Source organism: Andrena cerasifolii, chromosome 4 (genome assembly GCF_050908995.1).
Source record: "Andrena cerasifolii isolate SP2316 chromosome 4, iyAndCera1_principal, whole genome shotgun sequence".
NCBI classification, from domain to species: Eukaryota; Metazoa; Arthropoda; class Insecta; order Hymenoptera; family Andrenidae; genus Andrena; species Andrena cerasifolii.
The window spans coordinates 13520336-14004149 of NC_135121.1; the positions used below are offsets into that span (position 1 = coordinate 13520336).

General features: G+C 46.5%; 28 protein-coding genes and 6 long non-coding RNA genes across 81 annotated transcripts; 17 read left to right on the plus strand and 17 right to left on the minus strand.

Moving 5' to 3' along the window:
* Positions 1–367: 367 nt before the first annotated feature.
* On the minus strand, positions 368–8206 carry LOC143368488 (uncharacterized). Of its 2 annotated transcripts, XM_076811262.1 has the most exons (11): positions 8063–8206; positions 7150–7374; positions 6604–6692; positions 6160–6449; positions 3773–3811; positions 3644–3688; positions 2869–3556; positions 2509–2577; positions 1894–2109; positions 1563–1806; positions 368–1482 (listed from the first exon to the last, which is right to left on the minus strand). In XM_076811262.1, exons 2-11 carry the CDS (start codon positions 7354–7356, stop codon positions 1300–1302), a joined length of 2070 nt encoding a protein of 689 aa, XP_076667377.1. In that variant the 5' UTR covers positions 7357–7374; positions 8063–8206; the 3' UTR covers positions 368–1299. The 2 variants fall into 2 exon arrangements, with proteins under 2 accessions (XP_076667377.1, XP_076667378.1); XM_076811263.1 differs by lacking the exon at positions 7150–7374.
* A 527-nt stretch (positions 8207–8733) lies between these two features.
* On the minus strand, positions 8734–15286 carry LOC143368507 (protein anoxia up-regulated-like). 2 transcript variants are annotated; one of them, XM_076811306.1, is made up of 2 exons: positions 14993–15246; positions 8734–9789 (listed from the first exon to the last, which is right to left on the minus strand). In XM_076811306.1, the coding sequence occupies exons 1-2, from the start codon at positions 15065–15067 to the stop codon at positions 9466–9468; spliced, it is 399 nt and encodes a 132-aa protein (XP_076667421.1). In that variant the 5' UTR covers positions 15068–15246; the 3' UTR covers positions 8734–9465. The 2 variants fall into 2 exon arrangements, with proteins under 2 accessions (XP_076667421.1, XP_076667420.1); XM_076811305.1 differs by lacking the exon at positions 8734–9789 and adding an exon at positions 10971–11935 and having other exon boundaries at positions 14993–15286.
* Positions 15287–18566: 3280 nt separating this feature from the next.
* Positions 18567–20080, plus strand: Sgf11 (SAGA associated factor 11kDa). Its single transcript, XM_076811298.1, has 2 exons — positions 18567–19027; positions 19191–20080. The coding sequence occupies exons 1-2, from the start codon at positions 18811–18813 to the stop codon at positions 19961–19963; spliced, it is 990 nt and encodes a 329-aa protein (XP_076667413.1). The 5' UTR covers positions 18567–18810; the 3' UTR covers positions 19964–20080.
* A 278-nt stretch (positions 20081–20358) lies between these two features.
* Positions 20359–22038, plus strand: LOC143368502 (splicing regulator SDE2). Its single transcript, XM_076811299.1, has 2 exons — positions 20359–20534; positions 20612–22038. Exons 1-2 carry the CDS (start codon positions 20430–20432, stop codon positions 21383–21385), a joined length of 879 nt encoding a protein of 292 aa, XP_076667414.1. The 5' UTR covers positions 20359–20429; the 3' UTR covers positions 21386–22038.
* Positions 21410–22980, minus strand: LOC143368509 (uncharacterized). Its single transcript, XR_013085245.1, has 3 exons — positions 22870–22980; positions 22049–22247; positions 21410–21966 (listed from the first exon to the last, which is right to left on the minus strand). It is a non-coding gene; the product is annotated as an uncharacterized LOC143368509 (long non-coding RNA).
* Positions 22981–23313: 333 nt separating this feature from the next.
* On the plus strand, positions 23314–34006 carry LOC143368496 (CLIP domain-containing serine protease HP8-like). Of its 4 annotated transcripts, XM_076811290.1 has the most exons (4): positions 23467–23693; positions 24850–25272; positions 25331–26056; positions 26088–26184. In XM_076811290.1, the coding sequence occupies exons 1-3, from the start codon at positions 23630–23632 to the stop codon at positions 26041–26043; spliced, it is 1200 nt and encodes a 399-aa protein (XP_076667405.1). In that variant the 5' UTR covers positions 23467–23629; the 3' UTR covers positions 26044–26056; positions 26088–26184. The 4 variants fall into 4 exon arrangements, with proteins under 4 accessions (XP_076667403.1, XP_076667405.1, XP_076667404.1 ...); XM_076811288.1 differs by lacking the exons at positions 24850–25272; positions 25331–26056; positions 26088–26184 and adding exons at positions 32520–32942; positions 33001–34006 and having other exon boundaries at positions 23314–23693; XM_076811289.1 differs by having other exon boundaries at positions 23469–23693; positions 25331–26184.
* On the plus strand, positions 26538–29335 carry LOC143368498 (phenoloxidase-activating factor 1-like). Its single transcript, XM_076811291.1, has 5 exons — positions 26538–27094; positions 27546–27724; positions 27781–28069; positions 28148–28419; positions 28520–29335. Exons 1-5 carry the CDS (start codon positions 27037–27039, stop codon positions 28865–28867), a joined length of 1146 nt encoding a protein of 381 aa, XP_076667406.1. The 5' UTR covers positions 26538–27036; the 3' UTR covers positions 28868–29335.
* A 4585-nt stretch (positions 34007–38591) lies between the features above and the next one.
* Positions 38592–81252, minus strand: Myo81f (unconventional myosin 81F). Of its 2 annotated transcripts, XM_076810770.1 has the most exons (16): positions 80937–81252; positions 70054–70160; positions 60001–60063; positions 47500–47752; positions 46242–46576; positions 45452–45934; positions 44225–45125; positions 43898–44150; positions 43729–43764; positions 42461–43508; positions 41788–42377; positions 41524–41713; positions 39989–41435; positions 39633–39910; positions 39103–39552; positions 38592–39001 (listed from the first exon to the last, which is right to left on the minus strand). In XM_076810770.1, exons 1-16 carry the CDS (start codon positions 80959–80961, stop codon positions 38786–38788), a joined length of 6675 nt encoding a protein of 2224 aa, XP_076666885.1. In that variant the 5' UTR covers positions 80962–81252; the 3' UTR covers positions 38592–38785. The 2 variants fall into 2 exon arrangements, with proteins under 2 accessions (XP_076666885.1, XP_076666886.1); XM_076810771.1 differs by lacking the exon at positions 43729–43764.
* Positions 81253–81897: 645 nt separating this feature from the next.
* Pkc98e (Protein kinase C) lies at positions 81898–99178 on the minus strand. 5 transcript variants are annotated; one of them, XR_013085248.1, is made up of 10 exons: positions 97861–99178; positions 97341–97401; positions 97052–97277; positions 96183–96214; positions 95501–95571; positions 95247–95388; positions 94619–95185; positions 93928–94523; positions 86997–93836; positions 81898–86891 (listed from the first exon to the last, which is right to left on the minus strand). XR_013085248.1 is itself a non-coding variant. In XM_076811323.1 (9 exons), the coding sequence occupies exons 1-9, from the start codon at positions 98188–98190 to the stop codon at positions 93675–93677; spliced, it is 2163 nt and encodes a 720-aa protein (XP_076667438.1). In that variant the 5' UTR covers positions 98191–99178; the 3' UTR covers positions 81898–93674. The 5 variants fall into 5 exon arrangements, 4 of the variants coding, with proteins under 4 accessions (XP_076667438.1, XP_076667437.1, XP_076667436.1 ...); XM_076811323.1 differs by having other exon boundaries at positions 81898–93836; positions 97052–97253; XM_076811322.1 differs by having other exon boundaries at positions 81898–93836; positions 97052–97265.
* A 631-nt stretch (positions 99179–99809) lies between these two features.
* On the minus strand, positions 99810–128622 carry LOC143368251 (thyroglobulin). Its single transcript, XM_076810786.1, has 9 exons — positions 128242–128622; positions 110555–110691; positions 106420–106850; positions 104592–105138; positions 104150–104393; positions 103793–104061; positions 101488–103272; positions 100608–101065; positions 99810–100500 (listed from the first exon to the last, which is right to left on the minus strand). The coding sequence occupies exons 2-9, from the start codon at positions 110649–110651 to the stop codon at positions 100339–100341; spliced, it is 3993 nt and encodes a 1330-aa protein (XP_076666901.1). The 5' UTR covers positions 110652–110691; positions 128242–128622; the 3' UTR covers positions 99810–100338.
* A 10326-nt stretch (positions 128623–138948) lies between these two features.
* On the plus strand, positions 138949–202897 carry Rpb8 (DNA-directed RNA polymerases I, II, and III subunit Rpb8). Of its 2 annotated transcripts, XM_076810836.1 has the most exons (5): positions 138949–139074; positions 139318–139464; positions 168445–168528; positions 173410–173590; positions 202489–202897. In XM_076810836.1, the coding sequence occupies exons 2-5, from the start codon at positions 139392–139394 to the stop codon at positions 202604–202606; spliced, it is 456 nt and encodes a 151-aa protein (XP_076666951.1). In that variant the 5' UTR covers positions 138949–139074; positions 139318–139391; the 3' UTR covers positions 202607–202897. The 2 variants fall into 2 exon arrangements, with proteins under 2 accessions (XP_076666951.1, XP_076666952.1); XM_076810837.1 differs by lacking the exon at positions 168445–168528 and having other exon boundaries at positions 138952–139074.
* Positions 202898–204449: 1552 nt separating this feature from the next.
* Positions 204450–206185, minus strand: Wdr92 (dynein axonemal assembly factor 10). Its single transcript, XM_076810812.1, has 4 exons — positions 205805–206185; positions 205158–205658; positions 204981–205078; positions 204450–204897 (listed from the first exon to the last, which is right to left on the minus strand). The coding sequence occupies exons 1-4, from the start codon at positions 206069–206071 to the stop codon at positions 204690–204692; spliced, it is 1074 nt and encodes a 357-aa protein (XP_076666927.1). The 5' UTR covers positions 206072–206185; the 3' UTR covers positions 204450–204689.
* Positions 206186–206341: 156 nt separating this feature from the next.
* Cap-g (Chromosome associated protein G) lies at positions 206342–210052 on the minus strand. The gene is made up of 7 exons (XM_076810799.1): positions 209882–210052; positions 208984–209783; positions 208042–208573; positions 207651–207953; positions 207216–207587; positions 206625–207137; positions 206342–206561 (listed from the first exon to the last, which is right to left on the minus strand). The coding sequence occupies exons 1-7, from the start codon at positions 209987–209989 to the stop codon at positions 206448–206450; spliced, it is 2742 nt and encodes a 913-aa protein (XP_076666914.1). The 5' UTR covers positions 209990–210052; the 3' UTR covers positions 206342–206447.
* Positions 210053–211350: 1298 nt separating this feature from the next.
* Sec13 (nuclear pore and COPII coat complex component secretory 13) lies at positions 211351–212799 on the minus strand. Its single transcript, XM_076810823.1, has 3 exons — positions 212381–212799; positions 211892–212276; positions 211351–211825 (listed from the first exon to the last, which is right to left on the minus strand). The coding sequence occupies exons 1-3, from the start codon at positions 212620–212622 to the stop codon at positions 211517–211519; spliced, it is 936 nt and encodes a 311-aa protein (XP_076666938.1). The 5' UTR covers positions 212623–212799; the 3' UTR covers positions 211351–211516.
* Positions 212800–218194: 5395 nt separating this feature from the next.
* Positions 218195–219346, plus strand: LOC143368278 (ribosomal RNA processing protein 36 homolog). The gene is made up of 3 exons (XM_076810830.1): positions 218195–218357; positions 218520–219030; positions 219100–219346. Exons 1-3 carry the CDS (start codon positions 218313–218315, stop codon positions 219237–219239), a joined length of 696 nt encoding a protein of 231 aa, XP_076666945.1. The 5' UTR covers positions 218195–218312; the 3' UTR covers positions 219240–219346.
* Positions 219347–219442: 96 nt separating this feature from the next.
* On the minus strand, positions 219443–330816 carry Atpalpha (sodium/potassium-transporting ATPase subunit alpha). Of its 9 annotated transcripts, none has more exons than XM_076810793.1 (10): positions 330213–330810; positions 240244–240324; positions 239131–239256; positions 236829–238554; positions 236093–236329; positions 235499–235800; positions 235133–235227; positions 225940–226114; positions 225003–225235; positions 219443–224761 (listed from the first exon to the last, which is right to left on the minus strand). In XM_076810793.1, exons 1-10 carry the CDS (start codon positions 330240–330242, stop codon positions 224641–224643), a joined length of 3126 nt encoding a protein of 1041 aa, XP_076666908.1. In that variant the 5' UTR covers positions 330243–330810; the 3' UTR covers positions 219443–224640. The 9 variants fall into 9 exon arrangements, 8 of the variants coding, with proteins under 8 accessions (XP_076666908.1, XP_076666907.1, XP_076666906.1 ...); XM_076810792.1 differs by lacking the exon at positions 235133–235227 and adding an exon at positions 228406–228500 and having other exon boundaries at positions 330213–330809; XM_076810791.1 differs by lacking the exon at positions 235133–235227 and adding an exon at positions 234257–234351 and having other exon boundaries at positions 330213–330790.
* On the plus strand, positions 290589–343527 carry LOC143368289 (uncharacterized). Of its 6 annotated transcripts, none has more exons than XR_013085199.1 (7): positions 290591–290729; positions 324603–325552; positions 339630–339877; positions 340199–340609; positions 340697–340948; positions 342745–342994; positions 343188–343527. It is a non-coding gene; the product is annotated as an uncharacterized LOC143368289 (long non-coding RNA). The 6 variants fall into 6 exon arrangements; XR_013085202.1 differs by lacking the exon at positions 324603–325552 and adding an exon at positions 341037–341242 and having other exon boundaries at positions 290594–290729; XR_013085197.1 differs by lacking the exon at positions 324603–325552 and having other exon boundaries at positions 290589–290729.
* Positions 334876–336201, minus strand: LOC143368284 (NPC intracellular cholesterol transporter 2 homolog a). The gene is made up of 3 exons (XM_076810838.1): positions 336044–336201; positions 335476–335640; positions 334876–335230 (listed from the first exon to the last, which is right to left on the minus strand). The coding sequence occupies exons 1-3, from the start codon at positions 336060–336062 to the stop codon at positions 334965–334967; spliced, it is 450 nt and encodes a 149-aa protein (XP_076666953.1). The 5' UTR covers positions 336063–336201; the 3' UTR covers positions 334876–334964.
* Positions 338760–342959, minus strand: Sro (SDR family oxidoreductase shroud). Its single transcript, XM_076810808.1, has 5 exons — positions 342806–342959; positions 340678–340959; positions 340201–340506; positions 339638–339869; positions 338760–339241 (listed from the first exon to the last, which is right to left on the minus strand). Exons 1-5 carry the CDS (start codon positions 342957–342959, stop codon positions 338977–338979), a joined length of 1239 nt encoding a protein of 412 aa, XP_076666923.1. The 3' UTR covers positions 338760–338976.
* A 97-nt stretch (positions 343528–343624) lies between the features above and the next one.
* LOC143368272 (zinc finger protein-like 1 homolog) lies at positions 343625–345969 on the minus strand. Its single transcript, XM_076810821.1, has 3 exons — positions 345682–345969; positions 345082–345387; positions 343625–345004 (listed from the first exon to the last, which is right to left on the minus strand). Exons 1-3 carry the CDS (start codon positions 345781–345783, stop codon positions 344441–344443), a joined length of 972 nt encoding a protein of 323 aa, XP_076666936.1. The 5' UTR covers positions 345784–345969; the 3' UTR covers positions 343625–344440.
* An 86-nt stretch (positions 345970–346055) lies between these two features.
* LOC143368269 (uncharacterized) lies at positions 346056–348035 on the plus strand. Of its 2 annotated transcripts, XM_076810814.1 has the most exons (5): positions 346056–346633; positions 346732–346888; positions 346950–347357; positions 347455–347639; positions 347711–348035. In XM_076810814.1, exons 2-5 carry the CDS (start codon positions 346757–346759, stop codon positions 347994–347996), a joined length of 1011 nt encoding a protein of 336 aa, XP_076666929.1. In that variant the 5' UTR covers positions 346056–346633; positions 346732–346756; the 3' UTR covers positions 347997–348035. The 2 variants fall into 2 exon arrangements, with proteins under 2 accessions (XP_076666929.1, XP_076666928.1); XM_076810813.1 differs by having other exon boundaries at positions 346057–346888.
* Positions 348036–348124: 89 nt separating this feature from the next.
* Positions 348125–355483, plus strand: LOC143368277 (protein C1orf43 homolog). Of its 6 annotated transcripts, none has more exons than XR_013085194.1 (6): positions 348191–348349; positions 348479–348635; positions 348716–348935; positions 349458–349732; positions 353612–353750; positions 355196–355483. XR_013085194.1 is itself a non-coding variant. In XM_076810828.1 (4 exons), exons 1-4 carry the CDS (start codon positions 348191–348193, stop codon positions 349648–349650), a joined length of 729 nt encoding a protein of 242 aa, XP_076666943.1. In that variant the 5' UTR covers positions 348125–348190; the 3' UTR covers positions 349651–349954. The 6 variants fall into 6 exon arrangements, 2 of the variants coding, with proteins under 2 accessions (XP_076666943.1, XP_076666944.1); XR_013085193.1 differs by having other exon boundaries at positions 355199–355483; XR_013085192.1 differs by lacking the exon at positions 353612–353750 and having other exon boundaries at positions 348125–348349.
* Positions 348449–354548, minus strand: LOC143368253 (focadhesin). Its single transcript, XM_076810787.1, has 8 exons — positions 353986–354548; positions 353847–353915; positions 353600–353754; positions 353333–353530; positions 352796–353247; positions 350532–352710; positions 350134–350449; positions 348449–350008 (listed from the first exon to the last, which is right to left on the minus strand). Exons 1-8 carry the CDS (start codon positions 354037–354039, stop codon positions 349856–349858), a joined length of 3576 nt encoding a protein of 1191 aa, XP_076666902.1. The 5' UTR covers positions 354040–354548; the 3' UTR covers positions 348449–349855.
* A 413-nt stretch (positions 355484–355896) lies between the features above and the next one.
* LOC143368249 (uncharacterized) lies at positions 355897–400122 on the minus strand. Of its 4 annotated transcripts, none has more exons than XM_076810772.1 (5): positions 399791–400122; positions 371198–374941; positions 365249–365372; positions 360702–363800; positions 355897–358414 (listed from the first exon to the last, which is right to left on the minus strand). In XM_076810772.1, exons 2-5 carry the CDS (start codon positions 373955–373957, stop codon positions 358344–358346), a joined length of 6054 nt encoding a protein of 2017 aa, XP_076666887.1. In that variant the 5' UTR covers positions 373958–374941; positions 399791–400122; the 3' UTR covers positions 355897–358343. The 4 variants fall into 4 exon arrangements, with proteins under 4 accessions (XP_076666887.1, XP_076666888.1, XP_076666890.1 ...); XM_076810773.1 differs by lacking the exon at positions 399791–400122 and adding an exon at positions 399537–399558; XM_076810775.1 differs by lacking the exon at positions 399791–400122 and having other exon boundaries at positions 371198–371592; positions 371635–374750.
* Positions 374917–393339, plus strand: LOC143368290 (uncharacterized). Its single transcript, XR_013085203.1, has 3 exons — positions 374917–375036; positions 375103–375299; positions 393230–393339. It is a non-coding gene; the product is annotated as an uncharacterized LOC143368290 (long non-coding RNA).
* Positions 400123–400267: 145 nt separating the features above from the next.
* On the plus strand, positions 400268–401849 carry Rps5a (ribosomal protein S5a). Of its 3 annotated transcripts, none has more exons than XM_076810832.1 (3): positions 400268–400414; positions 401058–401430; positions 401518–401849. In XM_076810832.1, the coding sequence occupies exons 2-3, from the start codon at positions 401065–401067 to the stop codon at positions 401800–401802; spliced, it is 651 nt and encodes a 216-aa protein (XP_076666947.1). In that variant the 5' UTR covers positions 400268–400414; positions 401058–401064; the 3' UTR covers positions 401803–401849. The 3 variants fall into 3 exon arrangements, with proteins under 3 accessions (XP_076666947.1, XP_076666948.1, XP_076666946.1); XM_076810833.1 differs by having other exon boundaries at positions 400268–400402; XM_076810831.1 differs by having other exon boundaries at positions 400355–400514.
* Positions 401850–402205: 356 nt separating this feature from the next.
* Positions 402206–403035, plus strand: Nd-13b (NADH dehydrogenase (ubiquinone) subunit ND-13B). The gene is made up of 3 exons (XM_076810839.1): positions 402206–402372; positions 402522–402683; positions 402762–403035. Exons 1-3 carry the CDS (start codon positions 402352–402354, stop codon positions 402933–402935), a joined length of 357 nt encoding a protein of 118 aa, XP_076666954.1. The 5' UTR covers positions 402206–402351; the 3' UTR covers positions 402936–403035.
* Positions 403036–403165: 130 nt separating this feature from the next.
* On the plus strand, positions 403166–418027 carry LOC143368250 (uncharacterized). 9 transcript variants are annotated; one of them, XM_076810779.1, is made up of 10 exons: positions 408698–408951; positions 409069–409181; positions 411190–411514; positions 411608–413136; positions 413433–413619; positions 413738–413896; positions 413981–415443; positions 415521–416006; positions 416153–416281; positions 417562–418027. In XM_076810779.1, the coding sequence occupies exons 3-10, from the start codon at positions 411239–411241 to the stop codon at positions 417746–417748; spliced, it is 4416 nt and encodes a 1471-aa protein (XP_076666894.1). In that variant the 5' UTR covers positions 408698–408951; positions 409069–409181; positions 411190–411238; the 3' UTR covers positions 417749–418027. The 9 variants fall into 9 exon arrangements, with proteins under 9 accessions (XP_076666893.1, XP_076666900.1, XP_076666899.1 ...); XM_076810776.1 differs by having other exon boundaries at positions 408699–408951; positions 409069–409283; XM_076810778.1 differs by lacking the exons at positions 408698–408951; positions 409069–409181 and adding an exon at positions 403166–404252.
* A 157-nt stretch (positions 418028–418184) lies between these two features.
* Positions 418185–424392, plus strand: LOC143367898 (mutS protein homolog 5). 2 transcript variants are annotated; one of them, XM_076810159.1, is made up of 13 exons: positions 418185–418451; positions 418519–418696; positions 419763–420301; positions 420382–420555; positions 420648–420852; positions 421320–421521; positions 421601–421837; positions 421958–422096; positions 422193–422556; positions 423581–423793; positions 423902–424042; positions 424117–424175; positions 424245–424392. In XM_076810159.1, the coding sequence occupies exons 1-13, from the start codon at positions 418366–418368 to the stop codon at positions 424336–424338; spliced, it is 2631 nt and encodes an 876-aa protein (XP_076666274.1). In that variant the 5' UTR covers positions 418185–418365; the 3' UTR covers positions 424339–424392. The 2 variants fall into 2 exon arrangements, with proteins under 2 accessions (XP_076666274.1, XP_076666275.1); XM_076810160.1 differs by having other exon boundaries at positions 422208–422556.
* A 1391-nt stretch (positions 424393–425783) lies between these two features.
* On the plus strand, positions 425784–445226 carry Klp10a (kinesin-like protein 10A). 3 transcript variants are annotated; one of them, XM_076810789.1, is made up of 12 exons: positions 425832–426621; positions 432950–433044; positions 433152–433262; positions 435648–435678; positions 436630–437080; positions 437260–437833; positions 438901–439150; positions 439225–439379; positions 439459–439665; positions 439766–439940; positions 442116–442208; positions 443079–445226. In XM_076810789.1, the coding sequence occupies exons 1-12, from the start codon at positions 426555–426557 to the stop codon at positions 443228–443230; spliced, it is 2361 nt and encodes a 786-aa protein (XP_076666904.1). In that variant the 5' UTR covers positions 425832–426554; the 3' UTR covers positions 443231–445226. The 3 variants fall into 3 exon arrangements, with proteins under 3 accessions (XP_076666903.1, XP_076666904.1, XP_076666905.1); XM_076810788.1 differs by lacking the exons at positions 442116–442208; positions 443079–445226 and adding an exon at positions 440449–441854 and having other exon boundaries at positions 425784–426621; XM_076810790.1 differs by lacking the exon at positions 442116–442208 and having other exon boundaries at positions 425842–426621.
* On the minus strand, positions 444454–448046 carry Fic (FIC domain protein adenylyltransferase). Its single transcript, XM_076810806.1, has 3 exons — positions 447655–448046; positions 446684–447569; positions 444454–446576 (listed from the first exon to the last, which is right to left on the minus strand). Exons 1-3 carry the CDS (start codon positions 447869–447871, stop codon positions 446198–446200), a joined length of 1482 nt encoding a protein of 493 aa, XP_076666921.1. The 5' UTR covers positions 447872–448046; the 3' UTR covers positions 444454–446197.
* Positions 448012–450592, minus strand: LOC143368288 (uncharacterized). Its single transcript, XR_013085196.1, has 3 exons — positions 449519–450592; positions 448637–448737; positions 448012–448133 (listed from the first exon to the last, which is right to left on the minus strand). It is a non-coding gene; the product is annotated as an uncharacterized LOC143368288 (long non-coding RNA).
* LOC143368291 (uncharacterized) lies at positions 449994–452715 on the plus strand. Of its 2 annotated transcripts, XR_013085205.1 has the most exons (4): positions 449994–450126; positions 450588–451096; positions 451188–452177; positions 452253–452715. It is a non-coding gene; the product is annotated as an uncharacterized LOC143368291 (long non-coding RNA). The 2 variants fall into 2 exon arrangements; XR_013085204.1 differs by having other exon boundaries at positions 451188–452715.
* A 458-nt stretch (positions 452716–453173) lies between these two features.
* LOC143368292 (uncharacterized) lies at positions 453174–457207 on the plus strand. The gene is made up of 4 exons (XR_013085206.1): positions 453174–453305; positions 454414–454780; positions 455887–456991; positions 457067–457207. It is a non-coding gene; the product is annotated as an uncharacterized LOC143368292 (long non-coding RNA).
* The last annotated feature ends 26607 nt before the right edge of the window (positions 457208–483814 follow it).

Below are 483814 nucleotides of genomic sequence, written 5' to 3' on the forward strand. Positions count from 1 at the left end.
ACCTCATTTTTGCTTCGAAGTAACACTGCTTAGAGCCCCGTTCTCAGCCAGTCTATCTCTCGTTTGGCCTACTTCGGGCAATCAAGGGATCGCCGCGAAAACAGCTCCGCGAATGTTTACACTCTCTGTGCGAAAAGTATCTGAGAGATTCGTCTCGCGAAATATTCCCTGGAATGTCTGCTGCACGTGCGTTCCTATCGATGCGGCGGCGAATTTGCGAGCTACCTCTTTCGAATTCGCGAGGCTGATTTACGGCCAGCTGATAGCTCGTCGGGGGTAAAAGAATTTCGCCTTTCTCTGTCCGGGGGTGCACCTATCGAGGCGCATCGGTGTTTAGAATAATTGCGCAGAAATGAAGTGGCTCTCCTTCGAATATTCAAATGCTAGTGTTTATTCTCGTAGAAGTATAGACAAAATAGGCGAGATGCATGAGCATACAGTGCGTGTTAAAGATGCATACGTGCGGTGTGAATTAAATATAGGAACATCGTAATAGTTAAAATATATTAACTCTGTCGTGCACATCTTTCTTATCCTTCTTCTGGGGAAGAACGCAGAGGACTATTTTACAAACTTTGCGGACACACTCGGCTGTAACGCATCTGTTACTCGTGGCAGAAAAGAAAACGGCCCGACGTTCATGAGCTTGTAGTTTGAAGTTCAGTTTTGTCGACCTTCCGCTCTTAACGTGACCGCTACGGGAATTAATAATTCCTTAGCATATTCGTCTTCCTTTGCGATATATCGTACATTATTTATGTACACGGTTACGGTAATACTAAGCAAAGCGTTCTCTGATATGGGTCAAGTAAAACGTCAGAAACGTGCACCAAGCGATCCGTGCGTCTAAAAGAGACTGTCTTTTTATTCTTCAAAATTTCTGACGCCTTACTCGCGCGACTTCTCAGCCGAGACACGTTTTGCCATAGAAATAGAATACCTAGATGGCTTAAGGATTAACGCGACGCGGGTTACGCAGAATGATACAAAGTTCTTCGTTTCGGAACTTCGAAGATTCGAAAGCATCGCGATGGACGGGCGGACAGACGGAAATCGACGTTCAGCCTCGATCAGCCGGTTGCCCCTGATCGATAACGAATCTTACGGATGCATAGCGTTGACAATGAGAAATAAATAGATGGGGATGATGGGAGGGTGAATAGAGAAAGATTCGAAGCGATTGAAATTGAACAACATTCAACGGGACTCGTACTTAATTGGCAAGTATTCATCATCCTCTTGCGCGCGGCTTAATGAGATGCGACACTATTAACAGGGGGGGCGTGTTCTCAACGAGGATTACGCGTCTTCGTTGCCCCACTCGAAACTCTCTTCTCCACCGGAGGTCATTTCTTCGATTTTTGACGCTCCTTCGACAGCCATTCCACCGGTTGGAGCTTTGTTTTCCGCCCCCTCTGGCTCCTCCACGAACGGATCGGGCATCTCGAACGGCTCCTCTTCATGAGCGTCTTCCTCCACGATCTGCAGGGTAAGGAAAAGAACGGAGAGTTAGTTGATTTCAGAGGAGAATTAACCGCGTGGAATATCTCGGTGACGGTTACCCTTGTATCATCGTCCGCCATCAGCTCGTACGGCTTCTCCTCTCTCTCCTGGTCCGTGATTTCACTCTCCACTGCGTCGTCGCGAGAATGGTCGAGTTCTTTCACTTCCTCGGTGTCCTCGAACGTAACTTTCGCTAGCCTCTCCTCCGTCTCCTCCTGCTGGCAAACTTTTTCGAGGTGCTCCTCCACGACCATCCTCTCCTGCTCCTCCAGCAACGCCGCCACTCGGGCTTCCTCCAGCTGCCTGGACACGGGGAATCGATATTTCCTTCACCAGCCGAAAATCTATCACTCCTTATCGCCCGCCCTAGAGCACCTGCGCGCAAATTACCTTTCCGCCTCCAGTACTCTTTCGGTTTCCAACCGGTCGGCTTCTATCTTCTCCTCCTCCACTTTCCTCTCAGCCGCGGCCTTCTCTTGTTCGAGTATTTCGTCGAGATGCATCGATCGTTCCTGCGCCGCCTGTAGAGCCTCCCACGCCTTCATCTCTTCCAACTCTAGGTTCACCAACTGCTCCTCGGCCGCCTTCTTCTTCTCCTCGTCGCTCCTGCGGTGAAACGTTGCGTCATGCGATCTAATGATTTCGCTGCGTCGCGCATAAAAGCAGCTGAGCTAGTTAGTCATGTTACAGCAGCCGAGCCATCGAATCGATCGGGCTCTTTCTCGAATGTTTGTTACTTCGATCCCGAGGTACACAGCGTCCTGTATTATTATTCTGTACAGTAGCGATCCGAGCCTCCGATCGACTTCGAGAAGGTTGAAGTTTTGGCGAGCGCGTCGAGTTATTAGAAGCCACCAGGTTACCTGGCCGAGTTCAATGTTATGGCGTTAGTGGTTTCGCGAGCGTCCGACAACTATATCTACGTGATTATTTTCATGCGTTCGCTCGTTGTATAACCCTCTACTGCATATAGAGCTACGTGCCAACTATAATAAAGCTGCCTACCTGGCCTCCTCGGCAGCCTTAACGAGATACTGCTCTATCTTTTTAATCGCATCCTCCTTCTCCTGTTTCACTGAAATCAGAATAGACCCGTTCAATTTCACGCTTGTCCTAAGAAACTTCTGTTGTCTGTAGGGTGCACCTTTCTGCGGAATCGGGAGGCAAACACGTTTCTAACATTCTCGTGCATCGACCATATTCATAACCGTTTTTAGTATCCAACAAGGAATCGCATACGTCACAGGACACGTACGACATTGACAACGTTTACATCTTACAAAATACTCGCCCGCTTGCCCGATATACTTGCTCCGAATATTCGACTCGGGTCCCTTCTTTCAACCTGTTTCGTGCGATAACATAACGTTCTTACCGGCTGCCTTGGCCTCGCCTGTCCCTTCCGGTGGTTCACTTACAGCTTCCGCAGCCGGGGCTTCTGAACTCGCTTCTGGTACCGTTTCTTGCTTAGGTTCTGATTCGGCTGCCGGTTCTGCAGCCGCTTCCTGCTCTTTGACGGGCTCTGGCGCCTGTTCCGGTTCCGGTTTTGCAGGCTCTGGTACCACCTCAGGTTCTGGTACCGGTTCAGGTTCCTTTACAGGTTCTGGAACCGGTTCGGGCTCCTTAACAGGTTCTGGAACCGGTTCGGGCTCCTTCACAGGTTCTGGTACTGGTTCAGGTTCCTTTACAGGTTCTGGTTCTTTTACTGGTTCAGGTTCCTTCGCAGGTTCAGGTTCTTTTACTGGTTCAGGCTCCTTCACAGGTTCTGGTGTTGGTTCGGGTTTCTTCACAGGTTCAGGCACTGCTCTCGGTTTCCTCGCGGATTTCAGTTTCTTCGCGGGTTCAGGTTGTTTCACCGGTTCGGGCTCTTTCACGGGTTCAGGTTCTTTGATGGGCTCCGGTTCTGCAACGGGTTCGGGCTCTTTGACGGGTTCTGCCTCCGGCTCCTGGACGGGTTCCAATTCTATCTTCGCGGGTTCGGTTTGCACCCTTCCTTTCTTAAGGCTGCGCCTGCTTTCTGGTTGCGGCTCCTGTTCTGTTTCTACTTTCGGCGCTACAAGACAATATGGGACGATCTCTACACTACGCTCGTACAAAACACGGACCACATAGTTAGGGTGTTAACGGAAGAGGAACGTACCCTTCTTCAGCGCTGTCTGGTCCACGTCGGGCTGTAACGCTCGCGCTAGAATGTGTCATACTACGTGAACAGACGCAACAGAACAATATAGGTCTACTTATTAACGGGTGTTAGACAAGATCTACTGACCCTTCCGTAATTCTCTCTCCGTCATCGGCACGTCTGGCACTACAGAATACATGAAACATAAACGTTTAGTTAACGACAAAGCATCGGCATTGCGTCTCTGCATCCGCAACGAACTCGGCTGCACACACCAAACGGAGGCCTTGGGTGAGAAGTTAGTCAGTGAAATACGTGAAAAGTGTGTTTTGCAATAAGGCACGATGGTTAAATCGTTGCAAGTGCGAAGGCTGATAGAAGGATCCGTAAAAGAATGGATCGATTAATATTGAAGCATACGATGGTGTGCGACGAATGAATTAGGTTTGACGATGACACTGTTTCTGGAATCGGTGAACATTGCGACGAGGTATCGCGCAGTACGAGCTCTAGGGAACGATGGAACCAACGAAGAACCAGATTCATTGTTCTCGTCTTGCTTTAATGACTCGGTTCACGCTTCGACTACAGTCCCGTTGCTCGAATGATGGTCAATTAAAAACACACACCGCAGGTATATACTTAGCATCGTGTTTCCACACTTTTCCACCACTTCTGATTTCTGCTGCGAAAGTGGAGGTTTATTCTCGCCGGAATAATTAGACAGCGCTCGCAGAACGATCCTTTCGGCGAAGGATTTCGCAGTGCCGCGATATCGTTGCCGTTGTTATACTTTCTTTGTTATCGCCGTCAACATTAATGCCTCTTATTAGCAACCGAAAAGCACTCAGCGCCACTTCGGAAAGAAAACGTCAGACGACCTAATTACTAGAATTATAAAGCACGTAAATAAGCTTACCTCGAGGGTTCGGGACAACGCATTCGCTCGCGCTAGCCATTCCTACTAACTCTCTCCAAATCTCGTGCAAGGGAAATAATTCACGTTATCGGGTACGATTGCTTTATTCTGATATTTTTTTTCTGGCAAGCTTGGACATGTTCAACGATATTAAACTTAATAACGCGAACGTCGGGTTAGTATCAAGTGCAACGAACGCGTAGAAATTCCGTTCGAGTCTTTGGGTTCGTTCGAATTCGTATTCTCATTTCGGGACCTGTGCCCGGCGAGACTGAACGCAATCGCTACTGTGGGATTAACGACTATTTACAGGGGGGGTCGACACTAAAAAGGAACAGCTTTCAAGAAAATTCTCAACCACCGATCTCGGGCTTCTCGTCTACACAGAAACGATCTCGCATTAAACCTCCCGCGGCGTTAATTCTGTGCAAGTGTTGTTACGCGTGTTTTCGATAGTAGGCGCTGGATTTTCGCTGATTTTTCAGAATGAACGTATTTAACGCGACGGTAGTCACTCCTCGGCCGGCTCCTCGCTCTCATTCCCTTCCGCCTCCTTCGCTTTGGCTTTTGTCGGATCCTCGTACAGCTCTGGAACACGATCCCTCCACCCCTTGCCTGAAACGTTCAAAAAATCCGAACTGGTTCTTCTGCCATTTGCTACCCGCGTGTACGTGTCCCAGTCATCTGGTTCTGCCTGACACTGGAGTCTGCCTTCGTGTAAAATCTTGCTCTCTTTCTCCGTTTTTCGGTTTCACGCCGTATTGTCCCACTGCTCTTTTCTCCGTTCGTGTGCGCGAATCGGGATCGCGGCCGCGCGCGACACGCGATTAAACAATGAAAAAGAAAGTAAGGGAGGGACAGACGACACGGAAAAAAGCCCGACGTACTGTCTCACACCTTCGTCACTACGTGTTTCATTAGACACAATATGTAACAGAGATGCACAACTACGGACGTACAATAAAGTAACATGAAAAATAAAAGAACTGAGAGAGGAATAGCTGTGTAACGAACGAGGAAAAAAAAACCACTAAGATATATGTAAAGAGCCCAGCACAGCACAACAAAAATCATCATACATTGCGAATCCATGGCAATCCATTCAAAAAAAGAGAGGAGAAAAACGTAGAGTAACGAGCGGGGAAGAAAAAAACCAAAAAAAGGTGCACACAACGGCGTCCCAGGGCCGCTTTTATTTTCCAAAATTCGCTTCAAGATAACGTTCAGTGGTAACGCGCGAGGAAGGCTGAGCGTGGAATAATACTCAATAACACCGCTTCGATTCTGCTGCCATATACCTACCGCAGGGGCAAACAGAGCGCTGACAATTCGCAGGAATTATTCCCAATTGAACTTTCCTCGCGATTACTCGTTTACTACCATGTGCCTCTAACTACGTGTGTTGTATATTCCGAACTTCGGTCGTTCTCCATTAAAAGCGAGTGAGTAGGCATGTACGTATCGTTCGTTCGTGTCGTCATCCAGGTGGATCGAACCTGCAGGGGAGGCGAGAGATGGTCTCAATCCCCCCCTGCGATCGTCGAAGTCGTTTTCCGTTGTTAAGTACGCGATATCGTCGTCTGTGTCGTGGCGTCGGTGTAACCAGATTACTTACAGGCGTTGGCAGCCGCCTGGCGGTTCTTTTTGTAGTAGCTGAGAAAATTAACGTCGTTCTTGATGTCCGATGGGCGGAGATCGGCAACCTTGAAGTAAGGTCTCCTGACGGACTGTGGATTGCCAGCGACGTATTTCACGCACGCCAGGTTGCCAAAGTTACCCCTCTCGGGCACCTCGTACCAGGTCACCGGCTCTGGGTCCTTCTTCGCGTTCTGCTTGCCGGATATCAGCCGGCGAACGTAATCCCCGCTGCGCATACGTTCCGGCACTATTTCTTCCAAGAAGTCGCTAGAAATGAGAAGTCTCGCGTTACGCTGGCACTCTGCCCGCCACCCGTAACGCGTGTCTATTAAGCACCGTCCCATAAATCGGGTAATTAGAATCGACGGGGGTCTTATTTCTTACAAACACGTACGCGCGTAAGAATCGGTTCGTTAAGTACCTGGCTACGGCTCGTGGGACGAAGACGTGAACTCGTCGCATAAGGGAGTCCACTCTGGCACGTATTTCCCTCGCCTCGTCGTCGAAGTACTGCGAAGAGAGACACGTAAAATACACATCGTTACGTGACGCGCTCTCTTGCGAGAGGAATTAGTGTGTTGCTACGGTTCGTCTTTACTCGATTAGTCCTGCTAACTGCGAAACGAATTCGCCGGAATAGCTGCCTAGACAATAGGTGGTAAAAGACGCGACGGTGCTAACGAAACGATCGAGAAGTTCGAGCAGCTTAGTCCGGTGCTCGAGTCAAGTGCGATTCGCCGTTAAACGGTAGGTATCGATATTAAAAAAGACGACGCGATTCCGCTGAACGAGGATGCCAGATGCCGTCGAAATGGTTCGTGATGGGATGACGAATTGGTGCGACGGCTAGGGTGATCGCACGATGGACGATGATGTCGATGATGGCATGGGTGATGACTCGATCGCTCTTGCGTTAAATGAATTATTTTCCACGGATTTTCATCCACGATGTACGTGGCAGACTTACGATGTGGTCCCTGGATTGAAGATACTTTTCCGTGTAGGACTCGGTGGAGGGCCTGACCAGGTTACGTATCCTCCTTAGCTCGGCTGCGATGATGCTGGGTCGTACGCGCGCATGAACTCTTATCGGTATCACGTCACCGCCATGGTACACCGTATGGTACGGCATGTGGATTACAGTGACGAGCCTTTTGTGAGCCACGTATGGCATGCGGGGAATACCCCTCAACTGGAGGCACGAACTCTGCTTTACTAACTCGTCGAGGCTAGTCGTTACGTTCCCAGCAGGCAATCAGCGTGAGAAAAGCGTGCGATAGCGTGGCGAACGCCCTCTTTCTCTCTCCCTCTCATTTTCCTGTCCACGATAGCATCGACGAGTCGATCGTGATCGTGTCCAGTAGCTTCAGCGGTCAGTAGCAGCGGTCGTTCGTTCCGAAGCTTGGCGACGACGGTATGCGGTTAAGAAGAAGACGATCGAGGCACTGTCACGTTTTATTCAGCTGTGATAAGAATGAGTAGCGGCGGATGAGTACGGTTAATCGAACGAGTGCGCTCGAGCTGTGGCGATCGATGAGGATGAATCGCGCGAGAGACGCGCTTCAGAGACGACTCTGATGCCGTGATATTGTCTGCGCGAACGTTCTGCGATGATGCGGATGGAATAAGCCGAAAAGCGTCGTTAAGCAGTGAAGCACGTAAAGCAGGCGTCTTATCTGCCGAGCGGGTGCAAGTTGAGAAAAGGAAGGAGAAGAAAGCTGACAGTCACGAATGAAAATGCGGCCATTTCCCTCGGAAATTGCAGCGCCGCTATCAAAATCAGCGATCGCACTTGTTGCGGTTAGAGGCGGCGAGCGAGGCGAGCGTTTCGCGAGCGAGCTACATTCCCGTTTGGCCGTCGTAAACTCGGCGATACTTACCTGGAGGATCGTGGAGAGCGGTAAGGTGATCGGTCGATCCTGCGGTCCCGCTTTCGTCGTATTTACAGGGGGTTGGATATTTTTTGTGCGATTCGTTTAATCGATTTTCGGCGATATTCGGCGATATTTGGCGAAATCCGGCGGCGGCAGGGGACGAGGAGTCACATGGGAAGCAGAATAAATAGAAAGAAGAAGAACAACAGCCGGTTAGTAAATTTGGCGATACAGTATCACGTTTCGGCACTTCTCTTTTCTTTTTTTTTTTTACTTTTCCTTTCGTTTATTTGTTCGTCGGTCTTTTTCTTTTTTCTTTGCGCACGTGTCTGTCGTGAAACGGCGATTATCGGTCCCGTGCTCTCGACATGTCGGGGTAATCGGGAAACGGTTCGTACCTCCGACGAATGAATTCTCCGTGTTTCGCGAGCAAAGCATTTGGCCAATTGTCGCGTTGTGTGTCTAACGAGATTACGATGAGTTCGGGTTAGTTACGGTTAGTTTAGTACAGATTGCTCCCCATCGCGGCATCGACGACGAAGATCCAAGTACGAGCGCGAAAGCGAGCGGTCGTGCTCCTCCCGCATTTCTCTGTCGCAGGGGAAACTCATAGTTCGTCTTCGGTGGCGTGAGGTGGTAGCGGTTTATTTGGCACGTCGAAATGAATTGTACAGAGATCGTTACGCGTTCCTTTTAATTCACACTTGCACTCTACATTAGAGAAAACGAAACTATGCTTGCACGAATACAAAGTGTTCGCTCCACTATGCGAAAGCAACAAAACACTCCCACACGTATAATCCATAAACGGAAAGAGACGAATTACAAAAGACGTTTCTGCATCGGGTGCATCGAAGAGACTCGAATGGGAAGCTGCGGGGCGCGTGTTCGTTGTGGCAACTGGCGACGGAGAACAAAACATCGCTGCGACATTCAGCGCGCCACGTACATAATGTAGGTAATAATCACTATCGGTTACGGACGTTACGGTTCCGTGCCGTTCAAGGTGTTAAATGTGTTCAGCCATTAATGGTACCCAACGATTAGCGAGACTAGCTTCAAAACGACTAAATGCAGCTGTGGGATTCGTCTTTGGTAAGATACGTGTTACGAATAATACGTAGCGGCAATTCGGATAAGAAATGAGAAAGAAACCTGTGCCGCCTTCCTGTCCAATCGGACGTGCGGTGCACACTGGAGGATACAAAGAACGCGACTGACGGGACTCCAGGTCTGGTAACGAGCAGCGTGAGACAGGAAGGCGGTGTTTTCGTTTCACCAGAATCGACGTCCACGAGAGTAACTGTTTGAAGGTACATATCGGGTGGAAGATACGGTCGGCGAATGAGAGAATGGGACGTCGAGATCGGTGAAACGAAAGTGTCGAGGGTTAGGGGGTCGGCGGAGTCTTAAACGCGGTAGGAGTAATGGCGGTAGGTGGTGCCGCCAGGTAAACGACCGGAAGTGTGGGAGTCGTAAGAGGAATGATAGCTTCCAGGACCGCCGCCGGTCGATGTCCGAGACGACCTCTCGGTCGAGTACGATCCATACGGTCCACTCTGCCTCTTCACCACGTTCTCTTCGCTGTAGCTAGTCTTCTGCGGGCGGCGGCTGTACGGATCCGTGGAGGAGGAACTCGACGCGCTGGTGTTGGTGTAGGCATAGCTGTAATGCTCTTGGGCAGCCCTCACCCCGACTTCCGGATAGTCACGGACCACGTAATGCCGAGGCGTCTATAGATTCGGGTTACACAAGGTCAACAATCTGGAGAACAGGCTTTTCCGGAGAACAGAACGCCACTCGCCACTACCGCTCGTTCTCGACTTCTCGTCTCGACCCTCTCCCCCTTCGTGCTTCGCATTTCGACCAGCATTGCCGCGTCGTCGGAAACGCGAAGAACGAAACCCCCAAGTGTACGGGCTTTTGCAATTTGCCCGCAACCGCTCGAACCGCGCGCGGCGGCCCCGCTTCTATTCGGACCTGTCTACCGCTTCACTCTGTTCTCCGTTTCGGAATAACGTGTGCTGGGGAAGAGGACACCGCGCGCCACGAAATAACTGGAACGGGGAGAATAATACGGCGCGGCGCTTCGAATCTATCCGCAGAACCGTAGAATGTTGGTTGAAAGGAGACTTGAAGGGTGACGCGACGCCACGCGTGATTCGACCCTCGTTACCGAACGACTATGTTGGTGCACAAGTACGTATTAGGTATCTAGACGAAGCGTTGGGGGATCGTTGAAAAGAGGGTGAGAAGATTAGGCGACGTTAAATATGAAAGTACAACGGTGAGTAGTTTATTCGTGTTACAACGCGGAAAAGAGAATAGAGTAAGAGGGTCGAGATAAGACGGGTTCGCGATAATATGCGATCTATCTGTAGACACACAACGTGCGGGCCAATTATAAACGTGGAGCGGTACACGTATGCATTAATAATGTCTCCTTGCCGAGATATTCAGGACACTCGGAGTGCAACGTTGAGCAACTGAACTCGCCCTTGCCAAGAAACACATGGATTACGTTACGCGAAAGTGTGTACGTTATGTTCGTGTTCTTTGATCGTATTCTAGACTTCTCGCACTAGTTGGTAGGTGCAGCTCGGTGTCTCGTTTCTATGTCCGTCTCGTTTCCCTCCTAGAACCTTCGTACGGAGCCTCTTTCGATTACGCTCCATCTACGCTCGATTAATCTTCACCAAGACTCGCCTCCCGGCTATCGTTGGCGCGTAGATACACATTTCACAGATACCGGTCACGTCACGGTGCAAATAGACTCGACCGAATCTCTCTCTCTTTTTTTATAGCACAGATATAATAGGTTAGACGTTGATCGTTACAGAACCGGGTGTTGCGGATCACCACTACCTACCCTAGCCGTTCGCGTGCGCGCTTGGGAACGGATCCAGTAAACACGTTCTTCAAAATCGAGGTACTTTATTCGTCTGACGTGCGTACAAAGGTAATTAAAAATAAACCAACGGTGTACGGGTCGAGCACTCGCGGCTACATGGAGAACACTGAATCTCTGTACTCGCGTAGGTATGTGTGCGCGTCTGCTAAAAACAGAGCATGCAGAGTATTAGGTCTGGCACGAGCAGAGGGAACCTAAGGGCTAAAAGCGTCCTGCGCGGCTATTGTCAGCACTATCGATTATGGAATTCCAATTTTACCCCGTAACGACGCTCCTTTCAAAAAATTCCCAGACAAAATCCATAGTTCGGCGAGCGGATTTGCACGTAACACGAGGTACGCTCATCTAAAGGACCAAGGTGCGTCTAAAAGCGGTGCAAGACGGCAACCCTAACGTCTGCCTAAGTACGTATTGTACTTGGACTTATTCCCAGCGCGCGAAATGGTACCTCGTTCGGTAACCGACTAATCTCTACGAAGCAAGGTATGAAAATATCTTCCAGTTTCCAAAATGATGTTTCCCAAAGAAAGAAAGAACAAAAAAAAAACGGAATCCTTCCGGCGGAAGTGTGGTTCGTTTGCGGGATTCCCCTAAAATCGGTACCACGATGGCGTTTGAAGTGCCATTAATATCTTGGTGCGACCGCTGGCTGGAGTGGTGGCGTGTCTTGCAGCACCTGGTTGCCTGGAAAGTATTCCCTTCTCGAACACGTGACCCTTGGTGGCCAGCTCGGTCGCCGCGTCCAAGCTGACCTTCGATACCGCCCCGCCATCCACCAGCTGCCGTTTGTGCTGCTCTTTTGCTGGATTCTTGCCGCGCACGACGCCCTCCTTGTCCTTCAAGGTGACGTATTGGTAGAATTCCTTCTTCGGATCCTGTTTCTTACGACCCCAAACGGTGAACGGGTCCGGTACCAGGGATGGCCGCGGAACGAACGGTACCTTATCCCAGGGGAAGTAGTCCTGCTTCTGTAAATTTCATCCAGCGTTCGCGACGCTGTTAGCTTCCGTCCATCCGGTTAGCATCCTCCTTCGTACCTCGGGTCGTCTCTCTTTCCCAAGCCCCGACCAGGGAGGGGACTTTGTTCCTTTCGACGTCTTCACTTCCACACCGATCCTCCGCGTTACCGGCACGCGAGCATCGATCACCGTGCTATCGAATCATGCGGCCCGTCTCGAGGGTTACAAAATCAAGGTTCGCTTATGGCCTGCACAAGCCTTATAACTCGTGGCCGTTTGTCTTGAGGTGCGTTTACGTGGCTCGGGAGCCGCGTCGCGTCAGCTTCAAGCATTAATTTCCGCCCATCTTGCGCGGCGTTTAAGGGACTCTAGGCCGTTTCGTAGTTAGAATAAGTGTGCGCAAAAAAATGCGTGGACGCTGTCTCTCTTCTCTCCCCCGCGATCAGTGTTGACGCGACGCGAGCCTGCTTCGTGCCAGTCGCGGTACGCGTTTCTTATCCTCGCGCAAAAATAGCCCGGAGCGATGTGAATGGTACACGGAGGAACGCAACACCCGCGCCCTCATATTCGCCCCCGTGCATTCCGAATCGCTGGTCGAGATTTCCGCGGCAGGCATGCCTTACGCGATTCCCAGGATTAGTAATTGTATCGGACGATCTCGTGCCGTGAATCATTCGCGTGAAAATTCCCCTTCCTTTCGGCTCCCTCGATTCTTTGCGCAACACCGCGAACGGTACAACCCTCGGCGCAACGTTTCCGGCTTCGCTGAATAATCTTTCTGTGAAATTGCCACGAATGACAGGGGTGGTCCAATAGTCCTTCGCGTGGGTCGACTCGCAGCAGCAGCCAAACATTCAACGGTAGGTATATACGTCGGGGTCTAATTATAACCGAGGAATCGAGAACTCTCTTTCTCCGCTTCGTCGGACGAGCGATATTTTAATAAAGACGATTCGAAGCTTCTCGTTAATGCGGATTATTTCCGACGGAAATTTACGCACGTCGATGCAACCCCGGCCGAGCGAAAGGGGGTAGGGCGCGCCTCCCCCCCGCGTCACGGGGTTGGTAGCGTAAATATGGCTACCAGAAATCACATATGAATTTCCGTGACGAATTCTAGCAGCCGTGGTGGGAGTCCACGTCGCTGGTACGTCGTGAGTCTAAATTAGGGCAGAGTAACGCAACACCGACGCTCCGATCCCCTCTACCCAAACGGAGAAAGACGAGAAATGTCTTAATAACACCACCAACTACGATCTGGAAGACGCTTCCTCGTGTCCCGATTCGCCCGATCTCTGTCGCTCGAATCCGCTCAAGGTGCCCGAGGTAGACACTTAGACGAGGATCTTCCGGGCATAGTTAGAATCACTGAGGTGTTAGGTATCTGGGTCAGCTTTTAGCGGCACCATTGATCCACGATCGACAACGGGGCGGCGCGATTATCCGAGCTGTCAAAACACACGTTCCCGAGCAAAATCTCGCCGAGGAGTTCTCCGCCTTTTCCTCGGCAAGGAGGCTAACAAACAATAGCTGGAAGGTGGCGAGTCAGTGTTTAAAAACCATCCCTTTCCCCGCTAACCGTGAAAGGACCGCGTCGCTTGCCCCGCTCCTTGGGACGATCCGATAGTTCTTCAAACGGTTTCTCCTCGATCCGTTCGGCTACACTTCTACATTACGGCCTGAAATACGGCCTGCTAGATCGCGTGCAGACTCGCCGGCCAGATACATTTTCCTGTTCACACGCCCAAGATTCGCCGGGTCGTACGGCTATCTAAGTTTAACACAACGGAGTCCCGGAAAATGGCTGCAATGCTATGAATAGTCTTTCCTCCGACTCCCTTGCTCTCACACCACTATTTATAACAATTTCCAATTTTTCGTTCGTCCACAGGGACGAGCGTCGTGGCCTAAAGCGCAACTTCCAACCTTCGGATCGCGATCCCCGACGATTACGAGAATCGCAAATAGAGAGATTGATAACCACGATAACTTGCATTGCGTCGCAACGAACAGCATTATAAGCAAAACTATGTTTACACCCTTTACTTTGCCCCGTTGTTTTGCCCTTCTCTAAAACAGGTACTTGCCCATTCAGAACGCTCAACTTAATGTTCACATGATCAACACAAAAGGGTGGAGAAGAAAAAAAAACGTACAGCTGAGAAAACCACCCCGGGTACTTCAGGGTACATATGGCGTGTACATACAAAACAGGTTCAAAGACGGACACAGTGAGGGTGTTTGTTGACAGCAAGTCACGAAACCCCTGCCGGGGTGCCTTTTCGTCCGTCTAATTCGACGGATAACTCGCAAGAGAGTTTCTTTGGTGCAGGTGCAAATGGATTCCGTAAACTGGAGGTTGCGACTGCGATCACACGTATAGATGCTTCTACTTAATTGAACATTCAGCGCATACACGGCTGGCGCTGTTAATTGCGCACGTTAACCGAAATTCTAGCCGGCATTGAAGTCGCTGATCAGTCGTGTAATTGTAGTGAATTTCCGTTTGGCTACCGGGAGACACCGAGTGCACGTTTTCGAGGTCGGGAAAAGTAGTGGACAGTAAGAATAGTGGCGACAGTAGTAGCAACAAGTAATACAGTGGTCGGAATACAGTGTGGAAGTAGAGACTTCGAAATCGCATCGAATTCGATCCGCCGACAGTAACAACGATCCATTCGTTTCCAAAGCGGACGCGTTGTTCTGTTGCCGTGGTCCATGCTGTGGCTGTGGTTGATCGACTTCGCGAACGAACGGGGTGATGAAGGCGTTTCGTTCTTTCGATCGTCCCGAAGTCAACGTTTCGCCGTTTCGCGTATAGCACACGCATAGGTAGGCATATTTATTACGCCAGAGCATAACGCGGCACAAGCGCAGCCGAATCGTACGCGATCGGCCGCGGTCGGTCGAAACGTTGACTCGGGATCGGATAAAATCACAAGAGGGGTGGCTCAGTGAAAGTGTTTCCGTGTCACACGGGGCTCTTACTCGACGTTAGTGCCATCCAGCAAAACATTATTAAGACATACTTCATCCCGCTTTCTCGGCAATCCCATGTATACTGACCGTGACGCTGTAGGACGAGACGAGGGGCCGCGTATAGGGCCGTCGGGTCGTGTAGAAGTCGCTCTCGTAAACCATTTTTTCGCTCTAACTCGCTTCTTCTTCTCGGCTGAAAGTGTTCGCTCGTTCGTCGGTGCTATTGCTCTCCAGCTATCGTCGTAAATTGACGATACGGGGATCTGTCGTAATGATAACGTGCGCACCAAAGGGTAGGAGATCCGCAACTGCGGCCGCGATGGAGGTTCGTACGGTTCTGCCCGTTCGCCGAAACTCTTCTTCTGCCTCTCGCCGCGGTCACTTCACCCCACCTCGCTCTGTCTTTTTCTTCTACGCGCGAGGGACCAACACGCCTCGCGCGTGCAGTCTCTCCCCCGGCAAACACTCTCAGCAGTCACCACTTTAATTGCGTCACTTTCAGCACACGGCCTGATGCATCGAAAGAAATAGATTCGTGTTAAGGTTGCAATCGGCCACCCTCTCTCGTCGCCCTCCCACGCCCTCGTCCTCGCCCTCGCCTGCGATTCACGGTCCCTTCTTTTTCCTTGCGGGCGCACGTACATAATGTATTCACGGACCTTTGCGAAATTCGTTGCCCGGCACTTGCCCCGGTCGATCGTTAAAACTTGAATAAACTAATAAACCGACGCCCCCGATATCCATGGGAAAATATGTATCGGCAGCTGTCGGCGTAATATATTCTGCCTTTTCGTTTCATTTTCTTAAGCGGCGCGCGGCAACGCCGTGAGTTTCGTGGAAAAAGAATCGTGTCAAGGTGCTGGAGGAATCCTCGGGCACATTCTTCGGGGGAGAATTATCACGGGCTGCGATTGGTTCTTATTTTTGTGCCCATTGCTCGGGTTATCGTGACGCGCAGAGGAATTTCACGCATCGGAGAAAAATCCCGACCAAAGTATTGTGTTACCGTTAGTATCGGTACGCTAATTTAAAACGCCCAGCACTATGTTCGTTCAATTTAACAATAGACGGGATTCCTGATTACACCTATATTACATCAGACGTTACACTGGCAATTCTCCAGTATCCCGCACCGAGTTTTACGAGTGGATTCAATTCTAGATCTTTCTTACAAAAGCGTTAACAGTCTGACGCAAATTGTTAAATTCTATCCCCGCGACAATTACCATGTATCCTTCCATTGGGATTTAAAGCGTTGCGAGAAATTGATCTAATGCCAGCGCGAATACCTCGGCGTCTGCGCAATTCCTCCAAGTTTAATTCCGTTTTTAAATAACTGAATATCGGTTGTTGCCGTGAAGTTTGAAATCCAATATTCGCGTCGCACGCGCACCGCTTGAGAAACATTGTGTTCCTTTTACAAAGCAAGTAGCAATAACTTGAACGGACTTTTTGTACTCTGCCAAATAGAGAGCTATAAATCTCTAGGGAAATGGAGCGCAATCTATTCGCGTCGTTCAAAGCAGTAACGAGGAATGGAGAGCTATTAGAAATATATTTGTTCTGTGATGTATTAGCCAATCAATTGATTATCACTGCCACTGTCAACTACGAATGCGAGGATTATTCCCAAGAAGGTCTTCGAGATTGATACTTTCCATCTGTAAGATACGTTAAATGGAAAATTGCAAATATACATTTTTAACGTACCCACCTTTTTATAGAAGTCGATATTCTCAGCAATAATGTAAACAGCCCGTTTGTGTTTAGACAGTAAATCAACGGTAATGTTGCGTGCGACACGGAAACGAAGAATAACATTTGGAATACCAATACTATGGTAAATAACTTTCATTATACATACGCTGACACAGGCGAGGTATAGGATAGTCCTAACATTTTATGGGAGTTCGTGTCACACGAACTGAAATATCCACTTCATGAAAATTCAATGCTTTTGTCTCACACTCTACGGTAAACAACTCTGGCGACTATATATACTCAATTTAATTATAATAGAAAAGCTGGTAAAGTCAGTAAAAGTGTTTTTCCCCTATCGGATTATTCCCAGAATAGTTCGATACTACTCGCCCTCTATGCACGTACAGTGACCACGTAATTTCTACGCTATTCCTACATTATTGTCACGCAAGGCAGCTATTTAGTTCTTAATTCGAGAGCTTTTCATGAGTGTGAATTGTAAACTGCAAGGGGTAGAGTGTGAAGTGTGGATAGTGAAGTATAAACTGTAACTTGTGATTTGGGGGTGGCGTGTCGTAGAATGCTACGGGTGTAGAGCTAAAACGGTGTGGGAATAGCGTGGGAACTGCGCGAGTACAGCGTGGGTGTATTATGCGATTATTCTAGGAATGGTAGAAATTTACTGTCGATTTAACCCAATTTATCTCAGGGTAGAATATCCTGGAAAAAGTAGGGCCAACCCACGTATACGTTGAGTCACGCTGACTTATTTGAGAGAACCACGTACATCCGGAAAATGAGCTGCCTCTTCGCAGACGTCCTAAAATCAGAAAGCAAGGAAAAAGTGCCAATAACTTGTAGCAATGTGGTTGGGAGACCCCTAGATAGGAGCCGCTTTCTCAATCGTGTGTATATGCGCAGACGAGGTATAGGATATGCCTATCACCTTATGGATGTTGGTGTCGCCACCCAAACTGTGTTACCGACCCATAATTTGAGGTCTGAATGTAGTGACATCTGCTCACGAACAGCGTCCAACTCAGCAACTACTCTGAAATGTGTTGAAATGCTGAAAGGTATGTATGTCGCGTGCTTGTATACATACGTGTGACTTGTTTAGAGTGAGAGTTTGACATAGGAGGTAGGATTTTGCTACGCTATGCTTTGGCTTGGTTTGTCAACGACTCACGCGGATTTCTCTCCGAAAATCCATTTCGGGGATCAAGACACTGTGGCGCTCAAAAATGGTATTCCTTCAAAGTCCGTGCCAGCTATAAATTGCAAGATGACATTGTTTATTAGTACTTTGCGCGTAGTAGAACCCTTTCACGTATCGTACGCCGAAAAGTATTAAAAATCCACGCTGTTACTGACATTCTCGTAACTTTCTAATGCGCTAGGTTAATTTATTATAGCATGAAGTATTTAAGGCCCGATGTAAAATTGCCAAGTACTCACTAAATCATTAGCTTTGTTGTTCGTTTATTGGCTCCTCATCCGTGATAAGGTCACCGCTGCTTCCGTTTGCGGAAGCGACTGAGCATGCAATTGGTATGGGTGGATCAGTTTCGTCCCCTGGTTTACCGACTTCTCGAATTCAGTTGAGTATAGTTGCTAGATTCGCTGTTGTTTTGACGTAGAGCGCGCGATAGGACCATCGAATTTTTTTTAAATCGATATTTCATTTCGCGGGGCACGATTGGCACGAATTCCCATAGACGTTAGATGTATCGCAGACGAGGTCTAGGATCTATCGTCATACCGAGTGCCATTTCAAATATTTACATTTGTGGCGCAGTAACGTTAACCATGTTCGAGATTCAAATTTTGGTACAGATTCGATGGAAAGGGAAGGAAGGGTCTAGCCATCTGTGGATAATGTAGATTAATAAGTAGCTCTAAATGCTTCGGGCTGTCATCGTAGATAGTGTACAAAAATTACGGGTACGGCGGAACGCTGTTGCTTTTCGGTAACAGTTTCCCAAACTGTTCACGCGTCGAAGAAAAGTTTTGTCATCGACAGACCGGACGTAGCAGGAGCGAATCAACCCCTGTATTTGCCTGTATTTGAGAAGAATCTCTGCAACCTGAAAAGCGTGCATCAATCGAAGAGACGAAAGCGACTGATGCCACGAGTTGGGGCTGTCACTCCCGGGACAGTAAACAGAAAGTGACTTCGTCCTTCGATTGCAGGAACCTTTATAATGTCCGTGACTGAGGAAAGAATTCAAGAATTAAATAGATGTTTCCTGGAGTTTATGAGCAAAAGCGAGAATGCGGACTCTGCGACGAAAGAGATCTACGACGATCTCCTTGACGAGGTCTTAATGGGGTTTGTGTTCGATGTCCACCGAACTACAAAAACTGGCAGCTCCGATGTCGAGGAGGGCATACCCGATGACGAATCATATGCCATCGTAGGTGAGTAGACAGATAATCGTTCTTAAAACATCCTAACAAACTAAATTCCACTACTCAGGTTATGTTTATTTACCAATTTCTCTGCATAAGGGAAAAGTTATTGCGTGTGCGTGCTGATGCGTCCCCTTTCACAGAGTTTACCCCAGTGTAACATCTTCCATAGATTCCCCAGGATTGGACGTCTTCGGTCAACATCCCGTGAAAAAATCTCAAGAATGCAATTGTCCGAATTGCGACAGAGGAGTGGCAGCGTGCCGCTTTGCGACTCACTTAGAGAAGTGTATGGGCATGGGAAGAAACAGTTCGCGAATCGCATCGAGGCGTATAGCCAACAATTCCAAGGATCTGAGCAATTTCACCGGGGTTATAAGCGACGACGACGACGATGTTGATTGGAGCTTGAACAACGATAAGCGTAAACGCAGGAAGGACCGCAATGGTATAAAGAGGACAAAGCAGCAGAAGAATAGTCAGAGAAACGGGGATAGCATGAACGAGCACATTCACAGCAGCAACGAGAACTCCCCATCGAATTATGAAAACATGTCCTTGGAGGACAAAAGGATTCTGTTGACTCAGATTTGCGGAGTGATATCGGAACATACTAAAAAATTGTGTACAAGGTCCATGCGTTGTCCGCAACACACAGAGGATCAGAGAAAGGAGATGAGAGCGAACTTGGAGTCCGGAGGCAATGCTCAGACCGGCCAAGATAATCTCCACGTAGACGTAGATACCTACGAAGAGGGAGATGGGCAGAATTTGAGAGAAGCTTTGGCACGTTGGGATCGCGAAGGCTCGAGCCACTCGAGCCCGGCGGATTCGACATCTACGACATCGACATCCTCGATAAGTAGGAAACGAGAGACGAAAACAAAAGGCAAAGGGAAAGGCTCGAAACGCGATCGTGGTTCCCCCATTTCGCAGGGCGACTAAGATAGTGTGTCTAATTTATTTTCTAGTGATAAAAACTGTTTAACAGGGAAAATTATGTAATAATAATGTTCCTATTCATTGTACAAAGCTTCCAGAATACATTACTCGACACGAAAAGCAGCTGCAACAATTATATATCTTTGAAATTGCTTTCAAATAGCTGCAAAATAAGGGAAATTAATTGTTCATTTTTCGAAAATATGAGAATTTAAATATCTATAAATCATCATATGTATATCCAGCGTAAACTGTTTCATCTTCGTAAAGAGGCGCTGCGCTCGAAGGTTCGCTGTACTTCATATATGCGTTTAGTTCATGATTAGAGGCGCCATTTTGTTTTTCTTTCCTTGTCGGACGTCACTTAACCGCACTTGACGCAACACCAGGGTATCGTATACGTGTATGTATGTACAATTGTAAGAAAACAGAGTGAAAAGTGTTTGATGCAAAGCTCTACGAAATAAAGATGATAAATGTACAAATCAGCACTGCTTCGGGAGCAAAACCAATCCTTACCATTGATACACCGCTTAAAGTTCATGAATTCCATGATCGAATCGAAGAATTAACCGTAAGTACTTAACTTAGTGGATCTAACCTTAGAACGTTACGTTTATTTAAGTTCAATTCAAACGATCCCTCTTCTAGAATATCTCCCAGGAGAACTATTACATTGTACACAATGGAAAACTCGTGGATGAAAATGACACTATCTGCAGCGGTTACGTTTCTCTCGTTCCGCGATTACTCGGTGGAAAAGGAGGCTTCGGCTCCATGCTACGAGCAATCGGTGCACAGATTGAGAAGACAACAAACCGCGAGGCATGCAGAGACTTGAGCGGACGCAGGCTTCGCGACATCAACGAGGAGAAAAGGTTAAAGGCGTGGATCGAAAGACAAGGGAAACGGGAAGAAGAGGCAGCGGAGCGCAAGAAAAAGAAGTTGGAGAGACTGTGCGCCGAGCCGCGACACGAGTTCAAAGATCACACATACGAACGCGAGAGGTCGACTCTAACAGAGAAAGTTGGAGACGCAGTGGAGGAGGGCTTCAAAGCGGCTGGAATGTCTGGAGTTAAAAGAAAGCACGTGGAAGAGGTTATACCAAATAGGAAGAAGACACTGTTAGACCTCGATATTGACTCGGACGAACTGGACAGTTCCGAGGACAGCGAAGAAGATGAAATTAAGCCTAAGAAAATTAATAAAGACGACGAACAAATATCGCACGACAGTGGACATTCCAGTGATGAAACAGGGAAGATTAATAAAAATAGTAATGATACAGAGAGTGAATATTCCGAGGCTAGTTCTGACAAGCATACTAGCAATGAAAATTTAGATTATAAGGACAAGACAAAAGAAGACTGCGTTGTGGCTGATAGTGTAAAATCTACGGATGAATGCATTAAACGTTCTGAATAGAAGAGTTACAACCCATATAATCTGTTTTTTTATTATTTTACATTTATTATATGATTGGAGTTTGTACGCTACGTTTTGCAACAAGTATTAGTTTCATAACGAATGTTCAGGTTTTATGTTTCAAAGGTACCGCTGTGCCTGTACTCACCGAATAAAATATTAAATAGTCATTTTCTCATCCGAAATTTGAGAACTATTATAAAATATCAGATGCCATAGTTTATTAAAGAATGTAGTTCGATATGATCACTAAATCGATATAGGACAATCTAGTTGGTGTCTTAAAACCTTTATGTAATACCTCAATATAATCTCCATGCAACTAACTCATTAGTAAGTTTAACACCTATTGTAAATAAGACTAACGACGTTATAATCGATTTCAAAAAGTCTTTTACAAAGAGTTGCTTGTACTTGCATTGATACGCCCATGCATAAAGATCTTCTATGTATTTTGAACTGACTACATGCAGGGGATCATTTTCTGTGTATTTCTTTTGAACTTGCGTACGCACCAAGTGTGTTAAAGCTCCCAGGCATATGTAACAGCAAGTTTTACGGCATTTTTTACGTGAAACGAGCTGGAAAAATTGTATGTATACGTTTATCGAACTGTATAAAAATATAATCAAAGAGACAATGGAATCTGCAAACGAATCTCACATTCTTACAAATTTGGTCCCTTTTAATAGACGGTGCGGTGGTCGATGTAGATGCCGATGATGTACAGGTATCGTACTCCACGGCCATTTTTTTCTCCGCGGAGTACAAATCGGATAAGTGAAATTTTTAAATTCCTTTTACATGATGACGTTCACAGATGTATGTTTAAACAAAACCAAAGAATATCGAAACTGATATTCTTTTGTTCGATATAAAATTTCTCATATAATATAGGCCAGTTCGAAGATAGGCAAGTGGAAAAAGAAAAAGAGATGGAACTAATACCAATACTATTGATGATATTCAATCAATTCGATACCAAAGTACTCAATAGGAAATATCGATACGCATCGAAATTTTATGTACTTGGTATCAATTATCGATACCGATTCCTCTTCAATCGATACCATATCAATACTATACCGAATCAAAACCGGTTTGATACTTTCCGAAAGTATCGATATTCGTTTGATACTTTCCGAAAGTATCGATTATTCGTTTGATACGTTACAAAATTATTGATACTCGTTTGATACCTTACGAAATTATCGATACTTGTTTGATACTGTACGAAATTATAGTTATTTATTTGATAATTCTGTGATCAGATGGCAAACCTGTTATATCTATTTGATATCTACTTGAAAACATATGTATAATACCTGCTGTATGCTTGTACGAAAGTATCGGTTTCGATTTGCATTTGATATGTATCAATGCAGATTGAAATTTGTAGAGCGGTATCGATATGTATCGATACGTATCGATACGGTATCAGTCCCATCACTACATACAATACCCACTAAGAAAGCGCGCCTCACCGCTGTCTTGTATCACTGGTCATCACTGATGGAATCGTGGTGCTCATCTCTCCAAGGTCGCGCGCAGAAATTCTGTTGCAACCGGCCATTAATGACAGTGGACAGTTACGTCGTATGAATTCTCGATACAAAATATCTATTAAAAGCTAATTAAAACCCTGAACAAGTCGGGAGCAATCCACACGCTAAGTGTGCAAGGAAAACTGGTTCTGTTTCTGAGAATCGTGCCTGTTCCCTCGATGTAATCAGGATGGGATACTCCCGGGGAACTTGGGGTGTTCCCACACGATCGTGTAGCACGCAAGTGAAAGAGACCCAATGCGCGTAAAAACGTTTGCGCTGACCTTCCTCTCATCTGGTTTACATCGTTCCGATGACGTTTAGAGAGCGCGGGCTCGGGCATTTAAATTGAACGGTGCCGAAAAATCTCGGAACAGTTCAAGCTTTACGATAGAAGGAACAACTATTACAAGAGGGAAAAAAAAAAACTTTTACGAATAATCGCAGGCTGATTAGTCAATCGAAAGAGAGTTAAATAGTGGGGGAACCAGTTAGCCCTGACTCCGGTCATTCTATCATCGGCGGTGTCAGTCGACAACCTGATCTTCGACACAGCGGCCGTAGTATCCGCAGACGCGTCAAATTAATACACTTCGCATCCGCGGCGATCCGCAAAAACTTCAGTGACAGTCGAGAGCTCCTTTCGATTTTCAACGGTCGTTGACCCTTTTCGTGTTAGGTGACGGGTCAAAACGCAAGAATGGTTCAATTGTTTATTTTGAGTGTCCTTCTTCAGACGTTGACATTAATTTCCGTCAATGCCCGTAAGTAAAGTTAATTGACTATATTATCCTCATCCTAATGACTGGCGAACATCTTTCCTTCGGCGAACCCGAACATACTCCTCCATTCTATATAAAGAAATAGCGTATATCAAAGAGTGCACATTCGAGTAACGAACGCAGCTTTATTTGCTAGCTATATTACGAAACGACGCGACGGGAAGAACCGTCCGCCGCCGCACAGTGGTCCGACGCGTACAGGAGAAGTGGAAAAAACTCATGACTTCAGCATTTCTCAATATTTTTTAATTATTTTCTCATATTACTTTTTAAACATCAAACTTAGTATAATCTTAAAGAAATAATTTAATATGACTTTTTCACAAATAGTAATATTACTAATGGCGTTATCAATTAATATTTTAACATACGTAGAAAAATTAGCTTGCAGCAATTGAGGATTAGGCGACGAACGAGCACCTACGCGAGACCAAATGTCTTTAGTAATGAACCTGAAATAAACCGTGACCCGCTATCAAGCCGTTTACACAAGCCGTAAATCATAAGATTTATTAATTTCAATATAAGATGAAACAAGTCTTTCAAACAATAAATAAAAACACTGTTTTATAGTTTATATTTGTTGTTTTCATGTCACGAAAACATTCACAGGTATTACTAACGATTCTTTGTATTGCGTGGCTTCGAATTTCCTTTTATGAATATACACATTTGACATGGTGGTAAATCGTTTTGTTGGAATGCGTTCTTGTGATTATAAATGTCCCCAAAAGTGAAAGAAGAATGTCTAAACTTTGGTTAAAAATCTGTCAGAATCTCGCTAGAATACGAAAAGTCTACTTGAGACGCATTTTTCTTCCGTATTAAAGAGAAAAAACATATATATATATCCATTTTCGTAGCAAGATACATTGCTTCATTGGCTAGCCGAAAATAATAATCGATACCTAAAAATCCGACTTGGATAATTTAAGGTTTTTTCCAACGTTCCGACCACTGTGCGCCGTATCAAAGCAATCATCTGAAAGAATACGACGAAGATTACTAATAAAATATGCGAAGCTGTTGATTTGTGAGAATCTTGTACATTCAAGGCCGCCGCGCCGTACGGGATGCTCAGCCGGACAGCAGTTAGCATTATTTCTTCATACGGCGGAATATGACTTTGTCTTTTCAGAATACGCATCGAATTGCGTGACACCCAACAGCGGACTAGGCATGTGCATTGGAATACGATCGTGTCCACCTCTGTTGAACCTGCTCCAGGCTAAACCCTACGATGCAGCGGTGGTGGATTTTTTGAGGAGATCACAGTGTGGTTTCGAGGGCAGGGACCCGCGAGTTTGTTGCCCGATACAGAATCCTCTAATCAATATCCCACCACGTGACGAACTTTCATTTCCAAACAATCCGAGACCAACTGAAAGCACAGAGGAGCCAACCGTCGTAGACAACAACGATGCAAACTTACAGTACGATCTGTCCAGTAATCCTTTGCTTCCCACTGATTGCGGCAAAGAGTTGATCCAGAAGATCTTCGGCGGAGAGAAAACGGACCTGGACGAGTTCCCTTGGATGGCGCTATTGGAATACGCAAAACGTAAGTGCCCGAAAATGGCCGAGGAGCTAAGTGTTCATTAGCAATTGCTATTTTTCAGCGAACGGAAAGACTACAGCTTGCGGAGGAGTGCTGATCAGTCGCCGTTACGTTGTCACCGCGGCCCACTGTATCAGGGGCGCCGAGCTGCCGAAAACTTGGCGGCTGGAGAGCGTCCGACTAGGCGAGTACAACCTCGCGACCAATCCGGATTGCATACCGGACGGTGAGAACGGCCAAGTCTGCGCGGACGAGCCGATCTCGGTCGGGATAGACGAGCAGATCGCCCATGAGAGTTATCGGCCGTCGGCCAAGGACCACAAGTACGACGTGGCCCTGCTGAGACTGTCTCGCGAAGTCCCGTTCACAAACTACATCAAGGCTATATGCCTGCCATCGAGCGCCGATTTCGCGCAAAGTCTGTACGTCGCCGGCTGGGGAAGGACCGAGAACAGATCCTCGTCCGACGTGAAGCTCAAGCTTTCGTTATCCATCGCCGACAAGGAGCAATGTCAAACGACTTACCGCTCCGCGGGTGTGTCGCTTGGTTACGGGCAGATATGCGCCGGTGGAGAGGCGGGCAAAGACTCGTGCAGAGGAGATTCCGGTGGCCCTCTGATGTCGCGCGAGAGAATTCGCGACGGTACCGGCAGATGGTCCGTCGTCGGTGTCGTTTCCTTCGGCCCGTCACCTTGCGGCATGCCTGGATGGCCTGGTGTTTACACTAGAATAATCGATTTCGTGCCCTGGATAGTCAGCAAGATGAGACCCTAAGAACTCTGGTTTTGTTACGAGATGTTTCCTGATTATAGGAGCAGAGCGATGTATACTTCTATGGCCCCTCTTAAAAGCCTGCTTCTCACGAACGCACCAATATAAATAAAATTCTTATCGCATTCGATTACGAAGTAAAAAGGATGCTGCTTTTTTGCCACGACCAAGTTGTTGTATGCAGTTGCTCTGTCGCTATCGGCTCCGAAGGTTATCGCTTTCGTAGGTCATAGAGCGAATCATGTGCATTTGTTATGTGCGTCGCGACTAAGAGCAACGCGAGATGAATAAAATTCCTCTGATCCTTAGAATAATTCACGGAAATCGTTTGCCACTGTTTACCGCGAAGCCTATTGTCCGACGCGATGCGCGACGTAAAACACAGTCGGTGTCGGAACCGGGAATCCCCTGAGTCACCGTAATATGTCCGGTAATTCGTGGGAAGAAGAATTCTATCTCGGTCGAGCGTCGAGGACCAACGAGTGAGATAGAAGTGTAAAAGGAAAGCGAAGGAAAACATTCTTCTTGGAACAAACTCGCACTGCTGTATGTAACCGGTTCGCCGAAAAAGTCGAATCGATTGGGAGGAGGGCGAGCATACGCCATGGCTCGAGCATCCCGCGTTCTGATTAGTTGAAAGAATTTTCCTCGTAATCCCTTCTCTTTCTCCACGATTTCCTCTTCCTTTTTTGCAATTCAAAGACCAACAGATGGCAGCAGTTAGTACACCGAAGACTGTCGCGCGAGTCTGTCCTGGTCTGGCCTCCGCGAAAGCAGCGAATAAACATTTTCGAAACTGGTTTATCCGGTTCGTCGGTGATTTGGAAAAATCGCAAGAGTCAAGTCCCGATAGGACCACGGGAAGAAATCGTAATCGACGCTTTGTTGTCTTACGAGGAAGCATCGCCGACGCACAGCGAAGAAACACGACTGCACAATAAAGTTATTTGAAGAAGGAAGAATACCCACAGTGGCGATACGATCTCAGCACTGATCATGATCATACGTCACGGCCTCGTGTTTGTGCTTGTAACTCTATACGGAACCTCAGCGCGTGAGTAGAATTTTGTAAACACGTAACCGAAAAGTAGATACGGCGCTCTTTTAGTTTCGAACTATTATCTGCTAGTTGAGCAAAATGAAATTTATTTCGCGCGACGAACGAAGCTAGAAAATTAATTAGCACACCGCGTGTCAGCACTCATTCGAACGTAATAGTAAGTAAGTTCTTACTTGTTTTCTACAAGATCGTTTTTGTCTCCGAAACATAGTTCCTAGAGATAGTTGAATTAGTGGTTGCATAAAATACTTTCACCAGTTACGTAATTATAAATTCCAAAAAGTTATTCGATCAATGCTAAACCCGGTCTTCCGAAGTTCAAATTCTTCGGTAGGACAAACGATGCTTTGGGTCAGATTCGAGCTCATCTCGATAAGATAGTCACGATCCATCTGGACATTTTCCTTCTTGTGCGCTGTCTGAAAGCGTGGTTTTCTTTTCGCAGAGGATGGGTGCACCACCCCTTTTAACAGACCCGGTGTTTGCGTAATCATATACAATTGTCAGGCAGTGATGGACATTCTTCAAAAACAAAAGCCCTTGTCTATGGAGAATCTGAACTATTTGAACAGCTTGCAGTGTGGCTTCGAGGGAAAAAGTCCGAAAGTCTGCTGCGAACCACAGGTACGATGTCCACGATTTTCACGATCCAGAGTCGACGAAAGAATTGTCGGTTTTAGATTACGGTGACGCCGTTAGCCACTACGGAAGAGCCAGCAACCGCAGTTCCCGATCCCCCGGACGTCTCGAATCATCCGAACTTGGGATTAGTGAACGCAGATTCGTGCGGGCCGGCAGCGGAGCAAAAACTCTTCGGTGGCAACCAAACCAACATTTTCGAATTCCCGTGGATGGCGCTGATTGCTTACGACACCGGAAAACAGATCCCAGAATTCCGATGTGGCGGATCGTTGATCAATAAACGATACGTGCTTACCGCTGCGCACTGCGTCACCTCGTTGCCCGGCGGTAAATCAATTCTAAGCAGCCGATAAAATTACAGAAAAATCATAGCAGGTTCGTGATCGATGTCGTTGTCATTCGTAGGCCTAAGAGTGACCGGCGTGCGAATCGGAGAGCACGACTTGAGCAGGGAACGTGACTGTAACATAGACAAGGAGGGCGTGGAAATCGCTTGCGCCGAGAGATATCAAGACTTCGCTTTAGAGAGTGTACATTTTCATCCAGCGTACTCGACTGCTAAACTGCAAAATGACATTGCCTTGGTACGATTAAACGCAGATGCCGATTTCCGGCCGAAAAACGCGCGACCCATTTGCTTGCCGATTGGATCAGCTGCTACCATGGCCCATAAAAAGGTAAACACGATTGTCAGACATAAATATTTTCTCTCTGTGTGTCCACTTCTTTTTGTTTCTGTTAAATATCGCCCACTTTGACGATCTGTCCGGCCGATAGGTGACAGTGACGGGTTGGGGTGCAACGGAACTTGGAGTGCGCAGCGAGAAGTTGCTGCAAGTTCAATTAGATCTGATTAACACCGAGGACTGCACACGGGCGTATAACGGGCGCGTACAAATCTGGCACCAGCAGATATGCGCGGGCGGTAAAAGGGGCGTAGACGCTTGTGGGGGAGACAGCGGTGGACCGCTCCAAGCTCCAGCAATATATAAAAATAACGTCAAATTTATTCAGTACGGGCTTGTCAGCTTCGGACTCAAGAACTGCGGCACAGCAGGTGTTCCTGGTGTTTATACCAAAGTTGTGTACTACATGGATTGGATTCTAAACACTATTAGACCATGAAGCAAATACACATCGCGCATCTTTCTTTTATTCTCCAAGCTATCTTTAAACCAACTGTAATGGTGCATTTCTAGAGCCAACGACTTGGCGTGGAAACCTTTCAAACTTAAACAACAAAGTAAGCTAACAGCAGCATTCTCCGCGTTACAGGACTTGGTCTAATTCCTTACTGCAAGTGATATCGTACTACGATTATTATATGCACATGATCGTATATATTTATGTCATACAACTCTACACTTCCTCGTTCAGACTTTTTATGACAATATTACAATAAATCGTTATAGGTAAGTTTCTAGTTTAAATATACGTATATCGTCGGACGTAAAATTCGAAAATTTAAAGCTCCGATATGAAACAGTGTCTGACAAGTAATATTGGACTTACCGAACGATTAACTCATTAGGTTTAGTTAACAGCAATTAATTTTATATCGACCAGCGTTCATTAAAATGTATAGTTAATATATTCGATGGTTATCTATTTATTGTATCATGCTCGTTCCTCTGCAACGCATTTTCATCTTGATCGCCGATAGAAAATCGTTCGTTGCTAGACAACTTATCGTTTTCGATTTCATCATGTATCAGTTCCGCCGTCCCGATTATACGGCGTGTTCGGCTACACGAGGGAATAAATTTAAGGGCTGAGTCTAGACACCGTACTAATTGTAAGACGAAACTCAAGAATAATGATATTGCGGTTGAGGCTGCGTTTGTTAGGTAAAAGCGTTTAAAGATACGCCAAAAGCATGCAAACCGCGTGCACAGCTGCACGCGCGGCAAGTCAGGCGAGGGGTCGAGCAGTATAGGAGTCTGAACACGGACTACATACCTCTAGCGGAATTTGAACCGGCCGCAGCGCCGGGGGTATATACGGTGAAACCGACCAACGCATGTCTGAACTCTGAATGAAGGCTGATCCACTGTGTTCAATTAGAGCGATTCCGCACAATCCTTACTACTCACAGGCCAAACTGACATTTGTAAAATATCAGTGACCATATTCCACTCGGCTGCCGCTTTCCGGCGCCCTAGGAAAACAGATGCCACAATCCTCACACCGAGTTCGAGAGATTCGAGCACCGAGTGCTTCGTTTGGTAATTATGCAGAACAAGTGTCTCGTCACCGATTTCAATGCTTTGTGGATATGTTGCCGGGGACATGATTCTGAACAACTTTTCCTGATACTCCGTCCTCTGCCTGCCCGTGCATATTATAATGAAGCAGACTTCTTATTTTTGTGGTGCATTTTTGTACGCCTTGACTTTAACGACTCCCCAGTACCCTGTAATGATTAATTATAAAACAAAAAATATATTTCTATAATCTAAGACATCCTTAATAGAATGCAAAAAGTCCCATTAAATTATATAGAGTAGTTTTCCTTTAATTAATTCCTAAAGATCACCTATTTTTTGGGGCTCTAGACCGGAACCTTCCCTTAAGTAAAAAATGCGTGCTCTAAAATCTCTTAACTTCTGACGAAGCCCGTTGCTCCATGAGTGCACAAATGAAAAAGAAAACAATATTCATACATTGTTCCTCACACATGCAACTTCCTTGAGTAGCAAAATTTTGAAATCCATTTATGTTCGGGTTTTACGAGAAACACCCCACTGTGCGGTGTCGAAAAGTCTCGGAACAGTTCATGCTTTACGATAGAAGGAACAACTATTACAAGAAGGAAAAAATAAACTTTTACGAATAATCACAGACTGGTTAGTGAATCGAAAGGGAGTTAAATAGTGCAGCAGGCAGTTAGCCCTGACCCTGGTCAGTCGACAACCTGCTCTTCGACAGAGCGGCCGTAGTATCCGCCGGAGCGTCAAATTAATATACTTCGCATCCACGTCGATCCGTAGAATTTCAGTGGCAGTCGAGAATTCCTTTCGATTTTCTACGGTCGTTGACCATTTTCGTGTTAGGCGACGCGTCAAACGCAAACATGGTTAAATTGTTTATTTTGAGTGTCCTCCTTCAGACGTTGACCTTAATTTCCGTCAATGCCCGTAAGTAAAGTTAATTGACTATATTATCCTCATCCTAATGACTGGCGAACATATTTCCTTCGGCGAACACGAACATACGATCATTTTATATAAATAAACAGCGTTTATCACAGAGTGCACATTCGAGACAACGAGCACAGCTTTATTTGCTAGCTGTACTGGGCCATTCCACGCGGAATCGGACCCTTTCCGGAGTAACATTTCGGATTTTTGTGAAACTTGGACATGTTGTAGTGTGGCAAGCAAACGTGTCTCAAAGGATTTTTCAAAATTTTAAAGATTGTGGATCTTACAGCTCTTTGAAATATAGCGTTGTCCTTTTTCTCAATAAATTATAACAGTTGAACTGAGAAACTGATGTTGCGTTGGCGAGGCAGCGTCACATTCAATTAATTTTCATGCATCCAATTTTAAAGGGTCGAAGTTTCTGAAACCGTGTCCATAAAGAGGACAAATAGGGCTCATATTCGGATTTTTTTCAAATTTTTAAATAGTGCCCTGCTATTATAAAATTGCATTTGTTTAGAACAGGGCTGCACAATGAGCTGTTTTTATTGCCTAGCTGCGAGCAAGCAGCCGAGCGTCGAGGTCTCCCGTTGCTAAGGGTAGAATCAGTGAGGAGAAGTGCTGTAGTGAAGGTGCGCGCTCGTAGGCGCGTAGGGTAAGTATACACTTATATACATATACTTATACATGGTTGGGTTCCTACGAGCACGCACTTACACTACTGCGGTTCTCCTCACTGAGTCTGCCCTTAGCAACAGACGGCCAGGGTCACTGGACAACATTACGTAGAACCGGATATTTCGCGGAGGGGGAACACCTACAGGAGTGGTGGTAATGTGTTCGTGTGGTGGGAAATAGGTGGTCGACGCTGGATGGCCGTGGTGTAGTAGAGCTGTTCAAGTCAGTGATGCCAGAATCGTGGGTTTTCGCCCACGGGCGCTACCCCCACTCCACGACCAAGCGTACCATCTAATAGCGCCTGTATCGCACCGCAAGCATACCCGTCACTCTACTTGTGTGCCGTACGCGCTGCCTGGCCGGCGCTCTCCGGCGAGAACTCGTTTTACCGAAATCGAAGTGCTCGGGTCACAAGCACAAAGTCCAGAGTTCAAATCCCAGTGCGGATATTCTACTTTTTTTCTTTAATTATTCTCTAATTTCTCATTCTATATTCTCAGAAGACTAAAGACTTAAAAACTGTTAATTTACAAAGCATTTTCGAAGCTTGATTTGCTGCTAACTACAACAGTTATAACTTAGTTATAATTTAAGGGGGTATTCTACCCAAAAATTCGATTATTTTTTTTTAATTTTCTAATAGTTTAGGGTTTCGAAAATATGCATATGCTTACAGCATAATCAAATTTCAACAAAATCCAAAATTTTACTCCGAAGAGTGTCCGATTTCGCGTGGAATGGCCCTATTACGAAACGACGCGAGGGGAAGAACCGTACGCTGTATCCAAGCAATCAGCTGAAAGAATACGACGAAGAGTACCTACTAATAAAATATGCGAACTTGTTGATTTGTAAGAATCTTGTACATTCAAGGCCGCCGCACCGTACGGGATGCTCAGCCGGACAGCAGTTAGCATTATTTTTTCAAACCGCGGAACATGACTTTTTCTTTTCAGAATACGTATCGAATTGTATAACACACAACAGCGAACTTGGCATGTGCATTGGAATACGATCGTGTCCACCTTTGCTGAACCTGGTTCAGACCCAATTCTTCGATCCAGCAACAGCAGATTTTTTGAGGAGATCACAGTGTGGTTTCGAGGGCAGGGACCCGCGAGTTTGTTGCCCGATACAGAATCCTCTAATCAATTTCCCACCACGTGACGAACTTTCATTTCCAAACAATCCGAGACCAACTGAAAGCACCGAGAAGCCAACCCCCGCGGACAACAACGATGCAAACTTACAGTACGATCTGTTTAGTAATCCTTTGCTTCCCACCGATTGCGGTAAAGACTTGACCCAGAGGATCATCGGCGGAGAGAAAACGGACCTGGACGAGTTCCCTTGGATGGTGCTTTTGGAATACGCTAAACGTAAGTGCCCGAAATTGGCCGAGGAGCTAAGTATCCATTAGAAATTGGTGTTTTTCAGCGAACGAAAAGACTACAGCTTGCGGGGGAGTGCTGATCAGTCGCCGTTACGTTGTGACGGCGGCCCACTGCATCAAGAATCCCAGTGGGTGGTCGAAGACATGGCGGCTGGAGAGCGTCCGATTAGGCGAGTACAACACCGCGACCGATCCGGATTGCATCTCGGACGGCGCGTACGAGGAAGTCTGCGCGGACGATCCGATCTCGGTTAGGATAGCCGAGCAGGTCGTCCATGAGAGATATAATCCTACCTCCTCGGACCACAAGTACGATGTGGCCCTCCTGAGACTGTCTCGCGAAGTCCAGTTCACAAACTACATCAAGCCTATATGCCTGCCATCGAGCGCTGATTTCGCGCAAAGTCTGTACGTCGCCGGCTGGGGAAGAACTGAGAACAGATCCTCGTCCGAGGTGAAGCTCAAGCTTTCGTTATCCATCGCCGAGAAGGACCAATGTCAAACGACTTACCGCACCGCGGGTGTGTCGATTGGTTACGGGCAAATATGCGCCGGTGGAGAGACGGGCAAAGATTCGTGCAAAGGAGATTCCGGTGGCCCTCTGATGTCCCGTGAGAGGATTCGCGACGGTACCGCCAGATGGACTGTCGTCGGTGTCGTTTCCTTCGGCCCGAAACGTTGCGGCACGCCTGGATGGCCTGGTGTTTACACCCGAATAATCGATTTCGTGCCCTGGATAGTCAGCAAGATGAGGCCCTAAGATCTCTGGTTTTGTTACGAGATGTTTCCTGATTATAGGAGCAGAACGATGTATACTTCTATGCTCCCTCTTAACTTAATATAAATAAAATTTTTATCGCCTTCGATTACGAAGTAAAAAGGATACTGCTTTTTTGTAACGACCATGTTGTTGTATGCAGTTGCTCTGTCGCTATCGGCTCCGAAGGTTATCGCTTTCGTAGGTTATAGAGCAAATCGTGTGCATTTGTTATGTGCGTCGCGACTAAGAGCAACGCGAGATGAATAAAATTCCTCTGATCCTTAAAATAATTCATAGAAATCGTTTGCCACTGTTTACCGCGAAACCGATTTTCCGACGCGATGCGTGACGTAAAACACAGTCGGTGTCGGAATCGGGAATCTCCCGAGTCACTGTAATAGGTCCGGTAATTCGTGGGAAGAAAAATTCTATCGCGGTTGAGCGTCGAAGTCCGACGAATGAGATATAAATGTAAAAGGAAAGCGAAGGAAAACATTCTTCTTGGAACAAACTCGCACTGCTGTGTATAACCGGTTCGCCGAAAAAATCGAATCGATTGGGAGGAGGGCAAGCATCCGCCATGATTTGAGCATCCCGCGTTCTGATTAGTTGAAAGAATTTTTCCTCATAATCCCTTCTCTTTCTCCACGACTTCCTCTTCTTTTTTGCAATTCAATTACCAACAGATGGCAGCAGTTAGTACATCGAAGACTATCGCGCGAGTTTGTCCTGGATGGCTTTCGGGAAAGCAGCAAATAAACATTCTCGAAACTGGCTAATCCGTTTCGTCGGTGATTTGAAAAATCGCAAGATTCAAGTCTTGATAGTGGCCTCTCTTGGTCACGCTGATATGAAAAGTATCAAGGGAAGAAATCGTAATCAACACTTTAAGATCTTACGAGGAAACATTGCCGACGCACCGTGAGGAAACACGGCTGCGCAATAAAGTTATTTGAAGAAAAAAGAATACCTTGAGTTAACTCCTCAATAGTTTCATCCTCTTTCAGCTGTATATCTTTTAATTTGTCCTGTGCAACTGTAAATCCACAAACACTAAAAACTAGAAAATAAATAATATATAAAAAAAAATTATATTAAACGATTTTATTAAAAATGTAGTAGAAAATAAATTAAAATGCACTAAAAATTAAAATATAATTGTTTTCATGTACTTCAATTTCACAGCTCAGACTTCTTTACAAATATCTTTTATTGCTGTATACAGTTTAACTGGCAAAACTTTTCAGAATGCACAAAATTGGGCTTTGTAACAGGAGAACATGATGTCGAAAGAGGTGGCACTAAGTAAAGTCTTCGGAGAGAGAATCGAGGATGCCTTCAAAGCTGAAATTCAGAATACCTCTCTTCGCTTCATGTTCTCCTGATACCTGGGCCAAAATCTGGCAAAAATTTTCAGAATGCACAAAATTGGGCTTTGTAACAGGAGAACATGATGTCGAAAGAGGTGGCACTAAGTAACGTCTTCGGAGAGAGAATCGAGGATGCCTTCGAAGCTGAAATTCAGAATACCTCTCTTCGCTTCATGTTCTCCTGATACCTGGGCCAAAATCTGGCAAAAATTTTCAGAATGCACAAAATTGGGCTTTGTAACAGGAGAACATGATGTCGAAAGAGGTGGCACTAAGTAAAGTCTTCGGAGAGAGAATCGAGGATGCCTTCGCAGCTGAAATTCAGAATACCTCTCTTCGCTTCATGTTCTCCTGATACCTGGGCCAAAATCTGGCAAAAATTTTCAGAATGCACAAAATTGGGCTTTGTAACAGGAGAACATGATGTCGAAAGAGGTGGCACTAAGTAACGTCTTCGGAGAGAGAATCGAGGATGCCTTCGAAGCTGAAATTCAGAATACCTCTCTTCGCTTCATGTTCTCCTGATACCTGGGCCAAAATCTGGCAAAAATTTTCAGAATGCACAAAATTGGGCTTTGTAACAGGAGAACATGATGTCGAAAGAGGTGGCACAAAGTAATGTCTCCGGAGAGAGAATCGAGGATGCCTTCGAAGCTGAAATTCAGAATACCTCTTTTCGCAGAAATGGTGTGGTTGTGATATTGAAGTAGTGTGGGAATAGTGTTGGAGTTGCACTGAATAGTATGGGAATGGCGCAAAAGTGGAAGATAATATGAAATATAGAATAAACAGCAAACAGAAATACTCCAAGTTAATCGCAATATTAAAGCTTCGCTTTCTTTTATTGTATCCTTATACATAGCTCGAGTATATTAATAATCTATATATATATATATATTTATATATTTATATATTTATAATATCCATATTTATATGTATAATAGTATGTATATCCTCATCGCGTGTAGGCGTGTAACTTCCCGTGTCTCTTTGTACGTGTTCTTCTCGAGTTTACAAGAAATTTTTGTCTCTTATGTGTCGCATGTGTAACTGTAAATGTAACCTCGCTGTGTGCGCATCGTCTATGCGTGTCTATTTATATATATCAGTATATACAAGTATCGTCCGTTCTTAAATATTTCAATATAACATCGTCAACCAATAATTTATTTCGCTTAAGCTACACATACGGGGGGGAGTTTGCTTACCATCTCCCCCCTCCATCGTCCTTCACCATCTCACTCATTTAAGTATCATGCATGCGTCGTAAATCACATCCTGCACGCACACACACACTTCCTTACACACTTCTATACTTTCGTTCTCACTCACACATGCAGCACGCGTTCGCTCTCCATCTCTTCGTCCTTTCCCCCTTCTCTTCCTACTAGTTAACACGAAGTCTCACTCATTAAACAGCTCTCGAAGACTAAGGACACCCAAAGCGGATCACAGTCTCTGCATTCGTCGAATCTTAGCCAAACTCCTGTGAAAGCAAACGGGGGATGAATATAGATTAGAACGGATACAAGAAACTTTGGTTTTTCGTCGCGACGTAACCTCGACCCCATGCCTACTGCTTCGCGCTCTTCGATGCGAACGAATCCTTAAGTACCCGCGTCACAATGATTTCACAACGACGTATTTTTAAATTATGGATCCACAGCACTACACGCTGCATATCGCAATGTAAAAAGTTGCTTGCCGCCAATTCACAGATTACGCACATATCCACGAATTCCGTTGAGGTTACAGGTTTGGTCGTGCGCAGATTTTTCGATGGCTACGCATGACTAAGGATCCTGTTGTATCATCCGAGTGGCCGAGTCATCGAGACGAAATACTGGTCCAAATTAACTGAGGATTTGAAGAGCTCCAGTGTTCGACACAAAGGCATCCCTTATCAAACCTTACGCTCACCCTTTCTCGACTGTGTCCCGTAAAAAGTACCTCTAAAAATTGGATACACGTGGCTCGAAAATCCACGTCACACGCTATGGTGTCCTGTCGATATCGATCACACTGAGCAGTCGTTAAAACGGTAGTATTAGTAAAACCTAACGATACATCTACGATCGTGAACAGTAAAGAGCGCAGATTTCTGGAGAGCTTTGTATCTGTATACTAGTCACGAGCTACGAATATGAAAGATTTAAAAGTGTTAAATTGCAATTACAGATAATGTGTGTGTAGGACTGTAAAGTGTAAGCGTAATTTTACAAGAAAATAAACACATTGAACACTGGAGAAATTGTGTTTTGGAACCTATCCTTGTCCTTTTACGATCAACTGTTTCGTTTCTCGTCATTTAATATTTACACACCAAGGTATCGAGCGATTTCGGGGCTCCCGAATTGAAAACAGAAAGAATGAAATATGTTTGGACGCAATTTCGTGGCATTTCCGATCGATGCGATCGCGTCTGAATCACGGACATCTATTTTATTTTTCCGCGCGAAAGATAATCACTTCCATTATAATTGTAAGCCTTACGAGAAAAGCGACGATAGCGCGAAAGGATTGTCTAGAGAGAAACGAAGATCGGATTATCGTTCGACTTTCATTTTGAAACGTGGCCGAAGGTTTCGTCGAGTCACGAGTTAAGCTTGATACGTTCCTCGGTGATAATCATCACATTATCGTTTCGCTATACGTGCAGTAGAATTTTACGAGAAATATTGCGTCTAAATACAGTAGCATTGTATAGCCGTGGTTAAATTTCACGGGCGTCTAATACGTACGACGCTAACGTCGATTACAATGCGGCGGCTTCGAAGTTTCAAGTCTGAAGTATCGTCGAACAGAGTGATTAAAAATGGAAGCAAACACTCAGAATGGAATTAATAAATTGGTCGTCTGTGATATTATTGAAATGAAGTAGTATCGATCAGAGGTCCGATGGTCTTCATCGGTCGACACTAAACGATATGCCAAAAGACGTGCAATATCGTGCACATTTGTTTCGTAATACTCAACGATTGATTCCACGATTTCTTGTATACATATTGCAAAAGTTGTATAAAAAACGTTACGACGATCGCTCGTAAAAAAGGCAACACGACGGGCAGAAATGGAAATAGAAGTCTCGGGCAGCTTATCAGCTTTGTAAAATCGTAAATGGCAGTTACTTTGTCGGTCGGTCCAGTCGCTAAATCTACTTCTCCGCGGCGGTCAGCTACTTTCTTTCGACGTCTCTCGAGCTCTAAGCTAAATCGAATAAATACTGGAAGAAAGAAGTATTCCTAGGCTATTGCCATCTCTTGGCGGCGACGGATTGCTCGCCGTTTGATAGGCCTTGCCGATAAAGCGTTAATAACTAGAGACACTTTTCCACCAGTGCCTGGCACGTACGGTCATTCTACGACACACTTGTCATACAACTATCAAGTATTAAACTAGTAGAACAGTAAAGGTGCGTCACCACCAGCGTTCGCGAACTGTTCACGAACAAACGATTCCATAGGAAATTCAATTCCCATACTGTTGGTGAATAGTTCGCGAACGCTGGTGGAGACGCACCTTTAAATATACAAGTGTTGAAGTGAAAAGTGTTAGAGAATTATTAAATTGTATGAATCCGAAAGGAATTAAAGGGCGCAGTTAATGCACAAAATTAAGCCGATACAGAATGGATGAGTGCACGAGAGAATAGTACCAGGTTGGGAAAAAGTGTCGCACCTAATCGAGTCGCCTAACTTTTTAACTAGCTTGCGATTGTATCACTGGAGCACCTCTATGTAACACAGAAGCAGGTCGAGATTTGCGACCGCCGGTTGTCGCCGGGAGATTCGCTGATTGCTGCTGGATCTGTTGCTGAGCTATCTGCTGAGCTATCACTGAATCTCGCTTTGGTATTTCCGGTGGCGATTGCAGCACGTCCATGTACTCGCGAATCAGGTTCGCTATTTGGTGAGCCTGGAATTAAATGAGCGTAATAAGAAATTGCCAAATAAACGAAGGGGAACTTGGAGAACTATTTTACGAAATACGTATTGCGAGGCCCCCTGAAGAATTACCTGAAACGTTGTTAGGATGACTTTGCTCTGCTTCTTATCAGTACCAGTGATAATCATCAAGCAACTAACAGCGGGGCTATAACTGAGAATACTGCTATATTCGTAGGTACAGAGAGCATTTCTGGAGCGATGCTCCAGAAGATGGAGACCTTGCTGGTCGACGGCTAGCCAGAGGACGCGTGGCCAGTTGGAGGTGAACGACTGCATAACGTCGAATATGGTAGCTCTGTGCAGCGGCCACGATTGTATTAAATTTAAGAAGGCTTTCTTTGCTTCAGGCGGTGTCATTCCTCGCAAAGATTGGTGGTGTTGGAGAACACCTTCTACGCATAAATTTGGTACCAGTCTTGCTGGCAGGCAGTGGCTTGATATAGTGCGGTAATCGTGGTCCGACACGGCGTCCTCGCAATCACTGAGCTCCAGCTGAGCTTGTAACGCAGTGAGCATCATCTGAAAGCGCATGGCACGTTTTAATAATCATCACGTTCGCACTATTCAATATACTAAATGAGAAGAAGAGAATTCCTTACCGCCTCCTTCTCGGTGATCGGGAATCGATCAGCGCGCAAGTCGTGCAGCACTTGATGATACAGCAGCTCCTTCTCCACTGGATCATCGAGATTCATGTACTGATCGAGGAACAAATGTTTCTTAAATAGGAAAAAGTGATGCGCGTGCTTCCTCTGCGATTGGTTCTGCAGAGCATTCGCTGTTCTGTAGCGCTCCCACTTTGACATCACGTCTGCGATCTTTTCCTCCGGTATTAGCGCTCTTTCGGTTGGCCCCAGCACCTCGTAAATAGCGTATCCTGCAAAGCATCAATTAATTCTAAATCCTGAAACCTGGAGAGACGGGTCGCGTTGTGTTATAGAGTAATCCGAATTACCCATGGCAGTTTCTTCCAAGCCAATCTTGATCTTGATGATCTCCATGACGTCCCTAGCAGTGGCTGACGGATGGAACTCAACCGCGTGATACTGCCCGTCCATGAAATGGAATCTAGCGTATATAGGCCTGCGGTTTATCGTGCACATTATCTCCTCCCTGCTCGGCGGCCACTGTCTCCTTCTCGTGCCTTGCGTCTTGTAAAGGCACTTCTCAGCGAATCGAGCGTACTTCCCCTCCTCGGTCACATAATCGCTGGCGCATCGTTTCAGATGCGCTATCAGATACTTTCGAATGACTTTCTGCGGCGGCAGAATCACGGAGCACGCTAGAGAAAGCAACGCCCAGTGCCTGAGGTTCACCCGACTGTTAGGATCTGGGTGATCGGTAGTCTGCTTGACTAATTGCAGATACAATTCGCCTAACAGGTTCTCCTTCCTTATGCAACGTTCCATCACCGTCTGTATGAGGTTCACGTGCTCGTCTTCCACCCTGCGGACAGTGTCCCCATTCTGTCCTAGACCAGCATAGGTCAGGATCAGTAGGAACACGTCGAGAGCGACCTGCTCGTCGGTGTCGGGTAGTTTAGAGAGGCTCTGAGGTATCGCCTGTCTGCTGAACGCCCAGTATGCATAAGGGAAGCCTTTGTAGGTCTCGCCGTGATCGGTTGCGCTGCCGTGCTCCTGCCTGAGCTTCTCTATTCTATGCTTCGACAGCCTCCTAAGAGTATTCCTCAGGAAACCACCGCCAGAATCTTGAGGCTTCCTCAGTATCTCCGTGTCCACGAGCATTCTCCGGCAGTTGACCAAGTTGTGGTAGAGCCTGATACGATCCTCGTTGGTGATGCACTTGAGCTTCTTAGTAGGAACCTCGCTCTCCGTGATCCAGCCCGCCAGGGCTGGGCAGTAGCTGACTATCAAGCTACCTATCTCGTTCTTCTGCGTTGTCTCGAAGACGAAACATTTGTGCGAGCTGTCGGGATTATGTCTCAGCAGGGACAGCGTGATGAAAGAATCGCTTGGATCCAGCATTATGCTCTCTACGTCCTGATAACGGTACTCCGACAGAACGAACTTGTCGTCCGGCTTGATCAGCATCAATCCATCGCAGTTGATGCCAAGGATCAATTGGTTGCCGTAGGACCAGTATCCTCTGTAAGTGACGTTGAACATGGTTGTTCCATACAGTGGATACTGCATCACGCAGGACAGATAGAGTACTTTGGCGGCCAGCTCCTTGCGACCGGCGCCATACTGCCTGTGCGCCTGAGCAATTATGGGCACCCAGACGTCATCGCCGCGGGCTCTACTGATCCGATAGGGCAAGAAGCTATCCACCTCGCTGTAGTAATCAAGCCGATCGTTGTCTTTCGGATCACCTAGAGCGACCTGCGCCTGCAAGCCTGCTAACTGGAGGGCAACCTTTTCGGATACTGGGAAGTCATCGCACTAAGATGAAAGCGAAAGGATAAAGTACTACGGGTCCTAAGTTAAGTGCTACAAGAACTATTGACAGGATTCTTCTAAGTGTTAGTACCTTAACGACATTGTACACGGCCTGAGCGTACAGCATGTTAACCTCGACGGGGTCCTGGGATATCTCTCGGGTGTTTCGGAATAGCCTGCGTTTGAAGACGAATCGGTTGTCACCGCTGCCTAGAGTAGCGTTGTTGCCACGCCTCAGTGTTGAGAAGGTTGACTGCGCGGTATTCAATTTGCATTGTTTCCTGAAGGTATACGACGAAGTAAATTAATATTCACAGAAGTCTGTCGATAGAACGAAGTCGGTAAATGTACATACATCTCCCACGCAGCTATGACGTCGTACAAGTAGTCATGGGCTCGAACATGTTCCTCGCCATCTGGCCTGCTTTGGTAAATCGCCCAACCCTCCAGAGACCGGAGACCCAGCTTCTCCCCTAACTTAGCGACCGCATCAGCGGCGGTATCGGTGGGATGCACGTCGATCGCCTTGGTTCTCCCATCCAGAAAGAAGAATCTGCACACTATGGTGCCGAGCCGTCTCATAGCAGCGATCTCCACTGTCGAAGGTGGATGCTGCCTGCACGACACTTTCATGTTCTTGCAATTATCCACGCACCATTGCACGTACTGCCGCAGCTTGCCCTCCAGGGCCAAATTCTTTCGCAGGAAAGACACAAAGTACTTGTACAGCAGCTTGCTAGGTTGGAAGGCAACGATCGCTAGGCAAAGCAATAGCCAGACTCGCTCTGCCCACTCTGGGTTGGGATTGTTCGTTGCCTGGCGCATGCACTGAACGAAGATCTCGTCTCTGAGCTCTTCGCGCTCGATACCGTAACCGATTATGCTCTGAATAGTTGCGATCTCTTGGTCCAGCTTCATCTCTCCTCTGAGGTATTTGCATAGGTCCTGAAAGCCGTGGGAAAGGATTGGTGTTAAGATTATTCGTGAAATTGAATGTTTACTTAATGGTACGTGCACTAAGCGCTTACCCTGAAGACTGAACACGCCACGTTAACGTTGTCAGGATCGTACATATGGATATGAGAGTTCGGTATAGTAGAGCCTTTGTAGTATGTCACCATTTCGTATTTCGGGATATATTCCACGCTCTTGCCACGCGACTTTCTGGTTAGCGTGGCCATTATCGTCCCCTCGGGGGATCTTTCGTGGCTGTTGAAGTAGTTCTGCGCGAACTCTACAATGTCGTGGTAAGTGACTTCGTTGTCGGGCTCCTTTTTGTCCTCCAGCTCCTGAAGCTTACGCTCCACTCTGCATTTTCGTCGCTGCTCCCGCTCGGCAGGTGGTTGCTGGGACTGCTGGGACTGCGGTTGCTGCTGCTCGTGGCCGTTTTGCTGCTGCTGCGGTACTGGCTGATGATGATTGTGATGCAAGTGATGACTGTTCGAATTTCTGGACTCTGGCCTGGACGGTGGACTGCCAGCTGTCTGCTCTTTTACAACCTTGTTATTGGGCACTGGAGGAGGCGATCCGCAAGATTCACCGTTCACCAATGGCCCGGAGTTACCGTTCACCACGATTGGACTGCTGGGGCTGTTCTCCTCGCGTGGCAGAACAGATTCATAGATAGGCTCGCCGTTATCAGTGGAGGAATCTCCATTGATCGCAATGGGAGGGGCAGGAGGCGGTGGAGGCGGCGGGGGTTCAGTGGGCTCTGGAAGGCTCGGTTGACCAAGCTTGCCAGTGTTCCCGCAAGGTATCCTTTGCTGCTGCTGCGGCTGCTGTTGAGATGGCGAGGAGGCCTCTTGTCCATTTGGAGTGCTCGCTTTGGACTCTGCCTTTGAATTCATCTCCATCTCTTGCTGTATCACAGTCTCCAATTCCACGTCCAGGTCCTCGACCAGCTCGTCCATTTGCTCACCGATTTCCTCGATGATCTGATTGCTTCTCGTCGACTGTACGTCCGAGAGGAACGAGAACAGATTGTCGAGGTCCACCGACTGCAGGTCCGAGGCGGCCATCTTCGAGTTCATTTGCTCTGCCATCTGCGACAGGGCGGCGATCTCCTCCTGCGCCTTTCTGTAAGATCGAACACGATGCCTATGAGCAACTGGACCCGGGTTTCGCTGCGAGTGTTTTAGTCTTAAAGCCACAGATTAGTCAGAGGAATGTGTAAACGCGTGCTCATTTGCATGTGGTGGTGTCAAACACTGCGTCTATGTTAAGGGTAAGAATTATTGAGAGCTCGTCATGCGGCAGGGGGCATCTAATTCGTCGCTCCAACTACTAGCGAACTTACCCGGCTTCCATTCCGACAATACCATTGTACTGCGTGCTACAAGGAACACAAATGGAAACGCAATTAACGCACAGACGAACGAGTATCCCGCGGGAACGTCACTGCACTTCCCAAGCACCGAAATAGCCGTACGATCGTCGCGATACGTAGCCGGCCCAGCTCGCCTTACCTTTGACTTTCCTCTAATGCTTTCTTGTCCTCCATGAGTCTGCGCTCTTCCTCTAATCTCTCCCTCTTCCTCATTTCTTCGTCGACTCGCCTCATCTCGCGAAGGGCCGCCGCCACTTCCCTGGCGAACACACCGCGCAGGTGACTCTGAATGACAATAGCCGCTCTGCGCTTCCTGATGAACATTATCCTCAGCTTCCAGCCCCGATAGGCATGCTGCACCTTCAACGCCGCGTCCCTCACGCGCGTATACTCTACGGGAAACGACAGGCACTTTAATAAACTAGCAGAGAAGAAGCCAAAGTATAAGTTATAAGCTGTAACTTACCCCGTCGCACGGTATAACCCCGCCATATCTTCTGTATAAGCACGGCGTTACTGGTGACCATCTGATTCCTAGAATCCTCCAACGGCTCGTGCACGTAGCTTCTCAGGAACACCTTGGTCTTCCCTATCTGCCATTCGGTCTCTGGTATACCTTGGCTACTAATCAAACACCTGACCGCTTGTTTCTCGTCGCAGGAGCGAGAGAAACGTTCCTTGTCCAGGCAGCAATATCTGGCAATGAAGTCGTGGAAGCTCATGTGTATAGGGAAGCCTTCCTTCCTTATCCTGATAATGTCCAGCATGCCCAGATACTTGAGCTGGTCCAGGACCAGCTTCTCGTCGTAGTGGTTGGCTACCTTCTGCATGTTGGGCTTGATGCATCTGGCGTACCACGGGGTGGTGGCTTGGAGAACGTCGACCAGGGCCTGCAGCTGGTGCCTGAAGTAGTCGCAAAGCGTTGGCCTGCCCTTGGACGTTCCGCGGGACATGGTGGACGAGTTGCCGCTAGCTCGAGCCATCGTGCAGCCAAGGAGGTCCTGGTAAATCGTGATATCCTGGACGAACGCGTTCGTGCTCCGCGACATGAAGTCGAAGAACACGTCCTGCTGGACGTCCCGATTTTTGTCCACGAAACCCTCCACGGTGTAGGTGACGCAGCCGGCGTAATGCTTCACGCCGAATTCCTTCTCCCATTTTCGCCGATCGTCGCCTTTCACGTACGAGGGATGATTCTCGAACTCGGCGTGCAGGTTGGTCAGGTAAGCTAGGTCCGAGCCTTTCGGCATATGGCACTGCTCCGTGAGTAACTTAAGAACACATCGCGGAGGTTTCTCGATTAATTCCAGGCACATGGTGTTGTCCGTGAAGGTGATATGGGAGTATTGGATCTCCTCCTGGCGGTACTGAAATTCAAACCGATTCCGCGCGCTCGAGTAATTGACTTTGAAACTGGAGGACGCAGGCGTGACGCATTTCAAATTAGCACGTTTTCAGCGCCAACCCTTTAACTGCTGGTGGGAGCGAACGCTGGCTCCTTGCTGCCGAATTGATCGTAGAAAAATAATAAAGGACTTGCCACTGATAACAGCACGGCTAACTCCTGGGTTTTTGAACCGAGTATCTACTCTAATCGCGCATTCCACCTACTTTTTCTCACCCCGCCAGCCGAGGGTTGAGCGCGTCACACGCCCCAATAAATGGCAATCGAAATAGAACGCCCACGACTTACAAGCTCCTGCTCCAGGGCGAACACGTAGTGATTGAAGAACTTGTGGAGCTTCTCGTTGGTGTAATTGATGCACAGCTGCTCGAAGCTGTTCACAGAGAAGTTCTCGAAGCCGAATATGTCCAGCACCCCGAGGAACCTGGAGCTGTCCTGGCCAGGGTTCGTGCAGTTGTTGATGTGGTCGACGAGCCAGGCGAACATTCTCGAGTAAAGAGCTTTCGCCATCGCGTGCCTGTTCTCGCGGGCTTCTTGCACCTTCAAAGGTATCTCCGTGATATTCCCCCGCACGTTTATCTGCCGTATCAGTACCACCTTGGTCAGATCCTCGACCTGCAGGCCCAGCAGAGGCGCCACCGTTTCGATGATGTCAAGGTCCTCCTTGGTCAGCTCGCATCTTTCACCGTCCACGTCCTCGAAACTTAAATTCCCCAGCCACAGAATAGCGGAGAGCACTCTGAAAATACCCTCGCACATTTTCGGCGCGACCTAGAAAAATCGAAAGCCTGAATAAGCACGGAATTGAAGAGCCAGAATACCACATTCACGGCCACACTTTAATTTGCAATTCCGGTAAAGACGCGTCCGCGTACGAGCGACCTCTGCTTATTGAATTCCATCAGCAGTATCAATGGCCGGTAATTAAAAGTAAAACGGGGGCCTTAAACTCCGTCGTTCCATATTTAATCCACGTCCCAACCGTAAAGCTCCATTTATGACGCACGGTGCCCACACGCAACCAGTAATTAACGGCGATCTGCTTCCGAGGTATCACTGGACTCGCCGGCTTAATTACCTGGAGCACGTTGAACGCGAGACGAAGAGCGTCCAGCTTCCTCGTGTCGGAGATCCCATCGATCTTCACGCACCCGGACTGATTCAGATACTTGTAGTGGCTGACCGGCATCAGCTTGTACTGCTCGGCGAATTCCTTCTCCCTCGTGCCAGCCTCCACCAGCTGATAGAACACGTGGTAGTTCCTCTCCCCGGCGCTCTGGAAAGTTATGCGGCTCTGCTCCAGCAAGTAATCCTGGATGAAGCACCCTTTGATCATCCACTTGCTGTCGAAGCACACTTGCATGAACTTGCCGAACCGGGAGCTGTTGTCGTTCCTCACCGTCTTCGCGTTACCTGGTTTCCGAAAGTGAACGCAGCGTTTGTAAACTAGCACTCGTCCCTAAACGGCTATTTAAGAAGGCCGATGTAAATCCTGATCAAGCCTCGCGAGGCCTCCGGAAAGATGCTTATTTCGTTATCGATTCGAGCTGCAATGGCGGGGGATGCCTCGACGACGGAAATACGGCTCCGTGTGTTTCTCCTCGCGCTTTGTCAAGAGGCAAAGGCAAACGGTACAATTTTCATGATACCCCTTGAATCTTTCTTCTCTGCTGACCCAGTTCCTACCCCTCGTTCCTGCATTTAACACCTGGCTCGCTTCTCGGCCTCTTGACTACGAGTAATGAATCCCCTTTTATTTTTAAATGCCATTAGGAATAGCGTACATCCACCCGTTCCATAAAAAGTCCCTCTGTTTACGTTCGCCTTTTCTTCTATTTTTCTTTTTTTTCTCCCACCCTTTGCGCCAGCTCGCGGAGAGCCTCGAACAGTTTCACACGAGCATTCGACTCAAATAAAAGCGGTTTTGAAACAGTGGCGACAAATCTTCGTTAAACCCAACGAACACACTTGCCCCAAAATCTCTGCGAGCCGTTTCAATTAATTCCCAACGCGATTCCGTAACTGCTCTCTGAATGCCCCAGATTTTCCATTGCCCGTCCCAAAACCCCGGACGAATCAATTACTTTCAATTCCACAAACAAAAGGCGAAAAGGGCAATAAACGCGCCCCGTAATAATATCGTCCGTTTTATCCGGAACGAGGCTCGCGCATTGTTCAAACTAGTTCACGCGGGAGTCGAACGGCGGTAAAGTTGTGCGCGAGGCGAATGTTGTTATAGAAAATATCGCGGAGGGAAAATGTCGGGTGCGCGGTGCCGGTAAACTGGATGGTAACGCGGTTAACGAGTAATTGGTTATTAACGTGGCCCTAATTACCGAAAGCTTCGAGGATGGTGTTTGCTTCGAGGATCTGCTGCTCCACCCACGTGTCGACGTTGCTGGTCACCGAGCAGAGGTATTGGAGGATGAATTTCGTGGTCTCGGTCTTGCCCGCGCCGCTCTCCCCCGATATCACGCAGGACTGATTGCTCTCCGTGTCCTGGAGCGACCTGTACGCCGCCTCCGCCAGGGCGAACACGTGCGGCTCCAACGAGCCCATCTTCTGCCCATGGTACCGATGCACGTACTCCTGTGGAACGGGGAACAAGAAATCGTCTTCATTGCACGTTTAAACCCTTACATCAGCGGTGAATTCAACGCACGGGGAAGCAGGCGCCACTTTCACCCACAATTTCATTGGTACACACTAGGGTGGCTTATATTTTTGAGTTTTGATTTTTTCCTCGCGGTACCCACCAGAATAGTTTTAAATGATTCAATAAATCTGTGTAAAGTTTGAGCCCTTGAACATTTAAATAATTATTTAACAGCTCGCAAAGTCGATTTTATGTAGTACCATCCTAGTTATTGATTATGTAAAAAAATATGTTAAACAAAAGTTGTAGATCCAGACAAGGAGCATCTTTTATATTACTCTTTTCTCGTGCGACAAACGGCTTTTCGAAACAAGTCCGAAAAACTAAAAAAAAACATTTTTATTTTTCAAATTTTGAAAGTTTAAATCCTTCTTGAACACTTTTTATTTTTGAAGGCGAAGAAAAAAATTGTAATTTCTATTTTCGAAGACTATTTTAAACAGTTAAGGCGGATTAAATATCTTCGATACCTATTTTTGGGAATTTCGGTCCCTAATTTTCAGGAAACATCATGACTGAAATATATCAAACACTGAAAATATTAAAAAAAAAATTTATCTCTTGGGCATAATTCGGTATATGCCCCGCCTTAAATGTTTAAAAACTAGTCCTCAAAAATAAAAACTTTACACAGATTTTTTTATTATTATTTGGAACTAATCTTGGGGTGCTGCGAAGAATATCTTGAAAAAAATTTTCACCAAGATTAAATAAGAGCCACCCTAGTACACACGTTAGAATAAGCTCTTACATCAGACTCTGCTCTTGGTGTGATTTAAAATCCTGAATGTCTTCAAGAAGCTATACTAATGAGTGACACAGATAATTCAATGTTCAGGGTGGGTAAAAATGGTATTCTCTGTACTCTCGATAATATGGGCAAAAATAAAAAGACATGTATTTCTTATTTTTCGGTCCTCTAACTAACCAAAACATATCCAAAAACCAAAGCAATCGGAGACGGATAGCTAAAGACCTCTCCTTGTTTTTCCAACTTACACCACTATATTTGGAAACGCTCTGCTCTTCTCAGTTAAGTACTGAAGAGACATGTTCTTATTTCTCAGTTTAGAATGAAGTTGTACCTAATTCACTATGCAAGTAAACAGCTGGAGCCTTTAAGACGTAAAAATTATTATCTCAACTTATCAGAAATTGGACTTGGGTACACCACCGTAATTCTCAGCCCCCCATATATATGTATATATACTTATTTCGAGGAAACTCATCCCGCGATTCCATTAGCCTTAGTTATGGTTCGAAACGCGTCAGGAGTTCCAATAGATAGTTTTGAATTAAGGGCGGTGCCGAAATAGTGGTTTCGCCACGACCCCGGTAACCCGATTAATTGCGAACGACATTCGATAGGACGATGAACGGCCGAGTTCCATCAGCCCCTTTCATTTGCTGGCTCCTTTGGGAGATCGTATCGCGGCGCCAAAAGGCGCGCACATCAATAGTGGGATTTCAAACGGGGCTGAATGTACGCTGCGCGTTTACGGCGTCCATAAACTGACCCACCTTCTCTGATCAATCTCACCCGAGGCCTCGAGTGCATCATCCACGATCCAGCCCCCCGTGATTTCTCCCGCAACTCCCTTGTTTTCTTCACCGATATTAAATTTGTACCGTTGCACCCCTACCGGCAGGCCAGTTTACCAGAAGGTATACACGAATCGCGTGCCATTTTTCGGCACGGCGTCTACGTGTCCCGGAAGTTTCATAATTTTTTAACAAAAGAAACTTCCCCTGTTACGTGGGTTTTGTACTCCGACCGGTGCACCCATGCATAATGCACGCTGCGCCCCAGTCGGTGTACAGGGTGGCCCAACAACCCCGTCCGCCCGAAGCGAATTCGCTGTTTCGAACAGCTGGAAGTAGCGTGGCTCGCAGAAGCCGCATTAGCATCGAGGGGAAGGTGCGATATGGAGGCACGGGTTTCTTCGTAGGTGGAGATTTGGGAGTCTATCGTGCTCCTCGATATTATACCTGTCGGGGGAGTTCCCTTAACGCCGGACATTAGCGATATTTGTGATATTTCAAACGCTACCGAGCGAAAACCGTAGAGGGGACAGAGAAAACAATTAGGTTTTGACTCGTTCCAGCACAGCTAAGAAGATTTATTTAATATTATTTCTTTCTTCTTGCTGGAGAAAAACCTTAAGCGTCCTGCACTAGGGGAAATCCCCATAATCGACGCTTCAACTCTATCGTTTAAGGATGAATTTCAGTAACAATCTTAGCCAAAAGTTAATCAATTTCTAAGATATTAATAAGGCTTATTCTTCTGATAAAAACCAGCCAGAAATGGCAATGGTGTATTTTTATGGCAAATTCAGTTGAATTTATTTTAATATTTGATCTTTTATCATAAACTTGTTTTTGGTATGCACGTGAAATGCAACTGCTAGAAATGAAATAATCAAACTGTAATACAAGATTTAAAGAACTTCGACTTTTATTTCGCTCTTAATTTTGTAGTTATATTTTTCTGAACATTGCGTTCCCCATAAGAATACATGTTAAATTGAAATTTAAATAATTTAAAAACTACCGAATCAATTTTTCTAAAATTTTTCTGGCGATTTTACTACTGTATAAAGTTTCATTCCTCCAGTTTTCAAAGATTTTCGCTTTTTTGTAATGTCACTGAAGTTCATCCTCAAGGACTTTAAGCCGTGGACCGAGGTATTGCACCGTCCTGTACATATACTCGGCCGCGACCAGACCCCAGCGAAGTAGTGCAACCCAGTTTCATGTCAGACGGCCCCTGCGCAACTGCGAGCGCAGGGAGGGTTAATCCCGCTAACCTCTCGGTGGCTCGTGAAAATTCATCGAAACGCTTGATGTATTTCCATGAACCGCCAGCGACTACACTCCGCCTGGCTGTTGCACCCACGTAACCCGCGCCGCGAACCCCCAACGAACATCGGCGCTTACATCGTTTCGACGGTCCTCAGCAACTTACGTAGCCGCAGCGCGAGCCTAGAGACACTGCAATAAGAGTCTGGACACGAGAAGGCCACTTTTTGATTGGTCTGCCATTCTTGATCGAAATCGTGCGAGAGAGAAAGAGATATACACCATTTCACCCATGATGTAAGGATATAAGGTGTGCCCTCGCGCACCCTTTTCAAATTAGCCAATAACGTGCTCTTTCTAAGATCTTTGATATTGTTGCGAGCTGCGATTCTAGCGGCGTTTAGCGCAAGCTCTTGGAGCGTGAAGTTCGAACTTTAAAGAGTTAAGAATGAATAATCAAGTTGGAATTTCGACCGTAAAATTTTTTAATAAATTAAAACATTAATTAGTTAACCCTTAACTGGTATACTGTTTTTGGCAAACGTGACTGGTATACTGGGGTCGTGGCAGACCCCAAATAAAAAAGGACACAGAATTTTGTAAAGTCGACACTAGAGCAACCACTATGAATATTTTCATCTTAGGTAATGTATAAAATAATAGAAGCGTAGAAAGTTAAACTATTATTATGAAATTAATTAGAAATTCAGTTTACCAACTTAGACAACCGAAAATTGTACATCGAACTTTGCGTGCTTGGGGTCACGAGCGACCCCAGGATACCAGTTAAGGGTTAAGAATGAAGTTTGTTACATTTGAAATTTGTCTTCGCCTCCTTCCTTATCGCTCGAAAACAATGTAAAAAAAAAGAGGAACGAACGTACGAAGAAGCCTGTTTCTTCGCCTCGCAATTCATCACCGACGTTGTAAAAGCACGGACGTGTTATAATAAAGCTCAACTTTTGATCAATCTTTAAATATCTTTGTTCGTTTCTTAATAGTTCTGGTTAATATTCAATAATTTAATTTAGTTCAGTTCAATAATCGTTATTTCGTTCAAAGTTATTCGTTACAAATTGTCTTGTTCAATCAACTTCGCACGACTCGCGAGCAGAACCCTTTTGGGTTCCACGGACACCGGACCACATTGAAATTCCCTCGAATAATCAGAATTCCCAGCCGGCCCCGCAACAATATTGGATTGTCAACCAATAGGATAGAATGAATTTGTCAACATTCATATACATACATATTTTAATGTGACGGAAATTGGGAACGCGCAGTGAAAGACGAAAATGAGCCGCTCAGCGAGCACACCTTATATCCTTACATCATGATTTCACCCTTAACAACTCTTACGTTTATGGCGGTATTTTACTGTCTATTACCTAATCTGAAAATGTGCATTTGGGTAGAAAAAAAGTAACGTATATATATTCATAACATGACCTTTTTGGCCACTTTTGATTGGCCCGCCATTTTTCATCTATTCCCGCTGATTTTAATCGTGATTGACACATAAAAATAGGTTTACCTCACAGAGACGGGAATTATCCCTTGGCGCCCAATTTTTGCAAGGAATTCTCGCCGCGCAGCGATAAATGTTTAAACGAACTTGGTCATTATGCAGAAAAGCAGCTCCTGCATTGTGCTTTAAAATAAATAATAAAATAGACTCGAATGCTCGATACTTTTTTTTTTTATACGAGCGCAACTAACTCCATCATTTCACCTCGCAGCATACTTTGAGCGCGCATAAAAGAGGTAGAATTCAGCCGGCGTTTTGAATAAAAAATATGCGCTGGAATGGTTTTTCTTTATCCTAGAGAAGACACGTAAACAACTAGGGTCGAAATTCGATTAGTAACAAACCATCCCCCTTTTAAACGCGACGCTCTATTTAGGGTGAGATGTTGTCCCTGAACATACTATCCGTCGCTCAGCTATCGCAATAACTGCACGCCTAGGAACTCTTGTGGGAAACAAGAACACGCTAGATTATTCGGAAACGTAAATATTTCATCTGCAGCCGCGCCTCGCAGATCCCGGGGAATAGATCTCTGTTTCTAGACACTCCTACGACGCGCGTTGAATTTAAATGCCCGTTCCACGCCGGCCACTGACATGCCCCCTGAAATACGGCGCGTATGAGCGCGTCCAGGCAGCACGCGGACGTCGCGTAGAGGCGGAGGAACACTTATCGGCTATTTTCGAAGGGAATTATCTGGCGGCCGTGTTTGCGCGGCAGATAAACTTAACCGCGGCTCGGGATTCTTGAGAAAATAAATGACTCGGGTAAAAATAGAGGGACTTCCGAAGACTACCAGGTGGCTGGCATACATAAATCCCTCGGAGGTATCTTATCTGCCTCCCTTTGAGGAGCACATCCGGTTCGCCGCAGATTGTTTTACTTTTCGGGGACTTGGATTTTTAACCCCATACGTTGCCCCTCGAGCGATGTTTGAACAGCTCTCGGAGCGCTATCTAACTTTCATTGCGAAACTGGCCATTTCGAACGCGCAGCTGCCAGCGAAAATGAAATTCCTGACGCACGAGCGTCATCCATCAACTTCGAGGGCCGCCGCGGTATTCCCCCCCATCGCGTGCACTAAATCAAATGGATTTTCAGATTGCTTTAATAGATATACCCGAGGCCATCAATGTTTAACGTCACTCTATAAATTTCGCGAAATTATTCCGCCCCGCGATATACGTCCCGGAAGCGTTCCCCAGGTCGAGGATGAAAAGCAAGCATTGGGAAGGAAGGAGCAATGTGCATCCCGCGAGTTTTGCCGATGTTTTGATCCCAGAGCGGCCGGGAGGGCCGAAACGGGGACACGGTTTCGTTCCTGCAGCTGCGACTGCGAAATCAGCGCACGGCTCGCCGAGTAGAGGCCACAGCTCGCGCCAGGACACCAGCTGGGGTCGCGCTCGCAACCCCTCTTCCTTGGTGTCGTTGGCCGACGACGCGCAAAGCTGGAGAGAAACGGGGTTGCGCGAGGCAGGGCTGGAAACGGGACGATTCTCTACGGCTCGTTCCTTTAGTGGGTCGTTAGCTGTCGATTAAGGCCGTCCACGCACCGATTGGATCCCATCGATGGGTCCCTGGTCGATACTCAGAAAATAGAATACTCTCGCCTGGCCACTCTACTCTCTATACACTTAATAACAAATTCCCATGGTAAACTCATAAATAGTCTATAAAAGACTGGAGCCTCTCCCATTAACGTGAAACGCGGAGGAATTGACTTATTCCTAGTCTCAAGGGGCTGTCCTTAAATTACGAAGGGTAGTTTTGGCGATTTCTTACCCCTACCCTCCCCCAGCAATTCAGCCCCTCTTTATTTACGTAATATTTTTTACACTGCAGCTTTTCGGTTATTAAAATTCCTTGAAAAGTTTATATCGTTTTTTAGGCTACGTATTGGAAATTAGGTTAAGAAAATATTACGGAAGACGCTTGCTGACTCTCCCTGTAAAAAACGTAAGAGACTCCCACCCTCCTAACGACTTACGTAATTTAAAGAAAACCCCCAAGGCGGAACCATAACTCCTCAAAGATCCTTGATCAGGGAGAACCCCGGAAAGAATAATTCCTCTGCAGACGTAGCTCAAAGGATTTTTCGAAATTTTGAAAAATGTCGATTTTACAGCTGTTTGAAGTTAAGTGCTAAATTTTTTTCAATACAGTATAGCTATGGAAGTAGTAAACGGATGGAGATGAGCTTTACGGTGCTTATAGAGAAGACATTGAAGTTTTAAGAAAAAAATATTTCAGTTTAAAAAAAATATTGAACCATTTTTGTGCAATTATTTTAAACAAATGCAGATTTTTAACATCGGGCGCGATTTTAAAAGTCTGAAAAAAGGAAAATATAGTTCTATCCTTTCCCTTGATGGACAAATTTTAAAAAATATGGACATTTTAAAATGGACCCCGTAAAAATTGCCGAAAGTTGACGCTACGTCGCCCAGCGAGCCGGTGCTATCATTTTCAATGTATTGAAAAAAAGGTAGCACTTAACTTCAAACAGCTGTAAAATCATTTTTCAAAATTTTGAAAAATCCTTTTAAGTACGTTTAAATATCGCTGAAGACTACAACATATTCAAGTTTCAGCAATCTACGAAAACTTACTCCGAAATCTGTCCCAGTTCGCATGGAATGTCCCTAAACAATAACGAGAGGCAAACTACAGTTCCCTAATTTCCCAACTGCGGGCACTTAGCTTCCTAGGGGAGCTGGACAATATGAACCGCAATAAACAAACCGCGCTGACTTAGACAACTAAGGCACAGGGGCTGTTGGCAGTTCACATGGAAGCGCAAACCCGCGCCGCGAAAAGGCAGCCCGTCAGGCAGCAAAGGCGACACGGCGAATGAAAGAGCGCGTCGACACAGAGGCCCGTTGAAGTCCCCGGCAACGGAAGAGCGTACACCGCGCAAAGAAAGAGGCGTCTTATTTGCATGAAAGCCTGGCGAATCGTCGGGCGACGGCTCACGGTGACTTGGGCCTGCTGGGTTCTTTGTAACGAGGAACGGGAGTCGGCAAGAAAAGAGGCAAGTCTTCTGGAACGAGCAGAGCAAGCCGGGGTAGAATGGCGCGGAATAACGCGGAGTTAACGCAGAATGAAGCTGCGGGAGAAATAGGAGCGACGAGCTCGCAGGTCACAAGCCTGGATGTGATCGCCCTCGAGACGCCGCGGCCTGGTCCAGTTACCTGGATGATCGGCTGTGACGAGGCGCAGCGCGGCTGATTACTTCGAAACACTCGGATCGATCGTCCGCAGAACAGAGCCGCGGATACGGGCGAGATAAAAACGTTCCGTCTCATCGCCGTTGCCCGGCATACGAACGAGGCAAATATCGAGATGCTCCAGTTCCTCCTGTTGCAGAAGAAACACGCCTGATAAACGGCGGGGCCTTTCTTTGCCCCAACAACGCTCGTCGCCGAGGCCTCGAACCACAATCGAGCTATTCTTCTCTTAATCGCCGCGAGTCTTCAACGTACCTCGCGAAATTTCGTAGTTGGTGGAAGTGGGCTGCAACTCGGTGTATGTATTTGGATTAGGAAGGATAAGGAGGGATAGCGGATCTTCTTCTGCGAAAAAGGTCCCACGCTTGTTAGCAACCTGTATGCTTCGGTGATTCCTCGATTGTGAAAGCGTTGGAAGAAATTGACAGTGTTCCGCTCGTTATGAATGATTCGGGGCGTTCTCCAATTTCGTGACCTGCAGCGGAAATTACGCTGGTCCTAGCGAGCTGTGCCAGATCCATAGGCGCCGCGCTATGCTCGGCGATTAATCAGAGACCGTCACCCTTCGCGGAACCGATATTCAATTACCACGAAATTATCCTTACATGCTGCGACCGCCGGAACAGCCAACCGTGGTCCCGAACTTTCGCAGTTGGGGCTGCGATCGCTGTTACGGATTCTCTTTCACCCAATTCGCACACTTCGCACTCCTTGGTCCAACGCGATCAGCTACGAGCGTTCGAAAGTTACGAAACTCATGAAAAATAAAGGGATCGAATTCAGAAATTCTCGAGTCGATTTTAAGCCCCCAAATCCCTGGAATGTCACTGCTAAAAGTACAAGCAGGGTTACAAAGTGTCCGCCACTAGATTTAATAAACCATCCCTCCAATCGGGACACCCCGTAGAATCTGCCTACGTGTGTTTCACAGGCAACAAAGGTAGTCGATTAGAGAGAAGGGCGAAAAAAGAGCGCACCACTGTCCAGGGGGTTAATCGGCCCCGTTGTAGTCCAGGGCCGAGAAGAGTTAATTTCGTGGATGGATCGGTATTGCTTTGAGCGTGGATCGACACGGGTGTACCCGGGCACCGTCGCCGACGAGAGGAACGGACGAGGCTCCAGGGCAACCACGACGAGTCTCCGAATCCGATGTGCGCCCCAGCCCGATCAATAACACGGGGCGTGCACCACAGCGAGCCACCCTTTTCCTTCTTGCCAGCCAGGGGTCCTCGTTTTTGGTACCCCGGCTGACCTTCGAAACCACCGATCCCCCTATTCAACAACCACGCCACCTTTCCCTCATCTCAACCCTTTATTTCGCCTCGCTTTTTCGAAAAACCTAGACTTACGTTCCCCCAGACGCTCTCGCTGCCCGGCGGATAAGATTAACATCGATATTTCTTAGCAAGACGCGCCAACGCCCATAGCGAACTCCAGAAATATGTACCCACACCGATCACCTCGACGACGGAAGGTTCGAAGCGAAGGAATTTCGCTGGAACGACGAATGACTTGGGCAGCATCGTACGTTGAATCTGCGAGGATACGGTTGATATAGAAATAGAATATTAAAGTGATCCCCGCTTGGAGGCGTCCGGCACCATTCGTCGGCTACCCAGGAAGATTATAGATATTACCCACGTTGAAGGAACTCTTTTAAATCCTACAGAGACCTGCTCGTCCGCGCAAAGGAACACGAAGTCAAAGAGACATGATTGCATGAAATGAATAGAGAATCCGTCAAAGTGGTTTCTATGTGGAAGAATTATTAGGCGAGTATTCAGCAGGAACCCCGGGAAACATATTGGCTTTGGTAAATCCGACTCGCTTCGCTCTGCTTCAAAAAATGAGAATCCGGTCTTCACTGAAAGACGACTGCTAACGACCAGACTCTCGTTTCTGAAATGAAGCGGAGTTGGTTAGTTCTGCGAGCAAGCCAATCGCATAGAAACTTAACTGTATTCCATAATCGACGCCGAGCAACAGGGGATGAAATAAAGCAACCGAATGCAGTAGCGAAGAAGAAAGAGGAAAGTACAAAAGGAAAGCTACAATACACGACTCTGCTGGCGGCAGAAGGGGTTGAGAGTTTTGAGACTCTGGCTGGTAGCAGGGGCAATTGTGTCGATTCCTTTTCTCCAATTCGATTGAATCCGTCGACGCACGTGCTGCGAAGCAGGAGCCTTTCTCCGCGATCCTGGGGTCATTGCAGATGCAGTTACGAAGCGAGGTCGAAGCGTTGTCCGCGAGGGGACGAGAGACTTTGGAGGACCGTTTTACGACGGGGCTGTTGACGGGGAGCGCGTTTACGTTCTAAGTGGCTCGCCACTCGATCCCGAAATAAGTCCTCCGAGCGGTGCGCGCACCCTAATCTCATGGTACCCGCGAGATATACGCGCGTTAACGCCCGTCGATGGTTCTGAAGTGCGCGGGAGGCCGCGTGCGGCCCGAAAATAGAGATTAAAGGCGACCACCGTGTTTCGGGTGGCGGGGGAGAAGGAAAAGTGCATCGCCCGATTATAGGGTGAATAGGCGGCGAGACCACTCGGAAACGTGTCTCTCTTTGCTCTCGCGGCGATAGGGGACAATTAGCTGCTAACGAAGCGACCCTTGCTCTTTGGGAGTCGAGGGCCTCGCAAGATGGCGGGAAAATGGTACCAAGTTTCTTGACCATGGGAATTGTCACAATTTTCTTGCGAGGGTGGAAAGTTTGTGGCTTGGGAGTGGCACAGTATTGTAATTACGTTTCGGGAGTAAACAGATAATGGAGGCTCTTTTGGAGATAGGATTATATACTAATGCTCAGCGAGAAGTAATGGGGCTTTGAAGAGGAATGTACGTTCTATGGTAGGTCTTGATGCAGAGGTAGTAAACGCTGCAGTAGGGGTTAGGGTTGGGGGAGCGGGTAGGGAAGGGGCCGCATCACACTGCTTTGTAAGATGTGTTCGACGTTCGAAGTATAGAAGAGTGTTCTGCCAGGCAGGGAAATAAATCGACCATGTGTCGATTCATCGAAATGGAGTACCGTGACCTAGAAAACTCTTCCAGAGCTGATCGCCGCTCCGCGATATCTCCGCAAAAGTACGTCGGAGCTTCCGTTTCCTGTTTCCAGGCCGAGGCCTAGCAATTCCAATAAGATAAAGGCGTCCTGTAGTCGTTAGCTCTCCGAGACTGCGAAGCAGACGATAAAAACGCGTGCAACATCATATTATTCCCTGTGCGCGTACACTTCTCTTCAATTCTCCCCGAGGAAAGATCTTCAGCTGCGACGGTTTTATTTTCTTGCTTCTTCAAGTAGAAGAGATCGGGACTGGGAAGCTTCTGAATTCGTGTTATTATTATCTCATCTTAATTTATCTTTGTTATTTTATTTTATATTATATAATATTATTATATATATATATAAAATAATAACATAAAATAAAATAATATTATATAATATAAAATAAAATAACAAAGATAAATTAAGATGAGATAATAATAGATAACAAAAACATAACATAACATAAACTTTTTAAATACTACTAATTTTAAATACTACTATTTTCATAAATTCCTTTATTTCGGAATTTTTTGTAACACGAATTCAGAAGCTTCCCAGTCCCGATCTCTTCTATATATATATTTTTTATATCTTTCTCTTATTTTTATCTTTCTATGTAGTAATGGTAATAATTTTGTATCTCTGTACACTAAAGGGTTTCCCGTTAATAATAATAATAATAATAATAATAAGAATAATAAAAAATAAAATATCGCAGTCCTGTTCATCCCAAATGTCGGTGACGATAAATAAAGGGAATGGAAACTTTGGTAATGGAAAATTTCGTGATAGGTAGACTTGTGTGGTCTGAAAACGAAGTCCCTTTCGTTGCAGCAATTACCCAGTTACCATTTAATAACGGAACTTCAATCGCAAGTCGTGGCGAAGTTCGTGATTACATGCACAGGGAGGAGCTAATTATTATTTATCTTGGGGACGGGCTTGGGCACGCGCGGCCTTCTCTTTTCCTCCTGCAACCGACGACGGCTTAATATTTACTATTCTTCCACGCCACTTCCGGCTTACATTCGCCGCAGGAAGCGCGTAAGTGTTGCGCGTTCGAGCGTTTACAATGCGAACGTTATTCTAATTTCGCTTAAAACACTTTCATTCAAAATAATACCGAAACCCTCCGAGATCTTCAATCTTCGCGATGGTGTGCCCAATTTAAAATTAAAAACCAGAAACTCAGCTTATTTAGCATTCGATGCAACTTGTGAAGCTTCTAAAAAAAAATTGCATCGCAAAGGAACCCCCGTTCTCTCATAAGTTACAATAATTACTAAATAAGTCGCAACTTCGATTCTATAAAAAATTGTATCATCTTGATGATTCTAAGACCGACGCACCCCATTAAGGGACGCGCCACCATTCCTTCCTTCTGCCCTTAATTCGATCCTCTGTTTACACCAATTATAACCGCCGCACAATCAGCGAAATTTCCAATTGATTTTCGGTGCACGGCCGCCCCATTCGGACAAATGGCTCGATCGACCGTGTTTAGCCGGCATAAAAACGGCAGTCGCCTTAAGTAGCGCGCTATTAAAGATAATCTCGCAATGATTCCATTATCGTACTCACGTTCGTGTAGAAGTCCACCTCTTTGTACGGGTTCACAGCCACCAGTATAGATCCTGTGTACGTCTGCGCGAGTGCCGATGGAGGCTCTGAATTAAGGAAAAATCAGTCTGGACTGGCGAGGGCGGGGGCTCCGAATCGCTTGCCGATGCATTCGAGGCAAAGTCGTTTGCCTGTTAATCGGGGCTGCGAGCGAGATGTAAATGGGGAGGAGAAAGGAACAAAAAGGGAAATGAGGGGGAAAGGAATAGCGGAAGGTGTGTTTACCGTGGCTGAACGGAACCGTGTCGACGGCATTATTTCTCATTCCCCAACCTCGCGAACCGCCTTGAATGATAATGCGACATGTAGTCCCGCCGGGGCTGCTCTGCATGCGTGTGACGTCACCCGTGACGCTTGCACCGGGACTACCTAGGTGAACGCGCGACGGAGCTTTTCAAAATGCTTTTTGCGATCAGTGACAGTGGGCAAGAGTGGTGTTTCATTTTGAAAATTCTTTCTCGAGAAATTTTATAATTGCTTATTCCTTATTTCTTGAAAGATACTGTTTTCCTCGAGAAACTTAAGCCTGGGAAATCGCGAACGTATAAATACATCTATAATTTGTAATAAATCATATTAGTAACTCAAATCGAAAGAAAGTTTTCTACAGCTACAGATTTTATCACAAAAAAAATGAAAAGAAATAGATTAAAAAACTATTTTAAAATAAAAAGTAATGTTTCGCTTTGCACCAGCTTTGTATAAAATAAAAATCAATTATATTTAATATCTGTTTTTTTCATTTATACAAGTCTTGTGCAAATTGGACAGGAATGAACAATTAGTTAACGTTTTCTTGTGCTTATGATGAATATTATCAACATTATTTCGAAAATATAAATTTTGTAATGTTTTCTTCAATTTCTCGGGAAAGAAAAACTATCGAGAAATCAGGAACACTAGGCACGAGGTGTTAATCGAGAATCCAAATAAAGGGCCTTGTTTCAGTATCGATTTTAAACAGAGTATGTAAAGATTTGAAATTAACGTTCCTCTGCTGCTTCTCAAATGTCTTTCTAAAATACAGATTACATGGGGGAGGGTTCAAGGACCAGGGTGACATTATTTATCGCACGCTGACGTGGCAGCTACAGCGATGCAGAACGCACCCCCAGCGAGATAAAAAGAACATGGGGTGACATTCTAACAAACCTTTAGCAAGCCTCTACACGTCCCTATCTACCCAACCAGGAGAGGCAGACGCAGCAAAGTGCGCCAGTGCACCACCCGTCGCCCCTCAGGTCCACAAACTTCCATCACTAAATTGCATGAATTTAGCTACTGCCCATTTATCGCGTTTACATCCTCCGCCACAAATGCCACGATACTCTTAACTCGATCTCCACCCTCGATCGCGGATAATACGCGCTGCAGCGCGAAACAAGAAGACAGAACGGTGCTAACCAAACGGGTGCATCGAACGCGCGCTTAAAGACCCCATAGGGAACGGTAACATGGACGGCGCGGAGCTCGACGAGACGGTTTTTAACGATCCACCGCGATTTACCGCGGATCCAGCCGACGAGTGTTCTCCAGGCTCCATTTCCCTTTGCTCCATTTGCCCGCTCGTTATCGAGATACCTCCGCCGGATTATCGATCAGCCCAGCAGCCGCGAAGAATCCACGGGGGTAGAACTGCGGCTCCCTGGGACCACCCTTGCATAATAACCCGACGATGACATGGTTTCGACGCTGTCCCAGGGTGGAGGGGCGTCGAAATGACGTCACAGCCTGAGGGAAGGGGGGGGCGAGCCCGAGGGGATGACTCACGAAACGAATACCAGCAGGGTAGAAAGGGGATAATACCACCTATAACCGTACCCTTCTGCAACATTTGGAGCGAGAGGGGTGCGCGCGGGCCCCCCGGGCCGCTTCGGGGGTTGGCTCGCTCTTCGCCACGATCCGCGCGCACCTTTCTTTTTCTTGCTCTCCTCTTTGTCTCGCGAGCCTCGCGTGGTTCTAGGCGCGGGGAGCGAGTAATCGTGGAAAGTGGGGACTGTGGAAACGGGGACACGATTGGGGGAGAAGGCATCGAACTTGGGGTGGAGTAATTGGTGGTGGTAGGAGGAGGATTCTTCTTCAATGTGTGAAACGAAGTTTCTTTAAGTACAAGGGTTCGTTTCGGAGGGAACGATGGATGTGTCGGAAATGTGCGGAGTGAAAAAGTCTCGTGCGAACTTTGAAGGGGGATTTTGTCAGAAGTGAAACTCTCGAGCCTGGCCATTTTTTCGCGGTTCGAAAATGGAGACAAGATTTGTCCTTTGGTTCCCCCTCTGGTTGCCGAACGATCCGGTGGTCGAAGGGACCTTTTCATCCGACCTTTCGCCGTCCTCCCTCGCCACGCGACCGTCGCGTCTTATTTTAGCCCGCGACCTTTCTGCCCGCTACCAAATATACCCTCCTTTATTGCGATCGTAAAGGTAACCCGCTACCTGTCATTCGCAGGGCTCGAGTTACCCCCCGAAGACGAAAAACAGGTTAATCGATTGAAATAAAAAGACTGTGGGGGCAGAGCGCAAAGTGTACCCTACACGCGACGTAACTCCGCTTGCCCCTTCGACTCTAGGCTCATTTCACGCGCGTTCGATTCGGGGGGATGGCTCGAGAGTTTTGTAAACTCGACAAAGTTTCCAGACCTCCGACTCGCCCCATTCAGCTATTCAACGCGTGAAAAGGATTGGAAGAGGGGCACCCTCGGTGCATCTCGCTTTTGATGGGTGAACGAGAACGCTTCTCTACGAGTTACGGGGAAACCCAACGGCACGCGTATCGGAGGAGTCTTTCCGTGCATCTTCGTCTCGTAACAGACGTCTGTCTGCAGTCCCGCGGGAAACTCCTCACGGGCAGCCGCATTTCCTACCATTGTGGCTCGCGATATTAATCTTTCCGCGTCTGCGAAAAACTGTCTCGAACAGGGGGTGGAATTCGAGGAGCGCCGTTCAAAGGACCTAAACCCCTGCCGTCGCCACGGTATTACGAAAGGGTAACTCAGAATTTTGTACAATTTCGAGGCCCACGGTCTCTGACCATCTCTTCTGTCGCCTACGGGCCGGAGATCGGGGCGAAAAAGGGACTTTCTATACAGCAGTGAAAGAGGTTTTCGTTGAGACTTAACGTTGGAATTGCCATAGATGGAGTTCCATTCGAACGAAGCCTGAACGTTTAGCCGTCTAAAATCGAGAGACTCAGATACGTATGCACAACATCCGAAAAACAATAATTTTTAAACTGAAACTTTTTTTTTAAGTAGTTCGTAATACTGTGTAAAGATAGTAAAACAAACGAAAAATCTCCATCAAGCCGTTGACTTGTAAAAAAATCCACAATATGTATGCCTCACAGGGGGGTATGCCCCCTTAAATACAGTGGTGGTCTAAAGAAGATTTGACACTCCTGTTTTTACAAGTCTGCCTATCTAACGCAAAACAAGAAATTAAGAAGAAAATTATAAAGAAAATTAAGTTCATTGAACCTTGTGTCTTCAATGGTGGACAAAAGTATTGAAACTTAATTTTCTCGATAAAGCTGTTCTGTGGCATTCCCTGCTTTCCCCCTTACCCTTTATATACTTCTAGATACAATTCCTTCCAGTACATTCCTTGCAGTACTACATTCGCAGTTCAAACGTTACACCTTCTTTCGACCACTACTGCACGCCAGCCAATGACGGTCAGCGATGACGCGCGGAGGTCAGCGTAGCGAAGGGGATAGTTGACCCAAAAAGGTAGGATCGCGCGGTATGGAGCGACGCGCGGCAACCAGGGCATGAAATTTTCAATAAAATCCAACCTCTGCGCATAGGCGACCTAAAAGAGGGCTGACCGTAAAAAGAATTCTCCACTGTCGCGGGGGTAACGCGTTCGCAGGGCGAAGCCGCCACTCGATCGACGATGAAGATGGCATCGAGTGGGGGTGCTTGCGCTCGAGCATATACGTCTTCCTTTTCGTGCCCTAATTCGCGTCCCGTGGAAAGGTTCCGCACACACGGGACAGGCTGCTCGAGTGCCGCGTATCCGGCCCTCTGACCCTGTCCCGCCGCCCTCTCGCCCCCTCCGCGAAACGGCCGCTAAAAGGTGGACGTGGCTCGACGAAAGCAATTGAAGCTGGGCTAAGAGCGCTTCGCCAACGAGAGGTTAATGAGACCGTGCCACCCTCTGCTCGCGAAAATATCCATTACCGCGTACCGAATACCGGAACCGAGAAGAGGAACGGACCGTCGCGAAGGGACAGTCACCTGGGATTCATTTCTGATTTTTGGTGGCCGATTCGGGGTGAGTCGGGGCGGTACGAAACTAGAGAGTTGTGAGAATTCTATGGCTGGGATAATTAACAAGTAGGTACTTTTGAATTTAGGAGAAATTAGGAGGTAATGATAATTCTGCGGTATAGCTAGCTTTACGTTATTTCGTTGTATGAATCTAAATACTGTGGTATCGCAGCCCCGAGTTATATTTCTTCGTGCAAACGGTGCGCTGTGTTAGTCCCGAGTTACCCCAGCTTTCCCGTGCTGAAGTTCCCGAACCCACCAGTTGTTTACCAGTATAGGAGCAGCATGTAACGCAACTCCTGTTTGAGAAATACTGATCGAATTTGCAACAATCGGTGGCGTCGAGTAAACAAGGTAAGGTTGCGGGTGGTGTAGAAGGCGAGAGAAAAGACGACGGACGAGGCTCGATCAGGTAACCAGGGTTGCACGGGAGGGGAGGCCAGCTTCCGGTTGCTCGCGATGTCGCCCAAGGGCCAGGGCTTAATCCGATATCCCGAAAGGGAGGCGAGTCTTTTAAAAAAAACGAGCGTCGAGTAGCTCGAGCACCGTTGGATAATGGGTGGGCGGAGGAACGATCACGGAGAACAGGCTAGGATTGCTTACTCTTGCGTTTCTCCCCCCATGGGAAACAAATGAAATTTGAGTCGACGCAAATAAGTGTCCCTGGCACCGCGATAGGAATTTTGGAAATATCACTAGTCCAAAATTTATGTTTCTAAGACATACTTGTTTAAATTTAATACTTGCGGCGATGGGAGGTTGTCTTTATAAAAAAAAAGAAACGCACGCTTTAGAAAACACTGTGAGCGCTAAAATTGAAAAAATAATTTATCGGAAAATGTTCTACGTACCAATTATACCTAATATTATAGTGATTTCTACAGCGGTTCTTCAATTATCAGAAATATCTTTGCTCGACTTTTGAATGCGTATAAGTAGAATACTAAGGAGTTTTCTTTGAGGGTGCCTGTGCTAACTTCAACTAGCCCTCTTTTCTTCCAAGCAAATTATCTCATCGCCTCAATTATCCTCGCTGCCGTTATTGAATAACGATCGAACGAATATAATAAATTCCATTTAAATGAACCTCCCCTGCCTGCGTTACGGTAACGTTTGTGCCGAGCGATCGAAACTCGTTAAGGCGGGACCGTCGAGACTAATTACTGGCAACCGGTACAGTTTCGCCAGCGAGCTCGGTTTTGTGTCGCGGTTAATTTCGTTAGGAAAATTGAAAGTTTTCGAGGCGAGCCGGGAGGCAGCCGATCTGTATTGTTGCCCAGGCCCCCGTCGATGCTTATCGTGTCGGTAAAAACATCGATAGCATACAAATAAGACCCCCTCGACGGCCGAGCACGACATCGATGCTTTCTTGCGCTCGTGAAAGACTAGCCTCCCTTCTTCTCTCCGTTCTGCTTTCGTATGGGTGGTTCCATTCTCGATAATGAATACACGGGTTCTTAATATTCCAGGTGCAGGAATGAGTCTTCAGTAAGATGTGGCGACTAACGAAGATAGGTGAACTAGCAGTAAGTAGTTTCCAATTTCTACCAGGTTTCTGTGATAAGAAATCCTGTTACAAAAAATGTCAAGCTATTCCTTGAACCTTCCCCTGTAAAATGTGTATTTTGGAAAGGTGGAATGATCTCAGGATCGTCGGAGAAAAAATAAAACCTGAGGGCTGTCCCCCACGAGGGGTACGTCAACAGCTAGGAGCCTCCAGTGTTAGAATTCGAAGCTTCTATATATTCCACAAGTTCCAAATTGCTGTCACAAATTGCAAGTCAGGTTTATTAAAACGCGTGAAATGTTTGATTTCCCACGACCACCCTGCTTCGACAATTATTCCTGCGATTCGAATCGAGCAGTCTACGGACTAGCGCGTCCGCGATCGAGTCAATAAAACCGCGCACGGTGCTCCACCCTAGACGGGGATCGGATCGATAGATCGTTCGTCGATTAAATGTCTGCACAGCGAGCGCTTCGCCTTCGCGGGTGGTTCCTGATCAAGCGATAGCTTCTTCCACCCATCGGACGCCTCGGAAGACCGTGGACAAAGTATCCGATTGACTAAATTAATATTCTCCCGGGCAAACGTTTATTTAAATTAGAGATCGCGGGCGAAACGACACGGAGGAACGATCGACTGTCCGGGGGGAGGATGATGGCCGCGGAGAGCACGTGTTGCTCCAGCCCCGAGCGCGTTACGGAAACAAGGTTTTTGCCGGGATGATGTAATAATTGAGAAATCCCGCGTTCACGAGCGAACGCCTGTACTCCCCTCTACGAATTTTCTATCCTCCAGCGTATTACCGACCTTGTTACTTCTAACAGTGAAGGTTGTGGGCTCGTGAGAATCGCGGGGACTCGTGGGAGGGCAAGGATCCAGAATGTGAGAAGGTTGGAACAATTGAAAATTAAAAGCGATTTTCCCAAAGCGAATTATACATCCAGGTATGTCCAAGGGTGAAGGCGCAATTGCAAAGGGGGTGATTGCATCCACATCGAGATTAAACGGTTCCGCCATTGAAGAACCAAGGTTCGATGACCTCCTAACGAAACCCTAACGTCACATATCGGACCTTACATCGTGAAATATAGGGCAAGCCGTTAAACGAGCCACGTTCGTTCGTGACGACTACTTACGTTCCTCGTGGGCGAGTTTAGACGTCCTCCCACACGCGTACGCGCGTACTCTAGCGTCACACGAGGAAGTGCCCACTAACGAGTTCACCGGCGGCGACCTAAATCGCCGCGGCAAACGCATCACGCGTTTGAATTCCGGTGTTTGATCGCCGCGCAACGGAGGCATGCAAAAACTCCGCTCTCAATTATAGGCGGAGGCTGACTCATTAGCGAGCGTCATCCTCGAGGACGATCCCAACCGCGCGAGGGGATTAACGCCGCCCGTTTTCCCTTGACCAGCTCCGAATCCAGATTACGTCTGATTCAAACGGAGGCTACGCAACGCCTTGGGAAATCGACTCGTTAAGTCGATGCGAATTCAATTAACGAGGGAACGCTGCGAGGAGGGAAACGTTGGTTAACGGGCGATTCTAGGAACAGCAACCGTTGCTGCAAAAATCTCAACCCCTCTACAGTGACCTACAGCGGTGGTCAGAAAAGTTTGAAACTCATATTCAAGTAACTTGCAGGGGAAGTTAGGCAGCCAGGGAATTCAGAAAATTATGCAACGTTGTGTGCCAGTAGAGCAGTCCGTGCGTAAGACGAACCTATTTTTTGTTAACGCCATAGGTGCAGTTTTAACCCTTCGTTGACACTCTGGGTGTGAGCCACCCGTGAGCTGATTTTCACGCTCTGTACATTCTATACGCAAAATAAATAGTTTTTTCCCAAAGCCGATGTACAAACTATTCTTTCTCTCAAAGCATTATATCCCAACGATAGCTCTGTAGATTTTTAGATTCTAATATTAAAATTTGTAAAAGTTACAATTTTTAAAAGAGTTTCTTCGTTTTTTTCGACTTGTGGTATTTTAGATTTTTTTTTACTAAAACTGCGATAAAATTTAAATCAAAAGAACTATTGGAATACATTCTAGATACCTCGAAATTGATCCATGATTTTTTCCATAATAATTGGATTCTTTAGATGAGAATGGCAGTCGTTCAAAAATTGCTCTGGGTGTGAACCACCCGGGTATGTCAAAATTGATCGAAAAAATAGGTGTGGCAACGAAGGATTAAAGGGTAAAACCACCCCTTGGAAAAAATACAGAATTTTCTTTTTCGTGAAATATCTCGAGAACGGTGGGAGATATTGCAAAGAATTTCAGGGACCTTCCATGCGAACTCGGACAGATTTCGGAGTAAGTTTTCGTAGATTGCTGAAATTTAAATATGCTGTAATCTTTAGTGATATTTAAACGTATCTCAAAGGATTTTCAAAATTTTTAAAAATCTCAATTTTACAGCTGTTTGAAGTTAAGTGCTACCTTTTTCTCAATACATTATAGCTATGGAAGTAGTAAAGGGATGAAGATGAGCTTTACGGTACTCATAGAGAAGACATTGAAGTTTCAAGTAAAAATTATTTCAGTTTAAAAAAAAAAATTTGAATCATTTCTGTGCAATAATTATAAGTTCGCATGGAATGTCCCTTTAAACAAAAGTTGAATCTTTTTTATATCTCGAAAGCTGCGTAAAAGTAATTATGTATGAAAGTTTGATAAAAATGTAACAAAAATTCAGTAAAAAAAGCGCGTTTCAAACTAGAACACCCCGTTAACAGATTAAGTATTAAGTTGGCAACACATTCACAGTTTAAACATTCTTATGCCACTACTGGGCGCAACGATGGGGTATGCCGGTTATGACACGGGCGTTCTTAGAAGATCCAATTAAGGATTTCGTTGCTTGAAGGGAAGATGACGCCGCTGCGAGTTTCCCCGATACTTCTAGCGGCCGCGGGCAACTCGATACTTCCGGCTGCTGGATATTAAGTAATAATAGAGGCGCGACGGATGATCGTTGGTCGGTGTCGCGACGCTCTATCCGAGTGGACGAGGCACGTCGTAGTTGAGGATTAAAGCTCTACAATCTACAAGAAACGACAGTGGGTCGTCGGTGTCGGTCGTTGGGTCGGCAAACCCAGGGGGATGAATGGGTCTGGCCCTGGGGTGGTTCACCAGCTGACTGGGGTTGTCGTCATGGCAACCAACCAACCCGGGAGCAACGCCCCACCCTTACAAAATTTATGCATATATATATATACATATATATGCTATACATACGAAGCTCCTTCCACCTACACCCACTCCCGCGCCATCACGCTCTATTGCACTTGGATTCTCTACTTTTAATTCTCTTCCCGGGGTAGTTAGCGGTGGCTATACAAATTCCCCTCTCTCGGCAAGTTTTGACGCAACTCGGTGGCGTGTAAGGGTTAAAATTGCTCCGAGAGGTATTCTGATTTAAGAGCGTCTCGAGTCTCAGCGGCGAAACACTCCTGGGCTTTCTTAAAAGTCAAATGCTACATGTATGTTCTCCTTTGCACTCTGCCTCGACAGCTCCTTTGTTTTGCATCCCCCTTGCTCCAGTTCCTTGGCTTAATCCCTCTTTTAAGAAATCTCGACTGACTCGACGGCGCCGAAGAATTCGAGGGCTGGACGGTCGTCGGATAGGATTCCAGCTGCAGCGGAACTTTCGCCGTAGTTGCGCAGCGATTTCGAGCGCTCTTAAGCGGGAGGGGGAGAGAGTAAACTCGAGCGAGTGCCTAGCAAGGACGCGCGGAGAATTCTAACTGCAGGGCTTAATAACGAACGACGAGATGGACGGACGTCCGTTCCCTACTTTTTGCGAAACCCTTGCTCGCGATAGAGTAAGCCGGTTCACGCGTGATACAGCACTCTCGTTAATCTGCAACATCCCCATGCGAAAAACATGTTCGCTTCCAGCGTGCTTTTAAGATCGCGCTGAACAAGGTAGACAACGATTGCTGAAGGGACCTTAAAGCCACGGTAGGTTTCTTAAATAGAAGTGCAAGTGACTGCCTCGCAGGATGAAAAAGCGGCGGGGCTCGGTTTCGAATAATTCATAAGGCCGAGAATAAGCGGGCAAAGGGGAGGGACATGTTCCCTATCCATTTTGGGAGCTGCTGCGCCTCTGTCTCTGGGCGACCTTATTAGCACCGATCAGCTGCCCCTCGACAACTGATCGATACCCTTTCAGACTCTACCTGACTGCCGGTACAAGATTTCAGGCCGTCGACTTGGTTTAATCAAAGGATACGTATATATGGTCCCTTCCATATCGAACTTGGAGATTTCGATTGATCCCCGTCTCGTCGATGTCGCTGATCACCGTCATGTCCGGGACACCGAACTCAGGGCTCGAGCCTGAAACAAAAGATTGAATAAAGAGTTAGTGTATTTAAATAAATATATTATAATTTAATAAAAATAAGAACTTTCGACTTTGTGTTAGTACTGTGATAAGTTCGATGCGTGCCTCGTTTCATGAGTAATAATTATTCGAGTCTTGGAAAAAATTGGAAGGACTTATCCTAGAGATTTCAATTTCTTCTCGATTCTATAGTAATATAATTGATCACACTCGTGAAACTACAACTCAGAGAATTCCATCTCTGGAACACTAGGCAAGGCTGTCCTGAAGCAAAAGAAGGTCATCCTCGCTCCTCCCAAGATCCCAGGTCGACTCGGGCCACTATTCGCTTAAGTATCCAACAGACACTTAACATTGATCGCGTTCAGTTGCAACGTGATATGGAAACCTGACTAAATTCCCTGACCACCTGTTGTTCATCCAGACAATACCGTTCGTGGCGATTCCTTGTCACCGTGAGCGGTCAATTTCCAGCACAATCGAGGCGTTAATAGGAAGCCGAGGACACCCTGCTACGCTGTCGATTCTGGTATCGAAGTCTCGCGGCCTGCTCGACCTCAAGCGACGAGTAATATTTCCCTGGACCTCTGCGTCTGCTAATTCCAAGGGAAGACACCTCGGCAGGTATTTCTACTTAACGTAACGCTGCAAGCTACGAGGAATTCAGTTGAATGGATGTCGCGAGGCTTCCAGGAAAGTCCGCGGCCGTTCCGATCGCAATCTCGATTTAATTAACGACCTCGGTTACCCCCTCGCGAACGAGCCGATGACGCGAGCCGCGGGATTCCTGCACACAGGGTCGCGTCCCACCCTTAAGCGAACAACGCCACGAGCCATGACGCAACACCCCACTCCGCGGTTCGCCTTTTTTCGCCGGTTCATTAAGCGCTCCTTTGCATCACCTACATCCGCGAGGTTTTTGTCCCGTTGCTGTTTATCGCCGCGGGGGGAAAGAAGCGAGGCATGGAACACGTCGAATTAACGCCGACACTGTTCATGTATTCTTTCCAGCAGCGCCACAATGAGACGCAACGCGCTGCATGCAAGCGAGATTCCGCTCCCCTGCGTCTTTATTCATTACGCTTCCGTTTTCTTAATTTGCGGGGAGGCTTGTCGTCGCGTTTAGGAAACCGCAATGCCTGCTAACTCTCGGAGCGCCCCTCTTCTAATCTGGCTTCGAATTTCAAGCGGCTTCTTAATCTCTTAGAATTTCATAGAATAGAAATAGACGACTTTTTTTTCTTTGCCAATATATATATACTAAAATTAGAATAGAATTATAAAGAACTTAACTCATTTTTCAGTTACCATTTTCGTATTTTGGAATCTTTTAACTTTTCAGTGATAATTGTACGCTCGCAATATTCAGACAATCATTCTTTAATAGTCTTTTTCTAGAAATGTAAATCTTGATGTGATGAAATTTGTAGTTGAAAAAATATTTTTTTGTTATCTACCAAACTTTTAAATTCTAATATTGAGATCTACAAATTTGAAATGTAAATCTTGATGCGATGAAATTTGTAGTTGAAAAAATATTTTTTTGTTATTTACCAAATTTTTAAATTCTAATATTGAGATGTACAAATTTGAAATGTAAATCTTGATGCGATGCAATTTGTAGTTGAAGAAATATTTTTTTGTTATCTACCAAATTTTTAAATTCTAATATTGAGATCTACAAATTTGAAATGTAAATCTTGATGTGATGAAATTTGTAGTTGAAAAAATATTTTTTGTTATCTACCAAATTTTTAAATTCTAATATTAAGATCTACAAATTTATATAACATATAATTAATTATAAAATTTGGTAGATAACAAAAAAATATTTTTTCAACTACAAATTTCATCACATCAAGATTTACATTTCTAGAAAAAGACTATTAGAGAATGATTGTATGAGTATTACGAGCGTACAATTATCACTGAAAACTTAAAAGATTGCAAAATACGAAAATTGTAACTCAGAAATGAGTTAAATTCTATATTCTAATTTTAGTCGACATCGGTGGCGCAGGATGAATCCGGTATGTTTCTTACCAATTTACCTTGCAACTTTTTCGCTCGGCTAATTAAAAGTCCCCTCGAATTCGCGACCGCGAAAGTGGCCAGAAGCCCGCGGTTCTGAAATCGAGGTATCGAATTTCGCGATAGCCGGGACTGTAGGCGAGGAGTCACGTGACACGCGACCTTGGGGAAATAGAGCCACGGCAGCTGACGTGCAGGTGCAACGTGCTCGCAGGTGCCGCGGCACCTGCGCGCGCGAGCACGTGTTCCCGGGGATGATTGGAGGTGATGCGGTAACCGGATGAAATCCTTTTTACGTAGTCCTTTAACACCGTAAAGGGTCCAACGCGGCGCCAAAGTAATTAGGGCTTAAGGGTTGAACGCGGGCAGACAACCCTGCGCGAGGACCCCGGGATCATTTCAGGGAACTTGGATGAAATTTCTCGCGAACGGTATCCGTGTTAACGCGATATTTACATTGTCCCCTCGGTGAATCGAGTCGCCAGTCCTCCTGCCGCTTCCCGCTTTCTCTCTCGTTCCTTAGGAAACTCGCATTTCCTTATCAACCGCTGCAGATCTCCGCCCGTTTCCCCAGTCGGCTGGGGTGCTGGTCGCTGCATTCAGACAGGAATGCGATTGCGACAGAATTGCGCGCGATACTTATTTAATCACGTACCATTCCTTCCATTAATCATTAAGCCACGCCCAGTATTCCATCCCCTTATTATTCCCCCCTTCCTCGACAGCCGTTGCTTATTAGCAACTTCGGGAGAGGTGGTCAGCTGTCATGAGTTCAGTTTTCAACCCGATTTACAGTAAATATTGTCTTAAAGCAAATATCGGCCAGTTTTTCTGAGCCAGCATAAAATTCTCAACGTATTAGATTTGTTCTGATAAAATAAGTAATATCTGTATCAGTTTTAACAGCCATTTTATATTAAGTCGACCGCGTCTCCCGGATTTACCCTACATAATTTTTAATATTCAAAAATTGAATTGTTCACCGAAGAAACTTAAATGATAGGTTTCAGGAAGAAATCGCTAGGGAATTGTTGAGAAAACACAGTAAGTAAATTTTCAAAACATATACCGGAGAACTGGAATTAAAGTACGAAATAATTTTAATGAAAGATTTTCCTATATTATTTTAATTATTAGTAATTATTTATTATTTACATTTAGTGAGACCCTTGCGCTTCGATGCATGCTGCAAAGAGATTTTATGTTACGTTCCAATTTAGTTAGCTTCAGTCTCAAGTCTCCCCGTTGTGTTATATGCAGCCGATTTCTTTTTTTTAGCAGCAAATCATTTACGGCACTAAATCCACATTCAGCTAAATATGAAGATGGAAAGGGTAAAAATAGTTTTCTTGCACATTTGGTTAAACTCGGATATTTCATTTCCGTTTCCTCGCAAAGCCACGCCATCGCTCCTTTTATATTAAATAAAGTTTTAACTGACTCATGATTTCACATTTCTGCGAGTTCTTGAATTTGTCTTAAACTCTGGACGAGTCCATTTTCGAATTGCCCCTTGCGGGGCGTGGGCCGCACGTTGGGAAAAACACTGAGGTAGAAAATAAACAGGAGGTGTCCCTCAACAGGATAAATCAAAATCTACTATCCTGGACCAACCCTACAACAGAAGCGCAAGGATATCCGAAACTATATAGGTAGATTGTCCAGCACCCAGCGCCACAGAAATTTCCTATTTCCCAAAACGATTATACACACATCGTGTGTTGGAGTTCAACGAGTCTCAGTGTTAGGACTAAGGGGCTGCGTTTCTCTTTTTCTGGAGAAGAGGGGCGAAGGGTCTTGACCGGGGCATAAGGTGGCGACCGTAGCCAGTCTGAAAATTGTGACCAAACCGTGCAGATCGCGTTCCGTCCCTTAAAGTTTCTTTTTTCTTGTATACTTTTATATATAACCAACTAACATTAATACGTGGACACACTGTGTATCTATACAATAAACCATAGTTGTGTTTATAGTGTGACATTTATTTTCAACCTCTGCGGAGTAATTTCCAACATCCTGCTCGCTTTTAGAATTCACCTTACGATTAGGAATCGTATGGGCAGCATAATAGAATCCGACGAGGAGAAATGGCCCCGCTGGTTTATTTATTAAAATAAAACTCGCTCCCGTCGGCGGCCGCGCGATATTATTACCAGAGGCATAAACCAGCGTTAACGAGCTCCCTCGAGAAGTAAAGTTCGCCATTCGTATTCAATTCGAAACTGCCGAACTCGTTCGGTAATTGCAGCCTCCTCGATCACGTGTTTACGTTCCCTAGGAGCGGCTTATTTCGTTTCCCCTTCGCGCACCCTTCACCCCCGCGTTTCTTTCCTCCTCCCGTTTCACCGTGGCTTTACTTTTACGGCGCGTCAATGCCGAGTAAGAGAGAGAGAACTCCGTGCCCGTCCGTCGATCGAGGCTCGAGTCTTTCGTGCAACGATCCGGTAAACAATGACGGCGTACAGACCAGAAGAGTTCTCAGGGAGGTCGACGACACGTAACAACGAGAGGAAATAATTAACTCGGCGCATTATCATAGACAGAGAGCACCGCCGGCATTAACCTGCCCGAAAAATGCAACGATCCTCCTCCGCGCCGATAACGGAGGGCCCATTGTCTTCGCGACGGCGCTACGGACGTGTATTTCGTATCATAAGTGTGCCCCTTAATTACCGCCACCTCTTCTGCTTTCTGCTTTGGAGCTCAAACGCGGCGTAACTGTAAGAGATTATAATATACTTCCTGTTCCCCATCTGTACGCTTTTGCAACGCGTTTGCATACACTGGGCTTTGTGCCGTTAACAAATAATATAAATAATGACATTCCATATAACATACGGATGTGGGTTTATAAAGGAAGCGTGTGATACAGTCGCGCGCGGTACACCACACATTTCTGAGGCAGTAGGCCTCGCCTACTTACATTATTGACAGGGGAAGATCCCCAAGTTGGAAGTTCAAAGAATTATGAAACTTAGGGGATGTGTAGAGGATATGTAGATGTTTATTACGCAATTTTTTTGCTGCCCAAAGTCTCTCTAAGTGGACGAAACTGGCCCCTGTAAATCTAGATATATCCCGACTTTGTGTTACAACTCGGGTATCACATTTACCAAATAATTGCCTTAATTAAGAAAAGTAACTTTTGTCTTGAAACTTTTGTTCTATCTCTTATATTTCGCGAGTTATAACATAACATCGGAAAACAGTCGAATTTTCAGGGATTAATTTCACCCCCTTAGAGAGAATTTGGGGCAGAAAAAAAATTGCATACTCCCCGCATGTCCCCAAAGTTTAAAATTTTTTTTAATTTCCGGCTTGGGGATCTTCCCTTGTAAGTTAAGGAACTGTAATATTTAATACCGCCTCGGAAGTGTGCGGAACGACTATTAACTGTGTGTGATAAAGAGGCGTAATGGGAATAAGCACAGAAGTTTAATCTTCCCTCACTTTTCTTTCTTCTGAAAAAAGACAAGTCACTGTTAGACAGTTTCGATAATAATTCTTCCCTAAAATGGCCCCGACTCTATGACCACCGGTGCCATGAAAATCAACACAGGTCCCCTTAAGGGGGGAGCCTGGTGTAGCGGATCGAAGAAATCGATTTTTTTTTTGTTGCATAAATCAATAGTTGAACATCATGACAATATGTTCCCAAAGCCGCAAAACGAAATTCGAAAAATTAAAGCGGATATAGCCGATTTTGCTACGGAGCGCCAGGCTACCACAAAACTTTAAATGCGTTTTTCTCGAAACGATAGTTTCACACTTTGCGGGCAATGTAACTCAAAAAATATTCAACCAATCGACTTGGCCTTGTGCACGGATATTTGTGAACATTTTCTTCATAGTACTAAGTTATTAGTATAATGATATTGTTTAAATAAATAACTTTTTTTTAGACATTTAAGGCAAAATTTCGTTGGAAACAGTGAACTTTTTATTCAAGAGGCCGCCATTTGTTCATTTTGCATCTTTTAAGTTTCAAATTACTTCATTCTGTGCGTACACTCATAAACTAAAAGAAAATTGTTCGATTTTTGGTTTCAGATGAAACCAAAAGACGCTACGTTGCCCGCAGTGCAATATTTGCGTCGCCAACGGACTGGGCATAACTTTGTTATTTGCCGCTCTTTTTTAATAATTTTTTTTTTTGTTATATACCTTAACCTGTTAATACAATATCCTGAAAGTTTCAGAAAGATCTATCAAATACTTTCTTTAAAAAAAAATCCCGAAAAATGCCTCGATTTTCATTTAGTTACACCAGGCTCCCCCCTTAAGTAATCCATCGCTGGTTAAGCGTTCTGGCGAAGAACGCAGGCGTGTACATATAGCTCGCCGTACTTTGGAGAAACCTGGTTTTTTTGACACCTATCTCCGGTGATTCATCCAACGGTCGTGAAATTCCAGGGAGACCTGCCCGCCAGGATGCTGTCGTGACTCATTCGCCCGAGATGTCCGCGTGCACGCGCGCATGTGAAGAAAAAAGTTTACCCGGCGGCCGATATTTAGGTCGACGGTAAATCGAATTTCGAAGAATCCTGTCCACGGCCGGCGAGTTATTACCCGCGGATATTAGAAGCGTTCGTGAGATTCTTCGATAATACCGCGCTGGTCCTACGGAGAGGATCCTCGGCTATTCCATCGAGTTGGCTGGGCACGCGTCAAGTCGCTTCCCGGAAATGTGTATAGTATTACGATGACGTGCGAAATTATCGTTATCTGATTTCAGGTCGATTAAGAACCCGCGACTAATACTTACCCCGAAGCCTCAAATAAATCCTAAATATCACGAGCTTGGTATAACGCTGCGTAAACTTTAACAATTATGTTAAACAGTACGCTGCTTCTCATCACGGAAAAAATTAGAGGAATCTCACAAGGGAACATCCCGAACACGGAGATTCAAAAAATTCTGAAACTTCGTGAATATGTAGGGAATTTCTCCCTGATTACAACGGAATTTTTGTTTGCTGCCCAAATTCACTCTAAGGGGGTGTAATTGACCCCCGAAAATCCAGTTATTTTCCTACTTTCTGTTATAACTCGTGAACTGTATAATATTTTTTTACCAAATGCTAGATCTAATTAAAAGAAGTAACTTTGGTCTCGAAACTTTTGTTCTATCTCTTATATTTCGCGAGTTATAACACAAAATCGAAAAACAGCCGAATTTTCAGGAATTAATTTCACCCCCTTTGAGTGAATTTGGGGAGCAAACAAAAATTGCGTTGCAATCAGGAGGAAATCCCCTACATATTCACAAGGTTTCAGAATTTTTTGAATTTTCGAATTCGGGATCTTCCCTTGTCAGTCCCAGATGTTCTGACGGGATACGTTCGAACGAGTGCCACGATTCAAACGCGCCTCGTGCACAAAGCGAACGCTATCGTCCGATTAGCTGGCGCGCAGCTTTCAATGTACCCAGCTTTCGTTACTTTTATTTAGCAAGTGCATAAAATTCTTCTCTGTCCGGGAAGCAGGTATTAATAACGCAAATTACAATCTTTTTTCCCCCGGCCGCGGAGAGACGTTGAAATGGACTGCGGTACTCGAGACACGAAGCGAAACATGATTTACGATATGCGCGCGACATACCGGGCGTTTAAGTTTCCCTCGGGCTCGAGTCACTGGACGCATTGTACCCTCGATCGGAAATATATGTATACGGAGCGTGCACTCGTGCCGTAAGTGGTTTTATCATACGGCGACGTGATAACTTGACCGCGTTAACATACACGTACATTATACACATGAAAACTACCATGAATGCTGATTCTGTACCAACCACCGGGGATTGTATTGCTCCGTCCAACGCCGGACTGGCTCGCGTGTCACAAAAAATGAATGGTTCCGTGCGTAAGGCTTTACGAGACCTTCGCGCGACGACATTGCCATCGCCTCGCTCCTCGAAGTTATTGCGAGAAATAAACACAGTCGCTCAGGAGAGTGTCCGCCCGTCCCATACGTATTATTACGTATTTCGCTTATCTAAGTAACGCGAAAATTAAACGCAGATTTTAAATCAGATTGGCACATTACAGTTCTGCATTTGTATAAACATTGATTAATATATTTTAGTTGGCAGGTACCAGCTACCGAGGAAATGCTCGAGGAGTTAGAATATGAGCCCGAATTTCACAGAAGATCAGTGGAATCTATGCATAACTAGCTTTACTACTCGGCTCCGTCCGAAATTCAGATTCTGATTTTATAAATACAAATTTTATTTTAGTTTTTTTAGTGAAGCTGAGGTATACATTTCGTGACCCCAAAGTTTGTCGTTCGAAAGTTTTTAGGCGACAGACGGACACGCAAACATATAGAAGTTTTCTGCTTTATATATTAAGATACATTAAAGCTCGCGATTACGTTTGTGTAAATTAAATATTGAATTTGAGAGAGAGTTTTTTTGCGCGACCTTTGCTACTTCCACGGGTAAATGCATAAATACTTGTTGAATAAGCTGCGAGTTTGTTTGGAAGACAAAAGTATATCAATGTGAATTGGGATTACGAGTTCTTGCTTCGAAGCTAATTTTTTTTATAAAATATATTAGGTATAGGGTGGACGGATGCTTTTGTTAGTAACTGCATGTCCTCGGGATTCGAAGTTCCTTAAGGGGGTATACCCGTTTGAACCCTCGGAAAATGTATACATTTTGTGGATTTTTTTACAAGTCAACGGTTTGATGCAGATTTCCCGTTTTTTAACTATGTTTACATAGTATTATGAACTACTTATAAAAAAAGTTTCAGTTAAAAAACTATTGTTTTTCGGAAGTTACGGATACATGTCCGAAAGTCTCTCGATTTTAGACGGCTAAACGGTGGCCCTAAAAACTCGCGCTACGTTCAACCAATTTACTTCAAATTTTGCATGCAGAATCATAATAAGATTCCGCATCGTCCAACGAAGGCTTTTTTTATTTCGATTCCCCGTTTATTATTTATAAAGGAAAAAGGTGGATTTTTCTCTTAGAAAAATTTAACTTTACCTTTGATCTCTCACCATTTCTTTATTTCTCAAAATTTTCAAAATCGCCTTCGTTGGACGATGTGGAATCTTATTATGATTCTGCATGCAAAATTTGAAGTAAATTGGTTGAACGTAGCGCGAGTTTTTAGGGCCACCGTTTAGCCGTCTAAAATCGAGAGACTTTCGGACATGTATCCGTAACTTCCGAAAAACAATAGTTTTTTAACTGAAACTTTTTTTATAAGTAGTTCATAATACTATGCAAACATAGTTAAAAAACGGGAAATCTGCATCAAACCGTTGACTTGTAAAAAAATCCACAAAATGTATACATTTTCCGAGGGTTCAAACGGGTATACCCCCTTAAGGAACCTCGATTTTCTTCCGCACACGCGAAATAATTTCTGCGTCCATTACAGTGTATGCCGCAAGTAAACAGACAATTGAAAGGCGCGCGATTCAAATCATTGCACATGGGGGTTCGCCCATTATCGACCGTCGCGATAAAAGAATTCAGAAGAAGCGACGCGGAATATGGAAATCCCTGGACGTATCGCTGCACTGCGGGTATATATAGGGAGGGAAAGGGTTGACGGGATTCAGAGCGGAAGAATTATCGCATACCGCGGAACGCCTTCTGCATTAACAGAGCTTCTTTCAAACAGACTAATGACATTTACACCTGTCACGCGTGCTGAGCCAGCATTAACCGTTCCGGCAATTACTGCGCTGAAAATTGTCGCGTGTCCAGGGGCCACCAGGTGTCACGGTGCGAATTAAAGGGGTTAAAGGACTTCAGCTAATCGGCAATCACGCCCGGGAAATTGGGAAAGTAAAAATTCGTTTAACCTGTCGCGCGACCTCGATTTAGATCGATTGTATGAATCTGGCGCAGACGTGGCCAAGTTCAGTAACAAAGAAATTCCCGAAAGCTGTTCGGATAGCTCGGGAGGTAGGCATTCGCAGGTAAGCACAAAAGGAAAGGTTGTGGTCACAGCGACCTCGCGGAACGCGTCGAAGAATTCAACCCATTTTTTCCCCTCCGGCCCCCTCTACTTGGAGCAGAAAAACATGCATGGCTCGTAAGGGCACGCGAGAGCAAGATTACGCTCGAGTACCGATCGATGGGGACATCGAACGAACGGTTTAAAAGCCACCACGAACTTGACATCGGACTCACGCAAGCTCTCTGGCTTATCCCCCAGAACAATCGGTCAATGCTACTACGCCCTGGCTGACGGGCTTTGCTTAAAAACGTGATCAAAATATAAACTGCTCCTCGAGTCCTGCGCACAATGCTTGTACACTACGTGTAAACGTATACTTGTAGCCTTAAAGCTTTCTGTCGACGATCCCACTTGCTTTGGATACCGGCATTTGTCGAATCCTATGCTGTATATTTCTCAGAAAGTTTATGAAACAATAGAAACAACGCCACTTTGAATACGCAAAGCTACCGCTCAGATATTTAACAGACGGCGAGGGTATCGGCAATAATAATCAGAAGGGAACCCAACTCACCCCCAGTAGCCCTACTATTATTATTATCATGGTCGAAGTTGCACCACCCACCATACACCATCGGTGCACCATGGTCGTTATATTCGTGCACGTTCCCCTCGACCTTTTCTGTCTCGCGTAAGCGACGATAACTCTCCGTGCATTGTTGTGTATTTCGTTAAACAAGGGAATGCTCGCGGAGCGCGTTATGCACGAAATCAGGCATCGGATACTAGGCACGGTTAAAAGGAACTTACCCTGCGTGAAGTGCTTAGCAACCATGATGTGCGTGGCTCGCGGCTCAGAACATTATTCTCCACCCCCGTCTCGTACGAGGCTGCAACAGGGTAACGATATATCCGGGCCAGGGGAAACTTCACTATTCACGCGCGCGGTTACGAGCGTCAACGATTCCTCTTGCACCTCGAAATCACATGTTCGCGAACTGTCCGCCGTTTGCTGCCGTACCGGGGTGTGCATGCAATGAGCGTGCTGTGTGCGATTCGAGACGCGACTAAGAGAGACGAAGGATGACGCACATGCCCGACAGTTGCCACCCGACTGACGCTCCGCTAGGGCATCGCCGTTCAAACGGAACTAACCCTGACTCGTCGCGCCACCGTGCTGCGAAAGGTCTCTCTCTGTATCGCGCTCTGTTTTATCGGCTGCGCGGGTAACTCAACTTTACCGACCTGTTCGGAGTTCGCGATTAATGCCGCGCTCGGAATGAGATAACAAAGCTTTTTAAACGATTTCAAATCTGGCAACTCAAATTTAACCCACTTCCAACTATCCAATTGTCTTGAAACTTTGCAGGTCTGCGTAGCTTGGATGGCAATACAATATTTTTAGAAAAAATTAACCCCGCGCGGGTGAAAGAATTACCCAGTCATCAATAAATATAACCCATAACCACAAATCAAATGAAATGAGCAATAAACAACTTGAAATGAGCCACTCGCGTTCTTTACGAAAACGACAAAAAGCCGAATAGTAAACGAATAGTAAAACTAAAACTTTGCAGGCGTTCGTAGTATATCACCATCGAAATTATAGTACAAGAAAAAAAATTATTCTTTAGTGACTGTAGCACTACAACGTATAAGCAAACTGTTAAACTGTATATTCACGCTGCATTTAAAAGAAACCCCTTGAAGAAAGTTACTAGGTAGGAAGAAATATGTGCGAATCGAGGAATATGGAATAATTCATAGTACATTTTTTATGTATATATATATGCTTTTTTTATTCGTGTTTTGTACATAATGACCAGACAAGTAACAGTACCTCGCTTCGCAGTACGATTGCCCGTGTATTTGCAGTGAGAACGACACCCCGTTAATGCATCGTTTTATTAAATATATTCGCAACCGTTTAATTTACCATCATTGATTGTGGCCACGGGGCAACCACGGCAAACGCACAGGCAATATGTCACGCGCGCACAAAATTTGTAAATATAACAAAATAAATATCTCTGTCGAACAGAAGAATAGAAGTAACGCTTTAGAATGGTGTAAATGGAACGAGAAAGTAACGGAACGGAAATTGCGATATTACGAACGTTCTCGGCTTGCACGCATCATTCTTGGTTGTTAACCGAAAACGAGATTTCTACTTCGATAGAGCTTCTGGGCCCCTTATGAAACGAAACAGACGAGAGGGGCTCTATACAATCGAGCTAATTTAATTTCGCAGAAACCCCACCTCCGCCATAATGGATCGAAACTGAAGTGCTAATGATTTACAACCCGTATGAAAAATTTGTGCGCAAATCTCGCTTCAAAGTTGACTCTCAACAAACGCTATAAAAATCCTCACGACCTCATAAAAAATGTACGTACGCAGTTATCGAAGAATAATATTAAATTATCCTTAAAGATTGTGCTTGGTCACTTAGAAAAATAGAATACCTCGCCGTCGTACTTGATCCACTTTGGCAGAGATAGAGCGAACGTTGCAGCGCAAGAAAATTATATTGCTTCTGTGTCTTTCCTGTTTCTCTTTCTCATGCTACTTATATGAAAATGTATTTTCGTTCTTCCTGTATTGTTCTTTGGCACCTGTAAAGAAACGAAGAGGTAATCCGCTTGAATACGCGAGCTCAATTATCGTTTGAAATATAAACTTGAGCAGAAACGAGTTGCGAATTTACAACCGAATTCATTTTTAAATTACCGCCAATTCTGTGAAATTTTACCTCTACCATTATTTACAATTTACAATACACAACTCATTGCACAACTAAACGCGAATGCAGCAACAGAAATGTTAACAGAGAAGAAGCACTGAGAGAACGCGTTTCGATCGATACTTTCGAACGAATGTTGACAGTACGAATTCTCTTTCCAACCAACTCTCATTTTACCGCGCTGTTTTCTTCCATTAAACTTAGACTTACGAATCATCGATTCCATAGGAATACGCGCATATCGCGACGCTAACGTTACAAAATACACGGATACGATGATCAACAGGACGTGCAAATCTGAATTGCTATTTTCATTCCTTATCCGTCTTGAATCGCTCACTCGCTCAATCAAATACCTGATACGTGATCTCCGATTTCACACTTGATCCTCTGATCCCTCTAACTGGTATCGTAAAAATACTTTCCTTCGAGATACAACGAAATATTCTCCCCTGCGCAATCTTCGACCGACGTAAGATATAACCTGCGAATAACTCGGGGCGCGCTCTAATAATTTGCGAACGAATAATAGAGGTATACAGTTTCGCCTAGTTTTCAACCCTTTCCACTCGATCGAAAAGAAAGGAAACTTCCAGAACGCATCGATCCGTCGCACGGATAAATTATCGATCGCATGAAATAACGATCAGTCTCCAGCGCACCCTAACCCCAATTACACGCCGTGAAATCCCACAATTAATACAAAGGAAGCGAAACAGTTCCACTTAACCATACTCCTAATACTTGAAAAATTCACTCAGGCAACGTGCCACTTGGTACCTGAATCAGTCGCTTCAGAAATCATAGAACAAACAGCCGATCGGTCGTTTCAGAATTACTTCTTATATTTCAATAATCCGATTCGTCACTTAACGTACATTGAAAGAAACATCGAGTGCAAAGGGTTCGCTTATCGTACTAGCCTCGTATAGGACTCACTGTTTTGTCGCAGAACACCAAAAGCGCTTTCATACAATGCTCCCTCGCCGAGAGACAGCTGGACGCCAACGGAACTGGTAATTGCATTTCCGACGCATTTGCGCGAAGTTAACGGCTCTTGCTCGACGCCAACCACACACCTGGAACGCCCCTATCGGCAACCTGTATTAAAGTATCGCGACGCGAGACGTTTGAAATGTAACAGAATTTCGCGTGTCCTAATTGCCGGTCGGTAAATGTGTTCCCTACGCGAAGCAATCGAACTATGTGGGGAAAGTGCTTGCTCGCTCGCTGGGTACGCAAATACGGAATGCTTCGAACGAAATAGAACGGAAATCGGGGGGAACTAGCGCGGGAAGGGCTCGTGCAAACTTAAGCAGCACACACTCGCCATGGTTTGAACTTGCAATGTGCACGCAACGAATCATAGCCGCGGTATTAATGATCGGCACGTAGCCTTCGATGCGCATTCTGGGATCGAGTCATGGATCTCATTTTCTCATCGATCAATATGACGTTCCGAGTAATTTGGCGAACTAGGTGTTCGGTGCACTCAGCGTTGTCGCGTAGAATCGCGTTCCAAGTCGACGGTCGATAAAGCAGATCCCAGCAGTTACCTACACCGCCCAAAGGGTTAATCAGGTATGAAATACTTTTAATTACCACGGTAATACGATCGAGCTCGAGCTGACTTGGTTACGCTTATCGGCAGCGGTGATTTTTGCACAGGAAACCACCACTCCTCAAGCAAACGAGTAACAAGTAGCTAATTCGTTGATATCGATATATTACCGAGTTAAGTAAAAGTTCGTTAACAGGAGGCGAGTATTTTCCACCTAGTTCCGGAACGGTTTCCAAGCTGCCCCTTCGACCAGGCAACCCCCCTCGTTACTTTCACCCTGACTCGAGCCAGCTGCATCGACAGGCGCGTACCGACACAGCACCAGATAATAACACTTCCGTAAAACTACTATTACAACTCGCTACGATTAACGATATATAAATACAATCGAGAAATAAATAATGCTCATTCGTAACGTTCGCTAATATATATATATATATATATATAGTTCTCGTCGCGCACGAGCAGGGAAAGCATCTTTCAAATAAACGTAAGATTACCTTCGCTTCCTAGGTTTCTCCCAATTCCATTAAAAGTCTATCCCCCCCTTATCTCATTTCCGTCGGCGGTGAACGAGAGAGAAACGATCTCTCTGCCCGTGCGCTTCTCTATCACATATTTATAAATTAGAGTTCGGACTTTTCGGATTCGGCAGCAATCACTGTCGCATCTTCGGCATGAAATCAGGCTTAAGTAAAAACGTCCGGCAGAATCGGCGCGACGATCAACAGCGGTACAATAGATCTCGCGGGAAAGAAACAGCGATTGGACGTATCGTTTTTGCGAGATCGCTGTGGAGCTTGATCGTCGCGCGATCCTCGATCTTTTAATCGTTACATGGAAACGCAGGCTGTCGCTGGTTTGATTCGTTTCTCGCTGTCCCATCACGCACGCAACAGAACGAAACGATCAATAACGATGCCCAGTCACGTGGAGCACCGATGATTAATTAAAAATTACCGCGAATATACTTAACATCTTGCGCACCAATAGATCATTCTTTGCTCGTAAAATGAATTTTAAATTGAGAAGCAATGTACACGGATGAATAACGCTTGCTTCTGATCTAACGTCGAGAGTGTCGCAATATCGGTTCGCAAGGTGTTAACAGTAACGTGTTAATTAAATAGACTCTCTATTCCCCTTGGCTACGCGAACATTCATAAATCCTTACTGAATAATGTTATCGTTAAACGTAACACAGAACAGCGATTAATCGCGGGCTTGCGAAGCGCGTCGCGCGACGCAGGCTCTAACGTTGCGGTTTCGTCGAGGGGAACTCGTGGACGACAAGCGAGTTCCCCCTTCTCCCGCGCAAAGTAACGAAATCAACGCTTTGGCTTATGCGAGTCGCCCTCGATCCTCATTTACTGCTGCGTTTGCGCACGGTGTTCGAAGAATGATCAGCAGGGGGTGCGCATTAAAAAAATAAACGCCTGCTCTCTATGAAGTTGACGCTCAAGCAGCTCGCTAGTGCCGGCTGATCTTAAACGCACGATTCTGGGTCATTGAAAGTACCGGCAACTTTGGAGGAGAAACTTGGAGCTACGGTGAACTTATGTTTAACAAATGCAACAGGTGGTTTACAAAATTATTAGGGAGGGGTATATAAAAATATCTGTGCTTTTACTTTCAATGAACCGTACACCTTTCGACGCAAAGCACTGTGCCAGTGAAAGCAGTGTGTCCCTCCTTAATATTCAAATATAAATCAACGACTTTATCAGACACTAAAATAGAATGCGCCTCAACGGACCAATATCAACAATTTCAGCTTACAAAGTAGCCTTCGTCGTAATTAACACAGACTTCAAAGGAAGATCGAAATAAAATATATCAAAATACCACTTTCCCTGGCACAGTATCATTGCAACGTTCGATGCAGCGTTACGCACGCGCGCGCTGCGTTTCTATATCGCGCGCGCATGCGTAACGTTACACTTACATACAAATTCTACGTGTAAATACATTCGGAAGCAACTGAACTGAACGATTGGAGAAAAGAAACAGCTCCGAGGAACCTGATCGTGTCGCGTAATGAAATCTAAAGACCCTCAGAAAGGAATGCTAAAACCTCCCCTAATTCAGCCGACGAAAGACACACAGAGATCTTCCGCGAAGCCTACCGGTCGAATAACATATAGTACGCGCGCTATAAGAAATTCAACGGGCACGTTGGATACGATAATTAACACAGCGATCGCTGCCTATTCGAGCATCGAAAGCTCGATCCCTTTCGATCTTCGATCGTTCCCCTCCCAGTCTCATCACTTTCTCGTTTCTCAATCGTACGGACGGCTGCTCTTATCTGGGGGGCTAAACCCCCCTCCCCCCCTTTCCCCCTCGTTTTCTGATAATAATCGCCGCTAGTAAAAAGCTTACGCGGAAATCAGTTTCCAGCCCGATGATTCCGGCTCGTTCAGTGGATGCGGACCTTTTGTGCTTTTCGAATAAGCGAAGCTAGAAAAAGAGCCTCGTGTTACGCGGGATTTTACATTTCAAGTACTTAAAGCAGTGTTGAGTAACATCTGAGCGCAGAAACGATTAATCTATTATTCTACTCGCCTTCGATCGAGCGCTCGAAAATAACGGCCTGCCTGTGCGCGCGTGTTTCTGTGTGCCTGTCGTGTACGCGATCCACGCGTGAATTGTGCGCGTCCTGTGTGGTTGCGCGCTCGCGAATAGTGTGCGTGTGTGTCGTGCGCGTTGACTTGTATGGGCGAGCGCGCGTAAACATACAAAAAATATAAAGTGGAACTTCCGAGAAGCCGACACGAAGCGCTGATCCAACGATTCCCGGCGAGCAACGTCTCGCATTCCATTTCGCAGCGGCTTTCTAGCCTAACTGGTTCTGTACAAGTCACACGTCGCCACCAGTCGCCTACCAGCCCATCGGTTACTGGTAGTGATCCTCCAGGGAGTGATCGGCATAACCGCAGCCATTTTGGGGCAAAACCGGAAGTAAACATAACCTAAACGTTTATCTGTCTCTTTCTAGCAGTATTTCTATCTCTCTTTCTGTCAGTATTCCTGTCTCTTTCTATTAGTATTTCTGCCTCTTTCTTTTTTTTACAGTTTCTTTCTCTGTCTACTTCCGCTTTTGCTCCAAATCGCGGCAACCAATCAGCGACGATACACGTTGTTCCGATCACTGCCCAGAGGATCACTAGTTACCGGGACCTCCTGCGCCGTCCCCCAATCGTTCCTTCCCCCTCTTCGCTCTGTCTTCGTCAACAAACTACATTCGCACGACTTATACATCATCGCCCTTATTACTATAATCATCGTGACCGACAGATATGACGATTGCTTAATAACACACACGAAATAGGAGCGCCGACGATCCGATCGCGATTTCCCGAAGCGATGCTCTCTGTTGCCTCCTTTAGAATATGTTTACCCAACACTGTGCACAGGCATATACTTAGTACGATATACAGAGCTTATTTTTTTTTATTTTGTCGTATGTTTCGCTATCCTCGCCTGCCCTCTTTTTTTGTCTTTGTTTTCCGTTTTTCGCACGACCTCCCAAATTATCGTTCAGACCCAGGATAAAATCCTCGAATGTTCGTTCGTATTCAGCGACGTTGGTCCCTTTTTTGTTTTCTTTTTTTGTTTGTGTATTTTTTAACTCCCCCCTCCTCCTTGGCTCTGCGATCACGCGAAGTTTTCCCCCTCCGGCGCGCTATTCCGGCGTTCACGGAACGGAAAAGCAAACCAAGATCGTTGAAACGGAAAGAAAAATGACGGATTTTAACGTAGGTCTGAAGGAACGTAAAGATTTACGGTGTTACGCCTAGTTACGGTAATATTTATATTTATATAATACATATATATATTTATAAATATATCATATATATATATTCCTCATGTCGCCTATATATTTATAAATATATACATTTCTATCTTCTTCCTCATAATGTTTATATATATGTATATATATATATATATATATCTCATTCTCTTATAAATTATATTCTAAAAACGAAAGGTACCACCGTCGATAGTCATGTGCGACCCTACTTAAAACTCTATATTGCAACAATGTTAATTCTCTTTTTATCATCTTAATTTCATATAATATATATATATGTATATATATAACTTTATATACTACTTCATGCGCTACTTACGTACATCGACTGACGCGTGGTCGACGCCCGACACGCGCTCGTTAACTGACCGCGATTAATCCGCGCATTAAATATATACACAATGACGCCTCCGCCCCCACTTTTAAGGGAGCAGGAACCACGTGACGTTCGGCGCGCGTGCGCCACAGCCAGAGCCCGAGATGAAACGAACGGGTGTCACCGACCACGCACGGTGTTCTCTCGCTTAACACGCCCTATTAACACGATTCTGACTAGCGATTACAAAAAAAATCTCACTGCGAAAATTCCCGGGGACTTGGGGGGCGAGGGAATCGGCACTTAATTTATCTCTCTTTCTCTCGCACCTATCACGGTACCGCGAACTTCGCTGAATGTGTAGATACATATCTATCGCCTCCCCCCCCCCCCTCCTCGTTTCACGTAAACTGATTTCATTATTTTCCTAGCCTCCGGCCGATTATGGACACTGACACTTATACGCCACGAAATCGATGACGATAGTTCCCTTTGAGAATCGAAAGAAAGAGGTGTCTGACGGAAATGAATCGATCTTAACGGATAGCCGTTGAACATACAACATGCATCGTTAAACATTTGTAATACACGTTTGTGTGTGTGTGTGTATATATATATGTACGTATGTATAAAGATACTTTCCCGGGTTTTCTCGTTCGCGGTGATAAAAAGAAATACGAGCGACGCCGTAAGCCGTTTGCTGCGAAGCGCGATCGTTAGAGAAGCTTAACGCGCACGTACGAAACTCGGGCATGTAAAAAGTGGGAAATTAAGTAGAAAACTGTTTCGACCATCTCTCTTTTAAAAAGAAAGAAACGATACGCTAAAATGGCGACGGGGAAAAGATTCCTCGCAAACGGAATAGCCTGCGAAAAGATTGATACCCTCGAAGGAAACTAACAGATATATATACACACGTGTGTATAACTTGTGCTACTACCTAGCGACCTTAATATACGGACAATAAACGCAACCCTCGAGAATACTTGCGCGAAATTACAGATTAAGGGTTCGGCGAGACGACATAAATACTGTAAAACAATACAACGTTACAATAAACGAAAGCGTTACACGTCTCTTCAAAAGAAACAAGAACGTATAACTCGGTAATAACAAAAGAACAGATAATCCGTTTTTGTCAGGCCGATGCTCGTTGCTAGAATAACAGTAATAATAATAGTACGCTCCTATAACAACTTCATAGCTGTTCGTCTTTCCATCAATCGAGGGTTCGACCCACGGTTATCGATACGGGCAACTTTTCCTTCAACGCAGCGCTGCTGCTTTCTTTCGTACAACGTCGACGGATCTAGATGGAATCGCTCGAAGCGATTACTTACTTTCTACGCGCGAATCGTAAAGCCGAAAGAGACCGTTGGATGTTCGATTGAATCTCGCTCGTCGTATCGATGTGTTCAGGACGGCAATCGTTACGTTCCCTCGTCTCTTTCCCCACTTTCGCAACGAACATCGAGGCTGGGATAAATCGGTTCTGTCTGACAAAAACGGAGTTCCACAACCTAACGGGGCGCGTCGCTGGTTACGATTTATCGGTTGAAAACGCGGTGCACGAAACGCTCTAACACGCGCCGGGACAGAAGACTAACAGAAACTTACCTCGCTAAATCTAGCGACCGATAAAGTGCTTTTGTTCTCCTCGCTTTTCTTTTTTTTTTTTGTTCGATTTTTTTTCTCCTTTTAAACGCACGGGATAACCGTTTACACCGGTAATCTTAGACGTAACGATAGGTACACACGGTACAGCAGTAATTTCCTGTCGAAATGACGCGCGAAACCGTCTTTTCTTTTTTAAGCGTAGGCCGGACTAACTCGTCTCTCTCCCTCTCGCTCACCCTCTCGATACAAACGTAACTGCTCCCACGGTATTCCCGTTCTGACTAGATTCACGGTAAGTGCATAAACGCGGACGAACGAGCAGAGTGCTTGGCCCTGACCGCTGCGACGATCCAGATTATCTAGATTATTCTAGATTATCCGTGGCGCTGACGCCGGACAGAAATTTCCTCCCGTCAGTGATCGAGCTTCCCCGAGGCTACGAATCAAATGCAAAATGAAGTTTCACTAATTAATGTCGATAAGGGCGCAGCACTCTGGATTCAGTACACGGAGAACGATAACGACGCGGCGGTCGATACTTCGGGTAGGATACTATGGGTCGCTGGTCGGTAATTATCGTTATGCAAGCAAAAGCTGTAAAAAGGTACGATTCAGCTACATTTACATGCGAACGATCAACGCTCCACGCTAATGATCGCCAGCGACGCTACTTCTCTTTAAAGCAGCACCGTAACGCGGATACACGATCGTGCGTAAATTTATTCTCCTTGTACTGACGGTATTCCACCGTTAATTCCTAACAACGCGCGACGGGTACGCGAGACGCGTTTGGAACCACTGTTCTGCTTGCCTCGATCGTTGCGCCCACTTGCGCTTCGAGTCCTGCACAGGCTCGAAGCGCACGGAGGTTAGCAACTCGCGAATTCTTCCAATGATTCTGTTCTCTGTTCTGTGCTTTCTGTTCCCATGACCCTCCCTTTGAACGGGCCTAATACGTATGGGGGACACAGAGATGTGCGAGTACACGACGACAATTACCACGACACCGATTCGCGCGATCCGACGGGACGAGCCACTCGACTGCAATCTGGGGCTGAGCGTTTGCGATCTAGTGGCTCGTCACGCCACGGACGCGTTAAAGTAGTTCCTTTTTTGTTTTTCAATTTTTTTTCTTCTTGCGCTACTATTACGAATTCGCCGGTGCTCTCCGATTCAATTTCTGTATTCGCTAAAACGTATCGTTAACTAGTCGTTACGCTATCATTACTATTATTATTATTATTATTATTGGCTAAATCATTCGTTTAGTGCTATCAACGACGATCACCAGTTTACACCAAGGATCCGAATCGGACCCGTTCGCGTGATTCATTCACAATGCGGCCGCGTATTCGGTTGCGAAGCTCTATGGAAAATCTGAGTGAAATCTTTGGTGCAAACTCGACACGGCACGGGACGAAGAAATAACGTGCCCTGACTTGTACAGGAGTATTTTGTTTCTCTGTCACCCTCGACAAGTTTTTTCCCCCCTATTTTTGGATAAAACTTTCTCCCCGCGATTGTCGGCCACGCGAGCCGGCACTGCGCCGCCGACCTAACCTAACAAACGTTTACTGATTTTACGTTGCCACACGCCTCAGTGGATTTTCACGGTTGCGCGGATGAGGCTCGACTAATTTACCACTTAACGCTAATAGAGCTTTCAGCTTTTCTAATTTTAAGTACACGAGTTGATGCTTCAAGCCTTAGACACCTAACTAGAGACAACACGTACGAAGATTCTGGAAGGTGCATCAAATATCGCTAGGTGGACATTGTTCTTCTTAATACGCTTGGCGGTAAGTTTGAAATTCGCGCGCGCGTAACTTCCGTCGTTCGAAAGACCCGAAGATACACCGAGAATTCTTTAGGCGTATGTTAAAATAAGTTAATTTTATACGTGCACACGTACGTACGTGTATGTGTATACGCATATTTTTATGTATATATATATATATATCATTTATGCAACTTTGACGGCGACCACCAGTGGACGCTCCGTCACGTCTATGATCGCTTAAAGTTCTATTTTTTTAAAGTATGAAACACCATGACCGCCTGGTCAGATCGTATCCTGCTCGATCTTCACCACGCGAGCATGGTCTCTTGTCCCTTCTTTTTTTTTTGTTTCTTTTGTTTAATTTAAATCCTATCGGAGAAGCGCTGCGAGATGCCCCTCTGGATAAAGCTCGACGAAAAGTTCAGACCGTTCGAACACGCCGGACTCTCGTTCGAACTGGAATAAAACTTCTCGATTTCTCTATGGTATTGGTTTCTCTTTCTATGCTACGCGCACAGGTCTGTTCCGTGCAGACTCGACATTTTATATGAGTTGCGCTCGCTGGTGGTTTACTTAAAACTTAAGCCCAGCTTACGTTCAGTCTTGATCACTAATGACTCAACCACTACACTAAAGACCTAAAACTCGACTTACTTTTTAAGCAATATATCGGAATAACTTTCTGATCTTCCTGCTTTCGAAATGATCCTCAGACAAATTGCACAAACGAAACTACCACGCAAGTACGTAAGTGTTAAAAAGGAAATACGTAATGAGTGCCAAGTCTTTATACAAGATTTTAACCGTGAGTCTGTAAATCAGAGAAAAATGTACCGGATGCATACCGAAGTGGGAGCGATATCTCCAATAAAAAGGAAAGAATGATCGACGCTCTCCTCATTTTCCAGACTCAAGATTGTTCCTGTGCGTGCACCTTTCTTTTTTTTTCACCGATATAAAACACTTTGTATCGAGAGAAATCCCTTGAAAGCGTTCTGAGAGGAAACGAAAATATACGAATGAAAAGTCACTGGAAAAACTCTTGTCGCTTCAAATGTTTCGTCCTCCCCTAATACTTCTGTAGAGTTTCTAACAGTATTATATATATATTTTTAAGAATATCAATTCAACAGAAAATGACAGATCGCCCAGCGATCTTTGCCCCCGAACCATCGAAAATGACTTTCTTTGCTCTTATTTCCCTCCCCCCCCTTTGTTCTTTTTTTGTACTAATTTCCTTAAGCAGTACTCGATTTCCGAAGTGTATCCTCCTTTCTCGGTTAAACGCTGCGAATTGAATCTCTCGTTGGCGTTTCCTCTCGATCGCGCTTGCCCCTGGCTTTTCACGGGAATGAAAAGAAAAATTGCGACTTTTGCCAAACCTTAAGACACTCAGATCCGAGCGCGTCTCTGCCTGTGCCAAATTAACATTTGCTCGTTAATGATCGATATCCTCGCAGACATTGCCGGTTATTCAAAGTCCCTAGACGAAGATTCCCGAATTTCTCAATGATCCCCGCCACTTTCTCGCAGCTTGGGCGCCGCTTCCGCGTGAAGTTATCTTCGTCGGAGATGGAAATGCAAAGGAGACCCCGAGCAGCTTCGAAACGCCGATGTTCAGCTTTGCAGATTGGCAGGCTCGCCAATTTTCTAAGCGAGAAGCGTTAAGACGACATTAACGTTTTGTCCTCTTCGTTCGCCGGTTCCCGTTCCTGATTATGCTCCAAACCTAGCGGGATTGAAGTCTTTGTTGACGAAGGAGAACCCTTGGAATTCCTCTTGATTGATGTAGCTCACTTCGTCCGGATCCTCCGGCGTCAATACCGGTTCCTCCTTCGTGAATTCCGCGTCGAAATTCATCGTGTCCTTTTTACTTTTCTATAAAACGCGTGCGATCATTAATTAACAAGTAATCGATTAAACGACAAGGGTGCAGAATTTGCGCGTTAAGTGTAACATATAAACGTACGATTTTGGGCCTGATCGGTGGTTTAACTTTGCGTGCTTCAAGCGCGTCCCAATCCATGTCTTGAAAAAATGGATGAGCTTTTATGGCACTCTCGCCGCCATTGGCGATGACGCAACCTAATCTCTTGGCAGGATTTTTCGTCATGAACCCTTTCAAGATAGAAACTGCTTCCTTCGAGATCCAGATCGGATAAAGTACATCGTCCCGCAAGATCGACTCGAATAGATCGTCCTCGTTATCCGCTTCGAAGGGTGGTTGACCAGCCATCATTTCGTACATCAAAACCCCGAGTGCCCACCAGTCGACACTCGCTCCATACTGGGCCTCTTGAAGGATCTCTGGCGCTATATAATCAGGAGTACCGCAGAACGTTGTTGTGGTCGTTTGCCCTTCGATAATGTCCTCCTTGCACATACCGAAGTCTGCTAATTTACAGTGACCTTCCTGGTCCAGCAATATATTGTCCAATTTCAGATCCCGATAAATAACGTGATGCTTGTGGAGAAACTGTAATGCAAGTGTGACTTCCGCTGCGTAGAAACGTGCTCTTGCTTCGTCGAATTTCCGCGCTTTCTGGATATGAAACATTAAGTCACCTGAAACACAAGAGAGACGAGTTGCAAACCCTGTTCCCTGAAAGTAACGAGTACCACTTCGCTTCAAACGCGTGAGGATTTCCTTCAACTCTCACCTCCGTTCACGAACTCCATAACGAAAAACAACCGATCGTTTGTCTGGAAACAACTGTGAATAGCCGTAAGAAAAGGATGCTTCGCGGCTAGCGTTAAAATCCGTTTCTCCGTCATCGTGCAATCCACGTCGTCATCTTGTATGATCACATCCTTCCGCAAGATCTTCACGGCGTAAACCTCGTCCGGATTGCTTTTACGTTCCACCAGCATCACTTTCCCAAAGCTACCTTTACCGAGCACTTTGATAAAATTGAAGTCCTCGATGCCGAGCTTTCGAACCTCGTTTTCACTAGCAGGTATTGCGTTCTCGGTGGGGATAACCGGTGCCTCGTCTACTTTTTGAACGGTTTGCGAATTATCCGTCGATAATGTGTCCGTGACCTTGACGGTCGGAGGCGTCTGACCAGACTCGCAAATTGTTGTTCTATAATTAATCTTTGGAGTTTTTATCTGCTTGTCGGGAGATATATTCATCGTACTTAAAATCTCGGCCATAGCCTTTGTGTTAATTCCGCAGTTATTCGCTACATTTTTCTGGCACCGTTTGTGGACATTTATATGACAAGCTGCGTAAGGAAGAAGTAAATCAGTTTCTTATGCGAAGAGTTCGTAGGACTTTCGACTTACCTTTGCATTGCAAGCCTTGTCTGAATAAACCATACAAAAGCGAGCCACAGTGGTCACAAAACGTAAATCTTCTGTAATTGTGAACAACAAAACGATGTGGCATGTCTATGCTGAACCGCGGGCTTCCTGTGTCTTGGCTCGACTGAAATTCAACATCATTCGAATATCGTTAAACGGTAGAAAGAGGAATCTGCCATTCGGTTTAACGCAAGTGACATTAGGATAATATTTATATCGAAATGAATTGTGTTTACCTCGTCTCTCATGCCCGGACATTTTGTAATAACTAGCTTGTGGCACCTCTTGTGAACTACACATGTGCAAACTGAAACACAATAACGCTTAGCTTAATATTCAGATTTATGTGATGTAAGTGGCATCGAGCGTAGCATGACCGAAGCTGGCTGCATGCGTGATTAGACGCATTGATTCGGAATGACAAGCATAAGTAAAATTTTGGTGGATGTTGTGATAGTCCTGCCGTAGGAACAATGGTAAGCTTGAACATTAAAGACAGTATATGAACTCTAAGGATGCGGTAAGATGGAACCATTGAAACCTCTCAATGACTTGTTATGTTGCATTTGAAGACGTGCGATGATAATATTTCCCCAATTAATACCGTGTTAGATCAGAGCTAACATAATTTGCAGCGAGAACTCGATCAATGTATCGCAAACATTAAGTTTCACTTTTAAGGATTGTTATAGGAAGCGCAGCATCGAGTATCGAGGCGTGGGCCAAATGAAACGTTGTCGAACAATTGACGTTTTCGAGCTCAACTATGAAAGTCGCTGATCGTCCTAAATACTTTGATTCATTGCGAGAAAACTAAGTACACATACACACACCTAGAGAAACATATGTTCACACAAAGATAGAGCAAGCAAATATATAATTATAATATCTGTTAATAACGTGTATGTGTCTTCTCACCTTGACACTGGTAACCCTGCTTGCCCAAGCCCCTGAAATACAACAGACAAAACACATCACATCATCTCCATGTGTACCCTTGTGAAACACATACGTATGCCTTCTTGAATCATAAACCATAATCAGACGTTTATGCTAGCCTTTCAAAGAGGATTAGGGAGACAATTGCCGCTTGATATGCATGTCTGTCTTGTCATGTTTGTGTAAATACTTTTTTAAAAACAGCCTACTTCTGTATCGGTAAATTCTCTTATACAAGTACTACAACACCTTGTTAATCCTCGGGTAGTTTCACCAAACAATACACACAGTACGCCCTTGTAAAACCAATGCATGCAGCCTATTTCTGGTTGATTTGCCGATCCCAAATAGTACTTGTTATTTCACTGCAAGGGGGTAGAAATCGAAAGGGCTCTCGAAAACTTAAAGTCGAGGAACCAAATGCATTTGTTAAATGTTCCAGATGTTATATTATGCGATAGTCCATTAATTGAAAAGGTTCCTATTCGTTGTAATAATGAATTAAGGAAGATATGTATCTAAAGGAATGTCCAAAGTAGTGTTTGATAAGCCGTATACCCTCTTGATGATACTACAATAAGTTATAAAAGACCCAAATACCCAAACATGCAACTTCAACACTTTTAGAATTATTTAATGTACCCAAAATCCCGCTTTACTTTGGTGTGCATAAAATTATCAAACCTCGACGTAAAGTATCGATTAAAGCGTACACACCAAATTCAGTGCACAGTATTTGATACCATGAAATGATTTGAATTAGTAAATGCATTGAAACAGAGTTAGAGTATGCTTGTGAAGTAGACCCTAAGCAGGTATAAGTATAACGTATTCACCGAAACACGTACCATATGAATTCACGGCAGTGAGAACAGAAAGTTGGTTGCCTCAGGAACGTAGCCATGAATTTGTGACCATTCGCTTGATGAACCCTCCGCCGCATAGCACCCCTCCGCCGATTGAAGCCCTGTCGTTCCTTGAATTCCCTCCTGGGCTCTTTCCCAGCGGTAATGCTTCCACTGCCCGTGCCCCTGATTCCTTCTCCATCACCTGCACCACAGCCTGTTTGTTGATCTAAAATTTTATTGCGAAAATATATGCTACGTACATTCTGTCCAACTATCACCGGTCCTTTACCTTGGTCATTCCACCGTAGTTCGATCCTGACCCGTAACTTCCCTTGAGGCTCGAGGTCCACCTAAAACCAACATTATTTCATTATTCCATACAAACTTGGATACGACATGAAGCGACAGAACGAAAAACTGAAATCATCTTTAAACTCGAACTTAAATCTCCTACTATTAGCGTACAATTAACTCGTAACCTACTAACTCGTAACATGTCGAAGAATTCAAGCTGATTCCGGAACCGATCAAATCTATGTAACCCTCTATCTACGATCTCTCTTCTTCTCCGTCACTATTAAAACAATCTTATCACGCTACCTTCAGTTGTCCCGCAATGAAATCATACGCAAACATAGATTACCCACCGTCTTCTCATGGCGCACGTCAACGCCGAACCTAGCAGTGTCAACGACAAAACAAACTCAAATAGGCCGATACCTATTACAGAGCATATCGGAAACTCAATCGGCTCTATCGTCAAGAAAACGATCCATCGGAATTAGTAGGGAGGTAGATCGTAAACCAACCCAGAAGCCACCAGTGGTGTCATTCCTGTTGACAAGTTCCTCGAACGGGATGCTGCAGTTGGCGACGAAGTAGTCTGGCGGCAGGGCCGCGTCGTGGAAGACAGTAAGCCCGAGCATCACCGCGTCCTGGACCTCGTGCGTGAAACACTCGTTCCACACCGGGTCGAAAGTCTTGGGCTTGGTGGACGATCGGTCGAGGTGGTTCTCGTCAACGTCCAGCTGAACGTACGGGTCGAGTATAGGCTCGTCCTGCCAGAACTTTCGCTGCTTGTCCGTCGCCCTAAGCCCGACCGCCTCGCATATCTCGATCTTCACTCTCCCCGTGAACATCGCGGACAGGTAACGCACGGCACGCTAGTCGCCAAGAAAGGTAGGACCAGAGGACGGACCAGCCAGCCGACGGGCTGTCACGCCTGTCGACGAGCTGACACTTCGGGCGGCGCGATCAGGTTATCCAGAATTCGCGTCGGCTGCTCGTGAAACCAGATCGAACCGCACCGTGACACCGTTCCGCGACAGGCTTCGCCGCTGGTGGTGGCGTTGCGTCGTTCGCTTCGATACGTTCGCCCAGGTTCCACCTACAAACTGTCTCGCGAACGGATTACTCGCCGCGGGTAAATACGACCTTCCCCGTGGAGATGTGTGTGGCGCACCGCTTCGAATATCCCGTCCGTCCAGCCTTAAGCCCTCCTTTCCTACTCGCTTTCTATCTCCTTCTCACTTCTTCGCACGCGCACAACACTCGTCCCTCCTCGTTCCTTTCCTCTCTCTCGCTCTATCTTGCCCAGTTTCTTTCCCTTCTCTATGTCCCTCTCTCTTTTTCACTCCACCTCCCTTTCCCTTTCCCTTCGTCAACGCTACCAGCACCGTGCAGTTATAAACACTCGGCTCTCCCTGCGTTCGCACCTAACAGAGACGAAAACGGAGGCTGAATCGGCGACGGCAGCAACAGGAGGAGGCCCGTCGCCCAAAGTCGGATCTCCGCGGAGCAGGCGGATGCAGCAGGAGCAGCGAGCTTGACGCGATGCTGCTCACCGCGGAGGCGCACCGTTCGCCAATGCAAGCCCCCGTCCTTATGTTTCCAACCGTCTCAGAGCCATTAAAAGCTCCTCTTTTTATCTCCCCCCCCCCCTGGATTCCCTATCCGCTCTTTGAGTTTCCTGTATTTGTTTTCACTCTGCTTGCCCCGCTGCTGCACCCTGGGCCCGCTTGCGAACGCGTTACGAGCAGCACGAGGCGTGTCACGAACACCCGAGCGAATCTTGTCTCGCGTACGTACCGAGAACGGTGTATCGCAATAAGCACTCGTTTACCGTCCCTTGGCAGCCCCCACCAAACCGAACCGCTCGATTGGTCACTCCGCGCTTCGTCTAAAGGGCGACTCGGTCTCGGCCTCGGCTCACGTTCGGCACCATTCGTGCGCCTCCGTCGAAAGCTCAGGCTGCGTTTCCACCCGTCGCACCGACACCATTTACTCGTTAAATAGAGAACAGAACGTCTCGCTGTTTTCTACGGGCGATTATCGTACGAGTAGAGGTGGCCGGTGATGTTAGAATTGTATGGACGATTTTCTCATCCACGAATTGCATTGCTGCTCGCGATTATCGTGCATTGGGTTGTTATTCGCGCCATGAAGCTTGCGGGGCGAGTGGAAACTCCAGACGGGCCAGCAGCCGTCTGATTGGCGGAGGTCTGGCTGAAAAAGGCGCGCTTCTACTTACGACTATGGTCCAGGGCTGTGCGTAATTACCCAAAACTACTTCGTTCGAAATGTATCGTCTACGTGTAATCGCGCTTAGGTTTCGTTCGTCTTCTTCTTTCGTGCATGGCATATAGACTGGGCGATCGGGACGTAGGGAAACAGGTCCGCGATTGGTCGAACGGTGATTCGAAGCGGCGGCCAGGGGATGCTGCGAATCGTTTGAAATTTGAATGTATGGTGTCGCTGATGGATAGAGGAATGTCTGATACTTTATTGAGCTATATAAATAAACGAACACAGTATGAATCTAATATTTACACCCACGATACACGCCAACGCAACCATATCCTCGCGATATGTAATTCGAAAGGGGCCAGGACATTTTTGCGCTCGTGACGACGTTTAGAGAAACCCGCGAGAAAGTCAGATCTCGTTCTAGATAAGAACTACCTCATCGGCGACCGACCGAAGGCCTATTCCTTTTTCCCCTCCCTTGAGGTATCACAGGTATGTACATCCTCTGCCGTGGACGCAATGGGGATTCACTAACGACCGAAATCCCCGTTCGCGGTGCACAACGAAGGAAGCACTGCCCGCGAACCGTTCGGTCGACCGTCGATTCTAGCAATCGCGATGCATCTCGTGCTGAAGAATAAATATTTCATCGAAGTAAGAGGGGGTGGATTACGCAGACGTAACTTCGATTACGACTAAATATCGCGCGCGCGCGCGCCTGATAAGAACGAACCACGGGCCGTCGACCGTGCCGAGCGTTCTTATGTACCGACCACAACGTCCGACGTGGACGCGCTATCGTGCGCCTCAGCGACATCCTTCTTCTCCTCCTGATCTACCCCTGATATCACATACACTGGTTGCTGGTACGCAAGGAAATGCTGGTCCGCTGCCAACGACTTCGTCGGGTCCTTCATTTTTATCTGAAAGCCAAACAATAATCTCACGACTCGTCCCCCGGATTATGAGGCTCCAAGGATTTCAAATCTACAGATTGTTTCGAAGGGGCTGACAAAATCGACAGACATACTTTCTTGCGGTACAGCATCAGTAGAATCAGCAGGCTGCTGATTATGAAGGCGCTCCCGGCGGCCAGGACAAGAGTGGCTGTCTGGTAAACGGGCGTTTCTACTTCGGTGAGGATCTCCCGTTGCTCCAACGCGACGATTCTACTCTGCATGGCGATTGGAGTCGCCCTGTGCGCGAAACGGGAGGTGGTTTCGTCCGCGAACGATCCCAGCATCGTTAACTTCTGGATCCTGGTCAATTCTTCCAAGTGGAACGCCACGTCGATCTTGCTCGGACCTATTATCTCGAAACTGATTATGGCTGAGTCCTGATTGATCTCCACTCGTATATTGTTCTTCACTCTGGCGCCCAGCTCCCGGAGGAGGTCCTCCGCTTGCCTGACGAAAGTGTTCTCGTCGCTGGCGAGGAATCGGCCGGGGAAACGTAGAGTAACTTCGACGGCTTCCACTGGAGTCGGCACTAACAAGCAGAAAAGACGAATTACATAGCGTTTGTTGCGCGTCTTGAAGCACAGAATGGAACAGAAGTGACAAACGCAAGGGAAGTTCAAGTTCCATCTCCGTTACAACGAGCCGTATGCGTAAAAGCAAGTATAAGCTTTTACTAGTGATTTTTCAAGCAAACACTCAGTTCCGTATGCAATAAAGGATCAAGTATTTATTAGAAACAGTTTTTACTAATTTTTCAGTAAATACGTGAAATACGTATGCATAGCACATAGTACTTACTGAAAACTGCAAGTAAATGCTAGTGTTATCTTAAGTCTGCCAGTCGTCTGTCTTAAATTGTCTGCTTAATCGCAATCACCTGGGAACCTCTCCTTGTAAGAAGAAGTTTGGTTTATATCCGATACGTTGAGAAATAATTGTTGCCCCACTTACGGCATATATTCGTTCCTTTCAAGAAAGGTTCCGAGCCGATAAGTTGATTGCCTGCCTCGTCCACGCACCAGCAAGTATCTCCGGCGCACTGGGTCGGCTCGAACCTGCCCTGGCGATCGCAGATAGCTGGAACGTGGCCTTTGTCCTTCATCGCCTGGCACCTAGTACCCAGCACCTTCCCGATTTGCTCCTGGCTGTCCGTTTCCAAGTTTATCAGAGCGTTCTCCATGAACGCCTGAATTTCACGGTCGATTTCCTGCGCCGCCGGCCCCCTGCCGCCCCGTCTGGCCTGCCTGAAGTTGCACTTGGGCTCCGGCCCCCTGGTGAGCGAGCCCTTCACCGGCTGACCCTTTCTGTTCACGCACCAGCAGACGCCGACGTGCTCCAGACACTGGACTGACTCCCACATCCCAGTCTCCGGATCGCATCTGGGCAGGAACGTCGGCTGCTTCAGTCTCTGCGACGTCTTCAGGTTCTTCTCCCGGAGCCTCTCGCACTGCGACAGCACGGGGCACACCGTGTCGCAGACTAGACGGCTGGAGAAATCGTTGTGGCCCAGGGTGCACTCGACCTTTCGCCGGCACTCGTTCCGCTCTGGATCGAAGTACCACCTCTCGGTCTCGTTGAAACCCATCCCTGGGTTGCACGCCACCTTTCTGGGCGGTTCGAAGCAGACCTCGCGGGGCTTCGGGCAGCATACAGCGTACTCGTCCAAAGGGGAGAGCTCGCATTTGTGCGTGGATGGACAGTGGCGACCGTGTGGCCCACAGGTCGCTGCGGAGCCGTCTTGGTCCAACAGTGGCGAGCCATTCGGGCACGGGTTGTCCTTTTTCGGTAGGCAGACCGGAACAGGTGGGCACGGCGGTACGCTGCAGGCTACCTCGACCATTCTGCACGCCTCGTTCTCGCCGCGGCAGCTGACGCTCTTGCAAGGGTCCCGACAGGAGCAGGTTGGACAGCCGCTGTCGGGGTCCAGCTCGAATCCTTCAGTGCAGTCGAGCTTGCAGTCAATATCAGGACACGTGAGCGGCGTGCTACATTTAGGTACCACGCCCTCGAGGACACGCGTGCCGGCCGCCTCTCTGCCTTCCTCGTCCACGCACCAGCACATCCTATTGTGGCATTGCACCGGCTCGAAGGCTCCGCCGGCGTCGCATCTGGGTATGTAGGTCCTCCTGGCCGGCTCCCCGGACTCTCTGGCCGCGTGTTCCGCCACTGCGCGCGCGTGCTGGCAAGCAGTCGCCACCACTGGAGCCACGCACTGCGTACCGCAACCGGTGGAACAGCACTTCTCCATTGCCGAGCACTCCTGATCGTTGCTGCACTGCAGCTCGCAGCTCGACGAGCTCGGCACCAGATATGGACACTGTCCCGGTTTCATGGCCAGGCAGGCCGGTACCGCTGGACAGTACTGCCCGGTGCCACAATTCACGTCGACCATCGTGCAGGTCTCCTGAGAGGCACAGGCCACGTGTCTGCAGGGATCGTGACAGCGGCACTGCTCGCAGCCGGTCGCGTCCACTTCGTAGCCATAGGGGCAGGCCAGGTCGCAGGACAGGGATCCGCACAGCTTCAGGAGATCGTTCATCTCCTTGCAGTCGGCGGTACGGTTCACGTCCGTCTTCAACACCACCCCGCGTTCGTTCACGCAGGAGCAGGTGCCGTTCTCGCACTGCAGGGGCTTGTAGCTGCCGTCCTTCTCGCACTGGGGCGCCGGTATTGCCAGGGACATGTCCTCCCTTGTCCCTTCCATGCGGTCGTTGAACTCTCGCAGGTACTCGCACACTGCAACAGCAGAATCGACCGTGAAGTTTCTCTTCCCGCTTTAAGGGGGTATAACCGTTTGAAAGTGTGAAAAATCGGATTTTTTATATATACATGTTTTCATAGATTGATGTTTTAGAAATATTATAAAACAAGTCCGATGTAAAAATTCGGAAAATTGACGAAGTTATAGGCATTTGAATGAAACAATCCAGATAGCATGAGGCGGCGCAGCGGCTTGGCCGATCGCAGCGGTTCGGCCGTTCGCGTCGCAGGTACTTATAGCTACCGATAATTACCCCTGATTAGGGAATCAGCACATTTTATACATGTAAAAAACAATAGTTTTTAAACTGAAACTTTTTTTTAAGTAGTTCATAATACTATGTAAAGATAGTAAAAAAACGGGAAATCTTCGTCAAGCCGTTGACTTGTAAAAAAATCCACAAAATTGCCCCCTTAATGTATACCCCCTTTATGTAACTTTAGCTGCGCGAGTTGAATTGGAATGATGCGCTGTCACTGTAGAGAGATATCTTACTGGTCTGCGGCTTCGTGGAGTTCGCTGATGTCATGCAGCACACCGACTGGCCAGCCTCTGGCACGGCAGTGCATCTGTAGCCCTGCGAACAGGTGTTGTTCTCGGAACAGGTCACCGCGTTGCGCTCGTCGTCGATCAAAGGTGTTCCGAAGGCGCAGGGGCTCTTGTAGGTTTTCTTGGGCTTGCACTCTGGTTTCGTGGGGCAAAGGAAGTCGGGGCATCCATCCTCGCGGCTCAGCACGCACTCCTCTTTCTCTGGGCAAGGGAACCTGAGGAAGAATCGACAGCTGAAGTTAGTATCCCATCGTAATAGTTCCTTCGCGAGGTACATTCGAATAAGTGCAACCGCGGGCTCACCCCTCGCAAGGATTATCGCATTCGCAACTGGGACACCCGGAGGCGTCCGTTTTGAACCCGTATTGGCAGACCTGGGCGCACTGCTGGGAGACACAGGATGGAGGCAGCGATCTCCCCTTCGCTATCGATTTGCAATCAACCTTCTCGGCCGGCCCCATCGAGCCAGACATCTTCCTACCATTGTTATCAACGCACCAGCACATCAGACCGTTCCTCGAGCATTGCCTAAGCTCGTATCCTCCATCTAACACCCAAAATCCATAGATGAGCAAATTAACAATAAAAATCAGATAGCTACTACTTAGACCCCATTCACTCGCCCAAGAATTCGCATCTCAAGTCACGTGTACACACACAGACATCTACAGAGTTCGTTCACCCTTCGCCTCAACCTTCCTCCTTTCACCCATCGGATAATCAATTAGCTAAAACTACATCTTACCCTCCATGCACTGGGGAACGTATCCTCGCCCCTGTCTCTCGGAGATGCTCAGCATCTCTGCCAGAACCCTGTCCCGAAGGCAGGCGCTGAGACCCTGAGGAACGGAGCACACGCCTCCCCCGCATCGCTCGCTGTTGCAGCACTTCTGCGGCCCAGGGCACTCCAGATCGTGCTGGCACGAGTTCCCGCAGATCGCTGGCTCCTCCAGCGGACACGTGCCCGGCCTCTTCAGGTTTATGCTGGACGGGCAACAGACACCGTACTCCTGCTTCGGCTCCACCTGGCAGCTGTACATCGGCGGGCACGTCGGCTTCCCGGGCGAATCGCCGCAGAGGAACGGTCGCGGCGAGTCCGTGATTTGCAGCGGCTCGCCCGCCGGGCAGATCGTCGCCAGGGACTTCGCTTTGCGACAGCTGGGGATCGGCGGGCACGGCGGACGGGCGCACGTCACGTCGATCAACTCGCACGTTTGGCTGGCCCCTGGACAGGCGATGCCCAGGCAGGGATCGCGACACTCGCATTTGGCGCAGCCCGTTGTGGCCTCGATCTGTTAATAGGGGCCGTTGATAATTTACGTTCCGCGACCACTGCGGGATTATGCGCCTCGTCCGATAAAATGATCGGTTGTGCTAATTGTGTTATTCACTTGAAGGGGTACTCGCTCAAAAGTGTGTGAAATAAGAGCAATTTTCATGAATTCTTTTCTTCCAAAATCAACGTTCTACATAGTTCTGGGTTTCTACATCTGTTTACGTTAACAATTTTTTCACTTTTGTTTGTTATAAAACATGGAAATATTGCTGATACTTTTATAATTTTAGTAGAGACGTTAGAGGAAGGTATATAGAAGATGTATGTATAATTGAAAGTTAATCGGCCTGTTGGCTTCTAAGAAATCGTGCTGAACAGTTTGAAAAATGTAGCGTCAATCCTCAACTTCAACGTTTAATTTCAAATCTGTGTAACTTCGTTACTATTCCTAATGTCTCAATAAAATTTTAACAAAATACTCAAGAACCTTCATACCAATAGAAAATATATAAAAAAAATCGATTCTTCGAGCGGATACCTCCTTGAGGGGTCATTCACAAAAAGAATGTCCCTACTAAATCAAAGTTCCCCCACCTATCAATACGCTCACCCACTTCGACGAAAGAAAGCATTAAAAAAATATGAAAAAAATCTCTTTGCATTCCCAAAACACGCAGTAACAAATAGAGAAAACCTCAACGCATCAGAAGCATTCTTTTGTGACAAAAGACAGTTCCAAAGAACGGCAATTTCCTAGGGCGTTACAGTAAAAAACGACTTAAGATTTCTCCTGCGATTCACTAATATCCTGATTGAATATACAGAGTGTTCGACGGCACTTAGTACGAAACTGAAATGGACGATTCTACGTGACAAAATAAGACGAAAATGAAGAGGAAGAGAATCGCGCTGGAGGCTTAGTTTCTTAGTTATTAATGTCTACAAAGGTCGGGTTAGAGGCGCCTGAAGCACGGCAATTCGACGACTAGCGGCGCGCGCCGCGTAGGTCAGCGAGGCCGCGAGCAGTGGGGGCCAAAACACGATACTACTACCCATGCGTCTTTGTATTTGACAGCGACTGTTCGCGGCCTCACTGACCTACGCAACGCGCGCCGCTGAGCGCCGAATTGCCGTACTCCAGGCGCTTCTAGCCCGACATTTCAAACATTAATAACTAAGGAACTAAACATGCAAAACACTGTAGGGTAACTCGGAGTAATATGCCACAGTTAACTTTGAAACGCGATATCTCGCAAGTATAAGTAGTCTCCCACTTTCGAAGTGCTACTGTAATTACCTCGAAGCCCAGAGGACACAGCATCCGACAGCTGTGCGCAGGGCACTCCCGAGGATGGTCGCAGTCCACCGCGTCCCTGGTGGGTGCTCTGGTGCCGGGCGCCTCGGCGCCGATCTCGTTCACGCACCAGCAGCTCTTTTCACGCGGATCGCACTGTATCCTCTCGAACTCCCCGGTCTCGTTGCTGCATTTGGGCACGAACTGCCAGGGCCCGCGCGGGCCAAGCGCGCGGGACCTTCTCACGGCAGCCTGCGCGAGCTGCTCGCATCCGGTTAGCTCGCCAACCACGCACTTGAAGCCGCAGGCCGTCTTGCAGCAGCGCTCCTCCGACGCCTGGCACTGGAAATCATTGTTGCAGCCCGGCGCTCTGTCCGGGCATACGTTCTGCTCCTCGAAGGATGGGCATCGACCCGGCGCCTTCAACGATGGCTCTGCAACGCGAACAAAGTGTCCGTTCACCACCAACCGCTACATTCCGCGCCCAAGGACGGCCAATTATCGCGAGGGGGGAGGGGGCTAAGGTGAAAGCAGCGGAATGAATTCGAGGGACTCGGCCACGTGGAGAGCGACCGTGGCAGCGTATATGTACTCTGTACCCAGCATCGCATTCGCGGCGAGGGTTTATAGGTCAGATGGAGCGGATCCGCCGGGTATACCCGCCAGAACACAGAGGCACGAATCCAGCTTTCGTTCTCGAGCACGTTCGCGGTCTAAAGTATAGCGCAACGATAATAATAATAAAAATAGCCGGAGTCGGGCTAACGGTTCCTCGCATCCTACTGCCACACTTACCGCGCGCGCGGCCTTACCTAACGCGCTACGAGCACGCTCCCGACGACTGACTCACAATCAGACAACTACTTGGCCTCTGCTGCCCGTAGGCGGAGTAGGCGCAGGGCAGCGAGGGATCCGTGCGTAGGAGCAAGACGGGTTGCCCGATTAACAGCAACTGCCCCTGGTCACGCGACCCGCCTCTCGTTAACCGCGGCGCAACGATAGACACGGCGCTCCGCCGAGACGGGATCCCCTTTCGGCGCTAGCCAGTTGAAGGCGGGACATTCCATGCGAACTCGGACAGATTTCCGAGTAAGTTTTCGTAGATTGCTGAAATTTGAATATGTTGTAGTCTGTGGTGATATTTAAACGTAACTCAAAGGATTTTTCGCAATTTTGAAAAATGTCGATTTTACAGCTGTTTGAAGTTGCACAAAAGCGGTTCAAATTTTTTTTTTTTAAACTAAAATAATTTTTTCTTAAAACTTCAATGTCTTCTCTATAAGCACCGTAGAGCTCGTCTTCATTCGTTTACTACTTCCATAGATATAATGTATTGAAAAAAAGTTAGCACTTAACTTCAAACATCTGTAAAATCGACATTTTTCAAAATTTCGAAAAATCCTTTGAGGTACGTTTAAATATCACTAAAGACTACAACATATTCAAATTTCAGCAATCTACGAAAACTTACTCCGAAATCTGTCCGAGTTCGCGTAAAATGTCCCAGGTAGGTTTTTCTATACCCGACTGGACACAGCGTAAAGAATTTCAAAGTCGATTCTCACGAAAATGAAGCGCAATATCAAAAAACTTTATTCCTTCTTTTCGACTCATTTACTTATTGTGTGTCGAACAGAAGGAGTAACTTTTTTTTATATCGCGCTTCGTTTTCGAGAAAATCGACATTGAAAGTCTTGACGTTTCGTCCAGTCGGATATAGGGAAACGTACCTTGATCGGCGCACGGCGATTAAACCGCCGCGGGGCGGATAGAGGGTGTCCCCGTTCGAACCGGGTCAAGTGCGCTCTTAAATTTTTACGCGTGCCGGTAGGACAGGTGCGATAAACCGTTGCGGGCCGCGCCGCGAAAAACGGGGCGTTGTCCATTCGCGGCGATTAATGCCTGGAGATTGAAAGGGACGCTGGTGTTATGCTTCGGAGGATTTAATGTTACATAAACGCGGGGACAGATTTAGCTTGAATCTAAATTGAATGGCGCGTTCTTCCTTTGCAGCGCGAGAGACACTCTGTAGATTGAAAAATATGAAAGTTCGCGTGGAAAGTTTCTTCATATTAAAGAATCGCTCGTTGATTAGAACGGCGTGGTATTTAAAGAAAAAAAATTCGAGTGAATTGAATACAGAGATTTCGATAGAGCATACCGTAGCGGGAGCGTGCATGTGCGAACGGCACGTCGATCGACGTTTTACTCTGTCTTTTTATACACCACGCTCTCGGACCGTTATAAATTTCATAAAAGTCTAGTGAAACCTCCGGCACATCCGATTACCCGAATTTCCGGTTCGTTGACCATCGTCCTCTTTCTCCCTGCCTTTCTCGCCCTATTATAGCTACTACGTGGTAATGTACGCTGCAACGGCTGCGTCTCGCTGTTACGACACCTCCGGCGATTAAATTTCGTATAATCCAATGAATGCGCTGATTAAAAAGAAACTAAGGTTCAATGATCCTTTAATTAAATTCGACCGTGCCAACCAGCCGGCACACGTGCTGCACAGAACTCCCCAGAAATGATAAATCAATTAAACACCCCGCTTGCTAATTAACCACTGGGCCAATCGAGTCGCTCCAATTCCACGTCGTCCAGCATTCGCGTGGGTGAAATTCCAACGACTGCGCGGAATGAATATGAGACGGAGGAGTAGGGGAGGGGGTGCGAGAAATGAGAATAAAAATATGGGAGGCCAGCGAAAGAGGAGCGAATCGAGGAAAGGAGACAGACGCGTGGGCGTGGGTGAGGATCGGTAAGAGGAAGAACGCGAAGTCGAGCGTCGGGAGCAGAAGGAATGCGAGAGGAGCATATTTTAACGGTGCGGGGGTAATTCAATTTGTTGTTGCCCCCGGCGGGGGAATCGCATCGGGCCTGATATTTATCGGCGGCTCCTGCGTATCCCGCTGTATGTAACACATTCGGAATCGATTAACCGTCTGAGGCATCCGGCCCGCGACAGGGCAATTTAACCAGGTAATTAACGTCTCGTTGAGTACATCATTTCCCCTCCTACGGGGCCGTGGGCTCGGCCCGTGGCTGCATAATCCGCCCGGCAAATGATTAACTCATCGATTGGAGATGCTCTCCCGTAGCTCGTCCGGCATCGATGTGTCGCGTGCGCCGACGGTGTATCCGAAAAGATTTAATGACGATGGTAATACCGCGGGATATTGAAGCAACCCCCACGGTCGCTCGCAATTTATTATTTACACTCGACGCTTGCACGCGGATTGGGGTTTTAATCAAGGGAGAAGAGCGAGGGGGCAGGGACACAGCCGTCTGCATTCGGGGAATGCTTTGTTGTTTAAATCCGCAATTAATATACGGGGCGGGACAGCCAAAAGTCGACGCGCGAATATTATATTCGCCGTTCAAGTTAAACAGGGACGAACAAATACTCGAACGTGCTGCACCAAATAACTGATGATAATCCTCTCGGAATAATCTACAAGCTCGCGAATTACGCCCGCGCAAAATGGCCACACCGCATAGTTCCGCGTCTCTATTAATGGCAACTTTTCGCTCCCCCCCCACCCCCCAGCTCGAGGGGGCCCTTCAAAAACTCCAGTCGTCTGATGGTAATTCAACTTTCAGCCGCTGCTGGAGGGTAAATACCAGCGAGCAAACTCCTCGAAAATCTACGCCCAAGAACGAGCGCTCGGAGTGGGGGTGCGGATAGGGGGGGATAAGGCCACTGGGAGGTTGGCTTTCTTGCCTGGCTGATTTTCGCAACGTCAAGGATGAGCCCGCCACAGGGCGAAGACTTTTCGAAAATCCGATCACGTTCGCGACGTCGCATTATATGCAGATGCACGCCCGGTTTCGAGAGGCTTGCTTTCCTTTTTTTTCTTTCGCCCCCTCCTTTGCCCCGCGGTGCACGTCCCAGCCGTTACTGCTTCGGTGGTCGAACGTGAACACTGAGGGAGCTCTATTGTTTGCTAATGGCCGAGCTCTTTCAATAATTCGGGACCAATCATTACGGGCTGGCGAGCTTTGCACAGAGCGGGGGAGCGAACGGGAAGGGGGGGGGGGAGAGGAATCGTTGAAAAATAAAATAAGCGGATGGAGAGGGTAGTGGGACTCGGGGGGGGGGGCGGATAAAAAGAACAAAAAGAGGAGAACGTACCTGCTGTGACCGATGACAAGGAAGATAGCAGCAGGCAGGTCGATGACACCCACACAACGGCGCAGGCTAGCCCACCGTTGCAGAAATCACGGCGCATCCTCAGCGCATCAAGTGATGTTATTAATCGGCCGCTATATCTGCAATTATCGAGGAAAAGTGAATAGACGTTAACGGACTGCATTGGACGACACTTCGATCGATGGATGAGATGAAGAGTAGATATATCAGACTTTCGGGGGTGCGTACGAGGCTCGAGTTTACCGATCTGCCGTGTTAATTCGAAAGGGCGTATCTGCAACTTTCGCTTGAATTGAGTTATTGCTGCCAGGTAGCAGAATAATAGTTTATCTATTTGTACATTGAATAATAAAGCCACATCTGTATTAAACCTGAAGATAAGGTGAATTTCCCAATTTCTGATCATTTAAGAGGTTACTTGTCGGAAGGAAGGTGTAAAAAATTTGTTTGCGATCAAAATTTGCAGAGTAATTGATTAATTCTTTAATAATCAATCAACCAGTCGAAAATTATTTAAGAAAAATATTTCAAGATGTTTAACTACTAGTAATTTGTAATTAAATATAATGCTTTAAATGTCTGTATTTCTGCTCACCATTTGTACCAATTTCTGCTCACATAATATGTTGCCTTTTCAGGTTAAAATAGGTTACATCTTTTATGGAGATGTTTTATAACACAACAGTAAAGCATAAAATAATGATAAACTAAAAATAAAATGCCTTCGAATGGAAATAGAGCATATATTGAATTGTGAGATTATGTTGCTAAAATTTTGGTGAGTAGAAATGCGGACACGACGGTGATTCACTTGACCCTAAACCTAATCACCTGTTTTCTACTTAAAATAATAAAAAATAGTAAAAAATCTAAATCCAGAGCACAATACGGTGTCTGTTTTTTGTTATTAAATAAGAACTTTTACTGCAAAAACTATTTTCTGCCCAATTATCGAATACCAATAGTGACCCTGTTCTTTAGCATAATCAGCTAAAACACGGTGGAAAAATCATGAGTCTCGCATTTTAAAAGTTTTTCGTAAAATACGAAAAATACGAAATGAGCAGAAATGGGGACATGAGCAGAAATTGGGACATTCACCTTATAACAGTTTGTATTTCAGACGTATTTGAAATCGATGCCTGATTTTGGGCGTATCTAGCAAAGTTTCCTTTGGAGTTTACATTTTACGGGTTTGTCACAAATATTTATATAGATATCTTTAATATTTAACCTAATCTGATTTGTATAGCATACCGATGGCATAGCACAGAATACTAAAAGTCATTTACCTCAGAACCACCTTTTGACCAGGTACGCCCTTTCGAATTACCACGGCAGCGATTTTCTAAGAAGATTGCGTATATCTAAGGGCCCCGCGCGGCCAGGGCCGAATTAAGACGCTTGGAGGCCCTAAGCAGTTAAAAGATTCGAAGGGTCCCCTTACACAGGGTGATCGCTTCAACGCAATGAACGATTTATTAGGCATTTCCGAGAATTTTACTAAAAAGTATTAGTAACAAAAATTAGATTCTAAAATTCAGCAAATTTCTATGGTGCCTCCCTTTTTCCCGATGCCCTAAGCACGTGCTTATTTTGCTTATTGATTAATCCAGCACTGCGTGGGGCGTGCTATGTTGTATAATTTATAATTCTCTGAGCGAATTCGGCTTTCGTGGACACGAGTTTGCACGTAGTTGTTGTAATAATTCATTATTTTTATGGCATTTAGATTGTCCCAAGGAATTGTGGTGCTGAAAAATTTTCAAGAGAACGAAGTCCTTTGAACTCGTCGGAATTACTCCCGACTGGCGGAGTGGGGCCGAAATGTGGGCCGGAGGAATTAAATTCATTAGAACCACCCTCGACTGGTGAAGTGGGACCGAATTAAATTCGTCAGGACCACCCTCGACCAGTGGAAGAGTGCTAAAATACAGACCACGCTACACTGTACTTTCCGAGTGTGTGATTTAGGGTACGTTTATGTTGAAGCTGCGATACTAAGAAACTATAAGAGCGTCGATCAGATGGCGGCAAAAGTTGCTTTAAAACATCTTTTCTTGGTCTGTTTATAGTGGAGCTGCGACAATAGTACAGTTTCATTAAGCTTTCGCAAAGATGAACCATTTAAACACGAGCGATTCTGAAGGAGAATTATTATTATCTTCAAGTTCCGTAAATTGGGACATCGAAAACAGTCTACGCAGTAAACGTAAACACTGTGTTGCATTTATTTTCACGGCTACTTCATCTCATAACTTATCTGAAAAATCTGTTACGTATCAACGATGAAAACGGCGATAATAGCGAAGAAAAATTTAAAAAAAAATTAAAACGGACATCAGAAAAATAAAAATGCACTAAAAAGTAAAAAATTATTTTTTCCCTTATTTAATCTACGACTCTCATATTTCTTAAGTCGGCGCCAGATTTACACAGTGCAAATGATGAGGCGCCGACTTAAAAAATATGAGAGTGGTAGATTTTAGTCTTATTTATAAGGGAAAAAATTATTTTTGACTTTTTAGTGCATTTTTATTTTTTTGAAGACGGTTTTACTTTTTTCTTAAATTTTTTTATTTCTGACTTCTTAGTTTCATATATATTGACACAACATACCGAGGAGATATGCGTGTACACACATAAAATAATAATAATAATAATTAGGTGACAATGGGCTTTATTATTAACCAGAACTGGCAAAATATTGGGCCATATGCTGAGGAGATATGCGGGAACAATCATAAAAAAAATACATACGGATGGAAAAAAGGTAACATTTGGTTCTCGATGCTTGTCCATTACAAAATTATAGAATACCTATATTTCTACGCTTCGCTTTCATCGTCGCCCTGATCGTTTATCGCAGCTCCTACATAAACGTACCCTTATCTACGTCTTCGCTCCGTCGAAGGCCTCCCATTAACCTGTCGTTGACTTAAACACAGCGAAGTAACGCTTGGTGGTAGTTGCAGATGTTTGTTTAATTAGACGCAAATTGACGCCATTCCGCTAGCCAAGCAACAAACGTCCCACGCGGTACAGAGTGAAAAGGAATTATTCGACGGAACAATTTAACCGTCTTCAGAGATTTCCGAGAGCAAGCGTTCACCCCTGATGAGCCGTGATTTGACGCGTGTAGTAAATTCACTCGTCCCTGTTTCTTTCCGTACGAAACTCGCTATTAAACTTCCTCCGCCCCCGCGCTGTTCCCCGCGTTCCGCGCCAATAAAGTCGATCCGTAATGGAAAAAGTTTCGTCTAGAAACCAGAAGTCGCCGGCTCGCCAAGCGAAACCCGGGTGGCTTTCGTTTCTCTTTGAAATTATCAAATACCATCCGTTCCAGGCAGCCACCCAAGAGGTGATAAAGAAAGAATATTTTCAAAGACACCGCGCTAGAAACTTCCTTCCACCTCGGTCGATGATAAATTGGGGGAGCTGAAATGGTGTAAATGGTAAAATTAGTTTTTTACATGTGAAGGGCGTTAATTACTTGCCGAGTAAACGGCGAAAAGTGGTGGAATAATTTATTTTACCAACGTCCCCGCGGTTGAAAAGAAAATACTGAAAATTCTCACTCGAGGTGCTTACGCCACTTTCGGCATTCACCATTTAAACTCCTCGATGGAAGAACACGGGCGTTCGGAAGCTTAATAAACAATTACAATTGGCCACGAATTATTATTACACTAGACATCGCGGTGTAACGACGGCGCAACGGGCACGAGCGTAATCTTAACGCGATTATCGGCGTAATTACAGAGAGACGCTCGAACGGCCGATGCTCAGGCGTTACAGTCTTTCGCGTTGCATTATTCATACGGGCAGGATACCACCCTAAATTCAAAGGCTTCCCAAAGGATGTAACCGTCGGTAATTTCACCGTCGAGCGGCCTGGCCCCGTTCCCGTTCAACCAGCCCCGGAGTAACGCGCGTAAAAGCCCCTCTACTTTCCGTGCCCTCATCCAGCCGTCGGGCCACGCTGCTCGCGTTACGCTGCACAGAGGATGAGACAATCGATGCAAGTATAATATCCGCCCTGTGACAGAGACGCGGCCGCGCCATTCTCAGGCGAAAGCAGCAGTGGTAGCACTGGGCTTACCTTGAATCTCCATGAAAAATCTTAATCCCCCGATGCCTTTGCCGAGGGGAGCCTCTGGGATATAACTCGGAGATTAAAGCGAGGAACTGCGCGAGGAGATTGACTTCGGATGGCCCGCGCTCCGCTTGGACTCCAAAGAGCGTGGCAATGTTTCCGCGATAATTGAAATGAAAAATTCTGTTTACGTAAGAGAGAGGAAAGTTGAACGCGAGGCACAGATTTGGCAGCGAGAGGAGAAGATTTTAACTGATAAGGGACAAGGAACGAATCGAAACCAACCTTTTTACCGATACTTTCTGTCCGCGGTGTCTCGGGTCCCGCACACCGAGATCAAGAGACACGGCAGTGTCTCGCGCTAAGTACACGCACAGCGCGAGACAGAGTGTTTATATTACGCCACGATCCGCTATGAAGAACCCTTCGATTATCGAATCTCAATAATGGTTGATCCGAGTAGATTTTGAATGGTCTTAATGGATAGCTTGGGTTTGATTTGCATCAGAAAAGTGTCTTCGTTTTGTTCCTACGTGCTTTATGAGCTGAGATATTTCAATGCAAAGTTCCAATTTGCCGAATTTTGTGTTCTAAAAGATTAAGCATCGTCGTCGTGAAGTATACGAAAGAGGGGAACATGAAAGGATGAGGAAATGTATCGCCAATTCACGCAGCATGAAAAAGACAAAAAGCAGCTACGTTCAGGGCGCTAGTAACGTAACCTAGCTAGTGTCAAACCAGCATAACCTGCCCAGTGTCAAATAAGGTAAGTTGTCAATATTTTGAAATGTCACGAGTTTTTATACCGTGTAGGACACTGAATTATTGTATCAATTAACAAGGTAAGTTGTCAACGTTTTTTAATACATTTTTTATGTAAACTTGCAAGTTGTATGGAGAAGGTTCAACGGAGAAGCATCTTGTTTCGCACAAGTTTCTGGAAATTTGTACCACGCTTGTACAAAATAATATATCGCAACATATTGCATGTAATTTGCCAGATATTTTTATACCAGCAAGTTAGTTTTAATTTAGAGTTTCTATGTAAAGCTTATAGAAATGAAGGGGCGCATAGGCTTGGATAAAAATTAAGGGGACGCACAGGCTTAGAGGTTGTCCAGAGAAGGTTAGATAGACAAAGGAGCATCTTCTGTTGCACAAGTTTCTGGAAATTTGTCAAATAAGGTGAATCGACAAAATTTGTCAAAAGATATAGCATTAAGAATTAAGAAAATTATAGTCGATTGCTTGCAATGTAGAGCAAGTCACATTAGTAAAGAAAGTACGCTGAAAACACATCTTCCTTGATTGTTTTCAATCTTTTGTAAAAGACATTCGTAATACTTTAAAATCCACAGTAGTTGCTACGCTATTCAGTAATTTTATTAGTTTCCCATTAACAATATTAATTTAATTCATCAATAAACATACTAAATTAATTTTATCCCAACACCAATAAACTGTGCGTTAAAAATATTGGATCTCTTCGTTCATTTTTGCTGAATTGTTACCATTAGCATTTAAATATTCTGCGACAAGACTTTCTGCCATACGCTCTCACATCCTTTGGACACATTTTGTAGTGTCTACACTTACTATCGTAAAGGGCCACTCTAATTCTATATAAGTTCTATATTATGTTGTAACTAAAATGTGGATTTTATATATTTACAAATAATCGAAGCAGAAGATGATGCAGTGTGATCTACCAGAGAACAAAATTGTTTGTGACATAGTATTATATTAATTAAACGATTTTATTCAGCTTCGATCATCTGTTTGCTTCTTGTATGTGTGGTTCGTATCTGAAAACTCAAATTTAAACCAATTCCACCAATCCAATTGTCTTGAAGTTTTGCAGGCGTGCATAGTTTGGATAACAATACAATATATTTTAAAAAAAAAATAACCCCTGAGGGGGTGAAAAAATTATCCAGTCATCAATAAACACTACAAAATGTGTGAATTTAGCTTTACAAAACTAATGACATACAAAAATTGCGCCAATTATAACAATGGCTATTTATACAAACAAAAAATGTATTAAATAATATTAAGCAGGTATATTTTTATTTTATACAAATAGATATTTCAATACCAATAAATATTTTATTCAAAATACTTGGCGCTGCGCCCCGAATTGGTGTTGCTAAACTGAATAAATATGTATAAATTGCATTAATCTTTTAATATATATGTAATAAATATGTATAAATTGCGTTTCTAATATGTATATATTGATATATTTTAGATTGTAACGTAATTACTGGAAATTATTAATACTAAGCCAATTAACATTTTTTCGGTTTCGCAGCGCCAAGTATTTTGAATAAAATATTTATTGGTATTGAAATATCTATTTGTATAAAATAAAAATATACCTGCTTAATATTATTTAATACATTTTTTGCTTGTATAAATAGCCATTGTTATAATTGGCGCAATTTTTGTATATCATTAGCTTCGTAAAGCTAAATACAGCACATTAATAAATTTACGACAGCTTTTTTTTCGTTCGTCTGCGCGCGTGCGCGTATACTTGGCGCACTTTTTTGTAGCTTTTTTTAAAAAAGGTAATTTTGTGGAGATTAATTTCACGGCGAGGAACCTCGACGAGCACGCCGGGGGAGCACTTTATAAAGAAGAATTTGTCGAAGCCGTGGGGGCGGGAAGGAAAACAAGTCTTCCTTTCTTTTTGCCCGGGAACGGCGGCCGACGGTGGCCGACGGTGGCCACGATGAAAATATCCACGGGCTGGGGGATAAACGGGGGTGGGGGATCGTTCTCGTCGAAGTTGTAACGAGGAACAAAGGGAATGAAAAGAAACGAAAGCGTCCCCGGCAATTCGTAGAGACCGGAGCCCGCCCGACTTCGCCTCATGAATAACGGAGGGGAACGCATTAGAATATCCCCCCGCGGCATAACGAATAAGGAGACATAACTTCCATTGTTATTCCCTCCTTTTTCTTCCCTCCTCCTCGGGCTTTTTAAGCAGAGGATCCCGAGTCGCGGCGCATCCCGACGACTCGAGAATACTTTTACCTAGAGTGCCACTCGGACGTGGAATTAAAAGATTATCTCCCTCCGCGAAAGCGCGAGACGGCCGAGCGATAAACCGGCGCGGCGGGCCGGCGTCCCTCAGTTGCAAAATTAATCGGCGAATAAACGGGCCGTCTCCGATTTCCGGCAATTAGTTAAATTACTTCGTCCCTCAGCTTCACCTATCCTTCGTGGAGGAGCCTTCCCTTCGTTTCGCAATCCTCGCCACACTTTGCATATTAGAAATTATCGGGCAGTGAACCGCGAAGTGCCTTCCCTCGTTGCTATATTTGATAGTCTAACACCTCGCGCCGTGGGATCTGTTTTTTAGAGTTGAATGGGCTCTGACCAGGGCTCGAAAACTATTATAATATCGATTTCGGTTCTCCAAACGGTCACGAAGAACCTTTATTCTGAATGACTGTTATGAGGAACCGAAATTTCCAACTATTATCTGTTTCAGTTACGGTTCCTATTTCCTGCCTCGTATCGGTTCCATAACCGTTATTTTTTCGGTTCTATATCGGTTCCGAAACGGTTCTAGAATTATAGTAGCTGCTGATTACTGAATATGTGCATATTCTTTACAAAATCCTTATAGAAAAAGAAGAAACATTTATCATATATAATAAATCGTTGAAATAAATAAATCAACTTCATATTTTTTACATTCACACACACTATATCATTCAGAATAGGAATATAAAGTTTCTCCTGTTTCTATGAGGATTTTGTAAAAAAGATGAACATCTACAGCAATCTACAGCTACGACAATGAATGAATATCAATTAGGGAAAAGTCGATATAAGAACTGATTCTGGAACCGTTTCGGAACCGATATAGAACCGAAAAAAATAACAGTTATGGAACTGATATGAAGAGGGAAATAGGAACCGTAACCGAAACAGATAATAGTTGGAAATTTCGGTTCATCGTAACAGTTATTTGGAATAAAAGTTCTCCATAACCGTTTCAATCAGAACCTTTATATAACAGTTTTAAACAGTTACTTTCGGAACCGTTTGAAGCCGTGGCTCTGACGGTGCAGGTGCTTCGGGGGCACCTCGAAGACGGTCCACGTCACCGGGCGATCGCCTACTCTCCCAAGGCCAATAGGCAGGATGTGGGTCAGTTCGTCATCCATGTTCCTTCCGGGTCGCGGCGGGCCTGCTCTCTCGCGTTTAACTTTCTATTGTCGTACTCGGACGATCCCGGCGATATGACGGCTCCGTCTGCGTCATCGGTGGAACACTTTCGTGGGATGGTACCTTTAAACGAGTTCCAGAGGAGGAGGACATCCGCGCCGGATCGCCTCCGGGTCGTCGACCGTCGGGGACCGCGAATGAGAACCGGAGACGAATACCAGAGGCGCGAGGAGAACGTTGGACCACTTAAAAAAGGAGCCCCGTACGTGCTCACATCCTTGTTCGAGGGCGATAAGTAGCTCAGTGGTACGAGCGTAGGTTTAATGAAAATAGAAAGTGGCGAGCGTTTGGATCGTCGATACAGTGTACCTACGTACAACGTCGATCATTGATCCGATAGCACACTTTACCGCGCGCCTCCGTCTAACGCAATCTGAACATCTGAGCATCTTCCTCTCCGCCTCGTACCACCGTTCCTAAGCCGCTCTATACAGCGTTGAAGAAGGTAGCTATAAATTTCTAACCCCCAGAAATAAGATCGCCTCTATCACCCTCACAGCTCATTTCCGAACCCACCTCGCGCGAGCATCTCCCCTATTTTTCTAACTTTACAACCCTCCCCTCGGGTCAGCCCGCCCCGCGCCGAACGTGCCTCCGAATTTACTATCACCGGCGCGTATTCCACTTCGGCGCAGCCTTCTGTATTATAGATCGCCGTTTCACGTCGTTGTTTTACAACTTCCTACATTGTTCCCCGACTTTCTTTCGCTAGAAAGCGACTTCGTTCCTCACGTCGGTGATAGAACCCCGATGTTCGCCGAGGCCGAGGTTAACACACCGAAAAACCCGAGCGAATGGTAGGCGCGTTGCCGCGGCTTGACGAGACCGCGCGAGACTTCTCTCGGCTTCTATCCCGGGGGTCAGAGAAGCGCGAGGGAGCCCTTTAGCAGCGGCATTCGCCGGGGAACTCGATTCTGGAGAGACAATAACGGCTATTATGACCCTCGTACGAGAAGTCGCGGCCCGCGGAATGTGCGCGGCTAGGCGATACCAGCGCGCCATTAAGAAAAAACGCGCGGCAACTTGCCACTCTAACTTCCCCGGTGGTTCCAGGCAGCTGAAAATGTCGCTCGCCGCGTCAAGCTCTTGCGGCGGGGACGTTTCGCAAGCCTGCAACAACAGCTGGCGAGCTAACGAGCCTGCTCTTTCTCACCGCGGGGACGTTATTACGCTACGCTGCCGTTACTGCCTCCATTTCCAGCGGACGACGAGCCTCGCCGTCAGGAAAGCCTGCTGCAGATATTAACCCTCGTCTGCGACGGGTCCATTTCGTCGCAACCGTTACACGTGTTAGTCGTTAGACAATGGTGTGACTTTTATAGGAGAGTAAGAATTTCAGGTGGCAAGATTAAAGTTTGAGAGCTTTACTTGTACCGCAGGTAGGGGAGACCGGGGCAAAGTGACGCGGAAAAAAGTTTGAAGTCGAATAAATTTTTTCCCTTTCAATAAAAATGTGTGGAAATAGATTTACAATGTAATTTGAACATTACTATTGATAAATGACGAATAGCAATGCTTAAAATAAAATTAAAGTATATTAAAATTCAACTTGAAAAGAAAATGCCAAAACGACCAGTTTACCACATTATTATCTGGGGTAAAGTGAGCTGAAATAAAATATGAGTTTTAATTGAGGTTATAGGTAATTATTAACCTCTTGCGCTGGGATGACGTGTGTAGCACGTCAGTTTCTGTTTTTTTTTTAACCGTGGTTGTCAAAAACTTTGGCAGATTTTTCATTTTTTTTTGAGGTTAGATTCTGTTCCATCACCCGCGTGGTTTGCCAGCTAGCTAACAGGTTAGGTTCTTGCGCACATCACTCGCGCATCTTTTCTTTGCAGCTCAGTTTACCCCGGTCACTTTGCCCCGACTATGTACTCAGTGGAAAATTAATTATTTAATAATGTTAGGATTAATGTTTTCTCAAACGCGTGTACATGTATGTTTATAAGCTTGTTATAAACACGCAGAAAAAATTTGGAGTTAAAATAACACATTTACGACTCATTTATCCAAAAAGCTAAATTGAAAAGAAAGCCTCTAAAACTTCATTTTTAATTTTTTTAAATGAATTTCCATTTTTCGATATCTGAATGTGCATAATTATCATTATGGTATTACACACATTTATTACGTCACCAAAATTTGTAAATATATTCTATTGTTAAAGACTAAATTAAGAAAGCTCATTTTACCCCGAGGTTCACTTTGCACCCGTCTCCCCTACTCCCTTCGTTACTAGTGTTACTCGTTAACGTTAGGAGCTAGTAGAATCACTTTAATAGGAAACTAAGAATATTAGATGATAGGATCAAAGTTTACGGTTGAAGCTCTTTGAGAGGCTCGCGTAGACGCATTTCCGTTACGGGTCAGAACGGACCCGCGTGGAATTATAGATCCAGCGAGTCCTAAAGCGAGTCCTAGAAGTTAATTGAATCGTTACGTGTATATTCCGAGTAAATTCAATGGAAGTTACCTACCTCCAGTGATAAGTCCTCTATCTCCGCACGTAATTAAATGGTACAGAGCACATTTAATACCATAGAAGCTTGCGCGGGGGATATTCTGTTAAAATGGGACCATAACGTTGATGGATTCGCCCGCGACTTGTACTTTGTCGAGCGTACGCTAATGGATGCCCGTCTGCTGCTCGAATTCGAGGGGAACGGTAGGTATCCGCCATCTGTTTCGAGGCGGCATCGAAAAACTTCCACGCTTGAACATTTACGCTTTCAGGCGGTATCGTGCGTCTTCAAAATCAACTTTCTTGCCGCTTTCTCTGGGCAAATAACTTCAGCGGGAGAGGGAGAATGAGGGACGCGTTTCGAAACGAGTTAGCCTCGAAAGTAGACCTATATTCAATTCTCTACTCGGCGATCCGGCCGTGGAGACTCTAAACCGAGCATCCCCGATCTTATTTCTCCACTTGCGACATTCGATACCCAAAAGTGACCGCGAGCGTTTTAAGGCCTATGATCACGCTCTGGAATTCATAATTGGTAATCGTCTGTAGCGTATGCGATCGGCAGTGGTTGCAACGTACATAGCTCATTACCATTGCAATATGGCCGAGGTCTCCAGAGCCCGGCACGTGGATATGTATTTTTCAAAGAAGGCTACTCTAAGGCCGCCCTAATGCATCTGATTTCAATATTTTAAAAAGTAGTGGCGCTGTCCACGCTCGGGGAATCAGGACCTCGTAAATATGTGACCTTTTCACCCCAGCATGCCCCTCTGCCCCGGGAAGCACGACAACCAGTATCGCGAATAGTCACCCCGAAGCGGAGAATCGTCCCCGAGGGTCTGGCTCTCGAGGGTAAATCTGCCGGCGCTCTGGAATTGGGACGTCCTCGAAGCAGAAAGACGAGAGACGCGATTTCTGCTGGAAAATAGAGAAATCTCCGCGCGTTTTCCGCGAGCTCGTTTATCCGTATTCATTCGAAGCTGTTCAGCGCCCCCGTTACGAATCTTTTAACCCTCTTCGCTCCGCCAATCCTCCTCACCCTCTCGCTAGATTGTCAACGACGTCTCCCATCCAGGGTCCAATACCATCGCGCTCCGTCCCTATTTCAGAGGCACAACAGCCAAGGGCATGTGTCGCGTTACAGCCTCCAGTCGGAGCTCCGGGAAAACTTCAAGCCCCATCGAGCCCATTAACCGTTCAACCTCTATCTCACCCCGAAAATTTCTAAGAATCCACCCCCGGCTAACCGAGCTAGCCGCGCCCGAGAATTCGCGGGCACATCCTGCAATCTCCACGTCAGTCGTCAGTCCGCGTCGCAGTTTTTCTTCTCCGTTCCCGTTCCCGTTCCGTTCTCCTCCCGCGGAAGCACAATGCCGCGAGGCCGTCGAATAGAAAGCACACACGAGAGCCGGAACGTTGCGTCACACACGGTGCTCGAGGAATGTTCTTCGAGCATTCTGCCGTTGTTATTCCACTGTTTTTTCCCTCCTCCGCGCGCGCGCGCGCGCGTGCTGGATGACAGCTCGAGGATGCTCCTCCTTTCACACTGCTGAGCACAATAACGGGGAGGGGGAGGGGAGGGGGATGGTATCATTAGTAGCGCGTGGAAAATATGCGTTTTCCACGCGCGTGTATACACATGCCCAACTTTCTACCGCGGCCGGCACGCTCAGAAATGATCTGGAACAAGCGATTGCCGCGTGGAAGCTTTCCGCGTGCGATCTGTCGGCCGCTGGCCGTGAGAAACGGAAATCGACGGCGCGCGGCCGGATAACCAGATTGGGACACAATGGCCTGACAAGGGAAGATCCCGAACCCGGAACATTCAAAAGATTCTGAAACTTCGTGAACATGTACGGGATTTCCTCCTTTGTTGCAACGCAATTTTTGTTCGCTGGCCAAATTCACTCGATGGGGGTGAAATTAGCCCCTGAAAATTCGGCTAAGGCGAATGTTATAATTTCTGCTCATGTCCCCATTTCTGCTCATTTCATATTTTTCTTATTGTTATGTGCGTTACGTATGTACTATAGTTGCAAGAAAATAATTCTAAATTATTTAAACATTTACGCGAATGTTGCACGAGCTTGGGGCAATACGTACATCGCTATTTTTCATGAGCAGAAATACGGACATTTAGAGGATTATATATTTAATTACAAATTACTAATAGTTAAACCTCTTGAAATATCTTTCTTAAATAGTTTCTGAATTGGTTGATTTATTATTAAAGAATTAATCAATTACTCTGCAAATTTTCATCACAACAAATTTTTTTATACCTTCTTTATGACGAGTTACCTCTTAAATCAGACATTCACCTTATTTTCCGATTTCGTGTTATAACTCGGGAACTGTAAGAGATAGAAAAAAAGTTTCAAGACAAAAGTTACTACTTTTAATTAGATCTATCATTTGGTAAAAAAATTATTTCACAGTTCACGAGTTATAACATAAAACCTGAGAATAATCGGATTTTCAGGGGTAAATTACACCCCCTTAGAGTGAATTTGGGCAGCAAACAAAAATTCCGTTGTAATCAGGAGGAGATTCCCTACATATTCACAAAGTTTCAGAATTTTTTGAATTCCCGGGTTGATGTTCCCTTCTGAGGCGGTTTCTTAATTTCTGAGTGACACTCGGGCTCGACGCGTCGCGATACCCTTATTTTCGTCTTCTTAATTGGTAAGATATTCGAAGTTGATGGGTGGGCGTGTGTTAAGTTCCTTGTTAGACACTTCAGTGATACAGCGTCCTGTTGGTTTATCGTATATTTTAAGGTAAAATTATCTCGCGCAGAATTCATAACGGAGGGGTATGGGCAGTGGGGTTTAAGAAAAATGGCAAACGTTCTGGAAAACCAATAACACCAACTTATATAATTCTTCAAATGAATAACTTTCAATTAGTAAAATTACAGTGAATATTATCAAAAATAATCTTACTTCAAAAGATACAGACTGTGTAATTGATCGAATTGCTCCTAATATCGAATAATTAGAATTCGAAGCCCACCCACCAATCATTACTACCAAATTTTATTCTACAACCATTAAAAAAAGAATGGATAGATTAATCAAGCTGTTACAGATAATAACAAGATTAGAATTACTCTAAAATAATATAAACATAAGTTCACGCGTAACAGAATTACAAATAAATCTGCGCGCGTGTGGTAGAAAAATTATGGGAGACAAAAAGAAACACAGTGTTTGGATAAAATCATAATTTACTCCGGAGGATTACTTCAGGGGCCCAGGCGGCAACTGCTTATCAGTCGCCCGTTAAATCCGCCACTGGGTTGCTACAAAGTCAGATGCAATTATTCTTTTCTGTCGGACGCACGCGATATTGACTATTTCTCGTGGAGAATCTAATTTCTAGGAAAAGCTCCCGAAGGACGCATATCCGCGTCTTTAATGATCGCAGGGCCGGCGCACAAAGCAGGATAAACGGTTCCTTTGAGGAGAACCGCGGGCTACGTGGCCGGGCCGCTTTCTTCGTGGAATGCTATTGGAAATTCTTTGCGGCACTCCCTGGGAGGAAGCGAGCGGTAACTCCGCGACTACCAACGGCCTGGCTATAGGCTCCGAAAAGCTTCGACTGTGACGTCCCTCGAACGCTCGGTACCTAGTCTCGAAAGTCCCGATGCGCCTTCAAAGAGGTGATTTTCGCGAGTGTCAGGAATCCTACTCATCGTCGACCTACCAACAGTTTCGAGGCGCATCGAGGCACTTGAAAGTTATGGACGTTGGAATGATGCTTGAAATGACGCAGATAGGCAAATATCTCGCGCAGAGTCGCGGGCAGGGAACCGTGTTGCGTTAAATATCAATTACAGAGTACCTAGGCAGCTACGCGAACGGGACGGGTCGAGGCAGGCGAGGAGCAAGAAGTACAAAGAGAAACTTTAAATCGGCGACGTTCCGTTTGCGTGCAAACCCGCTGCCAGGCATTTCAGCGCTTTTCAACGGAGCCGGGGCTCGCTGCGAACGAAAGCTGCGCGGTGGAAATAAACAGGGATATCGTTAATAACGGTGCACGCGAGTGAAAAAGGAACTTGATGAAAGAGCGTACGGTGCTTCATGGGAACTGCGCATCCACTCACGAATTCCGCATTTCATAATAATCGCAATTCCCATCGGAGATGTTGCGCGCCGCTCGAAATAATTACGCGGGTCCAATCGTATTAATAATCAAGGGGCCCGTTTAATGCGCTCGCGGCTTCGTTCGGCCTCAAACTTATACACTTGGGTAGGTATATCTTTCATAGAATTCCAGTAATAGCTGGCGCGCTGAGTCAGTGTTCAATCCATCCGGGTTGCAGTTTAAACGAACGAAGCATGCCAGCAAATAAGCGGAGTAAGCGGAGGCAGGCTTTCCGATCGCGTAGCCTCGAGGGCAGCAAAAGGTAACTCGCGCTGCGCGACCTTAACAAAAGGCACACGTAAGCGCGGCGCGGGATGAGAATGCGAAGAAAGCACGAATGATTAATACCCGGGACGCATCACGGGGCGGGGAGGATGCTCGGAGGAGCGTGGCTGGAAATTCTTCGGCGAGCGCCCCGCGGGCTGCGTACGGGGGCCGCGGCCCACGGTGCGCAGGAAAAACGGTCGCGTACAGCCTGTAGAAATTGCATTCTGCTCGCCGGCTTTAGAAAGTACACGGCCAAGTGGACACGTATGCGCCGTGGATTTCGCGAGAATTAATTGACTCGGTAATTCGCGCGGACCGTCCGTGCCGAGGATTCACGCCGCGCGAGTCGTTGGATTTCACGCGGCAGCCTAGAAAGAACCCGGGAGCCGCGAGTCTTCGCTATTCGAAAACGGGCACGCATACGAGCGCGCGGAGTGTCGAAAGGCAGACGGTCTAAGTTTCCTCGGAAACACGCCAGTGCTCTAAAGTACCTACCCAAAGCAAAAGATATTCCTGCAGACGAGCCCGGGAGGAACTGCTTTGATGATTTATTTAAAGTAAACCACGATTTGATATTTAAGGTAATTGCGGGACAGTTGCCGCACCTTAGGCAAAATTGCCACCGGGTCTAAATTCTGCAATGAAAATTTGTTCCGATGATACATGTTATTAGTTGAACATCTTGTCCTACTACTGGCACTGAAGGAAATCAGAATTTTAATATTTGTCACCCTTCAAAAATTGCAACTAAAAACATCCACTTTTTAGGAGAGACGCCGCGCGCGCGGGAGTGGTGTCGCATTTCGAAAAACGTTTAATTTTCCATTTAAATTTGTTAATTTTAACTTTTAAAAAAAAAAAATAGTAAAAGCAAAGTAAAATGAAACATCTTTTTAATTTATACAGTTATAAAATACAATGAAATTGGAAAAATAAATAGGTGCAGATATTATTTCTGCTTTTCTAAATTTAATTGTGTTTTCTTCTGCCTTCCACATTCATTACGCATAAAATAAAAATAAAATGTGAAAAAGAGTGAAAAAAGCCCAGAAATATGTTTGGATTATCAGATGTGTCATTAAAAAATAAATAATTTGCCTTGAGATATCGCGGTATCTATTTTCAGACACTTGTTTTGTATCTTTAACATTAAAAGCATCGTTTAGTCGGGTACCTTTCGATACAGTGCGCACAAAAGTGCGGCATCTATCCCAAATACCCGGAAGAGGCGCCGCACTTTCGTATTTCCAAGTGCTATTTCGAATATGACCTATTCTGGCCGAGAAATATTCCACAGAGTTCCTTTAACGTATTACAAAAGTTACATCACGAAAAACTATGAATTTTTAACTACTACGATGGCAAAAATAAACTCGACGTATAACTGTTGAGGCAAAGTGCGGTTGACTTACCTCGAAAAATAGCAAAATCTTTAAAAGTAATAATAGAAACACGTTCTCGCTTATTAATCTAACCCAAACAAACAGCCTAAAGCAAATAAAATCGACAGTGCTGTATTTTATTACCGACAACCCTGAAATATCGAAGGTGCGGCGTCTCTCCCAGTGCGGCATCTCTCCCGCAATTACCCCACTATTTACATATCTTTATTTACTATTCCGTTTCTGGCATTGGAGATGGTCGGGGATGAATCCCGCCAGTTGCTTGGGATATTCTGAATAGATAGAAGGAATAGACCTTCCCTTAAAACCTGCGTCGCAACACTGCTGCGAATTCCCGGAATTCCAGCCCGAGAGGCACTTCCGCTCCAAGAATAATATTTTAATGAACTCTATCAACACGAACTATCCCTGCAAATAGACCGTCCGTAGAACGCGGGCGGTGCAGCTTCTGCGCGAAATGAAAATTCGCCGTGCCGCTCGGGGGACGTTTTTAATCAGTCGCAGTAAGAGTGAAGCGCAAAGAAAAAGTTCCCATCGAGTTAGAAGCTAGGAATCCACTAAAATCTTCCCGAAGCAAACTCTAACGTCCAAGGACTTCGGAAAAACTGAAGAAACCCCCGTTCACTAAACCGATCCTCGCTCGGTTTACGAAAGCAAATTTCACGAGTAAGAGAATCGAGCAAAAATAACAGAGCGTGTATACAGATCGAATCCCCTCGATTTCTATTGTCCACGCGAAATTCCAAATATCGCCGCAGAAGCACCCCGCCACAAGAAAAGCACGTTCGCTCTCCTACCCTCGAATAAAAAATTCCCATCGAATCAGAAACTAAGAGTCCACCAAAATCTTCCTGGAACAAACTCAACGCCACGGAGGCTCCCAAAAAGTCCTCGCTAATCAAAACTCACTCGCACCCCCGAAAACGGGAAGCCCGCTTAGACGAACGTAGAGCGCGTCGAAGGAATTTCAGAAACGAGAGGAGCCAACGAAAAATTAGGAGGTAGCGCTCTATTTTAACAGAGCGTGGCTAAAAGATTGACTCACCTCGATTTCTATTATCCACACGCGATGAAACGCGCAGCAAATTAATCCTGCTGGCGCCGTCAGTACAGTCGCACGATATCTCTCGCACTGTCCTGTCGAAATCGGCTGGTTTATCGGTGCAGACTAGTGGTTTGTAACACTGTGCGCGGGCGTTGTTTGGCAGAAGCAGAGGCAGACTGAGAGAGAGAGAGAGAGAGAAGGAGAGTGTGGAGGAAGAGTCGTAGAAGCTTATTGGATCAAAAGTCGCGGCTGAACCGTTCGGAGTAAGCGCGCGCCTTTCGCTGCTCAGTCCGCGCCGAATGACGTTCGTACACTGTCCTGGCTCGGTGCGTTCGTCGGAGCCGGCCTCGTATGATGACCCCCTTCTAGAATCTCCACGGCCCTGCACGCCAGCCTCTGGACACACTGGCGAAACGAACAATCCCGATCCTATCCGATTCGATCGGCCCCATCGAAATATTTCCATTGATCTTCCACTCCAACCCACCTGCAACTGTTGGCAGCAATTTTTTTTCAACCCCTCCGCGCGTCGCATTAGTTTCGCCGTCGCCTCACCTGCGGCCGAGATTATTTCGGTCTCAATGGTAATTTTAATTCGGCTGCACCTACATAACGACTCTGCTTTAAGGTACCTATTGATCTGCGGTGGAGATCTTAAGAGAGGGCTCGGTTATTGGCAAGTATCGTACACCGTTGTTCGTGAGTATTAAGGGGAGGTTCCGGAATAAAAGTCGATTTTTCTTTTATTTCATTTTTCGAATGTTCAAACTTTTGGGAATACTTGGTTAAAAGGATTTGTTGAAAATCGTAAAATTCCCGATGTTATAGGCATTTGAGTAGCGGCAACCACGTAAAACTTTAAACGCGTTTTTCTCGAAACAGTGTTCCCAAAACGGTGGGACCTGTATCTCCAAAAGCTATTATCCGATTCGACTGAAACCTTTTTTAGTTTGAAGAATATACTTCTGGCTAGGAGGGAAACCAGAAGAAATACAAAAATTGAAAAATTATAATTTTCAAAGGCGTTGAAAGGATGAAAACTATAGGGAAATGTGATTTCAAACTTCAAGTGTCGTTATTTTCTAAAAAATGTTATTTTTGTAATTTGTTCTGGTTTCCCCCCTAGCCAGAAGTATATTCTTCAAAATAAAAGAAGTTTCAGTCGAATCGGATAATAACTTTTAGGGATACAGGTCCCACCAATTTTGATCAATTTTTTGACGCCTCGAATTTAACGACTCCCCAGTGCCGACTGTAATGATTAATTATAAAACAAAAAATATATTTCTATAACTTAAGACATCCTTAATACAATGCAAAAAGTCCCATTAAATAATATATAATAGTTTTCCTTTAATTAATTCCTAAAGATCACCTGTTTTTAGGGGCTCTAGACCGGAACCTCCCCTTAAGACATCTAACTTTTTGTGGAATAATAATTATTGTAGAAAATGTTGAAGATTTCTCAAAGAGCTCTGAGAAATTTTACTTTATTCGGTGCTTTAGATTAAAAGGAGTGAAAGGAAATATCACATTTGTTACAAATACAGCGGATGTATTGATACTTATGAACATGGGCGCCTGGAGGGGGGTGCCCCTCCCAACTTTTGAGAAAAGATCGCTAATTTTTAAAAACTGATCTTTTTAAGTTTATACTAAAAAAGTGAATACTTCTAAATTTCGGACTTAAATTTTCAATAAAATTGGCACTATAAAATGATTTTAAAAAAAATCAAGCGGGCTACTTTTTTTTTCGTTACCTACTATATTGTTCCTCACCGTCACCTCAAAGCTGCCCCCTCCTGGAAAAACGTCTACGGACGCCCTTGCTCATGAACGGCAGTGTAAATTGTCAGAGTTCGTTCTTTAGGGTGATTTGCAGTGTAATTCTATCCTGGGGCTGCATTCGAGTTTATGCCGGTCTTTTGATTGGGAATTATACGGCTTCGATGTTATTCGAGTTTCAGATACATTTGTAGTGGTTTATATCTGCGTTGCGAGCTTTCAGTGGCATCGGGAAAGTCTCTCTGATCCCTGTGTTCAGTTTTGTTCAGCTGAAATGTTTATTATCGGATGCAGTTTGTGTTCGATTAATTTTTAGCCCCACTTCGCTCGATAATTCGCTGGCGGGGTCCGATTCATCGTACACCTGTACGGATTTCCACGCGCCTCGGCGAGCGATTCAATTTTCGATTATACCCTCGCTTCGGGGCAACAGAATTTCGTGCTCCCGCAGAAACCGCGGGCGCAGCAGCGCGGCGGCAACAACGAGCCAGTTTCGACGCTCATTAAACCCAGCTACGTATTTTTCGCCAATTACCACGCCGCCTCGATTAACGGTCGGCGGCGACCACCGCGAGTTTCCTCGGCGTAATTTATCAATAACATACGCACGCAATGCCGCGTCCGAGGAACTTTCCCGCGCGCGCGTTCGGCAAACCGAGACGCAGCCGAAATAATCGAGGCGATCGAGATAGAAACGGACAGCGTAGAGCCACTGGTTCAGATCCACGACGAGAGGATTTATTCTTAATTATTTTCTTAATTAATTCCACGAAATCAGACGCTGGCGAGAGAAGTTTCGTGATATGTTTTCAAAGATCTCATCTCTGACTAGTCAGTCCCTTTATTTACATTCAGCTGTTGCCGTGGCGTTGCTCGACGCAAAATCTCATCGCGTATTCGCACCTTTAGAGAACCGTGCAACGCGACGCGACGTCGCTGAGTTCCCTCGCGAATCAATACATTACGCTCCGCGTTTAATACGCGCGTCCGTCATACTTGGAACGAGGAGCATCGGTACACCGATGACACTCCGCAATAAAGAGTAATAGAAAAATCGATGGCGGGTACATACCGCGGCGGGACGTGCGAGCTCCCGCCAGCGGCCACGAACTCCCCCAGCTTCCGGCTGGAAGCTTTCCCGCCGCGTCTGGCCTGCACGTCTAAAGCCCCCGGTCTAAAGAAACGCGACGCGTCGCGGGAGTTAACGTTCGGCCCTAACATTTCAATAATAGATGAAACGAGCCATCGATCGGGCGGATGACCTAAAACCATTCGGAATCACTGCGCGTTGCAGTCAACGGCCTTTCGCGCGGCCACTCGTCTGCCGTAGTCCACCTGGTACGCTCTACCTGGTGTCGACACGCGGACGGATACGCGAGGAGCGTTCCTCGTGCCTTCTCTCCTCGTTTTTCGTTTCCTTGGTAAGCGGGGAGCCGTTGGGCGCGATGCCCGACGGGATCGCCCGGAGAAATTCACGTGGCTCGCGCAGACACGTCTGGAATCCGATTCTGGAGCGGTACCCGGCACGGCGCTGGCCTGCGGACACGAAAAAGTCCGGTCGCAACCGCTGCATCCGCGGAGAGTCGAGCCAACCCGCTCCGCGGCGGGCGCGCGCTGAAAATTAATGCGGCCCGAAGGTGGTGCGCGAGGAATCCGATCCGCCAAACGACCCGCTTCTTCAACCTTTACGGTACACGGAGATATGCAGTGAACCGCGCCCCGTTCGCGTCGCCCGCTCCTCCGCCGTCCGTTGGTCCTCTCGTTAGAGGCGCCAGAGAACGGGGGAACGAGAAGACTCGCCGCTCGGACCGCGTGAACGTCGTTCGAGGAGCAACTCGGTGATCGCGCCAGCGAACGTGGGTATTAGGGTGGCTCTTATTTTCGACTTTTGAATTTTCTTCGGGGCACCCGCCAGAATAGTTCAAAATAATTAAAAAAAAATTGTGCGAAGTTTCAGCTCGATTGGATAAAGGGAAGGGGTGCCCCTGGGCCCTTAAACATTTAAATCGTTATTTAACAGTGCAAGTTATTGATTAAATAACAAAATATGTGAAATAAAAGTTGTAGATCCGGACAGGGAGCGTCTTTTATGTTCTATTACTTTTTCTCGCGCGACAAACGGTTTTCGAAAAAAGTTCGAAAAACTAAAAAATATATTTTTTTTCCCATTTAAGGGGGACATGTACCGAAATATGCGAAAAAGATAAAAGAAATGTTATTTTCAGTGTTGGATATGTCATGAATGTTTCCTGAAAATTTGGGACCGAAATTCGCAAAAATATCGAAGATATAGACTATATCTTCGCAAAAATATCGAAATATGACACTCTATATCTTCGATATATTTGCGAATTTCGCTCCCAAATTTTCAGGAAACATTCATGACATATCCAACACTGAAAATAATATTTCTTTTATCTTTTTCGCATATTTCGGTATATGTCCCCCTTAAATGGGAAAAAATATTTTTTTTTTTTAGTTTTTCGGACTTTTTTCGAAAACCGTTTGTCGCACGAGAAAAAGCAATACAAAATAAAAGATGCTCCTTGTCTGGATCTACAACTTTTGTTTGACATATTTTTTTATTTAATCAATAACTTGAAGGATATTATATAAAATCTACTTCGCGAGCTGTTAAATAAAAATTTAAATATTCAAGGGCCCAGGGGCACCCTTTTCCTGTTATCCAATCGAGCTCAAACTTTACACGGATTTTTTTTTAATTATTTGAAACTATTCTGCATGGTGCTCCGAAGAAAATCTTAAAAAAAAATTTTACCAAGAATACATAAGAACCACCCTAGTGGGTATACTTTGCCGCTTTCGATCCACTTTAGCTTTGTATAGCCGGGAGATTGGAGGCTGAGGACAGAGTGAGGTGCATTAAGTACCGTTGCCTAAATGGTAGCGTAAAGTTGTTTGGAACAAGCAAAAGGTCAGGAATCATCGATAGTAGACCGGTGAACTAGTAATTCTCCAATGGAGAGCATAAATTCGCTGAACGGCGGGAAAAGTCCCCCGATATATCGGTATTCGCGACGGGAACACGCGCGCGATCGAGTATAAAGGCATCGAGCAAGACCTGATTACAGGACAATTTGCCGCGATGGAAGTTTAATTAAACAACCGGCCGAAGGAGCGCGCGGTCTATCGATCGACAGCTGGGAAAATATTTAGACGGGGGGGGGGGGGGGGAGAAGATCGGGCACGACGTTGCCCCGCTGTAGAAAGCTTCGCTGCGAACTGTATCGGTCAAAGAACTCTAATGGGAGAATTTGATTCGAGAATTGCAAGAAAAACGCGCGCGGACGCGATACGTGCTCGCTTGCGCTCGGTCGAATGTATTCTCGCTGGCTTCGCGCTTCGTGCACCGGAGATAATATATTTCTCGGCGTGCCGGGCGAAGTTGCGCATCTTCGACGCCCAGCGTTGCCGATTCGTTGACGCGGGAGGGCAGAGAGAAGAAGAAGGCAGAGGAGCCTTGCACGCGTGCTCTTCCTGGCATTCCTAGGTGCTGCCCCCCGGGCGTTAAACGGAGTACCGTGATCGCGAGGAAAGGCCCAGTGACCGACATTCCCCCTTTCCATGCTTCCTGATACTCCTTCGGCCGGATCTCGCCGCCGCGTTCGCGCGCGCGCGCGCGGCGTCGACGACCTGTACCGTGCATCGCAACCGGAACCCCTCGAACCTTCGCCCTGAATGTCCGTTCGAACCGTTCCCACATCCTGCGCGAACATCTTTGGACGGTTTTGAGAGGATAGAACAGCTTCGGGGCGAGTAAATGCGAAGCCAAGATTTACGGTGTTTCTGCGGATCGACTAAAACGGAATATTATATACATACGCGCTTAGGTAGGGGAGAGTAGTGGTAAAAATATCAAGCGAATGCGAATTAGATATAGAAACAAAAGCTTTCAAGCTTAATCGTTTAATCTTTTAAGTCCCCCCATTCGCATTGAAGTAACTTTTTACCAATTTATTTTGGAATATTTTACAATCATTTTATGTAGAAGTGTACTAACAAGGGGAGGACACCATGTGATAGACATCGATTTTGATGAGCCTTGGCACGATGGATCCATGTCGAAAATAAGTAAATAGGTGTCCGAGCGTTTCAGCCAATAGGCCTTAATAATAGAGATATTAATATGTGAATTATTAAAAATTTCATAGTGGCCCTGGGGTTTTAGTGGGTAAAAATCCCACAACTACCTTGACGGCCACGGGGAATTCCCTTCTGGAGGCTTCGAGGTGCCTTTTGATGATATCTCCACGTTAAAAAGAAATTTTAAAAAAAATTATAAATTATTTTTTTAAATAATTTTTTTTTAACTTGGGGAAATCTTCAAAATGCACCCCGTCTCCTCTACGTTTGTAGCTCGGAGCAACGTTAACCGATTTTGATGAAATTTTAGGCACGTATACAACTTACTGCAATCTACAAACGTTTTTTTTTTAATTTTCATTACAAGCTCACAAAAAAAAGTTTAAAAATCGACCTTTACTATTTTTTTCGCTATTCCGACCAAATACATTTTTTTCAAAACGACCAAATACGCCATTTAGCAAACTAATCCTTCTAGCTTCTCAAAAAAACTCAAGTCGTTTGGACCAATTCTAATAAAGTTATGCGATTTTAAAAAGTGTCCGAATATTAATGCGAGTCACTGTATGTGGTACGATATAGGCAACCCTCCCCTACTGGAATACTTCCCCTCTTCGCGGAATTGCAGAATAGAAAGCAGGGATAATGCAATCTTAATAACCGAGAATTTGCGTGAGCGTTTCTTCTCCCGGTCTACTCGAAAAAGAGAGCACTGTAACGAATTCGCGAAACTGCCGCGCGTATAAGGTAGCGGTACTCGCTCGTAATGTCTACCGAGTCAGGAAGGGTTCATGCGTTATACACTCGCAAGAAGGATGAACATCGGGGCCTCCCGGGCCTCGGAATAATTCATTCTCCTATGTCCCCGCGAGGGCGCTCGCGAGCAAAGAAGGGAATGTAAATAATGTAAAGTAACGTATTGCTACTCCGTTCGCATCTAAGCCCCGCCGAAAGTTCTCTTACGAAACATCCTTGTCTAACGTGCGTTTAGATTACCCAGTCGTACATTCGAGCGCGGAGCGTACGCGAGGCGGAAGTTGGTGGACGCGAGGGAGCGGAACGATCGTGTTCGTTCCTTCTTTCGCCAGTTATTTTTCCCGAAGTCCCCCTATGCTACCGATCGATAAACAATCCCAGCCGTGATTTCGTTACCTCCTGTAGGGGCGAACGTAATTAGCGGCAACGGTAATCGTCGCTCGACCGTGCAGTGTATTGAAAATTTTATAGCCCTCGCGGCGCTGCGCGTTACACGGTGCGCTGTGTAGGTATGTGCGCGCATGTGCATATGAATTCGTAGGGGACATGTATCGGTTGTACATCTTATCGACGAGATCGCTGGGGGGCAATGTCATTATCGACGCGCCGGAAGGGACGAGTTTATACGAGCGCTACGTGTTATTCGTATGCACCACCGTAGTTTCGTACGTTATTACGATAAACCCGAGCACAGCTGTGTGCGTTACGGGCGCCGCACACGGATGCATGTGTGTCCCAAGTAACGATTCGGTAACCCGTGTTCGGACGAGTTAACGATGGACATCCTCGGAGTGATCATAAAGTAGCGCGTAAAATTAATGTAGCGTTACGACGAAGCTCGAAGTAATTGGCTCGAGAATGCTCGACGATTATACCGCGGAAATTTTAGAAGTACCTTTTGTCATGGACGCAAATGTAGAGTTGGATGTGTATGAGGTATTGGTTAGGCTTGTCAGGTACATACTTGTAACTTAAGTTTTATCAGAGCATGTGGGGCCAAAGTTTCTATGCTTTTTGTGTCGCATTCTACGTTATCGAGTTTGCAAAGAAAGTGATTGCAGTGCCGCCAGTGGTGAGAAATAAAACTACGTACCTACGAGTTTAGATGGTAACTTTGCTTATGTTGATTAGTCAGGCAAATTGAAATATCGATTTCGTAAGAAGGAAAAGCATGGACCTAACCACAGACGAGGTATAATATACCTCGTCTGTGACCTAACGGTTGTCAAGCGAAAGGAGTATTTTATAAAAGAAGTAGCGTTGAGTTGCTAGAACTGTAGCAGCGTGTATGTATCAGTCCCTAGAGCCGGTATTCATAGTTGCTACTTATTCTTAAGGGGGTAGACACGGGTAATGCAGCGCGCTGTATACCGACACAATCTGGCCCGAAACATGGGTTCGGGATTTTTCGTTTTTCGTCCTTATATGAGCAGATTTGCGGCTGGGCGAAGTCTCATTCGAAAGAGGAAGGTTCAATGCGGAGCGCTCTGCTCATGGTTCAACGAGATTGTGTTGATATGTAATAATATCAGTGTCCAAAGTAAAGCAAAAGTCGACAAAATATACCCGCAGAATCCAAGCATTTTTAGGTCACTAAAAGAGTTTTGTGACTCAAACGGTGAGCAGAGTGCTCCGCATTGAATCTTCTTCTTTCGAATGAGACCTCTCCCAGACCAAAATCTGCTCATATAAAAACGAAAAACGAAAAATCGTGACTACATTCCCAAATCAGAGTTCCGCCATATTGGCGATAATACATAGCAAGTCACGTGACAAATTTAGTTCAGATAGTGAATACGAGATGGCGCCTACTCGGCAGGACTGCCAACGTGGATTCATAGCAAAACTTAAAAAAAACATTAAAAAAAAATTTCCTATTGTACATCGATGGCTTACAATTAGTGCTTACAATTACAATGCACAAAACTGGGTTTTGTAACACGAGAACATGCCGTCGAAAGAGATGGCACAAAGTAACGTCTTCGGAGAGACAATCGAGGATGCCTTCGAAGCTGAAATTCAAGGTACCTCCTTTCGCTTCGTGTTCTCCTTATACCTGGGCCAAAATCTGGCAAAAATTTTGAGAACGCCCAAAAATTCGGCTATGTACTAGGAGAATATGATGTCGAAAGAGGTATACTAAATTTCAGCTTCAAAGGCATCGCCTTAAAGTTGCAAATAAGAGGCGCTCCAAAGTTCTGCGTCTCTTTGTTAAACAGTCACTGTCTCGAAACATCTGCGCCACTTCTCGCTCTTTGATTTGCTCTCCGGAGACGTTACTGGATGAAAATAGTCTTGGAAAAATGTAACAATAAATAAACAAAATTTAAAGTCTTCCTATATCTACTGCGAATTACTTTTTTATTCCTGTTACTTTAAAAATAGATATAATATTGAAGTGAGATTATTTCCAGTATTATTCCTTTCATTCATTTTTATATAATATCATTCAGTATAGTATGTCCTCCTTTGTACTTGGTTACAATAGCATGTCCAACTTCCAAGCATTATTGTCGAGTTATTATTATAATTTTGCAGATTCTAACTTATACTACTAATTACATACTTTCAGTGATACCTATATTACAATAATGCAAAAAGTATTTATGTAATTATAAAGTACCATTGAATGTTTGAACCTGTTTTTCTCAAAAACGCTAAAAGTGGACACACAATATGTGTGCACTAATTGTAAGCCATCGATGTACAATAGGAAATTTTTTTTAATGTAGGTTAGTCCGTTGTTGTTCTAACTGCCTGAATTACTATACATAAATACGACAGCGATTTCAAGTGATGTATATGTAACGATAAAAGCGTTAATTTAGTAAATGTATACAATTCCCAGCAGTTCCTATGTCAATGTATGCCTAAAATGCATATAACCTAACCTCTAATCGTACGAAAATGCATACATTGACTGCATCACGCTTTTACTGTGGCATATTTATCCACCTAACGCTCCAGTTTTGTTATGATTCCACGTTGGCAGTCCTGCCGAGTAGGCGCCATCTCGTATTCACTATCTGAACTAAATTTGTCACGTGACTTGCTCTGTATTGTCGCCAATATGGCGGAACTCGTATTTGGGAATGCAATCACGGGCTTACGTTGTTTGTCGTTATATGAGCAAATTTTGAGCTGGGTGAGGTCTCATTCGAAAGAGAAAGGTTCAGTACAGCCCGCTCTGCTCATCGTTTGAGTCACAAAACTCTTTTAGTGACGTACAAATACTTGGAATCTGCGAGTGAATTTCGCCCACTTTTTCTCTACTTTGGACACTCATATTATCACATATCAACACAATCTCTTTGAACCATGAGCAGAGCGGGCTGCATTCAACCTTCATCTTTCGAATGAGACCTCGCCCAGCCCAAAATTTGCTCATATATGGACAAACAACGTCAGCGCGCAAACCCATGTTTCGGGCCAGATTATGTCGGTATACAGAGCGCTGCATTACCCGTGTCTACCCCCTTAAGAAAAGTAGAATTGCCTTTTTTGCAATCAAATATAAATTCGATTCACAGTATGTGCCATTAATCAACGTCAATATCCTGTTCCACGAGTATCACAGTGAAAATCATGTAGCGCTCAATATCATAAAAAACTGAAGCTTATTGCATTAGTAATTGCACCCTTATAAATAATGGGGTTTGAATTTGTGGAAAAGTAAAATTGAAGATACCCTTTAACTTTTATTGAATTTACAAACGCATTCCAGTGTATGTATACATTAAGCTTGACAGATATTAAATCACGTGCCCGCCAGCTTCTGCTTAACGGTAACTTTATGCAGATTTCCTGGCGATTGCGCAACATTATGAAATCCCCAATTTTACGTAACACGTTATACCGATACACGTGTCATAATGCCGAGACTCATTGCCGTGCATGCATCGCGTTAGGGTTCTCTTAAGTGCGTAAAAAGGATAATTGTGCTGCGTAAAAGCCGTAAGCCTATGCAGTGACTCCCCCTGCTGAGCTTGCTGCAAGCTGAACTTTCAGGGTCATCCGAGTCCTCAATCTAATAAACATCATTCCTTCCTAATTGTATTCATGTTTTATCATAAATGTAAAGTGGGGCTGTTTCATGGTCCGATGTCACGGTTCTGCCATTAATCCACTCGAGAGCACGTGGCTGTTTCACGCCAGAACCTTTAGTTCATTACGTAATTACCTTTGCAGGTACAATATTTACGTGTCAGTGGAATGCTTTTAATTGAAATGAATGAAATAGTGGAAATATGAATCTCGAGATATGACTTTTCAAATCGATCTGCGCATTTAAAGGATTCGTGTTCGTGTGATCGTTCAGGAATACGGTCGGGTCTTATAAACTGTTAACAGACTCCAGGATACGTCCTTTTTGAACATAATGGTTCCCAAATTAATTTACGAGAACGACTAACCTACATTTCTGAATTGTAGCGGCCTGAAGTTACATTCCTGGGAGTAAGTCGAACGTCCGCCACCAGGAGGGAGCACAGTCGCGTGTGTCTAAAATGGCGGGCGTGCTGTTCGAGGATATTTTCAACGTGAAAGACATCGATCCAGAGGGCAAGAAGTTCGACAGGGGTGAGTCTGAAACGCTCTTTACACCCTTATGCGTTCGTAAACAGTGCTGCAAGGGAATGGTACCCGTTGACGCGATATTTTTAAGCGCTCAAAGTGGAACGTTCGGTGGACGTTCGGCAGTTGCGGAAGTTGCCGGGAAGCACATGGTGTGACAGCTTGATTTAAATACTTGTTCCTGTACTTAAACTCCTTGCAAACCATTCCGACCAATGCCTACCAGTTTCTCACCTATTGCTAGACGTTTGCTCATTGATGAACACGCTGTATAAGTCTACGAACATTCCAAATTGCAGTAGTCGTCGGTTGATCGACTGCCTTCTGTGATGGCGGGTTATTTGAAAGTTGAATTGAGAAAAAACACTCTGCTGTATTAAAACATTGATATAAATAATTGATAATAGTACGCGCGGACAACTTTAAATGCTTTCCCTTCGAGTGCGACACTTTTATTTTCTGATAATACAAGCAGTAAGAAGTTACGTTCAGTGTTGGAAATTATGTTGATGTTCCACGAAATAGGATTCTGCCATCGCGATCTTTTTAGAGGAAGGGCGCGAGGGTCGAGCTCGTTTGACATCAATCTGAAAGGCAGCGCTTCGCGACAATACAGCTCCATTCTTCTCGTTACCTTGAAGTCCGATTCGAGATCTGGTACTCCACATTTCTTTCACCCTATACACGATGCTGTACTGATAATTTCGTGATACGTAGAATTTTTGCTGAAACTGTCGCCAATACACGGCACCACGTGTGTCGTTCTAAAATATTCATCGTACTATTTATCAGCATTTCTTATCAGCTCCGTTTTACGTTCCACGAAAACTGACGCAAACGAGTGGCTTTTGTGTTCCCCGACACCGCGTTTGTTTCAGTAGTTGAAACTTTACGACCGTTTATCCTGCACTTAAATCTACACGGCGTATCGAAAAGTAGGGTTATTTCGTGGCCGCGGGGACGTTGCTGGTTCGAGCAATAATTTATTTAAATTGAAAAGATTAGGAAATCCAGAGACGTCACGTAGTTACACACGCCGTAAATGGAGAATGTATGGTTTTAATCGTTGTCAAAGTTATAACCATCCGCCATATTCGAATCATTCTGCATACAAACGGTCGACCCTGGATAACGTATTCATGATAAACCGTACCGAAAGTGTTGCATATAGGATAGGACAAGAAAATCTACATACCTACTCCTGAGAAAAGTGTAAAGGAGAAAATATGGTAAATCGATCATTTAAATCCCAGGTAGGAATATATATATATATATATATATTCTGGAATAGTTGAGAGAAACACTTTTCTGCGTTCAAAGAGTACAGCTAATCTTTTCTACCGATTCACCCTATATTAAAACCATAATTCAAGATTCGTTTACAACAGCAGGGTCAGAACTCAGGCTCGGTGGAAGTTTCAGGGAAAGCAGAAATTTTTTCGTCGATCGTGCGATCTTCAAATGGCGACGATAATTCGGGGGAAAAGAAAGGCATCGCCCGTCTCGCGCGTCACCCTATATTTTCACCTACATTATCGCCGGGGAAAGGGTTCCGGTGGAGCAGCAGCGTTCCACGCGGATGGGTGTTAGTGGAGCTACGCGAGCGAGCGAGATGGAACGTTCGATCTCGGTTAGCGGAGAAGCGAAAGGAGCAAAGGTCCCTGGAGGGGAGGAAGAAGAAGCGTCGGGACGTTGGGAGCGGCTTCAAGGCAGCTTGAACGATGGAGGAGGCTGGCTATACGTGGCAGTAAAAGCGCCTTTTTCGCTGCTTTACCCGCTGCATATGATTTCCCTCTCGGAATTTAACGCGCATCAAGGGACTCGCATTGTTCTTCACGCTTTCCACGCGAAGAGCGCGAGAGTTCGGGCGCAGAACCGCAGCGACACACCGCTTTCAGCCTAAGGGACTAAACCCGTCGCGCGTACGTCTCGATTCGACCATTCGCGTCGGAGTAGCCAGGGCAACCCGGTATATGGTACTACGCAAATACCATTCGCTTCTTCCACTTCGCGCCTGGGTATATAACACGTAACACGGTCTCCCATAGAACGAACCCTTTCAGTGTACATGCGCAACCGTAGGCGAGGCGTCGGGGAGTTGGTCAGCCGCCTTAACTTCCATTCGCGTTTCCATCGGTCGCCGTATGATTCATCTCTGCTGGCAGAGTCTCCATGAGACTCCACCGTCCAACAGATATTCGCTATCATTATTTACGCGCTCCCTCTCCCGCCCGTTCTTTCTCTGTCTCTCGCGACTTTCACCGTGCCGCGGGATAGACGTTTATATAGGTATATGGAATAAAAGGGCGGTGGGACGCTATCCGCCTTCGGCACCCGAGCTTCGTCTCTGTTGCTCGAGGGGGGGGGTTCGCGGTGCGGGAGGGGCGAGGCGAGGAGGGGCTGGCAGTCTGCTGCGGCCGGTCGATGCAGCAACGATGCCCGCAGCCGCAGCAGCAGCAGCCAGCACCGAGCAACATCGCATTCGCGTAATACGACGCGGCTCTGGATAACGTGGCAAGGGCGCTGGAGAGGGGGGAGCGGCCGGGACGCGTTAGAACGTACAGTGGTGGGGGTTGACACGGTCAAGGTCAGTCTCGGTTCCAAGGTCGCGTGGAGATGTCATCTCAGGAGGGAGCCGTGCGCGCTCTGTCCTCTTCTGTCCCTCTATCTCACCCCGTCTGTTCCTTCAACGGTCTTTGTCTATCTCCCTTTCTCCTCCCATCGCGTTTTCATCCGCCAGCAGCGTTTGCTTTTGCTCTCTGGTGTGTCTCCTCCACTCCGGATAGGTACCCCATCCTCCGTGCGCCACAATTGCGGTGTAATAGGGCTTTCTTATCCGGTGCCTCCATTTAACTCTGCTTTTTCTCGTTCATCTGTGCACTGTTCTAGCAGACGCCCTTTCGGCGATCCAGCGAGGAGTGCACCGGGCTGCTCGATTTTTACGTACAGCCGCTTACGTTAGTCATCGTTCGCGCCGTTTCTTGCAACGACATGAATGGAAGCTTGAGGTTTTTGTAGAGAATGCTCCTTGGCCTGATGACTGTTCGGAGGCGATTACGCGGGATGTTGGAATGAAATTGTACCGTACTCGTTTAATCGCATTATGTTATCTACTATTATTATTATCATCATCATTATCATTATTAATTAATACCGTTTGCGGGCTTTGGCTCGCAGGAACGTCGCTGCACACGCCCGTTAATTCCATTTCTAATTTTAATTGTATTAGTTATTAGTTCCATTATTTTATTGTATTATTGTTTGTTTATGTATGTACTGGCTTTTCTTCTCTTCTCTTTTCTTTTGCATTGTTTACTTGCTAACTTTTCAACGGTTATTGTGTACTAAAGTGTCTTTACCCGCGGGAATAAATAAATAATAATAATAATTAAAGATCCTTTAGTATACAATAACCGTTGAAAAGTTAGCAAGTAAGCAATGCAAAAGAAAAGAAAAGAGCAGAAAAGCCAGTACATACGTAAACAAACAATAATACAATAAAATAGTGGAACTAATAACTAATGCAATTAAAGTTAGAAATGGAATTAACGTGTACAGCGACGTTCCTGCGAGCCAAAGCCTGCAAACGATATTTAAAGGTGGCCAATGTGCCGTTAAAAAAGTCGACATGTTCGCTGTAACGATTCGCTAATCTGCATATTCTGTTGATGGATTTATTCATCCCAAACGAAGAGTCGTGTCCAGCTAAGTAAAAAGGAGATGGCGATCTTAGAGAGACAATAGGCGCATAAAGGTTAACCAGAGCCAAAATGTCCGCAGAGTCGGTGTAGCCACTGATAATACGGAAAAGGCAAGTAAGATCGGATAGACTTCGACGATGTTCCAGTGTGAGAAGACCGCTGACTTCCAGAATAGAACTATATTCATTACATAGTCGAGACATTCGGAGTGCCGAGTTTAAAAGCCAGCAGTCGTAAGAATTTATGCTGAACGCGTTCCAATAATGTAACGTATCTTTCCTGATAGGGATTCCGCGCAGGAGACGCGCACGATAAATGGGGAACGACTAATGCGTTGTACAGGGCGATTAAGGTACCAGGATTAACGAAATCCGCCGATTCACGCAGCAACGAAGCCAAGGATTCTAGCCGCTTGATTCCTTGTAGTAGCGCTGAGAAAGAGATAACGATATTATCAGAGAAATGATATTAATTCGTTCCGTTAATTCAGGCTCTTGTTTCCGACGGCCGCTTTTGCTGGCATGATATTCCAATAGGACGTATCCCTGCTAGGTCTGACATATGATATCGACTTCATTCCCATTTTCGTGTATAAAATTAATTACGCGGAACGGCCGTTGTCAGCGAATTTCACCGTGAAATGCCTTCGCCGGACGCGATACCGCTTGCCACGCTTCATTTCGCGAAATCTAATACGCGAGATTTATTCGATACGCCGAAATAAATTAGTGAAATGATATTACGTTGTAATAGCCGCGCAGCTTTATCGACAATACGACAAACTGCATTGTTCTAATCCGACTTCTGACTCCTTCAGAACGATACTTTTCACGTATCTGAGACAGGGTGGACGCACAAATAAATGGAAAAATTGTTCGGATACGAAGTAAGAAATTAAAAGAAGCCACTACGCGAGCCAATGAATATGGATCCTGATCATGTTAAAATAAAATTACAATTACACCTTCCACTCTGTGAACGGTTTACCACTGTACACGAGAGAACTTATTGCGTACCTACAACGCGACGAATGATCGTCACGTGTAACATCGACGCGCGCTTCAGTGGCCAGAGAAAATCCGTAACCGTTCAGGCGTCATCCTCGATTTCAGATTTCAGGGCGTGTTTCAGCGATGAGGTCGTGCGGCAAAGCAGATAACGTTAATCCATCGATCTTTCATCGCCTTTTGTACCGGTCGAACAGCGAGACATAAAGACCGTCGAACGGGTCTATTGGGTACACGCCGGATCGAAGGTCGAGCACGATGATCGACTGTCGTGAAGGCCGATCGAGTGTTGGGATTAAGTCAGATTAAGCCTGCTCAGAGTCGTAAGCGAAAGTTTCATTTCTATGCCGAATTTCGCCTCCAATTTGCATTTAAGGGGAGGTTCTGGTCTAAATGTCGATTTTTTTATATCATTTTTCGAATGTTCAATCTTTTAGGAATACGGGTTTAAAAGGATTTGTTGAAATTCGTAAAATTCCCCAAGTTGTAGGCATTTGAGTCGCGGCAAATACATGGGTCACAACCGGCTACTCGGCGCTCACGTAAAACTTCAAATGCGTTTTTCTCGAAACAGTGTTCTCAAAACGGTGGGACCTGTATCTTCAAAAGTTATTATCCGAATCGACTGAAACTTGTTTTATTTTGAAGATTATTCTTTTGGCTAGGGGGGGGGCTAAAAAAAATTACAAAAAGTTGAAAATTTATAATTTTTAAAGGCGTTGAAAGGACGAAAAATACAGGGAAAAGTGATTTCAAACGTGAAGTGTCGTATTTTCTAAAAAAAATGTAATTTTTGTAATTTTTTTTAGTCCCCCCCCCCTAGAAAGAAGAATAATCTTCAAAATAAAAAAGGTTTCAGTCGAATCGGATAATAACTTTTAGAGATACAGGTCCCACCGATTTGCATCAATTTTTTGACGCCTTAACTTTAACGACTCCCCAGGGCTGTTTGCACTGATTAATTATAAAACAAAAAATATATTTCTATAACATAAGACATCCTTAATACAATGCAACAAGTCCCATTAAATTATATATAGTAGTTTTCCTTTAATTAATTCCTAAATATCACCTATTTTTTGGGGCTCTAGACCAGAACCTCCCCTTAACCAAACAATGAAGTACGTACAGTGTTACTTGCAGTTACAGTACAGTGTAATTATCAGGAGTGACCTAAGTAAGTCACTTCGTGATGCAATAGCTGTCCCGAGCAACGAAGCGAAACATTCGCGATGGCAGAGAATAGGCGTGAATAGCTAGCTGGCTGTCTTTTTCCAAATGTCGATCTATAGTTCCCGCTCGTGGCGCAGTGGTGTAACGTCAGGCTGGCAGCCTCGAATTCGTTTATTCGGCTATTGTTAGAGAACGTGTCCCAGCCTCTGCACTGCCGTATCGTTTATCTGGAGAGCACTTCGGCAGTCGATGCGACCGCTGTAGTAGTTCCAGAAACTTTAAATCCTGGGGAGCGTCTCTGTATACACATATAGGTCAGACGCCCAATACGCGATTAAGGCCGCGACCTTGGCCGGTAACTGCAACGAGCAAGGTTTTTGCATCTTTAACGAGCGGGGTAAATTTGCGACGGCAACATTTATAGCAGACTTCCAGGCGTCCACGGTTATCCGATAAAACGTCTATTTACATCCGCACCTCCCGTTATTGTGCAGCGCTCGCGTCGTATCTCTCAAGCCTCGAGGCATTGGGCAGGTTTTCAATTAGAAGACTCGTCGAGTGCCTTTTACGTGGAATCGAAATTTAGGAATGTTAATTCCCTTTCCCATTAATAAACGCGCGCAGATGGAAATACCCGTTCCTCTCGATATTTACTCCTCGATCTGCCCACCATGAATGGGGACGTGTTGATAATGCACAGTGTACTCTCGGAGATAAGCTATTATCATACAATTCGAGCACTTTTGCGGGACAGTAGTAAAATATTTGCCGAGCCGCGTCGAGAGCGTCTCTCAGTGATTCTAAAGTTTTTTTTTAAATATTCCGCAACGCGAACTTGAAATTCGCGAAGCTTTTTGCGTGGCAGCTGTTGGTCCCTACGACTCCCTTGCGCGAGCATGTCGTTTCGGAATTCTCGGACGCAACGGTGCGCCCGTTTCCAAGTCTTCCAATGAATACGTGCAATTACACGATGCTCAGATCGTTCCTCGGAGTAGATCACCTTCCATTGTCGGGTGCTGAGGTATAATACGAGCAATTTCCTCGGACAACTCAAGCAGATCGCTGGCGTGCCTAATAATTTCCTCCTTCTGGCCAAGAATCGCGCGTACGGTCACTTGGCTTCAGTTTTAAGAGCAGAAACCCGCTGCGCGATTCTTCGCCTCGCCCACCCTGTCTGCCCGTGACGTAAGGATATAAGGTGTGCTCGCTGAGCGGCTCATTTTCCTATTTTACTGCGCATTCCCAATTTCCGCCATATTAAAGTACGTACAGTGACTCGCATTAATATTCGGGCAATACGAATGTTTCGAATATTTTAGGTTACGAAGAAAGAAGTAAGAAGAAAAGAAAGATAACGTAAAGAGAAGTGTATGAATACGTTCATAAATACCGCAAAAAAAAAGAAAAAAGAATAATAATAATAATAATAAAAAAAGAAAGATTTGAATTTAGTACTTATTTTCAAAACTTACAGAATATTTCCATTTACAGTTTACATTTTAATTGTTCACATTACTTACTGAAAACCATTATTTTATAATTGCTCAGTCGACGCTCCGAATAACTGTCCCCGATGCGTAACACATATGCTTAGGTTATTAGAATAAGTTAGCAGACTCATTTCTCTTTGTACTAGTTAACATTTTGTTTCGAGGGTCCCCCAGTACCAGCATTACTCGGTAAACCCGCTTGATCGAGCTATGTATGCGGCGAACCAATACTTCAGCGATATTGACCCGTTCACTGGCTCCCTAAGTTCGTTTTTGTCGTTCCTAAATAGGCGTGTTACTCAATTTTGAGCAGACAATTATTGTATAGTTTATAGTATTTACTCAGTTACGTGTTACCTCCAGAATCTTAACTGATCAGACTCTGTCAGTCCTACTGATTATGCATAGTTTGTATGCTACGAGTATTCCCGTTTATTAATAAATAATAATCCCAAATTATCATTATTGCTCTGCCGATCCCATTAATCGTGCTATGGAGGAGCTAAACCAGTGCCCTGCTGAATTAGATATTTTCTTAACCTCCTTCGCCTCGTTTAGGACTCTGGTACTTAGGAGACTACCATCTCCTCAATTTGCGCTCAGTTGTTTGGCGACGTCGTCGTTTTATGTTGTTATGTTTTTCTCGTTACTTTATATTTTCCGTTTTATTTTATTTTTTCTGTTTATGTTACGTTATTTTATATATATTTATTGCACTGAATTGTTCAAGCTTTGTATACTAAAGAGTTCTCCCGTCGAAATAATAATACTAATAATAATAATAATAATAATATGTTTTGTATATTAAAGGGTATTCCCGCTGATAATGATAATAATAATTATAATTATTTACATTCCCGTGGATAAACGTAACCTAAAATATTCGAAACATTCGTATTGCCCGAAACGTTCAAGCTTCAAGCTACTCGACACAGTCGGTCCGCTCGAGAATTTCGATCCGCTCCAAGTATATTCGAGCCGCTCGAAAAAATTCGAGCTACTCGGTTTTATCGAGCCTGGCTCGGCTCGCTTTTTCCGAGTACTCGAAGAGAGCCTTACTTTCACGTGCCCAGTTCTCGGGAGCGTGCCTTTAAACGTTTCAGCGCCCTTGTACCCCCACGCATCTCCGTGATCGCGTTGCCAACGATCGATAGTCAGATGTTTGCCGATTTCGGGCCGCTTCCTGAAATCATTCCTGCCCCCCCCCCTCCCTCCCCCCCGGGGGGGGGGGGGGTTGCGTAACGCCGTCGCTGGTTCCGCGTTTCAGCCGGAAACACAACGAACTCGTTAACGGCAGCCGATTGTCAGCGTCCAATTTTAGTCGTCGCGGTGGATTGCGCAAGGGACACCGGGAGCGGATAATAAAGAATCTTTGAGGAAGACGGTTGCTCCCGGGAGCAACGACGGGATTACGTAAGCCGTCGGGCCGGCCCGCATTATCCATTTAATCTGATAAATTACGACCAGAGCTAATCAGGCAACGGCGAAAGGAACGCCGCGAATGCGAGGCACGTATGCTCCGCGCGCGTGATCCGTGTCCTCGGCTCTGGCCCTCCTTGCTGCCGCCTCGTCCGCTTCTTCCTTCGCGCCGTGACCTATTTCAGGGCGGTACACATGCGAGAGGGAATTACCAGAATCTACGTAGCTGAATCACACGCGCACAGCTTTCTCAGAAAACATCTGCGGCGCGTCAGAAGATCACGTTGTAGAAAATGTGTTGCGAGCAAATGGAACCGCTCGGAAGTCTCTTTTCCACGTGCACCGTTCCTAATCGCGCGTAGACCTTCGATTGTATAAGCAGCACCGATCGATGTTTCCCGTGGCAGCTAACGTCCGATATAGGTCTCCTCGGCAGCATCCCCGAGACCTGCGAACATTCGAAAACCGCCGAGAATCAATTTATCCGACGTAGCTAGGCGCGCTCGCGGCCGCGCTCTCTTGCTTTACCACCTGACGACTGGCAGAGCCGCCGCTATTGGCCGGCCGCGGCCGTCGCGACCAATCGCGCGTGCCCTTTGGCGCGCCTGGCTCGCGGCACTGCTGCTCGGCTTGCCGGCGATTACGCGCGTGCGAGAAAAGGCGAGCGAGACCGGTGCACGCGCCGGCGGGAAAGGGACGGGCGTGGATCGCGATCGTGACGAAGATCGAACGCGTCGGGCCGGGCCCCATGTGTGTAGGTATACGTATACTTGTTTTCTTGCGAAGGAGGGCAGGGGAGCATCGGACGAGGGTGAGAGGAGGACCGGGCGCGGGAAGCAGGAACGAAGATAGAAGTAAATAGCGGAGAGAAAGAAGCGGAGCGAGAAGGAGGCGTGGAAGCGAGACGGCACGACGACGGTGCTGGCTCGAGCGAGAAAGAAGTGGCGGGAGCGCGAGAAGGACGCGTGGATTGAAAAGGGGGGCAGGGTGGCGCGGTGCCGGCTGGCTTCGGCGAGTCGACAGTTTGGCGTTCGGTGTTGCTAGGCGCGAGGGCCACTGTCAGTGCCAAGGCGGCAGCCGGCAACCTTCTCGCGACCGCGAAACCAGAACCGCCTTTTCTTTTCTGCCTGTTGTCTCTCGCCCTCCGTCCCTTCGATCCCGCGGCTCATCCCTGAATCTTCCTAGCAACAGTTAGCCCCCGGGACACGTTCCGGTCGCGTTTCTTTCGCCTCGCGATCGCGCCGCGCTCTCCACGCGATGGGTTTCCGAGACTGTTCGAACGACGGCGGACCGGCAGCCGGCTCTCTTGGCAGCACTGCGTCGCCGTCGTCTTCGCGTCTGCGTGCGTGTGTGCGTGAAAGCCCCGAGAAAGGACATAGGGGCACACGGACCTGGTGGACGCGGACGATTTTCTGTGTAATTGCAACGGAGCTGAACGCTGAGTGATCACAGGTAGACGTTGGACTTTTATTTGACCGAAGGTACGCGGTCGAATGGAATTCGAACGATGCTCGCATGCCCCGCCAGCTTACCAATTAATCAGATAAGCTTTGATTAAGCATGGTCTCCTCTTTATCGAAGTTCCTGTTCGTAGCTGTATCGGAGTTAATTGTTTCGAGTGCCAGAAATGTTCTGGCCCGATACGGCGGTGTTCGATAAGCGTATGGAAACGTGGGTAAACGTTTGCTGAGAGCCAATGAGAGCGGGCTCCTTTTGCGCGCGATTCCATTCGGCTTCTACATTTAATTAGATTTTATATACTTATGTGCCGTCTCGTTGTATCTTATCGGAAATTCCTTTGCTTTTTCGAATGGTGCGTGTATGCACGTATAACTCGAGGAGCTTGAAAGTGGCTTGAAAAAATACCTAGCTGCGTACGAAATTGTCAGCGATGAATACGTAACGATGCCAATGGAACACATTTTATCGTATCTTATCTTAGAACCGAATATCTAGGAACTTGAAAACATATTTAAGATCATTAGACTAAATACTGGGTGCCATTTGGCGATTGTAGATCCCTCGGCGCCGATCGAGTAGCAAATCTTACTTTATTCATTCGTCGTTTCCAATTAAAACACTTGGATATCATAATACAGGATAATTGACTTCCAAACTATAAATTATTTAACGACTAAGACGACGCGATGCCGAGGCTGGCGCAGATGTATCACGTTACGAGCCGGCACTTATCGAGAAAGTAAACAAGATATCGAATTACAATTTCTCGCAGCCCTCCTAGAAACGAAGCATAAAAATAGAGCAATAACGCGGCGCTGTCTTATCTTCAATTTCGCGTAGATACAGGTGCTCGTTATTTCTGCCGCTGCAAATCGACCGTAAAAGTCTCTTCCGATCGATACTGAGAGCGTGGAATCTAAATTTTTCAACCTGTTGACGCAGTGCTTTTGGAATATTCGCGACAGAGGCTGCGTATCTCGCTCTCGTAACGAACGTGTCGCTGCGTGATTGTTGATCGGTTATATGGCCAGTTGCGCAGGCCGGGCTGTGTTTACACGCGAGCTGTGACGCAAAAACGACGCAGAAAGGTCGGTCGAAGAAAATTGTGCGTAGTTAGCGGGTTGTATCCCCCTTGATTTGCCTTCGAAGCTGCTGCCGAGGGTCTCTGCACAGTATGTAGGTGGCCCCCGTTAACGCGATTAGACGAACGAGCGTGAATCAAGCGACGGGTGCCGCCCGCGCTCTCTGTACTTGCGCAAACGCTTTCTCGCCCGTTTCGCGATTACTACGTTGCCGTGATCGATGCTCGAATCCTCGATGCTCGAATCCTCGATGCCCGCTGTACTTGCAAATATCGAACATGGAGTTTATATTTTCTGGCAGTTTGCTTTATAGACAGCGAGGAATGGTGTTCGTTGCGATGGTTGGAAAATAAATTAAATTTCTGCGCAGCTCGCGAGTGGAATATTCAATGGTAGTTTGTTCGAGCAGACTGTTGCGCGTAACGACCGCTATACACGCCTAGAAATGAATTGGATTGTCTATCGGCGAGTCGTATACTTGAGTTCTATAGAAACAAAATTGAATTTGAGGTTGGACTGCGATATTCAATGGAGATTGTTTATGAATCCCGTAGGAACTTCTTTTACGACATTTCGAATCAAGCCTGAGGCATCGAAATGTCAATTATATTGGCGTTGTTGATATCCTGGTTGCCTAGTAATGTCTAATTAACTCCCCTTGCTGTGTTAAGCATTAATATCCCAGTCCCTTGCCACCTTTCTTCTCCGTACGTTTACGACCTTACCTGATGTGCGCACGGAATTTTCTGTCCACTCCCAAGCCCGTGAAATATGCGACTCCACGAATTCCCAGTGTCGTAAATTACTGAACAGACTGTTCCGTGTGTTCATTCTCGTTTTAATTACCACATCGATACCGTCCCCGCGTTTACCTAAAATCTCGGCGGTTTTTATCGAGATAGCTAATCCGTCTTTTGTCTAAATATCGGAACTACCCGTTAGCGTGGGACGGCCGTTCATTAAGTAACCTTCCGTAAACGGATATCCCTCTGGGGAAATATATTTACGAAGCTCTAACGAACGTCGCCGGTCGTATCGGCCAGGATCAATTATTATCAGAATCCACTGTAACCGGTGCCACCTCCATCCGTCCTTGTTACGATCTCCGGATTAACTATCGATTATTGTGCTTCCTCCTGACTCAGTTGTCCTCGTAATTTCTCCCGGTCATTACATTGCTGCCAGCCCAGTCGGAGGCTCGTAGAAACCGGTTCTTCAATCCCTGGGATCATTGCGAAGCGCGTGTGTACCTGTCTCTCCGTCCCTCCTCTGGTCTCAGACGTTTTCGGGCGAACCGCCTGGCCTCCTAGTTTCAGCCCGGCCGGCCGCCGTTGATTCGGTTCCTCGTGGCGTATTAATTAGTCCGGCGGGCTTCGACAGGCGTCGATAATGCAGCGCACGGACCTAACCGACCGCCTGTGCGCGCCCACCACCCTCCTGTCCCGCCTAAAGCCACTTCCAGACCTGAATGCGTATACGCTGAGCAGGCTGAGCGCGCACGATTGACGCATGCAAAGGGGTCGAAACTGTCGAAAGTGCCATTGTTGTGTCTTTCTTCGCCAACTTCTGTGCTTAGCTTAGCCCACTCCGCAGTCGTAAAGATGGTGTGATTAGCTAAATAAATATACAGCTCAACCCTCCGAGTCATCGTGTTTACCAATAAACGGTGATTCTCCAGCCAGCTACGCCTGTCAGAGTGCCTCACCGAATTTTATGGGTTTCGACCCTAGAAACGGTTGGAATGCCATTAAAAAGTCAGAAATGTCCATGAGTTCCGCATTTCTCATCAGATCCTTGCGAAAACGACAATTGATTCCTTATGTTTCGCCGATGAAACTAACATCATACGAAGTAATTCGGAACATAATGAAGGAAATTTCGTGAAAAATTGATTTTTATCATTTCAAGCTGAATTCGTTAAAAATAGTCTCGTGTGATGAATGTATGAATTAAGAACAATGCAGAGTGCAGTGAAGAAAAGAAAGGCAAATTATTCAGAAAAATAGAGCTTTAAAGTCTAGCATATGGTAATTGCATTATATTGTTGAAAAATGTAACTTTTAGATTTTTGATTAACTGCGTACTAGCAAATATACCCGCGCTTCGCTTCGTGTCTAAGAGATATTAAGGACTCCATGGAAACGCATTTCACTCCTCCTCACCACCCCCTTAGGGGTTGATTAGGGCAAAATCCTGAAATTGGTTTTTATGCATTTTTGCGTGGTCAATCTTTGCAAGTAAGAACCCAGTTGATGTCTAATCGGACCCAACAGATATTAAGGAATCCGAAAAAATACATTTTACCCCTTTTCACCCGTTTGGGGACGGAATTTCCAAAAACCCTTCCTTTTTTAAAACATTTTCTTATATAATTTAAAAATTAACATGTTTACATTTGCTCTAAGTATCCTATCATAACATTGCATCTTTTGTGATTGTACTGCAAGTGTCAAAATGCATAAAATTTTTGTCCTTTTCCTTCTTTAATAGATGCTGAAAATGTTAGTGTACCGGGGTAACATTTGCACATCATATAGATAGCATTAACGGGTTAAGTTTTACTAATCTGAAGTCAGTAAGATCCATTGACACTTAAATTTGTTTATTTTATTTTTCACATCTTAACTAAAATCTACTCGTATTATTGGCACATCATATAAATAGCATTAACAGGTTAACTTTTACTAATCTGATGTAATACAATGTAATCCCGGCGTATGCCAATGTTACCCCCTACTGCCAATGTTCCCCCAGTTTACGGTATGCGTTCACGCTCACCCTTTCTGAAATACAAGCACATGCGGTCCTGGCTACCGTCGTTTCACCCGTTCACATCAGAATAATCGTGCGCGCCCAGCCTGCTCAGCGTATACTCATTCAGCTCCGGAACCCGGCTTAAGGAGTACCTCTACCTATGCCAATAACAGAAGCAAGCATCGGCGTTACGTATCCCAAAGGAGAACTCCCGCGTTGATTAACAATCACGCCTTTGTGCAACCTTTTGCGCACGATGCACGGCGCGCGTTCCGCTGGAAAAGGTCGAAAGACCGTCGAGGAAATTACCACGTTAACTAACGATTAATCTTCTGGCAATGATACAGGGAGCTGATCTATAACCGTACACCCGACGTCTCCGTTTTTCTCTGTGGAAATTCTTTGGGGATTATGGGGGATTTGAGTGATTCCTTTTCAATATACAGTTCCGTATCTCTATATAGGGTGGATGTACCAGTAAATGAACACGTACCAGTGAATGGACATTTTTTATTAAAATGAGTAAAATAAGTTATTAAAAGAAGCAACTAATTAATTAGAGACTTCTTGTAATTTCTTGCTTCAGATCCAAACAATTTTTGCAGCACGTGGAGTCAATCGCGCTGCAAACATAATTTTATAATAGTGTTCATTTATTGGTGCGTTTACCCTACGCGAGCGTCGGGGCCGGGCGCACGCAATTTGAGAGACGAGTAGCCTATTCGGCTTGCTTTGATTCCTCCTCGAGCGCTCGAGTGTTATGGGGCGAAGCGCAGTTGTTTTTTCGTTCGGCTTCTTCGGGTTTTTCTTTGATACGTGATACCCAAATTCTGTCGCTCAGTCGAAGAAAATTAATTGATTCTCGGTATTTCGACTGCGCGGGGACTACAGAAGAAGTAGCGGGGATAGCTTCACGCGCACAGAGAATCTGAAAACGCGTGCAATTTGAGAGACAACACTGTATATAGTGACTGTTGTGCTCGAAATGGTTTTGTATCTAATATTCTTGAATTGTTTATCGCGCAGGGTCTGCGTACATATAGTTTCAGTGTGATAGAGAATTGTTTCGCTGAAAGTATCGATGATACAATGTTCCAAATCGCGCACGATCCTCCAACAGTACCCGCGATTTCGCTTTGTCGAACGGTCCCGACCGCCATGTTTCCCTTCCGAGTGCTCCAGTGGTGAGATTTACGGTGGATCAGCGTCGGCCGTAGTTAGTCGCAGAACAGGTTGGACACGTCCAATAGCTAAAGCCTGTGCTTCGACAGGCAGACAAATGAAGTGCTTATCGTTTCTCGCGAATCCCCCTATAATTCCTGCCGGCGGCGGGTCTAATGAAATTTTTTGCGACCGCGCCATCTCTCCAGCCGTAATAATATCTCCTACGCGTATGCGCCGAGGCCGGCGCGCATTCCTCGGTTAAGCGCGCCTTTTTGTGCCCCCCTCCCTTAACGCTTTTGAGAATTTTTCACCCGACACATTACTGACAATTAATCCGACAGAGTAAGTAAAACGCTAGCCCGCGTAGTTGAGCCACTTGGAAAAGCGGAACGGAGCGCATTAAGGAACATCCTCGGCCAACTAAACAACCTTCTCTCCTTTCAACGACGAAGCTGTAGTTAATCATTTCTAGTTATCGTTTCACGCTGCGCGAAGTATCGGATGCCTGGCTTTGCCTCTTAATTCCTCTCGCCCCGCCAACCAGTCCGAAGTTCTGCCGCATTCTAATCCAAGCCTATAGAATTCAACGTTCCTCTTGAATTTTCAACATCGATCGTTGGCCTTGGTACGGCCGCGTCTCTCCGCGCCTCTGGATATACATACAAACTACCGTACTGATCGCTGGCACCGAATTTTCCTACCGAACCCAACGCAACTGAACCCTGCGTCCGTCACACCCACGTTGCTCTCGAGAAACGCAAGAGACTGTACCCAGGCCCATTCGACGGGACAGTGGAACCCGTCCGGTCCACCTCGAGGCCCGCGAATGGGCCTCTATGTAATATCGAAGCGGGCACGCTGAGGTCCCCGGACGTTCAGCCTCGTTTCAGTGGACCGGTCTCCTTTACCAGTCGACCTTGAGACCAGCTGAGAAGCCGAGGAAGAAGCGGAGGCAATACCATCGTGCCTAAAAGGTGCGACTGTGTGGGTGGAGGGGTGGGTGGGGAGGGGGTGGATTACGCAATGCTTGGAAATACCGTGACATCGGAACCGCCCCATCGTCCGGGTCACCCCCTAGATGCCACGCGTCCTCCGGGTTTCTCCTCTTTTGTCTCAGCAGTACACGCGCGGTGAAGGGGGAGGGTACAGAAAAAAAAGAAAAACGGGCACAGGCCAACGCGTGGTCTCCTCCCTTCATCTCCGCCTCCTCTGCTAGTCCCTCACCTTCCCGCCATCGATTCCCATCTCTCGGTATCTTTTACGCGCGGAATGCCGGCCTGCCCGACGGACGAATTTATTTTCGTGCGCGCCTTTCGGCTCCGCCGACCGCAGCGGGTATTCGTACGAAATCGCGCCGCGGTTCGTGGCGGTCTTTGAAGCGTCGCACAGCCGATTACGCGCTCGTGCTCCTCGCGCGCGGTCAGCCCGATGAGGAACTAACGACTCCGTGTGTGTTGGCTTCTCGGTTAAACGAGAGGGCTCGCCTCTGAAATGGTGCGTTTTAACAAAATGTTTCTCTTTTTCGATGCGAGGGGGGCTCGCCTGTACCTACTTCTGCAACATGAACTCCACTTTATGAAATAATTTTGAAATATTCTCCACTGGCAAGCGCGCTGTGATCGTCGGAATGAACTCTCTTCTCGTGGATGTATTATTATTATTATTATTATTTGTCTTTATTACTTGGAACATACAGAGAAAAACGATACATAAAGGCTATTAATAAAGGGCGAGGCTGCAGTAGAATACTGCTAGAAGCCTAACCGTAACTGAATAAGGTGAATGTCCCAATTTCTGCTGATTTAAGAGGTTACTCGTCGGAAAGAAGGTGTACAAAATTTGTTTGCGATCAAAATTTGCAGAGTAATTGGTTAATTCTTTAATAATAAATCAACCAGTCGAGAACTATTTAAGAAAGATATTTCAAGATGTTTAACTACTAGTAATTTGTAATTAAATATAATGCTTTAAATGTCCGTATTTCTGCTCACGAAAAATAGCGATGTACGTATTTCTATTCACCATTTGTACCAATTTCTGCTCACATAATATGTTGCCTTCTCAGGTTAAAATAAGTTACATCTTTTATGGAGATGTTTTATAACAGAACAGGAAAGCATAAAATAATGACAAACAAAAAATAAAATGCCTTCGAATAGAAATAGAGGTTGCAGCATATATTGAATTGTCAGTTATGTTATGTTGTTGCAATTTAGCCCTCGAATATTAGGTGGTAGGGAATTATAATAATCAGCTGAAATATAGGCGAAGGAGGATTCAAATTTAGTACGTTTCGAAACGTGATCGCATCGCGATCACTGAAACACTCCATCGATACTGCCGACAAAGGGGCAAATATGCCCCACCACCAGAGTTTCTCTTAGTGCTGCGCGGTTTTTTTATTTTAATCTTTTTCTTTTGCACGGTCCAGCTGAACTATGTGTTGCGACGTCGTTAGAGGATGCAAACGTTTGCATCGTCCCTCTAGTGGCAATTAAGGGAAAGTCGTACGGCGAAGCAGTCGAAGATCCTTTCAATACCACTCGTGTTCGGCCGCGAGTTTGATTAAAATTTAAACTAAGGAGCTGCCACGTTGGAAGGGGGAATTTCTATTGGAAAAATTCCAGGGCGCCTCGTGCCCTTTCCTTCGTTAATATTTAATTATTAATCGAAGTGCCGACTCCCTGATTAAGGGAAACTTTCTCGAGCGGTTCTTAAGAGGTGGACTGCGACTGGACTGGAAAGTGGGAACGGTGCAAGTTGTATCGATAATTCTTTATGCTCCCCCTCCCGACCTTCGCTTCGCCGAGGGTGGCTTCGCGGATCGTCGTTTCAGCTGACGCGTTTGACCAGCGTCATATCGTCCTATCGAATCGATCAGCGAGCGTGTGCGCGCCCTTCGACTTCGATTTCCTTGCGTGCCTCTGAATCATTCTGTCGCGTCAGGGGTGCAGCCATCCTTCGATCGCGTTTTCGAACAGAGCGTCGCAAAGTCACGACTGAAATACATAGGGTAAATCCGGGAGACGCGGTCGACCTAATATAAAATGATTATTAAAACTAATACAGATATTACTTATTTTATCGGAACAAACCTAGTATGTTGAGAATTTTATGCTGATTCAGAAAAACTGTTTGATATTTGATTTAAGACAATATATACTGTAAATCGGGTTGAAAACTGAAGTCATGACATCTGACCACCTCTCCCGAGCTGCCAGGAGAAATGGTTTTCGTCGTTGACAGAGACCACTCGCATAATTATTCATGGAGAAATAACAAAGAAGAAAGCAAAATTATTTATGAGTGAATACAGCTACAGATTCATTGATATTTAATTTGTTTACGCTAAACAAGTAAAGAACACATCAAAGAAAAAGTGAATAAAATAAATAAACAAAAATAATGATAAAAAAAATTAAATAAAAATAATGAAAAAATCATAACTCGACCATCTCTCCTTTCTGCAGCGAGAGATGGTCTTCTCGTTAGTTTTGAGAGGAAGAGTTAATATGGCCAAATACTTTCGTTGCATTGTCCCTCAATATCTCTACTATCTCATTATCCCAAACATTAAACGGAAATAAACTTACAAGTATATTTTAAATACGATTCTGTAAACCGTTGTGTGACAAAAGAGGTTAAACATAACCTGAATTTACCTTTTATAGTCTATAAATCCAGAAAAATACAGAAGGAAGCGAAGTGACGCTATTCATTCAACTGTTTGGCTTCTAAAGAAGTAATTGATCTGCATTTTAGCGCGTTTTTACGTACAGAGTCTGAAATACAGCGACTTGACCAACTCTCCGGCCGGACCGCGTCTCCCGGATTTACCCTATCTGATGGCGAGAGTGGTACGTCCCTTCTAAGCGACAGTTGAACGAATAACATTCGACTCCTTATACTCGCTATTGACCATCTCGCAAAGCAAATATGCAACTAAACTGGCCTGCAATATCACACATGTGCAAATCCCCCGGAGGCGCTTATATCGCAGCATCAGCGAAGGGGTTGAAAGCGTATCACCCGGTTGAAAAAGATCCCCCTCACCGACCGATTCGTTTCCCTGCACAGTTCTCGTCCGCTGTCGTAACCTTCACCCGCCTTTGGGGAAGGTAGAGGGAAGCGCGGAGAAAGCACAGTGTCAGCGTTAAGTAAGGAGGAAAGGCAACACAGTGCCTCGGCAGAATTGAAAGCCTCGACTTGAGGAACGAGCGAGAAAGAGGGAACGAGAGAAAGAGACTGTGGAAGGCTACCCTACAGAGGGTCGTGGGTGGTGCGGGTGGTCAGGGGAGGGGGAGATGCGTCACCGGTAGGTGGTGGCCACCACCCTCGCCCTCCGTGGCTCTTTTGAAGGTCAAGGTTTCCCGCCCCGCTCTCTGCGCTGCGCGAGGCAAGAGGATTACACGAATGGCGAGGGGCGCGAGGCGTGCGGCTCGCTGCAGGCGTACAAGTGTTGGTGGGCGAGGAGGGTGATCGGAGGAGAGGGTGGCGCGTGGGTGGCTGGGGGTGTGTGCCAGGGGTGGCGAGAGCCCGGTGCCCAGTATTTATAGCGCTTGCGAACCGGTCGATAGCGGATAGCGACACTGCGCAGTTGGGAAGCCCTCGTACCCCAAGCCGACTCCCCTCCCTTCCCGCCCCTTCTGTCCTTGTCTCCCAGCCACCTTCACCCGACCTCTCTTACTCGCTCGGCCACCCTTTTTCCATCACGAGCCTTTTTTTTTTTGCTCTCTCCACTCCTTCTTTCTCTTTTTTCCATTTTGTCGGTCCACCTTCCCTTTAAACTTAATTTTTTTTCTCCTTTGCCGGCCGAGGCACACGATGGCGCAAAGTGACAGAGGGAGGGGGATGTTTCCTCGGGATATTGGTCATGGGTGCTTCGGGGGGATGCGGAAAGGTCGATATCGATATTGATTGGAGGCTTTTTAGCGGGCGACGGTTTAGGAGTCGCGCCTCGAGCAGCGTCGCTGGGTACCAAGGAGTGATCGCGTTCCGTTCGTTCTGTTGCTTGTGTTTAAGGCGGGACAAAGTGCGCGGCAGGATCGAGGGGGGATGTAGGGCGGAGGGCATTTGGCTTCTGAGAGAAACGAGTTTGTTTTTCGCTGCGAATTTATGGCGAATTCGTTGGCGGAAATATATGTGGTTCCGATATGGGATGAGTTGCGTTTGCCCGCCATCAGTCCTGAGTGTAGGAGGCGCGCGGGGTCTGTTTTCGCGGTAATTCACGGTTGCGCGTCACTGGCAAATTGCCGCTGGGTAGTCGCCGGATTGTCAACACAGTGGAATCACTGGTCTCGTTCATACGTAATCGTTGGTGGGAGATCACATAGGATGGCAGGAAATAGTTGACAAGCTTACGATCTTGGGAAAGGAAAATGGAGGTTCTTGGATTTAAGTTTGCCGCGTTGGGATCACAGCCGGTTCTTCGAAGGATGCTAGCAGTAGGGTCGCATAGGGACATTCCATGCGAACTCGGACAGATTTCGTAGATTGTTGAAAATCGAATGTGTTGTAGTCTTTAGTGATGTTTAAACGTGCCTCAAAGGATTTTTCAAAATTTTGAAAAATGTCGATTTTACAGATGTTTCAAGTTCAGTGATAACTTTCTTTCAATACATTATAGCTAAGGAAGTAGTAAACGGATGGAGATGAGCTTTACGGTGCTTATAGAGAAAACATTGAAGTTTTAAGAAAAAATTATTTTAGTTTAAAAAAAAAAATTTGAACCCCTTTTGTGCAACTTCAAACAGCTGTAAAATCATTTTTCAAAATTTTGAAAAATCCTTTTAGGTACGTTTAGATATCGCTAAAGACTACAACATATTCAAATTTCAGGAATCTACGAAAACTTACTCCGAAATCTGTCCGAGTTCGCATGGAATGTCCCATAGCGAAACGCGAAGGAGGGAAGGAAATGGGAAACGGTGGAATTTAGATTACGGAGTGGAAGGTAGCAAATGACGAATTAATCGAGCACGAAATTTTCTCGATTGTCAGGAAAGGGTTACGGTGAAAACGCGCCACGTTCGAATACAGCCAAACAAATGCGAAGCGGACTTGTTTGTGCCTGGGTTCCGTTGGGCGAAAAGAAACATCCAGCGCGGAGAATAAAGGAGAGCGCTCGAGAGAGCACGAACGAATAAAGAAGGCATGAAAGTTCCCGCGGACGCACAGTGGGGAATTTTTGCGATCTGATGGCCAAAACTATAGAAATGACATTTTTGAATTTTACAAATTTAATACAAATCTCAATTGAAGAACTATATTCATTTTCGTGGCCGAAACCTCCAAACTTATTTTTAATATATAAAATTCGGCACTTTTACGTTCTAATATATGAGAAACTAAATTATCCGAAAAACAGCACTTACAAAAATTACGAACGAAAAAGGTTTTTTTTATTATTTACATTTATACACTTTTTTCTTTGTTAGAGCATGCATCTGATACAGTGCAGCAGGGCATAGCAGAAGGGTTGTCGCTTCTGACGACAAACAAACATACATAATGCAAACAATCAGAGAATCGAAGCTGAATAAAATCGTTTAAAAAATAATAAAAAGGCTTGTAATGTATAACATGTGAGCCAGTCTCGGTCACAGTTATGTCGCATGTTAGATAAGACACACTGGATCGAGTTTAAAAAATGCATATAATTACAAGATTAGCAACTATTTGCAATTAATAATTGCATTTATAGAATCAAAATAGTCGAACGTAAAATAGGAATGAAAATCATTACAGGATATTATGTGATTGATAACTATTTTATGTATTGAAAATTGATTCTTCTATGATTCTTATTTCTAATATACTACTTTAAAAATTGTATAAATTACTTATTAAAAACCGACACACAATTATTTTGAGGACAAAAAGATATCTTACGCGCCACCAAGAATTCAATCCATGCCTTGAAATTATTTTCAGATCTTTGGATAACGCAATACAAGTGTTTGAAGCAACTTGAAAATCTGGATTAATTCTTTGCGATTTGTCTAACCTCACATAAACATAAACATTTGCGAGTCTATACGAGCTTTGTATTAAAACATTTAACAGTAATTTGATACCCATATTAGTTCTTCAATTGACATTTGCATTTATTATGTCGAATTCAAAAATTTATTTTTGTGGTTTTGGCCATAAAATCACGAAATTTCCCTACTGTGGGACGGTGTGACAGAGAACGGACCGTTGTTGGATAAAGAAGTGCTCTGGAAAAGGGACACGAGAAAGTAACGTTATCACCGTATGTGTACCTGCCGCATAGGAGGAAGCTAGTGGAAACGAGAGAGAAGGGAAGCGACTAGAGGGAGAGAGAGAAAAAAGGGGGGAGGTCAGAGGGTTGCAGAGCGCCGCCCCTGGTCCAAGTGGGGGTAAATCTATCGCCGTCCCTTTCTGTTCGCGGAGGTGCATCGGGGGTTGCCACCCCCTCCCACCCTTCCGCGGCTTTCAATGCGTGGTGAAGAGGAGAGGGAGAGTCGCTGGAACAGCGAGGAACAGACGAGGACCGGCGCAGTGTGTGGGCGTTTCTGCGGACAATGATGGAAGCTGGTTAGCTGGACAGAGAGGCGCGGAGGTGGTTACCGGTGAAGAGGAATGGGCGGAAGGGAGACAGCCGGCCGAGAAAGAGGGTCGAAGAGGGACAATACAGTGTTCCGTGCGTTTCGTTGGAGAACCCCCGAGTACCGGCCAACCGTAAAGGTCGCCGTTGCCCCCTCTCCCCCTCGCCCCTTCTGCCACGTCTTCTCTCGGCGTCCTTTAACGACAAGATCCAACCAGCTGGCAGCAACGTCAGCGACACGGTGGCATCAGTGCGTCGTGCATCGTCCACAACGAGGTGCACGTTCAGTAAACATCTTCACCGAGGCACGAAGAGGCGGCCCTGGGAGAGCCGTTCGCCGTCGTCGAAGCAGCGGCGAGACCAGAGAGGGTGGAGGAAAGGGATTCAGTGGAGCAGCAGGCAGAAGGGACATGTCTGCGAGGGGATGCTTTCGACAACGGAAACACGCCAGTCCCCTGGAAAATGTGTCATTCTCCTCCTTCCTTGCGTCCAGACGATGAAGCTCGAAGGGTCGGAGGGTGGAGCAGCGTGTACGGGGCGGCGAAGGTGAGAGAGCAGCCTAAGGACGAAATGGCGGAGGGAAGGACGAGGAACCGGAGGCTGAGACCACTGTATTTAACCGAGGGGGGGTATTGTCAAAGCGTATCCCGGGCTATAGGCCAGCTGACGGCCGCTTGGATCGCGAGGAGAACCGATTCGCGTCTCGACAACCCCCTTGGCGGATGGCTGTGCGGGGAACGCATAAGTGGCGTTCGGGAGTCGTGGGCACGGAATACGCTCGGAGGATCCCCGCACGGCTAGCGATCGAGTCTCTCCTCGCCGTTTCGACCGACACGGAAACACGCAGAGTACCAAGTACTCGATTCACCGGTAGCACAGAAGGGTAGACGTAAACAACTGCCACCTCTCCAGTCCCATAAACAGCAAGAGAATCCCTGAGGCGGGGCGGGTAAAAACCACTGGAAGCGCGGCGGAAATCGGGAGATACTTTATAATAGACCCTAGCACAGAGGCAATTAGCCGACGGAGCAGGGAAAGTCTCTCCCGGGACATTCCATGCGAACTCGGACAGATTTCGGAGTAAGTTTTCGTAGATTACTGAAATTTGAATGTGTTGTAGTCTTTAATGATATTTAAACGTACCTCGAAGGATTTTTCGAATTTTTGAAAAATCTCGATTTTACAGCTGTTTGAAGTGAAGTGCTAAGTTTTTTTCAATACGTTATAGCTAAGGAAGTAGTAAACGGATGGAGATGAGCTTTACGGTGCTTATAGAGAAGACATTGAAGTTTCAGGAAAAAATTATTTCAGTTTAAAAAAATTTTTTTTAACCATTTTTGTGCAATTATTTTAAACAAATGCAGGTTTTTAAAATACTCGCAGCGACCAAGCGGCTATACCTGATATTCTTATACAGGATTCTCGAAAATGGTAAGTATTTGAAAAAAAACTGAAGGAGGAAAACTCTTACTGTTTTTTTATCTGCAACATAATACGGTATCTCAATTTTTTGTGTTCGCAATATTTTCCTTGAAACGAGGGTGACTTTCAGTTTTTTAAATGGAATGCTATATATTTGATTACCAAATATGAAAGCGACTGTCAAGACAAATTCAACCATATGGTATACTATGGCCTTTAAGGCCACACAAGGTTAGGAATGAAGTAAATATATTGAACTATCTATCTAGTAGATTGAATTTCTTTCTTTCATTCCTAACCTTGTATGGCCTTGAAGATCTTAGTATACCATATGGTTGAATTTGTCTTGACAGTCGCTTTCATATTGGGTAATCAAATATATAGCATTCCATTTAAAAAACTGAAAGTCACCCTCGTTTCAAGGAAAATATTGCGAACATCAAAAATTGAGATACCGTATTATGTTCGATATAAAAAAACAGTAAGAGTTTTTCTGCTTCAGTTTTTTCAAATACTTAAAATTTTCGAGAATCCTGTATAAGAAGTCGAGCCGGTGCTAGGCGACGCAGCGTCAAATTTCGGTAATTTGTACGGGGCCAATTTTAAAATATCCATATTTTTTAAAATTCGTCCATCAAGAGGAAGGATAGAACTATATTCTCCTTTTTTCAGATTTTTAAAATCGCGCCCGATGTTAAAAACCTGCATTTGTTTAAAATAATTGCACAAAAACGGTTCAATTTTTTTATTAAACTGAATTAATTTTTTCTTAAAACTTCAATGTTTTCTCTATAAGCACCGTAAAGCTGATCTCCACCCGTTCACTACTTCCACAGCTATAACGAAAAACTATATTGAAAAAAAGTTAGCACTTAACTTGAAACAGCTGTAAAATCGACATTTTTCCAAATTTCGAAAAATCCTTTGAGGTACGTTTAAACATCACTAAAGACTACGGCATATTCAAATTTCATCAATCCACGAAAACTTACTCCGAAATCTGTCCGAGTTCGCATGGAATGTCCCTCCCTGCAATTCGTCCCTTCCGATGCAACAACAACCGCCTCCGCGGTGCTCCAGACTCGAAGAAGTGTCGCGAGGCACGAAGGGCGAAGAGGGAGACAGAGATTCCTAAAATTGTGGGTATATCGGGTAGGGGCGGCGGGGGGGGGGAGGCTTGCCAGGACCAGCGGCGAAAGCCCACCCTCTCCGATCCCCTTCGCCTCGCGGAGGGAGAGAGGTACGAAAACAGAGGGAGCCAGAGTGCGACAGGTGGAGAAACAACGCGCTGGAGTGGGGTTGGTTTCGGGGTGGCGAAGGAGAAGGTAGCTGATGAGGCAGAGAGAGCGACAGAGGTGGGTAACTGGAGAACGCTCACTGGGGAGAGCGCCGGAGGGTGAGAGAGGGTCGACGTGGTGGGGGGTCAGAGGCTGGTTCCGTGCGTTTCGTTGGAGAACTCGTACCACAGGGCGACCGTAAAGGTCGCCGGCGTTGCTCTCTCTCCACATCGGCACATAGATGTCCGAGCAGCTGGCAGCAACGTCAGCAACCAGCCCCACGGATCAGTCCACCGTGCACCAGCCCCGGAGATATCCACGCATTTCGGATCCTCCGATCGTCTTCCGCGTTCGGCTGGCCAGCCACCGCTATACGTATTTCGACCTCCGAGAATCGCAATTCGGCAACTGAGTCGGGGTATACGACGATGGAAGCTTCCGGACGGCGGAAGGGGGTTGTTTGGGAAGAGCGATTGATCGAGCGTGTTACGAAACGTTGGATCGACTTGCGGGAAAGGGAAGGAGGAAGGAAAGGGTCGAGGACGAGAAGAGATACGGGAAGAATAGAGCCAGCGTCGTCATCGTGACTGGGCTTCTCTGTGCACGACCGTCAGCGATTAGCGTGAGTAATCGGAGGGAATGAATTCCGTAGAATTGACTGCGCGGAGGGTCTCAGCCTCCCTTTTAATCGCACCTGCGAGTGTTTGTTCAAGTTTCTTGAATCGCTTGCTCCTGATTCGGCATGGTACAGCCCAGGCTGTAACTGATGATTCGAGCTTACGATTGAATTGCCAAGGGTATGCTTCTTTAATTTCACTGTCTCTTCTTATCGATCACGATCTTCCTCTGGCTGTGCCCTTCCTCTGATTGTCTCCGGCTCCTCGTCACTTTTTTTTTCAAGAACCGTTGCACAACCGGAAACCGCGAATTAACCGTGCAAATACGTGGCCGGCTGCCGCTGACGCGCGCGTATTTGCGCTCCACTGCACCTCCGTTTTCGTCCCCCGAGTTTCCGCGCTCCGCGACTTTGTCACCTCGATCCCGAACCACCGAGTCCCTCGATCTTTCGATAAAGCGACGTTGGGAAACTTGGATGATTCGATGCCGCTTCGCTCGGGAACCCAGAACGTCGCGGACGCTTCGTTATCAGCTGGCCTATCGATCAAATCGATATCGGATGGGGTTTAAATTCGCGAGCTGCGTCAGTGATAACTCGGGACGCCTATCGGCGTTATGAAATATTTTCCGTATATCTTATTCATCGCTCTTTCGGACTCGAAGCTGATTTTTCGCCGAATGTCTCTTGCTTCTGTTCGTTAGAAATTGTAATTAAGATCGTCTGGTTGGGTGTCGCTCCAGGTGGCGAATCAGCAAAAGTAGAACTTCCGTGCAGGCTCGAAACGTTTCACTTTCCGCTCGGAAATACGAGGGGAATAATTGCGCGCGCCCGCCCCGCTTGTTTTAACATTTATGGACTTGTCGGCGGAACGGATCGAAGTGCATAACACGAACCGCGTTTAAAATGTACGTACACACTGCATACCTACACTGAGTCACGCCGTGTCGAAAGACTCTTCATTAATTCCCGCGAATCGCGGGGCAGACAACAATATACATGGGAAATTTAATTCGCCCCTCGAGCTGCAACTCGGACATCTACCGTATGGAATGATCAATCGTAACGAAACTGATTTCCATGCGGTCTGTACATCTGCGCGCCGATTCCGCCCAAGTGGATACCAGAAACCGCTGCGTTATAACAACTATCAATCTTGAAATGTAGCCGTTAATGGGTTAACGGGATAAACTGGAGGAAAGAGTCTCGTGATTTTCACAGTAGCGCACGGTAACTCGGGCCACCCCCATGGTTACAATGGGGGTCGTAAATAATCTTTCCTCGGCTGGAAAAACTCGCAACTTTCCCAGCCCCCGTAAATCAAGCTGTCCACCGATGCTCTCCCGTTTCATTTTCCTCGGCAGTTGCAATCCCATTTCGGTGGCTCTCCGTTATTTCACGCTCAACGGCTGAATTATAGCATCACAGCGTGTCATAGCGTATCGCATCGCGTTACCGCCCTGTGTAGTGCGCGTTTTAAGTCGTTTTAACGCGTGTAATTCGAGAGAACCATCTCGCCCGTGGGTGACAAGGCGCCAGCTAGAAAGGGGGAGAGAGAGTGGGTGGAGCGACAGGAATAAGAACGGCCGCGGCAAGAGGGTACGAAACGCGGCGGATAGCGGCCGTTCGAAATTGCCGCGTCACGCGGGACGGGTCCATTGCGATCATAGGCGCAGCGATGCAGCGAGGATCTTATTGGTCGTTCGAGGGCGCGAGCACAATGGCGCGAGCGAGGTCACGGGGCGCTCCGTGCAAGGACGAATTACATAATTGAAAGTCACCACCGTCGCTAACGATCATCGAATTCGCACGACCGCAGAGAGCACCTCGGCTTCGTTTTTCCCTGAAAGCGGTAGGGAAAAACATAGAAACCTCCGAGTTTAACAAGTTTCGTTATTCGAAATTTCACAGAATTCCCCCCCTCGATCCCTTTCAGCCTCTCGCATTCGTGCCCCCTCGCTCGGAAAAGCCTCGACATGGTGGCAGATTCGAACCTGCAGAAACGCGAAAGTGACCGCTTTCAATCTCTTTCCGAGCGGATTCCGTGCGGAATCAATTAAAATCGCTCGACGGGCAGCTGGGGAAAAGGGGTTCGCGTCGAATGGAAGTAAAACGGGCGGACTCGAATTCACTAAACTATAATCAACAAGTTTCGAGAACGCCAGGAAAAATAAAGCATAAAAACCGGACGGGCGGGACAAAGGCAGACGTTCCACGCGCGGCAATTACCGCGGGGCTCGGTTGTGTGGGCTCGAGCTCTGCATTTAAGCGCGCTTGTACACACAGGTACCGCGCATTTCCGAACGAACGGAACGCGTTCGAGAGGGCCTCCCCCTTCCGCGCTTTATGTGTGGGCGAGCTTCGCGATTGTCGGCTGGACGATAAATTCGTATCGCGAATGCAATGCGATTGGCTAGCTGACAGTGACGTCAAGGTTTGCGGGCAGCCGTCAAGTGGCACGGCTGCGTCGCGCTCGCGAGCGCCCGTAAAAATTCCCGTCTTTTCGCTCCCCGAACTTCCCTCCCTATCTTGCTTTCCGATCAAATATATACGCGCTCGGTCCCGAAGCTTCGCGCGCGGACAGGTCTTGCGGGGACCGTGAGTCACCCGTGGCATGTGTCACGTGACGTTACAGGCATATAGCACATTGTTTTTCATTCAGCAAGCGGCAACATGCACGGGTCTCTGAGGTTAACCAGATATTTAGCGGCGTTAGTGGGTCCTACTTAAATATCGATAGATTCGCGAGACGCGGGTGTCTTTGCGACGATGACTAACGACAACGGCTTTCCGTCTCTTTTTTTTCCGATTTCCATGGCTGGGCGGGCGATCGATGACGATGGGTTGCAGTGAGCAGGCTCCACTGCGAGTCCGAGTCCTTCAAGATGGACCTGATCCTCGACATCAACAGCTGGCTGTACCCGATGGAACTGGGTGAGTGTCTCGTCTGTGTTTTTTACTTGTTTTATTAAGTGGCACTGCTAGACGGCGAGGAAGATTGCGGAGAAGTTGGCGATGCATAATTGTTCGTCGATAGTAAAGTATGATTCTCTATTTTTTATCCAAAGCTGAGGGTACTTGATACAAGAAATCTTTGACCTAGAATTAAGTCCACGAATACTTGGCGCGGAAAGAAGCTCGTCTGGCCGGAGCGGAGATAATTTTGGCGTGACCCTCGTTGGTGGAGGTTTCAGTCAAAGAATTCGTTGAGAAAAAAGTCTAAAGAAAGTATCATGTGGTACTCGTTATAGCCTGTCAGCGAGACTGACGGTTTGGTTTCTTTGGGGGGAAGTATCTTTGAAAGAAGCCTCTCGTATGTTAACGGTACGTACGCCGTTGTGCTGAGATCCTTAGATTCCTCAAAGTCTATTAACGTTTAGTTACATCATTCGAGCAGGGTTGAGACACGAGCCGTGCGATTCACAGCCATCATTTTCCTTGTAGAGAATTTTTTCTCGGTGGAAAATTAGACGGCCGCGTCTCGTCGCTGTTACTCAACGGGGGGGAAAGTAATTAAACGGCCATTGCTGGCTCGGCTGCTCCCTTGCATCGCATGAAAATTCTGTTTGCCATATCGTAGCGGAGCTGTCACGACTGCTCTGTTTGCAACGCGCTCGTCTCTCGCGACTACGGTGTGTACTTGATCGATACTCGCAGTGTAAATATAGGGTTAGCGTGGATTTTATAGCTCGTGCACACCGTTGTCGAGCGATCTGACCAAATGCACGGTACGAAAGCACGGAACGAGAAGTAACTGTAAATATTTCGCGGGCTAGTAACGCCGCTGCTATGCACCGTCCATCTATTTCAATCCCCTCCCCGCATCTCTGAAAATATCCATCGCGAATTTCGAAGCGTAGAAGAAAATTTATGCTCGCGAAAGTCAGCGGGATGGGTCTCTGTAAGACGCGTTTGGCAGCCGCAACTATTTCGTGGGCTTCTGCGTTTCCCCTTGCGCGAGCACGTCTGCCGGGGAGGTCCCACTTCCGCTGGGCCGGCGTTTGCCAATAGCATTGACATGCTAAGATCATTCTCTTGTCTCTTTTACGAGCCCGTAAAGCGTTCGTTTCGTATGAAGATACGCGGTATATACGCTGGCGCGCGCGCGCTCGCTCGCGCGCGTGCGATCAATGCGCAAGAATCGATGCACGTTCCTTGTGCCTGCCCTTTGGTAAACGTGACACGTGTTCCACGCTGACAGACACACGTGCTCTCCGCGGAGAAGAGTCGTTTTATTCTCTGCCCGCCCTTCCACTTCTTGGCTGAACGTCGGAAGGACGACCCTGGTAATGGACGCTGGCGGGACATGGTTCTGTGGTTCTCGGTACGATAGACACCGTGTATACGTATATTTACTTGAAGGTGACTTCCATCGCTCTTTTTGTGGCGGCGGTGAAACGTTTTCGTGGCACGGCACGGTTCGACACGTGAGTTCCTCCTTTCGGAGGTCGATATATATCTCTATTGTACCTCTCTCTCTCTCTCTCTCTCTCTCTCTCTCTCTCTCTCTCTCTCTCTCTCTCTCTCTCTCTCTCTCTCTCTCGCTCGCTATTTTTCTCTTTCTCTCTCGACTACCCAATATAAGTTGTATTAGAATTCCGTCTCTGGAATCAGTTCGCACTCTTTGCTGATTTACTTTGTTAGGAACAGTATCATTTTGGAATACTATCGCGGAGGTAGGATATCCTATGCACAACTGCGGAAAGGAAGAACGATGTTGGTACAAGGTCCTGCGGTGAAAAGATTTACCATTCTTGGCGCAGTTAAGTTCACGATCAAAGAGGATAGGTATTCGTGTTAGGGTTGTAAGCGTTCCCAAGGCCACGTCACGCTGCAGCAAAAGCGACCCCCTCCCCTCGGGCATCGTCATTTCGACTCGCCCCCCGCGGACAGTTCTGGATGTATCCCGTTGATATTCGGTTGCTGCAGAGGGAGCGGGTGCGTCACACACCCACTGGTGTGCCAGGAACGGGGTGCACCGCACAGTCGATCCACCTCCTGCTCTTCTCAGCGTGTTTACAGATTCATGTCCTGTTTCTCTCCGCCGCTCGCTATTTCGAGAGGACAGTTTCCCTTTTCTGTGCCTCTCTCGAACGACCCGGCACAGTCCCGATAGTAGCTCCCTCTCTACCTTCTATTCTACCCTAGCGATACGCGTATCCTCCCGATACGAACTTGAACACAAGGCGCCTGAAGAGAATGAAAAACTGTACGGTAATTCATCCGAAGGTGGCTACAGAAGCTACGAAATGGTCCCACGGGAAAGGGAATCGAGGTATCGCGATCCGTGTTCACAGCTGCTGGGAGTAGAGCGAGATAGATTTTGCGGGACGGAGCTCCGCGCAGCGTGGAAGAGAGCGAGCAAACCGCCGGGGCGCGGAGGGGAAGGGGAACGAAGGTTAGTCCATAGGACCAGGCAGCAAGTAGTCCCGCTGTATTGACGCGCGGCGCACAGGCTTGCGCGAGATGACGCAATCTTCCTGGCCCCCCTCTCCGCCACTGGCCGTGCCACATTTCTGCTGGTCTCCCCTCTCCGCGGCGCCAGTCCCGCTCCGCTCTCCTGCCTCACCCGGCAGCACCCATAAGTTCAATGCCAAGGTCAAAACGGCCACGACTCGTAGCTGTGTCGGTCGCGCGCGATACTCGCTCCGCGGGAGAAGAAGCGATCGTGTGTGTGTGCTTCCCTCGGCCGTGCTCGCGTAAGTTCCATCGCGTATTCGCGTTTAACCTTCTCTCCCCATCGCGCGTGCTCTTTGCTTTCCCTACGCCCTCGCGGCTCACCGGATGGACGGACGGCCCTTTCGCGAATGTCGTCCGCACGACTAACCTATATACGTGACCAAGAGGGACCAGGGTCCTTTTAATAATCCTAAGACGTCGGAATGATCGATGCTGCTCGAGTGTGAGGAATGGAGGACGGAGGAGCCGATTACGGGAAAAGGGGTCGTGTGTAACCCGAATCGGCAGTAAACGTCAGTGGTACCGGGAACGATGGTCGGGAAGGTTCGTGCGTTATCGCGGTGCGTCGGGAATCGCTTGGTGCGACGGCAAGGTCGTGACAGGTGTGTGAGTATTCGAGGAGGACGAGAACGGGACGTCCTACGCGGCGAATGCGGATGCGCATCATGATACGAAGAATGGATATAAACGATCTCTCTCTCACACTCTCTCACTCTCTCTCTCACTCTCTCTCTCTCTCGCACTCTCTCTCTCTCTCGCACTCGCTCGGCTTGTGTTTGACGCCACGGGACAAGATGGCGGTTTTCGGTAGACCCGGGACACAGTCGCTAAAGCTCCGCCGAAGGGATGGTCCGTAGCGTTTGGAACACATTCCATGGTACCGTTTCTAGTACATCACTCCTTATTCTTCTCTCACAGTATATCATTATACTCTGTGCTTCCGCGGTTCAAACTGAAAGGGAGTAAATAACTTTGTACGTCATTAGCGTCTCAAATAGAACGTTCCATAAGTAATTGTTAATTACCAGTGCAGTTGGTAAAGCGTATTCGACAAGAGCCTCGACGTGTAACTTAAAGCACAGCCCACCAGAGAGCGTTAATGCATTCGACACGAGGAAATTAATGGGACGCGTCTCTCTGCCAGTGTCAAGGTTAACGCTGCAAATTACGCGAACGTCGCGCACTCTTTGCCCGTCTCGCGTCAGCTCGTGCAATCGGCGATACCATTTGTGCATCGCTCAACTAGATAATCTATAATCGCCATTACGATGTAAGCTTGCTGCCCGCGGGTGTACGCTTCGTGACGCGATCAATTGGCTATGCAGATCCCCTGACTTCGTTTCGTTCGCTGTTTCCTCGCCGCCCTCGGCATTGCCACGGCTGCTAATATCGATTACCGTGCTATATATCCATCGTCGGCATAGCGTGGACTTCACCTTGACCCTTGTTCTCGGAGACTTACGTGCGCGGACTTACTTTCAGCGACCAGAGAATAGTGGACAGCTCTTCCTACCACTTCGGTGGCGTTTCCCAAATTCGATATTCCCAGTATTTCGTATCTATTAAGATAGACGGTCTTTTAACCCCTCGTGTTCATTTTCGGCCTACATTCCGGCACTAATTCTTCGCTCTGTGAATGCGAACCCTTAACCGATCATCCCTTCTTTTCGGTCTCCCGCACTTTCGCCCTTCTCGCTCCCCTTTATACCTCAACCCTCCAAACTACATACCCGATACTACGCACTACATTCTCTGTATCAAGCATTTTAATTCTACCGAGGAATTGCTACGCTTTGAGTACTCTTCTAGAACAGTGAGCGCGTACCTATTACGAATACCTACTGTATTTTCTATAATCTAGTTCTGACATAAGTTTTTAGTATCGCTGCTTCAGCTCGGCCAGATCCCATTTTATCGCAGCAATTTCTGAACCCCTTCTACCCCCGTGTCTCACGGTCTCTTGCATAATCAGCAGCAGTTATAGATAATCGCCGGGACGTATTAAAGTTTTCGTGCATCGTTCCGCAGTGACGTGTCGCCGTACATGATATACAAGCCGCGGAAGGGAAATTATCGTAGCAAGTCTCCTTTTACTCAATGTCTGCCGTCGCGAACCCCAATGTTCGTCGAACAATACCGATCAGGCCTGGCTATCGGTTTACGCGACCACCCGTGCGAGCCTCGTTAAATGTGCCGAGGCACCGCGTCTGCATCGGCCCCAATGTATTTTCGATGCAACCGCCTTGAGGTTTATTATTAGACCTCGATTTCCCTGTTCCGATATCGCGGTTTTCGTCGCACGATTATCCTCGTCGATTCGTTTTACTCAGAGACCTCTTGCTTTCTTCTCTGCAGGCGATAAATTTCGTCTGGTGCTCGCGACGACATTGCGGGAAGACGGCTACCCAGACGGAGGGGAGTGGAACGCGACGGAGCAGGAAGGAGGTTCCAGAGCGGACAGCTTCGAATACGTGATGTCCGGCAAGGTGTACCGAATCGAGGGTGACGAGGCCAGCAACGAACCCAGCAGCAGATTGTGAGTGGCAGATTTTTTTATTATTATTATTATTAATTGATAACGGCGTGGTACTCTTGACAGAATAAAATCAGGCTACTATATATAGTCAGGATAGTAATAATGAATGGATGGTTTCATCAATGGAGAAATGTTCAGTAACAATCGACGTATTCAGTTTTCAAACGCAACTTGCCAATCTTTCTCCTTACAAGCGAGAATTAACGTTACTATCCTACAGTTTCGATCGGAATATTAGTAGAGCCTGCGTCGATCGAAGTGTAACAGTAAAATCTGAAGCGCAGTACGCTTGGAATGCACGTTACGATCTCCGCACCGCTATTTTATTCTGTTACGATACCCCGCCATGTAATCACCCCGCGTATCTCGTGCGTGCACGCACACAGAACGTCACGGTGTGACGTCATTCGCACGCGTCAGTGCGCGCGCGCGCGCTCTCTTTCTGCTGTGTGATCCCCGATTGGCTCGCTTCCAGTGCTCAATGAATGGTCTAACGAATTCTTTAAGCGTCTAATATCGAGGAAACCCTCTCGCGAGAGAGTTGCATCGCTAATATTTACACCTCGGAAAGGAATGATAAACATTGTCGCCTCTGCGACGGGTTTCTTGGAATCTTGCGTGGGAATACGTTTGAAGAAAATAGTGTCGAAGGGGGAGATAGAGAGGATTGTTCTCGCTGGGATATAAATTAGAAAGCAAACGTAGCTGGGGATCGGAATTCTTCGCGAATTGTTGAGGGGGAGAGAAAGTTGCCGTCTGTGGAGGGATTCCCCGCGATAACCCTGCTTGACCGACTTATCACTTAACCTTGAAACTCGATTCCGCCCGCGTGTGCAGCGAATGTATGCAGCAAAGGCCACTTTGATGTTTGATTGGGGCAGGTTGCGCCTTAAAGTATGCGCGTCGCGACTCGTCCCCGACTATTGTGCGGGGCTTGCATTGATTCAGATAGCGTAGCTTGGCTAACGCTCGATAAGATAAGCCTGTGCAAACTTGGCCGAGCTACGCCGCGAAGGCTTTTAAACCGTGCGTAGAGACATTACGCAGTTACGCAATTGTTACGTTTTAGCGAATTACCTTTTAACCCTTAGGGTACGTTTATGGCGGAGCTGCGATAATAGCGAAGGGAAAGAAATATTTCTTTCTCGGCGCTTTTATCGTTTGGTCATCTATGTAGTAAGCGTTGCTCTACTCGCTGATCCGATGTAAACAGTTCCATTGTAAAACAATATAATGTATTTCGACCAGTGATGCGCGATATTGGTCCCAACTATCGATAATGCTTATCGATATATATTTCTTCGTTCAATATCGATACATGAAATATATTATTCAAAAAGTCTCGATGTTGCTAATATCGATACAAAGATCGTATGAATTTACCAATTAAAAAATAAGCTACATATATTCGAGAGAATATTATTATTGATTAAAAGGAATTTTCAAAAAGAACAATTTTCATATAGTACCATTAAGAGATTATTTTATTCAAATTAAGATTCAAAAGTATTACAATGAAAACAAGTAATCTACTTTCCAAATCATATTTACAAGGAAACTAGAATTTTTATTTTAATAAGAAATATCATAGGCACTATTCGATATAAAAGTATGAAAAGGAATTACTGCATTTTACTTAAACGCGATAATTTGAAAATTAGCTTTAATTGGCTCGAACGAAAGTAGGTGCGATAACTATTATCGATATTTTGAACGAAGTTATGGATACCTGCAATTATTAGCGTTTGAAATATCGATAGCAAAATATCAAAATATCGACATGCAAATATCGATATGTACAGTGATCGATAAATATCGCGCGTCACTAATTTCGACGCTTCGCTCTTATCGTCGCTGTGATCGTTTATCGCAGCTCCAACATAAACGTACCCTTACCCAGAGTTCTTTAGTGATTAATAAGTCGGAGGTAGAAATTTATTATTCCGGTGTCGAATTTCTGAAATGGGGAATGATAAGTGAAGTAGTCGCGGCACTTATGTATGCACAGTGACGAACTAATCGTTCTCGGAGCGTGCACAAGAGGTGTATCCCCTCGATTAATTATTTTTGACGCGGCAGGAAGTTTCGATTGTCAGTCAGATTGCACGGAGCGCTTAAAGCCACCTGGCAACTTCTTCCATCAGGATTAATTGGACGGATAGACAGGCTCGTCGTTGTAGCGTGGAAAATGATTACAAAATCGATTAACTCGCGACAGGCTGTAATTTATTATCCGACACCGTGGATTTTTGTGTCCCCTGGCGTAAAACACGTCGTTCGAATAGCGATCCGCTTTTCAGCTCTCTTTGCTGCGGGGATATCGATTAATCGATCACTTTATTATCCATAATCCATGGCTGGTCCGCTATCTTCGTATACACGACACTATTCCCGCCGTTACCAGAGATTCTATCGCGTTGGGCAATTTTCTACAAACCCTCGAGCATACGCAGGTTTCCCTTGGCCTATGGAAGGGTTGCGCGAAGGATTCGTTAATTAGAACTCGAGAACCAAGGGAGGGCATCGAGGCTGGAAGCAGTTCCCTTCGCTAGAAGACCGCGCGGCAGTCATTCGGCAGCGTTCGGTCGGTAAAAGCGGAACGGAGGCATCGGAACATTCGGAACCGGGCTCTCGGAGAACAGGGAGCCACTCTGCGTTCACTCGGTGGGTAATGAAGCGGGTGAACACAGCTGGTGGTATCTCAGTTTTCTGAGGGCGTTGTCAACCCAAGAGTTACCTGCCGTTCCCTGTGCGGTGGACCAAATGTCACAGAAGAGAGGCAGTAATATTTTCGATGCCATCGAGGAGAAGAAGCACGCTAGTACCTCGCACACAACTTCTGCGAACCATATATCTCCGTGGCACGTAAAGAAGTCACCATGATCAACGAGTATCGCTAGACCATTTAAGATCGAAACTTACATTGTGGTCTCAATTACGAAAGCCTTGGTATATCCCACTTTCGAGGGTGTACTCCGAGTACCTACGGCGCTAAGTCGCTACTCTGTCGGTACCTATTGCTCCTATACACCGAGGGCAATCTAGTGAAATTAATGCTACGCAACGCGTGCGAGCCTCTCGATGGCGCGAGACCACCAAACAGGGGCGTGACAGCTGGGAAATGAATTATTGATCGGGGTCGCTGGAGACACCAGGATATATGGATATAGCCAATCCTCCGCCGAGTCGAACAACGCGCAGGCACACCGCGAGACGTTGCCATAGCAGTGATGCATCCTCCAGGGAAGGACACCCGTTATCAGGGTTTCGCGCTCCATCGCGATGGTGGTCCTCGTCAGCTTCTACTCTGTTTCTTTTTACTTTCGAATACAGTTGCTGAGAGATTCGTTCGTGGAGAAGTTAGCGGTGCGACGGATTACGAGGATGTTTATGATTCCCGTTTCGCGATCGATGGGGTGCAAGTGGGGCGGCTCGAGCGTGCACTGTGCGCGCATCGACGACACCGCCGTGCATTTGAATCGCTCGGTGGCGCGTTGCGCGCCAGGATGCGCACAAGGTCGTCCGGGCTGTCAGAATCAGCTGACGCTTCGGATGGCCAATCAGCTGCTCCTAGAGCTAAGCAGGCAGAGTCTTCCCTCCTGACTCCTGTCTGACGCGCAGTCTCGTTTGCTAATAGAGACCTCGACTCATCTCTCCTGTTTTTGCTATTCTCTTAATCGTTTCCGTGTCTGCCTTTACTTCAGAAGAAGAAGGGAGTAGTAAACACAGGGATGCTCAAGTTTCATAGGTCGATCTCTCTCCAGTTTTTGCTATTCTTTTAATTGTTTCCGTGTCTGTCTTTACTTCAGAAGAAACGGAGTAGTAAATACAGGGATGCTGAAGTTTCGTGGGCCGATGCAATGTGATTTTAGTACGCGGTTGGATTTTTACAAATTCCAAGGACAAGTCGCAAGTATCGGTTAATTGTCAGGTTGCTTTTCAGCAAGTATCACGTGCGTCACTTAAACGATAACAGACTGCACGGCACGCCAGTCGAACAATGCATCGTTGGTCACATCTAATTCGATTAATCCCCTGGATTAATTTTCTTCGGAGATGCTCGCATGCCCAACACAGATGAGACGAGACCACCATTGCGACACGTCGGATGGTAATATCTCAGGATGACATCATCCCCGTCATTATCGCGATCGAACGTCCCAAACGAGATTAATCGATAAACGTTGCGCGTCGCGGTGCGTTTCCCGCGTGGAAAATAACGCCCCGAGCAGCGTCTCGATAAGCTGACTACCACCGACGTGTGGCCGAGGCACACAGGGAACGGCTGAAAGTACGAGTAACACCGGAAGGCGCGTCACCGGTGCATCGCGCTCTAATGGCGGCGCGTTTAATGCGAACAGCGGCATAATTAACTGTTATCTTGGACGATGCACCGTGATGGAAAATACGAGCTCTCGAGGTGATGCATTATTGTTTGCTCCGTGGCCTCTACTATAACTGCTGGACTCGTGGGAGCATCGAGATGATGGACTTTTGGTATTCCGATGATATCGTAACGGAGATAATTATTCCCCCATTGTTGAAACCGTATTCTTCGTTTCTATCAGAACTTTTCGAAATCAGTGATAGTCACACGCTGTCCCTTCATTCAAGCGCACGTCGGACTTGACAAAAGTGAGTGCGGCATATGGTTCTTCTCCGTGAGTCACGCCAGGTTGGTAAGTCGGTAGGTACCCATCACCGAGCCCCGAACTCCTCCCGATGTCGTAAACATATCCGTGCTGCCTAACGAGGAAAAATTAACCGCCATGTCATCCGACGTATGTAAGCTAGTTATGCGAAAACTCGCGGGTCAGTGGGAGGGGAGACGAAGCGCGTGAAAATGTCGCGCGTGTTGCTCGCGTCATGGCCAGGGGAATTACGTAAGTCTCCGTTGCAACTGCGGCAGAATTGCAGCATACAGGTTTTTGGCAGGGGGGCCAGTTTCGTTTTTGTCCTCTAGTCAACGCTCGCGCTGTTTATTGTATAAATTAGCAATTAATCGTAGCTTCGTGTATGCCGGCCTGACGGGAACATGGGAGCTTCAAATCTGCGCTGGGATCTGAAATTTGCACTCGGAAAGCCCGAGCGGTGATATAACAGTGACTCTTTTAACTTTTGAATAGTAAACGTTTAAGTAAAAAGAAGTATGTACTTAGTTGATTGAGAAGTTAAGTTCCCTTGAACAACGTTGCGGTTTGTAGTTACTTGAAGAAAAAGCGCTCATATCTATGGTCATTATAGGTACGAGTAGCGGTGTGAAAGTGGGCACGAGCGTCAGCAGGAATATCGATTGGTTAATGACTGTGCCATGCATGTATGTGTATGTTTGAAAGCGCAAAACTCAAAAACTGCCGAGCCGATTTCGTTCGACTGTATACCAGAAGAATCTTTGTTTTAATGGAACTGCTACGCCTAGGTTGTGGAATAGTTTTTAGAATTAAATGCTAAATTAAATGAGACCCGGAACGTCTAATTTAATAAAGCAGTAGCACTGCGAATCTTAGATGGTAGTACGAGAGCATCCTATTACTAAAAAAATGAACAGCAGTATCTCCACGAGTGTCTATACCACCGATAGTAAAGTGCAGAAGATTCTGAGAACGAGAGTTTCCTCCCGACGTTTCCCGTGTACGCTCATTCCCGTCGAAATAGCCTGCAGGGATACTGGGTCAAGACATCAGCAGCGCCCATTACGCGTTAACGTTTCGTACGCTACTGGACAGCTCGTAGCCTTGTACTTTAGAGGCTTTATAGACGGTTACGCACAGACGGCTCGGAAGAGCGGAAGGAGGAAGGGAATGCATCGTCACGTAATGGAAGCATTATGCAATCCAGCCCCGACAGCTTGTGTACTAACAGCTGATCCGCTTTGGCTGTGGCAGTCTTCCACGTTCACTCTGCAGATGGCATTCTTTTATCAACGTGTCCCATCAGAGGACACCATCCCTTAAGCTGGGTTTACACCTGACGAGTGACTCGGCCCAGTGAAAATCTTCCCCGCCGGATTACTCGGCCGAGTAGTAGAATATGCGTTCAACAATTCAACACCGGATACCTAGCTAGATCCAGAGTTCTGTTAATAACGAAGCTCAGACATGCCACAGGCTTCCACTTCGATGGGAGATAATCATTCCGAGTACCATGGCGCGGCCCGCAGTTCTCGTTCGCTTCCTCCGTGATCACCCTTTTCTTCCCAGATTAATGGCCACCAACAGTGGGCCTGGTTCCCTCGAAATCCCCGCGTGCTCCTACAAATCCAGCGAGCTTCGAGGCTCCCCGGCGCAGCGTCGTTAATACCATTGTCTCGTTCGGAGGTGCTCCACGGTGAGTTGTTTCACGGATGCAACCTCTGGGGGAGCCAGTGTGTTCGAGTTACTTGATTACGGCTACGTTAATCCGTATGGGCACGATCTTGATGCGCATACCCGCGCGGTTAGACTGCCACTCCATCGCGCGCTATACTCTGTCGTGCAACTCGAAGAGGAATTATTCGGAAGTTTTTCGCGAGAAGCGACATGTAGGTCAACGCGATGGTATCGACGATCCCCGGATCTCGCCAGTGCCTCTTCACGCGCCGTATATTCATTACACGTGAAAATAATCCGCGTGTTTTCACGTACGTGCCATCCATTCCTCGACGCACACTCGCTCGCTCGCTAATATTTCCTTTTGTGCCGACTCAGCAATCGATACCTCTAACAGAGGTCCCTTTGTCCACTCATCCTTTGCGGAGAGGTGTACCTGATACCTGCGAGGCATAAATTCCCTCCGCGCCTTTGTTCTGATACATGGATACGCGCTCCCATCTTGGAGATGGGAGATCAATTATTGTACTTGGATATCGGTGCTTGATGTTGCATGTATCAGGTTCCTAGTGGGTTCCTGCGCGTCATGTAGCCGCTGGTGATATATTTTAGAGTATTTCAATATGGAGAGATCAGTATCGCCTGTCTTATTACTTCATAATTGAGTTACTTTTAATTTCTGGTAAATTCATAGGATCCGCGGCATTTTTTTGGCGATACGATTGCATAACGGTGCAATCTTGTATTTCAGGAGGTTGTATTAATATTAATGTAACGTCGAAGAGATCTGCCGAGTTTCCTTGGCAAATAGCGCGTATTCCAGCTCCCGCTGCCCGATATTCGAGGCCTCCTGGCCAGTTGTTCCCGGACACGAGCTCCAGGCTCGCCGGTTCCCAGGGGTGACCCAGTTTCATTTATCCCCTCACGGTCGGCCAGCACCTGCCTGGCGAACCTCCGCCGCCTACGCAGCTTCGCCAGGCTTTCTGGATGGAGCTTGGCCTCCCTTCCACCTGTGCTCACCCCTCCAGCTGAATTTAATCAGTTCCTGTTGCGTCCACTTCTAACTCTGTCCCTATGGTTTGCTCGCAAACAGCGGAGGGTCGCTCGGTGAATAGGCTCAGTACTCTAAGTTGTTACTATTAGACTCGTTTAGTTTAGGAAATTAAGATACCACTTAGGGTCCTCGGTGGTGGTAGAAAGAGGTGTACGTTTTCTCGAAGTAGATATTGCTAATGTTAAAATATATATCTCTGCATACCCAAGTCAGAAGCTCGCGGAAGTTGCTATTATAAATCAATGTCACGGAGCATTTATCTCCTCCACGCTCAGCTTTATGGATTCCACCGTTTCCCTCGTCCTCTATTTTCAATTTCCACTCGCCTTACGCACTCCCCGTGGTTTCTCCGGCTTCCTAAATCCCATTCCCGGGCACGTCCGGGCCGTACACGTGTACCCGCCAATCCTCCCTCTGTATCCCTCTTGATCTCTCTCCCTAATGCTCCGCACGCGCACCCTCGCCAGGAACTCTCCTGGGAAAAGGTCAGACAGTCAGAGGCCAACCTACGCCGCGAAATTGGGTCAGCCCCTGGCGGCCGCTCGTGCATGAATACTCCCCTGCGCCCCACCACAGGCGGAAGGCGGTCGGCCAGGGCCTTCAGGGGTTGCAGGGGGCGCGTGGGAGTTGTTGATGGTAGGAAGAAATAGGTTAACGCCGAGGAATATAAGTCCAGAGGGAGGGGAAGGGCGAGACTGGCAGTGGTTGCGAATAGCTTTGTACGCGACATATCCACCCCATTCTTTAACTAGACGCTGCTTCACTTTTAACTCCAGTCTGTATTCCACCTGTCCCCTCGGGAATTTTCGCGCGGAGTTCATTAGGGAGGGTTGGTAGAGCGCGGCTTCCACGCCGACTGAACAATTTGTCGAACCTCGATGATTTATTCAGCCGAACGGAGGCGTAGGCGCGTCCTTGGCCCTATTACCAACGAGCAAACTGTGGCACCCTTAATGTGCCCCAAGGTTGAGAGCCACGAAGACGCGCCCCTCCTGCGCGCGATAAGTAGAAACTGATTGCCCCTCTCCGATCGATAGTGTCTCTTCGTTTCCGCCTCCGCCTTATCGCGCCAACCTTCCCCCGGGGTAATTAAGTTTCGGGCGAATTCAGCGAGTCCTCCAGCTGATCTCCAGACACCTCCGACGCTATCTCGATCACTTCCATAGAGAAGTCCTGCTTCGCGAGCTGCGGAACCTTTCTAACGAGACCCTTTCGCGATTTCTTCTCCTGGATGGGGAAACGGCGATTAGATTTTCTTCCAGGGAATCTAATTCACCTATACAGATGATAAGAAGGATAACAAGCTGCTTCTGTTGGGCGTGCATGTTTGAACAGCGAAGGGGAAGCATTCGTCAGGGGTAGTGTTCCTTCTCGAGAAATTTTATAAATGCTTATTTCTTATTTCTCAAGAAATACTATCTTTCTCGAGAAACTTGAGTCTACGAGAATTATTATAAATCTCATTTATTTTCAGAATTGAATTTTTAGTTAGTTCAATTTGTATATTACTAGTTAATCGCGAACGTGTAAACACATCTGCAATTTATAATAAATCTTATTAGTAGCATTAGAACCTATATGAATTACAATAGAAAATCTCAGTAGAAAAGCTTCGACATTATTGACTGGCGAAGGTGCTCTTAAATTCTTATTTAACGATTTAGAAAAATGGTATACTTACTGAATTAAGTAATGAGTTTCTTGTGGCTATTAAAGAAGAAATATCGAAAAGAAGAGACAAAACTATTGTATCCCTTATAAAATTGTTGCATAGCTAATGGAGAATCTCTTCAAAAAGATTCAAAAGACGCGTTTGTCATTTAATATCCACGACAGATATGTATATAACGCCAGAACAATTTTTAAGTATCTAAAATTTTGCGGAAAATATAACAGTAACCATGATTCTCCTGAAAATACTGGAAAATTTACGAGTCCTTAAAATGAAGAATTACCATTAAGAAAACAATTAGAGATAGCAATCGCAGAGAGCCTTCAAGAAATTAGTATCAACCAAGAAGACGATAAATTCTGGACTTTAACAAAGGAATTTCATATTTTTTAGTCCACTGGAAGGACGCCCAATTTACCATAATTTTTGGATATGCTACATAGGATCAAATCAACATCCACTCAAAACGAAAGAAAGTTTTCTACAGCTACAGATTTTATCACAAAAAAAGAAACAGATGAAAAATCAGTTTAAAATAAAAAAGTAATGTTTCACTTTGCACAAATTTTGTATTAAATAAATAAATATATCAATTATATTTAATATCTGTTTTTTCATTTATACAAGGTTTGTGCAAATTAGACAGGAATGAACAATTAGTTAAAGGTCTCTTGTGTTTTTGATAAATATTATCAACATTATTCCAAAATTATAAATTTTGTAATATTTCTTTCAATTTCTCGAGAATCCTCGAGAAGTACGATCTGATTTCTCGGGAAACAAAAAATATCGAGGAATCAGGAACACACTAGCCAGGGGTGAGTCTTTGAGACATATGGGGGTGAAAGTCGCCTCTCGAAGATGGAACACGCTGGAGAAGAGGCTCCAGCCCCGTTTGCTATTGACTGGGAAGTCGCTGTTCCACTCCCCCCCTACTCGAAGGGATTACTGGTGGCACAGCAGGGTTGCGGGGGTGGATCCGCTGACGTCATTCCGCGAACGCGTACCTACTTTCATACAGCGCGATGATGATAGAGATTAAATAGCGCGAGGAATTAATGGGAATTATATGCATGGGAAATTACTGGGGATAATTGATGGAATAATGTTTCGGGAATACACGAGTTAAACGAGCTTAATATCCTTGGCATTTCCTGACACTACTTAACGCCGCAGCGGATCGTTTCTTTTATTTATCACGTTAACGTTCATTTATTTCCAAGTGTGTTATTTGGTTTGCAATGCGATATACGATCAATGGCGACTGCATTGTTCCCGACGTGGCCTCTGGCCCAGCTTGCGGCGACGTAGAAACAGAATTCCCTTTGAACTGCTCCGGTAATTGAATGGCCGTCCCGCTTCCTCCGTCGCGCTGCGTGCTCTAGAAATCTCCAAGACCTCGTAAACGCCAGTCAGATTGTGTCCCCGCCGCGGGATTACGGTCAAGTTAAGCAAAACATTTATATAGGATCCCCGGAGCCCTTGCCACTTCCTGTGTGTGGGGTTGAAACGGGCCCGTTAGTTGGCTGCCAATCGCAGCCTCCACGCTCTCGATCCAATTACTCGACCTGTCTGTCGCGCTCGAGAGCGCCGAGTTATTCCCGCACGTTTCACATACGAGGTGTCAGGGAATCGCGTGGAAATACTGCGCCGTGGCTGAAACGGCGATACGAGAGGGAAGCTAAATATCACGCGAAATTCGGCCGACGTGCGCGAATCCTTTTTTCAACTACTTCCGAAGCACCCCATTAAATTGCGCGCCACGTTACGATCCACTAAAATGTTGCTGTAACTTTTCACCACACCCGTGCGCAGCGTGCCTCCCCTCCGATATATATGGGTCACTCAGATTGATCGTGAAATTCGTGTCTCATAAAATTGCTGTTCCCGATTGAACATATCACCTCTCGCCGTTGGTCCGATCCAATTGGCTCCCATTTCAGTATCCCCCCCTGCCACTCTGTCAGCGCCTAAACGCGCGCATCGGGCAGACTGCAACTGCGGAGGGTTTCGCCCAGTCGCCCGTTCTTCGCTGCTCCACAATTTCTGGCTTTGTTTTTCATCAGCCGCGCCGCGCTGTCGATTCTGCAACGCTCTAGCGCGCGCACCGCGCCCGTTGACTCGCGCTGGAGACGGAGGCCTGTATCAGTTCCTTCCGGACTCTCGTAGCCAGAGAATAATCGGCCGACGTTATTATAGCCGCCGGCACAGACGCGGTTGCTCGTTCCTGGGGCCACGTGTTGCTTCCACTTCCCTCGTTGCCCCTTCGCGCGTCCTCGGCGCGAGCTGGTTTCTAAGTAGAAAAGTTCGATTCGTGGTCAGACAGGGCGAGCGCGACCTTCGCGGCGCGCCGCAGATGCCTTTTTAAGCCTCGTTCCGCGACTCTTGGGGGGGTAATTCGTTGTTTACCGAATCCTGGGATCGTTTCCTATTATCCTGGCACTCTGCGACGGCGTTAATTATCATCCAGCTGTTATTGCTTCACGGCTAACGGTAATTGGATCTTCGGCTAGTATTTAATTGTGGCTCTGACCAGTAGAGTGCGAAACTGCGCGGCTCTGGCGGTTTAATAGGAATTTGAATAGAGTGGAGGAGCTAGGGCAAATCCAGGGAGTTGGTACAGTTGCTTAGTGCAGACCAATTGCTTCTCTAGAAGCGAAATGGTTGAATGAATAGCGTCATTTCACTTCCTTCTGTGTTTTTCTGGATTTGTAGGCTATAAAAGGTAAATTACATTTAACCTTTTTTTATCAAACAGTGGTGTACGGAATCGTATTTAAAACATACCTACTTCTATGTTAATTTTTGTTTAATGTTTTGGATAATAAGATAGTTCCTATTTAGGGATAATGCAGCGACAGTGTTTGGCCATATTAATTACAGTTATGATTAGGAAAAATGGTTGACTTTCAAATTCTGAGCGAGGGGTGCTTCACTTTCTAAACTTTTATTTTATAAGTTAAATTTACAATATTTTGCATCGAATTTTTTTTAGTTTTTTTTTTAATATTGAGTAGGGTAAACCAACAAGTAATTGACCGCGTACCAGTGAATGACCATTAGGCAGAGAAATGTCAATTATAAGTTTAAACATTATTATATGTTTATAAATGGAGTGTAGTTGCACTTTAAACAACCTATATTTTTAGTCACGCGTATTAAGCGAACATTAATAAGTACAATTGAAAACATTAATAAGTTTTACATTTTATAATTTTTTTTTTAAATTACGATAAGAATAAGTAATTATTTTTATAGAAATTCCAAGAGAAATAAATTTAAATGCAATTTCAACAGTTGTTTTGTTATTATACATAAATATATTCAAGTATTAATCTCAAAGGTCCATAGATACAAAAATTCGGCCATTCACTGGTTGGTTTACCCTACTTTTATTTATTTGTTTATTTATTTTATTTGTTCAGTTTTCGATAAATCTCTAGTTGTATATAATTTTGCTTCCTTTCTTATTTCTTCGCGAATAATTACGTAGTCATCTCTCCAAAAAAGGGCGGACCATCCCTCCGAACAACCCGTCCCGTTTCTTCCGGGACCTCGCCACAAATATTGTCTTAAAACAAACATCGACCAGCTTTTCTGAATCTGCATAAAATTCTGAACATGTTAGGTTTACTCTGATAAAACAAATAGTACATCGGTGCTACTTTTAATAGCTATTTCGTGTTAGGTGTGCCGTCAGCCCCGGATTTAGGTACCCTAACTAACGTTCCGAAGTAGAGTCAGATGATTTGTTACTTGACCTCGACATTGGCGGAACTTGGTGGCTGTTCTGCATGGTTCCGAGCACATGCGCTGTGCGGTTCCATTAATTTTAGAGCCGAGCGACGAATGCGTAAAGGGTACCGCTCTTACTTTGCCGCTGACGAATCCGATTCCCGAATTCTTTTCATATCAGGCCGGAGCCAACTGCGCACCTCGAGCTTGTCTTCGAGCCAGAACTCTAGGATACTTTTACTCGCGCGAAGCGATGTCCGATTTTTCATGGATCCTCGTGGTCACGGAAACTCGCCACCAACATGAAATTATACCCGCTTCGGCGGGCAATTGGCGCCAATGGGCACCTCGCGAGAGTTATCCCCTGCGATCGCATTAATCTTCCCAGCACTCGACCTTTCACAGACTCCAATCGCTTTGCGCTCTCGGCTCTTCCTAATCGAGCTACCAATATCGCCGTGTACCTACCTACGTATGTACGATAGCTCCAGCAGCGCCCACCGTGCTCCAAGGTAATCGATTGTCCCGATAATATAGATTGCGCCCGATGATTGGCAGTGTCTAATTTTAGATAGGCGGCACAGGCTTGCCTGGCTTTGTACCTCAGTCCGAACAGAATACACTGAGATTGTATATCAGATGAATCGTTGAACCGTGCTTTCAGAGAACTCCGATCTCCACTTTCGAAACGGGAAAGCGGCAAACCGAAGTTGCTAAAATGTATAGCAGGTTTAATTCAACTCAACGTTAAGACTAATAAGGGCCCAGTCACCAGGCACAGCTTCCGGAAAGTCGAATTTCTCGAATTCTCGCGGCTAGATAGACATAGCTCCTCCGCGATGAAACTCTGCTTTCCTGAATCTTGGACAGCGTGTTTCCCTAGTTCCCGTTTCTCACGGCTGTCTAACCGCGCCATCCACCTATCGACGCGAAAGGCCTGATCATCCTCGGCTTACGTAATCCCCCCTGCGATTGGTGCCCGACCGTTGCACAGTGGGGACATTTTGCGATTTTATGGCCAAAACTACAGAAATGAAATTTTTGAATTTTACAAATTTAATACAAATGTCAATTGAAGAACTATATCCATTTTCGTGGTCAAAGTCTGTAAACTTATTTTTAATATATAAAATTCGGCAGTTTTACGTTCTGGTATATGAGGAAATAAATTATCCGAAAAACAGCACTTATGAAAATTACAAACGATAAAGATTTTTTTATTATTTACATTTAGACGGTTTTTTCTTTGTTAGATCATGCCTCTGCTACAGTGCAGCACGGCATAGCAGAAGGGTTATCGCTTCTGACGACAAACAATCAGAGAATCGAAGCTGAATAAAATCGTATAAAAAAGAATAAAAAGGCTTGTAATGTATAACATGTGAGCCAGTCTCGGTCACAGTTATGTCGCATGTTATACAAGACACACTGGATCGTGTTTAAAAACATGCATATAATTACAAGATTAGCAACTATTTGCAATTAATAATTGCATTTATAGAATGAAAATAGTTCAAAGTAAAATAGGAATGAAAATCATTGCAGGATATTGTGGGATTTATAAGTATTTTATGTAATGAAAATTACATAACTACTTTAAAAATTGTATAAATTACTTTTTAAAAACCGAAGCACAATTATTTTCAGGACAAAACGATATCTTACGCTCCACCAAGAATTGAATCCATGTCTTGAAATTATTTTCGCAACTTTGGATAATAGAATATAAATTCAAAGTAACTCGAAAATCTAGATTAATTCTTTGCGATCGTTCCAACCTCACGCGAACATAAATATTTGAGAATCTACACGAGCTTTGTATTAAAACATTTAAATTTAAAACAGTAAAACTGGAGGCACTTGATGCTGATATTAGTTCTTCAATCGACATTTATTTTGTCGAATTGAAAAATGTATTTTCATGTTTTTGGCCATAAAATCGGAAAATTTCCCCACTGTGCGTTGGTCGACGTATATTCGCCGGTCGGCCATATTGGTGTCTCTGTCGGCCGTATCGAGTGCGGTGGAACGAACGGTCCGGCCCCGGTTCCGTGCCGACGATAATCGACTCTCGACGATGCACGGCGATGGGTGGGTGGTGTTACAGGGTCGTGGATGTTGGCTCTGGCGGAGAGGGATCGCTTGGGTGAGGAGGGGGGAGGGGCGTGAGAGAGGTGGCGGAGAGTAAGGTTACCTCCAAGGGTTGCCCCTCCAGTCGCGAGTTGTAGGCGTATGGAGGAGAGACGGGCGAAGAGGGGAGGGATCAAGTCTGCGGCTCGCGGAGAGCTAGGAAGGAGGAGGAGGAGAGGGTTAATAGGCTAGTAGGGGCTGGAGGGAGAGGAGGAGAGGTGGCAGTGGCACGACAGGGACAAGCGGGCCGCGACCGAGAAAACGACGCAGGAGCGCGCAGGTGCGCTTTTCTCGCCCGATACCGTGTTGTTTCACGGCGACGCGCGGTAGAGGGGAGCGGGAGGAGAACAGACGGAGGAGGATCCAACCGCGGGAGGATACTTTAAGGCGCGTTTACGTAGCGTCCAGACTCGATACCCCATCCTTCTCTGCGTGTCTTTTCCTTCTTCCTCCACTCCCTCCATCTCCTCTCTCTCTCTCTCTGTCCTTCTCGCGTTCGATCGTTTTCGTTCTCTTTGGGGAACGTTCGCCGCGTCGTCGCCGTGCCCTCCGCGTCGCGGTGTGGTCCGCGCGATAAGCGTGTCGGGTTTTCGCGTCGCCGTCCGTTGCGTGCGCGCCCACTTTAGTCCGGTTCTCGTCGCGGACGCGGTGCGTTGCGCTTTTACGCGTGTGCGTGCGTGCGTGCGTGCGGCCTGCCGCGATGACGAAAGTGACACACAACGGTCCTGGCAGCGGCCACGAGAAGGTGCCCTGCTGTTTCGTTGGCAGTCGAGGAGGTGTTCTAAGATTAAGTCTGCCCAGGTTCCGTCCACCTGGCAAGGGAGGCTGCTGTTCGCTCTTTATCTTGCCGCCATTCTCCTCCTCCTCCTCCCCTTCCCATTCCCATCCTCGCTCCTCCGTCGAATCTCCGTCACGTCCCCGCTTCCTCGCTGGCGTTTCGCAAGTGATTCCCAGCCGACTTCGCTCCTCTCGTCTCTTTCGCCCTTGCCCTCCCCGTTCCTGCTTTCAATCTATATTTCTCGTTACCTAATTGCTTCGAAATTGTCTGGCCTTCGAGGGAAATTGAACCTCGGGATATCCGCGCCCTTCGGAGATTGTAGCTCCCCGCAGATTGTTGGGCAGAGCCGACAGCAGCCTCGTTTTCGGTGGCCTCTGGACGACTTGTCTTTTCGTTCTTGTCGATGATTCGAACGCAGCATCGATTACGCAGGTGAATATCGACGAGCAACAGAGTCCAGGTGACGTCACGCCAAGCATGCACGATATATGTGTCGACTTAGGGATACGGTGCTAGAGTTACGATCGTTTCAACGCGATTCGATGCGTTACCGCGAGTCTCGAGATCCGTGCGGTTCCGCAGAAGCCGTAAAATATTTCGAGGAAATGTGTTACCAATTTGGCAAATAGGTGCATCAGTGTGAAAGTTGAAATTTCCCCTGAGAACGAAGCTCCGCTGACTCCAAATTATTAATGCCCCCCCGCGCTCCGTGCACGCTCTTCAGCTACCTCGAAATCGTGCGGATCTTGACGAAGAACAAAAGCATTTCACGTCGCACCGAATTGCTCCGAGAAATTCTCGATCTTCCCTCCATAGTAAAAGAATCCCTTCATTCGCGATCGCTCGTCAGCGATCGATGCGGGCCAATCTTAAATCTCTAGAGAACCGGGAGGGGGCCATATCTCTGACGCGGGCATTAAAAGTAAAGCAGTCGCATAAAAACATCCTGTGCCATACATATCTCTGTCTTTCTTCCTCGTGATCGATCGAAATTCAGGGACGCCGCGCATTCAATAATTAGCACTAATTATATTTCACGCGAAGGTCGACCACAGGCGCTACTAAAAGCGGCGGCACTGTTTAACGCGATTCGATATATACCACACCTCTCCATCCACCATAGGTACCAATCGATCCGTGTTCTCCAACCGTGCCCTATATCGGCCTGCATCCCGAACATCGAGTTTTCAGCAGGGATAGAAGTGGAGTAAAAAATAGCAGAGGCAAGGTGTGGTGAGGGTTGCAAATTAAATCTACGGAAAGGTGCCCATAGAATATTAACGTTCTTCGAGGGTGTGTGGGTAAACGCAAAATTCCAAGAAACACAGAAAGCCGCGCATTGTCGAGCAATGAAAACCGAAGGGGGCAAACACTGAAAAGTGTACCCGTTTCCTGAAATCTCGTTCGTGTTCGCTCGACCTAGAAGTCTACTTGCAACGAACAAACCGAAGATTCGATCTCTCGCGCAGCGTTTCGATTCCACTGTACTTCTCGTTGCTTGGCGAATTAAATGGAAATACGGGGGCCGGGGGTGGTGTAAAAACAATCGAGGGTGCGTTTAAAAAAATTGGTGGTCGAGCGGTGTACGTACGTACTCGGTGGCTCGATCGAACCTTGTGCAGAATTAATGCCGCAGCGTTTCTCCTCGTAATCGCGCCGAGGAACGTTCGCGAACGACTCGGCGTTACGCGCGATCTGTAGTACGGTAGCCGAAGTCGTTATCGACGATGCAAAGCACTGGCCCCGTAACAGCTGCCGCTCTGAAATTAATTTCATGCAAACCGAATTCCGGTAGTATCCTCCCACAAACGCGGTTCGTCTCGAGCCCCTGGTGTATCTGGAACAACGGTATTCGATAAAATATGTCCTTTCGAATCGATCCCAGGCTGTACAGGGACCACGCTCGGATAAACGATATCGGGAGCTTTCATATCTGAAATAACGTTCGGAGAATGTAAAAGGAACTTTAAATAAAAGAATTGAACTTAAAAGCTATCGAAATTAACGAGATTACATACATATCTTTGAACGTTACATAGACAGGTGGCCCGCGCTCATCGACTCATTTATGGCAGTGACGTTTGGAGATCGGTTGCAAGCGTTACCTGCTCGCCCTCATTTTTCTGGCTGGCCCAGAACCCTCGCGAGACGCGTCGTTAAGGTCGCGGGACGAGAAAGAGAAAAAGGCACGCATAAGAGGGGTCCCTAAAGCGGTCGAAATAACCCTGGGCTTTTTCGCAAGCCCCGAGGAACGTTCGTTGGGAGACAGCCACAGCGTCGGCGAGTCTCTGTGTGCGTGATGCATCGCGTGTCCATCGATCTTCCTCTCCTCCGTGTGCCCCTCTGCTTTTCGAGGTTACGTGGACACACGCATTTACGCCGTGGCCCAGCGCCACGCAGCTTGGCACAGCTTTTTCGGCCATCCCCGTTGTGTAACACTTGTTCGCCCGTTTGGCTTGGCCACCCCGACGCTTTACGATGTGTCTAGCACCGTCTGGCTAGTCGCGGCTAGTTCTCCTCGCGAGGCCCGAGACAGCGGACTTTTTTCCCCCGCGATATCTCTAGTCCGCGTACGCGAGCGATCCACAGTCACTTTTGCTTCGGTACAGTGCCCGACGAGTCGCGAGGAAAAACGTCTCTCTCCCCTTTGGAAATGGGATCGTCGGCTCGTTGCAACTTCAGACTCTGTAGATTGGAAGATCTGTGCTCGGGAGTTTGTGCTTTCGCATAGTCGCTGAAATATGCATAATGTGGTCTTCGCGGTATTTGGGACTCGGTACTCGAGATTCAGAAGTATTCATAAAGTCCCCGCGGAGTTGTTTAAGTAGTTGGGGAATAGGAAAGATTGAGAGTAGGATTTTGTAATGTTCTGGAACACCAGTGTGTATTACTCAGGGTAGTCATACTCAATCGTTCAGAGACCCATAGGGGAGATCGGGGCTAGTTGATGCAGGGGGCAAGTTTATAGAGACGAATTATCTCGACATCGTGTATATGTAGCTCCATTTGAGCGAGATATGCGAAGATTGTTGTTCAATTCTTTCCTACGATCCAGCGTACGAGTGTGTACATTGACGTTAACAATCGTTTTTTTTAAACTTTTTTCGTTTATATAAAGAAAAAGTAAATAGTTTTGATACGTACAAGTTGATCGTCCAAATAACATTTTTTCTTTCATTTTGTATGTATTTTTTCAAGTTTTCGCTTACTATGTATTAAAGAGGAAGGATCAAAGTATATTTTAGTATATTTGTTATTAAGTAATTAATTCAAACACAAAGTGAAAAAAAAAATTGAAAACAGAATAACGTATCAACTAGCCCCGCAGTGGGGTGAATCGATACATTTTACATTAATTCCGTACGTATTTTCTCAACTTTTCATTTACAACATATTAAAGAGGAAGGACCAAAGTATATTTTAGCATATTTGTTATTAAGTAATTAATTCAAACACAAAGTGAAAAAAAAAATTGAAAACAGAATAACGTATCAACTAGCCCCGCAGTGGGGTGAATTGATACATTTTACATTCATTCCGTACGTATTTTCTCAACTTTTCATTTACAACATATTAAAGAGGAAGGACCAAAGTATATTTTAGCATATTTGTTATCAAGTAATTAATTCAAACAAAAATGAAAAACATTGAAAACTGAAGAACGTATCAGCTAGCCTCGGTCCTCCCCTACAACCGGTCGAAATCCCGGAAACTAAAGTAGGGTATGTGTTGGAAGAAGGTTTCCTCGAAGCTTCGTTGATTTTTCACTCCGCCATTAGGTACGTTCTGTACCGAGGCGTCGCGACGGCTGGCGGGATCAGCTGCTGACGGTCCCGTCATTAAAGCAACGTCAGAAGAATCCCATTCCGTCGCCTCTCCGCATTACACCATTAGAGTGGAAGCCAGAATCGATTGTTAAGCTCGTTTAGCGGCAAAGTGGTCCAATTACAACCGCTACCGCTCTCTGGCGGCTTTTACCTCGCCCGAGCACCACGCGAGCGATGGGGTCCCTCCTTTCTCCCGCCCTCCCTGGTGTCGCTCTCTTTTGCATTATCCTCGCACGTCTCTCCGCGGATCTACGACTTGCCCCCTCGGCTCATCTGTCTCAGACGCCACTCAACGGCAACGCTCCACATTCGTTTTCCCCGTTCGCTCCAGGATCTGACACGGTGACCCAAATAGAAGCTAGAATTGGCTCCTGAGCGGACCCGGGATTCTGCAACGACGCCCAATTCCGAGGCAGCCTGTCTTTCACGCCCCCGTTAAAAACGTCCCATTGTTTCCCATCTCCTTCATTACTGCACCTCTTCCACCGCCGTTGCCTGCAACGTCCGCAAACAACAACAAGAACAACGCTACCTATTAATAGCGATTTAGTTGCCTGCCACCGGCCCATCCTTGCCGCCGCTATAAATAGCGATTCGATCAGCCAAAGTGGCAGCTTTGCACTTCCCGTTTGTCTCCGTTCGCATCCTCGCCCGCCGCTATCAGCTACCGGCTGTATTCGTTAGTGTTACTTCGTAATTCCCGCCCCTCAATGGGCACCCAAAAGCCTCCTTCGGGCCTAGCCCAGTCGAGGAAACCTTGCTCTAGTAGAAAGACCCCGAGGCTATACGCGCGCGGATTGTGTAACCGCCTCGCGGGATAGAGCGAGAGTGCAGCGCCGCTTCAAGCTCGCTGCTGCTGCTCTACGGGCCAGATCGTAGTTCATCGTGGGCTCGCTACACAGCACTGGGGACCCCTCTAGTCGTCGCCTAGTCGCCGCGCGTGCTGCGTGCATACGTTCTGTCGGCCGAATTTGTGCGCGTGTATATTAACGGGCACTGTGCTTGCGCCTCGTGGGTTCATCGACGAAGACCGGTTCCCCAGACCTAACCCGACCTTCCTGCATCGCGTATCGGGCCCGTCGAACCCCTTGGATTCGTTACCAACGCTCGGCAACTCGAACGGATCGTCTCGATCGCTTCAGTGCTCCTGGGAGGTCGTATCGCCTCAGAAGGATCCTCCGTCGAAGCGAAATTCTCGTTCAATCTGTCTTTGGAATCCCTCGGGAGCAGTTGTTTCCCCGGCAGTCAGTCAAGGTCGCGCGGTGAATCGTAAAAACGCTTACTCGACGCGCGAGGAATGGTCGACGGAGAGAGAGAATTAGGGGGCCCCTGGGGATTTCGTTCGTCGAATCCAGTGGTATAAATATCGCCCGCTGGCCGTCGTGGCGAGTTATATATCGCGTCGTCCTCGCGCGCGCATCGCGCTCACGATGCACACGCGCGTTATACAACTGGCAGGAATGTGCACGCGCGGATATAAAACCGAAATGGGGGGAGAGAGAGAGAGAGAGAGGGGGGGGCGCCGTTTAAATACACAGGCCCGTAGGAAAGCTACGAGAGAATTCATCCCGAGGATTCCAGATTGATTTTGTCGGGCGAATTCCCTGCGCACGCCCGTCTTCAAGGTCGTAATTGTGTAACGACCGTTAGGAGGGACGCTCCTGCTCTCTAGACCGGAGCGTGAATTGCATTTGTTGCGCGCCGCGCGGTGGTAGTGGTGCTCGGCCTCTAGTCAGTTTTTTGTTGTTTTCCCTGTTTCGCGTTACTCCCCAGCCTGTCTCGCCTGCCTGCCTGCCTTATCTTCGGGCAACCGCGTCTCTCCGCGGTCGATCTCTCGATTGCGTAACGACGATGCGGATCGCGCGGCATAATTCTGCTTTCGGGTTTGTCAATCGATGCGACCTAGGGTCCCGAGGGAAACGGCGAACCGCCGCGTATATTTCGAGCCGCGGCGGCTCCGACGATTGCGTAACGCGCGCGTGAATTGCAATTGTCGCTCGGCTGCGCGCTCACGCGCCTTTCCCGGAACCTTTGTTTTCCTCGATCGAACTCCGCGCGAATTGCGATTTTTTTACGCGCCACCGTTCTCGCGCTGTGCGACGTCCGGCTGATTAGATCGGCTCCCCTAAAATCGATCAGATCGAGAGAGAAAAATCGTGCAGATTCCCCGCAGAGAGCTGAAAGTGAAGTGTGTTCGGTCGGTAAGGTCGCCTGTGACTCGGTTCCGCGGGGAAGCTTCGTCGAAGGTTTGAATAATTCAGGGCAGCGGTGGTTGGTTGATTTCCGACTCCGCGGCTTCCTCTCCTCCACGTTCCGATAATGCTAAAGCCCCGATCGGGTCGAACGATGAATGGCACGGGCAATCGGCGAATAACGGGCGGAAAAAAATATTCGTGGTCGGAATCGCGCCCGAAACGGGGATTCTATTGCAGCCTGCATTATCGACCGTTCGAAGGCTCCGCGATTGTGCAATGACGTTTCTGCTTACCGACGTCCCTTAATACCGGCACTGTCTCTTCGGTAATTGCCATCGTGCTTTAAGAATCCCATCGCCGAGCCTGCGCGATCGACTGCATTCGGCTATTTCGATTTTTCCATCATTCTCCTCTTAAACGACACCCGGGTAGACGTGCGACTTGAACTCGCGGTAATTCTCTGTGATATCCGGACGGATAAAAACCGGGGACGCTCAACTGCAAATTGTAACTAATAAAATACGATTTCAAAGCCGCAGCATGAAAGTGTAACGATCTGCTTTAAAGCCGCCGTGTAATTAACATTAAAAATTGAACTTCTTTACCGACGAATTTCTGACACTTCAACGTCACGCTTCCGTGTGACATCGCGTGATGCAGGTCGGACGGATAGGTGTCTCTTTTCAGCAGATAGCCTTATCAGTTCTGCTCGGTGAATACCGGAATCTCGATGCTCGAGCGTAATTTTTTGTCGATAGTTTAAACGCTTCTTTACGTACAATCGAGGGGTGTGCGTACTGGGCGCGTTATATTCCCATTCTGTTGCAAGAGAGCGTTTTTAATGACACGCACGGGAGTGCTATATCGACTGTAACAACGGGAGCGCGTCTCGACGCCTGGGCGTCGCGACACTCGGAACCAGTCGCCTATTATTAGAAACGTCTCTTTCCATCCCATTCTTTAACCCCCCCGACACGATGCGATTTTCAGTTTTCCAACGGGCATTCCAACATTCGCACAGGCAATCTAACCCGTACTTATTCAACTTTCGTCACTCCATTTGCTGCAGGGAAATATAGAAGATGGTAGCTCAGTTTCGCGTCGCGCGTTCCCAAAGTAGTTCTTCAACTTCGGCTGCGCCCTCAGCCGTGGCAATCCACATTCCCACCTTCGACTATCGATAAGCACAGATGCCTAAGAAGGATGGTCAAACACCAAAGCCTGCTTAACGCTAAAGATTCACGAGTTTTAAACTAAAACCTCTAAATTGCGACTAAAAGGTAACCAGCAGCAGTGTCGCTTAAAATGTTCAGTGTGTTTGCTTAACCAGTCGGCAGACTAGCAAAAAAAAAAAGATGAATTATTATAAAACCGAAGATCCAGTTTGCGCGGCGAGAAGTAATTGGCCAGCGGGTGTGTTTGAAGCTATCGAAACTGGTAACGCTAATACGGCGGGCGTTCTTCTCTTTCGTTCATCCCCGTTGTCCTTCGACGTGACGCGAATAAACACCAGAGCTCCGGCTCGGAAAGTAATTCGCACGCCGGCTTGATGCGCGCGTTCGCTCGTCTCCCTGTCAAATCCGATCGTACTTTTCGCCGGGATCATTTCCCTGGAGTGTTTAAATTAACGAAGGGGTATCTCCGCCAGCCATTTTCGGCTCTCCGATAGCAGACCAGAAGTGTTTAAAAACAGCCGCCGCAGAAAGAGCAAGTGACGCTTAAAACCAGGATTTTAACAGCCCACGTGTGTTGATAAAAATCGCGACCATAAATCTGACAATTAAAAACAGAAACACCTATTAACGACAATTTTATATCTTCCTCAAGATTGCTTGAGGGGATCGGTCAGAAATGGCCCGGGGGTCGTGGTGCAGGGAGGTTAACGTCGCTATCAGAATGGCCATGTTACGGGAAAGGGGTGTTCGAAGGGAAGCGCGTTTCACTGTGTTTTAAATAAGAAAAAAAAGAGGGGGTGGTTCATTGGGAAAGACCATCGGGGGTAAGAGTAGAGAAAGTACAGCGGAGGGAAGGCAACACGAGAAACAGAGAGACAGTGAGCAAACGAGAAAGAGAGCACGAACGAGAGGTAACGGAAGCGAGCCAATATGAGATTACAGGGCAGTTGGGGCTCGTGCCAGATGCGCGTTTACACGGGCCGTGAATACTGTAAATGCACTATCTGGTACGACATCTCTCCTGTCGCCGCCACCAGTAACGGTCACCGAGCTGCTGCTTTTCGGCGTTGCGACGTTTAAAAAAAAAAAAGAAAAGAAAGAAAGTATCTCGGTTACCTAGCGTAGCCAAGCTTCTTCTTTACAGCGGACATTTTCTTTTCGAGTAGAGAGCAGCACCCTGCTTTCTAGCCCTTCGAGGTACCATTTCTGTCTGTAACTTTCCTTTTTATTTCACTTCATTTCCATTCAGTTTCTACGCTCTTCTCTATGCTTTTTTTGGTGTCTCGAAGGGTGGAATATCAAAGAGCTCTCTTAGAATCGAATTGCTGTTTGTGGGTAAAGAGAGTGCTGCGCGGGTCTCGAAAGCGGCGCCGCACCGTTTTCCGTGTTGCGCGAAGGGGTAAAGGGGCGCGCGGCAGCCGTGTTCGATGCGGGGGAAGCTCGTTGGACGACGATACCGCGATGAACAACGAGGGTGAAGGCTGCGTGTGTTAGTAAGTTCGCGTCTCTATCCTCGTCTCTGTATCATCCCAGCAGAAAAGTCCACACGTCGACGAGACCCTGACGCCGCGCCGTGTCATTGAAAGCGTTACGGAGGCGCAATGTCACGTTGCGTCACGCCCGCGAAGACGGGGCTCGGGGAACAATTGGATACGCGCAAAGGAGCCGCGGATCTCGTTACTCGCGGGCCTTGTATCGCGCGGCTGTTTATCCCCGGGGGATTTCGAGGATCCGCGGTTAAAGGCCGTCGCGAATTATGGCGAAGCGTCACAAAGCGAAGAGGAGAGTTCGCAAACGATCGATGCCTCAAGCGCGGCGGCAATTAATTAATTATTATTATTAATTATCCTCGGCTCCCTTCGCCAGAATGCGCGACAGCCCTAAGTGATCGCCAGAAGCTTTGTACTCCGTTACAGCCGGACAGAATTTTGTATTGTAATATGCGTTATTTACACTTGGATCGTTAGTCCAGATTCATCGGTCGATAACGCCTCGTTGACTGATAACGCCGGCCGGGCACTTGTTCTTAAGAGTTACGCGACAGCAGAGCCGAGCTTCTCGAGCAAACAAGCGGCAGCGGAATGGAAAAATATCAGTCGATTAGGCGGTGCAATGTGTACACTGTTTATCTGCTAAGAAGATGCAAGGTTAGGGCGAAATAAATACATACAGTAGCGGTCGGAAGGAAAAATGAACTGTGAATGGTAACGGAGATAAGATAGTTCCAGCAGAGAGAATTATATCTCTAAATTTAAATTCCGAGGGTAACTTTGAAGCCCAGTGTTTAAGTCGATCATATAGGCTTCCAAGAAAAATATCAGTTCTAAACCTTCTCGCCACCACTGTACACATATGCGGACACTGTGCGACACTGTATTTTGTAAAGGTGCGTCAGGCGGTCCGGCATGAAAGATCCTCCTCCCACCCCCACGATTCGACGATGCATTTCATGCCAGACCGCGCACGCGTCCAAAGGCGTCCGATCGCGTAGCAGCCGGTTAAAATTGGCTCGCAGAATCAGATTGCGAAATTATAGTCTAAATCCAGAAGAGCGCGGAGCAGCGGGATCCGTCGCGAGAAGTCGCAGAAACACGGTCGTGCCACGTGTGGGGCGGCGCGGAAAGAATCTGTACACGTAAGGGACGGTCCTGGACTTGTTGCATGCCCCGTGACCCGAATTAATCGACGGCACGTTACGTCGGGTAACGCGTAGATAACGCGCGCCGTTTAATTCGATTTAGAGCCGAGCGACTATGTAACGATCTTCCAATAAAACGATCCACTCGAGCGACAACCATAGTTGAACGACTGCAATCCCGCGGGAAATTCGAAATGCAGCCGAGGACGGAGAAAAAGAAGACCGAAGACACGCAGCGAGGTTCGACGAGCGATTGTCCGCGCCGAGACCGGCTGCAATCGACCTCGCAGCTCCCAATGGATTCGGCGATAATACCCTCTCGCACCCACGTCGAAAGCCTGTTTGCGCAGTAAAATCTACAGGCTGCGCGAAAAGGAGAGCGGGTGGTGGGTGGTGGTCTCGCGGAAATCGGCGCAGGCTTCCCCTCGCGTCTTTTCGTGCTGTGCCAGCCGCGCGTTTCCCTCGGATGCTCCTTGAGTTCCCAGGCGACCCGCCGCGATAAAGTAATCGGCCGAGCGTGTGTTTTCACGCGACATTTGCTCCCCAGCGTTTTTTCTCCCCTGCTCTGGCCTTATCTTCTTCCCCGTCGACGCTCAGCTTCCCGAATCGTGCTCGTACGTACACCAGGACCCGAGCGCACCGCGCGTGGCCCTTTTATGCCTGGCCACGTTTCACGTGTCGCGTTACGCAACGCACGCGTGCCCTACTTCGGCGAGAGCACCGTAACAATCGCGCTTGTTCCGTGATTTGCCGCCGTCGGTTAAGCGGGGCTCCCCGCCTCGCCGTGGGGAACCCTTCGGCGAGAAAATGGGACGCTTTCGGGAGCCCTTCCTTCTATCGCTTCTCACCCCCTCACCTCTCATACGATTCGGCCGCGAGCAATTTAAAATTACGCATCCCTCCCACACTTGTCGTTGTATCAATCATCGCATTCGCACCGGCAGGGAATGGAGTGCGTGGGGGGCAAAGCGTCGATTCCTGGAAACGAATCAGGACTGGGACTGTTGGGACTCAGATGTCAGGACTCGATGATCACGAGCAATTATTTCTAAGTCTCTGGTCGCGTGTCTTTTGGTGATCCCCCGTCCTGTGTCGAGTTAAAGAGTACCGCTGGAAATTCGAGGGCCATTTGTCGGCGACGGGCCCCGTCGTTCTTTTATCACTGCTCATTCTGTAATTGTGTTGACAATAAATATCATACTGTGCCATCCCCCTCTATCATGTCACTTCATTACCGTCACCTTCAAGCCGCGCAGCTTCTTGGAACGCCGATTTCATTGGAAGCGAGAGGCTGCTCCCGCAGCAGGAAAATAATGCGCGTTTTCTTTCCTCGCGCCGAGGCGGGAGCGGAAGGCGCCGCCGCGGACCACTTTTCGCTCGCTCCTTTTGTCACCGCGATGCACGCCGTGGAATGCAGAACCAACGCGAGCCAGCGCCTTTATTATGTACATAGTATTTCGCAAGAGTTGCCCGAGCCGCTTCTCTGTTAAAGAATCGCGCGGGACTTATATTTAAACCCCTCGCCGAATGGACTTTTGTCCGCGGGTCTTCGAGCGGAGACGATGAACGGAGGCAATTGCAGGGAACGAACGCGCTTCCAGGGAAATGCTAATTCGATGCTAAGAATAGTTATCCATTCATCTATACGTCGTATCGATGGCTCGGTGCGCAAATATCGTGTGTCCAATTTTTGTGAGACTTCTGTTTTTAATATACAACAAATAGTTATTCGCTGGTTTCTTTGCGCTGTGTAAAAATCACATTTATATCTGTTTCATAAATTCGGCAAACATTGTACTTTTGCCCGTTGAATTGTCGACGAATCTTTAAGCCTGTCTTTCTGGAAAACGCTAAAAGTGGACGTGCGATACTTGAGCACGCGATAATGGCAGTTTTAAAATTGAAAATGCGTTGCTTAGACGTCAGTAATTCGCTGTAAGTTTTTGTACGTTGCGGGAGTTGCTTCGAAGTCTTGTTAAAATGTACGCGAAGTTTAATATAGAAAGATGGGCTTAATTGGAGGACGCGGGAGGGGAAAGTGAAGCAATATATAGGGGGCTGGGGAAGACCCAGAATAGTCGGGTCGAAAATAATCAGCGCTCGCTCGGGGGATGGTCAGAAATTTCGGGAGCAAGGTCAATCGATAGCATCGTAACTTCCTAAACATGCTTATAAATATTCCCACTGCTCGTTTAAATATTCGGCTCGTCTCGGTCGCCGATGTTTTCATTCGCTTGGAAATAAAACGGTCGACAGTGACTTTCGTTGGGTGTTTCTTTTTAATACTATTCTTAAGACCTGCTTGGCTATTGTCGGACGTCTAGAAAATTGATGAAAGGGGGCGGAGTATTTTCGCTTGTAAGTGGACTGTTCCAAGCGTGTCACTGTGATAAGAGTCTATTCAAATTCAGTCGGAAGGTCGTCAAGTACGATGCTTATATAAATTTAAAAGTCGCTTCGGCTGTCACTTGAGAATCAGACCAAATTTCACTTGAGAAAAAGTCGACCAAAAATACATGTTGCGTGAAACCGAGCGATATTTTATGGTAAGTTGTCCACGCACGGAGAGACAGACCGTGCTTCTTTCTGCCGTTTAAACGATCTCTGGTGATACGCGTCGCCTCTTTCGAGGAGGTGGCGAAAGCGGAGTGTTTTCACCGCGATATTTGTATGAGAGATCCTGATCCGAACGAGTGGATCTGATTTAATCAGGCGGAATTGGATGTTTAGCTTCGCGTGATTTCTTTAAGCATTATCTCTCTAATAGAAAATATCGAACTAAGGAACGAACAGCCTAAGTACCACGACGAGCTGCGTTCCCGTGCTGGAGCCGAGCATGACACCACGCGGAGGAAGAAACCAACAGTTGGAATCCTTGAAGAGGAACATTTTTTGTGATTGGCATGTTGGCAGTGTGGTTAGCTGGTTGTGTGGCTGATCGTATACACGACCGCTATCGGCACTGCAATTATGACGATCGCATGATCTACGAGTGCCACAATCAAGGAAGAGGGACACTTGAGACAAACGGAACCTCGGGAACCAGTTACTTCTGCCCCTAAAAGTCACGGCTCGCATTTTCAATAGATAAACTTCCTCCCTAAACTTCCTCGTTTCTCGAGGAGTGGAGCAATTGAATATACCTGGGCCAGGATTCGAATTTGAATCCCCTCGTTTGTCCGAGCAAGCTGCTTTAACAACTAGTTCAGCCATCGATATGTACATGTAGTTATTTCTGAGAGAAAACTTGGGAAAGTCGAATAGTCCCCTTTCGTTTCGAGTAAGACAGATTGGCCTCTGGCGAGGAGGATAAGGTTGCGTTAGACACAGAAATTGATTTGTCTCGGTAGAACAGACGACTGATTCTCCTTTTCCTTCTGTTGCAGGTCTGCCTACGTATCGTTCGGAGGACTGCTGATGAGGCTGCAGGGTGACGCAAACAACCTACACGGTTTCGAGATCGATCAGCATATGTACCTACTCATGAAGAAACTCGCGTTCTAAACTGAGTCATGCATCGCACAGCACACCTTAGGAAACTTCCATGCGAGACACTTTTACGTACAATACAAAATACCTGATATTTTTTTATCGAGGCTTGTCGTAATAAAATGACACGGAGTACATGGCGCTCGTAACAAAGATAGAGGAGAAGTTGTTGTGTGTACCAACAGAGATGATCCTGTTTCACTCCTGTCATCATTCACGAGACCCTTCGTACATGGATCTTAAGCATTGTCACTGCCACTACAATTTCTAAGACATGGTAATTAATAAAGATATGTAAGAAAAGGAGGGACTCGAGAGTTCAAGATCATTGGAGTCCTGCGTACTGGCCAACCTTAACCACCTCGGCCATCACCGCCCCTCCCACTGTCTTCCCTTTTCGGGTCCCTCCTATGAGGGCCAGGGCTTACGGTCCCACAGATATTTTTCCACGCAGAAGTTACCCTTCTGCCTCCAGTCCTACATTACTCGCAATTTAATACGAATTACTGTATTCTTAATTACAGAAGACTATACGCTGTAAGAGAAGAGTTGTTATATTCCCATTCGCATTCAGCTCCTGATCCCAGTGCTGTCCGATTCTTCGATATAAAATATCCCCTGAAGAAGACGGTGCAAGATTTAACGCAAAGAATCGGCAGAAGCTCAAGTGTTTGCAGAATATGTAAATGGCAAGCGGTAAACACGTGCGAGAGAAATCGATCGAGTAGAAAAGAATCAGTAGCAATTCTTGCGTTTAAATAGGGTGCACACGCGCGCCGCGCGAAATAGGTGAGTGGAGGCGAAGGCCCCTAGTTCACCAACGAGTTTCTAGATTTACACCGCGCGTTGCAATTAGCCAGTCGAATTGGTACAAATCCAAACGAACCGCTCTGAACCTCGTTACGAGCCGATTAATATCGCGTCGCGATGGCCGCTCCAGCCCCGTAATTGAATTGTGCGCTCGCGGGACTGTGATTTCTCGTTCCTTCGATTCCAAGCTCCTGGCATTCCGATAGAATGGGACAATTCCGTGCGATCGGCTCACTGCATTGCGGATTATCGACTGTTTTCCTTAACGAGCCGTGTCGTTCGCTACGTTCATTGGATCTGATAAAGTCATGCTCGATAGGACAATTTTAATTATTTTAATTATTTTAATTTAATAGAGGTAGAGCCGGAAGCGTACTTCGTTTTATTGGAAGAGAATTAATTCTATATATAAATATATAATATTCGACTTTTAATATCGGTAAATAATATATGAAGCACCGCGTGAAATATTCTTGAAAGATTGGCCGAAGTCTAGGCTCTTCAGCGTGGCGGACGCCATTTTGGAGAACCACAGCCAAGATTAGGAGTACGTGATCGAATTGGAACGCGCGACAGAGACACGCCGCAGAAGGGAAAGAGCCGGGAGCTAATTTATGTAATTAAACTCGCGGTATTCCTGACCTTGTACGGCTGAATGCGAGGCAAGCCCGAGCAGAATGTTGGCGTAAGTGCACTTGGCGTGTGGGCTAGTCTCCGCTGCCTCAACATGGCGGCCCCTGTTGCATAACGCGCTCTACAAGATGGCTGCCACTTAATAAGGGTCTGATCCTAAATAGATTGGCCCAATGACATATAATTCGCTTTTATCTGGCCGTCCGTGCGAGGTTGCGCAACGCTCGCAACCGCAACGGGCCGAGATGAGGGAAAATCGATAGCTCCGAGCAACGAGGGTACTGCCAGCTCTCGGACCCACCTCGAAGCTAGATTTCACTGCCTCCGCTACCACCTCCATCATCTTCGTGTCGAGGAGATTCGAGGAATTTAACAGGAATTCAATAACTTCCTCGTTCAAAATGATCTGCTCAGATTGATTACCAATCCAATGCACTTCGGTGGAATGAAGCTTTTATTTCCTTCACTGATAGCAAAATCGTATAAATTAGGACAAATGACAGTATTTACAAGTGCAACGGCGGGGGTAGAGTATTTCGTAAGTGTTTTTCCCTTGGTCTCGGTAATATTAGCGATGCACTGTTAAGTGGTGACACACGGCGGGGACGTGAATATCTTCTGTATTCGAAGGATGCAATTGATCCTGCTTGTTTGCTTAATAAGTGTTGAGTTTCGTAGTGATAATGACTCTCAGGCATTGGTCAAATGCAGTGCAAACAGCTAGACCTTGCTTATCCGGGCTCCAGTCCAAGGAGCTAACAGGTTGCGTCGAGAGAACCGTATTTTGTAGGAGAGTTAGATTACCGACCACTCCGTGTTCTACGCCATCCGCGTCGGCTACTTTCCTTTTCTCTGGATAATTGCTAAAATCAGCGATAAATTCGTCAGGTTTTTCCCTCGGTCAGAAACTACTAATCTGAAAGAATGGTGTGAAAATTATACTCACTATTTCCACAGACAGAGGCTTCCACCGCCGCCACAGGTAACGAATATTTCACGATTCTGTGGCAAATGCCTGACCAACCATACCGTCGAGTCGTGCGCCTGGAAAACAATGTAATCGAATTAAGCTAGATCGAGTTTCAAGGTAATCCAATTTTGCTTCCGTTGCACGTGGTTATACCTTTTCTGAAAGGTAGGCAAAACCCTTTTTGGGATGCTGCGTTTTTAAATCGAACAAGTAGACCTTTGACTCCAAAGTGGTCGCCACCAGCTTGTTCATTGGGATATCTTTTCTATCAAATTCTAGGCTACAAACCCCGTTCTTCAGGTTACTCTCCCATCGAACAGACATTGTTTTCAAATCGAACATCTTTACATCCCCATTGTCGTAACCAGCAGCTACTACTCTTTCTTCGGAATTGTAGGAATTCCCGAACGTGACTGCCCAGCAATCTCTACGGTCCTCACCCCCTTCCGGTTCCATCACAGCGACTGGACGACCTTTCTGTCTAAGGTCCCACACTTTAACGCTTCCGTCCCTGGACCCAGTCGCTAATTCAGGCGCGCCGCATCCGATGCTTTGTCCAGCTACGCCGTCGATGCTATTTATGATCGTACTGTGAGCACTCACTGTGTAAACTGGTATCGAGGGATCCTCTAAGTCGTAGACATTCAGTTTACCCTAGTAAAAGGGCCACTTTAAAGTCTTCTGCACATAGGGACAGCAAACTGTTAAAACTTGTGTCGTGTAGTTATCGGAACAGAACAAAATTTATTATCTACTTCGGCGAGAGCGTGTAAGTATTCTTCCTTAATTATTATCGATACCTGGAAGTCACCAGTGGCCAGATGCCTGCCCTTCAAACTGGAAGCTTTGAAGGTTCCGCATTTCACTGGCTGTGATCTTTCGATATCTTTAACGAGCTTCAATTCGCCGCTGGATACCTCGTAAATTTGTATGATACCGCTGCCACGCGGTCTGGAACCCATAACAACAAATTTCGCGCTGCACGGTATCCATTTCGTATCGAATAACGAGTAATTCACCGACTTCTCCACGTGACAAATTATTTGAGGTTTCTCAAGTTTCTCCATACTCCAGGAAATAATGTTTGGTCTCGATGTTTACTCGTGATCGTGATAGCAACCCATTTAACTCTTCGATTGGCAACGACTCTGCGTCAAATTCCGCACCGGTGTCGATGTGTTATCGAGCAGGAGAAGAATTGACCGAATAGTTCGATCTAGGGACATTTAGGATTCACTGTGTAACTACAATTTTAAAAGTACGTGAAATAATTTTAGAAAATCGATAACATTAATTGTTCGCGATAGTTGGTCAGTCTTAAGAACGAACGCTCAGACTTGAAAAATAGTACAAAATTTAATTCAATGTTGCAGAAATTACAGCGGTTACATAGTTTCTATTAACGATAACTGCATTTTCTCGGTACGAGTTGTAGAATAATATTTAGTCGTCCGCTTCAGTGTCTTCATCCTCTGCATTGACAGCAGAATTCGGAGATTCGAGTAGCGTTTTAAAATTTTGGAGGGACTTAATCAATCGCTTTTCAGAATCCCTGAACTGCAGGAAATTATTAAATTAGTACAGCTCGTATATAAAAACTTGGTTGTATAAAATTCTTACATTCTCCAAGACTTTGTCAACAGCTTCGCGTAAATTCTGCTTCGTCGTGTTGTCGTCTATCTCCAGATGCAGATACTTCAACGATTTAATGAGCGTTTGTTGGTCAATGCTGCTCATCGGGTTCAACACTTCCGCCAGAATCGTGAAAACGAGATTGTTGTGCACGCAATAATTATTCCCGTTGGGTTTGCGAATCTCGTGCCTGGTCAAATTCAATATGAATCTGGATACTAAGCAAGGGTCGATTTCGTGCAAGGGGCTGATGTCCGGCGCCTTGCACAGAATTTGCAACGTCGGCAAATACGCTTCCTCCAGCATTTCCTGCGCGTCTGGCACGCGTATTACGAAGTTATCGAAGAAACAGCTTAGACATTGCCTCAGATAGAAGTCGTTATCATTCACGGGGTTGTAACATAGAATTATCAATCTAGACAGCAAGCTGTAGCCACTGATCCTTCGATTAAGCAACAACTTGCATATCCCTTCGGCTGCGATCGTTCTTATTCCTTGATCCTGTTTATCGAACAAATACACGCAGTTGTTTGTAACGTAAATGAATATCCCTTTGCGTACGATATTGCATACACTTACCGCGTTATCTAACAGTCCCGCCAAAATTTTAATGAAGTGACAATTGCCTCTCTCCGCGTTAGATTTATCTACCGACGTCAAAGATACTTCTTCATCAGGATCGGTGTACAATCTTATGGTGCGAGATTTTTCCGGCTTATTTGTGGTATTATTGCTGTCTGGATTTTCTATAATATCGAAGTATTGGAGGCCATACAGTAACAAAAGATCAAAGATTCCTATTAACGCTTCGATCCATATCTTTTCATTCTCTTGCTCCAGAGAGAATTGTAAAAACAACATCATTATATGCTTCTTAGCTTCCTCCTTGTCCAGTATGCAACAAATACTGACTGCTCTTATCGCCAGTATGTGAACGTTATCGTCTATGTGCTGGAAATTAGAACTGCACTGAATCGCTTGAAAGGAGGCGGATATTAAAAAGCAAACACTTACATCTAAACTATCAAGCGCTATTTGCATCAGACTTCTAAGGGTGGGTGTCAACACAGTTACAGACTGCATCATAGTGCACATGATAGCCAGACACTTGATCATCGTTTCTGAATCGTTTTTCTCCTTAATCTCTTCGGTACCCGTTGCCTGGCTTATCGGGGGCGTGTCTGACAATTTTATTATCTCTTCGTTTAATGTTATTATTTTGTTCTTCAAAGTGTCTGCTTTCAAATACTGTTTATCCTGTATAGCCTGGTACTCTTCTTCCTTAAGTTCCAATAACTTCATCTTGAGCTTCGCTTTCTGAAAAGTATTTTCCATTACGGACATAGTACAGTTGAAGCATTCAGCATTAACGCGTCTTAACGGTGTCTCGGAGTCATAGACTTACTTTCATATTGATCTCGTGCTGCTGTTCCTCAGAAATTTGGGTGGCCACGGGCTCTTTCAAAGGCAATCTGATTTCGCTAATTATATTGGCTAAAGTGCTGAATCTGCTGTTTACGTCCGGTATCACTTTCGCCAAGTGCTTCACTATGCATTCAATAATTTTCTCTGTCCAGTAATTGCCCACCAGGGTGTTACATATTAATTCGTTCAGTTTCTTCCGGCCGACCTCGTCGGACAGATCGTACGTTATTGTTATTTCAAACAACTGTAACAGAATGAACTTCTGCATATGGTTCACCCACAATTCGGTTTGCTGTGTAGATATTGCTGTGACGAAGTCGGAGATGTATGTGCAGAATGTGGATAATTCTGGTAAAATCTTTTCTAATTCTTCTGTACAGGATTCACGTTGAAGATGCTTTACTAAACAGTTCCAGTACAATACATTTTCGCTGTTTAGGTCGCTTATTGGGATTAATCTGGTTTCTTTGTCCACTGGCAACTGTTCTATTAATGTGTTGAGAGGACTGCTCCTAATCGAGTAGAAATTAAATGCTCGTTACTTGAAACAGATACTCGGTTATATATGATAGGATGTAAGGGGCCGTCCTTAAATTACGTAAGGGTAATTTTAGCGATTTCATACTCCTTCCCTCCCCCAGTATAAGAATTCTTAAGATCTGATATTACAACTCCCTCCTTAAGTAATATTTTTTACACTTAATTTTTTCAGTTATTAAAATTCTGTTAAAAGTTTATATAATCCATTTAACTCGGTTTCGTGAAATTTAAACTAAAACTACTTCTCTGGAACATTAATGATAGAATTTGTATTTTTTGTAAATTAGGTTGAAAAATATTACATGAGACGCTATCTGACTCCCCCCCCCCCCAAAAAAAAGCCTTACGTAATTTAAGGACGACCCCTAAGTTGAATACTTACTTGAATAATGTTTCTAGAGCCAGAACTGATACGTCTGTGCCAATCTCAGCATCCAGAGCTCTCACTAAGTTAATAAAATCTCCATTGAAATGCCTCAACCATGATGGTAACAGAACAGTTTGTACAGATTTCTTAACTTTTTCGGATCTATCTTTCAGGCCATCATTCAACAATTGATCTCTCTGCTTAATTGTTAAAGACCTCACTGTAACTTTGCTAATGAATTCGTATGCCATTTTACGAACTCCCTCGTCGACATCCCTTGTTCTTCTCAAAGCAATCTGTAGAGTTTGTTGATTTTTTCCCATACTCATCAACGCCGCCCTGCGAACCTCCGCACTCGGGTCCTTGGATGCGTGAAATATGTACATCTTTATCACCGGGCATTGATCGTCCACTGGATCTTGCAGCCGATGCAGAGCGAACACTGCTTGCGCCCTGACTTTCGGAGACTTGTCCATCAAGCGATCCATCATAGACACGGTAATCTTGTCGCAAAGAGCATCGTCCATGAAAGCTTGATCGCCCATCGAATTCAGTAATATGTTCAAGAATTGACAAACGCGGAATCTGACTGTCTGGTCCTTTGCGCAATGGCTCAACAGCAGAAAATCGAACAGTTTATTAAGAAACGGACATAAGGGCTCTTCGGATTCAATGTCATCCGTGACCGAATACAAACTAGCAGCGAATCTGGCAACAAACTCCAGAGTGTTTTGAATACGTGGATGGGATTGAGAATATGTAAGAGGGAGTTTGAAGCAGGCCACAAAAGAGTCCCAGAAGTATGAGAAGTCGCACTAAAACCGGAAAAAGGTTATTGACAGCTTGCAACTCTGCGCAAACAGAATGTACAGTGAAATTATTTTACTGGAGAATAATTGCAACCTGTACTCACCTGATCATAGTACTTCCTCATTTTCTTTATATTACTTTGATGACTCGTTTTATTAAATTGAACATTATAGAATATTTCCTTTATCGTTTTATCCAATTTTCCATTCATGATGTATTTACTGCCGTAAAAATTAAATTTGATCCTGACGACGTTATCGTCTTAAGGGACACCCAATACATACGCATCAACAAAACGTTGATTATTCAAATGTACTGCCAATAATGTGGCTGCGAATTTAGAAACTTGTAACTAAAAACTGTGTTCTGATTATTACTAAGGGTGTATGAAAATTTATATATTGCCAGATTAATATATATCCTATAAGAAATTGTTCTCTCCTATTAGAATAATCTCATCTTTCAAGCGATAATTAGTGTATTAAACAACCTAATGAATATCTGTGGTTATGTTGGTAGAATCGTCACTGAAGTCACTGTTGACACTACGATCGGAATGTTTGTAAACATAACCTCCGTTATCATTTATGCTTAAGTTAATTATCTTTTATTTTATCAAATTTGCTTAAGTTAATGTGACCAGATAATTATTTTCTGTTCCAATGTGGGACAAGCAAGCAAGCAAGCAAAAAAAAAAGGGTTAACAGCTCCGTGAGCAGATCTTTTCCGTAGTTTATTAAAGCATTTACAATATATTTAAAAATACATACTTGTGATTATAAAGTGATACATTGAAACGAAATTAAAAATATTTATCTTTTCACAACAAAAAAAGTAGGGGAAACAGTAACTTGATGCCACTGCAAAAATGTAAAAGGTTCCATGAAACTTTAAGAGATGTTAAAAACTGGATTGGAGCAGACCAATTTTTTAATTGCTCTGCTCTGACCTCAAAACACTTGCTCCAACTCTGCTCCAAGCTCCGAGTAAAACGTTTGCACGTGGCAACGCTGGCGATCAATTTCGCAGTTTTTAGGCAACACTGGTATTTGTTTCCCTTTTCGCCGCGTGCGCCCGTGTTAGCACTGGGCTTCGCAGCTCTACAATATAATATTTTTTCGATGATGAAAAATTGAGAATTAGTATTTGGAAAAAAAATAAAATTCAAATAATAAAATAAAGTCTGGAGCAGTGGGGCAGTAAAAATTTTCCGTTCTCCGGCTCCGCTCCTGCTCCGGGCAAAACCCCATTGCTCCACTGCTCCGCGCTCCAGCTCCGAGCTCCGCTTCGAAGCTCTGGTTAAAAACACAGCGGCGCTTCTAGGTGATCCAGTTTTAAAGGAGAAGATGGAAGAAGCATCTACTGCTGTCGAGCGGGGCATGTCTTTGCTGCGTTCTTGCACACACAGGATTAATTGTTGAACGATCTCTATATACAATAATTTATTTCTGTGCGCAAATTTTCCAAGATATTTTCGTTGTTGGTCGACGAAAGATATTTTAATAACTTACACACCGTTTAGCAAGCACATGTTGTTCGAGAAGTGTACAATGTTCCTTTTCACTACGAATGTAAAGTATTGAGAATTACTTTTATTTTGTAAATTATAATTTTTTATGCATAGATATGCGATAAGTGTACAAACATATGGAATAAGAATGTTAATAATAACGAACAATTGTTTTAATATACAATGCTTATCGATACAAAATATTACCCTATATTCGATTTGCTGATATTATAGCGCACGTTGGTCTGTATTGTTAAGATTCCCCTGACCTTTATTCGTCTCAGAAATGCACGTCCACTGATCCTCGGTGTTTTCACGCCAAAGAGACACTTTATTATCTCCGCCGCTAACGGCCAAAATACCTCCAGTTAACGACCAGCTGACGTTCCAAATGACATCATCAAAGACATTAAGAATAGTTGGCGTCCAGCTGGTATAATCGTTCGAGGTCCATACGATCACACGACGATCTTGCGAACAAGAAGCCAAAGCAGCCTTAGAAGGTCCGACGGCGGGCGCCCATGCCACGTCCCGTACCTATATTCAATCATTCGAATAGGTAAAGGGTACATTCGCTGTATTTCTTGACCGGCAGACACTTACCCAATCGCTGTGAGCCTCGAGCTTATCCTCTTCGATCCACCTGTCACCCTCCTCCTTCCAAATTTTAACTAAATTGTCACACCCTCCTGTAGCTAATCTTTTCACAGGTCCATTCCTCTGAGTCCCGCTGGCATCAAAGTTAGGCTCGATGGCAGGACACCAGCTCACAGCGTTACATCCTATAGTATGGGCATTCGGAATCTTTTGCGTGTCCCATGTGTCTCCATTGTTAGTGAGAATAGATAAGGAGCCGTCGGAGCTGCCGCAAGCAAGAATCAGGCCAAATTCATGCGGCGCCCAAACTACTGAGTTAACGGAAGAGTCGTGGCCGCTGTGTTCGTAAATCTTGGTCCACTCTCCTAGCTCCTTCCAAATGATCACCTTCCTGTTAAATGAAACAACATAGAATTTAAAGCGAACTGATAATATTGTAAACGAAATATGAAACGCGCCTAATTGTATTTTTAAAAAAAAGGGGGCGCAACGTACCGATCGTAACTGCAGGAAGCTAAGAGATTTCCAAATTTGGGATGCGCCCATGCAACCTGCCATACAGGTCCAACGTGACCCTTGAGATCAGCCACTAAACTCTGCGACCCGTTCTTCAGGTCGAAAATTTTTACCGAATTGTCACTGGAGCAAGTGGCTAACCTCAAACCATAATAATCCATCTCCGCGTCGTGGATCATATCCTCGTGACCGGTGTCGACAGTGTTCAAGACGGACACCATTTTCACGGTCCTTTTTACTCAGATTCTCGTGAATGCACTTGAAATCGCCGCTGGCAGATCGATCACAGATCGTCGAAGAGGTTATGTTGTCCAGTGCCCAACAGTGTCTGTCACTTACGTGGAAGCATGTGCGCGCTTGCGCTCAGCGCACAGCCGCTTTGCGCAGCTCGCGCGTAATGTCAGTGACATTGCATGCGCCTCGATTCAAACTGAAATTTTTTACATTCAAACCTCTCAACAGCAAAAGTTCACGTTCATCAAAGGTATTTATTTTAATTGGTAGACTTGTAAAATTCTTGCAATCTAGAAGCACACGAGGTCGGCCTTTCTTATAATTTGAAAGCAGTCCTGCAAGCTGTGCATTCAATCAGAAGTTTCGGTTACACATATGAAAGACACATTTACGTTTAACGAAGCTCAGTTCCTTATTCGTATTAACACAGACGAGGTAATCGGCATTTTTCAGCATTTTTTGGGGTTTTTTATTTTTCACAGCTTGGTTTTTCAATTTAAAAATCTGAAAAAAAAATCAGGATAATAGTAACAATCATACGTACTTACAGTAAAAATATAATTATAGTGCCAAGCCTGCTTCGATACACAATCGGCATTTTTCAGCATTTTTTGGGGTTTTTTATTTTTCACACCTTGGTTTTTCAATTTAAAAATCTGAAACAATTCTCTAATATGTACCCTGATAACAGAAATACCTCTGATTTTTTTCAAAATTTTTCATCCACTAGTATAGGAGAAATTCGGCAAAAACCTGATTTCCTATTTTTGCCCTTTACTACCCTCCGGGTGGAGATACGAAGTTGAAAATTGCCACAAATGTTTATTTTTTAATAAGGTTTCGAATGATTCATCGTGAGTCGAATTCGGTTCAAGGGCACATTTGACCATCTTAACCGGCTATACCCTTTAGTATACCTCTTTCCACTTCATGTTCTCCTGATATATTGGCCAAAATCTGGCGAAAATTTTTAGAATGCACAAAATTGGGCTTTGTAACAGGAGAACATGCCGTCGACAGAGATGGCACAAAGTAATGTCTCCGGAGAGAGAATCGAGGATGCCTTCGAAGCTGAAATTCAGAATACCTCTTTACGCTTCATGTTCTCCTGATACCTGGGCCAAAATCTGGCAAAAAATTTTCAGAATGCACAAAATTGGGCTTTGTAACAGGAGAACATGATGTCGAAAGAGGTGGCACTAAGTGACGTCTTCGGAGAGAGAATCGAGGATGCCTTCGAAGCTGAAATTCAGAATACCTCTTTTCGCTTCATGTTCTCCTGATACCTAGGCCAAAATCTGGCAAAAATTTCCAGAATGCACAAAATTGGGCTTTGTAACAGGAGAACATGCTGTCGAAAGAGGTGGCACAAAGTAACGTCTCCGGAGAGAGAATCGAGGATGCCTTCGAAGCTGAAATTCAGAATACCTCTTTACGCTTCATGTTCTCCTGATACCTGGGCCAAAATCTGGCAAAAATTTTCAGAATGCACAAAATTGGGCTTTGTAACAGGAGAACATGATGTCGAAAGAGGTGGCACTAAGTGACGTCTTCGGAGAGAGAATCGAGGATGCCTTCGAAGCTGAAATTCAGAATACCTCTTTTCGCTTCATGTTCTCCTGATACCTGGGCCAAAAAGTGGCAAAAATTTTCAGAATGCACAAAATTGGGCTTTGTAACAGGAGAACATGCTGTCGAAAGAGATGGCACAAAGTAATGTCTCCGGAGAGAGAATCGAGGATGCCTTCGAAGCTGAAATTCAGAATACCTCTTTACGCTTCATGTTCTCCTGATACCTGGGCCAAAATGTGGCAAAAATTTCCAGAATGCACAAAATTGGGCTTTGTAACAGGAGAACATGCTGTCGAAAGAGATGGCACAAAGTAATGTCTCCGGAGAGAGAATCGAGGATGCCTTCGAAGCTGAAATTCAGAATACCTCTTTTCGCTTCATGTTCTCCTGATACCTGGGCCAAAATGTGGCAAAAATTTCCAGAATGCACAAAATTGGGCTTTGTAACAGGAGAACATGCTGTCGAAAGAGGTGGCACAAAGTAATGTCTCCGGAGAGAGAATCGAGGATGCCTTCGAAGCTGAAATTCAGAATACCTCTTTTCGCTTCATGTTCTCCTGATACCTGGCCCAAAATGTGGCAAAAATTTCCAGAATCCACAAAATTGGGCTTTGTAACAGGAGAACATGCTGTCGAAAGAGGTGGCACAAAGTAACGTCTCCGGAGAGAGAATCGAGGATGCCTTCGAAGCTGAAATTCAGAATACCTCTTTTCGCTTCATGTTCTCCTGATACCTGGGCCAAAAAGTGGCAAAAATTTTCAGAATGCACAAAATTGGGCTTTGTAACAGGAGAACATGCTGTCGAAAGAGATGGCACAAAGTAATGTCTCCGGAGAGAGAATCGAGGATGCCTTCGAAGCTGAAATTCAGAATACCTCTTTACGCTTCATGTTCTCCTGATACCTGGGCCAAAATCTGGCAAAAATTTTCAGAATGCACAAAATTGGGCTTTGTAACAGGAGAACATGATGTCGAAAGAGGTGGCACTAAGTGACGTCTTCGGAGAGAGAATCGAGGATGCCTTCGAAGCTGAAATTCAGAATACCTCTTTTCGCTTCATGTTCTCCTGATACCTGGGCCAAAATGTGGCAAAAATTTCCAGAATGCACAAAATTGGGCTTTGTAACAGGAGAACATGCTGTCGAAAGAGATGGCACAAAGTAATGTCTCCGGAGAGAGAATCGAGGATGCCTTCGAAGCTGAAATTCAGAATACCTCTTTTCGCTTCATGTTCTCCTGATACCTGGGCCAAAATGTGGCAAAAATTTCCAGAATGCACAAAATTGGGCTTTGTAACAGGAGAACATGCTGTCGAAAGAGGTGGCACAAAGTAACGTCTCCGGAGAGAGAATCGAGGATGCCTTCGAAGCTGAAATTCAGAATACCTCTTTTCGCTTCATGTTCTCCTGATACCTGGGCCAAAATGTGGCAAAAATTTCCAGAATCCACAAAATTGGGCTTTGTAACAGGAGAACATGCTGTCGAAAGAGGTGGCACAAAGTAACGTCTCCGGAGAGAGAATCGAGGATGCCTTCGAAGCTGAAATTCAGAATACCTCTTTTCGCTTCATGTTCTCCTGATACCTGGGCCAAAATGTGGCAAAAATTTCCAGAATGCACAAAATTGGGCTTTGTAACAGGAGAACATGCTGTCGAAAGAGGTGGCACAAAGTAATGTCTCCGGAGAGAGAATCGAGGATGCCTTCGAAGCTGAAATTCAGAATACCTCTTTACGCTTCATGTTCTCCTGATACCTGGGCCAAAATCTGGCAAAAATTTTCAGAATGCACAAAATTGGGCTTTGTAACAGGAGAACATGCTGTCGAAAGAGGTGGCACTAAGTAACGTCTTCGGAGAGAGAATCGAGGATGCCTTCGAAGCTGAAATTCAGAATACCTCTTTTCGCTTCATGTTCTCCTGATACCTGGGCCAAAATGTGGCAAAAATTTCCAGAATGCACAAAATTGGGCTTTGTAACAGGAGAACATGCTGTCGAAAGAGGTGGCACAAAGTAATGTCTCCGGAGAGAGAATCGAGGATGCCTTCGAAGCTGAAATTCAGAATACCTCTTTACGCTTCATGTTCTCCTGATACCTGGGCCAAAATCTGGCAAAAATTTTCAGAATGCACAAAATTGGGCTTTGTAACAGGAGAACATGCTGTCGAAAGAGGTGGCACTAAGTAACGTCTTCGGAGAGAGAATCGAGGATGCCTTCGAAGCTGAAATTCAGAATACCTCTTTTCGCTTCGTGTTCTCCTGATACCTGGGCCAAAAAGTGGCAAAAATTTCCAGAATGCACAAAATTGGGCTTTGTAACGGGAGAACATGCTGTCGAAAGAGGTGGCACAAAGTAATGTCTCCGGAGAGAGAATCGAGGATGCCTTCGAAGCTGAAATTCAGAATACCTCTTTTCGCTTCGTGTTCTCCTGATACCTGGGCCAAAAAGTGGCAAAAATTTCCAGAATGCACAAAATTGGGCTTTGTAACAGGAGAACATGCTGTCGAAAGAGGTGGCACAAAGTAATGTCTCCGGAGAGAGAATCGAGGATGCCTTCGAAGCTGAAATTCAGAATACCTCTTTTCGCTTCATGTTCTCCTGATACCTAGGCCAAAATCTGGCAAAAATTTTCAGAATGCACAAAATTGGGCTTTGTAACAGGAGAACATGCTGTCGAAAGAGGTGGCACTAAGTAACGTCTTCGGAGAGAGAATCGAGGATGCCTTCGAAGCTGAAATTCAGAATACCTCTTTTCGCTTCGTGTTCTCCTGATACCTGGGCCAAAATCTGGCAAAAATTTTCAGAATGCACAAAATTGGGCTTTGTAACAGGAGAACATGATGTCGAAAGAGGTGGCACTAAGTAACGTCTTCGGAGAGAGAATCGAGGATGCCTTCGAAGCTGAAATTCAGAATACCTCTTTTCGCTTCATGTTCTCCTGATACCTGGGCCAAAATCTGGCAAAAATTTCCAGAATGCACAAAATTGGGCTTTGTAACAGGAGAACATGCTGTCGAAAGAGGTGGCACTAAGTAACGTCTTCGGAGAGAGAATCGAGGATGCCTTCGAAGCTGAAATTCAGAATACCTCTTTTCGCTTCGTGTTCTCCTGATACCTGGGCCAAAATCTGGCAAAAATTTTCAGAATGCACAAAATTGGGCTTTGTAACAGGAGAACATGCTGTCGAAAGAGATGGCACAAAGTAATTTCTCCGGAGAGCAAATTAAAGAGCGAGAAGTGGCGCAGATGTTGCGAGACAGCGACTGTTTAACGAAGAGACACAGAATTTTCGAATGCCTCTTGAAAGGCCTGCGCCTCTTATTTGCACCTTTAAGGCGATGCCTTTGAAGCTGAAATAGCCAATAAACATTTGTTGTCATATAGCATATATTTAGGTTATAATTTCTGTTACTTCGAGGAGCCGACCACATAATAATCACGCGTATCCAGTCTGCGCATTTTCACTAGCCCAATTCAACATTCAATACAATTTTGTATATATAATGTTTATTGATAACTGCTTTCTGCAGAGGACGTGTAATAAGTGTATTTCATGTTCTGTTTCGGTGCTTTGCTAATAAAAAAATGTCTATCTTAACAAATTTCATTTTCTGGGGACATTCCCTCATCTATTTTCCCTTTTCACTTAGAATTCCTTACTGCTAACGTAGAATATTGTAGCATAAGCACATTTCAAGTAATTAAAATGTACAATGAATTTTCTACGTTTACAGTACCAGCCGACTTTTCGTTTAAATTTTTATAAGTATAACGGAACAGCTGAGAATTTCTTTCCTTATTCAGAATAGAATACAGAAATAGCAAACTCCCTCTCGCGTTCACCGGGTAATCGTCGATCTATCGGTATTACCATTTCTGTGCAGAAAAAAATGCTGTAATACCGACCTGCCGAATCGGCCAGGTCACGTGACGTGTCTACCCCCTTAAATTTTCTTCGAAGGTGAGGGCGGATTATGAGACTCGTCGTGCCATCTACGATCGTAAATGCGAAGCTCGAAACGCGAAAACAATATGGCGACCTCTTGTATTCCCTGCGAGTCAAACAAGCAGATTATTAATTATAAACCTGATTTTCGTTATTTAACATGAGCGATGAAGAAGATGCACTCATCGGGGAAGACAAGGATCAAGTATGTTTTTATTAGATACGTTTCTAGCTAATTTCTTCGTTGAGTGATAATATGAAGGGGACTTTATTTAAACGCAAGAGGTTATGTTTATACTTTGTGAGAATGAAAGATGTTTAAACGGATTAAGATTGGAGTAGTTTAACAAACCGTTACGCTTTTCAGAATCAAATCAGAGCGGAGCTTTCGCAGATGAGTTTCGAAGATTTGCAGAAACTAAAAGAGAAATTGGGAACTAAGGTTTATAAGGAAGCGTTGTTCGGCCCACGAAATGCTAGGAAAGTCGATTTCAAGAGAGGAAATAAGAACAGGCCGCGGGAAATGTCAGCGAAGAAAACTGTCTCTCGATTCCAAGAAGTTGTACAAGTGAAGAAACATTTACCGAGGGACCCCAGGTTCGACAGTCTCTGCGGCACGTTTAAACCGAAGGAGTTCAAGAAGGCGTACGGCTTCCTCAGCGATATGAAGCAGAATGATCTGAAAGCGCTGAAGAAAAAACTAAAGGAGACAGAGGATCCGAAAATGATAAAGAAGATCAAGTATCTTATTCAACGATTAGAGAATCAAATACACGAAGAGAAGAGGAGAGATAATAAGGAAGAAAGGAAGAAGCACGAGAAGGAGGGAATCGCGGAAGCTATTAAACGGGGGGAAAAGCCTAGCTTCAAGAAGAAATGTAAGTAATCGTAGACGTACACTGTATCTGTACTATCGGCGAGCTAAACACTTGCTTTCTGTTTAACAGCTGAGAAGAGGGTTCTAGACTTGGTGTCCCAGTACGAGGAACTGAAAAGCACGGGCAAACTGAAGAAGCACATTCAGAGGCTGCGCAAGAAGAATATGCACAAGGATAGACAGAAATTAGCGACGTCGGAAATCGAATAAAACACAAGACGGGTGTACGTGAAATTAAAATTTATACGAATCGAACATGGCTGGAATAATTACAGGTGTACATAAGCGTAATAAATACTACACGACAGTTAAACTAAGCTCATTTCTTTTTTTCCCCCCACCTAACCTCGTCACCTAATCTTCATACCCGCTCGCTGGAACAGTACCAATCAGAAAGGTAGGATAAAGAGTGCTTTATTAATTATGTATTTTTTATTTAACATCAAAAGTAATGACACTTGGGTTGGACAATGTCTCTCGTTTTCTTCCTTAATGTATTTCACGTGTGAAAACAGAACTTACAGAATAATCAATATGAAAGGAATCGTCAATCAGAAGAGATAGAGCGGTGTACGTTTATATCTCTGAGCGTGTACGTGTGTTCCTCGGCGCGTGCGTGTGTGTATGTGTGTGTGTGAATGTATGCATGTAACAGAGTGTATGTACGTGTCCATTCTGGAGTGTGTACGCGTATGCGGCGCTAAACGAAAAACGGAAAAAAGAGTACAGGGGACCCGTACAACGAAAGGCGGCCCATCCGAACAGACCGCCTTCTCGTGGGTCACCATTCACGCGCGATCTGTTTGTCCGTCTTCAATTATTTAAAATATGTACAATATTAATAAAACATCATTCATTTTTTTTTCTTTTGTTTATATTTTAATCATTCAATGATTCTGTCTGTGGTGTGGCGGGCTGTGCAGGGGCGACGTTCCACAGAATTCTCGCGACACTGTTCTTCCATTCTCATTGCCTCTCTTCCTCTAACCGTGTCGTTATTATCTTATTCTTCGTGTTACATGTTTTCCCTCGAATTGCTTTCATCGCCAATTGGGTTCGATCGCGGCAACGGAAAGGAAGAAAAGAAAAGGCGAAGGGGCACTGTATCCGAAAAGACATTCGTTCTCTCGCCCACATTCACGCGCAATCTTTTTCTCCCGCTCGTACGCCAATTCACCCGAAAAAACCAGGCTTCTCATTGAACGATCGAGGCGCCCGTCCCGCGGAACGCGAACAGGTCCGACAGCCCTGTTCCGAGGCTCCCGGGCGGGAACGACGGAACGGCGACGCGAGTCTGAACGCGTGGCCGGGGAACGTGGAAAAACAAGGAAAGAAAGGTAACGCGCGGTCTATATGCAAAAAGGGGGGGTACACCTAAGACTTTCTATGCGTGACTCGGCCCGATGGCTGGTGGAGGCGCGATTCTTTGAATGCGAGATATCGGTGTCGAAGGTCATAAGTGAAGTTGCTGCCCGAAAAAGATCGAGATATATGTGTATATATATATATATATATGTGTGTATATATATATATGTATGTATATATTATTATTATCACGTACACGAAAGCAAAAGCGAATTTCTCGTCTGTGTCCCGCTCAGTCCGCCGCAGATTTTTATGGTCTTAGACCGAAATTATCCCCCATCACCCCCTAACCGTCACTTTCCTTGATTCTTTTCTCATTTTTCTTACTCTTTCTCTTTCTCTCTCCCTCTCTTTCTCATCGACGTCGTACTTCGTATCTTTTTTTTGTTCGCTTATACGTACTTTGTTTTTTTTTCTTCAACAACACGATCTAGTCTAAACCATATATAATAATTACATCTAATAATATCTTATTGTAACATGTATTATATTATAATTATTATTATATTATTAATGTTTAAATTATTAGCCTAAAGTAAAGAGGCGCACGACGGCAAAGCATTTTTTTGGGCTCCTACGCCCCCCGGGCACGGAACACCCTGTCGACAAACCACGGATCCTCGAGAATCCAGCTACGGGCACCACGTCGCGAGCCATTTTAAAGGAAACGATTGGGCCAAACCATCGTCAATAAACCCCCCCCCCCCCTCCCCCTCCCCTACCTCCCATGCCAATCAATCCTCCGTAATTATACTGGATACCCCCTTTGATCCTACTTGAACCGCGTCCCATCTCGAGACACGGGGATACGTCGAAAGCAAACTACTAATCACCCCCCCGAATGTCCCGTCTCATCTTGGTTTCGTTGTGACAAGAACGATAGAAATCTACCACGCGCGCGGAGTCACTTTCAAACCTCATCCCGTTTGGCGCGAAATCAAATATCACCATGAAAACGGAATTAACAACGCGGGCCAAATGACATCGAACAACTCCTTTCGACACCTCTACCGTAGCAACGATATTAACGATATCAACGATCTCGATGCGTTCCTCTTCGCCTTCTATCCCGAAGGGGAAAAGAACCAGGGACGTTTCGTATCTTTTACGTGAATTAGAGTTTTGTGTACCGTTTGTCCGGGTCTAATCCGAGTCCGAGTTCGACGAGCAACGCGACCGGCACACTGGCTGCACTTGTTCCCGTATCTCACCTTCCTCCTTCTCTTTGTCGTTCCTCCTCCTCGTTAAAGGCGGGCCACCGGTCCCGTTTTCATCCAGCCGTTCGCGCGCCACAACAGAGAAAATTCAGCCGGAAGGGCTGGAGGAAAGTCGCAAGCCCGGGGATTTTCGGTTCGCGAGCCGAACGACCGGTGCCGGTGGGTCCGGGCCGGGCCGGATCGACGAAGACGGGAACGTGTCACGCGTGCACGGCACCTCGAGAACACCACAATTATGGAACACTTTGGGTAGTTTTTGGGGCGAGGGCCGCCGAGCCGAGCGTCACCCTCGTCTACCAAAGAAATACTCGACTCGATTCGCGCGGGAAAGACGATCGCAGAACAGAGAACGCCGATGCGCGGACCAACAGTCTCCCTTCTACTGGCCATCTCGCCCAGCGAACCGAGGCGCCCTCTTCGCTGACGTAGCTAGTAGCGCGCGCACACAACAAGCCGTGAAAAAGCGAGCAGCAAGGATAACGCGCGAGAATTTAAAGAAAGTTTGTCTCTCTCTTCTGTTTTTCTTCCACGCGTTGTCGTTTCGTCGCTTCTAAGAAAGATTCGAAGGGACGTTGGTATCGACACTGACACACACATACATACACACGACAGACCGCGGGTTGGTGGTACAGGGCGTTCTGCGTTCGGGGGTCAATGATTTATAGCGAGCTGTCCCGCTGTGGCGTTTCTTTTAAACCTATGAAAAACTAAGAGAATGAATTTATACCTTTTTTTTTTCTTCTTTACTCTTTAATTTCGCCTAAGTAAGAATGTTTTTTTTTTACGGTTTTTCCTGCGTCTGCTTTATATCCTCCCTTTTATTCCTCTGTCTCCTGTGCTGTCTGCTACGCTGTCGTTTACCATCCTCTACTAGCGATTTTTTTTTCTTTTTTAATATCCTGTTACCTCGACTATCGTGGGCGCCCTGACTCCCCCCGGGAACAACGGGCGGTCCTCGGAGCGGCGCGGTTATTTTAAACTCTCGTATCTCTATTTTAGCTCGTTTTTTTTTCTTTTTTTTTAATCAATAACATTTTCATAATTCATTTGTCCAGCGGAGTCGCGTCGGTGGATCGCGGTCGTCCGGTCCATCGGTTCCCGAAACCGCGCCCACCGTTTTGCCTCGCCTAATTAAATAACGTATCTCTCGTCTCTTTGTCATTCTTGTTCGTTTATTAGTTCATTTTATGTATCCTCGTCAGTTGGTAGTGATTTAGTTGATAATTATTTATTCTATACTGTCCATTCGCCGCTTTCGTTCCCCGTGCTCGCCCCCACCCCTCCCCACCCTGCGCGAACAACATCCCCCTTCTGCAATCTCCTTCACGGAACCGAGGCGTACACACCCTCCATTGGAGCTGACTCGATGACGATCTCTTCTTCCATTCTCCTTCGCCATGTCCCCCTCTCCGTTTCGTCTGTTCCTGGCCCGTTCTTCCCTCGCGCAGCGATTCTCGTGCAGAGATTCAACTACTTTGGAATATCTACGCGACGCGATCTCTCCTGGCCTCGTTAGCTACTCGGATTTAAAGACTCGGAACCGAACGACATTACTCGTAATTAAGAATAATAATGAGTACTGCGAACGCGCTTTTATTACACCTTCTGTTTTCTCCATCATTTTTTTTTTTTTGGGTTTATTTCGTTTGGATATCTTTTTATCGTTTATCTCCCTCCTCGTGGGTGTACAACTCTAGGGCGTGCCAATCTAACGTACTGATCTCTTCCTCGTTAATCGACGATTGGTTAATAAGTTTCTATGCGAGACTCTCGGTGTCACGAGACGTTCTTGATATACATGTGACTCGTTATCAGTTTCCGTGGCGTCGCTTTAACGTTTCTACTGCTCGCTTTTATCTCCGTCTACATCTGCTTGTCCTCTGCTCTCCTTTCTTTCTGTTTCAACAAGGACGTGGCGATCTAGCGTGGTGATCTTTTGCTCGTTATTAGACGATACTTAACGGGATGCCTATGAATACTTCTCGATATCACAAGACGTCTACGTAATGCGCCATGGATACTAGTAACCACTCAGAATCCGTCGACGTTCATGCGGACACGCGCATTATTCGTCGATTTGTCGGCTTTCTTTTCCTCATCAAGATTCTGACGGGTGTCGCCCCCAGCTTGTCCATCCTTTACTGTCGCTCCTCGCTATTCCACCCCGCGTCCATCTCTACGCTCGTTTAGGCCCTGCATACTCTCCTTCTCGTTCCATCATCCAGCTCTCATTATTCTGTCGAAAAAATCCAATGGCAGCACCGACACCTATAACCCTCGACAGTGTGTATCAGGTGTGTACCTCTGGAAGCTTGTGGTCTTCCCGACGACGTTGCTCGTAGAACCCTATGTTTCTCGTCGATCCCTTCGATGTTTCACGAACGACGACCTCGTTTCCTTCCCTCTTTTTTTGTTGGTTTGTTCAATGATACACCGGCACGCGCGTGCAAGCAACTTCGCAGAGCCAGAACGACGAACGTTTTTCACATGGTTTATTCCTTTTCCTCCTCTTCTTTTTTTTCTCATTTTTTCTCGCTTTATTTTGTTCGTTTGTTGGTTGTTGCTCCTTTTGTACTTCACACTGTGAACGGGAGTGCTCGCAAGACCCTGCCCTCCCACATCTTCTCCAGTCCCCTCGAACGCGGCTGCCGTGAGGCACTCCGTTGTTTCATTTTGTTCTTTCTTCCATTTTCCACATACTGCTAGTCGTTCGACGATTCGGCTCTTGGCTTCGACGCGGTCTCGTCCCGCCCGAGTGTACATAATTATCTCGTGATGTTGGTATCGGCAGTACGGATAGACCCGATAGTAGCACGCCCCTTGTAAAATGTGTGTGTGTGTGAGTTTTCTTTTTTCCAACGCGAGTGATTTACTTATTATTTTCTTATTATTTTTTTTTTGTTTATTTTCGGTGTATATATTATCTGCGTGGGTATGCATCTCACTCTCTCTTTCATCATTCTCTCTGCATCTCTCGCTCTAACTCTTGCGCGCGCGCTCTGCGTGTATGATTATATTCTCCTTCGCGTCTAATAGTAAGTTTCTTGCTCGAGCCAGCCGCCTGGATTCCGACGGAGGTAAAATCGTCTCGTCTCGTCGTAGATGAAGATGGCGCACATGAAGGGGATGGCGGGCAGCCACCAGACGAATCTGAAATACAGGAGACGGTCATTGACTTGGACGAACTCGACGCGAAGCCCGTTCGCCAAAGGTTGCTTTGAAGTTACTCTCAGATCAAAGTGAACTGTTCGGTAAGCTTTTAGAGAGCTACGGAAGATGCATAGAAGCCAAGAAGTCTCTTACAGAGCTATAGAGGCAAGTTCTCCTTAGAAAATCAAACGCACTTCCCCGGAATGCCCAAGAAGCAGAATACAGAGGGATCGACACTCACTTGAGAGGGAACATGCGGAGACCCTTGTCCATGCCAGGTGTGTAGCTTAGGAACGCGGCGAGGGCAGTCTCGAACACCAGACCAAAGTTCAGGGCCCAGTTTCTCATTCCCTGGTGGATGATGGAGTTGCGTCGCGTCTTACAGACGATCAAGTCGGCCCACTGCACGATCACGATCGAGACGAAGAAGGCCGTGTGGCAGGTGAACTCCAGTGTCTTGCGATCCCTGTATGTCTGCAGGAACAGAAACAACGCCAATTACAACACCGAGTTCGTTCTATCCTCCCACTAGCGTCGTTCCATCCACTCCCCAACCATCAAGCCCTCCACCACTAGCTTCACCATCGCACAACATCCCTCGCTCGCTACTAGAGACCACGGTATGGTACGTGTAGCAAAAAGACACGTGTATTACATATATCCGTACCTCGATCCGTGTAGCTTTTAATACACGGGTACCCGTGCACTATTTCACGTGTATTTAAATACACGTGTATCAACGTATTTGTTTATTTTGATCAGAATTGGGCATTAACTACGGGAGAATGGGCAATGGCGGTCACTTAAGCAATAAGTGTAATAAAACCGAGTGATGTTTTTCAATTTTAAGGATTATCGTTGCGTCTAAAAAGAAACTCGCTTATTACCAGTAACGCCTTAATTCTTTGTATCAAAATAGGTAATCGATTAAATAAATCTTGTTAATTTTATAATTGTGTTATTAGTTACAATCTGAAAATTTGTAAAACCATACTTTCCGCATATTATTCTAGTAAATATATTTAAATACATTGATTCTTTTATGAATTTCGCAATCCCTCAGAGTTCTGGGATATCTATAGATATTAAAAATCAGACGAATCAAAATACGGATACGTTAATATACGTGTATTTATAGATACACGTGAAATAGGGATCTCTACTCGCTACCGGCTTACCCATTCCTGGCCGTAGCTGTCGCGGAGATCATTGATAGCCTTCGAGTCCCACATTTTTCGGATACCGAAAAGATGCAGGGGCAGGAATCCATTCTCAGCCATGATCACGAAGTAGACGAAGAAGCCGGCAGCCGCCTGGATCATACCGATCTGACCGTACGCCATCGAAATAAGCCTGGAACACAGAGCATCGCGTTAAATCGCCGTCGCCCGATCGTCTCCATTATCAGCAGTTACGCTCCGACTTTCAAGGAACTCCATCCAAAGAGACACCTCCAACCGTGGGCATGCAAAGGGACCTCTTCGGAGGCTTCTCGATCGGCAGACGCGGCGGAGGAGCGTGGTCTCGCTCGGCTTGTTCGAGAACGTCTTCAGAGTCCCTTGAAAGTCGGAGGGAAGCTCTCTCGTGTATGCCACTAAGCTCGCTAACAGCCTAAGTGGGTGGTGGTGTGAATACGGAAGCTGGTTAATCGGTTACGATCGAATGCAGATTACTTACCGGGAGATCAGCACACGGGCGGTAACGGTCGGTTCTTCACGTCGAGGCATGCCACACAAAAGCACGAGACACAACATGATGCAAAGAGGGTAAAGGGACAGGGCTGTGGTTCGCCAAGGCTCACGGTGCACCGGAACCGATCGCCCGTGAGATTTGGCGAGGCCCACAGCTGGCACAGACAAGCAGCCTGCTTTCAATCCTCGCGGATGCTAATTGCCGCGGAGCTGGTCCTGGGAGCCGTTCGTTAGGCAATCTTCGCTGGAGGATCCTGAAGCTCCCCATTCGATACAATTGCGCGATAGATACATAGGAAATTGATCTCCTCGCTGTCTCCCAGGATCGGCTCCGCGGTCGTGCTCCATCACCATTCGCATGCGATTGCCGGGGCGTGTCAGGCATCGGTCGACCAAGCTCGTCAGGCGTTAGAATCGAATGAAACAGAACCGACGGATCGGCGTGAGTAGAAGGCGCGCGTAAGCTCGTTAAAGCGAGACGGTCCCAGGACGGGAAGAAGAGCGATTGGAAGGCAAGTAGTGCGCGCCGATCGGGCCGATCAAGCGGTTAGTGACCGACGTGTACGTGTATCCCGTTCTGGCAGCTCAGTATCTACCCGCGATCGGGGCTAACGTGATCGTTACTCATCGCTGAACGCTGCTCAGGCCGTGCATGTTTCCTCGGGTTACAAGCGGGCGCGGCTGTTGTTCACTGCTTCGCTAAATTGTCGTTCTCGGCAACGCGTGTCGCACTATCCCTTTTTTTAAAATGGTTAAAACCACGCGAACCTCTATGTTCTCTATAATGTATATTCGCACGCATACGTAGTGCGAACGGCTAAGTGGAACGTAAGAAAAAAAAAAAGATGGACATACACACGGCACACGTAAAAAGATTGTTACAAGCTGATCGAGTCGCAGGCGCGCATGTTAGTCGGCCGCTCGAGATTCTATCTCTCTTGTGTGCATGTATGTGTGTCCGTGTGTTTGTACGTGTGTTGCTAAAGCATTCTGCATTCCCAACGTTGTAACTCTCCTATGAGGTACTTGCTTGTGCGCTATTGCTAATCGACTAAGGTAGTTCGTTGTTTTGCTGGAGACGTGTATCTGTCTGGTCTGCTTGGGAGAGTGTCAACCGAGACTCCCCGGGAGTCTTTCAATCGGGCCATCCCCGAGAGACTTTACGCGGTCGCGTGACGGGCACCCGAGAAATCTGCGCTCGCCGTGCCGCTCGCGGGCCGGCTCCCTCGCCCGCGATTCGAACCGAACGTAGACGAGAGTGTGCACAGTAAGACGGCAAAGAAAAGGCATGTTTCCATTGTCGCGTGCAGAGAAACAAATATGTCAAGCGGGTAACCAACGAACAACGAGATCTGTATTATCAGAAACAATAACGACTCCGACCATCAGTAGACACTCTGTGTGGGCGTGTGAACAATCATGGGCCGCGTACGTATGCGTGGCACGGCATACGTATGCTCGACTGTCGGGCGTCGTTGGAGAGGCCAAACGCGTGCTGCTCTCTCGAATCAGTCATCAATCGCGACGCTAAAATTTCGGCGAATCTACTCGTCCCGTATCCCACTGTTTCCACGCGGCGAAACACCAATATCTTACACCCCCCCTAAAACCGTACGAAACTGGCCATCGAATCCAATCAGCACCTCCCAATTTTTCTTTAACAAACTCGCAGCACGGAGTACTTTGAAAGATTACAATTTTTCAGTCAAACGAACGGATACACTACGGCTGATAGATTAGATCGGCAGAGTCAGTCGCGGTTTCGAAATTTCCTGCCCCCAGAGGGATATCGAGCGGTTGCCAGAAAAGTACCGGGATCGTTACAGGACCAGAAGGGTCGGCAGGGGAGGTTTGGCCGTCCCAATGTAACCGTGTCCTGTCAGTGTGTGGGTTTGTGTGTCAGTGTTTGCAGCTGAGGAACTAGTTTCTCTGGTGGGTAGTTGGGAGACCCACCTTCGGTTGACAAGATTGTCTCTGTAAGGATCGCGGGGCTGACGTTTCATAATGTCCGACTCCGGTGCCTCGTAAGCTAGCGAGATGGCCGGCACCTGCCATCCACCATTGATTAGAATGTGTGCCAAGCACCCCGTACACCGTACAAGTACATATGTATAGATAGACAGATAGACATATGTATAATATATATATATACATATACATATATATATACATATACATATGTATTAGGGAGTTTCAATTTTCCAAAGGTTCTACTTTCATATAACTTTGCTCGCCCCCTTGGTTCTATTCGTCTAAGTGATCTGTAAGCCGAATTTTAGACAAATTTAATAATATTTAGGGGTTGCACGGTTTTATCATTAGGGTAGGCCTGGGACGGTAGTAACACTTTGACTTGGGAATACGATTACGCGGGAACTATTGCATTTACAACAAAAACTCTTGTACAGAAATGTTACTTACGTATCTCACATTATCGAGTCAGAAAAGTTTCACTGTGTGTCAAGTAAAATCCAAGTTATTAATAAAAAATGAGGAGCGGAGTGTTATAGCCCTAACGTTACAGATTAACCGACCCCGACTGCCGATGTTACAATCGCCTCCGACCATGCTTTTGAACTTCAATTGTAAATTGTGACTAACGAGACACTTAAAAGTGCAAAGTGACCATCAGTATTACTTTCAAAAAGGTAAAATTACAGATTAAAAAAAAAAGCACGTACTTGCAAAGGGAGTGTTTACATCACATTCATAAGTCAGTAAGAAAAAGTTACTTTATGGTATCGAAAAGTTATTTTGTTCACTATCCATGTTATATCTAAAATTGGTGTTAATATTCATTATATGTTTTTAGATATTAGCGCGTTACATCCGCCCCCCTCTGCCACTACCGCCCGCGGTCTACCCCGCATATATTCGCTTTTTCAGGTTTTAAAAATGTGAGTAAAATAATAAGGTACAGAATTTTTATAGGCGTGAATATTAATAATAATAACATGTAAATTTATCTAAGTCAAAGTCTTCTTTGAAGTTTAGTTTCTTTTTCAAGGACTTGAGAATAAAAATAATTAGCATTGGAAATCGTGTTTCCTTAGCCTGCTACATATTATTTAGTGTGCAAAGTGTGCAAACTTCTAAATATTACTCAACCTTCCTAAAATTTGTCAGATATTCTTTTTATATTAATAGGAATCAGCGCATGAGCGAAGTAAAAAAAAATGTAATATTTTAATTTTAACCCTATAATATGAAACACCCTAATATATATGTGTATACATACATATATATATATATATATATATATAAATATATATATATATGTATGCAATATATATACACGCACACACGTTACCACAAATGTATGCATGTTTCACAGATACCATGTATGTACAAGATTATGATCGTACAGTATCGCGACACTCGGGTGGAAAGAGACAGCAAAAAGAAAAAGAGGAGGGTGGTTTTCGTGGGACGCGCCAAGTGGTCGCCCGCGAATTAAACGAGTGTTAACGATCACGGGGCCAAGAGAAAGATGTCGTTTAATCTCTCTGGTCCTAGGACTTAGCACAACGCGGCAAACTACGTTCTCTTTCCCCGTTTCTACCTTCCCTTCTTTCCCCGCTCCGCCGGGACAGCAACTGTGGCAGTGAGAATACAAGAAATCTGTCGTGCAGCGTGCTCTCTGCCGGGAAACGGCCACGCCAGTCCTTGCACTGGCCACGTTTCTCTATCTACGTACGCCCGTGCGTGTCTTCTCCATGGAGAGGCCTCGAAAAGCGAGGAAAGGCGATACTCTGTCCAGTGTCGGAAGGACTGGCCACCGCGAGACGAAGGGAAGATTGTCCGCGCGAGTTTCCAAGCGACCGGGCAAGAGGACTGGCCGCGGAAGGCAGGATGTTCATGCTTCTCCCAGGGGCAGTCCTCTTGTCACCGGTTCCCAACCATCGTGTCCTCCCTTAGCGATGCTCGATGACGCCCGCCGTTGAACGGTCGTTCCAGATAGACCACGTCGAGCTTGGCTGCATCATCGAGCATCCCCTCGGGATTCCCCTCTCTTTCGTGCACTTTCAATACGATCCAAGCTTCATTTCTGTTAGTATATTTAAGCGTGCACCCCCTGTTGCACGGGGAGACGTCGGGGATCTGTTTTAACATTTGAAATTCAAGTAGTTCACAGTTCGAAGTGACGACATGCCACCAGCCACAACGGGGGGTGCGAGCAACCCCGTTCCGTCCCCCGGTTATCAAATGCACACGGGCCCATCGAGCTCCCGCATTAGCAACTTTCGATCGCACGTGTCTCTTTGAGGGGAGGAAAAAAAAGTTGTATAAAAATGGCTCTCAGTCGCTCAGCACCCGTTAGAAAGTTGCCAGTCGCAGAGTGGTAGAAGGCAGCGGCGGTAGGCAGCGCATTACAGAATAAAATGTGAGAGGACTGTAAAGAATAAATAACTGCAAAGAAGTACCATGAACGCCTAAGAAAAAAATTTGTACAAAGGTGCCATTACTCGTCTCGCTTCTATTCGCTTCTATCTACGCTCCATTATAATTTTTCCCCTCGCTTTGCGCTTCGCTCGGTTGCCGTAATGATGCGTGGGCATGTCGTGGCGACGAAACAAAAAGAGTAGGTAAAACAGTAGGTAAAAACACAGTAACAATAGTAGTAATAGTGGTGGTAGTAAAAATAGAGGTAGCAGCGGCGACTGTGACAGTGGAAATATATTTTAAAAGAAATAGAAGAGGAATAGTAACGGCAGTAAAAAATCGTTGCTTCGAGTGTTACAGATGCTGCTGGCAGCGGTCGTGAGCACGGCGTAAAAATCGTAGAACAGTAGTTGAAAAAAAAAAGAAAGATGAAAAGACGGTATCAAAGAAGTGGCGGAGCATGTTGAACGTGGGATACAAGGGTTCGTAGCGTCTCGGTTTTCGTGGTGTCTGATAGAGGGCCGAGACGATGGTGTGAGAAAAAAGTGGGATTCACGCGATAGTTATGGTACTGGTGAAGTAGGATGGCTGGTGATGGTAATGATAATGATGTAACGATGATTACCAAGAGAGTATTACACACGACTGTCAGATCTATGTACACAGTACACTATACAAGTAACATCCAGACTCGACAGAATCGACTTTCAAGAGGCGAGCATCGTCGAAGGAGCCATTTACAATTTCGACCGAGACCGGGTGGTTGGGTCTTTTGATATAAACTTTCATTTACAAACGATGACAGTGATGCTCATTGGCCAAGCGGCTCAAGTTCTCGAGCAGTTGAACGCGTTCAATGTCAGCTAATTAATCAGCAGCGTGCTCGACGAAGCTCGCCGTCCACCAAGTGAACTAATCTCGTGTAACTCGATGAAAGGTACCAAGAATCGCTCGACGCAGGAGTGACGACAGCGCGGCCCGGGGATCTCGAGAGACGCTCTTAACCGAAGGCGTAAAGTTCTTCTGCAGAGTGCCGATAATCTACGAGCAAAGTGTTCCCCATCGAATCGAGCGATTCCATCTGTCCTCTTTCGCAATCTCTAGGCGCTGGTGTTGTTTCTACCGTGTGAAACTCACGTGTCCCGCTCTGCTTTCCGATTTCTTTAACCATTGAAATAGCAACGAGAAAGAGACTCCCACTTCGGAGGATCCACAGGAGACCTAGCTACCAACAATTCCACCGGTCCCCATGTGCCCCGTGTATCGATTAACTCTGTCACGATCAGCGAGCTCTCGCGTGGGGCCAAGAGGACAATGCCACCACCCTGCCAAGGATCGACAACTGAACCAAGACGCGTCACAGGATTGGGAATGGCGGCAGAAGACGCGGATTTCATCGGCGAGGCAACGACGAGACTCGGCCTGTGGCGTGAAAGGTAGCCGGGAACAGCGGGAATAGATAGACGACAGAGGGGAACAGACAGAGCGATAGACAGAAACAGAGATTTGGGGGAGAAAGTGAGTGAGAGAGAGAGAGAGGAAATTCGTAACGATGGGTCGAACTGACGGGGATGGTGTTATCAAGTGTTATCACCGTGTCCCGACGACTCCAATCGCGCGAATTTTCCAAAGAAAATTCAATCCCGACCTTGGCCAACGCGTATCGAGACCTCGACACGCCATCGCCTCTCGAACTCGAGGAGCAAGGCTGAAGTGGGTTCGAACGGTGCCACGTAGAAAGATTAGAAGTATGTAGATGCGAGAGGACGCTAGCAGCGTTTAGAGAACGGGAACGTCCGGTGGCGGACGTTGGTCAGACGGAGCGCGAGAAACTTTGCGAATCGGGGAATGATGTTTCGAAAAGCTGAGCTCAAGGAGAGAAAGAGTTAGAAAGGTTGGCGATAGATTGATAGGTAGATAGATAAGAGAGAAACAGAGAGGCAAAGAGTAAGAGAGATAGACTTGAGAGAAAGAGGCTTACCTTTGGCGTTTAACGAAACAACACTAATTACAAGCGAGGATCATCGTCACGGAGGCGATTATTATCACTGGCAATTGTTCCATTTTTATTTGTAGAGGAAGTGAAAACCCTTCGACAGAGAGAGAGAGAGAGAGAGAGAGAGAGAGAGAGAGAGGGAGAGAGAGAGAGAGAAAGTCTGCGTTTGCTCGTCCTATGATTTGCCAGTGGAATAATATAAAATATGGATTGATATTATCGTCTCTGTACCGCGTGTCGAAAATAAATGAATTATTGGTACATTGTAACTTTTCCTGGGGGAGCAAGCCTGTGATTTTCTCTTGCTTATGGTTGACTATCATCAGTTATTAATCAAAAGAATGAACTCCGCGTGTGTCCCTTGGATAAGATCGTCCCTCCAAGCCCACCTGGCGTCGTGGACGAGCAAACGCCATTGATCGAGACAATCCAGCTCAGATGCGAGTGTCGACCGGGCTCCCGAGAGCACAGAGAGGTATATACAGAAAGAGAGAATATTAAAAGTCGATTAAAAGTTGATAAGAAAGCTCTAGTGTAAATTGTACCCAGTCACCAAATGCCCTGAAGTGTGTTACAACCGCGTGCACCATTCTGTTACCTTTTCCTCGGTTCGATACTGTATCATCCTAGCGTGTGTCCGAGTCCTCCGACCAAGGCAAATTAAGCCCAGCCTATAGCGTTCGACAAACTGTCGCCAAGCAAGAGAACGAAAGAAAGAGACCGCGACGGACCTTTCGGCGGAGCCGCGCGTTCACGCTGACGGAAGCCTCGGCGCGAACGCGTCTTAAAATAGTAAGTACTTAGTAGCATTCTCTCGGGAAGTAACTGTTGGTCGTTCCCGTTCCATTGTGTACGTTACTAGGAAACACGTGTAAGCTGGACGCGGCACACAGCGGCATAACCGGTGGGATATAAACGATAAGTGAAGCCACGAAAACGAGTGAAACCGGACGGACGAGTTAGGCTAGGGATTAATTTGCACACGGAACCGTTGTCGCTCTGTGTTCACGGTTCTCCGAGAGAAGAGACGGTGTCATGATATTCTCTCGTGTCTTTTCGCTGTTCGAACGAGTATCATAGTCATACGAGACAGAACGAGCTAGCTACTACAATAACCATAGGAGTAAGTAAGAAGTGTAACGACCAATAGAGACAGGTAAAGGAGAGAGCGATGGCGACCGTGCGACCCGGATTCCTGAAGCTGTGTCGTCGTGTATCGGCGCTACCCTATCATCTCTTCTATCGATCACCCGATTTCACTGGGCTAAACGATCGATCCCCAACGAGGAGACAGCTTCAGGAAGCAAACTGGCGCCGCGTCACCGATTACTCTTTCTGACCATAAAAAAAAAGAAGAGTTAGGTATAGAGTCTGGTGTTAAGTAGTCTTTGTTCAAGGCTTCGGTTATGTTTGTTGATGTGTTACCTTTCGTTAACTAGCTTGTCAGTGAACGGGTTTCGTGGATGTCGCTTCATAATATCGCTCTCTGCCTCCTCGTAGGCAAGTGAGATGGCTGGCACCTGACGTCACATTATCAACAGGCTCAGTAACAGCGCCAAACAATGGTAAAACTCGTGAATATTGCTCGGTGACCCTGAGGCAAGGATGCTGACCGACAGACCGCCCGGAACGGTGGACGCGACGCGGGCGCCGCGAGTCAAGTCGCGCGAGGTACGGCCTTACGGAGAAACGCGGCAATCAGCATTCTTGCGAGTGTGTCATATGATGAGACGCAGAGAGGGCAAGCAAAAAATCAACCGAGAAGAAAAACTAAATCGATTGGGAGCGATCGGGGCAGGACAGAGACGGAGGAGCCTCGAGAACCATGGGATACACCGCGGGATCTTTAGGGGTTCTTTTGGGTGTCACAGACACTCTTTCCTCGATGCCACCGCGAGCTTCGCTGGATTTCGTTGCTGGAAAAAGCTAAATTACAATCTCTCGAGAATCTTGTTTCCTTAGGGATCTATTCAAGAAAATTCTTGCGTCAGATTTGGAGCATGCCGGGCTAGATTCTAGATCCCCGTGGGAATGAAGATTCCCGCGCGAAGAGAAGCTAGAGTGATTATTACATAATAGGTACTGTCTCTGCAACTGCTCTTCCACAAGAGGGCCACCTAAAGGGGAGACAAAGTTACGGTATTATACAGCTGATCAAGACTAGCGACTATCAGAGGGTAGCTCCTATGTGCTCGGCTGGCGTACTGCGGTTACTGGAGCTCTACCTGGTCTAGATACATCGGTTACAGAATGGACAGGTACAATAGAAGCGATATCGCGTCTAGTGCGGTCGTAATGAACCTTTCGTTGACGAGGTTGTCTCGATAAGGATCGCGAGGCCTTCTCTTCATAATGTCCGACTCAGCCATCTCGTACGCCAACGATATCGCTGGTATCTGACAATCAGTCGTATGAAACTTAAAATATCGCCGACATAGTGACGGGGATCGTTCGACCATGCCATCAGGGTCGTGGTACGAGATTCGTATCGCTGAAAATGCTTAATCACTCAAGAGGTACGTCGACCACTCTTCGAGAGACTTGGATCGATCAACGACACGGGAATCTCGTCGAAGAGTCGTCGGGCTTGGAAGAATAGTTTTTATATTCCGCCGGACCGTTCCCGAGCGGGAACGGCCGGGCGGTAGTCGTAAGAGCGCCACTCACCATGTCCGTTCCCAAGTCGATGCAGAGAATAGTGACGGTGCCAAGGGGCAGTGGGATGTCGCAAAGGATAAACGCCAGGAAGGGTGAGATTTCGGGGATGTTCGAGGTGAGGGTGTACGCGATGGATTTCTTCAGGTTGTCGAAGATCAATCGGCCCTCCTCCACGCCAGTCACGATCGAGGCGAAGTTATCGTCGAGCAGAATCATGTCGGCTGCCTGCTTCGACACGTCCGAGCCAGCGATACCCATGGCTACGCCGATGTCGGCCTTCTTCAACGCGGGCGAATCGTTCACACCGTCACCTGGAACGTTCATTTCAACAATCACAAGTCTATTCCTCGGAAGAGACATCGGTTCCCTTCTCCTGAGACCACAGACTTGCAATTTAGCTATCCACTCTGCAGCCTTTAATTTCAATGGATAGGTCGAGTATACAAATTGCTGATATGGCTCGCAGATAAGTGTAACTTGGGTAGTTAATAAAATGTCAACAGTATGTCAGAGGAGAAGGAATCTTATAAAGAATATAAAGGAATACGATTTTAATTATAGAAAGTTGGCTGCTAAAGTAAATGAAATAGCCCGGTAACGTACCAGTTACAGCGACGATAGCGCCCATCCGCTGGCAGCCCTCGACGATGATGAGCTTCTGCTGGGGCGAGGTACGGGCGAACACAATTTCGGTGTGGTACCTGAGGATCTCGTCCAGTTGGTCGGAGTCCAGCTCCCTGAGGTCGGTTCCGTGGATGACCGCGGCCTTGGCCTCGCGAGGATTCACTTCCGACACGGGGATGTTCAGCCGTTGGGCAATGTCCTCGACGGTTTCGTTACCTGCTCAAACATCGTCGTTCACGTTACGCAAAATCTTGCTCCGCCAAGCTACCGGTGGAGCAAGCTCCCGAGGACTCTACGCTCTCCAACGAGTTCTTCGTAAAACCCGAGGACTTTGAATTTTTCATGAGAAGCTTCCGTTAGCCAGCTGTGAATATTTCACTAACGGGAACGGAACATGGGGACGAAGCTTCAGAAAAGTTACTCTTTCATTTGCAGTTCGAAAGCTTGAATCGCTGCACGCTTCAGCGACGAAGAAAATTGATATTTCTGATGAAAGTAGCGACAAGTGGAGGCTGTTAATTGGGTCTGCAGGCTACTCGTTCGACTGATAAAATTAACCAGCTCGAACTACATGGAAGTAGATTAAACCCCCGCGTACTACATTAATCTAAAGCACTTTCTACCCCGCAGAAAATAGAACGCAACCAAGCGATGTGGTTCCACAGAACCGCAACGTGGAAGGAGCAGGCGATACAGGAATAAAGTGATGTCTGACCTTCAGAGATGATGCCAACGGATTTGGCAATGGCTTTGGCAGTGATCGGATGGTCGCCGGTTACCATGATGACCTTGATGCCGGCGGAACGGCACTTGGCGACCGCGTCGGGCACCGCAGCCCTGGGCGGGTCGATCATGGACATAAGGCCGACAAAACGGAGCCCGTCCACGGGGAAGTTGGGGTCGTCGCAGTTGAACTTGAAGCCGATCGGGAACTTGTCGGACGGCAGTATGAAGTCGCAGAATCCGAGCACACGTTCACCGAGCCCTCCCAGTTCCAGGTAGGCGTTATTGAACGCCTCTTTCATCTCCTCATCGAGCACCTTCTCTTTGCCACCGATAAAGATAGTGGAGCAACGGTCCAGGATCCTCTCGGGCGCTCCCTTCATCACCAGCAGGTGCCTCGGGTCGTCGGGGTTGTCCGACTCATGGATCGATACCTGATACTTATTGGTGGAGTTGAACGGGACCTCGCAGACTTTCTTGTTGCGCTTCCTAATGCCCATCACGTCGCCAAGAGCCAGTTCCATACACTTCAAGAGGGCAGCCTCGGACGCGTCTCCGTTCACCTCTCTCCTCAAGATCGGCAAGCGATCTTGGCCAGACTTGAACTCGGCACGGTTGCAGAGGGTGGCGATCTTCGCCAGTGCCTTGAAGCCGGGGCTGGTGCGGTCGTACTGTAATCCAGACTGGTCCTCGGTGGTGTCCGCCTCGATGATCTGGTTGTCGAACCACATGTGAGCGACGGTCATACGGTTCTGCGTGAGGGTGCCGGTCTTGTCCGAGCAGATGGTGGACGTCGAGCCGAGCGTCTCCACGGCCTCAAGGTTCTTTACCAGGCAATTCTTGGACGCCATACGTTTGGCGGTGAGCGTGAGGCACACGGTGACGGTCGCCAGCAGACCCTCCGGCACGTTCGCCACGATGATACCGATGAGGAAGATGACCGCGTCCAGCCAATGGTAGCCGAGGATGAAGGCGATAAGGAAGAACGTGACGCCGAGGAACACGGCCACGCCTGTGATCAGATGGATGAAGTGGTGGATCTCCTTAGCGATCGGTGTCTCGCCGGTGTCGAGGCCGGACGCCAGACCGGCGATCCTTCCCATTACCGTTTGATCGCCGCAGCAGATCACCACGCCCTTCGCGGTCCCTTCAACGGCGTTCGTCGAGAAGAACGCGAGATTTTTCGTTTCTAGCGGGTTCTCGTTCGTGAACTCCGAAGACCTCGACTGGGGCTCGGATTCTCCTGTCAGCGAGCTGTTGTCCACTTTGAAGCCCCTGGACTCGATGATCCTGATGTCCGCCGGTATACGGTCGCCAAACTTCACTTCGACCACGTCGCCTAGTACAAGCTGCTCCGCGGTCAGCATCTGCTTCTCCCCCTCCCTGATCACGGTCGCGAACTGCGGCACCATGTTCTTGAACGACTCCATGATCTTGCTCGACTTACTCTCCTGGTAGTACGAGAATATGCCCGTCACTATCACCACCGCCGCCAACACGACGCCCAGGTAAAGATTGTCGTCGTTCGGGTCCTCGCTGGTCGACGCCTGGATCGAGTACGCGATGAAGCAGAGGATCGCGCCGATCCACAGCAACAGGGCGAAACCGCCGAACAGATTCTTGCAGAACTTCACCCATTCCGGCGTCTGTTTAGGCGGCGTCAATGCGTTTGGCCCGTCCCTCTCGAAATTCTCCTTTGCTTTCGCATGGCTGAGGCCCTGCAACACAATCCCCATTAATTGGCAATTGCCTCTTTCAACTGATTAAATATCAAAAAATTCAAAGACCGCCCAAGCTGGAGAATAGTGGCTCTATGATCGCTTCAAACTCTTCGGTATCCTACAATCTTTTCGAATCTGTAGAAAGCTACGTTCCCTCAATTCCCCATAATTATCCCACGCAAAAAGTTTGAAGAATGAGAGGTAATTGAATAATCGCGAACAGTGTCTCTTTTCCGCGCCGCGCAGTGGATTCTTTTATTCCTCGAACCCTGGGAACGTGGACAAGGCGTTAGGGGTATTAACGACCGGTGTCCGTTCCACAATTATCGCCCTTGGTGAATAAGGGATGTCATGAATCTCGCGCCAACGATGATACTCGAGCTTTAAATAACCGGATCGATCGACGCGCGCGATACACAGACTCCAGCTGCCTCAGCCTTCGAGTTAGAATAATTATTCTGTGCTCGAGCACTGCTGGCACGCCTCTCCTCCATGCTCCAACGTTCGATGCATTTCGCATCAGATTGTCTCCGCTACGCGGTGAAAGACGAATCCATTCTGCTCTCCACTTACGTTTTCGGGGTGCGTCTGAAATCTCTGGTACAGTTCCTCGGCCGAGATTTTGTGAAAGTCAATGTCCAACTCCTGCTTCAAGTCGTCTAAATTGTCCGCCCTCCGCTTTGGGTTCTTCCGCCGCGACTGTGTAACAGAAATGAGAGACAGTTAGTTACATCCGAATCGTGCGGGGGCTGTTGCGCAGGGTGTAGTAGCCCGCAAGTAGTTCCCCCTGGAGTTGAGGGGCTTTGTTAAGTTTTAGTAGGGAGAGGATATTTCAACTTATGTTGCAAGTAGCCCTGGTACCAGGGGAATTAATATTACGTCAACATCCATGCAATAAATTCCCCATTCGAAGATATTTCTCCCACTGGCGAAGAAATTCCTCTTAATAGCGATTTTAGAAATGGCTTCGAAGGCACCATTAATAATACGGATACGTTGAAAAGGAGGAATTGTAGGAATAGCAGAGAAAATTTCAGGGTACCACCATCCCAATGCTTTTAAATTACTTTCTATCCCAATACCACGTGAGAATCATTTGCACAGGTCGAACATGGCGATGGAAATGATTGGATGTCAGAACCCTATTGCTTAGCTCCCACACCTGATTACAGTGTCTATGGATTACCCAACGGTCATCGTTAATTAGAATACAGCTCGCTCGTAACGCGTGCGCATCTGTGCAATGTGATCCCCATCCCCAGTATGAATTATCTTATCCTCGATTAACGTTTAAAAGTCGAGGGAACAAGCAATAGGCGGAGATCAATGTTCCCAGAATACTTGATCAGTGTTAGCGTGAAACGGAGAAAATACTGTGCGTGTTAGTGTAGTGGTGGATCCGCGCGAAAGATGTTCCCAGAGAAAGAGGGCAGTGTAGAGCATAGAAGAGCGTTACTACGAGAAAATAAATAGTGGAGGATTCGTTTACGGAGAGCCTCTGGAAAAATGATTAGCATGAAATGAGAGAAATGGTTAGTCGAGGCCCCAAAGAGCCATCAGAGATGGCGAAGATGAGTTCGCAGAATCGAGGATAGATCCCTGTCATCGACGAAGCAAAGCCACGAAACTGTTACGAGAGTAAAATAGTGTCACTTGGCTGGACCGGAAGTCCTCCTGCCTGAATACCTTGAACATCCCATCGGCCGTTTTGTTGTCGTCGCGAATATTGGGTAACGTGGCGACCCTGTACGAATCTGAGCGGCCATGCTGTAAAAAATGTATGATAAAAAAAAACATGAGATGACGGATGATCGTAAATAAAAAATACAAACAAAAATACCAATCAACATGACACAATGAGTCGAGATAAAAAAATTCAAAAACAAAGAGCGTACGTTCGCGGGGCTGGACGATGCTTGGTGATTTCTCGATATTTCTAGATTTCAGATCTCTTCGAGAAGAGTCTGCGTAGGTCTCTTAAGGGTGCTCAGTCAGTAGGCCGAAAAGAGGGTGGTCTTTGGAAATTTTTTACTCGAAAGGATTTTTTTATCCGATGCTTAGTTTTCTTTTAATTGACGAAAATCAGGCAAGATTTATGATAAAAATTGAAACTTTCACTTTAAACATCAGCCATTTTTTCCCAAATCAATATTTCGAAGAAACCTTCGTTCGAATACTAGATAATATAATATAATAAGTAAATTCTTTTGAATTTTTCATTTTAGATGGTCGACTTTCGAGCAGCAGTGGTCACCGCAGAAGCCTTTATTTTTAGAGAACCTTCGAGTGATAGACAATAACTCAGTTATCGATAAATATTTTTAAACAAAAAAAATACGATGCACGGTACTAGATGCAATGCTTAAAAGGGAAAAAGATTTTTTGAGAAATGTGCTACAGCTTTTGAGTAAAAAATTTCCAAAGACCACCCTTTTTTCGGCCTCCTGACTGAGCATGACCCCTTAATTCTGCATGGCTTATTACGATATTCACCGTACTTGAGCCGCTGTTACACCTAACCTACGAGCTCCTATCTCATCAGCTATTACGCTCGCCGCGAGTAGAATAATTCGACTCTCTCAGCGACGTTCGGATTTTGTTTTCTACATATACAGTTTCGCAGAGAATCTCCTCTTGTAATTGGTATCCCTCGCACACCGCAAAGACGCAACTCGAGATGCGAGCGGACCTCCGTGCTCGCGTGCCGCGTGCACAATTCCCTCGTAACATCTCACAATCGGCGTGCAGGAACGCAGAAACGCGTTCTCGGTCGACCTTCTCGAAACACGTGGGCAGCGTAAATCGAACACGTGAGATCGCGGTGCAGGCAGGAGCCTAATTTTCAAGAGCGACCTCGCCAGTCGCGCTCGGCTCGCTCGCGTTTGGATAACGACCGCTTCCGGTGCCGTTTCAATGGAGGCGTATCACTGAAATCGCTTCAAGGTATCCCGTGATCGACAGTGGCCTTGAACAATGCCCCCATGGATCGCACCTGATCGCGTGCATCCACGAGATTCTCTCGCTAATTCCTCTGCTTTTTCCCCCATCTTCGGCACTGTATTTACGGCACTTTTTTTTTACCGAGCTATCGATCTCGCAGGAAATTGCAGCTGAGGAGTTGGAGGGAAGGGATGTTGAAGTTAAAGTCACTCTCCGTTAAATGTTTCCTGTGGGTGTCTACGGTCGTTCAGCACGGGCTTTCCCAGAAGTGTTTTTTTTTGGTATTTCAACTTGAATATCCGCGGCACACGTGGCAATTGCACTTGGAATTAGCGTAGACTTGGAAATTTTAAGTGGCACAGTGTTCGAATTAGAGGTAAAGGAATTAATGGAATGACGACGCAGGAAAATGGCCATAATTGGGGGAGTAGGTTTCAGAATTATTCTCCTGAATTGGTACGAAAAGGCCTGTGAGTCATTCCGTATAAAACAGCGCACCGTATATCTCCAATATCGTCGGAGTGGCTATCATGAAAATAGACGACACCGTTTCCTGTTACCGTTCCCGGAGCGGAATACGGGCACCGCTCGGCAAATCGCGTATTCCCGCAGACACAGTAAAGGGCGCAGTACTGTTTTCGCGGATACCTCGATGCATACAAACGACGTATCAACGAGGGGGGCCGCTAAAAGCCCCGGTATTATTCACAGGGGGGCAGTCGGTGGCTTCAAACCTTAGAAAGTCGGCGACAAGCCACGAATTCGCGAGGGTCGCACCCCTCGTTTCGTGAAGCGAGATATACGAGCTCGATTCATCGATCGCCGCTAGATTACTCATGCTTGTTTACAACTATCGGGAGAAACCAGGGATAGAAAATGTTTCGCAGCTTTAAAACTTTCAAACGAATTTTCAGCTCGTTTGACTGAAAGATCACATTACACTATCAGCCCAAGAATTTTCGCTATCCTCCCCTTAATCGTCCAGATTAATTCAACTGGCGTGTGATTTCACAGTCGAGTGCCACGGTGGAACTGAAATTCTCGATGTAACTTAGAAGGGAGGAAGAACTTGTATTGCCCTATTCAATTACAGGAAAGTTTAAGTTGCGTTAAATTTCTAGTAACTTTTCAGCTGCGTTCATTTAACCTTTAGAGGACCGGCTTTTTTCGCAAAAATAGTTTTCAAATTATATATTTCTTTTTTTAAGAAATATATAATTTGAAAACTTAATATATATATTTCTTTTTTTCGCAAAAATAGTTTTCAAATTTATATTTTTATATATATATATTATAATATTATAATATATATAAATTTATATTTATATATATATTATATTATTATAACATATATAAATATAAATTTGAAAACTGTTTTTGCGAAAAAAAGAAATATATATATTAAGTTTCCAAATTATATATTTCTTAAAAAAAATTATTATAATATATAATATTATAATATATATATAAATATAAATTTGAAAACTATTTTTGCGAAAAACAGCCGGTCCTCTAAAGGTTAATAATTCATTTCTATATCGATTCGAGTATGCTTCTCTTTCGACGAGATGTTTAAGAGCAATATACCTATACTACTGTAGTGTTTTCGATTATCGGAAAAGCGTCGCAGCCGAAAACTCCCGCCTCCATCTTGCATTTAGCGAGATTCAATGTTTTCCGCGATGTCCCTCCGCGTATCGATCGCTAGCCTCCTTGCACGTGTGCGCGCGATGCGATAATTGTCACTCTAGATGCAGAAGATTTTGCCAGTCGCAGTGCAGTAAATTGTCTCGACCTCTCGTCGACTCGGAACGGTGATTCCAATCTTGAACGTGTCGCGGAAAATAAGTGAAACAGATTGGCTCGTGGCCAGTGGTTCTCGCCCATTCAAGGGAGCAACGCGCTGACCACTCGAGGCTCGCACTTTTTTCCCAGAACACAAACATTTACCGCGTCACGATGGAACTAACAGCGCTGCCAGCACCTGCTGACATTACGCGCGATACAGAAGTTAATTGACAAATGTGCACCCGCGAAAGAAAAAGGAACACGGAGATTAATGTAACCACGACTCAAGTAATTCAGGAGCTTTGTCAAAAGGGAAGAGAACTGAATTATATTCATTAAATAAACTTGTATAATCACCTAATGAATTTAATCGAATTTGCATTCAGAATATTTCTATCCGTTCGACTCGACTCCCCCGCAAGATTAAACACCGTGTGCGCCCCTGGTGTTTGATAACGAATAGCTGGGTTGCCCCAATTTCTTCAAATATTTTTCCAAATTTCCACAGCAAAACCAAGAAGTAGTCCTGCAAGAATTGCTCCACACTTTTGTTAAGATCCTCTATGAAGGATGACATTTTCGGGTAATCCAAGCCCCCCTCAGACTCCAACCCCGCGACTCCCCCGTTCGAGGTTTCCACGACCGGCAGAAATTCGCACGGAAGTGTCTAGTGGGCCACGAAAAAGGGTTGGAGCGGAATGGAGCCGGACGTAGGGCCGCGACGGGTCGCTAGCGCGGAGGATCGCTCTCTATTGATCCAAATGATACAGACACAAAGGTACAGAGCAGCGCGGCCGTTTGTCAACTGGATTTTAACGAGCGGTGTGTGTGTCGACGGCAGCTCTCGTTTCGTCCAAATAAATTGCTTCAGATAGCCTCTGTGTCATGCCCTCGGGCCGAGCCGCATGACCGATATTTCAACGGCCTGCTCTAGCTGCGATTTTTAGGCCCTCTCCGAGCGTGGCCCCGCAACCCTGACGAGCAAATTCGATTCCTCCAATAAAATGCGAGCGCATTAAGATTGATACAAGTGTCCATTTCACAGACGTCTCTGGTTCACGGTCGAACGTGAAAGATTTCGTGACGCGCACTGGGCTCGGCAATTAGATATCCATTTAAATCGACACCGAGGCAAATGAAGACACTTTCTCTAACATACTTGCCACTTGAAAAGACACCTACAGATATTGTCGGTTTATACAAGGTCCAACTGACGCGCTGCGCCTCAGAGTTTCCTCTGTAGCAGCACTGAAACCAAGCAAGATGGAGTGAGCATTTAATCTCCTTCTAGGAGACCACTGTGCAGGCCACAGGGTGGACGAAAAGCAGAGTGAGGTCTGAAAGACAGAGTTAACTCGATGGGATCACCGTAAGGAATTTTTGCTATTCGGCAGGCTAACGGTCACGAATTATAAACGCTCGCAACCGGGGAAACCTACCCTTAAAAGACACCTACAGAAGCATCCGTAACGATGCAACATAGGGACAGATTTTAATATCTGAAACTAGCAAAAGGATTTTAATATATTTATTATATCTGTCGCCGATAAAATTCTACTAGGTATTTAAAGATTCCTGTCCTACTTATAATATCCTAAGACTGGGGAAATTTGTGAGCTTAAATTTTGCTACCAACAGCTGTGGCTGTCGAGCTGTTAATAAACCAAACTTCCTGCAGTCCAATTTTCTGTGCTCTCTTCAATTCTCTAAGGTTCATTTCCATTTCATTCCCCTGTCCGCAGAGAAAAGAAGGACGTGGACGGTGATTCTGCGGTGTGGTTTCGTTGATTCAACGGCAACATTCCTGGCGGTGTAGTCAGATGCGTGTGCATGTGCCTCTGGTCTGCGAGGTGCGTACGTAACGAAATTGCATAATCGTGCTTCCTCAATGACGGGAGCACCGTGTGACGATCAACGAGAGATAATAATGTCGCGGAATTGTCGCGTTTACGCGCGCGCGCACCGACCGCGCGGGCGAGATTACGTTTTCCATTCGATGTGTTTTCTTCCTCTTCATCTTCCTTTTTTTTTTTTCTCTCAACGGCCTGCGCCAGCTCGTAGGAGTCGGCTCGAGTCAGTTCGACACTCTCCGTTTGACACTTTTATCTAATCGTGAACGCATTCCGACGCAAGGTTCGCGCCAGCCAACGAGATGGCTGCGACTTAATCGAAGCTCCACCATTGGAATATTGAATTACCACGAATTATTCAGCGAGTTAAACGAGCCAGGGTTAAGGCTATAAACGCTGAGGATCGTTAACGATTCTTGCAGCTCCGTTCGCGTGCTCCTTTCTCGTTCCTCGATCGATTTGGGGAAGTCGTTTGATCGGACGGTGAGCTGCAAGTGTTTTGAATAGCGGCTATTCAAGAGCACTCGTGATCCTCCCCCTTTTAACTCTAACAATACTTTCTCCACAAACGTCACTGAACTTGAACGTCCACGCTTCACTCCCCAAACAACCACCATCGTTCAGAAATAGTAGTAAACCATACTACGTAGGCTACCTACCCTCTGTGGGATAATTATGAAACACTTTCAAATTTATCGGAGAACTCTACCATAGAGTGACCACCCAAAAAATAACCTCCTTTGGGTCCCACGATTTTGGAACTGAATTATGATGATATATCAATCACGCGAAATTTTTTATTGAGGTGACAATTAGTATCTGAGATATGGGAGGTCAAAGAAGTGAAAATTCGTTAACGCGTCAGCCCATACGCTTCTATGTCAGTCCGATGACTTAAACAATTATTTCCAGGGGTTTTGCTGACTGCTAACAACGGATTTGAACTTAGATTTTCAAAATTCACGAAAACGAAAATAATAAAAATCATGAAATATAAATGATTGTGTTAGTGGGTGCTTTTTTTAATATCGTCCACCATATTGAATCGGCCATTGTGAGTTTTGCCGACTGCTAACAATGAATTTGAACTTAGATTTTCAAAATTCACAATGGCTGATTCAACACGGTGTGCGATATATTAAAAAAGCACACAGTACACATTCATTTATATTCTATGATTTTTATTTTTTTCCGTGAATTTTGAAAATTGAAAAACCTATGGAAATAATTGTTTAAATTATTTATCGGACTGACATGGAAGCTCGTACATCGAAGCGTATGGGTTGACGCATTAATAAATTTTCACTCCTTTGACCTTCCATATCTCAGAAACTACTTGTCACCTAAACTCGAAAATTCGTTGCGATTGACGTCTCATCGTAAGGTATCATTTGACACAAAATTCCGTTTCAAAATCGTGGGACCAAAAGGAGGCTAAAAAGGGCCTCATTTTGGGTCACTCTTTTCCTTTATCCGGTCTTATAAATTAAATACAGTGAAAAGTATCCAATCTACACCAATTATAAAATTTTCTGCAAATGTAGCAGATGCCCCAAAACGTATCTCCGGCAGTGTATGTATAATATAACAGAAAGCGCAACAAACTTATTAAAGAAGCGTTTCACAAGAACCGTAACGCCGAGAATTAGCTGCAGATTCCTTCTGAATCCTCAGTCTACAGCGTGAGCAGATTCGAAAACAGAGGGAGCAAGGTGACCAGCGAAGAGATTACACGGTGCGAACGCAGAATCGTGCCCGCGAGGACGGCAGCTGGATCGATGAAGCGGTCAGGGATGGAAGTTGGGGATGGTTCCGAGCGGCAATCCTCGAAAATCCTGATCGATAGGGAGGGCTGTCGTCGCCGCACAGACTAATCCAATCTAGACCGCGATAAAGCCCGCAGGATGAACGCGATCGACCTTATGCAAATCTCCAGCGGCTGCGGTTCGACCTACGAGAAGCGTACGCGCTCCAGGCGTGCGATAGGTGCGCCAGCGCGCGGCATGGGACTCGCGCCGGTAACGGAAGTGGTTGTCGGGCAGGAAAGCGTCGCGATAAGGCCGCGTCTCGGGCTAGCTTGATCGACCCACTGCTCATTTAGCGGATGGAGGCTGGTTCTTCGAGTTCCAGCGAGAACTCTCGGCGGTGGGTCTCTATGCGGCAGAAGATAGAAAGGTTTTCATCAGCGTGGGGGGGAGAGGATTGCGGCTGGGTTTCCGGGAGTGGATGTTTGATGCTAGGTTTCGGCTAGGCTTCTTTTAGCGCAAGAGTATTCTGGCTGGGTTTCTGTGAGTGGAAGATGTTCGAAGTTGGTTGGCGCGAGTGAAAGGATCGCGAGCTGAGGCTTTGCTCTCTCGAAGATTCTGTAGATCGAACTATCAATGATAACTTTAAACATAGGTTCGCTATTCGAGTGTACACTTGTCTTCCAAGACCTTTAGAGCAGGACGACCGTTTGTCAAACTGCAACTGATTTCAGCATTAGCGTTCTTTTCGCGAGCATCAGCTTCCATCGGACGTATATACCTGCGACTCGCTGGACGAGACAATGGGGATCGTAATGGTCGAATTAAGGTCGAGGGTACGAGGGCTTTCATTGAGAAGAAAGCGAGTCTAGGGGATCGCCGGCTCGCTAGCCACGGCTGTTCGGCCGAAACCGGGGAACGCCGGTGCTCGAAGCGTCTGCAATTTCTGCGGCGAGGCCCCGTAGGAAAAGTATTCCGGACCATCCGCCAGGCTCGTAATGCAATCACGACGAAAGGAGTCGGGTGCGAATATTCAGCCCGCGCGGGCAACGGAATCCAATTACACGCGAGACAACGGGGCGGGAAGTCACCCCGCGAATACAACGATCGGAGAATTCGCCGGGGCGAGAAGAACTAAAGTCTCATTCCCGTCGCGCGATTCGAAACGCGCGTAAGTTACGAGCGAACGAAAGGTCGCCGCACAGTGGTTTGAATAGAGGAGAAAAGTGTTTTTTTCAATGTTAAGTACACAGAATTTTTGCAATACAATTCTGTAGTAGGATAGTCGAAGCACTAGAAGCAACAAGAATTTTCTGTAAGTACCATTAACTTGTAAGGAAATTGCAACATTAAAGTGGAGAGTTTAAAGTATCTGCAAATTTAAAAAAATCGCAATTTTGTAATTTGATTGTGTTTATACCGAACAAATTAATTACATGAATTTAAGTCAGTGACACCTTCGTTGATTTCGGTAGGACACAAGATGAACAAAGAGGTATTTTTAATAATAGAATCGAAGTTTAATTAGACATAACTTTTTTGCGACAGCTAGTGTCAAGGTAAGAGTTGATACTAGTGGTGCATTATACCTTTGAGTACATAAACAAAGAGATTTTAGCTGCGTAAACCTGCGGCTCTGGTGTCGGGAGCATTTTTTCTATAACTTTTATCAGTATTTGGAGTATCTTGCTTTCGTTTTTCATAATATCGCAAAATGTTTTAGATAAAAATTGAATGGTTCATGGGAGGCCATACTTTAATGTAATTACTTTTTTTATATGTGGCCGCATAGAGTACGAAGGTCACCGATGTTTTGTTAAACGGAATCATATATTTCTTAATACATCACTGGATTCAGTTAGTCATTTTCTATGGCAAAGTATTAACCTACTTATGTCGAAGAACTATTAGTTTAGGAGATATTTTAATTTAATCATTAATATTGACATACAAACATCTCCTAAACTGATAGTTTTTCGACGTCAGTAGGTTATACTTTTTAATAGAGAATGACGAATAGACTCGATTAATGCCTTAAAAAAATATGTGATTCTGTTAAAAAAAAAAACATTGTTGACTTTTATATATCTTCTACATGTACACCTACAAAAAACTAATTACACCAAATTATTCCAAAACTAATTACATGTGCATAATTACATTCCTTTCCCGTATTTTATTTAAATTTGAAACATATTTTTTGACAAGTCGCAAAATTATCAGTTTTATTTTTATTACGAATCGTCCCCGACTTTAAGTTCCTTACCTATCCGTATCTGTACCTCTCAAAACACCATTAACGCGGATTATTGTTTCGCTTTGGATTAGCCATTTTGTTTTTAGTAATTTTGACTTCAGATTTGTAATCAGCGACCTCGAAAACCCCGGTATATCAAATTTTGTACGAACTGAAGGTTTCACATTGATGTTATCATATTTTTTCCTTGATATGGAGATTTTCGGACCACTGTGCGCCGGCTGGCCGCCTCATTAGCGCAGCCATGGAAATCAGTTTCCATTCCCCGTTGTTCTTGCTGACGCGAGGAAGGGGGTGAATTTCAAACCCCGGCAGACGTGACAAACTGTGTTTAATCGAGTTGCGTAACCAGTCCCCCGTCCCCGCGACTACCACTTCCGCCAAGGGGTGAAAGACGCACGCGGAAGGGCTCCAAGGGACGCGACGGGTTAACTCGAAATCCTAACGAAGTCAGCCGCGCTTAACCCAATTCGATCCTCCGCGAGAACTCGACTTCGTTTCGCGCCAACGGCTGGAGGGTTTCCGGCGCAGGGTGGGATGTGACGGGGGCATGACGGATGAAAAGGTTCCGCGTCATCGTTATGAGTTCACGAGGAACCGGCAAACACGGAATTAACGGCGTTATTCAATAACGGCGGGACGGCTGGCGCGGAGTTTATGGAAACTTTGTTATTGCAGGGTTCCGGGGGTGAGGAAGTGGGAGGGTTACGAGATCCCGCAGTTCAAGGATCAATCCAGCAGGAACTTTGCACCCCGGGCTCCAGGTAATTTCGTGGTCTATTTTCATTTAACTTTTGCTCGGTTTTCATAGAATAGAGTAAATGCGATAGAGTGGAGTGAAGGAGTAGTTCCCAGAATCCACGCGTAGACAGGGTAGTAACCCAGCAAAGCTTGTATTTTCTATGAAAATATTCGTACTTCTTCCTAGCGATTTGTTCCCCCCTCGTGAAACCCGGAAACTTGCCGCGGAGCATCCCCTCCGACTTCCCATCAACGAAACCCATCTCAGATACCCGAGCCTCCGTTCGACATTCAAAAGCTCCCCACATCTTCGCGAGTCCAAAGGAGTATCAATCACCGAAAGACTCGATCAAGCAGCAAAGCTACAGGAAAATGATCGAGCACCCAGCTCATCGATCATCCAGGCCCACCCCCTCTGCTGAGATGGTTGCCCGCAGAGTCGTCCTTCGACGACTGGCGAGCGCGGCGCCGACGTCGTCGCGTGTTCCAGCAGCATATCCTCTTGAAGCAGCACGAAGCTCGAGCCCGACGACGTAAATCGGCCCGGGGCAGCGTCTGCAGCCCGAGGCGCGAGTCCTATCGATGGTACCGTACCATTCTGATCCACAGACTCGCCCCTTCAGCCCTTCAAGCCTCCCCCCGTCGCACCGAGTCGCAGCGCGTTCCGCTTTCCGTTTCTCCCTTTTTTCAGCGGGCGTCGCGGGTCGATGAGGACGATGCCGCTCGCCGACGGTGCGCATGCGACCTCGCGTCCGCCCCCCCCTTTCCGCCCCTGTCACGGATCAATACCCAACCAGGCCACCTACTCTCCGCCGTTCCGGAGAGTTACGAGAGCCAGGGAGAGGGTGAGAAAGAGAGCCGTGCGTGTACGCCGCACGCACACCCTTTCAGCTCCTCGACGCGGACACCCTGGCGCCACCGGGGGTGGATGGATCTTGATCCTCGAGTTTTTCCCTTCGACGTCGACTCGCGCCGCCACAATCCCTTTTGATCCTTCGTTTCGCAACGTCCAGGAACTTTCCGTTGCTGTTCCGCTGTTTTGTTAGAACCGATGGGGGGGGGAGGCGGAGCGTTTCTGGGAGTGGGATGTGTGTACATTGGCGCAGGGGTGTATTGTTTGCGGGGCACTCTCGGGTTGGTACCGAAGCTTGGAGGATATCGTGTTTCCGCCGCTGAAGCTTCCTTCTGGTTAATTCTTCCACTGACGGGCTAGATGGCACAATGGGTGTAGCTTACAGCTTAAAATGCCATTGGGATCGCGTGTCCTGTTGACGGACGTGCGTGGCAGAATACTGGCATCGAGATGAGAATACAAGCTCCTCCGTTTGGATCGTTAGTTCCTTCTGGATGCAATTCTGTTTCACAGTTCTTTCGATTCCTTGAATCCTCTTTGAAGTTCTGCACGTACATTGAAATGCACCTGCCGTGCAAGGTGAGAGTGAGTTCCCGTTGCTCCGTTCCTCTCTTCGAGCGCAGAGTTGTCTCTGCAGGGATCGAGTGGGTGGATACGAGGACGTCCGTCCGATTTGAATGTATCGTCGGCAGATGTCTGTAGCGTGCCATCGGAGCTGCAGCTTCTTCGACCAGAGATTGGTCCTTTGAGATTCGAGCGTCGCGCGGAGATATTTTGCCTGTAGGCACAAGTACTTAGCTGTGGATACAAGGACTCGGGAACATATTGTTCCTTTGACGAGCAGATAGAGAAGTGATATTCTCGAAGCGATAGATTACGCACCCCAAAAGGGCTCGGAGCTCTCGCATACACAGAGACCACTGTCTGGCTTACACCCTGCCGACAGAAAGGGTATATTAATCCCAACTCGCTCACCCTTTGCCCAACTGCCCTCCCGCCCTTCCACCTGTTAGACGAGGAAAACAAACTGCCTCGCTGGCCAGCCCCCGCCCACTCGAAGTTGAATTACTTGCAAACGACGCGAGCAGACTAACTGATATTTACACTCGTTTACGGAACGCCAGGGCAGCCATTCGTTCCCTGCATCCTGCGAGCTGCGGAACAGCCTCCCTCTTATTTCGCTCCGAGAGAAACGACCCACTTAAGAGTGGCACGTAACGCGAACTTAATTGCTCCCCTTTTCCGCGTTTAATAATACAGATTCCACTGTGTCTTCTCGAGCTTCCGTAACTCTTGTCGAAAGTAAGGGAGTGTATATGCTTCGTACCGCAGTGACTCGATGGGGTAGGATTTTAAAACAGCATTTTGCCGAATCTCGCCCGTTAAAAAGGAAACAACAGCTAATTATGTATTAATCTAACACAATCTGACGGTGCAACAAATCCTCATTATCCAAAAATATATCTCCGCGTGATTCAAGTTACTTAGGAGCGAAGGATTTCTGAGGTGCTCCCTGGCTGCTATTACAGTTTACTGCGGCTCAGCCACGACTTTCCGAAGAACAGAGGAGAGCCAGGCGAATTTACACCTTAGTATTCCAGATAGGCTGGCAGGCGGCTCTTCCAATATCGAGCAGCGCGCCGCGTTTCAACGCTGGATATTAGATTTCAGGAATGTCCAACTTTTCCCATAAGTTCTGCCAGGACAGCTAGAGAGCTCCGGTCTCCCGGGACTGACGAGATGACGAATGGAACGACCAGCAGGCGATGAGAACTGGGAGGCTCCGAATTCGCGGGGATGACGGAATAAAGGGAAAAGAACCGAGAGTATCTATCGCGAGGTTGTCCCTCACACACGAGGATCGACCGGGCCGCGATGCACGCGTCTGATGTAACGCGGGGAAGAGGCGGGTTAAAAATAGGACAACTTAGCGGAACTTCGCGCTTTGCTGGATCCTCGCATTCATCGGTTGTATAAAGGCAAAAGCGGCTCTCTGTCGGCCCGCCCTCGTCCCATTAAATATGCAAAAGCGAATTCTGGGTCTGTTAGCCGCTAAAAGCACGGACAGAAGTAACTGGGAATGCTTGGGAGAGCGCGGGACCGAGGCCTCGCCCGTTCCCTCTCGCCGTGTTCCTCGGCGACGGTTGTTAATTCGCAATTATGTCGTCTGGGTGAACTTTGCAGCCCGGCGACTCGGCGGAACCTAACGAACATCTGCCGCTTTCCGGCGAAACTTGCCGAGACTCATTTTGTTTTCATTAAAAAGATTCCACGCGGCTTTGAAAGTAACGCCGGGGCGGCGGTCGCGTTGGTGGCGTTTTTTTTTCCCCCTTCAGAATTCAGATTGTACTTTTGAGGCGTTACGGGGTAACGGAGCGTTATCCGGTTTTAGGAGCCCGGGTGGTTGATGAAATTTCAATGGCGAAGTGGAGAAGTTGTCTCTCGTCTGCACGGCGTGTAACCGGTTAAATGAAAATTTGATGAACGACGCTCTCTATGGGCACGTTCAGGAGCCACGGTCGCGTTCTGACGGCGGAAGGAAAACACAATTAGGGTAATTAATGCGCGGAACGAAGTTTCATCGACGAACTTACGGGAGAAGTTGCAGCGATCCCGCTTATTAGAGGCGACGATGTTGCGCGTGCATTGTGCACCCTTAGCGGGTGGAGTGATCGATGGCTTTGATGGTTTGTTAGCTTGATAAACGTTCGTTTCGCGGACGCGACGTATAAGGCGATTCGGATATTACGCTCGCTTTAAATTAATGCCACTTGGCGCAGTAGGGGGTGTATTTGGAGTATGAGACAGTTTCAGGTAATGGAAGGCCGTGCAGTGTTTGAGTCAACGTGATCCATCATTCACCCCTTTGTCCCATCCTTGCAATCCATCAATTGTGCATTGCAGTCGTACGATGCGGGATGTCTTGTGTCCTGGTCGAGAACCAATAAGTGGATTGCAAGGGTGCAGGGTGTAGTTGAAACGAGGGTGAAACCTGGGAGGCGTACAATGAAGAGAAGGTCCATCTCATTCGTTTTATTTCGTAGCGATTGTATTCGATCTACCAACCCTGCACTCACGGCCGCTATCGACAAACCCTTACCGTCCAAATACCTTCGCACGTTTATGGGAAATTGCGAAATACCTCGTCAAGTGCATCAACGCGATTGCACGGAAGAGAAGTGCATATCTAAAAGTCAAAGCTGCACCATTTGCTCCACGTTCGGAATTGTCCATTCTTCCTCCTCTTAACCTACTAAGGACACCCATCGACGAAATCATCCCTTCTAAATACCCCCACGTACCCTCAGACAATTACCAACTGCGATAGCAACTTGGTTTTACAGAAGAAAGCTGCATATCCCCACTTCAAAGGTTTACCTTCTCCTACATCCTCCTTCCTATCCACTCATCCACCCTTCACAGCCACCATCCCCAAATCCTTGCTCACATTCGCGGGAGACGACGATCCGGAGCGACAAGCGCAGCAACGTGGCTACACGGAGAAGCGAGTATCAGCTGGTCGGTGGCTATGTGCAGCAGCAGCAGCGGGCTGGCCTTGCACGCACCCTCGCGCGTTACTCACGCACAGAGGAGACCTGTGACGTCACGCGTGCGTGGCACGCACAGGGCGTTTTACGAATTGGGTCAAGAGGGAGAGATTGGTCGTTTAACTTGAGCGCGTTCGGTCCGTGCTCTTCGAAGCGAACGCGCCGCGCCGTTCTACCGCAGAGCCGTACCTTTCCTCCTTTGACCGGGCCATCGCCGCGATGCGACCATCGATCCAGATCCCGGAAATTGAATTTCGACGGTGGTTTGCGGCCGACGCGAATGCTCGTTGATTCGGAAGCCGCGAAACGAACGCGCTACCTGACGCGACTTTTCCTTCCTCTCCCACGGTTCCGAATAACCTAGCGGGAGAATCGATTATGCACGCGGTCTTCTCTTCTTTATTCCACCAAATGCAAAGTTAAACTTTAAATTTAAGCAATCTTGGAGGTGGCAGAAGAGTTTGGAGGAGATTTTCAAACGGAGTTTAATTTCTAATGACAGGATCGAGAAACGTAGTTGTTCCCATTTCAATGGCATCCCGCGTTATCGAAGCTCGTATTCAATAACGTACTATCACGGTGCCCGGAGATTTGCAAGTGACTCATTAGTGGCGCATATATGCGTGCTTCCTACGTAGATCCGCGCTTGATTCATTAATACTACACTGCTACGTCCCGCACGTTTCGCCCTAGAATTATTCATGACACACTAATGCGTGCCGCGTGGCGGAAAACTGCTTTGCATACGTCACTTTGGCAGGCGTCCAGCGATTCGCTATTGGCTATCAGTACCGCGAAACCCTTCACCCCTATCGAACATCGACCATCAAATAATCCTCGCGAGATCCCGATGCCACGAATTTCACGCCAGGAGGCTGAGAATTGCACGCGTGCGCCTGCACAGCTGCGTCTGCAGCGAATAGAAAGCTCCCTTACCCGGACGAGTCAGTGATCGACTGATACTACTGACGCATCCACTCAGGCTCAGCACCGAGCGGGCTTTCTCCCAGGAATTGTACGTAAAACGGAGGCGGAAGAGCTGCATAAATTGCAGGAACGATGAACGAGGAAAACGTGTATCGGCCGCGGGGATTGACTGACATCGTTTACCTTGAAGGAATTGGATCGCGTGTCTCGATACGGGTCTTCTCGCGTGCGCGCGTTCACTAGTCGGTCTTCAGCACCAAGCTATCCACACGATCAAACGTGGATCACGTGTGTTACTGCCCGCCGCTGCTACCCACTGATAATAAACTGTCTGAGAGGTTGGATCGTCCGAGTTCTCGCGTTAGAAACTCCAGGAACGAAAGTTTCGCCCCGTCTCCGTTGATCCCCCTGAGGTTTATAATTTATCAGATAGCGATCATTCGTCGGACACCAAACATTCTAGCAAAGAAATTCTGTGCTTTTGTTGACGATAGTTCGCAATCTGGCGAGCGCCACGCGGATCTAGGTTCCGTGTTTAAAATTGGATTTTCGTCTATTCTCGGCTGGCTGCTTCGGAAGGTCTTCGGGACATTGAGTTTATTTATGTTACACCCAGTGGGCCCCCCTCTACAGCCCACGAGATTCCCTGGCGTAGTTTCTTTCCCCGTTTTATCGGGTGTCTCGAGAAGAACGCGCGCATCAGCGGGACCAAGTTGGCTGAAGGCTGTTGCCGAGGATGTTAAGAGTCTTCTAGGGGCGAAGGTCTCTATTGGAATTTAATAAAGGGACCAGCAAATAAGTGCAGAAAAGTTTCGGCTACATTTCTGGAATCTTGGGCACGTGACTCCCCCTTGGAATTAACAGTGTCGCCGTGGTGTTAATATATTGAGCTGGGGAGAGAGTGTTAGTGGATTATTTGAAGAGTTGTGTGAGTTTCGGCTACGAACGTCAGCAATTGTTTAACCGTGGAAAAGTATACAGTAGTCGATCTCCGTACGCGGTGCGCCGTGGCTGAGTGATTAAGGATACCTTCGCTTGAGGCATTCACAGCAAAAACGGACTGACCCGCATTTTTAGCGAAATTGAGTTAGTAGCAACAATGTGTTTCAATAGGCTGTAAACAATTTTTTTTTCCAATGTGGGCTAGTCCGTTTTTGCTCTGAATACATCAGTTCATCCTTTAGCTTCCCCGTTTTAACTTTAGTTGTTCAGCTATCCCTCCCCAGTTCAAGACCTCCCACGTGCAAATCACCAAAATCACAGCAGGTACTGTTTCATATTGCGTATCGCAGGAGGTATTTACACTAAAGAAGAGCATCGAAGTCCACCAAGGATCGAAGGGAATGTCTCTAAATCAGCATTTCCATTTCACGAAGATCCAATTCCGCGACCATTACGCAATCGGTATCTGGTCCGCGTCGAACGCAATTACGCCGCGCGAGCGATTGATTTTCATTACGAAACCTTCCGTATCGATCCCGCGCGGTATTAATTATGCCCGCGTAACGGGAGATGCGGTAAATTATCGATAAGTAATCGTCGAGCACGATCGTAATCGAGCGTCACCGTGTAAGTTTACGAGCTTCCTCGTGGTCGATGAACCTCGCCTCCCTTATAAACGATGCAACGCACGAAACCATTCAGGATGCGGGGATGTGTCAGATTCAACCGACCGGCTGCAGATTTCCGACACCGATTGCGGGGAAAAGTGGCGATATTAGTCTTACAAGGGGAGGCCGCGACATCTGGGACACGGATTTTGATGAATCTCATATATGTTGCAGAGTTTCCGAAATATTAATAAAAAAGTATGTTTATAAGTAAGCTTATAAGCCGCGTAGGTGACGTATTTTCTTTCAAATTAAATGTAATATCCACTAGAAACTAATTGTACAATTAAAAAATGTGCCTGTGGCCATACATCTTTTATTAGATGTGCATGGTGTCGTGAATTTTATTGTTTCATTTGTTTTTACGATAAATCTCGTATTTTAGAATGCAAAAATAGTACTTTATCTTTTGAGGAATAAAACAGTGGAAAATATTTATACAATACAACTATTTATAGAAAAAAAATTATCCCAGTGAGAATCGAACCACCGGTGGAAGTTCCGGTGCGAGACCTGCCCTTTACACGCGCCGCTATTTATCAATACAATAAACTTTGCTATTGCTTCTGTTCGTCAATGCATAAACATCTTTTTTCATTAATATTTCGGAAACTCTGGGGCAGTGGACCCAACATGTGAGACATACAGTGGCTCGCATTAATATTCGGACACTTTTTAAAATCGCGTAACTTTTTTAGAATTGGTCCAAACAACTCGAGTTTTTTTGAGAAGCTAGAAGGATTAGTTTGCTAACTGACGCGTTTCGTCGTTTTGAGAAAAAAAATTATTTGGTCGGAATAACGAAAAGAGTAGTAAAGGTCGATTTTTAAACTTTTTTTTGTGAGCTTGTAATGAAAATTCAAAAAATACCCGTTTGTAGATTGCAGTAAGTTGTATACGTGCCTAAAATTCCATCAAAATCGGTTAACGTTGCTCCGAGCTACAAACGTTTAAAGATCTATCAATTCTAAAAAAGTTAGGCGATTTTAAAAAGTGTCCGAATATTAATGCGAGTCACTGTATATTGGTCTACTACACCTACACCACAATATATATGAGATTTATCAAAATCCGTGTCCCAGATGTCGCGGCCTCCCCTTGTTAGACAGATTAACGATCTTACTGTGGTCGATTGTGAATTACGTGGCCTTGATAAAATTCAAGACGCTGTGGCTCGTAAACGTTAGACAGCATTTGTTAGTGCACCGGTGTAAACTTGGTCCAAATTCTACTCTACAATAATTGCTTGTACGTTCTTAGATGTACCTACTTGAGGCGGTTATCAGAGGTGTGATAGCGAGTAAACCGACTCCAGCGCAGCAACGTCACACAGAATCGCGTACGAATCAGCTTTCCTGCTTCGCCCTGACATTCTCACGTTACTCCGCGTAATTGCGTTTCGTAGAACACGTTTCGCGTGGGAGGCGAAGAAATTCGTTCCTCTGCACGCACACAGTCGCCGTGGCGAAGGTGTGAACGAATGTAAACAAACGTTTCTTCTCCTGCCTGACTAACAGTAAGACGTGCTGTGTCTACTAGCGCGAGACGCTTTTCAGGCGTCGAGGAATGTCTACTTTGCATCGCACGGATGCCTGAGGGGTGAATAATCAAGCACGCCATCCTTGAAATTTTAACAAACAACCTCCATAATTGTATCGACGAGTTGCAATTAAATTCTCTGTCATCTAATTTCACTGTACAACGTCCTATAAAAATAGGTCGAAAAAATTCGACCTCAGAATCATCCTCGCGAACTTTCGCGGCCATTTAAAAACCAACGAGACACCGGGATTAGAAATTCTGATTCCGCGGGGAAAGACGTGGGCGAGCGCGATGGAGCATCTGATTTGCTATCTCGATTCGCTGCGTGCAATTAGATCGGCGCTAGAGCCACAGTGCTTCAGCCTCGAATTAGCCAATTAAAACGATCGAACGAATTAATCCAATGAACCTTAACCTCGAGATGGCCGTGTGCAAGTGCAGAACGATCGTGGACGCAAATGAAGACGCCGCTTGCCCGTGAACCCTTCCAAGAAAACCGCTCCGTACATCGAATTCCACGAAAGCAGCTTATTATCTCGACCAATAAAAGCGATGCATTTCACTATTCAAATTTTCTTCTTAAATTCTACTTTTCTAATCACTTGTGAAATATTCATTAAAACGCGGCAAAGAGTCTTCAATGCGTCCTTTTTTTTTTGCAGCCTTGTCTCGCTCATTTTTTTTAACTGATTTACCCTTAATCGACGTCCCACTTTGTGTCGTAAACGGTGAGGTGGAATCTCACAGACTCCTCTTTAATAATTTGACATTGTCAGGCCTAAATTTATTTTCAACATACACTGGAGTTATTAGTGATTTTATTACATATTTGAAACGCCACTGAGAGCTGTCTTCGTGACGCGACATTTTGTAAAGCAAGGTCGAATGAAAAGAAGGAAAATATAGGTGGAACAATTGTGCAGGAGTCTTCCAGACTCCGCGTCACCGGTTAGGGGTTAACATCGTTAAGTCGATCGAGGATCCTAGCCCAGGATTCGCGTGGGGAAGCCCTCGCGTAATGCGGCAGTGCCGTAGCTAGTTCACGGTCTTCCCTTGGTTCCCTCGAGAGATGAAAAGGGGCGGCAGCCAGGCCGCACAATTGCATAATAAATCGATGCACAAAAGGGCCCGCGCGCCGGATAAAGCGAAACGTTCGACGAATTAACGACTACCGTTCCTCCCGCGGCCGTGTGTGCGTCAACGTATCAACGGGGCCCGCCAGCTGGCCGAAATTCATTCAACTTTTCCTCGACGTCTCGTGCTGTGCAACTTTCATTCCTACGGTACACTGAATACAGTCGGGGCAGATTCGAATCGAACGCTAATAGAAATATTCAATACAGACGGAGACGATGGTACAGGGAATTAGGAAGTGAAAAAGCTGTGTCACTTGTCCATAGAACTGTGCACTTTGGAAGTAGAAATTGTAAACAAACGTGGCACTTCTTCTCTGCTTGATATTTAATATTTAGTGATTAGTTTGTACAGCTGTAAATTTATAACAGCTATTAACACTGGAATTTCCACTTAATTAAGCTACTTGAAATGTTTGAACAGAAATTTTGCATTTCGGAAATAGACAGTAAAAAGCCACCGTTATTTCAGAGTCGTAAGTAGTTAAACATACAGGCAGCTGCGTAGCACGAATACGTAAGTACGATCTTCTATGGTAGGTACATAATAGTGGCTAACTGGATCGCGCTGGTTTTTGGTGGTTTCCAGATTGACCAACGAGTTAAATCGTCCGGGAGGCTCGTCACAGCTGAGATTCAACGTGTTCACACGAAATGGAGCGAGTGTTCCTCTCAGCAACCAATAAGACACCCCCAAAACTAGGATTTTTTTTTCAACTTCCCAAGAACCTTAACACACTACTCTGAATCCGCGCAAGAGTTCCAGAAGATTCAGGGCAATTTTTCAGAAAACAGATTCAATGAAAAGGAAACCAAGCTCGTGCAGGTTTAATTAAACTTCGTCAAGCTTGTTGCCTGTATTACAGGCAACCCTTTGTTCGGTGGATTTATCCTGTTCTCGTTAACCATATCCCCAACTAATCTAAGCTTTCGAAAAACCCTGCAGTCCCCCTGGAGTTCTATCAGAGATGAATTATGCAATTGCCGAGGTAATCGCTGGATTACCAGTAGCAATGCTCCTCGATAATATCCCCTATTACTCTATGTGTGCAACGACTATCGCGCAAGTGCTAATTAAAAGTCGCTTCGCTGCCATCGGCTGGACGGTAAAACGATTACCCGCGTTGACGGCGGCGCGGTAGCCGTTAATCGTAAAAGCCAACGAAGAATCGCCGCCGCTTTTGCCGATTTCGTTCGTGCCCCGTCGCCGTTCCTTCGCCGCGAGGCGTCGCGGGAAAAGAGCAATCCCTTTGCGGGCCAACGACCGTCGACGACTTACTTCGTTAAGGGGAAACATTGGTTTAACCGAAGACCCGCAAACGCTCTAAGCAGAAGTCTTTGAAGGGGCTATTACAGCATTCGGATATCCACGGGATTTCCAGGCCGTTTTCTTCCCTCGCGCAACGGGGACAAATGGACTCTGCTCGAGGAGTTTCTTCAGACGGTGGAATTCCACTTGAAACGATTCGATTTCTCTTGAAAGAAATATTCTTTCGAATTAGAATGTTTCGCTTGGAAGAAGATTGCTGCGCTGATTAGCGACTAAAGCATCCGGGTTGCTAGTGAATTCTTTTTTATATCGCGGGGGCTGATAATGATGGTTAATTTGAAAGTTTAGTTTAAGGAACGCGGAGCACCAAGATGTGATCGCCTATTCGGGTTAATCTGGATTATTAAAGAAGCTTAAAGTAGCTTTTACACCCTCCAAAAAAGACACCCCTTTTTATCACCAGCAGACTTTCGATAAATCGCGGTAAACGCGACGCGAACTTTCTCCCGATGGAAACGTAATCGTGGACAGGTTAGAGTAAACATGTTAGCTGAAAGTAAACGCGTCTAGCTGTCTAAACTATACCTTGCGAGCTCGCTTCCAGGACTAATTAAAAGTTCCAGTTGAAAGCAATAATGGCGCAGCTAAGAATATCCGTCTAAGACGTGCGCTGGACGCCAGGTAATTATCATAGCCACGTCATTATTCAATTTCTCGTGCGCGCTGGTGCGTCATGCAACAATTGGACGTTGATAAAGGAAACCACGCCGGGGTGTGTCGTTCGACTGAATCGATCTTTCCAAGAGCCTATCGCTCGAGTTGAAACTACGGAGCGGATCATGCGGGAAAAACGATCCCGAGTTTCGGCGGCAGAATTGAAAATCGGGGAACACGAGCGAGCCTCGGCTGCCGCGATCGATCCCTATCGAACGAGGACGCGACGGTTTCCGTGCTCCCGTTTCCGGAATCGACCGACACCCGAGCCCCTCTCATTGGCTCCTTCGTCGAAACGAGAACTCGTGGGCGTTTGTCGCGAAACGAGCATGGAAAAAGCGAAAGTGCCACCGCGATCTTTCATCACACCTTCGGTCCCCTCTTTTCGAGGCGCCATTCAAGTTTCGAGGAGGAAATCTTAGGAAGAAGCGGAGCTACCATCTCGAAGGGAGAGATAGGTCTCGGGAAAACTTTGCAGACTTCTTTCGGTGAAACAGGGACGTTTAGACACAGCAAACTCTGGAGAATTCCTACTTTCGTTTAATTATTATTATTATTATTATTAACGGAAAACCCTTTAGTGTACAGAGATACAAAAATATTATCATTATTACATAGAAAGATAAAAAATAAGAGAAAGTTATAAAATATATATATATAAAATAATAATTAAAGGGGGTGGCAAAGTAGCGTCGTTTGAGGCAAAGTAAATCCACGGGTCTTGAATTTGCTCTAATGATATCATTAATTAATATTTACTTATGTTCTAGACGGTATAGGCTCTGTTTTATTTATATATCTTGTATATTAAGGGATTTCCCGTTAAATATAATAATAATAATAATTATTATTATTAAAAGAACCTTCTTTTTCATAAAACGAATCAGGTCTCTCTACTCAACTACCCTTAATTCTAATACACGAAGCAGTTGGAAATCATCGTTGTCTAAGCTGTCTGGAAACGCAAGCAAATGCACAGTGACGGTGAAAGGAAAGTTCGAAACGTGGATAACAAAGAAGTATTACAATGTAAGAAGGGTTATCTATATCTCGTGTACAGGTACACGAATTGTCGAGTTCCTATTGTCCGTCACTGTGCGTCAATTCTGCCTTTCGAACGGTTCTACCGCGAGAAGCAGCTGCGAGGGAAACTGCGGCAAAGCTGCAGCTGCACGTGAATGACACCAGCGATCGATGATGAACCGAGTATTTCCATCTGGCTGGAAAAGACACGCGAGAGCCGAAGAATGCTCGATGGAAGGCGGAGGATGAACCCTTTCGCGATGGTAACCACAAAGAGGCGAACCCGTTAGAGGTGCCCCGTTTCCATCCAGGCAAGAGTGCTCTTTGAAAGAGGGAAGTCGTGTCGGGGATAAGGTCCTTTAAATACACCGCTGGCAGCGTAGCGCGGGGTGATTGCGCGGAGAACACATCTGAACAAGCCTTCGAGGATCTCACGATTTCCTCGGCACAGATAGAGAGTCTTCCACCAGTGTCTATAAACGCACCTCGCGCCACCTTCTATTTGGAAACGCTGGGTACTTGGGGGGCAAGAGGATCCGAGAAGGGAATTCTACGGTGCGAAGTTAGAATTAAACTTGCTCGTAGCTAAAGCAGGTACCTTAGATACCTAATGTGAAAATTGGCTTTCCTTATTTATAGATTAGATAACACTAGTTGATACGTAGATAGACCAATCTTAAATTACTCTATCTTAGAAGGAGGAGGGTTCGGTGTGTAAGAAGCTGAGGATGCGTGCGGAATATTTGCAAATCGCGGTGCTAGATAGCAGTGGATCCCCAGGAATGGGGTTGCTCCTCGGTTTGCTACGTAGAAGTAGAAGGGAAGAGGCGAAAAAGGGATCTATCGTGGTCGATAAAGAATAGAGGAAGGTGGTATACGTTAGGGTAGAATTGGCCGACGTTATCATACGAATCGAAATGTCAGAGGAATTATAAATAGGTTAGGATCGATAGGCAACCCCCAGAAGGCAAGCCTGGGCGCCATCTAGTCTGCGGCCCTTCCACCTACAACCACCCCTCCGTCTGTCTTCGCCAGTCCCTGTTAAATGGACGTTCGATGCTTCCCCGGCGAGTTTTTCAACGATTCAGAGAAATCCTGCTCGATTCCACTGGTGCTGAGAGATCGTTTAACATTGCTGGAGCATGCTTGGTGGTTAGCTCGTCGACTTTCAACAGCTTGAGAGACTTCTTAGAGACTGAGAAGGATTTTGAACCGAAGAAGACGAAACTTGTGGAAAACACACCTTGGACAGAACCCTTTTCCATAGAATACTATTTTTAAACAGTCTTTGAACCGATAGAATCCTTCTACTACCTTGACTTCACCGCAATCTTTAAATTACAAGAAATCACAATCATCACCTTCCGCGACAGCTCTAGAATTCAAATGATGTTCCGAGTCTGAAGCCTTTTTCACAAACACTGCCCTAGTATCTCTAGCATTTCTATCAGCTTCTTTAACCAGCGTACTCGAGACGATCGGGCACCGATCTGCTCCAGAAAATTCTACGATAAAAGGGCCTATATTCCCTACACCCTCGAGCACTCGTTTCGTTCTTCGAGGATGGTCCAGGAGCCCCGACCTCTAATTACATCGATCCACGTGTCAGCTATCCCAGCGAGAGGCGTTCGTGTTCTAGAAACAGAGAAAACGCCCCGAGAATCCTCCACGCTCGCCGCCCTCTCGGCACGTACGCGCGGAAACGCGACAATTCCGGTGGGAAGGGAGGAAAGACTGGACCATCCCTCGATTCTCGCGTCCCCGTTGCTCCCGTTTCGTGGGCTCCTAGCCGCGAACCGCCTCGAGAACCTGTTCAGCCTCGTGTCCCGGTCTCACGTCAGCTCGTTAGGAACACTTCTGACGGAAATGACCGTTTTGTGGCTCGAAGCGGGCCGAACGAGGAACGGTTAAGTGCCGTGCGATGCTGCCGGACGGTTTTTCAGCTGAAATTCCCAGCGTACGCGTCTTGGTGGCTGGCAATTTCCACGAGAATGGTCGTTAGGCTGATGGGCGCGTTGGACCACGGCAAATGCGGATGGATCGTTCCAGGAGACGTTTCACGATTTTCGTCTGGATAATGATCGACACACTGCGAACCGTTACGGAGCTCGATTTGGCAGTAAGGAGAATGATAAGCGAAGAATGAGAAATCTGGAGGTGCGGGGGTTGGAAGGAGGATAGTCCTCGATTCAGATTTCGAAGAGGAAAAGAGACTGTCTAAGGATCTGGTCCCAAAGCTCCTGTGCGTAGCTACGATCGAGGAAGATCGATTGAAAGAGGGAGCCTCGGCCGGCAGATCTCGGACGATCGGCGGTCCCGCTGCGGCAAAGGCCAGCAAAGGTCGGCCATGACGCTCGCCGTCATGGAACGATTTCATTCTTTCCGTTTATATTGTATCGCGTAATCGATCCGCCGATAGCCGGGCACGGCGTAGTGTTGAATGAACACGGACGTCACCGCGTTATGCAACTGAGTGGAACGGTCCACGAAGGGCGCAAGTCCTTTCCACGGTACGAAGGTCGTGCCGCATTATTCCCGGGAATTGCTTCCATCTGAACATCCAGCAACGAAGCGGCACGATAATATAAACCACAACTCCGCCGCGCGACAAAAAAAAAACAGAACGAGCATCCTGACCATCCTACCAGTTACTAGGCACGACACTTAACGGCCCCAAGGGTGGAGGACACCCCCGAAAAGGGAGAACGGTGAGGCTGCTAGGAAAACGAAGGGGGCCGAGCCGAGGACGGATCGACGAAACGTCTGCAGCGACCTAAATTTCCAGAAAGGCGGGCGCACAGGTTCGGACGGAACAGCGCGTCACGCGAGCGGGGCGCGCGCGCGCGCCCGCGCGCGCTCACCGCGGTAATCGACAGCCGGAAGTCGCTCGAAGAAATTTCAATGAACGAAAAACGCCGGCAAGGGCCACTTAAAAGGATCGACCTTTTCAATTGACGGCGCCGTCCTTGGGCCACCAGCCCCCGAGAGGCGAACGGGAACTCCGCGTGCTCAGCGATCAGAATCCGCTGCTTCCCGATTCTATCTATCTAACAGATTCTAGCGCGGTAATCGAACGTGGAATTCCCCGATCGCGAGAGGATCGAACGACCGAGGAGGGAGGCCCGCGGGGAAGAAAAGGAAGGGGAGCGGTTGCAATCGAGGGCGTGTCACGGAACGTCTATACCACGTCCAGGTCAGGTATCGCGGTGCTTGTTCCGTCATTTCGACGAGCATCCCCTGACGACGTTGCTAATGAAGCTTGAAAGGTGATTAAGGAGATCGTTGCAGAGGGGAGGGGCTTTGGATTCATCGTTATCGAGGTCCTACGATTTATCCTTGCCTCCGGGGAGCTTGCGCGCTGGCGACCCAGCGAAAAGGTGAACTTTAATAGCTCGCTAAAAATACCAGTCTCCGTGCGGCCGTTATTTTCTGCCGGGACGTGGGGCGATCGATCGAATTAAGGGTGGCTTCCAGCGAGGAAAGCCGAGGAGATCGAGACGACGGTGCACGGTGGAGGTTTTCTGGGAAAGAGATCGCGAGGTTCGCGGTCAGCCTGCGCAGAAGCGCGCTATTAGGAGGTCGCTAGGGTCTAGTGGCTAGCCTATCACCGGGGCTAGGATGTTGGGAATGTTTTTTTCCCCTGGACGATCCTATGTGTCCCGTATGGATCAGGTACGGGGCTAATCTATTCTACTTGAAGCAGCGTGGACGTACCGACTCGAGGAACTGCTAAAACTATTAGAACTTCTAGAGGTTCGGTCGGAAACGACGTGACCGTCGGAGGAATCGATTCTACGGAGACGAAATCTTGGGGAAGGATCGGACTTTTATAGATCCGCGAAAGCTCCCATTGAAGGTTTACGCGAGAGATCGTGACGTCCCTTCGGAAAGTCCGCAGCTGGTCGGTCGCGCGTGCGCGCCGCGCTGCAACACCAACACCCCTCTAGGGCTACATCCACCCACGAAACGGGCACGAACGACCCTTCTAGATGTCTTGCCCGGTTGCCCCGCACTCTGGACGACGCCTAAAAAGCTAGCTCGGCACAATTAGGTCAAGGAACCACGCGTGATCCGCGATCGAACCACCCTGCGAGGGGAGCTTCATTGTGGCTGTTGCCCCCCCTTATATCTTTCCTTCGGGCGAACGGAACCCCATCGAGCCGGGGAAACGTCGATACACGTTTGCGGGCGGTAGTATCTAGAAAAGAAAACGGGGACGGCAAAAGAAACGAGGTTTCTGTGACGAATGTGTACGTCGTCTTCGGTGGGATGTATGTACGTGTGCGAAGGGGGGGTGGGTCTGTCTAATCTATGCTCTTAGAAAATCACACTTTACCATACTCCTCCGCGTTGTACGTGGTCCGAGAAGAAGAGTAAGAAGCAACGAAGACGGGGAGAAAGAGAAGGTCGGAGGGAGGGCAGCCTTTTTCCGTGTCGAGGAAGTTCCTCGGTTCCTTGGGAACGACACTGACAGAACGGATCACTGGGAAGAACTGTTTCGCGCCGATTCCGCGAGAGTTCGACGAGGAGAGACAAGGGAGAGAGACCGAGAGAGAAAGAGAGGCAGAGTGAAAGGTGGAGACAGGAGAGACCGAAGGATAGAGAGGGAGAGAGTGCGAGAGAGAGCGAGGGGAGCTTTCCGAGGCACGACCCCTTCCTTGTCTCTCCACGCCTTCTCTCTCTCTCTCTCTCTCCTGCTCTCTCCCAACCTCCCCCTTCTTCTCTCGATCGAAGCTCCTCTTTAGCAGTGGTTACACCACAAACTAGCCTCTCTCTCGCGCGCTCTCTCTCTCTCTCTCTCTCTCGCGCTCTCTTCGTTTCCTGGCCCCGTCCAACAGTCAGACTTTCCGAAGCGTGCGTTTTATGACTGACCACGGCCCGTTCCAAAGTAGACGGACGAAATGGGAATGAAAAGAGATAAGATCAGGCCCCCTAAGCACCGTCTGTCACAAAACTCTGTTATACGAACGTTGCTGCGATCTCTAACCGATTCACGCTTGTCACTCGTGTTTTCCGACTCGTTTTTCCCTCGCTCTTGCGCGTCCTCTTTTTCTTCTAACGCTCGCGCACAGACTCACACGCACCTAGCACACACACACACACACACACACACATACACACAGCAGACACGCACACGCTCTATCTCTCAGCCGAGCAAAGCAAGGGAAAAGCTGTGACGGCGTGCCTAAAGCGAAGACTCGGGCTCTGAGAACGGGAGATTGGCTGTCTAAGCGATCACAAACCTTGTCACCCATGGCTGCGGCGAGCGGTGTTCGATGAGATAGAAGGTTAACAGCGCGGCTTCGGGAGGACCAGAGACTGACTGGCGTTTCGAGTCGTCGAGGACCACCGGCATCATCGACCCGTCCACCTCCCACCGCAGCAAATCCAACCCCCACCAGCGTTACTCCCTCCCTTGCCCGACCAACCCGCTACGTGTACAGCCACGGCAGCTACCCCCACTGCGTCCACGCTCTCGATCCGTCGCCCCACTCCTCGCCAGCGTACCTCGAGCGCCACCACCGGACCAATATGACTCGAGGAAGCCTAGAGCCAGTAGCGATGGGTACGAAGGCTTTCGAGTTGCTCGATACGTGCAACGGGGTGCCTAGAATGGCTGGTTACTCGGAACTGGACTCCCTTTGGGGATCTTAGGTGATCCGCAGGGAGACTGCGGTGGTACTTGAGGGTGTCGAGGGAGCTGAGAATTTTGGGAATCTTTAAGGAGGTCTTTGCAGCAACTACTCGAGTAGAGTAATAGAAATAACATAACTATTGTAAGGTTATTTTAATAGAATTACGACTAGTGTTCCTGATTTCTCGATATTTTTTGTTTCTCGAGAAATCAGAAATAATCAAATCATACTTCTCGAGAATTCTCGAGAAATTGAAAGAAATATTACAAAATTTATATTTTTGGAATAATGTTGATAATATTTATCAAAAGCACAGGAAACCTTTAACTAATTGTTCATTCCTGTCTAATTTGCACAGTGGACTCAAAAATATGAAATTCCTTTGTTAAAGTCCGCAATTTATCGGTTTCTTCATACTAATTTCTTGGAGGCTCTCTGCGTTTGCTATCTCTATTTGTTTTCTTAATGGTAATTCTTCATTTTAAGGACCCGTAAATTTTCCAGTATTTTCAGGAGAATCATGGTTACTGTTATATTTTCCGAAAAGTCTAGCTACTTAAAAATTGTTCTGGCGTTATATACATATCTGTCGTGGATATTAAGTGACAAACACGTCTTTTGAATCTTTTTGGAGAGATTCTCCATTACCTATGCAACAATTTTATAAGGGATACAATAATTTCGTCTCTTCTTTTCGATATTTCTTCTTTAATAGCCACAAGAAACTCATTACTTAATTCAGTAGGTGTACCATTTTTCTAAATTGTTAAATAAGAATTTAAGAGCACCTTCACCAGTCAATAATGTTGAATCTTCTCTACTCAGATTTTCTATTGTAATTCATATAGGTTCTAATGCTACTAATAAGATTTATTATATATTATAGATGTGTCTATACGTTTGCAATTAACTAGTAATATACAATTTGAACTAACTAAAAATTCAATTCTGAAAATAAATGAGATTTATAATAATTTTCGTAGACTCAAGTTTCTCGAGAAAAATAATATTTCTTGAGAAATAAGAAATAAGCATTTATAAAATTTCTCGAGAAATTCTCGAGAATTCTTTCTCGAGAAAGAACACTACTTACGCCGAGCGTATAGTTGTATGGGGCTACAAATTGAGATTGTCAGATGCCGACCGTTGAAGAGACAACCAGGGACGGTTTGACAAAGACTCGCTTCCGAGACTGTGAATCATGATTCACAGTCTCGGAAGCGAGTACGCATTGTGAAGTCTGATAAAGACCGTAGGTCGAAAAAGTTTCCTATCCGCCTCTCGTCATCAGCTGAACCCCTCAGTGCAATGATTCTCAGAAAAATCACCCATCTTATATATATATATATCGTCTCACCGCTGATCGAAAACAATTCCTGGAACCCCCAGTAGCCAGGCCCCAGACCGAGTTGCTCGGAAACCTGCAAGCCGTAGGATCGAATGCCCATCGCTACCTACAACCCCCGCGCCCTCGCCAACCTCCAACGACCCACCCTCCCCGTGGCACCGTTCGAATCCCCAGCCTAGAGAAAAGCCAGTTTCCTACCCAGTCCGCGCCCCCGAACGCGATAGCGCACGCTCCGACGTTCCGCCAGTGGTTCTCACCCCCCCTGGCGTACACCGGAAGCCGATACCGGATACACACACCCCGTCTGTCTCACCGTGGCTCTCCCTGGGGAAATTTTTCGGGCGAGAAGTGTGCCATGACGGAGGGTTAATTGAAGGGGCAAGAAATACGGCTGGTGGCTGAGCACGCTGGGTCGATCGTACGCCTTCGAGGGGGGGTGGCTGTCGGCGGAGGGTCGGAGGTAACGGGGACACGGTGCTATGGGGATGTGACGGTTCCGGGTGATTTTTGGACGGGTCACGTCGCCGGGAAGAGGGGGTGTGAGAGTTTTCGAGAACTGGGACGACCGGAGGCTCTCTTCCCGCGGAGGAACGCGACTCCTTGGGGCGAGGGGTGCATGTGACTGCGTCGATCGAAACGGGGACGACAAGACCAGCAGGGTGAAGAAACTTGTTGAGGGAGATCCGTGTTCGTTAAAGGGGCTTCAGTCGTCGAGGCACAGACGTCACGGAAAGAGCGCCTCTGAAAATTTCATCGGCGATGCGAGGAAACGACGCCGGGGTTGGAGGGACGGGGGGTTGCGCACGGATGAGAAACACTGTGCCGAGAAACATCTGTGCTACTGGGCTACGCGCCGCGCGGCGCTTCGGCCGACCGACCGACTCTACTCGCGCTATTCTCTCTCCTCCACCTCTCTCTCTTTCCCTCCTTCGATCGGACCTTACACACTCCGGAGCTCTTTCCCTTGCTCCACCATGGCGAGCCACCCGCCCTGCAGGTTACGGGGTCCCTTCCCTTCCAGAGTCCCTGCCAGGACGCTGTGCGCGCTCTACCCTGGGATCCTGTGTCCCGAGGATCCTCGGGGATCATTGAATCCCCGTATTATCCCCCTCCGCCGTCTCTCATTGCATATTTCGTAACCCGAGGATGGGAGCCCCTGTATTGCAGTTATGGATTCCACCTCGAATATGGGGATGCTCCACGTGACGGACTGCGGAGGGATGTTTTTAGCTTCGCTGTTCTTAATTGCTATTCGTCGAAGAATCCTCTGCGTGACAAATTCTTGCCCCTTAAAATATCCCTCCCTCAGCTTCGCGCACTCTTTGTTTCTTTTTTCTGAGAAAAGTAGACCTCTAAAGGCGGGATCTCCTACCTGCGACCGGTCGCAGAACACTGGTGCAATGGGGAAGCATGCATCTGTTCTCCTGCAAGCGTCTGCGATCGTCGGGTATGCGCCAGACGAAGGAGCCTGACGCGAGTCTGTTTGAGTACCAGCCTAGGCTACTCGAGACGCAACGCAATGCGATAGGGTCTGTTTCCCATTATACCTAGTCGCAGGCTGGGCACTGCGACCACCGGTCGCTAGACTGCTCCCGAAGGGAGTCTAGCGACCGGTCGCACTGCAACCCATTGCCACAGTGGGACAGAATCCCAAGAAATAAGGGGAAAAGTCAGAATTCAAAAGATATGGGAGTATGAATTTGTATATGATACCTGTAGACTACTAATATGAGCACCTAAAAAAGGTAAAAATATCATGACGCCTACCTTCTGATCTGTGTGTAAACGCGTGTCTATGTTTGCATGTATTTTTCATGTAGAATTTTAAATCGTGTGTTTTAATTTTTGGTGATATAAAAGAAAACAAATTTTGAGATCCCAAATGAGTGGTATCGATTCTGCTAAGCAACAGCAAATACCTAATTAGTTACATACAGTTTTTTTCCATAAGAAACCAATTGCAAATTGTCAGCAATCATCGACTTTTCAGTTGCCTTCCAGGAACTTCCGATCGAATTTTTTGTTTGTGTTACAAGTAATCAACATAATCTTGTCCTTGCTACTGCGGAGAAAGCATTTGCGAATATTTGGCAGTAATGGATTAAATACGTGTATTCTATGTCGCGCAGTGGGGGTGAATCCGAAGAAATAGGGGGAAAATGCAACATCCTGTATTTCGCTTTTAAAAATGCCGAATATTATTAAGGAAATTGATACAAAAAGTGTTAATATACTAGTCTGACGATATTTCAGAAAATAACGATAATTCGTCATGAATTAACGTCAATGATTCAAAAAAAAAAACTAAAACAATTTGCGCGATATAGAGTAATTAAGAAACATATGCCGAGTAACTTGCAAAACAGCGGAACAATTTTTAGGCTTAATCCCCAATTGCTACAAGCTAGTTCCTCTACGTTCGGCAGGCAATAAACCGTGTTTCGCTTCAGAGTAAAGGAATAATAAGTATGGTCGGGACGTTGACCGTGACGATAATTAATTTTATGGTCCGCACAATTACCAACAGAAGAAGATGTTCTTATGTTAGATCGAAGAATGTTTCCCTGGCAATGGGGTAGGAAACGAAATTATTCTGCAGAAAGACCAGTGCGCCTCGCGGAGAGCTACAGGAAGAAAGGGGGTGGTCCGCTGACTGCGCGTGATGCCGCCAGCCCGGTTCTCCCGACAAATTCGAGACCGATCCCTTATCTCTTGAATATAAACACGCGTTGGAATATTAAAACAAAAGCACGCGCTGACGTATTCAGATGTGAGAGAAGGTGGGCCATTGGGAGGATAGAGTATTTTGAGCTACAATTTTTTTTATAATTTTTCAAATCTTTATTTCTGGCTTCTTCTTGGGTCTCTTCACCCAATTGGCCGAGTGGAAGGTGGCCAAAATATTTTATACATTCGCAGGCATGTATTAACGCTTTGTGAACAGTATTTGGTATATAGGATAACATGGATACAGGTTTACAAATATTCCTGCACTTCCCACGGTTTATTTATCAAATTCACCAAAAATTAAAAGACTCGATTTAAAATTCTACACGAAAAATACATACAAACATAGACACGTGTGTTTACACAGATCAGAAGTATGCGTCATGATATTTTTACCTTTTGTAGGTGTTCATATTAGTAGTCTACAGGTATCACATAAAAATATATAATCCTCCCACAATTTTTGAATTCTGACTCGTTTCCTTGTTTCTTGGGATTCTATCCAACTGTGGCAATGGACTTGGTCGCAGGCAGGGATATTCAGCCTAGGGCCAGTCGCTGGGCCAAATCGCTGCGACCAGTCGCAGGTAGGAGATCCCGGCTTAAGGAGGGAATTAGATACGTCCCTTAGCCTTCAGCGCCTCACGCGTCTATAATGGATCGCCGTGCGAAACAGGAATAAGCTTCCCAGCCCTAAGTTGCAGAGTTTGATGAAGAAACCGCTACCTCTTCGAGACCCCATCGAGATAATACCCTGGAACATCGATCGTCCTTTCTAAACGCAACCAAGACGACTGGAAATAAAATCCAGCGATTCCACCCCGCGGCACTGCACCCCGCCCTCCCGTTGCTCGGGGCGTTGGAAAACCTGTCAGCCGACAGGCGCGTGCAGTTTCGTCGGCGGAGGAAATTCAATCGCTATCACGGCGTTTCCCGTTGTCAGCGATTTAATCATTGGGCGGCCATCAACGCCAGCCGACCGTCCCTTCCGCACTTTTCATTAACGGTTCGTTAAGCGACGTGTCTGGAGTCCAGTCGCCCCCAGACCTCCAGCCATTCCCGAGTGAGAGGAGGCTGGTCGTTCTCGAAATTTCTTGGTAATTACTTCTGCCGCTGATAACGATCCACCTGCACGATAGTCGCTTCATAAGTCGTAATTCTTTATTTACGCGTAGCGCAATTATCTTTGCAACTGTATTCTTAGAGCTACACACAGCGTTACCAACCCTACGGATTTTTCCGTAGATCTACGAATTTTTTATTTTATCTACGGATCTACGGATTGTAAACTGAAATCTACGGATTTTTCACCTTAAATTATTTAATACTATTGATATGTATAATTTTAAAACTAAGGTAATTCGAAATTGATAAAACAAGAGATTCTGATTCTGATTAAAGAAATCATTTACTGTTTAATTTGACCCATTGATTTTACGATCCAAATTGCCGATTTACTGCGGGTAGCTAAATTCCACTTCACTACAAGAGCTTTTCATCGCACTTAATCGCTGCAATTCAAACTATTACTTTCTAGTTCTACTACCCTACATTTTGAAAGAGTACAATAGGAATTAGCAAAGTTGATTTCAGGATCTTTGCATGTGAACTTTTTTAATTCCTTTTCCTGAATTTACGTCGGGACGAAAGGCTTTGGCGAAAACGACTTTCGGGGAAACATTATTTTTGGGGAGAAGCTCTTGTACCGAGGTGGAATTAGTAAAAGTCGATTTCACAACTTTAGCACGTGAACTTTTTTCGTAATTTGTGAATTTTCGTTGTGACAATAATTTTTTTTGAGGATGTTAGGTGAGGGTCGAAATATAAGATTCCTAGAAAGGATTTGGGTAATGACGGTTTCCGCGAGCAAGGGAATTAGCTTCTTTCGTACATGTAATAATTAACACTTCTGAAGAAAATTCCACGGAATGTTGAACTTTTCTCTACGGATTTTTAAAAATCTGTGTTGGCAACACTGGCTACACACTTCTTCCCATTTCCTATAAGTCTCCTACAGTTTCACCTAAGTCAGCTCATAGGAGCTCGAGCACTAAATGACCACTTCTCTAATGCACAGCCAACCAAAATCAACCCCCCTAATTTTAACTCACATCCTTCACACCCCCATGAACCAGCCTCGGTTCAATCTCTGCTCAATCAATCCCCAAAATGCCCCGACCGTATCCAATAAAGTGATTCGCCGAAAATACTGGCCGCCGATAAATAATACAAAATGTCAAAGACCAGAGGGAGCGGGTGAGCGCGCGACGCAATCATCAAAGCGTCAGCCAGATCGATCCTCCCTTCGGGGAGGGGTGGAGCGGCTGGGAACACTTCCGCGGAACTGGGCTAGGCTAAAGTCCCTGAAACAACTCGTTACGTAACTTCCGGCGGCGTGCCGCTCGACAATGCGGTTCCTTATTGCGGGCCAGGGATTATTCTCAAGTCGGAGGCCTGTTAAAAAGCAACCCCCGTCCGTCCCTCGGCCCTCTGGCTGTCCATTGTCGTGGCACCAGCCACTTTGCCAACAGAAAGACCAGGGAGAGAGAGAGAGAAAGAGGGAGATGGGCCAGACATCGTCGTTCATGGGAACCGATAACGCTTGACAAATGTCATCGAGGGTAAAGGAGCGTGGGGGGGGGGGTGGAAGATAAAACGAAGTGGAGCGCCAGCGACGACATCGTTACGCGGGGGCTGGGGGTGGAAGACGCCTGGCCACGAGCGGTTCTTTCGAAAACTGGGCGAAAGTCGAGTATATATCCCGAGGATGGAACTTGTTACGTAACTCCGTGGAAAATCCAGGGAGCCCGCGTAAGCCTCGTCCAGGATCCGAGGACCCTTCTAACTCACCCCCGCCCCCGCACGCTGGTTTGTTGGCAGATCCTTACCGTCCTACTTTGTCACATAGGCAATTTCGACGAATCCAGAGAGGCTCTTGGGAAAAGACTGGGAGAAACTGGAGGGAATATTTAGCTTCTATCGAAACTATAATTCTTGGATCTCCAGAGCTCTGAAGTAACTAGATTGTTGTCGTACGACCTCGACTGTTCCTCGAGCTCCGAAGACGACCACTTAAGGGACTTTATAGGAACGTAGCTATGTACGGGGCACCTGCTTCTCCCTGGAACGAGGAGAAATCTCGATGGCCGTTCGCTGGAGGCATAGACAGCCCGTAAACGGCGGGAGAAGTGAAACGGCGAGGGGACATTTTACGCAGCCGAGGGGAAGGTTCCTGAGGAAAGCTGGAAGGCCGGGCACGCGACCGGCAAGGGAGAGAGTTGCGTAGCGATACGGCGAAAGGGGTGGCGAGGTATTAACTGGGTCGATAATCGAACGACGTCAAAGAGAGCCCTGAGTCAAGGGACACCGCCTTGTCACTGTCACCGCGAACCGGGGAGAGGTGCGAACTTGAAACGATCCTGGAAAACCGGCCAGGCAACCTTGACACACTTGTCCAGCCACGATTCGCCGTTCTCCGTACAAATTAAATTTGCCTAAGTACCAATCCGTCGATTAGGCCAACTGTCCAGCTCACGAACTTGCCCCGGCTTAAGGCGTCGAGTAGGTGTCTCCAAAATGGCGGCCAGATGAGTATTCTAAGAGAACGTCTTTGTTCTGAAATGCCATATTTCTTCGTGGACGTTCGTGCGAAGTAGAAACGGCAGGTATGTGTACGTACCTAGTTTATTCGTCGAGATGAATGATACTGTAATTGAAAGAGGGTGACAATGGGGCCGGACAATCTGCCTTCCGACTGATTCTTAGGAGATAAGTAAAGACTGAGAGAATAGAGTGAACCCTGCAGAATTTCAAAAGATAAGTCTCGGTTAGCTGTGGGACTTATTAAGTACCTCTTTTTCGGCATTGTCTCGGTGACTGAGCTTGCAGATTTTCGGACTATGCGGAGTGGCTCTAGACGCTGCATCCACTAAGCTACAGCTCTCTTCTCGGTGAAGACGAAGCAACGTGACAGATGCAGGTGCAATATACATAGTTGCTCAGTAAAGACTATTCTGTAATCGTACTTCGATGGGTGCATTCGGTCAAACGCAGCGCGCAACTGTACATTTTCGTTGTACGAAACCATATCTATTCTTTTACACAAATCGATGCTTCTTATTACCTTATGTATAAGGAATAGAAGGACACGGTAGAAGTAGAACAGAGATCTGACGTCTCATTCTTACTGTAATCGATAAAACATCCGTCTAGCAGAAAATTCGAACAACTGCACCGAAATATTCAAGCCGAAGGGGTGACTCACAGGAAACAGTTGGATCCTATCGTGCGCTGATTTGGGGGGGTTCAAGGCACGTTCGCGTTCGCTTACTCTCGCCGAGCAACCCGAGTCGCAGCGGAGGGTAAGCAAAGAGCAAACAACAACGGGTTTAATAGAGATTTATAATCGAGACAGAGCTCAGGAGACACTGTGCTCAAGGAAGGGCTCACCTCCGCTGACGAAACTTCCTCGACCCTCCACCCCTTTCTTCCACCTTGAAGCGAACCCTCAGGGCGCCTCTGAGAGACACGAACTCCTAATCGCGGAACACAGGCAACGATTCGAATAGCAATGAGAGTGCAATGAAAGCATAGGTGTTCCTCTACTTCAAGCTCGCCGGAGAAATTGCTCCAGACCCGTTACGACTTTCCGTTGGAAGCGCGACAAACTACCCCCTTTCCACGGGATTAAACAAGGAGGCACAGCAGCCCAGGTGATTTCGCCACCTGCGACTGGGTCTCCGTTCAATATCGCATAAAATCTCCGCGCTGCACCAACCCTCGAGCTCGACGATAATCAAGCTTCTCCCGAAGGCACGAGACGCCCAACAGTGAGTTCAAATCCCATCTAACTCCTACCTCCGTGCGATCAAACGCGTCGACTTCGATGCATACCCCAGGTAATCAGCATTCCCTCTCAACAAGGAACAACAAGAAACAACTAGGAACCAGTGACTCTGTAACCTGATGCGCGCAGTAATGCCTCCCCAAACCAAAGGTACACTCAGACACCCCAAAGTCTCCAGACACCAACATCCACGCCATCCTAAACACCTCGAAACAGTCCACAATTATACTATTCTCCTAGTATTCTACTCGAGCCTGCCTCTGAATGCAGTTCCACACCCTCGGAGCGCACCGTGTAGAACGTGGAGGAGATCGTCGCGAAGGGGTTAAGCGACACGTTGCAGCGAATCGATAGGCGGCCGAGAGGAGATCGTGGCTGGCCCAGAATAGCTACATACAGGATACTGTATGTACGCGTGTGGTCAAGAGCAAGGGGACCGAAATCTGGCGGAAAGAGACGGACAGAGGAAGCGGAGCGCGCCGCTGGGCTCTCTCGTAATCCGCGAGAAGGCCGACGGTGGGAGGGGCGGTCGAAGAATCGCAAAGGGGAGGGTGGCTGCGGACGGAGGAGAGGGGGAGCACGGTCGCGTGCAGACGCGACGAGAACGCAGCCCCGCCGACGCCGGAATTTCATTGACGCACTTGCTCCGCGAGATCTCGCCTCGCCCTCTCCTCTCCTCTCTCATCTGTCTCTCTCTGTGCGTCGTCACGCGCGAATTACCAGTTATCCCCGTTCATCCGCTATTTATAAATATTTCCAACCTAACAACTGGAGCGCCGGAGAGCCTCCATTTTGCTCTTGCCCTCTGAATTTTTTTTTGTACTTTTCCTTTTAGTTCTTCTTTTTTTTTTTGTTTAAGGGTAAAATCAGCAAAACTTCCACCGAGGGGAGAACTTTGGTGCGCGGTTGTGGTTGCGTTGGATGCTGGAATTTTTTGTGATAGCGCTGCGAGTAGTTAAGTGCAGGTCACCCTGTATATTGGTAGCGTATGTGTTGCGAGGAGTTGAAAGGACTGATTACAATGTGAGTCATTAAGTGGCAGTGACACGCGTGCACGCGCAAGACGAGTGTCTTCTCCAGGTTCGGTACGAGATACGAGGCTCTGGTTAGATTTAATTCGCAGGAAATGAATCATATTTCAGGGCCCCTTTCCGCGCTTACATCACACGTAATACATTTTAACTAGGAGACTGTCTGTTGTGTTTTCTCCTACGCCCCCGCTGCTCAGCCTCCCTTAATTGTCGCAATCCTCCGCCAGCTTTGTTTTACTTAGCGGTCAGTCGACGTCGCTTCGCTGGAGGGCCAGGCAACCACGTGGAGCAACGAATTTCTGGACGGAGGCACAGTGGGGAAGTTTTGCGACTTTATGGCCAAAACTACGGACATGAAATTTGTTAATTTTACAAATTTAATACAATTGTCGATTGAAGAACTATATCCATTTTCGTGGTCAAAACCTGAGAACTTATTTTTAATATATAAAATTCGGCAGTTTTACGTTCTGGTATATGAGGAAATAAATTATCCGAAAAACAGCACTTACGAAAATTACGAACGATAAAGATTTTTTTATTATTTACATTTACACACTTTTTTCTTTGTTAGAGCATGCCTCTGCTATAGTGCAGCAGGGTATAGCCGAAGGGTTTTCGCTTCTGACGACAAACAAACATACATAATACAAACAATCAAACAGGGGATCGAAGCTGAATAAAATTGTTTAAAAAAGAATAAAAAGGTTTGTAATGTACAACATGTGAACCAGTCTAGGTCACAGTTATGTCGTATATTAGACAAGATACACTGGATCGTGTTTAAAAAAATGCATATGATTACAAGATTAGCCAACGAAAAATAGGAATGAAAATCATTGCACGATATTATGTGATTGATAACTATTTTATGTATTGAAAATTGATTCTTATATGAAAAGGTTATTTCTAATACACTGCTTTAAAAATTGTATAAATTACGTATTAAAAACCGAAACATAATTATTTTGAGGACAAAAAGATATCTTACGCACCACCAGGAATTGAATCCATGCCTTGAAATTATTTTCAGATCTTTGGATAACACAATATAAGTATTTGAAGCAACTTGAAAATCTGGATTAATTCTTTGCGATTTGTCTAACCTCACATGAACATAAACATTTGCGAGTCTATACGAGCTTTGTATTAAAACATTTAACAGTAAAATTGGTGGCATTTGATACTCATATTAGTTCTTCAATTGACGTTTGCATTTATTTTGTCGAATTAAAAAATTTATTTATTTTTTTTGTTAAATCGCGAAATTTCCCCACTGCGCGAGGGAGGCGGATGTTAAACGGCACTTCTTTGAAGGCGCGTAGAGCAGCTCGGTGATTAGAAAGGGGTGGAATAAAAGCTCTGAAATCTATTCACTTTTGGCGTGCAGGGTCCAGGAAACCCTGAACAGGTATTTTCTCCCAATTATCACGCAGAGAGAGATCCCCCCGACAGATGCGGGAAAGCTTCAAGTTTCAAAGTGTATTCCAACGAATTCTGAATGTCCTTTCGGAGAGACGGGCGAATACACCTCCGCCGCGCTGCCCAATCGAAACAATCCCCTTTGGAAACCTGTCCCCATGTTTTTTCGCACAATAAGGGATTTGCCCGTGTTTCAGAGGGCAGGCCTTTGTGGAACAAGAAACTGTTACGAACTCAATTTACCGTGCACGCAGCGGGTTTCTCCAGCAAATGCAATTTCTCCTCCGCTTTGCAAGAATGCCGCTCAACGCTGTGCTGTTTCTATTGCAAGTTGTCGAAACTTAACGGCTCTCGGAATTCCAACAAACAAACAAACAAACGGGCCAATTTCGTCGTTCATTTAAAATACATATATTTTTTTAACACTTAAGGCCAGATCCACTCTCTCGGTCCGACCACGATCAAAATCACATCCCTGAGCGTCCAGACTCGTCCGACTTGATAGTGTGGACGCTCACGAATATAATTTTGATCGAGACCGGGCCGATAGTGTGGAACGGGCCTTAGTTCGCAGTACCGATCCCTTGGAGAGCTGTGATCAGCCCGAAATTTCATTTTTCCAAGCGTCGCGTCCCTCAAAGTGTCGTCGAGAATTTAAATAAAAATGCACGTCCAAAGTGCCTATCTTTTCGAATTAACTCGAGCTGCCCGAGGGGGTCATGAAAATACGGCGCAGTCCGGGCGGTCAAGAATATTGTCCAGCCAGGGCTGCTAGCTACAATCCCCTGTTCGCTGTGTTCGTACTGCTACACCGTTAATCTCGCCGGTTTACAATGCACGTGTGTGCTTGGTTCATCGATCTTGCCGGGCCGGGCGATTCCGTGGCGTTCGCGCGATACGTCCGACAACGAGCAGCGGGGCACCACGAATCACCAGGAAATGGGTCAAGTCCTAATTGCGTCGACGGAAGAAGAAAATGGACAGAGGGTACACCGAGGCCCATGCGGCGCGACGTGAAAACGATTTTCCACTCGATACCGGCGAAGTGAACGTCGCTCGTTAAGGGTCGCGACAGAAAAGGGGGTGTCGTAGGAAAAAACGACGGTATCCCTCCTTTTAACGTCACTGAAAGAGCTTGACAAACTTTCTGCTTAATCAGCGGTGATTTCGGCGAATATTTGACATCCGTGCTCCGTTACAAAGAGGTTTATATTGAATGGTGGTGATTGGGGTGGTTGGAGGAGTAATCAGTGATGTTTGTTTTCATTCAAGGGTGGCATGCTCTTTTATTCATTTAGCTTCCGACCCCTGCTGTCTAAGGGGAGCCACAATGAGGATCGACGCGTAAATGAATAGGAAGATACTTCAGGGTTAACAAAAAACAGCCACGAACTTATAGTCTTCTTGTTTAGGGGGGGGAAAAAACGAGAGGGAAGATTGCCGGCGAATTGGGCGTGTGCGTGGCCGGAGAATCGACGGGGGCGAAGGAACGCCGGGCAGGAAGAAAAAGAGGCCTCGGGGGTCTTTGCCAAGTCAATACTCGGTGGCAGGTAACGTCGCTCGATTACAGATTAAAAACAGATTCCGATATCGAGCGTTGCCGTGTCTGTGCAGAATCGATTGGCTGCTCGAGGATGTGGTCTCTGATGATTAATTCTGTATCGTTTCCGCGGCACTGATTTGTTTGGTGCTTTAGACACTGGAGTGGGTACAAGCACCTCTGCGTCGATAATAGATCGAGTACTCTTCAGACCACTGGAAAGTGTGAAGACGAAAAGTCTTGGATCGTTTGAAATGCAAACAGACTTCCGCGCGGTGGTAGAATTTTAGACGAATGAAATCGGACGTTCTATTATCTCTCGTTTTAATTGAATGCGCGGAGCATTTCGAGAGGAAAAGACGATCCCCGCGCTTCCAGTTCGCCTCGCAATCGGGAAGGGAAATTGGACGGGGGTTTTTTCGAAAGTATCGCCACCTTATCGATGCTTCACGGTCGAGCAGCTCCGTACGCATTCGCTCCCGTTCCACAGCGAGCTCGCCTGTGGGAAGCTGATAAAACCGGAAGTGAACGCGTTCCAGCGTCGCGTAAAAAATCCCTGGGAAACACTGATCGTCGTAAAGTAAAAGTAGGGGTTGCTTAAAGTGTCGACACGATCGGGATCTTGTTTAGCGATCGCACGATGAAGATAAAGGGCCTAAACATCGCCGTATGAACGACGCTCGGGAGGAATGAGGATACAGGGGTAAATTAGCCACAAATAAGGCAAACTACCCTAGCATAATAAATAATCCACAACGAAACACTGACAAGGAGAGTATTTTAGGTGTCCGCCTCCGATCATTTTGATTTTTGGATATGTTATAGAGGACCGAAAAATAAGAAACACGTGTTTTTTTATTTTTCCCCGTTTTCATATTTGGGCGGTGAAAACTGCGTTCAAAGTTAGGGTTGAAAAATCATTTTTGTAGATTTTTGAAAATCTGGCGAGTCAGTCATATTTCGCATTGAAAAACACAAAATTCGTCCATTGACACTATTCCCCTATCTTTAATAGTTCTCGAGATATTCCACAAAACTGATTTTTCAACCCTAACTTTGAACGCAGTTTTCACCCCCCAAATATGAAAGCGGGGGAAAATAAAAAAAGACGTACTTCTTATTTTTCGGTCCTCTATAACATATCCAAAAATCAATATGATCGGAGGCGGACAGCTAAAATACTCTCCTTGTGAGTGGTCACTCAAACCGAACATCTGATTGGTCGCTAACTTCTCGAAAGCCCTAAACTAGCCACGAAACCTTTCGAAACCCCTGAACTAGTCATAAAACCTTCCCAAACCCCTGAACTATTCCCAAAACCTCTCGAAACCCTCAAACTAGTTACGAAACCATTCGAAACCCCTAACGTAGCAAAATAGCGCCCTCCCCCCGGTTAAAAGGTGAGACAGGTGAACGGTGCGGCGCGGCTGGTGTTCTTCCGGAGGGTGGGCTCGGTGGCAAGGCAACCGCATTCATCGAGCGGCCTGGAGCGATTCGCAGTGACGCGAGTTACGCAATCGCCGCGACTGGCCTTGCGCCAATCTCGCGTATCACTCGAACTCGTCCCGCGAAAAGGGGCAAGGGGGGGGGGGGGAAGGGAAACAGACGGGCCGCGCGCACACGTTTCAGCGTGTGTCGCGTGTTACGAAACGCGTGTGCACCGTCGCGATGCAGCACGCTGGATGGCGTTATCACCACCAGCGGGAGACCGTTCCTGGATCCTTGCCGCCTCGCGGGCCCGGTGCACGCGAGCCGACCTTCGACGGACGAGCTATGGGGCTTGCGCGAGGAGTGGATGCCTGTCGTAGCAAGATTTATTCAGCAGAATCAGGCACGCTCGAGTGGCGTGTGCAATGGTATCATAGAGGCGGAAAAAGCTAAGTGTCTTCTCACTCAGGCTTTTAAAGCATTAATGTGTAACGTATGCTGAGCACTTCCTTGGGCTCTTGACTTGACAAGAGACTCGAGGGTGCTGGTGACTTTGCCCCTGCTGCTTCTACGCCACTATTCACTGTAACTTCGTGATTTCGAAGAGTACATAAATTGAATTCGTTCGGATGGAGTACCTAGCCGCAATACCCCCTAAACGACACTGAATATCTAGAGCATCGCGAAATTATTAGATAAAGCCTCTTCCTCGGCCAAGCACGAGGAACCGCGGAAAACTCGATAACGCTTCTGACCAGCGGGCCACCCCTTAACGTCCGCAGCTTAACAACCTGAAACGTTAACCAAATTCTCTTCCCAAAACCGGATAAATATCAGCTGAAAACCACAATCTATACATATACTCGCGTCCGTGCCACCCCCTCAATCGATACATCAACCGAAACATCAGTAATTCCCAACGGCGCATTTAACCCTGCAACTCAGGGTGCAGCGTACCTACGCGATTTCCCGCGAGCGTTTATCGCGCTCGGCCGTTCGGTCGGACCACGCTGGCGCGAAGCGGCGATGGGAGCATTGCCGCGGGAACCAAGGGTTGTTAATTATGAACCCCGTTAAGCAATTATCTGCGGCCAGCAGATTCGTACACGTCACCTGGCGCACGGTAATTGCGTTTCGGCGGGGGTGGGTGGTGGCGATCGAAAATTTCGTATCAGCCATAACGAACAGTCCGTACTGGCCTCTCTAGGCGGCGAATGCCCAGGCGCATTCGCACTTGGCTGTCTTTATCTAATTCACGCCACCGTGGCCGCCGATCGCGCAGCAATGCACGAGGCGGAGCACTTGCGAGCGTGCGAAGATCGCCGAGGTCCCGGCACGATTTCGTTGACGCGCGTCGCTCTTCGATGCCTGGAAGAAAAAGGTTTACTTCGACCTGGACGACGAAAGGAGGCGAATAGCCTGAAAAGTAGAGCACGATTTCGCGGAGGGTTGCGTCGAGTCAAAGGGAACAGGGGGTGGGGACAAAAAGACGTTGTGTGTCGGCCGAATCGAAGGATATATTTCACTTTGCTGGAAGGATAAGCTTCTTTAGGGGCTGGATCGTCGAATAATGTCGTTTGATATATGTCGAGGATCGGCTGTATTGGCGGAGGAAACAACGTTGGAGAAAGCTGGGTTGATTTATTTGCCGGGATGATTTGGGGTAAACTGTGCCTCGTCTGTGTTTACTTTCTTTTTACAGAGGGTCTTAGGGCGCTGCGTCAGCGACGGGAAGGAATAACGAAGTGTGAAATGGAGATTGCCTGGATCTTCTAAGATTCAAAGAATGTGCACAGTCGCAGTATTCTATGCAGGGGTTGAAAACAGTTATGGTATCGGTTTCGTTTCTCGAAACAGTTATGAGAACCGAAATAATCTTGAAACAGTTACGAGTGAAAACGGTTCCGGCCTGTATTGGTTTCGGTTGGAAACAGTTTTTCTCGGAACCGTTTCAACCCCTGATTCTATGCATTTAATATCGAACGACTCTATATGGAAACTAGAATTATTGTAAAGATACAGCGTCTGACAACCCTCAGAGGCGAAGACTCTGAGCGCCATTTTTCTCCCACGTGCCCCCATAATTGCATTGGAACTAGCCCTCGGAAGCAAGGAACACGCACACATGAGTTGGTAGACAATGGCAGTGGTACGTGGTACGAGATGATCGTACGCGTTCAGTCCCGAGATTACGCACACTTGCATATTCACGATCTTCCTCGTACGTGGCCGTACCACGGACTGTTATAGAGCAGCGCGCGTGGCCGAGCTCTTGCACGTTGAGAAATTAGTTCTGATCAGAGTACCCCCCTTTTCCACGACACAAGCGGCTTTATTTCTTCCTCCCCCAAAGCTCCTCCAAATTATCAATTTAAAGCGACCAAGGTCTCCAGAGCTGCGATCCGCTGCCAATATCCAATCAGTGGATCAACGAACTAGGAAATGGCCATTCTAGCACCCCCTCACAATTCAGCCCTCAATCAATAACTGATCTCATAATTCCCAAAAACGTCTTCTCTGCCTCTACGAAATTAAGAAGCATCAGGGGACCAGGGCTTGAATAGGTTTCGAAAATAACTGTTTCAAACTGTTATGTAAAGGTTCTGACTGAAAGAGTTATAAAGAACCTAAATATCAGACTATATAAGTATAAGTTACGGTTCCTATATAGCTCTATAACTTTTATTTCTTAGGTTCTATAACTCTTATTTTTTAGGTTCAATAACTTTTATTTTTTAGGTTCTATAACTTTTATTTTTTAGGTTCTATAACTTTTATTTTTTAGGTTCTATAACTTTTATTTTTTTTGGGTTCTATAACTTTTATTTTTTAGGTTCTATATAAGTTACAAAGCGGTTATAGAACCGATTCTTGTAACGACTGTACAGAATTTTACAGTAAATGAAATCACAACATATTACAACTATAGATTACTGTGTGTAACCAAATTGTTTAAAAATTATTATAAATAAGTAAGCAAATATATATTATGTACACATTTGTACATATGTATATGTATACACTCGGCGGTATGCAAGGATCACTTGTATACATATGTACCAATGTGTACATAATATATATTTGCTTACTTATTTATAATAATTTTTATACAATTTGGTTACACAGAGTAATCTATAGTTGTAATATGTTGTGATTTCATTTACTGTAAAATTCTGTACAATCGTTACAAGAATCGGTTCTATAACCGCTTTGTAACTTATATAGAACCTAAAAAATAAAAGTTATAGAACCTAAAAAATAAAAGTTATAGAGCTATATAGGAACCGTAACTTATACTTACATAGTCTGATATTTAGGTTCTTTACAACGGTTATTCCGAATAAAGGTTCTGAATAACTCTTTCAAGAACCGAAATCTTTATAATAACGGTTTCAAGCCCTGAGCAGGACAATACAAAGCAGCTTCGTCTTTCAGAATGTTCTTTCGAAAATTCAGCTACCCAAGGTATGCTGGATGCTTCATTGCCAGTAGTGCACTCGTCATTCTTACTATTCCCTCGCTCCTCCCACCTCCCACGCAAATAATACGACTGTTGTTTACAAAGAAACTTATTTACTGACGCCAGAAGGTACTTTGCCGCAGAACACACAGCCAGATGAACGCTGATGCCGTTTGAATAAGAAGCAGACGCGGATCAACATCACCGCGATTTGCAATTCATACGTGTAATCGCGAGTGCCACGCTTATCGCCGCGAATATGCAACGCGGCGCGCCCGGCCAATAATGGTATCGCCATCGATATTGGCCGGAGGTTTGTCCAGATAAAGCGGGGATGGGCGAAAAGAAATTTCATCGCGAAATTTACCAACCGACGGCGGACAGCGAAATTGTCGCTGTTGCCGGTGCCGCGCTGCGGGGGAGATCGAAATATCCTGTTAAATCGCCGATGAAAATGGAACCGCTCCTTTTTTTCCCACGTGTCAATTTTCACGGCCACGCGGAGCTACCTGCGCGGTACCGTAACAACGAAATAAACCGGGCGACCCGGAATTTAAAAAAAAATATAAAACAAGGAATAGAATCGCGAGACAGAATGTTACGCAAAAGCGAACACGAAGGTTTGCGTTCTCACCAACGGGGAATAAAATTCCGTTCGATCTACGACTGCTTCAACAGCTTCGTCGACTGTGCCCAATTAAGATGTAATTAATTTCCCCGGGGAAATATCTGGATGCCGATTGATGGGTCACAGAGCAAAGCATAACGAAGGGCTCTGAATTTGCAGATCGATTACCTTAAATAAGGGATTCCGTGTGAAATAGTCTGGAGGATTATTAGCCGAGCACCTGCAATTCAGGACACCTTTGAAGTTACTAAGAACCTCCCCAAAAATTGAATCAAAAGTCGTATATCGATCGCCTGGAGTTTTGGGCTGGCGCACTGATTGAAATATCGCCAAATTTTCCCGCTCTCGACTGCAATTCTCTTTGAGGGTGAACGCCCCCGATTTTCCGCAGGACTTCCAGTCCCGTGGAAGCCTTGGAAATGGTGGAGACTTAAGGCAGAGGTTGGGAAATCGAATTAGAAGCGGGATAAAGAGCCAGGTGGGGAGAGTCACGAGGCATCGCGGGGGCGAGTGGCAATCATTCTGGACGGGTAATAGCGAAGTAATGGGGTTCCAGTCTGCCCCTCTCTGCCCCTGGGTCCGCTCCAGCTGCTGCCCGAGTTCGCCGCGGAATTTATTTCGCCAGTTTCGCCCTTTTTCCCCCCAGGTTCGATGGCCTGGCGAGATTATCGCGGGAATGGACCCGCGAATCGACACAAAGGATCGTGTGCCAAGAGTCTTCGAGGCTGCTTTCGCCGCAGTAGAACCGAGACTCGCCCGGCTTCTCCTCTCCCGGAGAACGATTTGATTATCTCGTCGGCTGGAGGGTTTAATTCGAGGACTCGTTTAAATGCATAACACGGCGTAACAGCTTGTCCGGGGGCTTTTTTCTCTCGCACAGGTGCCTGTGGGAGTAAATGGTACTTGAATTTCCCGTCGTCGAAACCTAGATCTTCATCGAGGCTCTTGCATCTCTATTTTTCATCCCATTTCAGAAGACTTAAGTATTAGATGCTGTTTTCATTCCGCCCCAAGAACACGCGAGACTTTCTTTACTCTGTTGAAATTAAGAACCAGTAGAGCTGAAATAAAGAAGCTACCGAGTTTCTCTCTCATTCCGTCAACATTTGCTCAAACTTTTGTTTAATCTACGGACTCGGAGATACCACGCTCCTTCCTTTCCGTTTCGTTCGATTCCAGAACACTAATGGATGGCTACGTTCACCCTGACGTTCCGTACTGTATCGTAATTAGGAATGATTGAAGGCGAAGCATTACTCTGGCCCACGGCTGAGGGGATGTAGGCTAACGCGGAAGTAATACCAGGAGGAAGCATCTCGGGGAAAGGACATTCCTCTCTCTCGAGCCAGATTTGACCCCCGCAAATCGCGTTAGACTCTAAAGGAGATTTATGGGGAGGCACCGATGACTCGAGACTCGGGGAAAATACGAGAAACACGGAGCGGGAGGGTAACGACGTTAGCCGGGGCTGCTTTGATCATTCCGGGGCCAGAGTTGCGGTGTATAATTTCGCGCCGACGATGCCTGCGAGATTCTTGAGAAAGAACGGTAATTATGAAGGTGTAGGTACTTTGCGTTAAAGGCGGATCTTTTTACGCTGTTGACATAACGAGCAAGGAAATGCAAGATTGCGAGAATAATCTTTACGACGAAGTTGGGAAAGAGCCTCCACGGCATCCAGACGGCTGTGCTTTCGAATTGAAATTAGAGGAATAAATTCGTGTCACTGCAATTAGAGCTTCCGATCGTATCGAGCGTCGGCGGATGTCCGCGAAACGGCGCCATCAATTCTCGTCTACGTGAAAACCGAAAGAAACGTCCGAGATTCAATTTCGCACGCAACACCTGTCTCTTCGCGGCTGTTCTATCGAATCTAAATTTAATTGATTTAAGCAGCAATCGTCTCCCAGCGTAACCAAAGGTTTCGTGCGATTAGATTTCAATCAAGTATCGACAGGGGATCGGTGATACCGGTTGCCTGGTGGAATATCGATCTGACGCGCTGCAGAGTGGAGAACTCGTTGACCAGCAACTTCGCTCGATCCCCTCGAACAACGCAGCTTTACTTTCGATTGTTCCGCAGGCAGATTCTCGGCAAAAGGGAAATTCAACAGCTGTGAACGATATAATTATTATTATTGTTGTTATTATTTATTTAAACGGGACTAGCCATTAGTAGACACTGTACAGTCAACAGAAATGTTGTAAGAGGTATTACATAAATACTAATTTACAAGAGAACGGCGCAGCCGCTTATTTCTAATCTATGGGAATAATTCTGCGCACCGCTGTAAAGGTACGCACACAACGACACTTTTCTGTCTAGATCAAGTGCCTTTTGTGTCTAGCTAAAACTAGTTGCAGGTCAAACTCAGTGTCGCGGACTGCTCTAGGTAGTTTCCAGTCTTTCGGAAAATTTTTCAGTGTCGCGTACACTTGATCTAGACAAAAGTGTCGTCGTGTAGACGCACCTTTAGAAAGGGCGCTAGATCCATATTAAAGAAGTCCAGCTGAGAGCAATATTTGTTCGCCAGGCTGGATATCCTGTTTATAGGATCAGCATGCGCTAAGTCGTTAAGAGCGTGGGTTTAAGAAAAGTAAACGATCTCAACCTTCGTTCAGGCGCATTTAGACAAATTTTACTGAGGATCTCGGGACAGCAAATATGACCGTTTAAGATTTTACAGAGGAAAATCAGATCAGCCTCTGCTCTTCTTTTATGGACCGAGTCTGTTTTGAGCCTGCCCATTATTTGACTGATGATATAATCGTATGAATGTCGATATTCCCGCCGTCGAGCGTTCCGAAATCATCGATGCGTGATAACGTATGAAAGCGTGCTAACAGAGTCGTCAACAGGGCAAGTCAAACAGCGAAGACGCACGTAAGAAAAATAAAAAAAAAGAAGTCTGTGTTTGCCGAAAGTCGGGAAGATGTCTACGTCAACAATGTTCTCCGTTTCAGGGGGAGTCGAGGGGATTCTTGGAAAAAGAAATTAGTGAAATCGGTCTGGCGCCGTGAGTCTGTTACCACGCAGCGGCTTCCTGGATGAATTCCACGATTGCCATTGACGGAGGTGCGCGTGAACGATTGTTTGATCACCTTTTTTTAAGACATTCGCGTCGCGCTGATAGGTTATCTGCCCCGCAGACGCTGAGCACCAGCTGCGCTGGCATTTTAGCGCTCCGATTGCCACGCTGCGCTGGTTGCATCGAGAAGAAACGAAAAGATTTATCGTCGAATGCCCGTGGAAGTACCTGTCCAGCTACGAATCGAATACACATCCCAGCCAACAGCTGCGCCCTGCACTGCAAGCTAAATACGTAGAATTACAAATTAATTACAATCAAAGCATCGAGCCTAATACTCCTGCGTGAAATCCTTCGAATGACAACGCCAATACACTCTACTAATCATAGAACTGCACTCCTAAGCTGAAGGGCGCGTCAGCTAGTCCCCGCGTTTCATAATCCCAGCCCCTTCGAAGCAATTACCTCGAACAAACTCCTGCTCCGCAAGGACACCGGCAGGATCCTCCGACGCTAAACCGTTCCACCGACGAACATCCAGCACCATCTGAACGATCGCAGGATTCTCTTGCCAGCGTCCGCACGCATCCCACTGACCCAGATTTTCGGCAGTCTCCCGCGGTCACGTTCGCGGGGATCGCGTGTTTGCAAACAGGCTCGGCCACGGGGATGACGAAGAGGCTCTGACGGACGTGGAAGAGGCCATCGGGCGAGCGTCTAAAAGCGTCGAGGCGCGCGAGTAACGGCGGCCGAGCTGGTGCGCCGTTCCCTGGTGGCGGCGTGGAACGACGCCTCGGCTGGTTGTTTCTGGTTCGAGCAGCCATTCACCGAATCGTCGACGAGGAGGCCCGTACTGGTTCGAACCGGTACAACCGACAGTTGGTCTCGGTCGGCTCGATTAGCGCTCGGCAATTATTGAATAGCCGTCCGCTCGGCGATAAGGTTCTCTCCTTTATTCCGGCTTCCTCAATCGGGGCGTAATTCTGCGGGTCGGTTTGTGCGGACAGTGTGGACAGCGTGGACGGGACCGGTGATTGTGGAGGATGTGGAGCACGTGGCACCAGCGAAACAGGGATGGGTCGGGCGTGCAAGGTGAACCGTCATGGAGGAGCGCTCCGTGGGATCGGCGGCGGCTGGTGAGATATTTTCATGCGGAGAGGCAGGCCCGTTCGAGAGATTTTTAAGCCTGAACGGGACGCGCCGTTCGTGCACGCGCGCTGGATAAAGGTGGTCGCGAGATGGGCGGCGATGTGTGGCGAGGTATGGGACTTTGTGGTCGAGGAAGGCTGTAGTTGTGGATGAGAATCATGTGGAAGTGCCCGAGTCTTGTTGCACTTTGTAGTTTAATTTAGAAGGTGAGAAAGGCTGGCGACTATGGTGGGATTATGTGTTTAGAAATGTACGACCGCGCACGGGGCGCTTCTCCCCGTTAGTAGAAATGGACGACCACGGGGCCGCAGACTGTTCCACGCGGACCGCCCGATTTGCTATGGCATGCTACTACTGAATCCTGAATATACAGTGAGCCGCATTAATATTCGGGCACAGTGGTGCTTAGAAATATATTGCTGTGTATCTGTAGTAATTTTGGAAGTAGGGATTCGTTGTTTTTCTATGATTTGGTAGACTTATTCTAGTTGCTAATAACGTAAGATTTTTTTAATTTAATTTATACACCTTCTTCTTAATCGATGGTAAACGACATAATGCCTAATTTTGACGTCGCGAAAATATTCGGACATCGCGTATGCTTTGCAGTTTAGTCGTCCTGTTAAGCCAGTTCGGTTGCTTATTTTCAAAATTACTACAGATACACAACAATATATTTCCATATTACCACCGTGTCCAAATATTAATGCGGCTCACTGTAACTGTGTTCAAAGGTGTACATACATACCGTTGTCCCGTCTTCTACGTTTTGATGTTACGTGTTTACATGTTTTTATCGAGGAACACAATAACTCTGATACGCTTAGAAATGCCAGCATTGCACCGCTTAATATGCACAGTTTTGCTACTAATTCCGAATCAAAGAATCCACTGTTAATTAATGCAAGTCACGCGGAATAATTTTGCTCGAGCCGGGCGAAGAATTCCCCAGATACACAGAGTGGCCCTGCGGCCACTGAGTCAGAGGATTACGGGAGGGGAAGGTTGAAAGAGATCTCCCGGTGAGCAAGAAATAATTTAGCCAGCTCGTACATTATTATTATATCTGGGTTAACGAGACACCGTGTATATTTCCGTGCCCAACACCAAGAACGTAGCAAATCAGGGTAAAAAGAAGCGTAAACGTCCCTGCCCCGCTGTTTCTCTCTAGCTCGCAGAAAATTTCCGGCGCCCCCTGAAAAATTCCGCCCTCAGCGTGCGCAGGCGATCTCGAAAATTTATGCCGCCGCACTCCGCCACGCTGTGCCGCGCGGGATTCGATAAATCCCCCACCAAGTCTTCCCTATTCCCGCGTTTTCGTCAGGGATTAACGAGATTAATCCCACGGACGGACTGCAGTGCTGTAGACGTGGCCCACATTGCAGCCGCTGTAAACCAACGAAAATCGTGACCGGCCCCCGCCGGGCGCATCTATCGCTGCGGGATATTATCTTGTCTGCCGTTAATGACCCCCGAGATTCGGGAATAGCTGGGCTTCCTAGATAAACGTATCGCGAAACGACACTACGGGAGGGGCGTTTAATCGGGCGCCGCCGTCACTGTTGCGCCGTGTAACGCAGAAAAATGTCGCTCAGACAGTTATCTCTGAATGTCAGTGCTATCGAATTAAGTCAACTAAAGCGGCAGATAACGGAAACAGGGAACAAGAAGTCAGCTAACGTCCCCGGCATCTCCCTTTATTTTTCCCTTAAATTTTTCGCTTTCCTGGTGCTCGAAAGAGGGAAATATGACGTAAATGGCGGTGGCCAGATGCTCGGGCCAAAGTTCTGTTGCCGTCAGTGATTCGCGAACAATGAACCGTCGGCCAGACATTCCTATCCAGCTGGAAGCGGAAAAGCAGGCGACTGGCGGTCTCGGGCCGACGACGTCGCGATATCGCCGACCAGTTATTGGATACTCGGGGCTATCGACAAGGTCTCTTCCCCCCTTCGACGTTTCAATACGGCCCCACGTAACTCCTCGATCACGCTGTGCCCCGGCCGGCGCGGCGTTCGCAGGTTGATCGACCCTACCTTCGCTTCCTGCCGCCACCGCCAACCGTTGCGGAAGAAGAAGACGCGCTCGGGGCATTTCGCTGAGATCTCGGGCTCGTGTCACGCTTGTTTAAGTGAATCGCTGCACGTAATTCGGCGACGCTTGTAACGGCGAGGAGGCAACTTTAAACAGTTGTAAATCACCTTGATCCGAGATTGGCAAAGAGCTGTGCTCGATTATCTGATACGCTCTATAAAACAAAGCGCATTCCTCGCTTATCATTTCTTACTCGAGCTGCTAAGCGACAGAGAGCCTCCTCGGTCCTCGTTGCCTCGACTCCTCGTTTCAGTTACAAGAAACAGCGTCCGGTGTCTCCATCAGCGGCATCAACGAAATCGCTGGAGCTCGATTTGCTCGCGCGAAATACCTGTGTCAACCGCAGACAACTAGTCCAGTTCGGTCCAGAGGGCCGCCCTGGTCGTGGCAGAAACTCGAGACGACGTTCGGGAAGCTAAAAACTATGTTACCAGCAAAGATTGCAGACGGCCAGGGCTGGCGGGAGACGGACAGAGCGAGGAGGAAACACTCCGGGTACCAATTCGTCGTTATTTAAATGGGGACGCGTACGATTGAGCTCGTTTAAGTGCACACGAAGCACTCGCTGGCCTGCCGTTCACGTGTCACACGCTACATGCGATACCGTTTCTGGAATTCCTTCGCGTTACGTCCATCCGCGCGACATTCGTAAGTTCCGCTTCCAGGAATTCCTACGCGGTATATCGTCTTCTTACGACGATACTGTGCTCGTCACTGTCGTTTAATGGATTTTCCTCGTGAAATACACACCCACGTAAGACCTCAGCCTTTAAGAGAATATTTTCCAACAATGCATTCGGCAACTCGAAAATTCCAAAGAATATGGAACCTTGCATAAATGTAGTTCAAGCGACGCTAATAACGTACTATCCCCGACGCCCTTTTATCGAAAATTCTTTATCGCCGTATTGTAGGGTATCAAATGCCGTAAAACTTTGAATAAAACTCTTTCTCGATATCTTTTACAGCTTCGCAGATATTCGCGATAATATGAGAACCCTAGGACCGTTTTATTGTCGGAGGGAAAAATGATTACGTTATTCAGGATTAAGACAGCTCACCGGATCTATTTCTGCAAAGTTTCAAAAAATTTTGAACCCTCGAGGCACCGAACTTGTAAGTCCCTTTCAATTTATTAGAGAAAAATTGATTTTCGAGTTTATTCTCTAAAGTGGGGGTGGTCAAATTTAGTAATTTAATTGATTTGGTTTAATTTTTTGTATTCGAAGCTTTGGTTTAACTGAAATTTGAAAATCTGGAATCCGATTTCTGGAGGGTATTGAATTCCTAGACTTTCTGAAATTTAGTTTATTCTCTAAAGTGGGGGTGGTCAAATTTAGTAATTTAATTGATTTGGTTTAATTTTTTGTATTTGAAGAAACGCAAAAGCGTAATATCGTGTCCGACGAGTCTTCAGCGCTCGGCGTACCTTCTTGTCTTCTGTTAGCGAAATTAGTCTCCACGTGCACGCGTTTCGTCGACCGTCGACAATGATCGAGAATTGAAAGGGCTGTCGTGGTTCACGGTGGGCTCGACTTCAGTCTTACACGAGGACAGCCGCGTCTGACTAGCAAGCTCCTTTTCCACTGCTCCTTAACGCTCCACTCGCGACAGTCCTTTTCCACTTCACCTCAAGCGCGCCAGTGGAACGAAGGTCGACGATACGGAGAGTTTTTCCACTGCGCCTCCTCGACGCCTGACTAAGTATACGGCCAAGCTACTCGAGGAGGAAGAGACGAAAGAAAATTTCCGAAAAAATCACACCGGCTAGACGCCGCGACACTTTCTTGCTGGCGAAAGGAAACTCCCGCCCCCCCTCCGATCGTCACAAAAGACAACGTATCGAGGATGCATCTAATTACACTCGACAAAAACCGGCCGTCGGACGTTGCAAACCGCTCGTTCCCACGCCCTTTATTACACGCCGCTGAGTTAAATAATTAAAGGCGGCCGAGCGTTTGAAAGAACGCCCGGAATTCCACCTGACTTTAATTACTCGTCGAGTGCTACCCAGCTCAGGGGGTGGATACTTCCCTGAATAGTTTCTATTCCATACCAACTCGCTTCCGAGTGAGGTGGCTTCCCTTCCAAGTGATGAATGCGTTTCAACGCGTTACCGTGTCTCAAAGCTGCTCTGCGGAGCAGCTTCGGCCAGCGATTTCGCTTTCCGAGGATTTAAGGCTGGGTCAAGAGCGGGATTGGGCCTTGGCGTGACGGCGTGCACGCTCTTGGACGGGCATCAAGCGCTTTGGAGTAACTGGACGTCGCGTAATCATCGCCTATCAAGCACCGCTAATAAAAGCTGAAGAGTCTTGGAAAGATAGGAGGCGATCAGAGACGCCGAAGAGTCGAGCAAGTTAAAAGAATAGAATCTTCTGCTGAAAGGATTGTGACGGACAACGATTACTATAGGACACATTCCTGCTTTCTTTCTTCTATTAAAATCTATCTCATCCATCATCTAATACACACATCTGCGCACTGACGCCCTCCCGTGACCAAGGCACACAGGATCCAGCTGCCCTAGCTCCGCGCCACTGGAACGTCATTATATCGGCGCCAACAACTGTGCCAGGCTTTATCAGAACCTAGAAGCAGTTCCCAGCAATGGGCCCGTTTGGCTGGAAGCTCGATGACCCTAATCGACCGACAGCCACGGGAGCTTCGATACAGTTGGACCAATCCTGCGGAAACACCAGAAGAGATTTTGCTGGAGGTCCTGCTCACACACCTGAGAGGGAGAGGCAGATAACGAAGGCAGGAAAGGGAGGAAACGCGATCGATTATTGAAGGGCAACGCGCCGCTCTCCATTCATCCCCCTCGCGCCCGATGAAATTCGAACTCGCGTGTTCCGCGACTCGAGGCTGCAATCTCCGCTGAATAACAGCCGCCACGTTCCTCGGCAGCATCGCCGGAGACGTATCGGTGGCCGGGCCCCAAGCTCGAGCGCGATAAATTAGTTGGTGCGGCTCGGATGCCACGAATTCGAGCCTCCCGCCTGTGTTTCTGGACAATGAAGAGGAAATGAACGGTGGCTGACAAACCGGCAGAATCGCGCAGCTGCTGATTGGAACAGTGCAAGCGCCGAGTCGCTTCAATAATAACATCGGCTCCGACTGAGCGGGCTGCAGCCACTTCTCCTTATTTACGAAACACGCGTCGCTTATCGGCTGAATGGTGCACTGTTTCATAGAAATTCGAAGGAAATCCGGGAGCCCCTAGCTGCACTAGTCTCGCGAGGATTACTTTCTATAATTCATTGAAACTCGAGCCTCGTGGAGTTCTACAGCAGTGGTTAAAGGACGGTCTGAACTGTGAGTAGTTCCTTTAGAAAGAATTACCACCATCGGGCAGAATGCACGGTCTGTTCGGTACCACTGTGCATGATATCAATATCCAAGCAGCCTGATCTGCATATAGTCTGCACTTTGCACGCGTCGAGGAACCGGGGGACTCCTAAGGGAAGAGGAACCAAAATCCGCGAGCATCCTCAGGGATGAAGTAACTTCCGAGGATACAAGGCACTCGTGAGTTAGGTCCGCTACCTGCTACTACAATATTCCAGAAGTTCCTGCTCCCAGTGGTCGCTGGTCAGAAATGAACGCTGGTCAGCCGTCGGCCGCAACAAGTGTACATAGCGAAGTTCGGCGGCCGTGTCTTGACCGTAACGCAACGCATGAGGTACGGGCGCGACGATGTCGCAGCTCCATGCCCGTAAAACCGTGCCGAATGCCAGGGGGTGAGTCACTGGTCCCGCGCCCGTTTTTCTCTCTTTTGGATCACAGATCACGAGCGTGAAACGCGAAGTAGGAGTCGAGCGGAGCGGAGGTAGATTGAGCGTAATGTGCCTCTTCCTCCGACGCAGATACAGTCACGGTCACCACACGGCTGCACACAGACAGACGCTCGTAGCCAGAGCGCGCGTGTGGTCGGGCACAAACGACATCCAGAACATAACGAATGCACGGACAGACGCGCGCGAGGACGAATGGCACCTTGGCGTTTCCTTTCAGTTTTTTAGACTTCGTTGGAAAATTCGAGTCATGGACGATGGATAGTCTGGTGGAGGAGACTCCTGAGATAGCTGGAGCTTCTGCTTGAAATGGTTAATCGAGGTATTTTCGTTCCACAGTGGAAGGTAGAAATGCTAGATAAAGGGACGGAGCAACTTGACCCTGAGTATCTTTCTGCTTTCTCTATTCTCGTTTCAAGCTAGCACTAGGGATTGCAGTATCGGTAAATCGTGAGAAATACCCTAAAGTTTTTACCGAAAATTTGCCAAATTTTTACCGGTAATTCGATAAATTATATATAGCAATATAGCGCATATATGCGTTCATTAATTCCATCGATATCTACTACGTTATCGGTAAAAAAACACTTCAATTACTAATAAAGACGAAAACCGAAGTATCTCATGAAGAACCAACTCTGATCCAAAAGAAAACTAAGGATCTGAATCATGAAAAAATGGACGTATTTTCAAGTAGAAAAAGTAAGGAGAAAATATATACTATGAATGGCATATTTCTTAATGCCTACCCGGCCAACAAGTGTAGAATCTGAGAACGCTTTATCCGTGGCTGGATTATTTTGTACAAAAATTAGGTAGCGATCAGGAGACCAAAGTTTAGACGAATTAGGTATGTTTTGCGTGCTTATTTGACAAAAACAATTGTTAAATAAAAAATATTTAATTATGTATGTAATTAAGATTCTTTTCATTGTTTTCGTGATGACGATCCATATTAATAAGTATTGTCAATAGTTATACAAATATATCTATTTTGTGTTATTTTATATTTTATGTTCAGAATAGTTTTATTTCCATATATTTTTTATAATGCTCGATTAGAGTTAAAAAAGTTTTTCTTTGTAATGTTTACTCTTATATTTTCAATACCTTAAAAATACCAGTAAATTATCGGTAAACCGGTTTTGATTAAAAATTTTACCGAATTCCCGGTAATTGAAAAAGTCGGTAATTTTGCGATCCCTAGCTAGCACCCACCCACGAAATCGCCACTCTTAATTATAATCGCGTACTCAATTATCAATCACCTCCGACATGGCAGTTTAAGTTCCGCAGATTACTTCAAGCGATCTCCAGCCGGAGCACCTACATTTTCCTGAATGCTCAACAACGAGACAGAATCACCGCCGGGCTAATCAGCACGACATAGGCGAACGCGTGGCTTTTGAAGGTACGCGGGGAGTTTGGAAAAGCTGTCAGCGAATTTTGCGAAGTTTCAAGTCGTCCAGGATGGAAACTTGGAAAAGCACGCGCGTGGGCGGACGGTGGCCAAGCAGGTGGTGGGCGTACGGTTTCGACACAGGAACAGCCTGTTAACTAGTTGAACGCTCGCTGGCGTAGCCACGGTGTGCCACACCGACGGTTAGAGGAAACATTAGGCGAACGTTAGGCGACGTTATAGTGGTACGACTCGCAGCGATAATATACCTGCCGCTATTACGCGCCATTAAAGCACGTTAAGCGACGTTTCCAACGCGTTTAAGGTGAGGTGTGTGGGAATGCGAAAAACGGTCCACCTTCGACGGTACCTTTAATCCAATTGCAGGCTTCTGTGGGGGACATTTTCATTCATGAATTCTGACCTCTCCTGCGTAACAAAGATAATAGCTAGTCTCTTCGTCTGTAAGCGTTCCTTAGAACTTCTCATCCCTCGCGCTGAACATTTCTATGATGGATTCTGTTATCCATAATCTACATCCAACTTTCCATGGAATCAGATAAATTGAGCTTGATTGGGGCGAGCCCTCGAGAGGGTTCAGACGAATCGGGTCAAGGCAGAGGCCCTACAAAAATTTGGCGCCCCCCTCGATGGGAAAACAATTAAGGGGAACTGCTCGAATCACGTCAAGTCGATGGCACGGAGCAGCGCTGGGGATTTATTTCCAGATCGTTTGATGGAGTCTCCACAAGCGGCGGCTTTTTCCAGCTAACGCGATACAGCATCAGAAATCCCCAGTGTGTACATCTAGTTCGAGGGTTCGCTTTGAGAGCTGTCTCGACCTCGTCAAAGCACCGTTTCCACCCTCCTCTAGCCCCTTCTAATTCCATTTTAATTCTCTTTAATAGTTCGCTTTTCCGCCCCCCCCCCCTCTACCTTGCCTTTTCTCGCCGTTTAACGCGCGGCGGCTGTCGCAAAGCCGCGTGCAATAACGAACGTTTGTTTGCTGTCAATTGCACGGGGCTAAGCTGAGTAATTGCGGTGAGAAACGGAGCACTTTTCAGGCCTGCTCAGTCTGTTGGCGCTGCAACCAATTAATGGGGAATTCGATAATCTTCCATTAGCTATCACTGAAACGAAACATTCTAATAGAGTTCAAAGAAACAGAACTGATGAGAAGGAAGTACCTTTCAGTTTTCAACATTCCATTAAGTATTTACATAATAATAGTAATGCTATTCATTAAATTTATCGCAAGCATTTTAAGAGAAGTTGTAAGTTTCAAGGTCTTGATTTATGCATCTAGCAGGGTATTAGGTTGCTAAATTGTCCATAATAAAATGGGGCAGCAGACTAAGTGGGAGCAATCGAAGATAAGAAACGAAATGACATGGAAGAAAGATCTCCGAGGAATCGCAGTGGCGGTGATTACGTTCGCCTGGGGGTGCCCTAAATTTCTTTAATTGGAGAAAAACTGTGGCGGATGGTGTCGGTGGTCCAGCGAGCAGGGATAAGTGGCCGGGCGAATCGCAGTAACAAAACTCCCCGGAAACTCGTTTACGAGCCAGGGAATCCGTTCCTTCCCGTGGAATCGCGCTTAAACTTTTGAAAATGGTTAATGCGTTTCGCCTGGCGGCGAAAATTCATTGACTGGCTTCTCGAGGAGACACGCCAGGCGCAATGTGGAACGAAACACGGCACAGGGCGCGGGGAAAAAAGTCACGTTCTCGGTCCAGTGTCCGTCTGACGTCTGTGAAACGCGCCACACGGAATACTAGCACGCAGAAAGCATCCGTCTTTCTGGCTTTATTATTTGGAAGAATGCGATGCGCTGCTGCGAATGCTGGTGAGCTGCAGAATTTTTGCAGACAGTGTTACAGCCGCACGTATTCCTCATTCCTATTTCCTGAATAATGCAGTTTGCCCATGTGCTGCTTCGTTGGAAGATATTCCTGATTTCCTGCCTTGAGATCAGAATACTGAATCTAGGATTCATTCTCCTTCTCAGAGGTATTACTAAGGCACTAGTCCCGCTGCAGGTCACATCGACACTCGGACTTATACTCTACCCTGGCTTCCATTATATTTGAGACACAGAGCGCAGCTACAGCTCGTGAATCGATTAAAAGAACAGGGAGGAAATGTTGGGGGTAGTGGCCATTAGTGACCTTAAGGGGTCATTCTACTTTGATCGGCCGAAAAATTAAGCTATTTGTGGAAATTTTTTTCTCACTAAACACAACATACGATGAAATAAATCTTTTTTGTATTTATTAAGCTACTCTTATATTACACAAAAATAATTTAAAGTGAATTTTTGCAATTTGCTTTAATTGTTTTTTTTTTACAGTGTCAATATGGCAGCTAAAAGATGGGGTATGTTCACGGCATAGGTGATTTCCCGGCTCAGGCTTATCCGAACCGAAAAAATTCCGAATGATTCTTAATCTGTATGAGTGTCGTTATAACCCCTAGCTCAATTTACAATTTTTCTCGAGAAATAACCGAGATTTTTCTCATGGAACACCCGAGAATACAACCCTTTAGGTGTTTTGTCAAACTTTTTTTTCAAATAGACGCCATTTTTTTACTTCCCAAAAAAAAATTGTTAATTGTGCTAGGGGCTATAGCGACATTCATACAGGTTAAGAATCTTTTTGGAATTTTGCCGCTGTAATTTTGCAGTGATTCTGACCGTAAGAAATTGAATTGTGAAATATCCGTGAAATATTCTGCCCTGAACCTATTAAAAAAGAAAAAAAAATCATAATTATAAGTATAGCGGTCGTAAAACGGCAAATTTTAAAGAAATGTGATTTTTCGCCAGGGAGATGAGCCATTTCATTTAATTTTTTTTTGGTCAAAATAGCAGTTTTCACAGAATTATGCTTAGGTTCAAGTCGTAACTAGACACGTTTCACATATGTGATTTTTTTTCAAATCGATTTATACCTCCGTTTTTTCGCAATCACTGCAAAACGAAGAGGAAATCTGATTCCGAGAAAGACGCGTTTAAAGTTTCGAAAGAGGAATTAGTCTACCTGCGTGCGCGCAGAAACGGTTTATGTCACGCTCGACCTTTTCGGCTGTAAAATCCTTAGTTTTGCGAACTTTAACACAAACCAAACGGCATTTTACTCGGGAAGGGTGGTACTTTCGAAAAATGTAACCAAAAAATCGTGTTTCTGACTGCCTAGTCCCCTTAACTGACCTTGAGCGACCACTGGATTCAATTCGGACTATACAACTGCCTCTATCAACCCTCTATGCTCTGCTAACCACCAAGCAGCCCCATTCAATCCTCCACTCGCTCATACATCGCATTAACGCGACCCAGCATCGGGCCATTCGCATCTGAAACAACATCGCCGCGAAAGGTGGATCAAGGATACCACAAAGGGGCACGGGCAGCAGAGCCAGCATGATTTACGATTCACGGGCTCCGACGCGACTGGATCACGTCGTATCAAACACGAGCCAAGACGCTCGGCGTGTTAATCATCCGCGATGATCACGCACTCCGCGACATACTACATCAATTAAGGTGACCAGCGCCTGTTTTTCTCGATAGAGGCTAGACGATCCACAGCCCGCCGCGATTTCATCGCCGCACACGTGACACCGCGATGCATCGGGACGTTATGAAAGTCCGCTAACGAGTGAAACGTAACAAGTCCCAGCGCTCGGAAAGGGCCGCGGGTTACGCGTCGAGTCCCAATTAAACTTGTAACATAATCAAGAAGTAGATGCTCCCCGGGCGGCAAGCACGCGACTGCAACAACCGTAATTAGCAGTTTTCATTAATGACGAAATTAACCGGGACACGATGGAGCCTGACGATCGCTGGCCAGCACTCCCTTAATTGAATCCGTTTGCTATTACCCCTTACTCACTTTCGACTTCATTAATACCACCCCTATCGTTCGATTTTCAACGAACCATCGCGAGCCACCGATAGCACGCTGCTCCGAATGGAAAATCGTGATCCTGGTTATGATCGGCCACCCACACGCGAGCCCTCCGATTAATCTCTGTTCTCTTTTTATATCGCAATTGTTACGTCACAGATGCAACGTGTCCGGATGCAAAAATGTGTCGCGCATTAATTCGTGGCAGAAATAGATGCTGTTATGGAGACGCTGCAACCTCGGAGGAAAATCCCCCGATCGATGGCGTCACCGCGGGAGGCGTTAATACGGCTCTTCGACGGTCCCCTTTTCTTGGCCGTGTTCCGAATCGCGTAATTAAGGGGATCCTTTATTTGGCCCGGCACTCGCCTGAATTCACTCGACCCGACCCCCTCCGCGGCCCCTTTCCCTATGCAGCCGCAATATTTTCACGACCTATCCGTCGCCAGTGGCCGATCGATCTCCGCGGAACGCTATTTTTTGCATCATTACGCGGCCATCGGGACCCACGGGCTTTTCCCCGATGCTTGGGAACACGCGACTCCTCGATGAGTGTTTCATTAGCGCGCCCTTAGCCTCGCGATAACGAGAGTTCGACAATCGATAAGGAGGTGCTTGGAGGGCTGGGTGGAGGAAAACATCCCCCGGGCTCCCATGTACCTACCTCGAGGAACAATCGAGCTGGGGGCGCGAAGAATCCTCGACAGTCTTTCTAACTGTGCATGCAAATCAGTGGTTGAAGATGCTGGTCGCGGATTCTCGGGTCTTCGCGGCGATAAATTGCAGGAGCTTACGCGCGATCACACCTAGGATCCACGGTTAAGTTACGCGAGTTTACCAATTCCGGAGGTTTAGGGGCCCTGGGAATCTGCGCGACCTCGTTTAAGAATTTATACGAAATCTATACGAAACTCGTTTCGCCCACATTGCGCCCCGTCGACTCGGAGCTGCTCGCACCGGCACCCTCGATTTTTCAGCGAGCCAGGGGGTTGATCGCGCCAGCCCTTCGATTCTCTGGGCTGCTGTCGTGCAGTTATCCCAACCATTAGCGAGTGCCGGGCGAGAAGTTCGCAAACTCGCGATCCCGGGAGATGAATTTCGTTGCGCGCTTTAGCCTGAATGCTACAGCAGCCGCAACGAAATCGGCTGGCTGCTCAAGGCCGTTTCCGAGCCGATGGAGATATCGCATAATTGAGTAGATCACATAACGTGGTACTGATTTGACCTGAATACGTGAGTATCTTGGGGGATCAATAACCATACAATGGACAGAAGCAAGGGGCCAGTGGCGGGGGTAACGAAGTGGTGGGGGATAGCCACTCAATGGCCTTGAGCAGACAATTGATTTTGTTCCCACTACAGCACGATTTTCGCAGCATACACTCATGCATCGTTAATTATTATTGTTATTATTGTTAGACGCCTTTATTGCACAACACAAGCAGGAAACAACGAAAAGAAAGTAAACGAAGACAAATGCAAAGGCGAAGTTCAGTCAGGGACTGTTTTTCGACTTAACCTAAGACGGTGACTTAACCTAGGCTTAACTTAAGGGGTTATACCTAGTCAGGCGGCCGAAAAGAGGCGAATGTTTGTGATTTTTTTTTTAAAAAGCGGAAGCATATATTTTTACAAAACTTTTTGCGCTTAAAAGAGCAACATTTAAAGAACGTTTGGTAATTTTTTCGTAGAAAAATATTTCAGGTTTATAATAAAATAACAACCCATATCTAAGAAGCCTTTTTAAAAATTTGCTTTTGCGGTGAGCACTGCCATTCGGAAGCAGATTATCTAAAATCGAAAGACAAAAACGATTTCGTTAGTATATTAATGTATCCCCAGGTTGACGGAGAGAATTTTCCGAAATATTAATTTAAAACAAAATGGCGGCTATTTAAAGTTGAAATCCTGATTTTTCGTGCAAAAATCACGCGAAAAAACTCAGGATTTCAAATCGATCCGTTAAGTAGGAGCGAAAGCAATTAAGCGCGAGAGAAGAGAGGCCAATATGATGCAACTTGGCAATCAGCAGATCGTGATCAAGCGCGTCAAAGGCTTTAGGAGAGTCCAGTGACGGGATACGACAGCCAAGCGACGAGAGTCCAACGCACGCAGAATAGTATCAGAAATATGTAGCATGGAGAGATCGTGGTACTGAGCCCTCGTCGATAATTAATATGCGACGTAACGTTTCCCTTCCTGTTCCTTACTCCCCAGCATCGACATCCCGAACGAGCCGCGATTTTAAATAATATAAAGACCGACACTCCGTGAATACATTCGATAAATTCCAACGTCACCGACAGCCTCTAAACGCGGCTATAGAATTTCCCTTCCCAGAACACAATACCCTACGACAAATGAGATTTCCCTCTCATTCCACGGTTCAATTCAGAATCGTACGCTTGCAGACTCCGCTATCGCTGAGGAATCGAATAAAGGAGAACCTACGTGTCGCCTTGCTTTCGACCTAACCTAAGCCCCCACCCCCATTCGCGAATAAACGTATCAATTTCCAAGATGATCGCGCGTCCAGGGCTCGCAGTCAGCGAGACTGCTCGAGCAGCGTGAAAGCTGGTATATTCCGCACTCTAATTCCGTCCGGTCCCGCGCGAACCTGCGTCGCAGCCGCGTACCTGATAAACGAACAGTCTTGCTCGTTTATCATTCTTTCCCCCCCTCCCCCTGCCCCAAGGCGCCACGCTGCCCCTTAATTATCCAGCTCCCTCGCTGGCTTAAGCAGCTAATTAAAGCGCGGGGGTGACGGCCCCCGTAAATCCTTCGCGATTAATTGCCGGTATAGGGCGGGACGCTTACAATCGCCAGCGGTTTTCCACTTTGCTCCAGGGCCTTTGAAACCGTTGCTCCCGTTCCGCGGAAAGTGCGCCCCCGAATCTTTGCTCCCTCCCGCCGTTTGCGCGCCGACCCCGATATATTGCAGCGTTCGCGGCAGCCAGATCGAGAAAATGGAACGCGACTCCGCGGCGGGATTCAACGTAAGGTGAATGTCCCAATTTCTGCTCGTGTCCCCATTTCTGCTCATTTCGTGTTTTTCTTATTATTACAAGCGTCACGTTTGTGCTACAGTTACAACAAAATAATTCTAAGTTATTTGAACAGTTACGCGAGTGTTGCGCGAGCTTGGGGCTAATCAAAGTGCAGCATAAGCAACGGAAAACTTTAAAATGAGAGACTCATGATTTTTCGACCGCTTTTTAGCTGGTTGTGGTAAGGGTCACTATTGGTATTCGATAATTGGGCAGGGAAATAGTTTTTGCAGTAAAAGTTCTTATTTAATCACAAAAACAGATACCGTATTGTACTCTGGATTTAGATTTTTTTACTATTTTTTATTATTTTAAGAAGAAAACAGGTGATTAGGTTTAGGGTCAAGTGAATCACCGTCGTGTCCGCATTTCTACTCACCAAAATTTTAGCAACAGAACCTCACAATTCAATATATGCTGTAACCTCTATTTGAAGGCATTTTATTTTTTGTTTATCATTATTTTATGCTTTACTGTTGTGTTATAAAACATCTCCATAAAAGAAATGGTGAGTAGAAATACGTACATCGCTATTTTTCGTGAGCAGAAATACGGACATTTAAAGCATTATATTTAATTACAAATTACTAGTAGTTAAACGTCTTGAAATATCTTTCTTAAATAGCTTTCGACTGGTTGATTTATTATTAAAGAATTAATCAATTACTCTGAAAATTTTGATCGCAAACAAATTTTTTACACCTTCTTTCCGACGAGTAGCCTCTTAAATGAGCAGAAATTGGGACATTCGTCTTATCGCGGGAGGGAAACGGGAACGGTTCTGCGGACGGGGCGCGACGTCCAATGCCGCTGTTAAACGAGAAATAAGAATTACCGCGGTTATCGTTCGCGGCGCGCCACCTGCGACGACGCGGCGGTGCAGCGTGCAGCGACGCGCGATAACGCGGCTGTGCATTTTTCATTTCTGACTTCGTGGTAATGCGCGCTCTCTCGTGTTGCATTTTTAAGGGACTTGTGGGGAGATATGGGTCTGGGGGAAGATACTAGGAGAAACTGGGATAGGTACCTGAAGAGTTCAAGTGGAGGAATGGAAGTGAGCATTGTATGATCTGAAGTTGTATTCCCAGGTGTTAGAATAGTAAGGAATGTCTGCCAATCAGGTTGTTCGGGAACGCTTATGGATTCCAGTAGGGATGAGAAGGTCGCGATCGGATGTAACTTCTGTCGAGGCGATGGGATACAGTCGAAGGGTGCGGGCAATCTTTGCAAATCGTAGATCTTTGACCCTTGAAATCGTGGGTTACGCACCCTTCGACCTTTTATTTAAATTTCAGCCCCGCAGAGGACACCTTTGCCCTTTCACGAGGCATGGCTGACTAATTTACGGCTTCCTTTATGGTCGAGATCGCGATGGAATATCGCTGAAACGGCGGCCGGGATCTGTGCAACGGTGATTTGTTCCAGGGGGGAGGAATCGAAGGAACAGATGTCTCGTAAAGTATCGGGAGGGAGTATAATCGGGATTTACGTGATACCTGCAAGTGCGCCTGAACTGTAATCGATGACATATGAGCGATTTCTCACGAGAACGACGTGGCTGCAACTATTCCTCGAAGAATAAACGGTTAAACATAGGGTGGGGGATTAAAATGGTTCAGAGAAACTGTCCATTCGCTTCCCTTTAACAACTGCGTTCACCTGCGACAAATTTCAAAAGAGCGATATCAAAAATATCGATATCCAGGGATCACTTCCTTCGTTTAAAGCCAGCGTGTATAGGGCGACTTCATCGAACGATATATGAGCCGTTTATTTTGAAAGTGGCGTAAGTCCATTTATGTTCGAATCGAGATATCGAAGGGTTTGCGTTGGATTAAATTTAAAAATATGGGTAACGGGTAACATATAGTAGTATAATGGTTTTGGGTTTCCAAGGGTGTCAAATTTATCATCCCAATTAGCATAATTAACATTATTTAAGAAATAATATTTTTGATGAAATTTCCCTTGAAATCAAAATAAATGTATACACTTTTATGTTATAAAATCAAAAATGTATTCCACTTTTATTCTTTGTTAAGTAATTTTTACATTAAAATTAATATTGTTTTATTAATTATTATTCAGTCTTCTCTAGTTTTGGTATGCGGGAGTGATTTAAAATAATTATGGTGTGCAGGTGGTATATAATATAATAAATCCATTAAGTCCTTATATTTTAGATTGTGATGGTACTTTATATTTTTATATTTTGTTACTATATTGTTTTTGTTTTGTATTGTCTCTTTTGTTCTGATTCTGGGTGTTAGTAACGATGTGTCTCTGCTCTGTGTCTCACATATTTTTCTTGTATTAATGGGTAATTCCCGTTCGTGTGAAATAAATAAATAAATAAATAAATAAAATGACACGTGTAACTCGGAAAGAAGCATCCATATTGCGCATAGTCGGAGGCTCCTCGGAAAACTGCCCAAACTCGATCGCACCCAGCAATTACCCTTAGGAATTACAGTGGCCACCGCAAGAATCGCCCGAAGCAATCAGCAAAACTCATACTAGAAAGGGAAAACGGGGTAGCCCCGGCCACCCCCTCCGAACCCATTCGAAATCGACTGAAGCGTCCATCTGCATCCAGGTCGCCAGCAAACAGACCAATTTATTCGAATAATCGCGAACGCCAGCTCCTTTCTCGCCCCTCAGCCCCCTCGGTGCCATTAATAGCGAGGATCGCCTCCCGGAATATCGATACCTGGCTGAGAATAACTGGCCGACTCGAGGCGCCCCTCGATCGTCGCGATTTAACCACCCCTCTCGACACGACAGCGACGTTAAGCCGCGCAATTGCACCGCGGAAACAGCAAGGCGAGAGAGGACGCGGGGGAGGGTGGCGTAGAAGAAGGAAAGAAGGAAAGAAATAAAGAATAGGGGACGGAAGGGTGGCGAGCAAGCAGGCGAGGGAGCAAGGGAGCAAGCAAGGGACAGGGGGTCGGACGGTTTGTCGGTCACAGGGACTCTCCAGTCGTTTCGACCTTCTTTCCATGGCTCGGTGCAACGGCCAGCGGACGCGAAACCGCCGTAGATGGCGCTCACGCTAATCAGCGTGCATCCCCTTCTCGTCCATCGACAACCTCGTCCCCGCGTTACAGGGACAGGGGAGGAGAGAGAGAGAGAGAGAGAGAATGACGACAGAGTCGCCCCGTTCGCGGAAGGAAGAGGGGCTGGCGTCGGGGAGTTGGAGAAAGGGGAGCAGACCGGCGCACAGTGGTACATAATGACATTTTTTGTTCAAATCACCCTAGCGGTCGTAATTTTTCAGAAAATTTGACGATTCTTTTTTTAAATTCTTCGCAATTAAATCCTCCATCGATCTGTCCGGTCGAAATTTTCAATTTCGTTGCTGATTTTTTTATATTTAGCGAATTATACAGCACTTTTCGAAGATCAACATCTGTGGGCTTTTTTGGCCGCCTGTTCCGAATTTAAAGTCAGATTTAAAGTCAAATCTAATACTGTAGATCAAATTGTAAAATTTAAAATGGCGGATAGACAGTCGTATTTTGACAAATTGTTACGCATCTCATAAATGTGTACGTGATTTTGCATATTTAAGCCCATTCGTCTGTGTTCATACGAGTTCTTATAGTTGACTTTTCGGATTCAATATTGATGAGCAAGATTTTTAATGTTTGATCTTTTTAGAAAGCCATATTCACTTAACATTTTATCTCAGTCGCCTTTAGGAATCCGATTTTATTATGCGCAATCTTGATTGAGAAGCAGAATTTGTGCTTCTGGAAGCAAATCTCTGATTTTTTGTTTATGTACGTGCTTAAAAATATCAAACATTAAAAATCCTGCTCATCAATATTCAGTCAGAAAAGTCAACTATATTCGGCATATTGGATTCACCACCTTCAATTTCGAAAATCAGACTTTAAATTCGGAACAGGCGGCCAAACAAGCCTACAGATATTGATCTTCGAAAAGTGCTGTATAATCCGCTAAATATAAAAAAATCAGCAACGAAATTCAATTTTTCGGCAGGACAGATCGAAGGAGAATTTAATTGCGAAGAAATTAAAAAAAAAATCGTCAAGTTTTCTGAAAAATTACGACCTGTAGGGTGATTTCAACAAAAAATGTCATTATGTACCACTGTGCGGCGGGGAAACGGGCGTGCGAAGAAGGGAAGGAAGGAAGCAACGACGAAGAGCGAGGATCAGCGAAGAGGGAACGGAAAAAGGGTCGCGGGGGCACGGGGGTGGACGAGCCTCCACGGGGGTGGGAGTTGTATCGACCGCGCCGCACTGCGGGGCTTTATCCCCTCCCGCGCAACCGTTCCACCAGCCACCACCACCAGCGACCAGTCTAGGGTCGGAGGAATATCCTCCATCCCCGTCCCACCCCGCAAGGTTTCCCTTTTTCCTCCTGTCCTTGCACACCTTCTACGATTTTCTTCTGGCACCCTCTTCCACGTCTCTTCCGTATCGTAATCCCTTCGTCCTTCGTTTCGTTTCGTGCTTCCATCCCTGTATCACCATGCCTGCCTTCTAACGCCACTTCTCTCCCTCGCTCCTCCAGGTTCCAGCAATTAGGCTGCACCCTTATCTCGCACACTCTTATCCTTCACCTAGCGCATCCCGCCTTTTGCTTCTTCCCTCGTTCCCTCCAATTAGAAAGACGCGTCTCTCGTATCGCCTTTCTCGCCTGATCATTCTTTCTCGGGCTGCTCTCCTGACTCCTCGATTTTCGGGGGATTCTGTTCACCTTGTCGAGGACGTTGTCCCCCCTCGATCGGTAACACAGTTCCGTTGGCTACCGTGTACCAGGAAGCAACGGGAAGGGAATGGGTATTTTTCGCGCCCCCGATCCCGATTTCCCCGCACGGCCGTGTAATTCGAATTCCCGACGGCCTGATCGAAGTCCTCGGGGGAGGCAGGGCCGACGCATACGCCGAGAGGGCTGGCTGCATCGGGAATTCGTCGACGAGGATGGGCTCGTTACGTCGAGGGCTGTTCGCCCGGAGAGGCCACTCGATTAGTTGGAAAATGAAAATCGAGTGAACCGCACGCAACGCCTGGCGAATGACAAACTTTGTCCGAGGGGGTTGACACCGTTTATGCCTTGCCTCTAGCCCTGACCATATTGGGACTAAACTGCGAATTCAACCACCCGATTCAATGGAGAAGATCGACACAAATTTCCAGCAGAATTTCAATCCCAGATTACTATACAAATCTACCATTTCATTTGCACTGCCCCCCAGCAACCGAAAATGGAGGTAACAAAGAGGAAAATGATATTGGGAACATCGCATGAAACTGAATTAAATTAATGAATGCATAGCTGTGAGCATTGTAAGCGCGTGCACGTCGACGGACAAAAGAACCAGGAACGCCGATAGAATGAATAAAAAAATTAAAAAAAAGTAAAAGAAATTACGCCAACTACATGAAATCAAATAAATAAAAAAAAATAGAAGATAATAATAATTACAAAATAAAAAAAAGATGTGAGATCAAAATGAGCTGCAAGTACTTGAAGGTGCTTACTCGTTATATTGGAAAAAAACATATATATATTTTTTGTGTAATTTTTTTTACTTTTTCAATTTTTTTTATGGTATATATACGTATATTTTTTTACTTTTTTAAAGTTTTACCATAAGAAACTTAATTTTTTTGTTTTTTTTTTAAGTTTTTTTATGGTGTATATCCATATATATAAGTAAATATATACCATAAAAGAATCGAAGAATCAATGTTACAACGATACATATTTGTTAAAGCACGCGGCATCTCAAATTTTGACAACTTATCTTACTTGACACTCGCCAGGTTATAACATGACGGTAAGCTGCCAAAATTTGGAGTAGATTGCATAGTGAAGATAGCGATTGACGAACGAAACATGTGTTAGTTTCATTTGGCTGAAGGTGCGCGTGCAACGCGTATACGTATTATACTGACGAAAAATTTCGTTGAAGGAAAATCCGAAGAAAAATCTTACCGTTTCCGACTGATTCATGAGACGATATTACGATATCTCTGTCATGCGTGGACCGATTTAATTGAATTTGGTCTTATTCGAAAGCTTATATGCGGTTTACATAAGAAAAATGCCTTTAAATTTAGAAAATATTGCAGGCGTGATGAGATATTAATGAAATAAGTTTCAGGTTACGTTGGAATAGCCGTGCGACGAGTAAATGATAGCGGCAGCGACAGTCGACATACACAGGGTGTCGGAACATGAACTCGGCGTCTCGACGCTGCCGCGTCTACTAGATAATCCAACCCCTTGAATTGGAGGCCTAGCTATGATAATATCCGTAACACGATTTCTCGAGCATGCAACATTTAAAACCGCATCATTACTCTGCCTCTCGAGCAGCATTAAATAATGATTCCGAAAGAACGAGCTCACGGCGCCCCGATTACCCGAGAATTATTAAAGCAGGCCCGATGGTGGCTGGAAATCACGGCGCCACGTGCGCGATAAAAAATGCACGGGCTCGAATAGCGGAGCGGAGAAAAGAGCGAGGGAGCAGGAATTTGCATGTGACATTTTTTCCCCTCTCAAATCCGCTCCCTTTAAATTGCAGAGCAGCGAATAAAGTGGTTGGGCATCCATGCGTCTGTATCGATGAGGCGCTATATCGATCGGCGACGGTTGCGCGACCGTTGGAAACACGGGGGCAGAAAGTAAGCAGGGATTCTGGGGCCCTCGGGGTCGCTGCGCCCCACCAGTCCAAGGATTAAGTGAAAAATTTACGACGCGGCGAGATGCATTACACTCGTGGTGACACGGCGGATCAGCTGATCCATTTAAGCCTCACCACGCGTGTCCACACACAGACACGGCGCCCACACGTTCCACGATCCAGCCATTCGATAATTCCAATTCGCCGATGCCGAAGGAAGTGTCGCGTAAAATGGACCAAAGGGTTCGAACAGTTTCGTCTCCTCGCTCCCTACATCAGAACTCCTCGATTCGCCTGAAGCACCCGAGGAAAGTGTCGACCCGTGGGGCGAACCAATCCCGCGGATCCTCGACGAAGATGCTTTCGAAGGGGATTGAATTATTGTGTAAAACACGGGCGCCTCGGCGACGGGCAACAAATTGCATCCCCCTTTCTGTCTGTTCGCGGACGGAGAATTAATTCCGCGGTAAAATTGCACAGCCACCGAACAAAGGTAATAGATGGCTGCTCATCGGGGGTGGAACAAATTTTTCCGCCCCTCCAGCGAACGTCCCGAGCTAGTCCCGCGGTTTTAACCATGAAGAATCGCCGACGATGTTCCTCCCCGAATAGGAGGAAGGCCGAGGGAGAATTGAATTCACGAGGCCCAGAGACCTCCGGGCTAATATTTGTGCCGCGCGATGGCAGGCAGTTTAAGGCGACGAGATGATGTCCATCGATCCCGTTCCACCCTCGCTCTGCCGGGACACCTCGGCACCCCTTTCGCGCCAGCCGCCCCTCGCCGCGCGGGTTAATTCGTCGGATGTCACGGTGTTTCGCCGTGTTAAATATGGCGGCGAGCTGGCGCTCCGCCAGACGCACCCCTTGATCGTCACTTCCAAGTGTAATGTGAAACTGAGCCTCCTTTTTGGCAGGTATCTTAATTGGTCGAATGGGACCTTCTTTAGGGGCGTCGCTTTCCATTTATTGCGGTAAAAATGAAGCTTAGTTTGGGGCGAGATAAGATGATGGTGTTTGAAAGGGGATGGGTAGGTTATATCCACAAGAAGTCTTGGTATTTTGATGTGTAGATGAACTAGTAATCGAAAGGAAAATGTAAATTGGATATTACGTTCGGAAATGAGTGTATTCGACGGTTGTTAGCTGCAGGATTGAAGTTCAGTTGCGATGTAGTTCGTTCAAAGGGAAGATTGATTTTTCCAGCGCAGCGACGTTTAGTAAAACGATAGGCGGCTCTGTAGAGCGTTGCTCGATTATGCTTTCACCTTCCCCTGTCCTTGTTTTCGACCATTCGATACGATGTGGACATTGGCGTGTCTATTAGCGTTAGTTTTCAGGATCTCTTTGCGCTCCCCTTTATCCCCTGTTTCCCCTACCACGCACGTTCAATTATCTCGAGTTGCCGGCCAGCCTCGCGCTGCTCCGCTCGGGTGAATTTTAATTAAAATCACTTCGATGCTTTCCGGGAAATCGGATTCGCGGAACGGTTGCGAGAAATGAGCTGCTGGTTTTAAATGATGCTCGAATGACGTTGAATATTTCAGCAGCGGGACGTGAGACGTTCGAGTATCCAATGGGTCCTGTGAATTTAGAAATTCAAGATGGAGGACTCGGAAAGGGTGGTTCGCGAAGTGATCAGCTAAAGACACCGCGTCGAGGAGGGATCAACGTTTATAATCAGCGATCGCGTCTTCTAAGCCCGGACCACGATGCTGAGCACGTCAGCTTACGTGCTTTCGACGGGGAATTTCATAGCGAGGCGCTTGAGAGGGCTGGTCCGCACAATTATCTCAAACCAAAGTCATCAGTCGAGAAAGGCTCAACGTTTACAGTCACGTTTATGGCGATTAAATCTCCTCGAACCTAAACACGTTGGCCTGTATACTGTCGGCCTAGAGTTTCAGAGTCAAATAGGTGGTCCGTAAAATTATCTCGGTCTAAAGAGACTAGTCGAAAAATCAAGAAGGAATGTACGTTCAATTATTAATTCTCTATTAACTTAAATCCTGTGGCATTCTCAAAAATCTAAGACTCTGCTGCGACTCTATCATCAAGTATTCGTCAACCTTGAATTTCACCACGAAACGTCGTCGAGGAAATGTGCGAATGTTCGCAATCGACGATTAAATCCTATGGAACTGCGCACCACGTTTCGTACCTAATCAACAGAGCCAAGCAATTTGTTATGCGTTGTGGGAAAGCTTGTCTAGCCGGTGGCCAACTCGCTGTCCAATGAAATTCCACGCAAGCCGGATGAATATTTAATCCCCCGGCGCGGGGAATTCTGCTTCCTCCGCCGGCTACCTCAGAAGTAAATATTGAATCTAACGCAATTTCATTTCCCGCCAAGGCAAGAGGCTTTATCTCCGTCGCCCATCCCTTTACTCTTCCTTGAAAGTTTCAGCAAGCCTGACTCGGGCGTCTTTCGTAGTCAGACAAAGGGAGGAGGAGTAAAAATGATACGTGGATATATTTCGTTAAGCGAGTGGGTGTTAAAATACCGATTGGAAAACGTATCGCGCATTCCAGGTGCGCAGTGATATTGTAAAAATAATAGGGGATGAAGCAGCCTCGACCCGTTGCGATATGTACCTCTCGAGCACACCAAAGTGTAAAATTTAGTGTCAAATTTAGGAACTGGTGGTATTAAACCTTGAAAGAAGATGAAGAATTCGTGATCCGTAGGATTCAAGACTAAAATTTAAACTATATTTTTTCCTGTTACAGAATAAATGATTTATGATCGATTGGCGACTGAATGCGGTGGGATGCGATTTATTAAATCTCTTAGAAACAAATTAAGTCTGCAATATATTGGAATACTATTTCTGTAAGATTCTAAAGTATGTACGGAACATTACCAACAAGTAGGGGAGACCGGGGTAAAGTGGGCCTCGGGGTAAAACGAGCTTTCTTAATTTGTTCTTTAAAAATAGAATATATTTACAAATTTGGGTGACGTAATAAATTTAGGTAATATAACAATGATAATTATGCACATTCAGATATCGAAAAATGTATTTTCATTTAAAAACTTAAAAATTAATTTTTAGAGACTTCCGATTGGTTTTCTTTTCAATTTAGTTTTTTGGATAAAGTTTATTTTAAGCATTGCTATTCGTCATTTATCAATAGTAATGTTTAAATTATATTATAACTCTATTTTCACACATTTGTATTGAAAGGGAAAATTTTTATTGGACTTCAAACTTTTTTCGTCTCACTTTGCCCCGGTCGCCCCTACCGCTCTGTAATAATTAGTGAAGCACGCATTCCGGTCTCAAATTGCTCGCAGTATCTCTCCAACAAAATACGCACCTAACTTCCTGCCTAGACTCCCATCGAAAGACTTCCCCGTGCGAAAGCCTCATTCCCCATTCCTCCGCATTTCCTTTGCCCACAAGTCTTACTTCGGCAACTCAGCCGATATTATCGAGAAACGCATGGGGGGAAAGAAATTACCAGCAGCGAATTCCGTGAATTTTCCTCCCCTATCTAACTACCCTGCAAGTTTTTAACAAACCGCGGCCTTCGCGGGAGTTTCCCTTAAGGAAATCCATAATCCGATTCCGCTCCAACTTCGAGCATCTTCCACCGCTAACCTGGTTATCCCTATAGGCTGACTGGAGCTCGCAACTTCAGGCACACTCGAAACAGCCAATTTAACCACCATAGGTAACCCTGTTTCGCTAAACTCTACCATCCATCCATTCTATAACCCTCGTTCATCTACATACACTGCTGATCGAAAGAAACTTTAAACCCCATATTTCTACGTGCCTGCGTAATTTGATTTGTATTCTGGCAGCCCCACAGTTTATGGGATATGAATTGAAAGATATGATCCCTTCTAATGGAACCATTCACGATTTTAACTGTCTTTTCGCCAGAACCGTGGGCTAGAGCGATTAATTTCGTTGGTGTCGAGCTATGGACGTTGATACGAGGAATTTTAACGACCCTTGGGCTACAATCGAATTAGCAGAGCCAACTGTCTGGCACGAATCGATTCAACGGCCGCAGAATGCGTACGCGCGATAAACATGCACGCCGCGAAATGATACGGCTTCTCGTGTCTCGTGTGACACTGCACGACGACAGGCCGCGAAAAATGCATTCGCAGAGGGAAATCGCCTCGCCAGGCTCGCCGCAGAATATCCCAGACGGCTACGCCCCTGGCCGAGGGGCCTCTCGGTTCAATTACGGGTACACGTCTAATTAATTCGTGGCACATTGTACCGCCGTGGCCGCTATTATCGTTATTATACCTAGCGAGCTAGCACACATACTCGCGCTGGGCTATCAGATATCACGTGGGAGTGAATTCTGGCGGGATGCGCGCTGGCAACTTTTCTTTGCGTGTTCTCTTCTGGAAAATGCTAGCTAGATGAGCCCTGCTTTGGAATTGTGAGGCTCGCGTGCAAGAAACCAGCGGTTCTGATATTCCACTGGTCCTTAGAATAGTCCAACTTTGCCGATTATGAAACGCATCTCTCAGAAATAGGGCTTTAGTTTGAACATTTTAATTGTTAAAGAAAAATAGCTTTATTTCTATTGGGTATATTTTATTTCTTGTCACTGTTTTACAATGTTTTTTAATGGCTTATTTAATACTGAGTAGTATAATAATTAATATTATTTTAAATCTACTGTAGCTTTTCTTTTTTTAGATCTAAAACGGAACTATGGGTTGGTAATTTTTTTACAAAATAAAGATCCCACGAAATTATGAGATCCATACTATGTTTAACTAATTTTTTTTGTCACGTTAGGGGTGGCAGCTTTCTGCATAACTAGGTCCATTTGATACGTAACGAAGATTAGAACATAACTTTTGTTTATGGTAATTGGTATATATCGGTGATTGATTACAGTTAGCTTCCCAATTTCGAGTGAGTCAAGTAATTGAAGCTGATATCAAGGGAGTGAAACACAGAGCAGTAGGCACGCGTTCGCGACGATTGTTGGTGAAAAAGCCGCTCGTATTTGACGGTGAAAATATAGCGGAGTAGTTGAAAACGAGCAGCTTAAGGGGTCAGTTGTGACGGTTTGAAAAATTAAGCTATTTTCCAAGATTTGTTTCTCCGTAGATTCAACATATAATGCAATAAATCTTTTTGGTATTTATTAAGCTACTCTTATATTATACAAAAAAAAATTAGAAGAATTTTTTTAAATTGTTTTAAAACTTTAAACGCGATTATCTCAAAGCAACATTTTTTCAACTGGTGCAGGTGATTGCAAAAAAACAATTTGACCAATCAGTCTGAAATTGTTACATGTTATTCAGCACATCAGTGGCTGGGACCACGAACCCCTTTTTTCAAAATGATTGAAAAAATCACCGTATTGCGACACTTAAACTTCAAACCTCCGCTATTTTGTTAATTTTTTATCAGTAAAAATAATCCTGGTTCCGGCGGTAACCACACTCATAACAATTACAACACACTTTGAATTTTTTGTTTGAAATGCGTCGTTCTCAGAATCGCCTGCACCAGCACTACATCGTTTTCTCAAGGCGCTCACATTTCAGTGCGATATATATTTAAAACAAAGAGTTAAAAATTTTAAATAATTTTTTTATACTGTCAATAAGCGTATTAATAAGTAGACAAAACATTATTTACGTTGGACATTCCGTTTACTAAAAAATAAATCCTAAAAAATGACAATTTTTCACGACTTCACAGTGGACTGACCCCTTAAAGTTGCGGATTCGGCCGCGTTAGATGAAGGCAGCAGGGCTGATCGACGCGGCGGTCTACGGCGTTCCACTTTAGGCTATCGTGCATCCTTCAATGGGATGAATGGGAAGAGAGCGAGAGGAGAGATACGCACTCCTTACGACCCTAAGCGTGGCTCGCGTGTTTACTTTCCCGCGTTGTTTTCGCGCTCATTGTCCTCGCCGCACGAAACCTGTTTACTCTATCGCCCGGCTCATGTCGTCGACTTCTGGTATTTGGCTGGCCACGCATGTCGAGCGAGTGGAACAGAAATAGGGAAGTGGGTCGCGATCCAGGGGACAAACGAAGCAGGTTTCGATTGTCTGAGCAAAGTGGTTGGAAAAACCGTGGGAACAGAAGGCGCTGGGCCTTGCCATGAGTGGGTTAGGTTTGAGCGAAAAGTCCGGCGGGTAAAAAGTCCCGAATTCAAAATCTATGTGAAAGGCAAGAAGAAACGGAGGTGAGCACAGAGGCGCCAGTCGCTCCTGGACGTTCCTGCGAATTACACGACGCCTTCGTTATTTTTTGTATTTAAAACTAAAAGAAATACGTCATCTTTATTGTTTTATGCGAAGTAAACCACAGTTGAAAACCGTATCAGCCAAATACGTGAAGATTGTATGTTCCTTTAGTAATGTGAGCATGATATTGTTTATTGCTGACTGATAAATATATATTTTATTATTTGTTTTCATAACAAGATGGCCAAAGTATAAAGAAATGATGCCAAAATGTAAAAACAGGGTTTTTGTTTTAGTTGAGCAATTTTTTTTAGTTTTTAGTTCAAAGAGCAGATTTATATTTTTATTTTTTGTTAAAGAAGTCATACTTTCCTTTCAATATTGTATACCAAAAAGAATTGGTTTAATAAATATTTGTTGATTTGAAAAGAGTTTTTTAATTATTTAGTATAATATTACACGAAAAGACATTAGGGACTTTTTGCCCCGTGCGTGATTTTGCATTGACAAACATTTTGTGGTATAATTTATCAGAAAATAACAGTATCAACAAACGAACTTCGTAAACATAGAGCATAATAGTTATAGTTTCTACAAAATAACGCAGATATCTCTAGATTGTTAGTACTAAATTTTACATAGGTTTATACGAAAAACGGGACTATTGGCCCCACCCTACGCTATCGCTACTCATTCCGTTTCCATTGTTCCCATTGAAAAGTGCACGGAACTACTTAGGAGAAGTGCGATAGAAGGCCGCAGAATGTAGATGTTCAGTAGTGATTCTGTCACAATCAGTGACACTGCTAAACCGACGAATTCCCGACTTTCTATGTCTGTAATTGGAGTTTTAGTACGTCTGTCGCTCTAATTGTGGATTTTACCGTAACTCTGTCACTGAAATTGCGTAGGTACTGCACCATTCTGTACTAAGATTCTACTTCCCCAGTTATTACTTTATTCATTTCTACATCTCTAATTACGACTTCGCTACATCCCTATCTCCCTAATTGCGATTTTACTGTATTTCTACTTCCCTAATTATGACTTCGCCGTGACTCTGCTTCTCTAATTCTAAAGTTGCCGTAACTCTACCGCCAGGACCCAGTTCCTGATCCCTTAAGAGTAACTACCGCGGGTTTTTAAACGCGTAAGGGGAAAACTTAAGCAAATTTAAAAGATTTTTTGTTACTTCAATAAATCTATGTTTTATCTTTAATTTCGTATTAGAAAAAAGTGCACACATAATAATAATTATTTTATAATTCAACTTTGAAAGTGAAAAATGCAAAGGGAGCAGTTCCTGATCACCTTCACACGTTTTACTATGAGCTATCAAATTTTGCGTATAAATTGCAAAATACTTCATAATTATTTAGTAATTTGTTAGAATAAATTTGTATCATAATAAGCTTATTATTTGGTTTATTTTCCTAAACTGATGAGGAATTGGGTTCTGATCGGGAACTGGGTCCTTGACAGTACGTCCCAGATTACGATTTTACTATGATTCCACTTCCCCAGTTACCACTTTACTACATCTCTTACCTCCCTTGTTACGACTCCCTTGTTATCATACCTCTACCCCCTCTAATCATGACTACACTGCACCTCCAGCCCCCTCCCCCAATTATGACCGACACTCAATCTCCACCACCAAGTACTTATACGCCCAAAACACGGCAAACCGATCGTGCGCCGCAAATTGTTGCTTCGAACAGTGGCTCGTGAAACTATTCCGCGCTCGATGGACGAGCGGCTTCGCAATATAAATCGCTGTTAATAGCGCCGATTTATTTGTCATCCCCGCTGCCCATTGTGATTCGGCGGCGTCGCCGGAAGAACAATACTCATCGTTATATTCCCCGCATCTCGGCCAACAATAAAATCGCCGCGGGTTTTGCTACGCGCTCTTTTTCCCCCGCCGGTGGTGCTTCCAATCACGGCCATATTGTGTCCAAAATGTCCAACGGCGGACCGCGCAACGGTAAACAGCACGAAATGAAAATTCAATGAAGATCTAACTCGGTGAATGTCGCCGTGCGCTCGCCATTCCAGGGTGCCAATTAATTCGTTTCACGGGAAACTCGATTCGTGGTTTCGGAACGGCTCGCGACCATAGTACGCTTTCATACCCCTGGAACGATACAGAGGCCATATCGAATTCACCAGGCTCGGCATACATGATCCCGAATTCATTAGAACCTTACGCGGACTGCACACCTCGGACCCAAACTCGAGGAGCCCCGCAGGGATCGACTAGACCTCGCCAAGGACAATACGAACGGTGTTAAACTACTGGGACGCCGTACAAAGTTCTCCACCAACCCGTGGAACCTGACTTCAAAGAGTTCTGATAACCCTGACAACTCCAGAAGTTCCAGAAACATAGAGGGTTCTTAGAAATTCTCTAGGATCCTAGGAGCAACCAACACCTCAACTTTCCTAAGTACAGCAGGGAGTCATAGGTGATCCACAGGGTTTCTAACTTTTATTTCCTTCGAGTTATTTCCACCACGATGTCTCGCAGGACAGAAACGTTTCATCAGCAAACAATGACACGGGTCGGTAAATATGTACGTATATCGTGATTGAGTAAAATACATGGTCCCTTCCCCGAGTCGACTGGAACAACATAAAGCGGGATGGCGACGGCAGGCTTTGATCCGTTTTACGAGAAACGCGATACTTCGGGTGAATCCCTTCTTTATTCCGACATAAAGTGCAGCTTCCCCTTGCTCAAACAGGGAGCGCTGTACCGAGGCACGTACCGTAAACGCGACGCGCGCTAGATTTTCCATGATATACCGCGCAGTCGGGGGCAGGAACGCTGCCAGGACTATGCAGGCACACGCGGAAACGACTGGCTCGTGGGCAGGACAAGGAAAACGTGCTTCTTGGCCGCGTAGCTGAAGGGCTTGAGTGTTGCTACGTGTCACGAGACCGGAGGGGCAACGTCAAAGCGGAACTGGCCTCCTGCATGGCCGCTTGTGCCCTCCAACGATCGATCATTACGAATTGTACGCAATCAACGACTACGTAAACAGTTCAATCTATGTTCTACGCGCTGTGTCGTAAATAAGTTACATTATAACATCTCCCGCTTCTTCTCTTTAGCTTAAAAGCTCCCGCCTACGGTACTTGGAAAAGCTCGTCCCCTCTGAAGGACCTTCGAAAGGACCTACAGTCCTTTTGGAGCGAGTTAAACAGAGAATCCACTCCAATTTGTAACAACTCTGTGCCACGGTAGTGCCAAAGTAATACTACATATTATCAACGTCCTCATTTATCTTTCTGGCATGTATATATATTTGGAAATTCCCAAAATCAGCGATTCTCGACCTTATTCTGCGATCTTTAAGCGTTTATAACTCAGAGAAACGTTAACCAATTTTCATGAAATTTTAGACACTTTTACAACTTACTTCAATCTACAAACGGGGTTTTTGAATTTTCATCACAGGCTCACAAAAAGAAGTTGAAAAAACGACCTTTTCTATTTTTTTCCGACCAAGTGCATTTTTTTTTCAAAACGACGAATCACGTCACTTAGCAAACTAATCATTCTAGCTTCTAAAAAAAACTCAAGTCGTTTGGATTCATTTTATAATATATATATATAGCTTCTCTTTAAAATCGCATAACTGTTTTAAAATTAATCCAAACGACTTGAGTGTTTTTTAGAAGCTATATATATAAAATTCATTAGTAATACTTTCATGAACATTTATCAGAAACATGAACATTTTATTTTTCTCTACTGGGTATTTTACCTGACCCAACGGTTTTATTGCTCTCGGCAGTCAACGGGCGGTCTACCCGGGACCGAAGGCCCTCCCCTAGCAGCATTTCTGGTTGGCCCACAGTATTCTCAAGTTGGGAATTAGTTGGCCATCAAAGTGCCAACAATAAATGCTGCTAGGGTCGCTCGCATCGAGGAAGCAAAACTGTGGGGTGTCAATAATCCGGGGACCACTGTATACCTCATCTCATCGATTAAGCCGGATAAATACCGCATCCACCTTATCACTCGCAATATCTCCACAGAGGGGCACGCGAACTGTCGCGCAACCCCTCTGTAATTATATAGGTCAGACTCCGCTGCGTTCTTCCAAACAAGAATCAGCAGCGCGACGAAACCGCGGGAAAATGTCAGGCCTGGCGTTACCCTTTCCGCCTGACGTGAACAGAGGCCGGGGTAGCGACGCCCGATGACGATGCAAAAGGGAATCGTGTCCGCACTCGACGGCGATGACGATGACGCGTGGCCCGTCAAAGTAGCAGCAACCTGCGACGACGAGGAGGCTCGTGTATAATTAGGAAGCAAGGGTAGCAAGCCTGGCTGGCCACGAGTCGCTTGTTTGCGCACGCCCGTGTATACACAAGCACGTGCACGCGCTCTCCAACCAACGGCTACACGCTGTGCACGTATATCCCTCGTTTCTCCATTTTTCCCCAGCTTTCTGTCTCGCCTCCGTGGATTCATTTCCATCTCTACTGTGATCCGACCGAAACCTCGCTCGCTGTGTCGATTCTCAAGCTTCCACGTGTATCGATTTGCAGGAAGGCAGCATTGGGGAGCGCGAATGTTTGGGGGTTTTAATATCGAGTTCAGTCGAGTTCCAGGTTCTGCTTCGGGTAATTGCGATCTTCGCAGAGTCGCGAGACGAATTCATTTCGTTTCGGAGTTGCAATCCCAATGGGGAATGAAGCGAAAGGGTGCGGCATCTTCTTTCGTAAGGTTGCCTGCGAAGTTCCCGCTGAAGATCGCGAAGTGAAGTTCGTCCTGCCGGTTTGCAAGGTCTCTTGCAAGTGACGAACTTGGTGGAGCGAAATTCGCGCTGCGGCGGGAGCAGTAGAGCCGACGAAGCGCGCTTGCTTTCTGTCAAGAATGAGATTTTGCTGGTTACTATGAGATAATGCACTTGGCGTTTGCCGAACACCGAAATCCGATTTCAGAAGAAAATTGGATCCGCTCGGTTTTACCAACAAGCCAACGAGCTGGGTCCAACGTGCTCGAAACTTCTCCCCGGAGCTGACCGCGTGTTCGGGATTCAGCAATTTTCACGGTCTGCGTGACACGAGATATTATAGTCGCTTTAGAGAATTTATGACGCAGAGGGTGCTGCTTTCACCTGACACTGATGGAATTATTCATAAAACGGAGGTATCCGCGCCTCGCCGCTGGAGGTTATCTTTACGTTTACTAAATTCGAAGGAGCGCCCTAGCGCTGCTAATTCCATCCGATGTTGACCTCTCGTATTAAGCGGAATTCGGTTAAGCCCTCGATGAGCCTCCGCCGGCCCCGTGATCGTTTAAAGTACACGGTACCGACTCAGTGCCGGGAAGAAGGACCATTTCCCCGTTATATTTCGTGACGACAGATTGCTCGTGGTATCTGAAATTCCTCCGGTGTACTTGGACTTTTCCGAAGCGAAGCCAGAGAGGCACGGTGCACGGAGGTCAGCGACAATTTTCGAGGGGCTCTTAATTAAAGTTAAACCCATTAACATGCGCTCGCGCGCTCGCCTACACGTCGCCGCGCGTAGACGTTACGTAATTCTATCGGTGGATGGGCCGTTATCTCTGGACACGGTATCGGACTGGGAATATGCCCGCGCGGGCACGCGGGACAACGCGAGCGCCGCGCCGGCAGGGATAATGCTGCCCGGCACGTGAGAAAAGATGCGTCAGCGAATGGTAACGAGAATCGTGACCATTTAAGTTCCTCGGGTGCGTGTGGGTGTCGCTTTAAGGCGGACTCGCGCACACCCGATCCGCGAGGGTTCAGTGGCAAAACCTACCGTTTCGCTGTTTTCGAATGGAGCGATGCGAGCCACTGACGGCACTGAACCGTCACGGAAGCACGCGAAATATCCTCGCTCGGTCCAATCGCCCCTGTAACTCGCCCCGCGCGCTTGTCGCGCCAGTGAGTGTTATTTAAAAAAAAAGAATCCAAATTTGGCAGAGCCCAATGTGGTCCCTATAGAAACGAGCTTAGCGCTGAGTTTCCCTAAGCATCGATTACTTAAATGCGCGCTTAAAGAGACCTACTTGGCGTCGAAAGATCGATCTGTCTTAGAGATCCCTATTTCACGTGTATTTAAATACACGTGTACACGTGTATTAAACGTATCTGTCCCTGAATCCGTGTATCTTTTAGTACACGGGTACCCGTGCACTATTTCACGTGTATTTAAATACACGTGACTTTAGATACTCGTGTATTTATAAATACACGTATATTAACGTATCCGTATTTTGATTCGTCTGATTTTTTAATATCTATAGATATCCCAGAACTCTGGGGGATTGCGAAATTCATAAAAGAATTAATGTATTTAAATATATTTACTAGAATAATATGCGGAAAGTATGGTTTTACAAATTTTCAGATTGTAACTAATAACACAATTATAAAATTAACAAGATTTGTTTAATCGATTACCTATTTCGATACAAAAGATTAAGGCATTACTGGTAATAAGCGAGCTTCTTTTTAGACGCAACGACAATCCTTAAAATTGAAAAACATCGCTCGGTTTTATTACACTTATTGCTTAAGTGACCGCCATTGCCCATTCTCCCGTAGTTAATGCCCAATTCTGATCAAAATACACAAATACGTTGATGCACGTGTATTTAAATACACGTGAAATAGTGCACGGGTACCCGTGTACTAAAAGCTACACGGATCGAGGTACGGATATATGTAATACACGTGTCTTTTTACTACACGTACCATACCATGGTCTCTAATCTGTCTCAGCTGATGGCGAGCTACGTACCGAAATCATCCGGGCGTCCAGCGTCCTCCCAGAATAAGGCGGCTGGAATACGCCGAGGGGAGAGGCAGCGCAGCCCAGCCGCCATTTAAATAATCAAGAAGGAGCCGCGACAGTTGGCCACGGCGAATTAGACGGTGGAGAAGTTTAAAAGGGCCAATATACAGGGCGGTTTCCTTCCCAGGAATTATGCTCCCTGGCCGCGTGGGCCGACCCCTCCTGCGTGCACGTCGTCCCGCGGAAGTCCGCCATTAAAACAGCTGGATCGAGCCAGATCTCGCGAGACGAATCTACCGTGGCGTCTTCACTGTCACGGGTCTGACCTCGGATGTCCTCGGACGTGGACGCGCGGAGTGGCGCATCCTCCAGGGACTAAGCGTTCAGTGGAACGGGGTAGCGGCTCCTTCGGGACGCGCTCGGAAGCTGAGCCCTGCATACTCGTCCCCGGAAAACAGCGAGCCTGTGCAAGGGAATTCTGCAAGCCGTGGCGGAGGCAGCAGGGCACTGATAAAACGCCCTGCAAGCGATGTCGGTGCCGGTACCTACTGGCTATGCTGGAAGAAGCGCTACTCATAAATATCAATCTATCTCGGGATCGAGCAGCTACGCCAATGGCCTGTCGAAAACTGACCGGCGAGTTATAGCGAAGCTACGTCAACCCGTTAACTGAGGAAGACCGAGCGTGCACCGTCAAATGGGATAACTTTGGCCATAGAGATTTTACAACCAACCCCTCTGACGTCTACACATAACAGGTATTACTCTCAGGCAAAGTGCATCTTGAAGTGGGCAATTAAAGCTATCCAAGGCAGCGTGTCTGGGAATAATACCTGTTATGCAATATGCGCTAGAGGCATTTGTTTTGAAACCTAGTTTCCCGGTCAAAGTTACTCCATCTGACGGTAACTGGGTGACGAGTGCGTCTGTATTAGAGGTGACTACGATAATAGTATGATAGTAGGGAAGTTTGATAATTACAGACACTTGGTGCTCCCGTTTTAACGGGTAAAAATGCGCAGACCCGCGGCACCGCGATCGAAAAGGGCCCAAGTTCCGCTCACTTAACGGATCGACGCCCGTAAATGTGCTTTCGCGACGTTGAGATTCATTCTGGGAAACAATCGAGACGCCAGCGAGTGGCGACAATGTGTACCGGCTCCCGATCCGCGCGACGAAAACAAAGGGGCGAAAAGGAGAATTGGAACTGAACGAGGCGGAAAGCGCGGGGAGAAAGTTCCATCGGGAGCCGCACGGAAACACCGCCATGCTCATCGCCTGTATCGGCCACAGCACTCGCAGCAAATACGGTGGAAAATTACGTGCGCGTGCTACTTGGAAATTTATATTTCATCTGGGTACGGGAGCGCCGCCTCTATGCAATTTCCACGGCGCCCTGAACTCGCGATGCTATCGGGGTCGATCAAGCTTCCGTTTATTTCTTGGGCTGTCGACGGGACGAAAATAGATTTTCGCTATGTGCACGATATGGCTTAGTTGGGGCGAAACTAGGGAATACAATCGCGGCAATTATTCACTTGTCCCGGGAATTGCGGGATTTTTTAAAGTCTGTCTAGGGATTCCGGGACTAATCCCGGGATTGGGTAATAGGGAATTTCAGTAATTAAAATGATTTATTATGTGCTGAAATTTTAAATCTTTATTCAAAGTAAACAAACTTAATTTCTATCGTTAGTCTGAAACATAAGCTAAAATCGTTGTTCATAATAAGACAGTAGAACAATGATGAATAATAACGTCTCGATGAGTAGATAATATCAGTAAACCATTATGAAGATTTTTGGAAATGCGAACGAAGAAACAGCAAAGGCACGTAAAGTACGTACATATCTGCAATGTTTCGACTTCACGTGTTCAGGCAAGTTGCGATTTGCAACTCGCGCGATACCGAAAGAGCGGAGAAAGTGAGAATTTCATTGTAAAAATAAAAATGGTGCAGTTAGTTGTATGCGAGTTAATATTATTATTTAAATAAATCATTATTATTATGGAATGACTGTGTTTATTTATTCTGTTTATATTTATATTTTTTCGCAGGTGTTCATAAAGTAATTCAGATTTTTAAAAAATCCCAAAATTCTCGGGGTTAGTTATATCAAATCCCGGAATTTTTGGAATCCAAAAAACAGCCGGGATCCCGGGATTTTTGGAATCCAAAAAACAGCCGGGATCCCGGGATTTTTGGAATCCAAAAAACAGCCGGGATCCCGGGATTTTTGGAATCCAAAAAACAGCCGGGATCCCGGGATTTTTGGAATCCAAAAAACAGCCGGGATCCTGGGATTTTTGGAATCCAAAAAACTGCCGGGATCCCGGGATTTTTGGAATCCAAAAAACAGCCGGGATCCTGGGATTTTTGGAATCCAAAAAACAGCCGGGATCCTGGGATTTTTGGAATCCAAAAAACAGTCGGGATCCTGGGATTTTTGGAATCCAAAAAACAGCCGGGATCCCGGGATTTTTGGAATGCAAAAAACAGCCGGGATCCCAGGATACCGTATCCCGGGATTGTATTCCCTAAGCGAAACGTTCAGTCCGAACGAGCCTCGCTGACTAAACTCTAATACCTAATCATTAAGTCCTAATGCAACTCTTAATCAAACTGTAAAAGTCATTTACGTTAGCTAGAGGGGAACCACGTCGAACCCCATCCCGTAATGTCAGGCTCCTAGCGAAGAAACTCATTGTACAGTTTCAAACGTAAATTATTAATGAAAAAAGATTGGAATGATGATGTAACGAGGAAGAACGTGCACTATCGTGGGGCATTGTTGATGGATGACTCCACGACAGCGACGCTGACCGAGCGTAAGAGAAACTGAACGAGGAAATACAGCGGAGCACACTGGAAGCGTGTGCACGGCCCCCTGACACACATCGACTCGTTAAAATAACGACATAATGGCTAATTTAGCGATAATAAGCGCGAACCGTATCGTTCAAATTAGCGTCGAAGGTGAGATGAGAATGACAGAGGTGGGGAGGGGCGGTAAGAGAGGGAAGAAAAGAGGAGAGAATCACTGTGTCAGGACTTGCTACGATACGCACTTATTGGCACACCTGCCGCCATCTAGCGACTCTTCCGCGTAACATTTCCCTAGAATTAGGGCCGTACTGGACTATCCCTGGGCAACTCTACCTTTCCGCAATAAATGTACAGAACCACCATTGATACTCGAATAATTTCACTGCAGAATTTTATTAGGTTTCTAATAACCCTCTTACAAATAATCAGACTAATTCCTCTGTATAAGATTTTTCTATGTGGGTATTCAAAGGGGGAACTTCCAATTGAGTTACAGAATGTAGTTAAGTGGGGAGAAATATGATACAGCGAGGAATGTTGCCTCCCAAGATGTGCAGTAATGTGTCCATCGCGTTCGAAACGATATTACGAGAGTAATTGCTGATAGTAAATGGAAAAGCATTGGAACGGAGGCAGGGAAGATCTAGCCGCACGCGATCTCGGCCAGCAATACAGAAAACGGTCGTTATGGGGCGAGATCAACGACCTTCGACAAAAACACTCGTGACGGTCAAGGAAGTAATTATAGAAGCGTAGATTTCAATGAGCAGGGAACGGTCTGAACCGATTTTTCGTCGGGTCGCGGGACAAAAGCAGCTTGCACAGCTAATCGGCATTGTCGTTGCCGTTTCCAAACGGGGGGACACCAATTTTCTTCATTATGGCCGCCATTGTGCGGGCAACTCGTCCGCGGGCCCTCGAAATTTAGGTCGAATCTCCGTGATACAGGAAAACAATGTCCGTGTGTTCGACGCGCGGCAGCTTGCCAGGATGAAAACGAATTTGGGCAAATCTATTCGAGCCTCAAAAATACGTCGCGCGAAGAAACTGTAAAAATGACTCGTGGAACAGCGACGTCTATGTATCGACTAAATGTAGATAGTTTCAACTGTATTTATTTCCCAGTTACATTTTTTTTACGAATTGGGAAATAATAAAAAAATATATAAAAAAAATTATGTTAAACAATTTTATTAAAAATGTAAAAACTAAATTAAAATTCATTAAAAACTAAAAAATAATTATTTTCTTGTACTACAGTTTCGATGGTGATATACTACGAACGCCTGCAAAGTTTTAGTTTTACTATTCCTACGTACGCGACGGATCATTTCTCGATAAATTGTGTATTTTCGGTAAACGCGATGCGACGCGAGTGGCTCATTTCAAGTCGTTTGGATTTGTGGTTATGAGTTATATTTATTGTTGGTTGGGTAATTTTTTCACCTCCTCGGGGTTAATTTTTTGTTTTTAAATATTTTATTGTCATCCAACCTGCGCACGCTTGCAAAGTTTCAAGACAATTGGATCGTTGGAAGTGGGTTAAATTTGAGTTGCCAGATTTGAACCATACATACAAACATACAAACAGAGGATCGAAGCTGAATAAAATCGTTTAAAAAGGCACGAGGCTCATTCACGCAGAGCCATTGTCAAAAATATCATCAACAAACGAATAATTAACTATTCCTCAAATTCTAGACATCAATAATTAATCGAATAGAATCATATATTACACGTTCCATTTCGTTTGGAAAGGGGAACAGGCAACGGCTAAATAACGTACTTGTTCATTTTACGATTTGTTACGAAAAGTAGTGACTTTCAAAATAGCCCAAATCATACATGCAGAACACACCGAGAGAGATCATACAGCGACAGGCAGCTGTGTAATCAAGAACACAGCCTTCGAACCGCTCTTACACTCATCGATTACTCGTAATTTGAATATCGCCACTGCCATCGATATACATAAATCCAGAGAACTAATCGGTAAACATCGCGCGAAACGCAATTTTCCGCGTTCGTGATGACATTGCGCGTGCCTTCATGAAAAATGTAGCGATAAATAATATCGCAAACCAGAAAATCGTAAGTTGATCTTATTTGTGCAGAGGAAGCGTCAACGGTAGACCGCTTAATGCACGCCGAGATCCTTCGCGGCAAAACAACAAGTGCATGTAATACACACCGAGAGCCACGTGTATATTATTATCAAACAGTCGGGAAGTCGATTTCCAGAATATTTGATGCCGTGTTTAAATGCGATGGCATATTTCTTCAAGTACTTCATTTACGACAAACACGGCGAACCTAACCTATCTTACTTACGTCAACTCTCACAAGCGCAGACCATTAATGGAGCTACTAATTACCAGTTAAGGAACTTAAACTACCATAACAGGATTTCGTAAGGACACCTAACATCCAAATATTTATATACAAGCATCTGCCTATCCGTGTGTCGTAAACGCGTACTGTAAATCGATAAGGAAAGTCGATAAGAAATTCAATAGGAAATCTACCGAAGGGCGTGGTTTAACGGATACTATGACGTTCCTGCGTCCACTGGTTTCCCAATGCACAAAACGCCCGACACACAGTCCACCGATGATCGCGGATTCGATAAAACGATCGATGTATCGTGAATAAAGTAAGCGAGCGGGACGCTCCGTTTCATATCTCCCTCGTGCACCATTTCTTTGCGTCGTCACCGTGCCCACGTCGAACGTACGAAAGAATCGAAAATGAGCAAAAGAATGTTACTGACCTCGGCTGCTAGCTTCCCTTTAGACGCCATCTTGACAACAATGATGGCCGTCGGTCGACGTCCCGACTACCTGCTGCTCTAGCGCTGCTATTACGGTGACCAGCCGGCAGCTATAGTCCCGTGAATGGCCACGACTACACTGTCGTTCCTTCGACGTAGCACTCGCGTACGGTTCTACGGCACACTCACTTATTACGCGACTGGTGCAATAACGATGCGATCGCCAGGACGATTCACGCGCGAGTACCGGGCCGAAACACGTGCTGACGTCACGACGCCGCGAAGCGTCTTTTCGTACTACCACGTACCACGAGGAGCACCAGTTTACAAAGCGACACGAAGGCACCCAGGCTCATCCAATCGTGCCCCTTCCCCGACCGCACTTTCAGTCACCGACAAGTCCCTTTCACTCGTGCATATACGCTCGATAATTATAATACAGTCCCACTCCCCACCCCGACTCCTCTCACATGCGATCCTCTCTGTCTGCCATATCCCCGTGTCAACGATGTTCCTGCTCTCATCCTTTTTTTGCTACCGATAACCTTTCTTCGTCTCTCTCCGCGCGGCACGCCAACGCGAACCGGTATCCAAGCACTTACGTCGCGTTGGGCCTCATCGTACTCAACCGAGTAAACCTCCCCCCGCCCTCGTATTGCCGGCTGATTATCTGGGAAACGATTCGTGGCCTGTTTATTTCTTTCTACGCTGAGCAGCGATAGCAGATCAACGAGATTGAGGTTAGGTGCGGCTCGAACACAGTCGTGCTCCACTGTCTTTTTTTACTCCGGCACGGCGGGTCGAAGGCGAAGGGGGATTCGCTTTAATTCAGAGCGTATTAACCTTTTCATACGCTCTTGCCCCCGTTGATCCACGTTGATTAAGTGCGGTCAAGCGGCCCGAACATTTTACGAATTTCGAATTCCACGGTGGCGCGGTAAGCACTGACGCGAATCGCGGGAAAGTGACGGTTTGCGCGGCAAACATTGACGCGATTGCGCGTCGGGTGGCTCGATCTATTGCCGAGATCGATTGTTGATTTGGTCAGTAAGCGTGGTCGATCGATTGCACTGTTTAGTATAACCTCTTCGGGCAGGGTATGTACGTTGCGAAAGTATACACCGCCCGATAATTACGCGATACGATTTGCTCCGCGAATATCGCGCTCAATTTATTTCACGCGATCGGGAGGAAAGCGTCGTCGGGCTTCTAACTCGATTGCTTCGCTCTCATTCGTTTCGCGCTCACGTACGTAGCTGCGCGTCACTTGGAAATGCGACGGTGTTGCATCGGTGTTGCGTGCAACACATCGACTGTGAACGTGGACGGAACGCAAACTCCGGCCAGGTTCGTACGAAACTTTCTATGACGGCAGCCACGCTGCTGGTAATTGAAAACCGAGAAGAACTTCTCCGAGCGTGCGTCTGGAGCTGTGCATGCCATCGTGGTGGTTAAAAGTGTTGAAACGCCATTGGCCCACTATCAATCGTCCCTCGCCGACGTTTACTTTTCCGTAACGCGATCTATCTTCGACAAAACCCCGCTCGCAAGCTTGATCTGTGAGACGTAGACGTTTATCGACACCGCTAGGAGCAAAAAGTGAAATGCAGTGAAAGAAGACCGCGAACATAACCGCTTGCCATTTACAGTGATATCTGGTGGCGTCTCGCTAAGTACATACATACAGAGATCTGCGTCCCCGTTCACGATGCCCTAAGACTCGCGTGTCTCGTTAATCTCCCGCAGCACGAGATCCCTGCTGTATTCACACGCATACACCGACTCATTTTTCACCGGATGCATTTACTGTCGGATGCAACGGACGAGAGCACTTGCGTCGAAAAGGCAGCAGCCTCGTTCGCGAAGCTAAGTGCATGCACAGTTCTAGCTTTCCTTGCTTTCGTACTTTCATACCTTCCCCCCTCCCCCCCACCCCTGCCATGGATGTACTGCTTTCAGTTGCACGCCCTCTGCGAGGCTTCTCACGTACGAGCAGGCCCGCAGGTACCATTGATTAGCAATAACACATACGGGTAACTTACCGATAGATTACGATTTATCGGCGATTACGGGCAGCAGGTACATTCGCGCGTGTCACGATATCGATAATTATCGGCGCCCGTCGACGAAGCAGGCTAGCGATGTTCATTGATATTCGTTGATAACGTTATCAGTAACTCTAGCAGCGGTGCTTCGAGTTCATTCACGCACGTCTGATACATTTACGAGCTGTTTATTTTTGGCCGGAGTTCATACGCGAGGCACGTGCAGCCCGCGAATCGTTATTGGCACACTGTCCTTGCTGGAATCGGTATTATGTACGCGTGCCATCAAGTGGACGGCTGGAGGGGGATGGGCGCGGAGGTAGAGACAGCGGCTGGGAAAAGGAATATAGGGAAAGAGGGAATGCGGGTGTCGTGTAGTCTCGCGTGGCCTGGCAAATCCATTTCGCGCTCCTTCCTTCCCGCGAGCAAACGGAACGAGCGATGGCTACGACACGGCGCTTCTTTTATTCTCCTAAATTACAAAATCTATTCTCTGGGGCAAGCTGGCTATTCTAATAGCAAGGGCGGATCCAGAGGGGGCGATAGGGGCGATGCCCCACCCCCCCAAGAGTAATAAAATAGAAAAATATTATGACACTGTGTACTATTCGGTATAAATAATTAATGTGAATTTAATTATTCAGGTTATAGTATCAGATAGAGATATTAAAATATAAATTACAAGCAAGTTTCAAATCTTGTGAAAGAAGGTTAAAAAATGTACTTAGCTACTTTTACATATTTCGCCTCCTCCAAGAAAGGTTCCTGAATCCACCACTGTCTAATAGTGCCCATGATCCCGTACGTTTTCCCTTTTCGTTTCCACTTTGCACCTTACGCTCGACCACCAACGTCATCCGCATGGAATAATGCCAAGGACAAGCGTTGACAAATTTCTAAACGATTCACGCAACCTGTATAGCAGCTTTTATAGAACGATGCACCTATGGCTGAGCTGTGCATCCTTGGTCAATCAGTCACGCGTAATTTGCTTAAATTGATCAATATCCGTAAAGGACAATCCTATCTCTCGGCAAATGCTAGCGAAGTCTTTCGGAACGTTTCATTCAATTTCCTATATGCGGTAATTCTTGAACAGTGATCGATGATCCTCGCAGTTTGTGGATGGGATGTTGAATAGTCGTTGTTTAGTTAACGTTATCATTCAGATAGCCCTGCGATTGTTCGCGTCACGAGTGGGCTCGAAGGTGTCGCTAGATATCTTTCAGAGTCATGCGACCGGATCGATCGTTGTGCAGAGATGTGGGTCAGACACACGCCCGAACCCCCTGGATTTTCATCTCCACCCTCCCTCCACCATACTTACGTATGTAACGCGTATCTTTAACGCAACAATTTCAACGTTGTTTTAACTCCATCCACCAAAACTCACTAATTACACGCTCAAATGAGTTTCAGTGATCTACTCAATGATCTCAAATTGAGTGAATGTGGTTCGAAGATTTTAATTGTTAAAGAAAAGTAGCTTTATTTCTATTGGGTATACTGTATTTCTTGTTAATGTCTTACAATGCTTTTTAATTTGTCATTTAATCGTGAGCAGTATAATTACTATTACTTTAAATTTCCTGTGTTTTTTGTTTTTTTAATGATTTTATTCAGCTTCGATCCTCTGTTCGTATGTTTGTATGTATGGTTGAAATCTGGCAACTCAAATTTAACCCACTTCCAACTATCCAATTGTCAATACAATATTTAAAAAAAAAAAATAACCCCGAGCGGGTGAAAAAATTACCCAGTCATCAATAAATATAACCCATAACCACAAATGCAAACGACTTGAAATCAGTCTATAACCACAAATCAATTCAATCGACACGAAATCAGCATATAACCACAAATCAAAACTTAGACACAAAAACATAAAAAATAAAAAAAATATATAAAAAAAAATATGTTAAACGATTTTATTTAAAATGCACTAAAAACTAAAAAACAATCCATTTCTTGTATCCAATTTCGATGGGGTTTTTCACTTTAAATAAAATCGTGGAGCAGGATATCTCACAACAAATTCATTTCGACGCTTGGTTCTGTATCAAATTGATTCATATTCTGTTATTAAATATCCTGCTTCACGATTTTATTTAAAGTGAAAAACCCCATCGAAATTGGGTATAAGAAATGGATTGTTTTTTAATCTTTAGTGCATTTTAAATAAAATCGTTTAACATAATTTTTTTTTAAGCTTAAAATGGCACTATGGCTTGGTAGTTTTAATAATTGTATAATGTAAGAGTTGCTCTATGGGTTAGTAATTTTTTTAAAAAAGTGAAGATCACAAAATTATGAGGTCCTCACTGTGTTTAACTAATTCCTTGTCATTTTGAGGGTCGGTAAGACTCTGCATAACTTGTTCCCAATACCTTAATACTAGCTAACGGCTGGTGGAATGTCACGTAAACTCGAAAAAAGGGAATAAATAAAATACTTAAAAAGCAAGAAATATCGCTAATACGGTTCCTCGACCAGCAGAGCCCTTGCAGCACTAATTACCCCGTGGAACTTCGTAATAGACACCTCAGAATTTTCAGGGGGAAACTTGAAGTTTTCTAATCGGAAATCACAAAGGAACAGGTTTAATAGAAGACACGAGCTGGTACTTAACAATTAACTTATATTTCAACTTTCACCATCGAGTACAGAGAAAGTATAATCCATTTCGTTGAGCCATAACAGGGTTTCCTTAATCGACAACCTTGGAGGGGATCTTGACGCACGTCTGGGTCTTATCGTTCTGGTCGACCAGCGCCAATTGGATGGTCAGAGAGATTTTCGGGTAGAATTTCTCGATGGGCATCTGCAGCTTGTAGGTGACGCGTTGACCCTTTTCCAAGGGGCATTCAGCGTTGGTCAGACCCTTGCAAGCGTCTTGCTGGGGGAGTGGGTACTTCACGTGTGTAGTTCCAAACGTTACATCTACCACTGGTTTCAGGCTCTTCGTGTTCTCGGCTGTAACAAATCATCAAGTAAAGAACCATTCAATTTTCCCACGGTGACATTTCTATCTTTCGACCTCTCCATTCAAAGTTACTCCCTTCTGTCTTTTCATTCTACGTGCCCAGCTTCCCGATACACTAGTACCCTAAAGCTATACAGAATGCACCTCTATTCTCATCCTCTTTTCACAGCCACATACTACATTTCCTCCATGCTTCCCCTGGTTTCGTTCTCGCCACACCCTCTGCTTTACTTACTGACTACGAAGTCAATGTCGGCCTGGACGTTGCTGCCCCTCTTGAAGGAGCACGGGAGGCTGGAGCATCCGGTGATTTGCACGCTCTGGGCGGCTGGTTGACCGTCGCAGTTCAACACCTGCGTCTGGAAGGAGTTGGCGACGCAGAATGCGGCCAGGACGTAAACTATAATCACAAGCAGACAAATTTCCCTCGTTATAACCCAATTGTCGAACTCCTTCAAGCTCGAGTCTCAACCAGTTACCTATAGGCTCGTCACTATAGGCAACATCAGGCAAATGGTACTTTAGTTGTTGGCATTTTTTGAAAATAAAGCTTCAAGTGAAATATTACAAGTTGGGCTACGAATGTCTTCAGCTACGAATCAAAATTCAGATTAAGCTCGTCAGAGAGCTCGAATAAATGTATCATAAATAAAGGGCGCAATTTGGCGAATTACCTTCGGAAAATAATAATACCGCCGAGGTATAGCTATTGCGAAGGTTTTCGAAGAAAGTGTAGAAAGAGGGATCGAATGGAATTGTTAAGAAAAGTCAGAGAGCTAAGTGGATATCCGAGTATTGCTTACCGTAGGTGATGAATGCCATTGTGCTGCTTGTCTCTTGTGTCAAAGAACAACTGTACCTCGGTGAGTCGAAAGTTGGTATTTATTGGCTGGTATTATCTAATCGAGCACGGAACATCAACGGCTATTGTCGTCGGTAAATATTCAAAAACACTTGAACTCCACACCTGTCTTAAGCAAACTATAAGTCACCCTCGATCCGCTGATAACATCGATCGTAAAATGTGGACACTTGCACGTTATTGATCAGAAAAATCGTGCTTTCCTTTCCACCACTGATTGCTACATTATTGCAGGTGGTACAAATTAGATTGATAAGAAAGTGGCAAGTGTTATTAGTCTTCACTAACTTCTTTCTGTAACTAACGTTTTATCTAATCGGTATTTCCCAATACGTGGTCGCTGGACCTTACAAGAAAAAATCGCCCATCCGGGAATTCAAAAAATTATGAAACTTTGGGGATCTGTAGTGCATATATGGGTATGTATTTCACTTTTTCTTTGCTACCCAAATGCACTCTAACGGGGGTGAAATTGATCTCTGCAAAATCCGACTACTTTCCGGTATTGTGTTGTAATTCGCGAGCCGTAAGAACTGTAAGTTATCAAATGTGTAGTCCTAATTAAAAGAAGTGACTTTTGTCTGAAAACATTTTTCCAGTCTCTTACAGTTCGCGAGTTATAGGGTAGACCGGGGCGATAGTAACAAGGGGGCGATTGTAACGCGTAAATATCTCAAAACATATGATAGATATTAACACAAATTTTGGATACCTATGTGACGAAGAATGACATTTCGAATACACACGTCCATATCCTAGCAGTATGGATACACAACAGACACGCATAGTGAAGGAAATAACTTTTCGATACCCTAAAGCAACTTTTCCTTACTGATTTAAAATTGCAAGTACGTGTTTCCTCTGTTTTTTTAATATTTAATCTGGCCATTTTTAAAGTAATACTGATCGTTACTTATCACTTTTAAGTGGCTCGTGAATAAAAATTTATAATTTAAGTTCAAAAACCTGGTCGAGAGCGATTGTAACATCGGCAGTCGGGGTCGGTTGTACCGGGACAGAATCGAATAGTGGCAAAGAAGATTAATAATATTGTTTTGTTTGCATGGAATCCTATAGCGCAGCACAAGCAAACCAAATAAAAAATTAGTGCAATGTACTATTACCCGGCCGAAAGAAGATCCCCAAGAGGCGGGCTCGGGCGATACAGTCCGTCGCTATGACGATTGGTCGAATCATCTATTTGGGCACACTTTTAATGACGCGGCACACGTATTTTGGTTATTGGCTGAAGTAGGCACATACATTGTCGCACCGCGCGACAAAGAGAGCGAACAAAACCCATCGAGATCGAGTGGAATAGAGCGATCTGACCGACAAGCGTCAAAGCAATAGCGTAGGCATCTCAGACGGTTAACCATTAATATATAATAACATAAAAATTTCCTTATTTTTCAAACAATCTGTGCGACATTGCGTTTGGGTTTATTTTAATCAGAAAAATCTAACCAAACCAATGATAATACTTTCCTGAATATATTGTGAAAAATAAGGAAATTTTTATGTTATTATATATTAATGGTTAACCGTCTGAGATGCCTACGCTATTGCTTTGGCGCTCGTCGGTCAGATCGCTCTATTCCACCCGATCTCGATGTGTTTTGTTCGCTCTCTTCGTCGCGCGGTGCGACAATGTATGTGCCTACTTCAGCCAATAACCAAAATACGTGTGCCGCGTCTTTAAAAATGTGCCCAAATAGGTGATTCGATCAATCGTCATAGCGACGGACTGTAATGCTCGAGCCCGCCTCTTGGGGATCTTCTTTCGGCCGGGTAATAGTACTGAATGTAAGGATTGATCACATGAAGAATGCACCAGCCAAAACGTTTTCTATTTCTACCATAATGGCGACACCGCATAATTGGTTACAAAGTTTACTTTCTTTCATTTATTATTATAATTCACAGAATGCTAAGAGCGAACGATCAAAATAGCTGGTAATCCGTTAACGCGACAAAACTAAATTTAATAGTATAGTATACACTTTTACTTCCACCCCTCACTTTTCACTTTTATTTTATTTTCTATGGATTTCTATTTTCATTTTCATTTTCATTCTTATCTTCATTTCCATTTTCATTTCTCATTACTCATTCTTCACCCCTATTTTTTCATTTTTCCCTCCATTGTTAAGTATAATTTGATATAGTATGCATATATGTAGATTTATTTTTATTCAACGCGCAAAATGTTACGTATCCTTGCTATATAATGGGTTCTAACCCGTTTATGATTAATAAATAAATAAATAATTAAAATCAATAAATATTTTAATTTTGTAAAGTTAAAGTTCTGCTACTATCGACTTCATGCTCCGTCCCTGACCCCGGATTAGTTGTAACACTTTCTCCGCTTCTCATTTTTTATTAATAACCGAAATATTACTTGGCATACAGCGAAACTGTTGTGGCTCAAATAATGTCAGATAAGTAACATTTCTGTAAAAAAAACTGTTGTTGTAACTGTAATAGTTTTTGCGTAAGCGTATTCCAAAGTCAAAGTGTTACTACCGCCTCCACCCTAACAGAAAATCGGAAAATAGCCGGCTATTTCAGGAGTCAATTTCACCCCCTCCGAGTGAATTTGGGCAACAAAAAGAATTGCGTTATATCCTCTACATATCCCCAAATTTTATTTCTTGACTTCCCGGCTTGAAAATCTTCCTTTCTTAGATTTGTAAAATTATAGAATGCTTCCAATACATTCAACGTCACAATGAAGGAGGATCGTATTAAAAGGACAACACTCTTCGCTCTTCCTTTTCACGCGAGTCATTCGTTTTATTTAAACTTCAATTATTCTTTATTAACAAGCAAGTAAGAATTCGCGATTACAGAGTCATATCCTTCAGGGTCTCAAGTTCTCGATTCAGAGTCCTGATCCGTCGTCCTTTCCTTTTTATTCGTCGAAGGATCAAAGGTCCCCTTTAGATTATTCGAGGTCGACGACCCAGGAGCCTTCCCGTTCAACGATTGAGAGTCATCGACTATCCGGGCCTCGCTAAGGGCATTCCTCGTCCATGGAGGTCCTTGCACGAACTTCTGCACCAGCAGGTCGCGCAGGCACGTGGGCGTTATGGTGAATAACGCGTGATAAGCGAAGTATCTCCACGACTCGTTCCTAAATCAACGCGTAAAGAACACCATTAGTCGATACGAATCAGTGAGTACTGATTACGCGGACCACTTTAGATAGATCGTTAATCTAAGATCGACCAGGTGTTTCGATGCAGGTGTCCAATTAGGGGGAAAAAATGGAGCGCCGCCAGACGGGGATCTCTATCTCGATCGAAGAGCGCGAGATTGCGCGCGATAGCAATTTCCTGCACGTGCAAGTAGGCTTCAGTCGGTTCAGGATTTTGGTCGGGGTTACGCCGCTCGAAACAAGTGGATTAGTTAGACCGTAAACTCCAGAGACTTCCCGCCTTCTTCCTGGTACTCCATTTATCGCACCTCCAATTGCCTCGAGCAGTGGCATTCAATTTCCCGAATTCGATTTGCTCTTCCAGAGACGTACTTGTAAACGGCTGATGGATACTTGTCGAGGAGAGCACCTTCGAAGACCTCGTAGATGCCGGAGTCCTGCAGCTTCTCGAAATTCGTGCCTTGCGACACGGACGAGAAGTACTGGGAGTACCTGGTGAAGTAATCACCGTAGAAGGCTCTGGCTTCTTCGGACATCGACTTCCTCATCGACTCGAAGTGCTCCGCCTGTCGAGCTAAGATGTTGCTCTCGCTGACAAAGGAGCCTGCAGAGGTGAATAATTATTTTATCAATGGGACGCTTAATAGTCCGTTCTGATTAACGAACTTCGTTCTGTCGAATGTAGATTCAGAAACGGCGAGGTAACTTAGATGAAATCGAAGTTGCAGCGGGTTCCCAAGGCTTGTGAACATCAAAGGCCAACGAGATAATTAGATACCCCATTTTTAGCCGGACACGTCAGGCTCTACATTATTTTAAACCTTGGAATGCCGCGTTCCCTACCCCTCTACGTTTCCAATTTCCATTCGATCATTATTCTAAGCTTATCGCCCCGACTGACTGAAATTCCGAGCCATTGCTTGTCGATTACAGACCAGGGATGAAGCACACGACCCTGACGCCGTACTTCTTCAGTTCCACCCTGATGGCCGTGGCCCAGGCATTGATCGCAGCCTTCGTCCCGCTGTAAGCCGCCACCCCGGGGATCGGTTGGATGTTACAGTGGCTAGAGATCACGATAATCCTGCTGGAGTGGGCGCGGATCGTCGGTATCAATTCCCGAGTGATTCTCATAGTCCCGAGGAAGTTCACTTCCACTTGACTCCTCATCTGATCCTCCGCTTGCCATTCGAATTCACCGAAGATCATCACCGCCGCGTTATTCACCAAGCATCGTAGCGCTGCAAACGGGATCCATCATTTCTATCCGATCGATTAGCCGTGCCAAGCCGCGCGCGATCGTCTGATCCCCTTCGCGAAGCGGTCAACAGCGGCGCGACATGGGTAAGAGTAGAGGATAGTAAATGGATTTTATCGCACGCTCCGTGGAGAAAAACCGCGAAGTAATTTACCTAAATCGTTTTCCCTCAGAAGCGCCTGGACGTAGCTCGTGAAATCTACGACGCTCTCAGTTTTCGTGACGTCCAGGGGATGCACGAATATATCCTTCTCCTTCAGCTTCCTAGCGCCGAGGCCGTCGTATTCCAATACACCCGCGATCACAGTCGCCCCAAGCTGCCGGCAATGCAGGGCAAGACTGTACCCCAAGCCTGAATCGCAGCCAGTTACGACTACGGCATGATTCGAGGCTATCCGGTCCCGAGACTTTGCGCGACAATACAGGTAAGTTCCACCTGGAAAGCAAGTATATTTCGAACGTTACTTCATACCCCCTTGCAGTCAAATTACTTAGGGTTCTTTGATTTTGCAGTGCTTCTCGCAATTATTCGAACGGTAGTGTGCATACACGATTTCCACACGGTTGGTTCCCGGAGTAGTATTAGCCCGGGAATGGTAGTACAAACGTTCCGCCGATTTCACTCGGTTTATCTCCGGATGCGATTCCCTTGGAAATAGAGAGCCCATTCACGTATGCATTGGATCATTTAGAAGGAACACGTACACCCAACGAAAAAGGTACCTTTCCGTAGATGTCTTGCAACCGAAGAAAAAGTATAGGGAATTTAGGGGAAAGTGTCGGTCACTTGTATGAGTGGTTAGAAGGCCCCTACAAAGGGGTCACCTTTTGTATCTCCATGGTGTACGTATGGTTGCCTGGCAAGGTTTCGCGGGACGCTGTGTATGTACCATAAGCGAAAAAGCACTTTTTACTTTACCGATTTCTGCAGTGTGATCGCGAAATGTGACTCACGAGGGGAGGACACCATGTGGTAGACACCGATTTTGATGAGCCTTGGCACGATGGATCTATGTGGAAAATAAGTAAATAGGTGTCCGAGCGTTTCTGCTTAATAATAAAGATATTTACATGGAAATTATTAAAAATTTCATAGTGACTGTGGGGTTTTAGTGGGTAAAAATCCCACACTACTCTGGCGCCCACGGGAGACTCCCTTCTGGAGGCGTCGGGGTGCCTTTTGAAGGCTTTCCCCAAGTTAAAAAATTATTTGTAAAAAAAAATATTTCATAAAAAAAAATTTATAAAGTTTCTTTTAGCGTGGAGACATCTTCAAAAGGCACCCCGACGCCTCCAGAAGGGAATCTCCCGCGGGTGCCAGGGTAGTGTGGGATTTTTACCCACTAAAACCCCACGGCCACTATGAAATTTTTAATAATTTACGTGTAAATATCTCTATTATTAAGGCTTATTGGCTGAAACGCTCGGACACCCATTTACTTATTTTCGACACAGATCCATCGTGCCAAGGCTCATCAAAATCGGTGTCTACCACATGGTGTCCTCCCCTTGTCAGCTCATTATGCCTGACTAATCCAGATGAATCTGACCATTTTCACAAAAAAATAAAAAATAAAAATTTTTTATATTCAGAATCTAAATTTCGGGCGACGCCGAGTAGTAAAGCTAGTTGAATATAGTTCGTAGAGTCAGCGTCGTTTAACAGAAACGCGATAAACCATTACAGTTTCGTGAAGTTGATAATTCAGTTCGTGTGACACGAAATTTTTTCTGTTTCTCCAAACATTTTCTTACGACTTTTCGCGCAACGGTGCGACACGAATTCCCGTAAGATGTTAGACGTTAGGACATTAACTTTTCTGCTGATCCGGCATTCTGCTAAAAGTATATAAGCAGATGCAACGCGATAGGATCTCATTTCATTCGAAATTTAAGGACGCATCCCACGTAAGAATTATTTGAAAGCCGGTGAGTGTTTTACAGAGAAGGGCGGATCCAGAGGGGGACGATAGGGGCGATCGCCCCCCCCCCCCCCCCCAAGAGTAATAAAATAGAAAAATATTATGACATTGTGTATTATTTTGTATAAATAATTAATTTGAATTTAATTATTTAGGCTATAGTATCGCATAGATATATTAAAATATAAGTTACAAGCAAATTTTAAATCTTGTAAAAAAGGGTTCGAAAATGTACTTATGTGCTTTTACATATTTCGCCCCCTCCAAAAAAAGGCTCCTGAATCCGCCTCTGTTTACAGATTAAGAGCGCACGATTAGCAGAAAGTGATTGCTTCCAATACGAAATTCGTACTTTCTTACCGATGCAACAGAGAGACATCGTTGATGGCAAACAATTGTACCCCTTGTTCCACAAATAGGCAGCGCCGATTGAAATTGTCGCATCGACTGCACATATTACAGGATGCCTCTTCACGCACTTCGCTAAACCGTAGTTGACAAGCAATTTCGCCATCTCCACCGTCGAATTTGCTGGCCACGAACTTGATGGTAAGTCAGCCCAATGGTAATACAGGTCTTCGAACTCGTTAATGGATGGTAAATACCGCGCACACTGTAGCGTCTAATAATGCAGCGAACGGCATAGGCGAAGCCTATTTTCCAGTATTTAATACGCCTTCCACACGAGATGATCCAGGAGTAGAGTTACGTACTGTATCATATCTGTTATTGTTTATTCTAGAGAGGAGTTATGTTTACCACTGCAAACGGAGTGCACTGCGAGAACGATGTCTATAGGTCTACAAGATGTTACCGTTAAGTCACTGGGCCACTGAGGCATGAACAAGTATCCGAATGGAAACAGGCACATGAGAGGAAACGATGAGATCCTCGTCCCGCTCGCGAATGGCTGCTATGGAACGTGGAAAGAAATAAAATCGAATCTCCCCACCCTATCGCCGGTGGTCGTGGCGTTCCTTTTTCAAAATTCAAGGGGGAAGGTGCTCGAGAGCGGTCTGCATCCTTCAAAATAACGAATATCATTTGAAAATAAAAAGATACCCTGAATTCATTGTATTATACTCGTGCCGTTCTTTGTATTTAATAGGAGCGTACCCTTTGATAAGACTGGTACAGGGAAAGGGCTGGGTGAAGGAAAAGCTCGTCAATTATTGGTACTGTTGTAACGTGTATATTTAATATAAACAGTCGAAATCTTCTATTCTGTTTCTTTCGAACTTATCTGGTCGAGTGTCTAAAGGTGCTCGAGGGCAGTGCTTTGATCAGTTAAGAGAATTTAATATTTCATGAGCAGATATCTCTCGGATCAGTCGCTGGACTCTCATTTGAATTGCAACCGCGGTCACGTATTGCCTGAATAAATCTGGTATCGTGAAGTCTCGGAATTGTTTCTAATCCGAGACTGTTACTACGTTTCCTCCGGCATAGAAATATCGGTCACGCCAGCAACGCTTTAGAATGGAGAATGCTAGAATTGATGGGAGAAGAAGATCGTTGAAAGAAGTTAACTGTGAAATGGCATTATCAGATTTCTATTTCAAATAAATTATAATCCTACTTTAAAAACACACATAATAACAAACTCTTTCTCGATTACGGTAAGTTCACGGTGACTGGAATCGGCGGCACTTATTTGTTCGTTTGCCTTCGGTACGTGATAATATAAAAAGAAACTGACGCAAAATTTCTTGTAAACTTGTAAGTCTTTACAGAGTGAAATATACAACTTAGGTATACGGCATACTTTATACATAAAAATTAACAAATATTAAGGCTAACAATACACTGTGCCCTAAGATAATTATTCATTCATGGTGAAATTATACTTCAATCGATACAATATTCCTGTCTGACTGCGATCGGTAATTGCTTTGCTATCTTACAAATGTTATTACCTCCACGCGTTACGCACTTCGGTCACGATACACTCCCACGTTTCTTCTTTCAAACGTTGCTTTGAAAGTTGAGAGTACGTTAAATACCGGCAGGCTTATCGTCGACTATAATATGAGGATTCGCGTGAAGATCGTAACTCGGATCTCCATCGGTGGCCATCCTGCCGAGCCAGGAGAATAAAATCACGATTCCAATGAAGGCTAATAAGCCCATGATACCTATTACTGCGTATCTTTTGTACATCGGCCCGGGTGTGTTTCTACGCCGCGCTGGGGGGCTCGCTATCAGCTTCCACCACCTTAAGAACCACTCTATGGCGGACTTCCTTTTATATTTATTTTCGTCGTGATCGAACGAAATCTCTTTCGGATCGTCGTAAGCTTCGCAAACTTTCCTGGACGTAGGATTAGACAATCCCAGAGAGGAATCCATATTTACAATGGAATACGTCGGACCGCCCTTTTGATTGTTTAAATGCACATTATTTATACTAGTATGTACCGAATTGACAGTACTGGCAGAACGCGATGTAGCTACGGTAGGTGACGACGAAGTAGTCATTGTATAACTCTGATACGATGTGGTTTCAACTCTCAACGATGGACGTTCTTGTTCCGGCTTCTGTTCCCTGTCTTCGCTGAGCTGCGAAGCAAGAAACATATGACGCATACATGTCGCTTAGACATATGTTACAATATACGATCGTCTGAAATACGTACCAAGGGTAAACCAAGCCCTGCGCGTGCCCAGTTGACTCCAGCCAACTTCTCCCTCAACACGTCCGCCACGGGGGACACCAGCTTCGAGTCAGGAAAAATACATTCCTTGCAAGCTGGACAGGTGTACCCCGCCGGTGCCGTTGTCGCCGGCAGTTCTCTGGCATACTTATCCAAACACGCCCAGTGAAACATGTGGTAACATGTTAATCGAACGCAATCACCTTCGCTTAGGTTTACTGAACATAGCGTACAAACGGGATTGTAGTCGTGATCGTGGAGCCATAGAATATACGACTGGACGATGCACTGGAGAAATACAGAAGTTTACAGATACTAAGAGGACGCCAAGGATGCTAATAACTAAGAGAATGCTACGAGTTTTCAACAACGAACAAACTAGTAACACCCCGTACATATATCACGCGAATAGAAAAGAAGCGATAGAATATCTTTTGATAGAACCCATGCGCAACTTCATTTACGACAAGGAAACATTTAAAACAATTGTAGCATTTGTCCAAAGTGATTACATCATCGAAACAGGCTCTCTAGAAATCGAACTAAAACGCATCTCCCATTGCTGAGAATGAGGTGAAGTACCTTGGGATGATTCGTGACCATACAATGTTCGCAAACATTGACACGATGTTCAAAACAGAACAGATTCGTGACCCTTCGTTTCGGACACTTGCACAGCCCCATGTTCCAGCGATCTTCCTAGATTATAGCATTAAATAACGCGGACCGACGCGGTAACGGACTGGTTAAAAAACAACGCCCTTAAAAACGATTCCTTTCACATGACATGTCGCGGCCTCATGACAATTTAACGTGCAACGAATGACACGGCCTCCATGTTTTATCGGCCACGTCGTCTGATACATTTCGCGGGGATATAGTGGAAAGGGCCAATAAGGTTCCTTCTTTCGCGGAGTTCAGCAAATCAACATCTCGCGTTGGAAGTTTCAAGGGAAGATTTTTCCATTGTATAGTCTACTCGAATGCATTGTCGGGGAAAATAATATTGTAGGGTGTTTATTTCATTTGGAAATTCTTTTTAAAGCTGCCGTCTCATTTTTGTTATGGTCCGAATCGATCGAAGCGCCCCCCAGTAAACAAACGGGCTCTAATGAAACTATTGCGGTCGATAAAAAGAACTCTTAGTTCAGTCCAAAAGGATTTCCCACAACGCTGCTCAGATGCTGCGTTTAATACTTTGGGCGAATTCCACTTACGCCCAAATCGCCCGTGAATTTCATTAGGGTAGGTTTCCTTATACGCGACTGCACGCATTGTCAAGAATTTCAAAGTCGATTTTCTCGAAAATGAAGCGCAATATCAAAAAATTTTATTCCTTTTTCTCGACTTATTTACTTGTTATAAGTCGAAAAGAAAGAGTAACTTTTTTTCATGTCCTGCTTTATTTTTGAGAAAATCGACTTTGAAATTCTTGACGATGCGTTCAGTCGCGCACAGGAAAACCTAGCTTAATGAAAATCACGGGCGATTTGGACGTAAGTGGAATTCGCCCATAATTTCACTCTCTAAGGATGTAAAGTATTTTGTAAATCATAATAACAAAATAAACCACATAATAATTTCATTGGTGCATATATGTCCATGTAATTAAACACATTCTTCCTATTCAAGGAAACATTAAATTCTTACCAAAAACATGAACCAGGAAAATATTTTAGAAAGCTATGTATTATCTCAGTATACTCTGGAAAGGTTAAACATAATTAAGGAAAAATTGAAAAAAGATGCGATTGAAACTGATCCTCTATGGAAACTCATTACAGGACAGGTTTGTATTATCGGTGGAAACCCGACATAAGGTCGTTAACATGTAACAATGTACTATTTAGAAGGAAGAAGAAACATGCGTAGATCAAGGGGAAACTACAGACGAGGACGAAGAAAATGAAGAGAATGATGAGGCATCTGCAATGCCTGATTATATCGAGAGTTCATCTACTCAGTTTTATTTTACGCAACGCAATAAGAATTTCGATGGAGGAGTTAAGCAGGCATCTATACAAAAGTTTGATATCGTAGAATCGCTGTTCGAAGAACTGGAGAGTTCCAATGGAAAATTAGATTTAAATCAATTAGAAAATTTATTGGATGAAGAATTAGTGGAAGTAGCGTGCGAATTAGAGAAGAAATTAAGCATAACGGGTATCTATAATCTTTGCTGTTCCATGAATTGTATGACATTAGAACAACGAATGAAATATGCAATGAGTTTTCATACTTACTTGTTACTACCGAAGGTAATATTCAGATTAGTAATTTAGCTCTGAATTTGTAGAGTAATGGAGATTAGTAGTAAAATATTACTAAAATGTGGTTATTTGTATACTCTTGTAGATAATCGCTTTAGAAGAGCCATCAAGACTGTTACTCTCTGTTATCACAGAATGCGTACAAAAATTTCCAGATGATATCCAAAAATTAATTTTTATCCCACTCTTAAATATGGATTTAAAAGATACATCGATCGTCACTGCTATAGCAAATGCTTTTGATCCTCAAAGGAATATTATCCTTCTCACGTAGGCACACGTTTCTCTGACATTTTAATATATTATACAAGATTGGTAATTAATTTTTATCATCTTTACAGGGAGTACCTATCGCATGTAAAAGAACTTAAATCCTGGCACCTTCCCATTCTATACAATTTAATATCTGTTAAAACAGACAGAGCTACAAGTGACAAGCTCGTACAACTTTTATCAAAAAAAGCACTTGATTTTGCCGAAGACAAGAACTTTGGAAAACTTGCGTTATTGTTCATAAAAGTACATGGAAATTTTTCAGAGCAACAAAAACATTCATTATGGGAAATTACCAATATAAATCAGACATTGTTCAAAAAACCTATGCAAAACATTTTAAAAACTCTATAATTTGTATGTAATTTATTATAAATTCCATATTTACTTTACGATACCACTGGAGTATTAATTCTTTACAGCGACGAATGACTAAACTATTCGTGAAATACCAATTCAAAATATCGCGCGCGCGCGAACGCGCGCATCTGACAGATTCGTGAAGTTGGTTAGATGTATCTAACTTTATCTAACGTAAACGCGTAAATATGACGGAAGAACTTTCTGGTGTAACAATAGTAGTATTTATTGCAGCTGGAGCATTAACAATATTATTATTATTTATTTTCGCGAAACGTCAAATTATGAGATTCGCATTACGATCACGTCGTGGTCCTCATATTCCTATTGGACATGATACCAGGAAGGTATGACCGACTATGAAGGTTATATTATACAGAAAGTTATCGTGAAAGAGAACATCTTTCAAAGAAAGTTAATAACGCTACAAGAACTTATACACATCAATTCACTGTTGCGTGCTTTTAATTATTTAGTCACTCAAGAAAGAGATCGAAAGGCGAATAGAGGTAATACCGAGAATTCAGTACGAAGCACAACTTATCAGCGATCCGCGATTGATCATGACATCGCGGGGACAAGTTCCACCACATTATTATAGACTGAAAGCAGTAGATGATATTAAAACTTTAGGTCTGACAGCATCTGTAAATTTAATACGACGTACAAAAAATTTCAAGTGCAAGTCAATCTTGAATGCGTTATTCTTGTAGAGGCTGAAATTACTAAATACGATAATTGCCTAAAGAGACATCCGTCTGAAAATTTGCGGGCATATCTGCTCGCGACATTGGCTATTCCATTAAATGGAAGTGGACAAAGATTGATACATCAATTTTGCGATTTGTATGAACACGCACGACACGATCCAACTGAATTTGGAGACGAGGAGTATCAAGTCTATACAAGGTTGTTTCTTAAATTAATGGACGCGTAAGTATAATTCTCCTAAATTGTAAAGAAATTGAAAGATTTGAATTTTATAATAGTTAGGGTAAAGGTACCAGTAGTTGACCATGTATTAGTATTAATATTTCACTTGAAAAATATTAATATTTCCACTTGAAAAATATTAAATATTAATATTTCCACTTGAAAAATACTAAATATTAATATTTAATATTAATATTTCTACTTTAAAAATAGTAATATTTCTACTTTAAAAATATTAATATTTCCACTTGAAAAATATTAATATTAATTTCTACTTTAAAAGTATTGGGGTAAAGGTACCAGTAGTTGACCACGTATCAGTAGTTGACAACTTTTCAGAAAAACGTGAAAAATAAGGTTTTTAGAAGTGCAACTCTGTTTTCAACAGCGCACCGCGGCTCCTAATACCCACAGTTCGTCACTTTGAAAAACCTTATTTTTCACGTCTTTCTGAAAAGTTGTCAACTTCTGACACCTATATAAGTAATGAGAACTTGATTGTTGTAATTGTTTTCTTTTTAGAGCTCGTTTACTAAAATCATATCCGAGTAGTAGAAAATCTAGCCCAAGTCGTACCCCTATAAAAAAGAACGTTGAAACAAAACGAAATATATTAGAGCCCAGGATGAAATTGCCGGAAGACCAAATATTAACCGGAGCAAGGCCCAACACATTGACTGTTATGACTCTGGATAATAGCGAAACATCTGTTTAGCATTATGAGCATCGCCACATACGCCACATGTGACGAGATATCTGTTTCTAACTGCCAGCCATTGAATCCTCTGGGATTGCACGTAAGTGAATTATATTTTTACGCTTTCCCATTCCAATTAATGTGTTGCACTGATGCAACTTTGTTTTTCGCTTAATAATCAAAGTTGCAAACACCGTTTCCTGCCGATACACACGATTTACGGTCATACATCGATTTCAGTCTTGATTGATAAATATTTCGTCCATACATCCTTATAGTATGGATTATGTTTCAGATAAATTAATGACCTATGAAACACGAATTTATACACATTAGAAATGGTACTCGTTCTCATGTAGTTTAACCATTCCATCACCTGAAAGGTGTAAAATATAAAAAAAATTTCAATTTTCTAGGGAAATCGATACAATTCTTTTCACCTTTTAGAATATTATTCGATCGGCGCTTGTATAACGTACGAATAAAAACAAGTGTAAATACCTGTGGTATTGCGTGCTTCCAATCCTGTCTAACAGAAAGAACTGCGAGAGCTAGAGGAAATAATTGTACCCTTACGTTGTGCGATGTGGTTAATAAATCTTCTTTCATCAACATACAATCTGTACCAGACAAACTGATGACGGAAATGAGTAAAATGTTACAATAGAATTGTGCTTTACAGCAGTGTTCTTGCGATGGTTCTACTAAAATTCCTTGAATCTGAGTCATAATTTCAATAATCCAATTTACAACGGACTTTTCAAATTGTATTGCAGCTTGTAGCTTTTTTATAACTCCAAGAAGATATGTTTGCACGCTTGAACAGATATAATGAAATGTATATGTGTTTGTGGAATTTGGAGGCTGAATAATAATATCGTATCGAATAATAATCTTACCTGGGTATAGAAATAGTTTCATCGATAATCTCGTTCAACCACGATAAGGGAAATTCAGAACGTTCCTTCAGAGCCATTTCGACTCTAATCGCAATGGCATTCATTAGTTTACTCGACGTTATTTCCCACCATACTTTGGGGGATGTTATTCTTTCTAAATGCTTTGGTGACAATTCTAAAGCCGCCACAAAGTAGGATCCAAAGTGATTACACGTCAAATCAATTTTGTCTAAAAGTTTCTCCAGTATGGTGGCAAGCAGTGTAGAATTGCCGTCGTGTACCTGTTGGTTCTGTAACGTCCGGGCGTATGAGGACATAATATGCTGGAACAAGTTTATCGAATTCTCATCGTCTACGGTAATTGTTTTGATTGCGTATTCTAACGTCGTTTCCAGAAATGGCTTAATGGTATTCGGTTGTAGAGCTTGACACAAATCTTCAAGATTCGTGTAGAATACATGATACTCGTCCTGTCTCGCCATTAAATCCGAATCAGTTATGGATTTATACGCTAGCAAATAATTTTCTACGAACGTTTTGGCAGACAAGGATATCGCTGAATGATGGGAAGCGATCGAGAGTGTATATTCCTTAGTTTCGGGGGATAGATCGACGGTATCCTTAAGGAAACACCAATTTATGTTGGGCAACGGCTTTGGATATTTATGAGCGAGTATTCGCAAGCATTCCGTAATGATGCGATGATTATTGGAATCGGACTTGTTGCATCGCCTCAAATATTCGCCGACAGCTCTTATAACACTTTTCTCAGGCAGATATTTAAAGTTCTGCGGCTCCCCTTGAGGCCAGACGTAAATTCCAGAGGGGAAACCATTCAGTTCGTTGGTTACGAACGAAATTAATAGATCCCCCGCAGCCGATAGAGCCATTTTATTGACTTTCTGAAGCATTTGAATCCAACAAGTGCCAGGTATATAAGGAAGTACGTCCTCTGGCTTCTTATCTGCATCGATTGGAGTTTTAGCGTATGCCGCCGGTAATACAAGGTTACATCTGAAATCCGCCGGCAAAGCTTTTAAGGGAATGTTCTCCAAAGAGTAGGAAGCTAGCGCTCTGAGTGCAGCATCGATAATTCTTGAGTTGCTGTGTGTGGTGTATTTCCATAGGTTCGATATGATGTCATCGATCAGTTTATCGTGCTCTTCGACAGACCCAGATGGCGGGTATGCTGTAATGTCGCCAAATAGTTGGCAAAGACTTTCTAAAACAATAAAGCGCTTTTCCTTCTCCATCTTTGGAGCTAAAATCCTCCAGGTCGAAGAAATATCGATTACAGAGGCTTTACAAAGTGCGGAGATGCTTTTGAGTGCCAGGGCGCTCGCTGTTCCTCCATTCGTCTCCGTGGAACGATTTAATATCTGCGATAGCAACGGTACCAGGGTTTCTCCGTGTTCACAATGATTCTCGCAAATATATTTTATAGCTCTTGCGCAAGTTGCATCCGAATACCAGGAACGATCACTTTTCATCAGACGAATTATGGCGGTTGAAACGAATCTGTAACATCTTGGTTCTTTTCTCAATGTTTTCAGATACAATTCGATAGCAAAATATTTCAGTTGCTGATCACCGTTTAAGAGCGTATCCAATGTATGGGTAACGATTGGAACGTTCTCCTTCATAGCAACGAGCTCTGGTAAAACCAGCAGTAAACACTTGGATTCCGTACTGTTCCTAGACTTGGCCAATTTGTGCAACACTAGAGACAGTACGTGCGATTCAAAACTTTTCCTTTCCTTGGAGATATCGACGAGTATTTTACAACTCAATTCGGTCACTTGTGGATCGTTTGATTGTAAAAACAGGCCGCACAACAATAGTTTACACTTATCTTTTAAGTCGATCGGTACACGCGACATGCTTTTCAACCACAGTAAGATGTCATTCGACTTCCAGGTACTTAGGGAATGCACCATCTCCCAGTAAAATTGTATATAGGAGTCGGAATGAGTAACCGCTGCGAAGATTTGGCTCGAGAACACTGTATCATCGTTATCCGCGTACATTGCTTTTGTAAAGACTTTCTTCGTCAAGTCCGTCGCCATGTCTAAAGCATCGGAACATAATATAGATGGATATGCCATCCACTTTAAAACACATGCCATTAAAGTGTTCAAAAATATATCGCTGCATAACATTTTCTTTATTATCATCGTGCCTGTAACATAAATTAATGAAAATGCGAAAAGTGGATGGAAGCATCAGCTGCTCTTTACATATAAAATACTAACTGTAAGACTTACAGATCTGCAAAGCGCTGTGCATATAAATAGCCGGGCACAGAGTGATCATCTCGGCCATTAATGCCAGCATAATATTTCCGATGCGAGTATCGCACTCGTCTATAATAGTCGTTATCGCCAGAAAATTCGATTTTGGATCGGACCCGTTTTTCAGTAGCTGTATAGTCAAAGACACGATCATTAGCGACAAAGCTGTGCAAAATTCTTTATCCTTTTCCAGCATTGCCTTCTCGGCAAATTCTAAAATTCTGTAGTTGATATTTATACAGGTGAAAGTTTCGGCCGTACACATCCAGAGCAAGATTTCCGTCTGCAGGCATGTGCTATGTTTTGAATTAATTAAAAGCTGCCAACAAACTGACTGCGCACAGCAATCCAACGAATCCAAGGAAGGATTGCATAAAATATACAGAAACACAGGACGTAAAATTTCTATGCTGTTTTCTCGGATTCTGAAATACTTGAACTTTTAATATCATAATATATATATATATGTGTGTACGTACATTCTTTGTATACATGTGTTTCTATACATACTGTGGGTCCCGATGATTTACAAAGGATGTCATTTCATTTAATACAAATCTCCAACTATGTTTATCTCTATTTAAAATCATTATGAAAGGATGCTGTGGTGCATGAAGAGTAAATGGATATATAGTACTGCTTTCTCTATTGTACTTCATATCCAACAGTAACAAACGGCCGATAGCTGTTGCAGCAACCACACAATTTCTAGAATGTACAACACATTTACCGTAACGTTCAAAAGCTTCAGGAGATTCGTAGATTAAGTTCGTATACTTTATGGAAGAGAGGCTGGACGAAAAGGTGGACAAGGCATCGCTAATGTCCCAGAATCCATTCTCGACTAGAGCGATCAGAGCCTGACAAGCGGATATGCTAAGCGTGGCATCCGAACTATCTTGCTTTGTCAATAGCAACTTAAATTCAGGTACCTATTAGAAATGATGAGATTTGTTAATTTCACCAACAGAAGATTCAAATAATGTTAGTCCTGCACAGATTCAGGGAAAGAAATACTTTTTACTTTTGAGATATGATCCGTGGCTTGACAGTGTCTCTTTTTCTTGATCGAATCGAAGAGTTTGGATATTGCCTGTAGAAAAATAGAGAGAAGTGTCGCGATAGGAACATACGGGTTGCTTTATAAAAGGCGGCCAACTCACATGCGAGATCAACACAGGATTCCTTGATTCTAATTTGTATTCTATTTCGTCCATTTTAAACGAGGAGAAATATCTCTACTTCGAGCTTCTTTGTGTTTGGACTGGAGGTATTTCCTTTTTAAATGATATACACGAGAAAACTCGTGCTTCATTACGTACAGAGTTACTAATTCTTTAAGCAACGTAATCTTCCACAGTTGCGCGGAAACATACATTTAGGTTATAAAACACAACCTATATAGACATTCTAGTTTATCGCTGAAACGTAACTTTGTCTTTCGCGCGCTTTGCCGGTACACACGTTACCGTCCATAGAGAACATAAAAATTGCAATGATGCGCTAAAGATACGAAAGAGGCGTATGTATCCTGGCCGCGAGCAAGAAGAGAAAGAACGAACGGATTACAAATTTTCGGTCGTACATGCATGCATGCATACATACGTAGATGCTACAGGTATGCATGCGCGGATAGTAGTTTCACCCCAACAGGGGTTCTCAAATGAATCGTCGTTAGTTTTAAGGGAATTTCGAGGGACCACGATGACGAATCCTGTGTCGGTGGCTAGCATCAACGATCTTGGATATACTATTGTATAGTGAGATTTTTCAATATATTTATTCGTATGGACAAGTTGGAGCATAGTGCACAATATATTTAATATATATGTATATACATATATACGTACACATAAATATATATATACGTAAATATTTAATGCGTGTATATATATATGTATATATTAGGTAGGTAGTCTGAGGAAGGGGATCAGAGTACATTCTGGAGTTTGAACACAATATCTTACAATTTAACGACAAGATGCCTGCATTTCTGTACTTGCTTCTGTACGTAATGTTACTCGTATATTCATACATTCGAAGTGTATAATATGTATATAAAGCGTAACGACCCACTATTTGTATCATTCTAAAAAAAAGGAGACGAGAATACGGGTCCTTGTTCATTACGTTACGTTAGGTTTTTTTCAGTCCATCTTATGTTGTCATTTAGTTTACTCGTACGAACATTTTCGCAATGGATTATGCAACATTGTGGCAAATACGTAGTACTCGCTAGAGTATACCCTTAATCGGAGGGTGTCTCCAATTGCTAATTACACGTTCGCTCTCTCTTTCTCTCTCTTTCTCCCCATCTATTTCCCTCCTCCCCCGGCCCACCGTCTGCTACTCTCACTATCTCATTTATGTTAGCAGGTAGGCGATTGATACGGGAGAGCTGCACAGTGACCGAACGAATGGTGCGGTGAAACGAAAGGAGGATGAAACCTTGAACCGCACAATGTCTTTCGTAATCGTAATACGTTGCAAGTTTGCAGTCTGCCGTTTGCAATTTGCATATAAGTTGTACGATAAGATTACAAAAATCTAGGCGGTTGCGGTTTAGGATAATACTCGGTTTCGTGGAAGGGTTTCGTTTGGAATGAAGTGTGTTCGTGGGCTCGCGAAATTGACCAATAAACGAGCAGTATTTGACGATTGGAGACAGCTCCTTTTTCTCACGTAATTAGCGATTAACCATCTCTATTAAATTTCGTTTAAAAGCAAATACACTTTACAGTCTATACAATCGATACAATTGTTGGTTTTCACGTCTTTGCTTTGTTCCGTCCTCCTTACGAGGAGAGCGGGGCAGGTCCAGGTACTTAGGCTATCTGCGTATTTTCGCAAAAATTCGTCAAGATCTTTCGTTTGCTCCGACCCTCTGTGTCGTGTCCCGTCGATTAACTTTTATAAAAATCACAGCGCAGCACCAGCATTTACTTTAAAGCCTGCCCGTTTCTCCCTTGGAACACGCCTCATTAAAACTGAGGCGGCTGCACGCGCCCTTCGGCGCCCTGTACGCGGCTATAAACGAATCGCCATTGCTATACACGAATTAAAAAAAACACGGCTTGATCTTTTTTCTTTTATTTGGCATTTGCGACACTATGCACGGCACGGTAAAACTATTTCCGAATTCTTGGCAACGCGTTTCACCAATCGTTCGTACAACGCTTCCATCTCGCATCGATACAATAATAAAATAATGTAACCGATAATTATTAATGAATAATCGTAATAAAAGATACAATGATAATAATCGTTACTAAACTAGTATTAGGTAGTCGCCTGGATACAATGCGCGTGTATCACGATGGCGCATTTATATACCTAACAGCTTCCCTTCCATTTTCTCATTAATTAGTCTTATCCGTCTTGTCTCTGCCCGCTCACACGTCTCGCGCGTCTCTCACTCTCTCGCACAATCGCTATCTCGGTCTCTCGCTAGCTCGCTCAATCACTCGCTCTCTTCTCTACCGTATTCCCGCGACACTAACTATCGTTATCCTTTAGTAAACAAATAGCATTCTAACGCAATCAATGTACAATCACTTACCGTCACGTTATCGGTAATTTAGAATCCTGATTTCTCTTTACGCTCACACTCGCCTACAAGACAAGCGTCTCCGCTTTGTCTTCTTTTGATATCCTTACCGTACTACATACACCCGCCGACGGCTAATCAAATCATCTAAGAATCATGTTCTCGTCCATGCGCCACACGATTTCCCTACAAAAATGTCGAGTTTTGCGAATTCGCAATCTTCTTTTTACAATAAAATACAACGATCTATAATTTCACCGCTAGTATACGCAACGTTCTCGTTTGACGTTCGCACGCGTCATACACAACATACGTATTCACGCAAGCATCCCCACGCACGCACGCATACACGCACAAACATAAGCACGCAAATACATGCACGATTCTCGTTTCTTCGTCAGCCACTCGCACACACTCTCTCCTACTACATTTTGACGAGCGATAAAAATGTTGCTTCGATTCGAAGGCATGCACGCAACGCGACGCTCGTATCTCATCGAAGAAATATCGAGTTGATTCGTAGCGCAGTCGAAGCTTCGTGCTTGCTACGCGCCACGAGGGATTCTACGAGCATCCTCGAAGGAGTCAGTTTAACACATTTCTCGTTCTTTCGTTTACTCGCGTCGCCCTTTGTTGTCGCGTGGCCAACCATCCGAATGCCTCGCTACGTCATTTCTGTTCGTTCACGTTCGTTTTACCGCCTAGAAGCATTTCGAATTTGCGCGAGTTCCGACTCGCGATTGCGACGCGGCAAGTTTCGAAACGCTCTCACCGTTCTGACGCGACAGTACAATACGTTATACGTACCGCGGCTAAGCTCCTATCAACCACGCCGTAATTACCGCTGTACACCACTTGCGTTTGGATTTCGGCTGTTACGTCTCTGTTTTCAATACTAGTCATAATGAATCGCTGTTGTACCCGTAGGACGAACAGACCGTAATCAATTCGTCCTCGATAACTCCTACTCGAACCGATCAGCGAGGATACAATCGCGTAGCAAAACAAGTCCCTTTTCTCCCGCGTTTCAGAGCAACGGCACTTTACCCCACCAAAGTTTTTCTCGCGCGTTGGTCGAAACGCGTTCTGCGCGAGCGAACGCACCACCACCGTTCACCACCAACGTCGTGACTATACTGAAAACGTGTGTACGGCTCGTTCGTGCTCCCGTGTCGCCGAAAAATTTTGTTCGAATTTCGCATACGCTGCCTGTGCGCAAACTACGACGCACGACCACCTCGGGTCTTCCAACAAAGTTTTCCGCGTCCAGGACGCAGCGCGCGTTTCTGCGACCAACTGGACCACTTCTTACTGGTCGATGCGTGGTGCAAAAGCTTCGCGGTAAATGAACCAATTGTTTCGTTTCGATTTGCTTCGCGTTTCGGCGCGAGGCGGCAAAGACACTTTACAGGACTCTTGCCGCCCCGAATCCACTTGGATTTGCTTGCGGAAATGTAGCGGTGAGTCTCGAGCGGGTTCTCCAGTTTGCTCACCAATCGGAGTGCGATGATGGGCGGTTGTTTAGGTCGTCGCATCCTCCTACTCCCTCCTCTCTCGATCTGATTCTCCGATCGCACGTGGAACGATCGAGTCAGAGTCGGCGCAATCAGTTGGGCGGCAGTTGACAAAGACGGTTACGGAGACGGCGATGGCTCAGGCGACAACGGCAGAAGACAGAGCGAAACGTTCGTAGGCTGGTAAGTTGGCGTGCCGGCAGACGATGGCGTGTGAGTAGACGATAGTCGTTGAACACTGGCGTGCATTATCGGGGAAGAGGTAGCAGGCTCGAATTAGTGGTATACTCGAGAGGCCATCCTAGGATTGCCTGCCAGCAACGGCAGCGGCAGAATGCGGATGTCCCGCAGCGGTCGCGCCACTGACCGCCACTGATGGCGGATGATGAGGCGTGTGGTGAGTTTGTGCGGAGGTGGGTCCGGTCGTTCCGGCAGCTAGTACGGGACCGGGGGCCGCGGGTCACTTGGGCGGGAATGGCGAGATCACCGATGCAGCTACCGCGGCGGCCTGCTGACTCGCCAGCATTGCCGCTGCAACACACACACAGACAGATACCGGTTCATTAATTCCTTTCTTTTTCTCATCGTTCGCTCGTGCGTGCTTTCGTTCTTTCGCCGCGCAATCTCATCGAACTGTTCGCGGACGATAACGATTACGTTTGAGATCTAGCCCGAATCGGATACCTCGCGTTCGATCGGATCGAACGTACGAGTATGCGCGCCTCGCTCCTCGCTCCCTGTTCCAATCCCGCGGCCCTTGATCTCGGATGAGCGAACGATCTCGACGATTCCGCGCCACTCCAGCCCAAGTGTCGCGTGTAACAACGAGCGAGCAATTTCGGCAGAATATTAAAGCGAGTGAGAAGTGACGGGGAAGGAAGAAGAGAGAGATAGAAGACAGAGTACTCGCGGACGGCACGCGGAGAGGTAGACGCATGTATAAGGGTAGAAGGAAGCGGGTGATGTGAACAGAGGGAGGAGAAACAGGGACGCAATGCTAGTTGAATCGGCTACGATCGACGGAGCAGGTGATTTTTAAACTTCAATGTCTCGTCGATCCGAGCACCGCTCGCTGGATTAAGTCTCGACGCCTCGGCACGTCGAGCGGAGCTGATATCGCTGAGGAGTGATCTTGCCGATTGTCGTGCGTCGAGAAGGAATACCAATCGCGTGGAAATCGCGTGGAAATCGCGAGACTCGCAGAAGCGGGGCAACAACATTCAAATTCACCGAATTGGGGAGGTTTTGAGGAACTTGCGAATGGGTAGGCGGCGCTCGTTTGTCCGGACCAACCACGCGATTTCGGTCGCTCCGAGTTTCGCGATCTCGCTCGATCGATGACGAACACGTCTCGAGAAACACTTTTCGTACGAGCATTCCGTATGGTTGTGTGGTTAGGAGAAGCTACCATCGTCGAGTAACGAGGAAATGAACCATTGTGGCGCCTGGCTCAGAGACAACTCTCGTACGCGTCACTGTACCCTGTACACTCTGGTGGAATTCGCGCTGATATCGTGGCAGTGGCGTTGCGGCAGACCGAGAAACGGAGGAAAGGCTGTACACGGGGGATCTACTTGTTTGATTCTAGCGGAAGACTACGAAAGACTACGCGACCAAGTGCACGGTACATACCAGCAATCCTCCGTTTCGCAATTGCCCACGCGTGTTCGTTCTCTCGCTGTTCGCCGTGTTCGTGATCGCGAATCGTTTATTCTGCTACGAGCGCAGCACATGTCGCTGCGATCGGTAAAACGCACGGATCTCTTTTCTCGTTTCACGCGACTCGCGACTCGAACGGTTCGTCGTTTTCCGGTTAATAATTATCACAGTCTGAACTATACGTCTAACTATGCGCCCTACGAGCCTCGTGGCAAACGGACCGCGACTTAACGTACCTACTCCTTTTACGCTCGTGCTTGTACATCGACACTTGCAAAGTATTCAGTCCGTTGTTAAGTAACAAATCGTCTAAACGAGTATTTACATGTCTAAGTATCAATTGCAGTTGCGTGTATCGTTAAAAAATGTAGCTTGCAATTTGCCGGCGTAGCTGGCGCAGTTACGCGCTCGTCTGTTCACCGTTGTCGTCAAACTGTACCACTCTCTATCATTAAAATTATTTACACGCTTCTTTTCGCCGAATAATGCTCTTCCGAGGATCTGCGTCGTCTCGCTATCAGATAGAAGGGTGAGCAAAGAAAAGAGCGAAGTGGTGTAAAGGGGGCAGAGGGCACTGGGGGAAGGAAACTCACGCACTGGCAAACGCTCTTCCAACGGAGTGGAGGTCCTTTGCATCTTCCTCCTTGATCTCCTCCATTCGGGATACTCTCGCAGCATCCGTATGCACCAATATGGTGTACGATTAGGCGACGATCAGGCTTCGACGGATTTAGATGAGTTTGCGTTTCGTGAGATCGCGTAACTGCTACGCGAAAATCCAAAGGCAATCCGAAAGCCTAATCTCCAGCAAAATAAATCACGATAAGATTTCGGAATAAAATTCGGCGCGATAGAGCCGGGGTGGCCTATTTCCCTGCGCGTTCGCACTCGGGCAGGCAGGCCCGTGGCACGTGAGTGGACACGTGATCGCGAACAGGAACGACACTGAAACCAAGACCGAGACCGAGACCAAGAACGAGAACAGGAATTGGAATGGAAATGGGAATGGGAAGGAGGCTTTCTCGAGCGGTCGGGTTAGGGGGCAGGAGCGGCGGCGATCGATTTCCTTCGACTCAAAGACGCTGAGTCGATTTAGTCCGTGACGCGATTAGCGGTTCCTGTCGCAAGTCTTACTGTCAGGGTCTGACAAGAGGCTTACCTCCATAAGGAGCGGGATATTGTCCGGTCAATAGGGGATAGCCCAGGCCTACGTGCGTGTGATGATGGGTGTGCACGTGTCGCTGAGGCGGGGGCGATCTATTGTCTTTTGGCAAGGTTCCGGTGCCTGCGTCTACGGGTGGTTGCTGTTGCTGCTGCTGACCTCCTTGCTGGTTCTGCTGCTTGGCCGGGGCCTGTTGGCCCTGTGGCTGAGGCGGACCCGGGCCAGCTACCGAACTAGGCGGCCCGCTCGGTGGTCGCGACGGCGTCGGCCCCGCCGACGACGGACTCGCCGAGGCTGCGGACGCTTTCGGCGTCGGAGACTTGAGAGCACGCTCCTGAAGCTCGTGTATCTTGTGCGCCGAGTAATACTGATTGGCATGATGCTGAAGCAGATCCAAAGCTTTACCGCCGGGTGGCCTACTCAGATCCTCCGGCGCGTGATACCTCGGTAGCTGGTGGAGGTATGGGTTGCCGGAGTACGGCCCCGGAACCAACATCGGACTGAGGCCACGGTAGACCGGATGGCCAGGATCGAACGGCAACGCGCCGTAATGCTGGGGTTGCATGTAGCTCGGGTGAATATAGGCGTACTGGGAAGTAGGCGGTGGAGGACCTTGCGTCTCCATCGTTGGCTTTACACCCTCCTGCTTGCTCTTCGAGTCCTCGTTCTTTCCCAGGTCCTGAGGCTTCTCTTGCTTCGGCTGATGCTTCGGACTCGGAGGTGGCGCCTTCGCCTGTTGACTCTGCTTACTCGTCTCCTCCTTTCGCCTCTGATCACCCGCGTACAGGTAATATCTTCGGTCGTCCTGCATCGGGCCGGGTGGTGGCGGTGGTGGTGCCGCCCTTTGACTCTGAGAACCGTGGTAAACGTGGTACGGGCTCATCTGACTCTTCATCTCGATGCTCTCCTTCAGTATCTGATGATTCTCGTGCTGTTTATCCTTCAAGCTGGACTGCTGCGACTGTGGCTCCTGCTTGATCTTGGCCTTTTGTTCGTGAATATCTTGCTCCTGCGCCTGTTGCTGCTGCTGCTGTTGCTGCTGTTGTTGTTGCTGCTGTTGTTGTTGCTGCTGCTGCTGGGAAACAGGTTGAGGAGGTTGATACGGATAGCCGGGTGGCATGTATCCACCGTATCCGCCGTAATAGTGCGGCTGTTGCTGCGGTTGCGGCAATGACTGGCTCAGCTCCTTCTTCTCCTTTTCCGCCACGACGCTCTGCAAGCTGGCCATCGTCGGCATCTGCGGTATGTTGAGCGGCTTCATCTCCTGCTTTGGCGCAAGATCGTTAGGCTTCTGATCGACCGGCTTGCTTTCCTGCACGCTCGGCACCAGATATGGCGGTTGTCCGTAATAAGGATACATGCTGAAGTGAGCCGGCAAATGAGTAGCCGTAGTGGCCTTGCCGTCTTTCTCCTGGCTCTGCTTCGTCTTGTCGATCGGCTCGGCCTCGAGAACGGGCGCCGCGTCGTCGGAAATGTCCGAGTAGGCGGGGCTCTGAACGTCCTCCCTGGTGGAGTCGACGATCGGCGCCTCCAGCGGTGACGGATGGGGACTGCCTCCTGGCGATTTTCTCGACTTTTTCTTGTAGCCCTGAGGCTTCGAGGATCGCGGATCTTTGCTCTTGTCCTGCTCGGGCATCAGAGCCGCGGTCGGTTTAACTTTGAACTGTGGCATTTTCGCGTGGAGCGACACGCTCTGATATGGTTGCAAGTGCGACTGCACCCCCTGGCCGGGGTGGCCGGGTTGCGGAGGAGCCCCTTGCTGCGATACCTGACTCGCCAGACCCTGCAGTCCCGGATGTTGGCTCGCGATACTCTGCATATTTGTCGGCTGTGGCTGCTGTTGCAGTCCGGCTTGTTGCACCACATGAGCCTGCGTCGGCTGTCCAAGCTGCGCGGACAGTGAATGCTGTACGGAAAGCTGGTGAGCTGGCGGCAGCTGCTGCTGTTGCTGCTGCTGCTGAACGGCCGACTGCAGCTGCTGCGACTGCTGGTTCGATGCAAGTTGCTGCGCTGGTGAAGGCTGGCCAGGCTGCAACGATTGCTGACTCTGTTGCAGCAGGGGATTTTGTTGCTGGTGCTGCGACATTTGAGAGGGCTGAGGCGGTTGAGGAATATTCAACTGCGGAGGAATATTCGCGCTCGGATGAGGCGAGGGAATCGGCCTGGGCGACTGACTCGGTCGAGGACTCGGGCTTTGCGGGGAATTGGAACTACCCAACGACATTTGATTCTGCTGTTGCTGCTGCTGCTGCTGCACAGACTGTTGCCTCGCAGAGGTCGGTATCGTGGAGGGTGGGGCCGGTAAGTCATCCTGTCCAAATCTGAGCACGCCTGGTTTCACGATACTCTTGTCCGAAGTGAGAAGAGTCGCGGGCGGTTCTATACTCGGCGAGGCAACCCGAGGAGGAGGAGGAGGCGTCTCTGGCGGCAGGCTGGTCGCAGGAGGGCTAGCCGACCTTAGGGGTGTTCCCTCGGGTTTGTCGACGGGCGATTTAACCGGCGTCGCTGGGCTCGGAGCCTCGATATTGCTCTCGTCGTTTTCGGACATGCTCGTGATTCCTTCCTTGGTGTCGTCATCGTCCGCCGATCCGTGCGCGTGACTCTGATGATACTTGAGCCCGTTGATGTGTTTGTACTTTTTGTTGCAATTCGGCTCCGGGCACTCGAGCAGCACTGGGCTCGCCGGCGGAGAGCCGCTAGGAGGCGTCGGCGGGGGTGCGCGCCTCTTGTTCTTGTCCTCCTCTTCGGGTCCGCGAGACTTCCGCTTAGCTGCTGGATCCGGTCGCGGTGGAACGAAAGCCGCTGGACTCGGACTCGCCGCTGGCGAACCTTGAGCTCCGCGACGTCCCTTGGCGCCGCCGTTCCGTAGCTTGCTGTGCACCGAACTCCTCGTTTCCGTGAAGTTGCTCAGATCGTTGCCCGGAGTGGCGTTCGCCGCGGCTCTTCCGCGCTTCCCGCGCCCCTTGGGCGTTCGAGCGTCTAGATCACTGGTCGGCGAATCGCAGAACCTCGGCGGCGCCCAATCGTGGCGAGTGCAGTCCAATAACGTACCCACGTACGTTTTCCCTCGCCACGTCACGTTCACCACCAGTACACCTGCAACCAACACACCAGGCTCGGTCTGACCAAGTGACCACGCGTAACACGATTCTTGCGGCGTCCTAGCGAGTCCGAAGCGTCCTTCGCTCGATCGCGTAAATCTACCTGCTTTGCCGGCAAAACTTTCACAGGGACGAGCGTGAAGGAGAGTCGAAACGAAAAAGACAACGACTGGCCTTTGATAGAAATTTTGTGGCAGACGCGATAGGAAGGATCGCAGTGTTATGCTGCTAACTCAAGTTCGATAGCTCCCCGAGGAGTTACTTGGGGTGGAACGCGCTTTCTTGCCTAGATCAACTATAACACGCGTCGACACCATCGACCTACGCTAATTCGCGAAATCTTGGAGCAAGCAAAGTGAATCGGAATATGTGTATTAGGGTGGCTCTTATTTTCGACCTTTGAATTTTCTTCGCCGCACCCCTCAGAACAGTTCCAAGTGATTAAAAAAAATCCGTGTACAGTTTGAGCCCGATCGGATAACGGGAAAAGGTGCCCCTGGGCCCCTGAACATTTAAATAATTATTTAATAGCTCACGAAATCGATTTTATATAATATCCTCCAAGTTATTCATTACATAAAAAAATATGACAAACAAAAGTTGTAGATCCAGACAAGAAGCTTCTTTTATGTTGTATTACTTTTTCTCGTGCAACAAACGGTTTTCGAAAAAAGTACGAAAAACTAAAAAAAAAAAAATTTTCATTTTTCAAATATTGAAAGTTTAAAGCCTTTTCAAACATTTTATATTTATGAAGGCAAAAAAAAAATTATTTTTGAGGACAAGTTTTTAAAAATTTAATTAATTTTTTTCATATTTTCAGTATTTGATATGCCGTGCATGTTTCCTGAAAATTTGGGACTGAAATTCACAAAACTATCGAAAATATAGACATCAGAAGCGTTTTGCGCATCTCGATATATGCTCCGCCTTAAACGTTTAAAAAATAGTCCTCGAAAATAAAAATTACATTTTTTATCTTCGCCTTCACAAATAAAAAGTGTTCGAGAAGGCTTTAAACGTTCAATATTTGAAAAATAAAAATTTTTTTTTTAAGTGTTTCAGATTTTTTTCGAAAATCGTTTGTCGCACGAGAAAAAGTAACAAAACATAAAAGATGCTCCTTGTCCGGATCTGCAACATTTGTTTGACATTTATTTTTACACAATCAATAACTTGGAGGATATTATATAAAATCGACTGTGCGAGCTGTTAAATAATCATTTAAACGTTCAAACGCCTCGGTGCAGCTATTCCCGTTATCCAATCGAGCTCAAACTTTACACAGATTTTTTTTTATCTTTTCTAACTATTCTGGGGAGTGCCGCGAAGAAAATCTTGAATAGAAATTTCACCAAGAGTAAAATAAGAGCCACCCTAACGTATACGCGCGTATACGGGGAGACGCGACTCGATGGTAACTGAACGTCGCCTGAAACTCACCTCCTTCGGTTTCGTGCCAAACGATACCCTCGAGAGTCACCGACGTGCCAGGTTCGCAGGGGCCTAAACATTCTGGCTCTGTAATGGTCCCCACGCTGGTCCCGACGCACACGTCGGACATGTCCTGCAATCACAAAATTTACGTGTACATCGTTGAACCGCCAGTGCGCGGCAGATCCCGCGAGCAAACTCCTGCCACTTAAATTAACGGCGCATTTTTACGCTCTGTCTTTTCGTCCACTAATAAACTCGATGATTTCGAGGACGTACTTCCTCGAGGCTGCGACATACTTTCACCGTCATTCGACACACGCTCTATCACTCTTTCTCTCTTCCCTTTCCTCCTACCTGCCTACCCGTCTCTGCGCGTACAACGTATGCGTGCCACTCCCTATCTGCACGTACTACTCGCACATTTTGGTCAATCGCTCCTCTCAAATAGTGGCAAGGACAAGCGAGCCACAAACTCGAGCGAAGATAAGAAAAACTCGTATCTCGTGCTGGTAAAAAGGCATTGATACTGGGCGTATCACGATAATTTGAAATTTAACTCGAGCCTCTACATCGTTGCAACATCGAATTGATTACAGCGGAGGGGGGGAGATGAGCTCGATGCGAAAAGGAGCGTGAGAGTTTCAGGAAAAGAAAAGCGAATAAAAGCCTACTCTGCGAAAGAATATACTTATGCAACGACACGGGCACCGATAGAGAAGCGAGATCTAGATACTTGCTGTTTTCGTACGTGACAAATGGAGCGTACGTTTTAGAATTTTCCATTAGCTCGCAGTGTAGGGCAAACGACGTCTACTCGCGCGCAAAAAATACAACGTTCTCGTAAAACATATGTGCACAGGTGCGGGTGCAGCAGCAGCAGCAGCTCCTCAGCGATGGTACGTAACGTAAGCGTGGGACAAGCACGTGTGCGCCGCCTCTGGTACATACCTACTCTAATAAACGTACCTCGATCGAATCGCGTTGTCACGCGACGTACTTCGCGCCGCATAATTCTCATCGCGATAACAATGATTTATGCAAGTGCAAGCGGCGCCTTCAACGATCGATCCACAGAAACATTGTGTCCCTGCTTCCTCCCTGCGGATCTGTCATTGCGCTATCCACCTTCGACGCGCGAAACGAAAAGCTCCAGGTGAGAAAGGGGTTCGTGCGTAAGCCGGTCGTTAATTCGAGCAAGATCTCGCCTCTGTCACCGGGCGGCTAAAACGGAAGCGATGAAGCTGCAGGTGCCACGAGTTTGCGTTCTCTCGGTCCGAATGGAGAGTGGAGACAGCACACGAAATTGTACTATGTCCTTGGTAACCGAGCCAATTTCGTAATACTTTCCTCGGAACCGATAGCTTTGAATAGCTGATTGGATCTAAACGACCGTAACGACTGCGAATCGATAGGGAAGTGGGATGAATGGCAGTGTACGCGATGTCCGATTCACGCGAGCATCGTCCAGAGACGCAACTTTGGAAAGGCGAGTTGATGGCTCCGACGATGTGTGTTCCTCTCCGTCTTGGCTCGCCGAACGAACAATTGGTCGCAAACCCAATTCTGTACCCAATTCGCTCCCTCTACTCTTTAATATCTGCTCTCCTTCTCTCTCTCTCTCGTCTTCCCTCCCCTAGCCACTATTACTCTGTACTCTGCACACCGTGTTCCCACCCTGCTTCTTTTCCCCTGCCTCCTCCACCCTCTTCTTATCGCCACTCGACCGTCAAACGATACAGCCGCTTATATTTCCGCGCTTAAACCGCTAATCGGCCTACGCGCTGCTCCAGTCTACCGATTACCCGGCATTTGCTCGCCGTCCTCCGTTACTTTATCCTATCCGCACTTTACTTTTCCATCAAGCGCGCCACGCAGGAGTATCGAGGGAAACAATTACCAGTGTTTGCTAAAACGCCAGGGGAACTGTTAGAATTCCAGTTTTCTTCTTCTTTATTTCGTCAACGACGGAAGTGGATACAAACGGGAGAAGAATTATTGTTGGCTCGTGCAACAGCAATTACTGCTTAGACGGGACGGCGCACAGTGGGGCTGGCGAGGAAAAGAGTCTTAAATATGGAAGTTATATTTTTGTGTATTCATCACTGTATCCTGATAGCCAATTGGCCAAAGTATCTAACCATGCAGACACCCTACGTCATATTCGTGTTAATTAGAAAGAAAAAATTCATCTGAAGTTGACCTTTCGTATTCCGACGGGAATCATGCCAATATTCCTACCAGATTGTCGATTGTTTTCGGAATTCCTGTAGATATGTATAATTTTCTACCTCGTGTATTTCGAATGTGCAGGGGAGAGTCCTACAGTATCGGCCACTCCAAGTTTTGATACTTTGACTTGGGCTATTGCTGGTAAAAATTAAATTTCAAGAAAGTGATTTGTAGTACAATAGTTGGGTCCTTTACCCTATAGTATTTATTTATTTCTCCATCGATAGTGCAATTAACTAACATTAGAAGCGAGATAGTAGGACTCTCCTCTATAGCCTCAGCTTATTTATCACATAAATACTTTTCGAAATCACTTCACCGAAAGTAATCCTACTATACAACTTCAAATGGAGCTACCTAGTATCTCAAGTCATCATTAACTCTTTTAGGTGTATAATGAAGCTCCGCCTTCCTCCGGGCTCTAGATAGTACTATTTGAAAGCAGATACCATCGACTAACAGCCCTGTAAAAATTGGCTGCGTTTTTTTTTTGCAACTTTGGCTGTTATTAGAACTTAATCACAAGAGTGCGCTGTGCTTGCGATTTGGCACAAAACTCATCGCATCGCTGTTTCTTGCTATTTTTGAATACGTTTTAATAGTTTTAGTTTGTATGGACTGTAATATGAACTACTTTAAATAATAAAAAACAATAAAATAGCAATAAAAATTATAAATAAAGTATTGTTGGCATAATCATTACAGAGAAAACATATTTCATAATTATTTACTAATACTTATGTAATATTCCTTTTTCCATTATAAATTAAGATTTTAAGTCTTATAACTTATGCCTTATTTTACATAAACGCATATGATTGCTTAATGTTTATGAAATCTACGCGTAAAGAAACTTTGATGTAAATAGTTCTAAATGTTATAAGATATCAATTATTTTAAGAAGTGTATATGCGCATATTCGTTTCTGAAAGTCTTGCTCTATTAATTACAAAATGATCAAATATTAGTTACAGCTTCAGCAATTTTTCCATTTATCATAGTGCAAAACAGACTATTATTAATATTATTTTATTATTATGTAATTTTAGTCCTTTAATATAATATGTTATAATTCTATTGTGTTATTTTCTTTCTCTATTATGTTTCATAATGTTCGAAGCTAATCAAATCGTTATTTATGTAATATTACATACTTATTAGTATATAATTATCATATATGATTTTTTTATACCCAATGTTTACGGGGTTTATTAATATTTTATTTGTTATAGATGCTCCAATTTTATTAATGTCTATATAACCCCTTGGCTAGTAATAAGTAATATAAAAAAAAGTATTCAAAAATATTGAGAAACATCGAAGTTACGAGAGTTTATGCGCCGCACAGTGGTACATAATGACATTATTTGTTCAAATCACCCTACAGGTCGTAATTTTTCAGAAAACTTGACGATTTTTTTTTTAAATTCTTCGCAATTAAATTCTCTATCGATCTGTCCGGCCGAAATTTTGAATTTCGTTGCTGATTTTTTTATATTTAGCGAATTATACAGCACTTTTCGAAGATCTGTATCTGTGGGCTTTTTTGGCCGCCTGTTCCGAATTTAAAGTCAGATTTTCGAAATTGAAGGAGGTGAATCCGATATGTTGAAGCAAAATTTCAGAAAATGGGCTTATTCAAAGAAAACATAGTGCGTCTAGATTTTCGGGGACGCTGATTACGAATATGAGGTAATTATTATAAAGATCAAATTTTTTATTTGTACCACAAATCTAATACATCCACCTTCAATTTCGAAAATCAGACTTTAAATTCGGAACAGGTGGGCAAAAAAGCCTGCAGATACTGATCTTCGAAAAGTGCTGTATAATTCGCTAAATATAAAAAAATCAGCAACGAAATTAAAAATTTCGGCCGGACAGATCGATGAAGAATTTAATTGCGAAGAATTGAAAAAAAAAATCTTCAAGTTTTCTGAAGAATTACGACCTGTATGGTGATTTGAACAAAAAATGTCATTATGTACCACTGTGCGCCGGCCGCAGCGGGGTTTCTTCCCCTTGCTAATAGCGTCTCGCAGAGTTGCTTGCGTCTAATGCGGATGTACGACTTCATTATTCCGACAATTGCCTCGGATTCAGGTCTAATAAGTTTCGTCTGATCGCGGATTCTCTCGGAGACAGACGTCAGAAGGAAACCGCTCGAGTCATTACTCTTATCGCCGCGCCGCTCCGGGTCGTATCATCTAGATTATTCTCCAATAACATCTGTCTTTGCGTCAGAACTGGTAGATTTTTTATTCCCGATCTGACCAATGATTGGAAGATTATTATTCATTGAGCGAGTGGAAACGCGTAGATAACGCGACAGGCACGGATAGATATCTCTAAGCGTAATATATACTGTAGGAATATTGATTTATGCGGAAGTCGTTCGCGCCATCTGTCAATGGGTAGCAGCGAGTTTCGGCCGCATGTAACACACTTGGCATACAGGGATGGGGTGGGATGAAACGGGACACTGTCGTCGCGTCGTTTCACAAGATTCGTAAGCCGGTGATCAACAGTTGGAAGCGTTTCTCCTCTTACGCAAATAAAGGAGAATTAAAGAGAAGGAAATTATGGCAACGATGCGGTTAATTACGGCGTCAAACAAGCTTCGCGATCGGGCGCCTCCTTCTTCCTCCGTTATTCTCACCGAATATGTGCTATTACATACTTGGAAGGAAACGAATAGAAGAAGGAAGATTGATCGATCAGCCTACAGAAGAGAGAGACGATAGCCTTCTGGTTAGGAAGCTCGAGAAACACGGTCTTTACGAAGGTGTATGGGAGTCGAATCGTGGCCAAAGTATCAATGGCTACGGCGATACCGCGTTTGAAGATCGGCCAACTCTGAGAAGGGGGTGGTAAATGTGGACGTGGTAGCGGAGGCAAAACCTTTTTGAAATTAGAGTGTAACGCGTAAAGAGGAAAGCGACGAAAGGAAGATAGGTATGCAGAAAGAGGCTAGAAAAGAGAATGAGGATGACAGCGGGTTAGGTCATCGAATAAGCCCGTCCGGCCGACTACGCTACGCTGTCTCGCCGGCAGCCGTGTTTGTCTCTATGTACTCGTCCGGGTACTCTCGGGGGCGGAGACCGCAGAGTATTGATTTCACCCCCTTCGCGTACCCCTCAGCCACTTGCATTCCCCAAGCCATGAGCCCCTAGTCCCAGAGTCTCGACACCGACTCGTAATACCCGCCACCACCTACGCTTTCGACTATTCGAGTTTCGGTAGTCCGAACCGCCGCTGACTGCTATGTACATTTGTAAATCGACCAGAAGAGCGACCCGTGCCCCACCCTCTACTACAGCTACGAGACTGTTCGATATCGAGCGTTTGTTGGATCCCGCGGAAAAGCCCGTGACTCCAGCCGAGCTGCAATTTAGAGATATTCAACGTGTGGTACGTGGATCGTGCTAAAACGCAGACGAAACAGCGCGGAAATCGTTGGTGAACGAGCGGAAGCTCGATCGGCGCAAGCGCACGTCAAACGACCTGCGACTCGTTCTCATCGATCTCTGCGTCCTTTCACGTGAGATTGCGGCCGCGTGAAAACGGAAGACAAGGCATCGTCGACGGACGATAAGGGTATCGTGCGTATTTGGTGAACGTCGGAGAGGATCAGGGTGAGGCTGAGAGAGAGCAAAGCAGCGTGGATGAGAGGTGTGCCCGATCGAGAATCGTTGACTCGCGAAGGAAGTTTGCAAAGGGTTTTACCTTCGGTTCGGAAGCGGAAGTCTTCAGTTTCTTGGGAGGCGGAGGACTGGCTGCGGTATCCATGGCGTCGTCGGGCGTCGTGGTGATCGGAAGTCCGGTACCGGTTACCGCAGCAAGTTTGGTTTGCTCAGGTTTGGCAGCCGGTCCGGCGGCTGTCGCGCTAGCTGGGCTCGGAGGCGGACAAGGGGCCGCGGTGGAGCTGGGCGACGGTCCAGGCCCCTGGGAAACCGAGAACCCGGTTCGCGAGCTTGGCGAAGGGCCCTGGCTCTGCTGAGGGGCGGTCGCGGCCGCTGGAGGTCCCTGAGATTGCGCGGCAACCCCTATCGCTCCGGCCCCAACACCCACACCCAGACTCGGCCCCGGCCCTGGCCCTGTCCCTGGTCCTGGCCCCGGTCCTGGCCCTGGCGTCGGCCCTGGCCCCGGTCCCGGCCCTGTACCCGTCCCGCTCGACGTTTGACTTTGGCCATTGCCGCCTCCGACCCCGACACCTACTCCAACCCCAACAACTCCAACTCCAATTCCAACTCCAACCCCAACCCCGACACCAACTACGACCCCGGCTCCAGTGGTTCCGCCAGGGCCGCTTGACCTCGCGGTGCCGTTCATCTCTGGTTTGCTCTGCTGTGCCCCCACATGGTTAATCTGCGGCTTCTCGTGCTTATCCCGTGTCTTGTCCCGACGATGTCCGCTCGAGCCTCTCTTCGACCCGGCGGTCGATGAGGTCGCGTTTCCAGTCCCACCGGTGGAGCTCGCCGAATGGCTCGGTTTCGATTTGTTCGACGACGATGACGACGACAACGACGACGACGACGAAGACTGGCCACCGGTAACACTGCTACCACCACCGGCCCCGGCACCGACACCGACACCGACACCGGCACCACCGACGCCACCGTTTCCACCGGTACCGCAACCACCGGAACCGCCACCATCACCAACGACACAACCCCCACCGGCACTGCTGCCACCGGTCCCCGCGGTACAGTCCGTGTTTTGAGCGTTCTGACCGATCGCCGAGCCGGCCGACGACGACGACGAGCCCGAACCCCCCGAGGTGGACGAAGAGCCGCTCGAGGACACCGAGCCGCCTCCGCTAGCGGCCGCCTCTTGCGACGACACCGATCCGTTGATTTCGTTCGACTTGACGATCTCGTGTTTCGCCTCGCTGCTCTTCGTACCCGGTTTCGTGCGCTTGATCTTCATTTTCAGGCCCTTGTCGACGGTGGCCGAGTGTTCCACGGCCATTTTGCCGGGATTACCAGTGTTCCCGTGCGCGTTGTTTACGCCACTCACCACGGCGTTGTTCTGTTTGCTACTCGTTCCCGTAATGATCGTCGAGGAACCGTTTGCGTTCGCGTTCGCGTTCCCGCTCCCGGGACCGTTGTTACCGGCGTTACTTACAACGCTTCCGTTCCCGTGTCCGTTCCCGTTACTAGGGCTGTTTGAGCGCCCCGATGAGTTGAGGCCGCAGGAAGACGGCGCCGACGACGACAACGACAACGCTGACGAGCACGAGGAAGATGATGACAAGGAGGACGACGATGACGAAGACGAGGATGACGACGACGACGATGATGAGCACGACGACGACGACGACGATGAGGATGATGACGACGTCGAAGAATTTGAGGATTGCCCGCAACCGTTGGGCCCTGTTGACGCGACGACTGACGAGGACAGGTTCGACGAGCTCAAGCCGTTTGTAGAATTTTGAAGCTGCTGCTGCTGCTGCTGCTGTTGCTGCTGATGGTGATGCTGCTGATGGTGGTGATGATGATGATGATGATTCGTGGTATTCGAAGCCGATGATGCCGAGGCAGGCGTTGAAGCCATGCCTGTCCCTGAGCTCAATTTCTCGTCCCTCGTCTTCTCAATGTCCGCATCAAGGTCGATTATCAAATCCCCTATTCCGATGTCCCATTCGTTGTCGTCGTATTCAAAGTTGTTGGTCGCATTCGTCGCGGCCGGATCCAGCTCATCGGTGTTTGCAGCCACCGTGCTTGCTTTAGAATCTCGCTGCTGGCCCGATGACGACGACGACGACGACGACGACGAGGACCTGTCCCGACCTTGATGGTGATGGTGATGATGATGGTGATGATGGTGATGATGATGATGGTGATGGTGATGATGCCGATGGTCCTTATGGTCCTTGTGGTCCTTTTGGTCCTTACGGTCTTTACGGTCCTTACGGTCCCTGCGCTCCTTGTGGTCCCTTCCTACCAGGCCGCGTTCCTGTCTCTTCGACGCCTGACCGCTTACTCCCCCAACGCCGTTACCACCGTTTAGCCCGCCGTTATACTTGCCGCTCCCGTTATTCTGATTGTAATAGTTGTTGTTGTTGTTGTTGTTGTTGCTTGCTAGATCGATCACGTTGTTATTCCCGCAATTGATAGCATCGACTTTCCCCTGGCCGTTTACGCGATCCACGTGATTGTCGTTATCGGGACTGTCCTCGTTGTTGTTACGATGGCCGATGCTGTTGTTGTTGTTGTTGTTGGCGTTGTTGTTGCTGGGGTCGTCGTTCTCGTAGATGCTGGTGCTAGTGCTGGTGCCGGTGCCGGTGGTGCTGTTACTGCTATTACTGCTGCCACCGCCGGTGCTGTTGACACCGTTGTTGCAACCGCTGTTCTTGTTGCCGCCGCTGTTGTTACTGTTACCGTAATTAACGTTGTTGCCACCACCACCACCACCGACGAACGGGGATGGTCCTTTGCGGTTTACGTTAGGGAGGCGACCGCCTAGTGGCGTGGTCGCCATGCCCTTTGAAACGTTTCCCCGGTACCCGCCAGCCTGATCACCGACTGCCTGCCTGTTCCCGCCGATTCCAAGTAATACCACCGCGCGCCAAACGCGTCCTTTTTACCCCAACCACCACCCGCGAGACGCGCCTCGTCCATCGAACACATCACTTACTCGATCACGTCTACCCTCCACCGATATTCGCGATCGTCCCGAAATCCACCCTTTCCTTCGCTTCCCTTCGCCTTCCTTCGCTTTCCTTCCTAATCTCTTCCAATCCTCTTCGCCCTCCAAATTCTATATCCCTCTATCTCTTTCTCGCGCTCTCTCTCTCTCTTTCTCTCTCTCTCTCACTCACTGTTTCTCTCTCTCTCTCTTTCTCTCTCTCTCACTCACTGTTTCTCTCTCTCTCTCTCTCTCTCTTGCGCGCGCGCTTTCCCCTCCCCCCTTGTGTCGCCCACGGGATGCTCTTCCGTTTCAGAAATTCACGCAGCCACTCGTTTCCATCGACGCTTCTTCAAGTTCAGCTCACCTCCTCTCTTCTCCTCTTCCGTTTTCTCCTCCTGCTCCGCCTCCGCTTTCTCACCGTCACTTTTTGCACCACCGCCGCCGACTTGCGCCAACTCGCGCCGTTTATCGTCGTCACTCAGCTTCTCCACGGGTACTCGGACGCCGCCAGTCACCGTTCGTCGTCTATCTGTTTCGCATATCGCGCGAAACGACCGACACCGCGACGTAGCGCATCCTCCCTTTTGCTATTTTACTTATATCCCTTCCGCGTGCTTTCTCGCGTGCACGCCCGCGCCCGCAGCTGTCGGGACCGGAACCGGGACCGAAATCGAGATCGGAACCGCCGCCACCGCCGCGATCCTCCTTCCTTTAGGCACGTCCGACGAGTCTTCCTCTGGTCCTTTTACAAAGCATTAGCTCGGAACGCGGTTTGTCCTTCCGACTTGGTACTAAAGCGGCGACCGTATCTCTGCTGTTCGTCGTAGTTTCGATCTGCAATCAAAAGACACGATTCTGTGAAGAGCGTCGGGATGCGTTTGTCGCGCAAACCATTCGCCTCGTAGCCTCGTCATTTCCTTCGGATACCGGTTCGTTGGCCGAGTTACGAATTCATCGCTCTTCGTGCAACCTCCTTTACGATTTTCCGTTCGCAGACGAACGTTTGGGACGAGGCCAACGAAATCGGTTGGTCGGATACACTTCCCAACTATATGCCAGCGGCAAACAACAATGGAAAACCAAGAAAAAAAACAACGGATCGCGCAAAATGGAAGAGGAACAGTGGGTGGAGACGTAGAAAGGGCGAAGGACGAGGAAGCGGAACAGGAAAGAGAATGCAGGAAACACAGTGGTACGAGAAAGAAAGAATCGGTCGCCTAGCCGAGGAGTTCTGCGCTAAGAGACCCGAATTGCCCCTACGGATCCTATCGAATCGCTGCTCCTTGCCTACAAATCGGTATTCCCACTTACAGAGGAATTCGTGTCAGGGAACGATTAATTTTACCGGTGGCATTTGGCACTGATCCAATCTCGTCGGCGTCGACGTTGGCATCGGCAGCGTCGTAGACGGTCAACCCTCTGAGAAAGACTAAACTATTCGCCTCCCTTACTGCCATCCGTCTTTTTGCACTTTCGCGCGTACGCTATCCGCGACTGAACCAGATCGATTAAACCTTCGCTCGCTAACAATGTAAACACGCATTTCCAAACCCCACCCCTTCATTCGTGCGAATAGTATACGAAACCCTTGCCGCGCCGAACCGCTCCCATTTCTTTCTCACTGTCAGTCCCTCTGTAGAATTCTAGCAGTCCATCGTCGCATCCCTCTTCTTCGCAACCGGCGAATATCCTCCACTCGTACGCAGATCCAGGTTACTACGATACGGCGCCGAATTCAATTCAAATTACGGCGAGTTAATATTCCATTACGCCTGTCGGTCGGTGGTGAGTGGCGCGCGTGTATACCGAGTTGAGATATATCTCCTTCCCCTCTTGCCCCTCTTGCCCCCTTCCCTAGAATAATTGAACGACGCGATCGTGGAAAGCGGAATGGCGAAAGCCTGTTTCCTTTCTAGTCGGGCGCACTGCAATCGCTGGATCGGTGGATCACTGTACATATCGCGGGAGCTTTACGCTTCGAACGGTTATGCGACAACATCTAACGCCTCCACCGCCACTGAGTTTATCCCTCCCCGTCCCGGTGCCCTTGTAAATACGAACCGCCCGTATAATCACATTCGTGCTTCCGTTCGTTCTACAAGTTACGCTTCTGCCGCAGTTTTAACAGCTTCACCTAGGAACGTCGTGCGGCCCGCGTCCCTGGTTCTCGCAACGCCATCGTTATTTACCGACACCAACGATAATATTTACCGCTGAAAAGTCCGAGTGTCGTAGACAAATTTAGCTGTGTCGGCTACTCGAGCGGCCACCGTTTCCCGTTATCGTGCCTATAAATATTTATAATGCGCTCAATAACGACAGCAATTAAACCAAAGCCGAAGCTAGAGCCAGCCGCAGCCACTAAATATAAGGAGCATTTCTCGTGCGAACTGATGGGTGGGAAAGAAAAGGTTTATCGCTGCTGAGAAGCCATTACCCTTGCTAGCGCACTGTACACGCGCGCTAAACTCGAAAGTGCGTGATTGAAAAACGCCGGTCCCTCGTGGATCGTATTAGTTTTTGGCTCGAGTCACAGGCGCTTTCTCTCTGTGTTGCAAATTTTCCCAAGACTAGTGCCAGCGGCGACTACATTTTGCGACTTCAACCTGTTCGTAGGTGCGGAGTTATTCTTCAATACGTCCGACGGAATCCGTGCCAACTCGAAACGTGCGTTTTTGTAAATTTAGAAACCAACAGAACGAAACAGGTCGTCGAATCGCGCACTGGCCGCAAAAAGGAAGCGCAACGGCTGGGCCAACCACCCCACTCTGGCTTCTTTCAGTTAGCACCGCTCGCATCGTGCTATATTTACAAGCGCAATCAAATCATTCGCCACTTTTTCTCTCCCAGCTACTCGAACTTAATCGACGCTGAGATACCACCTCTTTACGATCACTTTGCCAGATTACCCGTGGCTAGTAAACTAACTGCATTTGTCTGCCAATATCCCGTGAATTCTACCGCGATAACTTAATCTTAAAATTGGAAAAAGAATGGTGAAAGGTGGTAGATACGTATCGCGAAGGGAGTGTCCACTTACCCCTGCCGAATCATTCGCTGAATCGCGTCGCTTCAACTTAGGCCCCCTCCCCCGCTACCTACGTATAATTAACGCGTTTATCTCTGATTTATAACCAGCTGGAAACGCCTACTGTCCCCGAGCCGCATCCGATCGGCATCGGCAGTGAAACTCTATACGGTCCTATTTAGCTACTTTGCTCGTCCTTTATAGATAGATAGTATTGGACCGATCCGTTGATTTCTAGTGCCACCCAAGCATCCACGCACAGGCGCGACCTTATCTCTCGTATATGCATAACCTTTCAACAAGTTAATTGGAAAAATCTTTTTCCGATCATCCACGAATACATACGCGCCTACTGCAAGTTATCGCGAAAGTGTCGGCGTCGCGCGCATACACACGCCGAATTCCACGCATCTCTCGATAACCGATGGGGTCCGCTGGATATTCATCGCGATAACGCGGCGATAACGATTCGCGATATCCGCCGGGTAAATAGAGTATCGGGACAATGTCGCGTACGTCGCCGAAACAAATTGAAATTATCATTTGTAACGTACTACAAACGCGTCTCCATCTATCTGCTGCATGCTCGAATAACCGAGTTCGGAGCAACCCTCGTCGTAAAGAGGCAGAAATTCTATGTGCAACGGTGTAACGTGATTTCTGAAAAGGGGCACGCGGACGAATGTGAACGCAGCAGCGCCTTTGTTCTATGCAGTCCCGTGCGAAGGAGGAACGGAAGGATGAAAGAGCATCGGTAGTCGAGGAGGAGAATTCTTTTCGGGCCTCGTTAGTGCGTTGAAGGGTAGTTAATGCGCGCGACTCAATTTACCAAGCCGAGTGACGGTGACGGTAACGGGACGGTCTCGTAACTGTCGCTGGTACGTAGTCGCAATAGCTTGCGCAGGTCGATAAGTACATGCTCCGGGGGGTTCCTCCCAACCGGCGTTTTCACTCACGAGGCTGATGCCCGCAAAAGAGCACGAGACGCAGTCAAACGCATGCATGCGCGCACGCATACATAGGTAAGTGCACACGTAACAGCCGGTTCGGTGCAATTCGGTGGTCCTATCCAAGGACCACGTATTCGTGTTCACAGCTGTCGAGAAAGCCGCTAATCAAACGTCCTCGTCGCATGCCGCGAAACAAACTTCTTCGGAAAGGAACCGGAAAAACATACGGCAGAGAAACGGCCACCGTCGGAGAAGAGCGCGCAGCAAACCATGTTCAGTGTGCATTAGAGTGGCTCTTATTTGCTCCTGGTGAATTTTTTTTTCAAGATTTTCATCGTGGCACCCCCAGAATAGTTGCAAATAATACAAAAAAAATCTGTGTAAAGTTTGAGCCTGATTGGATAGCGGGAAAAGGTGCCCCTGGGCCCTTGAACATTTAAGGGATCATTCCGGTTGGAGGGATTGAAATTTTTTTTTTTAAACAGTTTTGCAAAGCACATACCCTCAAGAATGTACTGTTAAGTTTTCATGAAAAATTCCGATTATATTAGATTCTACAGGGGCATTTGTAGGGAGCGCAGAGGCTCGGCCAAGCTGAAAACTTTGAATGCGCTTTTCTCGTAACGTTATTTGTCCATATCGTGAAGATAAAATCTCAAAACTATGGAACCGATTGCTTTATAAATTTTACTGCTTATTCTGCACACCTGTGACTCTCGCAGGGACTACAACCAAGTATTTTCATTGAGTTTAACCCACTCTTAACTTGGAGGATATAATATAAAATCGACTTCGTGAGCTATTAAATAATTATTTAAACGTCGAAGGGCCCAGGGGCACCCTTTTCCTGTTATCCGATCGGGCTCAAACTTTACACAGAATTTTGTTTATTAATTGGAACTATTCTGGGGGGTACCGCGGAGAAAATTCAGAAGTCGAAAATAGGAGTCACCCTAAGTAGTGTGCATACAGGGTCATCCGTTAAAACTGCAACCTGCGCGCGCGCGAACAGACGAAATGGCAACACCGCCTCACGGACGCATTCCACTACATCCATTCACCGGCCCAGCGTTCGGAGGGCTGCCAGCAACCACTGGACAGCAGTGATGCCTGAACTTCGAAAATTTTAGGATGGTCTATTTCAAATTAACGTCGCAAAGAGCTATTTGAAATTTCCCGGCCCGGGTTGAAGAATTTGGGGCCTCTTTCGTATAACTTTTGAACTATAAAAGATATCGGAATGCAATTTGCCCCGAAAAGCGAGGAAAAATTATTCCCTCTTAATGATGAATAATTCAAAATATTTTACGTTTACTTAATTTTTCTTTTATCAATTTTTTAACCATAATTGTTGTGAAAAGCTTTTGCAAACCGTTTATTTAATACTGTATTTAATGCTCTTTTTAAAATTCATGGTGTTGATAAACAATCCACGATAATTGTTTGTGTATCATTACTTCCATAAATTGAGAAATTAAATTTTAATTCAATTACGTGTAAGTTCTGCAAACCTCAGAATCTATTCTGGTTCTTTTTTATAATTTTATCCTTAATGCAGTGCATGCATAGATCGGACGCGACGGGTAACTAATAGGACGTGTCTTTGATTGTAAAGGTGTTTGAATTTTTTTCTACAATTTTTGTGTCTGAATGTTTTAACCTTTTAGCTACTCAACGCTTCCGTTAATGTCATTTTTTGGAACGATGCGCCATTATTGTGGCTTTTACACGCAGGTGGCGAAAAATCTCTCCGTACACAGGAGTATAGCACAGCGGTCAACCCTGTTGTAGCCAAAATTTTTTAAATTAAGACGGGTACGAAACCGGTCCACATTATTTTCAAACCTCATTACAGTGATCTGGGGTGTAAGTGGTAAACCCATCAGAAAAGCGGAGCGCGCGGCTCGCTTACCTGGGCCGGGAAATTCCGCACAGCTCATTGCGACGTTAATCTGAAAGAGATCATCCTAAAATTTTCGAAGCTCGGGCATCACTGCTGTCCAGCGGTCGCTGGCAGCCCTCCGGACGCCGGGCCGGTGAATGGATGTAGTGGAATGCGTCCGTGAGGCGGTGTTGCCATTTAATAGGTTGCAATTTTAACGGATGACCCTGTACTCTACCCTTCAAAAGTATCTCTCGTCACTTACTACACATACATACGTTTGATAAAGGAAAAAATAGAATAAAATGTAACATATGTAGTTGATTACATATTGCTTGTCCTTATAAAATTGCTACCTCTGCTTTCAACGTTCGTATATCTGCAAATTTGCCAGTGTAATTCAGAGATAAGGCTATCATTGTTGCTTCCTATATGATTCAACTGTTCAGATCCTACTTAGCAACTCGTGTTCAACTTTTTCCTACAGAATTGTTTAATTACATTTGAACGCTGGTAATGTTACCTACATTTTAAATTAGCTATATTCCCGGCAACCACCAGCCTCGACAGTTATTCCTCAAAAAGAGCCGACTATTTATACATATGTAGATGTTAATATTAATCGAATTGCAGTTGGAAAACCACTTTTAAGATAAAACAGAATGAAACGATTGCTACGTGCTAAGTAATATCCAAGTAGGACGACTACGGGCATGTGGAGAAACGTTGTATTTTCTCCTTCATCAATCGCACCTGTATCAAGTGATGAATTACTTTTGAGCGGCACTATATATATTTATACATTTGTTCGTTTGTCGCGTGGATCGAGAGCAGAATCGAGGTAAGGGGACCACTAAGAGCTGCACAACGCTGGCCAACGGTAATGGCAACGGCTGCTACATACATAAGTAGCTCCTACATACGCTTTCCACTCACTTTACGTTTGTCTAAATTATCCCGAATCCAACGATCATACGAATTGCGTAGAAAACAGTCGTATACAGAGATTGGTAAAACCGTACGTTACAGCTAGCTCCGGTGTTACCGCAACGTTTGTTTCGCTGGTGGAAATGAACTGCATGAAACGATCGCCTCTGGTGACGAAAGAAATCCCTGACCTGCCTCAATGGTCTCGTCGCATCGATCCAAGTGTCCTGGCGATTCTATAACGATTCGTCGAACGCGACAAGCACGCACGCCGCGCCGCGAAAGAGTCTAAAACTTCCGTTAGCGCGAAATAGTAGTCGATTCTATCGTTATTCACCGCTTGGGTGTAGGTAATGCTCGCATTCTAGATTCGAGCTGTGCAGGCATGCCTGTAGAACGAGATCGTATACGTGCTGTAAGCGCATCTGCTCACGAACTATAAACCATACGTTCTATAAGCCGGTGGAGAAATTTCTAAGTCACGTTTAAATGGAAACCGCCGTCAGCCGACACGGTGCTATTCAGGTATAAAACGATCGGAGTGAATACGATATCACGATTGAACTCGCGCTACCACTTATAACACTGTTGCTTGCCAGTAGCTTCGCTAAAAAAAGAGGAGAAAAGAAGGGTATAGTACCGCGGCTAAGCATGGCGGGGGCGATACGTTAGGGCAGTTCACACGGGAACTTTGGGAGTATGTTTATGTAATAAAGTAGTCAGCGACAGTTAAGGGGTCGAAAAAAGAGTGATCTTTGGAAATTTTTTACTCGAAAGCTGTAACACATTTCTCAAAAAATCTTTTTTCCTTTTAAGCATTGCATCTAGTACCGTGCATCGTAATTTTTTTATTTAAAAATATTTAGCAATAACTGAGTTATTGTCTATCACTCCAAGGTTCTCTAAAAATAAAGGCTTCTGCGGTTACCACTGCTGCTCGAAAGTCGATCATCTAAAATAAAAAATTCAAAAGAATTTACTTATTACATTATATTATCTAGTACTTGAACGAAGGATTTTTCGAAATATTGATTTGGGAAAAAATGGCTGATGTTCAAAGTAAAAATTTCAATTTTTATCATAAATCGTGCCTGATTTTTGTAAATTACAAGAAAACTAACCATCGGATAAAAAATCCTTCGTTCAAATACTAGATAATATAATGTAATAAGTAAATTCTTTTGAATTTTTTATTTTAGATGATCGACTTTCGAGCAGCAGTGGTCACCGCAGAAGCCTTTATTTTTAGAGAACCTTCGAGTGATGGACAATAACTTAGTTATTGGTAAATATTTTTAAATAAAAAAATTACGATGCACGGTACTAGATGCAATGCTTAAAAGGAAAAAAGATTTTTTCAGAAATGTGTTATAGCTTTCGAGTAAAAAATTTCCAAAGACCACCCTTTTTTCGTCCTCCTGACTCTGAGCATGACCCCTTAAGGGTGTATTGGACCTATCTTCAAAATGGTACCAAGTTGATGAAAATTTGTGAGATTGCTCTTTCCAATTTTCCTGATGTGCTCCAAAAATTTTAAACGAATTCTCTAAATGGTTGCTGAGTTATAACGATTTTAATTTTCACTGATTTTACACGTACTCTTATGGAAAGAGACGACCTTTACAGATAAAACAGCTGACAAAATGTTGAAGAAATAGTACCAATGTTTTCAATTTTTTTTACATGTAGTATACGGGTAGGTGAAAATATCTGCCAAGTTTCAATTGGTTTCACTACACCGTTTTAAAGAAATAAATTATAACTTGAGAAAATTGTGAATTCAGGGCATTTTCACTGGCAAAAGTTTAGCAAATAATGCTAGAGAAAGCATTTGTAAAGTGAAAAATACCTTCCTAGGAGTAAAAGTAAGACTCCAACTGTCGTTCGAGTTCCATACATCTAGATTTACTATGCGTAACACGAAGATATTCAAGTATTTCAACTTTCATATACTTTTGTCTAATATTGTACGTCCGATACATCCTTAACAGCCTACAGGTATGATCCATCGTTTATGGTACAATATATCATTTGCAATCCTCTTCGTCTATAATAAAAACAGGACAAATTCGGCGGTCGGTAAATTCTCGATCGAACGATTGGACCAACAGAGGAGCTATTATCGTGGGTCGTTTGAAGTAAGTGGTAGAAGACACGGAAAAGGCCAATACGCACCTACATACCTATGTATAACCGCTCAAATACGGCTACACAAGCGATAAATCAACTTCGTTCGGAGCTGCCTGTTACTACCTAATTGCAAGTAATTCGAAGAGTGACTATTGTTACGCGAAACGGACGAGAGAGCCGGAAAGACGAGGTACGTAAAGAGAATAGACAGAAGAAATGGGGGGGAAAAGAGTGAAGGCTGTTCTGCAGTTTTGCGGTTTTCTATGACGAGCACACGGTCGAAACTATGTACATACGCCGCGCCGTAAAGGAGTGCCGCTGGGATACACTGCGGAAGAAACAGAGGTTAGAATCCCAAGTTGCATCCAATACATATGTATGTACATGCATTATGAAAAAGTGTGCGGTTCTTTCTTGTTGAACGAAAGTTTGGTAAACATTTTGCGCGGTGAATACCGAGCAGCTGAATGGAACGGCCCGAAACTGGAACGGGATCAAGCACGAGCAACGCTTTATTACGCATTCAGAACAGCATTGATCGGCAATATAAATTAATGCCATTTCTGGATAGTGTTTGCTAGTAAATGGCTGAATACTACTGCAACAGAGTCGTGGCTCGAACGTTTGCCGTTTGCCGTTTACCAACCCGTCGCCCCCCTCCTCTCCCTGCCCCTTCCCCTCCCCGCCCCTGACTCACAATCGCCCAAGCACTCCGGCGGCCAACCTCGACACAACCACGCCAATACGAACGGCCACTGGCGTAATCTATCAGGGAACCAACGATTTAGGTGCCCCCGTTAGCTTTTGCACTTTTCTTTCTCCTCGGGATTCAGCAGCCTTCAACGTAGAATTAAAAGCAAAACCGTTCTCCTCCTGAACAGCATACTACTTCTTCGCACTCGCAGCTGGCACGGGAAGTGACACGGTCAACATCTACCGCAACATTTTTTGACGAATGATCGTGCGACTATTATAAGTTGCATCAGGGCCACTTATCTATTCAATGGACGAACTACAGGCAACAAAAGTTTCCTGACAGCAAACGGCAATGTTTGTAATTTCCGAGCAAACCGTGTTTTTTTTTGTCCCTAAGAAACCGATGCTTCAACTGTGTTAAATCCTTTTTGGGTATTCACTTTCATGGCGAAGTAGAGAAAAACCGTCTCTGCATGTGTGCGTGCAAGTATGTATGTATGTATCTATGCAATGCGCTCGTAGTTGGCACGACAGTACTGTGTGTAGTTTGTCGTAAATACGGCGTTCACTCGATGCGTCGACGCTGATGGCAAACTGTATTGGCAGATTCCATCCGTGTTAAGTCCGTGGGGTTTTATAGGCTGGCAAAGTCTACCTGCCTTTTCTTCGAGCAGACTCTTTCGCCTTCGTCTCCGTCTCTGCATTGCCTCTATTGTATCCCCATATACACTTCCCTATCCTCTTTACAGCTTCGTCTCCCTTCTCTCTTCCTCTACCAGACCACCGGCTTACCGTCTTACCATCTACCTCTACCTCATCCTTCCCTTTCCCTCGTGGACTTTGTCCCTCTGCCCTTTCTTCAATTCTACCGTCGTCATTTCGCTTTATGTGCTTTCTATTCCCTGTATTTTGATGGACAACAATATATTTTGTTAGACAACAATATACTTTGCTCTCTCCTGGTCCATATCTCCCGTGTGCACCACGGTTTAAAATCTCGAGACCGGTTGTTGTCCGGCCGTTTTTTGTCGCAGAGCAAGCACACGTTGACGACAGTATCGGTTAAGGAGTGGGAAATTAGACTGCGACTAAATCATAAGAATGAGAAAGAACGCGAGATACTTCCGCGAGAGACGGTTAAAGCTACCCCAGCCTTTGATACATATATAGCGAAAAGCAAACTGGCTCTCGAGCAAATAGGATTCATCGGTAATCATAAATGTGGGTAACAGAATCGTTTGATGTAGGCTACCGTTCAAGCACAGCACGTACGTCTAAACAGTCTCCGCGTTATTTCGCCATCATCCCCCTATAATCTATGATGCTATAACGTGGACAGAGAAGCGTTTCTCGCTGGACAATGCAAGAGTCGACGGTTCGAGGAACTTTGTTCAAACATTGCGAGCATAATTAAAACGCGCTTAATATATCCATGTGCTATCCCATCTGCGGTATACGTCCGCGGATGTATCCATCTTTATTCCAACCATCCCTCTCGCAATTAGTCCAACGTTGACAGATATTGTCTCGGTTGATTATAACATTCGTGATTCATTACTCATGCGGCAACGGCTACGCATCCCTACTGTCCTTGATCGTTTCGTCGTCGCAGCCTTCTCGTTGCACAATTTAACTAAACCCTCCGGCCGTGCATTCGCACGCGTGTTCCTATCACAAACACAAACATTTCAGTTACTCGACACGATGCTAATTCCGTATGACCCTTCGAGTTAACAAGGAAACAAAGGTGCAAAGTAGTAGATCGGCAAATAAATGGCAAATTGTGAGCATTCAAAAATCTGGCCGCGCAGGCTTCCGTGCGAGCGTTGTGCGCGCATAATGGGGGGGGGGGGAGAGGGATAACAATGTAGCTTGGTCAGTTACGCTGGACAATTAGTACGTATGCGGTGATATCGGAATGTTGCGAGAGCCACGAGCGACCGTGTTCCGTGTGTTACACACTGCCACACACGTATGTACACGTAGCGCGCCTATACGAGAAGAGACCAGTTTCAGTGGCATCGATACACGTCGTGCCATTTTACGCGACGCAACTTTCCCCCTATGACTATGTACTCGCCTCCTTACCCCTAACCCTGGTGTACCGTTCGCGTCATACCCGTCCTTTCTATGAATACATTTTATTCCGTACTTCACTGCTCAACGTATCGCGACAAAGACGAAAATGTCAATGGTAGGAATGGATATAGAGAACCTAAACCAAAACCGAGACAGCAAATATCGAGGTTTTGCTCTTTCAACGGGAAACAATCGCCACGCTATGACGCTAACGGCAAGGGAACGAGACTGTGACAAATTATCGGTCGTTCGCAACCAGAAATTCGTAGCCTTCTGATGCGAATAATACATACGTATATACGTATATACATATATATATATATATGCAAGCGTCGACGCGCTTTAGACTGGAATAAAACTAAAGCGAAGCAACGCCGTTCCAGCGATTCCGACGTAAAACGGTGAGCATGAAAAACACGCGATACCTGCCTGACCCGTGCTAATGTAAGAGAAAAGGACAGCCCGATGGGAAGATTGGTGATTTACACGGGAGGGAGAAGAAAAGAAGAAGAAGCGAGCGAGGGGGAGCGGGGAGGATGGGGCGAAACTGCAACTTAAACGGAAAAAGATATTATGTGGTTAAAGGGAAAAAGAAAGAGACAGCCTAACAGAAATGTACGGTTGAACGAATGTAAACGAGAAGATACGAGAGGAGTGAGCGCGAAAATGGAAGAGGAAAAGGGAGAGGGGAGAGGGGAGAGAGAGAGAGAGAGAGAGAAGAGAGAGGGAGAGAGAGAGACAGAGAGGGAGAGAGACTGAGAGAAGGCGCGCGCGTGTGAATGTAGGTAGGAAGCAAGAAGGGAAGAAACAACATCGCCTAACTCGCTTGCTCGCACGCACGCACGGTCGATCGCTCCTGCTGGCAGCCATTTTGTGCTTGCTCGTAGACCCGACATTCCTACCCCGGGAAAGTATTGGCTGTGATTCGTTTCAACCGTACATCTGTCGCACAGTACTTATACTTGGCGAAGCAGCGACAAAAGTGTGGACAGAAATGGTGCCTGCACAAGAATCAACTTTTTCCTCGCAAACACGGCTGCTTTGTCGTCATATTAAAGTGGCCGAGCATCTCGCACCGTCGGACAATTAGTTCTACGCCTGACACCCTTTCGTACTTGATCTGGTACAGTCGCGATGAAAAGCGCACCGCTTCGGTTCACTCTTTATAAATTCGACGGTTAACTTTTTGCTCGTACCTACCCCTCTCTACTTCTCACTGGACAAAATACACACGTGACGTCGTATCCACGTGCCATCGTTAGGCCACGACTTCCAAAATGTAAATGACGTTTGACTCTGTTCTGTCGTATTTGTCTGGCACGCATCCACTGCGACACTGTAGCAGCGTAACCGTAACCATAAAGAAAAATCGTATATCGGCGTGTGTCACTGGTAATGTGTACCTACAAAGAGCCAAGTAGGTAGTATAGCTTGCAAACAATATAGCAGGCTCTAATCGAGTTGGGCAAACAGACGACAGAAATGTAAAACGCTTAACACCACTGTGACGGCCGGAAAAGTAAGCCATTTTTAAGAATTCTTTTCAGGAATAATTTACAGTTTTCATTGAAAATTTTTATTACCTACCTTTAGTACGCTGTCTGAACAGACTATACAAAAAAAATAAATAGCAAAACCTCCATAAATTTTAATATATTAATTAATCTTCTAGACCCCCACGCGAGCTGGTCGAATCTGTAACTATGGGACACCAGGACCGAAATGAAATTCCTTTTTTTTAATAAACTATATGAGTGTAGTTTCCGTTGTACGTTCCGATTTCTTAAACAAATTATTTTTGTAAAAATTGCGCGCTTTAGAAGTAGTACAGCGGAAACTACACTCATATAGTTTATAAAAAAAAAATGAAATTTTATTTCGGACCTGCTGTTCCATAGTTACACATTCGACCAGATCGCGTGGTGGAGGGAGGGGGGCTAGATAATTAATTAATATATTAAAATTTATGGATGTTTTTCTATTTTTTTTTTGTATAGTCTCTTGAGGCAGCGTGCTAAAGGTAAGTAATACAAATTTTCTATGAAAACTAAATTATTCCTGAAAAAAAATTCTTAAAAATATGGCGTTCCCCCTTAAACTAAAACGATAAAGTACGATTCGAGTATTCGCGAAGGCATCGTTCGAGCTGTTCAATCGGACAAATTAAATATCGAACAGCGCACGATTACAAATCAAGTTAACAGCCCGAGTTACGAGTATTCTTCTGCGAAGAAGACTATAGAATGGGTTTGGACGCTTTCCAGCTGGTTTTTCGAATGGAATTAACAGAAAGCGTTTCCGTTTTGTATTGGATGTCGATGGCGTATCCAATCGAAGCGCCTCGTCGTACGGACGCGAACCACTGGTCAGTACGTTCGAGGATCTTCGAAATGTAACGATCAGAAATAATTTTCTTCGGAATCGTCGTTTCTCAATGCTTTTATAGTACGTGCTCGATATAGGTAATGTATGTTGGAGCCAAACAAGCCAGCGATACGAGATTACGAGATCCGTGATAAAATTTCATAAATACTTTTACATTTAAGAATCGCGTAACTCGCGTATCGCGCGAAACGGCTTTGAATCGCTAATGACACTGATAATGACAGGGACAATAATAATTTACCAACGCTACAGCTACGGGGGGACGATTTTATCGTACAAGGGTTATCGTTGCAAACACGACGTTCGCTCGATGACCGTGCGTCTAAAGTCGATCGTTTAATCAGTTCTAGATTAGAGCGGCGTATATGTCGCCATCGTTTAAAAAAATGACAAACTATAATTTTGTAATTATTTCTCGGTCAGTCGTACGAGAAAATAATTCACTTACGACTTAAGATAATCGGCAAGACGGAAGACGCTAAGAGATATCGTTTCTCCGACACTTTGGTCGGTGTAAGTTTACACAAGAGGCACGGCTGGATATACGCGTAGGTAAGTACGTAAGTGTGAAGAAGAAGAAAAGTAATGTTACTGGCAACGATTGATTCCCGATATTCCGTCTTGAGATCGAAAGCGTCCTGTTGGCGTTAAGCAGGTATTTCTGTGTCGAGGAGCGTGCAAGTACGTTTGCAAACCGTACCAGGGCTAGGAGAGGGGGAAATTAGATGCGCGCGAACAACCGTCGAAAAACACGGGTAAACGAAAGAGCGAGGCAAAAACTCATTGAAACAGAAGTATGTAACTGGTACGTCCTGTTCCGGCGAAGCGACGCCGAAAGAAAGTGGCAATAGAGAATAGGGATGAATCGATCCAACATCCAGCAATCGATTTCCCATTCTCACGGAGAAAAGCAAGCATTTAAACCGCTCGTTAACGACACCTCGAGGTCGGCAACGATGCCGCCCCACCGACGACCACCGCTAATTACTCTCCACGAGAATCGTTTGGGTTCACTCACCGCTTCTCGGTTATAAGCCGACAATAGGCGATCCTATCGCACCGTATACGAGTACACCGTACCTAGCTCTCGCTCTCTCCGTCTCTCTCTCTCTCTTTCTCTCTCGTAGATGCGCATAGTGCCTGCTTACCACTTCCGGGCAAAATCTTCAAGTTTAATGTCAGCGGAGGTTCACGATCGAAATTGTTATCGGCTTACCGTTACGGCACATTTCTATCGCTAAAACTTGTTCGAGCTTCAAAATAACCAGGCACGGGGAACAATGGAGGAAAGTGGAGATTGTAAAGCAAGTGCTACGTGTCCTACATATAAATCCAACCTTTTCGAGTTTACCTACTGACAATGAGAATCGACGCTTCCTATCCGATACGATCACTCCTCGCCTTATGTAAATAGATCTGTGTATGTTGGGACAAAACTTGCCAGGCAGTTACAAAATCATCTACAGAGGTATAAACGGAAAGTAACGGTCGTTGAACTGAATACATTGCTGTGTTCTCCCATCCAAGAATAAAGTCTTGTGCAGGAAGGAATGGTACGTATTAACTCTTTTACTCGAGGAACAACGAATATCTATTTCGCAAATATATCGAAGCTTCGGTTTATCGTGTAAATTATTATAAATCGTTGCATCGGTGATTTGCTCCTTGGAACGCATACGGATCGGTACACGTGTATAGACAATCATGAAATTCGATGGCACGTGTGAAAATGGATTGTTTCCCTATCGCGAGTACTGCACCACTGTATGCACAGATATAGAAGACTTGCAAATTGGACAACGAGATGTCGTTAGGCCGTGCTCTAGTCGCCTGATAAAGCGTCAGTTTGGCTTGTAAGCACAATCTATCGCACTAAACTAAAATTCAAGTGCAAACAAGCTATTCTCTTTTCCCGATTCTTCCCGTGGGAAAGGAATAACCGAAAATCGAAGATCGCGAGGCTCGGTTGCCCTTCGTGTACCGTTGAAGGCGAGAGACCGGTCGAGAATATATGTATATCTCTCTGTTATACAGATGTAACGCGACACGATCCAGTCGTCACGAATTTCTTGAATAACACTTTTGCTTCTGACGCAACAACATTAGGCGCGCGTGGACGTTGAAATTAGTCGGTCGTTGTAATTCCGAACCACTGAATGTCAAAGATAAACATATAGAATGGATAACGACTTGAGAGGAAAACGATAGGAAGACGAGGAGAGGCGAGCTTCTATCCAATGCGCTGGAGCGCGATCGTAATCGATAGCACCGAATACACGACGACGACGACGATGACAACGACGGACTACGACGATTTCGAAATCGTGAAAAATTGTTCGCTGCATCAAGGCGCGCGTGGACAACGCCACAGACGAGCAGCCAAAGTGTAAAAGACGCGTACAAGTAACGTGGCTCTCGTACTGCGAAATACACAATACCGGTTCGAAAGAAGAGAAAAGACAAGCAGCAGCAGATCGCTACAGTGGAGCGGTAGAATGTGTGCGCGACACGTACATCGCGCGTACCAGCATCGCTTTTGCTCACGAGACTCACGGCTAAAAGGGACGCCGGGCGGAATGAGAAGGGTGAGGTAGGGAAGGGAGGGCTGGGGGGGATAGAGGAGGGCGGGACGCACACATTCGAAGAGCTACATAGTACGTACACGCGCCGCGATGCAACGGTCGAGTGGCGAGTACGTATTGTGTGTGTGTGTGTGTGTTTGTGTGTATGCGATATAAGCTTGCACCACGCGCTCGGGCTGGAGCGCGAGCGCGCATACGCATGAAAAGTGCGATTCGACGCAAGTACGAATCCTTACCATTGTGTACGCGTATCGGCGACCAGGAGCACACGCCGGCCAAATTCAGCGTTTCTCAAAGTATCTTTCCTCCCCTAGATGTTATCCGTTTTGTTGGTCGTATGGATTCATCGACGCCAGTATATTCCACGAGGTAATCCTGTTCCAACAGCGATGATGAATTTTCCGGTCAAGTCGAGTGCCTCGCGACACGCTGTAACTTCACTTTACAACTTCGTTCCCACGCACGTATATGCGCACGCACAAATATCCGCACTCCCAACAGATCATTCGACTCGATAACTCGTCGCTACACCATTCGCCGACCAATGATTTAACGCTTAAATGCACCACACACACCGCGCAATCCACGGTTCCGATCGAATTCGAGGCGATTATTCTTTTTCGTTGGTGGTTAACCGGTGCCGCTTGCTTGCTTGCTTGCTTGCTTGCTTGCTTGCTTGCTCGCTTGCTTGCTCGCTCGCCCACCTTCACTCTCACTCTTCCGCTTTAACTCCGCCGTCTCTGTCCCCCATCACGCACTGCTCCACGTCCTTCTTCTTTCAGCGTTGCACTTTATCTTTCAACGCGGGTACATTGCCAACGCGCATCACTTTTCGTCATACTCAGTAAACACGAACACGCGATACAGAGTCGAGCATAGGAGCACACCTTTCCCGTGGCACGGTACGGAACACGACGCGTACCCTCTGTACTGCTAGTTCTCTCCCGGCGCGAGCAACCGAGAATCGAGCTTCGTTTGCTCGAGCTCCGACAGATCCAATAGCAGCTCGCCAAACTCACTACTCCCGGGAGCCGAACGATATCGTGGCCACGAATTCACGAAGCTCACGACCCCCGATTAACGAGCCATATACTCGTCATGGTTTCGCTACGTTCACGCGACATTAGCTAACAACAAAATATACAAAACACACGAACGGGAGTGCTAATAGCAACAGAGAAACGAGCATGCCCGTGCGCATTCGTTCGTTTGTTCATTTGCTCGCGCGTTCATCCCGATACACAGGCAAGGTATACAGAGGAGACGGAGGTATAGCTATCGAGAGAAAGAGACAGAAACAGGAGGATAGAAGAGGGTACGCTAGTGAGAGGGATAGAGGCAGAGATACACAGAAAAGGGGGAGAGAGAGAGAGACAGAGGTAGCGAAAGAGCGAGTGAGTGAGAGAGGCAGGAGGAGGGGAGGAGGTTTGCACGCAGCACCCTGCGCGTCTCTGTCCGGCAGCTACCGAGGATACGATTATCATGCGCACTCTCTCTTTCTTCGTGTCCACTCGATGCCTCTGTTTCGGTCTCTTTGCGTTCGCGAACGTCTACCGGTCTTTAACTCGGCCGGATCGGTGCTGTTCGTTTCGATCGGGCACTCTCACACCGACACACTGAACACACTGAACACGGTGAACAGAAACTCGCGTACACATCGAGAGGCGAAGCAGCAGCTCCTTCGTAGTCGTCTCGTTCACCGACGCCGCCGCGAGAAATACACACACTTTCTTTCCCAAATGTCCAACTTCTCCCGCGTTCAACCACACCAGAGTCACGTTCACAGGATTCAGCGATGCTTCGGCCGTCTGTAGCTCGTCGACTCACTCGAGAAATCGCAGTTTTCTAGTTTACCACGAGTAAAGAAAAAACGCAGACACCGCACCTCCCTTGTCAGAGAGCACTCACGGCAGACCGCAACACATGGCTACGGGCCTCCACCAAGATCGGCCATGCTCGGCCGTATTCGGCTAACTCCGGACAGGGCCGTGCTCGTCGCTCCAGTCGCCACTTCGCTTCATTCGAAACCGACACGCACAACTTTTTTTCTATCGTCGACAAAAAATACTCTCCCAACCTAACCGATCAAACTTCTCGCGGAGTTGCCTGCTTCGCACGCGATTTACCAAACAGCCTGATAAAGCGTGGCTTCGTGGGGCGATGTTTCGTTATTAATTATTATCTTCATGTTTCTCGCCCATAATTGTTCGGCTCGTAGTTTAATCGTTATCGCACGAATGACTACGGGAGGAATTATCTCTTCTAACGGTTTCGCCTATACATTAGCTGACGTATCCAGCTATTTTCTTTATAAAAACATTCCGCCCACAGTTATCGTGTTCTCCAGTTTTGGCTATAATGGTCGTACGTCAATGTATGTATGTATGTATACCTCTCACATGAAAAACTGTGTGCTGCGTTGTCGTTGTTGCAAAATCGATGCTTCGTGTTCGTGTTTTGTAGACACGCGACACGCCTCGAAGAAGCAGCAGCGATTACATCGAGCGTAGACACCTGTAAGCGTGGAGATGAAACGTCGAAAACTATGGAAACGATTGGTGCGAGGACAAATGAAGAATAGGAGGCGGGCTCCCGATAGTCGGTTTCCGGTGGTGGGCAACCGTTAGAAGCAGGGCGAGGGTTCTGCACAGGCGTCCTCCGTCGTCTTCTACCGAAGGCCGTGTGGTGTCACGGTGAGCGTGAGCGTGGCAAAACCCGGAAAGAAGAAAAGAAGCCGAAGGAGCTTGGAGAAGTACGAAGGAGCACGAAGGAGCCCGAAGGAGCTACAAGACCCTCCTCTCTCTCTTTCACCTCCTCACCGTTCTCGCCGCAAGCAGCCCTGTTTGCCGGCACCGTATGTCCAACGTCCATCCAAACGAAACTCTTCTCTTCTTTTCTCTATCTGCCTTTCCTCCATATTATGTTCCACCCTTCGTTTTGCTATACATACACTCCGCCTATCGTTTATTAAACAAATGACAAATAATGCTCTCGGTGCACCGTTTCAACGAATAGAACTACATTAAGGTAGCTCAGATCAATATTCACGTGACCGCGAAATTCTTTTGAGAATGATATCTGTGCCTGACTTTATAGGGAAAAGAATCCGTGGATGCTTAACCTCGGGGATTCTGCAACGTGTTATTTTAAAAGTACGTGTCCTTCCCTCATCCGTATTAACATAATACACTACCTACCATGCGCACGTGTGCCGTAAACGGTCGACTTGGCATCGTATATACATATACGCTATACACGTTGACTTTGATCCTCGACAGTTTCATAACGCGCGTATGTATGTATGCATGTACATATGTGTATATTCCCCTGCCCTAGACGCTTAGATCCCATCCGAGGCCGATACAGAACATTTTTCTTTCCCTTCGTCATTCTGTTGCTCCTATTCTTTTCATTCCATTATCTTTCCTCGTTCCTCGTTCCAACCTCCCCCCCCCCCATCTCTCCCCAAGCCCTCAGCACTCGGCACCCTACCACTTCGCCCCATTGCTTTCGTTCTTCTCTTCCCTCCGCCCTTCTTTCTCTGTCGCACACGCGCCCCAGCAGTCGCAGCATCTCCCTCTTCTCGACAATTCTCGGTTCCCATAATGAACCGTATACCGTACGACGTGGTCCGTGGTTAAGAGCAAACGGACGTACCAGTTTCCCCGTCCCATTAATAATAGCTTTAGTAGAACTTGACCTTTTAAAGGCTCCAGTCAAAACGATCGTCAAAATCCATTTCTCTAAGATTATTTCGCAACATGCCGTCGCTAGAACTCGTAGCGATGCCAAATTAACAATTCTTCCTTTATCCGTACTGCCGATACTCCTTCCCCCTTAAATCGCGTATCAATGTAACAGCTGTATTACGCACATCTATGAAACACGATTCAATCGAATGCGCGTTATCTAATCTGTCAAGGAAAGCAATATACTTACATAGTACATCATTTGTGTATCATTTCCGATTTCTCATTACATACGACACGAAATCTAGAATACACGCGTATCGAAATAAGTAACTTTGATTTAAATTCGATTGAAATGCCGGGTAATCTTGATGGGATCGTCAAAAGGACGCGGGAGTTTTTTGTCTCGCCTCACGGTGCTCTATCGTATACTTGCTTCGGAATACTACGGCAGACGTAATATAAACATGTATGCATGTAGGTACACATACAATATCACGAGCCGTGGAGCAGATGTCAGCAACTCTTTTATTGTGCATCGATCCGACTCGAGGCGTATCTGCGACTACTTAGATTGGCATCTCACATTTTCAGTAAGATAGTTACCTACATATTTGGTAAATCGTCCTCGAAGAATTTGTGCCCGGTAAGTAAGTACACTCCGATATTTTGTTCGATGAAGAAATAATGGGGCGGATACGTGACAAAATAGGATGGACATCGCAGGCAGTTGCCCCTGAAACCGGTTATTTATCGTTTTTCTAATTAGACCGAGAGTGTTGCGAGAGGTCACGCTACACCGTACACGGGCTCCTCGTAAGTGTCGCAACGTGACATCCACCAAGATGATATTATGTTTGTGAAGGTGACTTTCTTCGAGTCCCGCTGGCTTTCGGAGCAAGTGACGAAACAAACGGTTACAATCGCTTAGCAAATGCTGGTGTGCGCTTCGCGTGATTTGGAAGGAGACGCGAGCGGGAAGTCGGCATTGGTCTTTTCGAAATATATATATGTATGTTGGTGGAAGCGAGTAACGGTCGACGAAACAGTAGATAAAGTGACTCTCATCCTCGTACATCTACTCGAGTCGAGTCAATTTGATTTCTCCCCCGACGTATCTCGAGCTTCGCTTCCCTTTTTATCAACTCCAAATCATGTTGAATACCTGTCTCGTTCAGCTGTTGCCGATGGCAGAGTTTGTAGTGCAGGAGGATGATTTTCTGTTTCCTTTACAGCTTCGATTCCGTTGAAGGATAAAAAGAAACGGCGGAAAGAGAGGACCGACCGATTTAATGGAAAGCAACGATGATGTTAGTTTCGAGTTCGGCATGTCCGAGGCGCAAACGAAAGCAACGTTGTCAACGAATCGATATCCGGATGGGTGTGGCCTTGTTGATCCTCGCGGATGCTATACCGTGCAATCCCACGATTCAGATGTTCGTCCTTGAAACATTTAGTGCTATCGAAAATCTGTCGTTATGAGCGAAGAATGCAAGGAGAAACGAATTTGCAGTTTACATAAGAAAAAGTACGAACGCTCTGCTTTCTATCTACTCTGACTCCCTAGCCAGAGCGATCGGGGTGAACGGAAAAGAAACGGAACGGAAAAGGAAGGGTTGAGGAAGTTTCCGAAGTGGACGGAAAGAAGACGAAAACGAGAGAAAAAAAAAAACAGCGCAATAGAGTGAAACATCTCGCTAAAAAGTCTCGTCACGTTTCGGCGTCAGTGGGGTGTTCGCAGAACGTCGACGAACCGTCGGTGTAAAGTCGGAAGAGGCCTGCCAGTGGTCATAGTGATGGGGAACTGCCGGATGAGGGGAAAGGAAAAGGCACAGGGCGAGGGCGAGGGAGAGAGACAAAGATACGGGGGGACAGGGCGCGAGAAGAAGAGTATTCGCAGCATGTGGTCTTGTCGACCCCCTTGCTTCAGCCTCTTTCCACTCGCTTCTCCCCTCGTGTTTCGTTTCTATCTTCTATTTACCACCGCGTACCGATTTTGTACCCTCCTCCCTACGGCTCCAGCAGAATTTCCCCCTGGATTCAAACTTGCCTCCTACCGCACCTCTCCCCTTTGTAAATACTAATTGCTCTATACAAACGCCCGAATGTACTTAACGTCTCCCTTTTTATCCACGAGATCCCTGCGATGATCAACTATCGCGCCACTTTCGCTTTCTCTGTTCCGCGCGATTCCTTGTGCTCTTCTTAGAAGCCAGTCGCGCACCTTTAACGCATGTTAACCACTGGCTTTGCGCGGTAGTCGATTCCGGATAGGAACAACAGATCGGCGACTGCATAAGTACTACATAAATGCTTGACAGTTGAAAGACAAAGGATAAATGCAGGGGATAACTTAAAAGGCAAGTCCAAAAACGGTTATCGCAATACGACCTCGTGCTCGTTACAGAGCAGCGTGATAAAGAGGAAATAAAAAGCAGAAGTAAGGTGAATCTCCCAATTTCTGCTCGTTTAAGAGGTAACTCGTCATAAAGAAGGTGTAAAAAATTTGTTTGTCATCAAAATTTGCAGAGTAATTGATTAATTCTTTAATAATAAATCAACCAATTCAAAAGCTATTTAAGAAAAATTATTTCAAGGTGTTTAACTATTAGTAATTTCGTGCAACACTCGCGTAAATGTTTAAATAATTTAGAATTATTCTGTTGCAACTATAGTAGAAACGCGACGCATATAATAATAAGAAAAATACGAAATGTGCAGAAATTGGGACATTCAACTTAGCAAGGGTAGTAAAACGTAAAGCGAATCGTGCGGCGATCGAAGAAATCGAATCGCGACAGAGACAAAGGCGCAAGTATAAACGAATTTGAAAAGGAGCAGTTTCTCTTTCTAGCCGAGAAAGTGAAAGAGAGACAAATAAGTTAAAAGGTGATCTCCGTTGGAATTACGACATGGGAATTTTATCGACGAAAATTAGTTCGTTGGAAGAGGAGGCGATTCGATTTTCCAGATGAACGGAAGAAACGTGAAACGCTTTACCAACGAAATGAAATGCGCTCCAACCCTTTATGTATCTATATTCTACGCGATAATGCCTAGAAAAAGAACACCAAGAACCTAACTATGTATATATCCAGCCAGTTTCCGCTTTGATTGGGGGTTTAGGGACTTAATAGTGGTGCGAGGAAAGTCAACGAATAACCCCTAACCCCCTTGTCAGCAACGGTGTTGCTCGTGCCGTCGCGTCGGTATTGGTATCGACCCTCCTACCCTCACCCACACTCTCATCGACTACACCAGCCCTTTCATCTAATCCTTACAATTCCTCTTTCTCATTCTCGTTTCATCTCCCTTTCCTCCCGACACACACCACACTTACTCCACTTCTAGTCCTTCCCAGCGTACGATCCACTTGGATATTTTGCTCCAAGGTTTAAACGCACCTATCGTTCTTTTGCGCACCACGAATTATTACCAGTTTTTCAGAAATGCACACGGACAATCCTATTATTACGGACCCTACTGTCTGTTATCCATATTTTTCACTGCTGACTAGCTCCAACGTATAGCTTACCCACCCTTTGCTTCCAGTCCCTAAGGTTGTTCCCTAGCCGCGCCGCCACTACCCGATCCCATCCTCTCTTTTCCTTCGTGCATTTGTCTCCAAATATTCTGAAAGTTCCTTTTCTTTATCGCCTGTCATACCTCTTACCTCGACCTTACCTTACTGCTACTACTACTCTCCCTCTTTCTACACCCCCTCCTTGCCAACCGTTCCCCGCAGCCACAGATCCTCGCTGAACAGCTTTTACCGACAGCAAGTATACCTGTGCACAACTATACACAACTGACTTCCCTCTTCGCCCTTCGCCGTCCTTTCGTCTCTTCGCTACTCTCCTGTTCGTTTCGCTAAAAGCTTGACAGGGTTGTTACGCAGAGAGAATTCAATATATGTAGCCGTTACTCTCGGATACTTGCACCTACGTGGTCGCAGGCTTCCCCATTCGAATAACTCATTACCAAAGAAAAAACGAAAACGCATCCGCGAGAGTAAGCTTCGAAAAATTGAAGCATTGATACTGAAACCGGTAGAAAAAGAAGCGCTGGACAAGGGACTTAATGGCGACGGATTGAAAATTAATAACGTTTCTCTTTAGTTGTCAGCGCGGCTGGTACCAGGACTCGTAGTTACGTTACTGAATGACTACCCTCCAGCAATTCCGGTGAGTTGCTAGGATACACCCCAGGCTCAAACCCCCTACGGTTAGGCTACCAGTGCTCACCGGTCCACCCGCTTCATACGACCATCTCTACTTCTCCCGCCGATTCTAAGGAGAACACCTACGTCGTCGGAGCAGCTGAAATCGAAGGGAATCCAAGAAGATCGAAGAAAATCGAAGGAAATCGAAGGAAATCCAACGAAATCCCCGGTATCCTCCACAATCGCTTCGATCTTATTCAAGGATTTCTCGCGACACGTGTGCGGACTGTGCGCCGGAACAATGGAACCTTTCTCGTTCAAAAAGCTGCAAGCGTATTCGACAAAGGGACATCGACTTTAAAATCGGCTAAAGGGAAAACGACTATATAGATGCATAAAAACAAAAACGCACGGCTTTCTGAGGGTTCGTTAAAACGAGTGTATCGATTATTGTTTTTCGACGCGCAATGTTCTAGCTAGGATGAATGCCGAATGAACGAGATCCCCCTCACACCTACGCTCCACGTTCCATTTCGAGCTTTGCACCATTTTCCTCTCCCCCTATTACCAAATGCTCCGAATGTCAGAGACACGACTATTACTATTACAGAAATGTTTGTTCTTCTTCTCTGTTTCGTTTCATTGACTAATATCGTTCTAACTTTAATCGTGTCGTAGAGTTAACCTTTAATCGAATTCGAGTCGCGTTTATTTCAAAGATTTCACCGGTATTATTCATCGATACTTCGCGTAAAGTGTTAAGCAATATGTTACGAGTTGCTCACTGCAACTTTTTAAGATACGTAAACAACTCATTACCGACAATAAAGTCGCAATTGATTTTACGCAAACGCAATTACGAAAGCTTAACGGCTACGCGATGCTGTTAAATAATTGCGTTTACACTGGAATAGGATACCTCTAGTAATCGCAGGAACATTCTGCTACGAAATCTTCCTACTTTATATTCCTCTCGCAAGTACACGATACTTGCTCGTTCTAGCGGTTCTCGCGTCTTGCGTGCTGAATTTTATAATTTATACGCAATTACTACAGTCTGTACTTTATGCTCAGCTAAGGTGGTGTTACTAACGCTTATCACTGCTAATTACACCCAACACGATACCATCACAATAAATAGACGTAAAAAATAAAAATACAAAAGGTCCTTACCGTTTCCCTCGAAAGACCGGAAGTAGCTTCAGACGTTCCACTGGTGACATCTTCCGCACTTGCAATGAACTTTTCTACCACAGATGTACCGGTTTACTCGGCAACCGGTATTAACCCTCGACATCACACAAAAGCCATTTTATCGCGCACTAAAAACAACCGTTTCGTACTCGTACCTATAGGAGATTTCGAAGATTTAACGGGAAACCACTAAAACTGCACGATACAACAGATTTAGAATAGAACTGATAGTAAATACACGCACAAAATGGCAACTCGCGAACCAATCGTCTCAGCTTGTGCGTATAGTATACAGAACTGCCGTATATACTGTCAAGTCAAACGAGCAACTTTATAACTCAACGCAGCTCAACATTTCATCGGTCACGGAAACGTTCGAAACAATGAATTTTCTGTTGGAATCGCCTACTTTAATTGCAGGGTGAACTGTACTGCTCGGCCTGACAGATATACGCGATAAACTATGAATAGGTATTATAGGGTTGCGCATTAAAGTTGACTCGGGTGCCTGGAATCCGGCAATCACAGGCCGAAGCGCCACTAGTGTCATGGCCTTTTCCTGTTCACGCTCAATCCAGCGAAGACGTGAACGTAAGTTGTATGGTAAGAAATTCGGAAGTTCGATGAATTTACTCGCCGGTCGTGTAAAGAAAAGTGATATCAAGGCGTTGGAAACGCACGAAGAATCTCAGTGACTACAAACGTACGATACGTTCGAAAATTTATCAGTTGAAAGTGCTCCTATCGTACACGCGACCACATGGCCACATGTTTTCACAAATTCATGCATTTTGTATCAACAAAACTTCCGAATAGTGTTCCTCAGAGAAAATTTCAACTTTTAAATGAGCCGTATTGAAATTCTACACGATTTCCAAGAACGTTCTACGATGTAACGATACTTGTCAGAACTGTGCATTCCGATTAAACGAAATTTACACGTATTTCTCCTCGTCTATCTCTCCTGCATCATGTTCAGTGACATCTGACACGAATAAACTTTATCGTAGTATTTTCGAACTACTTCAAGAGACCATTCCATCTTTCGGATAAAGAGCGAATGCTCAGCTTCATTCTGGCTCCATAAACTGGTCACGGTTTTTCTATTACGATAAAGTTTATTTCGTCCGTGGAATTTGTCACGTACAATTGCCCTACTTTTCTCTTCGGTCATTATACCTGCGTACTATATAAATCGAGAAATCCACAACATTCAGTAACTGTTGGACAACTGTTTCATCTACAGATAAGCCATGGCTGACATAGAGACGTTCGATGATATAGTGGTGCCCACCACCACAACCTTGCCAGTGACGCTTTCTGCGGAATTACCAGAAATCAAGTTGTTTGGTCGCTGGAACTGCGACGATGTGCAGGTCAACGATATGTCGCTACAGGATTACATCGCCGTCAAAGAGAAGAATGCCAAGTACCTTCCACATTCGGCTGGACGGTACGCGGCGAAGAGGTTTAGAAAAGCTCAATGCCCTATCGTTGAGCGTCTGACAAATTCGCTAATGATGCACGGTAGAAATAATGGCAAGAAATTAATGGCTGTCAGGATTGTGAAGCATGCCTTTGAAATAATTCACCTGCTTACAGGCGATAATCCCCTGCAGGTAATCCGGCTTTTGCAACCTTTTCTTTTCGCGCAAATACCTCGGTCTATGCGCATTTCTGTGAAACTATATCCGTGCTCGATTTAGGTTCTCGTGACAGCCATTATCAACTCGGGGCCAAGGGAGGACTCTACGCGTATTGGACGTGCTGGTACGGTCAGAAGGCAGGCAGTGGATGTATCTCCTTTACGACGCGTGAATCAAGCCATCTGGTTACTGTGCACTGGTGCTAGGGAAGCTGCATTCCGTAATATCAAGACAATCGCTGAATGCTTAGCCGATGAACTTATTAACGCTGCCAAAGGTTCGTCTAACTCATACGCGATCAAAAAGAAGGACGAACTCGAGCGTGTCGCAAAATCTAATCGATAAACATCTTTACTTCTGAAAACATGCAAATAAATGTTCTATCTTTAAAATGACTTTTATTGTTATGTTCCACCCTTCTTGTTACAAACAGTTTCCTTTATAAACGATGTAACAACAAATATGTAGACTTGCATCCTTCGGATACAAAAGACAAATGACGAAAATTTAGGGGCGCATGTAGAATACGTGATCCTGAAGTTACAGTGAACGCAGTAAAGGCTGATTGAGACACGTCGAGTAGCGAGTAATTTATTATTTTTTTGTGTGTGAAAGCACTAAAATTTAGTCAAGTTGTTTAGTAAAACAATGGTGAATTACTAAATTACTCGCTACTCGACTGAATTACTCGACGTGTCTGTTCCTGCCTTAAGCCACAGTGCAGTTGGCACCTTTTTTTATTGTTATTATGGTAGTGGTAGCGTAAACTGTAAAGTGGCAGTGCTGCCACTGCAAAAGCTATAAGAACCCACTTGAACGGATTGGAACGCACTGCCGAAGACCCCGGAGACGTAAAGTTTGAGGGTCGTTCGCGTAATTGCTTCTCTTTCAATCATGTCGAGGGCACTGAAGAAGGTAATACATCTTTAAACTTGCATTAAAACCAGAATAATGTTTCGTAGTGTCTGATTTATCGTAAATCCTATCTTCGTACAGAACATAACCACAACCACGGTACTTTTCTCGAAATCTACGAGTCTTTCGACGATTTGCTTTCTGTTCAGACAACAGGACTAACGGGCCTCGCAGTAGCAGAATTTGCGCATCGTGATCTCGGTAGACTGTATACTAGAATTATGCGCGTTTTGGAGACCATACCAAACGAGTCTGCTTACAGAAAACACACCGAGAAACTCGTCAGAGAAAGGAACGATATCTTACAGCAGGTACTTTACAATGTTTCTCTACGAGTGACCTTTTCAATATCAAACTAAATCGTCCGTCCAACTGTCTTGGCATTATAGAACAAGGCGGTCGCTGATGTAGAAAAAAAGATCAATTGCGGACAAATCGAAGAGCTCATACTACAAGCGAAGAATGAATTACAGCTTGCGGAAGAAATGAAAACATGGAAACCATGGGAGTCTTTGATAGAGGAACCTCCGCAGCATCAGTGGACCTGGCCTCCTCATAAATAATTCAAAGCTTATTCCAAGAATTTGTATATATAGAGCTTGGGGAGCTGATTTTAATACGCTTAGAGAATACCATAGATTAAAGGCTGCATCGTGATTATCACGTTATTCATTTATTTGCGTCCCAGTAAGGATCATTGGAAACTTGGAAAAGGACGCGGATGCGAACCTCGAGTTTTCTATTAGTCGTTACATTTTTCTCGGGTTTGTTTAAAATAAACAAATGATCGCAATTGCAAGTGGTTGGCTCCGAATTGTTGGATGAATGAAGGCAGAAAAAGGAACAAATCGAATATCGATCGAAACTCTTCGCCGAAGAGTGTTGAATCGCTCAACTTATACGTATCCTGTATGTTCTCGATTAGAAACTGTAGCAAGAGGAATGTAGGAAGGGTAAAGCTATAGGGAAGAATAAGGGAAAGAGAGCGCGCAGAGGAGATAGTTTGGAAGGGGAAGAAAACGCGATGCGTTGAACGATAGTGGGGAGAAAAGCGAGGAATAGGCAGGTAGATAGGTGGTTAAAGCTCAAGCGAAGGTAGGAGAACGGTTTTAGCGTTGCGAGTTAATGGTGCGGAGAGGAGGGGGGGAGGGGGGCGTCGGTAATCGCCGGAGGAAGAGAGGGTAGGGGATTCGAGGGTCGCCACTCGCCGTCGCCGTCTCCAGTCAGTCCCGATTTCGCGTCGCGCTCGAAGAGAGCGACGCGCGAATCGTATTTCTCTTCGAGAAGTGAAACATTCGATACGTTGTACCGTTTCACGTTTTTCATCTTTGTATTCTTCCTCTTCTCTTTTTTCCTGCTCCATTCTCCCCCTCTCTCTCTCTTTCTCTCTCTGTCTGTCTCTCTTTCTCTCCTCGTTCTCGCGTTTCGTCCCATCCTTTACTCCACTTTTGCGAACGACGATATCTTTGTTTTTGTCACATACCAAACGTCAAGCGATAGGTCGTTTCGCATAGAGAGTAGGAAGAAAGGTGCCGACTACTACGCTCATAGACGAAGCATCGAGTCGTCGTAGTATCGCCGATTCGAGATTCTGTGCCGCGAACTTGCGTGTGATCGAGTGTATATTGTGAGTTTTGGTTCGCTACGAAATGACGTTACCGGTAATTAGTTTAGTGGGAAAAAATGTTTCAACAATTCCGTCGCTGTACGGTTTATCATTTGTCCGCGCGCACTGATCGCCTCAGTTAAGCCAAGTATTCAGCTCGTCGGTTAGTGATATTCGGGTGTGAAATTTCGATCGATTCATGGATCATTCAGGTTGGGTGACTTTGTGAAACGTGAGCAGCAGCGGAGCAGCGAACCAACAGAATTGACAGTCGGTATGTACAACGTGCAACATACGTTCATACTGAACATACAACGCTTGGTCTCTCAAACATATGCCCATCGACATTCCACGAGGTTTTCACTTAAATCTGTCGCTTTGAAACGTACCAGACCCCCTAACGTAAGGACGCACGAGTGAAATTCGTTTGCATCGAGTTTGCACCGGTTTGTGCCTTTATTTGTCGCGCAGTATCGGCGACTCGGTAGTCTCGGTAGAGAACAGTAATACCGTAAGACAGGTTGGCAGAGCAACGGTAATCGTCGGAACATAGAAAGGGGAGAAAACGATTGGCTCGGTGTTTAATCGAACCCGACGGTTATTCGTGCGTTCCGAAGGGAATGGAAACCGAGTGCGATGGTACTGTACATGTGTATTCTGGCGGGAAACAATGCTCGTGGAAAGAAGCGCGTTCTCGTTCGTAGACAATACCTACGCGTAATTTCGTCGAGTACGGGCGAAAGCGGCCAAGATATTACGGTGGTCTGGTTGAACCGGACGAACCGCTCGCTTCAACGATCAGCGGAAACGCTTGCCGACATTTGATTCTCGGACGAGATTCTTTTGTTTGCTCGCGCAATCTTCTGTTCGCGGGATCCGCGTACTCTGCACGAGTGGTAGAAAGCTGGTCGGTTTGTTAGCGCGCATACGCGACCGGCTTCCAGTTGATTTCGGCCCGAGAAGACAAGCAAGTGGCAGGCAGGCGAAATCGGAAGGACGTTAACGCGGCGTGACGTTATTCCGTTATATGCTCCGTGGTTAACGTTCCTGCCGCGATCGCGGACATGGGCGGAAACTTTGTTTACCGCGTTACGTCCTCGCAGGCTGAACCGTAAGTAGTGGTTGTAATTCTATGGAGTTTTCCACTTCGAGTCCAAGTTAGGCTGGAGAAAGAAAAGAGGCTAGTCGCTGGAACGGGAGGTGCTGGTTGCGAGGGAATATCGACGCCTGCCGGTATACGCTTTCGAAGGAACTTTCGATCGGTGCTCGTAAGAGGTTGTTTAGAATGCGCGAGGCTGTTTTCGCAAGGCCGACCCCAAGCATCGTTCCTTCAATGCGTCCGATTGCGTAACGCGTGCGTATTCTCGGGGCTTTTTCTCGCGGGCAATTGAACGGTGGATTATCGGCCTTGGCGATAGTTTTCTGGCAGTGAACTCCGCTTTCACGATGGAAAGTCACCGGCACCGCAAAGTCCAAAGGCACCTCGGAGGCATCTATTCGTATTTCGTACGGATCGGAGGGAAAAACGCGTTTCCCGTTCTCCGGTTCGATCAGATTCCATCAGAGGCGGTGGAAGCGTGTCGAGCCTTGGCGAGAAAATTGCGAGACCGGTCCGCCTCGTTGCAACGCCTCACCGCCTTTCGTTCGCGCCGGTTCGGTTCGCGGCTTTAGTTCCCGATCGAGGCAAACCTGTCCGAGCACAGCTGAGATGAGTCGAGTCGAATCGAATTGCGCGCCCTATCGCGCCTTTCGTGCACGCGTCCGCCCAATGCCCATGCGCAACATCAGTGAGAGCGCGCCCGCCAACTACTTAGTCAGCCCGCGTGCAAGAGAATACGTTGTGGCTCCTACACATAACGCGTGCGTTCGAGCTTTCGCTCGTCTTTCCCTTCTAATTAACGAGAAGGTATCTCACGAGTTACGAACGACTTCTCTCTTTCTCAGCTTCCCTGAGAACGCGGCTGTTCTTCCGTTTAGCGAATCATCGCCGGTTCGCGCACATTTAGGCATGCCCCAACTCGATTTCGTTCGTTTTTTCACGGGTTGACAAACGCGAAGGCGGCGCGACGGATCGAGGGTTCCCGTTCAGCATCTACTTGAGACTTAAGTAGGCAGTTACACGCGTCTCTCGCGTTTCTTCCTCCGTTAGCGATTATGTGGGTCACAGCGGAGTGAAAAGCAAGCCTCGCGTCGACGGACGACGCAGTCATTAAATTTCCAAGGTGCCGTACAACGATCAACTTTCTCGTGCGTTCAAGTGTTTTTTCTCACGGCACCAATCGCTAGATCGGCACGAGATTCGGATTTTCGGTATCGTAGGTAGTCATCGGCAAAGTTTCGATTCCAAGCAAACTCGCGTCGTTATCCCCTCCACCGTTCTTCTTTCGCGCGTAGTAACTTTCACTTTTCGTCTGTTTCCGTGCTGTTGGTCCGTCAGCGTCTAGGGCGTCTCTCGCGTAGATATCACCGCTTCTGTCTCGCCTAACACGCGGCGGCAAACGCACCGGTCTTTCGCCGACAAGGTTCGCAGTCAGGTCATCGGCGACCGATACCGAGCGACCCTGCCTTTGACGTGTCTCTTAGCCGCGCACCGGCATTGTACCATTCTGCCGAGTGCGCCTCTTTTTCGGTGCGAACCTTACGATTGTAGGAGTCGGAAAAAAAGATCCACGGGCGCCGGGAATCGAACCCGAGCCGTCCGCGTGCTGATCAGTCGCGTTTGCCACCACGGCTACGGCGACTCTCTACGGTCCCTGTCTTCCGAACTCCTCATAAATGGACGCCACCTATGGGCCTCATCGCACACCATAGGCCGTTGCCTAAATGCCGGTTGCCTACTACACGATATAATGAACGAAGCATTGCGTTGCATCACGGGCAACAGTAGAAGAAAGTCGAACGATCGAGACCGATTTCTTTCGCAAGGGGAATACGTAAATCGAGAATAAAAAAAAAAATGCGCCGGCTAAGGTCTGCGAATGCCGAGGAAGGAGCTTGTGCGAAAGGTGGTAGGTACCTGTAGCGAAAGGGTAATAAAGGAGGTACTCTTTTCTATTCTCGCAGCATTGTACTTTTCTCTCTCTCTCTCCCTCCGTTCCCATCACCGTCGTCCTCGTCACCGACCCCGGCAGCTCCAGCTGCAGCTCCGGTCCCGGCCACACCGGGATTCGCGGCATTCGCTGGTTGCGCGGTCGCGCGCACGATCTCCACCACCACCGTCACCCAGCCCCCTCTCCTCGCGCCACCTTTCGCTCAATCACTCCTCGGCCTCTGCCTCGTAGCTTTCCTTCCGCATACCGAAATTCCTGAGAAACTATGCTCGCCGATTTCTAACGACGCCGCAAAGCAGCGCACTGTGTCCGTAAACTTTTTACCTCTGTCCCTCTATTTCCGTTTCTCCCATTCGGAACGCTCGGTCGGATTTATCGTGCCGGGGCGACCGCGACGTTCCTTCTCATTCCATCCAATCTGTTCGATAAAGCGTTAGAATCTTACTGGCCCAGGCGCATGCGCGCAGGTGCGAATGGAATGGGCGCGTCACGGTGCACTTGCGCGATTGCGCCTGACCCAGATGCCTCGCGAATAAAACCCATCCGTGCCCGTTCTTGACATCCTGCCACTCTATGCTCAATAGGTACTCTACAGCTGCTCCTCCTCTTCCCCCTGCTGCTTCTATCCGTCTTCTAAAATACTCCGTACTCTTTCATCGTTCTCTGCTGGTTCTTCTGAAATCGCTGCTCGACGAAATGGGCCGGAAAGGCCGCATGGCGCGACGTGTCCGAGTCGCGGTGATTCCAGGCGACTGGTAATCGACGGGCGCATTCTCGACAACCTCGAGCTCGATGAATTAAAGCTGTTTTGTCGAGGGCGAGGTCTTGGAACGCGAGGCATTCGCTGCGAGTTGCAGGAAAATTCTGCTCCAAGGGTTCCAGCAGGGAAGGTATATAGACCGACCTCCTCCGTTTCACAGGAAGGTACGATTCCTTTCTCCGGTCACGTTGGTAATCGGTGATCAGAACGAGAGATGCGTTGGCCGTTCACTTCCTCCGGACTTTATATTCAACAGCCAGTGACGCGTTCCGTTTGTTAGTCCCTGTTGAAAATCCCACCATACAAACCGTTACGAGAGAAATCGTGGCGAAGGTTCGCCGCGTGCGATCGATCCAAGATCGTGCAACTATTCACCCAACTCGTGCTCCGTGAAGCGGGGTAACGATCCACGACTAATCGCTCAACGAGGAAACGGATAACAGGCTCGATCTATCGGGCGAGCGCGAATAGCAGCTACCGGGGTTTCCTTCCACGTTCCCTTCTTCGATTGTCCTTTTCCCAACAGTTTTTCCTATCCCTGAATCGGAGCGTGAATGGTTGGACTAATCGTTGCAGACAGATCGTACCTCTAGGTGATACCTATCGCACGCCGCATGGTTGTTTTACGCAACGTCGCGCGCGTCGGCGTCGATAACTAGATAGGTACATAGACTACATAGAGCGATGAGGAGAATGTAGGCCATAGAGATCTGCGCGCATCCTCGACTGTATATCTAGAGACACGGTAGTGCCTCGCGCCAAGCACATGCGCAGCGCGAGGCACAGAGTGTCTATATTACGCCACGACCCGCTATCGAGAACACTTCGATTATCGAATCTCAATAATGCTTGATCCGAGTAGATTTTCAATGGTCTTAATGGATGGCTTGGGTTTAATTTGCATCAGAAAAGTGTCTTCGTTTTGTTCCTACGTGCCTTATGAGCTGAGATATTTCAATGCGAAGTTGCAATTTGGTGAATTTTAAGTCTTGAGATTAAGCTTCGTCGTCATCAAGTGTGGGCAAGAGGGGAACACGAAAGGGTGAGGAAATGTACCGCCAACTCACGCAGCACGAAAAAGACAAAAAGCAGCTACGTTCAGGTCGCTAGTAACGTAACCTAGCTAGTGTCAATGCAGCATAATCTGCTCAGTGTCAAATAAGGTAAGTTGTCCAAATTTTTTAAATGTCACGAGTTTTTACACCGTGTAGGACACTGAATTATTGTCTCAATTAACAAGGTAAGTCGCCGACGCTTTTTAATACATTTTTTATGTAAAGCTTATAGAAATGAAGGGGACGCACAGGCTTGGATAAAATTGAAGGAGACGCACAGGCTTGGATGGAAATGAAGAGGACACACAGGCTTGGATTTTGGAGTTTGTCTGGAGAAGGTTACATAGACAGAGAAGCATCTTGTTTCGCACAAGTTTCTGGAAATTCGTCAAAAGACATAGTATTAAGAATTAAGAAAATTACGGCGGACTGCTTGCAAGGTAGAGCAGGTCACATTAGTGAAGAAAGTACGCTGGAAACGCATCTCCCTTGATACTTTTCAATCTTTTGTGAAAGATATTCGTAACACTTTAAAATCCACTGTAGTTGCCAAAATACTTGGCGCTGCGAAACCAAAAAAGTGTTAATTGTCTTGGTATAAATAATAAAATAAGGCAAGACACCATTGGGACAAGAAACAAAGAAAAATATTAACGCAATTTATACATATTTATTCAGTTTAGCAACATCAATTCGGTGCGCAGCGCCAAGTATTTTGACTAAAATATTTATTGGCACTGAAATATTCATTTCTATAAAAATATATCTGCTTAATATTTATTATCTTCTTTGTTTCTTCCAATGACGAATCTTTTATTCAATTTAAATCCGATGTTTGTACAAATAGTCGTTATAACTGGCGCAATTTTTGTATATCATTAGTTTCGTAAAGCTAAATACAGCACATTGATAAATTTACGACAGTTTTTTTTCTCGTTCGTCTGCGCGCGCGCGTATACTTGGCGCACTTTTTCGTACCGTTTTTAAAAAAGGCAATTTTGTGGAGATAGGTATTTACGCGGACTTGCGTCGACCGCCGCGGCGTTTCCACCAGCCACGTCCGATCGCAATCGATTTCCGCCGAAATATCCGTGCGCTCTGCCGCTCTCTACGCTGGTGAAGGTACGGTTCCCGTGCACTTGGCGTGTTTGCCAACTTTCAGATTTCTTACGCATTCCGTTTGCGTTCTCGTTAAACGAATTTCGGTCATCGAACGCGCTCGGTGTCGAAAGCGACCAGAGAACGGAGAAGAGAAGGCAAAAACGGGCTGACAGCAGTCGCGGCTCGTCCGCTCTCACCGGATCTACCGAATCGGACTCGTCCGCGCCCCAGGAAGACTTTCTTTTTCGCGCGAGGACCGCGACCTCGATCCGATTCCATCCGATTCGATCAGTTAAACGGCTCCCTTCGTCCCGCCACTCACCTGCTCGCGCTTTTGGCTGTTCCGCGCATTCCTATGCGATCCGTGCTCGCGGACGACCCTGCGACCGGTGCATTTACCGTACCGCGGCAACACGCGCGCAGCGAGCCAAATCCTGGCGGATCGCGGGAATATTTGCCAAGTAGGTATGCGAGTGTCTTACCGCTAGGCCAGCCTCTACTCATTCCGCACGCGCAATCCTATCTTTCAAACCTTTGCCGCGGAGTTTTCGTTGCGCGAATTAATCGTCGATTTAAAACTATTGAACCTGCCGCGCGAAGCTACAAGCGCGGCAGTGCTTGCCATTCCCTTTACAATCTTCTAAACTGAGGTGAAATAGGAAAGACAGGAGAATATCAATGATTCGTAGGAACGATGCGCACTTGAACAGCACCTTGATACACGCGTTCCAGCAACTTTCTCTTCTGCTTTACGCAACGTCGCGTCGCCTCGCCTTTTACGTTTCCAGAGGAGGATCGCCGCGGAATGGAACGCGCGTGGTTCCCTCCGGCATACTGTCGGCGAGTGCTCGGAGAATCAAATATTTACCTCGGGCTAGAGAACATTGCGAAAATAGTGAAGCGCAGTCTGTGGAAGAGAAGAGTCTCTCCACTGCCGATTTAACGAAACTAATAGCGCGTTCGCTGGCGGGTCTCTGTCGCGTTAGTAGCCGCGGTCGCGGTCCGGTCGTTCGTCGATATATCTGGTAGATATCCGTCTCTCGGACCAATTCGAAACCGTTAGGCAAAACCCGTTATCGCTGGTATCGCGGTTACCTGCCGCTTCGCTTCGCTTCGACGGACGCGCATCGTCGCCGTAAGCGGCCAGCGATTCGCGGGGCAAGAGTCATTGAAATCGAGCGGAGGAGGCTCGGGGAATTAAGGGGCAGAGTGGTGAGGTAAAGTTTCGCGTTTGCGATTTGGCAGATGCGAGATGCTGGACGAGTGGCGAATCTCGTAAGGGAAGGACGGAAAGATGGGCAACAATGGGAGCAGCTCTCGGGATCAGCAACAGGCGGCGTCCATGTGTTCGAACGGGTTGCTGATGTCGGAAACGAGTCGCGGGTGGTCGCAGTCGTTTCCGCGGGAGCTGGCGAGGCATCGCTCCCAGCCGACTGCGGCGCGGAAGGTTCTGCCCGAGCCACCGAATCAGAGACTACGCGCCACGGACAACGGCTGCATAATCCACAACGGCGGGACCATAAGCGGCCGCAGACCGTCCACGTTTGCGTCCCCGCGTGACCTAGACAAGGTAAGCGCTCCTAGATAGAAAGCGACGTAGATAGCTATGCTGTAAAAGAGCTGATCAAGTACTTAGCTAATGTAAATCGGATTGATGTTTCAGCAGCACGACGGGGTTGCCCCGTTCCGAGGTAGGAGCATCACCATGTCGAACGTTGCCGAGTCTCGGCCGAGGAGGACCGCTGAGCGCCATTGCTGCCGTTACCAAGTGGACTCCGGTCGAACGGAGGCCACCAGCCCGCCTTCGGATCTCAAGAGATTCGGCAGCGAGCCGGATCTCCGCTACTCGCCAGACGCTGGCTCGTCGATCCAGGATCGCTCGAGTCTCGGCAAACCGAGCGACAGGGAAGACGAACGGTCGACGAGCTACCGCCGCACGGACAGGGAGGCCAAGGACCGCGCCGAAAGCAGATACAAAGCTAGAAAGAAGTACAAAGCTCCGGCTCCGCCGAGGCTGCTCGACTCCGACAATCACTTGTCCTCCGTGGAGCCCCGTTTTCGAGTCGAACGAGAGGTCCAACCGCCTCCGAGAAAGTCACGTCTCTTTAAAACTCGAGCGGAGACGAAGAAGGCGCAGGTCAGCTGGCAGCTGTCCGGCTGCAATCGTTCGTTTGATTGCGATCGAGAACGGATACCGAACGACCCAATGGATGTCGAGCAGCAAGGCGAGCGCGTGTCGGATCGTCGGTGCAGGACGCGCAATCATTTCGACAAGGATACCACCTCGAACGAGTGGCAGGAACGCGATCCAGTTCGGCGCCCGAACCAGCATCGGCAACACACGAGGCTGCTCGACGGCAAAAACACGCTCCAGAGGAGCCTCAGCAGTCCCGAGTTTCAGGCCGAGCTTATCCAAGTAGCGAGGAAAGTTCGCGACAAGCTCGACTGCACGAGGAGGACGATCGGCGAATCGACAGCGGATTTTCGGTCGTTGGACCATCGAGGCGATGGTTCCGATGCGCGCGCCCGAGACTGCTCGTTCGAGAAGGGTAGCGAGCGGGTGGAGGGAAGCCCGGTGATCGCCAGCGCGGTTGACTCGTTTACGGAGCAACGGGATGCCATAGGATGTGTTTCGCCGAACGCGCGGAATCGGAGCGGGCATTGGAAGACGAGGGGACCGCCGATGGTCGCGGACGAGGCTAAAACTGGGATTGGGGAGCAGTCGAAGATTTCCAGGGATGCCAAAGCGTCGAGCGTCGATCGAGACGGAACCAGGCAACCGCAACCGTTGCGGGAGAGACTCGAAGCCGTCCAAGTACGCGCCAGGCTCGAGCGTAAAGACGCGGATCGTCGTCGGCGAGTGGATGAGCCCGGGAAATACGGCAAATACGGAAAACACGTTGAAGCTGTGCCCAAAGAAATCGCTCGAAACGTGGCGAACGCTGAAGCTCCGAATGCGCGTCTCGCGAAAGACGCGCGCGAGAACCGAGGTTGGACTAGCGAAACGACGCCGACCGACGCGCTCGACAAGCTCGAACGGCAAACTCGTGACAAGGAAAATTCAGACCCGAGATGGTGGAACGATGATAAACGCGTGGTCGCCGAAGAGTGGAAATCCGAGCCGATATTCAGGGATACCACTGCCGCGGAGGCAAACGCATTGGGCCAGCATCGCCGGGAAGACGGCCCGCCGTAAGTTATTATTATTATTATTATTATTATTATTATTAACGGGAAACCCTTGAGTATACAGAGATACAAAAATATTACCATTATTACATAGAAAGATAAAAAATAAGAGAAAGTTATAAAATATATATATAAAATAATAACATAAAAAAAATAATATAATATAAAATAAAATAAAGTATAATATAAAATAACAAAGATAAAAATGCCTAATCCCGGAGCAAGAGAAGTTGTTGATTCGTTAGCGGCAACTGTACATATTTGCACTTGTGAACCAATCCTTTCTCGTCGATCCGTAGATTCGTCTCGCTGGCGCAAACGGCTCCAAAGACCTTCTATTTCGGCATGAATGAGATCTTGCTAACCGAGACGCGAAACGACGAGGATCTACGCCTGCGGAAAGAGGAAATGCGGATCACGTCGACCTTGCGAAATGGAGAAGACGGTAGATCTTCCGCGGATACGGCCGATGATGCGGACGAAAACGTGAGCTGCAAGTCCTTGCACTGTCTCTCTTGTCCTACCACCATATTGCTACCATGTTACTACCATCCCCGCTTTACTTTCTATCGCCGTTAATCGCCCATCCTGTACGATTGTTTAGGGACGGAACGTCATAGAAGACATCTCGTTGAAGCTGCGACCAACCTTACCGAAGAAGCAACTAGAAATCCCACGATTCTCGCCGTCGGCGGCATGGAGATTGCTTTCGGCTCTGGAAGCCCCGGGACCGAGCCTCAGCACCGCCAGCGAGGAGATGCCGGTTCGTAGTTCGCACCTAAAGGGGGCTTGGGGTTTCGGTTTCCTTCAATTCGTCCCGATGATACGCTGCGCACTCGGGTTTCAGGTGATGCTCGAGGAACGAATAGAGCGTATGTCGAGGCCTCCGCCACCTTTGCTCGCCTTGGGACCTCGGAGCTTGCACGACAAGTCCGGCGATTCCGGAATATCCGGTGACGCCGGGGCGGCCAACGAGGACACTTTGGACGTAAGTACGATCAACAGAATGAAAACACCGGCTACAAGGCCGACTTGGACGCCGCAGCAGGACTTGGGCGAGGAATCTAGCAGCGACGCGGGAGTGGATTCGCCGCCGCCTTTACCTGCTTCGTTAAAGTATCCACCTCGAGCGCACGTTTTCTCTCTGTCGTTGCCCAGGGAGGACGCCAGAACCTATCTCTGCAGCTCCGAAACCAAGGCAAGAGAAGGGTCCGCGTTCAATTCGCTTAAAAAGCTGAAGAGATCGGTGTCGGGCGCCTTCGGCATCGGTGTGCACGACGTTCAAAGAAAGCGCACCCACGACGTTCTTGACGACAACTGGTTGTTGTCGACGAGCGCGCCGACCTCGTTGCAACACAATCAAATTGTCGAGACGACGCGAGTCTCGGCGTGCGTTTGGAAGCCGTTTGCTGGTCGCGAGCGCGTTATCCGTCGCGAAGACGAAGGCAACGCCGATGGTAACAGCAACGATGACAATCGCAGTAACGATTGCAACGGCAACAAAGATAACGGTCTCCGCGACGACGACGACGACGATGACGTGGACGACGACGACGACGACGACGACGACTACGACGATGACGATGACGACGACGACGACGGTCAAGATATAGCGGAGGACGAACGCGAAGAAGAGGACACGGACGGTGACGCGGAGGTGGAGGACGATGGGTCCGAAGAGAAAACGTCGACGGGTAAAGTAAACGATTTCCCGGCGATCTTGAAACCTCCATCGTTCTCGTACCTGGCGCCAGGCGGGCACGTAATGTATCTACCAGAGTCGAACGAAGCGGAGCATCGAGTGCAAAGTCTGAACGGAAGAAAGGTCGGGTTAATTGGCGAGAATCACTCGAAAGAAACGGGGACGATCGCGGGAACAGATTTCTCCCGTTTCAGCGACGAGGCGATCTCGATGAAACGGCGGTCCGACGATTCCAGACCGTGCATCAGCGTAAAGAATTCCAGAGGAGCCGGCGAGCTTTCGAGGTTCCGCGAATCGTGCAAGAATCCACCTCGCGATAACGTACCGGCCAGCAAGGAGACGCTGCTGGATGCGAAGGAAACGAAGCCGCGGTTGAAGAACAGCTCGAAAAGCAGACGATTCACCTTTCAATCGACGGTGAGGCAAATCGAGAGGCGCAGGTTGGCCGAGAAGCTATCGAGGGAGGCAGAGGCGAAGGAACGTCAGAGGAAAGGGGAGCTGGAAGCGATGCGGAAAGTCGAGGAGGAGTTTCAGCGTAAACGGGCCAAGGAGAAGGCGAGCATCAGGCAGCAGTTGCGCCTGTTCAAGGAGATGGAAGAAAATTTCAAGTAAGTAAAGCCGATTTCGAGTAAAAGTAAAAGAAGGAAGAAGAGAGATTGCCGTTGCTAGAGTGCCCGTATTGCAGTAGCCTGCCGCCCGCGCCCGTCCAATGGGATGGTTCGCAGCTCTCTCGTGCCGATCCGGACGGTGCGCCTTCTTCCACCACCTCCTCTCCGACTTGGTTGCCAGCCGGTCAGCTACCGGCCAACCCCGGCAAGGGCCCCGCGAGCAACGAGGGGTCGCGAACGAAAAAAGGCGCCGTTGGCTCGCGCTCGGGCGTGGGTTCCGCTTCCGCTTCCCCCTCCGCTTCCGCTTCTCATTCCGCTTCGGCTTCGGCTTCTGCTTCCACCTTGGACCCGAAACAACGTCGCGGCGAGCGAAAAGCCTACCGACCGAAATATTACGACTGGGCACCGGACAGCTCCTTGCATCTAGAATACAAACAAACCACTGTCCACCCAAAGATCGTTTGCGATATACCTAAGAGCTCGCCCGTTTTCGTCCACGTGAATCCAGTTCATCCTGCCAAGCCGGCAATCTCCAACACAACTCCCAGATCCGACAACTATAGGTAAGCTCGAGGAAAGTCTGCATTCGGCTGATCGACGCCGACGCATTTAATCGCGGGTGGGACTGCGCATAGACGTATGCGACAGCTATACCAACTACTTGTCTACCTTACTGTACCTATAATCGCGTTGTCGTTTGCTTCCGCAGGAAAGATTTCGCGCACGGTACGGTGATAGCTAGGTCCTCATTTGCGAGCAGCGACAGCGAACTCTCGCAGCCGAACACGAGACCGCATTCCAGGCGAACCGGAATCAAAAGCAAACCGCATCGATCTAGGTACGTTGGACGAGAACCTCGTTAACACCTGGACCTCTCATCGACTCGATCGAGTCGATCCCGCGGTTCCTTTAAGCGTGCATACCTATAAGTACCATAGTACATGTTATGTACTTACTGTACATACTCGTACACACCTATAAAAGCGCCACCTTTTCCTCCCAACGGTTTCCTCACGTTTCCGGCTCACCTATCGCTCTCGGCTAGAAATCTTTATCCAAACTTTGGTCGACGGTTTCGCCATCTGGTATGCATGAATCACCTCGAGCCTTTTCACATTTACCAGGATCGTGCATTCCCAACGGCTCGCGCGTAATCTCCCACCGGCATAGTTATGTTCCCGCGACCTGTCTTTGGACATAGTTACTAATCAATGGCTTTTTCTTTTCCTTTCCGTTTTATGCAGGTTTTAAGGTGGGCATGGCATATAAATAGTCTTAACGTCTCTAGTCATCTAACAACGCTTCATTAAAGCAGAATGAGTGAGAGAGAGTGAATGTTTCTAATCGTGCATGGTTCTGCGAGAATTTAATAGAAAGACCATGTGCGTACGCGTACAGGGGTGAATGCCTTGGAAGAGTGTGGTTGCGAGGGCATCGAATCGAAGCGTCCTCCTCGAAAAAGTACCGTTCGATAGTGCGACGCGTTTACTGCGCGCATGTATGCATATGTACAGACATACATATCAGAGTTGGGCAAAATGTAATCTAATTACAACTTACAAATTGCGATTAAAATGTAATTGTGTAGTTGGTTACACATTATTTTCTGTAATCGTTAATTTAGGTAGTTGACCATTTGGTTTCGTCAGCTACCTAAATTAACGATTACAGAAAATAATGTGTAATCAACTACGCAATTACATTTTAATCCTAATTTGTAAGTTGTAATTAGATTACATTTTGCCCAACTCTGATACATACATATACGATATACGTGGACGCACGCGGTCGCAGGTATACGAACGGTTAGTAAGATTTCCTCGCTCTGATAGAAATACGACGTCTCGATTGGCGCGCCTCGGTCGGATCTTAGCAGAAACAGATAGCGCGTGTTCCACGACTCCCGCGATATTTGAAATCTATCACTAGCCTACACTACCTACTAGCCTAGTCTACCTACACCTACTTACAGTTAGCTATGTGTGTAACGACACGATCAAATTGGACCCGTCGCGTGGAATCGTGGAGTCGCAAACTTTTTCTGCTGATTCGAAGCACGCGGGAAGTACGAAACATGTGGAACGCAGACAAAAACAACAGCGAACGAACGTTAAGCAGGTCCGCTAGTCCGGAACGAAGGGAGGATGCGGCTATCTCGGACCAGGAGATTCTGCTGGGTCCAGCGAAATCGGCCACGAATCCTGCGCACGATTTTTTACTAAGCGGAGTGCAACCCTTTACGAAAGAGAAGACGTACCGACCGATTTCCTTCAACCCTCAGCCGCCTCCGCTCATTCCGAGTTGATCGTCCCGAGGCTTTCGATCTTTCCACGCGTTACCACTCCGTGCGCAGTAACGCCCAAGCGAAATCGCAGATCGAACGATTCTGAATTGTACAGTGTAGAGTTACGCAAGAGCATCCAGTTTTCGAACGTTACTCGCCACGTTTAAAGACTTTATTTTTCGATAGAACTCCGCTAACGTCCGCGAGCACACTTCCTACGGCGTAGAATACACATACACGTACGCGCGCATGCACGTGCGTCACTCATGTAAAGCAATTCAATAAAATACTATGTCGTTACCGTGCAGTTTTCCATCTCAATTACCCGCATTAGCGAAAACAGCTGTATCGACTCTGGTTGTACAATAGCCAGATTCGAATTGCGCGCGCAACAGAAACACAGAGTGCTCGGCAGCGCCAGCCAACTTCCCCCCCCCCCCCACCGACCCACGCGCGTATCTTGTAAAGGATTACGCTCTACCTTTCTTCGTAAGTCTCGACAAGCGGGCGCATTTTCAATCCCGTTAGATAGTAAGGTGAATTCGTTGATTATAAATTTCCTTCGTACATAGGTACGTGAATCGGCGACTCCGTGTCAACGGCTACCATAGACTGGACGTTTTAATCAAATTGAGAGTATGAGCAGCAGCAAGATTGCCCCTGGACGTGTTCCAGCGTCTTCGTCTGCCACCAGATCCAGAAGCACGCCCACCAGCGACCTCATGTACGACCGTTAGTTTATTCCCCCAAAGTATCAGATTCAGAAAGTTTGTCTCATTTATTGCGATCAGACGATACGAATTCGAGTCTTTGATATCGGAGAGCAGCGATGAGGAGGAGGCGGAAGTAGAGGCCGAGGAGGAGACGTCGGTTAGGGTAGAGACCGCGAGCAGGAGGGAACCGACAGGTCGAGAAGCTACGATTAATTCCAACACGTTTGACGCCAACGCATCCGTTGACACGGACGAGGTTGGTACCTAGGGGAGACCAGGGCTACTTGATACGTTATTCTGTTTTCAATTTTTTTCGTTCTTTATTTGAATTAATTACTTAATAGCAAATATGCCAGAATATACTTTGGTCCTTCCTCTGTAATATATAGTAATTGAAAACTTTAGAAAATACATACAAAATGAATGAAAAAATGTTATCTGAGCGAAGGCAAAATGTATCAATACTGCGAGGCTAGTTGATACTTTATTCCTTTTTCAATTTTTTTCGTCCTTTATTTAAATTAATTACTTAATAGCAAATATGCCAGAATATACTTTGGTCCTTCCTCTTTAATATATAGTAATCGAAAACTTGAGAAAATACATACAAAATGAATGAAAAAATATTATCTGGGCGAAGGCAAAATGTATCAATACTGCGGGGCTAGTTGATACGTTATTCCTTTTTCAATTTTTTTCGTCCTTTATTTAAATTAATTACTTCATAACAAATATGCCAGAATATACCTTGGTCCTTCCTCTTTAATATATAGTAATGAAAAGCTTGAGAAAATACATACAAAATGAATGAAAAAATGTTATCCGGGCGAAGGCAAAATGTATCAATACTGCGAGGCTAGTTGATACTTTATTCCTTTTTCAATTTTTTTCGTCCTTTATTTAAATTAATTACTTCATAACAAATATGCCAGAATGTACTTTGGTCCTTCCTCTTTAATATACAGTAAGCGAAAACTTGAGAAAATACATACAAAAGGAATGAAAAAATGTTATTTGAACGATCAATTTGAATGTATCAAACCCTTTTACTTCTTCTCTATATAAACGAAAACAGTTAAAAAACGATTGTTAACGCAAGGTACACAGGCGTACGCTGGATCGTAGTAAAGAATTGAAGAACAAACTTCACATATCTCGCTCAAGTGGAGCTACATATATACGGTGTCGATATAATTCGTCTGCATCAACTAGCCCCGGTCTCCCCTATACTAAATCTACACTACTTATACACGGTCGAAAAAAATTCGATCCCGCTCAGGCAAATATATGCACACGCAAATGAACCTTCATCCGCGTCACAGATCATTTTGTCCGTGATTTGGAACAAGAATAAGCTCGGCGCTGCCTACTACGACCTGGTTACATCCGAATTGTTCGTAATGGAAGACGCGACGGGGGACGCAGAGTGTCTGGACGTAACGAAAGCTCTGTACAGACAGTGTCAGCCACATTACGTCGTCACGGTATCCGGCACACCTGTTCGCCTAACCAACCTGTTGAAAAAGATGCTGGTCACCGGAACGTTGAACGAAGAATCCAACTCGTTTGCGTCGGGCTCGCGAGACCGCGCGCAGGTCGCTGAATTAAAGACATTGAACAAAAGGGAGCACAGTTACGAGCGCTGCTTTCACAGAGTAAGATGCCTTCAACTGGAATCCGAGCCGACCAACACCAGCAACGCCGATAGGCTCCACTTCTTGAACAGCATACTGAACTTCAAGTGTTGCGCGATGATCCACGCCCTCGGCTTGCTCTTGCTGTTCATCGACAAATCCTGGAGCAGCATCGCCCTCGATCCGTCCGGCAAGGCGTCCTTCCTTTCCCTCAATTACGTTACGTTGTAAGCGTCGGTGAATCTTTGATTTTCCATCCATCGAACTTCAGCTCATCACGCACGTATCTTTACGCTACCCAATCAAGCCAAGACCTGCTGGTGATGGACGAAGACACGTACGAAGCGCTAAACATCGTGCAAGCCAGGGACCATCCGAGCCTCTTCAAGTTTGGCAAGACCACCACGAAAACTAAAGGAGCAAGTCTGTTCTCGCTATTCAGCCGTTATTGCCAGTCAAGGCCGGGAGCGCAGTTTCTATGGTACCTACCTTCATAAGTACATAAGTCAGACTGGTCAAATGTTCGGGCGACTGGCCAGTGGCCAGCTCATCGGCTGGCTCTTGTATCGGCAGGAAAACCCTGCACCATCCGACGCGAAACGTCGCAGTGTTGGAAGAGCGACTGGACACGGTGGAATTTTTTCTGGATCCAAATAATCAAGGGGTCGTGGAGAGCTTGTCCTGCTGCTTACGGCACGTGTACCGTCTGACGAACGCTATACTCGCCTGTTGCTCGGGACTCCAGGCGACAGCTGCGAATTGGCAGAAGGTGCACAAGGTGAGAGAGTACAAAGGCGAGAAAAAGTATTTCCAGATTTATTTTATTCGCTCGGACGAAGGCTAGTTGCTCGACCGAGCCGCGTACCTACATTGAGTAAAAAAAGTATTTGGACGGTTTTTAAAATCGCATAACTTTTTTAGAATTGGTCCAAACAACTTGAGTTTTTTTGAGAAGCTAGAAGGATTAGTTTGCTAAGTGACGTGTTTCGCCGTTTTGAAAAAAATGCATTTGGTCGGAATAGAAAAAAAAAATTGTAAAGGTCGTTTTTATAACTTTTTTTTGTGAGCCTGTAATGAAAATTCAAAAAACCCGTTTGTAGATTGAAGTAAGTTACATATGTACCTAAAATTGCATCAAAATCGGTTAACGTTGCTCCGAGCTATAAACGCTTAAAGATCGCAGAATAAGGTCGAAAATCGCTGATTTGGGGAATTTCGCGATTTTACACTGTATGTATTTTGCAGACCATCTCGCACGTAATCTTTATCGGCGATCTGTGCGAAAATTACGCGGATAGGATCGGGCTGTTGAAGCGAATCTCCGAGAGCACCACGAACGAGATGCAGTACGTGAAATACTTTATAGAGTATATAGTGGATTTCGGGGAGAGCAGGCGAGAGAGAAAGCTGGTGGTGAAACCGAACGTGGATCCGTTGTTGGACGAACGTACGTACGGTTTATCGCAGCGCTAGCGACGGTCCTTAGCCATCGCGCCAGTAACCCTTTTTCTCGTTCGTTCTATCAGTGAATCACGTGCGGCGCACCTTGCCAGAATTGCTCACGCGAATGGGAGAGAGGGACATGCGCGAGCATCTTCCGGCATCCGTGACGGAATGTAACATGCTGTACTTGCCGAACATCGGCTACGTTCTGGCGATAAACAAATGGAATCCAACTCCGCCGGAGGACGTTACATTCCCAGACTTGGAATTCAAGTTTAGCATCAACGACGTGCACTACTACAAAAGTCCCTCGGCTCGAGGTCGGTAAAGGCAGCTTCTCCTTTCGCGTTTCGATCTGGCGATGCCATGCCTCCCTCGCGCACCTTGCCTCTTCTCCGTCGGGTCCGATAGCGAGTTCCATTCGTCTGCATTCGTTTCAGAGCTGGACGAGAGCGTGGGTGACATAATCCTGAAGATAGCGGTTCGAGAAAATCGCATCGTCCAAAAGCTTACGCGCTACGCGAGAAAGCATACCGGGGCGATACTGCGCGCGACCGAGCTGTGCGCCGAGCTAGACACGTGCGTACGAGATTATAAACGAGTGGATCTCGTTTTTAGTTTCTTGTCCTACGTGTGCGTCTGATCGCAACGTCTCATCTTCACTCACCGTTACAGCTTGCTGGCTTTCAGCAAAGTGGCGCGCGACTACAATTACACCAGACCAAAGATCACAAAGTCGAAGCTGGTAGAGGTGAAGCAAGCACGGCACCCGTTGCTCGAATGTTGGACGACGTTCGTGCCGAACGACATTCGTTCCGGGGACGGCAGTAGCCTGATCAAAGTGTTAACGGGGCCGAATTGTTGCGGCAAAAGCGTCTACTTGCGACAGATCGGACTCGTGATATTCATGGCTCACATAGGTTCCTACGTCTCTGCCAAGTCAGCCGTCATAGGCACGGTCTCCCACATCTTCGCACAAATCTCCACCACCGAGAGCGTCGGATTACACGCGAGCTCGTTCTTGCAGAACCTTCGACAGGTACCTAGATCGGTTCGAGTAACGGTGGTTGACGACTTCAGGGGTCGTCCTTAAATTACGCAAGGTTTTGAGGAGGGTGGTCGTGAATTTCTTACGTTTTCTTACAAAAGGGGAGGAAGGTAGTGTCTTATGTAATATTTTTTCACTTAATTTTCAATATGAGTGCATCAAAAAACAATGTTTCATCGCACACCCGAAACCGAGTTAAATGAATTATATAAACCTTTAAAAGAATTTTAATAACTGAAAAAATGCAATGTAAGAAATATTACGTCAGAACGGAGGTGGGGGTGGAATATAAAATCTTACGAATTCTTATACTGGAGGAGGGAGGGGGCAGTGGCGGATTTAACAGGGCGGCTGTTGAGCAGTTGCCGCCTAGGCCCCTGCACAGAAGGCCCCGTGACCAAAAAAAATTATGATTAGATATAGATATCCTAACACTATATTTTTTTCTGCACTAATACAGTTGACCCGTTTTTAGTAAAGTACCTCTTCATTTTCCTCCAAAAATGGGCCCCTCAGAACGTTAGCCACCTGAGCCTTTTTTCTTAAATCCGCCACTGGGAGGGGGTAAGAAATGGCAAAAATACCCTTACGTAATTTAACCCTCGGGCGGGCGCGCCAATGAGAGGTACACGAGCAGGCGCGTGGTGAACTCAGTTCATCAGTTGAAAATAATCATTTTAGCCCCCTTATATATTACACTTCAGAAACGGTTTCTCTGTTGACAGTGGTAACTTAAATTAAATGCGATGGGGAAATATTAGCAATGTATCCACAAATGCAGTAAATGTATTTAAAAGCACAAAAATAGTATGTGTAAAACATTTTTAACATCAAAAATGAAAATCAACTGGCACAAGCATCATAGACAGGGTTCTTGAAACACACCACGATCGCGTGGAGAGAATGTTTGTCTTACCGAGACCTAATGAAGGAAATACGCAGATCGGTGAACGGAGTTCACAAAGCGCGCCCGCTCGAGGGTTAAGGACAGCTCCTCACGTTGCACGTGTTCCAGATCAACGTAGCTCTTCGCGCGTCTACGCCAACTTCGGTCGTGATCACGGATGAATTAGACAGAGGAACATCGGAGATTAGCGGACTGTCACTGGTCGCGGCTGTACTGAACACGTTTGCGGAAAGGGGCACCGAGTGTCCTCACGTGTTCGCAGCGACACACGCGAGGCCCGCGCTCGCCTTGCTCGCTGAAACTCCGCTGATCGAAGTTCAGGTAATAAGTAACCGACCGGTCCGCAAGTTTTTCCGTATCCTAACCTAGAACGCAACCGATATGTGTGCACACATGCGCGGTTTCTCACATTCCATTCAACGCCCGTAGACTTTCGAATACCTCGTCGACGAAAACGAATCGCTGACCTTTCTCCACCGATTGACAAACGGCAGCACCACGCGCAGCTTCGCCCACTTTATAGCGAGAACGGCGGATGTGGACGAGGTTTTGGTGAAGCGAAGCCTCGAGGTAATCGCCACGCTAACCGTGAAGCGCGAGTCAAGACATATTTCACGACTAACGCTCGTATGGGCACTTTTCAGGTGTTGGAGAAAATGAAGCAAGGCGCTCTACCATCGAGTATTCACCGACGCACGGACTCGTAAGCACTCGTGAGACTGCTAGCAGCGCGGCGGTTAACAATTCGCGTAATCACTGATTTCTCTTACAGCCTAAGACGCATCATCCAACTGTCAAGAACGCCCGGGGATTTTGACTTGGAAGAGATGAAATCGTTGGTGCGAGACGCGATAGATCCTAGCTAACCTCTACGCAAACATGCAAAAGACACTTGTCAATAAAATTTCTCATTCAAAATTCCAACGAGTTATAGATATTTCCAGTTATATATGTTTGTATACATAGTTCCATCGACCAGGTATAGGATAGACTTATCCAGGGCCGGAATTAGCATACTTGGCACCCCGGGCAAGATTATCATGGCGCCCCTCCAAGGGCACGAAAATCAATTAGCAGAACGGATATAAATGAATGAACGCAAACAGCGGCGCCCCTACAGATTTAGCGCCCCGGGCGGTTGTCCTGCCTGCTCTGCCTTAAGAGGGCAGACCACTGCAAAAAATCGGAAAAATCGATTTTTTCTTTTTCACATTTTCTGAAAAACGTACGCTTCAAGAATGCTCTCTCCAAATTTTATGGAGAAACCCGCAAAACTGACGGAGATATAGTATTTTCCGTGATGCGATGACAAGCGCGCGACTGAACCGAGCGGAACTTTAAACGCGTTTTTCTCAGCAAGGGCATTTATTCTACGAAAAACCCGTCTCTATTACCTGACGAACCAGTTTTTTTTAAATTAAGGATCTCCTTCTATTTTTTATCAATATTTCCCCAATTTTGTACCCCCAAAACATGATTTTTTTCAGTGGTCCGCCATTTTGTAATTTTTTGCGATTTTTGACTTTTTTTTATTGTCACGTAATAAACGTAGGCTTCTAGTTTCTAAATAGTTTTGTCTTTTTAAATGCGGTTTAACCATATGGCCTGGGCACTGTCAACGCGACAAACACGATTTTTCCGCAACGCACATTTTGACGAAGAGTATACAGAAAACGGATTTATGAATTTGATTGAAAAAAAATTGTTTTACCCTTCAATATGTACATATTAACTATACTAAGCAATACATTGATTTACTTGCGTTGTTTGGTTGAAATAAATTTCCGAAAACACCCTTACTTTTCGGACCATTACAGTGGTCTCCCCCCTTAAAGCAGGCCCTGGACTTATCATCCAATGTAATTTTGGGGGCGCTCGCGAGCCCGCTTACTATTTTTGTGTCACATCCAACGTTATCGACTCAGTCTAAAATAACATTACAATGCTAGGGGAAAGAATACAATGGTTGGCCATTTAAGTAAGAGTGTCACATAAAATAGTTTTTGGACTTTTTTTGAAAACCGTTTGTCGCACGAGAAAAAGTAATACAATATAAAAGATGCTCCTTGTCCGGATCTACAACTTTTGTTTGACATATTTTTTTATCTAATCAATAACTTTGGGGATATTACATAAAATCGACTTTGCGAGCTGTTAAATAATTATTTAAATGTTCCTATACCTATATCTCGTCTGTGATCCTATACTTCGTCGGCGATAGTACTACGTACATACATATCGCGTTTGATTTGACCAGGTGAGGTCGGGTGAAGGAAATACATATCTGAGGCCGGCAGATGGTGGGCCGATACTGGTTTCCGTGGCAAGACAGAAGCTCGTCGACAGATGTCGCTAAAATCGTGGTTGACCGAGAGTTGGCGCTCGCAGTCTTTCCGTTGTCAATAACGGACACTGGCAGTATCCCGGCATAAAATTCCGGAAACGTCTCGTTCGTGAAATTGGACGGATCTACGGGTATAATATCGAATTGTCGTCGGTTTATTTGGGAAACGGGTGTGTAAACTCGTGAAAAGGAAGCGTGCTGTCGCGCAGGATACGCGACCAACCGTTTGAACGAGAGTCGGCGAGACGGGCGTGCCTTGGACGATCGGCGACGTCCCTGACGCGAAAATATACCAACAGCGTCAAGAGGCAGCGAACGACGGCGGCGACAGCCACTGCGACTGCAACTGCGGCAACGAGAAGCAGAATCGAGGACGTATACGTGAACGGGGACGTGAACGGGAACGCGAACGGCGACAGCTCGTTCGAGCAAAACAGAGCTGTACAACGGCAGCAGGAACGGGAACGGGAACAGGACCGGGAACGGGAACGGGAACGAGGACAGCAAAATTACAACGGCGAAGGAGACAAGCTCGCAGCCGCGTGATTTTGAATGCGAAAGCTATCGTAACTGTCAACGGTCGGATTCGGAAAAGTTGGCTCGTGGACACAGTCTTGATAAGGCTTCTGGGTGAGGAGCATTGCGTTTGCGTCGCGTCAACCACGATATCCTCGTCGGTCGATCCGGTGAGGTGCCGGCTATTTTACGGTGGTGGCTACGCCGCGATAACTAGACTAAATGATCATGGACCACGGCATGTGCAACATCGAGACTGGCTGCAGCATAAATATCAAGAGGACGGATGGTGAGTACACCTTTCGCACGGAGATGATATTTTTAGACATTTCCTCGGCCGATTGAAGACACCCGAGGGTCTCGTGCCAACGATTCCCGTCGCGGACGGTGATTACTGCGATCACTGCGATCAGTCGGACACCGGCCAGCTGCCCCGCTTTTCCCCTTTTTAGCGAACCAGTCGATACGGGCAACCGCCAATCGAGTCGTCTGGTTTCGCTTCCGCCACGTTCGGCGGCACGCGTTCGCCCTGAAGCCAGGACCATTGCGAGGTTTCTGCGTTGGTCGAGTAACCTAGTCGGAACCCTCTGACACACGCCGCTTTCGCTTTCTTATAACAAAGTCTTGTGCTTGGCGTGTAAGTATGCCTATAGCGTATTCGGCTAGGGCTACGCGCTTTCCTCAAATACCTAGCTCCTCCCGCGTTTCCCAATCAGTTGGTCGTGATCCAGATCGACCAACTGGACCAGTAACCATCCACTTACATACACACTTGGAAGCGCCCCGTGTCGGGCCGTATCTCGGCGACCACCGGGGTTGTTGCCTGATCGCTCGTACGTGTACACGCTACGTACACATACGCGATCGTCACGCGTATTTACACCTGTGTACAAATGCTCGTCCTTGCGCTTCGACCGCGACCGTTTCCACGCCATATTTGTTTTCTTTCTTTGCTTCGTTTTCTAAAGCAGCGCGGTGTCGAATGAATTTTTAAACGAACTCGGCTCGGAAGGTGGCGCGTATATAAGTGTAACGCACGGACTCTGCGCGACAACTGTCCGTTGTCGCACGTTACAAGGGGCATGGGGTTCTTCTTCGATCTGCCGGTCATGCTGCAAGACAGTTGGACAAGTCAACGCCAACGGATAAATATCCTTTCACCGGGCGCGCGGCTCACTCTCCGTTCCGTTCCTTTCTCATCCGATCCGATCCCATCCGATACGATCCGAACCGTTGCCGAGCCGCCTGCAACGAGACCAGAACGAAATCCACTTCCGAGTCATTGATCGCTTTCCTCTTACGCGCTCCACATGTTATATACGTCGAACCGTCTGCCTCTTCATCGAATTTTCCCTATAGATTCAAAGCGGTAAACGAACCTCGCGATTCTCTTTTCTCTCGCATCGACCAACACGGCCCAGTAGAAAAACGAGCAACGCCGACGCGACTGGCGACAACGATGCTCTCCGGCCTGCCTAGCTCGCGCACACGGTGGCACGTGTATACATACTCGGAGGGAACCGCGAGAATCCGTATTCACCTCCCGGGACGTGGAGCTGACCAAATCTAATTCTAACGACAGCACCGTCAACGCGCACGATTTTATAATTCATCCAGGCCTCTTTGATCGACGAGGAGGATCCGGCTGTCTCTCGAAAGATAACGAACCCGGTTTTATTTACTCGATCTCCACCGTTGAATGAGTCAGAGCTGTCTCCAAGAAAGGAGAAGTCAGCCAGCTGCGCTGACAACCGGTCGGTCAGACCGCGGTGCGCGCGATCCGCCTTCGATCTTACCCGTTCACTTGCGATCGACCGAGCGTCCGGAAAATTCAAAGTCACCGACACGACGGGACGCGACAGACTCTGGGGAAAACGGTCTTGGTTGGGAGGAGAGGGCAGATCGCCATCTTAGTCTCGCACGCGGCGATAATATTTATAGCTCGCCGTCGTCCTAGCGGTATAAATAAGCGGACACGCGCTCCACCAGTGTTCTCTTTCTCTCGATACTCGAAAATTGCCGCGATCGTCGTTCCTTTCCTCGAGCGATCTTGCCGATTACCGAAAATAATTCGATTATCCAGGATATCGTCTATTATCCAGGCCGATTGCCGTGTCGTTGTTAGAAGCGTTTCATATGCACCCCGCCGCGCCGTCTTACGTAGCGTATCCCGCGATTAAAGCGGTTAACTCGGTTAACACGATTGCAATGCTCGTTTAACTGTCACGATGTGCTGTACACGCTCTAATCCGCGTGTCGAATGCCCAGACATTGTGGCTGCATTCACGCACGCTTTTATTAGCAAGAAAGAAAAGAGCTTCTGTCCCGCCGAGAATAGGCTCATCGATCATCGACAAAAGCACAAGTCGAAACGCCCCTACTTAGCAGATTCTCGAACATTGCTCCGCCGAAAGTTAACCCGGGGGATGATGCGGCCGCGGCGGGGCGCAACAAGTGGCTGTCACGCATTCCACTGCGAGAGCCCGCCATGCACCTATGTACATAGGTCGCGCGCGATTCTCTATATCCAATCCACCTCTGTTTGTACATTTACGGAATCATCATAGATTCGTCTGTTAAATCGTGCGTATATTATTCAGAAAGGTGGACGATCGAGATGAGGTTTTTGGGGAGGGGGTGGACTAGGGTGGCTCTCATTTACACTTGGTAAAAAATTTTTTCAAACGTCCAAAAAAATTTCCCTACGAAAAATTAACAATATTTTTTTTATTAATATTTCGGAAACTAATAAATACCCGAAGTTACAATTTTAGATTTAGGGTCCACTCTAGGGTGGTTCTTATTTTCGACTTTTGAATTTTCTTTGGAGCACCCTCCAGAATAGTTACAAATTTTTTAAAAAAAAATCCGTGTAAAGTTTGAGCTCGATCGGATAACGGGAAAGGGTGCCCCTGGGCTCTTGAACATTTAAATCATTATTTAACAGCTCGCGAAGTCGATTTTATATAATATCCTCCGAGTTATTGATTCCCTAGTAGCGCAAAATATTGGTTAAATATTTTTTCCGAATATTAAAAAAATATTTTTTTAGCCACGCTTTTTAATATGAAAATAATGTTGATTCCAAATATTATATACACATACTAAAAATGTGAAATAAATGTTTAGAAAATATGAGCTAAATATTCGTGGAATATAAAAAAAATGTTTCCAATATTAAATAAATATTTACTTTATATTTGAAAAAAATATTTTTTTCATAATATAAAATAAATATTTGCAGTATATTTGGAAAAAATATTTGCTTCTTAATCTAGAATAAATATTGTATGTTCGACATATTTTTTATTTAATCAATAACTCGGAGGATATTATATAAAATCGACTTCGCAGCTATTAAATAATGATTTAAATGTTTAAGGGTCCAGGGGCACCCTTTCCCGTTATCCGATCGAGCTGAAACTTTACACAGATTTTTGTTTAATTATTTGTAACTATTCTGGAGGGTGCTCCAAAGAAAATTCAAAAGTCGAAAATCGGAACCATCCTAGTGTGGACCCTAAATCTAAAATTGTAACTTCGGGTATTTATTAGTTTCCGAAATATTAATAAAAAGAATATTGTTAATTTTTCGGAGGGAAATTTTTTTGGACGTTGGTGCAGGCTCCCTACCCAGCCCTCCTGTCCCCCTTTTTTAATTTTTGAAATTTTCCAGCCTCAGTCTCATTTTTAGCACCGCCAAACTCGCATCGGTCCGCCACCATGCTTTACGCGCCCGCCCTAATCTATCCCCAACCAATACTAACACCCGGGACAATTTGAAAAGTGGAATGCGTCGTGTCGGTATAAGTCAACAGAAATATTGTTAAGAGAAGGCACCGTGGTAAAGAGATTTAAAAAAATCGGTAAGTTCTGTCCTTTATGCACAATCACCCCTGTATCTTTTGAACGCGTTAATTGCCGAAGCTAGAATTCTATATTTGGCGTCTTTCCACACTCCTCGAAATACCCACCAACTTTCATCTCGTTCGGCCACCGGTTCCTTTCGGAAGTACAGCCAATCGTGCAGTACTCGATAAAAAGGCGCCCAGATTCCGCGCGATGCTCGTATAAACTCGGTGTCCACGAACGAGGGAACGAACGGGTGATCGCATAGGCATAGGCCCATAGTCAATGCCGAGCGAAGGCACGCACGTGGGCGCTGTATCCTTATAAGGACGCTCGCCACGAGATTCTTACTTCGTCGAACGTTACCTTATATTTTACCTGGTCTTACGTCATTCACCAACAATTTCCCTCGCGATTCGTTTTCGCGTCCATCGCGTTGCCAAAGTTTTCACCAACGCTCGCTACTTTAAATTCCGCGCATACGTACAGTTGCGACTGACCACGGCGACGTTCCGCCGATCGAAGAGGTGCTTCTAAACGAGTATAGGACCGCTGTCTCTTGGCCGAGACAGTGGTTTAGGACAGTAGATTAGACAGTATTCTCAGCGTTACCTACCAGCTATTCTCGTTGCCACGAAAGATCGTCTGTTCGATCGTCGATGCGGCGAGAAGTTCGAAGGCGACGCCGAAGTGATTTATTTACCTTTATTGGTTCGAATTCAATGGCGTTCGAGTTGCATTGTAATACTTGTAATGCGTAATTGACGCGTAGGAGTGCCGCGCCAAAACCGACGCGACGGTCGCGCAATCCGTCTTACGTTTTTTTCCACGCAACATGTAGGGGCGACGGGGGCAGGTTGTTACAAAGCAGTTTAAATTTCTGTCGCTTTAGCTAGCACTTCGACGATGAAGTGGCTGATGTGTTTCAAACATACACCGCTGTGTATGATGTTTTTTTGAAGTCTGCTCCGCGTTGCCACGTTATTACAGGTTTTTGTGTTTTCGGTGCTAATGGTAACTTTCTTCTTTCCACTTCAATCTTTTCTACCGAACTGTCGGATCAATGTGCGTAAATTAATATTACCACGTTTGAATCAGTGTTCCTTTAGCTACAGATTCGTATCAAGAACATAAGAATACACCAAACTGGCATGAACTTATAGCATTTTATACACAATGGTGTCAACCGGGGCAAGTTGTTGCGCAAGACACGTGGCATGTTGTTACATTGTATTTAGTAATTAATTTATTAATTTAACCCTTTAGTTACCACGGGCCACTGTAGTAGCTTCCTCCTAAATGATTTTTTGGGCATGGAACGCCACTATAGTGGCTTTCTGCTAAAGATTTTATTAAGAAGCTTTAAAAATGAAACTGATCACTGAAAAATAAAAAAGCATACAATAAAGAAAATTCAGACGAGAAATAAAACCACTGTAAATATTAGATAATGAAGAATGCAGTTTGCTTGCACTGTCTCTCTCCTTTTTCGGATTGAAAGAACACTTCACAAAGTGGATTCAGTGCACAGAGTAGAGTGTGGAGAAAGCGGGCACATGAGAAGTGTGTAAAAGCTAAAAATCACTTTTATGTGTTCATTAATGAGACGTATGAAACTGACGATGATCATCACCTTTTTTAGTGCAATTGACTTCGGTAGTTTTTTTTTATTATTTTTAAAGCAGATTATTCATAACTTTTTCTTGTATATTTAGTGTAATAGATTCTTACCGTTAATAAATTTATTTTTGTCCAAGAAAATATAATTATATTACTCGTAATAAGCCTCTTTTCGTAGAAGTTAATCCTATAACAACTTGCCCCTACTCGGTGCACGTTGATACAACATGTCTCGACCTTCAAAATGTTTTTTTTCAAACTCATGTTTTTCGTTTAATTACATGCGATAGGGGTCATCGGTGGAGGAAAGTACGCACTTCAAGTGGGAGTCATTAATAGTATCGAATATGGAATGCAAAGATTTAAAAAAAAAAACTGAAAAATGTCAAAACTAGTCCCCTAGATCTCCCCTATGGAGACACGAAGTCAACTTTAGCAATTTCTACAAGGTCAATTTTAAAATGCCCATATTTTTGACAATTAGACCATAAAGGGGAAGGATAGAACTATATTCTGTTGTTTTTTCAGATTTTTAAAATCGCGCCCGTTGTTAAAAAGCTGCATTTCTTTAAAATAATTGCACAAAAATGGTTAAAAAAATTTGTTTCTGAAACTGAAATAATTTTTCCTTAAAACTTCAATGTCTTTCCTACAAATCGCCGTAAACCTCATCTCGATCCGTTTACTACTTCCATAGTTATAATTTATTGAAAAAAAGTTAGCACTTACCTCCAAACAGCTGTAAAATCGACATTTTTCAAAATTGTCAAAAATCCTTCCCGACATGTTTATACATCCCTAAAGACTACAGCATATTCAAATTTCAGCCACATCCGAAACGTTGCTCCAAAAAGTGTCCGATTTCGCGTGGAACATCCCCTATGCAACCGTTTTCGATCATTCCGTTCTACTCGATCCAGGATTTGTACGACGCGATCGAGAGCACCCTTCTTTCTTTCACCCTGCCTCCGCTGGTTACGGACCCGTCTAGAACCGGATCCGTTTCCACCCTTGGAAATCTGTTACAAAGAAACGGTCGATCAGTGCGCGCACGCATGGGAAGCAGAATTGAAAACGGGCAGAACCGCATCGCTGCGTACGGTCTCGTCTCGTCGCGATTCAAACCGTGAAAATTACTTGTGTTTCAGGTCGCGTCCACTCGGCTGTGGTTTCGGGCGTTAATTGGGAGCAGCGCACCGTCACCGTAGAATGGTTCGAGAGAGGAGAGACCAAAGGGAAAGAGGTAATCTCATTAAGAATAGCAACTTATACTTGCCTCCCCGTGCTCGCAGCACCACCAAAACCCACGCCCTTGAGAAACCACCCTAAAGTTTGGCGCGCAATTTTCAGGTGGAGATCGACGCGATACTCGCCTTGAACCCCGAGCTGATGACGAATCAGAAAACGATGGGACCACCGGCTCAGATGAACAACCACGCGGTCATGTCCTCCAGAGCAAGGGTACGTATCATTGGTTTCTGCTTTTCCCCTCGAGGCCGAACGAACGCGGATCAAACGGAAGTGGAGAGGAAAAGCTTGAACCGGTGAACCGTGTGAAACGGTCAAGGAAAAGACGGCCCGAAAATTCGGCCAGTTGGCCATTAGTCGATTGAGAATCCAGTTTCATCCGCTGATGGTTTGCACGTTCTCGTACGCGCGTGTAATCGCTTCAATGCAAGGTACCTACTCGCGGGTCTTCCATCTAGTAGCCTCGTTCATCGTTCGTCGTTAACGACAGATTATCCAGTAACGGTCCCAGGATCGTTACGATCTTCTTCGTTACCCATGCCCTGCCACACCCGTCCGCTCTTTCGGCGTGCTACGTGAACTGGCTCCGTGAAATTGAAGCTCTGCCCACCCTGGACTATTGAATTTAGACTGACCGGAGCAGCTACAACCGCGCTGCAATCTCTCCTCCTCGGCGTGTCGGAACGCCCAGCCCGATGCTACGCCGAAAGAGCAACGAGCATCAACGTCGCTCCGTAGTCGCCGCTACTAACACGATAACATATTTTTTCCTCCATGGACGCTGCTCATTATCACGGACTTGGGTCGACGATGGATCATCAACGACCTCCGGATCCCGTCCAAAACTGCTCGAATCCCAATACGACCTCGCATCGTCGTCTCATCGTCGCGCATCTTCGCATTGTCTACCGACGTCACGTTCCCGGCGATTCCCGGCGATCCCCTGCTCGCCGATCCCCTCGTCGCGCGACCTGCCGCGATTCAATTACTCTTCGCGAGGCAATCTTTCGCTCGACAATCAACCGAACCGAACCGAATCGAATCGGGAAATGCCTATCGGCGAGTATAGGACTCTTCGGGCGAAGAGGATGAGGGGGTAGACGAGTCGGAAAACCAAGAGGAGGGCTCCCTTGGACGGCACAGCGTTCACGCCGCAAGAAACGGCCTTGCATCCTCAACGCTTCCTGTACGAGTCATATCTGCTGTTTCGGTAAAAGCGGATCCCATCTTCCGTCGTATTCTCTTCTCCTCCTCACTCTCCGTCCCGTATTCTCTATAGTGTATGGTGCCTATCCGAGATATAGTGGCTTAGGTGTGCAGTACCTCGGCGGGGTCTTACACGACACCCTGCTGGGTACTGGCCGCTAAACGTGCCCGCTACTACCTCTTGCAGGACTGCATTTAGAGAAAACCAGGACGAAACCGAGCCCTAACAGAAAATAAAACAGAAATTGGAGATACGGTTTATCATTATTAAAAGACGTCCATTAAGCTTTGCTACTGGCTATTAAAAATTGTCTCATATTAAATACAAATACATTTTGGTAAGGTATATGTACTGCATTAGAACAGTAGGGGAAGGTGAGGCAAGACAGGGTAGTCAAGGTTTGATGATGAATAAAACACAGATTTTCATAATCAACTAATCAATTTTATGTCTGAAGCATTCTTTGGTTATAAGTCTTTCAGTTGAACTGTGAATCAACCTAAGTTTTACAGGTTTCAATGGAATAAATACAAAAATTCAGAAAAAGTCGTTTCTCCCATTTTTTATCTGTTTATGTAATAATGGTAATATTTTTGTATCTCTGTACACTAAAGGGTTTCCCGTCAATAATAATAATAATAATAATACAGTCCTGTAAGAGGTAGTAGGGGGCACGTTTAGCGGCCAGTACCCAGCAGGGTGTCGGTTAAGACCCCGCCGAGGGACTTCACACCTAAGTCGCACTGTATCTCGGATAGGTACTATAACTCCTTCCCCGAGGATCCAAACCGCTCGGCCGCGAATCTCGAAGCTCCTGCCACGCGAACGGAATCGCCACCCGGGTTACTCTCCAAATCTCCGTACGCGCTGCAATCCTCGGGATTCTTCCCAGAACCTCCCCTCCTCCGCTCGTTCTGTCCCCGACCGTCGCGTCGGTGGCTCTCTCACCATCACTGCACGGCACTTATCATTTCTCACAGCTTGCGCACGTTGCTCGTACCGTAGCCTACCCTCCTTGCCGCGCGTTCTCCACCCCGTAACAGGCACGTTGCTTTCGAGCCTCGGTCGCCCACCGTTTACGCACAACGTTTACGACACTACGTTGCGTCTTCTTCCAAAAAGGCGGGATGCGAAACGATCTCGTTGGTCGTTCGCCAACCATTCCGCCTCGTTTCTTTAAGCAACGTAGTTCCGAACGATGTATCATACACTCGGCTTTCAACGAACAAACATGATCTACCTACTTTACATTTATCGAGTACTCTCGGATTCTATAGTACATAGGTACATACGCTAAGCTTCGCTACACGAATAATTGAAATTGCATTTCTTTTTTTTCCTTTTGTTATCGATGACGTTACGATATGTTTCCTTTGTTTGTTTCTTTGCAGCATTCTACGAAGCCGTCGATTCCAGTAAAAGGTATGTCGTGTGCAACTGAAAGCCTCCCACTCGCAAAATTCATCTAGAGGCTTGAGAGCGCGAATGTCGTCGCCGGCGGTAGAACTGGTCGCGAATCTGTTTTCGCGGCGGCTTTCCGGCGAGATAGCCCGCGGCCCAGGCGAGCCAAAGTACCGCGGGCCGGTCTGCTGTCCCCCGTAGCTTATTGCGTCCGCGATATCGTATCGCGTCGCGTCGCGTGGGCTGTAGATGCGCGTACGTGGACGCCAAGTAGAATCGATTCACCGGGCGAGCCGCGAGGCTATTACGAGCATGTGCCGTTACTACGCGATGGTCGCGTGAGCGTGTAGGAAAAGTGTCGTGTACCGGTGCGACGGCTATCGGTAGGAGGAACACTGTTCGTTCTGGTCGCTATCGACGTTCCTGCGCTAGGTGCAATAGCGCAAGGGCGTAAGGGCAAGGACCCCCCGACCAGTCGGCGGACAGTGCCGCGAATGCATATAGGAGTAGGTACGTAGGACAGGCGAATCGCGAGGTCTACACCAACCAGGCCACGCTCCGCTGCTGCCACACTCTGTCCAGCGTATTTTCGATCTTCGTAATCCTCCCTTCGGTCCAGTTTACTTATCTCGGCGTCGCGCGAAATCGGTCGAAAGTGGTGCCGCGTCGCATCGCGTGCCCGTGCTTCTTTTCCGTGATGAGGTTCGACCCGTTGGCCTACTGTTTCGGAAGGAAGAATAGGATAAACGACGGCGACGACAGGAGCATCGACGACGTACGAGCTCTGTCCGAAGAAATCGAACACGGTAACGAAGCGATTCCTTTTGAGAATCGCCCCGCGGCCGGGGTGCGATCGCGAAACGAATCGTCTTCGCGCGAATGTCGCGCGCTCCGTTAACTCGGCCCGCCGGCAGAGATTCGTCCCATCACTCGAATCCTCTAAACATCTCGCGACTGATGTGTCGTTTGCAGCGGGCTCCAACAGGCAATTGCCGCGGCAAACAACGGGTCGCCCGACCAACATAATGCCATCCGCTACATCTGTCAACGGGCACGGTGACTCCGTGACCGGATTAACGAGCCGGCGAGAGCTTGAGAACATACCGCCCACGCCGACCACCACGTCGATCCCCTTCAACATGACCGCAGCTGTTCAGGCCAAGCAGAAGCAGCAACAACAGCAGCAACAACACCAGCAGCTGCAGTCGCAGCAGCAGCTGCAGTCTCAGCAGCAGCAACAGCAGCAGCAGGCTCAAGTGGAGAACGGCCGAGGGAGGCGATCAAACGTGGTGAAAGAGGTCGAAAGGCTGAAGAAGAACAGGGAAGAGAGGAGGCAGAGGCAAGCGGAACGGAAAGAGGAGAAGGAAGCTCTTATGAATCTAGATCCAGGCAATCCGAATTGGGAGTTTCTTGCGATGATAAGGTCAGTCGGACGGTTGTCCGATACGTTTCTCCGCGTCCTTTACGCCTCTCTCTCTCTCTCTCTCCCCCTTTTGTCCTCTCATTCAGTGTCGTCTGTCTGTTGGTCGGTCCTCTTGCATAGTAGCATTCCGTATTGATAAGCAAATTAAGTACCTAACCACGCAACGTTCTCATTCGCAGAGAGTACCAGAACAGCATAGAGTTCAGGCCATTGCGAGAAACGGACGTCGTGGAGGACCATCAGATAACCGTGTGCGTGAGAAAACGTCCGCTGAACAAGAAAGAGAACACGCGCAAAGAGGTGGACGTGATCAGTGTGCCCAGCAAGGACCAGATGGTGGTTCACGAGCCAAAGGCAAAGGTCGATCTGACCAAATATTTGGAGAACCAAATCTTCCGTTTCGATTACGCGTTCGACGAAAGCTGCACCAACGAGATCGTTTACAAGTACACCGCGAAACCGTTGGTGCACACCATCTTCGAAGGTGGTATGGCCACGTGTTTCGCGTACGGCCAGACCGGGAGCGGGAAAACGCACACCATGGGCGGTGACTTTAACGGAAAGACGCAAGACTGTAAGAAGGGCATATACGCCATGGTCGCCAAAGACGTGTTCAAATGTCTCAAGTTGGCCAAGTATCGCCCGTTGAATCTAGTTATTTCCGCCAGCTTCTTCGAAATATACTCCGGCAAGGTATTCGATCTGCTGGCGGACAAAGAGAAGCTCAGAGTCTTGGAAGACGGCAAGCAACAGGTATGGATAAGTTTCGTGTAGTCTGTACATTAGGGTGGCTCTTATTAACTCTTGGTTAATAATTTTTTTCAAGACTTTCTTCGAGGCACCATCCAGAATAGTTTGAAATAATTAAAAAAAAATCCGTGTAAAGTTTGTGCTCGATCGGATAACGGGAAAGGGTGCTCCTGGGCCCTTAAACATTGAAATCGTTACTTAACAGCTGCGAAGTCGATTTTATATAATATCCTCCGAGTTATTGATTAAATAAAAAAATATGTCAAACAAAAGTTGTAGATCCGGACAAGGAGGGTCTTTTATTTTGTATTACTTTTTCTCGTGCGACAAACGGTTTTCGAAAAAAGTCCGAAAAACTAAAAAAAAACTTTTTTTCCCTCAAATTTTTTAAGTTTGAATGCTTCTAGAACACTTCTTATTTATGAAGGCGAACAAAAAAATTGAATTTTTATTTTCGGGGACTACTTTTTAAACATTTAAGGGGGGAGGCATATACCAAAATATGCGAAAAAGATTAAAAAAAAATCTTATTTTCAGTAGTTGATATGTCATGAATGTTTCCTAAAAAATTGGGACCGAAAATTGCAAAAATATCGAATATATAGACTATATCTCCTCGAAAATAATAATTCCATTTTTTTTGCTTGCCTTCATAAATAAAAAGTGTTCCAGAAGCATTTAAACTTTCAAAATTTGAGAAAATTTTTTTTTTAGTTTTTCGGACTTTTTTCGAAACCCGTTTGTCGCACGAGAAAAAGTAATAGAGCATAAAAGATGCTCCTTGTCCGGATCTACAACTTTTGTTTGACATATTTTTTTATTTAATTAATAACTTGAAGGATATTATATAAAATCGACTTTGCGAGCTGTTAAATAATGATTTAAATGTTTAAGGGCCCAAGAGCACCCTTTCCCGTTATCCGATCGAGCTCAAACTTTACAGGGATTTTTTTTTAATTATTTGGAACTATTCTGGAGGGTGCCCCGCGGAAAATTCAAAAGTCGAAAATGAGTGCCACCCTACTGTGCATCTCCCGTTACGTCTTCTTTATTCTCGTAAATTCTGCTAGGTGCAAATTGTCGGTCTCACGGAGAAAGTCGTGGAAACTTGCGACGAAGTGCTGAAGCTTATACAGCATGGGAACAGCGCGAGGACCAGCGGACAAACCAGCGCCAACTCCAACTCTTCGCGATCGCACGCGGTGTTTCAGATCATTGCACGAACACCGGGCACGCACAAGGTCCACGGCAAATTCTCTCTTATCGATCTGGCCGGCAATGAAAGAGGGGCCGATACGTCCTCCGCCAACAGGCAAACCCGTGAGTTTTCTCTTCCCTTTCTAATCGTGATCGTGGTCGTAATCGTGAAACACGGGTACGTGAATTGTTCGCAGGAATGGAAGGCGCCGAGATCAATAAATCGCTACTAGCTTTGAAAGAGTGCATCCGCGCGCTGAGCCGCAAGGGCACGCATCTACCGTTCAGAGCGAGCAAGTTGACGCAAGTGCTGAGGGACAGCTTCATCGGCGAGAAATCCAAGACTTGCATGGTAAGCGATTTCCGCCGCGTTTCCCAACCTAAACGTCTCGAGCCAATCGCGTAAAGCCGTCCTCCTCCTTTCTTCGCAGATAGCTATGATCAGTCCAGGGATGAGTTCTTGCGAACATTCCTTGAACACTCTTAGATACGCCGATCGAGTGAAGGAGCTAGCCGCTAACGATCCAACGGAAGTGAAAGCTTCGCCGACGGACGACGAACGATCTTTGAAGATCGAGGAGCAGTCGAACAACAGCGTTCTGTCCGACAGCGATTTAGCGCAACTTCGATCGCTCAACGTGAGTTGATCCGCTTCACCCCGTTGCTTTACTCTTTCCATTTCTCTCTACATACGTACACATGTTATCCCCTTTCTTTCTTTCTCTCTTTCTTCCTTAGGAAGGCGAGATTTCGCAAGATCTGTATACCTTTCACGAGGCAGTATCCGCGTTGCAAATGCTGGAGGAGGAAGTTTTGGACGCGCACAAAGTAGTCATGGAAAGTACAACCAGATTTCTCAATGACACGCACAGCGTGTTCAGCGCGACCCACGAAGTAGACTATGACCAAGAAGGTAAGATCATTCGATACATTCTCTCTCTCTCGATAATTACAATGTTTCGCCGCACGTAGCCGTATAAATGGTCGCTTTCTTTCGTTTTTTTTAATCGATTCTTCTTCCTATTTCGTGGATGTTGCGACTCGAACGTATGCAGACATGTATCTCTGTTACTCCGATGAAATCTTTTAACGTTTTCTGCACGCACGCGTAACTGCTCCTCTGTCGCGTGTATCTCGAGGCAAAACGAAGTGGATCTGTTGGCTTTGTATCAGTTTTACTGCATCTCGCATGCCTTTGCACGAATGTGTATGTACATATACATATCTACCTCGAGCTGGTCGATCTCTCATTTTCTCGATCTCTGCCAACGGACGCGGGCGCGGTGTGCGAATTACGCGAACACGCGACACACGTGACGGATAAGTCGACCAGAAACGTTTGGGGATGGGGAAGCAACACGATAACGCGAGGAGGAGAAACCTAGCTCTGAAGCATCATTGTGTATGAAATTTTGCAACAGATTCGCGCGATAACGATAAGGCATATGCGAGCTGCACATTAAAACGGAACCCAAACCTGATAGACGACAGGACGACAACAACGCCGACTCTGAATGTGTCGGAGGCAATGAGCGACGCCTCGATCGGTTCGGCCAGTGACGTGGATTCCGATCCGAATCGAACCGATGACACGTCCACAAAGGATTCGATAAAATCCCCTTGGAAGGACGAGATGGAATCAGAGAGTAACGTCGTTTCGTACGACACCGGCTGCGAACCGAAGGTTGACTGGGAGGCGGACTGGCCGGGAAACTCTTGGAGCGAAAACATTTCAACGAGAGGAAAGCACCCGTGGAGAACCGACGGTGCTGAACGACTTAAACGGTTCTCCGCTCGCAGAATGAAATCGCTGAAATATCATTGGTCCGGCACCTTTAACGACCGCTTGAGAAAATATTCACGTTTCGGTGGCAAAGCAGCCGACGACAAAACGTCCCGATGGTCCTTGGACAACGACAGTTTCAACCGTCAGGAAATCATCGGTGATGCGATTTATAATTACAACTTGAAAGTGTTCGACGACGAGAAAACCACGAAGAAAACCAAGCTCTTCGGCTGCGACAAATTCGTTCTCGAGGACGACACAAGCAACGCAACCAACGACGAGGAGATGGAATGTTGTTACGATAGTCGATCGCCTGTCGGCCGGTATAACGCCGAGGCGAACTTATCGCAGGAAAATATGAATTTTCCTGGACGAGACGACTGTGAACGAATCGTGAGGCGCCACGAGAATTTGCGAAGCAGGACGTTTCTCCGAGACGACCGAGGCACGAACAAACTTGCAGAGGACGCGGACGGTGCGAACGCGTCAGTGCGATCCTTGCCCTCGAAAGATCCACCCCTCGTTTCCGACTGCCGCGAAACCTTAGAAACGCTGCCGCCCAATCTGTACGCTCGTGAACGATGGATCGACAAGCTGCCTACGTCCAGATGCTGGAACGTTTTGCTATCACTCTTCAAACACTTCGTTCTCTTCTCGTTTTTACCTAGCGTGTACGTTGCCATTTTTATGTACGTCAGGAGAACGCAAGAGCAATGAATCGAAGGCAAGCCTCTTGTCATTTCGGTTATCGGGTTTCGCGGTCGCGGTCCGATCGTTACGTTACGTTATTGCCTCACGGTTTCTTCACGAATCGCCCACATTCCACGTTCTGTCGCATTTTAACGTTGCACCAAGCAACCATTCTAGTACTCAATGTTTTATACTGTTGTATCAATAGTGACAGACTTGTTAAGTTTTATAAGCTTTTAGTTCTAGCCTGTACATTAGTTATTAAACTGTTAAAATCAGCATTCTTACTACGTGCCTTCTCAGCCGCACCTATACCGAGGGCGCACGTCAGGGAACGCGTCCGATGCACGTTGCAACGAACGGCGACTCGCTAGACTTATACTCACTCTATTACGCGTCGTTTCTCACGGAATCGACGGGACTTTGCAGATTTTATTGTTACTTTGTTCTATAGAGGGAGAAATATAAATAAGAAAGAAGAGTGCCGTGTCCCCGTGTTGCGCGTCTGGTCGCGCGAGATTCCTTACTTTGTACCTACCATGTAAAACTGAAACGATAGAGAGCCGTATGTACATACAATACGTTTGAAGGTAACGTCACGAACCCTTGCAGATTTGAGACGGAAAAGAACAAAGTTTGAGTCGCCGGACCTGAGGAGGTTCTCGTTGCGTAGACGTCTGATAGAGAGAAAACAATTCTCCGATGGTACGAAATCATTCCACGGCAAATTTTCACATTCATGAAAAGTCGCCTGACAAAAGCTGCTTACGTTAATACGCATTTCGAGTACACTAATTGCGCGTTCACGCATCGATCGTCGCGATCGTTTCCATCATTTGTCGACTTATTTTCACTTGCGCATCTACGCCACCGAAATCCTCGAAAATAATGCTTTTCTCGCCAACTCTATGCCACGGGATGAGAAGAGTTCTCGTTGTCAGTACTCGGGTACTCGGTTCTCTCTCGTGGCCAAATAAATATGTATGTACTTGGAACTCTTTCGTTGCTTCCCGCTCTGTAGCCGCGAATCTGTTGGCGCGACAGCTCGACCGCTTCTTTTCCCGGTGCCTATATCGAACGCGGAAACAACGGTTTTAGAGCGGTCATTAGCGAAACATTATTCTTTCCATGTACCCGGATCCAAGTACTGTTAATAAATATTGTTTCTGTGGATTCTCAATCTAACGGTATTGTTTCCTTCGCACTAATTTCTATTTAGTCCGTAACTTGTTGGTCTAATCGTGCATGATAGTCTTGGTCGGGAGGCGGGGCCACCCCCTCGACGACGATATTCATTCACGATCATCGAAACGCTTCGAACACCAGCGCGTCAGCCTTTCCTTATTTTCTGAACTGCCTCGACTTCAAACAGTTAATTCGATTCGATCCGATGCTACGTGACGCGCTGTTCTGTTCGAAGGAAATGATGGAACGGCCGCTGTACATACCGAGTCACACCGACTCACGCCAATCGACTTGCTTGCGTTCACGCAGCCTCATCAGGGCTTTCGTCTCACCATCGCGAATTCCCGGAGCTCTGGTAACCGACGACTGAATATCTGTTGTTTGTTGCAGCGTATGCCCAGAAATGGGAGCAGCTGTTGGTGCAGCAGCGCGACACCTTGAATGCTGCGATAGATCAAGTGAGTCAGTTTCGCGGACAGCTATTGCAAGAGGAGCAAATCAGCCAGAAGATGACACGAACTCGTAATTTACGGCACAATTAAGCTGGACCCTTTTACTGAAGAGAGGTAGAATCACAGAGTATCACGGCTACGACGGGAAGATTAGGAATGTGATAATTAGGAGAGATGCGGGACGGAATGGGGACGGGCCACTGGGGTGCGGAGATTCCGAAGCGTGCAGATCTGCTTCGGAACGTTCAATCGGTGGTTCATCGAGGATGAACGATGAATCTTTTCACTCCTTTCACACAACTGCAAAACCTCCTCGACAATGCCGAGATCCGCAAAACGATTCAATCTGAAAGATCAACGAGAGCTCGATTCCTGCTTAATTCGCGAGGCATAGCCAACGAGCGGAACGAAGAACAGTAGCCAGTCGACAGGTTCGCGAGATATCACAAGGATAGGTGCCGTGCGAATATCGTTCATTGCTTCACGAGTTATTTCTTGCATTATGTCCTATTTAGATTCTATTTTACGATCGCCTCTTTCTCCTCTTACTCCTCTTTCTTCTTTCCCTTTACCCTTCCCCTTTCCCTGCCTTAGCTTTCATTGAAATACCATAGCCAAACATCCTCGACGATTCCTGATTTTAGTCGCCCTATATTCTCTAAGCAACGACTACATTTTAAAGCAAAATGATCATAATGCACGCGCGCAAAGACTACTCCTCCCCCGGAAAGTTGGGATAAATTTTAGGATCACGAATCGCGTAAATTGCATTCGAAAAAGACCAATGCCAGTTCGCTCGATGCGATCTTTTGTATCTCGAACGCTCTTCGTAATGGTTAACGTTGTCCATGGTTCTTGTCATCATCTTTTTTTTTTGTCACTTACCTGTCGATTTGGTGAGCTTTAACAACTCCGAACGAACCTTCCAACGTCCAAGCCGCGTTCACTTTGTTTGCGAACCATTCCACATCGTTCCACCGGGCAGAGAACTTTCGGTCGACAGCCTAGACTGTATTCAATTGAAAACGATGGGGAAAGCTCGGAATCGGAAGCGCACCTAAATAGATGCATTAGCGTCGCATCGAGGATCCTGAGGAGCCATGCCAAGAAACCCGTTAGAGAGAACCTTTTTATAGTGACATTGTACATGCGCGTTTGTGCACGGGTCACCGATATATCCCCAATGAACCAAATAACGACTGATTTCGAGAATATGATATAGATGGTAAGGACAACTATTGCCGTGCAGAAACTCGACTCGAGATTTTAGACTAAACTATACAAACGTTTTAGATTTTTTTTTTTACGATTTCTTTATTTTCTTCTTCCTTTACCCGTTTCTTGCCTTAAGATTCTATAATCGATACAGCATCGGGCATGTTCCTCTTCTTATCGTTTCTTTTCATTTGCATTTCTACTTACGGTTCACCCGCGTAAAGGTGCGATGTCTGCGCGAATACCAAGCCGAGTCCCATCGGTAAGCAGGCGCGGTTCGTTTGTGTTTCCTTGCACGTATTATCTGTCGACAACGCTATTCACGTTTAGAAGCGCATAGTCTGGAAGCACGACGACGCGCGTCCTTCCCTCGTGGAAGCATCTTGCGATCAGCTTTTTCGTTCGACCGATTCGATCGATAGGTCCGTGGGGCGTGGGATCGACTAGCCGATGAGCAACAGACGGAGGGGTGAGAGTGAGTGAGAATTCAGGTGAATACGTGGTATGCGTGTGTGTGTGTGTGTGTATCTGTGACTATGTGTGTGTTGAAAGAGAGAAAGAATGGAGAGAACGAGCGTGAGAAAAGATAAAACGATAGATCGTCAACTCACGTGTACACGTTGTTGGCAAAATATGATTTTTATAGAAGTGTATTTATATAGATAACCGCGTCGTTATATCGCATATAAAACGAGAAATTTGCACGTCTGGCATAACGAACGCAAAGTTTTTCTGTTCACACATGATGATACTTATTAAAATCGAATGCGCTTTAAAATGGTGCGAAATGCCCTCTGTATTCATTCTTTCTCCGACAAGCCGTCAATAATGTTTTGTTAGACGTTAAAATTAAAGTTTTGTAGAAGTCGTACGTTTGCTATTCTCTGTGTTGTTATTACATACGTCGAGCCGTTTTCACGCAACTCGCGCCGCAACTGTTCGCAAAAGAGAAATACCGCTAGCCGTATGTACGCGTTGCGCGTGATTCGACGCACGCCCGAATCTGCCGACCAGCGCTATTATTTTTGTAATTAATAATTAAAATAAGTAGTCGCGATAGGAAACGAAGCAAACGACTCCATACGCATTCTTCGCAGGTGACGCGTAAACGCGAACGTCTTGCTTTGCCCCACTGCGAACAAACGACGATTGTTTCCCACAGATGAGAAATTGCGGGTCCGTTTAACGTAAGTACCAATTTAACGGCGTAACGTAAATTTCTGAACATTTGTATAGAACAAGGCCGTAACAAAATACACGAACAATAATTTTCAAAATAACGTGTTTATTAAAATCCGCGTTTATTTACATATTTCGTGCGCCGCAAGTAACTTGACCAGCAAGTAAGAGATTACACGTCGTTTCGTTAATTTAAACACGATGAATTCGCGACAGTGTTTAAAATTCGCCTAGTTATATATATATATGTATAATACAGATAGAGACAGAGAGAGAGAGAGAGAAAGATTCCCTGATATATTCTTACGTTAGATCACAGTCTTTGATCAAGATTTGCACTGTACTTGAAACGTGGATTATTTTCCGTAAACTATAAAACACAGAACGGAAAGTAATAATGAAACGGAAGCATTTTGTACCCGATAATCCTGATTACGGTACTTTGACTCGCGTTGAAAACCATAAGATGTAGGGTTTTTGTAAGAACGGTGCAGCAAGTGGTAGCTTGAAACAATACACGCACCTGCATGCCGATTGTACATAATACCACGTCGGTGTTGGAGAACCGGAAGGAACGGATGGATGGGGCATACGTGCGCCATTAAGGTTCTTTGGTTTCTATAAAATACTTATAAATCCATGGATCGTGAGTCACGCGGACACTCAATCATTATCGAACTGATTGTCGGCGGCATGGGTAGGATCAGCGGTTTCTTCGATAGCGATCGTGGTATGTCTGTCGGTAAACAGAGTGTCTTGACTGAGCGCGGGGACTTGTCTGGAGAACTCGCTGGTCGCCCACAAGAACAGATCCAGCGTCTGTTCGGTACACTCCGCTATGAATCTTACAAACGGTCGGACGTCCCCGGTATTAGCAATTTGGAGATTTTCGTAGTAGGTGTGCCGGTGCTGTTTGTGAATAATTACAGGTGGATAACCGGCCTGCATGAGGATCATGTTCATGAGCAAACGCGACGTTCTACCGTTTCCGTCGGAGAACGGATGGATGTGTACCAGCTTGTAATGCGCCAGAGCCGCGTACCTGCAGAGAAATAAACGAAAATGAAACAAAAGGAAGGATGGACGAAAACGCTTGTAAATACCTAGTGTATGTGCCGCGCGTAAAAAAATGCTAATCTTGTTGTTTACCTGACCGGGTGCATTCGAATGGCCCTCTCGCTGTTCAACCATAACGCGAATTCCTCCATCAGATAATGTATGTCGCCGGGCCCAGGAGGTACGTGACCTCCGACATATACTTGAGTCCGTCGAAACTGACCGCCCTGCACGGGATCCACGTGCCCCAATACGCGCATGTGTATCTCTAGTATCTCTTTTATCGAAATAGAGCCGACCCGATTGACCAACGTAGCGTTTATGTATTTCATCGCGGCGTCTAGTCCCAGTATCTCGTTGTGTTCGTCGATGCTCTTGCCAGCCACCGCGGTCCGTGTCTCCACTATCGCTCTGGTTTGTGCCAGGTTCATCGTGTTCCCTTCGATCCCGACGGTGTGATAAATATGTTGAAAGTAAGCTTCCTTCTTGGCGCGTATCAATGCGGCATCGTTGTCGGGTATCGCCGCAAGCGCGTTCCGCTTATCGTCTATACGTCTGAGCATTCTTCTATCTAGTTCCTCGACCACGCGAGCCGTCCTCTGACTGTTTATCAAAGCTTCCTCGTGATTTGGCTGGTAGCTCAAAGCGCGCGCGTAATACTCGTTCGCTTTGATCACGTCGTTCTGCGTGTATTCCAGAAACTCTCCGTAATGATTCAAGATATCCGGGTGACGAGGCGCCAAAGCTACCGCGTGTTGAAACAGCTTTACCGCCTTTTTCTGCTTGCCGGACAACTTCATTTCTATCGCCAAGTGGAGGGAGGTTAACGCTTCCGCGGTAGACGCTGCGCTATTTTCACGAACCTGCAGCTGATCCGTTCGAGAACTGGGCAACGCCACGTCCAGAGTACCTTCATTGTACACGTTCATCCTACCCTCCGATGGAAGAGGGATAAATACATGGCGATAGTCCTGAGCATCTGAAAGAATCGGCAGATACAGAGAAACACCCTCGGCGAGGAAATTACGCAAGCTAAATAGGGCAAGCTAAATGGGTCCACTTACCCGGCAGCTCCTTCAACGATTCTCGGATGTACTGGGAGAGCAACGTGCCTATCACGGCAACCGCAACTCCCGACGCGAACACGAGAAACACTATGATGCGATTCACCGTCATATCAACGCTCTCATTCTCTCGAGTTCTCGCCTTTACGTGAACGGGCTTCTCATTGAACGTGGAAAGCAGTGTCGTCCGCGGCACCAACATGCTTCCGCGACACATTTGCCGTTAGTAGAATACGTTGGAGCGATCAGTCGCGATGTGCTCCGGAATGTATCGGACGATACACATACACACGTTCCGCCGCGGTCCAGGCAAAACTTGCACCGAAATGACAACACCCCGTCATCACTGCTAGACGATCCATGTGGTTCTCTTCGATTGGTCTGAGGAGTCTGCTCAATTCTGCTGTACGAGGACTCTGAGCGACTCTGAGGAGCGAGCTTTGACTGACGCAGTCTGATTCTCATTCGTGTATTCGCCGCTGCATACAGATGTCACTAGCAGTCACTAACGCTGATCGCGAAACTGACAATCAGATGTTTCATCGGCAGCTACAACCATAGACGAGCTACGCAATAGACCCATCCACCCGATGATATTTTCTAGCACCCGATAGCAGTGTTTACCAGCGGTAGGAATTAAAATTATAATTGCGGAAGAACTTGAAAATAAAATATTTTATTTTCAAATATTTTCTATAATAGCAAATTAAACGATTATTAATAAATCATCAGTAATCAATTTATTAACATCACTGGGCACTTGGAAACCATCAAAAAGCTGTAACTTTGTTTAAAAAACGTCCTACGGGAAAACTGCATTTAGAGGGAACTTATTCACAATAGTAGGCCCTACCTACAATCTCATCGAGATTCAACGCCCTATCTCGACGTTATAGGGACGAAGTCCATTGAATCCTCGAGAAAGTGGTGGCCACCCACATATGCATTATAGTTGGATGAATCATTTAGGAGAGATACCTACCTCTTCGCAGACGTCTTGTGTAACTTGTAACCAGAGAAAAAGTAGCAAGTTGGAAGGCCCCTAGATAGGGGCCACCTACTCAATCTTGTACGTATGGTTGCCTGAAACGATTTATCGCGACGCTGTGCACCACGATACGTTACGTATCGCACTTGTTACGTTATCCACTTTCTTCTTTTTGCATACCGGCTGTAGTCAGATCGATTCACAATTGCGTTTCTCGTAGCAATTTTCACCATATTTAGTTTCAATTCTAACCGCTAGTAGGATTGCAATCGAATTCTAGTCTGAATTGATAACGTTGCATGCGACAGGGACATGGTAAGGAGGCTCGCAAATTTACAAACATACGTAAGTACCCCGTCTGTAATGCTATAACGTAACGTTCCGTTCCGATACGCTCTGTGAAAGTAGCGCCGCCGATTCTGGACCCGCGAATACGAGTCTCGACAACGATTGGATCAGACAGCAGAAACATGGCTCGAATTGTTTCTAATCTCGGCAACAGTTTCTCTCTTTAGCAAGCGAGTGTTAGTCTTCTTTGGAAAAAGTTTAAAGCAAGTATCCCCAAAGAGTTTAGGATTCGGTGATGATCCATATTCAGGCGGGAGGCGGGACGCAGGGAGATGCGCGGGGTGCGACGATCCGAAGCGAAACGAAACGAAAGGAAAGAAGGCGAAAGGATGCATTGGTTGCTACATAGGCGGTGATACGATGCAAGGCAGGGCAAGACATACCGAGAAGCGTGGCGGGGAACCGATGCGGGCGAAGAGAAGGCGAGGTAGGTCTGCGCGAGCGAATAATAGTCGAAACGACCCTGAAACCGAGGCCATCGTTGTTCGTTGGCCCGAACAGCACGCAAGCACCGTCGTTTCACTTTACCTTCGCGATCTTCTGCGTCGCTTCGCGTAGCGAGTGCAAAAGCATTCGCGCGGTAAATACTCCGACAGTGATCGTTCCAGACAACACCTGCCGAGCATTTTCTCAATCTTTTCTCTGTCCCAGCAACTGTGCGATGTCAAAGACGAGACAAGACGAAGCTTGCCCCCATAGATCAGTAATTCTTTCCGCAAACAGGAATAGCGAGTGTCGATAAAACGTCTAACCATTTCAGCTTAGTTTCGCATCTTTATACCCGAGGGCGCTACCCACGCGCCCTATAGTACCATTCGTAATAAGTTACTCGTAATAAGATCTCGTTTAAGCTTCGGATAATCGATGCGTCGCGTGTGTAGGCATTGCTTGTTCCGGGAACTCTCGAGCTATGAAAAAGCTTCTGCAAAGAGGAGTTGGAAAGTGGAGTCGGTAGAACGTGAAACGAATTGGGTTTTCGACGCATCGAAGAAACGAGAGTGTATCGTACGTGTAGATCTTCGCCCCCTGGAGTAGAATCGTTCTTCTCTTCCCCGAAAGGTGCCCGTACCATCGATTGGTTATGCTCTAATTACGTTTACCGCGTACGCACTTGGATCCCTTTCCTCGTAACTAAGGTAAATCCAATTCGACCAAACTCGTTTGGCATAGGTGCTTACATACGTTTGTTTGTCAGAATGAATCACACCTTTCCTGCCCATCGCAATTACATTATCTCTCAACTCCCATTCTTCCTCAAATCTTGCCGAGTTTCGACTGATTTCGTTCTTCCGATACGGCTCCTCCCTCTCTCTCTCTCTCTCCTTCTCTGCTTCTCCTACCCTAAATCCTCGACCCTCGCCACTCTCTATACTCTATACCCACACCTTGGACTGCGCAGTGCACACACACTCATCTCCGTACCCGGCAAGCCTTGGTCGCTCCCTTCCTCCCACTGGTCATCATACACAGATGCTCGTGTTTTCCTCGAACAAAAGGCTAGGTATTCGCGACAGCGGTATTTCTTCGAATCGTTCGCGTATTTAACAGCCGTCGAACCGAAACTCGCCCGTACACCAAAACAGTTGTCTCCTTCCAGATACGGATCGGAGATAGATCGACGCGCGGCTGGGCTACGTTCGCGCGAGTCCAAAGACTAAGCGGAAATACCCATGCGTGGTGGATCGTTGGCGGCTGGTTCCTACTCGGCTGTACATATGCAGGCACCTATGTGCGTGTGCATTTGGCATCGCGTTCCTCGCTGTTCAGCTTGGAATCGCCGAAGCCGCGGCAGCGCGGGCTGAACGTCGCGGTCCACGGAGCTCCGCGACGAACCATCTGATCGACCTTCGTTGAAAATGGAGAAGCAGCCAGGCGCGATCCCGAAAGCGAGGCAGTGAGCGTAGCGAGGTTCACGCGCCGCGCCGGGTCAACGTTCTCGATCGTCCAGTCGGGTCACGTTCGCGATAACGACCGGGAAAAGAGAAAGGACGACCGTCACGAGAAACGGTGATCGAGAGAACAGGGATCGCGCGCTACCGAACGCATGACCGGAACGAAAGCTCTGGACGGATCGAGTTAGGGACGTCCGAATTATCTTATCTGGAGGCAAGCGTTTTGTAGAATTTCTCATAGATCGCGGGTCCGTCCGCTTCTTCGCTCGGCCCACATTAATATCCCCCGATTCTCCTTGCTACAGTTCACGGACGGCAGCGTTCCCAAGATGCCAGTTACGGGGACATCTCCTCCAGTGATTTCCCAGCAACGACCTGCCGGGACCTGCAGCGCGCGCGCGCGCGCAACCGAACCTTGCATTCCCTTCGCAAGCACGCACGCGCACAGCACACTCCTGTGCTGGCAAACAAACTCGCGCAAGCGGACGCGTCCCGACCTACTCGAAGCGCAGAATCGCCTCCTACCTACCTACCTACCTCCGCGGGAGAAAAAGGGACGAGCGAACGTTTTCTGTGGGCTGCGAGAGGATCCGGCGAGTCTCAGCGGTCAAGCTATGTATTTGTCCGTTCGAGGGACCGTTCGAAAGGCCCGGCCGAGGGGCAGATGGCCAATGTAGTTTCGAGGCAAAATTTCCGACCGGGTAAACCGAGGGCAACGGCGTCGGCCTCGGCGGCCACGTTGTGTTTAAGGAGGAATATGCATTTGGATCGCGCGGCTGATTCACGACGGATGAATCGACTCGACACGCGGCCGCGCGAACGACCGCCCGTCCCATCTCGCCGCCCGAATTTCCGTTTGCCAAGGTTCCGCGAGAGATTGCACGAACCCGAAGACCAGCACCGACCGGCGCGTTTACGCCGAACCAGAAAGCAATCTATTTATCGAAGAGACCATAATAAAAGCGGTCGAGCAATATCGGAGCAGCGTAAACCTCGCGGTCGTCCTTCCACGAGAGCTCGGCTCTCCTTTTACGGCATGGAAGGTCGAAATGGAAAAAAGCGGTTCGTGGAAGGCGTCTATGCCCGATCCCCGGCCTGGCCGCTCGGATAGTCGGCCACTTTGTCGGCGAGTTTATTATTCGTAACGGAGAATTCGAGAGGATCGACTGGATTATCGTGAACGCTCTTCGCCTCTCCCTCTCTCTCTCTCTCTCTCTCTTGCCCTGCAACAGCCGCCACCACCTCCTCATCTTCGCCGCACCTCCACCGCACATCCGCCGTCCATCGTCCATTTAGTATATATAGATATTGTGTTTAGGTATTTACGTATATATAGTATATGTACTTAGTACTTACATATTTTCTTTCAGAAGCTCCTCGTCGATCGCGCTCGCGACCTTTCCCAATGCAGCACAAGCGAACTGTTTGTTTGGCAATCGAGTGCTGCCTGGAACGGGGCAGATATGCTGACTCATCCTCAAATTGGTTTTCTTCTTCTGGCCGTCGCCGTTGCCGTTAATGTCTCCGTGCCTGTTTCCCACGAAAGAAGCGAAAGGGGAAAGCGCTTGGTCGAGCCGCGTCAGCGGCCAATAGCGAAGATTTATGAGCGGGTCTATGCGAGCTTTGCATTCTCGGTGTTCCATCGGTGAACGATCCTGCATATCCGCGCGGCTACCCTTCGATCGTCGTGTCTCGATCGCGCGTAAGAAAAAAAAAAGGAGAGGAGGATGAAGCCTCGGATTCCTAGCAGCGACGAAGGAACGTCGATTACGAAAGGCGAAGGAAAGATTTCGGTACGAGGGCCCCGTTGCGTGGAATAATACGGAAGAAAAGAGATTATAGGTTGCGGAGGTTAAAGCCTGGCTTTATTCCGGCCGTGGAAGAACTACACAGCGACCAGCGAGGGTCGCGTTTCTCGGTCACGGTTCCTTCGGTTGCTTCGGATCTGCGCGAGGCACCCCGGCTAAGAATCGTCCTCCCTTTTGTGTGGAACAGCATCCGCTCTCGTGTTCTTGTTCAACGTCTCTTGGCTGTCACGAAATCGGACGTGGCACGGCCATTGAAACTCGAGACCCTCGCGAGACGGCTCATTCAAAGCGCCCACCGTTTCGTGCTACGATCTTTCGTGCTTCTCTCATCCTCTCGGCCCTCGGATGAAGCTCGCCTTATGAAAGAAGGGAAAGGCCGGGGATCCAGGGTTGAAGATGGAAAGAAATAAAGCCCGTCCTTTCGGGGCCAAGACGCGCTCGGGGCATTCAAACTTATTGGTTCGGACGTTTGCCGCGGGTAGAGCGTAGGGTAGTCCCGTTCGGCTACCTGCACATAGGGCTGCCATCTGTAGAATCATTAATCCAGGACGGAGAGCACTAAAACCCCGGACATTTCCTCTTGAAACCGGGACACTTTTAACTATCTTATATAAGGTGAATGTCCCAATTTCTGCTGGTTTAAGAGGCAACTCGCCATAAAGAAGGTGTAAAAAATTTGTTTGTGATGAAAATTTGCAGAGTAATTGATTAATTCTTTAATAGTAAATCAACCAATTCAAAAACTATTTAAAATCGATATTTCAAGATGTTTAACTATTAGTAATTTGTAATTAAATATATACTCCTCTAAATGTCCGTGTTTCTGCTCGTGAAATATAGAGATGTATGTATTGCCCCAAGCTCGTGCAATACTGGCGTAAATGTTTAAATAATTCAGAATTATTCTGTTGCAACTGTAGTAGAAACGTAACGCATATAATAATAAGAAAAATACGAAATTCACCTTATTATGTACGAGGTAGGGGAGACCGGGGCTAAAAGTTCCGGGGGTAAGTTGTTTCGACGGCTCTATCTTCAGAATAAAAAGAGCGTTGTACTTTAAATTATTTTTTCCGTGTGAAAAATTCTGTTTTATTTGATTAGAAAATGAAATATTTCATTAAAAGGCGACTCTTATATCTTAGTAACAACCAGAGTTGGGCAAAATGTAATCTAATTACTATTTACAAATTAGGATTAAAATGTAATTGTGTAGTTGATTACACATTATTTTCTGTAATCGTTAATTTAGGTAGTTGACCATTTGGTTTCGTCAGCTACCTAAATTAACGATTACAGAAAATAATGTGTAATCAACTACACAATTACATTTTAATCCTAATTTGGAAGTTGTAATTAGATTACATTTTCCCCAACTCTGGTAACAACTTACCCCAATGCGATAACAACTTGCCCCATATAGGGGTAAGAAGTTCCGCTTCGATCAGCCACAAATAAATTACTTTCTATGGAAAACCTATTACAATATTGTAAACCTATTACATATATTAAATACAAGCTTAAAATCAGAAAATATAACAAATCTAACAAGAAATTAGTCAATAGCGAAGAGAATAATTACATTATTGTCCAGTCACTTTTTATGTTTAATCGAAATCGGAACTTTTAGCCCCGCTCTCCCCTACCAAGACAAAAATTTCTGTAAATTATAGACTGTAACCGCGATCAAGAAATAAAGCTAAAGTATTCCTAACTTTTTCAGCGAGCAGCATCGAAAAACCCGGATCGCTACGGAAAAATCCCCCCGGACGCCCTAAAAAAAAGAGGACAAATCGGGGAAACCCGGACGGATGGCAGCCCTACCTGCACACCGTCGCGTCGCTTCGCGCATCAGATCGAACCGGCTACTTAGCAGCTATCTATATACCGGAATCAGCTGGATCAGACTCGCTTGGCTGAGTTCACCTCGAAAATCTACCGAGCTCCCCTCCGTTTTCCTCCGCGACGGAGGCGAGAAGGGCGACGTGCGCTGAAACAACAAGCTTGTGCGTTTCGATCAATTTCTCGTCCACACGTGGCTCGTTTGAGAAAAACAGCGCATCCGACGGGAGACGGAATGCATCGCGCGGGTACGTGTGTAGACGCTACGCGTTTCTCCGCTCCAACTTGTTCTCACTCTCGTTCCGTTTCGCTTCGAAAAGCCCAACCGGTTCGGCGAGCGAGCGCGATGACGCACGGGGAAAATTCATCTTCCATCTCGCCCGCCGGCTTCACCACGGTTCGGCTGGTGAACCGAGATTTCGAGTCGCGAGGAAACTCTCCGCGGCCCGATCGGATAAATATAACTCGCGCGAATTCTCCGTGTACAACTCGCTTTAGCCGCTCGCTTCTACGCCGTAGAAGACCGTTTGCCTCTTTGGCGCTTCTTTCTGGTCGTTGGGAAGCATCATAAAATGTACGTATACGTAGGTAAACGGCGGAGGAAGAAGTTAGCCGTCCCGCGAGCTCATAGCTTCGTATATAAAGTACCTGCATCACCTATCAGGTCGCCACAACTTGCTTTTCGGCCAGCGATTTGCGCGACCGTTTATCGCGAGCGAGCCGCTTTCCTGGACGGACCGGCATCCGCAGATCGATAATGCTTAGGAACGAATGGAACGAAGGGGGAGATTAACCGTGGAACGTAGCCCGGTGTGCTCGGTCGCGTGCTTTCCCTCGCGAAAGATGTTGCGTGTTCCCGCCGCCCGCGACGTGGTCGGAACGAGGTCAAACACGGCGCAGCGACTACGTGGACGAAAGAGATCCCGCGCGGACCAGCCGCTGGCTGAGATACACATAGTTGGGACGAAAATTCGTTCGCGGCCAGCCACGATTCCCGGATGGGTGACCTACTTTTCACAACACGTGGCGCTTTACGATCGTCGCCACGGGGCCGAAAAAACGCGCAAGGCTCGACGTCCCCCGTTCCCTCTGAAAGAGCCCCAGCTCTCCAACAGGGGTACCATTGTGCTCGGGCGCGACAGCTGCTCCGCGCGACCATTTAAACGCCGCTTTATTTAGCGATCTTGTAGACACGCAGGCCGATGTCGGTACGATTTCCAGTATTTCCATCATATCGATCCTCGATTCTCGCGCCTCCTCAACCCTTCCCACGGCTTCCACCGGCCGGGCCCTTTCAACCATCACCGACGCTATCTTGCAACAATCCAACTTGATCCTTTCTCGTTATCGATAGGCCTCGAAATTCTCCTCGGCAGATACCGTTACGAAATCGATCGCATGGCCGGCATTCGGTCCAAGCAACAGCCCCGCCGATCCACCCACTTCGCGGATTTTCATGCTGCAATTGCTGGAGCCTGGAACATGCAGGATGGCGGAAGGGGTGGAGGCGAGCGCTACACCCGAGCAAATCGAGAACGTTTTTTTTCTTCTCAAAACCGATGAACGTCTAACACGAGAGCTTTGGCAATTTCAGTAAATTTTGATACTTACAAGGGAAGATCCCGAAGCCGAAAATTGAAAAAATTCTGAAACTTTGTGAATATGTAGGCGATTTCCTCCTGATTACAACGCAATTTAAGTTTGTGTTATAACTCGCGAAATGTAGAAGATAGAAAAAAAGTTTCAAGTCAAAAGCTACTTCTTTTAATTAGAGCTACCATTTGGTAAGAAAATTATTTTATAGTTCACGAGTTATAAGATAAAATCGGAGAATAACCGGATTTTCAGGGGTCAATTTCACCCCCTTCGAGTAAATTTGGGCAGCAAACAAAAATTCCGTTGTAATCAGGAGGAAATTCTCTACATATCCACAAAGTTACAGAGATTTACGAATTTCCGGGTTCGGGATGTTCCCTTGTTAGTGCACATGAAAGTCTTCACTCGGACATTAATTTCCCAAAGCAGTGAAACGGGTTAATTCTAACAAATTACTACTTCGCTCTAAATGATGACAAAGCAAGCTATTTGCTGACACCGGAAAAATAGATGCTCTAGACGAACAACAGAACAATCGAGAATACAAAAAGCAGAGAAAAAAATAAAGGCAAAAGTGAAGAAAGCAAAGAAGATTCGATAGAATCAGTTGAATAAGCAATGATTGTTTAACTCGTGTATATCAAATGTTTAATAACGATCTGTGTTTTCATTTATATATTTTAGAAATGTTTATTTCTGTTCATATTTGTATTTAAATAAGTAAAACAGATGTGTTAGAATTTACCCCGGACTGGGGCACATCGTGAGGAAGGTTCAGATTTGTTTAAAACGAAGCTAGCTGTCTACATATCCAAGAAATCTTCACGTACCGTCACGCAATCAGTTCACCACACGTGTAAGAAGTAAGTCACGCAAATTATTTCCTGATTGAGGAAAACACTTTCCAGAAAAAACTGTAAAAACTTTTTTTCTTACAGTCTACCCCGGTCGCCCCTATTTATACATGGCCACTAGTACCTAGCGATCGTGAGCGGTGCCTGTGTCGAATATCCCGCTGTTGTACGGAAACTAGAAAAACGTCGCACAGTCAAGGTATCAGCTTAACGCGCAACTTATCGCGCTCCTGCTGGTAAAGCTTCAGTAATCGCTCCGAAACCCCATCGGTTAATCCCAAACTAATTCTCGCTGCGACGGATCAGGCGCTCCTACAATCCGTAAAGTTCCGGCAGCTCCTCGAGTTCGTCCTCTTACCACTCCACTTCACCCTACTCTATCTCCGTCTCTGTCTTGCCTCTGCCCATAGAATCGGGCCCTATTCTCTTGGCTCCCTCCCGCCGAATCCTCCTACGTGTACGTTTCTTCGGTGCATTTGCTTCTCCACCCCCGTTTGAATTTTACTCGAATTTCTGTGTCCTCAATACAAGTTCTCACACGGTGTCGCGTCTAGCTGGAAACGCGAACAGGGGATGATGCGAAGAGAACGAATCGGGGAGCATTGGCTATTGAACTGACGGTTCGTAATCCTGGACTACCATTGTAACGAGTGTATTCTCGAAGTTTAAACTTTTCCTTGTATAAAGTTATGGCGTACGGCCGCTCGCTCGTCGATGCACACGCGATAGTACGCGTTGCGTTGCCTCGTCTCGTCTGGCCTCGCCTCGCCTCGCCCAGCCTCGTTCCGCCAGTCCTTTTCACGCTTTCGGTCGGTCGGCGTACGCATCGCGAATCGTGAACTCGACGACTCGAGCACTCGACCGAGGATTCTAGAAATAGCGATGTATTTTCCCTCGGAGGGAATCGAACTGGCGACCTTACGAGTAACACCTCGGCCGCACCCCGTTATATTTTTAGAAGGTAAACCGAAAGCCGCGACCACCGCTGTTCCCTCGCTGTTCTCTCGCGAAAGCCAGCGAGCAATTGCCCCTCTTCGTTTTACCCATCTCTCCCCTAGCCGCGATTTCACACAGCTCTCCCGGCCTGGGTTAGGTCCCTCGAACGGAGAGACGCGAACGCGCTTCCCCCCGCTGCCATCCTGCCGCGGATTTGCATGCAACCCTTCTCCCCGACTCCGGTGCTTGCTGTACCTAGCTATCGGAGAACTCGAGGGGATGCCGATGGCTCGCAACCCTTCGCGCAGGACAAGCGTTCCTTCGCAGTCAACGATACGCGAACTGCTCCACCGAGCAGTACAGTAAAACCACGAAAATTGGAGGCTGTAGTTTCTTAGCCCCCTTTAACTTCCGATAACTTCGATGAAATTAATAAAAATCATTCGAGTCGGTGGGGGGTTGAAAGAAATCCCTGAAACCGCCGATTTCGATCTGGAACGCAGCCGCTGGGAGGGGGAGAGACAGAAAATACATACATACTTAGGTAGGAGTACATAGATAGGTTTGCTCGGAAAGAATCGCGCCTCAACGACCGGTCGCTGCGGTTTCGTTCCCCGCCGGGAACAATTTTGCATTCGACGGAGAAGGCAGGTATAACTGCCGAGGACGAAACCTATTTCGTAGAACCAGTTCCGTCGAAGAACCCTGGAGATTTACGATCGCTCGGAGCCCCCTTTCGGATCCTACCGTCCCCCGCCGCGGCCGCTACCTCGTGCCGCTCGCTTTGGCTTCGCCGCGTCGAGTCGCGTTGGCGTCGGAGTCGTCTGATCCTTGATTTTCGCTGGATTCGTGGCGATAAGTGACGACCGATAACAGGCATGCGGGTCTCCTTTTCTTCGGCAACCGCGAGAGAGTCTCGGACCCGGAAGGAGAGGTTGAGTAGGTCACTCGTACCCGGCGAGCCACTCGAAACGAATGCGATCCGATCTCTGGCTAGTCCCTTCTCGCGTCCGTCCGTCCGAATCGAATCGGCTTCCATCGAAACGAATGGATCTCGAGCGCGTCTCAAGGTCGTGCTCTGCGAGAAATCGAACGCGAGTAGGTATTCGACCCGTCTCCTCGCTGGTGGAGACCTCGCGGCGTGGCGCGTCGCTCCTCTTCTACCTTGGATCGAGCGAGATCAAACGCAACTGTCCCGGGAGAGTCCGGCGTTAAGAGTGAAACTAAATTTCACGTTACTCAGGCGACTTTTACTACCTCGTTCCGTCTAACGGCACACCTCAATCATATTCCGCTATTCGGGAACTAATAAGACCTATCTACCGATTTATTCGCCTGCTTGCCCGTCTGCTCGCCTGCCGCTGCTCTCGCTTGCCTTCCTGCCCGTTTGCCTCCCTGTTTACCTACCTGCCTACCTACTTACCTTTCTACCTACCTACCTACCTACCCACCTACCTACCTACCTACCTACCTACCATCTTACCTGCCTCTCCGATTGCCCGTTTCTACCAACTTACCTGCGCGTTCGATTCTTCGCTTCTTCGAGTCGATCGAGCACGGAGAATGAAATTCGACCGATTTGTTTCGTCCCTGATAACGTCACGACTTGAAAGTTGCCGCGTGACAGACGGGAAGAGGTCTGGGGTCTTTGGATATCATCCGACGCCCATTACGTATCATGTACTAGGTACAGCGCATCCTGTTGCACGCACAGAATGAATGTTGCCCGCGATGATACACGATGCTGCTCGCAAAAATCACGAGGGATGTTGCTTCGGAAATTTGAAGAACGCTGATGCCGCGATAGGTGAGAACTACGAGAAGCGTTTGGCGAATGCACAGAAAGACTGCATTAACTTCCCTTGCAGGTACATCTGTGTCCTGTCTCGGTGTACGTGTATTATTATCTACGTATATCGCGAACGAGTAGAATCCCTCGCTTTCACCGAGGTTGCTTCGAACGCGAGCCTCGCCCGTCCATAGTTGCGCAAGCAAACTCTACGACCTGGTTCCCATAATTGCCCCGAGTGCGCTGTCACGACCACCGACCCAAAGTCATTTCCGAAAGTCGGAACCACCGACCCGAGGGGAAAAGATTCGGCGGTCATCATCAGCGATCGTACAGGTACCTAAGACGGTCACCCGTTCATCCGACATACATATGTCGCGCTCCACTTCCAAACGGACCAGCTACGGGCTCGGAGAAGGCTCGACGAACGCCGCGACGCGACGGTGGAACATCCTGGATTCATGCGACCATCAAGTCTGCAATATTCCAAGAAGCTCGACCTTTTACCGCGCTTTAATAAAGTGCGATCGATTAGCTAGCTCCCCAGGTTTCCCTCTCCTTTTCTACACCGGTAGCTTTTCTTTCTGCTCTTGGCTTCATCCATGCAGATTTTAGATTCTACACTGCGTTCCATGTAAGAGCGTACCAACGCCCCTACCGATTCGCGACCGTTCTGCGCAGCTCCCACGGATCTGACACACGCGATTGGTCGCAGCAGTTTCGCGATTGGTCGTAGCACCCTCCCTACTGGTTTACTACCAATCAACAGTGTATCCCTGCGCGAAACGAGTACGCTCTAATGTGGAACGCAGCGTAGATCCTGCGCGGTTGAAAAACGAGCCACGGCCTTTTGAACGCGGCGTTGCCTTCCCCTCGCTTTCCCTTTGCCACGTTCGAGCGGCGAGAGTAATCGGTCGATTTCCACGATACTCCTCCGTCGCGTTTTACGACCAACGATAATCTGGGGAGGTTACCAAGTGCTCTCCTCTCGGTTCTCGGTACCGCGAGTGCACGGCGGCGTAGGTTTCCTCGCGTTTGGCCGGCACCGCCGCGCTGCGGCCGTCGACGACGGAGCGAAAGGAAGGATGCAGCACGTGACGTAAACCGACGCGACGCACGGTTCTTCAGGCTCGGGAGGTTCGGGAAGCCGACATGGCCGACGTAAATAATATTTTTACGAGGGAGCCGCGGCATGGCTTGGCGCGGCTTTCTGCTTTTTTTGCTTTCCACTCGTTTTGCCCCGGGAGGGAATGAGTTTTTTTCGGTCGGTGACGCCTGTCTCGAGGCCCTCTCGAATAACTCTACGGTCGCGGCCTCCGTGTCCCTCGATACCAGGAACTCGACGGTGCTTGCCCTCTGCCCGTGCCGCGTGCGTCAAAGCCTAAATCCTCACGAAAAGCATTCGTTCGCTCCTCCTTCCTCTGCCTTCCTCTCTGGCCGCTGACGGTGCTTCCGTTCCGACCGGACAGGCCCGCCCGTCGATTGAACCTCGCGACTATAAGCGGTTTCTAGTAGCAACCCGCTATCGCCGCGCACCGTCCGTCCACCTACCGTTCCTTATCTTTCTACGAATTACACGGGGAACGCAGATGCGAGGCCAGCGATTTCGACTTCTCCCAACAAACACCTCCATTCCTAGAACGTGTCGCCCCCCGTGTTCTAGCCTTCTATTTCTTTTGTCTAACCATCCATTTATCCGTATCCATCTTTTGCTCCTTCGACCCGCGATGCGCGATCATCAACGAAAGGAGAACGTGAGCGGCCCGGCGGGTGCGCAGCAGCCTGCCGCACCACTCGTTCCAACAACAACGACCCAAGGAATCGAGTAAGCTGCTTGCAGAGCGCAAGCGAGAGGGTGAGGGAGAGCCGAGGATGGATCTCGTCCGGATCCTGGGGGGGGGGAGATTATGGTAATGTCGACAGACGTTTTGGGGCCGTAAAAATAATACATACGTCCATGTCTCTGCACGGCTACCGGGTACTTTGGCCGCTCGCGTGCAAGCTGATTCATTCCGTAGCGATAAAAAGCTACGTGACTCAAACGCGAGGCAAACGGAGCTGCGTCGCGGCCGTCAACACGATCTATCACCACACCAACGGACAAAGACAAAGGGATCCGATACGACAGGTATCTTCGATGTCTGCCGATTCCCAATTCCCGAGTTGTATCGCCAACTTTTCCACGAGAAACCGACCGTCCACCAAGTCCGCGCTTTACCAAGCAACTGTTCCACGCAAAACTGTCGTAAAACCATCGAATATGGTTAGCGCGAATCAAAACAGTGTGCAGGTTCATGTTGTAAGTAAGGTAAGGTAAATGTTCCAATTAGCGACCCGGTCCTAATTATTCACACTTCATCCTTTATATTTAAATATGAAATTTTTTCGGTTCGGAACGGGCGTTAAAAGTATTGAATTCGATTCCTGAATATTCAAAGTATCTTGCTGATGGTTTCGCTGATGTATATCATAACATTTAATTATGTAATTAATAAATGTTTTCACGTGTGTCAGCTACAAAGCCGTGAAAAAGTAGTTCCTTGTTACCGAACTTAAGGCCAAATTTTAGGTATTAAGTATTCCTTGCGTGAGTATATTAATGTAAGAAAAATATATTCAAATAAGTTCAAAAGTAATTGTAAATTTACTATTTAAAAAAATTGCATCGATTTTTTTATTAAATCTATATCTATACTATTATATAAAGAGAGAGCCGATTTTTATGTTCGCGCAAAACTCAAGACCTATTGAACCGATCTTCCTCAAATTTTAACACGTTATTCCTGCATACTCTAGGATGGACATAGGTTATGTAGCATGTCTCAGAAACGCGTTATTAATATGTAATTTATGTGTAAACATTTCATGTGTACGGCTGTTTGCAGACCACGTGACCTGTCTATACGACTGCTACTTCACACGCGCATGCGCATATTCGGCGCGATACCTCGCCAGCAACAGTACCGTGATGCCCCACCAGATGGCAAAGCTTTTCGCGCGCTTTCTCGCTAGAGAAGTGGTTTACCGCGGACATATATGTTAGAATGATCGTACGGTTACAAACTGCTGTTGCAGATTTATGTGTACCCCGTGTGGATGTTACTATGCCCCGGGTGCGATCAAATTTTTCAAGAACATCCCCTCCTGCTGGACGTATGCAATACTAGCTTTTGCTACTCAGCTTCACTCGAAATTTAGATTCTGATTTTATAAAAAGAATCGTTTTTATTTATTTATCTTTTTGTGAAAATAGCGCCACATTCATCTGGATTTAGGTAGTAGGTATAATGAGCTGGGACAAATTTCGTGACGCCTGAGTTTACCGTTCGAATGTTTTTAAGCGACAGACAAACGCACAAACACTTTTCTGCTGCTTTATATATTAAGATACACTGGTAAACCCTGGACTTATAAGAGTGGATGTTACCGGAAGGTTCGCATTGAATTATGATCCAGGAATTAAGGCTACCACTGATCTGGACGAAAGCCTGTAAAATCAACCCGATTCGAAAGGGATCCGTTTGCCCTTTCGTTCCTCCCTTAGCGACACCTCTCCGCGCGGGCGCGTTGCGTTAAAGCGAGAGCGCCATTGCCGATTCTCGTTTACCATCGCGCAGATTGGTGCACCTATTAATAACCGTGCTCCGCGAATCGCTCGGCGAACCGTAATGACGTTGGCAAGGACCTCGTTTATTCGCGGCGAGGAAGGTTAACGAATCTCTTTAACGCTCGCGCCCTTGGCGAATTGCCACGTGGAATTTCAAGTACGAGCATCGGAAATCTCTCAACAGGCTCTCGCTCGTATCGCGCGGTAAATCCACGCTTCTCCCATCCGATCGGGCCAGCGCATTTTTATCGGTCTTATCCGCGCGTTTTACTCGGCTAGGGCTAAAAACCACTGTTCGCATTACGACGCAACGACGCACCGAACCGAGTACCTAACGACACGTACATAGCTACCTATGATTTGCCAGCGGCCTTTCCGACTTTTCAAGCTTCACCGTGATCTTTAAAAATGGCTGGATCGTGATAGGTCGGCGCTCTGTCTGGGCTTGCGCCTGATACGATCTACGACGCAAGCGCCCCGCATTTTAACGATATTTACTCGGAAACTTTATAACGCAGTAGACCGATGCTCTTGCATTCATCGATCACAGGGGATCAATACTCGCGAAGAAAGACGGCGCGTCGCGTCGCGTCGACGTTGCGAATCGATGACGAAACGTCGCGCTTCCCTTCGTCCGTCTCGAGGTCTCGGCTACGCTCGCCCGTACGGTCGGGGAGCAACGATTGGTGAACGAACCGACGGCAATGACTTTCAATCGCTGTTTACGAATTTCCTTAGACCAACCACCAACGGCACCGTTGGTATTTCCATGTGAGACCCATTTCTTAAAAACATCATAACTCCTGACTAACGAGGGAACATCCCGAACTGGGAAATTTAAATAATTCTGAAACTTTTTGAATATGTAGGGGATTTCCTCCTGATTACAACGCAATGTTTGTTTTCTGCCCAAATTCACTCTAAGGGGGTGTAATTGACCTCTGAAAATACGGTTATTTTCCGAATTTGTGCTATAACTCGCGAAGTGTAAAATAATTTTGTTTACCAAATGATAGATCTAATTAAAAGAAGTAACTTTTGTCTCGAAACTTTTCTTCTATCTCTTACAGTTCGGGAGTTATAACACAAAATCGAAAAATAGCCGAATTTTCAGGGGTTAATTTCACCCGCTTCTAGTGAATTGGGGCAGCAAACAAGAATTGCGTTGTAATCAGGAGGAAATCCCCTACATTTTCACAAGGTTTCAGAATTTTTTGAATTTTCGGGTTCGGGATCTTCCCTTGTAAGAACAGTTTTATTAAAATTCGATGCACGTTTTAAAAGTAGAATATGTATACTTCAGCAACCTACTCAAAAGTACTATAACAAAGATTCGGTTTCTTCATAATAAAATATAAACGATGAGCATTCAAATACGCAGATAAACAAAAAATGGGTTCCTAATATGAGACACAGTTTGTTTTTTCATGAAACTTACTTTTTCTTTCTTTTTTAATAAGCTCGGCATGTGAAATCTATTTCTTCACTACTGTAGTCTTCGTAACTCAAACAGTCTACATAATTTCGGAACTAGCGCCTCTGTGGTAAATATTACCCAGTAGCGCCTCGCGCCGAGTTAATCGACTGCAATGCCACTGTGCGGACAAAACAACAAACACACGGTTAGTTAGTAAAGAAACAGCATCGCTATGACATTCAAGAGTTCTGTAGCGGAGATAAGCTGGGCGGTCTCGTATTAGGAGAGGTCGTCGTATTCGGCTACTTCACCCTGATTCTCAATTCCTTCAGCTCTTCCCACCACTAGCGAATCTTATCGCTAGTCGTACACGTTGCGGTAGGTGGGCTTGTTCTTTTCTCCTTTGGTTTTTCGCGCGCCTCGTCCAACCGCGAATTGCCGTGGTTCGTGCCACGCCGTACTGTTCCGCCCTGTCTTGTGTATCCTGTAGATTTGCGCCGCTACATGGTTACATCGCTCCATCGCCACATCGCTACACCAAGTGCCAAGGATTTCGCGATACACGAACGAGTTTCACCGACCTTGACCATACCGTGCCGCCTGGCGAAGCGGTCGGAGGTGTTTTCTTCGATCGGTCGATAATCCGTCGTACAGACGCAAAGGTCCGCGCTCCCCGGCGAGTTTCCCGCAGTGTTTCTGCCGACGATCAGAGCCGGGAAACGCGGGTTAGACGGGTGGATGCGCCGCGTGCGGGACCGGCTTTCGACGAGGTCGCAACATCGGCTGTGCGGCCAGCAAGGTCAGAGACCCGCGATCTGGTTGGCAAGCCATGTGTACCGGGCGCCCTCGCTGCTCTCAACGTGCACAGCGACGTTTTCCAACGAGTCGACAGCGTTGATGCGCTCATCGTCTCGTCGAGACTCTCCCGACGCCGAGCGAACCGAAAATCCCGCGAGGCAACGATTACAGCCGACTCTCTTCGCGGAGACTACGAGTTCGTTCGTCCACGTATGTCGTTAAATATCGGAGTTGACATCGTTTGACCCGTCTTCCCGTTGCTCTCGACACTCGGCTCAGGGCTCTCGGCCCTCGGCTCGCAGAGTCTGAGTCACGTCAGTACGAGGCCGTCGCCGTCGGTACGAGGTCAACGACAAACCGTCCTCCTCGCCTCTGATCGTCGGCCTACGATCCCGTCTCTTTTCGCTCGGCGTCGCTCCTCTTCTTGCTACGCACCGTTCCTCTTCGTTTTCTCCGTATCTGTCTGCTTTCCCGTCTTTCGACGTCGATGCTATCCCGTTGCTACCGTCCTAACTCCTTCCCAAACAACTTTCTCCGCAACGGATAATCACTCGCCAGAGACCGTCCGACCGCCGCGCCGGCTGGTGGATTTTTAGGGAATTCACATTCGCTGGACGTTTAGATAAAAGTTTGTTGGTCTCGTTCAGTAAACATCGCCCGCCCGCCAGCGCGCTCGCGCTGTTGCGATTCCGATCTAATAAGCCATAGACTAGGCACCTATAGGTAGAGGGACGGTCGATCGGTCAGTTGGTCGATTGATCGAGCGAGGGATCGGAGAGGGCGGACAGGAAAGCGAGCGAGCTGGTGCACGGTCGATGAGCCAGCTATACAGCCAGCCAGCCGGCCAACCAACCAAGCCAAGCCAAGCCAAGCCAAGCCTCGTTTTCAGCCAGGCACCGAGGCTGCCCCCTGAACCGGATCGCGGCATTAACCTCCGTCAGCGTTGTAGTATATCGCCGTACGTCCCTGCCTCTCTGCCTTCCGCACCACTACTACGATCAACCGTCGACCCTACCATTACCACCGTGACCGCCACCCTCTCCTGCGCATCACCCGCCGTCTCCGCCCCTCACCCTCACCTTCGCCCTCGTCCTTCCTCGCTCTCGCCCTTGTCCGCCCCCGCCTCCCCATGCTCCTCCATCCTTCTTCCTCCTCCGCTTCGACCACCTTCTCGTCGATGATTCTTCCCATCTGCTCGCGAAGCAACATCCCAACTCTGCCCGGCAATTTCCCACAGTCCGGCACGGCTTATCCGTGCCGCGACGCAAAAAGTCTATTCTCGACCGCGATAATTCGCGCCGAGACCCGTCGTCCAAAAAAACATGTGCACCGAACGAAAACGCGCGTACACGCGCACGCATTCTGCTCTCTGAGACCGGGCCAAGAATCCTCGACAACTTGGTCGTTGCATCGTTCGATGTCTAGTGGAATTGTAATTTTCCTCGGGGCGACGGAGGGGAACGCGCGGGCGAGCCGCTTCGCGAAAGGCCGTCGAACGGTTTCGTCGTGTCTCCCCCTCGGATCGATATATTCAAGGACCCGCCGCTGAAAATTTTTCGCTCCCGGAGAAGGGAGCACGCGCGACCAGCGCGTAACGCCGGCAATAACGGGAGAAAGGAACTCCTGCGGCCGGCAAGGGAAACGACAAGTCGGAGAGAAAAGTGGACGCACGTGAAACACCGTGACGCAGCGGAGATAAGCGAGAGGATGAGAAGCAAAGCGTAAAAGGGTGAGAGGTTGGCGCGGCGAGGCGAGGCGTCGTGAAACGCGCCGCGACCAGATGGAACGGGAGGAACGGAGAGGAGTAGAGGCGGGATAGGATGAAGCGAGATGGCGCGATGGACGAGGCGAAGCGAACTCGGGAAAGGTCCGATGCCAGCGAGCAGAGCCGCGCGAGATGGTGGTCGGTGTCGGTGGAAGACCGAACACCGACGGGACCGAGACGCGGCACAGCGAACGACGCAGGACGAAGCCAGTAGACTTGAGTATACTCACGGTTAGGCACGTCGCGCCGTGAAGCATAGAGTACATAGGTACTATATGCGTACATCGGGGTGGCTCTCATTTTCGAATTTTCAATTTTCTTCGCGGCACCCCGCTGAATAGTTCTATATAATTAAAGAAACATCTGTGTAAAGTTGGAGCCCGATCGGATAACAAGGAAAGGGGCCCCTAGGCCCTTGAACATTTAAATTATTCTACAGCTCGCAAAGTGAATTTTATATAATACCCCCAAAATTATTGATTATATCAAAAAGTATGTCAAACAAAAGTTGGAGATCCAGACATGGAGCATCTTTTATGTTCTATTACTTTTTCGCGTGCGACGAACGGTTTTCGAAAGAAGTTCGACAACCTGGAACAAAAATAAACTTTATTGTATTTCAAATTTTGAAAGTTTAGATCTTTCTCGAACACTTTTTATTTGTGATGGCGAAACAAATTGTGATTTCTATTTTCGAGGACTATTTTTTTTAAAACATTTAAGGGGGTGCATATACTGAGATATGCCCAAAAGATAATTTTTTTCTCCAGATTTTCAGTGTTTGATATGTCATAATGTTTCCTGAAAATTTGGGATCGAAATTGGCAAGAATATCGAAGATGTAGACATCAGAAGTGAGGTCAAATGCATTTTTCTCGAAAACATGATTTTCAAACGTGTTATGCGCGATTACTGAAAAACTATTCAACCGATTCACTTCAAATTTTGCATGGATAACTATTACTCAGCTCAGAGCATATACACATGGAGGATGCATGCAATGGGCGAAAATGTAGACGGCGGTAGAAAGAGAAAAATATACACGAGAGACACCCTCTCTCTTTCTAGCGCCAGGGGCGATAGCGTTTTTTTTTATGTTAGAAAGAGGGGTGTCCCCCATTTATATTTTTCTCTTTCTACCGCCGTCTACATGTTCGCCCATTGCATGCTTCCTCCGTGTTTATATGCTCTAACAAGGGAACATCCCGACTCCGGAAATTCAAAAAATTCTGAAACTTTGTGAATATGTAGAGAATTTCCTCTTGATTACAAGGGAATTTTTGTTTGCTGCCCAAATTCACTCTAAGGGGGTGTAATTGACCCCTGAAAATCCGGTTATTCTCCGATTTTCGAAATTAGAAAACCAGAAAGTTTTTTTTCCAGTTTTTCGGACTTTTTTCGGAAAACCGTTAGTCGCACGAGAAAAAGTAAAACAACATAAAAGATGCTCCTTGTTTGGATCTACAACTTTTGTTTGACATATTATTTGATGTAATTAATAACTTGGAGGATATTATATAACATATCTGTGACACTTCGGTGTTCCATTAAGCTTACTAATTTAGTTGTTACACACTTAATATCGTTTAAATTGTATGTGTTTGGACTCTGTAAACTGACTGTTTTGTAATTCTTATACTATGGATTTCCCGTATAATTATAATAATTATAATAATAATAATATTAATAATAATAATAATAATAATAATAATAATAATAATAATAATAATAACATCGACTTTGTGAGCTGTTAAATAATTATTTAAATGTTCAATGGCCAAACTTTACAAAGATATTTTTTTATTACTTGTAACTGTTCTGGGGGGGGGGGGGGGTGCCGCGAAGAAAATCTTGAAAAAAATTTTCACCAAGAGTAAATAAGAGCCACCCTAGAATACATAGTACATATAGGCGGTGGACGGTGGACGGAAAGCGGCGCAAACAGAATCAATCCGAGTAGAGCATGCTTAGCAATGGAAAAAACGGGAGAATGAACTTTGTTTTTGCGCTCCAAGGCAACAGCACTCGCAACATTCACCCGAATCTGGTCGTCTTCGAATGCCAATTCGACGCCGGCAGAATTGTCCCCACTAAACTGCAGATTCCCGCACTAACTAAATACCCGTAGGTGGGTAAGCAGAACGAGAACTACGACGATTCGCGTTGTCTCCCGACTAGATCTGCCAGTGTTTTACGGTCAGCTTGTACGCGCCGAGAATTTTACCGGCGCGCGGCGACCCCAGGTGTGTCTGGTCTGGCCCAGTGGAGCGTGCTCCCGCCTGCCGCGCCGTCATACTCGGCACACAGAGACAGTTTCCCATTCCCATGCGCCTGCACGCCGACGGAAGTACGGTGTCTCCATCGAACCAACCAATTATTGGGTTGTGTGTACGTAGTTGGATCGCGCCGCGAGTGTATGTACGCAGTTGGATCGCACCGAGAATCGTAGGCGATCGTACGACCGTTGGGGAGCCGTTAAATTTTCCGCGCGCGACTACGTAGCGGTGACAGAGAGGCAAAGATAATAATGCTTTCGCTGACCTTGAACGCGTCTCGGCCGAGCGGAGTTTCGACACGGAACAATAACACTTCGCTCCCGCGATGCTCGACCGTGCGAGCATTGGCGCGCAGTCACGCGACACCCTCGTCCATCATCTTCCTACGATTCACGCGACGCGACGCATAGAGACGCGTCTCGCCTTTCGTCCACGGATCCCTCGCAACGCCTCTTGCACCGTCTTCACCCTCGATTTCATCCGTCCTCTTAATCTCGTTCTCCTTGTCGTCGGGCGAAATTTCACGATCTCGGAAATTTCAGTGAAATGTTCTAGGCTCTGCAGCAAGTCGACAGATACACACACGGCCGGTTAATTTGAATTCGCGGTTACCGAGGTTACGCCGGAGATTCGCTTCGGCGAGTTGGGTCGATTCTCCTCCAGTAATTCTGTTTCGACCGCACGCCCGTCCCCCCGCCTATGCACGCACGCACACGTACAATACATGTTCGCACACAATTTTCTATGTTTGTCTCTGCCGCAGGCTTGCTGCCGTCGGCATCCTCGCTTACTTCTTCCTTGGCTCTTCGATTCGCCACTTTTCTTTCGTTCAAACGTGCAAACCGTCCGAGCGGTGCAACTGGCCGCCCTGCCACCCGATCGCCTCTTCCTCTCGAGAATCTCGGAGATCCGATCTGTCTGCCGTCCTACCCGGCGATCGTGATCGCCGGGCTTGTAATTACATCGTAATTTATGCGTGTTACGGTGTACGGTCAGGCTCGCCTGTAACCCTTCGACCATCCTTTTCTCCTCCTCCTCCTCCTCCGCCCCCTCTCTCCTCACCGCAACTGCCCCTCAAACACACGTACGCGTGCAAGCTCTCTCTCCCCCCCCCTCCCCTCTCCCACTCTCTTTCTCCTTCCACAGCTTACAACTCCATTTCCCGTTAAACCGTCTATGACCAAAGCAGCGAAATTCACAACCTTCCTCCGCGGTCTGAAGGTCGGGAATTTCTACGGCGCATTTGAGCTTTCGTCGGACGAGCTTCGCAGACAACTCGTCTGACGAGAGAGTGCGCGCGCGCCTGCCCGCGACACCTGATAAGATAAAAACGAAACCGTGCAGGCTCATGGCTGATTCACCGATCGCCGTTCGCGGTTGCCACTGCGTAATGCCGGGTCGTTCCGATCGCATTATCGAGACAAAAAGATCAATCTTATCGCGGTAGATCGATATCGGTCGATACACTTCCGGGCTGACCGCTGCACGCGTTGCGACCTTGACGCGAGACTGATACAATTACGAACTAAGTCTTAGGTAGGTGTGCGTACGGCCGCACGAGATATCGGCGTAGGTATACGAGAGTCCGCAATTTTTATAAAGCGAATCCCGTGATTGCCGACACCAAACATTCCTTGTCTCTCGTGCGTAATGTTCATACTCGTAACGTTCATAACGCTGAAAATGCAAGGAATACCCCTCTTCCGTAGACACAGACCGATCTTCCGAGAATTTGGTCTGCCTTAATTATTGCCGGCGGCGGCTCAACTGGCGCGCGCCTGTGTGCGGATGCGTGTATGTTTGCGCGCGCGCGCGCGCACGTTTACGTTCGCCCACGCGTATTCGAGCGGACGACCATTCGAGTAAGAAGAAGGGCGTACATATTTGATAATATTATCATCGACCATCGATCACCGACGAAGCTATTGCAAATCTGTTGCGTTTCACTAACAAGGAGAGTGTTTTAGGTGTCCGCCTCCGATCTTCTTGATTTTTGGATATGTTATAGAGGACCGAAAAATAAGAAATACGTGTTTTTTAGTTTTCCCCGTTTTCATATTCGGGGGGTGAAAACTGCGTTCTAAGTTAGGGTTGAAAAATCATTTTTGTGGAATATCTCGAGAACTATTAGAGGTAAATCGATTTTTTGAAAAATTCTAGGTAGGCCTCCCCCCTTAAAGATCGCTGATTTCCGACCTTATTCTGCGATCTTTAAGCGTTTATAGTTCAGAGCAACGTTAACCGATTTTTATGAAATTTTAGGCATGTAGGTGTACAACTTACTTCAATTTACAAACGAGTTTTTTCAATTTTCACTACAGATTCTCGAAAAAAAATTTAAAAAGCGACATTTACTATTTTTTTTTTTTGCTATTCCGACCAATTGCATTATTTTTCAAAACGACGAAACACGTCACTTACAAGGGGACATCCCGAACCCGGAAATTCGAAAAATTCTGAAACTTTGTGAATATGTAGGGGATTTCCTCCTCATTACAACGCAATTTTTGTTTGTTGCCCAAATTTACTCTAAGGGGGTGTAATTGACCGCTGAAAATCCGGTTATTTTCCGATTTTCTATTACAACTCGTGAACTGTAAAAAAATAATTTCACCAAATGATAGATCTAATTAAAAAAGTAACTTTTTCTCTTGAAACTTTTTTCCTATCTCTTACAGAACGCGAGTTACAAAATAAAATCGGAAAATAGCCGAATTTTCAGGGGTTAATTCCACCCGCTTAGAGTGAATTTGTGCAGCAAACAAAAATTGCGTTGCAATCAGGAGGAAATCCCCTATATATTCACAAAGTTTCAGAATTTTTTTGAATTTACAGCTTCGGGACCTTCCCCTGTTAGCTGGACTTAGCGAACTAATCCTTCTAGCTTCTAAAAAAAAAACTCCTGTGTTTAGACCAATTCTAAAAAAGCGACGCGATTATTAAAAGTTGTAAACTTTCGTCCGCCACTGTGGTTACCTATGTACGTAACATGTTGCTGGTGAAACGTAGGGAGGGAAATGTAGGGGCAGGTGGAAAAGGCCGTGGCGTCGCAATGATTTCGGTGAATACCGAACCTGTGTTGGTTAAGTATAGGTGGGTCCGGTTGTCGGGCCCAGTCGGATTCCCTCGGTCCGGATCGGGTCGGGCCCGAATGATCCTGGCCGAGCAAATCGACGCCGGACGCAGGCCACCGTGCGAGTAACTCGAAACCAGGGACGGGTTGTTACTCTTCTCTATTTTCCTTCGAGCTCCGCTGCTCTTTCCTTTCCCTTTCTTTCCCCTTGAGTTTCGCCTTGCGAATCCTACGATTTCACATCGAATCATTCCATTTCCTTTCCAGCCTGCCATTGCTCATCGACTAATGTCGTCGCAGCAGTACCATCGTTGGATCGTTGCGTCACGTGATCGCAAATCGCGACCTCCGATGTTATCTACGAAGTGAAGGCGACGGAGAAAACTGAAGTTACTCAGTCGCAGGGTAAAGGACCCAATTACTGGCACCTTAAGCTAATTTACTTAAAACAACGAATAAATAAACTATACCATATAATCTACAGCATAGACTATAGGCTGAATTACATAACTCTTTTCGTGCACGACTTTACAAAGTTTATTTATTCGTTATTTTAAGTAAAATAGCTTAAGGTGACAGTAATAACCCTTAACTGGTATCTTGGGGTCGCTCGTGACCCCAGGCACGCAAAGTTCGCTGCAAAATTTTTGGTTGTCTAAGCTTGTAAACTGTTTTTCTAATTAATTTTATAATAACAGTTAAACTTTCTAGGTTTCCATTATTTTACACATTACCTAAGAACAAAATATTCATAGAGGTAGATTCAGGGTGAACTTCACAAATTTCTGTGTCCTTTTTTATTCGTGGTCAGCCACGACCCCAGTATACCAGCCGCGTTTGCCAAAAACAGTGTACCAGTTAAGGGTGAAACGTGAGTAATTGGGCCCGTTCCCCTAGCCCGCTTGAAAATTCCCCAAGAGCGGAGGATTTTTCCGCTGCGTCGAGCGCGAAGGAACGACCAAACGGGGGAAACGCAGCTGGCAGTGCTGTGACACGCGGCATTACGAGTGCTAATGCACCGAGGTCACCAGGAAGCCGCTATCTAAGGCACACGCGGTTGCGAGAGTCCGATATCGTTCGCGCTCTTTCTTTGTAGCGAACAGCTGGTCGCGCTGAGTCAGTGGTACGGCCTTGATTGCGCCGTAGCGGAAGATCGGTGTTGCTTTCGTTGCGTTCGCGTCGTGGTAACGCGACTCGCGTACGCTACGCATCGCTCCGCCGAGCTGACCGAGAGCTTCCATCTGCGCGCAGTGGTGCACGTGTTCGTCTAGCTCTAGCTCCGGAGCTAGCGCCCAAAACGGGCGACCCGGAACACCGTTCCACCGATATGCATCGCGTCCTCCGCGTCTCTACCGATCCCGCCATGGTTTTCTCACGCTCCGTTGCTGTGCTTCGAATCGCACACCCTCTGTCTCTCTCTCCCTCTCTCTCTCTCTCTCTCTCTCTCTATCTCTCTCTCTCCCTCTTTCCCTGGACGATAAACCGTGACCGATACCGGCCCGCTCGAGCGCAAACCACCACCGAAAGTCGAAACTGCTGCTTTCTTTCAGAGCCCCATTAGCCGCGACGCAGCGAGATTTTCCTACGCGGTGCTCGCCCTGGTTCCGCTTTAGCGTGCAGGGCGAGGATAGCGTGGAAAATACGTACACACACGCGCAAGTCGCTTGGCTCGATCATCTCTCGTGTTTGCTGGCTCGTCACGTTCCGAACTCGCAACGCGTTCCACGCGAACCGCAGATAACACCTTCCGAGAAGATTATCGCGCGAGCAATGCAACGAGCCGCCGCTACTCGATACTTCGTTCGAAGCAGAGTTCTATAAGTAACCGCGGGGGCTGCGCCTTCGCCACTCGATTGAATCCAATCGATTGGTCAACGCTGACCCGGAACCGGTGGAGACGCGTCGCGTCGTCCTCTGGCTGGGTGATTCCTCGAACGGACCGAAGAGTATCGAAATCTTATGCCGGGGCCGGTGGAAACTGGTGTTCGTCGAGTCGCGAGCACTGCCCGATAACGCGGGTCACCGATCGCGGGAGCGGGGCGCGCGCGAGCTGGAACCCCGGCTGGAACGTTTGCGCTGGCTGTGGTTGCGCCTCGTAAATTCCGTCGGCGCGGTCGCGTCGTCTCATCTCCTTCGGGGGAAAGAGGCGACGCGGGAGCATCGCGTGCACGCGAGGCAAAAGACCTAAAAACCCAGATAACGCGAACAACGTCCGTGGAAGACAATAACGATCGGAATGATTCACGGTGTTAGATAAAGCCGGATACACCGTAACTGCGTCTCGTACTTTGCCCTTGCTGCTCCGCTGCCGGGAAACGTCACTGCCGCGGACCGAACGTTTCTCGCTCGTTTCGCGCTGAATTTCGAGTTACGCGGCGAACGCGAAGGGAAACGCCTCTACGCCACTTGTCCTCGTTTCCTGTTTTCTTTCTTCCTCAGCTCCTTCCTTCTAGCCATCTCGCTGCTCCGACTCACGTGGCTATGTAGGTGCCAGCATCACAGCCACGCGATTTACAGCGAATTTGCGTAAAGTTTATCGAATATCAAATCACGTGATGCGACAATGTTGCGCGCTTCGTGAGTGACGACTTGTTTATATTATTTTATATTATTTTAAATGATTTTACATTACTTTATATTATTTTGTATTATTCCGTATTAGTTTTTTGTATTATTGTTATTTTGTGTGTAATACCATAATCAATCGTTTCACGGTGTCTGGGACGCAAGGGAACATTGTTTCTGGTAGTGGCCATCAGAATTTCTCGAACAGCGCAATCAGAAACGCAGTCTTAGGCACGCGAAATGTAAGAATTTAGTCACTTTTCGTAAGCAAAAATAACACTGATGCGTTATTTGTATGATAATTTCAAGAGGAAGACTTGTTAAAGTGTCATTTCACCACCACTTACCTGCAGTTTCAACTTTCCATTTATCTTCTAGAGCAGATATAAGGTGAATGTCCCAATTTCTGCTCATGTCCCCGTTTCTGCTCGTTTCGTATTTTTCTTATTATTATATGCGTCACGTTTGTACAATAGTTGCAACAGAATAATTCTAAATTATTTAAACATTTACGCGAGTGTTGCACGAAATTACTAATAGTTAAACATCTTGAAATATCTTTCTTAAATAGTTTTCGAATTGGTTGATTTATTATTAAAGAATTAATCAATTACTCTGCAAATTTTCATCGCAAACAAATTTTGTACACCTTCTTTATGACGAGTCACCTCTTAAATCAGCAGAAATTGGAACATTCGCCTTAATACATAAACAAGCGATCGTCCACAACTAGCACGAAGAATTTCACAAGTAAGGGTGCGTTTATGCTGGAGCTGTGATAAACGATCAGAGCGACGATAAGAGCGAGATGACTATATAGATGACCGACGATAACAGCGTCGAGAAAGAAATATTTCTCTTTCTTCGCTATTATCGCAGCTCCAACATAAACGTACCCTAATGCGCTGCTGGAACAAAAACGCCTCTCACTCTATCGCGCTACCTTCGATTAACTAATTTTATTCTTTTACCGCAACATAAACTGGAATATCCACGCTGCCTGTCAGTTTTCGTTCCACCTAAATTGAGTCACGCAATTTCGAGTTATGGACAATTGAAAAAGTATCACGAAGCAACCTCTATCACGGACTTGCCCGAGTTTACCCTACTGTTCTGCGAAATCTCTTACGCATTTCATGCTCATCTGAGAGAAGTGCAATGAATGATAAATTGATAAAAATGAGATGGAAGGGGAGGAGGCATGAGGTGATGCGACGGGGTGGGGCTGCCTGTGGCGAAGGAGGGGGCTGAAAGGAGCAATAGCAGGGGGTTAGCGTTTCGTGCGCGGTTAATATCGGTGGTTCTCGTTGCGTAACCACCGCAACAATTGATAAAACGTAGAAAGAAACGTGGACGCACAACAAGCAGCTGCTTGTTGTGCTGATCTTCCTTTATCGCGTCATTATTCTATCCTCCCCGTTTGACGCGCGATCCACGATTCGTTGATCGCTGCATTCTTACGGCCGTTTTCCGTCTTCCCTCTCGAACACGCGTTTCTAACGCACAAACCAGTTGGCGAAACGTGCAATCTGTTGCATTTATTACTTACTTAGTCTATTTACTTGTCACCGGCTATAATCGCCCGGTGAACTGTGGTAGGTAGCACACAGGGTAAATGTCCCAATTACTGCCAGTGTCTCTGTTACTGCCACTTCATTTAGTTTACTTAATAAACAGGCAATGTATAAAGAATAGGGTAAAAAAGAATTTATCATAAAATTGGGACTGCTCTTCTTCTTATTATAGTACATTCTTTATATGTCTATTTTTTTATACATTACGTTTTTTTTAAGTGAAATAAATAAAGTGGCAGTAATGGGGACACTGACAGTAAATCTTATCTACCCTGGGTAGATAAGTAATAAGGGGTTATACATAGTCAGGCGGCCGAAAAGAGGCGAATATTTGTGAATTTTTTTTTAACAAACGGAAGCGTATATTCTTACAGAACTTTTTGCAATTAAAAGAGCAACATTTAAAGAACATTCGGTAATTTTTTCGTGGAAAAATATTTAAGTTTACAATAAAATAGCAACCCACGTCCAAGAAGCATTTTTAAAAATTTGCTTTCGCGGTGGGCACTGCCATTCGGAACCAGATTATCTAAAATCAAAACGCAAAAAAAGATTTCGTTAGTATATTAATGTATCCTCAGGTTGACCGAGAGAATTTTTCGAAATATTAATTTAAAACAAAATGGCGATTATTTAAATTTGAAATCCTGATTTTTTCCTGCAAAAATCACTTTTAATACTTAAAAGAATTTAGTAAAATTAAATCGCAGTCTACTAAACGCGGACACCCCCGCCGCGCCATTGTTCGTTTCGCAACCGAACAGTTTATTCATTCTGTTTATTTATATACATTTTTCAGGCGTTCGTAAAGCAATTGACATTTTTAAAAAATCCCGAGATCCTCGGGATTAGTTAAATCAAACCCCAGGATTCTCGGAATCTAAAAGAACTATCCAGGATCCCGGGATCGTATTCCCTAGTTTCGGTAGGTACGCGTTTCGTTGGTACCATTTTCCAACCAACCTCGGGATTCTCCGCAACACCTTCGGCGTTGTCGCTTCCGCGATCAGATCTATCTCGCGCAAAGAAACGCGGAAGAGACGCCTGTGGCGCGGTTCGGAATTCGCGATAGTCTTGCCGGAAGTATGAGGTAGGGAGATTTGTTGAAACGCGAATCAACTTGCGATGCAGGCCTCGCGAGTCGCGGTCATCGGGACTCATTTCGAGGTCTCGAGGCGCGCAAGGCTTTCGATACGCCGCGACGCTTGTGAATCACGCGTCGTGAGTCACTGGCCGCGCGTCGACAAAGGTGCAAAGTATCGCCACAGAAATACGCGGGACCGACGCATGACTCCAACCGAAAGAGGTCGAATCGACAGCGAAACTTTCTTGTCGATCGAGTCATAAATCAGTAGCATCGAAATAGGGGTTGCGTGGTCGCGCTACCGTATCAATCTACCAACGGAACTACCTACAGGGTGGGCCAGGGAATTGTCCGTGACTTCTAGGAGGCAGTGAGAAGGGGAGGAAGGTGTTGAGAGGGTTGGGATCTGCTCAGATGACGCAGTAATTCGGGAAGTTTCCGTTAACGCTTTTGCCGTCGAAATATTCTTTTCCCAAAGCAGGTATATTGTCGCGGTGCAGCGCGCGGTGAGTACTCGCCATCGCATTCCGCCTAGAAACGCTGTTCCTCACTGGAAATTGATTATGCTGCGGGAAGCGAACTCTCGTAGATGTGGGAGTGTTTTAGAAAAGAGGGTTGCAGCGCGGAGGACCAGTCGAACACCGAAAAACATCGAGCGTGTAAGAAGGTCGATTTTGCGGTCTCCTGAGCGTTCAGCTCGTAAGTATGCGTCCGCTCTCGGCCTTCCTAGCCGCACTATGCGTGGTTCGCAAATTCATGAAATGAACTTCCAATCTTAATGCACCGATAGAGAAAGATAAATTTCCTCTGGGGAGACCGCGGCTAAAAGTTCCGATTTCGATGAAACATAAAAATGACTGGAAAATAATTTAGTTATTCTCTTCACTATTGACTAATTTTTTGTTAGATTTATTATATTTTCTGATTTTAAGCTTGTATTTGATATGTTGTAATAGGTTTTCCATAGAAAGTAATTTATTTGTGGCTGATCGAAGCGGAACTTCGTACCCCTGTATGGGGCAAGTTGTTATCGCATTGGGGTAAGTTGTTACCAGAGTTGGGCAAAATGTAATCTAATTGCAACTTACAAATTAGGATTGAAATGTAATTGTGTAGTTGATTACACATTATTTTCTGTAATCGTTAATTTAGAGAGTTGACCATTTGGTTTCGTCAGCTACCTAAATTAACGATTACAGAAAATAATGTGCAATCAACTACACAATTACATTTTAATCCTAATTTGTAAGTTGCAATTAAATTACATTTTGCCCAACTCTGGTTGTTACTAAGATATAAGAGTCGCCTTTTAAAGAAATATTTCATTTTCTATTTTCATTTTCCGTGTGAAAAAATTCTAAGTACAACGCTCTTTTTATTTTGAAGATAGAACCGTCGGAACAACTTACCCCCGGAACTTTTAGCCCCGGTCTCCCCTACCCTTTTTAGTTTTTTTTTAAATTCATTTTCGGAGTTAGGGATAATTCCCTGCCGCACCCTTTATTTAGCTTGTGGCCCGAGAGCTTGAAGCGAGCATGAGATAGAGGTACGAAGAAAAGTAATTACGTAGCTATGCACGCTAATAGTTCCTCTCAGTTATCTTCTCGTCAATCAGCTTTGAGGACGCATCGACGGTTTGATGTCGCCAAGCGAGAGGTATCGGCCGCCGTCTGCCGCCTGCCGTCTCCCATCTCTCGTCACCCATCACCCATCTCCCGCCTCCTGTCTGCCGCTTCCCGGCTGCTCGCCTCGCACCACGGATCCCGTTCCCGTTCCCGTTCTCGAACCCGCACCCACACCCACACTCGTACCCATTCTCCTATCGACTTTCTCTCTGGTCAAACTGATCACGATCGGTCCATGCTAGCGGTCGCTCGGATCCGAGACCAGAAACATTGCTCGCTAATAGGAACGGTGCGTGTGCATCCAAGCATACGCGCTCCTGTGATTTGCCATCCAACAAGGGAACATCCCGATCCCGGAAATTCAAAAAATTCTGAAACTTCGCGAATATGTAGGGATTTCCCCCTGATTACAACGCAATTTTTGTTCGCTGCCCAAATTCACTCTAAGGAGGTGTATTTAATCCCTGAAAATCCGGTTATTTTCCGATTTTCTGTTACAACTCGTGAACTGTAAAAAATTTGTTTACCAAATGCTAGATCTAATTAAAACAAGTAACTTTCGTCTTGAAACTTTTTTTCTATCTCTTACAGTTCGCGAGTTATAACGCAAAATCTGAAAATAGCCGAATTTTCGGGGGTTAATTTCACCCCCTCAGATTGAATTCGAGCGGCGAACAAAAATTGCGTTGCAATCAGGAGGAAATCCCCTACGTATTCACAGAGTTTCAGAATTTTCTGAATATTCGTCTTCGAGTTCTTCCCTTGTAAGTGTTCAATGTTCTCACAATTATTAGTCCGCTGTCTCTTCTGCTTGTCTCGGTTATCCGTTCACGACCGATGGCGATGCGAGGCTTGCGTCGACGTCAGCTGCGAACAGTCCGGGATCCCGCCCGCGAGTAGAGGAGAACGGGATGAAAATCCGAAAGTTAGCGCGTAAGTTTTCGCATGCAAGAGGAACCGCTACGGGAGGCGGAGGACGAAAGGGAGAAGAAGCAGGAGCGAGAGAGATGGCGGCGAAGAGACAGATAGATCGCAAAGCGGGGAGGCGAGCGGCGGGGAGGAGGGGGGAAAGAGCGAGAGCGAGAGCGGAGAAACCTTGAGCCTAACCGGGTGGTACGGCCTCGACTTCCCTCCACTGGGACCTTCGACGCGTTTCCGTTCGAAGGCAGAACGCTCGGTCTCGTGGACGTTTTCGAGCGACGCGTGTGGTCGTAATTCTCCCACGAATTTGATGGTCCGCGGAGCGATCGGCCGCGCAGCGAAATCAGGGGAAAGGGAACGAGAAAGGGAAAGGAGAAACGAAGTTGGCCAGTGGTCGAAGCACATATGTATTTTTATCGTGGCTGATTGCAGCGCAGAAACGGAAATCTCTCGCCTTCACGTTTGCGGTTGCAATCGCGGTTGCCTCGTTTACAGCCAGCTCCGCGTCTAGGAAGAAACGGACCAGACGTTTCGCGGCTGCACACACCTACCTTCGAACTTTCCTCCGTGTCGTTAGCTTCGCACTCGCAGTCGATTCGTTCTCGTAGCGATACCTACGTGTTTGTAGGACAGATTTTTTTTAGAGCATAGAGCACAGATGCGATGGCCACGAAGCACGACCGAGGACGAGGTCGTTGGGCACGCACCGCCTTCAAACGCACCATCGTAAATTATTCTCCATCGGCAGAGAGCGGTATGCAGTTATGGACTATAAATCTACGCTATCCAAGTGTTTACATTACTTTCTTGTTGCGTGATTAGTAATCGCGCAATAAGAGCATGTCGAACAAATCGGCTCTGCTAAGGGGGACTGCCGTTTCGCGATACCGAGCACGATCGACCGCGTAAACCAGCGGAACGCGCTTCCATCCAATTGCTATCGATTGCCTCGGACGAAGACGACATTTCCTCGGTGGCCCGTGCGCGTTCATTCACTCACTTGCTTCTATATAGATAGCATAGGGGAGCCGTGTCTCGGCCGCAGAGAGAGAGACGGACGCGCGGCGACGTGAAACCAGAATCGGGAGATTCCTTACGCACGCGTTGGCGCGTTCAGAGCGAAAGGACACGGGGCAATTCGGCCCCGTGTCGTAAAACTACACGGAACGTTTTGTTCGGGTTACTCCGCGAGCTGCGAGTAAGTGGGTCGCGCGTGCAAACTCCGGACTCGGGTCGCTCATGCAGCAAGCCGCGCGAGCTAGTGTCGCAAGTTCTGACTAACGGACGTAATTTTTCCTCGCGAGACTGGTCGCTCTATCGGGATACGGTTATCGAGGCGATTCGTTGCAACATTGCGCACGCCTACGCTTCACTTCGATACCGCTGGACACGACGCGATTCGCTACGATCCGATTCGGCTCGGTTTCGTTCAGTTGGATTCGACGCCGTGGCTGTATAAAAATCAAATTCGGGGCCACAGAGCGTGTCGGTCACGTTCCACGGTAACTCCGCTGGCTATCAATTCGCTGTTTAGCTCGGATCTACCGGAGCTTTCCACTGGAATCTCTCCGGCGAGTAGTGTAGTGTAGTTACAGACGCAGCGCTCCTCCTCCGACGTAACAGGATCGATGCACGTACGACTGTTTTCCCAATGTAGCTACGTACGTGTTTAGCAGCGTGTATCGATGGCTGGAAAGAATGCGCGCGGTGATCTAGATTTCAGGAGCGACGCTGATGTCTCGATGCCAATGTCGAGGACGAAGACGAGGACCAGGCGTCGTGTGAGCAACGTCAGACGGAAACAAAGAAAAGACCAAAGACCGAAGAAGGATGGAAGCGGGTACGTAGAACGAGGCGGGTTTACGACGTCCGACTTAAAACCGTCCGCGTGATTCATAGCGTTCGTCGCGCACCGCCGCGCCGGTCGAGCGAGATCGTTCTATCTCTCTCTCTCTCTCTCTCTCTAGAGCGACCGGTTTTGGCAGCAGCCTGCGATACACGTGTTTCCAATAAGCTTTTATCGGCGAATAAATCAGTCGCAGCCTTATCGCGAGATTATGATGTTTGCATGCGTCGAAATACGCGAACTGTTGACCACTTTTGCTTTCCGCGCGTCACTCCTCCCGACCTTTGCTCTCCCAGCTCCGAGATCTCAGTTTTCCGCGATCGGGATCTCGCGTCGCGCGCCTCGCGAGCCACTCACCTTCGTTCGTTCCACTTCTCGCGTTTCGAGTGCTCGACAAAGGGACCGACTACGCGCGACGCGACGACCGCTCGACCGCCAAACCGGCCAGCGAAAAAAGAAAAAAAAAAAGAAAAAAAACAAGGAGCCGCGGTTCTCGTTCCGCCGAGTCGCGCGAGCCTCGGCCTCGAGAGTTCCACGAACGGGGATCGTTGTTCGCGAGAGGAAACGCCGAGTCGCGTTGAACCCAGCCGCGAGATTCGAACTCGGGACCTTGGACTAACCATTGACCTCGATAGCTATACGCTACCTCGCGGTATGCAGTCGCCACCAACATCCTCTGCCCGCGCCGCATCCTCTCCTCGGTCCAACGATCGTGCTTCTCCGACCCATCTGTCCCGACCTCCTCTGCCGCCCCTCCGATTTCTCCTCTATTCAGCAGAGCTGTTTATCCTTTCGATACAACCAGCCAGGAAGCAATCGCGATGCGACGACTTCGCGCGCCACCTGAGCTGAATTCTCAACTGGATTCACCGATCGCCCACCCTGTGAGATGATTTTCCTGAATATCTTTTAAATCCAGTACCGAGGCCAACCTTGATTAGCCTTTTGTCGCGACGTAGAGTCGATTCGAAGCAGCGTGGGATGGAGAGAGGTAGAAGTGCAAGCTGCAACCTTGAACCTCGATGCGGGACGAAGGTCGGGGCGATAAAAAATGTCTTCTCCTCGAAGCGCGACTCGTTTAACGGAGATTCGCCGCGCGACGCACCGGGCTGCCGTGGTCTTTTCGTATTTATCTGATGAAATTCTAGCGAAGCTGAATCCGGTCAAACATCGTCTATCGTGGAACGTAAAACGCAGTAAAGATTGGCTTTAGGTTTCGGTTAGGGGCCGGCGACGAAAGAGGTGTATGTGTAGTTGAAACTCGGGAGTGGACGTCGGAGAGCGGGGCGAGGCGGTCGCGGGTCGGTGCGGGGCGGCACGCACGGTGCACACGGTCGCACGATGTAAACAGTGCGCGGTTGTTGGCAGGCTTGCCGCGGCGCGGCGGGTGCAACGCCACCGCGGACCTTGAGCGATTATTTTACTTACCACGGAACTGGGACTGTCCGACTCGCTCGACTCGCCCGGCCAGCAACGCTTTGTCTTTACTCTCGCTCGGAAATTAAAGGAGGACGCTTACTTTCGAGCGAACCGAGAGATTTATTCGGGCAGACATG

Bases quoted from the DNA above. Each gene is read 5' to 3' on its own strand.
- LOC143368488 (XM_076811262.1), bottom strand. From the start codon at position 7,356: ATGCCATACGTGGCTCACAAAAGGCTCGTCACTGTAATCCACATGCCG. The intron at 6,693-7,149 runs GTAAGTCTGCCA...CTCTCTTCGCAG, and splicing joins TTCAATCCAGGGACCACATC to TACTTCGACGACGAGGCGAG. The intron at 3,812-6,159 runs GTAAGTAATCTG...TGTATTCTGTAG, and splicing joins CCAGGCGGCTGCCAACGCCT to TGCCAGACGTGCCGATGACG.
- LOC143368507 (XM_076811305.1), bottom strand. From the start codon at position 15,067: ATGGTTTACGAGAGCGACTTCTACACGACCCGACGGCCCTATACGCGG. The intron at 11,936-14,992 runs GTCAGTATACAT...TGAAATTTACAG, and splicing joins TCTCGTCCTACAGCGTCACG to AAGCAGGACTACTTCCCCTG.
- Sgf11 (XM_076811298.1), top strand. From the start codon at position 18,811: ATGTCCGTGACTGAGGAAAGAATTCAAGAATTAAATAGATGTTTCCTG. The intron at 19,028-19,190 runs GTGAGTAGACAG...CATCTTCCATAG, and splicing joins CGAATCATATGCCATCGTAG to ATTCCCCAGGATTGGACGTC.
- LOC143368502 (XM_076811299.1), top strand. From the start codon at position 20,430: ATGATAAATGTACAAATCAGCACTGCTTCGGGAGCAAAACCAATCCTT. The intron at 20,535-20,611 runs GTAAGTACTTAA...TCCCTCTTCTAG, and splicing joins ATCGAATCGAAGAATTAACC to AATATCTCCCAGGAGAACTA.
- LOC143368496 (XM_076811288.1), top strand. From the start codon at position 23,630: ATGGTTCAATTGTTTATTTTGAGTGTCCTTCTTCAGACGTTGACATTA. The intron at 23,694-32,519 runs GTAAGTAAAGTT...TTTTCTTTTCAG, and splicing joins ATTAATTTCCGTCAATGCCC to AATACGTATCGAATTGTATA. The intron at 32,943-33,000 runs GTAAGTGCCCGA...GGTGTTTTTCAG, and splicing joins GCTTTTGGAATACGCTAAAC to CGAACGAAAAGACTACAGCT.
- LOC143368498 (XM_076811291.1), top strand. From the start codon at position 27,037: ATGATCATACGTCACGGCCTCGTGTTTGTGCTTGTAACTCTATACGGA. The intron at 27,095-27,545 runs GTGAGTAGAATT...TTCTTTTCGCAG, and splicing joins TCTATACGGAACCTCAGCGC to AGGATGGGTGCACCACCCCT. The intron at 27,725-27,780 runs GTACGATGTCCA...TGTCGGTTTTAG, and splicing joins AAGTCTGCTGCGAACCACAG to ATTACGGTGACGCCGTTAGC.
- Myo81f (XM_076810770.1), bottom strand. From the start codon at position 80,961: ATGGTTGCTAAGCACTTCACGCAGG. The intron at 47,753-60,000 runs GTGAGTACGATA...CCCGTTCCACAG, and splicing joins AGGTGGACTTCTACACGAAC to GAGTACGTGCATCGGTACCA. The intron at 44,151-44,224 runs GTAAGTTACAGC...CGTTTCCCGTAG, and splicing joins GGGTTATACCGTGCGACGGG to AGTATACGCGCGTGAGGGAC.
- Pkc98e (XM_076811321.1), bottom strand. From the start codon at position 98,190: ATGTTCACGGGGAGAGTGAAGATCGAGATATGCGAGGCGGTCGGGCTT. The intron at 95,572-96,182 runs GTGAGAAGACAC...ATTGTGTTTCAG, and splicing joins GCAGGGTTACCAGTGTCAAG to TTTGCACATGTGTAGTTCAC. The intron at 93,837-93,927 runs GTACGTTTATAT...CGCGTTTTATAG, and splicing joins CACCGATCAGGCCCAAAATC to AAAAGTAAAAAGGACACGAT.
- LOC143368251 (XM_076810786.1), bottom strand. From the start codon at position 110,651: ATGCGCCGTGATTTCTGCAACGGTGGGCTAGCCTGCGCCGTTGTGTGG. The intron at 105,139-106,419 runs GTAATTACAGTA...CCCTATTAACAG, and splicing joins TGTGTCCTCTGGGCTTCGAG to ATCGAGGCCACAACGGGCTG. The intron at 104,062-104,149 runs GTGAGCCCGCGG...ATTCTTCCTCAG, and splicing joins TGCGATAATCCTTGCGAGGG to GTTCCCTTGCCCAGAGAAAG.
- Rpb8 (XM_076810836.1), top strand. From the start codon at position 139,392: ATGGCGGGCGTGCTGTTCGAGGATATTTTCAACGTGAAAGACATCGAT. The intron at 168,529-173,409 runs GTGAGTGTCTCG...TCTTCTCTGCAG, and splicing joins GCTGTACCCGATGGAACTGG to GCGATAAATTTCGTCTGGTG. The intron at 173,591-202,488 runs GTGAGTGGCAGA...CTTCTGTTGCAG, and splicing joins AACGAACCCAGCAGCAGATT to GTCTGCCTACGTATCGTTCG.
- Wdr92 (XM_076810812.1), bottom strand. From the start codon at position 206,071: ATGGAGAAACTTGAGAAACCTCAAATAATTTGTCACGTGGAGAAGTCG. The intron at 205,079-205,157 runs GTATAACCACGT...ATTGTTTTCCAG, and splicing joins TTGCCTACCTTTCAGAAAAG to GCGCACGACTCGACGGTATG. The intron at 204,898-204,980 runs GTGAGTATAATT...CGCTGATTTTAG, and splicing joins AGCCTCTGTCTGTGGAAATA to CAATTATCCAGAGAAAAGGA.
- Cap-g (XM_076810799.1), bottom strand. From the start codon at position 209,989: ATGAATGGAAAATTGGATAAAACGATAAAGGAAATATTCTATAATGTT. The intron at 207,588-207,650 runs GTAAGTGTTTGC...TCTAATTTCCAG, and splicing joins TAGCGCTTGATAGTTTAGAT to CACATAGACGATAACGTTCA. The intron at 206,562-206,624 runs GTAAGAATTTTA...AATTTCCTGCAG, and splicing joins TTGACAAAGTCTTGGAGAAT to TTCAGGGATTCTGAAAAGCG.
- Sec13 (XM_076810823.1), bottom strand. From the start codon at position 212,622: ATGGTGTCCGTCTTGAACACTGTCGACACCGGTCACGAGGATATGATC. The intron at 212,277-212,380 runs GTACGTTGCGCC...TTCATTTAACAG, and splicing joins GCTTCCTGCAGTTACGATCG to GAAGGTGATCATTTGGAAGG. The intron at 211,826-211,891 runs GTAAGTGTCTGC...GATTGAATATAG, and splicing joins TCGAGGCTCACAGCGATTGG to GTACGGGACGTGGCATGGGC.
- LOC143368278 (XM_076810830.1), top strand. From the start codon at position 218,313: ATGAGCGATGAAGAAGATGCACTCATCGGGGAAGACAAGGATCAA. The intron at 218,358-218,519 runs GTATGTTTTTAT...TACGCTTTTCAG, and splicing joins TCGGGGAAGACAAGGATCAA to AATCAAATCAGAGCGGAGCT. The intron at 219,031-219,099 runs GTAAGTAATCGT...TCTGTTTAACAG, and splicing joins GCCTAGCTTCAAGAAGAAAT to CTGAGAAGAGGGTTCTAGAC.
- Atpalpha (XM_076810793.1), bottom strand. From the start codon at position 330,242: ATGGCGTCTAAAGGGAAGCTAGCAGCCGAG. The intron at 238,555-239,130 runs GTAAGTGGAGAG...ATTGTGTTGCAG, and splicing joins TTCAGACGCACCCCGAAAAC to GGCCTCAGCCATGCGAAAGC. The intron at 235,801-236,092 runs GTACGTTACCGG...TGAACGTTCCAG, and splicing joins CGCTATCGTCGCTGTAACTG to GTGACGGTGTGAACGATTCG.
- LOC143368284 (XM_076810838.1), bottom strand. The intron at 335,231-335,475 runs GTAAGTAAAGCA...GATTTGTTACAG, and splicing joins CGACATTGACTTCGTAGTCA to CCGAGAACACGAAGAGCCTG.
- Sro (XM_076810808.1), bottom strand. From the start codon at position 342,959: ATGGCGAAATTGCTTGTCAACTACGGTTTAGCGAAGTGCGTGAAGAGG. The intron at 340,960-342,805 runs GTAAGAAAGTAC...CTTGCTTTCCAG, and splicing joins GATGTCTCTCTGTTGCATCG to GTGGAACTTACCTGTATTGT. The intron at 340,507-340,677 runs GTAAATTACTTC...TCCCGTTTGCAG, and splicing joins TCTGAGGGAAAACGATTTAG to CGCTACGATGCTTGGTGAAT.
- LOC143368272 (XM_076810821.1), bottom strand. From the start codon at position 345,783: ATGGGGCTGTGCAAGTGTCCGAAACGAAGGGTCACGAATCTGTTCTGT. The intron at 345,388-345,681 runs GTACTTCACCTC...GTATTTCTCCAG, and splicing joins TGGTCACGAATCATCCCAAG to TGCATCGTCCAGTCGTATAT. The intron at 345,005-345,081 runs GTACGTATTTCA...CTTGCTTCGCAG, and splicing joins CAGGGCTTGGTTTACCCTTG to CTCAGCGAAGACAGGGAACA.
- LOC143368269 (XM_076810814.1), top strand. From the start codon at position 346,757: ATGAACCAGGAAAATATTTTAGAAAGCTATGTATTATCTCAGTATACT. The intron at 347,358-347,454 runs GTAATATTCAGA...ATACTCTTGTAG, and splicing joins CTTACTTGTTACTACCGAAG to ATAATCGCTTTAGAAGAGCC. The intron at 347,640-347,710 runs GTAGGCACACGT...TCATCTTTACAG, and splicing joins AGGAATATTATCCTTCTCAC to GGAGTACCTATCGCATGTAA.
- LOC143368277 (XM_076810828.1), top strand. From the start codon at position 348,191: ATGACGGAAGAACTTTCTGGTGTAACAATAGTAGTATTTATTGCAGCT. The intron at 348,636-348,715 runs GTCTGACAGCAT...TTATTCTTGTAG, and splicing joins AGATGATATTAAAACTTTAG to AGGCTGAAATTACTAAATAC. The intron at 348,936-349,457 runs GTAAGTATAATT...TTTTCTTTTTAG, and splicing joins TTTCTTAAATTAATGGACGC to AGCTCGTTTACTAAAATCAT.
- LOC143368253 (XM_076810787.1), bottom strand. From the start codon at position 354,039: ATGGACGAAATAGAATACAAATTAGAATCAAGGAATCCTGTGTTGATC. The intron at 352,711-352,795 runs GTAAGTCTTACA...TTTATGTTACAG, and splicing joins GCACAGCGCTTTGCAGATCT to GCACGATGATAATAAAGAAA. The intron at 350,009-350,133 runs GTATTTACACTT...TACACCTTTCAG, and splicing joins GGAAGCACGCAATACCACAG to GTGATGGAATGGTTAAACTA.
- LOC143368249 (XM_076810772.1), bottom strand. From the start codon at position 373,957: ATGGCGACCACGCCACTAGGCGGTCGCCTCCCTAACGTAAACCGCAAA. The intron at 365,373-371,197 runs GTAAAACCCTTT...TTGTGATTGCAG, and splicing joins CTTCCGCTTCCGAACCGAAG to GACATGTCCGACGTGTGCGT. The intron at 358,415-360,701 runs GTAAGCCTCTTG...TGTGTGTTGCAG, and splicing joins ATATCCCGCTCCTTATGGAG to CGGCAATGCTGGCGAGTCAG.
- Rps5a (XM_076810832.1), top strand. From the start codon at position 401,065: ATGGCTGACATAGAGACGTTCGATGATATAGTGGTGCCCACCACCACA. The intron at 401,431-401,517 runs GTAATCCGGCTT...TGCTCGATTTAG, and splicing joins CAGGCGATAATCCCCTGCAG to GTTCTCGTGACAGCCATTAT.
- Nd-13b (XM_076810839.1), top strand. From the start codon at position 402,352: ATGTCGAGGGCACTGAAGAAG. The intron at 402,373-402,521 runs GTAATACATCTT...CTTTCTGTTCAG, and splicing joins TGTCGAGGGCACTGAAGAAG to ACAACAGGACTAACGGGCCT. The intron at 402,684-402,761 runs GTACTTTACAAT...TTGGCATTATAG, and splicing joins GGAACGATATCTTACAGCAG to AACAAGGCGGTCGCTGATGT.
- LOC143368250 (XM_076810778.1), top strand. From the start codon at position 411,239: ATGGGCAACAATGGGAGCAGCTCTCGGGATCAGCAACAGGCGGCGTCC. The intron at 411,515-411,607 runs GTAAGCGCTCCT...TTGATGTTTCAG, and splicing joins CCCCGCGTGACCTAGACAAG to CAGCACGACGGGGTTGCCCC. The intron at 413,620-413,737 runs GTGAGCTGCAAG...ACGATTGTTTAG, and splicing joins CCGATGATGCGGACGAAAAC to GGACGGAACGTCATAGAAGA.
- LOC143367898 (XM_076810159.1), top strand. From the start codon at position 418,366: ATGAGCAGCAGCAAGATTGCCCCTGGACGTGTTCCAGCGTCTTCGTCT. The intron at 421,838-421,957 runs GTCGGTAAAGGC...CATTCGTTTCAG, and splicing joins CAAAAGTCCCTCGGCTCGAG to AGCTGGACGAGAGCGTGGGT. The intron at 422,557-423,580 runs GTACCTAGATCG...CACGTGTTCCAG, and splicing joins TCTTGCAGAACCTTCGACAG to ATCAACGTAGCTCTTCGCGC.
- Klp10a (XM_076810788.1), top strand. From the start codon at position 426,555: ATGATCATGGACCACGGCATGTGCAACATCGAGACTGGCTGCAGCATA. The intron at 426,622-432,949 runs GTGAGTACACCT...CTTGTGTTTCAG, and splicing joins AAATATCAAGAGGACGGATG to GTCGCGTCCACTCGGCTGTG. The intron at 439,380-439,458 runs GTAAGCGATTTC...CTTTCTTCGCAG, and splicing joins AGAAATCCAAGACTTGCATG to ATAGCTATGATCAGTCCAGG.
- Fic (XM_076810806.1), bottom strand. From the start codon at position 447,871: ATGTGTCGCGGAAGCATGTTGGTGCCGCGGACGACACTGCTTTCCACG. The intron at 447,570-447,654 runs GTAAGTGGACCC...CGATTCTTTCAG, and splicing joins ATCGTTGAAGGAGCTGCCGG to ATGCTCAGGACTATCGCCAT. The intron at 446,577-446,683 runs GTAAACAACAAG...ATTTCTCTGCAG, and splicing joins ATTCGAATGCACCCGGTCAG to GTACGCGGCTCTGGCGCATT.